This window comes from Pezoporus flaviventris, unplaced genomic scaffold (assembly GCF_033815535.1).
Source record: "Pezoporus flaviventris isolate CSIRO_AGI_PZ_B2104156 unplaced genomic scaffold, CSIRO_AGI_Pfla_v1 ptg000035l, whole genome shotgun sequence".
Lineage (NCBI taxonomy): Eukaryota > Metazoa > Chordata > Aves > Psittaciformes > Psittacidae > Pezoporus > Pezoporus flaviventris.
The window spans coordinates 11759582-12270869 of record NW_026892583.1 but is presented as its reverse complement, the minus strand read 5'-3'; the positions used below and the strand labels follow the sequence as shown (position 1 = coordinate 12270869).

Sequence of the window (511288 nt, the reverse complement as noted above, 5' to 3'; positions counted from 1 at the left end):
CTGAAAGTTTAGAGTGGTCTGAACCCAAGTTAGATTCACCTCGCCACAGAGCAACGCACAGTGACCCTCTGGATTTTCTCAAAACCTTCAGGAGGGGCTCAATAGTAATAAAAAAGTATTGCTTAGTAAGAATAAAAACACACTAAGTGGAAAGCATTTGAAAGATGGCCTTGTCCTACACATTGATTTACTGAAAAAAAAATAATCTCTGGAACTTGTAGCACGAGAGCATACTCTAGTGGCAACTGAGCAAAGAAAGTACTCTTGGTTTGTGCAGTGTTCGGCGGGAGATGCCTCCCACCTTTCACCGGGAGGCTTATTCTCTCCTGTCTCCTCCAACTCCATGCCCCACGCTCAGCCCTACAGGAAATACCCAAGACAGGTAGAGAAAATAAACAGGAACTTCTAAAGTAATTTTAAAAACACAGCTTGAGAACGTATCTCTCCAAAATGGCTGTGTACTTAGAGAGTTGTCTTTTCACCAGGCTCTCTTGCAGATTTTCTCCTGAGAGACACAGTTTAGAGGAGGCAGGAGATAGGAAAAAGGAGAATAATACTTAAAGCAAATTCTATTCACCCATGGCAGTGTCATTACAAACTTGAATGAGCACAGTTATTGCAAATAAATAAAAACAATAGACCAGAACCAGTTTTACATAAGAAAATACTGAAATACTGTTCAATTAGTCCTAAGCTTTAGTTAAACCTTTTCTTTTGCCCATCAGGTGATAAGGTTAATACAGAAAGCACTCAACTGCTGTACTTGTGTAACAACAGTCAGCATCCATTTAATGAACTTATGTGTATACACATTTAGCAAAGCTTCAATATTGTCAGCGTTGGGCTGGCACAGAATTTTAATGGCAAAGTAGCCAGCCCAGTCTTCTCATAAACAATATCCCCGTGTAAAGAAAGCAGGTCCTCCTGGGGATCATTAACAATACAAATAAGCACCACTTCTATATTTAAATAAGAACTTTGGCAGTATTTCCACTGACAATATATGCCTGCCTGTGAAGCATGGAAAGGAAGATTACACTACTTTTATTTGTTCTTAAGTGGCTTGAATAAGCTGCATTTTATGACTTCTAGAGGGTTTTTGGGGGGAGGAAGGGGGAACACCAAGCTTATATCCCACATTTACAGCAACATGAGTGCAGTAGCTAGACATGGTGCAGAGGGAATTTCCAGGTGGAATAAAGTGCACTTGCTCTAGCAAGCATCCTTCTGTCCCTAGTCATGGGGCTCTCACTGCCTACCCTATGAGTGCAGAGCTTTAAGTGGTTGAACTGTATGTTTGCTGTGACACCCCAGTGCCTTGTAAATCGTCAAAATTCAAAAGACAGGTAAAGGTCTCCCAATGTTATCACGGTCATGGCCATTTTGTGCAAAACAGGAGTGAGGGTAGAAGCCCAAATCAGACTGTGCAGTGGGGGGAAGGAGGAAGGACGATCATGCCCGTTGTTGTCTAGTGTGGGAGAGGGGACCCAGGGGTAGTTGTGGTCAGAGTGCTGGGAGAATCTGGGGGCTCAGGTCCATAGGAAAATGGACTTGGTTCCACCGCTGACAGGGCAACTTGTTCATCATTGCAAAAAATCAGTTTCATTTTCTTCCCCAAATAAGAAAATAGACTGAACTAATCTCCCCATTAGATCTTGTTTCCTCTGATTTTGTAACTTTCTAAGACAGACTTTATTGTCTTGCAGAAGACCTCCACTCCCTGCCTTCACCAGTCTTAGCAGCCTTCCAGCTGATTTTTTGACACACTGAGCAGCCGCAGATCCCATTTGTCTCAGCTGTTTTTTCCAGAAATCTGTCAGTAAGCTGTATGTTTTCACACCTGATTTCCTGATTATTTATCTGCATGCCTTACTGATGGACTCAAGTCTGGTGTCTAATCCGCACTGTGACTCCATAGTTCTGTTAGAGACCATCTTCTCCTGAGTACAGCTGATGCACCATATGAGGGCCCTGTTCCCTTCATCCCCAAACCGCTGCATTACTCTTTCATTAGTATTTGCAAGAAGGGAACACTTTTTGCTACCTCAAAACACATTTAAATGCTTTCCCTCCTTGTTTTAATTATAGGTGTAGGACACTGATTGCCATCTTGTGCCTTGGAGGCCAAACTCACAGCCCGACCTGAGAAATGCCCAAACATGGCTTGTAGCTGAAGACCTGCAACAGCAGGCAGTGCTGAAGCAGTGTCCAGTGGTTCAAACTCTGCTTTCTTCACCTACAGTTGCAGTTCCAGTAAAACTCCTCAAATAACTTGTTTAGGAAAGAATTTTTCACATTACATCCAGTCCTCTCTGTTTCATTTCCATTTGTCAAGCTGTGATCAGATTGTATCAGCTGTGGGTCGTGCTCAAGCAATTTGCACAAAGGATGAATGTGAAGCAGGACAAGAATTGTAACCTCCAAAATTGCTCTCTTTACCTGGAGAAAGTGTCTTCCTACCTGGACATGCTATCTTCACTGCATTCTTACACTAAACAAATCCCCAGTGCTGCTACTAGTGATTAAGCTGCCACAGGCTGTCTTTTATTCTAGTTGAAAACTGATGGAGATTCATGTATTCTTTCATAAGGCTTTTGTATTAGTGTCATCATTAAGATGATTCGATTAGATTCATCAGTAAGATTATAGTAGGAAGCTTTTCTCCTCCAAACTACTCTGTGTGGATGAGGTTACTGGCCAGGACTGTGATATGTTGATATATGGCCAAAATTAACTTGTGAAGATGCTCAACAACATCAGGTAGTATAGAATATCAGCAGAGAAGATGATGTAAAATGCACTTCAGCCAAGGACTCCCTTCTTTTCATCAATAGACTGCTCCACAAAGAAGAGGTTCATGTCCCATTGCCAGGCATGTGCTTCCTAGGAGGAAGGCAGTGAGGAACTAGATGATCTTAAGGTCCTTTCCAACCCTAACGATTCTATGATTCTATGATATAGGGCAGAGCTAGGACTGTGCTTACAACCAGTTTCTGGAGGCATATAGCCCTGCCTGCTCCTACAATTGCAAGTTAGGTCTGCTGCAGCTTTGAACTCTGGGGAGATAATGCTGCTAAATCTTCAAGAGAATGGTCCTGCAAGGGACCCTCATTTATCCATATACAAGCAGACCTGCTGATGTAAGGTCTGTTAGAGGTGTGTTAGCATGCAGGACATGCCATTTCTGAGATAGTTCATGTTACCTGGAGAGCTGTAATGTAATAAACCTAAATTTGGAGATGGAGGCTTAGCTTCAAAAACCAAACTTTTGCCAAACCTCACCATGCTTTCTTCAGTATGCTGGTGGCCGAGTGGAGTGTGTCCAAACTCAGCAGCTACATATCTGTGGGTGGCAGCAGCATCCCCAGAGCCCAGATGGACCTCTATCCTCTCCTGACCATGCTCTACTTGTTTCAGGGTCCTTTCAGATCCAGCACTTGTTCTCCTTAGAAGTCAGGAAGCACAAAAACAGAATCAAGATATTTTGGCTCTGTCACATTTCCTGTAGAAGGCCAGGCTAGGAAACAGATTAAATGGATTACATTAAATCCAGATTAAATCCTGGCATATACCCAGACCTGACTTTCCCATCACATCACCAGTTTCTCAGCACCCATGTGGCCAGAGCATTACATGAGCAGTGCATTCAAGCTGGGTGCCTTATGGAAGATGTTGTATGAAGGACCCCAAATTCAATTAATCTGCTGGACCACAACTGTGGGATATCACCAAAAAGAGCTGTGGCCCAGCAGTAAGATATTAGGTGAAGGAAGCACACTCTGCCCAAGCTGTCTACATCACAAGGAAGGGCACAACTGAACACATGTTAAAACACAGCCAGGTCTCTCCTGGTGTGCCCCAAAGCTTGCTCAAGCTTGCATCTGAGCATCAGCTGGTAACCTTATATGGTGGCCAAAAAGTATTCTGGGCTATGGGCCCAGGTTTCAAACACAACCTAGATCACAGGTGTAATCAGAGCTTTTCCTGCTGAGGTAGAAGCAGAAGAACACAGCAGTTACTGTATGTCAAGCTCTCAAGAGAAATAAATGAGGTAAAATTTTCATAATCAACAGAAGCTAATGAAGATGCTGGAGGCTCTAAGGTGGCTGAGGAAAGAGGCTACAGACTATAACAAATGAAAGGGGAACAAAGGCAGCACCCCACTAAATTGTCATGTGAATAAGGCTTTCCAGGGAGCAAAGTGGGAGATCAGACTGGTCCCATTAAGACAGAAAACTTCCAGTCTGACACTTCCTAATCTTGGATTTGAGGTAGAGTGATCTTGCCTTGAGCATCTAACACCAAATAGGTGTTCACGATATCATGAAAACACCATTTAACATAAAGCAAGAGGCCAAGGTCTTTGCAGTGTAATGATGTTGCCTATAATTGTTATTTCAAGGGTAAATAGAAAACAATATATATGTAGGGCAGTTCTTGAGACCTTCAAAATCTTGATGTTACATTAACTGAAGGGGAACAGTTTCTTCATCTGCCTCCTCTCATCTCTTGCATCTAAGAGCCGAGGACAGGTGACTACAGTGTTATGTGGTAGGTAGCCACTGCAAAAACCTGCTTTTCTGTTAACGTGCCTGATGTTGCAAGTACTTATAGTTTAGAAACCTCAGACTTCTCTTCCTTTGCCTTCTGTGGCCTGGTATTTTCAGGCTCCTCACAAGTCAGAATGAGAAAAATGCATCTAATTTTTCAAAGGCCAGAACTGCTGGTGCAGAAAATAGCCATGTGCTAGGGACTGAGCTCTGCTTCTGCCTTCATTGGGATAAATCCAGCATCCCACACTGCCTGCAGCTGATTTACTCCCTATTTGGTGTAACCAAATGCAGAGTTTACCTCTTGCTGTTTTTCTATGGCATTAAGGCCTGTAAAGAAAATCCTACAAAAAGATTTAAGTGCAAACAAAATCTCCTGCTTTCCACAAATCTGTCTGAACTTACACTGCAAAGGGAAACACAGAGGAACTGAAGCCTCTTGCAGGGGATCGGGGACTCTCTAGCAGGGTCAGCTGTGCATATATTTACACATGATATTAGCAGGAAAAAAGACAAAATGGGTGCATAGTGACCCAAGGTGGTCCAAATGTTCTGCACTATCATTACTGCTGGGGTCAAAGGCATTGCTGGTTGGTGACTTGATAAGCATGATGAGCTAATGAGCAACAGCTTAATCAGCACAGATAATTCTTCTGCAATATATGAGATAATGATACCCTTTTTTCTGATTTTTAGAAACCTTGTGGATTTTTTCACTCGTAAATATGAGATAACGCTGTAGAACTTGACCTTCCCAAGCAAAGCTTTTGCAGAAAGCAGTGTTATATTCACGAGTTGTCCAGGAATATGGCTATCAGCTTATCTAGGCTGGGATTTATCCACTGCAGCTGACTGACTGGAAAGAACACAAGGAAAACTGCAAGAAAAGCCTTAGAATTCATTTAATTTATGTAGACGTGGATAAAATCCATCAGGTTCTGAGTTCAGGGCATTGCTCCTATTATTTTCTGAGGGACACCAAGGGCAAGCTGGAAGCATCTGCAGGCTCTCATCTTTCATCTTCTGAGAAAGGACCCAGCTCCGCAGCACTTCTGGGGAATGAGGCTGTCTGCTAAACATCAAAAGCCTTGTATAACCCATCCCTTTACCTGGCACTCCCTTCCCCTACTCTGACCAAAACTACACCTCTGAGAGGCTGCCAGCAGGGTCTCCTGAAACAGCCATTCTGCCTATGGGCTGGAGATGAAGAAACACCTTTCAGACAGCCTCTCAGTGTTAAAAAGGGCCATAGCAGAGCAGGAGGAAAGCAGGACAGTCTGTGGACTCCAGGGTGGCCTCCTTGAGCTGCTGTGTTAGTCCTGCACTCCAGACAAGATGTGTCAGAAGTCCAGATTGGAGGGTGTGGGATATCCTGTCTCCCACCTCCTTTGGCTTGCTTGGATTTCTCCCTTCATGGGCCGGCTGGAATTGAAATAAAAAGTCAGCACCACGTGCTGCCAAATTCCCTCGGTTGTGGTCAAACAAGAGTGGCTGCCCATCTCCGCCTCTCACTCATTTGTTTGTGCCTGTAATAACTGGATTTCCCAGCTGGTCTCCCAGCCCAGGACCTGCTTAACTCCAGTCAGCAAACACGAGTAGGGGAATTCAGTCCAACCAGGCAGGTGCAGTGGCTGGATAGCTTGTGGATTTCCCTTCTGCCACAAAACAACAGTTACTGCACACGTGTTGCAAAGATAAGCATTGTTTGCCATCAATAGAGAAAAAGCCAGAGGCTCGCTGCAATTTGGAAGTCTTGCTGTCAAAGAGATGCGAGAGCAAAAACTGCGTGTGAAAATAAGGGAGGATGTGCTCTCAGCAGCTGAGGAATAAAAGAGAAGCATTTTGGCTTCAGCTTCTTGCAAACAAGGAATGCATCTCCCCTGGAGATAGTGGGTGTGGGGTTACATCTGTGTCCAGCACTGACAGGAGCATTTCTGGAGTGTTAGGCTCAGGTTAGGCTTCCCAAGGAGACTTCTTAAAACATAGGAGAGATCTACAATTGCTGTAAGCAACAGTAGGGGTACAAAAAAACCGTTCGAAGTTCCATTTAGCAATCTACAGCTTAGCAGAGAGGAGGGTAGGCAGCAACTTGACTGTGGTCTGTAAGTACCCCATGAGGAGAGATTTCTGACACTGGAAGCCTGATTAATTGAGCGGACAAAAATGTAGCGAGCCTTAAGTGCTAAAAGCTGCAATTAGATAAACTACACCTAGAAGTAAGGTGAATGGTCCTGGTTGAAGGAAATTAAATGCTGGAGAAATATGCTGGGGGTGGCAAGTCCTGGTTCACTCTTCTGTGTGGTGATGGCCATCCAGACCACATTTTCCTCTTCATGTTCCCTGTTTCTTTTCAAAGCTCCCTTTTGTCTTTCCCAGGGGATGCAGAAGACATTAAGGATTGAGATGATTTAAATGTTCCCTCAAAACATGCATAGAGACAAAGACAATAACGAGAGCTCAACAGAAGGTGCAGGCCAGCATGATTCAGTGTTTACCTGCCAGGATACCCCAATTCCCAGACCAGCTGGGAACACTTGTCTTTCCATTAAAACATTTGCTTCGGTGAAGGAGACTCCAGATTTCTTCCCCTATCCCATGCAATGTTTTTGAGGGACTAAGAGTGGCCCAGCCCCGTGTGTAATAGGTGGCCGGGATGTATGAACAGTACCACCAGCGGAACTGGCCTTATTCCACCCCATAAAGCAGCACTCAGTCTTGAAGTCCGTGGAGTTCCAGGAGGCTAAGGCTTGGAGGAGAATAAGACCTCCTGTTTCTAACAGCTTCTAATCCCTGCCCTCCATAATCAGTTTTAAAATGGCCATCAAATCTTCCCTCTGCCTCTAATTGAAAAAGTGATGTCAGCAGTAATCTGCTGCCCCAATTTATCCCCATATATTTGGGCAGTTTGAGCTAATGCATTGTTTTGTAAACATATGTTTTAATGTGGTCATGCGCTTGCGCACACAAAGAGAAAGCTCTGAGCACGCTGCACTGGTTACAGAGACTAATGCCTTAAATATTACTTTTAATACTAATGTCAGATTATTTAAAACATAATCCACTCTCCTGATTGGACCTAATGTAAGCAGGAGGATAAAAGGGCTTCTATCCATGCATTAACACATTTCATGGAGTGTAAAGCCACTTTCTTCCTCTTAAAACATAAGGTCAGGAACTAATAGAATCTGTACTTCAAGTGGGTTTTAAAAACATATTACATAGAAAGTTTAGTGAAAGTTAATCTGTTGATAGGTGTTGGCTGGAGCTGTGTGGGTAAACAAGAAATAAATGTAATTCACATGCAGTTTTTCCTGTTAAAAACCTATCTGTGCACTTTAAAACATTTATGTTTAAATAGAGCAGAGACCAGCACTAAGAAGCACTCAGCCCAAAGCAGCTTTATGTAAATGTGTCGTAAAGGACTAAAATAAAGTAAGCTACCCAAATCTCCCAAAGATAAAGGGAGAAGGGCTCTGACCCTGTGTGAATTCTCTCCTCATTCCAACCACGTGCCATTCCTGAGCTTCATTCCTATCGCCCCTTCTTGTGCACCTCTCCATGGCAGCATTCCCTGTCTCCCTCCAGGCTCTCCCACAAATCTGCTTCATGCCTGGACAGCGTTGGAGCTTGGGGACAGTTTGGCAGTGTCAGCATGACATTCCTGGCACCCTAGTCCTGACCAGCGGGTCTGTCACCTCTCCATCATGTTTTGCCAGCTTCCTCCTTACCAACTGTAGGGCCTCCTCAGCCACACGTTCCCACTGTGGTGGACTGCATTGTTTTCAAACCCAGCCCCCTTTGCCCAGCCTCTGGAGAGCAGTTTGAAAAGCCCAAGCCAGGTGCTGAAGCAGACAATATCCATAAGAGGCTGATCTTTGCACAGGACCTGCAAATTTGGCAAAACCATAATTTTAAAGCAGCCTCAGCTCACTGACATTGGTGGAGGCCGGGTGGCTGATTCGGCTGCAACTCATTTAATTGCTTAACTGGAGGTTTTGGAGGACTGGCAGGCAATTCAGAAAGCAGGCTTTGGAGCACAGAGCTAGGGTGATGGTCCTCCCTGGGGGGAAGCATGCAGCCAGATGCCCAACTCTATCTCTTCCTTGCTCCAACAGCACATCTTCTAGGCTGCTCCACCACCACCCTGTTTAAAGCAGGAACCATTTGGTTCCCCTAAAATGGAACTAAGAGTTGCTGCAAGGGGTGCCAGCTGACAAGGGAGGGAGATGAGAAGGCAGTGAGAGAAAAGGGAGATGCAAGCTTGAGCTGGCAGGCACTGGGACTTGGCCCCTGTGCTCCCAGCTACATGCCAGAGATTTAAGCTTCATAAACAGTCTCCAGTCACCAGAAAGAGATTGATGACACATGGATTTCATACATTCAGCGAACAAAGAAAAGCTTCCTATGACTGCATGCGATTAGCAGAATTTGTGTGCTGTTACTTATAGTAGGGGTCCTGGAGGAGATGAGATGACAGCAAGGGAGTGTGTTCAAATCCTTGCAACATCACTATGAGTAATCTATGGCCATGATCATCTTGATGACATTGGAGAGGGCAGACTCCCTCGAAGAGCCAGGCAAGAGACCTAGGAAGGGCATTGTATGACTGGAGCCACCCATGAGAGAGCAACAGGGATAGGACCTGGAGCGAATTCACATCCAAGTGGGCCCAGACCCTCCCTATAATGGAGACAAGAAATTCCCCTCCTTCTCTGTCTTTTCAGTGGCACATGTTGCGACAAGTCTTTTACGCAGCTGCCCAAAGATGGCACGGGTCCCTTACTACAACTACAGGAATACTTGCACCCTAAGGGTTATCTGGCACTACATGTGTGGCGGTGTGGCCTCTTCTCCATTGCCAAAATGAAGGTGACACCTTGTTAGGAAAGGCAAAGCTTTTAGTTCTGTGGCTGCAAGCTGTGCTGAGACTCAGGGGATTCAGGGAATCCCCCTGACTCTCTCTTTCATAGGATCCCGCTGTCCCATCCCTACTTAGCATCACACAAAAGCATAGGGAGGAGGCTGTCCATGCACACATGGATGGGGCTAGAAGCTGTGTGGTTGAAGCAAAGAAAGGAAGTCCACCCAGTCTGGCACAGCCTGCTTCATTGGGGGTTTAGAGACACTCCATAAAGTCTAGAGAAGAAATAGTTGTGCAGAGTATTGGAGGAAAGGACAGATAAGTGTCAAAAGTTTGCCTATCCTTATCCCTGCCAGTTCCAGGGAAATGTGAAACAAAATGATTTGGCATTTTCCACCCTGTCATGCAATACATGGGCAACATAAGCAACACTTGCCGGTGTGGAAATAAGTTGCTGATGCTGTCTTCAATCCAGAAACCTTGGGCTGCTACAAATCCTTTGGCCAATTAGTCTAGGACCACCAAAATCCCTTAGGAGAGCAGGATAGGGGCAGATAATGGCTTTATGTCTGATTTATTTTGGCAAGAGCTTCGCAGCAAAGGGATGAAGTGGGGACATGGTGGGACTTGTCATCCTTGCAACAGAGCATTCTTTCTCTAGGCAGGCAGAGCGGGGCTAGGCTGGTGATGAAATGCCCTGAGGGAACATGTTGCCCACCTGAAGGGAAAGTAAGGGATTTTATGAATAAAACCATGCCTGGCTCCTGGGTAGCAAAAGGTGGGGATGTAGAAGGAAAAACTCAGCACTTGGCCCTTCAGGGAAGACAAGCAACAGCTTGGCCATGTTTGAACCCTTTAATCTATGTCATTTTCATTTACAGGCCATAGAGAGGAGCTGATTAAAATATGTTTTCATTGAAATGTAGCTATGTACATTGAAATATTACCCTCTTACTCAAGGACCAGCTCTTGAATTCTTCATTTAGTTTGTGTTTAGCCTTTCTTTGCTTGCCTCTGGTTTGGTTTGCTCCCTGGCTGTTACATCAATTAATGTGTAGAAACCTGTAAAGACTTGGCTAAAGCATTAATCAGAGTAGCCTGGATGGAAATGGTAGCTGAAAGATGAATGACTTATAGGATGCTAAGGTGGGATGGGGAGGAAGGGAGGTGAGGGCAGGGTGAGCCCATGCCCTCTGCAAGAAGGTGGTATAAAGTAATACACCTTTGTTTTGAGCTCCATAGAAAAGGAGAGCAAGGAACCCTGTAAGCCTTGTGCTGACCCAGCAAGGTCTGCATGTCCTTGTACAGAAGCAGAGCTGTAAACATCTTGTCCTGTGGATAAGTAGGGTGTCAGGTCCAGGTCCTGTAAACAGGGAGGCTGGCTGCGTGGCTGTTACCCCACTGGGCGTGTGTCTGGTGTTTAGGAGGCAAGACTTGCACTGGGTTCTCTGGATGGTGCATTCACCAACCTGGAGGTCTCTGAGGTAGCGCCAGTGGAACCTACCACAGAGGCAGTGTGTGACTGTACTGTACCTCCCAGGATTGTGGCAGTGGCCCCAGCCACAGTGTTGTCCCCAGGGCCAATTCACTTTTCGCTTGTGGTCCTTCAGAAGTGTCCTCACCATGTCTCTTTTCCTTCCATGACCTCCTCCAGCAGACATCTAGATCTTACCAGCTTCCATGACCCAACTCCCTAACTTATCTTTCCTGCTTGGAAGGTCTTCCCCACCTGCCCCTGCCATGGTAGGAATGAAAAGAAGAGAAGCAAAGACTCTATCCATGAGAGGAGGCAATTTCTGAAGATTATCAGGTGGGGCAGAAGGTGAACTTTGCATTAAGGAGTGTTCTGTGTGACCATAACACAACTAAATTATGCCAACTTGTTTGTACATGGCATAGGGAAGGAGGTAAGTCAAGCATGGGAGCAGCATGCTGGCCAATACAAGAAGAGGCTAAAAATCACCTGAAAATAGGCAGCTGAAGTTTAAAACATTAACAAACTTTGTAACGTCTCCTGTGTAGAAGATGAGTGAGTACTGAAACAAAATGGGGCCACAAACTAATAATATGGAAATATTTCTATTTGCACATTTTACCGGAAGGCAAAGCATAGAGTATAACTAATATATCCCCACAACTGACAGGAATATTAAGTTTTCTGTCATTTTGCTACCACAGCTACCTTTCTCAGCATGCATTCTGTCCTAGTTCCTATTAAGGTGATAGCAGAATCAAACTCATTAATTGTCTGCATTTTAGATATGATAAGAATTTAGTGGTTGGTGCTAATTAAACTACAAAACAACTCTTCTTGCTGCGGTGTGCATTCCAAGTTGGAGCAATTAATTCATTCACTTAAACTGATCAAGATTTAATTACCATCACTCTGTGCAATTACTCCATAATTAAAGTAATTTGGTTCATTCGACTTGCTGACAGTGTCATTGAACAGCCATTCATAGTACCAAAAGAAGTGATAATTAACTTAAAGAACAGCTCAAGGCAGTTTTACATAGACTTTTAGTTATTCCTGAATATACCTATATGGAAGAAAGAAGCCTATCACATAATACAGGTGCTTCCCTAGTAAAGTGTTTCAGATGTTTTGTGTTTCTTCTTTTTTTTTTTTTTCAGCCAGTGCACTGTAGCAAAACAAATTCTGAATAAGGTTCTGTAGTTGTCACCCAATGCCATTTTGTACAGGCAAGGACAATAAAAACTGGATCCCTCCAGCAGTACAGATGTTCCCTGCCTATTCCTGGAGACTCCTTATTAGGAAAAAAACAAAATTCCTCAATAAAAAGCTCTCTCCATTCAGATAGCACTGCCAGCAATTAGATCTTATCGAGTATCTTGCAAAAGAGCAAGTCCCTAGTTGATGGAATCAGGGGAAGGCAGAGTAGTCACAGGGGTTTTAACAGTCAATGTTCTTGATGTCCAGGTTTGTTGACAGTAGCTTGAAAGCTTGATGCAAACATACTCAAAAAACTGAGACAAGTGAAGACAAGATAAAACAAAATAAAACAAAATAAAATAAAATAAAATAAAATAAAATAGCATGTTATCCTGAAGCTAATCTCATGTTTGGAGAGTGGTGAGGTCTGATTCAGGAGGGTTCTCTTAACTTGGAGGGTTGAAGACACTACAAATAAAGCAAGACTGCTTTAGAGCTCTCCAAGAGCATTTCCACAAAACCTGACCTACCACTGTTACCACCTATCATCCGACTTGCTTACCCCTCGGTCTGTGAAGCATCATCACCTTCCATAGCATGTCAGCCCACCTCACAAACGTGTCGAGGTCCCGCTGGATGGCATTCCTTCCCTCCAGCATATCAACTCAACCACACAGCTTGGTGTCATTGGCAAACTTGCTGAGGGCGCACTCAATCCCACTGTCCATGTCAGTGACAAAGATGTTAAACAAGACTGGTCCCAACACCGATCCCTGAGGGACACCACTCGTTACTGGTTTTCAGCTGGACATTGAGCCATTGACCACAACTCTTTGTGTGCAGCCATCCAGCCAGTTCTTTATCCACCGAGTGGTCCATCCATCAAATTGATGTCTCTCCAATTTAGAGACAAGGATGTCGTGTGGAACAGTGTCGAACGCTTTACACAAGTCCAGGTAGATGACATCAACTGCTCTACCCCTGTCCATCAGTTCTGTAGCCCCATCATAGAAAGCCACCAAATTGGTCAGGCAGGATTTCCCCTTAGTGAAGCCATGCTGGCTGTCACCAAGCACCTTGTTGTTTTTCATGTGCCTTAGCATGCCTTCCAGGAGAATCTGCTCCAAGATTTTGCAAGGCATGGAGGTGAGACTGACTGGTCTGTAATTCCCTGGGTCATCCGTTTTCCCCTTCTTGAAAATGGGGGTTATATTTCCCTTTTTCCAGTCATTGGGAACTTCACCGGACTGCCATGATTTTTCAAATATGATGGACGGTGACTTAGCAACTTCATTTGCCACCTCCTTCAGGACCCGCAGATGGATTTCATCAGGTCCCATGGACTTGTGTACGTTCAGGTTTTTAAGATGGTCTCAAACCAGATCCCCTCCTACAGCGGGCCCAAGGTCTTCATTCTCACAGTCCCTGCATCTGCCTTCCAAGACTTGGGTGGTGTGGTCAGAGCCTTTGCCAGTGAAGACCGAGGCAAAGAAGTCATTCAGAACCTCAGCCTTCTCCAAATCCAGGGCAGCCAGTTCTCCTGAGAGCTTCCAGAGGGGGCCTACATTCTCCCTAGTCTTTTATTTGCTACATACCTGCAGAATCCCTTCCTGTTATCCTTAACATCCCTAGCCAAGTTTAATTCTAACTGGGCCTTAGCTTTCCTAACCTGGTCCCTAGCTTCCTGGACAACATCCCTGTACTCTTCCCAGGCCGCCTGTCCTTGCTTTCACTTTTTATAAGCCTCTTTTTTCATTTGAATTTTCCTCAGCAGCTCCTTATCCATCCAAGGAGGTCTCCTGGCCCTCCTGCTGCACTTCCTTCTAGTTGGGATGCAACACTCCTGAGCTTGTAGGAGGTGATACTTGAATATCAACCAAGAGTCTTGGGCCCCCCTGCCCTCTAGGGCTGTATCCCATGGAACCTTACGAAGGAGGTTCCTGAAGAGGCCAAAGTCTGCTCTTTTGAAGTCCAGGGCAGTGAGCTTGCTGCACGCTCTTCTCACTGTCCTGAGGATCTCAAATTCTAGCATCTCATGATCGCTGCATCCAAGGCTGCCCTGGAGCCTCACATTTCCAATGAGCCCTTCCCTGTTGGTGAGCATGAGGTCAAGCATGGCACCTCTCCTTGTCAGCTCCTCTGTTACTTGCAGAAGGAAGTTGTCTTCTACACAGTCGAGGAACCTCCTGGATTGCTTGTGCCGGGCCATACCTTCCCTCCAGCAGATGTCAGGGTGGTTGAAGTCCCCAGTGAGACCAAGGGCCTTCAAGTGTGAGGCTTTTCCTATCTGTCTACAGAGTGCTTCATCCACAGGTTCTCCTTGATCAGGTGGTCTGTAACAGACCCCCACAGTAATGTCTCCCATAGCTATATTCCCTTTAACCCTGACCCACAAACTCTCTGTTGACTGCTCACCTGTCCCCACACAGAGTTCCATACTCTCCACCCTATCCCTAACATAAAGGGCAACTCCCCCTCCCCGCCTGCCAGGCCTGTCTTTCCTAAAGAGCCTGTAACCTTCCATTCCAACACTCCAGTCATAGGAGTCATCCCACCATGTTTCTGTGATGCTTGTTATATCATACCCCCGTAGATGTGCACACATCTCCAATTCCTCTTGTTTGTTCCCCATGCTACGGGCATTTGTATAGAGGCATCTGAGCCGAGCTCCAAATGAAGCCGGCTCTTTGGCTGTAGCAGCTGGGATATCTCTACATTGCTCTGAGCATTTATTATAGGTGCTGGCAACTGACTGCATGTGTTGGGATGGAGTGATGCCCCCCTCCCCCAGCACATCTAGTTTAAAGCATCCTTGACCAGTCTGGCAAGCCTCTTACCAGAACTGCGCTCAGACCAGCTCCACCAGCCCCCAGTAGACCTGGCCTACAAACTTGGGTCCCATGTTCAAGACACCCAAACCCCTGACTATGACACCACCCTTTTAACCATTTATTAACCTGGCCAATCCTCCTAGCTTTTTTAGGTCCTCCCCCGTATCCTGGAGAACTGACGAAAAGACAATCTGAGCTCCAGAGCCCCTAACCACCTCCCCCAGGGCTCTGTAGTCCTTCTTTATGTTCCCCAGGCTACTACTATCTATATCCCTAGCACTCACATGTATCACCAGAAGCGGGTAATAGTCCGTGGGACTTACTAGAGCAGGCAGCCTCTCTGCAACATCCCTGATCCATGCCCCTGGTAGGCAACACACCTCCCTTGAGACGGGGTCAGGCTAGCAGATGAATGCTTCTGTCCCTTTCAGTGTAGAGTCCCTTACTACTACGACCCGCCGCTTTTTCCTGGCAGCACCAGTAGAGATCTTCTTTACAGTGCATCAGCTGGCTGTTTCTGGTGCGAATGCGTTTATTTATTAGCCTCCTGCAGGACAGCAAAGCGGTTCTGCATGGGGACAACAGATTTGGGAGGAAGCCCCTTGCTTTTAATTGTCCTTTTCCTCCTTTTTTTGTTGTTTTTTTTGGTCACTAATTCCCAGCTTCCCAGGTTAACGGCCTCCTTCTTTCCTTCATGAGCTAGAGAGGAAGCTTGAGGCCCCTGCACAGTCTGGGCCAGGAGGAAGCATTCCTGCTCCCTTCGAACTGCTGGTCACGCTCCTTTTGATGCAGCCCAGGATACAGTTGGCTTTCTGGGCTGCGAGCACACACTGAAGCCAGCTCATGTTCATTTTCTCATCGACCAACACCCCCAAGTCCTTCTCCACAGGGCTGCTCTGAATCTCTTCTTTGCCTAATATGTAGCTGTGCCTGGGATTGCTCTGACCCAGGTGTAGGACCTTGCACTTGGCTTGGTTAAACTTCATGAGGTTGGCATCAGCCCACCTCACAAGCGTGTCAAGGTCCCTCTGGATGGCATTCCTTCCCTCCAGGGTATCAACTCAACCACACAGCTTGGTGTCATTGGCAAACTTGCTGAGGGCGCACTCAATCCCACTGTCCATGTCAGTGACAAAGATGTTGAACAAGACCGGTCCCAACACCGATCCCTGAGGGACACCACTCGTTACTGGTCTCCAGCTGGACACTGAGCCATTGACCACAACTCTTTGTGTGTGGCCATCCAGCCAGCTCTTTATCCACCGAGTGGTCCATCCATCAAATTGATGTCTCTCCAATTTAGAGACAAGGATGTTGTGTGGGACAGTGTCGAACGCTTTACACAAGTCCAGGTAGATGACATCAACTGCTCTACCCCTGTCCATCAGTTCTGTAGCCCCATCATAGAAGGCCACCACATTGGTCAGGCAGGATTTCCCCTTCTTGAAGCCATGCTGGCTGTCACCAAGCACTTTATTGTTTATCATGTGCTTTAGCATGCCTTCCAGGAGAGTCTGCTCCAAGATTTTGCAAAGCATGGAGGTAAGACTGACTGGTCTGTAGTTCCCTGAGAAGATGTTAAATATCTCATTTTGGTGTTCATGGCAGATTTATTCAGAATTCAATTTTGTTAAAGAGAATTATTTTGCTGGTCAAATTATTCCTCAAGAATTGAAAGTAAATATTGCTCTACAGGATGGACAGAGAAAGAGGCAGACATATCCATCTGTTATGTCTTTTGAAGGATGTTGGGACTGGAGTGGCAAAGAAGACCTTCAACAGATTATCCACCCATTTCAAAGTTAAGCCTTCTCAAGCTCCCACACAGAAATTCGAAACATGACCTGTCACAACCATTTCGACATGAAGTGTGCAATGTTTGTGCTGATTTTTTTTCTGACTGCCAAAGAGATATTAATCTAGAGAATCATCTCAAATGAGTGGAAGAAGCCTACTAGCTATCCAGGGAATCATTCATGAGTATCAAGTTGTTTGCTAAAATCAGCTTTTGCCAGATTCTCTATTATCTCCATCCAGGGAGATGTACAGGATGGATATAAGTTAATTTGAGCTTTATCAGAATTAGTGTCCAGTTTTTTGTTAGAAGTGCAGATTTCATCTCCTGGAAAGAGTGATACACCTCTGGACAGCATCTCCTGTTCTGAGTGAGGCTTAAGGGTAGCTGGAATGTGTTATCTCTTTGAAGAGCTCATCCTTCCTCACCAGCATCACAGGGAAGCCAGAAAAGCTTGAACTGACCAAGATGAATCCACCCCAAGCTTCAACAGGACTGTCCATGCTTAGCTTAATCCTACAACAAACACATCCTCATGGGTGCCCTTCTCTGGGTGCAGAGATTGGTGTTGAGGTGAATGCGTTTTGTGGTACTATGAGATGTGCATCACAAGAAACATGACCAGCAGGTGAAGGGAGGTGATTCATCCCCTCTGCTCTCATGAGACCTCCTCAGAAAGCTGAGCTGTGCAATGAATTATTCCTACACCTGCAGCATCCATAAAGCGTAGCCTTTTGGTTGGGCTCCCAAATGCTTGTTAGCCTTCTGTGACTCAGCAGTGGCTAAGTTAATGTCAGCTCTACCCAGGGGAAAATCTTCAATATTTCTTTTTACTTAAAAAAGAAAAAAAACAATCCCAAACATTATTTTTAAGCTCCTAAAAGAGCATTACAAAAGAATGAAGAGAAAGAAAAAAGACTGTGTAAAGATTGCTTACCAGAGTCCTTTTACAATAGTCAGCCACACAACAGAAATAGGTGGACATTAATTCATGCTAACCTTGCACACCTAAATACCATTAATTCATCAAAACTAATAACATTAATTCCTTCAAAAATGAGATTAAAGACAGGCACCCCTGGCAGTCATAATCTGTGGCTGATGACACTAAAATGAAACCTCCAGTATACAAAGCTACCAGCAGAGCTTGCAGATCTCATAAATTGCAGCTTGCAACACATAAATCCTCAAGACAATATACATTATTTTCCAGGATGTTTGCACTCCAGTCACCAGGCAAAAAGGAAAGCAAAGCTGTGTAACTTCTCTCCCAACACAGGAGTTGCTGTCAGAGAAGCATGATGCTGTTTGGACCAATGCTTACCTAAATCTGTCAGGCTACAGCAGGATTTAGGACACGCATCTCAGGAACAACGTTTGTTTTAAATTTGCAAACCCAGCTTGCATAAACAAAGTGTAACTAAGAGCTGGAGGTGCCCTGATCTTCTAGCAGTGGCTATTTGGGTACATCATCTACGCTTGCTGGGGGATATTTGAAGAGCTGGAAAAGGTCTTCAGGAGAACCTGCTGACGTCTCTGATGGGTGTTTAGATGGTGCTAGGGTGTGTAAGGATTCAACTAGACATTACTTTCTCCCTGGAGTTTCATCCAAAGGCAGCTGTAAGTCAGCTAAAAGCTTTCCTTTTGATTTCAGTGGGTTCAGAGTTCAGCTCCCATAATCAAGGCTAAAGGTAGCACCAGGATTTGCCTCTGTCTGCTTGCTTTCCATATCTTGTCCTCCTCTGCTTCATCCTGTCCCCAGAAGCATGGAGAAATTAATATGCTCTGCAGGCAGCAATGTCCTGCCTGCCCCTTTCTCCCTCCTTTGCTTACTTCTTGGTGGAGATATCCCTTTGTTTGTCAAGGGAAGTGCTGACCAGAGCTTAATAAGGACTTCAGCGATGGGAGAGCCCCTCATCTGCTCCTGAAACATCCTTTTGTTACTTCTACTACCCATATTTCAAGTGTATGTATCTGATCCTGGTGTCTGGCTGAGCTCTGTTTAGCTTGGCTGAGGTCTGTCACTGACGTCTGTCACCCATCCTTCCTATTCTCCCTGTTGTACTCATCACATTTGTATTTTCTCCCAGACTTGGGCAGAGGATTTTACCTACATCCAGCAGTATGGGCTACTAGACAACAGCCTTTCCTCAAGGCTGTATTTGCCTGTGACAGCAATGTGGTCTGCTGCACAAAGAGGGACCCTGTCAGTCAGCACGTGCCATGTCCAGCACACCTCTTGGTGCTGCACCCACAGTTGTGTGGTACTACAACTGCATCTGCACTGCTTTAGGACTTTCACTGACTCCACCTGGAAATAACAGAATTGTGAGCAGGTCTGGGAGGTGTTCACAAGCTTGCAAAGTCACAAATTCCTGTGTATTGCACTCAGAGGTCTCCAGCCTACGATCATGGCCAGGTGGAAAAAAAGTATCACCTACTACTGCTGGTGGCCATAGAGATTCAGAGATGTTTGCAGGAGTCAGCAGGATGCTGCTTGCACACCAGCTTGCCCAGCCACACTATTGAGGGCTTGTGAAGGACAGTGGCTGTTACCATTGACCCTTCGAGGCAGTGCTGATGCATCCAAAACACCGGAGGTATTATTTCAGATTAAGCCCACATAAGACCCATTTAATTTTAACTCAGATTAAACCCCTATTTAGAACCTGGCCCTGTTTCTGATGTAGCTGGGCTAACCTCTTCCCCGCCCCCATCCCCGAAGAGCTGTGAATCACCGCGACAGGGTGTTGGGTACCACCCAGCCTCTCCCCCCACCATCCTCTTAATGCAGACCAGGTAAAACACTGAGTTACTAAAATAAGGCTCAACTTGTGAAAACTCATTTTAAAGATAGCGTCACACATGGCTTTTGAGGTGGGGTTTAATGCTGCCTCGCTTCAGGAGGGACCCTAAAGCATGCTGCAGCCCACAAGGGCTTTGGGCATACGTGAGCACCAAGGAGCTGTGCCGGTTTAATCTCTAAATAACGATGGAAGTGCCAGTGTGTGTATTACTCCAAATGAATGTATCACTCACACATGCTACACTCTCTGCATATTTAATTACACAGCACTTTCTTCTGCCCTGCTTTTTAAGAAATACTCCACAAGCCTTTCAAAGAACAACTCATTTCAATGAAATATAGGGAAAGAAGAGTTTTGGACCCATTCAGACTAGCTGGAAAACAGCCATAGGGAGAACATAATCAATCTCACTCATTTTTAATTCCTATTTGTGTTACCAGGATATCTGAAGGGTCCGAGTCCAGACCAGACCTGGCTGTGTGAGGAGATACACAACCCCCAAGGTGAGAAAAAAATCTGTTTCTGAGATGTAACAGTGAAGCGCAGCACACAAGGGATGCACACAAGCATGCACAGATTAAAACAAGATGCTTTTCCTTTGATTGAGAGTAAGAAGTCTTCAAGGTTTCTTAAAAATTAAGCGCCACAGCAGGCTTTGCAGCACTTGGTTTTTATGTGATAGATTTCTGGAGTAGCTTTTATTCTAACTTGCCCAACACAGCCTTCATCCTAACCCTGCATTGGGCTGTGATATTAGGTGACTGTGTGGTGTGTTTTCACTTCCTATTGACTGGTTGTGTACTTCCCTCACGCTAATCCCTTGTTAATGGACACTTTCTTTGAGCCAGCTGAGAGCTGAGTTATGTTGTCTTTGTGCTTCTTGCAGATTTTATTATTACTTGGATATCTTTGTTTTCATTATTTTGAGATTTGGGGACTTTGTCTCTTTCCTTCAGATTGATTTACTCAGTCAGAGACGGGCTGGCGTCCCACAGCTCCTGTTTGCATTTGATCCAAGTGCGGAGGGAGAGCAGCTTCTCTGCTGCAAATAGCGCAGTTTTGCACTCCAGCCACCAAAGCCGAGAGAAAACCCACTTTTGGCATTCACTGGAAAGCATCTCTTGTTTGCGAAACAAAAAACTAAGCAATTCTGCTGCTCTCCTGATGCACTGGTTTTATCTGGGCTCTGTTTGGAGGTTCACAAAGTAAAATCCACCTGAAGCAGCAGGGAGGTGGCAGCTTGAGCAAGCAAGAGGGGGGACCCCACAACTGTGGCCCCAGGCTGCCAGTGGGAGCTTCCAAAAAGTGGAGTCCAGTGCTGATAGAGCGTGTCTGGGTACAAGCTGTCATGATGTGAAGAAGCCAGTGGTGACATCCCTGGACATGGGGCACATGGCAGTGTAATGATGCACAGCAGGTTCAAGGACACTACTCTGACCTTCAGAGGAGGAAATAAACACAGCCATGAGGCAGGAAGGAATGATGGAGAGCTCAGACAGCAGGATGAAGCAGGGCCCCCCTTCCAGGAGGAATGTGAGATCCTCTGGGTAAATCCAGGTTTGCACTGGAAGGCAGAAACAGGCTCCAATGAGAAAGCAGAGTGATGGAGATCCAGCAAAATCTCCAGCAAAGTCACTGGCAGAAGGGAGACATGCAATTAAAGACTGTCTTCCCAATCGTCTTTTCTCCTTCTGACACAGCCCTGGGCAAGGTGTAGAGCTATACAACCAGATATAGTTTAGCCCCATCATCCTCAGGATGAGCACTGGGGGGGGGGGTCTGGGGAGGAAGGGCAGAGCAGTCGGTATTGGCATGAGGTTGCACATGGGGACCAGACAGGCCACCAAGGGCCCGTGGGAACCGAAGCAAAGTCACATCAGGTTTTCAAGACAAGTCAGGAAGGTGTTTTTTGCTGCAGAAATCAGAAACCTGCCCACAGCTTCAGGAGATGAGAGAAAAAGAAAAACCCTAAGAGTCCACCCAAAGAGATATGGTTTGTGGATGAGTTTCTCAGCCAGGGCAGCAGGGACTGGAGCTGCTATTGGTGGAGCTGTGGCCACAACATCCCTGGAGCTGAGGACCTGCTGTTGGCAGAACAGGAGCTGCTTCCAGCCAAATTCCAGAGCCTGGAAAAGTCCTGGCATGTTCACCATCCCCACTTTGTCTTCTTAGTGACCTTTCTTCAAAAAATCAAAACCGAATCCGACATTTTGATTCTTCCTGATAAAAGTTATGCCTGTCAAAATGACCTTTTGGTTAAACAGCAATAGCTGGCATTAATCCTATTATTGCATCATGATTATTATTTTTTTTAATAAATCCAACTCAGCTGCTATTTCATCTTGCACTAAGTGAATTGAAGTTCTCAGCTGGGGCACGCCATGCTCTCAGATGTGTGAAACACTGATAGCTGCAACATGAATCATCCTTTCTTTTCCCTCCTGGGACCCCACACTTGAGTCCAAGTCTACACTGAGGTGGTCAGAAAAGTCAGCTCAGCATCAGGAAAAATAATCCCTTCCCAGATTACAGACACATCAGATGAAATTCATCTTTTGTGGTGCTAACGGCTTCTTGCAGCTGGACAATGCGAGAACATTCATTAACTCCCGCAAAAGGAAGAAATGTGACAGAACTGCCAATGTCTTAAAAGAAATAGCAAATGAATATGACAGCCCTATTCCAAGACTGATTTTAAGGCAGATAAAGATGAGGGCTAAAGCATTTCAAATCCAATCCAGCAAAGTCCTTAAGCACATGCTTTAAGACAAGCAGAGGAATAATGCCATCGACTCAAAGGGGTTGTTTGTCTGGTTATATTTATGAGTGCGCTTAAGTGCTTTGCTGGATCATGGTGTCAAGTTTGAGAAGCAAAACACCCTGCTCACCGGCCCGTAATAACCTCGGCACATACAACCATGCTGGTGTGAGCTGCTCACAAGCTTCACAGGGAGATGAACCCGAAGGAAGGTATGGCTGTGACAATATTAACTGTGGACAGCAAATCCTGAATGGATGGCCTGGGAAGGCGGTACATTCTTGTAGGAGGTCTTTATGAGCTATGATAACAAACGTGTCTGGTTTAGAGATTGCTGATTGTACCTCAGGGCCAGGTATTGATTAGGTGGCCTTTTGAGGTCCCTGCTAGCCTGAGTTTTGGTTTCTGGTTGAGGGAAGGGTTGAATTCACAGGAGGTGGTCATGCTGATCTTGTCCTGCTGAGCCCTGCCTCTTTCTGCACTGACCATGGATAGACATGAGAATGGGCATGGGTATAAGCATAGGAATGGACAAGGACATGGTCATGGTCATGGTCATGGTCATGAACATGGACACGAGCAAGGAAGTTAGGCCTGAATCACCATAAGGACCCTCTGGGACCCACCTTATAGCAGGTGCTTGGTGGCTGTGGGAGCCTACTCTGGGAATGTCCCAGCCCATGCAGTGAAGAAGTCACAGTTCCTCAGGGCTTTCCAAGAACGTCATCTCTAGAGAGTTCAGCCAATGCAGCAAGGCCCTTCTTTTGCAACCCTGCACTTGGGCTCCAGATAAACTGAGGCTGAAGTCCTCTCCCAGGACCAGGGTGACAATCCCAGAAGATGAGCCTCAGAGGATCCCTCTGTATTTAGGAGACGATGTCAGATGGTGTCTACTTCATCTGCAACTCTTCATTTGTCCTTTACAAGGTTCTGTGATTTAAGAACGTATGTTAAATCTTCTGCAACAATCAATTCAAATATACAAGTTTGGCTATTCAAATTACTTTTCCAAAAGTACTTTAAAATGCATTAAGTTATTAATTGCCTGCTGGCACTTTAATCAAATGGGAAAATTGACATAGCCAGAGGCATGTATTTTTGTGGAAAGGAAATTTATTTAAGAAGAAACAGCAGCTCTTACTGCTTAATTTAAACTGAGAAAACTGTGGAAAATCAACTGCTATGGAAAATTAATAAAACATTTCCAGCTGCAAACAGTGACTAATTGTACAAGATGAAGACTGCCTGGAATTAATAACTTGCAATCTTCTGTGTGAAGAACCCCCTACCAGTTCAATTTACTGGGAGATTAAATTACTTCTAAGTTTGCCATATTAAAACAGAACATGAATAAAATGTTAGTGAAAGCACATCTATTATTTACTGTCTGTGATATGGATATAATTATTTCCAAACAACTACAATGTGACGTGACTGGAAATATTTAAATTATTTGCTAGTGAATGTAGTTATACCACCTCAGTTCCTATAAAAGCAGCCCAAATGGGTTTTTACAGATGGCATACTCCTGCCATGGGAAATTATCTCCCCATCCTCTGCCCCGTGGTGCCCAGCATCCCTGTCTTACTGCTCTTTTAGCACCACCACCATCACCATGCTTCCCCTGCTGCCGCGTGTCATATGAGCTCCGTGCCTGCTTCGCTTTGCTTGATTTTTATTTTTTTCCCCCTTTTAAAGTTGACTCCACTGAATACCTGGTGCAAACAGGAGCTTCAACAATGGCAGAGCATAATCAAGCAAATATTTTCCCTGTGTGCAAGGGCTCCTTGCTGAATTTGGAGCAGAAAGCTCACCTGCAGAGCCAGAAAACTCATCTTTTTCAAAGCCTGCCACGTTTGTGGGGTGCATAAGCCCATTTCAAAGGAGCAGAAAAGAAAGACGAAAGAGAAACAAATCAAGACGAGAGGATATCTGGGAAAACCCAACCAAAACCCAATGGGATTTTTAAGCAATCCAAGAAGGAGCAGGAGGTGGGAGAGCCTTGGAGGATGGAGGAGTTGCCAGTCCTCAGAGACACCAATGGTGTGCCATGCTGTGGCCCCAGTGTGTTAATGGGAGCCAAGATAAAGCAAAGAAGGAGGTTGTGCAATGTGCAATTTAGATGGAGATTTTCAAAGCACCAAGCCAGCTGGGAATGAGCAAAGACTACCTGGAACATGTTGAGGTCTGATACAGTTGACCACATGGCCATTGTCCTTCCATGAGATGCAGAACACTTCCAGGACCTTAACATAAAACTGAGACCCTTTGAGGCCCAATATATAAAGTGTTGCATAGCAAAGGCATGGCAGAATGTAATGGGCTGTAGGGAGTCATGCCTTGCCCCTTTGCTTGGGGAAAACAGGGAGAAGGACTGTTGTGGCAGCATCGCTGCTTTAGAAGGAGGAAACTAAGGCACGGAGCAATGTAGAACAGCCTATCTCTGAACATCAGGCTGGGTCATTGTGTTGGGCATCTTACAGTCACAACTCCAGCAGAGATACCCACTCAATGTCCTTCGCTATAGAGCCAGCCACTGAGGGATGCTTAAGCTGACACCCGCAGCCAAGCCTCCAGGCTGCTCTGGGATGTAAGGGCATGTCCAGGTGCTCTCAAAAAATGATAGAAAGGGATGAGAGCAATGGAGCTGGATGAACCACAGCAGGTTCTGTGTTTCATCAACTTAACAACTCATTCAAATAGAGATAAATTATTTACCATTAAATGGGACTGTCTCTAAAGCTTTGCACAGATGTTATTAACTACAAGTGCAATAAGCCAAAGCTACCCAGGCAGCGGTGTTGAAGAAGAGGACCAGCCACACCATGCTGCCCCAAAGCCCACCTAACCCCATGGCCCCTCTTCAGAACTGGCAGTCACTGCTGCCCAGATCAGAAAAACATAAAGCCTGGAGTGGTACCTCCTCATCTTTTCCTTACCTCCACTGGTCTGCCACACAACTGTTTCCAGCCAGAAGGGGTGCTATGGACCTGCATAGGCTTCTGCAGTGAAGAGGTCCACAACTTCATCATGTGTCCTGCAAAGAAGGGCTTGCTTTGGCTGCTTGGAAATGATGTGCTAACCTGCCTGAGGACTCTGCTAGTCTTGGCTTTATTAAACAAAATGGAACACTGTACCCTGGGGAGCCATCCCCACTGCTCAAGGCTCTGCAGACCTTCTGCCACTTCCTTCTTCTACAGCTGGTTTTCTGATGGGGCTCTTGCTGGGACAGGATCTCAACAGGAACCATTTACACTTGTGTTTAAAGGGATTCAGGCATGCTCTGTGAAAATAACTGCACTGCAAAAAAGGGAAAGATGTTCTGTGGTAACTGTGAGCATCCTTATTTGCTGTTCATTAGTCCTAATCAGTCCTCCAATACCCTTCTGTCCTGGGTTCAGCAGTAGCAGTCATTTTTTTCTCCTTCTTGGTAGCTGGTGCAGTGCTGTGTTTTGACTTTCGGCCTGGGAATGGTGCTCATAGCACAGATGTTTTACTTACTGCTCAGTAATGTTTACTCTGACCAAGGACCTTGTGAGTCTCATGCTCTGCCAGGGAGGAGGGGAAGCCGGGAGGAAGCAGAGACAGGACACCTGACCCAAGTTAGCCAAAGAGGTATTCCATACCACAGCACGTCATGCCCAGGATGTAACTGGGAGTTAGCCGGAAGGGTTAGGGAACTGCAGAGTTGGACGAGGTATCGGTCGTTGCTTGGTCGGGTGGCTGGGGGAGTTATCAGTCGGCGGGTGCTGAGGTGTTGTATTCTCTTCCCTTGTTATTTCCTTTATCATTATTATTATTGGTGGTAGCAGCAGTGATTTGTGTTATATCTTAGTTACTAATCTGTTCTTATCACAACCCGTGGGAGTTGCATTCTTTTGATTCTCCTTCCCTCCAGGAGCAGGGGGAGGGCAAAAAGTGGGGGAGTGAAAGAGCGACTGCATGATTTATGGCTGACTTTGTTTAAACCATGACACCTTCCCAGGTAGAGGTGAGATGGTCTCTCCTGCTCGCTGTCCAGGAAGGTCTCATCAGCAGGATGCTCAGCCCAAGAAGAAGGCCCTGCAGAGGCAAGTCAGCTCACTCCCAGCTCCTCAGCTTGACACTTGGTGAAAAGCAGCTCATGTTCTGAGACATCATTTTGCAATGCACTTCCAAGGCGTGTGTATGATAATAAGCCTAATTATGGGCACCAGGCCTTGAAAGATAAGAAGTCCTTCTTCTCTGTCCACAAATAAAAGTTGTAGCTCACATCTGTGGGTTAATATGGATGAAGTTTCCCAAAGATGTTTTCACATTTCAGTAATTGAATGTGTCACATTTAATTGCCATAGGCCTGTCACTGTGCAAACGTGGGGACCTCTCCTCTTGATGTCCGCTTAGACCTGATTGCCTAATTGTATGACCTGGGTAATTAGAAATACAGTAGCCCTCTGCTGCATGATAGTGAGGATCCACTTCCTAACAGAATTAGCCTGGGTTTAATGTGGAAAACTTGTACACACACATGGGCATAAAACTTAACCCGGCTGTCATCACACAGATTAGACCCAGTGGCTCTGGGTCCCTTAGAGGAATAGTTAAAACAGTACAAACTTGTTTCCAAAGAGCCTCCTTTGTGCTATAGCTTGGATCCCAGCAACTAAAGGTATCAGAGACCATGGGAGCCACCATGATCCCAACATGCAACACCTTTGCAGGATTGCCCAAGAGCTCAGTCCAGGCCAGCTTGAGATGCTTCAGATATGAATGCACCAACCACAAAGGTGCACATTAAGCTTTGTGAAAGCACAAGGCTGGGGAAGGTTTGGGGTGTTACAGGCTTGCTTGGTCATTATGCGAGTGCTTGGTGCCAGTCACAGTGAGTCCCCTGTGGTGGAAGGACCTGGAGATGATGGAGGAAGCAATATTGCAGGCTGCAAGACTCACTGCAATGATGACTTGTTACCACCATGCCCTGCTGCCACCATGCCTACTGCTACGTGCCTTTTCTCAGTCACGAAGGAGAGTTAGCTTTGCTCTGGAATGGGTTCAAGAACAAGGAGAAACCAATAATCCCCCCACGGCAGGGTGCAAGTCTCATAAAAGCAAGCGGCTGTAATGCTGGAAACCTGGTGAAATTTGTTGGCCCAAAGGTCCTGTTTCCTCCCTGTATGCACAGAACAGGGGACGCACCCACACCTGCATTTCCATTGTCTAGGGATGATCTGCACCAGTGTTGGCCACTGTTCACTCTTCACCCTTGTCTGGGACAATCTGGCATTTCTTTCCTCAGGAGGTCCCATTCCTCATCTCATCTCTGACTGGACTTGTTTGACCTGTTCCTGCCACCCTCAAACCATCATGTTTCTCTCTGACGTGCCACCAACCCTCCCTTTCTCCCCTCCTTTTCTTGCCTCCCCCCATTCTTTCTTCTTTATTTTTCCTTAAAGAGTGAACAAAGCAAAACAAGGAAAGCAGTGCCAAGCCGATCCTCTTAACCCAACGTTCCTACCCCGGGGAGGGCTTCGGCAGCACCGAAGTGCGTGGCAAAAACCCCCATGCATTTTGTCCTGTTTCTTCATAGCAACTCCAGCAAATTGAAAGCCACGGAGGGGTGTGCCCCCAGGCAGTTGGTAAATCCACTTCCTTTGTCATAACAAGTACAAATCCCACCTTTGAAGTTTTTCCTTCTTGTTACAAGGGGAATGTCTTTTGTTTAATCCATTTTAGCCTTTAATGCCTGACCTGGATCAATCCTGTTGGATAGATTACACACTACTCACGCCGACTTTAAACTACCCTACAGGGATTTTTATTCCCCCCCCCCCCCGCATTCGTGTGAGAATCTCAGCAATAATCGGCATTACGACTTTAGACCATCACTCACTTTGAAGGAGGAGACTGTCCTTTAACAAAGGGGAGGGAGGGGGAGGAAACCCTCAAATATCAAACAGATTTAATCAGCTTTGAGGGCTTTCAATCTCATATTCATACCAGATCTTTATTATTTATGAAAATCATTGCAGAACTTGGCTAGGCTCTGTTTCTCTGTGTCTTCCTCCTCTGTTTCATGCTCCTTTCAGAACTGAACTCACTCTTCCCTCACAGCCTTCCCAGTGCTGATCTGAGGAAAAGCCTGGGAAATACTCACCTAGGACTGCTGCAAACAAATTGTCAAAATGTCCATAATCTACACCTCGTCTGAACTGCACTGTCCTCCATTCCATGGCTCATGCAAATGGAAGAGGCTGAAAACTCCTGCCAGGAGGCCCCAGGTGCCCTTCTTGATGGCACAAATATGCATGGTGCCAAGGAGGATAAATTTATACATGAACTCATAACCTCCATCTCATGAAAAGTTACATTAGGACTTGCTTTAGAAGGAGGTGACCCTCAGCTCTCGTCAACCCCTTATTTTGCAAGAGAATCTGTAGCATGGGCTTCCTTCACTCTCTAATAACTACTTATAACAGATGTGTCCTGTCCCAAATCTTTCTCCTGCTTGCAGCATCTCTTCTACAGAATTGAAGCATTGGCTGTGCTATAGGTCTCATTGGCAGATTAGCATTGGCTTTGTTGCTTTTTCTTGTGGTTTAAGGATAATCACCAGCCTTCTTCTTGAAGGAATACAGAGCAACAGGGCTTAGACACATGCAGGACTGCAGGGGGCCTCCAGAGGTGATTGCAAGCAGCATTTCCTCATCCTTTCCAGCTATGGCATCAGCTAATAATGCTCCCACCAGCCTTGCTTTACCCCTGTGGCCACAAAGTTGGTTCTGGGGAAGGTCTAAATGACCTAGTCCCTGCCCAGGAGATCCCTGTCATGGAAAGCTCCAAGACAGAGGCTCCATATGTTCCATTCATCATGTCATTGTTCTTCCAAGTTGAACCAGCTTTGCCTTGATTGCAGTGGCTACTGCCTTGACCTTTCCCCAAGGAACATGAAGGCCAACTCCTGCTCTGGGAAGCTCATAGCCCGTCTCCCCTGCCAGTCATGGTCCAGGATCACTTCTGTTCCTCCCCTATGGACTCTGTCCAAGTTGCTTATGATGTTTTGAAGGGCTAGTCTGGACATAGTGTTTCCTTTAATACACATGAGGCATGACCCCTCACTGCCAGGGTTCACATGTGACTCTATAATAAATCCCCACATGAAGTATTTCTTTAATGTCACGTTAGCTTTAGGCTGGGAATTGCTCTACTTTCACAACCTGGCCCCCAGTGCCACTGCTTCTCCAGCTCTTCTTCATTTCATACTTGTGTATCTATTTTCATTTTCCCTTCTCATTGACGGCAGAAGCCCTGGTCCTTGAGGACTTGTACCTGCTCATCTCTGATCTTGGCTCATCAGAGTAATTTCGGATTCCTGTATAAAAGTTCTGGTTTCTCCCCTTCTTCAAGCTTTACAGCAGGCAGGTGTACCAGTTCAGTGTCTCATCCAACCAAGCATGGGAAAGCAAATGGAAGAGATTAAAGAACCCAGATATGCTAGGGACATCTTGTCTTGCATCTCTTAAAAACCCCCAAACCCCTTGAACAGCCAATTCTGCCCCATGGATTGATGCCCTATTTTCCCAGGTCAGGGCTGAGATGAGGTCAATACAGAATTTGGGATTTCCACCTGAGATTAAAAATAGACTTGTCTACCTGTTAGAGTACCAGTTAAGTAATGAGTTATAACCAGACTCTGTGTCCCTAAGCAGACACCTTTTAGGAGCTGGGAAGACTGGGGATGGGAGGACAATGAGGATGTGGGACTCTCATCAGAGATCAATGAATGCCAAGACAAGTTTTCACCAAAGCTGGGTGACTCAGGGACATGTTCCGTCCTTGCCCCTCAAGCAGCTCACAACCAGCAACAAGCCAGGGTCGCTCCAGCACACATCCAACAAGAGGTGGAAGCCATCTGCTCATGCCACTGCCAGTGGCCCCATCTGGGAATTGCAAACAGGACCCACAAAACACCCACCAGGACCCTGCTGCACCACCCTGGGGGACAAAGCAAAGAATAGAACCATTTTACAGCAAAAATACCACTCTGGCTTAGAGTAGCCATGAGTTAGAGCACAAATACCATTAGTTACATCCCCATTCCTGACAGTATCAGCCTGAGGAATAATGTGGCTTTTCCATAGCTTTTGTAGGGCCAGGCCTCAGTAATGAAAGTGGAAGAGCATTTTGGCATGTGGAGCCAGTGGCTGGATTGGAAGGAGCCAGTTAGTCCCCAGTTAACTCACAGGACAGTCAAGTAAAGAACTATCTTCTTTCACTTTTTTTTATGAGATGGATATGCTTTGAAATTAGTAACCCTCCATTAGCTCTCCAAATAGCTCTGAATCATTAGGGTCAGTACGTCTGCACTCCTCAAAATGAGCTTTTTACCTGAATTAGCATCTCAAAGAGGCAGGACTCCCTTCCCTGGTTTTAATTCCAGCATCATGCTGCACATCAGGATGGTTTTGGTGGCCAATCCAAGCCCCGCATCCCAAATACATTCAGGGGAACCTGCTGGCTTGTTTAAAATGTTCTTTTTCCTTCCCATTCTTTACTAAATGCCTATTATATTAATGTTTAAAATCCATTTAAGTTCATCATGGGTGGCTTTGTGAAAGGACACCGGCTCCATCATTGTAATTAGATGATTTATTGCCCTCTCGTGGTGACACACGCTAACTAGAGAAGCTGTGATTTAAATTGGATGAACCTTCCAAGAGTGTTTGAGTGAGAAATAGAGGGAGAATTATTAATACTATTAGAGATCAGCAGTGTATACGTGCAAGGGATATACTGTGCTAGGAGAGGGATTAGCCAAAACTTGCTGGTTTGCATCTGAGCACTGCTTTCACGGGTGTCTGGCCTGATGTGGGACAGACATCTCCTGACAGCCAGAGCTGTGAACAGGACACATTGTTAACAACCAAAGTGTTAGCCAGAATCACTGTGTTTAGAATGGGAAATCATGGGAAAATCACTGCCCCAGGATTTGCTGCTCCAGCCCAGACAAGTGTCCTGACCTCTTCCTCACAGACAGGACCATCTCTGCCCTCCCTCGTTTTCAGAGGCTGCTGGCTACAGGAAAAAGTGAAGGGTTTAATTTTAAATATGCTTTAATTGACATTTTGGTTCCTCTGTTCTTTCCACTGATTAGAATACCTTAAGGGTTATCTGGGTTTACAAGCCTTCTTCCCTTCAAGTATGCAACTCTCCTTCATCCTCCTCTTGGGAAAGTTAGATGACTCCCAAAGTTAACTCACTGTAAGATAATTTCCCATCAGTGTAAGTGAAGCCACATTAACATTTTTCACTGACTTAATTGAAAAAACAGGCAGGCCTGAACTGCAATAATTTGGTATAGAAACCAAGTATAGACCTAGCCCGGAGCTGTTATTCAAATGCCTGGGTTAATACAGTGTAAACCCATGAGCACATCCTCTTACGATGGGGCTTAAATCTTTTAAGAGTGGCTTATATCAATCTAGTTTAAGTCAATTCCTCACCGAGTTAAGCTAAATTGAAAGAAGCACTCAGACCCCAAACACAGAGCCAGTATTACCTAATCTCTTTGCACATAGCAGTGGCTTTGGCCAGGTGCCTGCTGACATGGTGGGAAACAACAGAGTACCAGGGAGCCTTGGCTGGACCCTGTTGATCAGAAAGTTTCCTAATTTAATCCTTACTGCCCTTCACAAACTCCCTGTCAAATGTCCCATTTGCTGAAGACCATGGCATGACCGTCTCCTTGCAGCAGACAGGGTTCTCTAGTTCACCACATCTTTGCAATAAGCCTTCATCCGCAAATCATAAGCATCAGCTCTTCAAACTTCAGAGAAAACCTTAAATGTTGGGCTGATCCAAAGTGAAGGACAAAGCTAAAAAACAGCAGGAAACAGTTTGCTGGAAGGAAATGTCATACAGAAGAGTGCCAGAGATAGCGGATGGATGTCCTGTGTGTGTACAAGTGGGGACTTCCCAGTGGTAAAGGAAAAAAAAAGGAGAAAAAGCTTTTCTCTTACCTAAGGAAAAGCCTGGAGGCCATGCACCGGTTCCATGCTCAATTCCATGTGCTTCTCTGTCAAACTGGGGTTGCACTGGCTAGCAAGAGGCCCAGGAGCTCCCATCAGGAGCATAATGTCCTGCAAAGAAGTGGGAGCTAAATAAAATCAAGCTTTGTTTTTTGGCATAGTCATTATTGGTTGGGTACCATGAGCACATGGGCCATCAGCCTCAGATGCATCAGCACCCTTCATCTCTGCCCTCCTCACCCCCCCAGGGCTCCCTGCACCAAGGAGCACCCTGCTGAAAGACAGAGGCAGCCCCAGAAGTTGTGACCTCCAAACACTGCATTTACTTATGTTCGGCCACATAGACCTCCTGCCCTCTTCACCCTCTACCAACGAGGAAGGAAATGCAGTCATTGCTGGTGAAATCCTCAAAACCTCCTGGAAGGTCCTCAGGAGGTTAAATAGACACCACTTTCAGAGTCTCTTTTGGGCAGGATATGCTGGTTTTTAATCCATTTCACATGGGCTCACACCCATTTGGGCGAGTGATTATTGTGAATATAAAACTATATAGAAAAAAGAAACCTCTGCAGAAGTGATGCAGAGCAGGAAACCTGCTGCTGAGTACTTCAAGGAGTATTAAATAAAGAAAAGGTCATTACAGGCAGCAATACTACTTAAATACAGATATTAATGAACCCATAAGAGCTGAACTGAAAAACTCCCCTGAGCTTCTGCAGGCCTCTGGTTGAGCTCCTCACCCCAACTCTCCAAGAAATCAATTACTTTACCTCCATGGCAGAGAAAGGCCAAGGAAGAGCAGTTTTGGCAGGACCAGAGTCCTGGCCGTGGTGAGCTAGAGTGTGGTTTTCCTGCAAGTTTTGAGTATGCTCAGCCAAAAGGAGCAACCTGCATCTGACCGAAAAAGCATCCCGGGCCATCCTGCAGCCCTGCTACGATGCTCCTACTATTCATGGTTATCTGTAAGGTTGTTCGGACTAGCGCTTGGGAAAGGAGCATCATTTACCTGAAGAAACAATACCCCTTAAAGAAAAGGGGTATTTTGTTCTCTGTCTTAGCACCCAAAAAGTATCTTAGGGTTTATTTTCCCGGGTGATGGGCTCTCCTGGGCCGCAGCTTACAGAACCTCCCTGCACCTCCAGGCTTGGGCATTAGATGTCAGCAGCGCTCAGGGATGGAGGAGCCCGGGCAGCTGCCCCCGCACGCCTTCCCCTGCCCTCGGCTCCAGCCAGGCACCTCGTTACCGGCTTTAGGTCAGTTCTGCAGAGGAGAGGCTTTTGCTCGTATTGCGCATTCCAGGGCGGCAGCGAATATTGGGCACTGGCAGAGAATACGTAGGTTTTTCAGAAAGCAGCTTCGGGTTGTCTGTATTGTCCCAGATGCATTGCTGATCATGGCCTCCAGAGCATCTTTGGGATTGAGGCCAAATCAGCTCTACCACCGTCGCAGGAAGAGAAGGGACTATCCAGGAGTGCTGGATGGTGAAGAGCATATGGGTGGTGCAAGCTGGGCATGTCTCCCACAAGTTCTGTCTCCACTAATCCATAAAGAGATGCCAGGTTACCTCCTTGCTCCACCCAGAGAAGTCATCTGCTGAGAAAAAAAAAAAGCACAGAAACCCTATCAGTTTTTATAGTACAGGTTACATTTCATCTGGGGTGGTGGGATGCAATGTGGGGCATTGGGATACCCTGCTGTAAGCCTGAATTTTGGCAGCAATTGACAGGATGAAAAGCGACACTCCACCTCCAGACATGAGTTTGGAATAACCGGTCTGGATCCCACAACGCTCTGGTGTCACAGCTACAGACACATCACAGGAACTCTTGTTCCCAGAGATATGATGGCAACAAAAGGGGTAATTCCCTTAAACCAATCGGCAAGAAAGATGCTCTGTGAAGTTTCAGGCATGAAATTAAGAAATTCCCATGGTTTTTCAGCTTCATAGGTTGTGTTCAGGAGATGCTGGGAGTCCTATTCCCTGGGACCAACTTAGGCAGACATCAGGGTGATGTGCAGGGGCTGGTCTGTGTGAAGAACTGGAGCATAGCCCCACTGTAAACTGCAGTGCAGTCCTCTGCCAAGGATCACCTTCAGCCTCACGCCCAAGCCCTTGGGCAGGAGGTGGTGAGCAACCGTTTAATGGGTATCAATTCATAAACAGTGTTTTCAGTCCCAGCTTTCTGGGTTTGTTCCCATCAGGAACAGACCATCACTTTGTAAGAAAAATGGAGAAGGGAAAGAGGCTTCCTGGCTGCTGCTGCAGCAAATTCAGGAGGGGACTTCTAAGGCACAGTATTTATGTTTCTACCTGACACATCCACTCACTCAGTCTCACATTGTCTTATCTACCATCCTGATAAGAGTCACAGAGAAAACCCAGCAGAGAAATTAGCAATCAAGAGCTATTTTATCAGGTCTATGTGACAAACAGAGGGACAGAGTTCATCGTGTCCTTTGGTCCCTCAGAGACAGGGGTGCCTGGAAACCAGAAGGCTGTTTACAAAACAGGTCAGAAAGATGACGTTGCTTTAGGGCTTTTTTCCTGGTACCACTTCTGCAAATGCCTGGTGCATCCATACCCACATCCCATTGGAGCTCCAGGCTCAAGTGCTGGTAACTGGAAGGTGCTTTACCATGGAGTGACTCTAGAAAGTCTTTGCTGCAGCAAAAAAAAAACCCTCACTGGTTTTGGATGAACCCTCAGCTGATTTTGCTCCAGAGCCCAAGGAAAGATGCTGATCTCCAACTGCCTACCATATTACTGGCATGTAACACCTGGGGTGACCAAGATGCCCCCCTGCAAGCAACATCCCCCAAATCTCTTCTCTGCAAATGTAAAGCCCTCATAGTAAATAAAATCCATAACAGACTGGACATACTACAGAGAAAACCACAGATTAGCTGAGCACAGTCTCCAAATGTAGGAAACAGCCCTTCCCCAGGCCAGGTCGGGGGTTGGCATCATGTGCCGCCACCCAACACTGTGTCTTGTGGAATGAAAAAGCAGCAGGCTGCAGGTAAGCAACTTAACCAGATCAATATTATGTAAATTTATATTAAAAAAAAAAAAAAAAAGATTGCTTATAACCTCCGGCTATAACCTTTCTGATGAGATTTCAGCAGCCTGCCTGCCAAAAAGGAGTTGCAGGACTTGCCAAGCGCTATCGAGCAGCATGCCCTCATGACTCAGGGGGATTTTGTGCTTTATCACATGTGCATTGCAGTGATTTCCACTGTCAGGGGGAGAAGCAGGAGGTCACATTCACAAATGTTGTGAAGAAATCCTTAATTACTCCCCCAAGGGCTGTGGCAGAGCTACCGTAGCTCCAAAAGTGAGATTGAAAAGGTTCATTAACGAAGCTGGCAGACAGATGTGCCCGAATCACAGTGTCGCAATAGGATCCCTGACCTTAAAACGTGGAACCTGACCACCATGTAATGAGAGCAGAGGATGGAAGAGCTTTAAACCAGCCCTTCTCATCAAGCATTGCGAGAGAGGCAGCGGTACCAGGGAAGATGTCTCGAAACGCGGATTTTGCTCTGTGCAGCCTGCAGCAGTACCAAGAGAGGGCAGCCCAAGCCGCCACTTCAACACCCGGCTTTTCCCAAATCTGTACACTAAACTATTAGGAAGCTGCGAGCAAGCAGAAGGGGGGGAAGGGGGGCGGGGGGGGGGGGGGGGGGGAGGGGGCGGAGGAGGATGGAGGGAACAAAAACAAAAACAAAAGAGAAAAGGAAAAGAAAAAAAAAAGATGGGGGAGGGGAAAGAAAAGGCATTCCAGTCCAAATCCCAGATGCAAAAATGCAGGAGGAAGCCAGAAAGAGACCCTCACTTTGCAGGGATGCAGAGGCTGAATTCAGAAGGTTGCAAACGGCATGCGGGCAAAGAAATTTTAAAAGATGTGAGGTTAATGCATGCCCTACTAATAAGGAGCTGTGAAGGGGACATAAACAGAAGCAAAGTGCCCCAATGCAACATCTGCGTTTCACCCTATATAAGGGAAAATGAGCTGAGGCCCCCAGGGTTGAGATGCTCCCAGAGGCTGAGGTGCTCCGATGCTTTGTTTTCAGAATGTTTCAGGAAAAAAAAAGAAGATGGGAAAGTTTCCTCCCCAGGGCATAAATCAGGCCCATGTGCACACAGGAGCAGGTCTCGGCTGCCTCGGAGTGGTACAGTGATTTTTTACACGGGTGGCTGGGATTTCCATCTAAACCTGTAACCGGCCCCTTCCTTGCAGAAAGAGGGAGCTTTGCCCATTTCCAGAGTCTTTAATAAATAGTGACAACAAAACCGGTGGTGATAGGGTAATGGATTGTGTCAATGGGCAAACGTCTTCAGGGCATTTCCAAGCAAGCTGCTTTAACCCTAATTGTGGGGGAGAAGCAGGTGGGGTGCATAGCACTCCCCAGGCAATTCAAAATGGGAATTAATCCCAGCCCTGACCAAACACTGCGCTCCTTTCTTCCATTTCAATGCAGATTTGAGCAGTCTTAGAAAGTGGGCATGTCTGGCTCAGGGGAAGAGAATAGCACCTCCAACCTATTGCTCCCAGAGGGTTTGGGGAAGGGTTTTATCCCTGCTTGTGGCACTGGATATTTTCCTCTCTGAAAGAGAACAAAACCACATCATTCGTTTTCTTCTCACATTACCCAGCTGAAGCTGGGCTGAACCCACACCAGTGTTTGGACATGCCATTGGTGAAAATCCAGGACATCGAGATGAGGATCTGCCCCTGAAGAGTCTGAATTTTACACAGACAAAATAAATTAATCAGGAGAAAAAGAATTACCCAGCAAATTCCCTCGACGTGTTGTACCAATTTAAAGCAATGTTAATGTTGATTTATTGATTTGGAAAGGTACTTACATTTATAAAAGCAGCAAGGGCTTGTCTATAGTGCCAATAACGTAACACAGACCTGCTGGCTCTAATCCTGCAAGTCCTTTATCAGCATCTAAAATTCATCACGTGAGAAGGGGAAAAGGCAAAGGAAAAAAAAAACACCACAAAACTTTATTTTTCCTTGGGGGGAAAAAAAAAAAAAAGAAAAGAAAAGGAGGATAATCCATGTTTCCAGTAAAGGCCAAGATACCGTGTAATGAGCCAACTACCATGCAAAGAGCCAAGGAGTTAACTAGGCTGGAAATCAAAGCAGCACTTGGATAGAGCAGTGAGATCACTGGCACATCTGAGGCTCAGGGATCAGTTACATGAACAACACCGTAAATCCTTCAAATATCCCCCCAGAAGCAAAAGACCGTTCCCCTAGGGACTCAGCTAAGCAGCTGGAAACATAATATTTCCCAGGTGTTCCCAGCAGAAAAGGTGGGAGCTGGGAGCAATTTATAGGGGCAAGGGATGAATCTTTAGGGCTGGTTGAATAAAAGCACAGGGGATCTGTGAATACACTTCAAACGACCTTCCCCAAATCCAGTGGTTTTATGTGTGCATTTCATGGCAGAATTTGGTTTCTGAAGAGCCCTGAAGGTGTTAGGTCAGAGTTGGTCAGCAAAAAGACACTTCTGGTAAGAAGGTTTTCTTGGGCACATGTTTACTCTGGGCAGCTCAGCAAAGTGTGATGTTGAGTTCCGGAGTAAAAAGTTGAGAGATGCTGGATGCCAAGAGCCTGGCAATGGCCATGGATGGATATCCCTGCAGATACTGTGGGACAGGGCTGGCCAAAGCTTTTTCCTAGGTCACTGCAGCTCGTTCTGCTTGGTGGCTTGTCCAGAAGAGATTCATCAATGGGATAGAGGAAGGAGGAAAATCCCCTTACACAGCAAAGGCAAACCCATAACGTGCTCCAGCCTTGTTGTTAGAGATGTGGGAATAAAGACATTTTTTGGAATAGGATAGAGAGAACAATTTCTTGTTAATTCAGCATGGCCCAGGTCAAACATGTAGTACAGAAAAGGCTTGCTCATCTAAGAAAATCCACATAAGCTCCCCAGAGTTTGAGTCAATTTTCTCACTTCTGTACATCCCATGGAGCTCCTGGATGCAGCCCCCATGCACATCCTCCCCCCCAGAATCCATCCCCAAAGGACGGGGAACCCTATCAGCAGTGGAAAAGAGGGAGGTTGCTCTCTTAGCAGACAAATGATCCACAAATTGTACAAGCCACAGAAGTTGGTTTGGTTACTAAATGATTAAAGCATCAGTCTCTGGAGGAATGAGGATGAATATGGTTTGAAAAACAGGATATCTGGGGAGGGGAGAATGTTCCTCCAGCATCTCCTTGGGGACTGAGACATAGGGGCCCTTTGAAATAGCCCCAGATAAGTAAGACATCCTTAATAAATCAATGATAAGGAAATGAAAATGGAAGTAGATGAATCAGCAAGCTGATCGGGTCACAGATGAAAAATAGCACATCTGCTGCTGCTTTCAGTGCATTAACAAATAAGGCCACTGGCTCAGACACACTAATGCTTGGAATAATGAAGCTTCAAGACTGATTAGAGCATAAATCACTTTTTTAAAGCATAGTCAGTCCCTCCCCAGTCATCGGGAGACATATTTGCTGTATTCCATGTGCTCCCCAGCAGCTGCTGGCCAGTGCAGTGGACACAACCACTGCACCATTCTGCTCCTGGTTTCTAGAGGGTTGACTCCCATCTAAACACACCAAGCTTCAGCTAATCCACGTGTTCAGACCATGCTAGTGAAAGCCTGTGACCTCCACACCAACCTACTCACCAGCTAGATGCGACCCAAGCACCTTCCAGTCTTCCTTTTCCTTTTGAGTTGGGGTTTTGATTTGAAGAGAGTAGCAACTGCAGGTTGAAAAATAGTCTGCTCTGTGTTACTGCCGTGGATGTCAGGAAGGAACACAAAACAGGTCACATAAAAAGCAGGGAGCTAGGAGCAGCCCCAGCCTTACCCCACAAGTTTTCCCTGGGGACCTTGGGTTTGGGTGCGGGGAAATGAGGGCGAAAGCATTGCAGCTGGACCCACACCACGGATCTCACATGACAAGTTACCACTGAACAGCCACAGTTCATGAACTGCATTTTTCATCCTTCTCCCTATTCATATTTCCTTGTCTCCCTGCTATTGATCACAGTGATGCAGCCCAGTGTGGCGCCCCAAAGGCTCCCGCTCATCCATCAGCTCCGCACCAGCCACACCACTGAAAACCAGTCTCCGAGGGTGTTTTGGGGATACAAACCTGGAGACACTGGCGCTGCCTGAATACCCACACCATGACCCACGGATACAACCAGCGGGTCTCCCCTCTGGGATGCTCCCCAGTTTCTCCCTGCACATCCCCACCCCCTCCATCCCCTTCTCTTGACACCATGGTCACTCACATGTAAACGAGGAGATCTATAAGCTAATCAAGCTACTTCCCCTGAGGGCTTGATAGAGAGACAGATCGTTATTGGTGTTTCTATTTTTAAATATATGAGAAGTGCCTGGATATTATAGCAATAGGGTTGTCTGTGTCTCTGGCTTCACCGAGTTGTGACCTCCATTACCAGTGACCAGGTTGTGTAAAGAGAGGCACAGTCTGTACATGGAAATTTGGCACCCAATATACCAATGAGGAGCGGCAGTTCTTCAGCCTCTGAGGACAGCTGGCCTGGACAACTCCTCAGGCTATAAAATAAAAGGGAAAAAAGATAAAAAGAGAAGCTCCACACTCCTGGCACGGGGACCACTGAGCTGCATCACCCTCCATCCCATCTGGGGATATACCAGGGCTGACCCTGGGGCTCATCCTGACACTGAGCTCCTCTGCTCAGCCCCAGACCACCACCCCCCAAAATGATTTTTATTCCTTCATGGTGGCCACAACACCTGCCTATAAAAACTTGCTCTTCCAGCCTCGTTAAATCACACTTAAACACGGGCAGTGCTCTGCTTGTAGGTCAGGGGGAGCCACACTCTGCAGCCATGCGCAGGATTATTGTAGGACAAGATTACTGAGCCATTACGGTTTCATACACAGCCACTATCCAACTACTTAAGTACAAATGCCTTTCCTGCACGACAAAATGCAGCCCCTGGTCCTACCTGCAAATACGATTCTCCAGGCTGATTGCTGTACGTTGAAAGTAAACTGGAATTACCAGTTTGCAGGGAAGGCTGGAAGGGCCAGTATCGCTGCCAGATGGCGATGGGAGGATGCTGGGCTGGGGGTTTGCAAGGGGATGGTTTAAGATCAGGCTTAAGGTCAGCAGCAAGGAGCTGCTGGGGAATACTAGGGAGTTTCTGATCCTGAAGTAAAAGGTCTGCTCTCACTGGGAGATGCTCTATTTATTCTGGCGGCAGCTGCCACTGTATTCGTATCAAAAGGCAAAGAATCAGCCAGCTACATTCATTCATTAGGAAAAACATTGTGAAGGAGCCTGCTCAGGCTGTGATTACCTGTTTGCAAGTGATATTAATCACTGAAGCAAAAACTAATTATGTGGTTCACTAGTTTTCCCATTCCCTTAGATGGCTTTACCATGAGCCCCCAGATCTGATGGGGAGAGAGACATGCTCTGCCATCACAATGGCACAAAATGCCTCTTCCTTCCAAAAAGGAAGTGTTCAAGTGATTTAGAATGAGCCTGTAAGAGCAGCAGGAGTATCATGGGGTTTGTATGTCAAACCCAAACCCTGGCTGTGAATGACTGGAAGATTTGCATGCTCAATGCATCCTCTGCACGAATCAAAGGGGTACAGCTTGCACGTACCCCAGGGCAGAGCTCTGGCAGTCCCATAGCAGCTGGGCACACACTCATGTTTTTGGAAGAGAAAGAATTGAATTCATATTTTTTTACAGGTCATTACAGACACCCAACCCAGGGCAATGTGACAGCACTGCTGAATTGTTTTAAGGGTGCATTTTCATGTTGGGAATTTTAAAAATGCAGATTTCAACCTAAAAAGGGCTCCTTAGGTGTGCTTTCAAAAAATATCCATTCTTTGAGCCCAAAAGCCCCCTCTGCTTACCTGGTGTGAGAGGGCAGTGTGCTTACTGCTTACAGTGGAGCTGGGATTGCTAAAGTGGAGCTCCAGCAAAGCAAGTTAAAAAGAGAAAGGAGAAAAACAGGAGAAGAGAAAAAAGAGAAAGAGGGAAAATGGGAAAAGGGAAAAAGGAAAAGGGAAAAGACTAAAAGGGGAAGGTCCAGATATTTTGCAGTCCTGGAAACAAGGCAAAGATGGGAGTAGCAACAGGGACCTGTGGGGCCAAGAAGGAGCAGCGCACCTCAGGTCACCTCTGAGCACTCGCTGAGGAGCAAACCAAGAGTGCCATGGATTAAGTGGGTCAATTTCCATCCTTAAATGATTATTTTATTGCAGCAGCCCTCCTCAGCGACGCATGGGCCCTGCCTCTGCCGGCTGCTCCCCAGCCCGTCTGTGCCAGCGACAGCCTTCCCCCGAAGAGCTCCCAATCTAGGTCAGAGCCATTTTAACATTTAAATGTCTTTCAATATTAAACAAAACTGAGGCACAGCAAATCATGCACTGGGGGTGGGGTTCTGCTCCCACCCATCAGCTGTGCGGGAAAGGCAGCCCTGAAAAAACACAGATAAAAGGCTGTAGGGTTACAGGGGTCTCGAACCTGGCAGAGACTGAATCAATAACAACCTGCCCTAACAATATTTGATATATTGCTCCATATTGTGCCATGTGATGGTAGATATCTGGCTAGAAAAACCCAAGAGTTTGCTTTCTGTTTTCTGCTTGAGCCCCATGGGTTGAACGAGGGTTTTGCTTTGTAAAGGAGGATGCAGAACCATCTCCCAGTGCAAAACTTTATGCCATTCCTTTTCCCATTAACACAAGTGTGATGGGTGTGGCATTGTCAAGCCTCCAGTCAGCATAGGCAGGATGAAACCCCATGTCACCATGGAGCTTATGGGATTTTGGGAGCATTGGCCATGGGGAATAGCAGTGGTGCTTTGTATCTGCAAGCAGCTGCTCTGAAATTGCCACTGAGGGGCTGATGGGGAGGTTGGGGTTTGCAAATAAGGTGGTGCTGGGTTAGGCTGCTGCATGCTTTGCCGCTGCTCCATGCCTGTTCTCTTGCATTCCAGCTGTGAAAGCTCCTGTTGAAAGGGGTTTCAGACCTGATAAATCCAACTTCAATTTAATGCCTGTTATACTTTTCAGGGAGAAGGACGCCTCTGTCCAGAAAAATGCACTAGCTGATTTTCATCCTTTTGATTTATAGAGCTTCTAGTTTAAGAGATGTTCCTCTCCTTTCCAAACGAAGCAGATGCAGACAGCTCCATCCATCACCCAGGCTGTCAGAAGCCCAGTGCTTTAAATAAGCTATTAAAGTAAGATCTAGCTGGTTAACAGTCAGACCAGAAATCAGAGAGTTTACTTACTCCAGTGCCTGGTGAAATTAATTTCCTTTTAATGACCAGGGACTGGAGGGAGACATTGCTCAGGGCTGGGAGATGCAAGAATATTTCTGACCCTGGAGGTGGCCGAAGCATCAACTATAAGCACCTGCCCCTGCTTGCTCTGAAGGGGAATCTGTCTTCGTTACTGATGGCAAAGCCTAATTAATGCTCTCAAACAGCCACAGTGCTTGGCTGTGTGAAGGAGGCGGCAGTACTTTCAGCCCTTGGGACCCCTCCACGATCCACTGAAGATGCACTGGGTGAGAAACAGGTATCCGTTAAAACAAATTTCATACAATTTACCAACTTAAAATAACTCCAGCTATGTATTAACATTACCTTCTCTGCTTTTTTTTCCTCAAAGATGAGTGTTGCAACAGATGTTAAAGATATATATACAAGTTTTCTTGTATAATTAACCCTTGAACTTGTCCTTAAAATCAGTGTTAAAATAATTAGTGCTGTTATCCAAATTTTATTGCATATATATGACTAAAGAAAGAGACATGATCTAAGTGTGATTATCTAAGGAAAAGTCCTACAGATTGAAAGTGAATGCAGTAACTGTAATTATCTAAAAGGAAGTCTATTACTGCATGATAAAACTGTCAAAGTAATGATGGGGGCTCCTACAAATCATGCAGGAAATCAATAAAGCTAATCCTGCATCATAGCTTGAGAATTTAGAAATTGTATTTTGACCTTAATTCACAATGGAGCTATTCAAAGCATATTTAATAAATGGGTTATAGTGCTTCTTGTTAATTAAAAATAAAACCTGTTCCTGCTGGGCTGGCACCAGGTCCTGCTGTGCACTGCCCAGCAAGGCCCATCACATCCCAAAAGCAACCAACATTGGCAGCAATGTAACACATTCCTCAGTGTTCTGTTTTTCTCCCAGCTCCCCGCAGGAAAACCCCAGCACTTTGTCTTTTTTAGTGAGCCCGGCACCCTTGTCATCTTTTCCCTTTTGATTTCCACCAGCCCATTTCATCCCTTCCCACCCCACCATCTGTCTTGTCCACCTTCACTCCTTAATGCAATCTCCGTGCTCGTATCACCTTGCCTCCATACCACGGCTGATTTATTTCGGAGCAGACTGTTTCTGTACGGGGTGGGTTGGGACACCTAGAAATTGGCCTGGATTTAACTTCCAGGCCCAGGAGGGGATCCACCAGGAATAACTCCCTGGGCCCCACCGAGACAGACCACAAGGGGGTAATTGGGACCCCAATCATATCTTCATGCTTTTGTGTCTGGATAATTAATGTTAACCAATGCCCCGAGGAAAACCCGCTCTAAACCCCCTGGTTGGCTTTTACCTGCCCACCAAAATGAACTGCTTTGACTTTACGGCATTTTTTTACCCCAGACTGGCCAGTAAGCATTGGTTCCCAGACATTAAAGCACTGCTTTTCAACAGCAGAGACAGCTCGCTTGCTGCTCAGCAAATAATTCCTCCAAAGCAGCGAAGCCTCATCCAAGCTGGCCCTGTTAGCCACAGCTACGTTGGTGTATTGGCATAGGGGTGCCATTCCCCCACAGCTAAATGCATGAGGGGTGCCAAGGTTTGGTTTCATGGGCACAGACCCACAAAAGCTCTTGTCTGTATATCCACAGGCAAATATCAGACTCTGTAGCCTCTGTTCCCAGTCTGGCAGAAGATAGAGTGCATGGTGCTGGAGGTTGCTGCCTCCGCCTGGGACTACACATGGAAGAAAGCCCTTATGTCACCTCCCTGGGGACCTGCCATGCTGCTGCAGGGAGGTGGGAACACACCTGACTGCAGAGGTGATGCTAATACAAATATATTAAGCTCAGAAGAAGCTCTTTTTGGCAAGCAGCAAGGGCTTTGTTCTCCCAGTTGCTCATTTGCGTTGCCAGCAGGGCACAGCCACCCTCTGCCACTCCCCATGCTCGTGGGGACAAGGCCACGGTGACCATAGCTGGTGGCTGCACCTCACTTTGGGAGAGGAATTTTGCTGCCAGATGAATTTATGAAGCACCACTGCAGTGAGCAGAGACTCCATGGAAGGCCATGGTCCGGGACCCCTTCTGCACATTGCCCCCATGGGACAAGATATGGCTGTGCCATAGCCAAGGACAATCTCTCACACTTAAAGCAGTCTCCCATCTCCATCAAACCCACTGCACTGCAAGGCATTTGGGGCTTCCACTCTCGTCTGCACCAAAAGCAGAGCCTACCCAGAGCTGCTTGCCTCCAGAAGCTATGCCTCCATGGAGCAGCAGCCACTTCATGATCACCTGGTGTTAAATGCATACATCATTCCTTGGGACTTCCCTCTCATGCAGGCAGGTGTACTCCAAGCTGCTGCAATCCCACCTGCCTGGACAAAGCTAACCACTGTGAAAGGGAGAGGTGAAACAGAGCACCTTGAAGAACTGGGGAGGAGGGAAATTGCCAGGTCTGTGGCAGTAAATTCACCTTCCCTTTGCCCCAAGGTGGGACACAACTTTTGTTAATACATGAATGGGCTCCCCTCGGCATTAATGACATTGTTCTGTCATGTGCTCCCTCGGTGGCTGGTTTTGCAGCAAGTGAAGGAAGTTGCATCCTTGCCAGAATTAAATGAAACACGGATTTTGCTGCCATTTGCTCTCATCCATGTAATGTTTCTGAGCAAAGACTCAAGCCCAAACCTCTGTCTCACAACATCATTTCAGTCCCTTGAATCCCCAAAGAAAGTTTTCCTCCCCCTGCTCCAACACTGCGTATTCCCCTCCTGTACACAACCACGTACATGTCTGCGCCATCCTACAGACACACACAGCCAGATCAAGGAGCTTGTCAGGATTAAAACCAGCCTGCAAAGAGAAGAGGGATGGCTTAGTTCAGGGAAGTTCCTGGATCAGGTTTACAGCATAGCCCCAGCACAAGGAGGCTGGTGCTGGGCAGCACCACAGGGCAAAGTCAGCTTGGCTAGGTTTACTTCAAAGCAATTGCAATAAATACAGTTTACATTAGCGCTAAAGCTTACCCAAGATTAGGGAAGAAATAAGACGTGAGGATAATCCAAGTCTACCAACATCTCTCATTATAACTATGGAAATCTAACTACAGGTGAGCAGGAGAATTGCAGGGGCCTGGACCACATCCTGACCTTTCCCATCTCTGGGGGACCTTCTGCCAAGGCAGGCACAGATGGAGCTGTTCTCAAACTCCCTCTTGCTCTGCTGTTTGCTCTATCAAAGAGAAGGAAGAAAATAACAACGATTAAAAAATAATCAAGGTTGCAGCATGAGGGCAAACAGCTCCTTTTGGGCACGGAGATGGGAGAAGAGAAGGGGTCATGTGTGGCAATGGTGAGCGTGCCTGGCGCCGAGGGAAGCTCAGCCAGACAGTGATGAATGGGCAGGACGATGTAAAGATACAGCTGTATTTATTACCACTGGTCATTTCTGACAGCAGAATGTTAATAAGAATACTAATAGTCAATAGTTCTTCAGGAGAGGCTTCATCCATTTTTAGCAGCCTGCTGGAGCACAGCAGATGAGTTTCTCATGGGCTGTTTCTTGCAGCTGCTGACATGATGTGATGAAATCAGAGTTCTTCCAGCTACGGTACAGTGCAGTGGCACAACTTTATTGGGCTTTCAGAAATCCAATTTTAATGTGTCCAGTGCTGGGAGCTGATTAAACCTGATTTGAATCGACAAACGTCTGGGAGGGTGGGTGGTAGCTTGCTGTGAAAGAAGGGAGAGAGTTTAATAAACAGGCTCGTGAGATAAAAATCTACTTTTATCCCAATAATGCTCCAATGTCAGAAAGCTGATGGTAGTGTGAAGGGTAAGAGAGAGAAAAGAATAAAAACTGTCTCCAGACCAGTGAGGACTCAGGCTGACAGCACAAGAGATTGAAATGGAAAAGCAGACATGAAGGCAGTATCTAGGTGCAGGACTCGTGGGCAGAGTTAGGGGGCAAGGTGAAACAGGGGGTGTTGCAGGGCAGTCCCCACCAGCACTAACTAAAGCAGCATGCCAGTATTTCAGTGCGGTTGGGGAAGGGTTGATCCTGGGAAGGAACAGTCTCCGTTGGGCTCAGGACAAGATCAACCTTTGCTTCCACCTGCAAAACCCCAGCTGGGCTCAAAAATAAGCTGCTTTTTTGGTTTAAAGTGATGGATCAAAGGATTCAGGGCACTGCTGATGTGAAGGGGCTGGGATGCCAAGAGGGAAATCCAGGTGCCCTCCACTCCTGTTCTGCACCTTCATCCAGCCTTGCTTAGGGCTGGGATGCAGGTCTTGGGGTGCTGGACATCAAATCCCAACCCCCAAAACCAGCCCATCTCTCACGGCCTTCCCAGTGCATCTGCCTGGCATCAGAAAACTGTGTACCCCCTGGACACATCCTCCCTGGTCCCCAGGAGAGGATGGGGTACCAGGGCATCCCTCACAGCAATACATGTACCCTCACATCAGCCCTAAAAGCCTTCAGTCCTGCAGGTTAAACTGCCTCACCTGGGAAGATCCCCAGCTGGCTCCTGCCTTACATTTATGCTCCCCTTCCGATAAATCCAGAAATCCTTCACCGCTGAGAGCCTTGCCTGCATATTAACCAGCATCAGTCTGTGCACTATAAATTACCCACATCCCTCTCTGGTAGAGCATTCGGCACCGTCAGAGCTGTATATAAAACCTTCCCCCATGATTTAGATGAAGGGGGGAAGATTAAACACAAACTGAGCTCTCTGCAATAGAGGCTCTTTCAACAGCTATCCAAAAACTGCAGGGTCCAGGCGAGCCCCTGCTCTGCATCACTCACACCTCAAAAACCGTGGTGAGGATGGGATAGTGGGAATGTGCCACACCGAGCCACGGCACACGGCTGAAACCATGAAATGCCGTACCTGGAGATGAGGAAGGAGCAGATCAGAGCCCCAGCTCCTGCAGAGCCTGGCACTGAGCGAGTTTTACTGCCCTGCAAAAATATATTGTCCTGTCCTCTGCAGCCATGGGAGTCCTTATTATTCAGCCTGCATCCGTGCCAATGGCTCTCTCGCAGGCAGCTAAAGATCACAGCCAGGGCTGCTTGAGACAGTTGCTGTGACTTTTTTCATCAGGAGTATGTTGTCAAAACCTACAGGCTTTCTGCAAAAGGTTTAAAAGAATTTTATAGCTGGGAAGTGAAGATATAAGCTGTTATTCCCAGTCATCCTAGAGAAACAACGTGCAGATACTGAATCAGTGTCTGAGATGATGCTCATAGCTGTTTGAACAAAAGCAGGATTGCAAACTTCAATCAGTGTCTCTTATCAGACCACCAAACATGTGGCTTTCCCCACATTTCTTGGCCTCGACATCTGGTTTGAACAAAGAGGAGGCGTTTGCCTTCCCCATCCTGATCTGGATTTGGGCATCTTATGCAAGTCATAGAATCAGAAAGGTTTGGGCTGGAAGGGACCTTCAAGCTTAAAGTTACAATCCTCCTGCCACAAGTAGGGACACCAATTCCCCACAGTGCCTTTGCTAAGGAAGCAGTTTGAGGGTGCCTGGGCATCCTGACCCCTACCCCATGCCTGGCAGATGGGCACACCTCCTCCCACTTAGTAAGCCCAGTCCAGCCGTTTGCAATCCTACCTCTAAGTGAATTTTACTTCAATAGGAACATTAAGTACCTCACATCAACCACAACAATCGTGGTTATATTGGATTTCAGCCTCTTTTGAGAAGGACTGCAGCTTTAGCACAAGCAGGTAATGCAAAGCTCAGTACCTGCTATAAAACTTGCTTTGGAGCAGCAGCCAGCCCTTTCTGTGCAGCTCCCCACTGTCACTGGCTCCTCTCCAGCCTGAAGGCTGCATCTGGGCAGTATTGTGCTGTATCTTCTCATTTGATAAATGTTGTCACATGCCCTCTGCATAAGACACCCAACCACCCATCTGGATAGTGGGTAATACCCATCACCTTGCCTTTACCACATCCAGTTGATGAACTCGTGTTGGGTGAGGATAGGGACACAGAGTCCTTCTGTGGCCTATTTTTTTCTCCCCTCCTTGACAGTTGAACCAGAACAGTAACATTGTTCTGTGAGTTGGAGGTCATTTATACATCCATGACTCTGGGTTTGGAGAGATACAATCAGTGCAAGCATTTCTCATCGCTCGTCCCCACCTTTCCCCTTGGCTGAGGGAGCCAGCCCACACACCCAAATGGGTGGACCAACCCCTGGGGAAGGAGATTACAGACATAGGCTCTATTCCAATCTCACACTTTTTATATTGCCTTCATAACCTAAACACACAAAAGGGTCAGCCTGTCCCTCTTTTTCCATCTCTCTCCCACCCATTTCCCTCAATATCATGTTTTCTCTCCGTCACTTCCAGCTCTCTCCCCTTATCCCACAAAACGAGGACTGTTTCTAAAGCCATTAGCCTGGGAGGTTGTAATCAGCCATCTTTGACATGCTTGGCATCAGTATCTCACTGCAACACGTGTGTCCCCTCCAAGTGCAAATCCACCCATGTCCAGGCATCAGGGCACTGACTCCAACAGGAAAACCAGGAACAATTAGTGCCAGGACCTAAAGCCCAAAGCCCCAGCACAGTTAAATGTACAAGTGTAAACCCTCCCATCTCCAAGTTACGGGAACAGAGATAACATGGGTGGACCACACAAAAATCTCACTTGAGCTTAATACTTCACTAAAGCATCCTGAGAAAGACACATCTTTCCATGCACTGGCAAGCCAGCAGCTCCTGGTCCTTTGCAGCAACCTCAAATCCCTCCAGGAAAAGGAGATTTTGCCTGCCAGGGGGAAATAAAGAGGGAAACGACACAACTAACAACTCTTCTGGTGCAAAGGAGTTGTGCTTATTCAAGGACCTGAAAAGCATCCCTGGCTTCACCATGTGTGTGGGATCATGCTGTACCAGACACTGCTTGTCTGTGGCCAAAATCCCTTCCCTGATAAGAAGCATCCCCTTCCACCAGCATCCCCCCCTTTGCCGAGTGCCACCCGCACAGGAGGTCACTCAGTTCTTTTCTGTTGTTTTTTCTCCTATTCCATTTTCCTGTCCCCAAAGCCCTCAGCATTTTTAAGCTAAATCAAAGCGCTGGTTTGGATTTTTTTAATTACTCGTAATTAAGTGATTCTTGGCAGGGAAAGGCCATGGAAACAGCATTATCCCACAGGCAGGAATTCAGCTAGGAATTTCCTCTTATCCTCCAAGCCCTAAATACATCTGGAAAAACACATAATCACTTTATTTATTACAACAAGTATTTCCTTGCATGTACAGCCCTCTCACAGCACTCCAGGACCTTTATCCCAACAGCCTCCAGCAAGACCTCCAGCTGTGCTTCTGTTTCATCATTTGTTCAGCTCCACTTTTCCTCCTGCCAAAGGCACGAGGAAAAACCCTCCAGATTTGTTTCAGCGAGCAAGCGAGGAGGTCTATTTTCCACTGCATTGGATGGTGTTAGACAGCAAGAGCATCACCTGAACTCGCACAGTGCTATGTACTGCAGGAGCTGAACATCTGCTGAAAGCTCAGTTGTTTTGGCCCCTGTCTTCATTGTGCTGATGCTTTCCTGTGAGTTACAGCACAGCTGTGACAAAGCCCTCACAGCCCTCAGTGTAAAAGCAAAGTGGCTTTGGCAAGGGGAAGAAAACAGTAAATCTCTGATGAAAATAACTGGATGCATCTCCTCTTCTGCCCAGGCTGATTGGAACCTGCAGAGCTGGGGATGCTCGAATGCTGCAGCTGAGTTTTGCTTGTGAGTGGTGCAGTGGCTCTGGTTGAGAAATGATGCTCTGATGGTCTCACAGCAACTCACACACCATGGTGGGGGGTCTGGGGCTGCCTCGGAGCCCAGGTTCTCTCTAGGTGGATGCAACGGCATTTGGTAACAGCACAGAATCCCTGTGCATTCCGTGCACAAGCCAATGATTCACCATGGACTCAAACAGGCACAAGCCCTCCTGCACCCTTGCAGCCACCCATGGCCTCAACATCTGGCCTCTGTGCTCACTATGTGTTCACACACTCATGTTGGATGTTCAGCCTTAAAGAGGAAAACTAAATTTGAGAGTTCACCAGCGATGGTTTTAGCTGAATTCCTATGGGCTGTTTAATTCTGATGGAGTTTACACAGCAAACGTCACAGGCATGGATGATACCCACAGCTGCGTCCCATACCAGCCCCAGGACAAAGTGCCAGACTCCAAAACTGGAAATATGCAGGGAAACGGGGAAAGTCAACTTTCTCGTCAGCCGTCTTCTCCAGCCTTCTCTAAAGCACCAACCCTTTGAAAGCAGCAGCATCTTTCCCCCATGCTCCAAAGGGGAAATAAACCCAAAGATTGCTCTTCTTTCACATCTCACAGCATTTTAGGAGGACCACATGGGTCTCCTGGGGCAGGTAAGGATGCAGCCAAGGATAAACAGGTCCAAACATCCCCTTTCCAAGCTCAAAACTGTCACCCAGATATGTTCACAGGACTAACAGAGCAGTTTACTAAGACGGACTCCTTCCCAAAAGCCCTGCACATCTTGGGGAAATGCCACCCTCCAGCCAAACCCCCAAACTGAAGAAGTCATGTTCACATAATCCCAACATGCCCCACCAGGCTGGGTTACTTTGAACTCATCACATTCTCAGCTTTATACTTGAGTTTAGCCCAGCTTTTCCAAATAAGCTCAAGAGAAAGCCTGTATCCAGGACTGTCAGCTCTAAATATTCATAAGTCATGAGACCAGCTTCAAAGTCAGCAGAGTTTTTTTAGATTCTCACTCATACGTTGCTATTATTCAAAATTGTCTTTTTTTTTTTTAATGTTCTATATTTGGCTTTCTTTTGATATATCTTCTCTTTGGGCTTCTGTTTTTCCCTGCAACCATATGTGCTTTAAAAAAGAAGACAAAAAGCTGCAATTCTGATACATTCACACAGCTCCAGATGTTAATCCTGAAAACAAAACAAAGCAGATAGAGAGGGAAAAATACAGGATGAAGCTACAATAGCTGGTGGAAATCTCTGAGAACTCCATCCACACCTGAAATCCCATGTGGTACTCAGGGGCATCTCAGAGGTCCACATCATATGCCCAAGAGCAGTGGCATGGACTGAGATGGGGGTGTGTTGGGTACCTCATTGCTCTCCCGGATTTGGATTTGCTAGAAAAACAGGAGATGGCCATAAATTGGCAGATAAAATCCGGGGGGGGGGGAGGAAGCATCTCAACCCTTATAGGTCCTGAAAGAGCCAGAGCTATTCCCAGGAGCTGGATTCAGGGACAGGACCAATCCCCATTTCCCATGGCTACATCCTGCACCCAGCACCAGGCAGGAAGAAAAATTCCATTCCAATTCTTGCTCCTCCTGAGGGAATTAAAGGAAACCCCCATGCAGCAGCCCAGTGAGCATCCCTGAAGAGCATCCCTAGCCCCGCCCATGGGCTCCTCAATCCCCATGCAGTATTCCTAAATCTGAGCAATGCCAGAGATAATGCCAGCCGCCGTGCCAGGGGTCTGCCTCATCCTCCTGACATTGCACAGCAAAACGCTTTGCATAATCCGATTAAATAAAATGGATGTGTTGCTCGGCATGGCGTGGGGCTGGTGGGAGCACCCAGCTAATCATCAGGGAATACAAGCTACTGGGACTTTGATCACTGCTGTAGCATTCTCTGAGGAGCAGCTTTACCTTGTAAATCATGGAGTACATAGTTTGATGTTGTCATGGGGGGGGGGGGGGGCTAGAAAGAGAAAAATAGAGAAGTAGAAAGCAATTGCGTGGGTGCAGAGTGTGCGTGCATGAGCAGACAGGGTGAAGAAGTGCATTTCTAGTGCAAGCAGCAGTCAGTTATCTCTGCACGCCATGACTCCGCTCCCATAAAAACCAGAGGCAAGAAACGCCACAGAGCCAAGTGGCAGCCGACACAGCACTGCTAATAATATCTGATTAATTATGGGAAGCATGGGAGATCTCCAAAAACAGAAAGATAGTTTAGTGTGGATCTAGGATCAAATAAGGCAATGGGGGCAATCCAGGCTGCTTCCACCGGATGTCTGTCCCAGGTGTAAAACCACATGCATCAGTGCAGAATTCAACCCAAAGAATAACAAAATGCAAAAATAACTGGTTCCACTGGATGGCTGTGTAGGAAATAAGCAAAACACACGTGCTGTTATTCTTAATGAGCTAATGCTCAGGTTTACAAATAGCCCAGCACACTGTAGGGAATGCAAAGAGACTTCCAGGAGGCTTTTGACTTTGAACACCCTGACACCTGAAAGCGGGACTGCAAAATACCAATAAACACAGGCGAAGTGGCTTATGGAGTGGTCAATACCAGACTCTGGCTTGGGGGAGCTCCCCAGGGCGCAGTGGGGATCAGTGCTGAGCCGCTGCCTGGGGACCTTGTTATTAATGAGTGGAAATGTTTCTGAACATCTATGCTGAGTGTGTGCAGAGTGACAAGTAACGAGGAAGGGAGGACATTTATTAGAGCAAAGGGACTCGTCTGGCAGGCTGAGCACAGCCCTGGATCGGGGCTGAGGGCAGTGAGGAGAGTGGGTTTCAGGTGGGGGTCTGCAGGCAGGGAAGCCCCAGTCCCACCCAGTTCATGTCAGCAACATTCACTACTTACCAGACACCCGGAGCCTTGCGGGTATGACCAGGGTGGTTGCAAAGACGGTATGTGAACTTACATCTCTGTATCCCACTGAGGAGCTCAGCAGGGAAGTGCAGGCAGAGAGCTAGTGGAGAAACTTGAAAGAGCACAAAAATGGTTTTAAGGGCAGAAAAATAAACCATATAGAAAGGCTTGTAAGGATCTCATCCTGCTTAAGCTTATGGGAAAGAAGATTGATGCCGGCTTGACTACATCCATGAGCCTGAACAGGAAGAAAAACCTGAGAACTGAAGGGTTTGTAGCCTGTTTTGAAGGAGGATGGTTGAAAACCAGGGCCAGACTCTATTGAAATAATGAGGCATACCTCATTCATGGGGAGGGTGAGAAACAGCAGGACAGCCTCCAAGGGAAGGCAGGTATATTCCTCTCCAAACGGCTCAAAAGAGGGGCTGTGTCTTGGGAGAGATGCATTGGTTGGACACAAGCTCAAACCAGACTGGCACCCAGCAGCCTGGGCTGGGTTTTTGATCCCTCATGTCTCAGACCTGTGGATTGAAGGTGGCCCCAAGCAATACCCTGAGGAGGGAGGTTTGGGGAGCACCACTGCAGCGGGAGCAGGCACCACTTTGGCTGGCACTGGCTCTCAGCAGCCATCTCCTCATCCATCTGCTTTCAGAGTCTGTGCTGGGTGCCAAAACACTCAGCAGCCATTAACTTCTGATCCTTCGTTTTCCTTCCATGCATTAATTCATGCACTCAGTTACCCAGGGTAACTTATTAAGACACACTAGCAAGGCACTGTCTAAGTGTACTCGGACCCACAAGCCTCTAGAGCCACCAAACCCCCAGCAAAAGCCTGACGATAGTGACTCAACCCAGCTAGGTTCCCATCCATGTGTCCATCTCCCCTCATTCCCTCTTTCTGCAGCACCCCACTGTGCCCAGCCACCGCCCCTGGGACAACTACTGTTCTTTCCTTTCCATACAGCCCTCCAACACAGCCCACAGGCTAGTGCTTTGAGAAACCAGTAGGTCACCAGAAATAGAGCAGAGCAATTGCTTGAGGGTGATGGTGCTTTGGGTTTTTACCATGGAGAGCCTCAGGACAAGCTCAGGAAGACAGTAGGAGGCAACTCAACATCAATGCATAATCCTGTAGTGATACTGCCAACAGGAACAAAACTAAGCCAGAAACGGCTGATTCTAGTAAAAGCCACACTCTGGCCAGCTTCGTCAGCAGGTAAATACTGAGGGTTTAACCCTTGTCACATCCCTCTTGAAAGAAGAGCTCATACAAGCCCCGAGGCTGGAAGCTGTAAATTAGGGCTGCTTGATGCCCTGCAGGTCAGGGCCCTGAAGGAAACCTGGGTACTGGGAAGGGCTGCCAAAGCAAACCCTGGGCTATGGCATCCAGTAGATGCTGTGATCCCACTGTGAATTTATTCTTTGTTTCACAACCAAGATTTATTTATTTTTATATTTTCCCTAGAGAAATCCATCAGTGCAAGCATATCTTCAGTTCAGAAGGGCAGGAACTGGCTGCTTTGATCCCTGCTTGCAGGGCACAGGAGATGCAGGAACACAGACGGGGCAGTGACATTAACAGTGCTTTATCCTCCCAAGCTAAACCCAGCCCTGCTTTGGAGAACTCCTGCCAAACACCCTAGATCTGTTTCCAAAAGCTTCCCTTCAACAGCAGCCGGATCCAGAGAAGCGTAGCACAGTAGTTTCATCAGCCCCTGCAGAAGGGCATTGACTTACATTTCCTGAGATGAGCAGCCAGGGCCCTATCTCCTAGCAGGCTCTGTGTTTATTAATTGCAGACCTTGAACACAAAATACAGCAAGTCCTTCAATCTGCAGACAGGGGCTGGGTTCTCTTTCTGGCCAGTCTGGCATCGTGAAGCACTTGAAGAGACTTTGGGGTTTCCAGGACATTTCTGCTGTAGTTGCTGGCACACATGATGCATGCAGTAACCAGAACCACTGTGGAGACATTAGCTTGAACCTCTGAACCTTTCTGGAAAGGTTAAAAAGACATTTTCAGTGTTTTAATTGATTTAATTTTTCAAGATAAAGGTTTAAAATGCTGAGAGCTGCTGCAGAACAATCCACTCCCAACACTTCTGTTGGGAAGTTGATGGAGAAGCGATGATGCTCACACTACAGGGTTTATTCAGACCAAACTTGCTGAAGTTTTCCAAGTGGGGGAAACTTTATCCAGATCAGATGTTTTTCTATTTGGAGCAATCTACAGCAGTGGAGCATTGCATTTGTGAGCAAACAACAAAAAAATTACCTTCCTTGAAAACCGGATCAAATAATGCTTAGGATGAAGACAAGCAAGTTGCTCCTTTGCCTTAAATTCAGCACCCTTCCACTGAGGCTACATGTACTTCCTTAACTGTAGGGATATGAATTATATAAATTTTACTATAAATCTCTTCTTCCACCTGCAAATTCTGTCCAAGTGAAAAAGAAACATAAAAAGCTTTGAATATTTGTGTGCTTCCCTAGGCTGGAAGTCCCATGCAGACAGCCGCTTGGCATGCACTTTCTGACCTAATGGCTTGTGACAAGTCCACCCTAGCTGGGACACACCAGATCTGCTGCTGCTGAATTGAAACCTACATGAGTAGACTGAACCTGAGTCTTCCCTAATGCCTGCCAGCCCAGGCAGCAGGTCCCTGCTGCTCCACATGCATCTTGAGTCCTTTCTGCATCTGCTGCACACATGCCTGTCCCTGCCAGGCAAACCTCAGCTTAGGTAGGAGGACAAGAGCCCACCTTCACTGTTTGCTGTCCACGCAGCTCAGGAGACCACAGATCACTGCAGCAATGGCAAGGACAAACATCTGGCCCACACGTGTGCTGGGGAGGAACCGTCTCTCCTTGCACATCAAGGACTGCTGTAAAACTCACTGTTCTCTCCACTGGAGGCTCCTGGCTGTCTAGACATGTTTGGTTACATGCACTCAAATCCCCAGACGCTCCTGATCTGGCTTGAAGTGACTCTCCTGGCTCTCCTCCTGAGGAGGGGCTGACTCTCCTTACCAGCACGACTCTCCCCAGCCAAGGAAAAGGCAGGAGGATACTGATGTGTAGGGCCTGGCCAAAGGACTTTGTGACTGGGGTGGTGTATCTTGACTGGAAGAGAGGGAAAGGAGAAAACAGATCTCACCAAAAGGATGGCACCCTTAGGAGTTTCAGGGAGGGTGAAGAACAAGCACACACAGGAAAACACTGTTTTCTGTAGGGAACATTCCCATTAAAAGAAGAGAAACATTTCTTTTCCCTTGAGGATAATAAACATTATCCTCCAGGGAGCAGGGATAAAACCCTTCAGGCTAAAGCCGTATTTCTTTCAGAAACCCCTCAAATCGTTTCAAACCTCCAAGTGGGGCTGGGTAGCCCTGCAGTTCCTATTCTTTAGATAACAAAGGGGAAATGAATAACATCTAACCCAATGGTTGAAAAGCGAAAAGCAGCATTCAGACCTGCCCTCCCTGTTAATGTGCTGCCTTCCCCTGGGATCAGTTATTTTGTTGGCTTTAGGTGCCCATACAACCTCCACAGCACATGGTGGCTGTGGCAGCTTTTGTAAGCACCTTTCTGCATCAACCTGAAAATTTCAGTGGAAGTCAAGATTTCCAATCAGAACAAGACAACCTGGGTGCACACAGGAGAGGAAAAAGCAAAACAGCTTTCCCAGGAGTATGAAGCAGCACAGATGTGAGCCCAGGGCCCCTGGTATACATACAGGCAGGGTGTGTGTGCAGGCTGAATCACATCTACCATGAGAAGAAAATCCGCTTTGTACAGGCACTGCTTGGAGAAAGCTTAGCCCAGTCCTTGTCTGGAGCCTCTCATCAGGAGAATCACTGCAGTCCACTCTCCCTTCCTCCACCCTATCCCTGGCTCCTCACTTCAATTTAATCGTAGAGAAATAAGAGGGGAAGGGATGCACCACAGACCTGAGATGAGCCAGATGTTACTCATTGCTCTCCCCAGCTTGCTGAGCTGGATTTGTGGCCTCAGCCTGAGAGGCCATTTGGCCCAAATCCCACATGTCCCTTGAGGCTGAGGCCAAGCCTGGCTCCCTTCCTTCCTGACAAACCTGGCTGTGCAGCTCTCCATGGAGCCGCAACTGGATTCCAGCCACCTGGGAGCTGCCCATGGCACACACACCTCCCTCGCCTCCACAAGGCTCTGCGCAGAAATGCCACAGAGAAACCATCCATAAGGAGACCCACCAGCATCCCTTTGTGGTCTGTGGGCACAGCTCCAGCCACACTCTGCTGTTTAACCCCAGACCAACGAGGGGAGTCTGAGATGCTTCTCTGGAAGGGGCAGCAAGGGTCCCCAGCACCTCAGCATACAGCAAGGGAGTCTGAGGCTAGTTTTAGACTTCAGTACAGCCTTCTTCACCCTGCTGCTCTCTCGCAGAAGTCCGCTCCTACCAGAAGTTGCACATTTCCACTTATTTCGAAGGCGACGGCCCCTGCAAACTGCTTTAGCTAGCTCTAGCAAAACAGCATGTAAGGCAAATACTTCACAAAATGTATTTCTTCACATATGTAAGTGATGGGACAACAAGGAATGGCTTTAAACTGACAGAGGGGACGTTCAGATTCTTCCCTGTGAGGGTGGTGAGGCGCTGGCACAGGTTGCCCAGAGAAGCTGTGGCTGCCCCATCCCTGGCAATGCTCAAGGCCAGGCTGGACAGGGCTTGGAGCAACCTGGTGTAGTGGAAGGTGTCCCTGCCTGTGGCAGGGTTTGGAACTGGATGAGCTTTAAGGCCCCTTCTAACACAAACCATTTTATGATTCTGTATGATTCTAAGCACTGATGTAGTTGGGTTTCTATTGAGTTCTTTTGTGCTGTTAAGTATTTGCTCATCTTGAGCCCATCTTCAGACACACCTTTTCAGCAAGTTAAAAAGGAGTAACGGGCTCAGACTCCTATGCCAAATTTCTGTCTGCCTTAGGTTTAGGAAAGAGATTTCCTAAGTTCCTCCTAAAAATATGCATCCATACAGCAGCACTTTGAAAGGGAAAGAGAAGCAGTAATCACAAATGCTCTGGAAACCTCTCACAAAAACCATTTCTGAGCAGCACAAGCTCAGAACAAGCTTCAAAACAAGTGAAGTTTTACAGCCAGGTAACAGAGAGGCAGGAATACTTACTCTCTTCACTGAGGAGTGAAAAGAGACCACAGCATCTCTCATCAGGTAGTTAGAAGAATGAGAAAGGCAGGAAGGGAATGGGATCATTAGGATGACATTTGGTCCTGTTGTCGTGCAGAAAGTAAACTGAGCACAGACTAAAAGCTGTAGGTTGGAATTAAAAGCCAAACTCCTGTTATCTGATGGAACTGATATAAAAATCCATGGAATTTGCACAAAAAGCTCACAGAAGGTTATTACCAAGGGGTACTATAGTATGGTCTCTGGGTTACCAGCAGCCACCTCAGCTACCAGAGCTCCCCACGCCTCCCACTCAGTCCTTGTTCCTGCCTCCAGGCGTGTCTCCCCCTCAAAGGATTAGCAGAAACCTCTCTCTCTCACCATCCCCAGCAGAAGTACTTCTTTGCAGTTGCTTCTGCTTTAAACAGAATCAGATCATGTCTACCTTTGCCAGGTGTGATCTGCTGTCCTCCACCCATGCACCGCACTTCAAGCACAGATTAGCTCTTCAGAAACCCACTGGCGTAGAGACCGGTCTGACCGGGTCTGTACAGTGTGTGTCCAGCACCATTAAGGATGTTCTGAGTGAAGCCAGTCCCTGCACCGACAGCAACAGTCCCAGAGGAGAGGGTTTGCTCTTCTATGGAGAGGTGGACATGCAGTTACACACAAACCCAAAGCTTCCTCCTCACATTCACGTGGGAGCATCCTCCCTGGAAAGTGTTTAGCATTCTTCAATTACAAGGACGCCTGACAGTCAGCTGGCCTACAACCACATCTAAAAGAAGTTGTAGATATCCTTATTTCCCTTTCCTATTCTCACACCAACATTTATTTTTTCCTGCTTACCAAGAAAGGCTGACAATTCATTTTAGCTCATTAAAAAAAAAAAAAGCAGCTTGCATACTCAGAGGGACTGCATACAAAAAGGGATGAATACACAGACACAAACAGAACACTGAATTACCATTATGGAAATTAATTTTAAGAGTCACAAAGCATATTATTCCTGGAAATTGCTTTTATTTAGCAATTATGTTAACACCGCAAGAAGGCAGTTGGCATTGAAAACAAACAGTTCAATTTAAAAATCAGGGAAGTGAATTAACTGAAATTTCAGGGCGCTTACACCTGAGTACACTCCACTACACCTTGAATACATAAGAATCCTCAAAAGCTTAGGTTTTTGTTTCTGAGAAGAAAGGGGATAAGAGGGTAGGAGAAACTGTTTAAGTTATTTATATATTTTGCAAATCAAAGTTAAACCCTGACAGCCAACCAGCAGGGAGAAAACACCAAAGGAGTCAATACTGAGATTTTTTTTCTGTAAAATGGCTTGTACTCCCACAGGTACAACAGCAAAGAAATTCTTTCAGTCCATTTCATACGGTATATAAAAGACTAATTTTACAAATATACCCAGAACTGTAGCAGCTGCTAACACTGTTGAAAGGTAAACATCTCCATCATGCTGGACTTTCCTGCATGAGACTTTTACTACGGTTGGGTCCCAAGAAGGCGCCTTCCAGGGGCTCTCCATCGTGTATTTAATCCAAGAGGAAAGCAACACTATCCCTAATTGCCACGACATGAACAGAACAGACTTACAGAGGACTGGAAAACTGAATCGCCCATGAGGAAAGTATAAATATGCCCTGTTAAAAGGAAATCATGACAGCCACCAGTTTCACCTGTAGTCTGATTGTTCAAGCAACTTGTATTTTTGTTCCACTGCCAATAAATGAAAACTCTTATCACCACAAAAGGTAAATATCCATCTTTGCTACCTGCCAAGGCTGACAACTGATTTTTCAAGAACAGTGTGTGTCTGCTGTAGCCAGTGGCATGTGGTTTGCACAGAGCCTGCAGAACTACTGCAACTTCATCATAAAAACTACCCCCTCTCCATTCCCTCAATCCCCCAAAAAACAGCCTTACCTCCTATTTTTATTTCACATGAGGTGCGAAGGCTTGTAAAGAATCCTCATAAAAATTAGATTAATGAAGAAAATCTGTAAGAAACATTTGCAACTCCAATTTATATTTCCCTTGAAGAGATAAGCAAGCCTGAAAGGTGTCGGTTTTTTTTTTTTGTTCCTCTTGTTTTCCAAGCTTTATTTGTTTACCTGCAACTACATGGATAAATAGAAAGTGAGAGGAGCCAAGAACTCATGAGAGGCTGAGAACTGAGCAAATGAGGAATCCCTGGCCAGAATACTGAAGAAATACTGGGCTGTCCACACCAACTCAAATCACGTACCCAACAGACTCTTCTGTTCCTACCTGCACCCATCAACAGCTCTAACTTGTCAATTCCACTTTGCATTCCATGTGGCATGTTAGCAACAGTCTTCAGGAAAACAAGACTTAACCACCTGTGACAGAGCCTTCCTTTACAATGGACAGACAAGCACTGCTCTTTTCAAGAGCATATTTGCAGCTCAGTTTTAAGCAAGAGGAGTCAAGGCAGATCAGTTTTCCTACCACACTAAAAATGCATTTAAACACCCCTCTTGGTTCTCCTGATAGCCAGATAGCTACCAAGTTGTCTGAGCCCACAGCTGTGCTGAGACTATGAGCTGCATGAACAGAAACATGACAGTCTTGGAAAAGCTTCCACTTCCAGAAGAAGGAAAAAAACATAGTGAGCAAAGTGACCAACTACTGCAACAGCACTAAAAGGAAAATTACCACAGGTGAAACCAAGTTTCCTTTGGCTGGTGCATGAAGTTAAAAAAAACAGGTTATATTCAGAGACTACTGCAGTTTGTCACTGTGATCACCCAGCAGCTTTGCTCCACACTCAGGCTCTGAAGCAGAACACTCTTAATTCCAGGAAATCCCACTAAAACATCACAGTGTTTTGTTGGGAAGATCACAGCCTTTCCATGCCATCCAGAGCTTCCCAAAGAACTGGAGGAGAATCGTTTTTAGAGCATGAACCAGCTTTCAGATCATGTTTCTGATGGGTTCCTGGCATGCCTTTGCTTCAGAGTGGATCTGTCCCTATTGGAACTGGCCCAGCAGTGGCTTTAGTCTTTTCTGAGCCCCATTCCCAGCCTCACAAAGGACAAAACCAAATCCTCCTATAACTACTCTGCCAATACAGCACTACTACTGTACCCTGACACACAAAGTGACCACACTTGAAAAGAAAAATGTGATTAAAATGCAGTATCATGCTAACTCTTTCATACTAATTGGACCACAATCCAAAATAAGAACAATGCTTACCACTCAGATGTCTATTTAGACTCCAGCACTTGTATCAAAAAGCTGCCAGGAAGAAGGGAAGTGTAACAGCTCCAGCGTGCGTGCGTATAACACCTATTTTTTAAGTTCAGACTAGAAAAATACCTTTACCTCTAAGTTACGCCGTCAAAGCTGGTTTTGAAGCATTCAAATAGAATCAACAGTAACAAGTGAAAAAACTCTTTACAGTACACTTTATCAGCATTTGAAATGGTACACAAGAATCACAGCTAACGCTGAAATAATGAAATAAGCTTTCAAAACAAAGTTTGAGAGTGGTTCTCAAGTATACTCACTCCAAACAGAACTAGTTTTATTTACCCAGCAAATACTTTCGCTATTGAGTTACCAGACCAGAAGGTGTGTGTTTACTGAGATGAGAGAAGGAGAAAAGGGCTATCAGCCCAACAGTCCATCATTTCATTAGAGCAGTAAGTGTGGCAGGAGTGTTTGAGAAAAATAATGCTACAAACTCTTCTGCTTTACAGCAAATCCAGGTCTGCAGGACTCACCCTAGATCTGAATGCCGGTTAATGGCAAAGTACCTGGATTCACGCAAAGAACTGTGTAGAGTTTACTTCCCAGCCAACAGGAGAGTTTTCCTCCCTGCAGTATTCCTTGTGTTACACAGAATTGCCAACAGTGAAAGAAAACAACAGTCTTGCTTAAAAGTCTTTTAAAATAGACGCTTCACTTGGATACAAACCAGTAGTCGACCTTCCACTTCATGCAAGGCAAACACAACACAACCAGATGGTGCGCTAGGTGTTTGCATTGAGGATTCTTCTGACACTGTACATTCACTTTGCACAAGGTATAGCTACATGGAGCCCTGAAGCAGCAATTAAACTGCAACAGTGAAAGAAGAAAGTAAAGCAGCTCAGTAATGGAGATACCTGGGAACCTGCATGTTTACAATATATTTATGCTCAGAAGGAGACCACACATGCAAGTGCCGATCAGCTCCGCTCAGTACTACAGTTACCATCCCAGACCTTGGAAGCTGTCATACATGGAGCTTGAGACTTCTGGCCACCAGCCTTAACACATAGCTCATGGCCTTAATTCAACAAAGAACATTTCCTGAAAGTGTATTTCATAGCATATCTTGTGAGGAACAATGTTTCACAGAGTCCAGTAAGGAGTTGGTGGAGGTGAGACTGCCTCTTGCAGATGAGGTATATATGCTAAATAGAAATAATGCTGCCGTATGCATATGGGACCTGAGGAACTTGTACTGAATATAAACAAGGAAGAGGCACCTTCACGTTTATGACAGAAACCGCAACAAGGAACTGAAGGCCAAAGGCATTTCTTCCCAATCTGGCTGGGCTGCTGCTCTTGGTGATTAACCACAAGGTTGTCTTGTGGGAGTAAGGACTCAGAATACAGAATCACAAGATGATGATCTCATTGAAAAGGCACTAGGAAGAAGCATATAGTTTTAGATTAACAAGATTCACCCTATTTCCTGTACAGTTTGGGATATTTAGAGGAAATGCTGCAGGTTTTCTTTTTTTAAACAGAAAAAGCATAAAAAGAAAAGATATTCCCAAATTATTAAAATGCTGAACATTTATACAGCAAAATCATACTAAAAACAGCAGCAGACAAAGTATGCCCCGTCACCACTGGCAAGGGACATGTAAAATGTTTATAAGGTTAACTATAAAACAACTTTACAACCAAAATATTAACAGGCCAATTCAAGTATATATATACAGAATATATTAAAATCATATAAATTATGTATTTATACAAAGGACACAAATATAGCAAAGAGCTATAGTTGATTAAACAGAACTAAGCTTGAATGATCAATTTCATCTAAAGATGTTACAGTTTTCTCCCGAATTCTTTACTTTTTTTTTTAACCTGGATATATTGATACCTCAGATACCAAAAGTACAGAAAGCAAAAGAAAAAAAACCCAAACTAAATAAATCACAAATCAAAGCATTATCATCCTGTATGAAATGAAACTAACAGTGGGCAGGGTACATCTCATGAAATTCTGATTTAATTTTTTCCACAGTAAACATTTATCAGCTCTCAAAAAGTGAGGAATTTCAAGTTATCCACTTCAGATGTACCACCCTGGTGCATATATTTGATTACATTTGAATGCTGTTTGATTTGCACACATTTGAAAAAAAAATAATGGATACAAACACAGCTCAATCTGCAAAAAAAAGGTGACAGATGGGAGCAGGTTGAAAACTGAACAAAAATACACAGCTGAACTAGAATCAACATTCTCCTTATAGCATTTTGGCTAGTAAGTGAGCTTAAAAAAAACCCCTGACTCCTAATTGCATTTTTATTTCAAAACATAACAGCATATAACCACAATCCACTGAAGCACTTGAGAATCTAAACAGTCCCATCCATGGGTTTAGATCTAAACACAAATTAAGTGCTTTCCTGAATTTAGGTCTATGTAAATGAGTTCTGTATAAGTTGTACCTAAACCTTCTGTTTTGCTGCAGAACTACCCCTTCATTAATGCAGTTTTTAAAGGCTTGCTACATCTCAATGAACCCAATGGTCCTGGGCATGCAAGGAGCAGTTAGGGCAAGCTAAGTTAAGCAGAAATAAAAAGGCTGGACTACACATATACAGAACACTGGCTTAAAACCCAGAATTAAGTATGTAAAAAAAGTAAAACAGTTTCACCAGATGCAGGTTAAAGTGGGGGAAAGGGGAGGAAAAATAAAAATCAGCCATATACCATACATAATGAACAGTGGATATCTTACACTGAAAGGAAATCAATGAAAACAGGATTTCCTCAGTTTCAAGTAATCTTTGATGCCTTTTTGGCCAGCTGTGTTATACCATAATAGATACTTTAATAGCTTTTATACTCTACAATTTAGACAGCTGATTTTTCTCTTACATATCCAATTATCTCCAGTGAACATTCACCTACGGCTGTCCACACATTCTGTATTAGCTCCTTGAGAAACTATTCAAGTTAAATTATATCACAAATTAAAGACAGTTACATTCTGTATGTTCCTTCTAGATTTGAAAAATAGGTTTTAAAGGCTTGTCAAAGTTCAGAAGAAAAAAAACCTCTCCATTAAAAAAATCTTAGCTTAAAAAAAATCATTAAGACACCTTTTTCTGATCCAGGGTACTAATAAAAAGATTACAAATATAATACAATTGGACCAAGAAGACTTCATGAATATGCTGCTTTTGAGCATGCAACACCACTGATATCTGACAAGTTCCAGGTATCAATGTATCCCAATTCCACCACAGTCCCTCACAATTTCCTTTGTCAGCTCCCCATCCCCACCCTACCACCCTATTAATAACATTATAAAAAAAGGTAAAATTTAGAGTTAGTGGCAAAATCTTCACAGTAAATTGTTAAAGAAAATGTTATTGTGGTCATTGTAAAGCGGTATCAGTCAACTGGACCCTGAAAAATTAGCTTGATGCAGTTGTGTTCCCCAGACAGTTGTGTTGCACAAAAAGGGCACGCAGCATGAAATGCATGAGTACCATGAGGCAGGGGGATTTGAGACCAGTATTTTGCAGACTTCTCAGAGCACACATGTCCACAAGGGGTAAAAGCATGAGTTGGAGGACCAGCATCCACATAAAAGCCTGCTTCACAACCAAGCCAGAGAGGCACATAAGGGCCAATGGTTCTGCACATAGGACATTCCCGCTCATTCGCTTCTGTGTCACTGCGATGTCCCCAGTTGTGATAGCCATGAACATGACCACAGCTGAGGTATGCCCACGGCTGTTTCTCTTCTACCACATCCTTACGGTTGATGCTGGGAAATGCTAAAGTGTTTAACCCAACAGGACACTGTGGTCTGGCAGCATTTATCTCCTGTCGCAGAGCTTCAATGTGTTTCTGAGTTGGAGTGCGAAACAGTCCATCAGCCGTTCTCCACAGAAGGGTGGCTCCACACAGGTCAATGAGAGAGCCATCTTGTAGGACATTGGTCTCGTTTTCTACCTAAAGAAAGAACACAAGGACAAGTAGTTAAGCCTGAGAGCTTTTATAAACAACTGAGTTCTGTAAATGTATTGTCTTTCTCACCAAGCTGTTACCATCCCTAGCACATTAGATAATATTTTTCTATTGTTTCATTGAGACCCCTTCATTTGCCTGAATCCATCTCTTATCCTATATTTAAGATTATAGCAAGCATTGGTGTCACATTCTGTGCTGGTACTGGTCTTAATTTTGTCTTGATTTTGCAACTGTTATATGCTATATCAATACTAATAATTATACAGAGTCTTCTTGCCTGCACATTGGGAAAGGTATTACATTAGTAATCACTAACTTATTCACAAATATCTCCTACCTCTCAGCATGCTACTTTTCCTCTCCAATACTGATTCTCTGTGCTCCTTTGTCATGGTTAAGGTAAGTCCTGATCGACTGAAGAGGAAATTTGCCATTCCCTAAGGGCTGTATTAGTAGATTGCTCCCCTGGAATTCTTTGCCCATTAGACTGGCAGAGGCTGCTCACACAGCAAAAGATCCTTTTCGGAATAAAAACTGCTACGCAGAATAGACCAGCTGCCATTCACACACCTTTTTTTTTTTTTTGGCTTGTGGTAAGCGTAAAGCATTTTGCAGGAGCATGAACTCCCTCATCAATAGTGAAACTCTTCTAGAGATACATTAGGGATAAATGACAAGTGCACTGCAAGCTATGTGCACAGGTACTTGCACAGATTATCATTACAGCAGAGTGAGTTACCAGTTGAATTTCTCAAGTAACAAGTTCTGCAACTGAAGCCACACAGGCTCAACTTCTGAACAATTAACCATCCCAACTAGTTAGGCCTCTTATTTAATGAACTATTGCATGCAAATACAGCCCCAATGTGTGCTACCTAAAGGTTTCTCTCATCTGACCAAACACACATACTTCAAATATTTTCAAGGGATTATGCCAAACACACATTGTATTTTGCTGAAATATTCTTTAATTTATTTTAATGTCACAAGTATATAAGCATCTTCTACTATTGCTACCAGTTCAGTAACAATGAATATATATTAAGAAGATTCTTTATGAAATTTAAGGGGAAAACAGACATATGCTGGCTTTATGCATAGAAAATACATAGAAAACACCACTAAGGCAAAACACATAGCGAAATACAAATACGCTAAGTAGGTCACATGAAATCATAATGTCTACTCAAGAACACTACGCATGACAACCAATTTGACATTTACATTTAAATCCAGTTCAAATTTAGAGATTAACTGTGCATCATCCTTGCACAAAACACCTAGATGGTACAATACAGACTACAAATAAGAGGTTACCAGTGTAAAGCATTTCCAGCAGAAAAATTCAGCAGCTGAAGTAGAAATGAGAGAAGCCTTGATTTTATGCACTTTTCAGATAATTCCTGCACAAACAGCAAAGCAAAAAGCTCTCTCATATGCAATGTGCTCAATTCATTATATAGAGTGCATTTGGTTTTATGAACCCAATCAACAAACACTGATCACATGAATACCAGTGTGCCATGTAATTTTATTTAAATGAGAATTCAAGTCATTTTGGATGCAGGAAAGGGAATTTGTTTTAGTATGCCTTTCTTCATCAGCACTAAAAAGGTGTTCTGTTAACCAGATACCAAGGGTGCAATTGCAACATCATCTGTCCCAGTCCCCAAGGCAATGTTTGCTTGCCATCATTAAAGTGACAAAACAATTTATGTACAGAAGGCTGTCTACTGAAAGCAGAACAAAATAGTCAAACTCCATTTTCCTAACTCCTCTGAGCAGTCAGTTTTCTGCAAAGCCAATGTCAAAGCTGGAAAGCCAGTTTTCTGCAAGTATGTGAGACATCTCTAATACCATCAAGCTAATAGGAACTTAAGGCAGCAAGACAAAAGGAACTTTGGCACAAAAAAGAGAAGATATTCCCCACCACGACACACACTTTCTTAGTCTTTAAAGTCTACTAGCTGGATTATAAAGCTACACAAGGGGCAACTTCAGCTGCTGTGAAGATGACCCTTGAACTCTAACAGAGCAGAACGGGCTTTTCCAGGTCTGCAGGCAGGACAGCATCCTAACCTACTGTCGTGGTTTAAACCCAGTCAGGTAACTTGTTCACTCACTCCCAGTGAGTGGTGCCAAGCTGACAACAATCAAGGTCCGTGTTCGTCTCCCCCCCCCTCCCTGCACCGGGGCTCTCCCCTTCCCCGCTCCCGGAGGAACGGGGAGGAGGATCGAGAGAGTGCAACTCCTACGGGTTGAGACAAGAACAGTCCAGCAACAAATCACCACCGCTACTATCAGCTAAAACAATGATAAGGGAAAAATAACAAGGGAAGAGAATACGATACCACCGGCCAAGAAAACGAGTTCCACCCGGAAGCCCCTGTCCTTCCGGGCAACTCCCAGTTACCCCCCACCCCGGGCATGACGTGCTGTGGTATGGAATACCTCCCCGGCTAGCCCGGGTCAGGCGCCCCGTCTCTGCTTCCTCACAGCTTCCCCTCCTCCCTGGCAGAGCATGAGCCTCACAAAGTCCTTGGTCAGGGTAAACATCACTTAGCAACAACCGAAAACATCGGCTTCACCAACGCTGTTCTCAAAACTAGAAGTCAAAACACAGCACTGCACCAGTTAACACAAAGGAAAAAACATGACTGCTACTGCTGAACCCAGGACATTATCCACCCCTTATTCCATACCATTCACGTCGTGCTCAGATCCCACATTTTCAATACACCATTGCTCTCCCACATATATACATCCATATACATACAGACCAAGAGGAAAAAAATCATTTTCTTAGTGCATGGACCAATCCCTATAATGCTGCCGAGTCCATTCGGTCCATGATGTTCCAAGTTCATTCTCTGTTGGGATGATGGCTGGAGGGAAGTCAGGGCCAGTCGCTGGTGACCTGGAGACATCTAGTTGATGGGCTATAAAAGCATTACACAGCAGGCAACAGCATACAATTGAGTTCACTGGCTGTTTTCCCCTAATATCAAATCCCCTTGAGGTATACATCGGACTTCCCCATCTTCCCGCATTACCCACCAAGTATATCCAGGTCCCTGAGCAAAAGCAATCCCACGAGTGGGTTTGCCTTTACCTGAAGCAGGAATAACCCAGACTGTCTTCCCCAGCAAATTCTTCATATGCACCACGGGAACTCTGTCCCCCTCTACAATATGTAAAAGTTCTGACTGGGCTGGGCCAGCCCTGTTGGCAGATCCTCTGGTGTTGACCAACCAGGTGGCCTTTGGTAAATGTGTATCCCAATGCTTGAAAGTTCCCCCACCCATCGCTCTCAGTGTAGTTTTTAACAGCCCATTGTACCGTTCGATTTTCCCAGAGGCTGGTGCATGGTAGGGGATGTGATATACCCACTCAATGCCATGCTCTTTGGCCCAAATATCTATAAGGTTATTCCGGAAATGAGTCCCATTGTCTGACTCAATTCTCTCTGGGGTGCCGTGTCGCCACAAAATCTGTTTCTCAAGGCCCAGGATGGTGTTCCGGGCAGTGGCATGGGGCACAGCGTATGTTTCCAGCCACCCGGTGGTTGCTTCCACCATGGTAAGCACATGGCGCTTGCCTTGGCGGGTTGGTGGCAGTGTGATATAGTCAATCTGCCAGGCCTCCCCATATTTATACTTCAACCATCGTCCTCCATACCAAAGAGGCTTTAACCGCTTGGCTTGTTTAATTGCAGCACATGTTTCACACTCATGAATAACCTGGGCAATAGTGTCCATTGTTAAGTCCACCCCTCGGTCACGGGCCCATCTATATGTTGCATCTCTGCCCTGATGGCCTGAAGTGTCATGGGCCCACCGGGCCAAAAATAATTCACCTTTATGTTGCCAATCTAAGTCCATCTGAGCCACTTCAATCTTAGCCGCTTTATCCACTTGTTGGTTGTTCTGGTGTTCCTCAGTGGCCCGACTCTTGGGTACATGGGCATCTACATGACGTACCTTCACCACCAGATTCTGCACCCGGGCAGCAATATCTTTCCACAGTGCAGCAGCCCAGATGGGTTTACCTCTGCGTTGCCAGTTGCTCTGCTTCCATTGCTTCAACCACCCCCACAGGGCATTTGCCACCATCCATGAGTCAGTATGGAGATAAAGTACTGGCCACTTTTCTCGTTCAGCAATGTCCAGGGCCAGCTGGATGGCTTTCACCTCGGCAAATTGACTCGATTCACCCTCTCCTTCAGCAGTTTCTGCAACTTGTCGTCCAGGACTCCATACAGCTGCCTTCCATCTCCGATGCTTTCCCACAATACGGCAAGAGCCATCAGTAAACAAGGCATACTGCTTTTCACTTTCTGACAGTTTATTATATGGTGGGGCCTCTTCAGCACGCACCACCTCCTCCTCTGGTGACATTCCGAAATCTTTGCCCTCTGGCCAGTCCATGATGACTTCTAGAATGCCTGGACGACTGGGATTTCCTATTCGAGTTCGTTGTGTAATTAGTGCAGCCCATTTACTCCATGTAGCATCAGTTGCATGATGTGTAGAGGAGACCCTGCCTTTGAACATCCAGCCCAGCACGGGCAGCCGGGGTGCCAGGAGGAGCTGTGCTTCAGTGCCAATCACTTCCGAAGCAGCTCGAACCCCTTCATAGGCTGCCAGTATCTCTTTCTCAGTTGGGGTATAGCTGGCCTCAGATCCTTTGTATCCCCGACTCCAAAAGCCGAGGGGTCGACCTCGAGTCTCCCCTGGAGCTTTCTGCCAGAGGCTCCAGGTAGGACCGTTCTCCCCAGCTGCAGTGTACAGCACATTTTTTACATCTGGTCCGGTTCGGACTGGTCCAAGGGCTACTGCATGAACTATTTCGCGTTTAATTTGCTCAAAGGCTTGTTGCTGCTCAGGGCCCCATTTAAAATCATTCTTCTTCCGGGTCACATGATAGAGAGGGCTTACAATCGAACTGTAATTTGGGATGTGCATTCTCCAGAACCCCACTGCACCCAAGAAAGCTTGCGTTTCTTTCTTATTAGTTGGTGGAGACATTGCTGTTATCTTGTTGATCACATCTGTGGGGATCTGTCTACGTCCATCTTGCCATTTTATTCCCAAAAATTGAATCTCCTGTGCAGGTCCCTTGACCTTACTCCGTTTTATGGCAAAACCGGCTTTCAGCAGGATTTGGATTATTTTCCTCCCTTTCTCAAAGACTTCTTCCGCTGTATCGCCCCACACAATAATGTCATCAATGTATTGCAGGTGTTCTGGAGCTTGCCCCTGTTCCAGTGCAGTCTGGATCAGTCCATGGCAAATGGTAGGGCTGTGTTTCCACCCCTGGGGCAGTCGGTTCCAAGTGAACTGGACACCCCTCCAAGTAAAAGCAAACTGGGGCCTGCACTCTGCTGCCAAAGGAATGGAGAAAAATGCATTGGCAATATCAATCGTGGCATACCACTTGGCTGCTTTTGACTCTAGTTCATACTGAAGTTCTAGCATGTCCGGTACGGCAGCACTCAATGGTGGTGTGACTTCATTCAGGCCACGATAGTCTACTGTTAGTCTCCATTCTCCATTAGACTTTCGCACTGGCCATATGGGGCTATTGAAGGGTGAGCGGGTCCTGCTGATCACCCCCTGACTCTCCAGTCTACGGATCAGCTGATGGATGGGAATCAGGGAGTCTCGGTTGGTGCGATATTGCCGCCGGTGCACTGTTGTGGTCGCAATTGGCACTTCTTGTTCCTTGATTTTCAGCAACCCCACAGCAGAGGGATCTTCTGAGAGACCAGGCAAGGTGGACAGCTGCTCAATTTCCTCAGTCTCCAAAGCAGCAATACCAAAAGCCCACCGGTACCCTTTTGGGTCTTTGAAGTACCCTCTCTTGAGGTAGTCTATGCCGAGGATGCATGGAGCCTCTGGACCAGTCACAATAGGGTGCTTTTGCCACTCCCTCCCAGTCAGGCTGATTTCAGCCTCCAGCACAGTCAACTCTTGGGATCCTCCTGTTACTCCAGAAATATAGATGGGTTCCACCCCTTGACAGCTTGATGGCATCAGGGTACACTGTGCACCGGTATCTACTAGAGCCTTATACTTCTGTGGGACTGATGTGCCAGGCCATCTGATCCACACAGTCCAGTAAATCCGATTGTCCCCTACCTCCACCTGGCTGGAGGCAGGGCCCCTCTAATGGTCGTCACAGCATTGGACACTTAAGTCGTGTTGAAAGGGATTATTCTTCGTTATCACAGGAGCTGGAGTAAAATCAGCTCTTCCACTCCATCTGGGAAACTGCTCACCAGAGACTGAAGCCGTAGCTCTCATGGGACGATCAGTCTTGGCCCTTGCTCCCCTCTTCAGTTCACTCACCCGTTCCTCCAAAGCTGAAGTAGGTTTTCCATCCCACTTTGTCATGTCTTCTCCGTGATCCAGCAGGTAAAACCATAGGGTACCCCGTGGCGTATACCTTCTGTATCTCCTCTCTTGAACAATAGGACGTCTTTTGTTAATAGCTGAGACGCGTGTTGGTACGCGTGAGGAGCTGGATAAATCAGATACATCGTCCCTCAATTTGTCGAGGTCCTGGGACAGTTTTTTCACAGCTGAGATGATGGAAGGAGTGAGATTGTCTTCGAACTCTCGGAGTTTATGAACCATTTCATCCACTGTTAGTGGTACTATGTCATTCCAGGTCACTGTTGCCAATGAATGGGCATATGATGACGGTGCATTCCGTGTAAGTTTTCGCCACATGGGTCGTGTACATTCAACTTCATCTGGATCTATAGGTGTATCCCCGTTATTCGGCTTGATGTGATAGATCATCTCTACGATGGCCGATTCCCTCAGAGACTGGATGCCTTTGTCTATAGTAGTCCACTTGGCCGAACGACTCGTAACATCGTCCTTGTACGGAAACCTTTCTTTCACAGCTGCCAAGAGCCTCCTCCAAAGGCTGAGGGACTTTTTCTCTCTTGCAATTGCTTTGTCAATTCCCCCTTCTCTAGCAAGTGATCCCAGCTGCTTGGCTTCTGTACCTTCTAGTTCGTGACCATCGGCCCCATTGTCCCAGCATCGGAGTAACCAGGTGATGATGTGCTCCCCTGGTTGACGGGTAAAATCTTTTCGCATATTCCGCAGCTCGGTTGAGGTCCGAGGTCGAGAAGTTACTTCTTCTTCTTCTTCGTCATGTGAGGATGACTCCTGATCAGATTCTGGACCGGGTGGTGAATTCATTGGTTCTTCATCTCGCTTCACCCTTTTTGCCTCCTTTTTGCTTGTTCTCTTGCGTACAGGGGCAACTGATATTGGTACGAATTGGTCCTCTGGTTTGGCTGCAGTGATTATCACTGTGGTTTGAGTAGCGACTGTACTTGTTGCTGGGGGTGGTGTAGCTACCGTGCTTGGAGCTGGGGTAACCGCGCTGTCTGTTGCAGTTGAAGTTTGAGCAGCTGCTGTACTTGCCACTGGGGTAGCTGCGCAGTTCATTGCAGCCAAAGTTTGAGTAGCGACTGTCACTTTGCCCTCAAATCCGCCGACATTCTTTTCCTTTTGAAGGTGCTGAATAGTGTTGAACAAGGCCCTGTAAGCATAGGCCAAGCCCCAGCACGTTGCCGTGATTTGTCCATCTCTGGTATGGCCAGAATGACCACACACCTCATTTAAGTGTTTTACTAATTCTTCTGGATTTTGCAGTTGTTCGGTAGTGAAATTCCAAAATACTGGAGGGGCCCACTGACCTAGATACTTGCCCATACTATCCCACACACCCTGCCACTCATGGCTGTCCAGCCTCTGGGAAAATCTCTCGGTCCTCCTACATCGTCGTTTGACCCCAGACAAGACCCAAACCTGAATCTGCTTAACTCTTGAAATCAGTAGTGGGCAAAACACACTCTGTATGCGTGTTAGCATGGTGATTCCCATCACCATCAGCAAACAAGTCTCAAGAGCATTAAAAGGCCATTTAAAAAATTCAAAACTCTCAAATGTAAATGGTCTGGGGGGACGACTAGGAGGGTAAAAGGATGTCTCCTTCACAGGTTGAGCACCTGAGAAGGAGAAAAAAGATGTGTAATTGCTAAGCACCTCCATCATATACCTCCCAAAGTATAAAGGTGGTGACCACACTGGGAACATAAACCAGATCAGTTTCATGATCAATGATTCTATTGTATTACAAGTCATTACCATAAAGTACAATGGGATAAAAACCTTAGCCCAAGCCCCACACTTGAAAAACACTAATACAGCCAATACCGGATGGACGTAAGATATGGTATACTGAAACTGTGAGATCAAGAGGAAAAACCTTGAGAGCCAATAAATCAGCATTGTGACGAGTGACTATCAATCCAGTCAGATCTGTTCTTATCTCAACCCCTCGAGCCCCACGTTGGGCGCCAAAAGAACTGTCGTGGTTTAAACCCAGTCAGGTAACTTGTTCACTCACTCCCAGTGAGTGGTGCCAAGCTGACAACAATCAAGGTCCGTGTTCGTCTCCCCCCCCCTCCCTGCACCGGGGCTCTCCCCTTCCCCGCTCCCGGAGGAACGGGGAGGAGGATCGAGAGAGTGCAACTCCTACGGGTTGAGACAAGAACAGTCCAGCAACAAATCACCACCGCTACTATCAGCTAAAACAATGATAAGGGAAAAATAACAAGGGAAGAGAATACGATACCACCGGCCAAGAAAACGAGTTCCACCCGGAAGCCCCTGTCCTTCCGGGCAACTCCCAGTTACCCCCCACCCCGGGCATGACGTGCTGTGGTATGGAATACCTCCCCGGCTAGCCCGGGTCAGGCGCCCCGTCTCTGCTTCCTCACAGCTTCCCCTCCTCCCTGGCAGAGCATGAGCCTCACAAAGTCCTTGGTCAGGGTAAACATCACTTAGCAACAACCGAAAACATCGGCTTCACCAACGCTGTTCTCAAAACTAGAAGTCAAAACACAGCACTGCACCAGTTAACACAAAGGAAAAAACATGACTGCTACTGCTGAACCCAGGACACCTACCTAGAAGCCAATGAGGACTTCTGGGGAAGGTCATCTGCCTCACTGGAAATATGGCTACCTATGTATTTTGCTGGGCTACTTCTATATGGTGGTGGTTAACAACAAGAGCCATGGGAATTCCTTCCCATCTTCTACGGAAGGATATAGCAGCCTTCCAATATCTGAAGTGGGCCTACAAAGATGCTAGAGAAGGATTCTTCAGGAGTGACTGTAGTGATAGGACAAGGGGTAATGGGTTTAAACTTAAACAGGGGAAGTTCAGGTTAGATATAAGAAGTTCTTTACTGTTAGGGTGGTGAGGCACTGGAACAGGTTGCCCAGGCAGTAAGATGCTCTGTCCCTGGCAGTGTTGAAGGCCAGGTTTGACACAGCCTTGGGCAACATGGTTTAGTGTGAGGTGTCCCTACCCATGGCAGGGGGGTTGGAACTAGATCTTAAGGTCCTTTCCAACCCTAACCATTCTATGATTTCATGAAAAGCAGGCACATGTTTCATAGGAACCCCTTTCCCAGTTACGCATGCCACAAGTCCCTGTGGCAGCAAAGCCCATCCTGCTTCAAAGAATAAAACAGGAATATACTTAGCAGGGCTTCTCTTATCTTCCTAGCGGCAGGTAAATCAAACAGAAGCTATGTTATGCAAACTTGTTTCGCATGCAAGTGGACTCTTCCTTTTAAGATAGTACTGCAAAAGACAGCTTCCCATGCAGTAATTTCCAGATGTCCCCATGTCTCAGGAGAACATTTCAGAGATGGAGATTCAAATGCAAAGTTTATTTAGCTTTTACACTCTGTGCTATTTCAGTTGGAAAAGTGACATTAGGAGAAAATGTAGTGTTCTCCTGTATAATCATAAACAGAAGAGCAGTACAGAATCTACTATAACACATATCTACTTAGATTATTTCAGTGCCCAGCACCCAGGACTACCCACAACACTAGCACTCAGCAGTCACCCTATGACTGCCTCCATTCAAAACCAGGAAAACAAGTATCCCTTATATTGTTTTAATTACCAGTTACTTTTGACTTACCAGTTTCCCCCTTTGTTGAGCAGATCTGGTTTCCCGGAGAGTGTACACATCACCACAGACTGAGATTTCCCGCCAAACTCCAGGTTTAGACTCCTCCGTGAACCCTCCTTTTGGATGCATAACCAGCACCCCATTAGTTGTCAATCCATCCATATGGCCATCAGGATTTTTCCACTTTGCCGCTTTTTCCTGCATGTGACAATCACCCCAGCACAGAAAAAGTTTGTCTAAACTTGAATGGACCAAAGAAGTTTTACATGCTGAATGTTTTACTAGTGGTGTCTAATGCACACTTCCTCACCAGCTGGCAATACTTAGCTTTACAAAGAAAAAATAAATAAAGGAAGCACTTTTAATACCTTGGGCCAGACTGGTAACACCTTGTGCTTATGCATCTTCAATTACTATTCTCTCTTCAAACATTATTTTTAACTCAGCTGAGTGCCCCTGACTGCAGGTCAGGTAAGACTTAAGGTCTTAAAGTCAGTAGGATACTCTTAGTTACTGGAATACTATTGTAAAGGCACATCCTTTTCCATAATGCAGTTGATCTGCTCCTGCATTGCTCACAACTGCAATAGCAACTTATTCATAATGGCTAACAAGAATATATCAAATAAACCTAAAGAAAATCCACTAACAATTAGTAAAATAGAGTTTCACTGTTGAAGACTATTATGACCATGAGTCCACACTGGTAATAAATCAGGCACATAAAACTGCCATTTCTACTTAACACTGCAGCTGGTATATTGAAATCATTGAAGTCTCATGACAGGATAACTTATCAACTAGTACAAGCAAATTGTGGTGCTTGAAAATATGAGAATAAAAAACAGAGTTTGTTCATACATACCATAACTGTTATTACTTACACCAAGAAATATATTTTTAGATGAGTCGAATCCAGCTGCAAAAATCCTTGCTGTATATGGTGGGCTCCTGTCACAGACAATCCTGCATGCAAAACGGGATATGGTGCTTTGGGTAATCTGGGTTTCATCATTATTTTGACTTCCAGAAATAGTATCTGTTACTACAAAGTCTATGGGGCTTTCTGTTGATCTCCCAACCTGAAAAAAAAATTTAACGTAACAGTAAAATTAGGAATACTCATAGAAATACCAAGCGTTAAGGACACAAGTTTGCCAAGTTAATGCTGATGACATTGCTAAACTACTGCCTACTACATTTTTGGATGGCAAGATCCAAATGGAGACTAATCTGTATTTTCACATTTGTCCTAGGCAGGCATCACTGACATGACAAATTTTCACTTACTACGACTGACGTACATGCTTGCCCAACATAGCTGCAATTAATTGTTTGCTAGAGTATTGTCAACAACAGGGATGTATTATCACCTTGCTCTTTCATAATCCAACCACAGCAAGCTACTTACCACTACATTCTATAAATTAAAAAAACCCAAAACATTAGCTTGAAATGACAAGTTTTATTCACATTTCTAGCTCCAAGTTAGCTTGAATGAAAATAAAGCACTTTTTTTAAACCCAGAACTCGGTTATTTAAATACATCGTAACAAAAATACCCACCCTCATGTTTTCAGAATTTCTAGCTCCTTGACAGAAGAGTTTTCAGGAAAACCCACTGTATGATTAATTTTTTTCCTAATTATGCACATGCATAACTGAAGAAGTTAACTTCTTTCAGCAGAAAGACAACACAGCTGATCAGTAGACAAAAATATTTTTCTATCTTGCCATCTAAAAATTTTAATTCCAAGCCTGGAAATATCGAGGCAGCTAGAGTAGAAAACTTGATTAAAAATGGACAGAGGGATCTGAATGCCAACCAAATGTACAGGAAGACACATCAATACTTCTACAGGAAAATTAGCATTATACCAACTTTGAGCATAACAAGGAAAGCGGAGCAGAGGAACAAGGAGTGGAAAAGAATTTTAATTTTATACACACCTTGTGATCAAACAGAAGAAAATTAAGAATATTTTTCACATGAAACTACCTGCAATATCAGGCATCTACATTTATATAAAATAACCTCATTGTCCCCTAAGAAGTTACATTCCGCTTAGCTTCTTGCTCTTCAAAGCCAGCTATGGGAAGAGATGTATGGTTTCACCATTAACATATATCTCTGCAAACTAGATTTACTGTAAAGAAACATTATTCAAGCATCAAGGGAAGTGACATTATTAATACTTAACCCTTGTCACAACTGAACTGAGAGCAACAATATAGGGATCACTCCCGTACTTCCCAGTTCTACTTTGCAGTGTTAAAGACACGTTGAAATTCATGTCTGACGTGACATACCCAGTTACTTTCTCCACATCACAGGTCTCAACCCAAGTATAAGATGTGATCAGCTTGCTGCAGATAAAAGTGCTGAGGAAATACTAAAAAAGGCCTAATCAAAAGTATGCACTTCAATTTTTCACACAAAGTGACTACTAGAATACCCAAGAGACAGAGTTTAGAAACTGTTTAATATGGGACATTTCTGATTTATGTAACTTGACAAGTTACAGCTAAAACTTAAAGCTATATTCTGTAATACAGTATTACTCTATAAGACAGCATTATTCCCAACACACTTCTATTTCCCATCCAATTCCTGCTAAGAGTCAGCACTGACTAGCAGCAGGAAGCTTATTCATAACTTTTGACTGTACCTGTATGTTAAGTCTCTTAAAGGATAATCAGAAACAAACATGAATTGCATTTGTTTGTGCAAGTTTCTACATATTGCAGTCTCTCAAATAGATGACTCAGCTTTTAGATGTAATTAAGAGAAAAACCTGCCTTATTTTCCCTTAAATGATGACAAACACAGTAGTGTGTGCTCCCGGTCTTGCTCATATCATATTAATCAGTCAACATGAAATCTGAATGCTTCACTTCATATATAAGCATTAAAATGTAATTACTTTGCTCCTTAAAATACTATATGTACCTCATCCATAGAATCATAGAATAGTTAGGGGTAGAAAGGACCTTAAGATCTTTTAAATACTGGGTTTGCTTTTGTTTGCTTGGGGTTTTGTTTGTTCCCCCTGCACCCTTCTTACTGAAAAAGCCTTCTACAGAATCTGTATTACGATGTTTTGTGCTACAATTTAATACTAAAACTTATTCTAAAAAGTGGCCTTCTCATGGCAATTTCCTCATTCTGTATATCAAATAAGAATTCTGAGGTTGAGATCACCTGAAAAAAAAAGTCCCCCAGGAACAAATGAAGAACTTGATGCTATCACCATTTACCTACCAAGAAGTTTAACTCATCTGACTTTGCAGTCACTGCAGACTTGGTTCCACTATTCAAAGCTACTCTTTGCAGACTTTATTACCCCTTTCTCTTCCATTTTCCTGTATAGCACTGTCTTCTTTCCAATAGTTTTAGTCTGTATTTTGGGACTTTTCTTGTTAACTGCCTCATATATATTATTTCACTAAGCCATTTCCAGTATGTCCTGGGTTCAGCAGTAGCAGTCATTTTTCTCCTTCTTAGTAGCTGGTTCAGCGCTGTGTTTTTGACTTTCAGCCTGGGAACAGCGCTGATAACACCGATGTTTTTAGTTACTGCTCAAATGTTTAGTCTGACCAAGGACTTTGTGAGCCTCATGCTCTGCCAGGGAGGAGGGGAAGCCAGGAGGAAGCAGAGACAGGACACCTGACCCAAACTAACCAAAGAGGTATTCCATACCACAGCACATCATGCCCAGGATGTAAACTCAGAGTTAACCAGAAGGGCTGGCCCACTGCTTGATCGGGCTGCATATCGATGGGTGGTATAGTATTCTCTCCCCTTGTTACTTCCCTTATTATTATTATTGGTGGTAGCAGTAATGATTTGTGTTATACCTTAGTTACTGCACTGTTCTTATCTCAACCTGTGCGAGTTACACTCTTTCAATTCTCCTCCCTGTCCCTCCAGGAGTGGGGGCGGGGGGAAGAAAGGTGGGGGGGAGTGAGCGAGAGGGCTGCGTGGTTCTGATTTACAGCCTGGGCTTAAACCATGACACAGTAACAAACCATAAACCTTTCTACTGATCCGTAAGACCACTTCTGTTGTCTACACTACAGGTTATTGTTCAAAGCTGTGTAAGAGCCAGGCAGTCACTCAATTTGCTAGTATCTACTGTCAATCAAAAAAGTGCTATTAAAAACACTCACTCCTGAGACAAAGCAAAACCAGGCAACCTGCCAGCAGATAATTTAACAGCTACAGATTCTTGGACTTCAACAGAATTTCACTTTGATGATAGGGAGAATTGGACCATGCATCTTCTGAAAGGCTGTTCTTCAGAAAAAAGAAAAATAAATCAATTTTACATATTGGATGTACCTGCTTCTTGTATAAACTTGTAGTTATTAAGGGTACAGGCTACACATTTTGTTTCCTTTTATAATGATATGAACAGGTATAATCAACCCATTCTCATCCAACCAAGCCATGAAGGAGCAGGTTCTGCTCTAACTGATGCATCATGAACAGAATGGTTATTGAACTCCAATGAAAAAAAATCTTCATTATTAGCAGCATGCAGATGTTGCAGCATGTAGACTTTAAGAAATGCCAGATGGAACACATTAGTACATTCTCTTTTTGTTATTTCATGAAGAAATCTGATCTAGATGTTACCAAGACAAAGGTATATAGTAGCATTTGTACACAAATTTCACTATAGAATTACACTTAAAAAAAAAACAAAACCCAAACCACACACAACACAGCAGAACAACAGTTTAGCACATAAGAGCAGAACCACAGAGATGTCCAGGACATCTGGTTATGCAGGGTGATATAAACACTTTATTAACTGCTAAGTTCATGCATGAAAATATGACCCTTTTCATTTTATTATAGAAAATGTCAATAAAATTGGTATTTAGAGAGCCTGAACACTGCTCCTCAATGCCTTCTGAGCTTCCTTACTGTCCCTTGTTGCTCTGGTTTCAGCTTTAACAGTTCTTTAATTCCTTGCAGCTGGTAGAGCTGTGTTTTCAACTTTAGTCTGAGAATTACATTGATAACACACCAATGTTTTTAGTTGTTGCTCAGTAGCACTTACTCTGACCAAGGACTTTTCAGTCTCATGCTCTGCCAGTGAGGAGGGGCACAGGAAGCCAGGATGGAGCAGAGACAGGACACCTGACCCAAACTAGCCAAAGGGGTATTCCATACCACAGCACATCACGCCCAATATAGAAACTGGGGGGAGTCACCTGGAAGGGACTGATCTCAGGTCGGTCTGGGTATTGGTCAGCAGGTGGTGAGCAACTGTATTGTGCATCACTTGTCTTTTACTCCTCTTTTTCCCTATATTTTTATTTTAATTATTAAACTGTTACTCTCTCAACCCATGGGTTTTACCTTTTTGCAGTTTTCCCCATACCACTGGGGGGAGGGAGGGAGCGAGCGGGCGGCTGCATGGTACTTACATACAACAACAGCTATATAGTCTCCCCACACTTTCCATATATGCCTCACTTCCAATAAACCATCTACTTATGCTTCCTCTTGGTTATAAAATTGGAAAACATAAAATAAGAAGCTATTCTGGGTTTGTAATCTTTACAGTTTTCCCATTTGTTTCTGGAAAAACTTCAGAATAAAAGTCACCAACACATCACTCCTCCTATTTTCATGTTATTCACGGGTTAGAAATAATACCCTGACCAAGGAAACAAAAAACTCTGCTGTCCCTTTTTCCTATTTCAGGTCCCACTGACTAAGGTGTTACTAACAACCACCATTCCAAGCTTCTCACATTTCTTAGTATGGTTACCTTAGTGAAGTCAAGCAGTGCTACTACCCTATTTCACAGAGGGGAAGATGAAGATAAAAAAAAAACAAACACAACATTAAGTTATTTGCCCAAGATAATACGTGTCAGCAGCAGCCAAGGAGGGGCCTTAAGCTTCAAGGTAATTCTGTGGTCCAGGCATTATCTTCCCCTTTTCAGCTTCCCCATACCTTGCTAGTGTTCTACAGAAGCACATACATTTCAAAAGAAAACAGCAAAATCCAAGGATTGCCTATTCAAGTGATGCCAGATCAACAGTAAGACATTACTGTCTGGATCAACAGGGGACATATAATTTGTCATCATGTACCACTGGGCTGCACAAATCAGTCCTCAAATAATCTGATTGTTCACAATCAGGTTACTGCGTATAATTAAAATCTAATAGCTTTTCTAAATAATGGAAACCTCTTCAGCTGATCTCAGGCATTGCTTGAGCAGCAAAATACTGTCTCAGTCTACCAGACTATTCCTTTTCCAATTCTCACAGCTATCAGCCCCTCTAGGCCAATGTGTGGAGCACAACCCCGAGAAGACAGCCACAGAGAGCAGAAACATGAACCAGGACACACTGCTAGAGGTCGAGAACAAGTCACAGCAAGACAGTCTACACATCAAGACAGAAGAAACAGACTGCACTGGAAAGAGAAATTTTAAGCAACATGTAAGCCTTAACTCTGACACATTAGGTATTTGAGGGGGGACCAGGAGGACCGAGACACTTTATCAACACAAGATTCAGCTCAAAAAAGTTTTACTGTTAAGATGGGATAATCTTACCCATTACAAGCTAAACTAGTCAGCTAACTATAAATGTATGGCAGATAACTGCCTGAACCATAGGCAGTCACACAGGTGACTCAGTACATGGACCAAAATTAGGGCTTTTGTGATATTTCCCGGGGCACCCAGGAGCTGCTGGAAGGAGAAAGCACAAGCTATGCTTGTGAGGGTGCAGCAAGGGATGTACACTCCAGTGCCAGCTGTAGAAGTGTAGGAGGTCTCTGGGGTAGGCAGCCAGCCCAAGCCATCTCGGTGTATGACCCTGTGCAAATTCCTCCACTTCCAAGCACCAATGGGTCTCAAAGGGAAGCAGGGGAAGATACGCTGTTAGCTGGGCTACTCTATAATTAACCAGCCCCTTCCTTGCTAAGTCAAACTTCTACCTTAGATCCAAAACATCCTTAATTAGCTGCCTTAACCTACTGCCTTAGACAAGGGTCACTTGGACATGTGGAGCACTGCTTTGCCTATTATGCATCTCCTTGCCTCAGACTGCTGAATTTTATTAGAATGACAGCTCAGCACCCCAACTGACCTAATTCTATACCAGTACCCCCCAAGTAAAAGATGTAAGCACCACTAGGATATTGCACAATCAAGAAAAGAGCTGTCTATATGATATGACCAGAAAAGCAGCTGTAATGCAACTCTAATTCTAGCTTTCAAAAAACAGCTTTTCAAAATGTTGGTTTGTTTTTTTTTTGTTTTGCGGTAGTTTTCTAATCAATTCTCCCAGTTGAATGGAAAGGGTTTGAAAGGGCCAGTTGAATCTGGCAAATCAACAAATGGTTACAGGATTGGTGCTACAGCCAGGGATTCAGCTACTTAGACAATGGGACTCACTTTGAGTAACCTGGTCTGCTGGAGACCACATGTCAAAGAAGCAGAAGAGCATCTTCAGATACAGGCTTGCCAAGCTGGCAAAGGGAGCTTTAAGCTAGAGTTGCCAGGCAAGGGGAACTTCAATCCATCCTGCTCCTGCTAGTTCCATCCTGGTGCCAGCAGGAGATTTCCAGAGCCTGAGAAGGGACTGCGGGACAGCAAGGGAGCAGCTAAAGAGCTCAACAGAAAGGATTTCCAGCCAATCCTGACAATAAGACAGCTTAATTGATGGGCCCAAATTAAATGCCTCTATGCAATGTATATAGGATGAGTGAAAAGCAAGAGGAGTTAGAGGCGTGCACATCACAAAGAGGTGGGGGGATACCTCCCACAACTGGAGTTCTGGAATGGAAGAACACGGGCTCTTCAGGAAGAAGAGGCTGGGGAGACAAGGAGGGGGTATTGCTCTCTATGTTAATGACTGGCTGGAGTGCACAGAGCTCTTCTGCCTGTGAAACCTTTTAGCATCCAAAAACACATGAGATACTCATAGGTTTGGGAAAACAACCTGTCCCATTGACCATTTCTTTGGAAAGCCTTCCCTCCACTACCTAAGGGGGTCTTCAAGAAAACTTTAGAGGGACTTCGACAAGGGCCTGTAAGGATAGGACAAGGGGGAATGGCTTTAAGCTGACAGAGGGGAGGATTTAGATTAGGTATTAGGAAGAAAGTCTTCACTATGGGGGTGGTGAGACACTGGAACAGACTGCCCAGAGAAGCTGTGGCTGCCCCATCCCTGGCAGTGTTCAAGGCTGGGTTGGACGGTGCTTGGCACAACCTGCTCTACTGAAAGGTGTCCCTGCCTGTGGCAGGGAGTTGGAACTAGATAATCTTTAAGGTACCTTCCAACCCAAACCATTTGATGATTCTGTGCATTTACATACAGGAAAGTTTCACTGAAGCCAATAAGGGCACAAAAGAATATTGTAAAGATAAACAAGTATCACACAGTAACCAAAAGGATGGGTTAAATTTTTCTTTTACCAGTCAACATCAGTTCACTCTGCCTGTGCAATCCTTTGTGAAGCAGCAAATGAACAAGACTTTTTGGTTTTTTATTTTTTTGTATTTTTTCTTTAATCAAACCTTACTTGGACCTAACCATTCCAAAGTCACACTAGATTTTATATAGAGCAAAAAACCCAGAAGCCACATGAAGCACAGACATCTTGATAGTGTCTGTCAACAACTCAACTACACACCCTTCTAAATAGGAAAGACTGAATGAGGAGGGATAATTCATGGTAAGATGATCTAATCACTGACAAGACAAACCTGATTAGTCTAGACTGGAAAAAGCTGTGAGTGTTTGGTTTTTTTCAAGCTGGAGGTCTAAGTTTGTGCAGAATTTCTAGTCTATCATATATAAAATTAAGCACCGCACAAAAAAAAAAAGTTTTGTTTTCAGAATGTTAGATTCTGAAAAACACAAATGCATACAGGGAAGAGAAAACATATTAGAAAAACGTGTGCCTAGAGAAACTCTGCACAGTCCCCTACACCATTTGGTATATTTGCACACCAACCAGGAATGGCTTTCATTATCATTCTATCACTAGTTTGTCTCCTTTAGTGCACAGCTCCCACATTCCCCTCCCTATCCTTGCTTTTACCTTCCTTCTTCCCCATCCCATATCCTATTCCTATCCACTTCCTTTTTTACTCCAGCTACTTAATGAACTGAGGGTGAGGGGTGTATTCTTGTGCTTATTTACAAATTCAAACAGAGCACACATTTGTTTCTGGTGATATTTGTAAAACTGCTATGCTGTCCTTGCAGAAAAAGCAGAGTACAGTTAGAGCAGTAAGGATATTAACATGCTAGTGCTGGTTTGAGAAGAGCAGAGAATGTGAAACTGCAAAGTCCTCCCGTATTAATGCAACTGGGTTCAACCATGGAAATTCCACAGATCACAGAGGACACCCAGAATAATGTAATGCAGAACTGTGGTTCCATATGTTGCTTTTAAAAAACAATGCATATATTGCATAGAGTCTTACCTGAAACATGTCTGTATCTTTATCATGAGTATACTCCACTACAACAGTCTGGTTTCTGGATAACGTGTAAGAGATACTGTGCTGACCTTTACAGCTGATTGCCTGTTGAATAAAAGAATATGTCTATTGTATACAGCTTCCACAAAAATAGTATCAAATTCATTTCACTATATAAACACCTTTACTATGATCAGGAAAAGCAGTGTATTGTAACATGTTATTACAAGGCTAGGTAATCACATTCACTAGGATTTTTTATTTTGCTTTTAATGAAAACCCCAGGTGGCACTAGTTTGTTTCTAGTTCAGAAGTACCCAGTACCTACCATTTTCACAGTTTAGACTCCAAACACATGGTTTTCTCTGAATTTATAGTAAGTTCCTAACCCTCATAGGAACTTGTATCCTAGCACAGACTTTGGGGTTAGGATTCTTTGGTTTCTGTTTTTTCAAGCAAGTGAGCAATACATTTGATTTACAGTTAAAAGCGCCAGGATTTCAGAGATATCATTACAGTTAAATAGATTTCTAGTTACATCAGAAAGAGCCTAACAATTTTAAATGTGATGATAAGTGAATGCTTTCAGCCTATTTTTCCTCATTAAAAGGGTACTTCATACTACCTGTCAAAGGAAACTGGTCTCTATAGATGTGGATATAGCAAAGACAAAATAGTATTCTAGTATTTGAAACTAGACTAGAAAAGGACAACTGCTATGCTATTGTACCACACTAAGATTTAAATCCTTATTTGTTAAGAATTTCCAGATTTACATCTCTAGGTTCCCTTTTTATTAGTCCAGCAAGTCCTTCAGAGAACAGAAGAGAGACATCACCCCAACACAGAAGCAGTCTCAACTTGGAAAGAAACAGCAACCTTGATTGAAAGAAACAGTTTTCCTTGATTAATAAATACAGAGCATAGCTGCCACAGCAGAGAGCCATAACGGGGGCAGAACCTAGAGATCCTTTCAGAACCTCCGAGACTCAGCATACAAAATCTTTGTGGCACCAATGATCATTTTTTCAAGCTTAAAGACCAACACTCACTTCAAATGATTAAATGGTGCCAAAGTATAACTGAGCTAACTGTACAATGTAAATGCACCAGTAAAAGCTTCAGGACAGAGGGAAACAAGCTGAGAAATCTATTGGCAAATAGGGAAATACATGCAAATATAAGGTCCACGTAACTGCACACAATTATGAAAGGTAATGACTATTACTGCTCAGGAAACACTCTGCAGACACTTACGTATTGAATTAATAAGTTAATTAAAGCTTTCCTTAGCTTACCCTGCTAAGGGGGGGTAATTTTCTAGAAGAGGTTCTCTCACTAGCTCTATTCCTTCATGCTGCTCTTCACCTACAAAATCCACAGATAGGGATGATTAAACTAAGCAGCTAAATATATTCTACTCTTCTGTCATCTCTCACAAAAATCTAAATGATCCCAAAGCTATAGATCAATTATTAAACAAATCATTAAAAGTTTTACTGAATGTTGGAGGTAGTAACACCACCTACATGCATATTAAAAGCCTACTAACAGTTAGCAAAAGTATTTGACATAGAATTACTGAAAACACATATTGGAAGAATTCTTTTCTGTAAATCTCATGCACTTACAGCAACAGATGAGAGACTACTTTTGCAACACGCCTCGCACTGAAAGCTCTTAACACTTGCTAAACAAATGCTCAACACTTGCTAAGGATTTAGGCTTAGGAGTTACTACTTGGAGGCAAAGGATCCATCATCTTTGTTGGCAACATGGGCAGTGGGATCAAGCACACCCTCAGCAAGGTTGCCAGTGACACCAAGCTGTGTGGTGTGGCTGACATGCTGGAGAGAAGGGATGGGATCCATAGGGACCTGAGCAGGCTGGAGAGGTGGGATAGTGCCAGCTTCATGAAGTTCAACAAGGCCAGGTCCTGCACCTGGGTTGGGGTAACCTCAAGCACAAATACAGGCTGGGCAGAGACTGGATTATGAAGAGAAGGCACAGCTTTTCTTCAGAGAAGCTGTGGCTGCCCCATCCCTGGCAGTGTTCAAGGCCAGGCTGGATGGGGCTTTGAGCAACCTGGTCTAGTGGAAGGTGTCCCTACCCATGGCATAGGGGTGGAACTGCATGAGCTTTAAGGGGCAATTCCCTTAAATGATATGATTCTTTGACCATTCAATGATATGATTCTTTGACTAAGCAAGATAACTTTTCCCAATCTCTTCCAGTACTATTTTCTGCAATGAAGCTTTTGACAAAATTTCAAGGCATTGGTTTTTGTTCCAATTACTGTAGCAAGAGCTGAAAAGTGAGGTAAACATTATTTGATAATCACTGGTACACAGATTCTAAATTTACCAGCTTAAATTTATGTTTTGTAATAACCATTACACAGGCATGTTGCAAGAACAAACATCACCTTGAGATGCAATTCAAATGAAATCACTAACACTTTGGGACATCCTAAGACACTGAACTCTAGGTCTGAAATACACATGAAGACCTTTCTTTCTATGCATATTTGACAACTTACAAGGGGATCTCAAGCCCTGAGCAGGTCTTGGGTATTTCTAGAATATCAGTGAAACACAGTGATGAACAGGAGACCCTCACACCTTGCATTTTAAGCATAATACTGCAATAATGAATTTATATTCCTATTTCAGATATCAAACACCAGATAGTAATAGCTTTCACACACAAAATTTTCATTTATTTCCACAAAACTGTGACAGCTGCAGATACAGTGATGGACAGGCCTATCACCAACTGTGAACATGATGGCCCTTGGCTTCAGCTTCCAGACAGTCTGTGGAGCACTGACCATCAGCAACCTGGTAAAATTCCTGGACAGGGATATGTTAATAATGCCCATTAGGTTGACCAGGGTATCTTCTCTGAAATACTGGAGTAGGACACAATCTTTTTCTCCAGGTGTTCCTTTCCCTTCCCAACTTCTCTTCCTCGTCTTATTTCCCCTCCTCTTTGTTTTCCGCTATTTAAATCCAGTTACTTTCAGTGTGAAATGCCACAATAATTTCCTGGAATTGTGTAATCATTTTTCAAATAAAAGAACATTATGAGAAGTGTTTCAACTTGCGCTTTCACAGTCTGCTCAGTACCAACAGTTGCTCCAATTCATATATCTTTTACAGGCACATTAATTGCTGGTCTCAAAGCAATTGTCCGCTTCCAAGTAAGAAAAAAAAAATAAACAGCAGAATTTCAGGAAGTACACAAATAAAGAAGAACTACGAGCTATTCACAACGACTGACTAGTGAAAGGTAAGTATCTTAATAAAACAATACTGTAAGTGGAATGCTGAATGAAGGATCATGAAGGATTTTTTCTGCTTGAGGAGCTATAGAATCACACTACAAGACCACAAAAAAGTATGGTGAAATTGGTTTGTAGCAACCAAAATAGTGAGGTTGCCTTTTCACTGCTTTTAGCATTCAAATTTCCAGACTTCTTTTCCCCCCGCCCCCACCAGTAGGATGTCATCTCCCCTGCCCCAAACCTTGATGTTGTCACATAACTGCACTGCTGCAGCAGCTGAAGTGAGAAAAGTCCTGACTCTTGCAAGACATACAGCAGCATTACAAGTTGTAGCAGATGACTGAAGAGTTTCATGCTGGATGCCACCATGTCCACCTTCCAGGCAGGAAATAAAACATGAAAGAACAAAAAGCAGGCACTAAACTTTACCTCTATCTCTTCAACTCCACCTCAAGGCTGACAAGATCCATCAGAGCAATAACGAGTATTTTCAAAGGTTGTACTCAGCGTCCACCAAGCTTTTGAGTGTATGGGCCAGTATCAGCTTAATTTGAGAGCAGCTGTCTCGTATCTTTCAGGTTCTTAAAAGTTTAATGAAAGTCATCAATTGAGCACAGAAAAAAAGCTACATTAGTTCCTGGCAGAGGCAAATACTGGAAAACCCTCACTAATGTATATAGCCTGAGCCTGCCAAACCAATCTGAAACATGTGGCTCCAGACCGGCCATAGCATATGCCATCTCTTGTCCAGCAAGAATTCTGGTGGGGAGACACAGGCTAGATTACTTCAGTTGCCCACAGAACAGTCTGTTTTATATGGTTAACTGTCTCAAGATGCTGAATTCAAGTAATTCCCTTTGGAGGGAACAGATAGTGAAGTGGAGACTGACAAAACCCCTGTGGACTGATAAAACAGATAATAGCCATAAGGGACTTTTCCAGCATGATTCCACTGCCAGTGACTTTATGTTTGCATTAGGGCTGAGGGATTTTAGAAAGCCCAAATGCCAAATGAAAGCAACAAGGGAATACAGAGGTGCCATATTCTACTTGGCATGAAGGGACAGACATCCCAACATCTTTCCAAAGCAGAGCTTGTGTTTGTACAGTAATCCATCCTTCTCCATAGGGCTTTAACCTGGAAGAGTGTGCAGCAGCTCCAAGCCTCACTGTATGTTGAGCAGTGAGTTTACCCCAGCAGCAAGACGCCTCCCCTCCCATCACTCAAAAGCAAACCCTGCAGTTACCCCCACTGTGGCACTCCCCCTCCCTTGAGATGCCTGTCCAGTGATTCTGGGTCATCAAAACTACCATATGTTATCAGAGACTGAGAGAAGCTGCATCTTAGAAGGCACGCTCTCTCTCCTCCACGCTAATATGGACTAAGCAAGTATTTGTGGCTTTGGGGTTTCTTTTAAACTTTCCTGGTAGCTCAGTTCTGAACTATATTCTTTCTGCTGGCTGGCATTACACTTGGCCTTGGTTTCTCCGCTGCCTCCTTACACACACTTTTCATTCTTGCTCTTATCTCTCCCTTTTGAGAACAAAACCACATTCTAGCACTCTGCACTCACAATCAAAGCATTAGTTAAAGGCTATGGCTTACAAATCTGCTAGGTCTCAGAGGAGCTAAGATCAAATAGAGGCTGCTTTCCCAACAGCAATACTGCAACTGGAACATCCTAGCCTACCTGAATTCTTTGCTCTCCACTCATTCCCCTGGAAAGGCAGCTGCTATCAGTTTCACCATCATTTCAAGATCTGAGAAAGTAGAGTTCCCTAAATCCCACATATAAAAATCCTTGCAGATAAGGGGAATAAGAATACACAAAACCAGCATTTTTTAATCCTCTGCCTTTTTTAGCAGAGATACAGAAAAAGGAGGGAACACAACTAAAAAGTATTAAATCTTCAGCAGACTGGACATAAGCCCAATCGACTGGCAGTGACGCACAACACCACATTTGCAAACACCCAGCGTTACCCGGGAGTGAGCACTGCACTGAGTGACACCACTCCAGAGTACCACCTCTCCCCTAAGCACTGACAGCATAGGCAGCTACTGCCCTGGAAACGCACAGAAGGTCAGTAAAAATGTTAACTGTTTCCTGGTGCACAATGACAGATTAGTGTCAAACACATCTCCAGAAATGCCTTTATCAACTGACAAACCACAAGGTTAAACAGGAGCAGACTACCCCTTCTGCAGAGCATACAAAAAGCCTGTAAAATAATCTGATGCAAGATGGAATTCTTTTTCCGAGAGGTTAATTATACCAGTGTTGGATTTCTCCAAGTGTAACAAGAAAACTCACATTTTCCTTAAAGTCCTTTTTTTTTTAACGGGCTATTCAGATCTCTGCAAGTTCCCGCTTTGCACACAGTGATGAACTAGTGTGTATTCTTAAAATCTGTCTTCTGTAATAAGCATGTCCCTGTTTTGACCTATGACAGACATAAGGGTATAGCAAAGATTCTAGCTTGAGGCTCAAGACCTGAAGTACAGTTGGGTTTCTGGTTCTTTATTTAGCAAGTTTCCTTAGTAAGATATTCTACATTCTTTCCTGTTAGGGTGGTGAGACACTGGAATAGGTTGCACAGGGAGGTTGTGAATGCTCCATCCCTGGCAGTGTTCAAGGCCAGGTTGGATGAGGCCTTGGGTGATATGGTTTAGTGTGAGGTGTCCCTGCCCACGGCAGGGGGTTGGAACTAGATGATCTTAAAGTCCTTTCCAACCCTAACGATTCTATGATTCTATGATTTATCCCTGTGCAGATGTTACAACTACCCTGAGCCAGATGTTGCCTATCTAGGACCATCTTCTGGTGTGCCACAGCTCTCCCCACACACTGACGAAGTTGCTCATTTCCCTCAGTAATCTTCAGTCCAAGAGTTCAAGAACAGGTCAGGAGCTCACAGCATGACTGCATTCTTAACACTATTAGGTCAAGCCTTCAATGTAAGGAGCACATCAATAAACTGGAAAAGCAGATCCCAAAATTCTCACAGCCTTTAAGCTGCTGCTTGGAGGCTTGGAAGAAGCAGGTCTAACCCACTTCTAGAAATGGAGATTTTGCTTTCTTCTGGTCTGCAATGTTTCCAAGAAAAAACAAACAAAACAAAAACCAAATAAATAAATAAAGAAAAAAAAAAACAGCCCAAGAAAACTCTGCACACTGAAATTGAAATTTAAACTTCCCACTTCACTTGTGCCTAGCAAGCTCCCCACAGATCATGAGAGAGACTTAACACCATTATGGTCACCAAGTCTTCTGCACTATAGCAGAAAGTGAGGGCTAAAATCCGTTAAGAAAGAGGCAGATGTCTCACAGGAAGGGCTGCTCTATTAGAATAGGAGTTTTAGTTTAGTTAATTAGGTTGGATTAGGACAATAAAATGATTTATGGGAACACTTTAGTTTTCTTTGTTGGTAGTCAAGCTGACCGACACCACACTGACGTGTTTAAAATTAATGACAGCAGTGCCTTCATGAGTTAAATGCTTTCTTACTTGGCTGCCAGCCTTCTATTTCTTTTATAAAAAGAGAACACAAGAAACACTCAGGGTTGTCAGACAAAAGATCTTGCAACTTAAAAGGAAGCTTTAGCTAGCAAGGAAGGAAGCGAAGAACACATCGCATTTCCACTGGATTTCTGGACTGACTTCCAGAGCCAGCAGACATTAGGTTACCGTAACAAAACACAACAAAAGCTCATGAACGTGACACACTGATGTTTTGCCCACATCAGAAAAGCGTGTCCACTTTGGAAGTTTCCCAGCAAATTGTGACAAATGTCAATTCATATAACTAAAGACTGCAATTTTACTCTGTCTCATCTTAAACCCAACAGTAATTGCACAGAATTACTGCTTCTGTAACACTAGATTGCAATAACACTGAAAATTTACACTGACCTCTGGCTACTGATACAGCCATTATACATAATTTTCCTTTAGCGTTTCACAAAGAAACTAGACATTATCATGGAAACCTTATGGGTTTCATGTGCCTACAGGAATGGCTGAAATGACTGAAGCAACCAGAACCACAGGCCCAGCTGTTCAGCAAGTCTGCATCTGCTCCCTGCACAGCTCTGAACAAGCCCATGTTCAATGTTCTTCCTTTCCTCCAAAACAAGTGTCTACATTAGAACTGCAACATCTATGCACACATTTTTGTAAATTTTGTCTGTCTAATATTTCAGCTGTTAATATTCTCTTGACAACTAAATGTGTGTTAGGAAATGGTCAAAAAAAGACTAAGAGTTAGAAAATACAAGTAAAACCATGCCACCATAAAGAAGTTAAATTTTGTACACAGCACTTAAATATTTGTCAGAAATATGCACTAATGCATATACTGATGTTGCAGCTACCTACAGGCAAATTGTTTCTTTTTCTTGCATGGCAAAACTGAACAGAACAATGCTTGCCTTCTGAAAAACACCAATTAACTGCAAAAACATTACAAATTCTTTACTGGTTTCAGATGGTTTTGGTAATTACATGATTTAAGCCCTAACAGACCAGGGGGGAGTTAAAAACGCACATGTAACAAGCAATTTGACAACAAGTACTTGATTTTTGAAGAAACAGTTTAAAATTATTTATGCGTAGCAAGGTCCGCAACCCCAGTCACAGCAATCAAGCTAATGCACACATCCTGCAAGGCCACCCCTCCTCAATCTGCTGAATGTGAACTGCCCCCCAAAACTCATGGTACAAGGCTCTGTGCCTATGCAGAAACAATTCCACCAAATAGGCTAGCTTATTTACACTTCAGGCTTTTACAGCTTTCAAAGCATTCACAAGTTCTATGTACCCTTTCACGCTGAGCTTGGAGACTGAAGGGGGAGGGGGCAGAGGGGACATCACATTTGTCTCCGGCATACATCAAAGCCATCTGCTACAAGTGCACGTGTGGGGTTGTGTGTTGCCACTCAAGCAATTTACCATTTATCAACTCAATAGGCAGATGTGAAATGATTTTCTCCATTTGCTGAATTTGAGTTGGTGTGCAATTTTAGACAACCAGCGCGCACAGTGCGTATCACTCTTTCTCCAGAAGAGGTGTCAAAATACGCTGTTCCCTAATTCTCCATTTTGGGTAAGGGGGCAATGATCTGAAAGTTTTTCTAGACAAGCTAGGTCAGGGCTGACAGACACTTAACTGTATGTTGTTATTCCCGCAAATAACAGGGTAGGCTGAGAATATTCAAAACACATCTTCAAGATGCACAGTGGCTGTTAACCAGAGTGCACAGATTAAAGTTAGGTGGCCAAAATCATCATTGTTGCAGCCACTTACCAGACTCAAGCTCTACCTTGTACCTATGACTTCTGAGCAGCTCTGGTAAAGTAACCCACGGTGTTCCACTTAATAATTCAAAGTATAAAAAGCAGCTCAAAATAGGTGCCGTTTTATACTAACAGGCACAGCTGCATGATACAGTAGCTCAGGAATTGTTCTGTCAATCACAAACTTTTGGTGGTTGTGAATCAACAGCTTACCTGACCAACCTGTGAATCATTTTCCTCCCCATGCCACATTTTAGCTTTTCTAGTCCTTAAAATGTTTCTATACCCTTTCAATTTTTTTGCATCTGCATTCAGGAACATTATATTGCAAGTGATCTTTCATCCATCTTTGAAATTAAGTCTGTAGTTTTCCACCTTTAGTCAGGTTAGCAAATTTCCTCCCCCAGGCAGACTAGAGATGGAGATAGCTCAGAGGCACAACACAGAGCTGCAGCTGTGTCAGATACACCAGCTACCCACAGCATAAATCATTTACCCCAAACTCCAGAACACTCCTCTGAGCAAATCACTGCCTGCACACTGCTGTTAATAGAAGGTGTAATTCTATTGCAACTGCTCTGAAGCAGTCTGCTTTAATCCTGTGTTGCGGACACATTTCACCTGCTTTGGAAAGCAGGAGACATACGTTTATCACCATCCTGTACTTAATTACATGTATTACATACAACTCATACTACAACTTCTCATTTACTCCACCAGGTATTCTCTTTTCCTCAGGTATTATCTTAACTGATCACTGTGGAGCATATAGAGATGCACCCGCTGTGTTACAGGTTAGATTCCCATATACCTGTCAATACAGACTATAAACAAATGATTTAAGATACTTTAACTTTTTAGAAGATACATCTGTCCCTGTTTCAGCTTCAACCCACTATGCAGTCATACTACTGTCTAAAAAAAAAAGTTCATACGGGCATGAATTTGCAAAGTGGTTTTGCAGGATATTTTATTTCCATTTGTAGAAAGGAAGCAAAACTGCCCAGAAAAGTAGGACCAAAAAATTGAACGTATTACTGCCAGGATGCCACTTTGGAACGAGACCTTTTAACAATGTAATGAGCATTTGAGGTTTTCTATCTGCAACAAACAGGGAAGAGGAGAGATAAGCAGCCAAGCTCTGCTGAGAGCTCTTGTTTCTGGTCATGCTGCTGGGAGTTCAGTAGTGCTAAGGTTCACTACCTTTATACAACGGAGCTGGTTCCCATCTCCACAGGAGAGAAGCCTAAGAAACCTTCTCGCTTGAAAGCAAGGGGAGCAGAAGAAACTAGCAGTCTACTGAAAGAGACTTTGCACAAGAGTCAGCTCAGCTACAACCTCTTCAGGGACAAAAAGACTAATTGGTTGACCAAAAAAAGCCTACTATCCAGAGAGTTGTGTTGAACACGATGCTTACTCTATTAAGATCACATACTGAAGACCAGTATGACATTCCCCTATGCGTGGCTTCCTGAAAACAAAACTCCTGACCCCCAAACTCCTGGCATTAGTGAACCAAGTGTAGTATTTCTTCTGGAAGACTATAAGCCTATAAATTTAAGCATGAAGGCATAAACATGATTTTGCAACTGCAGCTGGAGCACATCCCCCAATACTCTTGATACACCCACAAAAATATCAGTAATTAGAGAAGGATGCAACAGTGTCTGTAGCTGAACATTGGTGCCAACAGCCTACAATTCATTTATATACATAGGAACAAAAGCAGCAGATGCCTGCTACACTTACGTAATTGGATATGCCAAGCGCACAAAAAAACCCACAGATCAGAATCCTCAACTAAAAAACAGACAAAAAAAAAAAAACAAACCCCACAGTGACAAAGTCCCCTCGAGGGCTTTTATCAATAGAGGGACTGAAAGATTTGTACACTTCGTGCATCAGCAGTGAATGCTTCTGTGAATCAAAGAAGCATGCATGAGCACCAATCTAAGCCTGCCTGCCAAAGGAGAGCACATAATAAGGGATGCATACCATCCTGTAGCTTCCTGAAACCATAAATTCAATGACACAAATCAATTTTACATTAAGACAGAAAAAAGTTCTCCAGACTTGTTAAGCAGCTGCACAAAAATCTCTCACAAGGAAAAAACAAAAAAAAAAATAAATTGAACTTCCTCTTTCAAAAGAGCCATTAAGTGCTTACAGAAAGCAGTTATGTTTTACAGAGCCCAACAAGGGATAGAAGCTGCCTTCTAGACTTAACACTATAGCCGGAGTATTGTCCTGATAGAAAGCACACTCTTTGACAGATCAACCTCAAAAGCAATCAGATTCTTTTCTAGCAGTCTGAGATTCCTACAGAAATTACAAGAAGTCACTGCAACAAAACAGACTTTCTAACATTTTCCTTTGTGGAGACTACCAACAAAAACAATTCCTGCAGAACAGTTCAGCTGGTACTTGAACCAAGTTGGACAAATATTATTGACAGCAGCCCACAAGAAAAACAAGTTCAGCTCACCTTTCAAAAAGGGCATCCTACAGCAAGACATTCTTGGGGGTAGCAGTAACAAGAGGTGCATTTGTAAGATCAGGCTTGTATATGGATGAAGGTGATGAGTCTGATCAGCAGGCTCTCAATACACAAATACTCAAGTATAAGAAATAGCATGCAAGTTAGTAGCAGACATCTTGCATGTGGGAAACAATCACTTTTGATTTAAGCCCTATGAATATAGAGTACACAAAAGCATTTCTAATCTTTCTACTTGCCACTTATAAATATCACTAAGCAACCTCTTTTAACTCTGTTTAACTGAGCTACTTAAGTGATTAAGTGCTACTTAAGTGCATGTAAACTGAAAAATATCAGCTTGCTAACAAGCAGGAAGCAAGGAGGTTTCTTCACTATATGCGCAGTTGCCAAGCTCATTTCAAAACATAAGTGACTGTAAGCTCCTCCAATGCTGTCTCTGAATACATACAGAACTGAAAACAAGTCTGGCCCCAATTCACAGGCTTTTTTTAATTATCCAGAGGAAAAAAGACAAACTATCTCTTCACAGAGGAGATAGCACAGCTCTGGCAGTTTGCAGTAACTAACATTGCCTTTCCATCTTGCAGAGAAGAAAGAACAGTGAGAAAGCAACACATACATATCCCATTCTCAGTCACTCACCTGGATCACAGACTCATAGAATAGTTAGGGTTGGAAAGGACCTTAAGATCATCAAGTTCCAACCCCCCTGCCATGGGCAGGGACACTTCACCATATCACCCAAGGCCTTGTCCAATCTGGTCTTGAACACTGCCAGGTGTTAACAACCACATTCAGGATTCATTTATCAGAATGCTTTGTCCCTCGCACTCATGCCATTTTACAGTCCAAGCTAACACCTAGATTCATAAAATACATTCAATACTAGGACAGGAAGGTTCAGCTGAAATCCAAGTAATTCAGCAGCTTCGTCTATTTTTTAACTGCAGCGTGGAATACCAGATTGGGAAAAATGTCAGTATCAACTCGAGTAAGTAAGAGTACACAAGAACTGTCTGAGAGCACTTAAGTCAAAATGTGGGTCACATCTGTCACTAAATAGCTTTGATATTTGAGTGGAGCCCAACTTAACTGTAAGTCAGTCCAACCCAAACAGTTACCGCCGCAGATATGCCACATTCTCAGCCCTCGCCCCGCAGAGCGGAGTGCTCTACCTACCATTTAAGCAAATTCCAAAACCCAGGGTGTCGAGGGTGAGCAAAGGGCAAGTAACACCCAGAAAAATACATGGCAGTAGACATTTGACACAGTACACATCTGTTTTGTTATATCAGATAAAGACCAACACAGCCCATTACTATTACAACACGGCAGTGAAATCCCTCCCTCTGTAGCTCTGGTATGGAATAAATTTACCTTACTCTAGACTGTAATGAAGGATATTCTGCAGCACAATTCCCAGTGTTCAGAGAAACTAACAGGAGGATTAGTTGTCTCTATTGGTCTCAGTTCCTGTTATTTTCATTGTGTTCTTGAATTCTAATCTTTATCATTTTTCAGGAAGACTGATTCAGACAGAGGGGAGGAAGGAAAACGTGTGTTCCTAAAATTTAAATCTATAACGGGGGCTTAAAAATCCCAGGCACAAAGCTTTGTTTTAAAATGTATAATAGTGGAATTCAGTTTTAGCAGGCTGTACTAGATGCGCTCATATCCAGAAGTCACCACTTACCTCTTGTGCGGTTTATTCAAATTTAAAGCAAGCTTTACGGGCAACTTGTTTTATATTCATATGTAATGCTGGATAACAGAACAGCTCATCAGAAGCTATGCACTTAACACAGCATGATTTTACCATCAATATGTATCCCTCCCCCCCAATACACACATACAGGCTCTCGCAGAAATAAGCAAGACAGAATTCCATCCTGTATTAATACATGACAGATCACTAGAACAGGTTGCCCAGAGGGGTTGTGGAGTCTCCCATGTTGGAGATATTCAAGGCCCGCCTGGACAAGTTCCTGTGTGATGTACTCTAGCTTACCCTGCTCTTGCAGGAGGGTTGGACTACATGATTTTTTGAAGTCCCTTCCAACCCTGAGGATTCTGTGATTTTTTTCCACGTTTCCTTAATAATAAGGACCAAGTTATCTGAATATATGATCAGAAAGGCGCAATTTTTTTCAAGGTTCAGCACAAGACTAGAGTTGTAATAGCAAAATTATGGGCTATGTCACTATACCTATGAAAAATGCAGACTAGTACCCAGTGATGCATGGAATTTGCGGTTTTATACTGAATGAGACAAACACTGACAAACAATATTAAATAATGATACAGTGCACTTAGTAGGATAAAGCAGCCTACATTTTTATGGAAAATACAGACAGCTTATGGAATTAGAATCATAGAATAGTTAGGGGTTGGAAAGGACCTTAAGATCATCTAGTTCCAACCCCCCTGCCATGAGCAGGGACACCTTACGCTAAATCATATCACCCAAGGCCTCGTCCAACCTGGTCTTGAACACTGCCAGGGATGAAGCATTCACAACGTCCCTCAGCAACCCATTCCAGTGCCTCACCACCCTTACAGGAAAGAATTTCCTCCTTATATCCAATCTAAACTGCCCCTGTTTAAGTTCTAACCCGTTACCCCTTGTCCTGTCATTAGAGGGTCTCTAATGAAGAGTCCCTCTGCAGCATCCCTATAGGCCCCCTTCAGATACTGGAACACTGCTATGAGGTCTCCACGCAGCCTTCTCTTCTCCAGGCTCAACAGCCCCAACTTCCTCAGCCCGCCTTCATACAGGAGGTGCTCCAGTCCCCTGATCATCCTCGTGGCCCTTCTCTAGACTTGTTCCAAAAGTTCCATGTCCTTTTTATGCTGAGGACACCAGAACTGCACACAATACTCCAGGTGAGGTCTCACAAGAGCAGAGTAGAGGGGCAGGATCACCTCCTTTGACCTGCTGGTCACGCTCCTTTTGATGCAGCCCAGGATACGGTTGGCTTTCTGGGCTGCAAGCACACACTGAAGCCGGCTCATGTTCATTTTCTCATCAACCAGCACCCCCAAGTTCTTCTCCGCAGGGGTGCTCTGAATCTCTTCTCTGGCCAACCTGTAGCTGTGCCTGGGATTGCTCCAACCCAGGTGTAGGACCTTGCACTTGGCATGGTTAAACTTCATAAGGCTGGCAACTTCATAAGGTTGACCTCACAAGCATGTCAAGGTCCCTCTGGATGGCATTCCTTCCCTCCAGGGTATCAACCGAACCACACAGCTTGGTGTCATCGGCAAAGTTGCTGAGGGCGCACTCAATCCCACTGTCCATGTCAGCGATGAAGATGTTGAACAAGACTGGTCCCAGCACCGATCCCTGAGGGACACCACTCGTTACTGGTCTCCAGCTGGACACTGAGCCATTGACCACAACTCTTTGTGTGCGGCCATCCAGCCAGTTCTTTATCCACCGAGTGGTCCATCCATCAAATTGATGTCTCTCCAATTTAGAGACAAGGATGTTGTGTGGAACAGTGTCGAACGCTTTACACAAGTCCAGGTAGATGACATCAACTGCTCTACCCCTGTCCATCAGTTCTGTAGCCCCATCATAAAAGGCCACCAAATTGGTCAGGCAGGATTTCCCCTCAGTGAAGCCATGCTGGCTGTCACCAAGCACCTTGTTGATTTTCATGTGCCTCAGCATGCCTTCCAGGAGAATCTGCTCCAAGATTTTGCCAGGCACAGAGGTGAGACTGACTGGTCTGTAATTCCCTGGGTCATCCGTTTTCCCCTTCTTGAAAATGGGGGTTATATTTCCCTTTTTCCAGTCATCGGGAACTTCACCTGACTGCCATGATTTCTCAAATATGATGGACAGTGGCTTAGCAACTTCATTTGCCAGCTCCTTCAGGACCCGCGGATGGATTTCTTCAGGACCCACGGACTTGTGCACGTTCAGATTTTTAAGATGGTCTCGAACCAGATCCTCTCCTACAGTGGGCCCAAGGTCTTCATTCTCACAGTCCCTGCATCTGCCTTCCAAGACTTGGGTGGTTTGGTCAGAGCCTTTGCCAGTGAAGAGCGAGGCAAAGAAGTCATTCAGAACCTCAGCCTTCTCCAAATCCTGTGTAGCCAGTTCTCCCAAGAGCTTCCTGAGGGGGCCTACATTCTCCCTAGTCTGTTTTTTATTTGCTACATACCTACCTATAGAATCCCTTCCTGTTATCCTTAACATCCCTAGCCAAGTTTAATTCTAACTGGGCCTTAGCTTTCCTAACCTGGTCCCTAGCTTCCTGGACAACATCCCTGTACTCTTCCCAGGCCACCTGTCCTTGCTTCCACTTTCTGTAAGCCTCTTTCTTCCTTTGAATTTTCCTCAGCAGCTCCTTATCCATCCAAGGACGTCTCCTGGCCCTCCTGCTGCACTTCCTTCTAGTTGGGATGCAACACTCCTGAGCTTGTAGCAGGTGATACTTGAATATCAACCAACAGTCTTGGGCTCCCCTGCCCTCTAGGGCTGTATCCCATGGAACCTTACTAAGCAGGTTCCTGAAGAGGCCAAAGTCTGCTCTTTTGAATTCCAGGGCAGTGAGCTTGCTGCACGCTCTTCTCACTGAGGATCTCAAATTCTAGCATCTCATGATCGCTGCATCCAAGGCTGCCCTGGAGAGTCACATTTCCAACCAGCCCTTCCCTGTTGGTGAGCACAAGGTCAAGCATGGCACCTCTCTTTGTCGGCTCCTCTGTTACTTGCAGAAGGAAGTTGCCTTCCACACAATCGAGGAACCTCCTGGATTGCTTGTGCCGGGCCGTACTGTCCCTCCAGCAGATGTCAGGGTGGTTGAAGTCCCCCACGAGAAGAACGGCCTGCAAGCGTGAAGCTTTTCCTGTCTATGGAGTGCTTCATCCGCAGGTTCTCCTTGATCAGGCGGTCTGTAACAGATCCCCACAGGAATGTCTTCCATAGCTATAATCCCTTTAACCCTGACCCACAAACTCTCTGTGGACTGCTCACCTGTCCCCACACAGAGTTCCATACTCCCCAGCCTATCCCTAACATAAAGGGCAACTCCCCCTCCCCGCCTGCCAGGCCTGTCTTTTCTAAAGAGCCTGTAACCTTCCATTCCAACACTCCGCTCATAGGAGTCATCCCACCATGTTTCTGTGATGCTTGTTATATCATACTCCCGTAGATGTGCACACATCTCCAATTCCTCTTGTTTGTTCCCCATGCTACAGGCATTTGTATAGAGGCATCTGAGCTGAGCTCCAACTGAAGCCGGCCCATTGGCTGGAGCAGCTGGGATATCTCTACAGTGCTCTAAGCATTTATTATAGGTGCTGGCAACTGAATTACATACAGCAAAAAGCACATCAAGTACCTTTTTCCCCCAGCATGACTGGATACAAGTTCTTTACATAGAAATTAGTGTTTAACAGTGTTAACTGATGATTTAAATCATGTTTTTAATTTGATGCCTTAAACTACTTAATTTCTTAAATTAGTTGTTTATATCAAGTTTTAACACATTGGGAAAAAAAAAAATCTTTGCTGCACTGAACTCTTCTGGTAGAGCTTCAGCTCTCAGTCTTGGGACAGTTAAGAGTAGTTAGCAGCACTGTTAAGCTACCCATAATAAAGATAAATGAGTTCAAGACTATTGCTTAAATTTAAGAACTTATAAATTTAGATATATGTTTCTGAGAGCTTTACTAGCAATATGTGATGTTTCACAGTCAAATCACCTCACCATCTACAATTTTATAAGTTTACTGAAAAGTAAGTTAACAAAACCAAAACCATGCCCTCTCCTCCCCCCCCCCCCCCCCCCAGTATTCAATTTTTTAACCTTTTACACTGCAGCACAACACACGTGCTATGTCAGGAGCCTGCAAAACTCCCCTGTACAACACCACCATGCTGCCTTCTTCAAGTTACAACTCTGAACATCTAGGAGACTTCGCCCCAAGTTTCATGTTTTTGACTGCTGGTGAGACATTCACCGTCTTGCCTTGCAGGCAGCACATGAACTGGAGATTGCCAGTTAAAAGTGTGTTAGCACAGACACCTACAAGGTGTATTCAGCTGAAGAGATAATTGTTTACTCACTCTTTTCAGCCCATGAACACAACTGTTCCCAAAGGAACAGCTTGTGTTTAAGTTCCCAAACATGTCTGGAACCGTGAGCTGAGCTAGATACCCACCATTTAATGTTGTTTTGACCAACTTAGCAGTTTGAAGGACAACATCTTTAATCCACAACCAGATCTGAAGTTTAGCCTGTTGATTGTTACACAGGTTTTTAGCTTAGCGTGTATTCATTTCATGTGCCAAATAACTGCGTATATTACAGACCAACATTAGTTTCTAAGATTTGATGACTCCAGCAGAAAAATTATGCTGCACATAGTAAGAACAGATTTCCCTCTGCAAGTCCTCTGCCAGAAAGTCCCATTACCACTTTGAGAGCTGCTGCATAAAAGCATTCCCAGAATTGTCTAAATCATTTGCACTATGCTATCCCTTTTTTCTGCACTCACCTTCACCTCGGACATATCAACCCTTTATTGTTTCTTGACCAAATGACAGTAGTTGCATGATTTGGAAAATATATAGAGTATATAATTAAAAACATTTAAATCACATGGCTTTAAGTCAAATACTAGTCAAATTCCAGTACACTTCTTTAATATGTGGATGGTATCCAAAGGAATTCTCAGGACACTGAATGTACAAATGGCAAGTGAAGTCAACTGTATATGAGTGAATCTGGAAGCAGTTATAGATACTCCTTGGAGCAACTGCTATCTGCAAATAAAGATTATCTAACAAAGGCAGCAGTAGAAAAATTAAAAATAGCCTTTTAATAATATAAAATAGGCAGCAGTGACTACGAAGATAAAATTACAAAAACTGATCAGCCAGCCACCACTATGCTGAGCCAAAGAGGTCAATGTGGGTATCTACACTGCAATCGACTCTTTCATGAGGTATGAACTGCAAAGCTACAAAACCAGCAGGAAGCCTGATTAACTGACAACACGAAAATGTCAGTCCAGATCAAATTCCAGGTTAAAAAAAATATTAAGAACTTAAACATTTTTAGAATATAATAAATTGAAATCCAAAGAAAAATATAATCTCTCCAAAAATCAGTAACTGACAAATGTATTCAAATTCACATTTAATTATAACTGAAAAAAGCTTATCAGTTTTCATAACAAACACCCAACAAGCTAGTACAGATACAAGTGATTCTTAAAAACAAGTAGTAAGTAACACAGTAGTGTTGGAGAAACACAGACCACACAGAGTGCAATGCCAAAGAAATATTATCTTCATGTGCAGATTGTACACAAACAGCTTTAATTAAAGAATTACTTTTAGAAAACTGTACTGAAACCCCTATTCAGTTTTTCTGTAAGTACGTAAGGAAGCATTTGAGCATCTCTAAATGAATGCACTGCCCACCTGCAACTGACTTAGAACAATTTACTGTCTCAGCATGCCTAGTCTTACTAAAACATTATTGTTTACATTGACTCTCCCATGCTTTATTAATTCTCTGGGATAAAGGCAGTTATTAACAGCAACTTATTAATAGCAAGCCCAGTAAGTGAAGTAATATGTAGAAAACATTTCAGAACTAAAAGGGTTTTTCAGCTACATTAATCTATCCCGCTGTATTAGCCCCTTACTAAATAAAATAGCTATAACAAGTAATTTATAAATACCCTTTATGAAAGTATCTCACTGTGGCCATTTAGCTCCTGTACATGGCAACTGATGTAAAAGTGGTTTCACGCAAGAGATTCACCCTCTGACTATTAAGTTAGGTCAGTGAATATGGGTAACACAGGGATTTAATTTAATGACAGAAGCTATAAATTAAAATTCATGGTTGATTCTAAACCACTTCTTTACACTATATACATTATCATTCCAAATTTACAATTGTGCAGATTAAATACAAGCTTCAGTTTGAGGATCTTTTGGTATTCGATTTTCTTATTGTGCCTCTATAAGGGAGTAGCAAATAAACTCTTAAATCTCTACTTTGTTAGCTGTGAATGGCATCTGCTTTGAAAGCAAAAAGCCCTGCCAGCCGAGAGGCTTTCTTCATATCCACGAAGGCATGGGCTTTTACCTCTGTCATGATTTAACCAGGACCACCTCCTCCCCGCAATCCAGTTCCTCTGCAGACAGAGTTGAAGCTACAAATCACATTGGGGCAATAAAGATAGTATCTTCCTTTAATCTTTCGGTACTAATGCTTCCCAGGTTTTCTACCCACATTGTATACATAGATACTACTGTCTCTCTATAAACACTATCATTTTCTTCACATAAAAGTCTCAAGTTTGGCATTTGCTCACAAACAGCCCTGTTTTTATAACATCCAGTTCCCTGCACTGCTAACAGCGGCTACTGTAACCAAGAATATTTTCCATCATTCTCAGTCCACCACAGCTACTGCAACACAACTTTACCTCATCCCCCACCCCATCTTTAAAGAAAAGAGTAAGCAACAGCTTCAGAATGACCCTTGGGCACTATTTTCTCCCAAAGAGCACTTTAATCATAATTAAAGAGTTTAAAAATCTTAATTATAATTTCTGTATCACCTCAGACTTTCCCCATACCACATATCTTCCAGTTTCAGCCAGCTGTCCCAATGTTAGTTTTTAAGTAAACCACGCTTAGCATCTTTCAGTCTGGTCCATGCTAATTTGATTTCATCAAGATACTAAAAGACACCAAGACTTTAAGTCATTTCTTACTAACTTGCTCCAATAGTGAACTATTCTCCTATAAAGCTTCTCCTTCGAGTTGGTATGGCTTCAGCTTCTAGCTCTAGTTATTGACCCTCCTGCTAGAACAGAATGCCTTTTAGCATCCCATATTTTCATGGCCGCAGGATACATGCTAACAGAGCTCCATAGTCTTTGAGAAGTAAAACAGGCTGCTATTCAAGGAGTTTCAGCTTTCATACAGCAGCAAGTTTAAATTGCCAGCCAGTTCCTGCAGTTGGTAAGCAAATTTGTGAGCCACTTTCTGCCATGGAAATGGCAGTTTATTGAGTAGCTGCGGTAAGTAACTTGAAGAATAGCTACTTTAAGCTGCCAGTTTTCATTTCATGTCAGTCTATTCCCTCGTTCAACTGAGTTTTGCAATTGCTGTTTGCATCCTGCCCAGTTTTTCAAAATCCCTCTGAAAACTTGGCAGCAGAACTGCATACAGTATTTCATTAAGCAGCCTCATCATCACGGACTATACAGTGCTCCTATTCCCTTACTCCTACTGCTTCCCTCTTAATCCAAGCCAAGAATTATATCACGCCTTTTTACCAAGTGTAGAAATCTCCTGTTTCCAAGATACTGTCCCTGCTGCAATAGCTATAGACCCTACTGAAACCCCCCAAGTATTTAGTGTTGCTGGAATTTTGGTTAAAGTTCTATTACAAACAACATGCCTCTTTAAAAAAGGAACTATATCACCAAACTATTTATTCCACTCTATACAGCCACCCTTATTTTATTTAGCCTTCTGACAGCTGAACTGCTAATAATTTTGTCAAATGAAGTTTGTGGGATTTGCTATGTGGGCTTCTTTGGTTTGTTTGTTTGTTTTTTTTTAAAAAAAATCTTTCAAATGATGTGTTTAGTGCTGTAAATTTCTGCTGTGTTATTCCATTAGTGATCAGCTAAATTCCACAAATAACTTATTGGGATTTTAGTTAACAGCCAGCTGATAGTGGTTGAGACTATAAAATCACATACAGCTCCTTCCCATGTCTGTTTCTTGACTTTTTGTATCAGAGTATCATTAGCTAAAAAACGTAATATCTTAGAGAATAAGGAAAATGCAACGCACAAGTTACCATCAGTGAGCTGTTCTACCATCCTTGTGCACAATTCTCACTTTAGTGTCACACAATACTGTGCAAACACTAGCAGTAATTTTACTCCTCTCAGCTAAAAACAAGTAAGCTTCCTCACACTTACCATATTAATAGCACAGTTCAACTGTTATGACCAGGCAGCTGAACCACAGTAACTTGTTTAGGATTACACACAACAGGGTATTGATACCGTTAATCAGACAAGCTGCATGCCCAGGTCCTGTATACATCAGCACATTATCAACAAGAGCAGTCCACAGAGCTCCCACCCTGTACATGGAGTTGTAAGAAATTCAATCCCAGTCCCTTTATCACCCGGTTTACCTTTCACACTCTTAGCAGACCATTAAAACTCTTCAGGAATTCCCCCACTGATAATACCAATAATGAATCACCAAGCCATGTGCTCTTGCTCTCTCTTTGGCCACTCAGGATTCTTGGAAACTCATTTAAAAAGTATTCTTAACATGAGGAGGCCATGGAGGTGTTGGAGCAAGTCCAGAGGAGGTCATGAGGATGATAAGGGGGCTTGAGCACCTCCCCTGTGAAGGCGAGCCGAGAAGGTTGGGCCTGTTCAGCCAGAAGAGAAGCTGTGTGGAGACCTCATAGCAGCCTTCTAGTATCTGAAGGGGGCCTACAAGGATGCAAATAGAGGGACTGTAGCAACAGGACAAGGAGGAATAGGTTTAAACAGGGGAAGTTTAGATAGGATATAAAGAGGAAATTCTTTACTGTAAGGGTGGTGAGGCACTGGAATGGGTTGCCCAAGGATGTTGTGAATGCTCCACCCCTGACAGTGTTCAAGGCCAGGTTGGATGGAGTCTTGGGTGACATGGTTTAGTGCGAGGGGTCCCTGTCCATGGCAGGGAGGGTCGGAACTAGATGATCTTAAGGTCCTTTCCAACCCTAACTATTCTATGATTCTATATGACTCTTCTAGCACATATCAATAAACCAGGACTCACCTCATAACTCCCCAGTGAACAGACATGCTGTTCTGCTTTTCTCCCCAAATAACAGGCAACAAAAACATGCGCGAACAGGGATGAAAACACACTGAAGAGGTGCTGCGCAAGCCTTATCATGCCTACCTCCCTCTGGGAACAAAAGACAGCCAGGCTTTCTCATGTTCCTAACAAACTTAAAGAACGCTTCATTACTCCAGCTGTACAAAAGACACTGTAATGGGCTCAAATAACTGAAATGGGTGAGAAACTAAATTCTGGTATTCATGCTATGCTCTTGCCCCTTCGTCAACAAAAACATGAAGGTAAGTAGTTTAGAATACAACATTCCCTCTCCCTACTTCCTCATAAGCCTTCTGAAAGTGTCCTTTATTATATCAGCAAAAAACCTCAGGAAGCTACAGAAATGCCAGAGAAAGTTTCGTCTTAGAGAGTCCTTGAATTACTACATAGGCATGCAAGGAATTTCTTTGGACTAGAACCTCCTGAATGTGTTTCTCACATATGCTATTTAACATACATAACAGAATTTGCCCGGGTGCTCCAAATTATCTTCAATAACGGATGACACCACCACTTACAAAAAAAATAGGGTCATCCTTCATATAGTCCTGTCTTCCACTGCAATGAAACAAAATAACGCACAACACCAGAACCATATCAACTCTTTGTGGATATTCAAGGATCACCTACTACAAGCTCAAGAGTGTTGCATCCCAACTAGAAGGAAGTGAAGCACGAGGGCCAGGAGACGTCCTTGGATGGATAAGGAGCTGCTGAGGAAAATTCAAAGGAAAAAAGAGGCTTACAAAAAGTGGAAGAAGGACAGGCAGCCTGGGAAGAGTACAGGGATGTTGTTTGGGAAACTAGGGACCAGGTTAGGAAAGCTAAGGCCCAGTTAGAATTAAACTTGGCTACGGATGTTAAGGATAACAGGAAGGGATTCTATAGGTATGTAGCAAATAAAAAACAGACTAGGGAGAATGTAGGCCCCCTCAGGAAGCTCTTGGGAGAACTGGCTACACAGGATTTGGAGAAGGCTGAGGTTCTGAATGACTTCTTTGCCTCGGTCTTCACTGGCAAAGGCTCTGACCAAACCACCCAAGTCTTGGAAGGCAGATGCAGGGACTGTGAGAATGAAGACCCTAGGCCCACTGTAGGAGAGGATCTGGTTTGAGACCATCTTAAAAATCTGAACGTGCACAAGTCCATGGGACCTGATGAAATCCATCTGCGGGTCCTGAAGGAGCTGGCAAATGAAGTTGCGAAGCCACTGTCCATCATATTTGAGAAATCATGGCAGTCAGGTGAAGCTCCCAATGACTGGAAAAAGGGAAATATAACCCCCATTTTCAAGAAGGGGAAAATGGATGACCCAGGGAATTACAGACCAGTCAGTCTCACCTCTGTGCATGACAAAATCTTGGAGCAGATTCTCCTGGAAGGCATGCTGAGGCACATGAAAATCAACAAGGTGCTTGGTGACAGCCAGCATGGCTTCACTAAGGGGAAATTCTGCCTGACCAATTTGGTGGCCTTCTATGGACCACTGATGGACAGGGGTAGAGCAGTTGATGTCATCTACCTGGACTTGTGTAAAGCGTTCGAAACTGTCCCACACGACATCCTTGTCTCTAAATTGGAGAGACATCAATTTGATGGATGGACCACTCGGTGGATAAAGAACTGGCTGGATGGCCGCACGCAAAGAGTTGTGGTCAATGGCTCAATGTCCGGCTGGAGACCAGTAACAAGTGGTGTCCCTCAGGGATCGGTGTTGGGACCGGTCTTGTTTAACATCTTCATCGCTGACATGGACAGTGGGATTGAGTGCGCCCTCAGCAAGTTTGCCGATGACACCAAGCTGTGTGGTTTGGTTGATACCCTGGAGGGAAGGAATGCCATCCAGAGGGACCTCGACACGCTTGTGAGGTGGGCTGATGCCAACCTCATGAAGTTTAACCGTGAAAAGTGCAAGGTCCTACACCGGGGTCGGAGCAATCCCAGGCACAGCTACAGGTTGGGCAGAGAAGAGATTCAGAGCAGCCCTGTGGAGAAGAACTTGGGGGTGCTGGTTGATGAGAAAATGAACATGAGCCAGCAGTGTGCGCTCGCAGCCCAGAAAGCCAACCGTATCCTGGGCTGCATCAAAAGGAGTGTGACCAGCAGGTCGAAGGAGGTGATCCTGCCCCTCTACTCTGCTCTTGTGAGACCTCACCTGGAATATTGTGTGCAGTTCTGGTGTCCTCAACATAAAAAAGACATGGAACTGTTGGAACAAGTCTAGAGAAGGGCCACGAGGATGATCAGGGGACTGGAGCACCTCCCGTATGAAGACGGGCCGAGGAAGTTGGGGCTGCTCAGCCTGGAGAAGAGAAGGCTGCCTGGAGACCTCATAGCAGCCTTCCAGTATCTGAAGGGGGCCTATAGGGATGCTGCAGAGGGACTCTTCATTAGAGACCCTCTAATGATAGGACAAGGGGTAGCGGGTTAGAACTTAAACAGGGGAAGTTTAGATTGGATATAAGGAGGAAATTTTTTCCTGTTAGGGTGGTGAGGCACTGGAACGGGTTGCCCAAGGATGTTGTGAATGCTCCATCCCTGGCAGTGTTCAAGGCCAGGTTGGATGAAGCCTTGGGTGATACGGTTTAGTGTGAGGTGTCCCTGCCCATGGCAGGGGGGCTGGAACTATATGATCTTAAGGTCCTTTCCAGCCCTAACTATTCTATGATTCTATGAATATTCAATACTCACTGCTCAAAGGTAAGCGTAAGATTTTAAAGTATTAATTGCCTGTCAAACTGCATTAAGCAATATTAGAAATACACCAGTTTAATGCTATCTCAGAGATACAACTGTCCCTGTCTGTAGCTGAGAGCAATGAATTAGCTGATGCAATAAAAGTCTCAATACTTTTGCTACATCACAGTCACACAAGTAGGTTTAAATACTAGGTCTGTCAGACTTCACATAGATCTTCCTGCTGCTACAACATCAGTGAAAAAGGGCAGTTAAACATTCCATCTGCAAGTATGGAATAGTACACACAAGAAATATCTGTTGCGTCTGCTGAATCCCAAACTTCATGGTGCTGGGCAACAGAAGCAGCTAAAGAGGAGCCACTTTAATGAAGCCCCACGGGAGTAACAAAGCTAGTGATAATTGCAGCTTTGTATCTCTGCACATCAACCTGACTAACTTCTGTTAGGAAATTCAGACAATTTCACAAATTAATTCAAGTTTTTTTTTTTTCTCAATTTTAGTTAAGAAGAAACAAAAACCGCACAGCACTTCTGGAAAAGGCATTCATAAAAGAACAATGCACTTAAGTTGTAAGAACAAAAGACAAGGCATTCCTGCTGGAGGAAAAAAGCTGAGTTGTTACTATGAAGCCTCTCCAGTGAGAATGCTACAGGAAAAACTATCTGAAATTCTGTCTAGATCCAGAAACACTCTTTTTATTTGTGACACCAGGACATCAAAAATCAGTGTTCTGCTGGTAGACACGCACACAGATGACAGACACTTTCTGTTCAGACTAGCTTCCAAGGAAAATAATAGTTTTGAAGAAACGGCAGCTATGAAAGAACAGCATTTTTGCCTTCAGTAGCAAAAGGCCTCAATATCAAGTAAAATACAAAGGCAGCAGAAGAGTTTGAAGTCTATAACGTAATTTTTAATGCTTGTTTTTGTGCATTTTATTTAGCAAAGCATATAAAGTACTGATTTTCAGTATGAAATAGTAAAATGAAGAGATAATCTACTATAACTAATATCCTAATTATAGAAACATGTTTATTATCCCAAGATTCCCCTTCACAGAACATGAACAAATAGCAGTGCAATAAATACTACAACTTCCTGCTTTACAAAGTTAAGACCTATTTCTTTATGAAGATTCAAAACTAGGACTCAATGAAGAATTTAGGATTTAAGCCAGAACCCACTGATTCTGAACTACCTTCATGAACACAGGCGTTAAAAGCAAATTATTAACAATCTGTAATTCTACATTTTAGATTAAAATATCTTTCCCAGATCTGATGGCATATGTGAACATTCTGACAACACATCCCCTCCCCTTCTATTGCTACACTGCTGTGGTTTGTGTTCAGAGACAAGAAACTTGCTATGGCAAAACCCAGTTTCTCATTTGACAGCTTAAGAGGAAAATAAAAAATAATCAAATCCTACCAACAGAGTGATGGTTCGACATTGTGCAAGCATTAGTAGTACAAACGAAAACTGGGACACATCAAGTCTCAATTCCTGAGCATATTGAACTATTTTTACTTTATGTATTCCAGTAGGAACAAGGCACTACAACCGTAGTGAGTGCTAAGCAGTGTATGTTTTATATATTACATGCAAAATGAGCAGGCAAATTCTCTTTTAAAAAAACATGAGTGCAGTTTTAACATTATCTTTCCAAAAACAACATTGCAGAATACTTTCTAAGAAGCTCAGCAAAGGCATCTCACCTATACCTATACTGGCCAATGAAAAAACATTAAAAAAACACCAAAAAAAAACAACCAACAAACAAACAACCTCAGTACTCTTGGTGTCTCTTACTTCCCAGTGACAAGAAAAACAGAATAGGGGAGAAGCACAAGATGGGTAACTGGTAGGGGATGGGATAAATTCATCAAATCAAAGGTTCCCCTAAGTTATGCATTATATATATTTTCATAAGACACATAGAAGATTGTGTAAGGGAAAGACAAACCACTAGTTTCTGTTTCAGCTTATTTCCACATTGTATGTCATCTTCTTGTAATAAGTTTAGAATGCACCCTTTCAAAACTATGTCAGAGCCAGATCTTTTATGTTTATTATTTAAGAGTTTAATGCAACCACCTCAACCCCAAACCTTGGCAAAGTCAGGAACTAACTCCCAGCCTAGTAACTTGCAGCAATTCACCCAAAACACCACATCAGAGAGCAGGTCTTCACACTGCTTACACATACAACCAAACTGCATACTTGAAGACAACCTGCCCCAGCAAAGTATCTATCAGTTTCTGCCAAAAGCCCTACTTTCTCATCTTAGCAAGTAAATCTTCATCTAGAGAGAGAAAGAGAATGCAGGAAGGGAAATACCTCCTTAACGTAATGGAATCAAGCAATGCAATGCCACCATATCACTGCCACCACACAACTGTCAACGTCCCAAAGCATTAGACAGTGTTCCACATCAAGAGTTTACAATATGAGGAAAAATGGAAAAAAAAGCAATTGCAGACAGGACAGCAGTAGTGTATGCAGATACTGGTATAGAGGGAGACTAAAGCACTAAGGATTAGAAATAAAGTTGGATGTCAGAGGTTTGCAGGGGAGGTACAGGCTGATCTGTCAGGATCTGCAGATGTTCCTCACACCTACTCACCAGGAAGAAGCATCCTGAACTTGAAGGTCTGGATTTAAACCCCACAGCAAATAGGAAGAAAAGCATTCTGCCAAAGTCTTTTAGTAACTGATGGTAAATAAATAGTAGTTGTCCAATATCTGAACAAAGTACAAGGTACAGATCACATAACTCCTGTTTAGATTTACTGAATGAACTCTGTACCCAAATTTCACTGTAACAAGTTCTATAGCCATCAAACTAAAGCTACAAATTCTCTCTCAAAAAAAATTACAGTACTCTTTAAGAATTGGAATGCTTTTTTTTTTTTCCTCTCTCCAGTTCCTAACATATTTCCATGGCAAAAGCCATAAAAGCAGTTCAGAAAAATATCCATAAAATACATGCTGCATCATATAAATACACACATTACATAGGCATTTGACAAAAACATTTCTGGAAAAGTAATGAATGGGGCTACTTTAACTTAATAGCCTGAACTTTCCATAATCTAATTGAGACCTTGAGTAAATTCACATTGAATCATAGAATAGTTAGGGTTGGAAAGGACCTTAAGATCATCAAGTTCCAACCCCCCTGCCATATCCAAAGGAACTTAATAGATATGCAACTTCATGCTTTTATGAAATCTTTTCTATTATTTCCAGAATTTAAAAAAAGTTCCTCAGGAAGAGTCCTGGCTTTTTTACATGATACTTTCTACTCCAGCACTATCTGCTACTATAGTATACAGATACCAAGATAAAATGTTAAATAACCAAGATATTTCCAATCAAGGAAACTAGTTAGACCTTCCCAGCAATAGTCCAGATCATAACACAGTGATATTTTAAGCTATTTAACATGGGTTGTCTCTAGCAAATTGCAAGCATTTTGTTTTGACTTACAGTTATTTATTACACTCAAGCAGCAAGAGTCAATTTTTGTGACAAAACACCAAACAGCAAGATTTCAGAAAGCTTTGACAGGGAGAGATGAGTTCAGAAGAATGCTTTATGAGCTATTAGAAGTTTCACAATCCAGCTTTCCAAGGCCAGCTTTTCATTTGGAACAAAATAAAGAGCAGCTGCCCATGCTAAAGTGAGGTCAGCTCTGTTCTTCTGCCTCCCACCTGGACCACCAAGGCACTGCCTTATTGCTGACCTTCAGCAGCCTAAAATTCTTTGGTGGGCTGAAGCACAGAGAAAACAGCATGGAAATCCAAATGCTAGCATAAGGAAACAGGGAGGAAGACAAATTTCAGTGTCTTACACAGTAGTCTATTGTCTGAAGTTTATAAGAGTAAATGTCATTACGTTAAGGCTAGCAGTCATAACTAACCCACAAAGCCCATGCAAAGTTCCTTTCAGTCCTCCTTCCAGTTTTGTGGGTTTGCAGTCACTGACCTACTCCACGTTTCCTCCAAACCTGCTTTGTAGAAAATGCAAAATTAGTAAGGTTTGGATATATGAAGTACAGTGCCATCAGATGTGCAAACTACAGAAATGAGCCCATAATTGTTGGATTTTTTTGACTATTCATGCACTCTCTTTGCATTCATGCAGTACAGAGTTTTGCTTTAATTACACTCGCCAATCGCTCTAAAACCTCAAGCATAAAAAATACACACCTCTCCCTCACCATCTCTCAACCACATCTTAATGTCCTTAATTACCACTTCTGGAATTCTGGACTCAGAAGGAGACTGCATGTTAAACAGATGCATACTCAAAATACTGTGAAGGAAGAAGCTTCAAAGGAGAGGCTGTTTGGTTATCTTTGTGATCAGCTTAGGTCCACCCATACAGTGAGGGACTCCAAGAAGAACTCCAACCCCAAAGATCCAGGTGCACAGCAGTCTCCTGGAGTTCACAGTTAAGCCAAGGACTGAATGACAACTTTTTCAAAGTACAGCATCTAGACACTTCACTATTTGTGTTAATGACTGTGACATGTAACTAGGGCAAATCTCAGGAGCTGAACTATTCTTTAGGAATGGTTCAGTCCTTTCAATGCAAGAGAGTCCACAGCAGGTTTTAACACAGCTGTAAGATGACCAAACCTTTAGCTATTTGTGGTAGCGATGGGCCATTGCTGCTCATGTCAGTTGGAGAAGACAGCACAACTTGTTCAAAAATGCACACACCTTATAGTCAGGAAGGGAAAAGCTGGAATAACCTCTCTCAGCTGCAATTAAGCTTCAGCAACAAGCAGCTGCTTAGGAAGAGCATTGTCTGGGGAAGGAACAGAACCTCAAATCCTCAGAAGCAGTAATCACTACCCAAAAAACAGCTTCCACAGAGAATTCCACAAAGTCCTGATCCTACAAAGGAAAGTATCTCTTCAGTTAACTGGAGTTTGAGATCAACTAGCAATAAAAACCGAGAAGTTTATCTTGCTGCAGTGTAAGCATATAATAGTGTGGTTTATATCAACAGGAAAGTTCCATGTTCTTTCCCCAGTTCCCTTGCTTCATCCCTCACTGAAGATGAACAGCTAAAACAGTATGGTTTTAGACACAAGAGCTACCAAAGCTGCAAACTGGAATGCTCTGTCACCTAAGTCTTCACTCAGTTGAGAAGTCTGGAAGGAGAAACAGAATTGTGCAACTACAGGTAGCTACACAAGAGGCCCTGGATCTGAAGTTTCTTTGGCTACATAGGAGCCATAGAAAAAAAAACCAACTAAAAAAAAACACAACCACACCAACAAAATGTTTGCTTCCCCTTTATCTTATACCTAAACAGGTGTAAGATAAAACAGGAATGGTTCCCAAGGAAATCTCTGCAACCACAAAAGTGGTAGTTGTCAATACCCAAGACCGAGCACGCAACACTTCTGAATGATCCCAGTCCCAGGTAGATAACTGCTGGGACACTGGTCTCGTTCTCATGAGCAATCAGACAAACGTCAGGCCAGTAGTCACCTGAGTGAGAGTTCTGGGGAATATGCAAATCTGATCTCAGCACACCAAATCCAGTTTCTCAGCTTGATAGGGGCCAATACCCCTTCTTCCTTGCCAGTATCAAAAAGCAGAGGAGAAAGCATCCACCATTCCCTGACTGAAAACTCGGTGTAGGAGAGATCTTTCTGAGCTCACTCATATGGAGCTGGAGGAAAACGAGTACTGTATAAACAAGCAAGTTGGCAGTGGTGGGCCTTTAATGAGCTTCCTCAAGTCAAAGCGATAGGCATCTGCTGTTACTGAAATTAGAAGGCCAAGGTATATATTGCCATGCACATTATCTCACAATAGGCATCTGCAGAGTCCAGAACTTCCTGAAATACTGACAGAAGCACTACGGACAACAGATACATGCAGAATTTAAGGACAAGTCTGTACACACCACACAGTCTTGCATGGAGGTCATGTAAGTACAAGCTCTGATGTAGAGCCAATAGCTAGACAAACTTGTTGCCACGAAAGGAAAGCTCATGAGATGATAAAAAAAAAAATGATAATGATCTTGTAGAAGCAAACCCATAGTGCTAAAGAATTCTGAATTGCTTTTATGACTGTCAAAGACACTAAAGAGCTTGGAGCAGTCAGCAAATGAAGCATCACCATAACAACTTTGCTGGGGATCCATCCTGATAAAAGTACTCCCTGTTTTCTCCTAAAAATCTTTGTGAGGTTTTTGGTGTTGAATAGGAGCAAGATCACAAAATAAAGTAGTCTTTCATCTAAAAGGAAGCATAAAACACATCTCAGACAAGAGCTCTACAAACAGTGGAATGAGGAATTTTGTCTTTTCACAAGAGTCACCCCTCTAGTACTTCACTTAGTGAACAGATAATATTACTTATTTTACTGATGTAGTCATAAAAGACTCCGAAAAAGAAAAATATTTAGATTTTGTTCTTTCCATCAAGAAAATCTCAAAGCAGTCTGGAAAATAAGTATTCCCTAATTTGTAAAACAGGAATAGCAGCTGTTTGTGTCTTTGAAAAGTTACTGTTGGCCCATGAAGCTTGAATTACTTTCTGTGTTTTCAAAATAATTGCCCCTCTCAACAAAGCCTTGGAGCATAGGAGTTTCTACTCTTTGATGCAGTTCCAACTCCTTTGTTCCAGGAGAGCTGTTCCATACTGCTGTGACCGAGTATATGCTACCTGATTTTTCCAAAACGCAACATTCCATTTAAAACAATTTAATTTGGACATTAAAGTTCAAGATAACAGGAAAAGCATATATGTCATTAGCTGCATGTTCCCACATTTTCTTTTGAGCATGAAAAGACCTACATGCGCAACATTCATAAATACTCCAGTAACCTTTCATTTCACTGAAAGGGGGCAAGAGAAGAAAAATGTGCACACTGCCTCTTTAAAATGCTAGGGTATCTGTCTTCAGTTCTGTGGTACAAGTCTCAGTCAAGGACAGGCTCTGTGTCATATGTGCTAATTCTATACAGTCTAGAATCCAAATGTCTGTCTCTAAAGTGGCTTTGAAGTTCAAAGCTAATGTGAAAATTACACTTCAGACTTATGTAAAGTCCCCCCACAACAGAGGTGATGAAATTTCCAAATCAGTAGCTAGGAACTTCTCCATTTTTATTCCTAACAGTCCCAGACTCTTGCAACAACTGTGTACAAGCCTCTGTAGTCATCAGGCTGTTCACAACTGTGCTGCAGCACAGCCTACCCAAACACCTGGAACACAACAGTAGATTGCCCTCACTTTCTAATATTCTAGGGAGGTTCTCAATTAGTAATGCCAACTTGCAATGATGTGTTATCCCCAAGAGCAAGTTCAACAAAAGGCATTACCACCACACAAGTAGGAATATTACACTCAGTCCACGCAGCTTCATGTGATCCGAAACCAGTATTGTGTTTTCTCTTAACTTTCCAGAGGCTCCAACCAGCCCAGCTCTCAGGAGGCATGCACTTCTAATACCAGATCTATTCCAGCCAATAAGAGTCTAAGTAGAATAAATGCAGAACAGGACAGACCTTCACCACTACAGTAGGTGGTCTAAAGTTTCCACTCTAAATCCTAGGAATGGTAGGGAAGCATGCAGAACCCAGTCAAATTGGAACAAGACAGTTTTAAACAAGTCCTGCTACATAAAGCTAGAGTAGTGAAATTGTTACCTGTCAGTGAAATGAGTGGCTCTGCTGCCTGCAGTATAAATACTACTTGAAGCTCTTCCAGTGGCACAAACAATTGAGGATATTCCCTGAGGGACAGCAAAGGTTTGCAGCATCTGACCTTACGCTACAGCATGTTAAACTCAGCTGGGATACAGTCTCTACATAGCTCTCCATTACCACAAGACCAAACTCCCCCAGGTTATTTCTGACAGGGTAAAGGAAGTTGCAAACTGACAGATACTGCACAGCAGTGGGTTACACTTCCGAAGTATACAGGGAAATGTAACACTAATGAGTTTCTTAACACTAGCTCTGGTGATCACTGCATCTTCCTCTGCTTTCGAAGGGCACCCAAATTAAAGTACTCTAAATGTTGATTTAGAGCAGATGTAGTTTAAACAGCTTACAAGGAAAGCATTTTTGGATCTTTTGTCTACCCTCTGAAGGGAGAGCATGAAAGCAAAAAGCAACTTTAAGTCATTAAAAAAACTGTTGTAGTCCTCAGCAATTTTTAATCGCCTTCCTTCACTAAACATCTGGTTTTTGTTAGAAAACACTATAAAATGATTTTGAAAAACCTTTGACATGCATTCTGCTTAATAGGTCCCAAAAGCTCAGGAAGGAGAGCTTCAAACCAAGTTACAGTTGTTATTTATTAAGCCCTACTAATGAAATTGGTCTAACTATTTTCTTCTAACCATTCCCTACTATCTACAAGGGCAAGGGGACAGGGACTTAGCATGTTATTGTGATGCTCATTTAATTTAAGACAAGGATATTACACCAAGGGAACTATCAGGCAGACTCAGTCTGATGAGCCAAGAAAAAGCTGCCTCTGCACAACTCAAGTCTCACAAGATACCTATGTGATTAAGTTACTTCAGAACAAATTAGTGCTCTGTGAACTGATTACACCATAAATAAGCCCAACAGGAAAGACAGAAGTCACTGACAGACACAGCGTCCTCCTGACAGCAGCTGAGCTTTACAGCTCTCATCCAGAGCAAACATCAAAAAGCTGTCAGTGCCAAAAGGATTTCTGGTCTTTTTACTCAAAATTCATGAAGTATGTCAAAGCAGATGCAGTATCTACAGTAGATAACTAATCACAAGAATCCTATACTTTCATTTTATCTCATCACTCAAAGCACAAATTGCAGCTCTCTTCCCCACCTAGTAATTACTTGTCTGGCTGCATTTTGTTCTTCTCCAGTAGCAACATGAAGCTTGATTTGAGCTGCAGGAACACAGCCAGTGACTACACAAGCTGCTGTTGTGATAGCACAAAGCAGAAGCCAACTCGGCAGGTAATTGGACTTGAAGTGGGAAAGATCTTCCCCAGTCAGCTTGGAATAGTAATTTCGTAGGGGAGAAACTAGGTTGTCTTCATCTACTACAGGTTACAAAAAGAAAATTTTGATGCCAAGACAGACATAATAAATAACAAGACATACCACCATAAAACAGTATTAAAGGGGGTGTGTGGGGGTGTGTTGCACTGCAGTAATTTAAGACATTTGCAATCTTCTATCAAGTCAGTAGCAAGAAACAGGTATCAAAGCACAACATTCACTTGCTAGAATGGAGTACTTCTAGTGCTTGCTAGTTTTATTCTCCTGCCCACTGACACAGTACTTTGGAAAGTCTCAAACTCCAGAATTCTAGAATTCATTCATGCTTCCACAGTAATCCTAGGGAATCCTGGAGGGCTAATGTCAACAATTCAAGCTTCCTAATGTGCATTTGAGTTACTTAACTATGGCATGAAGCTCCTTCATTTTTCTAAAATTCACATCCATGGAAATAATTCCAAAACACTGGAAACCAATAAAGAAATTTAAATGTGCACAAACCTGAAGTCACAGGGGTATTACAGGTCTTCAGTATTCAGCATCACCAGTAACCTCACTGTTAACACCAGCTGCCAGCACCCATTGTTCCACAAAAACAACTCCAACTAACAACATCTAACAAGGATGCTGCTAATGGCTATGAAGAGGAGGGAACAAACTGATGTTCCAACTATGCCTGCACAGGGGGAAGTGTTAACCTAAAAGCCCACTGAATCAACAGCCTGGATATATTTGGGAACCCGAGTATCTCTGCTTAGCAGAAATTGGGATCATACAATTTTATATAGGACAGGGTGTATTAGGGCCCGCAATATGGAGCGCCTTTTCTACAAGGAAATGCTGAGAGTTGAGGTTGTTCAGCATGGAGAAGACTCCAGGGAGACCTTACTGCAGCCTTTCAGTCCTTAAAATGGGCCTATAAGAAAGACAGGGAGATACTTCTCAGCAGGGCTGCTGTAATAGGATGTGGGGTCATGGTTTCAAACTAAAAAAGATTCAGGCAGGATGTGAGGAAAAAAATTTTTACAATGAGGGTGGTAAAACACCAGCACAGGTTGCCCAGCGAGGTGGTGGATGCACCATCCCTGGAGACATTCAAGGCCAGGCTGGATGTGGTTCTGGTCAACCTGATGTAGTTGAAGATGCCCCTGCTAATTGCAGGGAGTTTGGACTAGATGACCTTTGAAGGTCCCTTCCAACCCAAACTGTTCTATGATTCTATGAATCACTACAGTCCCTAATGAAGAGTCTCAATCCAGCATCCTCATAGGTCCCCTTCAGATACTGGAAGGCTGCTATGAGGTCCTCACACAGCCTCCTCTTCTCCAGGCTGAACAGCCCCAACCTTCTCAGCCCATCTTCCTACGGGAGGTGCTCGACTCCCCTTATAGTCCTTGTGGCCCTTCTCTGGACTTGCTCCAACAGCTCCATATCCTTCTTATGCTGAGGACACCAGAACTGCACACAGTGCTCCAACTGGGGTCTCACAAGAGCAGAACAGCTGGGCAGGATCACCTCCTTCAACCTGCTGGTCACACTCCTTTTGATGCGGCCCAGGATACAGTTGGCTTTCTGGGCTGTGAGCACACACTGAAGCCAGCTCATGTTCAGTTTCTCACCAATTAGCACCCCCCAAGTCCTCCTCCACTGGGCTGCTCCGAATCACTTCTCCACCCAATCTGTAGCTGTGCTTGGGATTGCCCTGACCAGGTGTATGACCTTGTACTTTGCATTATTAAATTTCATGAGGTTGGCACTGGCCAACCTGTCAAGCATGTCAGGGTCCCTCTGGATGAAGGGAACTTCTCCCAGCTGCCATGACTTTTCAGATATGATGGCCAGTGGCTTAGCAACTTCATTCGCCAGCTCCTTTAGGACCTGTGGATGGATTTCATCAGGTTCCATGGACCTGTGCACATTCAGATTCTTAGGATGAACTCAGACCTGGTCCTCTCCTACAGTGGGCTTAAGGTCTTCATTCTTGCAGTCCCTGTAGCTGTCTTCAAAGACTTGAGCAGTGTACTCAGAGCACTTGCCAGTGAAGTCTGAGGCAAAGAAGTCATTCAGAACCTCAGCCAGTTCTCCTGTTTCCTCAGAAGGCCAAACAATTCTAAACTTTCTTTGGCAACTCCAGAAGGCAGAGTGGCAAAACCACAAGCATTCCAGTGGAAAACACAAAAGGCACTGATTCATATGCAATTAACTCAGCTAAATTTACTACAGAAAAAATTGCTACTCCAGCTGTCCTTGACACCTGCATAGCAGAGACAATGGAACATAACGAGCATCCTCTTATGATCTATTGCAGTTTTCAAGCTGACACTCGAAACTGGTGGCAGTTACAGTTCTTGAGCTGCTGCGTTAATACAATTAGCACAAACCCAGCCATGCACCTTACTCCAGCATCCATGCTACAGCAAAGGCAAAACACTTCTAAATCCACCACACAAAAAGCATTTATACTCTAAAAATGTCTTTCTACTCAAAGCCTCAGTTTACAAAGTGACGGTCAAGCAAAGCAAAACAGAGAACTGGTATCTGGAAAGTTAGAAGGAAGGATGTAGAGGGAGAAAACTTCTTAATACCCTATGCAGCCCTGTTTTATCTTCCTAAAAGAGTTAGGCTTAAAGACTGAGAGCAGAACAAAATTTCCGAGGTCAAGCTGCACATTATTTTTCAAGAACAAAGCAGCTCACTTTTTTTTTACTGGTCTATGTTTCTGCAGTCATTCACAGCAGCTGTATGCAGAAACCATCCCTAGTGAAACAGATTTAGGCTCTGGTGTCTAAGATGTCAGACAAGTCTACCAAAGAGTTTTAAAATGTAAGATTTCTTTCTGAGCATCAAAAGAGCGCTAACGGGAATCCACTGCATCACTGTTCCGGCACAAGTCCACCAGCCTTGTGCCAGACAACAGTATAAATACACAAAAGGGCTTTTATAAGGGTTCAGAGAAAGTGCAAAAGAATACATTCAAGCTGATATATCTACCTGAATCCAAATCCTCAAAGGAGGGGCTTTAATGTCTCAGCCCTATGCTATCTTTATAAGGGCACTAATTTGTACAGCACACATTTTATCTTCACTACAGTAACACCATAAATGAACATTAACCAGATACCTTGCAGTGTCTGCCAGGTATTCAAATATCTTGCAACTCAAATGCTGAAATACTATCTGCAGTCCAAATGATTAAGATTATCCACCAAGAACACGCATATATTCCCATCAGCTAGTATTTTATATAACACTTTAAAATTTGTTAATCTTTAAGCAACAGACCAGAGTTACCAACATACAAACATATACTACAGGCCTATTGTGAAAGTTTACTTAGTCAGAAAGATGCAACTTCCAAATGCTTTCATTTTGAGGATACAGACAGTGAAAAATACTTACAGAGACTACATATTTAGCTGCTCTAGGCATACCCTATACAATCTTTTAAAATAACAGGCTCTGACATTGTAGATTTTAATAAGTTTAGGTGCTTACTGTGTATGGTATGTATTGTAAATGAAAATATAAGCCTATACTCTGTATTAAATGGTATTCCTCTCTTGGTCTAAGTTAGCACACATCTGAGAATGGTGTAGGTTCTCTCCCTCCCCTGATGTGTATTTCAGTAAAAGTGATGTACACCTCTTACACCATCCATTTGTGTGTCATCACCACAGAACTCCCCCTCCAGTGGCTCTAGTCACTTTTTGCTACTAGGAGAAAGGCTTTGAGGAGACATTGCATGACTTTCTGCAGCTTAAAACATGCTCCATAACCAGAACTCTAACCAGACAGTTCTATATATTATTACTATACTGACATATTTACTTTACTGCTTTTCCTCCATGAATTAACATATTTACTGTTTTTTCAACTTCATCTACACCAAACTTCAGGTAACATATACAATACCATTATTAGCAACAAAAATGAAAGGCACAGAGGCATTCACTACTTTATTTATACTATGTTAACTTCCTGAAGGGGAAAGAGACCCAGTAAGAAAGCAATTAACACACTGCTTTTATTTGCATCACCTGACTACCCCATGGCTCACCACTGACAAAGTCAACTTTTGGAACAGCAGCAGAAAGGTTCTCTCATACCTCAAGTTAAAGACTATTTTAAACAGGTAACTGGGTTAAAATTGAAGATTATACTCCCAGAAAGAAAATCCACTGCAGTCTTTTCATTAAAACGAATATATCTGACTACCAAAGAATGGACCAGCAGCAAGATAAATCAGCAGTAATTCAGGAGATGTTCACCACCCAGGATCATCAGAAAAAACAGGATATGCCCCACTGCCCCATACCTTTGATGCTTGAGGAGTAGAAATCACATGAACAGTGCTGGGCTTAACTCCGTTTGCCTTTGGTCGCTTATAGAGGGCAAATCTGCTTTTCCTGCGCCCTCTGTCACCATTAGGAAGGGATCCATTATACCTAGAAATAAACAAAAAAAGTTTGGCACAAACCACCACCAATTTGGAATACAGAAAAGGAGTGAAGCAATTTGGTCACAATATCCTGATATCATCAAATACATGGGGCAAAAGCAAGAACCACCATGATAAGTTTTGTTTCCTGAATTACGAGTATTCAAATACTCTTTACCCACCAATGATCGATATCTTATTCATCCTTAATAAATAAACTACTAACGAAATACTGAGTAGTTAAGCTGATGAAATACTACTTTACTTCTAGAATCAAAGGAACTTTGGAGAATAATCCCTAAATTTTCTCTGTCATTTCAAAAAATGAGGCATTTTTTTTAAATGGTGGTTTTTTTAACCCTATGATGGCCTTCCCACATCTCATGCAGGAATGGAGAAGACAAGAGGAAGAACAGGCATGATTTGGAAAATCAAAGTAATTTAGGGAAAGTAAAACTACATGAAAGGGAATTTTATTCACTCACATGCAACTTTTCCATTGTTTTTTTTTTCCACTTTTGTTGGTTTTAATCTCTAATCCTAAAGGCTTCATCTATTAAGGAAAGATGATGCAAGTGTTTTTAATTTATGTGACTATCTGCAGACCCACTGACTTCCTTCATCAAGTGTAACACAACAGCCTTCAACAGTTCTTTCATCTCTTTCTGAAGACAGAGACCCAACAGACTAATTATTCAGAGAAGTCTTGAGCCTCAGGGGGACATAACTCCTTCCCCAGGGAAGGGATCAACTGAAAATCTTTGCATTGCATGAGCAGGGAATTCACTGCCACCCAGCCCAAAGATTTAGGACAGGTAGATGCTTCTCATCACAGCACTGTCACCTGTAGCATTCTTGCTAACTCTAAGCTCAGGAACTTTACTTCACTGCACAGAAGTCTCTTCCATGCCTGATCCTCAGATGTCATACTTTTACCTGAAGAACTACAGAAGTTATTCCACTTACAAGTCTCATTTGTCTTACTGGTGAGGTCTACTGTATACTGATCACATATACCCTCTCCTACAGCCTTTATGATTAAGAATTAATATCACAGTCAGGAAAAGATTATGAAAGAGAAAGATTTAAAGATGACTAACTTCCTGCCAAGCAGGGGAGACTAAAAAAAACAAAAAAGATAGAAGAACTCATTATCTGCTTAGAGGTACACCTCGAAGTGATTTGGCTCTACATCCAAACTATCTGCAGATCAAAATCATTTGTTGGTTGACCTGCAGAAGGCCAACAGCCACTCACTGCTAGGGCTGTAAGAGCAGTTCTGTGACCATCGCTGACTAGGAAAAGAAGTACAGACAATACCATTAAAGGGTAATGTTCCTTGCCATTACATTCTGTGTATGTAACTAACTAGTTTGTGTAACAAGAGAATGCAGTTGTAGAGCCCTGTATCTTTTTGCAAACAAATGAGAAATGGGTCATGGATGAAAGCAAGTGGTCTCATTGTTAAGGCTCTGAAGCACTGTCCTGCAGAAGACTTTTTAAAGTTTTCTCTGGGTAAGGATGACTGGCGTCATACAGGAAGATAGTTTAAAACGTCATACGCACAGTGTCTGAATTGCAGGACTGATAAATATTTGTGAGCACAAACAAGAACAGATTTAAGATTGCAATAATCTCAAATTTAAGTACTCTAGAGCATAAAACCAGACTTTTTTTTCCAATATACATTTAACACTTGATGCTAGACACATAATGAAGAGCTTTACAGGTGGACTACAAATGAACTTGTTCTTCTCACCTGTTTTCACAGAGAAGGCTACTGTATCTCTGGAATATTAAGAGATTCCCCAGCACAGCAGAAAAACAACACTGTATTTCATGCTAGGCCTACTAGTATCCTGAAACCTTTTATTAACCCTACACAAGAGGGTAGCACTCAGTTAACACAGCAGATCCTCATCACAAGAGACAAATTCCTAGAAAGACGTGGTCTCAGTATGATACCCAGGCAACCTAAACACCAAGCCTTAAAATAGGAATGATTTGATTTTCCAGCTTGAATCTTACAAATTATATACACATGCTTTCTTTCAAAGACATTATGTTACCATGAATATGCCAGCAAGTTTTAGCTTGCCTGAAGACAACATTCTTTCTACAAGTACTTTTATCTGAGAACCTGACAAAATCATCACTAGCTTTGTATTCTGTAATTTCACTTTTTGTATTTGTGTAACTGTTAAGAAGGACTGAATCTAAGTAGTTCCACTGAAAGTTAAAACCAGACTAGTAGGATTATTTTATTTGGGTTTTCCTCATCTTCACAAAAAAAAAAAAAGTAACTGGGAAAGGCTACTTGATTTCATTTTAGGTCTTTGGGATTTAATTCTCTTGAAAGAGAAAGAAAGAACCTGCTCAAGGTTAAAAGGCCTTTTGGAAACTTTAAATAGGAAGGATATGCAAGCAAAGTGAAAGTTCAATTCATTCATCCTGATTAGCAATGACAAGTTTTCGTGAAGGTTTTCCTTGTGCCAATTTCTAGAGTTTCATTTGTACAAAAGGACAGTTGAAATTGAGTAGTAGTTTTACTATTTATGTTCTAATTACAGACCTGCAAATTTTATTTTGATCTGACACTGGTGAAAAGAGGGAGATCAATTACCAGGCATACATATGAGTTTCACAGGAAAAAAAAAGTGTCAAAACTTGCCTCCTTCCTCCCCACAGCCAGCAGACACCTTCATTTTTTTCTAGGCCAGGACTCAACTTATTCACCACAAAGAAACCCTCCCCACAGCACTTGAGCCACACGTTTCCTTGCCACTACCCAAACCATCTACATACCAAATGAACCAGTAGTAATGTCATGGGATCTTGTCAGCCGCAACAGGACTGCACCCACCCACCATCCTGTGCTGGCAAGTGCACAACTCTGATTGCTCTTGAGGCAGCAATTCTTGGCAAGTCCCTGCCTTTCTAAGCTGAGCTGTCCTGAAGGACACAGTGGGCTTCAGTACTCAAGAGGAGGAGGAACACAGGCATGTCCACCCACATTTTGCCAAGTCAGCTTTTCTAAGCAGCAGCACAAGGAGCTACAACAAGAGAAGGAGCCCTCTCCGATCCTTCATTTTTCTCAACTGTCCTACTGAGCAGCACATTGGTGAGCAACAACTGGATGGAACTGCACAGGAAGAAGAGGGACAAGGACTAAAGGCACAAGCTCCCTGCTACTGAACACTGTGAGACCCCAAGCTTCCCCACAACCAACTGGAGCTCCATAAACAGAAGCTCCTTGTTGAAACCTCTCACAACACCTCTCCAAAAGGATCATCCCATTTCTCTTCCCTCCGCACCCTTACAATAGCTCCAGAAGCCCAGTGCATCATAGGGACCAGCACATTTTTATGCCAATGTTTTGCTTCACAAGATGGCCAGCACTTCCAAAAGACAGCCTGCAGCTGGAACTCTCCCACACCCCACCAAAAAAGCCTAGAACAAAATGTTCTTTCCAACTAATAAAAAAAAAACTAGGAAAAAATAATCACATTTCAGAGACCCCGTGACCACTTCTGAGATGAGCCTCTTCACATGCAGATCTATGGGACACTTTTGAAGTCCTCCAGATGTTTCAAAACATCAGACCAATGCATGCGGTAAAAGCAGGCCTACGTCCTTCCCAAAAGCTTCTCAGTGACAGCAATGCTGTGACAACTACCATTATGAAACCTTGTGGGATAATTATTTCTGTTGATAGCACTACTCCTTGCAAATAAGGGAGTGGTGCTGGCATAGGTTATGGGCACCATAATTATCAAAGCCAGTTTCCTACAGATTTACATCAAACAGTTGAGGACATGGGTATATAAGAACTGCTAACTTCAATTAAGTTTTTCCCATGGTTGAGATATGTAATGAAAGCCTCTCCCCTGCACGCATTCATGGCTGTCTGGAGAGCAAGACCACACACATTCCCATGCTCTGAGCACTGTGGCAAGTTCCTGTTTTCTACAAAACTTGTAGGAATTTACTTGACTACTTCAGAGATCATAGAATAGTTAAGGTTGGAAAGGACCTTTAGATCATCTAGTTCCAACTCCCCTGCCATAGTCAGGGACACCTCACACTAAACCATGCCACCCAAGGCTTTGCCCAGCCTGGCCTTGAACACTGCCAGGGATGGAGCATTCACAACCTCCCTGGGAAACCTATTCCAGTGCCTCACCACCCTAACAGGAAAGAATTTCCTCCTTATATCCAATCTAAACTTTCCCTGTTTAAAGTTTTAACTCGTTACCCCTTGTCCTATCACTACAGTCCCTAATGAAGAGTCCCTCCCCAGCATCCCTATAGGCCCCCTTCAGATACTGGAAGGCTACTATGAGGTCTACACGCAGCCTTCTCTTCTCCAGGCTCAACAGCCCCAACTTTCTCAGCCTATCTTCATACGGGAGCTGCTCCAGTCCCCTGATCATCCTCGTGGCCCTTCTCTGGACTTGTTCCAACAGTTCTGGTGTCCTCAACATAAAAAGGACATGGAACTGCACACAATACTCCAGGTGAGGTCTCACAAGAGCAGAGTAGAGGGGCAGGATCACCTCCTTTGACCTGCTGGTCACACTCCTCTTGATGCAGCCCAGGATACGGTTGGCTTTCTAGGCTGCAAGTGCACACTGAAGCCGGCTCATGTTCATTTTCTCATCGACCAACACCCCCAAGTCCTCCTCCGCAGGGCTGCTCTGAATCTCTTCTCTGGCCAACCTGTAGCTGTGCCTGGGATTGCTCTGACCCAGGTGTAGGACCTTGCACTTGGCATGGTTAAACTTCATAAGGTTGGCATCAGCCCACCTCACAAGCGTGTCAAGGTCCCTCTGGCTGGCATTCCAGCCAGACTGCTTTTTCCGTGCTCAAGATCGGAGCATCCCGACACGTAGGAAGTCAAGGAAGAGGGCCAAGAGACCTGCGTGGCTAAATAGAGAATTGCTGGGTATGCTCAAGTGGAAGAGGAGAGTTTACAGGTCATGGAAGGAGGGGCTGGCCACTTGGGAGGAATATAAGGCTGCTGCTAGAGGATGTAGGAAGGCAGCTAGGAGGACTAAGGCATCCTTAGAATTAAACCTGGCAAGAAGGGTCAAGGACAGCAAAAAGAGCTTTTTTAAATACATGGCAGACAAAACTAACACCAGAGGCAATGTAGGCCCACTGATGAACGGGATGGGTGCCCTGGTGACAGAACATAAAGAGATGGCAGAGTTACTGAATGCCTTCTTTGTCTCTGTCTACTCTGCTGCGGGCAGTCCTGAAGAGCCCTGTACCTCTGAGACCTTAGATGAAGTCAGGTCGACGGAGCGGTTTGCCTTAGTCGATGAGGAATGGGTTAGAGACCAGTTGAGCAATCTGGACATCCATAAATCCATGGGTCCAGATGGGATGCACCCGCGGGTGCTGAGGGAACTGGCGGAAGTCATTGCTAGACCACTCTCCATCATCTTTACCAAGTCTTGGGAAACGGGAGAGGTGCCTGAGGACTGGAGGAAAGCAAATGTCACTCCAGTCTTCAAAAAGGGCAAGAAGGAGGACCCGGGTAACTACAGACCGGTCAGCCTCACCTCCATCCCTGGGAAAGTGATGGAACACCTTATCCTTGGTACCATCTTAAGGCATATCCAGGATAAGAAGGTTATGAGGGGCAGTCAACATGGCTTCACCAGGGGGAAATCATGTTTGACCAATCTCTTAGCCTTTTATGAGGAAATAACACGGTGGATGGATGATGGCAGAGCGGTGGATGTGGTCTACCTTGACCTCAGCAAAGCATTTGACACAGTCTCCCACAGCATCCTCGCGGCTAAAATGAGGACGTGTGGACTGGATGATCAGGTAGTGAGGTGGACTGCGAACTGGCTGAAGGAGAGAAGCCAGAGAGTTGTAGTCTATGGGGCTGAGTCTAGTTGGAGGCCTGTAACTAGTGGAGTGCCTCAAGGGTCAGTACTGGGACCGGTATTATTTAATATATTCATCAATGATTTAGATGAGGGAATTGAGTGTACTATCAGCAAGTTTGCTGATGACACTAAGCTGGGAGGAGTGGCTGATACGCCAGAAGGCTGTGCTGCCATCCAGCGAGACCTGGATAGGCTGGAGAGTTGGGCAGGGAGTAACTTGATGAAATATAACAAGGGAAAGTGTAGAGTCCTGCATCTGGGCAGGAACAACCCCAGGTTCCAGTATAGGTTGGGGAACGACCTGTTAGAGAGCAGTGTAGGGGAGAGGGACCTGGGGGTACTAGTGGACGACAGGATGACCATGAGCCAACACTGTGCCCTTGTGGCTAAGAAGGCCAATGGCATCCTGGGGTGTATTAGAAGGGCGGTGGTTAGTAGGTCGAGAGAGGTCCTCCTTCCCCTCTACTCTGCCCTGGTGAGACCGCATCTGGAGTATTGTGTCCAGTTCTGGGCCCCTCAGTTCAAGAAGGACAGGGAGCTGCTGGAGAGAGTCCAGCGCAGGGCAACAAAGATGATTAAGGGAGTGGAACATCTCCCTTATGAGGAAAGACTGAGGGAGCTGCGTCTCTATAGTTTGGAGAAGAGGAGACTGAGGGGTGACCTTATCAGTGTCTATAAATATATAAAGGGGGAGTGTCACGAGGATGGAGCCAGGCTCTACTCAGTGGCAAACAATGATAGGACAAGGGGTAATGGGTACAAACTGGAACACAAGAGGTTCCACTTAAACTTGAGAAGAAACTTCTCAGTGAGGGTGACGGAACACTGGAACAGGCTGCCCAGGGAGGTTGTGGAGTCTCCTTCCCTGGAGACATTCAAAACCCGCCTGGATGCATTCCTGTGTAACATTATCTAGGTGTTCCTGCTCCGGCAGGGGGATTGGACTAGATGATCTTTCGAGGTCCCTTCCAATCTCTAACATACTGTGATACTGTGATACTGTGATTCCTTCCCTCCAGCATATCAACCAAACCACACAGCTTGGTGTCATTGAGCGCACCCTCAGCAAGATTGTCAAGCCCACTGTCCATGTCAGCGACGAAGATGCTGAACAAGACGGGTCCCAACACCGATCCCTGAGGGACACCACTCATTACTTGTTATCATCAACAAGACCTGTAACACAGGCTTTTTGTTTGTTTAGTTGTTCTTTTAAAGGATCAAGCTTAGCCAGTGGCAAAGAGTAAACAAGGTCTCTTATTTAGGCCAAGAGCTCTAGAAATCTTGACCTGCACCTTGAAACGTTAAACTTCAACCCAGGGAAGTCATCCTCAAAATTATAGGGCACATCTACTACTTCCCAGACACAGAAGCTGCTGCATGTAGCTTATGTTGGTCTGTTCGGGTTTTTTTTTTTTATAACCTATGCAACCTAGCTCCTAAAACACTACAAACTGAACAAGTCATAATTTTCACAGGAAGTATTGCTCCTGGACAAAAAGAAGTATTTCACTTTGCCTTCCTCACCTAGTACTAACAGTTCTACTGTGTACCTCATCAGTTTTAGACGCAAACCATCCTGTTTCACAGGCTTTGCTATGAACAGATAACATTACAAGTTCAGTTGTTTCCATAGCTCTAATGGGTGAAAACATCTCTGCTGCACTAAACAATAAAGCTGCAGAAGTGAAGTCAGGCTTGAGTGAATATTTCCTTTTACATGCATTCTCATTCCATAGTTGGTATCATCCAGTAGTATATACTCCACACATCAAAAATTCTGTTTGTGCTCACACTATATTTTTACCATCAGCAAACTAGTGTGGGCCAACGCTGCTGCCAAAAGCAGCAGTCCAACCTTCCATTTGCTAGTTTGCTCCTGCTACTTCTCTCCCTGGTTCACATGAAGGGGAAACAAAACCAGATGTATGCTTTAAATTTAGTTTTAAACCACACCAATTCCTTGCTCTCCAGTTTACTGCAAAGCCACGGAAGCACTTACTAGCAACAAGGGAAAAAGTAGAGAGGGCAGAAGAGATTCCTCTGGAAGTACCATATGTCTACAGTTATCATGACATCTACAGCAGTAAAAGTCTAAAGATTCACCTTCAGCAGTAGAAGTCACCTACAGCAGTAGATGTCTAAAGAGTCATCTTCACCATATCCAGCCCCAGAGATTTTCAGGACTGTACTCTCAAACCCTAACTCGAAGGCCCTCTTCAGCTGATACATCCAACATTTACCCCCTTGAACACACAGTAAACGGAAGAAAAAGTTACATGCTGGTTTGTATTTAAATGCAAACAGAAAGCTTCAACATATGTAACACTACCACAAAATAACTTGGGTTTCCTTTTATGTAATATCACTGCCAGTATTTCATACTCTTTACACCACCCTCCCTTGTATCCTACCAATTTATTTTTTATGTAGAAGAACTGATGTACTGTTTCAAGAAAACTGACTACTTATTCCAGGTATGTTTATCTGTATCAGGCCTTCATAAAGCAAGCAGCTGCTGTCTGCCAATTATCTGAGAATTTCAGTGAAACAGAACAGAGAAGTTATTCTCAAACTTAATCTCATTGGCATGTGTTGCCAAATAGGCAAAGAAAAGTAGTACTTCTGTACCAACAGGATAGTACTGGTTTATTTTCCTGCAGAGCAAGAAAATCTGAACTAGCAAATTCCAAAATCCCAAATAATCTCATCTCTTTTCCCAATTAAGAGCAGTGGTTTTGCATCTGTGAACTCTGTCATCCCTGAGAAAGGTATGTTGGAACAGTTAATTCTGGCTATAATCACCTTGCCTTTTTTTTTTTATTTGGAGACAAGTGTTTGCTCTTACAACTTGCATCTGTGAAGTCATTTTACTATCACAAGACACTTCAGGAGGTATTCCCTTCATCTGGCACTTCTGGAGTACTTGTTTGTGTAGTGATCACTCCTGTGTATTTAGCACATGCCTTCTATTCCCCAGCACCAAATTTTAGCATTTCCTGCCTCATTTACTGCTACCCATCACTCCTAGAGCCTTCAAAGAGGTTGCAGTGGCTCAGTGAAATGCAGTCTGACCTGATAACTATTAAGCAGTACTTTCAGAGACTGCCGATTTATATCTCTGGCTACTGATTAAGGGTTATTTTTTCAGCTACCCTTCAAAAGTTGCTCCTAATTGTCCTGCTACCATTAGGAACCTACCAGTCAGCTTGACCAAAAGCTGTACGCTACATTTATAGTGCTTTTATGTTTAAATACAGCCAGGCTCTTTCTGATCAGAACCAGAAGTGTGGATTAGCTGAACACATGGCTAAAAGGTTATGCATACCATTAAAAAAAATAAAAAAACAAACAAAAAAACCTAAGAAAACAAAAAAACTGAACACATAGTAATACAAAAAAATATCTTCAGAGGCACCTACAACAGATCAGATAACCTAGAAACTACCTCCTTCCACTACAGAGTATACAAATTAAGAAGAACCTTATCTACTGAAAACAGCACAAGAAATCACATGTGAAATAGCTGGGGTTCTCCAGGGTGACCTTACTTCTCTTAGTGCTCTGGAGGAGAACTGGCTCCTTTTCTGGTTTGCAGGGGGTAAAAAAAAACAACAGCAACAAAAAATAAACCAACAAAAAAAGACTATTTCAGAGGTGAAAAAGCCTATTTATGGCTGCTATGGGATACCCCCGTCCACATTCGGCCTTCCCTGTCCCATCGACATTCCCCTTCCCCTTATCTGGTACCCTACAGTTCAGATCAGCTCACAGGTTGCTTTTTTGAACCGCCCTACTCCACATGTTCTTACCACCACCACCACCACCCCCCCAATGCAGGGCTACCCAATATGAAGAAAAAAAAAATCAAGTTTGGTTCAGGAAGAATTTTAGAAAATACAACTGCCTAATCCTCATGCATGTTTAGCTAACATGATATAGGCAATTCAAAACAACTCACACCTCATCTAAACTAATTTCACCCCATACAGAAAGTTAAAGGATGCTATTGGCTGGCAAATACCAAATCGACCGTGTAAGAACTGCTTTTAATCACCTTTATTTACACTGCACATTCAGTTTCCTCCAAACCAGCGCATGAAAATACAGACGCAAAGTAGCAAAAGCAGCCAGTCACCACGTGACGGACACAGGAGTCAGGGCTGTACTACTCTAACTACTTGTAACGTAAGATAACGGAGATCTCACCAGGAGCATAGTTTTGACACTCATGTAAACTAACTGATCTTTTTTCTAGGGCAGGAAGAACTTACTACAGAAACTTCTCACTCTCTTTAACCATATTTTTTTCTTAGCAAGTGGTTTGTTATTTGCCAGCGATTATTTTTTCTAGAAAATAACTTGTGAAATCAAAGACAGCAGACCCTTACCATGCCACCACTTTTGAAAGATTGTGATGACACAAGTTACTGTTGAAGTTTCAGTTGGCATTGCAACTTTAATTAAAGAAATTAAAGATCTTCAATTGCATGTGTTAATGACAACATAGAAACAGGTATTTCGAGGCAGTAATGGAGAATATCTGCTGCAGAGGCTAGTGTAAGACAACTATTTAAGCAGCACAAGAGTTTGATTAAAAGAAGATGCTCTAGGATGCCCAAAGGGGCATACCAATACAGACAGTAGTCTGTAGAACATCAGGATAACCTTCAGTTAACGCAGTCAAGTAACATGATAGTTCCAAACAGGTTAGTAGCTGAAAACCTATATAGACAGCCCAGTTAAGCACTATAGCCAGAGAAAGGAATGATTATAGTCTCACAACATACATTTCTTAAAAGTATCAATAAACACGATACTAGTAGGGGAAAACAGCAGTTAGCTTTAACAGGAAAAACCCCACCAAAACCCCACATTTAAGATTCTACTATACCAATTCCAGTAAGTAATATCCCAGAAGAGCATTAGAATGCAAGAGGGTTTCCTTTTAGGAAGCAAAGGGTAAGGGAATCTGTTCTTTCATATAATGACTTCTTTAACAATCCTTATTTCCAACATTTTACAGCTCCCCCCAGCATTCATTTAACAAGGAGGCAGTTTTATTCAGTGCTTTAAGCCCATCTCCAAAGCTGTCAGCTAAAACCACTCACGACTGCATAAAACCAACAATGTTTAGTGCACAGCAAAATACAGAGTATAAACTAATCAAGTTCATTTTAAAGCATGTTTCTTATTCTAGCTAAAACAACATAACAGGTGTACAAAGAACCATGTTTAGAGAATACTCTTTCCAACCCTAAACCTCTCATACTACAGAAATGCTATTAATCTGAGAACTATCTATAATCTAGCCAAATGCCACTGAAATTGTTTGATACAGCATTTTGTTAAATACAGATAGATATGATAGAAAGTGAGATCCAGCTTTTACTGCATTCAAAACAAGTCAGATAAACACAAAATCCCTTTCAAAGGAAAGCACTATGTGCAGCTGGGTTTCAATGCAAGAGATAAAGAAGTGAAAGAGGAAGACTGTTTATAGAAAATACCAGAGGCTTAGGATCCACACACTTTTGTTGAGAAACAATTTACAATTTTCTCTCAAATACCAGAGCAAAAGACAACTGCAAGTTTCAAAATTAAGAAAAATTAGACTTTATGTAACACAAGGGGAAAAGAGACCTCAAAACACACCTGCCCTGACATTCTAAACACGTTCCCAACCTATTTGTTCTTCATGCATTCTTGAAGGTGCAAAAGCAAGCTGTTCAAATTTTAGTCTGAGGAATGAACACCATCTTCCATCTGAAACTTCATTACAGTAAACATTATAGAGGAACTACATTTGATTCAAAGGACATTTGGGCCATTTAAAAAAAAAAAAAGCACATTACATACAATTCATTTCCTAAGCAATGAAACATTTTTATAAAACACTATCAAGAACTATTTGACAGCTCACACTTTCATAAGAAAAAGTGATAGCTTTCTTATAATTTCAGTTATTCTCCAAATACAAGCAGTGGTACTATCATTTCTGCAATTCCACAAACAAGCAGTTCCAGGATGTCTGTTACTTACAGCTTTTTCAAACACTAAAGCATGACAGGAATCTTCTTAGTTTCATTCCAGTATCATTTAGCATAGAGGAAGAGATAAAATTTGTATCTCTTTTGTGAGTATAAGTAATCTCACAAGCAATGTACTGAATATAAAGTGAAGCACTCAACTACCATATCCTGACCTGCAACATGTGTCAAATCCTATCAACTTTAACATTCCTTTTAGTTTCCCTGGGAAAATACAGCCTTACAAACACACAGCTCCCTGTTCAATCCCAACTTCTTAATGATCTCAAATGTCTGCATCAAAAAACAAAACAAAGAATAAGGTTTCCTTCTTTGTAGCGCTTGTAAGCATTACTGCTCTGAGCACAGCAGCTTCCTTAAATATCACTGGTGCTGCATTATCATCAACTGCTACAGTGACACAAGCAGTCAAAGGCAAGATTATCTACCACACAGCCTGCTACAAGCAGATTTAGGGCAGGCAAGTAAACAGAAAAAACAACTGTATTTTCACCTTCTGGCAGCCAGCAAAATCTAGAGGTTGAAAGATTCAAGATGGAGATTATTTTAGAGGACTGCTGCACTACCAGACAGATGTACTGGACCAGATGTACTGACCTAGCTGAGAACTGTTCTGTGGTTACATTAGTATTACTCAGTGTGAGTTACTGCCAGAGGGTCCTGCTCTTAATTCTTTCCCTCCAAACTATGTAAATAAGAAAATAATGGGCACTCTATGAGGTAGATGTAGAAATAAAGCCAGTGAGATACCAGGAATGTACACAAGCCTGGAAGAACTACAGCTCCAGAGGCCCAGAGAGCACCATGAAGATCAATGCAGCATTACTCCTAGAACAGCTAGCAAGGAACTTAAGCACTACCTATTCTTTGGTAACAAGTGTGCTATAAGCACTAAAAGCCAGACAGGAGAAATAATTATTCATACCCACTTTTATAGAACTATCCAAAACCTACCAGATCAGTTCATGCACCAGAAGTACACAAGCATCATAGTAGATACTGAACCTGTGAGTTTTGGCTGTTTGGGTTTTTTTTAAAACTCTTAATAAACCAGAAATTAATGGTGCAGCAATGCAGAGAACTAGACTTCAATATATCTTTGTCAGACTTAAAACACTCTGACAGCTTACTAATTCACAGCAACCTTAGCTGTTTGCTTTTATCATAATCTGTAACAAAGTTAGACACCTCTAGCCAGGAAAAGATTCTGCAAGGCTGTTAAATGTTTACTGCTGATCAGCAAAACCAGCTCTGATCTAAACAGCTTTACGACAGCAAAGTATTCCAGTTTCACACCTTTACCCACAGCATTTTGAGATTTTTCTTCCCTTCAGAGGGCTTCCCAAAATGCTACATCAAGTAAGTATGATATGGTCAGAATTATGAGGCATCTGCATGCACTTCTTAAGAATGAATCAAGTCACAGAACTGGTGTATTCCTACCGCTGTTCATTTCCAAATGCTCAGGAATTCTGTTCCCTAGAAGAATCTCACTATAGAACTTCTTGCAACAACTGCTCAAACCAGAGACTTTGCAGTACTGTCATCTCCAGATGGGAAGGCACGTCCTTCTCAATGATGCAGCAATACATGAGTTTATGCAAGATAGCTATGCAAGATGGTGTTTATAATACAGATGCAACCACTGAAAAACCCTCAAGCCACACTGAAGGCTCTACACCAGTGAAGTTTCTTGGAAGACCAAAATTTTCCCTTCACTTGTTTGCAGTGCTGTTTCAGACTGCCTACTTCTGGTTACATAGTCAACAAACTTAAGTTTCAAAAAAATTTCATTAAAATACATTCCAATAGATATTAAGTAACGCACACAAGTGGCACAAAGGTTTGTAAAACAGAAAACAAGTTTAAGACCACATATAGTTCTCCCTCATTTTTTTTTCCTTTGGAAATCCAGCTCTTTTTCTTAGCCAAAACCCACAAAGGCAGTCAGCATGCTATTACTGTACTATTTTTGTTCACCAACTTTCAAAAAAACAAGCCAACCCATACGTTTCTCTCTAGATTTCCTTCGTTTTAAATGCAAGGATGACCTAAAGGACAAACAAGACAAGAAAAAAAAAAAAGGAGGATCTGTTTGAAGCAGCTTCCCAAAGTACAGGCTGAAATTCCAAACAGTATTACAGGACTTAGAAGTAGTATTTGTAAGCCAAATGGAAATTCAGCTGTAGAAATAAAGCTCATGAGCCCAAGTCTGAAATTGGAAGTGGATTCCCCAGTAAAGCATGTCTGAAAGAGAGCTAGTTCAGAGCCACAAAAATAAAGTAATTGGTTACAGCTGGCTGGCTCCAGAGATTCCCTTTTGTCCTCCAGTTTTTGTACCCAACATCATTCTCTATAAGGGCACCTTGGCCGTGATGTGCTGTTTTCAGTTGAATAGAGGAGCACTGCAACGCCAAGGAATTTTGCATCCCAATCCCCTGCAAGTGCATGACAATACACTAGAACAGACAGAGTCTACCTCCTTTTCATGTGGGTTTTCCAGAAAACCAAATTCCTACTTATTCCTCCTTACCCAGCTAAAGATACTGCATGCGCATTTTAGAAAATAAAGAGCATGTTCCGTTGCTACTCTGTCAATACTTTGGCATTGTACCCATAAGAGTATTTGTAAGGGTCTCCCACAACTGTTTACTTTCCTCCTCCAAAAGCAGAAAAAAGCACTATAGCATTTCATAGAATCAGAGAATGGTTTGGGTTGGAAGAGACCTTAAGGATCATCCCATTCCAAACCCCCGCTATGGGCAGGGACATCTCCTACTAGATCAGGCTGCTCAAACCCCCATCTAACCTGGCCTTGTACACTGCCTGGGATGGGGGCACCTACAACTTTGATTCTGTTAATCTAAGAAATGTCTCAGGCGAGAGATGTCATCACTCTGCCACCTTGAGGGGTAACAGAAGGCAAGAATGAGGTACAGAAACACACCCATCAATCTGCTTCAGTATCTTCATCTGTAAAAACTCAGCCCATTATAACAAGCCTGCAGTTCACTACAGAGGCATTCGCAACTGGACTGATCCCAGACAAACTTCTCCTTTCAGAGTTTTGGCCAAGGACAAAAATCTTTAACTGGGCTATTTTATAACCACTTTGAAAGGAAGACTTTTCATACCCAGAAAACTCAGTGTTTATGCTGAATAACACAGCATACTAGTCTTAGTTCTGAACTGATCTCACACAAGACATCCAAGAATGAGGCTGCTAAAATATATTATTTACAATTCTAAAGTTTCAGGTTGCGTTTAAAATGTCTCCAAAACCCCCGTATTCCAAAAAACGCAGACACTCAGAGTTTTTCTTCAGGGACATCATTTTTCCACTAAAAAAGCAGAGATGAACTGATTCAAAGCAAAAGTTAAGTATCACCGCACAGTGATACACACAGTGCTCTGGGAAGCACATTAAGGCTTTTCTAGTACCCCAATAACCACCAGAAAATTATCCACCCAGAGGCACTGTACTGACTTACACATAGAACACAATGAACATTTACTGAAGTATTCTCCACAAGCACTGTGTTTTCTTCACGAACAGACCTTATGGTGCAGCCCAGGCTGCCACTAGGGATTGCAATACTTCTACATTCAAACCCCTTCCCCATAGTTACTTGCACTGCCAGAACATTTGTGTCCATTCCCATTCAAAAAGTTGACATCCACCATCACTGCAGGCAGTAGAGGGGAAGCATTAGTAGTGACAAAGGGAATAATCAGAAACCAAGTCGCTCCATGAGTCAGAGAACCAGCAAAGTTAAGATTTCCTCTGGTACATGTCTTGCAGTTGGATTCCTTCTTTGTCTACTAAGGTGACAGGTCCAATTGAAGCTTTTCCTCAGAGGTAAGAATCAGTCACATAGATTCCTTGATGTCTAAGGAGGCGGGGGGGCTCATCTCATTCATCTTATAAACTCTCCTCAGTAGAGCTCACACAGCATTGGAACGGCTTTGGAATACAATCTGTTCAGTGACATACTTCATTTCCAGCCACAGACTACCACCTCTCCTGTCACTACATCTTTCAGTAAATCACAGCATATTCATCAGAAGCAGATGGGAAAATGACTGGAACAGGGAGCTAATATTGCTAGTGGAGCTGAGGATGTGGTGTCCTCCCACAAGATGACTGCCTAGACAGCCAGGAACTGTAACTACCTCAGATATCTACTTTACTCCATCCATTTGAGTCATCACCCCAAAACAACTACCTTGTTCTGCCACCATCTAACTTCCAGCTTTTACAGTCTCAAAGAAGCATGAGATCCTCAAAAAGTTTATCCCATACCACTTAAATACAGGCAGTTCTAGAAGCTACGAGCAGTTAACATGGTCAGTTTGAAACAGCACCTCAGAGCTTCCCTAAATTTTAAGTAAGCTTAATTAATGCCAAGACAAACTGCACATGTGAACAGTCATTATCTAGACTTTTGTTGTTCTAGAGAAAGACAAAACAAACAACAGGAAACTATAAAACCAGCTGTCATGCTCTGCATAGGTCTGTACTTAAAACTCCTCTCTCTAAAGACAGAGAATGAATAGCATACATAAAAACTACAAGTAGAGGAAGGAAGAAAATGGAAAGTTTGTATTATCCCCAACCAGACCTCTCTTTAGACTTAGTAATGAACATAGGTGGGAAGTTACCTTCATTTAAGTAAATTATAGACTGCTTAACATCACTTACACAGGCTTCACTTAGTTCACAGACAAGTAAGAACAGTGGCAGGTAGAGGGAGAACATCACTTTGCACATCTGGTTTTAATGAAAGAGTAGCTAGTTTTACAGGTTATTACACACTTTCTGTATAGTAAAGAATATCATACATGCCTATCTACCAGTATTTTTAGTTTATCTCAACCGTTTTGCTCTCTTAACTTACACATGACAAACTGATCTTTAATGCGTTTCTCTAACTCTACATAGCACAAAACATCACATTTCTACTACCTGACGTATTCATAACAAATTTCATCAGTCCACAAACTATGACAGCTGTTTTTCTCAGCTGCCATCTCTACCCAAAACTTACAAATCAGCCTATACTCTTCCTGGCTTGGTTCTGAATAGAGTCTGTAATTGGAATCTAGCCAAACCCAAAGCTGGTCCCTTCCTGTCTGCCTGCACTGGCTACAAAAAGCCCAGAGGAGAAAGAGCAAATCACTTTTGCCACAAAAACATCTTTAACAAAGTATTACTTTACAATTGTTCTCTCTGTGCTGAAAGATTTCCAGCAGTTAAAGCCTTAATATAAACCAGCCTCCTCCAAGGAGTTTAAGGTGCAAACTAGCAATACATGATCAGAAGCCAATTCCTGAACTGAATTTAAAGTCACATTGCACATAATAAACTAGGAAGGTAGTCTGAACTTGACTTAGACCCTGCTAATTACTAAAACCCTAACTCTGCTTACAGAGGGAATTGTGCTTTATAGTTTGTAGCCTCCCTGCATCCTTACATGGAAAGGTATTTGTTGTATTACACCAGCCTCTGCATGCCAGAAACTCAAAACTTGCAATAAAACTAGATAGCACTCAAGTAGTACAGTTGGAAGTATGACTGTGCAACCAAATAGATAAGGTACAGCTGAGCCAGCAGTGTAACAGCAGTATTTTGTGCTCAAAGATTGAAAATAAGGCACAAAACAGTCAAAAGTTAAGGCTCTTTTGCTCTGACAGTAAGCAGACTGAAAATACCAGGAAGAAAAAAAAAGAGGGGGCTTCTTTATTACTCAAAAACAAAAGGAGGAACATACTTAGAGCTTTTGGGAAAGCTCTGTCAAAGGCTTTAAACAGGTGCAGAGGTTCACTACCAAAAAGTTAAGAAATGCTTTTGGAATTCTGGAAAGAAATGGCACTTCACATTTGTAAAAACAAATGAATAGTCTGCAGCCTCTACCCCTGGCACCCTCAGCAATACATCTTACCTAAGGAAAACATCTCCACATCATCAATACAACAAAAGCATTGCAGCTTCTAGGGTCACTGCCCATGGTGGCACATTCATAGAATCATAGAATAGTGAGGGTTGGAAAGGACCTTAAGATCATCAAGTTCCAACCCCCCTGCCATGGGGAGGGACGCCTCACCCTAAACCATGCCACCCAAGGCTTCACCCAACCTGGCCTTGAACACCGCCAGGGATGGAGCATTCACAACTTCCTTGGGCAACCCATTCCAGTGCCTCACCACCCTAACAGGAAAGAATTTCTTCCTTATATCCAATCTAACTCCCCCTGTTTAAGTTTTAACCTATTATCCCTTGTCCTGTCACTACAGTCCCTAATGAAGAGTCCATCCCCAGCATCCCTATATCCTATAACTTTGAGGAACGCCAATACTATCCCAAAGGCATCTGCTTGTCAGTGGCGTTTAGAAGCGTTTCTTGTGCTTCAGACTTTTCACTGGTCCAGCAAAGACCAGCTAGAAAAAAAAAAAAAAACAAACAAACAAACAAAAAAAAAAGGAGTAAAAATCCATGCAAAACTGACCCATTTGCCTATTGCCAAGCTTCCTTCTCCAGATTCAGCTTCAATGGAAGAACTTAACTCAACTGCTCATGCCAAGCAAAGCTGGACTCCTCATAGATCTGACCCAAGACCAATTTGTTCCACTTGCCTCATTTGCTGGTAGTTTTTTTGGCCAAAACCACTGAGGTACTGACAGCACATTTCAATAAAATCTTCTGGCAGACTCAGATGAGGGAACACTTTTAAGAAGAAATCCTCTACCTTCACTGCTGTTCTGCTAGAGGGAGTACAGACCCGCAGCCAGGCTCTGTGACCTCTCCCATCATACAACAAAACGCCACATGCTAAACTCACAAATTCAAAACTCAGTTCCCTGATGCACTGGGAAACTATCCAGCAAATTTTAAGATTCAAAAAGTAATGCATAGTAGGTCTTACACATCTGTTAGCAAAAAGGTTAGAACAGCTATAAGGTGAAGAATCCTATCTCAGCTGAAAGATTCTTCTCCAATGCCAAAATGAATTTTGAATCCAAGTACTGAGTTTCACAGCTGTTTGCTCTCAGAGGTCAAGCATGGACTAGGAGGAAGGCAAGTTGGAAATAGAACAACATTTCTTATTATTATTAGTCAATGTTCCATAAAAAAAAAACAGTCATCTGTGAGGTACAGAACCCTGCCAAAGGATGTGCAGGGAAGCAAGAACCATACATTTCTTAGTATCTTTCAACAACTTTGTCTCCCTTGTGAAAGAAAGGCATACACACTACTCCTGTTTCAAAGACTCCACCATTACTAAATCAGACATCAACAATCAAAATAAGGTCATGCTGTTGCACATGAAGAAATACAGCTGTGCTTTATCAGTTTCAGCCCATTAACTTCTGCATCTAGACTAAACAGTTCTTTCATTCTTCCTAAAGGCACGTGCTAGGGAGTTTGCACATTTGGTCTCCAGCTTATTTGCAATATGCAAGAGGAGATTTAAGCTTGTATATGCTTCAATTCATTTAGTTTAGTTTCACACAGTGACTAATTGTCGTCACAGTCAGTACCATTTTTTCTTCATCCATGACATTTACATGCCTTAAGAGGATACACCTCATCAGTTTGAAGACTACCTGTTTCTTTAGGCATTACTAAAGCCATCCAGTCTGAAAAATAAAATCATTCCATGACAGTTTATGAATTTACTGGATTCTAAAATAAAGATAGCATACATATTTGAGGGTGAATAGTAATTTGAAAGCCCAAGTGCATCACTACAGTAGCAACATGAAGATTGCCTTCCAAAAGTGTTTATCAGTAAGAAGGATGATGCCAACATCTCCTTTTCGTCAATTCCTTCAATGCAAAGAGGAAAAAGGGAATTTTGCAACAATGGAGATCAGTTAACATTACAACACTCAAGAAGACCATAAATACTTCTTGGCCTTCTTTTTAAACTTACTATGCACCAGCTACCTCTAATTTTTTTTTTCCTGTTCCCATTCCCCTGGAGATGCAGCACAGTAAACTGACATTCTGAGTCAGTGTTTTTCTCGCTGTACAACTGGCTGCTTTTGTCTCTGTTTAATACAATTAGTCACTACACAGTAATGTAGCTGTATCACAGTATAAGCAATAAATATGACAAATTAGCATTAGGCCTTTATTGCCAAATGCTTCATAAGGGCATGTGTGGCATTCGTGCCATTCCCCAGTATAGGAAGCCTTCTGCTACATTAGATTAAGAACGGTCCCACATCTAGTTCACCATTCTTGAAGTAGGCTAGTTTTATCTACAGGGAGGCTGAGATGTGCAGTGTGCCTAAGTCCACTATTAAAGATGATACTGTTAAATGAGGGGGACCCCCCCCCACAAAGCAAATCGCTTCCAGAAGCATAAAACAAGGCTTGCTTACTTTCCCTCCCTGCCGGAAAAATGAATTGCTGTTGATAGAAGCATACCTAATAGGTCCTTTAGCAATATGCACCCTCATATCATGCCTGATCAAATTGAGCTCATCTCAAAACCACTCTGCTTTTAATACAACAGACTCTTCAGCACTGTAGATGTTGTCTGTATCCACTTTCACAATTGCTGTTTGCAATCTTTCATCTATAGGACATTTCTGTTGTGAAACGGAAGAGAGCTTTTAGCTGAATTGTTATTTCTTCACCATGAACTAGTAACTGCTGCTACTATGAAGCACATGCACACTTCTGACCAACCTAGTGGGACTTCATATTCCAGGCTTGGAAGAACTAAACAAAACCTCAGCACTAAACAGCTGATACTTGCCGGTTTTAGGAACAGAAGTCATACTAATCAAAGCAAGTAAAAGCTACATCTAGACAATGTAAGCCCAGTGTCACCTTGTTCATGTATCGTCCATAACCCAACCACACCAAGATGCTGTGTCCTCCTACCACACAGCCCCTTGGAAACAAGTTTTCAAAGACTGAATGTTTGTATTATAACTGTTTAAGCTTTGCTGCTTACTGCAAGCCCTACAAGGTCTGTATTCTTCCATCTTAAGCTCTAACTCTAGCCAACAAGCGCTGTTTGTGGGGAAAGGCAGTAGAAAGATGTTTATTTTGTACAGTCAGTCAAACCTGAAGACAGGTTACTCTTGCTGTTGAACTCCCAGCACCACAATACCTACTTGGACATTAAGAAAAACCCCCAAAGAGCTAACTGCCTGCCACCCTTTCCCTCCCCCAGGTCTCTGTTGGGTTTTAAATCTCATAGCCAGAAGTGCAACCATTATATAGTCATCAACAGCACACAGAGACCCAACTATTGAGTACTTAGGTTGTGACCTTCTGTGCAAGGTTAAATGTAGGAGTCATCACAGGAAGGGGCACATCTGGTCATCCAGAGAACATGCACAGTAGCATACCACCTCTGAAGAGCTCCAACAGCACTACTCCAAGCTACACCTCTACGCTCAAAGCACACTGATCTACTATGGAAGCCCCTGCTGCTCTTAACTGTAATATTTGCTTAATACGAAGTCCAAAACCTGTTCTAGGCTACCAAGTAATAGGATGAAAATAGTCGAATCCCAGATGTTACTTAGTTTGTCGAAGTATTATTGAACTCCCCCCCCCCCCCCCCCAAATTCAAATAACACTATGATCTCAAAACTTAGTACTAACCTGCACAAAACTACACCAGTAGGTGCCTAAAACAAATATGAGGCAAGTGTAAGGAAGGCATAAAATTCTGAAGTACATCTTGTCAAGAGGAAAACAAGTCATCTAAAAGAGAAGTGGGACCCCTTCAGAACAATATTAGCATATGCAGGTGATAAAAGTGAAAAAAAAAAAAATGTGAGGACACCATTTAGTGATGTATTTATAAACCAAGCAAAATGAGAATCTTTGCCTTACAAGTCTCTGGAAGTAAACATGCTCTCTACACCAGCATCCCCATTCCTGGCCCTCAAGGTTTAAGCTTGTGACAGGTCACATGCAAGCTTTTCAGTGGTGACCTTGGGACAGAGTGAGAATAAACATAAGGATATTTGTTGATTATAGGAAAAGCATCAACACAAATGAGATTTAGGGTATCAAATTGTAATAGTGGAACAGGATTTGACAGCACAAATTACACCTGGAAACCAATCAGGTTTTGTTTCAAGCTGGGAGCTCAGACTGAATGGTCCTCTACATCACTTTCCTTGCTGACCAAGGGACAAATAAACAAGTACAACAGTGCAGAATAACCAATCACAACTCTAGATGAGATCATGAGAAGCACTTCTACTAAACATGAAGTCAGACTACAACTGTTCAGCATGCTACAGGAGTCACCTTTGGAAGGTTTCATACCCATATTAGTCACAGATACTCAAGGCAAATTCGGAACCAAGGCATGTGCAGACAATACCAGCAAGAAGAACACAAGACAACGGTTGGTTCAGCCTACTTGAACAGCTGTTGCCTACAGGCATGTGAATAGTATTTTGCAAAGAGTTGTAAAACTCTGCTGGCACTCTGAACTAATAAACCCTACCTTCTGCTCAGGCTCGCTGCCATACTACACTCACACAGCTTCTCATTACCTTAGATTAGAGGAAAAGAAAGTTGCATCTTCTCAAAGTATCACTACTGAAAAATAAGGACTAAGCAAGTTAGGGAGCAGCATTAGCTCCATAATAAATGGGCATTAAACAGCCATAATTTAAACTGGATAATAAGAAGTTCCTGACTTCTTAGGAAAAAAAAAAAAAAAAACTGTTCTCAAGCAACCTTGTTTCACAGCTGAAAAACAGCCTGCTGTTAAGGCAGAGCATGAAATAGCTTAAGCAAGATGCTGTTTTCAGCAACAAACCCCAAATCTTAATAGCTTAGCAAGTAATTTATAGGTTTATATCCATATTTTAAAGTAGAAACAAGTGGACTTTCACAGTATCTGCTCACTTCCAAGTTATTAATAAATTTCAGCTGAAAATGGAAAACTACGCATCCCTGACTTTGCCAAGATAGGAAGACACAGCTCTTTGGTTCTACAAGAGAAGTGCAACACTGCCTTACATTGTTTACTCAAACAGTCTGTTTCCTCTTTTTAGAGAAAAACAAAGTCTTCCCCTTGAATATGTGTGACCTACTGCCTGTACACACCAAAGGGATTACAGTTTAACTTGCAGAATGCACTCTGTTTGGTTTTTATAACAGGCGTTAAACATGTTTGCTTTAACAAATACAGATTTTGGTTTCTAGAGTTTGCCGTTTCTGCTTTCTGATTTTACATCAGTATTGAGATGCTGTGAATAAAGCTTACAGCTGGTTACAAATCCGTACTCTGAGACAAAGTCAAAAGTACTCCATGGAATAACATAGTCACAGAGAACCAACGCAAGTATGCTTTCTTTCTTAGCTTAAATGAAGCAAAACCTTTGCTCTATCCAGCCATACAAAAGCTTTCACTGAAAATAAATCCACAAAAGATTTCCTCAAATATAATCCTTTCTACTATTTTTTCTACATTGCAGTTAGTGCTCTAGTCAGACACAATACTTCTGGTGTTTGATTAATCTACTTGCAAGCTCTGAACTGGCACTGATCCCATATTCTCAATATGCAGCATAGAAGATTCACCCTAAACTAAGCACAAGACATAAAGGTCTCCGAGAAGCCACTGTCAATATCAAATAAAATAATACATCATTTTCTCCAGAACAGCAGCTTCCCAGCTATGGCTGTTGCAGAAAAGGATTCTCAGATGGAATCATGACCTTGAATGTACTTAACGGGTGCCTACCATTACTTACAATAGACGCTCCTTTAAATGAAGCCTAAAGTACATTTTTAAATAAGGCTCAACAGCAGAACCCGAGTCATCTAAGCAGTACCACCAGTGTACCTGTACCATACAGTGTGGGAAAACACAGAATCATTAAAAGCTCTTCAGCTTGATATCAAACTGCAAAGCCATAGAAGTCCCCAATTTAATGCTGTAGCCAGGATGATCCTCCCTCTGCCTCTGGTTCATAAACAGAAGCAAGCAGCTACCAGGGACAAGCAGAGACACCATATTGCATCTGCATTTGTCAACACTATTGGAAAGCTGCATCAGCTTCTTCCCGAATTGCACAGCTGGTGATTAACAAAAGGGTTCCATGAAAAGCCAAACAGGTAAGTTAAAAACTGGAAATGTGCTTAAAAGTACAAAACACTTCGGGAACTTTATTTAGCCTATCAAGGAGGGAGAGGTTAAGGAGCAACTTCGATCAGTCAGAAAAAGCCTGTATGAGAAAACAGAAGGCCCCTTTAGATTAACACAAAAAGACATGTTTCAAATCTAAGTTTGCTGCACACATAAAATGGACCATCAACTGGAAAAACTTCCCCTAAGTGACCATGGAATTCATCACTGCAAACACAGATGAGGATTTTATTCTGGTTTTTTCAAAGGGTTAAATTTAAGCAGAACTACAGCCTGTTTACTCATGTTAAACAAAGCTCACAACAATCCACAGTGGCTCCTTCAGGCGCTGCAGCCTGTAAGTTAACAAATTCATTTATTTTAATGGTTGACTATGGAAAATGTATAGATCAAGCATTGACAGCAATTTCAAAGTGACCACTGTAAAAACACTGACAGCCCTTAGAGCTTGGTCTAGTTCAATTAAAAAAAAATAAATTAGATAATGCAAAAAGAATTAAATAGGTAAGAAGAACTCCTCCCCAGCGGAGGAACCACCAGGCTGTACCTCCTTACTAATGAATAGCTAACGGCAATCTTTAGTTACTAAGAAATACTACATTTACATGCACACACCTGTAAGAAACCCCATCCAAAACTCCTCGGGATTGGCTGCAATACATCACACTGAAAATATCTAACATCAGGTACAAAATCCTTTCACCGCTAGAGAACTCGGCCATTAACTAAAACTTACACCTCACTGGCACTCCTCCTTCAACTTGCATCATTTTAGTCAAGTGGCTTTTCTGAGAAGTTAAAGCTGCCCATCAACATCACACAGTCCCAAAGGAGGGGAGATTTAACGGCACCAGGCCACTGACACCTGCCTTCAGTGAAAGCTACCCTATGCAGCCAGGGACCAGCACACCTCACACACAAAAGAAAAAGCACTGCTGGCCTGAATACCATTCTCACGGAACAATTTCTTCAGAGTGCAATTCAAAGTCAGAGGAAAAAGGGGTACTGGGAGGAAGGGGATGGGACATGCACCTCTAGTGGTAACCAGATACCACAGAAGTCAGATGAAGGCTACTGATAAACAACCTACTAACATTGTGACATCTAGTCACATACTTGGTACTGTAATTCAGTATCTCCTTTGAAACTCTCTCCAGTCCCATGCTTCAAGAAATATACAATGAGCTATCATTTTGACAGGACTTCAAACAAAGATTTGTTATCTCTCTTCCCCCAAAAAAAATAAAATATAAATGTTTCTGCTTCATCAAGAAAGCTTCATCCACAGCCTTCTGTGAATAGATGACACCACGAGCAGATTCACAATCAAGCAGATGATCTCTTCTTTACCAACCATCTTGACCTGTCTGGCTTGATTTACATTAACTGTTTTTATTCACTACAACATTGATTATGTAAACCTCAAACAAAATCTTAACCAAATATACGCTGCCACATCACTGACAGATGATATGTAACATACTACTAAGAGAAGGTTATTAGAAATGTGTTTGCTGCAATGACTGACTTGGAAATGCCTTAGGCTTTACCCTCTGATCACATTAATGCGCAGAGAAGCAATCACAACTATTGTGAGACTGCATAAGAATGTGTTCCGGTGGAAGAATTACCTACTGCCAAAAGAACACCTTCCCCTTTATTTAAGGGTCAAGTATACAACAACCATACTTTAATACTGTGAAGACAGAGGAGTACTGAAAGATAAAGTTTTGTCATCTTAAAAAGAGGACTGTGAGCAGTTTATGAGGTATGCCAGTTTCTTTGTTCATCATCCTTTTCACCACATAATTTAAAAGTCTCACAGATCAAGAGAGAAGATATTAATCAACATCACAATCAAAGCTTTTTTTAAAAAATAAAAAAAAACACACAAAACCACACACAGTCTCTCAAAATAACTTTTCTAAATCTAGCTGTGAGATCACTATCAACTTTAATCAAGCAATTCTAACAAGAGCTGCAATGCTACACTTTGTCTGGTCCACAAGTCGCAGTTTCACTATACGGAGGAGATCAGATTTACACTGCCTTATTTAAACAGAACTCCAGATTACAAGATTTTAATACAAAAAAAGGTATTAAAAATATTTTATATTTTTTTTCAGAATGCTGAACAGATGCTTAAGCTGTTCCAAGGGTTCCTAGTCACAAATGTTGAGTCACCAAAGAGAGACATTTGTATTACTTACAGCACTACATGCGACATTTAAGACATCTCTGAAAGCAAATGCAGTACTCAACTCTTAAAGTGTTGAAAGGATCTTAACACCCCCCAGCCTTCAGTCCAAGCATGGAAAACATCATTACACAGACTGCTTCCATCATGTCTACCTGTTTCTACATGTACCAGGCACATGGCGTCTGGAAGCTGTTACAGCCAATGTCCCATTGTTTCGGTATAGCCCACAGAGATGCACTGACCAAAGCGACCTGGCTGCCTGCTTGCAGATTTCTTGCTCATAACTGCACTATAAGAGGATTTATTTGCTTTTTCAGCACATGTGACATCCAGAAGATACAACCTCAGCAGTTTTAGGGAACAGCTGATATTCAAATGAAAATTAAGACATATGAAATTTATTTAAATGTTATTAGCATGTTTCAGAACACAGCAGCGAGGATCAAAACCTCTAGAAGAACTGATAAGCTGAGATCAATGCATTCCCATATTAAAGGAAAAGCACACCAGACTGCTAGGTTAAGATCTGAGCCAAAACACAAAACATTTCATACTTCTATACTTTCAACTGCTGCTAAAAATAGTAAGCAACAGAAAGGAAAATGTTTCCAGCTGTGCAGAAAAAGCCTCTGCAGCATAACATCAATTTATGCACTCTAATTTAATTTAAGATTCAACATTATACTATGACTTTATTATCAGAGACAGTGTTGCACAGCTGAAGTTACCCTCCATTTCCACATTTGAAGCAGCAAGATCATTTCTTTATTAAATTTAGTTTGATATGGGTATTTCTCCCAAATCAAGTTATTCAACTTAAATTCAAGTTTTTCCAGTCGCAGCTGTGCCACGTTCATGGCAATAGCTGTATTTTATTCCATGGTAACTGCAGCTTGACCTAGTCTCGTGATAAGAAACACTTAGCATCCCTTCAGGAAAAAAGAAACAGCATTGGACACAAGAGTACCCAGTCACGACTGCTCTTTTTATCTGCTCCCAGAGATTCAAACGCTGTTTCTGCAGAGGTGAACACAGCTCTTTATGAAATGACGTGACCAAAACAAAATGAAAAAGTCCCTAACAAACCACGATAAAGGTTTTTCTACGACCTTGCTGAAAATACGTAACATTCTGGGGAAGGCTGAATGGTGTTGGAAGGCTGCAACTGTTCTGCTTCACGGCTGGTTTGAAACCTTTCCGTTGTATTGATTCCTAAAAATTATTCAATTAACCGTACGTTTCTACATATTAAACTATCAAAATTAAGCATCTCCTTTATGGTTCACAAGGGCTCTCAGCAAACACGTCTTAGACCCTTCTCCCTCATCTGCTTCTACAGCGTTCAGCAGAAAGGCTTCAAGCTTTAACTGCAGGGCAAGTACGTAATACCAAGCGGATTACTTTAAGATCCATATCAAGCTAAGAAAATAAACATTGCCACTACGGATCCGAATAGAAGTGCTTCGCCCTCCCCCTCCCCCCGCCTCTCCTCCTAATTCCAAAGTCATCTCCCCTGCAATTTGCAAGGAGAACGCCGTCTCTCGGAGCGACGAGAGGAACCGCCAGAGATCGCTCCGAAAGCGGCTGCAGCCAAGGACCGCGGCTCGCCAGCACCTGCGACCGGCAACCGGCAAGGAGGGGGCCGGGGGGGTCCCGCCGCCCTCTCCGCAGCTCCGCACCCCCCACCCCGCACAAAGTTTGTTCGGGGCCGCTCGCGGGCGCGGGGCCGAGCCGCTGTGCCCCCCGCATGGACAAGCGGCCGCCGGCGGCAGCGGGGCAGAGGGACCCCACGGCCGCCCTGCGCGCTCCGGAGGTGGAAAGGCGGGAAGCGGCGCCCCCCACCCCTCAGTCCCCTCCCGCCTCGCCACCGCCGGCGGTCTCACACCTCCGAGCGCCATCTCAGTGCTGAGGGGCCGGGACCCTCCCGCCGCTCCCCCGGCCCCAGGACTGACCCCCACTGCCGTGGTCCCCCCCCGGCTCCCCTCCGCAGCACTCACCCAAGCACCACCAGCTCCCCGTACTTGACGGGCTCCTTGTTGGGCGCGCAGTGCTCCTCCTGGCTGGGGGAAAACATGGGGCCGCCGCTAAGTCACCCGCCGCTTCGCACTGCGCCCCGCTCTGAGCCGGCTGTCGCCCGACAACGGCCACTACACCGGGGGGGAGGAGGGCGGAGCACCGACGGGGACGTACCAACTGGCGGCGGCAGGGGGCGGGAGCAGCAAAGAGGCGCCCTCCCCTCCAGCTCCGCCGCCAGGCTACGTGTGGTCCCGCCCCTCCAGCTCCCATTCACCACCTGCGAAGGGGGCGCGCCCGAGGGGGCGGGGCTCCACGCCTCTGCGCTCCGCCCCGTGCCTCGCACCCTCCCTCCAACCCCCCCCCCTCCGGCGCCAGCAAGTGGTACAGCCTCGGTGTGTTATGTAAACATAGAGTAAAGGGGACTGGGCTGCTCTTAAAGGGACCGCGCTCCGCGGGGGCAGGGGGCTGTGATGGGTTCCAGGTCACCTGGGAGACTGGATCACTGCGGAGGGTTCTAGATCATCTCTGCCCCGGGGATGTCAACATCCAGGGGGTGTCTTTAGACACACTCCAGCCCAGAGGCCCGAGGCTCTAGATCACCTGGGAGTCTGGGTCAGCTCCTGTCTGGGCCAGGATTCCAGATCACATCAGGGTTCTGGATCGTCTCCATTGCAAACCCGGCACTTTTCAGTGCTCCAACGCACCCCTCCAGGCGCGACCACCATCCCCAGCTTCACAGTCTGCTCCAAAGCTGGGCCGTGGCCGTTCCTTCCGAACACTTACTTTCCATAAAAAGGAAAAAATAGGCTGTCCCTGGAAGCCTGCCCCTTACAGCACTCAAACATAAACACATAAATCACTTTCTATGGTTCTGTGATTTTCACTTTTATTTCTGACAAATTTTGGTGAGATAAGTCATTATGTCAAAAAACTGGTAGGCATGTGCCCAGAAACCAAAGCTTTGTGCAGTGAAGAATCAGGCTTAAAAAGGCATCAGGATTCAAAAAAAAAACCCAACTCCAAACTTTCCACAGTGACTTCCAAGGGCTTTTCCCCGACCCACTGCTGCCACTGTGTCTGCCCCATGGGCCCTACACTGAGAGCTCAATTTCCCTTTTCCTCCATACCCAGCGCAAGCACAAAACCAACAAATACCAGCTCCACATCCATCCACGTCAAGGGTAGAAATTCCTATTAGCCATTATTTGAGGTCTCCAACCTAGGAGCCTGTTAACAAAGACAAAAGTAATTACAGGCCTTCTCTGAAAATCCTCCCATGAGCCAGCATGGTCAGAGTCAGGACTGAGCCCTTCACCTCCTGACAAAAGCTTTCCTTTTGCCTGAAATCCTATTTAGCTATTAATTTTCCCGGTAATGTTTCAGTTGCTTCTGGTGAAGAGGTGAAATGGAAAAACCCAGCCAATCTCACAGGACTGCAAAACGGAGGTCTTCCCAGGGGCTGTGTGAAGAAGACGAGATTTTATTAAAGACAGAGAGCTGAATTATTACAGATTTATCTTCTTTATTGCCCTAACTAAATAGAAAAGAAAGCCTGGCTGTAAGTCACTGTCAAAGAAAATAAATACAACCCCCAAAACAGTGCGAAAAACAAACCTCCTGGCTGCATCCTCTTCAACTTCTCCCATTTCTCCCCCCGAAAGCAAGACTTCAGCAGTACCTTGGCTTTCATATGGCATAAACAAACTTCAATAGTCTTCCAAAAAACACTCCCAAGCTCAGCTGGACTTTCCATAAGTCAAACCTTCCATTAACGTGGCTGGATTTACAGCATCTACATGGGGATGGAGTGGATAAGGAAGGACTTTGAATACCTGATTTTGTCCTTTTTACCACTTTCTTGTTTTTTAACACTACACTTTTTAGAGAACAGGGAAAATTTGCTCAGAGCCTTGCACACGAGGTTTACAGCAGCAAGGTTCTGCACCCTTTTGTCAAGGCTGCACCTTGTTTGTTCAGCATGCAAACCAGAGCATTTGCTGTAGAGGTTTGGGATGCTCACATTTGGGAGACAGCAAGATAAGCCCTGCCTCTTGTGGTAGTGCATAAGGTTTTTCCTTGGAAATGTGTTTCATTTGTACATGAACAATCTCTTCATTCTGCTTCTCTCCATGGGGTACTTTAGGCTGGTGGGAGAAGAGGGAAGCTCAGCCGCAGCCCCACGAGGTGTTTTAAGGGCTGCTGGGTCATTTCTTCCAAAATCATAGGTTTTCTCATTGCAATTTCCAAGGACCTATTGCTCCCAGCCCTGGAAACATGCTTTTCATTTTTAAAATTTTAGATTTTTGACTAATGAAGCAGAGCCAGGAGGATGAAGCAGCTTTGCTGTACATCGCACAGGTCCCTATCCCACACAGATCACAGCCCTGAACCCCAGCAACACTATTTCCTCCAGCTCCAAAAATTCCTTTTGCAACTGGTGCAGGCAACACTTGGCTGGCCTTTCCCCCCAAATACATTTAAATAATTGAGAAATGTACCCACAGCTGCATTCTGCATTTTTTTTCAACTCAAAATGCCTTGCCATCTCGGATTCAGCATCGCCTTTCAGGGAGGTTAAGGGAGGTTTGGTTGTTTTCCCCCTGGAAGTGGTAATCACAGATAACATGGAGCTCTTTCCCAGCAGCGCTGGCGGTGTAAGAGGGAGTTTGCTCCCAGTTTTAGCACAAGCAGCTGCTTGGCTGGATAGAAGGTTATCCAGCCAAGCCAGAAGAGCATTAAAATAAATGTTTGAAAAAATCCCAAACATGAAGAAATAGTACATGCCCATTTATTTTTAAAATGTAATAAAAAGTTATTTTAAATGCAAGAAGATTAATAAGGATCTAATTCAGCAAAGTACTTACAGATGTGCTGGGCTCTGAGTAAGTACTTCAGCACTTCTATGAATCAGGGCTTAGGGACCGGGCTTAAAATGTAGAGAAAGTATTGAAAGATGTAAATAGCCCTCACATCATACCTGCAGCTTTCACGTGAAACTCATGGTACATGGGATCGGTGCATAAATAGGGATAAAGGTTTGAATTCCCAGCTGTACGTTGTTGTTGTTAATAGGAAGGTTTCCAGGGGCAGGACCGCTTTTATGTTCAGCCATGGGTGCAGGATACTTTGGGCAAGGAAAATTGATCTCTGGAGTTACAGCAGCCTGGCTTTGGTGCTCCAGGGCAGGTAATAAACCCCAGGAAAGGTGAAAATCTGTCTCAGCTCCAAGGTCAGGATCTGTATTGCCTGGGTGGGTGCAAACCCCTCAGGCTGGAAAGTCCCCAGCTAGCAGGGGACTAAGGCTTTTGAGCAGCCACCAAGTGGAAGCAGCAGAAGAAAGAGCTGTAGATGCTTTAAAATTAGGTTAAATGAATATACTACAGGAAAAAATGTGATATCATTGCTTATAATGGAGAGGGACTGCTGACAAGGGGTAGATTTAGGTGAGATATTGGGAAGAAGTTCTTCCCTGTGAGGGTAGTGAGGCCGTGGCACAGGGTGCGCAGAGAAACTGTGGTTGCCCCATCCCTGGCAGTGTTCAAGGTCAGGTTGGATGGGGCTTGGAGCAACCTGGTCTAGTGGAAGGTCTCCCTGACCATGGCAGGGGGTTGGAACTGGATGAGCACTAATGTCCTGTCCAACCAAACCATTCAATGATTCAATGATTCTATGATTCTATGATAATGATGTAGTACTGAGCTTAGCATGTTTTGGGAACCCTTTCAGTCCTGTGGTTCAGGGGTTCAGTGCCCATCATAGATTGGGCTAAAATAGAATTGCTTTTCTTTACAACATTTGGGAAGGTGTCTAAGTGCTTTGAACTTGCTATTGTCTTAATTTTCCACCATGCTATGTAGTGGTCTTGATTCACAGTAACACCTAAAATTTAGAAAGGGAAGTTACATTAAAAATAAATGGAAGAGCTAAAAGGATAAAATACTTTCGAGTATCATGGCAGAGCTTAAAGGTATATTAAAGGCTTCAGCTTAACACATAACACTCCTTAGTAAAGACCCTAAAGGATTTTCTAAAAGCAGAGGAGTTAAGTAGCAGAGTGAAGAAGGCTATTAGGAACAAGAAAGATAGCCATCAAAATTCTACATCCAAATGAGGGAAATAGAATATAGCAGAAACACTGGCAAATATAAAAGCACAATAAAGCAAGTGAAAAAGGTATTGCAGAACAGTTTGCCAGAGGCATAAAAATGCCTGTAAAAACAGTAGAGACAGAAAGTCTACAAGGGACTCATGGGGGCTGTGAGCAAGTGGGAGAAGCTTGAAAGAAGTCCTGGGTGAAATAAAACCATAATGGGTCAGGTAAATGAATCTCCCATGTGTCTGCATGGGGAGACAGGGCTGGAGACATGCACAGCAAAACCATCTTTCTCTGGAGTGGGTCTTCCCCATGATGAGCTTCTTAAATGCAAGTGTTACCGACAGAGATTTTGGAAAAATGAGATAAACTGAGAAAGGAGCAAATTGCCAAGGTGAGATGTCACTGACCAAAGACTTGTCAAGAGATTCAAATATAATTATATGAGCAATTAACACTATTTGTCCACAGCAAATGAGAAATAGCAGTCATGAAACTGGTTCTAAAGAGGCAAGTTTAAGAATCAAGGTCCAATTGATCTGACCTGTGCTAGGCAAATGCATAGAAAATACAGTCAAGTATAGATACAGGTGGATACCTAAGGATGGCAGATCTGATAAACCGGGGAAAGGGCAACAGGTTTTTATTGGAGAAAGAAGTCAAAGTTTATAATACATTCACATCCTTTGAAGCAGTCAATGAATATGATGAAGAAGGTGATAGTGTATCACATACCTGGAGTTCATAAAAGCTTTGCTACCGTAAGAGCTGTCAAAGCAATAAAAGTAGCGTGAAACAAAGGAAAGGCTTCATGGATTACCAGCTAACTACAAGAGAAACCAAAGGCTAGAAACAGGTTCTTATTTTCACACTCAGGAGAGCCTATTGCCAGGATTTTGTGGTGCTGTGGGACCTTGGCCAGGAAGCTAACTTGTAATGGGAAAGTTTGCTGAGAGGCCAAAAATTTTAAGCTGACTGCAAAGGACTAAGGACCAAGGTCTTTGAATAGAAGGACCAAGCAAGAAAATGTCCAAGTAAAGTACATAAGAGAAGATGTCCTTAGCCATATCTGTCTAATGACAGGCTCTAATTGAGCTATTATCATTCAGGAAAGACATCTTGAGGTTTTACAATCACTATAGGTTCTTCTCTTGAAAGATCAGCTCAGAGATCAACCTAAGTCTAAAAGACAAATAAAGTGAGACAGGAAATTTCTGTAGGTCTTTTCCAGTGACATGGGTTATTCTGGTGGATGGTCTGTACCTCTTTTCCTACGGCCCAGAAGCACCAGCCCTGTGCCCTGTGCCACATCACTTACCCGTCTTCCCTGGAGTGCTGGCAGTCTTTTTACAGCTTCTTTCCTAAAGGACTTGTGATAGCTGAGGGGATATAAACACCTTTTGCATGTATCTGCCAAAATCAGAAGCACTGGCAATCCAAATCTTAGTGTCGCCTTTCTTGCTCTCTCCCCAGGAGGATCCAGTCCATCCACAGGTGGGGACCTGCAGCCCAGAGTCAAGTCACCTCTCAAATCACCTCATCCTTCTTTGCAGGATGGTCTCTCCTGCCCCAGTTGCTCATCTGGGAATGGATTTTCTTTCTCCAAGATGTTGCCCCTTTTTCCTTTTAAATTTTGTCTCAAATTGAATGTTAACATAGAGGTGGGAGGTAGAGGATGGAGACAGTTCTATGATGGAGCTACAGAACTGATGGACAGGGGTAGAGCAGTTGACGTCATCTACCTGGACTTGTGCAAAGCGTTCGACACTGTCCCACACGACATCCTTGTCTCTAAATTGGAGAGACATCAATTTGATGGATGGACCACTCGGTGGATAAAGAACTGGCTGGATGGCCGCACACAAAGAGTTGCGGTCAATGGCTCAATGTCCAGCTGGAGACCAGTAATGAGTGGTGTCCCTCAGGGATCGGTGTTGGGACCAGTCTTGTTCAACATCTTTGTCACTGACATGGACAGTGGGATTGAGTGCGCCCTCAGCAAGTTTGCCGATGACACCAAGCTGTGTGGTTCAGTTGATTCCCTGGAGGGAAGGAATGCCATCCAGAGGGACCTTGACATGCTTGTGAGGTGGGCTGATGCCAACCTTATGAAGTTTAACCATGCCAAGTGCAAGGTCCTACACCTGGGTCAGAGCAATCCCAGGCACAGCTGCAGGTTGGGCAGAGAAGAGATTCAGAGCAGCCCTGTGGAGAAGGACTTGGGGGTGCTGGTCGATGAGAAAATGAACATGAGCCGGCTTCAGTGTACACTTGCAGCCCAGAAAGCCAACTGTATCCTGGTCTGCATCAAAAGGAGCGTGACCAGCAGGTCAAAGGAGGTGATCCTGCCCCTCTACTCTGCTCTCGTGAGACCTCACTTGGAGTATTGTGTGCAGTTCTGGTGTCCTCAACATAAAAAGGACATGCAACTGTTGGAACAAGTCCAGAGAAGGGCCACGAGGATGATCAGGGGACTGGAGCACCTCCTGTATGAGACAGGCTGAGGAAGTTGGGTCTGTTCAGCCTGGAGAAGAGAAGGCTGCGTGGAGACCTCATAGCAGCCTTCCAGTATCTGAAGGAGGCCTATAGGGATGCTGGAGAGGGACTCTTCATTAGAGACTGTAGTGACAGGACAAGGGGTAACGGGTTAAAACTTAAACAGGGGAAGTTTAGATTGGATATACGGAAGAAATTCTTTCCTGTAAGGGTGCTGAGGCACTGGAATGGGTTGCCCAGGGAGGTTGTGAATGCTCCATCCCTGGTAGTGTTCAGGACCAGGTTGGACGAGGCCTTGGGTGATATGAGTTAGTGTGAGGTGTCCCTGCCCATGGCAGGGGGGTTGGAACTAGATGATCTTAAGGTCCTTTCCAACCCTAATGATTCTATGATTCTATGACATATAATTTACTTATACCTAATTTAGGGGAAATTCTGCTGCTCTGGCCTTCATCCCAACAGACAAAGTTAGTGAGACTGGTTTCTCAGTCTTGGACAACATTGTCCTGATACAGGAGCCATCCCTGCCAATGGTGCTCCTGATCCCCCAGGAGAGCAGCTTCGAGAGCAGATGGCTGGGTCCCCTCCACAAAGAGATATTCAGCACTCCCACAGGTCAACCAGACTTCCCCCATTGAACAGAATGAAAACACACAAATCATTGCAGGATATAAGGTAGGAGAGGAGCTCTGCTTTTCAAGTGCTGGAGCTCTGGTAAAGTCTGGATTCATGGTCTCAGCCTGGCTCTGATTTCTCTGGTTTACCCTACATCAGCCTGTGTAGGAAAGCCTCCTGCTGCGAGGGCTTGTCAGCTAATCGCACTGACCTCTGCACATGCTGAAAACTTCATCTAGCTGCTGATATCACATAATTATTTTTTATTAACCAAGGAATCTGATTTTCAGTGGATGCTTGAGGAGCATGTCAGCACCGTAAACCTTAAACCCAAAACTTTCCCAATTTTCAGGCACTGAAGTATTTCACCCACCAGCAAAGCATGAACACCCACAAAGCCACTTAAAATTAAACATCATTTTCACATATTTCCGCTACAGAAATGAAATGCAGTTTAGAAATTACTGCATATTAAAAATGAGAGATGGTCCCCTAGCACCCATTCAGCCAGCTGTGATTTCAGTTCCTATTCAGCCAGAATTCAGTGGGTTACAGAAACATCCTCCACATCTCCAACATGATCCAACCTGTGCTGTTCCCAAACAGGATTCGTCTCCACAGCCAAAAGCACTGAGCCAGTGGGGGCCTGTCACCTCATCTCCCCAAATTCCTCAGCACTGTCTTTTGCAGTCTTTGCAGCACTGATATGTGCATATAATTTTAGAAGAGAAGCACCATTTTGCTAAGGGCAACGGGATGTGAAGCTGATAACTGCTTGGGAACTCAGACTTCACCAGCTGTAAGACCTAGCAGTTCATCAGTTTGCTCCTCTGCATCTTATTAGGGTAAAGAGGTTCCAGGTCATATCTGAATATGTTAAAAGCAGCATTTGGCCTTCAGAGTATATACATCAGTAAAGACTCATAACTACGTCCTAGCATTTGACATTCTTTTCATTACTATAATTTACGAAGTGCATTGACAGGTGCTCCTGGCAGGCTTCCAGGCTGCCTTCAGCCAGGCAATGGATAAACTCAGAAAAAAGGCTGTTGCTGTCCCTGAACCCTTGAAATCTGAGCATTAGGAAAAAAAAAAAAAAACAACAAACCAACAAACAAATCAAAAACAAAGGAAAAAAAAAAGAAAAGAAAAAACCCACACACCCCACCAAAAAAACCCAGCAACCATCCATGCACAGATGTCAGGATGATAGAGCAGAAGGAACAATATCCTGCAACATCCTGTTAAGTCAATGGGCAACTGCAGCTCCTGAAACTCGAAGTGCTACCTTCCTCCTTGTTGTGGGAGGTTTCACTATATAGATGGTTATAGATGGTCACTTCTCCTACACCTGCTGGGTAATTAGTAAGCCGTTAGCTTTGTAATCTGAAAGGCTCGCTATTGTCAGGATTGGTGGGGACACAGCTCAAGTTGTCATTATTATGGGTTCTTTAGCAGATGGACGGCTGAAACTGTATTGCACAGCAATAAGGTAATGGCTGAGAAATGCAATTCTGGTAGACCCCTGATTGCTACTGGCTTTCGCTGGAATTGTTAAGAGATGAAGGTGCTCATACCTCATCAGAAAATGTCTTTACTTTACAAAGGAGCTGAATTACCTTGGAAGAAGTTGAGAGCTCCTTGCCTTTTGGACAGGGAAAAAAGCACTGTTACGTGTTGCTGAGGTTTACTAACTATGTTAAATTAGGGAAGATTTTATATGGGAACACTAGAAGAAGCTATGAAAAGATTGCAAGACATTTTTTTTCTACAAAAGGGCACACATATACCTGCTGTTGCCATTAAGAGCCAGAAAATGAATGAAAAAGGCCTGTGAGCTGAAAGAAAATCAACATGAATTCATTGCTAAGTGTTATTGATCATATATATATATATAGCACACATCTAACTACAGCACCAGAAAATGCATTATTGAAGGAACAGAAAGAACAGGAAACCACTTGTTAATAAAAATCGCCACCTGCCTTCTGGAGTTAAGGACTCCTTGGTTCAGATATTTTAGTCTGAGCACATTCAGGAGAGCAAAAGCAACCTTATAAATCCATGTCTGGATAGTAAGGAACTGTAGAGCTGGTGGACAGTTCTCATTGACTTAATAGGTGAGGGACACGGTCTTACGACTCTGGATGGCCAAAAGGTGAAAGCAATGCAAGGTGGTCCTCTGGCCATAATCCCCTGATTATAGGACAAACAACCCAAAGAGACACATACTATTTTCTCCTCTGTGAGCTGTTAAACCCGCTGATTTCCAGGCACATGATGGAGCCAGCAGTGGGGGCACACTGACATCTTTACAAGGAAGATGAGGCTGTGGCAGCCCTGTGTGAGATCAGGGAGTTGTTTTGTGTTTTATTAGCCTGATTTTTGGGAGCAGATGGGAACAGGACCATAGAAAGCCTCCTCATTCAAGAACTGGCCCAACTTACAAGTCATTAGCAAGGCTCTACACAGCTACACCCTCTGCCCGTCCCATATGCAGCAGCTAAAACCTCAGTGACCTGCAAACCCACCACCTGGACCCCTAACCCTGCCATTGCTGCTTATAAATCTTTACATTCGAGAAGCGCAGACAATAGGTAATTTCAGAATGCAAATGGAGCATATGGAGACTATAGCAAGCAAAACAAAGGCAGAAACCACAGGCCGTTTCCATGATCAGAAAAAGAAGGAGTTTCTAATTATGCAAAGGTCATTGACTGACTGTAGTACTACATTTAAATATTTTAGTGTTTCGTTGCCGGCATCCTCTCAGGAACGTTTGTGTGTGTATGGGTAAACGCTCCTCTTTTTTTTTTTTTGTTTGATAAGATTTTTGGTTTGATAAGGGTTTTGGTAAGATAAAGTAACACAAGAAGTGCAGATGTCTCCCTTTCATGACATGTGAGAACTTTAAAGCAGACTCAAGCATTGAGGTAGCTTTGGGTTTCTCCACCCCACCCCCCCGCAGTTATTTATTCATGCTTTGATTCCTGGTTACTCCACACACAGTTTCCAGTGTGATACTGAGATAAACATTTCTACCTTCCCAAATTTGCACTGACGATGCAGCAACAGCAGCTCGGTGCTGCAGCTCGGTGCCACCTCCACCCCAGCCACCCCATCACCCCATCACCTCCTCTGTGCCCACAGGGCATGGCTGGCACCATCAGGGCGAAGGAGACAAAGTTTGACTTTTTGTTTCCCCTCCTCCTCTTTGCAAATGTGTAACAGTGAGAAGGGACATTGTCCGCAGGTCCGTGGGAAGCACAAAGCGATGGCTGTGCTGACCTCCTTATAAAAATTCAAGGCTGTCCTCATTTTTCCTGGAGGTTTAGTGGTCTGCACACACGTATCTTTGTTGTCCGTGCCCGCCTCCCCCCCACCCAACACGAGCTCTGGCCAGTCCAAAAGCCTCCAGTGCCAGCCCAACCCTGCTGCCCACACAGAAACCAGCAAATTCTGACATATCCAGTCAAAACTTTGATGATTAGGGACAAATTTTGAAAATTCCCTTTTGGAGAAAACTCCTGCTTTTATTTTCAGTGATGCTGCCAGTAGAATTCAGCAAAGATTGGTTGCTAGTGCTGGCAACTCATCTTTTCCCAAAATCAAGCCCTTGAAGCTTCCCTGGCCACTTCCTCATCGCTGCAAGCATAGGGAGGGTTGGGATGCTGGATTTCCCTGGGAACTAGTTTACATGCGTAATTTGGAGATTTGCACTGAAGTATATTCTCTGTGAACACTGAGGTCCCTGGCTGGACTCCGTGATTTTTAAAAAGGATTAATGCTGTGGGAGCCTTTATCCAGATGCCCCCTGAAGGGGTTTTGACCTAGTTGTGTGCTGAGTGCTTTGCCCTCCTAAACCTACCACTTCAAATCCCTTTTGCTTTTCTATTTCCGAGACTATTTCTTTAGTTTTCTCCTTTCAGTCATTTAAATGCTGAGCTTGCTACAGGTATAAACAGATTTTTAAAGAGCTTTCCATTTAACAACCTGACAGTTTATGTTCTATTTTTGAGGGGAGGACAGGTGCCCATGGTCACTCAGGGGAATCCATGTTCAAAACCTCAGCATCTGGGATGTGTAGGAAGGATCCTCACCACCCCCTATCATCCTGAAGCACTTTTGGATTGATGCAGGGTCATTCTACTGTGCTAATCTCTGAAAATCTGGGATTTAAGCAATATTTGGGAGTGAGAGTTAGGATGTTGTTAAGGGGATGTGCTGGGTTTCTTGCCTTAGCCACAGGCAGGATTAAGGCCAAAGAGCTCCTTCCTGCCAAAAACAGGGAGAATAATCCTGTCATAAGCTATTAATATGGAGCTGTATTGGCACTTGGCAGCAAACCACCAAACCCACAAAGTTGTGTTTAATTTGCTGCTAGAGGACAGACTGAGTCTTCTTCACTCAATTATCCCAAGCCGATATTTCAGCACCAAGCCCTGGAAAAATGCCACGCCTCCACATCTCCACCCCAGTCACTGGCGTTACCTCTTCACTGCTACTAAAAGGGAAAAGAGCTCCTGTTTGTTGAGGTGGCCCATGTGCAAGAAGTCAAGGGGGTTGCCATGCTCACTGGTGCTGCTGTGGACAGGATAAGGTGCTTTGCCCCCCCCATCCACCCCACTGGCCCCAAGATCCAGTCCTAGCCCTGGCACCCATCTTATTTTGATCCCATGTTCATGCCAGAGTAGCACCAACAAGCAGAAACAAACCCCTACTTCCCCCAGAAAAGGGGTCATCTTGGATTTTTAATTTTCCACAGGGTTTCTTCCCTGTCTCCCAACCCAGCCCACAGGTCCCCATGTGAGCTGGACTCCCTGCTGGTGCTGGGCTTTGCCTGGTGCCTTCCTGACTTCCCCAGTTCCCCACCGGATGCGAAGCCTTCCCCTGTCATCCAGGATGTTCTTTTCTATTTTTACTCAAGTCCCTTTAACTTCTTGACATTTTTAAGACAGCAGCCTGGAGGAAATAGATTATCCTGCCGGTAGTACTGCACAGTTCCAGTCCTTGGTTAGGAATAAAAACTTATTCTTTTCAGGGTTCATCACATTCCTGAACTGGCTGCAATTCCTAACTCACAAAATAGGGAATACCATGCCCGTAAGCTTTTGTTCTATAAAATTTTATGCTTAGTCATCATGTCTTTCACATAGATGGGGAACAAGAAAAGAACATCCCAGGTTTTAATATATACAGCCTGGGAGACAGCTACAGCCATTTATCTCAGCTCATTAAATATCTCTTGGCTTTCTTGAGTCCCATTAGAGTTAGGAAGCTGGTTAACTGCCCTGATAGACAGCCTCCGTTGTGTGGTGACATGAAAAGCGGAGTACAAAGATGCACTGAGGTATTTTACAGATTGCAGTGACTGAAGCAGGGACTGGTGCTGGTATCAATTTTGTCCTGCATTCACCATGTATTCACATGAGCTTGCTATTTCCTTCTTTTTGTTCTGTAAATGCAGGGCCCAATCCTGTTGCTTTGGGTGGGGAAATTTGCCTATTTTAACAAAATTATTGTTAGGTTCCACTTTGCCTTTGTTTCCAGCACATGGAGACATGCAGAACCACTGCCTTAGGAGTATTTCAAGGCAGCAAGAGGAGAAACTCCAGAGCGGCTCTGGGGAGAACTCTCCCACGTTCCTGAGATTCCTCTTCCAACGCTCCACAGACAGACTCACGGTTTTATTTGCAAAAACTGGGAAAGCTTCCAAATCCTAGCCTGCAAGGCCTTCCAAAAATAAAGAAAACACACAGGAAAATCACATTTTCCCCCACTGTGGAGCAGGAGACCCTTACAAGCAGCAAGGCCCCTGCAGATGTGTGCTGCTAAGCACAGCGTGCTATGAGTGGTTACTGCCAATGCGCCGTTCCCCAGCTAGCGTGCGGGGCCCAACATTTCAGTCTGCGAGCACATCTCTGGGTTGTGTCTCCAAGGATAACTTGCTCTTCATCCACAGGAAAATCCAAGTTAGGAATAAACAGGCTTGCTGGGAGTCCTGACAGAGCAGGACCCCTTGGCTGAGCTCTTGCACCCATTTTCCTTGTGTTGGTGTGTCCAGTGCAGAGCAGCAGCTGAATCACATATCCCTGGATGACAGAATTATGCATTTGCCACACTTTTCCCAGCAAGTGGCAAAAAAAAAAAAAAAAAAAAAAAAAAAAAAAAAAAAAAAAAAAAAAAGAGAAAGAAAAGGATGTTTCTGCTTGGTGAGAGCTACAGCCAAGCCAATGTGGGTAAGCAGAACCCTGCAAGGTTTGACACCTTGATGCAAGCACTTGGACTGGTGTAAGCATTAGTGGAGGAGCCCATACTAGTGGCATTTTGCAACACAGGCTCAGGGCTTTGTAGCAGAGATTTGACTTTTGCTCCTTCATGTTTTGTTATCCTTCTGGAACTCAGAAAAACTATTGACCTTGAAAGCAGAGTTTCCCTTCTCTCCAAGTACTCCACTTTGTCTTACTCAGTTACCATTAGTGACAACAACAAAAGAGAAATAAAAAGTTGAACCAATAAATATTACATTGTTTTAACATAATTTCACACACCCTTAACACTCATTCTGCTCACCAGGGAGACAGGTGAAGTCTACCTTCCCAAACCAGATCTACTCCAGCTTCCTGGAGCCACATGCTCTCGGACCCAGGGGTGATAACTCCTCAAAGTAAGGGGTATAGGTGGCACAGATGGACAACCTGTATTTGAAAGATGGGATGGTCACAGAGCAGCTGGGCCAAGGCCAGAGTTGTCTGTTGGGCTGTGCAGCCTCCCCACCTATAAGCAATTAATGTTCATGCAGAGAGGTCTGACAGACACTGTTTTGCAAATGCTGAAGTGTTGATACTTCACATTAAAGAGCATCTTGTATTTTTGGCAAAGAAGAAACTACTCTCTTAAATTCGCAGGGTTTCCTGCGTAGACCTTCACATGGCTCTATCTCAGAAGCAGCCCAGCGCTGATGTCCATACTCACTATCTGTGATAGAGCACATTCATTTATTTGTCAATATAGCTACAGTGTGCTTGCAGATAATCAATGAAAAGGGTGGACAGGGCTGGCTGAGTTGAGCTGAGTGAGGCTGGACTTGGTGGGACATGGGAAAGACCAGTGTCTGGACCTGGCTCTGGCAGCACCAACACCTGACATGTCTGCAATCCAAATGCTGATACTGTTAAAGGACCCTATGAGCAGCCCAGATACCCAGCACAGCCAGGAAGCAAGAAGAAGAAAATACATTTTCCTGCCCCGTGTCTCTTCCACAGTCCTCTCCACACCCAAAAATTGATTGTGTCTGGAGCTGGTGGCCAGGCACCATCCTGTTAAGAACTGAAACACTCCCATCAGCTCTTGGTTATCATCTTTGCTGTCCGAATGTAGAAAGCGTAGAAAGGGTGAAGGCAGCTGCTTAAAGGTCCCCCAGCCACTGATGTGCCTGTCTCCCACAGGAAAACGGCAGTGCCTTTGTAAGCCTCCCCTCCTGGGTGCATATATTGCTTTTGCTTTGAATTTGAGCAGCCTGACACGCTGCCCCCAGTACCTTCAGAGCAAAATTTGCGCTGCTTGCACAGTTGCAGCCAAGCCCTGCTGAAGATGTTATCAGGAAAGGGAATTATTTGCTACTGGAGAATGTACTTGTGCCTCGCAGCTATCCGGCTGCTCGAATATGTGGAGTGTTGCCGATAACTCATCAAGGGAAACCTGGAAAGTGGATTCTGCAGCAACATAATTCTTCTTGTAGACTCTTATTTTATGTATTTCTGTTTCCTTCCTTCTTCTCAACTCCCCCTTCTCTCCCCTCCCCCCCCCCCCCCCGCCCCTTTTCATTTACATCTAAATAGGATCTTTGTTTTTTCTGAGTCAATATTTAGTCACTCCTTCCTTGTTCAAGCTTCCTAGCTCAGTTTCTCAGAGCAGAGACATTCCCAGGGGAGAGCCAGGCCAGAGCAAGATGTGGATCCGGTGACTCGCAGCTCCACGCAGATTCACAGTCCACACTGGGAATGACTTTTACATATGCATTTGTAATTGAGTGATGTAAGCTTTCTTATTACAATTAACCAGAAATAAATGGCATATATCCATGGTATTTGGTATAGCAAAAATCCAGGATCAAGTCCACTTCAGAGGTGATTTGCATCGATGTCATTGGCAGACTGAAAGTTCACATAACTTTAGATAGACACTTCCCAAAGACCCTTCTCAAACAAGGATGTATTTCCAGATAATCGTTTTAGATCCTCTACAGAGACTTGCATTAACTCTAGGAATAGACAAGGAAACCTGCCTATTAACGGATTGATTTCCACTGAGGTATCAGCTGCTGTTTGTCAGACCAGCTGATGGTGCTCAGTTGATTTACAAGGCTCCAGCAGTCATGGCCATTGCTTTTTCTTTTTTCCATTGAAGCTACAAGTATATATATGTACGGCTTGTTTAGATTCAAAATCATTATGGTTGTTTAGATGCAAAAGTATTATGGTCTTATCTGCAAGCTGGAACACAATGCTTGCTGTTCATTCAAGACAAGACCCTGTTACATGATACACACTAAAGTAGATTTTATTTATGTTTGTAAATAAGCAGATACATTAAGCAGAAGAAAAAGATCTTTTTATGTTTACGTTAAGCATCTGCACAGACCTACACTGAAATAAATACAGGTTGGGTTACAATCTATAAACACAGCCATTTTTCTAAACAGAGGCCCAATCGTAGTTTTTCAGTTGTACCACACAGAGAAGCCTGTAAGGTGAGACCTCAAACTGATTCACACAGCTGCATGGATTTTGGGGGTTTGTTTTGTTTGCTCCAGGCTTATTCTGCCTTTGCTCAAGTCAGTTGGGAATGGGACTTGGCTGTACGGCAGCAGCCAGCTTCCCAGAGAGCAGCAATGGCTGGAAACTCAGGGATGCAGAGCTGGGTGTAGCTCCTGGGTGAAGACAAGAAGGTTTCAGCCTCCATCTTATTGTCTTGCATGCATGGGTCAGCAGCAGAAGTGTCCTCACCTTATGGATTGCCAGAAAAACAGAAATACTGGGCGGGGGGGCGGGGGGGGGGGGAGGGTTACACAATAAAATAGGTTCCTTTTTGGTGTGAGAACACCAAGAGTTGTCCAGGACACAGATGATCCCAAATTATCAACCCACACAACCACCAGAGTGGAGGCAGGCTTCACTGTGACAAGAAAAAAAGAGCAGGGAAACGCTTGTGGGGACAGAGGGAAGTGCTGCCAGACACAGGTCATGTGCAATGTTGGCCAAGGAGCTCAGGAGGATTTCTGGGGTTTCAGAATCATAGAATGGTTTGGGTTGGGAAAGACCTTTAAATATCATCTAATTCCAATGTCCATGCCATGGCCAGAGATGTCTTTCCCTAGGTCGGGTTGCTAGCCCCTGCCCCAGCCACCACTGAGAGGCAAAGGACACTCATCCCCTGCCCCACTTCCCTCTGTGGGCACCCTCTCTGATGGCCAATGCCAGCAGATCAATGCCTTCTCCCTCCTTTCAGCATAGCCACCTTTCCTTGGGACATCCACATTTTTCAAAGTAAAATGCAATACAAACCCCATCTCTACACCCTCTTCCCATGGGGAGATTTATAGCAGACCAGGGTGAGGTGCACCCATTTCCTGCAGCTGCGCTCTTCCAAGCGTTCATACACAGTTCTACAGACACTCAAAGTTAATTCTGACCAAAAGTAACTTGAATCCAAGGGGTGTGATTTAAAAACATCAGGTTGGCACTTGGTTCCAAACCCCTTCTGCCTCCTCAGACATTGACCACAGCAGGATGATTTTGCATCCAGGCTCAGTGCAATTCTTCTGCCTGCTGTCTTGAAATCACACAGAGATTGAATTAAATAACAATACTGTTAAAGCACTAGCAAAATGCACAATTTGATTAATCTCAGCAACACGCTGTCTCCAAGATCTAAAAAGACAGCCATGTCTTTAACAAAGTTAAAGCCCAAAGCTTTTCATTTCATCCTAATGGATAGCAAAGGTCATTCTCCATTTGACAAATGATGACAGCATTGCTGCACTTGTCTTCTGGCTGGCAGTGCTGGATTCCTGTGAAGTTCATGTTAATGAGATTCCTCCTACCACAGAAACGAAATCCTCCAGTGAGGCACTGGCACTGGATTTATCATGAAGATACCTGTTCTACATGCACACTACAAGATAAGTGCAACTTCCTGTCTTGCTGGTGAGATGTCCACAGCAACTATGTCCTGATGAAAAGACGTTGTCCGTGACATAAATCCCAAGCAGTGGGAACTGACTCTGCAGCTAGATGTAATTCTTCTCCCCCATGACTCAGTTGAGCAACATATTTCATAAAGAAACAGGTATTAGCAAAGAATTAAAGGGTAGATTCTGTATTTCCCACTGGGAAAAATGACTAAAATAAAACTATCAGCTGGAATCCTGGAAGGATGATGTTTATTTTGCTCGGCAAAACCACTCAGCAACGTCCAGAAGCCATGGAGTTCCCAAGCTGGATTGTAAATTAGCAGAGATGTGTGCATGTGCTTAACCTTGCTCTTGTGAAGACACAATGAGAGGTGGATGAATTTAAAGCTGCAAGGACATGTTGAACTGCTCTTCTGAGAGCAAGGTAGGAGCCATGGAGGAAGAATGAGACCAGACAGCACAGACAGTGGGATCCTTCTGCAGAGAAGGATGTGGTAAGAAGCTCAGGGAGCAGGCACACGTGCTGTAAAATCCCCAGAAAAGTAAGCACTGTCTGACAGCCCTCCTTCTCTTCCTCGTCTTCCTTCTGCTGCCCAAGGACCCAGCAGACCATCAGGGAGGCAGCAGGAGAGAAAACCCCAGAGACAATGTCTCTAGAGAAGAAATCTTAGCTGGAGCTTCAGCTGCCAAACCGGGCATCACTAGTTTGATCCCTTGTCCCCCTTCTTTACTCTGACACCATGGGTTTTGGGGGCTGTTCCAGCAAGGAGACAGGCATGTTGCATCTTCATAAGCACACACAGACCCTGATTTTTTGGCCACTCAAATATACATATGCATAAACTCCTTTTTGAGATGGAGACATCCACCTGTAGTTTGGCTCTGGAGACCCCTGCTTTTTCCAGCTACATCCATGTGCAAAGGCAGGGCAGTACTTAGCACTGGTGAGTGACTTGATGTGATTGGGAATGCTTCAAACACAGGGGTATGTCCTTAAATTACACAGCCCGTTAACAAGCCCAAATTAAAGCAACACTATTAACAGGAGATCTGAGGGAGAAGGTGGCTTCAGTTTTCATACAAGTGACACATAACTGAATGCCAGAGACTTAATATACAGATAACAGTCCTTCAAATCTAGTCTCACCAACTGCAATTGTTCAAGTATAGACCAAGTCCCCTAAGATCTTGAGGCTGACACTTGAAAAAATCAGCACGTTACAGAAAGCACTCCTTTTTTATTTTTTTAGATTGACATTGGGATTTTTGAGTTGTCGTACTTTGAAACTGCTCAGTAGCCCTGGAAAATGAACTTTATACTTAAATAACCCATGCAGGTCTGCTTTGCAGGTAGTGGCAGAACTGAGTTTGGTAAGAAGATCTGGGCAACAAAAAGGCTTTTTATATTTTAAAGTAGTAGATGGCAACTGTATTATTCACTCTAATTAGGACTGCTCATGGGCACTCAGAGCTGACAAGTCACCCAGCCACTGGCCAGGTAACAGCTCATGGGTGCCCTTCATCTCTGGGGACAGTCCCTTGCAGTGTAGGACCTATAACATTTAGAAGTACAAGTGTAAGGTCTTGTACATGGGTAAACAGAGTCAAAGACTGCAGCACAGGCTGGGATCTACCTGGCTGGGGAGCAGCTCTACGGAAAAGGACTGGAGGGTCCTGGTGAGCAAGCAGCTCAATAGGAGTGAACAGTGTGCAGCTGCAGCAACAGCAAAGACCAACAGGATGCTGGGTTACATCAACAAGGGCATCATCATAGAGAACGTGGGTGACAGTTGGCATTGTCTCATCTACTCAGCACTTGTCAGGCCACAGCTGGAATACTGTGCTCAGTTTTGGTCCCCGCTCTATGAAAAAGATGTGGACAGGCTGGAGAGGGTCCAGAGAAGGGCCACAAGATGATCCAAGGACTGGGAAGCCGTGTGAGAAAAGGCTGAGAGAACTGGGCTTGTTCAGCCTAGAGAAAAGAAGGCTCAGGGAGACCTGATCACCATGTTCCAGTATTTAAAGGGTGGCTGCAAAGAAGATGGAGACTCCCTTTTTGCAAGGTGGCCCATGGAAAAGACGAGGGGTGATGGGCACAAGTTACTCCTGGGGAGTTTCCAGCTGGACACAAGAGGAAAATTTTTCACAATAAAAACAATCAGCCATTGGAATAATTTCTCCAGGGAAGCAGTGGATTCCTCACCACTGGACGCTTTCTAAGGCCCGATTAGAATTAAACTTAGCTAGAGGTATTAAAGATAACAGGAAGGGATTCTACAGATACATAGCAAATAAAAAACAGACTAGGGAGAATGTAGGCCCCCTCAGGAAGTTCTCAGGAGAACTGGCTACACAGGATTTGGAGAAGGCTGAGGTTCTGAATGACTTCTTTGCCTCAGTCTTCACTGGCAAAGGCTCTGACCAAACCACCCAAGTCTTGGAAGGCAGATGCAGGGACTGCGAGAATGAAGACCTTGGGCCCACTGTAGGAGAGGAACTGGTTTGAAACCATCTTAAAAATCTGAATGTGCACAAGTCCGTGGGTCCTGATGAGATCCATCTGTGGGTCCTGAAGGAGCTGGCAAATGAAGTTGCGAAGCTGCTGGCCATCATATTTGAGAAATCATGGCAGTCAATTTGATGGATGGACCACTCGGTGGATAAAGAACTGGCTGGATGGCCGCACACAAAGAGTTGTGGTCAATGGCTCAATGTCCAGATGGAGACCAGTAACAAGTGGTGTCCCTCAGAGATCGGTGTTGGGACCAGTCTTGTTCAACATCTTCGTCGCTGACATGGACAGTGGGATTGAGTGCGCCCTCAGCAAGTTTGCCGATGACACCAAGCTGTGTGGTTCGGTTAATACCCTGGAGGGAAGGAATGCCATCCAGAGGGACCTTGACATGCTTGTGAGGTCAACTTTATGAAGTTTAACCATGCCAAATGCAAGGTCCTACACCTGGGTAGGAGCAATCCCAGCCACAGCTGCAGGTTGGGCAGAGAAGAGATTCAGAGCAGCCCTGTGGAGAAGGACGTGGGAGTGTTGGTTGATGAGAAAATGAACATGAGCCGGCTTCAGTGTACACTTGCAGCCCAGAAAGCCAACTGTATCCTGGTCTGCATCAAAAGGAGCGTGACCAGCAGGTCAAAGGAGGTGATCCTGCCCCTCTACTCTGCTCTCGTGAGACCTCACTTGGAGTATTGTGTGCAGTTCTGGTGTCCTCAACATAAAAAGGACATGGAACTGTTGGAACAAGTCCAGAGAAGGGCCACGAGGATGATCAGGGGACTGGAGCACCTCCCGTATGAAGACAGGCTGAGGAAGTTGGGGCTGTTGAGCCTGGAGAAGAGAAGGCTGCGTGGAGACCTCATAGCAACCTTCCAGTATCTGAAGGGGGGCTATAAGGATGCTGGGGAGGGACTCTTCATTAGGGACTGTAGTGACAGGACAATGGGTAACGGGTTAAAACTTAAACAGGGGAAGTTTAGATTGGATATACGGAAGAAATTCTTTCCTGTAAGGGTGCTGAGGCACTGGAATGGGTTGCCCAGGGAAGTTGTGAGTGCTCCATCCCTGGCAGTGTTCAAGACCAGGTTAAACGAGGCCTTGGGTGATATGATTTAGCGTAAGGTGTCCCTGCCCACGGTAGGGGGGTTGGAACTTGATGATCTTAGGGTCCTTTCCAACCCTAACGATTCTATGATTCTAAGATTAAGCTGGACAGAGTGCTGGGCCATGTAGTCTTGGTCATGCTTTGCCTAGAAAGGTTGGATGAGATGACCCTTGAGGTTCCCTCCAACCTGGCATTCTATGATATGAGAGAGGCACAACACAACCAGCACTTGCAAGTCGCTAGGAACAGGACTGGTTTTAAAATGGCTCACCTATGGCTATTGTTTTATCCTGCTCTGTTTGTATCTTCTTTTTCATCATCTGCATCACCACTAGCATCTTTCTAGGCCCTTTGTGCAGAGGGAAGACCACAACTAAGGACTTGCACTGCCTTGAGTGACCACATGCTTCTGCAAAACCCCATGACTTCAAAGCTGGAAGCATCCCTTGTTCATGCAACGGCTAAGCATTATGCCAGGGGATCAAACAACCCCATCAATCCCAAAATCAAAGGGCAGCAACTGTGCTCAGATCTGACACATGATGAGCCCAGCTGACCACCAAGCCCTTCCCATGCCAGGCAGCAGACATGCACACACAATGGCTCCTTTCTTTCTGACCTCCAAAAGCCATCTCCTTTTGCGAAGCCACATAGCCCTCCCTGTCTGTGTGACCTTGCTGTCTGCCTTTACCTCTGGACAGGCAAAGAAATCACTGCAGTAAAGTTTAAAGAGATGCCAGCACCCAAAACTACTTATTAGACATAAGCATTATTCTATCATGACAATATAGTACATTATAATTTGCAAGGGGTGATGGGAAAATCTTGACATAAATTACTTGCCTCTCTGATTCACCAACCCAAGTACAATTATGGCACATCAGTTATGCAGTATAGATGCTTTCTCTGTGAGTTTGAAAGGGAGAGAGATTGATGTGAGTTTTGCTACCCCCTCCCACAGTGCAGGACCTGTTCTGGGAAATGTCAGCACCCACTGGGCTCAGCCCAAGGTGCTTTAGGTCATTATTTGCATGAGATACAAAAAATGTCCAAATCACGGGCCACAACTCACCTCTCCAACTGTTGTACAAATAAAAGGAGCCACAAACATGACACTTAGGAACATAGTTTAGTGGTGGTCTTGGAAGCATTAGGTTTATTGTTGGATTTGGTCATCTTAAGGCTCTTTTCCAACCTAAATGATTCCATGATTCTATGAAACCAACCTGTCCTGCGAAAAGCCCACAGCCTAAGAAAATCTAGTGGCCAGGTCTGAGCCAGAAATGTACGTTTTGGTCCACACGGTCTGACTGAACTGCTGCCACTGCCAGGCTGCTTCAGGGGACAAGCTGCAACCAGACCTCCCCTTTCAGGCACAGCCTCAGCACCGCAAGGATCAGCTCAGCAAAGGCTTGCTCCAGGTGCTGCAACACTGCGGCAAGGGCTCTCGCAGCTGCTGGAGCTTTTAAGCATTAAAATACAAATAAGATTTACTAGAGGTTGCTGCAGTTTCAACAGGGCTGAGTTGTGGGGGTCCCTCGCCACCGAATGCAGATGCTGCTATAGGAACTGAATGCATTTCTTGGAAGGGTCTCTTGAACTTCCAGCAGACCCCTCCACATTTCCTACACCGGCACTTTGTCTCCGTCCTGGGCTCTGATAATGAAACACAAGGCTGCATTTAAATACGAAGCTGTGACAGTCCCCAGGACTCGTTAAAGGTTATCACGGCTGAATTACTCATCCTGGAGGGGAAGGCGGAGGGAAGCAGCTGACTCACATCACAAGAACACGGAGAGGTGCTGGTGAGACTGGAGCCGGTTTTCCTCCAGCACAGGGCTGCTTTATGAGCATGGACCTTGCTTTTCCTCCATAGCCACTCTTTTTCCTGACTGCTCCCCACAAATGAAGCCCTGACAAGCACGAGAGAGGCTTAATTTCCCTTACACATGTGTGTGCACGTACCTGCATGGGGATACGCCTGCTTTTCCACCTGAATATATAACATCCCTGGCAGATTCTGCCTGCCTCACATAGCCTAGGGGTCTAAGGCTCTCTCCAAAACTTCCTCACGTGCTGTACATCCCATCCTTACCCCAGCTTGTTTCCTGATTTTTTTCTAAAGGAAAAGCCAGCTGACAGGCATGTACATAAATTACCCCAAAGCCATGAAGGCTCTTTTGACAGCTAGAAAACCCCAGTCACCCTAAAGGACATACCAGAGCCCTCTTCCTGCCAGGGGCAGGCTCAGCCCTGCTCCTGGCATGGTCTAGGGCACCCTTGGCTCTGCTGCACGATGGGGAAGGCAGGCTGCAGGCAGGAGTGTTGCATAAACAGTCACTTCTTGGAGTGGCGCTGAGGCGGAGATGTATTTTCTGCCTTCTGACAGCGTTAGCCAGAGCATCCAGATGCCCAAGGTATCTCTGGATGAGTGGATCCATAAAGTTAACCAGTTCTTTCTATCTTGGTTTAAGGCATGGCCAGGCTATAAATGCAGGCTCCTGAGAGCTGCTTTTAGCCAAGCCTGACCTTTCAACCTTTATTACTTTATAGCTGCCATTTAAAAACATCTACCGTGTTCATGCAAACACTATGGGTAGCACCTCCTAGGAATGGTGTGGCTGATGGAGAGCCAGGAGAGGGCTGCAGAAAAGAAGCTTCTTGCTTTCCCCATGAAACACAGCAAACCCATCTCCCAAAAAAGCAAATGTTCCTTTTTTATCCAGCCGTCTGTGTTATTTTTGTGTTGTGTTGCCAGTTAAAAATACCCCTTGCCAGCAAGAACAGAGTTATCTAGGGCACCCTTGTTTATCTTTGTTTGTAAAGAGTGCATGCCACTGTCATCTGCCTCTTTCCTCCTAAAAATCATCTTCTGCAAAAAAACATTGATCCTGTGCCTGGTCCATGGCCATGGAGAGATGGCTGTGACCACGGTAGGCTTTCAGCCAGGCCACATGTCACCAGTAAAAGGGGAGAAGGACGTAAGAAGTGCCTCCCCGGTCTCTTCCATGGACATCAAAGTTTGTGGCTTGTGAAGGTGCTCCTGCAAGCACATTCCTGGATGCAGGAAAACCAAGAAAATAGGGTTCTGGGTATCAAGGCAAGCATGCTGGAAGGTTTTTCCTTGCTGAGCATCTCCATTACACCAGACGCGCCAAAGACACCAGGGCAGCAGAAAGCCAGTAATGACCACAAGTAATTTGTGGGTGAAGCTGGAGCTGATCCTGGACTCAGCATAGCCCCAGAGGCACCGGTGCTCTCCTGCAGCCATCACTTCAGAGGGAGAAGCAAGATGGGAAGGGTCCTTCCAACCTCTCATCATGGGCATGCAGGGAAGGGAATGCCCAGTAAACCCAAAGTCACTTCAGGATCTTGAACAAAAATAATCTGAGGGTGCTGAAAGCATAGGCTGTTCATTAATAACCACAAATGATTGCTAATTGTGGCCAGGAGCATCCCCTGCATACTGTTCACTCAAACAGCACCCTGTAACTTGTTAGGTCAGGTAAAATTATCTCCTATGTGCCTTCGCAATCTTTGGTTATTTTTATTTAATACAGGGCATTCTGAGACCCAAAAGCATTCCTGGGGAAACTGTAGCACCCTATGTTCAGAAGTGCCTTGTCCTCATCAGTGAATCAGGCCTTTCTTTTTGCTTTCCAGCATCCCCTTTTTTTTTTTTTTCCAGGCTAAAGTAAGCAGGGAGTAAAAGTCTGGAGTCTAACCACATGGAGCATGAAAATATTTAAACAAGCTGGTTTAAACTGAGCCTTTGGCTTGCTTTTGTAATGGTCTCTTTGGTCAAGGATTGAACATGTTGTTTGGAGCAGCAAACAGAGGATGGGTTTGCTCAATCTGCTCTAGGGGTGAACATGGAGGCAGAGGTGTGTCCTGCAGTACCCGATATTCCAGAGGGATAAAGGAACTTCTTTACTCCTCTGCTTTTTGTTTGTTTATTTGTTTTATTAATCTGCACAGGGGTGGTTTTGATCCAGCCTGTGTTCAGCTGAGCTCCCACTGCTCATCCCTCTCCATTCTATCACATCCTGCCACTGTACATGGGACAGTGCAGAGGAAACCCCAAAGCACCAGAAGCAGCTCTGACCCTCTCAGTGGCTCCTATTTCTTAGTTTCTGGTTTCTTGTCTGTCTCCAGTTACCCATCCTCCTCTCAGCGTCCTCAGAAAACACATCAAAGCCAAGCCCTGCACCCAGCAAGAGCAGGAGCAGCCCAGTCCTTTGTTTTCCAAGGTAAATAGTGACTTTAATTAGGAATTATGCCTAATTACCCACGAGGACTTGATGACTCAGCCGACTGTCAAAAGCCTTTTTGCTCTGGTTTCGAGTTTTCATAACATGACCCTGTGTCTGCCTCCCTATGCATTAGTGCAGACCTTGAAACTCTGGCAAATACAAGTTAGTTTTACCAGGTCATTCAGGTTGGCCTTAAGCCATGACATCTTCTTGAGAGAGGTGGGTAAAACCCCTCCTGCAGCGGACTGCCAGCCTCCTGGAAAGGAGATTATTATTGTCTTCATTTGAATTTTAAAAAGCAAACAAGCTCTGTCTGTTGATTCAGACATTACATTGAGACTCGGGGCAGTAAATAATGCAAGGTTTGCTCTTTTTATCAGCTTGCTTGGCAAATCAATTGCAGGACTCAAAAACATATTGTCATCATAAACGAATGAATTCATTAATGCTTGTTGCTTGCCTTTGTGCTCTAATCGAATGCAAAGCAAATACATCTGAAGAGTCTTCACTGAGACAGTCAGCCCAATCCAGGCAGGACTGAGATCTCCTGCCAGTTTTAATTTGCCAGGAAGAAAAAGAAGACGGAGATGAAGAGGTGGCAGTACGTCGGTGAAGACAGCTGGAGGCTTGGGACTTGCACCTTCCCTCCTGTACATGTCCCGAGGGAAAGAAATTCAACATTTGGGACATTCTATCTGACAGCCCTGCTCCTTGGGAAGTGTCTCAGGAGCAGAGGGATGTGTCTGGCTGAACTCCCACCCCTCGCAAAGCCCCTTATCTCACTAGTAGGAGTAATTTCATAGAATCATAGAATCATCATCTTGTTTAAAGCCTCTGGACAAAGCACTACATGTGAAAACTGTGTTTCTCTAAATATTCTGCGCACCCTCTGACAGCCCTCGCTGTGGTCCCTTCCTGTGAATCACCAAGACCCAGGCAGAGCAGCTGTGCTGGTGGTTACATGTGTTCAGCAAATATGTTTCTTGGCACCGAGATGAGCGGTTTCCTTGCAGCGCTTTTGATGTGCAAAAGGGGAAAGAAGCAAAGCATCAGTTCCCTTGCTGTCACACAGCTTCAGGAGCAATAACCCATGGTCCCGTCCAGCCCCATAAGCCTGTGACGGCAGAGGGCAGGCAGGTGGGAGTCTGAGGCATGCCAAGAGGTTTTGTGACCCTCTCCTCAAGCAAACCTTCCTTCCAGGTGTCGGGGAGCAGGGTCAGATCCAGACACGATGTGGATCCAGCTCACATGCCCTTCCCCGTGCCCCACAGGTCCTCCTGGGAATTTTGCGGCAGGAACAAATGAAACCCATGGCATTTGCAAAGGTACCTGCGAAGGCATTGCAAATACTGTGCTTAATAGATTTAAAATCTGTAAAAATTTGCTTTTACCCCACTTACTCAACAGCAGAAATGACCCTTTTGCTGTCCTGTGGTAAGTCATCTTGACACAGCCTCTGCACAGTTACACTGGGATTAATCTGGCCCCATATAGCGTCTGCCTCAAGCGGAGCCACTGCCAAAAACAAGCTCATTTGCACATATTTATTGTCAGAAAAAAATAGCCGCTCGCTGATCCAGAACAGTCATCTCTAAATATTTACAAAGCATTATTTATCTGAAAGAAAGAGACATTTTTCCACGCAACAAACCAGGCATATGGTAGCAGCGTGCAATAAGAAATGAATTGTGCCAAGTAATTCTAAACAGATTTAATGCCAGCAATAATTATTTTTAATCAGACAGAAAGTTCCCTGGGTGATAACTGAACATCTAGCAACAGAAGTCATTCCGTCGGCCCGCATTGTTAGATACTATTTGTTCAAATATATGCTTCTTGTGCCTTTTAATACTTCAGTGCAACTTCAACCTGCCTTTCCTTATCCTCCCTTGGCAATTAAAGGATTGAAAAAAAACCCAAACCCCAAGCCCTCTGTCATTTATTTCAAGCATGTATTTTAATTACAGCACTGTATTTAGATAGTGTACAAAATATTCTGGGCTGGATGCCTACTTAACAGACTCCCTGGTTGCTGCTTGAAGCTGCTCAGCAGAGCACAGTGTGAATCATTATAAAATCTCTCATTTCAGTACGTACTGAGGAAAGTGGAGAACCAAATGTACTTGACAGAAAACATTTAAGAAAGAATGACACAGGAGGAGGGATTTTGACAGGCTTTACTTTTTCAGAGGAGTTTGATAGATGCTACAGATGAACCCAGTAGGTTCCCAGTCCTGAATCGCTCTCCCCTGTGCCGCAGGTTTTGTGTCACCTACCTGTCCTCACATCAACATGCTGCAGAGCTCACAGATACCCCTCCAGGGGCTCTGAAATCCCAGGTTTTTTTTTCAATGCTGGGAGGATGCACCTGAAGAAGATACAGAAACCTTTGGCATCTCTTGCAGTCAAATCATAGAATCACAGAATGGTTTGGGCTGGGAGGGACCTTTAAGGGTAATCTAGTCCAAACCCCTTGCAATAAGCAGGGACCTCTTCAAATAGAGCAGGTTGCTCAGAGCCCCATCAAACCTGACCTTGAGTGTTTCCAGGGAGGAGGCATCTACAACCTCTCTGGGCAACATGGTTAATTCATTTTTGACAAGCCTGATTTTGGCTGCAGGTGAAGTATGGAAGAGGTGTTGGTCCCTGGAGCCTGTATCCCTGTCAGTACAGAGTTCCTCTCACCCCATGGCACATCGCCCCGGGAAGAGATGGCAGAGCCATGCTTCTGGGAGCAGTGCCTTTCCCCTAGCTCTGGGACCGTGACCCAATGCCACCTTGGGACTGGGACCAGTCTCAGCCCTGGGCAGGCTGGCATGGCTGGCATGGCCATAGCCAGGTAGTCCAAGATCCCTCATGGCTTATTTTTATCTGGGGAGGTGAGGAGCAACGGCAACACAATGCCAAGGGCAGGCTGAGCTGGAAACACAATCTCTCTGCCAGACAATGATACAGCCAGAGATGAGCAAGGCACACAAATAAGGCTAATGGCATATTAATGAAAAATGAGATCTACCTGGGAACAGCTCGTCCATCTGGTGAATAAGCCCCTGTAACAAGCTTATGTGCTGCCCTTACCTGGGCACTTTGTTACATGCCTGGAGGCTACAGCAACCACCCAGACCCTCCCTGCCAGAGGTGGGCTCAGGGTTGGTCCCTGCCACCGCGAGAAGAGTAAATCCCCATGCTCAGCCCTCAAAGGGAACATCTCAGGAAAGATTAAGTTATGTTTCTGGCAGGGCTCAGGGTTTCCAAGTCCCCTATAATTACAGTGACAATTTCAGGGTTGCTAACTGCTGTAGTCAGAGTCAGGAAAGCAGCACAGGGTGCTAAAAATTAAGGGTTTATTCACGTAGTTTCCAGCTTAAGGGAATATCGATTCCTGCTGAGGGGTGTAACCAGCGCTGGGACCTCATTGCCTAAACCTGCACAGGCACACTGTGAGGGGTAGTCCTGGCCCTGACAAACCTGTGAGCAAAGATCAAGGGTGCAGGAGAGATGAGGAAAAGAAAATGGAGAGTGCATGGGGCAGGTTTTAATCTCTGGCACAGAAGAATATTAGTCCAAAAGGAAAGTGCTTTGGGTCTCATATACTCACAGACACTCAGGGCATCAGTCTCTTTGTCCCAGAGAAAACTGTGAACATCTACCATGTTTATGAATGGTGAACATCTAAATTGCCTGGGGATGTTTGGCTGGAGATGTGTGTCAGAGCCTAATACCTCTTTCAGGAGAGCAGGGGAGTTCAGGAAACCTTTTGCAGCATCCCCTGGGGAATCCAGTACAGATCCCGTAAAGATAGGTCCTCTCCATTATAACCCCCAAGGCTCTCCCCCTATCTGTTAGTGTATTTCCAATAAACCAAAGAAAGTGACCACCAGAGTCAGGAATGCAACTGATGTGAAGCAAGGAGTTTAATCTTCAGTTACAGGATTGGTAACAAAAACTTTCTTATTCAGCAAAATCTATCCCTTGCATGTGAAAATTTCTCTAACCTGATGACCAATGTGATGGACATCTCTGATCCTCCAGCCGTTGGTGTTCAGAAGAGATATTGCCTATGTCCCCAGAGCCTTTACACTTAGCTGGGCCGTAGCACAGAGCCGTTATGAGTAGGCTGAGCTGAAACACAGGTTGTTCTAGAGAGTAGAAAGCTCAAGGGGAATCATCTTATGCTCTGAAGTGATACCATCAGGGTGAGAAGATCTAAGACTTGAGGTTTAATAGTCAAGATCATTTTAGGCAGGAAAAAACAGTGCTCCTTCATCCTGAGGACTTAGCCAAGTGCTCTTGACTTGTTCTCCACCATGGCTTGTGCCAGCCCTGGGCGCTGGGGTTCTCTGCTTCTGGAGAGACTTTGGGGAGATGCTGTGAGGAAATTCCTTGAGTTTGACTGTAAATACACCCAAGAGTGACTCACCTGCCCATGCCAGCCCCAGTAGGACACTAGGCATGACACCTGCCCAAAACCTCCACCAACACTGACAATGACTTCCAAAGGAATCTCAGTCCCCCAGGGCCTGATAATGGTTTTGCTGTGCTCCTGAGCAGCCATGCTGAACTTTGTGATCATGCATTGATTTACTGGTGCTGGGCTCAGAGGCAAAATGATTGCTCTTTATTGCCAGCATCAAAGCCGTGCTCTTCCAAGGCTCGGCGTTATCATCAGTTCATTACCCCTCATATCCACCCGGCCTTCTTGTCCTGCCATAATAAGGGGAGCAGCAGAAGTCAAAGGCATCATTCTGGGGAATGCTCTCAGGAACTGTTCATCAAACTTGCCCTTTTATAATGAGAGCCATCTAATTTACAAGCTCATTTAATGTTATATCCTACATGTGACAGCACAGTCCAGGTACCTTCTTCGTTTATCTGAAACCCAGCCCACTTACAAAGCCAGAGTTTCCCTTAAGTCGTAATCAGGTCACTGCAACCCCACGCAAGCTTTAGCAAACCCCTTTGTGTCCAAACAGCCCAATTTCCCAAATGCTTTATCCCAAGACCTTCATCACGAGGTTAAGCATATTCCGGTCCAACGAATTAGCAGATCTGCAAGCTTCATCTGATTAGCAAAAAAATGCCTAGGGAAAAAAGTAGGAAAATCATTCCTAGGTTTGTTCCTGATGTGGAACAAACACCCTTTTGCCCCAGGGTAGCCTCTCCCACTTCCCTCGCATGACCCTTTCCAAAATCCTATGTGTAGCTGGCAGCCCGCAAATCTCCCTGCAAAGGCCTGTTGCAAAAAACACAGAGAGGACTTTACAATTCATCTGTCTGGAGGCTCTCAGCTTGCAGGAAATATTCAGGTTAACTGGAGAAAAAATGTCAATTTTGCCAATTTCTGGGCTGTTGTTTACAAAGCATTAACGCAATACTGTGCTTCCCATAACAGGAGCAGTACACATCAGCTCAGAGTGGTTTTGCTGTGCCTGCACTCCCCCATGCATCCTTCCCTCAGACAGAGCTGAGCATCCTTTATCCCAGTCCCTCCGGCCCCCTGCTGCCTGCCTTGTCCCTGGGGCACAGAACCATGCATCCTGCAGCAGTGCTTGCCCCACTTCTGCAATGGCCAGACCCCACCAGATCCTCCCATCTGTGTCTTCCTCATCAGCTGAAGCTGTGCTGGTTCTATCACTCTGCATACTCCTAAAAACAGCACCGCTGGGATGCAGCTCAGTTGAAAGGAGCTGGCTCAGGCATGGCACACACCTGACCCATGCACAGGCTCATTAACTCCCCTGAGCACTCAGGGACTAATAACGTTTCTGCTGTTGCTCTGCCCATCAGCACAGGACCTTGTGAGCTCTTTTATGGGTGGCTTTGCATTGCTGCATAAAATCACAGTCAGGTTTGGGTTGGAAGGAACCCTAAAACCCATCCAATTCCAACCCCCTGTCATGGGCAGAGACACCTTCCCCTAGACCAGACTGCTCCAAGCCCTGTCCAGCCTGGCCCTGAACAGTGCCAGGGATGGAGCAGCCACAGCTTCTCTGGGGAGCCTGTGCCAGCACCTCAGCACCCTCACACGGAAGAATTTTTCCCAGAATATCCATCCAGAGATAAGGAGGCATTTTCAGATAGTCCAATTACTTTTTCTTTTTCAAATGGCATTGGATAGGCATGCGGAAAAATTTAAGATTTAAAACTCGTGATAGTCACTACTAATATTACAATAAGCTTAGGGTCACTGAAGTGCTGTGGGTGCAAGCCAGGGACCTCACAGTAATACACACCCAGAGGGATTTCCCAGCTCAGCCCCCAGTTTGCTGCCAGCAAAAATGGCCCTGTCAGATCTGTCATCAATTTAACAAGCTCTGCCTCAAAACTAGTTTTGAGGTCTTTCACCCTCAGCAATCCTATTAGCCCCAGTCATCCCAGGATCCTATAACCATGCGCTGATCTCCTTTTAGATGTATTCCAGCCCAGTTCAGAGTGATTTGTTTTTCTGCTGACATTGCCCTTCGAACTAAATCGGTTGGCTTCCCTCCCTGGTGTTTACATTTCTGCTGTATTTATAGACAGGCATCACATCCTCCCTCAGCCTCCTTGGCCAAACACAGATTATATTTTTCATCTCCTTGCCTAAAATAGGTCCCTTTTCCCCTGCCCTTCCCAGCAACCCTTTGCTGCACCTGCCGCAATTTAAACTCAGACTCTTTGGAGCAAAGACCAGTACATCGTGGCATATTCCCAAAGAGATCGCCCCAGTGTTCCACAGGGTACTTCAATATTTCTTCATCTCTATTTTGCTTACTACACTTTAGGGTCATGTTTTGCTTTTCCCCAGCAACCCTGCATGCAAGTTGCACATAGAGAATGCACCAGGGTCTTTCTCCTCGTAATTTGCAGTCATGAGCCCTCAGTTCAGCAGAAAATCTGCTTCATCTCCAAAATTCATGAACTCACCCTGTGCAATATGGCATTCTGCCCTATTTTATATCACCTCTAACACATTCCCTTGCTTTTGCAGCCTTTCCCAGGCCACAATAGCAACACTGACCCTTAAACTCACACTGTAATATCCTCTTGGCATACAGACGATGCTTTAGGGAAGGCAGGAGTACCACAGTCACTCTATTTTCCTTGCCTAGAAAGTCTCCTCCCTTTAGAAGAAAGAAATTGGGTGTCAGCGGGTCGGCCTGGCATCATCTATGGCAAAACCCATGCTGCCGTGCATCCCGTTTTCTAGTATCTGCTGATAGCCAGCAAGAAAAACGCAAGGAAGAGCATCTTCAATACAGGGCTCTCAGGCTGGGGATTTAATTTTCATATAGCTCATTAACTCATCCAGCAGCAAGCTTGCTGCCCACTCTTTATAACTCAAATTATTCCCTCCATACGCTTTCATCCCAAGGCCTCCCAGCCTAGCAAGCTCAAGAATGTAAAATCATCTCAATTACTAGCTCTTTTCTCCCCACTTTTCAAGTATTTTCTGTTCTCCAGTCAGATGATACTACCTCTGTCTTCTTTGTCCACAAAGTATTTGATGTAAACGCTGCAGGGAGGAATATTCACTCCATTTTGGGTTATTATCTCACCAGAATACCATATATTATTTAGCAATCTCCAGCTGAGCAGGAGGTCCACTGTATCATCACATTATCTTGTTTGGAGCACACAGATTGCTCACTATGTGGTTCTGCCCACAAAGGATACATGAAAAAAAAATAAAGTAGAAAGCATCCACTTATGCTGTTGATAATATCCTGGTTGAAAAAAAAACCATGAAGCAATCGCTAATAGCCTGGGATTTATCACAAACACATAAAGTCTTCCAAAGCTTGGCTTGAAACTGTAACACTTGGTGCCTGTAATACTCTATGTGACTGCACAGACACGTGTCAGTGAGGGATGCTGAGGTTCACAGCGAAAGGAAGAGTTTAAACATCAGAGCTGTTGGAATACATCAGTGGATGGTGCCAATCATCGTATTTCCTCATGGAGCTCAGAAAACTTGCACAGTCTAAAAGACATTTAAATATATTAAATACACTCATTAACGCGCATATAGTCATTTAAAATATGTTCTATTAGATACCCAGTGACACAGTCTTTCACTGTGACAAGTTTGCTACCACCAAGTCTATCTCATTGCTTTCAGCATGGTCAGGATTGACAAGTTGTGTGCATTTCAGGGCAGTGAGTAATGGTAAACCAAGGACAAATGGCACTGGTGAGCTGAAATGTGCCTGCATCAGCGTCATCCCCAGCAAAAATATAAGCTACCTCTGTGGTTTCCACCACTGTGGCTGGGGAAAAGTCCTGCTGATTGGAGCAACATGAAGCCATTTGAGACAGAAAATCACAGCTATCCTCTGAAGAGGCATCAAGCAATGGGGCATCACTCCCTGGGTTTCATGTTTCTCAAGGGAAGGGACCCCACAAGCATCTCTGCTCTGGCAGAACACACCTCAGGGACTTTACAGAGATTTCATAACTATGCCGGTGTGAGTCATTTATGGATTTAAAGAGATAAGAAATGTTTCATGCCCATGGTAATCAATTCCTCCACTCAATTAGCCTTGCAGATCTAAGAAAAGTTGGGTCTTATTTCTAGAGGAAAAAAAAAAAAAAATCCAGCATCTCCACAGCACAGCTGCACTTGTGGAGGCTCAGCACAAGATGCGTCTGCAGCAGTGTGATAGGCACCAGCCCTTCATCCTGCAACGTGCAACAGCATCCAGGTGCTGAGGAGGGCAATAAAGTGACAGCAGGGGCAGATGAAGATAAGGTCCTGCCCTAAGACTGGGAAGGTATTGAAGCTGTTCACCGAGGCAGGGGCACGTATTGCAGACGCCGTGCCTGTCCCCAGCTGACCACTCCAGGGCTTCACCCATCATTTGCCTTTGCTGGAGGGAGCGGCTTGGAAAAATCCATGTTCCATGACCTCTGGGACCATGGCTGGGGTCAGAGCAGGGGTTGCAGCTCTGCCTTTAGCAGGCTTAGTGCTGGGAGAAGGAGGCAAAGCTATTTAATCTGCCCAGTATGAGCTTCTCAAATACAAGAGAAATGCTGCAAATCCAGCCACTGCCTCATTCCCCTCCCTGAGCTGGCTGGGCTTTCTAAATCTGTGTCCATTCTACTGGGCAAGAGGCTGGGATGCTGTGGGGTCCCCAGGAGCAAGCAGCACAGCTCTGGGCACAGTGATGAGTAGAACTCTAAATAGATAGATAGATAGGTAGATAAATAGAGATAGATGATAGATAGATAGATAGATAGATAGATAGATAGATAGATAGATAGATAGATAGATAGATAGATAATAGAGATGGATAGATAGAGATAGATGATGGATACATAGATACAGATAGAGATAGATTATAGATAGATAGATGATAGATAGATGATGATAGATAGATAGATAGATAGATAGATAGATAGATAGATAGATAGATAGATAGATAGATGATAGATAGATAAATGATAGATAAATGGTAGATAGATAGATAGATAGATAGATAGATAGATAGATAGATAGATAGATAGATATAGATAGATAGATGATAGATAGATAGATAGATAGATAGATAGATAGATAGATAGATAGATAGATAGATGATAGATAGATAGAGAACCCCCCAGCATGCAGAGCCGTTCTGCAGCCCAGAGCAAAGCAGTCACTGCAGTCCCCTTTGCATGGCAAAGAAATAGGGCAGAGAGGCAGAGGAGAGAAAACATCGAGTGGGGGTTCTGACTAGTCCTAGACTTTCTTACACCTTCCACAGAAACATCTGGTGATTGCCAGCATCAGGGCAAGAAGCTGAAGGAGATGGACGGGGTTTAATCAGGCACAGCAGAGTTCACGTTCCCGTGCAGGGCTGAGCTGATCCCCATGGACGTGTGTACTCTTATTTGATTAATCAGAGATGATTCCTTGCTGCTTTTCCTCTCTCCATGTCTTCAATAGCAGCCCCCTGGGAGAACAAAACCCAATGTGTGGAGCAGCAGCCCGGCTGGGTGTTCCCACAGGAGCGGAGCAGCTGTCCTTACTCCCTTAATCTCCTGCATTAGCTGCACAGAGGTCAGGGATTAAAAAAGGTCTTGCTCTGCAGGTGCCACACAGCCTGAAGGTTTCTACCCCTATTGCACAGGCCACTTTTTGTACGGTCCTAATACCCTACAACAGTTTAGGGCAGTGTTTTCCCTGGACCAAAAATATTTTACTGCATCTGTTCTGCAGCTTCCACTCCTCTGTGCCGACCTGGAGATGCAGTGGCCATGCTAAATCCTCCCCCTGAACAGGAAATTCTATTTATTTTTTTTTTTCCATTTGCATCCCAGCTCAGGAAGGGGAGACAGAGATTCCTAGTACTAGGGCTAACCAGGCAGGTTTTTCTAAGGGATGGAAACCAACAGCCCTTGGGTGCTCTATCCTGGCATCTCATAGTAAGAGGTTAATTAATCTTAACCTTGAGAGCAGGAAGATTAATAAACCCACCAGCTCTCTTGTTATCAATTGCAATTGTGATTCCAGGCTCTCCCATATTCCATGACAGAATAGGCTAAACCTTGGCCTTGGGAAATCCTGACATTGAATGGTTCTTGCAGCTGCTCACCTTTTATCAGGTCTGACACCTCCACATCCCCCAAAATCATGCCTGAAAAGTAGGCGATGCCCTGCCCATGTATGTTTCTCAGTAATCATTCTCATCCCTAATGCCCTTATAGCCAGGCCAATGTGGCATCCCTATCCCCTGTACCTCTGACTTCAAAATCCAGCCTCAGATTTAATAAGCCAGCATTTGCTAGGAAAATAATTGGTGCCGATCCTTGTGAGCTATTGCTGTTGGTAATGAAAGCCTCTGTTCCAACCCAATTAGCATGATCCAAAAGGCAAAGGATGGAGCTCTTATAGCTCAGGATAAAAAGCAGATAGTGTATTTGGATTAGAGGGAAAAAAGACAAAAAAGGTCACACGGACATCATAAATTTAAGGCAGACCTTGCCCCAGCTGTGTGATTCCGCATCACTCAAACAACATTTGAGCAGAAGAAGGAGTTGCTGAGGACCCGAGGATGCTACAGAAAGGCATCATGCTCTGCAACAGGGATGCATACCCCCTTCATCCCCACCAGGATGTGCCCTAGGAGCCATAAAACCGCAAATGCCTCCCTGCAGTTTGGGCATCCCATACTGACAGGGAGGGAAGTGCTGGAGGCTCAACTCCCATGAGTATCTGAAATGAAAAGCTAAAAACTGTGGTGCCTGAGCCTTGAAACACCATGTGTGAGCAGCCTCACATCGGTAACTACCATTCAAGAGCTGCTGAAGACAGTTTCAGTTTTGCAAAGCTTCACGCGCACATGGAGTTTATCAGGCTGTAATCCAGGCTGCATTGCATAATGGATTGCATTACACGTAATCCATACGCTAATAGGTTCTGAGCCAGCGTCAGTGTGGGTATGAGATTGTTTACCTCGAAAAACAACACACCCTTCTGCAGGCTGGAAATTGGTGTGTCCCTAAAGCCATGCTTCAGGAGCTGCCTTCGTAAAATAAATGAGATCTGAGTGGTTATAGGCAAAAGCTACTATTTCATATCACAATTACTGTATGTAAATGTATTTGGAATACTAATGTATAGCTATATAGCACATAGACCATTTATAGAAGACAGACCCTATATAGCAGACAAACAATATATAGCACATAGGAAAAATATAAGCACGTTTCTGTGGCCACATGGAAGGACTTGTGCAGGGAAAGAGTATGAAGGTGGAAGTAACAGTGCAAATGTGATCCCTAGAGAAATCCTGACCATGGGTCTAAGGGGATTCAGAACGGAGCCCCCCAAGAAAATGCAAAAGCAGTGAATATAGCTAAAAAACTACCTGTGACAAAATGAAGCTGACCAGATTTGTGGAGAGTATTTCAAATCAAAGGCTTTGATAAATGCATGGGATTTGTGTTTTATTAGATTTGCAGCCAATCTTTTCTTCTTCTGCAGAAGAAAGGCATGGCAGAAGAGAAGAAGGTCCAACTTCCCAACCCCACTCACCTCCCTTCCAGGTTGCACCTCCCTTCCAGCATGGTGAGCAACACCATCCAAATGCGAAGCAAATGGTCAGAGAATGGGTGCTTTCCTGTGGATCACACAGTACTGAAGAGCAGGAGACTGAACCTGCTTTGAAATATATGTTACAGCTGTGACAGCTTCATGTCAAACTCTGTGAGAAAGGCCCTTTGCCAGATGCTGTTGGTGCCCAGTCTCAGGCTGGAAAATGCCCACGTCCATGCCCTAGAGACAGGGCTTGCACTACCACGGGGCTGGAGGAGTCCCTCGAAAGGGTCTTTTTTTCCTTCCCTTCACAATGTGATGCCTCAATATTTCATAGTCCTAGGAAGAAGCAGTGGTGGCACCTGTGTCTGAAGAAAGTGCCTTTAGCACAGGGAGATTTGTAGCTCAGGGCAAAAGCAGCAGGAACACTGTCTGCATCTATTTCCCAACCATCCCTAAACCTCTTGCCCAATTTCAGTCTGCTCAGAAGATAGTAATATCACACAAATTAATGATAATAGAAATGACCTCCCTCTCACACTGCACTTTGCAAGGCTGTGACTGTGTGTTATATACAAAAGGCTTCTAGTGGGCAGCTGTGTATCTTCTGGTTTGCTGCACAAAAGTGTTATTCTTTCAACAGTGTTTGCCCTTTGTATTCCCAAAGTCATGAAATCCTCTCTCTGGCTTCCCACAACCCTGTGCAAACAGGACGGCAGTCACAAACATCATGTCGTTAGGGTACTTAGCACTGCTGCCAGCTCTTAAAGCTGATGGAAAAGTGCTTCACAGGCACTTTCCTCTTGCGCAGGACTGAGTAAGCCAGGGCAACAGCTGAGGGTATGCCACCAGCCCAGGTAGTAGCAAGGAATATCTGCCTTCAGATAGGCAGCATCATTGACAGTGGCACACAATTATATCCACATCTGCCCTTTCAGACAGCAAACCTTGCCAGAAATGACATTATAAATTCAATTAAATAATTTAATCATCTCTCTTTCTCTTTTTTTTTCAAATGAATAAGGGCTTTCTTAAACTCCCCAATAAATATGCTGCGCCATGTATACTGCCATGGTGTCTCGTGCACCCTCCTGCCCCTGACTTCAAATGTGGCATGGCTAAATGGGACATGACATAATGGCAAACCAGAGCATATGGCCAGAGGCGTAGCTATTTTATTTATTTATTTTAAAGCCTTATTTTACTGGTCCATTAGTCACACACACGTAGAACAAGCACATTTCTTTTGACTGGTTAGCAGCACAGGCAGCAAATTATCTGTCCTTGGCTAGCAGTAGCAGGTTTCTGACCAAGTTTAAGCCAAATTGGCAAATCTTGCCATGATTATTTCACCTGGTGAGCTTCTGTGGCTGAAAACACATGGAATTTTGTGAAATGTAAACTTTTGGGGCATGATTTAATTCTGCTAGAAGGACTAAAATAATGGGCCACTGCTGGATTTCAGCTTGGCTTCCCTGCAGGTTAACCTTGGAGACCTACCAGAGGCCGCAGTAGAAACCCTAACCCATGAACATGGTCATCAACTCCTTTCACCTCAGTAGGGCTAGGATATCATCCCACATCCCTTAAAGGTATTCCAACACTCTTCTTGAGTCTTGTATCAGTTTGATGTGGGATTCTCCTGATAACCCCAAAGCTGACCTCTTGTAATGCATACTATGGAAATATGTTGGGAGCTTTTCCAAGGATGGCATCCCATTTGGCATGAGCCTTCCAAAGGCCTGTGACACCTGCAGAAACAGTTTCTCAGGAGGGATCAGCAACAGCAGTGCTGAATTCAGCCCTGGTCATTTGGGGATGGCTGGAAAACATCTTGCCTCCACTAAAGCTTGGAAAAGCCATCAAAGACAGAAATCAGCCTGCTGGGGCTGAATGTGGAGCTGACTCATCAGGCACAGAAGAGAAAAAGCCAAGCACTTGCTGGTCTGTGTGGCCAGCTTGGCAACACAGAGCTCGTGTGTGGCAGCAAATGGACAGAGATTTGCAGTAATTGAATGGAATGATGTACTGTACAGCAGTTTTACATATATTTCATTCAGAGATAAATTAGGTTATAATTAAATGGTGTCATCTAATGTACTGCCCAATAGATACAGAAATTGCTTTTTTTAAGAGGCAGCATGGTAGTACCTACTCATTTGTAAATAGATAATGATGCTAATTTAACCTACTGGAGGTATAAACAGCCATGCTATGTATCACACCCCAGTGCGACAAGCCCAAAAGTTCACTTTGATCCCAACAGTTACATTCTGTGCATCCTCCAATTCCCCTCTTGTTCTCATCCAAACCATCCAGGAATTATCACTGGTTTCAAGGGGACAGACGTGGGTCTTCCTCCCTTCTTGCCCCAACAGCTGAGGACATGTTCTTACAGTTTGTTTTTGAGGATGCAAAAGGAAAACATGACAGCTTTCCCTTAGCTGTGTTCTCTGTATCTATAAAAGACAGCCAGTTCAACCAGTACAACTGCAAGTTTAATGCCAGAATTTGCTAAGGGACTGAAAGAAATCCACTGGGATTTTTGGCTTATGTGTGGCATGGGATATATCCTAGATTACTTGCACGAATCTTCCCCCTTGGAAGATCCTGTTGCCTGGGTAGAAAATTTTAAAGGGCTACCATACCAATCAGTTCCTGGAGCCTCCTGTATTACATATTACATCTCCATTTCATAGATTCATAGAATCAGCCAGTTTGGAAAAGACCTTTAAGATCATCAAGTCCAACCTTTACCCCAGGACTGCCAAGTTCAACACTAAACTATGTCACTGAGGGCCTCATCTACACATTTTGAGTACTTCCAGGGAAGACAATTCCGCCACATCCCTGGGAAGCCTCTTCCAATGCCTGATCACCCTGTTCCCTGCTGGGTTAATTCCTCTCACTCTGAGATGCCCTCTTCTTTCATCCCTGATTTAATGAGCTAAGTTGTAGTTAAATCAGTGATGCTCAGTGGTGAATTAAAGCAACAGTGGTAGGAACTAGGTTACTATTAGGGACTGTTCTTTTGGTCTCCCTGCAAACTCGATTTAAGTCGAGAGGATAAACTTGCCAGAAGTGCTGCAGTAATGAAGCAGGTAGTTTGAGATGGGACTTGTATCTGTACCTGCAAGAGGAGCCTTAGAAACATTTTGATTTTACAGACAGCATCCCTTTGCTCCAAAAGTCTCAAAGTTCACTCACTCTCAGTTTTTCTGCATTCTTTTTAATTCACAGACTGAACGTTTATTTTGCAAACAGAGCAGCTAGAGACTTGTAAATATATATATATATACACACATGTATGTATGCATGCACCGGGACAGATATCTGGGAAGATTTTTGCAACTAGCAGTACCCCGTGCCTCCAACACATGAATGAGGATGGCAGGGTCAAAGCTTGCTCAAGGTAAACCCAAAAATAAGCTCCTGTTTGGAGAGGAGCCGTGGTGTTTACTGTGGCGGCTGAGGAGGAAGGATGGAGAACAGCCCTCACTGGTTAATTTTAACGAAGCGCACATTTTTCTGGCTCTGTCATGGACTTGCATATTTTAACTCCTATCTTCTGTTCAGCAGCTAAAAAGAGACTTTCATTCCAGTTTTGGCTGCTGCATCTCATTTCCCATTCACGAGCTGTTACACAGGCACTGTTCTCACAGCCACCCTCCTGCTGATAACAGGGGAAAGACGGGGGTTCACAAGACGCCCAGAGCTGCTCCCTGAAACAGGTGGGGTTTTCTGCAAACACCAGCTTTTACAAACCCATTACTGTTATGTCTGCAGCACGGAAGGAATATGAATCAGTACCAAGGCTAAATTAGCCTTCTGCCTGCAGTTCTTCCAAGGAATTCTCACAGAGGTATATTTGTATTAAATAAAGTGATTAGAGGAAACCATATAAATGCAATCCATCATCCACTATTAGAAATACATAACGACAGGAGCAAGAGAAACTTTCTCTGTTTGAGTCCTTTTTCAGGAATATGCTTGTATGTGCATATATATAGATATAAAAAAACAGAAGTGTATGTGTATATATATATATATATATATATATATATACAGCTTTCTTCAAAAAGGCAAGCAGAAAAAGCTATTCAGCCAAAAATAAGATTCTCATTATCATCATTTCACCATCAGTGTCTCACTATCAACATCCTGATGACACACTGGGCTTCTACTTGGGCTCAGGACACAGGAGCAGGTGGACACTCAGAGGCCCCTCTCTTGTGAAGGGGGGAACTGGTGCATAAGCAAAAAACCACCCCTCAACTTAAAAAAGGCATAAACCATTGCAAAACTCAAACTGCCAGGCCAACAGACAGCCCCAGGACCCCTCTTTCTGCCTCTCCCACCTTGCTGCAGAAGGCACTTTCAGGAACACTAAACTTACCAAAAAACATTTTTAAAAGACCTTATTTGTTTGGAAAGTGTGGGAGGCGAGAGGTTTCTATAAGTAGATTTAAAGTGAAAACCATTAGCAATGCATTGTTCATTCAGTTCCTTTATCCATTACATGAGAACAAAATTATCTGATCTAAGCAAAACTTCTGGTTTCATAGCAACAACGAATATATATTTTTTGTGAGGAAATATAATGCAAATCACTGCTTAGGTGCATAACTTGTGACTACTTTATTTCCTGTACTAAGGTCTTTTGAAACATCATTAAAATGTAATTTAATCAAATGGCTTCCTGGAAAAAAATAATAACAAAAAACCCCAACTTTCTATTTTCAAAGTCAAAATATGTCAAAAGTGCAGTTGAGTTCTGAAAAATTATGTTTAGCTCTTACAAAACTCCATGAGATCTCAAAGTAATTTTTGAAGAAGATAGGGTGGATTGCCCTTCTTTCAGTGCTGGCAATCGAGAGTCACATCCAAGGAAGTTGTCCTGCTGTAGATCCAAGTGTTAGAGGACATGGCAGAAATACAGTTCAGGTTTCCTCAGCTCTGGCACCTTGCAAGGAGAGACACAGCAGGTAAGGGAACGGTGAGAAAAACTTCTAGAGGTGCTCAAACAGCTGAAAAGATGCATTGTTTTTTCAATTGTCTTGGTAATTTAGGTGTCCTAAATTGAAGTTGTGTTCTTTCCTGAAGTCTCTAAATGTGCTATGTGCTCACTACTGGTGTTAGGTACCTTCCCTGGGACAAAGGGACTGAGAAATGCATCTTTTCTGCTTTCCATAGCTTTCACAATGTATAGCCTGTGACACAACACAGACACTGTCACCATCCCATCCTGCCCTTGCCATCTCCACCTAATGGCCATTACCCTTTGGAAAATAAAAACAAAGTTCCTACAGGATCCAAAGCATCTTGTATGTTGAAGACCAAATTTCTCCACTAAGCTTTCTAGCTCCAGGTTATTATGTAAAAGGTGAATGGCAGCAGGTTCTTCTGCCATTAAAATTTGGGGTGAAAATGGCCACAGCTCCCATGCTGTGCCTGAGTTGGGTGCTCCAGACACGCAGCAGACCTGACAGACAGATTGCAGCTTTACAAGCAAAAAATATAATTTCTTATGGAGACCCTTGATCTTCAAGCACATGCCACAATCCAGCTTTGGATACATGGTCTTCAGTCCTGCCAGGAAGCGATGGCTAAAGTTTAACTGACTCTGGGAGTAGGAGAAATTAGACCATGGTTTTCTGGGCAGTTCATTTTAAGCTACTTCAACGACCCCAACATCCCAATCAAAGCAAAATTTAACCAGTCCAGATCTTGCCTTTAATTTTCTTCATTTTTTGCCGAATCATAGAATCATGGAATAGTTTGTGTTGGAAGGGAGCTTAAAGCTCATCCAGTTCCAACCCCCCTGTCATGGGCAGGGACACCTTCCACCAGACCAGGTTGCTCCAAGCCCTGTCCAACCTGGCCTTGAACACTGCCAGGGATGGGGCAGCCACAGCTTCTCTGGGCAACCTGTGCGAGCACCTCAGCACCCTCACAGGGAAGAACTTCTTCCTTTGACCTGCTGGTCACATAGTTAATAATAAATAAATAAATTGTTCCCTTAGGGCAATCAGATCTATGAGATTTCAGGAATTTCAAAGAAATTCCTTTCACAGGCTGCAACTTCTGAAGCTTCCTTTCCCCATGGGAATAATAAGGATGAAAGGAACAGGTCTGAAGGCCTGGTGCAACAGCATGGGTTCAGACACTGGGGTCACAGCAGTTTCTTCACCATCTTGGCAAAGTGCTCAAGGGCTTCACTGCCTTTCCCTTAAGAATGAATGCTCCTGATGCTTAATCTAAACTTCCTTGATACAATTTAAAGCCTTACTTCTTCTCCTACCCTTGGTGAACAGTAACAGAGAAACATTCTCACACAATATAAAATATTAAACAGCTGTTGTAAATACTAAATTATATACAAATACAACCTAGTGAAGATAATAGTCAATACATTGTTTACATTGCTGCTGATTAATATTGGAGATTAAAATTAATACTCACATAATATAAACATCAACATGCTTCTAGCATGCAATTAAGCCAGACAATTTCATTGGCACAAAATGTTCTCATCTTTTCAAAATGAGACACACTAGAACCAAAGCAGGTCTGAAAATACCACTGAAATCGAACTCCAAATGTAAAACATTTGGATCATGATAGACTTGGGTTTTTTTTCTTTCCAGTTTGGAAAATCTTTTCCCAAACTGGAAGGTCCTGGTTGCCAGCAGTCAGAAATCCCACTATGATGGGCAGAACCTCTTGTCTTCTATTCCGCAGTGTCTGTCCCCCTCTTCACCAATACGATGGGGACATGAGAGCCTTTGATATTTTCTTTCCTGAAAATGGAATGAGGTAATACAGCTGTTGGATTTAAGGCGCACAGAGTCTTCCTTTGGTTTGGCCCAATGCTGGCAACGTCTTAGTTGGAGAGTACCAGTGCCGGAGGATGCAAACAAACTGGGCAGAGCCCAAAAGGGTGAAGCAAAGACAACCATTTATCAAGAAAACTTAAGGTCTGATGGAAATGAAGACAACTGAGGAAAGACCTTCCAACAATCCTCAGAGATATAACAGGCCTTCAGAGAGTTCTCCATCTCCACTGCAAGGAAGGACAACAAGGGGTGAATTAGCACATTCGGGTGAGGTTTGAGGAAATCTTTCTAATGACAAGGTTAATTAAGCAGGGGTATAGATTAGCCGAGGAAGCAAAGGAGTCTGCATCACTGGAAATCTTTAAGAACAACTTAGGTGAGCATATAGGAACAATGCAGAGCAGGGTGTCACCTTGGAACAGACAATGTGTTAAAACAGACATCTATTTTCTCTGATTGCCCTTATCCTCTTTTTATCTCCCCAGGAGCCAGTCCAGCTGGATTTTAGCCACATGGGAGCTAAGAGGTGCATTAACTCCTCAGCAAGCTCTGAGACACAAACCAGCATGAGACCAAATCCAGGAGATGCCTGCAGGGAAACCTCTTCCTGCTGTCCTTGTCTGGGATGTCCCACTGCTCTGATGGAGCATCACTGAGTTCTCCATCTAAAAAACCCATGGCTGATGCCTCTGCAGGAAATAAGGCAAGATGCAAAGCAGAGAAGACAAAATGTGGGTATGTGATTAGGTGACGGCACATGTCCTGGCAGAAGATTGCAGTGATAAAACATGCCATATGCTCCGGCTCCTATATAAACCTTCCTCAGCTGACATTGTCATGGAGCATTTGAGAATATACGCCAGTCCCTTATGCTTTCTCTGCCCTTCATAAATGTTGCCAAGCACCAAAAACCTAAATACAAGTGACCTCTGACATTGCATTGAAAGGCTCTGCGACATCCTCAAAGAGCTGGGAGCTTCTCCCAGATATCCTGAGTGCACTGCCTACATGGTGGGGAGATTGCCCTCCACAGCCACAACAAATCCATTGGTGTTGCAGCAGCCTGCATGGGGAGCAGATCTCTTGTCCTCTCCACCAAAGAACTGGTGAATAAAACATGCCAAACTGTTCCCGGGTTGTGATCAGCAACACAAGATCCAAAGCAGGTAGTGTATTTAGGCAGTGCCCAGGGCATCCCAACCATGACCTGGATCTCAGCATCCAGAAAGCTACCAGTAAAAACTGTGAAACAATTTAGAAGTATTAGATCAGAAGGAAATCAGGGAAAGAGAAATTGCCAACAGGGATTTTCCAAGAGTAAATTCATGTCAATCCTTCTACTCTTTGACAAGAAAGCCAGCCTGGCTGATGAAGGGAAGCTGTAGTTGTGACAGATCCTCACTCCAGGAAGGCTCCTGGCACCGTCTTGGCTGACAACTTTGCAAACAAATAAGGGAAACCTGATCCAGGTGAGGTTATAAAGGGGGGGCACAACAGAGAAGAAAACCTGTGCTCAGCAATCTGTTATCAGGCTTTCCCTGTCAGACTGAGAGAGGATCTGAAGGAGCACCCAGTTCCTATGTATGCAAAATTTGCATTAGCAACCCAGCTGATAGACTGAAGAGTGTGATACAAAGTGTGCAGATAATTCTGAGCTACAAGGACTGCAAGGGTTTGGGGAGGCAAATAATCAGAAACAATCTTAATAAATTCATGGCATTTATTCTGAGTGATCTAGACCCAAATCAGGAAGAACAGAGAAGTAAAGAGCTGTGTTTTGGAACACAATTGAGAAATAACTTTTGGAGAGGTCTATAACCTGCAAAAAGCAGCTCAGGAGGTTGTGATGGGAACCAGCTTGGGGTGCTGCTCAGGAGGGAGGGGGCAGGCACGAGACCCACCCTTGGGTACGGCCACCGGAGGTGACACCTTTGTTTGTGTGCAGTGTTTTGACTCACTGTGATAACCCAGATGAGGTGGAGCCAGTCCAGAAAAGAGCAACCAGACAAGGTCTGGAAACAAGGGCTGACGCAGAAAGGATTAAACAATTGGGGGCTGCAGACTTTTTCACCATCTGCTATTTTTTAAAACAACAAGCTCAGGTTTTACCCAGAGACAGTGATAACTGGATACATTCATCTATGTATTTCGCAATAAGCAGCTTCACATCAGTGGTTGGATCCCCATAGCAGGTCTCTGCCCTGTGAAGGGCTCCTGGGATGAGGTTTCCCTGAGCAGCACCTTCTCTTTGCAACAACGCGACACAGCACTTGAAGCTTGGTCACAGTCTTCCTCCGTCGTGCTGGTCACCCTTGGCTGCTTCTTAACTCCTTACGCTTGCAGACATGCCAGTGCTGAGATTCTTTTATTTCTATTAATTTTATGGAAGTTGTGCTATGGATACCTGTGTCTATTTTGCTGTACCCATCTTGGAACAACTATAGACATTATTCTTCATTCAGTTGCTGCTTTCTACCATTTACATTTTTTTTGCAAAGTTATCTTCCAAATCACTTCTTTGGAGTAGCACTTTTCCCTTGGGTGAGTTCTCCAAATTTGCTTCATTCCCTGTAGATGTCTGGGCACCAGTGCTAAGGAAGCAGGATATCAGTCCCCACCACACAGGGTGGGCAGAGCAGGCATGGTACCCATTGTTCTCAGCATCCGCTGCAGCTACAAGTGGAGGAAATCAGCTTTATCTGAAGCAAAGAAAGACACCAATTAGGAAAAATATTAGGGAAAACTTCCTGGCAATAGTGTAGCAATGCATGGGAACAGACACCACAGGCAGTGCGGAAGCAGCTGTAATTTTAAGAAATGGCCTTATGGGAGATACTCTCCCATACACCAGCTCCTGCAATGTTGTCACCTCATCCTCTGTGCTCCATGCCTGATCCTCTCCCACACTGATTTACAAGGTTATCCTCTCTTCCCACCCCATAACATCACCTGTTCTGGGGTCTCTGCATCCCTCCTCATCTGACAGACCATGCTCCAGGGTCTCTCCCTGATCCTGGGGGCTCACTACACTTAGCATCCCTCTACAGCTTTAGAATATTGTGCACCTTTCCAAAGGGCTGGGAGAAAGGCAAGGCAGCAGGGTGGATGTAGGTGAGGGTGGCCGTTCCACCTTCCCCGTGGCTGGGGAAGCCACACGGTGATATCCACTCAACCCCTCCACCTTTGGCGCTGCCTCTTTACTGGCAGCAGCAGAAGAATGTGCTTGCAAGGTCTGCTCTGGAGCCCACTCGAACCTCATCCACGTGCAGGGGGTCCATGCTAATGGGAAAGCCACCTGTTATGCCCTTACAAGGGCAAAACCAATTCCATTTCTCTTCTGCTAGCCCTAGCAAACCAAGTAATAACCAACACAAAGAGCTGTAAGCTCCCTTTGACTGAGTTATCCCTTATGAACAATATTCAAGGGAAAAAAACAGGGTGCTGTGATGACCATACTGCCCTGTCAGCGGGCCTGCTGCTGCAGACCCAGCCCAAGCAGCCAAAGGCAACTCCCAACAAGGGGATTGTGAAAGGGCCACTGTGGTTTGGCACATAGCAGTGGCAAGACCAAGAGTAGAATAATCTTCTGGCACACAGCTGGCTCACAGATTCAGTGCTCAGTAGACTTCGCTTGTTTATGTATTTATCATGGGATGTGTCAATTAAATATGTTGTTCTCTTGCACATTTCAGGCATGTCTCTGCCCCATGTTGCCCTCAACCTGGGACGAAACTGGGATACTTAGCTGTAGGGCACATCTGAGCAAGGAAATCGGGATGGATCTCTCAGGTGGTTCTGCCACTCACCATCCTGCCTGCACACCTTCCCTAAAAGGCCAGAAAACAGCAAAGAATCCCTTTTCCTCCACCTGTGTCCTTGCTAATCATCTTGACAGATATCTCAGCCCATCAGGCATGATGGAGGGAACCCCTCCTTATCCCAGCAGGTCACTGAGTCCTGTGGTTTGCAGCAAAGCCTGAAAGCCATTTGGATGCTCACGGTGTGGCAGGAGGGTGCCACCAGGATTCTGCCAACAAGCTGCTCCTGGCATCCACCATTCTCCAGCATCCCTGGCCTCCCGCAGCCTTTCTGCTTCAATATACACGTCTATTCAGTAGTAAACTCCTAGCTATACTGATGTAGTTGTTACACAAATGCAATGTTTAGGATCAGATCTCTGTTGGTCCCAGATATTCCATGCTTTGCCTCTGCATCTCTCTATTTCCAGCTAATAAAATGACACTGCTCATTCTAGCTGATAAGGATATTTCAGACCCGAGGCTGAGGCTTCCTGGGGTCCTGCAGGGTTGGGGTGGCTCATGTCAGGGAGCAGCCTCAGCCTGCAAGGAAAGGAAGCTCCAGAAAAGAGATGTATTTTTGTTACTCTGGCTGTGTTTGAAGTTTCTATAGTTACCAGAATGGAGCTGTCGGGTAGGACTGCTGCACTCTTCCCCGTACACTGCTTTTGAGTGGAAAAGCAGGAAACAGGGCCTATCGGAAAGGGTTTTTAACTTCCCATATTTAAGTGTCTCTTCTTCCCTCACCCACAAGTCCCCTTTCTGGGTGGGATAAGCACATTTGGCTGCATGCTAGCAATGGTTCACCAAGCTGGATGATCAGATTGCAAGGCCAGATGCAGCACAGTTTTTCTGCAGAGCTGTGAGTGATGATGGCCAAGGACCCCGCAATCAGCTGGGAAGCAGTGTACCAGGCTGAGCTGGGGCTGTGGCCAGAAGGGTTGGTCCCCAGCCCTTGGGTGTCTAGGTTCTGGGCACCAGTGTCACACTCTGTCCTGCAAAGATCCAGCACAAATGTAAACCCCACTCCATTGTGCCTCCCTTTCCCTGTTTCCAACAATCTTTTGACATTTACACACACACTTATAAATACACACAGCATGCAACAGATAGATATACCCTTTAAATAACTAGCAATTCTGCTTTCTGATTCTGAGGACCTTGAGCCCTGGGAAAAAAGAGCCAGAGGAGAGTCACAACTTCTCAAAAGCCAGAAGCACTCCTCTGAGCCCACGCAGGACCCAGAGGCCACCTCTTCATTTTGGCACTTGGATCTACGGCTCACTGCTACAATAACAAAATCCACCTTCCCTCTTCAAACAAGGAGCCAGTTTTCTATGTGCTTACAGGAATAACGTGCACATTGTTAAGCATGGTGCCTAAATTGCTCTGGGGGGACTAAGGGGTAGTCAGACACAAGATGATAAATAGGGTGTGAGGACCATTTTCTCAAAGGGGTTAAAGTATTTGTGTCCTAGTGGTAACCGACCTCGTTTTGTTCAGGGACGGATGTGTTTCTGGAGGTATTGTCTAGATACCGAGTGTTGGGACACAACAATCCAGAGCAATGCACTCATATCCCTGCTAGTTCATGTTCTTGTAACAATCCAGTCTTCTTTCCACAATACACACATACATACATAGATGGGCTGGTCCCTCAGTACTTATGAATTAGTAAAATGTGACGCTGGAGGGGTCAGAGGTTGGGTTCATACAAACATCCTGAAGTTCAAATGTTTTCCCAAAGCTTGTCTGAACTTTAGGTGACCTTCTTCAGTCTGGAAATGTGAGGCAGCCAGTGCTCCTCACGAGATTACCAACACGTCATGAATCTAGCAAAATCTGTAGCATGAGCAGCAGGAAATGTTTTTCCTGGAGTATTCAGTCCTTGGTTTCAGCTGCTGACCAGGGCCAGGAGGGTTGGGCTTTGGGTCATGGTCAAATGCCAGACGATGCTCTGGACAGCTTTCAGGTGGTCTTCAATGATGTGAATGTGGCCTTCAGGTAACCCTTGAGACCCAGGACACAGAAATTGGTCAAAGACGTTTCCTCATCGAGCAAACGCTGCCTACTCTGAGGTCTGATTTGCCAGCATTAAGTTAGGGATGCCCATCACCCAGATGTTGGAGGAAGGCTTGAAAATGACAGATGCACAACATTACCTGTAACCCTGTTATTCTGCAATTCCTACAATGATTTAAGGCCCAGCCTGTGAAATGCTGTGCAAAGGACAGCGGCCAGTCCTTATCCTCATTATAAAATCTGCCTCCTTCCCACAGCAGGAAGATGACTCAGATGCTGAGCCTGAACACAGTATTTTTCATGTATTTGCAGAGCAACAAACTACCCAGAAGTGGTAATGAACACTGGGATCCGGGTGGGCATTTTGCTGCCTGCTCATTGACATTACAAGACCTCTCGCAACATTGAAAGCACAATTATTTAACATAACTCATAAACAAAACAAAGCCACCTCATGTCAGTGTTTTAGTTACACGTTGCTTAACAGCAAGCAATATTTATGCTGTTGTTTCTAATAAACAAGTCATTTACTAGTTTTTGCTGTTGTCTGAAATGCCAGATTAACAATCTCTCTCCTGGGTCTGCAAAATCTTCTTTTACCACTGAAACTAATTATGCTGTTAACCACTAAAGCTGCTGAAGGAGAGCTAATGAGTTGCTAGACGCTGGCCATTCTATCTCCCATGCACAAAAGCTACAGCCATACAATATGCAGCACCAACAGAAAACTGCAGTGGCTGCAGTCTGTCTGACAAAAAAGAAAACCATGGACGAAGCAAAGCCACTGCTCCAAAACACCTCTCCCTGTCTTCATCACATGCGATGCTCAGAGAAACAGCCATAGAGATGTAAATGGAAATATGTCCCATTGCTTTTACACCCCCGGGGACATAGTCAGCCTTAATGAGTTAATGTTGTTAGAGCCTTCTGTGCCCATCAGCTGAGAAACAGTGCAGGAAAGGTGCTTTTGAAGACAGAGCTCTCAAGTCAGCATTTGTACATTCCTGTTTTCTCCAGCCGTCTGCTACCTTTCTACATACCCCCAGGAGATGCGTCCTGCATCTTGCGCTGCTGTCATCACTGCTGGTTTTATTGCTATTGTCATCATCATTTCATAATATTAATATTGTAGAAGAAGCTTGGAGTGCTAATCGTGGCCCCTGACCCCTTTGTGTTTTAATAGGGCTCATAGCAATAAGACAGGGGGTAATGGTTTCAAACTCCAAGAGGTTAGTTTCAGATTAAACATGAGGAAGAAATTGTTTACGATGAAAGTGGTGAAACACTAGCACAGGTTGCCCAGGTGGTAGATGTCTCATCCCTGCACACATCCAAGGTCGGGTTGGGTGAGGCTTTGAGCAACCTGATCTAGTTGAAGATGTTCCTGCTTATTGCAGAGGGGCTGGACTAGATGACCTTGAAAGTCCCTTCCAATCCAAGCCGTTCTGTGATTCTATGATCCATGTTGTACAAACACTGTGGGAGAAAACCCACACTTGTCCCAGTCACCCTCCAGTACAAACTGAAGTCATCTCCTCCATGAGGCTGGGATGGTGGATATTGAGGAAAAACACTCATGATTTGGTTCACACTCAAATGGTACCTTTAGTAGAAGAGAGCACTTCTCCCCATCACGGTGTCTCTTTGTGCATTATACACATCTGGTGGGGTGGGAAGACTCCTGTGGGCTGGAGAAGAACCAAGCAGCACCCTACAACTTGGTTTTCTTGAACTGCAACATCTGATCCTCAATGGTACCAAGTAGGATGCAAGTCAAAACTTCCAGCTTGCTTTTCTTCCTCCAACACTAACCCATTCCTCAACAGCCTTGCTCATCAGTTTGTCCATCAGGTTGCTGATGCTTTACATTGTCCCTAGGATATCACAGGAATTAAGTTAACGCTTTACAGTAGAACTCAGGTGAAAAATGACCACAGGTATTGGCAGTAGTGCAAATTTTACATTGGGTCTTCCTCCCTAAGTGTCCAGCTCAAATTCTTCTATTTCCTCACATCAACACTGGTGAGGAAGCACTCCTGGGAGCAGATCCATAGCTGGGGTACATCTCCAAGGTGCCGAGCCCAAATACTTGCAATGGTGGACACCCTTTTGTGTTCACTGCAGACATTAATACCTATTGCTGGTCACGACATGGCTCATGTTTATTAAATCCAATAGAAACATATTCTCCTTGGTCTCAGTAAAGCCAGGGCTTAGCCCAGGGAGCAGAATGATGCAACACTGGTTGCTGACCCCAAGCTAGGAGCAGGATATACCCTGAAGTGAGCCACAGCAGACTGAGATGCCCAGACATGCCTGTGGGCTTTCCAGCTCTTTCCATCCTTAAGCACACTAAATCTGCATTCACTTTATCAAGCATCTTGCCTGTCCACACAGGGGGTGATTTTCCTACATGTCACCAGTTTTCAACCTATGTATTATGGTCAGCGAAAGCAGCGGCATCACCATCATTAAACAGACTCCACATTTATCTGCCTTCCTATCCTATTCACAAAACTATTCCAAGCCCTCTGCGACCAATTTTCTATGCTGTGCAACCTTTCCCAGTTACTGCAGTTTTGAGTGTAAGAACGTTTTTATATTACAGTCTTTGATGGGTCATTCAAAGACTTCAATAACCACGTCTTGAGTCTTGTAACCTTTCCTGAGCACTGCCTACTGCTGTTGTTTACAGCTGGGAGTTTCAATTGCACAACAGTTCCTTCATAAAAACGTTAGTTCCTCACACTCAGGTTGAATTCATGGCTCAAAATTGCATCTTCCCATGTGTTTGTATACAGATTCTGTGCCTGCTATGTCCACACAGCAGGTCTCTGCTTCCCAGGGAGAAATTGCTGCTTCAAAAGCATCCCCTGCATAGTTACCATGAGTTCTGAAGGAAGAAAATAAAGGATATGGTGCTACCAAGGTAGAAAAAAAGGAGGTTAAAGCACTTCAGAGACTCTTGCAAGACTGGAAATCTTCTGGAACTGGAGCTGGGAGCAGGGAGGACTTGCAAGAGAGGGGGTGCTGAGGAGAAAGTTGGTTTCCCCTATTTTTGCCTTCTCCATTACCTTCCTGTGTTCTGTGTGGAACCACAGGGTGTTTCTGCCCAGGAAACGGGACTGGTCCCATCACATTCCAACAAGACAAACCAGGGGACTGGAGGTGAGGGCATGCAGAGCCTCAGAGGGCTGGAGATCAAAGGTGAACTCAAATTACACATTTAGGAGATAATTTCATGTACAGACACAAGGCAAATTCAGCATTTTAGGGAACTCAGAAGTACGTAGCCGTACCGACGTAGACCAGCCAACACAGATGCGCCCTTGGGGTTTCACACCAGTGAGCTTAGAATTTTGTGTCATCTACCCACTGCAAAGTCTCTTGGGGCTCCTCAGCTCCCAAGGTGCTCTACCTAATCCAGGGAAAAGAAAAGGGCTGTCTTGAGGGAGGCAGCAGACATCTTTACAGGTCTTTGTGCACCCTGGTCTGGAACCTCTGGGCTCCCTTCTTCTCAACAGGGCAGGGGAGCCCAAAGGGCTTTTCCTTGCTCAGGATTCAACATCTGCACCTTCTGGGTGAGGTTTTAACCTGGCTCTGGTCCTCTTGCCGTGGACTACTCACTGGGGCCACTCACCTCAACACAAGAGTGGCCAAGAGGCCCCTGGCTGCTGAATGAAGGGAAGAAAAGATGGGGGAGGTCAGGAGTTAAATGTTCAGACACATTTCATCTCTGATATCAAACCCCTTCCAGGACAAGAAGCCAAAAACCCATTTCAAACAAGCAGCTGTAAAAGTCATGAGGGAAGCTGCAATGTTGAAATAATATCTTCAGTGGAGCGGAGGGCACCCTTAGAGGAGCAGGTCAGCCTCCAGCCACCCTAACACCACAGCCCTCGCCATGCTAGGGCCAAGCCACCAGCAGTGACACCCTTGCACCTTGTACAGCCCCATGTTGTCACCAGGAGCAAACAGAACACAATCAAGCATAGGTGTTGCACAGCCAGAGATGGTGGGAGTGGGAGCTGCTTCCCCCACCAAGCATCCCCACAGGTGGTAGACTGATGGCTCCATGTAAACTTCTTTCTGCTCGAGGAACACAGCTGGAAAATGGGCTGTTTCTGGGAAAGGGGACAGTGGTATCTGATGTGCCTCTTGCTGTCCATATACTCTCTGGTTTTTAGGGTAACAGCAAATACACCGGGCCAGAGGTGCCTGAAGTTTTAAGAGTGTATGATGGCGAGCAAACCTGCCTGCCCATGGGCATAAGCAAACCCTGTCTGAACAAAGTAGAGAGAAAAACAAAACAAAACTCTGGGTTTTTTTTTTCTTAGAAATGTTTGCTTTGGTTTGTGTCTGCTCTGAAGAGAAAAAAAAAACACACAAAAAAAAAAATCCAACAACTCACCAGCGTATTTCTAGGGAAAAACAAAAAGCAAACAAATACAAACAAAACACACACACAAATCCACAAAAACACCTGTGTTTTCCTCTTTCTGGCTAGACTCAAGGCAGTTAAGCTGGAGGACTGTTACTGGGCCACCTCGGGCCTGGGACTGAGACATCTTTTGTTCCTCTTTTCTCTCCAGATCAACTTTTTTAGTCAAAATTCACCTCCTATGGCACAATGTTGTACACCAATAGAGAGCGGTGCATAAGGGACCAACAGGCACGTGCTGACACCCTGACACCTCATCTCCGCAGCCCACCTCCAAACTGTTGTCTTAATCCAAAACACAGCCTCCCCTCTCCCCATGCTTTCTGAAGATGAGTTTTGGCCCTTAGGCTGGGTTCCTCTCTATTTACTTTCCCGTTGTGTTTTGCCTTTAGCACGCTCTTCCCAGCTCCAGCAGCTCGCTTGCAAGTCACTGCGTTTTTCAGATTGCTGCCATAAATCCACAAATCAGTTGTTACAGTGAATATTGGATCGATCGTGCCTTTTTATGGTGGTTTTCTTTCCCCTGTCTTATATTAAGCCAAGCAAAACCCACCCTGGGGTCAGAAGGGACCCAAGTGCCACCCCGGGAGAGCCCCTTTGCAGCATGAATGCAGCCTCTGTTGCAGACCACACTGGCACATCTATGCAAGACGCCCCAGGCTTGTCATTGTACGGGCACCCCTGGCCCGGGGGGGCACAGCCATGCCCCCTTAACCCCCTCCTAATGCATGCAGCCCCAGAGCAGATATACACCGCTGTGTGCAAGGCAATGGGGCTGAAGCCCCGGCAGAGTCAAGAGTGCAGTAATGCCTGGGGATGGAGCATTGAGACAGCAAGTCACAGACACTGAAACTCATATAAAAATAACTCAGATCATCAGTCACTGGTCCTGCCTGTTCTCCTAAGTTAACACTCTGGTGACACAGTGGCTTGTAGCCAGATGTGGCAAAGCTGGGCCTGTCTTTTAAGAAGACAGTCCTTTCTAACCTGCACCCTGAATCATCAAAACACACCCTTTTTCCAGCACCCACTAGCCTTTTATTCTGGTTTTCATGGGCACAGCACAGCACACCTGCAGTGCTGGGGGCAGCTGCAGGGCACAGCCTGCAAGCACAGTGAAGTCCCACAGTGCTGGGCTTTCAATGAGCAATCAGGTGCCAGGCTTTTGTCCACCACCATCACGAGGTCTATGTCCCCTCTGGGAACCCATCCTGGAGCCAGAGAGAAAGACAATACGGATGCCCTGCTAGGGGGAGAGACTCCCCATGTCCCTGGGCTATCAGGCACGGCCAATATGACCTGATACACAATGCAAAGCAAACCCAGCCACTTAAATGGCTTTTTCTACTGATATTTTTAAACCGATTGCTTTGTCAGTGTGGCAGAGAAACAAAACAGGGGAAAGGCAATTACGGAGGAGGCCTCATCATATTAGTGATCACTGCTGCTGCTGCTATTAGTGTTATTGCCCTCTCCCCTCTGAGCCTTATTAGATGCTTACATGAGAGCTGGACTCTCCTGAAATGTCAGTGAGCACCAAGCACTTGAATATCCAGCCCTGCAGTGCTCTGAAAATCTTGTTGATTACTTTAGACATTGTATGAACACAGGCAACTACAGCAAGCCTGCCCTAGGCCACATACGCAACGAGAAAGAGGCAGCAGAGGCAGGCAGGGCAGAGAGGAGCCACACTGTTCAGACCTCTTCCTCTGAACCCGTCATGGGACTCTCTTTGCCTCTCTCTTACCACTGTGTGAGCTCCTATTTTCCCATATCTTCAAAGCAAGATCCATGTTATTCATTTCAGGGAGGGGAAAAGACCTCCATGCACCCTTATCCGTACCCAGTGCTCTCCATCAGCCCTATTAGGGATGAAGAAAGTAATACCCTCATTCCAAAGGAAAGCCAGATTTTCCCTGCTTTTCCACAGAAGCCAAGCAATTGCAATGGCAGGAAGAGCCCCTGAAAGTCTGGAGCTGAGCAGGAACTTTCCTATCATTGGGTCACATTACAGTAGGCAGAAATGCCTGGATCTATTTTTTGTATTATAAATGTGTAGGGGTACATTCACAGAGGCAGTGCTAGCCCAGGAGAGCTTTTGGTCCAATCAGCTGAAGAGCTGGATGGGGAACAGACATGCTGGAAGGGAACCAACTGGGCTTGTTCCCAGTCACCCCACAGCTCTGGGTGACCAGGGCTAGAAAAGCAGTGTCAGATCTGGTTCCTAGTCCAGAAAGAGACCTGTTCATGGTTAATGCTTCTTTTGAACTTTCCGTCCTTGCAGGCTGCATGGCCATGGACTTCTCCCCTCCACGGGGCATTGGTGGTTTGAGTCTTACAGACCTTCATGGCACAGGTCCTTGCTTGATGCACACACAGTGGGCTTGCTGTCTCCTGGGGAGTTATATTTGTTCTTCCTTTCCTTGCTGTTTTCCTTAACCTAAAATAACATGTCACAGACTGGAAAAAAAAAAAAAAAAAAAAAGTGAGCATGTTTTGCTCCCAGTGTCTGGATAAACATATCGCTTCCCAAGCCTTAAATGGGATGAGCTGCAGGGAGCTTACTGAGATGTGACAGCTTTAGAGACTAACAAGAACTGCAGAGGTAATGGGCCCCATTTGCTTCCTCTATCTGCCCTGCTAGACCCACATAAGAGCTCAAAACAGAGCTTTGAGCCTTCTCAAGCCTTTAAGCTACCCCAGCCCCTGTCCACCTTGCTCTTGCTCTCCCACACTGCTTCTCATTGCGAATACATGGCTGTAACTATCATAGCCCAAGCCCACCCAGAGCTCCTCGTCAGGGACAGCTCTGCCTGGAGCTATCTATTTTTTTCCCGCCTCAAGACAGCATTTGTTTGTGAACATGTCGTTTGCTGGCTGCTCCTCCTGCCTACAAGCAAGGAGGAGGTCCAGGAAGCCTGGGTTTGCCTTAGAGGAAAGCAATGGCCTGTTTTGGCCTTTTGACAGTGGATGAGTTAGTATTCTTGTGTTTGGATGGGGTTTTTTCTACCTCAGACCACCTCTCCCTGGATTAAATGAAATGTTTAAAATGTTATCTAGTGCAGATAGTGCTGAAATTACATCCTCCATCAGTTGAAGACAGGGCTGGCTGATTAGCCTTTCATGTTCTGCATCAATTTAAGAACCAAAGACAATGAGAGCAGGCTTGATATCTCCCAGAGAACCTTTCAGAAACATCCAGAGGATGAGCTCATTGGAGATGAACCTCCATCAGATTTCAAAGGTGGGCCAGGAGAAGCAGCCCTCCCGTTTGACCTATCTCAGTGTCTCAGAGAAGACCAAGATAAGCCACTAGCATCACCCTCTGCTGGAAACTCCTGAGGCCCAGGCAAGACCTGCAACCTGGATCCTCCTGTGCATCACCAGCACTGAGTTTCCACTGGTTTCAGGGAATGCCAGCAAAAGCACATTTCACTCAGTCAGAAGTGTGGCACATAAAGAGTCTGCTGAAATTTTGGCACAAGTCCTTCCTCACCAGTGGGTATCTCCAGGCACCTGAGCAGCAAGGAGACATTTGTTCATGATGCTTGTTCTCAGCTGGGGAGGGCAGGGAAGACTCTGTCTCTAGGTCACAGCCATGGCAGAAAATGGGGCAGCTGGTTCTTGTGAAATCCTGTGCCCAGGTTTGATTTTCCTTCCTCCTCCCACCTCCAAAACATGACAAGTAGAATGGACTCTTCTACCCTGTGAAGGTATGGATGTAGTAGGGACTTGGCTAAAACTTTTAGCCCACATCACCAAGAATGCATATCTTCTACTACATAAGAGCTCAAAGTTACCTTGCTCAGCAGCAACAGCAGCCCGCTACTCTCTTTCTTCTACAATTTTGCTTTTGCCACCAAAGATACCTGTGTAGGAATCAGTTCAATCACCACAAGTGATCTAGGGGCAGAGCATAAGGAAACCCTCCCTGTGCATCAACACCTGGCATCATTCAGCCATCAAACCAGCCCTGCAACATCCCTGCTCTTTCTAAGTGACTTAATTTTGGTTGTCTTCTTATATCTTTTGGACTACTCCCCTTCAAAGCTGGCCTTGCAAAAAAGCCTTGCCTGTGGAGAAAGAGCCCGTCTTCTTCTTCCTTCATGAGCCCAACTTGCACCCTGCTTGGAAGTACATGCCAGCCGGAGGGGTCCTCAGGCTGCCAACTAACCACTCCCAGCTTCTTGCTGACCCCAAGCCAATTTCCTGGAGACATTGCAGAGAAAAGCATGTTCAGCCCTTAGAAACTCCCTGCTCAGTCTCTCTCAGAAACCGGATGTCACCAGAGTCAGGGACTGCCAGCCCGAAACATCTCAGTTGACAACTAAAGGATGTTTATACTGCTGATGGAAATGACCAACCAAACAAAAGAAAGGTGCTCAGCAAGGGAAGGAGATTAGCAAAACCAACATAAGTCAGTAGCCAAAACAAGAAGCAAGAGAGATGATGACGGGAGGGGAGAGCTGATGGCTAGGGAAACATGAACAGCTGAGGAAGGAAAAGCACTGCTAGACCAGAGAGGGGCTGCAGGAGCTCCTCACGAAACTGCTGCCTTGCACCAATGAAGCAGCCATAAAGCCATGCTCTATCCAGCTGATGAGGAGAGGAATTTCTCTCCAACTCAGTGATGAAAAAAACTGGTGTGAATTGAACGGAGCATGGGTTAAGCAGCCTACCACACTGCTTCTGCTTTACCATTGATTTACCACTGCGATTTAAATAACCTGTTCAAGACTGAACGTGAAGGATGCCTGAATTGGACTGACAGATCAGCAGGTGAAAGCCTGCAAAGAACAAGCATCATTTCCTTCAGCTCCAGGGCAAAGGTATTTAAGGACAAGGACTTATTCAAGGACAGCCCCACAGTGATCTCTAAACTATCCTCACAGCCAGCTGGCTGGAAAAGAAACTATCCCATGCGTTACCAAAGAGTGGGAGCCTTCAGTCCCTCATCTACTCAATTTTCAAGGCAGCAGCCCCAGGGTTGTCCACTCCATTTCCTCCACTCCCCCCCCCCCCCCCCCCATACATATTTCTGTTGGTGAAGCTGTGTGAAGTCCAAAGCCTTCATCACATCTATTGCAAAAACATCTGCAGCACAACAACTGCAACATCTGCACTATGTGCTAAACCAGATATCTAAGCTGTTCATTTCAGGTTTTTGTACCAAAGAGGTATCTAGAGGCCCACAAATTGGTGTCCAGCCATGCTGAACAAGACCAACCCTGGCACTGAAGACTTTGTTGCATGAAAAGAAGAAAGAAGGACTCAAACTTCCAATCCACAGAGAGAAACCAGAGTGGCCACTAAAATATCTGACATCAGTCACTTGATAGCAGAGCCCTCTTCTACATAGCTCAATGAGCGCTTGCTGAATTCAGTAAAGCTTCAGGATGTTCAAGGTTCCATGGGATACAGCCCTAGAGGGCAGGGGGGCCCAAGACTGTTGGTTGATATTCAAGGATCACCTGCTACAAGCTCAGGAGTGTTGCATCCCAAACAGAAGGAAGTGCAGCAGGAGGGCCAGGAGACCTCCTTGGATGGATAAGGAGCTGCTGAGGAAAACTCGAAGGAAAAAAGAGACTTATAAAAGGTGGAAGCAAGGACAGGCGGCCTGGGAAGAGTACAGGGATGTTGTCCAGGAAGCAAGGGACCAGGTTAGGAAAGCTAAGGCCCAGTTAGAATTAAATTTGGCTAGGGTTTTAAAAGTATAACAGGAAGGGATTCTATGGGTACATAGCGAATAAAAGACAGACTAGGGAAAATGTAGGCCCCCTCAGGAAGCTCTCGGGAGAACTGGCTACACAGGATTTGGAGAAGGCTGAGGTTCTGAATGACTTCTTTGCCTTGGTCTTCACTGGCAAAGGCTCTGACCAAACCACCCAAGTCTTGGAAGGCAGATGCAGGGACTGTGAGAATGAAGACCCTAGGCCCACTGTAGGAGAGGATCTGGTTTGAGACCACCTAAAGAACCTGAACGTGCACAAGTCCATGGGACCTGATGAAATCCATCCGCGGGTCCTGAAGGAGCTGGCAAATGAGGTTCCTAAGCCACTGGTCATCATATTTGAGAAATCATGGCAGTCAGGTGAAGTTCCCAATGACTGGAAAAAGGGAAATATAACCCCCATTTTCAAGAAGGGGAAAATGGATGACCCAGGGAATTACAGACCAGTCAGTCTCACCTCCATGCCTGGCAAAAACCTGGAGCAGATTCTCCTGGAAGGCATGCTGAGGCACATGAAAATCAACAAGGTGCTTGGTGACAGCCAGCATGGCTTCACTGAGGGGAAATCCTGCCTGACCAATTTGGTGGCCTTCTATGATGGGGCTACAGAACTGATGGACAGGGGTAGAGCAGTTGATGTCATCTACCTGGACTTGTGCAAAGCGTTCGACACTGTCCCACACGACATCCTTGTCTCTAAATTGGAGAGACATCAATTTGATGGATGGACCACTCGGTGGATAAAGAACTGGCTGGATGGCCGCACACAAAGAGTTGTAGTCAATGGCTCAGTGTCCAGCTGGAGACCAGTAACGAGTGGTGTCCCTCAGGGATCGGTGTTGGGACCGGTCTTGTTCAACATCTTCATCGCTGACATGGACAGTGGGATTGAGTGCGCCCTCAGCAAGTTTGCCGATGACACCAAGCTGTGTGGTTCGGTTGATACCCTGGAGGGAAGGAATGCCATCCAGAGGGACCTTGACATTCTTGTGAGGTGGGCTGATGCCAACCTCATGAAGTTTAACCATGCCAAGTGCAAGGTCCTACACCTGGGTCAGAGCAATCCCAGGTACAGCTACAGGTTGGCCAGAGAAGAGATTCAGAGCAGCCCTGTGGAGAAGGACTTGGGGGTGTTGGTCGATGAGAAAATGAACATGAGCCAGCTTCAGTGTGTGCTTGCAGCCCAGAAAGCCAACCATATCTTGGGCTGCATCAAAAGGAGCGTGACCAGCAGGTCGAAGGAGGTGATCCTGCCCCTCTACTCTGCTCTTGTGAGACCTCACCTGGAGTATTGTGTGCAGTTCTGGTGTCCTCAGCATAAAAAGGACATGGAACTGTTGGAACAAGTCCAGAGAAGGGCCACGAGGATGATCAGGGGACTGGAGCACCTCCTGTATGAAGACAGGCTGAGGAAGTTGGGGCTGTTCAGCCTGGAGAAGAGAAGGCTGTGTGGAGACCTCATAGCAGCCTTCCAGTATCTGAAGGGGATTCTGGAGAGGGACTCTTCATTAGGGACTGTAGTGACAGGACAAGGGGTGACAGGTTTAAACAGGGGAAGTTTAGATTGGATATAAGGAAGAAGTTCTTTCCTGTAAGGGTGGTGAGGCACTGGAATGGGTTGCCCAGGGAGATTGTGAATGCTCCATCCCTGGCTGTGTTCAAGACCAGGTTGGGCAGAGCCGTGGGTGACAAGGTTTAGTGTGAGGTGTCCCTGCCCATGGCAGGGGGGTTGGAACTTGATGATGTTAAGGTCCTTTCCAACCCTAACTATTCTATGACTCTATGTTGTCTTAAAGTAAAACAATCTTTTATTGGACATTTTCTTTTGCAGCAGCAGACTAAAACTCTTTGTTGTTTCATAGTTTAAAAGCCAGGCTGTAAAAGCAGAGTGATAGGTCCCTGATTCTTCATGCTTTTCTGAAAGGTGTTCTCACTTCTTTGCTTTGTTTTTCACAGCCCAGCTGAGATAAAGGCTTATGTAAGCAAATCTAAAATTAATCACCTGAATGTCTTACAGATTTCCAGGCAGCAAGGGCAACTGTGACTTATTGTCTTTGCAAGATGTACAGACCTCAAAGATGGTACATCTCTCTCCTCCTGCCCTTACCCTGGGTTTGCTGTTCCAAGACTAGAGCAAACCTTGCATCCTTACATGCAGGCATTAGAGGCAGAAAATGGGCAGCCTTACACAGATGGGCAGAAACTTGCAAATATTAATACAATTCTACCAGAGTAACAGGCTGTGGATGGCAGATCCCTTCCCATGGCTCTGCCCCATCCCCATTCCTCCTTGTTTGCTGTGCTGTCAGGAAGCAATTATCCTTCCCAAGCAGCCAGGATGCTCCCAAAACAGTCGCAGAGCTGGTGTGGTAAATAGGAGCTAACAACTTAGATTACCAACAGCCCTAATATCATTTCTGCAACCAAGTAAGATATTTAGACATGCTAGACATCGTTTTTAAGGTTGCACTTAGCTGGAACCTAACACAAGTGCCACCCATATTCAGCTGAATCAAAGAGCTAAGCTAAGTGGCAAGGAAAGCGAGATCTAAAAATCAAGCATGCATTAAATCTTGAGCAGGATGGCAGCAGGCTCAAAGTCACCAATTTCACCTATGGAAAAGACATCCCTGGTGAGATGTTTCCCTGCCGAAAAGCATCCCTGGTGAGAGGCAGTAAGATGCTGCTTAGATCCTGCTCATAGAGAATTACCATCTACCTCAACTTCACCACTGATTCCTTTGGGAATGTGTGAGGGATAAAACAGTAGTTATTGTGTGAGCATGATCACTGGGGAGGGCTTGATCCAAATTTGCTGGAGTCCAGAGGCACTTTTCATTGACCAAACTAGACCCCACACCAGTTACATTCCAGGAATCCTTACTGGACTGGGAAGTCCTTAGAGCTATGGGGCAGACTTTGAGCTGATAGGAAAGTCTTTTCAAGAAGGGATTAATTTGTAAGAAGAAGTAAGAGCCGTAGTTGTTGAGTCAGGGCCCTGACCCAGCATGGCAGGTTTCTTTCATCGCTACCACTCAATAATTATTTGCGCAGTGGCTACGTTTGGCCCAGCCTTGAAAAAGAGTAGAAAACTTGATCTACAGCTTGGCAAAGGGTGCATCTGCTGCCTACCTGCAGCAAAGACAGCATTTGCCTGCCAAGAGCATAGCCTGCATTCTCCATGATTCAGGTATTTGCAATATCCTGCCCGCTAAGCTGCAGAGCACATACACAGCTTTGTGTGTGCTCTGATAAAAGAGGGAGGAGATTCCTTTGCACATGTCTCTTGTTGTTCTGAGAACAGCCTTATGGAGGCTTTCTTCCAATTTTGTCCCATCCCTTTGTTTTCCTGCTGTTTTCCATTTTTCCAGTTTTTCCAGAGATGTAAATATGTGCAGAGTGTTAGAAGACCTCTGCAGATTCATCATGCCCACTTTCTCCCATGTAACAGGAAGTTCACCTTTTGCAGCCCATTCCAATAAACATTTGCAGGATAAGGAGAACCACCTTGCCACACCTGGAGCTTTATCCACCCATCCTGGAGGCACAATAGAGTGCTCAACCCACTTTACAAACTTTTCCTTGACTCTCTTGTTTTGCTGACATAAAACAGGCAAATAAGTATTGCACCAGCTTCTCACAGCAATTCAAGTCCAGACTGAGAAAAACATCAAATTTGAGCCCAAAAATTAAGGAGCTATTGGAGTTATAAGCAGAAGGAGAATAATTCTCCAAGATCAGTGAAGTGCATTAGCCTACACTCTGCATAATCTGCACGGTGCACAGGGGAATGGTTTCCTGCTGACAGTACATCCACCTGGGGATGGCAATGCCCATTAAACATCCCACTCAGCCTGGCCAGGTCCCAGTCTGAACATCACCTGCACCCACTCTCAACTTCTCCCCTTTTCCTGTCATCATACCCCTTTCTATGCAAAGGCTAGGAGCTTTCTAGCCCATCTTGGGTTGACTTTCTGAGGCCAACAAGGAAGCAGGATGGGGACAGCTTAGCCCAGGACAGCCTACAGCCTCCCTGGCCCCGGGACCACTCAGTCCCTCTGCAAGGATACCTCTGTTCTCCATCCACCAGCTGCTGGGAGTAGTGAAACGGGTTTCAAACTAAAATCCAGGATTCCCTTGCACACAAGGAGCCGCAGACAGCATGGGCTCAGGTCCAGCACAAGCAGTGATTTCTTGCATTTGGCGACCCCCTTTTTGTAGATTTGAACAGAGGTCAAAGTTCAATCAGTGCCTCAGGTGTGGTCATCAGAGGCTATTTGAAGGCCCCAGGCTGGTGCTGCACAACCTCAACAGCTCCATGGGACACCTTTGTCAGGAAGAGAACTGCAGGCTCAGTTTGTTTCGTCTGAACGGGTAAGCCTGGGGGATCAGTTTAAAGTATTCCAGTTTGGAGGCCCATTTCTCACAAACTCCTAAAGCCCTATTTCTTCCAGCCTAACCCGATCCAACACATTTGTTACTAGGCTGAGATCCAGCAAAGGTTTTTGTTTTGACTGCCAACGGCAAATTTTTTTGACCACAAAATAAACCTTGAAATATGATATGTTTAGATAAGCGGTGGGAATGCTGAGAGACTCTCAGTGAATTGAACCAAGAGGTGTGAACAGTTCTGCTTAAAGGACATGCAAAAATAATGGCACCGGGTCTGTGCTGTAACTTCAAGGAGGAAACATGCTGGAGGCAACAGTCAGCAGATCATAATAATGATGGTTTGAATTATGGTTCTGTAAAGACAAGCTATACAGGAGCAAGAGGAGGTGCATTATAATGAGCCCTGAAGCTCAAGAGAGCTTCTTTTCAAGCTGCCAAGTAGCAAAACTTGTTGCACAGTAGCCATCTCCGTCAAGCAGAGAGAGAAATCTTCCTCTGCACATCATGTCAAAGTAGCCTTATGTGTCCCTGTACACTTTTTCCAAGCACTGCACTGAAGAGATTTCCATACTTCCAGATGCATTTGTTCAACCTAATCCAGTGCTTGACCCGCTCACTACCAGCGCCCACATCCCTACCACCAAGATAGCCAGTGTTGGACAAGATCAGCTCCTGTGTGAAGAACATCTGTCTGAAGGTGAAACTGAGGAGCAGAGATAATTTTGGTTCCTGGATATCCACTAAATATGTGTGCAATGTAGCCAGCCTGGAAGGGATATGACATACGTCATATGACATGTGTGGATGGCGCATGTGCGCTGTATCCACATCGGTCCTACCCAGGGCTCCTCAAAAGTCTGGATTGACCACAGCATCAGTCTTCTCCAGGTGCTACATAGCCCAAGCATACCAACACATTCCCAGGATTTATGGACATACAGCCACCCTCAGCACAACTGCAGTGTTACTTTGCGTTCTCACTACGAATGCAAAACTCCACAAAAACTAAAAATTATAGCTGGCTACTTAGAAACGCTCAAAATCTGCCCAGCAGATATTTCCTGGTGGAAATGGAAGACATTTGCACTACGTAGCCCTAGATGGAGCAATTCCTGGCGGGGAAGAGCCTGCAGCCTTTTGCACAGTCAGGATATCACCAGCTCCTGATTTCCCATTGATGATGAACTTAGCCACCATGGCAGCACACTGTGATGGTTCCCATCATCCTGATGAGCAACCACCCTGCCCAAGCAGGCAGACAATGACCTGCCCTCAGGCACATATCTTGCCAGCTCAGGACTGAATTGCAGCTGGGGCACAGACTCAATTCTGAACCATAAACAATCTGGAAACCACAGATACTGGGGATGTTACAGTTCATGCCCTCAATCCTCTCCTGTCCTCCCCTCTCAGTGTTTTCTCCCCCTGGGGATTCAACATAAACCATCTTAATCTTTGAAGCACTCCGTGGTCAGGCTCCAGACCAGCTGCACAAACCAGTAACAAGCTAAATTGGTTGCTACTCCAAGAAGGGCAGTAGTCAGCTGTGCATTATTAGCAGGGCTTTCTCAGGGGAGTCCTTGGCAATGGGGATCCAGAAACCATCACAGGCCTCCCCATCGCGTGCAAAGGGCATTTTGTTTACCTCGGCAAGGCAAACGACACATTCTCAAATTAACAGACAGAAAACAACACGAGCAGCTGCTCATTTTGCCCCCACAGGAGACAACAAACACCCAGCAGATGCTGGCCACCTGGCTCCAGACACAACGTGGAGATGCTACAATGTGGTACACCAGCCTGCAAAACAAGGCTCTGACAGTCCAGTGATTTCCTTTAACACTGACACATTACCAAAGGTGTGGGGGAACAGGACTTAGTGCTCCCTATCCTCAAATGGATGTGCAACTCTCATCACGATTAATATTTTAGTTAAAACCTTAGGTTCTGGAGTCAATGCGATGATGGAGATGGCTCCACTCTATATTTCAACCAAATTTATCCCCTGATGCTGCATTCAAGCTGGAGACACAGTTCCTTCTATATTTTAACAAATTCATATTTTGAAGTCAAGCTCATGCGCATGCTGGAAGCCACCCTAATGAGCTGTATTCAATCGTAATGCAAAGAACTGTCGTGGTTTAAAACCAGCCGATAACTCAGAACCACGCAGCCTCTTGCTCACTCCCCACCCCTACCTTCCTCGTCCCCCAGCTCCTGGAGGGATGGGGAGGAGAACTGAAAGAATGTAACTCCCACGGGTTGAGATAAGAGCAGTCCAGTAACTAAGGTATAACACAAATCACTGCTGCTGCCACCAATAATAATAATAACAATAATAATAATAATAATAATAATGGAAATAACAAGAGAATACAACTGCTCACCACCCACTGACCGATACCCAGCTCGATCCGAGCAGTGATCATCACTGTAGTCAGAGTGGCTGCAGTATCTGTTGTCAGGGTTGGTACAGCCGCTGTGCTTGGGGGTTGAGTAGCACCAGCGGCTGTACTGTCTGTTGCTGTCAGGGTTTGGGTAGCTGCTGTACTTGTCACTGGACTTGGTGTAGCTGCTGTGCTTGGAGTTGAAGTAGCTGCACTGTCTGTTGTAGTCAGAGTTTGAGTAGCTACTGTACTTGTCACTGGGGTTGGTGTAGCTGCTGTATTTGGAGTTAGAGTAGCTGCATTGTCGGTTGCTTTGCCATCAGATCCAGAGACCTTTTTTTCCCTTTGAAGGTGCTGGACAATGTTGAACAGGGCTCTGTAAGCATAGGCCAAGCCCCAGCATGTTGCCATGATTTGTCCCTCTCTGGTATGACTGGGATGACCACACACCTCATTTAAATGTTTTACTAATTATTCTGGATTTTGCACTTGTTCAGTGGTGAAGTTCCAAAGCACCGGAGGGGCCGACTGGCCCAGCTACTTGCCCATACTGTCCCACACACCCTGCCACTCATGACTGTCCAGCCTCGGGGAAAATCTCTTGGTCCTCCTATATCATGGTCTAACCCTAGACAAGGCCCAAACCCAACTCTGCTTAACTTTCAAGATCAGACGAAATGGTCATCGGTGAAACACACTCTGTATGTGTGCCAACATGGTGATCCCCATCACAATCAGCAGGCAGGTCTCAGGGGTACTCAAAGGTCATTCAAAACCTTCAGAACCCTCAAGTGACGCTGTAAATAGTCTGCTGGGGGAGCTGGGAACATAAAGGAATGTCTCCTTCATAGGTTGACCACCGGAGAAGGAAAAAAAATATGTGTAATTGCTAAGCACTTCCATTATATACCTCCCAAAGTATAGAGGTGATGACCACACTGAGAAGGCAAGCCAGCATGATCAATGATTCTATTGTATTACAAGTCATAACCAAAAAGTACAGTGAAACAAGAACCTTAGCCCAAAACCCCCAGCCAATAAACACTAAGACAGCAAATACCGGCTGTAAGTAAGGTACGACATGCTGAAACTCTGAGATCAAGAGCAACAACTTTGAGAGCCGATAAATCAGCATTGTGATGAGTGACTATTAATCCGAAACAATGAATGCTTATCACAAATACAGTTAGACACACTCTGGTCAGATCTGTTGTTATCTCAACCCTTTGTGCCCCATGTTGGGCCCCATGGATGACTCCAAGACATATTAGGCGTTCTGCTCTGGCAGGAGACCCTGCCTGGGTGTCCTGAGTCTTGTGTTAGCTTTCACTGTGAGTTTTTCAGAAGGATGAACCCAAGCCTGGGACTCCTGTCTATTTTTATCATGTTTCATCATTCCCAGCAAGAACCAGACAAACAATCCCAAGAAATGCCTTGCAAAATCTGGTGGACAAAAATAAATGCCCAGACTGTGGTTAGAGGGGCTGAGCTTGGCTGAGCCAGCTTGGGCTGGAAAACAAGCAAGCTGGTTTATTCTAAAATAACACTGGTGCCCAGAGAGAGATCAGTGTGGCACGGATCTGCAAGGTGGGGAAGAAGGACAGGTCTGGACAACCCTGGCCTCAACATAGAATCATAGAATAGAATCATAGAATAGATAGGATTGGAAAGGACCTTATCATCTAGTTCAAGCCCCCCTGCCATGGGCAGGGACACCTCACACTAAACCATATCATCCAAGGCCTCTTCCAACCTGGTCTTGAACACTGCCAGGGATGGAGCATTCACAACCTCCCTGGGCAACCCATTCCAGTGCCTCACCACCCTTACAGGAAAGAACTTCCTTCTTATATCCAATCTAAACTTCCCCTGTTTAAGTTTTAACCCGTCACCCCTTGTCCTGTCACTACAGTCCCTAATGAAGAGTCCCTCCCCAGCACCCCTATAGGCCCCCTTCAGATACTGGAAGGCTGCTGTGAGGTCTCCATGCAGCCTTCTCTTCTCCAGGCTCAACAGCCCCAACTTTCTCAGCCCGTCTTCATATGGGAGGTGCTCCAGTCCCCTGATCATCCTCGTGGCCCTTCTCTAAACTTGTTCCAACAGTTCCATGTCCTTTTTATGTTGAGGACACCAGAACTGCACACAATACTCCAGGTGAGGTCTCACAAGAGCAGAGCAGAGGGGCAGGATCACCTCCTTCGACCTGCTGGTCACGCTCCTTTTGATGCAGCCCAGGATACGGTTGGCTTTCTGGGCTGCGAGCGCACACTGAAGCCGGCTCATGTTCATTTTCTCATCGACCAACACCCCCAAGTCCTTCTCCACAGGGCTGCTCTGAATCTCTTCTCTGCCCAACCTGTAGCTGTGCCTGGGATTGCTCCCACCCAGGTGTAGGACATGCCCAGGGAGTGAAACTCTCACAATCCTGGTGTTATATTAAGCAGTCTCTTTCTCTCCATTTTTACCTCCTGCCTCCTCCTTTCCCTCCATCTCTCAGCCAAGCCTATATTGGGATGTATCAAAAATAGTCTCAGAAATCCTGTTTTCACCGAACTTCAGGGCAGGGCTGTGGAGCAGATGTGGGCATGGTGGCCTTGGACTAACATAACCCAGAGAAGACCTTGTTTTAGTGCACTGCTTTTCCATAGATTTCCTGTGCAATCCTTGGCTGGTAAGCATGACACATCACCTCTGGAGCTTATTTTCCCTCACATAGACATGGCAGCACCATCTCATTGTTCACCTTATTGCCTCAGCTGCTGAAATTCTGCAGGTTGAAATAAATAAAATGAGTATGAAAAGAAAGCAAATAAAGTAAAACTTGTGATTCCTCCAGGTGCCATGGAAGAAAAGCGTTGTCCCACCAATGTCCTACAGGCCAATACACTCAATTACCAAGTATACGGCGGGAGCTGGGCTCAGGGAAAGAGAGACACACAGACCTGTGCAGCGTATAGGGAGATTTCCAGAAAAATGTCACGATCCTTTCAGGGTGAGAAACCCAGACCTGTGAGCAGGATATAACCCAGGAGGAGGTTTTCTAAAAACTGAGATCAAGAAACAGAGGAGAGAGGAGGCACCAACGTCTCTTCAGCAAGTAATAAAGGAACTCTGTAGGTACTAATGTCCCTGCTAAATCCTCTGCTGAGCACAGGTGCAACCTAGAGCCGTTCTTTGAAGCACGGAAGGTGCCTTGAACAGGGATGGGGATGGTCCTACCAAGTTTCTACCTACCCTTAAACTATCTTGTCTAGGACTCTGGATCTGGGTCTAGGCTACACCTTCAGCTGACAAAGCAAAACCCTCCTGCTCTTTATCTGCCATAAAGATGCAGTCTACCCAAAGTCTTCTGTATTCTTTGTGGCTCTTAAGAAATTCATGCAACCCCCAGTAGTCAAAATAATCAGATTGCCTCCTAACATTTGATTTCCTTTGCAGGATGAAGTCCACCTGAGGGCTGCTGGTGTAATTCTCTCATACTAAGATGATTAACTGCTGAGGAATTAGACCCTTTTATAACTTTATTACATTAGATTCCAGAGATGAAATGAATAGAAATGGCCAGACACTGAAGGAGTCAGAAATCTGTGTCCACAGATTTTAGAGACTATAAATTACATTCGGCCAATATAGCTAGGTGTCTGCAAGAACAAATCTAATAATAGAGTATCCATCTGTGCAACAATATGGATAAACCTGGGCTATCAGTATTGTACAATATTAAAAGGAGAATTACAAGTCGGACCACGGAGAACAAGTAAAGGTCATTGTATCCCAAGGATTCATGCCCTCTCTTTGAGGAGGATCAGCAGCCATTAGTACTGCTTAGCAACTGGCTGCAGGGTATCATTACCACTGCTAATTATTTGTAGTGAGAAATTAAGGTTTTCTGGGCTGGACAGAGGATGCAACATGATAAATGCATCATCCCTGCCCAGAAAGTCTAAGCTGGATTATATCTGTAGATGGAAGCTAGCAAAATCCTAGATTTGGCTGATTTTGAAGAGAAATAAGGATTTTCCTGAAGAAGCCTGGATAACTCTCAAAATGCTTTGAGGTGCACATCTAGATGTGGTGCTGACTTTGGGTGAGATTGACTCATTTCAGCCACCCTGGCACAAAACCGTTTCACTAGTCTCTGGTTTAGACAAGTCAGCTGGGGACAGAGATTAGAAATGAGGCATCTGCTTGTTGAGCTTCTTCCCATTTTCCTCCATAAAGAAAGCTGGATTTATAAATGGCTTCCAACCAGGTCTTTTTGCACTCTTGGGTCATATTGGCTATATTGGCTACATGGCCTGGTTTTCAGCTGCCCAACTGGGTGATTTATGCAATTCATCACAGAGCAGCCAGAGTGAGTTGGACGACCTAATGCACAATGTGAAATTCAAGGGATATTCATGCACCAGTGCTTCACATTTTTTCTCCTGGCACCGCCATCAGCAAAATACTCCAGTATTGAGATGAGGGTCCTATAAAAGGTCAAACTGAAATGTGCTTGCATATCTGAACAAATATTTGTGAACAATTTCTCCCATTATTCTCCAAGCTTTACATATGGCCCATGGGGCTGAGAAGCGTGGTCCTTCTTAAAATATTGCTAGGGACTGCAGTGACTTAAAAACTGCCTGAAAGCAGTTAAGAAGCTGAGTATTCAAATGTATTTTCTGCAAACAAAAGTTTATTTGCTATGTATAGATAAATGCTGTCAGTGGGCTAATTTGGAAGCATTGTTGATTACCCATTGTAATGAGGCCTATTACATAATTAAAAGAGTTTTCTCCTGACTGCATTTTCCTTCTAATTAACATTTTATGCCATCTACAATGGACACTTTGGGCTGCATCAAAGACATTATTATGTAATTTTATCCTAAGAGCAGTCTATGAATTATTAATTATCATAAAATCTGTTAATTAAAGGGTAATTTGTAAGGAAGCCACTCATAGCTAGGAACATGTTTTGCCCATAAGTATTCCACTGAAACATGGTCCAAAATAATATGGACTAAACAAAAGGTAGAAGATTGGGAGTGTGAAACATGGCAGACTGGGATAATTTATGAGAACCTCTGATGTTTTTCCAGAAATTCCAGTTGTTAGTGTTTTAATTAAATAGCGTCTTCTAAAACACTGTCAAGTCCCAGCAGGATTCAGGAAGTGAAGGTAGAATCCTTGTGTTTTGTACAAGTCAGACAACAGAAACCTACTGTGCAAATTCACTGCAACCTGGAAGTTCAAATCAAGAAATACCCTGGCTGGGGGTGGAAGCAGCAGACACTGGCAGAGATTGGAGAACATCTACAGGAATGTTGTCTAAACACAGGTTCAATCAGTCAAAAGAAGATGTCAAATGGTTACTGGGCAAAGTCTTGGCTTACTGGGGTTGAGAACAGACTCTCTTCAACATGAGCCAGTTCATCATCCGAATTGCCCACCATGGGCAATAATCAACACACATCAGGTCCTGTAATATCACATTCAGCCAAGCTGCACCCCCTGCACCTCACCTGTGATGAATGGGGGTCTTCAGAGGGCAGCGTTACTTGCTGTGTTTGCCAAGCCATCAGCTGGGAGCCACAGTCACCCTGAAAAGTCAAACCTTGGGGTTTCACTGAAGCCCAAGCATCCTGCAGGGCCAGAGCCAAGGCTGGGGAGCACCAGCCCTGTGCTGCTCAGCCACTGTGAAGTCAGGGTTTATTAACCACACACGCCAGGACACAGCATCATCCTCGGTTTCAGAGATGAAGGTGCAGCCTGATGATGATAATTCAGAAATGAAGGTGCCCTCCCCCAGTCCCAACATTTGCTCACTGCTGTGACAGCCCATGACTGCTCTATGCTCAGATGCAGCTCATCCTGAGGTCAGAAATGGTGGCAAAATAATAATAATTATTATTATATATTGTCATCATTATTATTTTAATATGTATAGTTTGTCCTGTTGCTGGTTTTACTGTTACAATTGCTAATAACAATAAAAATCAGCAGAAGCAACCTGGTGATGTGCATGCTATAGCATAGCTGAAGATACCTGAAACGCACTCTACATGCTGCACAGATTGCAGCTGGGCAGTGAGAGGCAACCAGAGTGCTTTTCTTCAGCAAATGCCAGTTGGGAGAAATTACTTGTAGCAGTCTTGTTTACCAACATGAGCAGGGTGCAGGAGTGCTGTGTGTTACCATGATGTGCACACAGCAGTCAGGTTTCATGCTTTAATTCTAACAGGGGAAAGGGAGAGGGAAGTACTGGGGGTGGTGTTGTTTGCAGTGTGGTACAGCCCCAGCTCTGAGCAGGAGCTCAGGATGTGTCTCACACCCAATGTGATCAGAATGGCATGTGACTTAGGTGAGAAAAATAGCAAAATAAGTCATAAATAGAAAAACAGGTCAAGAGAACAGCCGCGCTTCGGGTCTTGTACACCCACAGATATCTTAGGTGGAAAGGGCATTTCTGAAGGCTAAAGGGGGATCCATGGCATCTCTCCCCCAAAATAAACTCCAGCATATTCCCACCCCCAAAAAGGTGAAAATCCCCCAAATTCCTGGTTCAGCCCCAACCCCAGCCCCAGAGGTGAAGGTCCTCTCCCTTCTCATTGCAACAGGCACTTGTATGGACTCACCCTCTGCAAGCCTGTGCCTGCACACAGCTTGGCTGGAGGTGTGTTATTAACTCCTGTGGCAACCAGGAGCAGTAACGAAGCTCAGGACCAATTAGTCATTGTCCTCCTCCCAAGAAAAGCATACAAAGAAAATAACTGTTGGAATTCATAAGCCCTTGGATACAGTGATGATTAATGAGAGCAGCTAACTACAGAGACCTGTAGGAAGATACAGCTATGTTTACATCAGCCATTTTCATTATGTTTTTCTCATTTTGACTTCTCTCATTATTTCTGAAGGCATAATAAAGAGCTTCTTCAGTCATGCAAAAATGAAGCCAGACAGTTCCTGAGGTTTATAGCTTGTAGAAAGGATCTGGAAGGCTTTTCTTTACAAGTCTGGGTAATTTTGAAGGCAGATTAAAGGAAAGGGCTGATGACATCATTTCTTTACAATGTGTGTAGACATCTCACATTTAGCAAAAAGTTTTGTACTTTGGTTTAATTGACAGGTCTTACCTCAAGTGAAAACCTCCATGCAGATATCAGTGACAGCAGGTCTCCCAGGTCTGGGTGCTTTTCTTTGCTCTCCAGGCACCTAGAGCCCTGTTGTATCACAAAAACAAGGAGGTGCTTCCCAGAACTGAAGGGACATTCATCTGTACCCCCCAGTGCCATACCAGCATTCATAGTTTCTTTGTGGGCGCCATGCCATTTGGGGCTATGTGAAGAAGACATCTTACTTTCTAACACATTTCTGGCCATCAGGAGTGCAGGGGGAAGCATGAAAACAAGAATTGGATGCAAACAAAGGCTCAAACAGTGGAAAAAACTGCCCCTTCACTGCTATTTTTCTCAGATTTTAAAAGCAGTGTCTCATCTGGCTAATTTCTGCTATTTAATGACAAGAAGATGGAGAGTGTCAGGGTCCCCCATTGACCACGCAGTGTAACTCCAGCTTCAGTGAGGGTTCTCACTGTGAAACCAAATGATACATTATGAGAGCCATGAAAACAGACAGCAGCCACCTCTCCCATCCTGGTAAGCTCTCTGGGTGGTTAGAACCATGTGATATTTCCTGCTTCTACCAGGCTAGGCTGTGCACTTCTTGACCCTGGCCATCGGCAGAAAGCCAGGCTGTCCAATGGAATGTGATGTTTGGGTTTTTTAAATAAATGTTTCACATATGAGAGCCTATAAATATCCAAGCAATTTACTATAGATTTACCACTCTCCTTTCTTCTGATCTCAGCACTGGTGCTCAAAGTTCAGCCCCAATCCAAATTAACACACAGTGGTAGCTATGCATGTCAATTAGAGGGAGAAGGTTATTTTCTGGCCTGACCTCTGAGATCAAGTGCTAATGCACTACAGAAAAAAGCAGTGATCTATCATCCAAACTCAGGCCACGATCACTTTTTTCTATGAAAAGGGCTTGCAATAACTTACTCAACACCATCAGTCATTTCTTGGCTGTTCCCCTGGGGCTATTTCTAGTGTTACATCCAAGTGCTGCAGGACCAGGAGAATTCGGTCCCAGACACTGATTGAACACAACACCTTATTATTCCTTTTACAATAGTAGTTTGGTACCCGGGTCATGGAGCAAGACCCAGCTGTGGGGGATAGCAGACCTCATGCCCAGAGACTTTGTGGTTTGAGGATATGCTGTGTTTTGATGGTGGTGCAATAAACATTCCTCACTGCAGAGGGGTTGCTGGAAAGGGCAAGGGTAAAGGAAGGAAAAGTGAACAGGTAATGAATTATGTCTGGAAGCAGTCAAAAAACAGTGGATTTAAGCCATTACATTGTCTTGTGTCATGTGTATTGGAAATCACAGTCTAATCTGTTTTCCTGCACAGACCAAGTGGGGAGGCAGCATCAAATGATCCCTGGGCCCAAAGAGATGAAGTTACGGCCTCAAAGAATGAGCTACCCATGGGAACACAAAAAGAAGGGAGGGAGTATCCATCACTGCCATTTCCCTCTCATCCTCCTGCTCTCCTTCCCTTCCTCGCTACGCCCCAAACCCCGTGCCGGCCATGGCTTAGCAAAGAACTGGGACTCCTGGGTTATTACAGCCCCTTGACTTGCTGGTGAGCCCAGCAAGAGGTGAATCCATGCATAGCCAGGACAGGCACCAGCTATCACACAGAGGAAGAGATGATGCCATCAGCCTCCCTTGAGACCTAAACACTCCCTGCCTGCTCCCTGACAAGCTGCCTGCAATCCTGGGCTGCAGTAGCAGCAGGGATGGGGGAATCTGTCCCTGCCTTCACAGGCCAGGAGCTGGCTTGCTGGCAAGCTGGGGCTGGGTTCACTAGAGGCCAAGACAAGCACCAGTGGACTAATGTCCCACAGCTGCAAGGAATAGCTTCCAAAAGACCTGCTGGAGCCTGGCACACCTCAAGATATTCTTTCCAAGGGAATACTTGAGGGCAAAAAGAAATAAAAAAAAAGCCAAACTTAATTTTCCCCATAATGACCTTTGCTTTCTTGCTCTTTTCCTCCTTAGAGGAAAAATTTTAGTCTGGGAAGAGGCAAAGAGTTAGAAAGTCTTCTCATCGCAGTACCCCACACTGAGAACTGATAGCAGCCTGTCCCTGTGGGTAATGTGAGCTGGGAAGCATGCCAAAAGCCTGGGAAATATTTCCAAATACCTGCCACACAGTGCGGTTTGTGCATCCCCAAATCTGCTTATCAGAGGTGCTCCCAAAGAAAGCAGTGGTGGGAGAGAGTTTGCAGGGGAGGAAGGACCTCTCTGGACAGAACAGTTATTAACACCATTGCAGCTAAAGAAAGATGGCACATGCCTCTCCGCTTTCAGGAGCAAAGCCCCATCCCAGGTGCCCTTCAGGGTGGCTCAGAGCCTCGTTTGCCTTTTTTCCCCAGCTGCATATTCATCTGCTTAGTTTGTAAATCCCTGGGGCCTCATTTGTCCAATTAGTGCTTGCTGAGTCTCTTGCTACTGGCAAATAATAGGCTCTTCCATGCACTATTGCATTACCCAAGAAAATTACTTAGCAGCTAAGAACCAAGACGTCTTAGTGCCATGAGGAATTGAAGGGAAAAGATGCTGCTCCTGCACTGTAACTGACCCTGACATAAGCCCTGCATGGACAGGAGGGCTCAGCCTCAGCCCTTGAAGCAACGTGAGGTCATTTCAGTACTGTTTTGGTATTCTGGGAGCTGGGATTTGAGGAAAAACTTGCCCGATCCATCCATACCCAACAGCTTTGTGAACAAACCGCTTTAACTTCACACTGCTTAGCTTTCACGTCATAGGTGCTGTAGCATCGCACAGCTCCTTAACATTTCTTTCTTTGCTCCCCCTTACAGCTTATTGTTGGCGAACGTTAATCTGGGAACCTCCCCTCCAGTCAGGCCTTTCCCAGAAAAACAAATCATTTGAGTGGGTTAAGAAAGATTCCCAAGCATTTAAAGAATGAGAACATATTCTTAGCAATAACAACAAAACAAGCTCTCTTCTTCACCCCTCACTTCTATTGGTGCGGTTAATCACTCAGTGAAAGGGCTGTTAACACCACCAACACCCAGTCCCCTCCAGCCCACCAAACAAGTGGTTGTTCCCTGACTGCTGAGTGTAATGTTAGCATAAGCCCTCACCTTGAGCAGATTATCCTACTTTACTTACCTAAATCTCTCCAAATCTGGTCCATGTATTTCTGCCCTTGAGGCAGAACTGGATGCACTGACATCGATGTTGGAAACACGGGTAGAAATTAACCAGCAGACCTTGATACTTCAGCTGCGGCACTTAACATGACAGCAGAACATCTTGCTGGAGACCCATTGCTAGATATGTTACAGAAGAAAAAGAAGGAATAAAAATTGAGCATCCAGACACAAGCGCAAAGAAGGATATAACTAACAAAACCACCCATGCTGGGATGTAGCAGGACCACAGAGCTCAGATTTTCTTTCCTCTGGCCTGACATATAGGCTAGACATATATATTCCTTGACAGAGGTTTGTGAGCAATTTGACCTGTGCTAATTCTTCACCCCAAGCTGGAAGAGAGCCACACACCAGAAATCAATCTGCCTTGCCTCGATTTCTTGTCCAGCTGCATGCAGTTCCTTAGGAAGAGGCAAATGTGTCCTTCTCTGATTTATCATACAACTTTAATAAGTGCGTTTTATAGTTTAGGTCATATCCTTTCATGACTCTCATTATTTTAGACTGATTTTATAGCAACAAAAATGTGCCATAAAAGCGTCTTTCTCCAGTGGAGTCAACTAGCCCTTCACCTTAAGCCCCTCTCATGACCTGGAAAGAAGGAGTTTTGTTTGTCAGTGAAGAATAAGACACCAAGATGATAATACCAGTGTCTCAAAAGGTGTGTAAAGTAATTGCAGTTGTGGTTGAAGTCCACTGAGTGTGGCTGTAACGTCAGTCACTCCCCCAGGAGGTGTTTGTATGTGATGTCTGTTTACAGCTTGCCAAATCCTACCTCTAGAAGAGGCTTGATGCCTGCAGATCTATTCTTTGCTTGGCTCAATTTTGGCTTTACAGAGGGGTAAAAGAGAGCAGAATTGGGCTTGGATCTGCTGGAAGACTGTCCATCCACAGGCCAGCTTGGTATGAAGCAAATTCATCAGACTTAGTGTACAATGGGTCAGACCCTTAGTTCTTCCCCAGCTAAAACCAACATCGGAACAGGAAATCAGTCAAAACCAAAAATATTTGCCTAAATTTCAGAATAAGCTGATCCTGAACCCAGCTCCCGAAACCTGGAGTTCAAACAGCAAGGATTGATCTGAGTATAAACTCCAGATCAAACACTGCCTGGATTTTAGGAACACCGTGGCACATAAGCTAACCCCACTACATGTCTTCCTTGCTAGACAAAAACAAGACTGAAAGTCAAACCATCCCTATGTGACTTTCAGAAAGGGACAACAACTTCCTTTTCCCCACATCACTTCCTTAGCCGTCCCTCCCTAAATAGATTGAATACCTCAAACTGAAACCAAAACCAAGCTGAAATTCACTTCTCCATAGACGTAGGCGAGAAATCAGCACATCCTTGGCGGGTAGTGTTTGGCAAAGTCCAGATATTCAGCTTCAGCCTTCCACTTTAATGTATTTCTGCTGAAATCCATGCATCCTGTCTTTTCTACCTAGAGCATGCTTTCTGCTCTCCAGCTGAGGTTTAGTAGGCTCTACTGCCCAACCTTAAACTAAGTATAAATCTGGGATTCCAAATCTGAGTGTTCCCATTAGAAGAGGACTGTGATTTGGGACACAATTTGGGACAACAAAGTTTGGATAAAACAGAGGTGTTCCCCATCGCTTTTTGTTGTCCACCAAGGCAGGGAATCAGCTCTGACCACTGTTTAGCACTGGTGGAAGAATCACATCATTGCACGTGAGATGTCTGACCCTACCTCTCTTAAAATGGGTGGGGCACTAATGAAGGGATGGAGGAAAAAAGCACATATCACCTCGAATGGAGCTGGATCAGGAATGTGCAGAGGACTGAAGGACACAGTAAGCCAGAGCCTCCAGAAAAGCAAATCGGTCCATGGGTACAGCCCGCTGGCTCCCACTCTAGCACCTAGCCCCATCCTCCTCCACCCAGGACAGCTCACCAGCATCTCACAGACATTTCAGGAGACCTTTCTGCCACGATGCAGGATTGCACCCTGAGTTAGCCAATAAAAGATGTGGGAATTTCAAGCAGGAGGCCATGGCACAAGACAGGAACAACCCCATTCCCTGGCTTATGGAACTATTTTCTTCTGGACAGACAGAGAGGAAACATGTATACATTTAAAAAGACAACTCAAATCAGCAAACATGAACCAAGCCAGGCTGAAGGATTAAATAAAATAAGACAAAGGCTGACACTATCTGTTAACCTGCTCAGGGCAGAGTAAATATTTGTATGCTAGGTCTGTTTTGCTTTTCCAGCATACATTCCCTCTGTCAGCACATAAGCCAGGAGATCCTGCCACTCAGACATGTTCAGAGGTCTGCCTTTACCATGAGGACTTCACGTGGAACCTGTCTCCCTCTTTCCTTTGCCTTATTCCTGAGAGAAATAGAGACCAGATTGCAAAGGACATCATTGCCTCAAATTTTGCAACCCACCAGACAAAGGTGGGTGCAGGGATCAGCACGTATAGCACAAGCTATGTGCCATCTATGTCAGTATGGCTAACGGGGCCAGCATTCACCCACAGACCTTTTCCACCCAGGAAGTATTCAGTCTCCGCCTTCCTACTCCTTCAAGCATCTCCTGCAAGCAGAAGATGAAACCCACAAGAAGATGTGTTTGCTCCATCACATTTAAAGTTTCACATCTCCACTCTTTCTTGCAAGCACAGAAGTAGGAAATCTGCGTTTCTAATCAACTGCCACCCAAAACTCTCCAGAAAGTAGCTGAGAACATGGGTTCCCCTTTCATTAAAAAGCAGCAGAGCTTGTAACAGGCATAACTTTTACTTAGCTCCACATGACTTTCCTCGCTGGGACTACAGCCACCTGTCCTAAGCTGCACCTACCTAGGTGAGGCTGCAGATGTTGTCCTGGATGAGCTTCTTCCATCTTCTGCAAGGCAAACTGTGGAGCAGAGGATGTACAGGAGTTAAGCATGGATTTGTGGGCTGAACTGGCTTACTGAAGAGGCAGCTAGAGCAGTTTCTGTCACTGACACCTTTTAAAAGAACTAGATGTTTTTATTCAGGATCTTGCTATATCTGCTGGGAGCATCACCAGGAGTGGCAGGGCTTGACCAGTCTAGCATTGACCCCTTGAGGAGGGTCTCGTTTGGCCATGCAGTGGGCACCCTTGCATGACACAGTGAATGCAGCAACCAGGAGAGATCTCTGGCCCCAGGGAATGAAACAGTACAGCTGGGTCATGGCTACAGTGCCTGGATCTGGTCCTGGGGTGGGTTTTCCAGATGCTGGGTGAAACATCATCCTTGATGTGACACAGATAAAGCTATCAGAAATGTCTGTATTTAAAAGACACTGCCTTTGAGAACTGGTGTCTGAGGTTCTTTGCTCCACAAGGACACTTTTCTTGGTCCATAAGAAAACTTTTCCCAGGCAGTACTAAATACCCTCCCATTGCTTTTGCAGATAGAAAAGAAATACTTTATTTTATTTCTATAGTCACATAGGGAAAACAGGCAGTAAAAATATCCCATATGTACTAATAGGATATACAATACATGCACTCCCAAATACTTTCCCTTCAGCAAAACAATAAGACGTCTGCCTTTGAACTGCACACTCAGCATCCCATGGCAATTATTCGTTGTGAGCCTAAAGAGGAACCCAGTGAGTCACGGCTCCATTGTGCAGTCAGTTTTGCTCTATTTTGCAAACATTTGCTCTTGAGCAATACCACTACTTTTGTTGTGCCTGCAGGCCGGCTCCTTTGTGGAAGGTATCTCCAAGCATGCAAAGAGACAGCTGCTAAACTGAGGGATGCAAAAGACCTCAACAAGCAAGGTCACACCTAGAGAGCAGTCCAGGCCATGCTGTGCTGTCTGCTCCCTGCTTGCAAATCATGCACTGCATCCTGGCACAAAGCACTGATGAGCAAAACTCCCAAGAGCTGCCACTCTCTCTCTGGAGGTCTTCCAGCTCAAGCTTTTAATTAGGTGGGTTAAACACTGTTGTCTCTGCAGCCATCACTGCCATCAGCCTCTGTTTTGGCAGCAGCAAAAGAGGAGAGGCTGAGTCCACTCGAGTTGGATCCAGTTGTTGATTGATGTCATGAGCCTGTAATTTATTCTAGACACAGATCCCAAGATGTCAAGACAATGGTTTAGGCATCAAAACGCTTGGAGAAGTAACTGCTCCATGAAATCACGGGCTTCCCGTCTGTGCATAATGAGTGGTTTAGCATCATATTCTTGACTCTGAGCTTTTGGAGGATAAGCTGAAGCCATGATTCATGGCTGGATCGGCTCTTTGCTCTGTGGGAAAGGCTGTGTCTTGGCACACGTGGCTGTACCCCTGCATGCCCAAAAAAAACAGCAACTCCCCAGCTATGTTTAGACCTGCAAAGTGCCCAAATCCAAAGCATGAACCACACAGAGCTGGGGAAGGACCCACACAGGACCCCACTGCTGCCATCATGGACCCTCTGTCAGAGTTGGCGCATGCCTACCATGTGCCAGCACATCCCCTGTCCGTGGCAAATTGCTTTAAGGGATAAAAAAGAAAATCACACAGTTTGTGCTAAGAACAGAGAAAGCCTGTTCCTAACACCGCATTAAAACATTTATCTTAGTGTTGTAACATGTTTTTTCAAACATTTCTGGCTCCTGTGAAACATTTTAGTAACACTGATAGCATTTATCATGTGGTTAGGGATGTTTGGGCTAGAACAAACCTTAACTCCAGCTAGTAGAAACATCAGGAGGAAAAGAACTTGGTGGCGAGATGACATCCCTCACTAACACACTCCCCAGGCCATCCCTACTGATAGCAAAAGAGCACTGAGCCCTTCAGAAAATGTTTTAATAATGGTCTAAATTATTTAGGTATATAATGCCACATAAAGCCAAGGGGGCTTAAAGCCAGATGTTTTAAAGCAATTCCCGTGTGTACCAAAGTAAACGTTCTCATGAGGGATTGAACCAAGCCCCAAGGAATCATGTAGCAGGAAAAGCTGCAACAGCTCCTGAGGCAACACCCAGAGCGGGCAGTAAGTGGGATGGAGAGGAGGTGCTGGGTTCACAGAAGCCATTGGTGTCACTGGATGCCACCATCCCACTCACTGAGAGTGGATGCTTCTGTTCTAGGGGCTGCAGCAATTTCCTAGAGCTCTTATCCTGCCAGTAATGTGCCAAAAAGCCTTACATTATCGATTCTTTATTAAGACAACTATTTCAGCTCCTTAGGAGATGTCACTCAAATGGTAGCAATGCCTGTTGGAACGTGTGGCTCGATAGTGGGAAGCAGGGGATTAGGTAAACAGGATATACCCTGCCCTGTGGGAAGCACTTGCATCTACATCCCCCAGCAAGCAGGAAAGAGGCAGATTCCTGGAGCAAAGTGTTTTCCATTCACTGAGAGAAATAGATGGACAGAGCCCCAGGCTATTCTTTTCCTGTTACGTGAGCAAAGTTTTAGCTGGGTTGTTTTGGTTTTCTTCTTTTCCATTTCTCTCAGGCATTCCATATTTATTTTGTTGATTTAACCATACACCTGAGTGTTCCACACCTATTTATTGGAGTTTTCACCCTAGCTTGGGGATGACTGATATGAGTAAGTCTACTTATGCACGTGCATGAGGCCAGGATTATTTATACAGCGCTTGAAAAGTGGTCACTGGTTAGAAAGAGCTCCCAGCAAAGACGTGAAGGAAATAACAGCAAATAGGAAACTATCAGCTGAAATCCCAGGTCACATAAACAACTATGCCTACATCCCCCTTTCTTTATATACCATTACTTAGGGATTCACTCACAGGGTATAAGCAGCATCAGGCAGCTGTGTGCAAATCTGTTCACTTGCCTTCTTCAACTGTATTTAGAATTTGTAATTTCTAGCTGCTGCCAAGGCCCTGAGCCTAAAGCAGAAAGCTTGATAAAAGCGCAGAGCATCACCCTCATCACTAGAGGCTCTGGGCCACCCACCCCATCACCAGCTCTCTGGGGCAATCAAGGCTCAGGGTGCTGCTACTGATCTTCATGGGGTTGCAGGCAATAAGACAAGGGGAGAGGTCAGGTCTATGATCTATGATCACTCCTGCAAGGTGCTGCAGTGTCTTAACTGTATCGTGCTACTCAGGAGATCATGCATGGTACAATTAAGCCATAAGGCAATCAGGAGAAAGTGCTTATTAGGAGATGATAGCACTCCTGGGATGTCAGTGCTTGTGGGCCTGCCCAGGGGGATCCAAGTCCCTCAGAAAGGAGATTAGCAGCTGATAAACAGTTCAGCAGCAATTTACCTTTTTGCATGGTAACTGAACCAGGAGGGGATGGAGAGAAGAATTACAGGGCTGAGGGCAGAAGAATGCAACATTTTCTATCCTATTTACCCATGTGTGTGACGCACCTGAAACATCTCCTGGAACAGCACACAGGTTGAGCCACTGACTTCTTTTTTGCTACAAAAGCAGCAACATTCCACAATGGGTTACAGGACTTCAATAAGCACGCACCCTGTGCTTATGGTGCAAGGAGTGGGCTGGGGTCCCATGGGCTGGGCAATGAGAAGCCCAGCATAGCCAGGATTTGCAGGCAATTGGTGTCTGCAGCTGGGGAATAGGTTAAGAAAAGTTTAGGGTTCCATGGACCCACTCCCACCCTCTGAGCTGAGCTTTTGGGAAGGCTCAGCTCCCCAGCCAGTGCCCAGGCCTGCAGTATTGAAAGGCACCTAAAGCACCATTGAATTCCACTGGAATCTGAGACCTGTCTCTCTCAGGTCCCTTTCCAAAACCCCAGCAAGCAGAAACAAATACAGCCCAAGGAGAGCAGCCTCACTTTGTCCTTAGCAACACCTCGTATAGATTGATGCTAGCCCTCCCACTCCATGTACCTTGAGATACTCTGCTCCCAGGGCAGCCTGCTCCAGCAGAACACCTTTCCACCATTAGTCTGTGTACCAACGGACCTGCTGCTGCTAATTACCTTGATTAGTGCTGTCAAGAGCTTATAAGAAGCTGTAATTAGAAGCACAAAATAAAAGGAGATGGATAGGTGGCAGGGGGAAGACTGGAAAGCATGAGATACTGCAGGTCAGCGAGCAGGCTGAAGAACATGTGCAACAAGAGACCTCCATGGGCGTCATTAATCTGGATCCTTTAATTGTGAGTTTGGAAGAAGCCCGTTCCATCTGTCATCAAAGACAGAGGGCCAGAGCTGTCCTCAGAACAGAGCAGGAGGACTGCTGGCCCCTGCAAGGCTGGCATCAGCTCTTGGGCACTGATTTCCATCTTCCCTCACTGCAAGCTTCCATAGTCGCTCCTGGACGAGGGACACATGTCACAACATGCTGCTGGCCCTTCCCCTCTCTTGAGCTTGTTCAGCCCAGCAGCTCCAGGGGCAGATGAATCTCCATTACTGCTTTCAAGTCTTGCTGCTGGTTATTGCTTACCACTATATCAGCCATCAAAGTTCCCATGAAAAGAGTGAATAGGACACAAATTGCAAATTAGGCTTTAATTAGAAGCTGGCACCTGCTTTCTGACCAAGAAATACAATGAAGACATCTATGTGTTGCTATGGCAGTCCAGAAACATAGATTTCTGTTTCAGGATGCTTTGAAGACAGATTTACTCAGCTCTATAAACTTGTATGCCAAAGTGATTAACACTTTAATGCTAATATCAAGCTGGACCAGTTACACACATTTTATTCATTAGACAGCATCATTTTTCAACTGTGTCTTACCAGTATGTAAATGAGATTTTGACTCAGTCATTGTCTGCTCCCAAAAGCTCAGCCAAAGTGAATTCAATTAATGCAATTTACATCCCAATGTGACACGGAAGCCTGTGCGGGGCTTGATAAGGCAGCCAGATGGGAGCTGGGCTCTCCGCACAACAGTGCCATTGCCCTCTGCCTCCTCGCGGCTCTTCGTCCTTGCTGGCCACGTCCAGAACAAAGACCCCAACCTGATTCTCCCCACCCTGAGGCTCCTATGAGGATGGGACATCCCATCTCCACCGCTGCCCCACTGCCAGAACGATTGAAGTATTACTGAAACCACTGGTGTCAGCCCAGCATCATGTCAGGATAACTGGAGACAAACTCCAGCCTTTATTCCCAGCTCAGCAAACCCTGCAGATGTGCAAAACAGCTGGTTAAGAAGCTCCCACTGCAAGGACAGACCTGCAGGAGATCCTGGCTTTCCTCATAAAAATCCCTCTAGCTTTTACCTGATTTGGGTCAAAATCCTGATCCTGCTTATGCCAAAGTCAGACAAGAGGGGAAGCCTGCTGCTTTCAATGCTGGCACTAAACCAGTCACAAGCCACAGATTTCAGTGTAATCATCGACGTAGGATTGATATACAAAGGCTTGGACACTGCTCAGCTGGGCTAAGGAGAAGAAGGACACTTATTCTCCCCCCTCTCCTACTGTACAGCATCTCTGCACATGGTCATTTTAGCCAAATATCTGAGTCTTGTCTCAAAGCTCAGGATTTGTTTGTGAGACCCATGGCTCTTGAAACCTGTTTGGCCAGAGCTGGCTCAGAAGCAGGGAAAGCACAGGCAATCCTTTCCTGGGAATAGCCTAGTGGACATCTTGCCAGCGCCGGATCAAAACAGGATGTGATTAGGTCTAAGAGCATCCCAAAATTCCTGAAAACAAAGCTTGGTGGCTGCTTTTAATGAAAAACACAATAATTTGCCCAGAAGTGCTACTGATATATATGGTATATGCAAAAACACCTACCCAAGAGCCTGGGAGGAAAATTACATGAGCCTTTTCCTTAAGCGACTGAGCTTCTGAAAACTAAATAGGTGTTTCTGCCCCTTCTTGTGCCAGGACACTGCCCAGACGTGGCACGGAGGCACCTCGTCGACTGGAGGTTTGGAGGGCAGTGTGCAAGGCTGAAAGCCATCATCATATTACTCACCAGCCCAATTTGTGCACGGTGTAATAAATTTTCTTCTGAAGGAATGAACCCATGCTAACATCTCCGAAGCAGGCACTATTTATTGCTTTGTTTACACAACACTGCTTGTATCCAGGTAAATCCCAGATGTCTCCCAGCCCCAAAGTTTGCCCCGACCCTGACCTGCACTTTGCCCACTCAGTGCGGATGCTCGTGTTTGAGCACAGACGGGGGTCTGCAGTGTCAATGCAACACTTGGCTCTGAGCGGGCACCCATCCCGAGCCCACAGCTCTAGCGCGGCTGCAAAGCAGAGCGGTCCAGCAAAGCCCACATGTCCGTGACATCCAATTAATCCAAGGAACGTGCAGCCCTGCTGTCGGGGGAAATGAAACGCCTGCCTGCGTGGGAAGAGCCAGGAGAGCAAAGCGGCGCTTAGCTGATACTGTAACCAAGAGCTGTCCACACTGGTTTGCAGCTCTGCAGGGAGCTGAATTGTCCCGAGAGTCTCTGAGCTCACCGTGCCCCCTGCTCCCTCCATCCCCTCGGGGATTCCCTCCCTGCCTCTCCCTTTCACTTCCAGAAAAGACTCATTTGCAGTGGTTGCATAGGTAATTATCATGATTCCATAGAAAGCTTTTTCAGGCACCTCCCTGTTCTACCTGCTCCCCTTCAGCTCCCACCGAAGCCCAGACGCTCATCCTCTGCTTCCTAATACACTGGCCCATTTCCACCTCCCACATCCCTGCAGCTCTGTCCCCACCATCACGCCAATCCCACCGGCTTTCCTGCAGCAACCCCCACGCAGGCAGGGATCCATTCCTGCTCAGTTTGCTTTCCAGGCATGGATTTTGTTGGGCAGACCCTTTTCACTGAGCTCCCAGGCAGGGTACTACCATTAATTCATTGCATGCCATGCTGCAGCCAGCCAGCCAGCAGATTTTTATATCACCTGTCAGCAAGGTCAACTTTTTTCCCCACAAATAAACTTTCCACAATAATAACAAGAGTGATTGTGGAGGGAAGCAAAGAGGAAAAGACATTTCTAAAGAGGTGAATTCTGCCTGGGAGCTGGAGTGGTCCCTAAGACCCCAAACACAAAGTTAATTGTTGCTTGAAATCTTCCTTTGTAGGGTTCAAAGGACATCAATAAGCAAGCTCAAATAACCTCGGGGGCCTTAATGAAGTTGCATTCATCCTGAGCAGAATTGCCCACTTATTCATGCAAATTCACTGTAACCAGCTTAGCACATTATCCAGCACTGAGACCTGTGGGGGATCCTGGTTCCCCGGGAAAGATTAAGGAGGAAATTTAGGACCTTGTGTATCAGCACAAGCAGCTAAGGTGCTTCCAAATATCCCCATTAATTCCCAGATTGGCCCTGTATTAAGACAGTATAATAGACCCTCATAGTCTGAGTGTATATGACTGTTAATGATGGACAAAGCCCCTGGGCATTTGGACAGCCTCCAGCTGAGCAGCCCTATGTGTCCAACCAGGGAAAAACAGCATCACATTGATCAGCTGGTTCCTGGGACTTAATCAATACTTGCTTTGACTAAGTGGAAATGCTCATTTATCTGTCATGTGCAGATAATAATGACATTGTCGAGGTGGCCAGCTGAAATCAGTGCTGGATGATGCGAACAGCCCCAGCAGAACCAGCATCAGTGGGAATTCTCATTTCTCATTCCCACATGGTTGCAAATTTTAGATACAAAACCTTGGTGGCTTGTGCTGTCTGGAGAAAGTAAGGGAAAGTGTAGAGTCCTGCATCTGGGCAGGAACAACCCCAGGTTCCAGTATAGGTTGGGGAACGACCTGTTAGAGAGCAGTGTAGGGGAGAGGGACCTGGGGGTCCTAGTGGACGACAGGATGACCATGAGCCAACACTGTGCCCTTGTGGCCAAGAAGGCCAATGGCATCCTGGGGTGTATTAGAAGGGGGGTGGTTAGTAGGTCGAGAGAGGTCCTCCTTCCCCTCTACTCTGCCCTGGTGAGACTGCATCTGGAATATTGTGTCCAGTTCTGGGCCCCTCAGTTCAAGAAGGACAGGGAGCTGCTGGAGAGAGTCCAGCGCAGGGCAACGAAGATGATTAAGGGAGTGGAGCATCTCCCTTATGAGGAAAGACTGAGGGAGCTGGGTCTCTATAGTTTGGAGAAGAGGAGACTGAGGGGTGACCTTATCAGTGTCTATAAATATATAAAGGGGGAGTGTCACGAGGATGGAGCCAGGCTCTACTCAGTGGCAAACAATGATAGGACAAGGGGTAATGGGTATGAACTGGAACACAAGAGGTTCCACTTAAAGTTGAGAAGAAACTTCTTCTCAGTGAGGGTGACGGAACACTGGAACAGGCTGCCCAGGGAGGTTGTGGAGTCTCCTTCCCTGGAGACATTCAAAACTCGCCTGGACACATTCCTGTGTAACATTATCTAGGTGTTCCTGCTCCGGCAGGGGGATTGGACTAGATGATCTTTTGAGGTCCCTTCCAATCTCTAGCATACTGTGATACTGTGAGAAGACATTCACAAGCCACCACTTGCCAGAGCACACAGGGGCAGAACAGGGTTTTGAACAAACCAGTGCAGGGTCCCAGGGTTTGCTTTACAGAAATGTGGGTACCTGGCATCAAAGACCCTCACCCAAGCACCCTCCTGAACAGAAAGGCAGCTCTGCCTTCAGGAGAAAACCTGTATGCATTTCAGCAATCTCATATCAGCGAGTCCAGAGCCCTCCCTGCAGTCATCCAGACAGGACCAACCTCATCCAAGGCTGACTTCTGCCCCAGTGTTGGCCACAAGTCCATGCCTACTCTGGAGAAAACCAGTGCTAGCAGGACACAGCTCACCTTGTCCTAAAGTAGAGGTGCAAAGGGGTCAGTGAGCCCCTTCAGGGTTCATCTTTCTTTAATGGAATGAGCCAAAAGTGGAGATTCACATGCAGGTTACCAAGGGAACTCCTTCTCTGGTTGGTGGCTGTAAGTCCAGAAACTCCTTCAACGGCAAAGGGATTTACTCCAGCTGCAAGGGACACACAAGTCAGTTTTCAGTTACTGTAGGATAAGTCCAAAGCAATTCGAGCACACACTGTCACTCACGTGTGTCTGCAGTCTTGTAAGTGGTAGCAAAGTTTGGCCTCCCTGATGAAGCCCTGTAGGAAGAAGCAGTTGGAGAAGCTGCCCAGGACTCAGGGGATGGACAGAAGAATGAATAACATTGGGGTGGAAACCCCGTGAATCTCATTAAACTTCACATCTGGTCCAAAAAACAAAGGAAAAAAAAAAAAAAGAAAAAAGCCAACAAAAAAAGGAGATCTGGGTGCTTTTAGTTCATTTAGATCAAGGCTGAGGTTTGAACAGGAAGAGACAGGGCAAAGGAAATCGTGGGGCACAGCACAAAGGGCAACAGCCAGCACAGACCATCTGCTCCCCAGTTAGACTCATCCCACCACCAATTTCTTAGAGCAGATAGAGCCAGTCTGCAAGTCGTGCCGGGGTGTTCCCAGAGCATGTGGTGAGCCTGTTCACCAGGGAAAACATTCCTGCAGAACAGATAAGCAGTGCTTACTCCTGTGTGGTGGGAGAAGAGGCAGCCCAAGCAATTATTTTGTAGCTTCAGGAAAGAGGGGTACCTTTGGAAAGTGTCATTTTCCGTTTGTTATTCTCCTGTTTAACGAGCCTGTTGCAGGGACACAACTATCGACTTCCTTTTCCTTATCAGCAAGGGGAAAAGAAAACAACAGGCTGCTGACCCCAGTTAACTCCTTCCTGCAGCCACCAGCAGCAGGGTGCTTCATGCACGTTAGCCACATCCCCTGGAGGTCAGTGGGTTACAGCTCTTCCCAAGGATATCTGTTTCAAACCCAACACTCCCGCTTCCCTCCCAGCTTTCACAAACAAGAGCCAAAGGGGAAAAGGGGCTTGTTTTTTAGCCGGGGCTGTTAAAACCATTGGGTGCCACGAAAGTGAGTAAGAGCTGTATATTTCCATGAGTAGCTATGTGGCCTTGATAACTTAAGACTGTCTCAGATTGAATCAGCACAGAGTAGGATGGGCAAGGAAGTCTTGCCTTGTAAGAGAAAGCTAGAGAAACTTTATTAATCCCTCTGAGTCTTTCCACCAGTTTCCTCCTGTTTCCCTGCATGCAGTACTGCCACAGTCTACCCAAAATCCACTCCCCTCCACTAGATGTCTTCAAACACCCTGCAGACTCCAGGGCTGGCATGTTGGCCATACATGAAGGACTAAGGATGAAGGTGATTCGGAGAAAACTCTAGGAACTCACCAACAAAGCTTTAAGTTGACAAGCAGGTATTCTTTATTGCAGCACTGGGAGACGCGGGGGATAGCTCCTCCAAGTGTGTCTCTCCCAGGCATCAACCAGGCTGTGATTATATTGTCCTTAAACATACATATTCATTAGAGTACATATATTACATCATACTTCTTAGACAATGCCTCCTGTATGCATACAAAAATGTGGTAGTGGGCTTTCGGACCCCCGGTGGTTATTTCTTCATCACTTTGTTTTAGGATCATTGTCATATCAGTAACCACCAGGTAGTTCCGGTAAAGCTTATCTTAGTAATTTTGTTTTCTCTATAGTTGCTAACAAAGCCTAAGGTTCTTGAGGTTACTTATTTACAACCCTATTCTTCAATCAACCCCGCTCTTCAAAGGAGATACTCAGAGAAGGCTGGGCAGAAGATGGATAGGATTGCTGGGTCTCAGACCAAGGCCTTCCTTCACTAGTGGCTTATGGAGTTTAAGACCCTAAAATACTCTGTTCCCATTACATCCACCTTCCCCCCATGGAAATGCTTCAGTCACACCATTTGTATCTCTTCCACGAGCCCAGAACCACCAGCCAAGCAAAACGCTGCCATAAGCCAAGCAAGTCCCACAAGGAATTTCTTGCAGCCGGGGCCAAACTCCACCTAATCCAACAGAAAGACCTGTCTACAAAACATACACGTGTGGGTACAACCCCAGAAAGCCAGAGTTAATGAGGCCTCTCCCTGGCAAAAGCTTCTAATTGCACAGCAGCCACCTGGCCTGAGCCTGGAGGAGCTGTGCATAGCTGCAGGGGGTTTCTGTGCTCACATAAGCACCCCTATCCTCTGTGCCTGAGAGTACAAAGCAGCAGAGGCAGTTGCTGCACGGAGCTAGACCCAGAGCCTCTCCCCTGCCAAACCTTCATCTCCAGGCCCTGGTTCAGGTGAAACCCTGGAAGGATTTGCAACCCTGTCTTGTCCCACTGGCCTTGAGCAACCTACCCTGAGCCCCAGACATTGCTCCAAGGAGGGGTAAAAGACATCCTCTGCTGCTTCTCACCCCAGAATACTGCTCTGGGGAACACTGCTACATGGTTGGCATCAAACCCATTGCTCTTCCCTCCTCGAGTATTTAGGACTCAATCCACAGAAAGGTTTAAGTCCGCTCTCACTCCGCTGCCCACCCAGGACACCCCATCTGCAGGTTTGCACAAGCAGGATGCGCTGAATCCTCACATTCCTGTGCTACAAGGAAACACACAGTCCCCATCCCTTTGCCCTTTCATTTTCGAGTGCCAGATAGAAAATTAAGCCATGTTAACTCCTAGCAACATCTGGCTGCTGTGACCTCCCTGCTTCATTCCCACCATCCCTTCCTAATTGCCTCCTGGTGCCTGGACTTGTTCAGCTCAACCCTCACAGTGGCCTGTGGCTGAGATTATCTGCAGCTCTTTAAATCCCTGCGTTACTGCAAGGCTGGTCCCTACCCAGGGAGAGGAGAGACAAGCAGTTCCCAGAGTTGCACCTGGCAAACGTGACCTTTGGGGTGATGCAATGAGGGTTATTAAGAAATTAGATGCTGGGGCCCATTAGCTGGGAACAGGGAAAGGGAGATGCTCCAGTGATGGAGTGGAGGGGAGAAGCAAAATGCTGCTGGGTCAGATGAAAACCCAAGGCTCTTAAGACCACTGGGTACTGGCTACAGGCTTCTGGTACCAGCTGACCCTGTGTCAAAAGTCCTCCTCCTTGGCAGCCAAGTTCAATGCTGCATTTACACTGCTGTACCTGAGACCCCACTCCTCCTGAAACATAAAAGATGAAGCAAATCTAATTTTGAAGAGCCCAAACAGAGGAAGAGGAGAAATTGAACACTCATCTGGGTGTTCTCCCCGTAAGGAGGGATGGGAGTGGTGGAGACATGGGGATGCATCACCAGGAGACTGGGAGCAACAGCTACACCCAGGATTCCCCTCTGGATACCAGTAGGGTCATCCCAGGACCCCCCTTCCCAGGCAGGTGATGTGCACAGAGATCCCAACCTGCTCAGCCAAAAAGAGCCACCAGCCCCCTGTCCCCACAACTCCTTTTGCCACGTGGTTTCAGGCTCCTTCCCACAACCCTGTGTTACAGGATGAAATTCACACAGTGCCTCCTTCAAGCTCCGGGAAGATTTCCAATTGGCACAACAGCATCACATCGGGAGCCAGCTCCAGCACCTCTCACCCGAGACATCACTCACCACCCAGCTCATCCCGGACAATGGTAACAGCCTACATCCCCAAAACAAATCTAATGCCCGCTGCACTCTCCTGCCCTTAACAACCAGTGCTGCAGCCAGCGGGGACAGTGCTGCAACTCTGGGGCTATCACCAGCTCCCTACAGCACCCTGGGGGCATCGCACATGGGCCAAAAAGGGGCAGCATAAGTTTGGCATCAGTCTGTAGTACCGAAGCCTTTCCAGTACCACCATTGATCAGCCCACAGGCAAAACAGGGAGATGGTGGGAACAAAGGACTTTCTGCTCTGGTTTCTGCAAGTAAGCAGAAATAACAATATTTATGGGAGACATCAAACTGGAAAGGAATACGGTTTTGCCTATGGGCTGACCATGCCTGCTAAGAAGCCCACCACTGCACAGTAATCTGCCTTTTCCAGCTTTTGGGGATTTTTATTGCAAGATACAATGGCAAATCAAATGGGAAATTCAGCTGGACAGCCAGAGGATCGGACACTGCCCTGCCTCATCCACTCAGTCTGAGGACCAATGCTACTTAGGTCCCTTTGCAGAGGTTAGTTTTGAGCATCCCTAAGGCAGACAGCACTGTCATCCCTCATCTTCCTCAGTCCCTCTTCCTGTCTCCCTCCCCAGACACCCACCTCCAGCCCCAGCCCACCATATATTGTCTCCATCCCCTGCAAACCTCATGAGGATTTTGCATCCTGAAGGGACAAAATTCCTTTATTTTAGGAAAAAAAAAATTAAAAACTCAGTGCTTACGTGACAGGCAAGAATACACCAGACCCAGAGTGCGAGCACTTTATCCATTTATCATTCCCTTCCAGTATCAGTGGCTGGTCCTGAGGCTTCACTGAGGCTCCATCACAGCTTAAAGCTAACTCAGTGCCCCTCTGCACATGAAAACCAAAAACCACAAGCCATTGCAGAGTCCAGCACAGTGAGAAAAGCAAAGCTGAGCTCTCCAAACACCAAGTATGTGGCTGGTTGCTACTGTGAGACTCAGCTTACATCAGCTCCTCTGCCCTGAGTAGCAGCACAGCAGCACCATCCCAATCCAGCAGAAATCTGCTTCTCTGCATAAATAAACCAGTTTAGGTCCAGCAAGCAGCATCCTTGGGGATGGTGAACCCGTCACGGTCCCACCTACCGACTGCTCACTCAGGCTGGAGGACTCAGAAGGTCTGTTCCCATCTAAAATTCCTGTTGCAAGGAGCTTGTTTTGGCTTTTTTTGATTTGTTTTTTTTTTTTTTTCCCTTATTTCCTTCAACGCTTTCCATTCAACAATAAAAGCAACTGCAAATCTATTTAGGAGCAAAGAATAAAAGATCTGTAAAATTAGGTGACCGCATCTGAAAAGCTGCTGTCTATGTTGTCTGGCACTCGGCAGCACCCCTGCTTCCCTTTTGAAGTGTTCTTGTAAAACCCCATTATTCCTCATTCAAACGTACAAAACAACTGCAGTTGGGTCCTGCTTGAGGGAATAATATCTTTGGCTCCATGCCAGCACTTTGCCACTAATGTTTTATTGCTTTTAAAACCTCCCTTTCCCTGTGCCGGCCCCCCCCCCCCCCCCGAGATGGGCACATGGGCTTTGGCAAACCTGCTGTCCAGCCCTTGGATCCTCCCTGGCTGGTGGGCTGAGCTTGTGCAGGGGCTTGGCATGAAGTAAAACTGCTCAGCCCATCACAGGGCTTTAATAGATTAAAGGCCAAAAGGCAGATCCTGGCAAAATCATTCCTCTGATTTCCATCACCTCCCAGGTTGAATAGCATCCTGGACTATAGCATCAATAGTAGCACAACCAGCAGGTCGAGGGAGGCCATTCTCCTCCTCTACTCCACTCTTCCTTTGTAGCAGTTGCAGGCAGGGACCTACAGCAGGACAGAGCAGGACCAACCTGCAGTGACATCCATCCCAGAGCTGCCTCCACACATCACCCATCCACCTGAAAAGTCACCAGGGTTTCCCTTCTAAAGGCAAAGCAAAACACAAACATTTCTTAATCAAGCAATAGCACTAGCCAAAAAGACGAGTGGGATAGGATAACGCTATCCCTGACTCCCCATACATGCAGGATGGAGCAAGATATTTCTTTCCAAAGGCAGAAGAAATGAATTCTTGAAACACATATATTACTGTGACATAATATGCATTATACCCTGCAACCAGCGTGGATATAACCACATCACCTGATAGATGGCAGAGTACAAGTGTGACAATTGCATTACTGACCCACTGAGTTCAGGCTGCTCCCAAGCAGCACTTGTCTAGGCCAGCGAGAGCATCTTACCCACACAAGCACATTTTGAAGGTGCATGAAGCTCTTTCAAGCCTGTTTCTTTTCACAGCAGCAGGCCGGCTGGCCAGGCCCCATCTATTTTAACACCCCGCTAATACAACACTGTTTCTGAAAGGACATGTGGCAGGCACTGAAATTGCAAATGAGGTTGTCACCACCTGCTCCCACACAATGCGAATCGTATTAATGCAGGACAAGGGGGCACTGCCATTGCAGCCAGCTGCTGTCTGCCTGCTGGCCACACTGCTGGGAGCCCATCAGCTGAACCAGGGCAGCACCAATGCTCCCACCAGCCCACAGCGGCTGGGGGACAAGTGCTGTGCTGAGGCATGTCGGGTCCTGCTGGGATCATCCCACAGATGGTGCTTCCATGGGATGCAGAATGACTGTCCCTCTCTCAATAAGAGCTGAGGAGCTAGTGTGGCCATCACAGGGCTGGCTCTTTCAGGTAGCTCAGTCAGCACCCAACTGTCCTCCACACCAAGCCCTACAATGAGGCAAAGCATTAGGATACGTTTTAAACCCCTTGTTTATGACTGCTGCATGGGCAAGGAAATACGGCAGGGGGTCGGCTGTTTCCAGGGAAGGGAAGTCCCGCACATGACATCGCCTTGGGGCAGGGCTCAGCCTCCCCTCATGAAAACCATCCATCCTTTAGAAGCTGCTGCCCAAGTATTCCAGGCTGGCCAAAGTCCATCACCCACTTCTCCCATACACCTTCTCACAGAGGGGAAAGAACTAAAGGTGACCTGGGTCCCCGGGACAGCGCCAGTCAAGCACGGGCCAAAAAAACGCAAAGCACAGTAATTATCTGTTGCAGAGCCCTGTTAATGATTAAGTTTGGGAGACGCTAACAATCAAGCCTATTGAAAAGACTACAAGGGTTTCAAAGTGTTTCCTCCACACCATGTGACAGTAAATTGTTCGGAGTAGACGGCTCTTAATTCAAATGCTCGTTGTCATGGGGACAGGATAACACCCCTCCTATTCAAGGATGCCACACAAGAAGCCTACTATTTGCTACAATAGGCTTTTTAGTTTAAGCTACACTTTATAAATAGCCAAAGAAAATATCTAGAGATTAATATCAGCACTCACCTCTCCTGGCACAGCAGAGCCAAAAGGACAGCAGGTACAGGGGCCAGAGAACAAGTTGTGAGCGTACAGATGGACGGACAGAAGTGGGTTGCTACGGCCCATGCTCTTGTAGTGTCGCGGGGGTTCAACCACACTTGCAAGGGCAGGGAGTTTCGTCTTAATCCCCAAATATCACTGGCAAAGTCACCTCCTCCTTGAGCTGGAAATCAGCCTGGATGCTCCCAGGCACTGAGACACCAGCTCCTGCAGACCTTGAGGAGGGCAGAGACCCAGACCTGGCAATGGCCAGGAAACCCAGGTGTCACCAAGGACCCTGAATTCAGAGCAACCTCCCATGAGGGTGTTTGTACCACCATGGTCTGCTCCACACATTAAAGTGGCATAGGTCCTGCTGGTGAAACCTCTGCTCTCATCATTGTTATGGATGGGAGCAGAGGCCTGAAGACGGACGAAGGCAGCTCCATGGCGCAAGAAAAGAGTGAGGAGGAGGCAAAGAAGCATGAGAAGAAGGAAGAGAAAGAGGAGGAAGAAGAATGGATGTCTGATGTCTCCAGCATCACCAGCCTTTGGTGCACCAAAGCAGACACCCACCCCAGACTTCACTACAGCCCCTCTGTGGGCACATCACTTGCCTTGACCCTCTGTGTACACCTCATGGCAGCAGGACCAAAGCCCCTATTCCCACCCTCTGCTGATTCCCCTTAATCCCATCTCACCCCATCCCCTGGTCCCAAAAACCAGGAGTCTTACTGAATCCTGCTACCAACCACCAGTGGCAGAGCTTCAGGAGGTCCCAGCAGCATCCGCAGCAGCATATACTGCTGCCCAGACCCAGGGCTGTGAGACGCCATCACTGCAGGGAGAAATACTGTTTTCACACAGAACTGGGGTCACAACAAAGAAATCACTGAGAAAATCAAACAGCCACCAAGGGCATCTCCTGCAGCCACCTAAGCAAGAATGCACCCCTTATTTCCCTTCCCTGAGTCCAAAACTGACTATTGCACCACCTGAAATGGCAACCAGCCTCCCTCTTCTATGCTTCCCCAACCTCTGAGGCACTCCTTTGCTCAAAACCCTTACATGACAACTGCTTGTCCTAAAGACACAAAAGAACAAAAAGGGACAGGCTCAGCTTCTCCCAGAGCCAAGCATCTTTGGACCAACTGTGGCATCTCCTATCCCATTGCATCTCTTCCCACACATGTACCTTTGGAAGGCTCTCCACCAGGCTTTGCTGCTTCACCCAACACCTATAGTCACTGGGACAACTGATGGAAGCAGAACACAGAGCCCTGAGAAGACAATCAATGTGATTCCTTGGTGTCTGCTAATGACCACCTGCTTCAGAGCCCTGGGGCCCAGACCTGTGTCTGAACCCAGCTCTTACCAAGGAAAACAGCAGCATCCACTTGCCCAAATCAAACCCTGCCACAGGGCAGGGGGATGAAGATTGCAAAGCTGAAGCCTTTGGGCAGGCTGTGCTCATTGCTCAGAGCTGCCAAATTGGGGTAAAATCAGCTGTGCCTTCAGCAGCTGTTGTATTGCTGTTAGCTCACCTTCTGCCCACAGGAGCCGGGGAAGCATTTGTGCTAAATATGAAACCAGTTCCGAGGAGCTGCTAAAACATGCTAAGAATTTCTGGAACAAATCTTTGTGGGCTTTTAGAACTTTGTTCACAATTGGAGTTGCAAACACAGGACCAAGGCTCGTACAGGATTTAATGATGGATCTGTACAAGTCCATCCGTTTAATCAGCAGATCTCCTTGCCTCAGGACACGAGGGTTACGTGGGCTTAAGGAATAAGCTCGTGGATGGTTAACAAAATACATGGAAACCACATGTGGCTCAGGACATCCTGTGCTGCCAATCACCAGCAGCTGGGAGAGCATCACTACAACCCTGCCTGGCCCCTGGTCTCTGTGCTGCGCTGGCAGCTGTTGGACAGCTTTGGTTCTCATCCTGCTTGAAAAGCACTGCTTTGGGGGGTGGGTTTCCCCTTAGGTGAAGCACAAAGCCACAAACCCCCTGAGGCTGGGAAGTGTGCAATGGCACTGGAGAGCCACGGTGCCCTCAGCAAGGGTCCCGACCTGCTCTCTTTGAAGGCATCACTGAAAGCAGCTGGGGCTTCACACTGTGGGAAACAATGGGCGACGACAGCTTTATTGTTTCTGCTGATGAGGAAGGAGGAGAACCACCACCTTCTCGCGTGGGAGCAGCGCTGAAGGGGGAGAAGCGACCTGCTAGACAGATGACTCATTTCCATCGCCACCTCCTCCTCCAGTGCCAAGTGTCCTCAAAAACAGAACGGGAGACAATCCTTCTCCAGCAGGCTCCCTCTTTGCCTGCAGAGAAAGAGGGAAAAAACCCCAAACAAACAAAATAAAGCCCCATAGATAAAAAACCAAGGATGCAGCCACAAAGAATGTGTGATGCTCCCCAAATTCAGCACTGACGGAGCAAAAGCTCTCTGAGCATCACCTGCACCCATCAGCATCACCCTTGGGTTCAGATTCAAACCACATCAGCAGACACCTATGAATGTGATTTCCCAGCCCAGGGTTTCTCCACAGCAGCATCTAAAACCAAGAGGACAGGGGGACAACCCTGCTCATGCTCCAGCCCCCCAAAACAAGCTCAGTAGAAGCAAGGACTACAGCAGCCCCCAATATCTGCTCCGTGCCAGGATGCATCTCCAGCTGCTGTGGGTCTGCTTGTCATGAGGAAAATCAATGTCCTCATTACCAAAACTTTTGGAAGAGGCAAGAGGGAACAGCACACATCTCTCAGGGGCTCAACCACTCACTCCACTGTGTCAGAGGAGTGAGGGACAGCTCACACCCATCCCAAATTCCCTTCCAGATATGCTGCAGCTTAGCCAGGTTGATGCTTGTCTCATCTTGTAGCTCCAAGCCACTGAGCGCAGACCTGACCACATAGGCAGAAAGCTCCTGGATAGCCAAGGCTGCCCTCACCACTTTCACCCACATCTTGTAACCAAGCAACTTAAAGCCAGGTAGGAAAAGACATGAATCATCCCAACCTGCTTAAAACTGGCAGGACACACACCATCGGCCCTACCATCGCTCTGTGTGACGTGTAACTATTTCAGACAATTAAGATGCTCTTCATTAGGTGTCTATGCTGCAGGTCTGGGAGACAGAGGTAGGAAGTTGTGCAATTGTGGTGCTGTGTTTTTATTGACCAGCACACGGGATCCATCGACAACCACCATGGAAAAGAAAACCCATACATACAGAGTGGGGAATATTTTCTTCTGTCAAGTATCACCATGTTTTAAAAGTCTTCCTACCTACAGGATACCTCAATCTCCCCAGAACAAGGGAGAACAACTCCCCAGAACAACTCCTCAGCAGAACAAGGAAAGACTCAGGAGTTTCACTAAAAGGGGGTTTTGTTGGGAAAAAAAAATGATGGAAGTAGAGGAAAAACAAACAAACAAATGGAAAACATTGAATAAAATCAGGATGCAACAGTTCAAAGCCTGTGTGGTTGTTGGTCTGTGTAAGCTTAGCTGCTTTAATCTGAGCCCTCATCTCCATTTCATAAGATGCCCATTACTCTGCTCACAATGTACACAGTACATTTGTTATGCAGCCAGCGAGCAAATGGTAAAGGAGTATTTTAATCAGATTTTAGCAAAATTCAGGTCCATGCACCCTGAGTGGGGGAGTAAGGTAAACACCAGGAAGGAAGGTTTAATGTGCCTTCCTATCCCACTAACTTCAGGTTTGCTATGAGAATAAGCAGCATTCACTCTGCTCCAGCTTAGACAGCACCAGTGTGGCCCCACATCCCTACCACTGAATCCATCCCAGCAGAGTAGTGTCCATCATTAGAAGGGTTCCTGCCAAGGAGAAGCCTTCTCCTGCAGCTCCCTACTATCACCCCACCCTCAAAGCCAACCCTCATCCCACCACTGCAGCTTGTCCCCGAAACTTAATCCTCCTCTCACTATCATTCCATCCTAATGAAGGTGTTTGGCAATGGTGAATAAGGGGAAGTGGAGGAGGTGCCTCCCCTTTCCAGAGGGACTGATTAATGAAAGGTTTTTCTATGATCAGGTTATTGCTCCCCGTTTTTCTTAATTGAGGCAGTGCACCTCCATCCTCTAAACTTCAAGGATGACAATAATTAGCACAGCTAGTCATTATTACTGTCATCATCTCTCCCCTTCAGGAAGTACAAGATCTAACATACCAGCAATGAATATGAAAACCGACTTTGCAAGGCTCACAGACTTCTCGAGCCGCCCTGCGTTCTTGTAATGAGAGGATTAGCATGGAATACATATGTGGCCCTTTAAAAGAGCATATTTATTAAAAATACATCAATATATCACACTGCTGGGGCACACACACAGCTTATTAACAAGAGACACCCTCCTGAGCTGGCTTTTGTCAGCAGCAAACAGAGCTGTGGAGGTAAACAGCAGCTCCCATGATTTAAGAGTAGCCCTCGTGTTAGTGCCGGTTGCTGTCACAGCAGCCTATTGCCAGCCACAGGGCCAGGAGAGCCAAGACAGCAGCAAAGGCCGATCGTGAAATGTGGGTTTAGGTACTAAAAGATGAGCCCCTAACACAGATCTTAAGCAAAAAAGTAAGGAAAAAATGTGTGGATTTAGCCATCCTTGTACAATGTTGACTTCAAATTAGGAGCTAGCACTCCTAGTCTTAAGGGTGAGATACATGTATACATGATACATAGGTGTATATATGGTATATATGTGCATATATATCCAATTAGAGCCCCAGCTGGCACAAGAGGTGCTAAACACACAGTCACAGGGGAAGCCTCTCCTGGTCTCGGTCTCATCAGATTCATCCCTTTACCCAGCCATAAGGGATGAAATTGCTTTGCCTTCCAAAAGGAGCCAAGACACCGGTTACACAGCCCTGCAAACAGAGGCTTGCCAAAAAACATCAAATACAGCGAGATTTACGACAAACTTGCCCCGACCGGCAACAGCAGGAATCCCAGAGCAAAGAAAACTTTGGGAACAGTTTGTCTTTCTGCCTGTACAGCCCCAAGCGCCTGGCAGCAACACCAGTGTGTGTGTTGAAAATACACCCGTGCGCTGCAGAGCTCTTCAAAAGACACCTCTCGTCAAGCAGGCAGAGAGCCAGACCTGGAGCACTGTGCTGCACATGGCACAGGGACACGGCTCAAAGCCATGCACCCCCCAGCATCAGCACAGGGCCCAACCACCAGGTTGGACAGAGCCTTGGGTGGCATGGTTTAGTGTGAGGTGTCCCTGCCCATGGCAGGGGGGTTGGAACTAGATGGTGTTAAGGTCCTTTCCAACCCTAACTATTCTATGATTCTATATGTAGATACATATATGTGCATAGTATATAAAATATGTAATAAATCAAATATACACATATATATACACACATATATAGAAGTTTCTGTTCCCTGAGAGTCCCATTTTCAGGCCTTTTCCCTACGAACACTTATGAAAGAGAGGAACTGGGTTATCCACATGCACCAACAGCAGGTTGCTCTTGCTGTTGTTCCCTGTTGGGTTTAAAAAACACTTTCAAAGAAGAGAGGTATCAGTTTCTCCTTATTCCAGCTGGGGAAACTGAAGCTCAGAGTCACAAAATGTCTTGCTGGGTTGGGAATGAGGACTGAGCCGCTGCTGTCGGTGCAGCCTGCAGGTCACACAGTTTCCTTACAGAATCACAGAATCCTAAGGGTTGGAAGGGACAGAGGGCGTGCAGAGCTACAAAAAAGCACCTGCTACTGTCCAAGCACGCAGGTTGTGAGCCCTGCTATTCCACCAGAGGAAGGGTAAAGATCTGGCCCTTGGGCTTGCAGTGCAAGAACATGGATCAGTGCAAAAAGGAAGAAAAAAAAATATATATAAACCTTCAGGAGCATGGAACAGGCCCTGCTTGAGGGCCTGCCTCTCCCCCAGTTTAATTAGCTCCTCAACAACGAAGAGCCAGCTTCTCAGGAGCCTGAAGATATATTTTTAGGTGCAACCGCTCCAAAAATAGAAGCATCCCCACAGGAAGCCGAAAACAGCATTGAGGAGCCACGTGCAGGTTGCACTGTGAATGCACGAGCTGAAAGCACAACCTGCACTCCAGCCAAGCAGAGGGGAGATCAGAACAGGCTCCCTTCGAGAGGGACCTCAGCACCTTCCCAAGCGCACGCCTGCAGAAATGAAACCATGGAAATAAAAGCACCAAAACATAAACAAAATAACCCCAGTCCTTTGTGCAGATTTGTGCCACTGTACACCCGATCCATCCCAACAGGACCAGAGCTTCTCCCAGCTGACACACAATAGGCAGGGGCTGCCTGGCAAAGTCTGGGGCAGCAGGACTTCCCTTGTCCCCGTGAATGATGGAGGTGGGCTTAAAATGAAAATGCTCATGGTTTCAGGGATGGGGGGAAGCCCCAGACATCCATGAGGCTGGCATAATTTCTTTCCCAGCTGTGAAAACAGGAATGCCTGCTGCACCAGGCCCTCGCAAGGGTTTTGTCACTGGTTTGGCCACATGCACTTGGTTTAAGGGAATGGCTGGGAATGTGAAGTGGGTTTTAGAAGGGGAAGCACCACAGGCGACTTGCCCCAGTGATCACCCGAGCAAGTCTTGGGGTTCCCATGGGCTGTCCCTGTACTCCTGGCCTTCCACATACACATAGGAAACTGCCCCAAGGCTTTCATGACCCAGATGAAGTTGTCTGGCTGAGGCCACCTCTTTGTCTCTAGTCCTGCCCCCGGGCGGGCAGAGCTCTCAGCGAAAGCAGCATGATCTGTTCCTTAAGGAAGTCAGTCCAGGCTTATTTTAAGCAAGTCTGGGAGAGAACACACCATGAAGACACTTGGCTAACCCTCCCTCCAAGAAGTGCCCCTCACCCACCATTCCCCATCCCTGGCCACTGTGGCAGGGGGGCCCAGCCACACCTGACATGGGAGCCACAGGGATTTATCAGACCAAGCTAAATCTCCATAAACAGATGAAAGCAAGCTACCAGTTTTCCAGCATTCAAGCCATTTCCATAGCATCTTGAAGCTATTGGAACCTTAGCATCCCATAGTATTACCAGGGACTCTTTCTCCCCAAGACCTTTCCTATTGAGACAAGGCATAGGCATTCTCTGGACCCACTGACATAATGTTTGCTGGAAGATGTTTAACCAAAAAAATCTGAGTATGTCAAAGGGTCCAAGCAATAAAGGTGAGTTTCTGTACAGTGCTGGCCATGGTTACCTTGGAGTTGGATTGCCTCTCAACTTTGCATCTTGGATTAGATTGGCCAAGATATTGAAGCCAATAAAGCAAACAAGAAATGGCGTTTCTCCCCTTCTGGATGCTCCTTAGAAACTCCCTCCTGGCCAGCAGCAGCTCTGCCCTCTCACAGCTTCCACCAAGATCTGCAGAAGAGCCCCACTATAACTCCACTGTTCAGTGTGAAAGGCAGAGCCCTGCCAAAACCAGCCTGGCAAGAGACTTGGTGAGCAGCAAATCATAGATTGGTTGGTGTTGGAAGGGACCCTAAAGCTCATTCAGTTCCAACCCCTCTGCCATGGGCAGGGACACCTTCCCCTAGACCAGGTTGCTCCAAACCCTGTCCAACCTGGCCTTGAACACTGCCAGGGATGGGGCAGCCAGAGCACCTCTGGGCAACCTGTGCCAGAGCCTCAGCACCCTCACAGGGAAGAACTTCTTCCTCATATCTGATCTCAATCTCCCTTCTACCAGTTTAAAGCCATTCCCCCTTGTCCTGTCCCTACAGGCACTTGTCAAAAGCCCCTCTCCAGATTTCTTGTCAGCCCCTTTAGGTGCTGGAAGCTGCTCTAAGGCCTCCCCCAAGCCTTCTCTTCTCCAGGCTGAGCTTCTCAACCCCAGCTCTCTCAGCCTGTCTCCAAGCAGAGGTGCTCCAGCCCTTGGATCATCTTCGTGGCCTCCTCTGGACTCTCTCCAACAGATAAATGATACAAGGAAATTCACAGCTGGCTGCAAACACCACTGCAAACACTGCAGAAGGCAGCCAAGGTCACACACTGAGAAAGGGTGACACAGGGACCACCAGCACATCCCATGGTACCAGCAGCCCTGAGCAGAGACAGCTGTATCATCCTAAGGGGGGTTATGGCAAAATCATTTGAGTTATCTGGGGTTGAATTCAAGCTGCATGAGTTTTCTTTTTACCACAATAATAAACGGCTGAGTGAGTCATTGCCTGAGAAAACCCAGCAGCAGCTACTAGATAAACAACTCGCTGCTCACGTCTGCTGGATACAGCAGGGAAAGGGTGGGAGGTTTGTGCTTAGGGACGAAGAGGAGGCAGCGCAACTTCAGTGAGAGTAAACAGACAGCTCAGGGCCTTCCCCTGCATTTCTCATTTCCATTTTGAAGGGGCTGATAAAGCACAGAAAGGAGAAGCCAGTTTTGTACATGAATTGGGCTCAGCACCACACTGTAAAGTGCTCAGCACCGCATCATATGCTGCTAACAATGCACAGCTTCTCCTAGCACACATCACCCAGCCTTGCAGTTAAAAGAAAAAAATCCATTGCCAGCATCAGAACATTCCCATTTGGGCTTTTTCCAAGTGTCGCTGTATCCATTAGCTATTGTCTCCCTCTAGCGCGGGCAGAGACCAACCCGAGTCCTGCCGCAGCTCCCCACCTGGCTGGGAACCAAGGGCTGGAGGCTCCGCAGAGAGACAGAAACTTGCCGTGGGCTGGGAAAACACACCAAGTACCGGTTACCTTTGTACTGATGCATCAGCTTCACACTGATGCGCACTCTGGGTTTTGGTCTTCACATTTTATCTCACCAGATGCTCAAAGAAAAGAGGTTTCTGAGTGACAAAAATCAGCAAGGTTAAAGCCATCCAAATCTGAGAGATGGCTGCCACCACCTGCATTTTACCAAGGGCTGGAGAGGACAGAGGTGAAACAACAACCCTCTTCCTGCTTCTCCTGAGGAACCATCCTAACCTCTCTTCACATTTCAGAGAAAGGATTAAAGTTTGCTTAGCTGGGCTTTTCCAGGGATCTTTTTACAGCTGCCTTGAATACCTCAGGGCACCTCCTAAAGCAGAATAAAAACCTGCACTTAAACTTCAAAACGGAAGGTTTTGTGTCCGCTCCTGGGAGGATTTCTGCCAAGAGAGAAAGGGAATGACACTGCAAATTTCTCCCCTTTAAACTAAGCACTGCAGCAGCACCTTCACACCCTGCTCTGCAGCTTAACACAACAAAAAACAAGAGCCTGGAGACAGGGCCAGGTTTCCCTTTCCCCACTAACGCTACCTCTGCTCCTCCAAAGGGTGCATCCAGAGGCACTCCAGGCACTGCTGTCCCTTCCAGGAACAATTCTTCCTTGAACAAGGCATGACCAGCATTTGCCAAATCCATCTTTTATGAGGAAAAAGGGACGTCACTTTACCCGGAGACCCTGGTTCTCACTGGGTCAGAGAGGCAGGCAGGATGAACATAGCAGCTCCTGCTCTGCCTTCACAGCACCACATTAGGGATAGACACAAATGAATCAACCCTGCACCACCTGGTACACATGCAACTTGTGTCTTGTTTACCACCAGCTTTCCCAGGACCTTCCAAAGCCACGTGAATGCAGGAAGGGAGGCTACTGATGCAGGGAATTCATTAGTGCCCATCTCTGCATGCTCTCCAACCAGTAACTTACGTGGCAAGACATGCAGGAAGACTGAGCATCCCTGGGTTAGTTATGTACATACACTAGGAGAACTGTTAGCTGGTGAGACCAGGGAGGACTGGGAAACAGCTCCTTGTGGAGATTCTCTGCTGTCCATTGCCCTTAACCATAAGGGGAAAGAAGCAAAAAGCAGCAAGATAGCACAGAGAACCCACAGGAGAGTATCTGAACCAGGGAAGGTTGATCTTCCACTCAACTGCACACTAAAAAGCAAATGATAGCAGAAACTCAGGTCTGCTCTCCCACATGACCACCACACCACCTCCATGACCACATATTTACTACGTGACAAAAGCTTCAAAAAGGAGGCGCTTCTGAATTGGGGTGGCCATGGGGGCTCTCCAGATGGGCAGGAGAGCAATCAGAGCAACATGAAAACCCAGCCTGAAGTACTATTACTGGAGCATGTGGGTTATGCTCATAGCTTTAAACCAGTCAAACCTGCATTGAACCATTAAGCTATTTACCCCTCAAAACAGGTGTTTAGACACCTGCCAAAGGATCAGCCTCTGACCATAACCTGGTCAAGTGCAGAGACCCTCCAGGGTTCAGGTTTTCCTTAGATCTAGTTGCAGGGGGGTGTCACTGGCACTAGAAATGCTTTCTACTTCATACCACCTATGAAACAGACTAATGGCATCTGAGTTTTTACTCAATGAAATAACATCTCCAAGGAACATGGACACTTTAAAGGCCACAGCTGAAACCCAAGGGTAGCTTTTGTGAAGAAAAGCATGTTTTTCAGTTCTCTCCCTCTTCTGAGGTGTTTCAAAGCTCTCAACAGAACCTGCATTATCTAGGAAACCACTGGGTCTGCGTAAGGAAGAAACGTCTTCACTTCACCCCCTGTACAGTGAAGGGTAGTAGGTAACAAAGGATCAAAATATTACCAAGTAATCCCATGAAGGTGAGAGCGTGAAAAGCTCAGGGTGAGCAGTTTGAACCATTTTACCTCTACAATTAATTCACATTGTCTCCTGTTTTGTGGCCTTCTCTCAGATAATCATCTCCTCAAGCATTATGAAGAGCTAAGCAACAACCTTGCATACTGAAGAATCTCCTGCAGAACTGAAGGGCTCCTCAAAAACACAAACCCGAAGCAGAGGAGGGGCACCTGCTCTCCCCACACCCCCAGAAGAACCCCTGGTCCCATGTCCTCCACATATTTGTTCCCAACAAGCACCCAGTAACAGACCACATAACACACACACACACTCCCACCAAGTCCTTCCACCACAGACTTCCACCCAGGAGGCAGGTCTGGTGCAAACAGAGATACTCTGCACACCACAGGCAGCTGGGCAGGCTCACAATACTCCCACAAAAGCTGGCTTTACCATATAATCCAATGTTTCTAACTGTTCCTTCCCCTTGAAGTCTCAGATTTTTCTCAAAGACAACACGACATTGAACTACAGTTCATGTGATGGTTTGCTGGCAATTTCTTCTACTTTTAAAAACCTTAGTATCTTTTCTTTAAAAGGAAGACTCACTCTGAAGTTTGCAAGGGCACCAGATTGCCTCTTCTCAAGATTGTGCCTCCTCCTTTGCCCAGAAATAAGAACACAAAGTGCAGCCTGATGCTTGTTTCAGGGAGGGAAGAGACGAAAAAAACATCATTTGCCGATGACACCAAGCTGTGTGGTTCGGTTGATACCCTGGAGGGAAGGAATGCCATCCAGAGGGACCTTGACACGCTTGTGAGGTGGGCTGATGCCAACCTCATGAAGTTTAACCAAGCCAAGTGCAAGGTCCTACACCTGGGTGGGAGTAATCCCAGGCACAGCTACAGGTTGGGCAGAGAAGAGATTCAGAGCAGCCCTGTGGAGAAGGACTTGGGGGTGTTGGTTGATGAGAAAATGAACATGAGCCGGCTTCAGTGTGCACTTGCAGCCCAGAACACCAACTGTATCCTGGGCTGCATCAAAAGGAGCGTGACCAGCAGGTCGAAGGAGGTGATCCTGCCCCTCTACTCTGCTCTTGTGAGACCTCACTTGGAGTATTGTGTGCAGTTCTGGTGTCCTCAACATCAAAAGGACATGGAACTGTTGGAACAAGTCCAGAGAAGGGCCACGAGGATGATCAGGGGACTGGAGCACCTCCTGTATGAAGAGAGGCTGAGGAAGTTGGGGCTGTTCAGCCTGGAGAAGAGAAGGCTGCATGGAGACCTCATAGCAGCCTTCCAGTATCTGAAGGGGGCCTATAGGGATGCTGGAGAGGGACTCTTCATTAGAGACTGTAGTGACAGGACAAGGGGTAACGGGTTAAAACTTAAACAGGGGAAGTTTAGATTGGATATAAGAAGGAAATTCCTTCCTGTTAGGGTGGTGAGGCACTGGAATAGGTTGCCCAGGGAAGCTGTGAATGCTCCATCCCTGGCAGTGTTCAATGCCAGGTTGGACGAGGCCTTGGGTGATATGATTTAGCATAAGGTGTCCCTGCCCATGGCAGTGGGGTTGGAACTAGATGATCTTAAGGTCCTTGCCAACCGTAACTATTCTATGATTCTACAAAAATCTCACCTGAGTCATCCATGTCCAGTTAAATGAAGAGCACAGGAACACCTTGAATAATAGCATCCCTTTATTTGCTGACACCATTACAAAAACTGATTACATTAGCAACAAAAAAAGAAAAAAAAAAAAGGAGTGCTTACTTGAGGTTGAAGTCAGAGGCAGCTAATCCCAAAAATGTAATTAAGTAGAACAGTGTACAACATCGGTATTAAAATGTTATATCACATTGGTGACTTTACCACATTGGAGTTTTCTGAACAAGTTTTATTGAGCAAAATAAGATACAAGATTATGTGTTTACTGTCTCTCCAGGAATGTAAAGGTCTAATTATCCAAACAGGTTTGTTTTTATTATAAAACTAAACTCTGGAGGTGTCTACAGAGCTGGGTTTTTCTCTTTAAATCAGTAGTCTAACAAGGATTAGAAAAGACAAAACTCTGTTCAGTGTTTCTGACGAAGTAGAAAGGGTGAAAACATAAATAAGGCTTTAATTTGGCAAAATATAATACAATGCCTTCTGCTATCCTCAAATTAACGATTCCCCAGTGACTTCATTCTGCAAAAGAAACACAAAACTCCACATCAGCCGCGCAGTTTCCAAAGGGCAGTGCTCTAGCAAATCCACCAGCACTTCAGCAGCTCACTCCAACTGCTTCATTAGCTTCAGCCCACAAAAAAAGCCCAGAGGAACAAGCCAGGATGGTGGAAGCATCCCAGAGCAGAGGCCAAGGCACAGTTAGTACCTTCCTCCCACATGCACCAAGCCCATCCTATGAGACTGGGCTCACCCCACCATGGACACCCTGTTACCAGCTCTGCTGCCCATGCTGCATTACAGAGCCAGCAGCAGAAAAATACCTAAATTATGAAAAAGCCAAGTCCCCATCCTCAGCAGATGAGAGGCAGTTCTGACACTTCCAAGAGCAGCATGTTCTGTGACAAGGCTTTGCTGTCTCCCAAACTGAACAGTCCACAGCCTGCCTTCAGACCTGGCTCTCAGCTCATCTGGTAGAGGCTGCACCACCTTCCTGAGAAAGTTTCGTGTCTCAAGTTTATCTGACCATTAGCTAGCTCTGGGTCACTTAAGTTTACCAGCATGATGCAGTCAACCACAAAGGCTCAGGTTTCTAAGATGGCTCTATATTAAAAATAAAAGCCTTGTTTGTCTATAATTGGATAAAGAGCTCATGCCAGACCGATGCTTCAGATACTCATATCCCCATGACCACAGCAAGCCACTGCTGTTAGCTCAGCAAAAGCCCTGCGGGTTACTTTATATCCCCCATCCCAAAACAATCAGAGCATGGAAGCATAAACATTTTGCTTGTCTAGCTGGGATGAAGGAAACAAGGCACAAGCACTGGGATAACAAAACTTTGGGAAACCTGCTGCATGAAGTAGCAGGTACTGGAAGAGAGCGATAGAGAGTTACATGCCTGGAAAGGGACATGGGGATGTGAGATTAGTCCCAGCTAAATGAAGCAGGAATTCAGAGAGGAACAAATCCAGTGCCTACTAGAAGCTTTTGATGATGTACACACAGGAAGTCTCAGATTTTGAGACCTGACTTCTTAAATCTGAACAGGGTCCCACCATCACGGACCAGTGTCCTTCCTGGCAACCATCCACCAGTTCAACTAGATGGCCACCAGGCAAACCTACCTACTAGCTGGTAGTGTTCTCGTCCCTTTGACAGCATTTGGCTTACTGAAACAAGCAGCTTCTTGAGATGACCTACATCCTGGTTAAGATTCACTGCCACATTTAGCCTTTTATCAGTCAATTCCTGGAAGAAAAAAGAAAATCATTAAAAACTCATTTACAATCTAATTACCAAGAAAGCCTAGAATTAGATCCTCAGTATAAAATTACAATTCCTTGCACAGATGGAAACAATTCTTGTAAGTCAGAGGGTTACAGCCACATTTAAAGAGAACATGGTTCAAAGTCAAGAAGCTATTCCCTGTTCCAGGGAATTACCTGTGCACATTAAGCACCAGTGAAAACACCATGACCTCCGGCTCCCACCCTCCCTGCTCAGGACTACACTTCCTCCTTCCAGCTCCTGTGCTGGTAACCATAGCTGATCCAGCCTCAGCAGTTAACTGCCCCACATCATCACAAGCCCGGATGAAAACCCCATCCAGACAAGAACACATGGCTTGTAGCAGTGACAATGCACCTAGCGGGGGGGATGACTTCTGACCCCACAGCTGTAACAACAGGGCTGCCAGACCACCAAGGACCTGGTCTGTATGAGGGTCTGCATGCAGGATGGTGTCCTCAGCAGTACATCATATACAAGCACAAGGTAGGTAGCTCCAGCTGTGAAACTATTTGAAATAGCTTGCTGGAGATGCACACCTTTCTCCACCATAGTGCTCCTGTTCAGGCTCAGGACATGGGCTGCTGCTTACCACCTATCCCACAGGTTCATTCTTTGCTCTGAGCCCCTGGGAAATTCCTGCTTGCCAATGAAACCTGGCCTTGGATGAGGACTTCACAAAGCAGTCTAAGCACCAATCAAGATGGAGAAAAAAAAAGAAAAAATGCTACCAAGAGCTAGGAAACTGGATTCCTGCCCTGAAATAAAAATGCTGAGCTTGTGGTTTTGTTTTTGTTTTTTCTTCTTCTGAAAAACAAAGTGTCTTTAATGAGTTCAACAGTTTATTAATAGTGTCCCAACTTAAAAAGGACTCTTTCCCTCTTGCCTGCCCTCCACCCCAACACAAGTCTTGCAGACCTAACAGTGATATAATCCCTTGTTTATTACCTTTATTGATCAGCTCCTTCAGAGCTAACTCCCCATCTAAAACACATTGCTACTCCTTATTTGGCTCATGATACAAATGTGCAGATAACCTATAGGAGAGATTTCCCTTGCAATCTAACAGCTCAAAATAAGTACCTCTGCCTCAGGGTCAGCAATACAGAAGTACCCAGTTCTCAACACATGCCCAGGGGTGTTCAGAAGTGCACAGCATCAGCCAACCCCCCTCCAATAGCAAGCTGTTTTACTAACAAAATGAGACTGATTGCATAATGTTGTTGCAAATCTCTCCCTGGAGTTTCAGGGAAATTAGTGTGAGTTCAGAGAGGGCCACTTTCCCAGCTCCCTCTTGGCTGGAAACGCCTCCAGACTTGCTGTAATGCGGAGCGAGCAGTAAATCAAACTCAACCACCTGTACTATTAGAGAAACTACTCTGGGCTCAGGCAAGAGAACAAAGCAGTATATTGCAAAGCTTTTTACTTGAGTGCAACTGGTAAACATTTTTCTTCTGTAGAAAAAAAAAGAAAAAAAACCACCACCAAAAAAACAAGAACACCAAAACCAAAAAATAATTGGGAATCTATATTAGGGTAGCCTTAATCTATTTTACCTTTATTAGAGTACAAAATCAGGCCTGTCAAGACTGAGACTTCATTTAGCAATCTTACACAGATTGATAAAAGTGGAAAGGCAAATGCAATTAACATCCCAGCACATGAATGAATCACAGGGCAGACCAATAGTGCTAGGGATGAAAGTGCATGTGCATTAGCAGAGAAGCAGCAATGAAGGAGCCTTTCAATTCCCTGTCAGCCCTCATCTCTGGCAACAGCTCTTCTCTCTCTTATTTACCCCCTTCTGTTTTGTGACTTCACTCCTATCAGGCAGTGTTTACTCATGAATTACAGATGCATCCCCAACTCTCTGGGGCCAATCCTGACTGGATCCAGACAGATCTGGGCTCAACACAGTCAGACCACAGCTTCTGCTAACCCAGGAGTGCAAGGCTGTGTTACACAGTCCTTGCTGTTCCCAAGCCCCATGCTCCCCGAGGCTCAGGGCAGGGCATGTCTTTGGGATACAAGGATGAAGAGAGGAAGGGAATGGTAGTAAGGAAGCCCCTGTGATCACAGACCCAGTAGCTGAGACACATACTGAACTGACAGATTCCCCTCCACTGTGCTTTACATGTACAGCATTTTCAGCTTCCAATGATGGAGTGTTTTACACTAAGATTGGGGGGAGAGGGAGAAAACACATTAGATCTCATATAAACCTCAAAGTAAGTTTACAGCCTAAGCCAGCTGCTGAATATAAATGACTTCCTTAAAGCATACTAAAAGGCACCCTTTAGTCATCATCTAGCCCCATAAGTGACAAGGAAGCTGATTAGAAAAACCAAATGGTCTATTCTTAAATAGAAAGAAAAGGAGTCTAAAGAAAACAAACAGAATGTGTTTGAGAGTTTACACAAGCATCACTTCTCAATTTTGTGGGTTGGTTCCAGTACAGAAGGAACAAATACACTCATTTTTGAGCATGTGTTTTCAGGTCTTTAAAAAAAAAAAAGACAAGACAGACACTGTTGCTAGGTAGAAGTGGCTGGAAGACTTTCTTTTTTAATCTGAGAGCTATTTTAAGCTGGGGTTTTCGGCTTCTAGGCAGATAGCTTTTGGTTTTGCCCCTCCCTAAAAAAAAAAAGCAACAAAAAGGGCTTGAGGAAGATGATAAAGAAGATGTTCTAATTCCAGTCTCTGCCAATGGCTACCTGTAAGGAGCGCTGCATAGACAATTAAAGTATTTTTACTAATGAAGCCTTAATTACAGGTTTATTAGGACTGGTTTTCCACACTCTTCTTCAGAATAAAGCAATGGATATTCTGGAGGAAACCTGGTTAGGGTTCCACAAGGTGCCCACACAGCTACAGCAGAGCAACTCATAAGCCAGAGGGGTTACAAAGTTAAGGCTAAAACAATTAAACTAGCACACTCAGGCCACTGCAGGACATAACTAATGACATCTGGCTCAGGAGTATCACCAGTCACAAAGCCAAACAGCTGATCACAGTATCACAGTATGCTAGAGATTGGAAGGGACCTCAAAAGATCATCTAGTCCAATCCCCCTGCCGGAGCAGGAACACCTAGATAATGTTACACAGGAATGTGTCCAGGTGAGTTTTGAATGTCTCCAGGGAAGGAGACTCCACAACCTCCCTGGGCAGCCTGTTCCAGTGTTCCGTCACCCTCACTGAGAAGAAGTTTCTTCTCAAGTTTAAGTGGAACCTCTTGTGTTCCAGTTTGTACCCATTACCCCTTGTCCTATCATTGTTTGCCACTGAGTAGAGCCTGGCTCCATCCTCGTGACACTCCCCCTTTATATATTTATAGACACTAATAAGGTCACCCCTCAGTCTCCTCTTCTCCAAACTATAGAGACCCAGCTCCCTCAGTCTTTCCTCATAAGGGAGATGCTCCACTCCCTTAATCATCTTCGTTGCCCTGCGCTGGACTCTCTCCAGCAGCTCCCTGTCCTTCTTGAACTGAGGGGCCCAGAACTGGACACAATATTCCAGATGCGGTCTCACCAGGGCAGAGTAGAGGGGAAGGAGGACCTCTCTCGACCTACTAACCACCCCCCTTCTAATACACCCCAGGATGCCATTGGCCTTCTTGGCCACAAGGGCACAGTGTTGGCTCATGGTCATCCTGTCGTCCACTAGGACCCCCAGGTCCCTCTCCCCTACACTGCTCTCTAACAGGTCGTTCCCCAACCTATACTGGAACCTGGGGTTGTTCCTGCCCAGATGCGGGACTCTACACTTTCCCTTGTTATATTTCATCAAGTTATTCCCTGCCCAACTCTCCAGCCTGTCCAGGTCTCGCTGGATGGCAGCACAGCCTTCTGGGGTGTCAGCCACTCCTCCCAGCTTAGTGTCATCAGCAAACTTGCCTCATCTAAATCGTTGATGAATATATTAAATAATACCGGTCCCAGTACTGACCCTTGAGGCACTCCACTAGTTACAGGCCTCCAACTAGACTCAGCCCCATAGACTACAACTCTCTGGCTTCTCTCCTTCAGCCAGTTCGCAGTCCACCTCACTACCTAATCATCCAGTCCACACTTCCTCAATTTAGCTGTGAGGATGCTGTGGGAGACTGTGTCAAATGCTTTGCTGAAGTCAAGGTAGACCACATCCACCGCTCTGCCATCATCCATCCACCGTGTTATTTCCTCATAAAAGGCTATGAGATTGGTCAAGCATGATTTCCCCTTGGTGAAGCCATGTTGACTGCCCCTCATAACCCTCTTATCCTTGATATGCCTTAAGATGGCACCAAGGATAAGGTGTTCCATCACTTTCCCAGGGATGGAGGTGAGGCTGACCGGTCTATAGTTACCCGGGTCCTCATTCTTGCCCTTTTTGAAGACTGGAGTGACATTTGCTTTCCTCCAGTCCTCAGGCACCTCTCTCATTTCCCAAGACTTGGTAAAGATGATGGAGAGTGGTCTAGCAATGACTTCCGCCAGTTCCCTCAGCACCCGCGGGTGCATCCCATCTGGACCCATGGATTTATGGATGTCCAGATTGCCCAACTAGTCTCTAACCCATTCCTCATGACTAAGGCAAACCGCTCCATTGACCTGACTTCATCTAAGGTCTCAGGGGTACAGGGCTCTTCAGGACTGCCTGCAGCAGAGTAGACAGAGACAAAGAAGGCATTCAGTAACTCTGCCATCTCTGTATCTTCTGTCACCAGGGCACCCATCCCGTTCATCAGGGGGCCTACATTGCCTCTGGTGTTAGTTTTATCTGCCATGTATTTGAAAAAGCTCTTTTTGCTGTCCTTGACCCTTCTCGCCAGGTTTAATTCTAAGGATGCCTTAGTCATCCTAGCTGCCTTCCTACATCCTCTAGCAGCAGCCTTATATTCCTCCAAGTGGCCAGCCCCTCCTTCCATGACAGCACTACTGTTTTGACATACCACCCAGGTAAGCCATAAAGTCATAGCAGGGAGCAAGCAGTTTGCCATTGGTTTGAGGAGGGTTTTCTTTTCCAGCTTGCTGCACATAGGGATACAGAGCACCTGATTGCCACCATCACAAGCTGGCCTCCTGCTGGCAGCACAGGAGAGGGCCCAAGAAACCAGCTCACAAGGCTGGGACATCCATGGCCCAGCTGCATCTCTGGCTCAGTGATGCCAGTGGCTCAGTGTGGGTATGGTGAGCCCACAGCAGAAGGGCTGATCAGCACCCAGGACCAATTACTCTGAGAAAGCCATTTCATTTCTGCTAATGACTACAAAGGCAAAGGCTTTTCTACAGTACACCTCAGAGGACTCCTAGCTTCATCTTGCAGCTGACGAAGCTTCTTACTTCCAGCAGCTAAAAGTTGATATAAATTGTCCTATCAGCAAGTGCTCCTCTCCCACTCAAACGACAGTGTTTCATTCCACTCTGGACATCAGAAGAAAGCAGGTGATGAGTTCTATTGACACCACATAGCTGCGTCTGCTTTAGCCTTCCCCTGGATATAAACACCGGTAATTGCAGTGCTCAAGTCTGTTGTTTACAGCAAGATTTTGCTGCTGGACCACATCAAGGTCAGCACAAATCCCCAGGAGCCAGTACCAGCTGAAGTTGAAGTCTGGCACCTACTAGCAGCTAAGGACAGCCTCCTGCCCACAGCTGCAGATAACCAGAAGGGTCAATGCTCTGGCAAGAGCCACTGTCTGCCCTGGTGTTACAGAGCATGCAAGACTGCCTTCTTTCTTTGGCATTAAAAATGTCAGCAAACCCAACAGTTAGTATTTGAAGTTCATTTAGTTACCAGCAGATTTATTTTTAGCTTCCCTTCTTGAAAGGGACAAGTCTGGGGTATTCCCCATTTTGCTTAAACCACAAAACTCACTGGAAGCCCAGATCTCATGTCTGTAATCTCTCCCCTTCTTCCTTACAAATTTGAGCATTGAGAAAGAGGTCACAATCAAGATGACAGCAGAACTCCCAATGCATCCTTGGGATACAGCTCCAAGACACCATCCTGACAAGCTGTAGGGCATGAAGTTTCATCAAGCCTTAATTTACCATCAGTAGCACACTTTCTGTTCCTCTGGCAAACCTCTCTTCCCAAAGTTCATAACTTTGCATGAGATTTGCATTGCCCCTGAGAATGGGCTCAAAAGAAATACTCACCGACTCTGTGCAAACATCGCTGTTTTCAATAACATTGGCATCCCCAACAACTTTTCCGATTTCTCTCTCAAGAGATGCCAAAGACTCCTGGGCCTATAGGGGAAGGAAGGAAAGAAATGAAAGAAATAAAAAAAAAAACCACAAAAAAACAGCAGAGGTGCAGCAAGTAGTGAAGGCTGAGAAGCAAATCCCCATCTCTCCAAGAGCCCTACAAATACAGAAAATCACTGTTTAGGAAGAAATCTGTTTCATACCCGACTTGCTCAGGGAACCAACACATTTGCCAAGATTGACACGTCTCTTTACAATCCGCATGTTGCATGTCAGCCTGCATGCATTTGAGAGCAATTCTACGGGCAAGCTTTAATAGTCTCATGTCAAGTTAATAGGTAAAAACTGTGCAGAAAAATTATCTGTGCAAGAGTAGCAGGTCTCCAAAAGCCTAATATTAGATCTGCATTTATCCAAAATATACCATGAACCATGCTCACTTCATATGTCAGCTTCCAACATAACTGTCCTGAGCAAAATGTTCTAAACACATTATTACAGCAAGTCTCCTTTACCTTCTCACTTCCTAGCACTGCTTTTGCGATCATCTGTCCCTGTCCCAGGACAGGACTTGCTCCTCCAACAGCTCTCACCACTCTAGTGCTGTAAGAATACAGCCCAGTTTCCTTACTTTGCAGAAGGAACAAGGTGTTATACAGTCTGGAGTCAGAGCTCCGCCCCTCTGCAGGCTATTCTTGTCTCCATTTATCAATTCTCCCATGAGAGGTTTGAGAGACAGCACTGAAACCTTTCATGCTTAAAGACTTCCAATTCCAATCTAACTTGCAAGAGTGGCCATTGAGGAAGAGCAGAGGTAACCCACCTGCTTGTCTCATCAAGCTTGCATAGAGCTAACCTTAAAGATTTGCAGTCTCCTGGGCTATAGCCGATTTATAACCACATGTAAATGGGCAGTTGTAAACAGTTGTAAAAGACAGTTGTAAACCAACTTGTAACCCACTGCCATTTGAGACTGGATTGGAAAGTTTCAGGCTGCTGGATGGGGTGGGCTTTTTGTTAGGCTGTTGATTACATTTACAGCTGCAACTGTTACAGGTCTCTGCTTACCTTGGGCAAGTCACCAGCTACCTTTTGTCTCTCATTTTGATCAACTTTGAGCTTTGACAGTGTTTCATTTAGCTGTGTTTTCAGCTGCAAAATAGTAACAAAGAAAAATCAGTTTCCCCTCACACACACACACTGAGACTTCATCTGTCTGTTCCATGGATGATCCCAGTGCACACTGACTGCAAAGGGAGTTAAGGTAACTAACAATTATTGCACACACTGGATTAGTCAACATGTATGATGAGGTTTGCAAGGACAGTCACAGAAGAGAGACTCCATCTGTAAAGATAAATGTAAAGAACAGAAACTACAGAAGACAACATGGTTGGCATCAGCTTCATTATGCAGTTTCAACTTTTAAACTGTATTGCCAGTAGGAATATTGGCAATATTGACAGTACATAAGCTTCTCCAGCACTCTTACCACAAAAGTCAGCCCAGACTCCAACTTAATTCACAGCAAATATGCAAAAATGTAGATTGCCATCTTCCTAATTCAGGCTAAACAGTAACTTTACTGCCAAATAAACTAAAAAGCTCTACTTGTCATCTTAATAAAGCACCACTTATTATAACTATGTTGACTTATCCAGTCTGTTGATGTCACATCAAGGCATGGCTCACTGATGGGTATATTAAGCTGTTGATTGTGTTTAGATTCAACCAAAAAAAGTGAAACTATTTCAGTCAAGAGGCATGAACACTTTGTACCGGCTGCCCTTAATCCACAGCCTTCTAAAGGATATAAACATTTTTTTAAGGAATATTTCAATTGCTCTTCAACACAGCATAAAGAACCAGCCACAGCACTTAAGGCTTGAGCCTCAAACAGGAGTGCTGACAAGAAGCTCAAGTGCCAGTTTTGTTGGATTTGTGCTTCTGAAGTGCACTGTGCTAATGTTAAGCATTTCTGCTGCCAATCTTCTTGGGAGCCAGCAGGGGATTAAAGAAGTGAACAATACACTACTCAGAGCCCTGAGTTCTCACTGATTTCAAAACTACATGTTCTTTTTGTCTCACCCTTGGAACATTTTCCTCTTCAGAGCACCTGGACTGGTGGATGCTGGCTTTCCACATTTTGGGAAAGCACTGCATTTTCAGCTTCTCTCCTTGTTAGCTTTATAAATTAGTGGGAAACACGTTTTGAAATTCCATCGTTTCTATTCCCCAACCTCATGTCTACTGTAAAAAGGCCCCTAATATAGACTGGACAGCATTCCCAAGATATTTACATAATAGTTCTTTACCTCCTCACACTCCTACCACACAGCATCACCAGACTGCGGCATGAAGTGGCCCTAGCAGGGAGCTCAGCTTTTTAAGCTGTTGTTGTTACAGACATAATAGATTGTTGCCTCTTTTATTCAAGAGGTTGGTGTTCACTGATTAACACTAAGATATGCATTCAATTCCCATTTCCTCTGCTTTCAAAATGAGAGGCTTTGGTGGCTGATGCAGGATGCTAATCAATGCTGTACTAGACTTGCTAAGTATACTATTAACTTAAGCAGATTGTTAGTTATTGTGGGGGGTGGTGTTGTTTTTTTTTTTTTAAATTGACTATTTTAATCCATTTACATTAGTGGCAGCACCTTGTTGAAATCAGCAGCTCAGCCTGCAGTGACAGGTTGTCCCATCAACTACTTTAAAACCTAACAAAGACTTGACAGGGACAACCCTCCCCAGTACCAGCTCAAAAGCAAGAAAGCATCATTCAAACGCAAGCAGAGGAAGGATCTGACCACTCCTGCAGCCCTACGGCATTGAAAAAAGTGACAGGGCTCAAACTGGAAAACCATGCATCTTTGGGCCTACAGGTCTGGCATCAGTTAACCCAACTTCTTGAGAAATCATGGTATAGAAGTATTGGCTGAAGAGCATTTCTAGCCAAACATGCTGTAACACAGTACATGCACCAAGCCAGGACAACTATTCAGCCACATCAGGATGCCAGGTGCTGAATGGCTGCATACTCTCAATCTGACATTGGTTTTGACTAATACAGAGGAGGATGAAAAAGGCTCTTCAGAGGCAGGACATGGATACCACAGCTGCATCCTCCAAAGCTTTGGAGGAAAAAAAAAAGCAGAATAGCATAATCCTCAAGTTGAACTGACGAAAGCACAACTTTCGTTGGTCCAAGGACATTACATCTGCTGTTGCATATGTCTACACTGCAAAACATTGATTCTCAAGAAGTTTTAGGAATGAAAGTCTTACAAACTTTGGAATAAGTCTTAAGAACCAGACATGCTATTGTTAGGAGCAGAGAAAGAGACAAATTGTAAAAGTCAGACTACATAAATGATTGCAATGGACAAAAATATCAAGCTGAAGAGGTTAGCAGAACAGACAGGATTTGAAATAAGTCTCCGTTTCGTAAGTATGCTGGGAACCTAGTTTGTGCCCAACGGAGAACAAGCTTCTTACCAAATTTAACTCTTCATTCTGTCTTACTGCTTCAGAATATGAATCATCAAGTTTTTTCTGCAATTCAGTCAACAGATCTTTGAGCTGAAATGAAGTTTAGAGTTTTAGGATTTGTCTCCTTAGGACGCCCACTTTTCTTCTGCTCAGTTATTAGTGTGTCGGTCTACCCTAAGGTCACAAGCATACAAACTCCTCAGCCACAGGGGCCAAGCATTAGATTAGTTTGCCAGGCAGCTGAGTAACCAAAAAGAAAAAGAACAGTTTGGTCAATTATGTTTACCTCTCTGACTTCTGAAACATAAGTAGATCGTTCTATTTCTGCCTTTTCTAGTTCACTTTCCAAATGTTCTCTCTCTTTTTTAAGCTAGAAACAGAAAAAACAGAGTTAAAACAGGTGTTTTCAATGCTTCTTTGCAGTATCATTTTCTTGATTTACAATTAGCTATAAACTTATATCATATATTCCATGACATTTAGAAAGCATTTCAAATCCAGTGATTGAATAGCACATATTTTACGTTTTTGAAGTGTAACAGTTTAAAAGAAAAATAACCAATCCTGATCATCAACAAGAAGTAAACTGCTCAAGTTCCACAAGGAAAGAGCCCCAGCAGGTCAGTACAAAAGTGAAAAACAGGACAATTTCTAGTACACATCTTCTCTGATTCTTAAAAACACTTGCCAAAAGATTCAGTTTAAACTGCACCACAGGCTGCACTACTTGCAAGAGAGAAGTCCTAGGAAGTTCAGAATTACAGCATAAGCCTGTATCATGTGTAAGTAAGAGAAAGCTTCAAAGAAAAACCTGCACGTACAGTTTCAACTTCTTTGATTTCTTCCTTTAACCTCTCTACCTCATGCTCCAAAGAAATGACTGAAGAACGCATCTGCAGTTTTCAAGAAAGATAAATTTAGTTGGGCTGGTGTAAGACAAACTCTCCATATACACACATGCTTGCTTCTACGATTTAAACATATTAAGGATGAAATCAGATACTCAAATAATGCAGTATACTAAATCTCCATTAGAATACCTTTCCTACCTTCTCCCAGTATAAAAAAGTTCTTTTGACACATTTAGGGCCCAGGTGCTTGAAAGATTTGCAATATAAGGACTAAGCCAATTGTCCATTAGCCGTAATAAGGGAAGTCTCTTTCCTAGATAGGGAAAACTGTCTCCATCCTCGTACTGCATGTAGACAAAGAAACCATATTTAGCTTTATTAGAGGCTGCATACATGCAGCAGATGATAGCACATCTATAGTTGAAGATCTTACAGCCTTTTAAAAGCCCCTCAAAGATGATGTTTGTAAGTCCCTATCTGTTTGCTCCAAGCTCATACTTTGGTACTCAAATTTACTAAGCAGAAGTACTCTAGAAATAATTCGTTGAGAAAAAGCAGTTTGACCTACTTTAATTCTAGATCAAAACAAACATAAAAAACTTCTTTCTTACCACTTTTCCTAGCAACAGAGCCCTCCTAAAAAGGAGGGTTTTGCAGGCAATTTCAAACGTAATTAGCCGACCATAATGGATTAAGTAGCATTTTAACAGCTTCCAAAAAATTCAAATTACAGTCTGAGTTGCCAGGATCAGAAATATATGTATATATATTCCTCAACACATTAACAGGGCACATGTACATTCCTGAATCTTTGGATTCTTATCCCATCATCATTAGTATCACCAGGTGCAATATTACTGGCTGCTTCCTGTATCACCGGCAAAGGACTGACAGAGACGTGTCATAACAGTCAAAGACCTTATACCTGTGCTGTTCATTTGTTCTTGCTTCTCTAAAGACAGCAACAGGAATAGCCAAAGTCTAAAGACATCAACAATTCCTCCACTTTTTAGGGTTTTCTTAATGGAAATGCATTCCTTGGAAAAATAAAAGTCACTCTTAGCATGAAACTAAGAATATGAGCACCAAAAACACTACTGGTGTAAGGAAGGATCGTTATTATATTGGTTGCAGACTTCACCTTTTTCATCCCCAGGTCACACACACATCAAACCAGGCAGCTAGGGCTATTCTACACCTGGCTCCACAGTGCTCAAACACTGTTAATTCAAGCAGAAACTAGCTGGCTACTGCAAAAAGCAGATCTTCAGAAATACCTGTTTAAGTTCCTTCTGCGATTCTTCAACTTTTATCTTCCATTTGCTTTCTTCTTCTTCCACACTCCTCTGCAGCCTTTGTAAAATCCCCTCCTAAAAAGAGAGCAGAGTTTGAAAGCTTGTAACAGAAGAAAGGCATCTTGCAACATCACAAGGCACAGGCAGCCAGGCATCCTGCTTACCGTCTCTGCTAGAACTGACTTATATTTCTCACACTCCAGTTGCAGCAGTATGTGCATTTCCTCGGCCTCTTTCAACTTCTGCTCCATAGCCTAGCAAAGGAGAAGAGGGACAGGAAGAGTCATGCCTCAGTGACAGCTCTGAGTTCCATTATTAGAATTATAGAACAGTTAGGGTTGGAAAGGACCTTAAGATCATCTAGTCCGAACCCCCCTGCCACGGGCAGGGACACCTCACAGTAAACCATATCACCCAAGGCTCTCTCCAACCTGGTCCTGAACACTGCCAGGGATGGAGCATTCACAACCTCCCGGGGTAACCTATTCCAGTGCCTCACCACCCTTACAGGAAAGAACTTCCTCCTTATATCCAAACTAAACTTCCACTGTTTAAGATTTAACCCATTACCCCTTGTCCTGTCACTACAGTCCCTAATGAAGAGTCCCTCCCCAGTGTCCCTGTAGGCCCCCTTCAGATACTGGAAGGCTGCTATGAGGTCTCCAGGCAGCCTTCTCTTCTCCAGGCTGAACAGCCCCAACTTCCTCAGCCTCTCTTCATACGGGAGGTGCTCCAGTCCCCTGATCATCCTCGTGGCCCTCCTCTGGACTTGTTCCAACAGTTCCATGTCCTTTTGATGTTGAGGATACCAGAACTGCACACAATACTCCAAGTGAGGTCTCACAAGAGCAGAGTAGAGGGGCAGGATCACCTCCTTCGACCTGCTGGTCACGCTCCTTTTGATGCAGCCCAGGATACAGTTGGTGTTCTGGGCTGCGAGCGCACACTGAAGCCGGCTCATATTCATTTTCTCATCGACCAACACCCCCAAGTTCTTCTCCACAGGGCTGCTCTGAATCTCTTCTCTGCCCAACCTGTAGCTGAGCCTGGGATTGCTCCCACCCAGGTGTAGGACCTTGCACTTGTCACGGTTAAACTTCGTAAGGTTGGCATCAGCCCACGTCACAAGCGTGTCGAGGTCCCTCTGGATGGCATTCCTTCCCTCCAGGGTATCAACCGAACCACACAGCTTGGTGTCATTGACAAACTGGGCCCAAGGTCTTCATTCTCATAGTCCCTGCATCTGTCTTCCAAGACTTGGGTGGTTTGGTCAGAGCCTTTGGCAGTGAAGACCGAGGCAAAGAAGTCATTCAGAACCTCAGCCTTCCCCAAATCCAGGACAGCCAGTTCTTCCGTTAGCTTCCTGAGGGGGCCTATGCTCTCCGTAGTCTGTTATTTATTTGCTATGTACCTGTAGAATCCCTTCCTGTTATCCTTAATACCCCTAGCCAAGTTTAATTCTAACTGGGCCTTAGCTTTCCTAACCTGGTCCCTAGCTTTCTGGACAACATCCCTGTACTCTTCCCAGGCCGCCTGTCCTTGCTTCCACTTTCTATAAGCCTCTTTTTTCATTTGAATTTTCCTCAGCGGCTCCTTATCCATCCAAGGATGTCTCCTGGCCCTCCTGCTGCACTTCCTTCTAGTTGGGATGCAACGCTCCTGAGTTTGTAGCAGGTCATCCTTGAATATCAACCAACAGTCTTGGGCTCCCCTGCCCTCTAGGGCTGTATCCCATGGAACCTTCCTAAGCAGGTTCCTGAAGAGGCCAAAGTCTGCTCTTTTGAAGTCCAGGGCAGTGAGCTTGCTGCACGCTCTTCTCACTGTCCTGAGGATCTCAAATTCAACCATCTCATGATCGCTGCATCCAAGGCTGCCCTGGAGAGTCACATTTCCAACCAGCCCTTCCCTGTTGGTGAGCACGAGGTCAAGCATGGCACCTCTCCTTCTCGGCTCCTCTGTTACTTGCAGAAGGAAGTTGCCTTCCACACAGTCGAGGAACCTCCTGGATTGCTTGTGCCAGGCCGTACCATCTCTCCTACAGATATCAGGATGGTTGAAGTCCCCCATGAGAACAAGGGCCTGTGAGCATGAGGCTTTTCCTATCTGTCTACAGAGTGCTTCATCTGCAGGTTCTCCTTGATCAGGCCATCTGTAACAGATCCTCACAGTAATGTCTCCCATATCTGTTCTCCCTTTAACCCTGACCCACAAACTCTCTGTTGACTGCTCACCTGTCCCCAGACAGAGTTCCATACTCTCCAGCCTATCCCTAACATAAAGGGCAACTCCCCCTCCCCGCCTGCCAGGCCTGTCTTTTCTAAAGAGCCTGTAACCTTCCATTCCAACACTCCAGTCATAGGAGTCATCCCAGCATGCTTCTGCAATGCCTATTATATCATACACCTATCTCAACAAGCAAGCTGGTACCATTCATTGGAAGGTCTGCATTTTCAACCCATGCAAAGACATCAGCAAGTGCAATGTTCACATATAATTCCTAATTACAAATTTTGTGAGCTACTGCAATAATTCTGAGTTGCCTGAAAAAATTCAAACAATTACCTGAAAAAGGGAACAGGGATTTTGAATTTTATAAGTGTGTTCACAACTCTACACAGTGCTTTTTGAAGATGTAAATACATTTCTGATTTACGCTTTGCAAATATCTATACAACAATTTTCTTGTCACCTGTTTGACAATTTGAACAGAGCACAATTTGCAAGATTTATACTGAAAGAAAAAAAACACACACACGGAAGCTTTCCACTGTTCATGCCTACCTTGATCTCTTCAGATCCTGAAGCCTCTCTCAAGTATTCTTTAGCCATCTTTTCAAACCCACATATCCATTCACTGTGGCTCTGTTGAGAAATGCATTCTGTTAAAATTGAGAGTAACCTCAATAAAACTACCTTCAGGATATCTGCCTCCCAACTGCAGGCTTACAAGCAGTGTTTCAGTCCCCCAGTTCCCTGGAGCTAACATACATCCTGACAGTAGCTGTTCAGCTAGTATCGCACACAGCCAAGCTGACAGTCAGCAGGCAGCAATCCAGCATGAGGTTGAGATATGTACACTGTACAGGAGCTTGAAAGTACCGAAACACAACTGGGTGACAGAGGTCTTCTTACAAGGGTTGGGAACTGACAAAAATTTGAAGACTTAAGGGAAGTCTTTAAATCTATTTGAAGAATTTGAATCTATTCCAAAACCCCTAAGTAGTAAAGCACATGCGTGCTACATAATTCTAGGGACCTCACTAGGAAGACTATTTCGTAACCTTACACAAACCCAGTCTTTTTAAAGACTCTCTCTAGTTCATCAAGAGACTAACTTTAGGACATTTGAGAATAATTTTAAATAGGAATATTCAAAACCTCTAGACATTACAAATAAAATGCAGACCCCATTTGTCCCACCTCACATCATTCACACAATCTAAACCACATGAACCCAGTGCACTCCTCCTTTGCCAACAACTGAAAAACCACAAAAAATATAAAATTAGAATCAGTGGTTTTCAAAGGAACTTTTCCAAACAAAACAAACCCTCCTGTACTCTATTAATTGGCACTGAGGCAGCACAGCTCCTCTGAAAAGGGGGCCAGCAGTTATCTGCACAGTCGCTGGCAGATACGGATCCCCATCATGTCAGACAGTGAGCAAGCAAGCAGCAGACCTTATCTCCCCCTGAAAATTTACTATCTCAGACACAAGATAACACAGGTGGATAAATCAGATACTGGAGTGGTAAAAAAATCACAAAATTATAACAACTTTTGTTTTTAAAAAGACTTTTCTCGAAGTAACTGCCTGCAGCCTTGCTACTGGCAAGCACAGGTATTACCTGCAGAAGATACTCATGTCCCACTGCAGAAACCCTGGAGAACGGGCTGTAGGGAAATGCTCCAGCCTGCCCAGTGCAGCAGGATCAAAACTCCTCAATGCCAGCAGTAAGGTAGAAGAGCCATTTCTCTTACCACATTAGAAGGAAGAGAGACTTTCGGGAACAGCTTCTGGAGTAGTTCACGCATCTCTACCTTGGCAGCTTCCAAATGCTGCTGCTTCTCCTAAACCAAGAAAAGGGCTCAATGTAAAATTGGGAAACATACCCCAGTGACCTGGCAATAGCCTCTTTATGTCTAGAGCACTTCACTTAAGCCAGAAAGTCATTTTTTTAATTGAGAAAGGCACTACAGTCTCTGAAATTGTCAGTAAATTGCCTCAAAAATTGACACTGAATTGCTTCAGAATTTGGCCTTCACATTTGCTCATGCTCAAGCTTTTATTTTCTTAAGTTCTCCAATCTAGCCTGTTCGTACAGAAATTACACCTTCACTTGTTCACAGCACAAACTACGCTGTGCTGAGTAACTGCATCACACCAACCCTGCCACTCAAGTTAAGCAATCTCAAAAGCAACAAACTTGCTCAATCAATTTTTGAAAAATCCACATTAAAACCATTTTAGGTGGGGAAAAAAAATCACCATAAATTGACATCACCAAATAAATGAACAGAGAATTGAAATCAAAAGGAAAGTTTGTGTTAATGCACATTTGAACCAGGCCAAGAAAGCAAGACTATCTTCTAAATATTATTTTTAAGTATTCAACAGGGAGACTGTTACATGCTTCTTCCCCAAGCTTGGATGCAATGGAAATAATTATTAGAGCTGTGTGACAATCTCCAGGTTTTCTTTGTCATTGTTCTGCAAACATAAGCACACAGAGCCAAGGGCACCACAGATCTATTGCTCCACTTATTTAACATTAAAAGCAGACCAGCCACAGGACATTTGCTTGCAGTGCTCGTGGCAGATTGGTTTAATTTAGCTATATGACACTCAAGACTCCCAAGTGAGTTTAAACGCAGAAAGCCTGAAACCCTGCATAGAAGGTAGCTTTCAGCCAAAATTCTTCACTAATATTTGGATTTGTGTTTTTCTTTCACATGAGTGCTGTTCCACCTTGCTGCTCTGAGTTCCTCTGCTGCAAGAGATCGTGGCATTAGTAGGCTGAGATTCAGAGACAAACGAATAGGAGACATTAGGTTGTGAAGCTGTGCTAAGTGTGTTAGCTTTCAGCAATCTAGGAACCACCAAGAAGTGGCAAATGGCTGTTTGATGAAGTCCTCCAACTGCAAGAGAAAGCAGGCAAGCATTAGCACACAGCAAAAGCAGGTACACAACTTCCCTGAATGCAGGGCTGAGCGAAGGGCAGAGACATCTCCAAAACACAGACGCACAATCCCAAATCAGAGCTCCTCTGCTTCTAGCTACCCGACTTGAGAAGGGGTTTTTAAAGTTATTTTGATCCTTTTTCTTTTTAATTCTGCACAGTGGCAATTAGCACCAAATCAGGCTCACAGTAAATGCAAGCTCATTCAGAGCAATTCACACCACATATCATATTGAACACTGGCTCTGATGGTATTTGAAGAGCTTCATGTGCCTTCAAGAAGGAAATTCACAACTGTGGTGACACCACTTCCCTGAGAAATTCCCAGGGTTTGTTTTATTTTTTTTTTTTTACAGTAATTTAGTCCTAGTTCTTCCAATAAATGTATTCCAGCACAGCAAAAGCCCAGTAGGAGAAAGCAGGTTGCTCACCAGCAGTTTTTATTCTAGAGCTTCCCACAAGTAAAAAACAGCTCTAACAATTATGCAAACAGAAATTAAAAAAAAAAAAAAGCATGCCCAGAAGCTAAGGAATAAAAGAAACCTAAAGACAACAGTAAGAAGCAGAGGTGAGAGTATATGAATGATCACCCAGAACAGACTATTTAAATTGCAGTAAAAGTTAAATGCCTCCAGTTCATGTAAAAAAACAGCTGCAGATCTGCTTCTAGCTTAATGCATCGTTTCTAGCAGTTAACATTACAACCTTGGCAGTCTTGTTCACTTTGTCCTGCAGCAATTTTTCAGTTGATGCCAATGCTTCCATTGCTTTCCAGTTTTTCTTCCGAAGGTCCTAATCATTTTTAGAAAGAATGATTTCAGTTCAGCCAATATGCAAACTGCTTCCGCTTTTACTTCAGAGATATATTTTCCATTACATTCCACCATTTGCATTTAAATGCTGGTTACTGCAAGATGATTTTGCTGGGTAAGACGACATACACTAGCAAAAGTAAGTGCGATGCTCAGAGTTTGAGTGAAAAAGGGTGGGGAAAATGCCAATTTCTGCCCAACCTGCCCCCATCTCCAAAACTTATCCAATTGTTACTGTAGAACGTAGCACTACAGCATCCCCATACTTTGACTGCACTTGTAAGAAAAAAAAAAAAGAGGGAAGTTCTCAAAAGTAGTGAGGAACACAGACACCAAACCACAGATTACACAGAGTGTTAGGCATGTTGCATTGCAGAACCCAGCATGGATCCAAGAATACACAGAGGTGTACACATTTATGCCCTGATCTTGCAACCAGATCTACCCATGTAGATCCTTGGGCCTCGACCCAAACCCACTATGCCAGGGGCTCATCTCAGAAACACAAAGCTCAGAGCCTTGGTTTGCAGATCTCTCCACTGCTCCCAAGGAAAACTGGTTTGCTGCTTCATCAGCCCTCCTGGGAGGTTTTGGGATTTCGCCAGTGGCAAGCATACCCCAGACCTGCATGGAAACACCACCGTGCTGTGCTGCACTCCTGCAGCTTTCTTGGCAAGGTCATCAAACGTGTACTCCACAAGACATCAACATGCAAGCTCAGTTATGAGGTTGAGAGCCCTTATAAAAAGGGCTTTGCAGCTCTTATCTAGGAAGGATGGTGGGGTTTGTGGGGAGGAGATTAGAGGGCTCAGGATTTAAATGAACTTTTTTCCAACCCTTCAAACAGTCTGCTTTAGCAAAAGGCTATTTTGAAAGGCTGTATTTTTTTAATTCACCACACAAAGTGGCATCCAAATCCTAGTGTGTACCTACACTAGTTTTACTTTACCTCCTACTATTTGCCTGCTATCCTAGGAGCTGTTTCACAGGACATTAAAACAAAGTTGGATAAAATTGCAATGTGGAAAGCTGGGACCTACAGGCATGGTCTGCCTTTAATAGCAGCCAGATTTCTGCCTGCACCACAAAGGGTAATTAGACCTTGTAATTCCCCAGGAAACAGGCATGCATATGTTCTACCTTTCCAGCTCATCCATTTTCCAAGACTACTCAGCCATTTCAGCCCTACTTTATTTCAGCTCTTAAACAACACTGCTTGTATCAAAAATCACATTTTCAGTATTTTCCTTGTACATCTTCCTTATATTGTCCCACTTTAAAGCAATAAAGTTCATTGCACAGTATCCACCGGACTTTATAGGCTATCACAGAGAGACAGGCGAGCTAAAAGCACTGTATTTAACAATTTTCTTCATATAAAAGATGCCACACTCTTGCCCTGCTGGTAATGCATTACAAGAAGGTAAACTTGCAGCTCTGTGATGGAACAAACAATCTTTGCTTCCACCCACAAACAACCCATACTGCACCATCAGTGGCTACTGTAAAAAGGAAAAAGGAAGGCTCAGTGTCCTCCACCTCTTTCAGAAGAACAGTATTACTCACTCTTCAGAAGGCAAAGAGCCAGATCCAAGAGCCCTGAAGGTAATGCCTCTTCCCATGGCTACACACAAGGACCATAACTTGTTCAAGAGCACAGCACCTTTCATCTTCACAGCCTCCCTCCCCAGACTCCTTCTTCTTGCCTTGGCAAAGGACATGCTTCTGAACAAGCCTAACAAGGCTTGAATCCAAGTCTGAGAACTTGCTGCAGGATGTGTCCCCTAGCAAGTCTCCTCCCCCTCACCAAACGAGCAACTTAATGAAGTGCTCAAACTCTGAGCAGTGAAGTGAGAAATGCTTAGTCACTCCCAAGGAAAGAGGAGAGGAGTGACCAGAGGACACAATACAGGGGACAACCATCAGAAGCATGATCTCTTGAGAACACCCTAGGCGCCATGGAGTGCTGTGCACACAGGCTGGTTGGTCTTTGGGACTTGGGTTTTTTTTGGGTGGTGGGGAGGAAGAAGGGGGAAGGGTTGGGGAAGGTGGGAGAGGTATTTCCTTACATTGTTCTTTTTCCTCTGTTGCTCAAAAGCATTTCTCCGAGAGGCAAGCTCATTTTGGAGACTGGCGATTTCCTTCTCTTTCCCTGCAACCCTGAATTAGCATAAAGAATCATAGACAAGTCAGGAGACATTTAAGAAATTTCAAGTGAATCACTGACATCCTTTCACATACACTGACTTTCCTCCCAGCTACATGCTCTCTTTGAAAAGCTGCTCACTGACTTGGCAGTACTGCTTGCTTCCTACTGCTCTGTGAACTGCAGGCTGCCAGAGCAAAGCCCATTCCAAAGCTGTTGTTTGCCTACACAGGCATCTGCACACATTTATCAAGGCCGCAGAAAGGCAACACATTAGACAAGGGTAAGTCAGCCAGCCCACATTAGTACACCACCACAAAACAGGCACAGCCTGCTGGATAAAAGCATTCTTTTTCAAGCACCTAGTCCACAATTTATAAGTCATTTAAGTTAGAAGAAACATAATTCAGACAGTGAAAAATGCGTAACAGTAGCAATTCGTGTAGCACAACAAAAGCCAGTATGGCATTACCTTCCACACAGTTTACTGTGCTTCAGCTCTACATTATAACCTACTGCTACACATAAGATTTTCCCTGGGAAGAGATTTTCACCAGATGATTTTATAATATGAGCAACACTTTACTAAGCTGAAGTTCCAAGAAAAAAGCTTGTCACCTTTGCTTGAAACATTAACATTTGACTCTTCAGACATATATCTGAGCTGGCATGCATTTACAAGTAAATCGATCGTGGCTTACTTACATTGTGAGCACATACGGCAAGCACTGTGCAAGCACACAGACCATTGAGGCTGAGGATTATTAGCCTGAGCACAAGCTCTATGTTCAAGTTTTACTAGGCTGTACAGATTTTTTTACTGGCACTTATCACACTGATATGGTACATTTGGCATTTCTTTAATCTTTCAAATTTCTTCAGCAATAAGTGAAATGAAACACTCTGCTACTTATCTACTGTGTTCAACTTCTGGCAATACTCACACTTGTAGAAGCTCCTCACTTTGGACAGCTAGGGAGGCCTACAAACAGATCAGAAACTCACTGGAATCAGTTCAGCAGCAAATACTGGTGCAGAGGTCACAATCTACCTTGTTAATCAGGTACTGCTGCAAAAATAGGCAGTTACGCCCTTGGCCTTCAAGGGAATTCTGTCCAGCCTCCTTTGGCCAGAAGCCTGGGTGTGATACAACATTCAAAGACAGGGGTGGAAAGCTAGACAAGAAATCAGCAAATGTGAAAAACCACAAGAAAACCCACAATAAAGGGAAGCAGGAACAGATATTCAACAGCCAGAAAAGCTGGCTTAGTGCAATCTAACCCTGAAGCTGTCCCTTGAATTATATGGTCAATGCAACTACTGGTTTTCCATGCCATCCATACAAGCTACCACCACCCCCTTTTACTTCACTCAGTAACAATGCAATTGGAAGCTGTACCTGTTTGCAATTTTCCTGCTTTAATTCTTGAATTTGAACTTTAAAAGATTCATTTTCCTTTTGCACATCCTGTTACAAGAAAAGCAACAACACAAACATGTATATACATAGACACACACTCATAATACATACGCTCCTTACAGTACAAGGCTCTTCTATTAAAGCTTTACCTGCAACTGTTTTACACAGCTTGCAATTTCTCTTTCTTTTTCTTCTGCTACAGCTTTCAACTTCTTAATTTGTTCTTCTTCCCCTTTCAACCTGCAGAGATGATTCAGAAAGTAAGGAAAAAGTTATGAGTAAGAATTTATGCTAAAAAGGGACAGGTGCTCTAGCTGAGACAGTTTTTAGCAGCAGAAGATAAATTTTGTATACTAAATATAATAATCAGCCAAAAGGAGACCACACACATGGAGAAGAAACCATTACACTATGGCTCCAAAACAAAAAACCTAAGGGAAATACATGCCAGGTTCAACAACATGTACTGCAAACACTTACTTGCTAAGAATTAGCCTGAAGCAAGCTAGTGATTTCACATGTCAATCAGTAAACACACTTAGTCATAGCTGATCTCAACATTCAGAGCAGAAGTGTGATACATTGGCCACCTGAGCAAATCCTGCAAGCCAGCCAGCTCCGAAGGCACTAGGGACAGTTTCCTAAAGGTGAGACTGCCTTAGGTACTGGCTATACAGGAGTCTCCTGGGGGAGCAATGTTACAAGAGCTGTACTGAAGACCAAGCCCTTTTCGGCACACAACCTTCCTCTGACTTAGAGCAGCCAAAGCAGAGTCAAAACAGGAAAGTCTGGCAGCATTTCTCCATAAAACAGGAGTTGGAGAATTGGCTATTGCATCTCAGACCGAAAACAGCAAACCATATCTGTTTATTACTTTTAGCGACTCAGCCACAGGCACTTAAATCCACACTCTTTTAAACATGCTAAACAGAAGGGGAAATTATCACTAGGCACAAGAAGCAGCAGCAATTTCACTAGTTAGTAGAGCCCTGGGAGATCATTCAGTTTCACAAAGTGTATGAGCACTATGACTTAGGCATGCCAGGCAGGGATGCCAGGCACTTGCTATTATACACAGCAGCAGACACTGGCTGGTGTACATCCATCAGCAATAACAGCTTATTTTAGCAAAGCCCATAAAATGCTTCAAACCAATTAATACATTCCAATTTAAAATAAACACCAGCACTGAAGGTATATTATCAGCAGGTGCTTAAGAAACTGCTACTAAGCATACTCACAAGCTCTCCAGGTCCTGGACTTGGAATGCAGCAGGTACCTTAAAAACAAAGTAATTCCCAACCTCATTTTGATGGCACTGTAAAGCTTTCAAATTAACAGCAACTCTTTGAATGAGCAGGGGCACCACACATCTAGCAGGACACTTGCCAAAGAAATACCAGGAATTTTACATGAGGCTTTGCTCTGAGAATATATAAACACAATAGATTTTAGAAGCAGTTTACACCATGCATCCCAAACTTCACACCAGCCAATTTCCCTCCATTCCACCTCTCCTGTGCCATAGATGCTGTCTGTTATCTAGACATCCACCCAAAATAAGACTGCAACTCAGTTTCTCCCATTAATCATTGACAAAAATCAAAACTGACCTAGGAATACCACCTTATTGAAAAATTCTTCCATTAAGTTAATGCCTGGCTTCAAGGATGTCCAGTTGCCTGTTCCCAAGTCCAATGCAGGCAATCAAAACCCAGAACATTCCAACCAGTTGCAGCTTCTGCAATAGGTACATGCAGGAAGGAATCACAGCAAAGCCCGACTACTTCAGGAGGAGCTGCTACATTCAGTTACAGCAAGAGCTCCTCCATGACCCCCATGGCCCTACAGAGATGCTAATTTAGTCTGGCAATGAGGTACCTACAAGGCAGCTATGATTCTGCCTATAAGCCTCAGAGTTTTCAGACCATCAAAGCTACTCAGTACACAAAGCAACATCCAGGTAAAAGAAAAGCTCTCAGAACTTGTGATCCACATTCATCCCATTTCAGATCAACACTTTCATCCTGTTTCAGATGAACACAGTTGAACTAGTGGGCTCTCTGCACTGCAGACTACCAGTTTAGTCAAGCAGGATTTAAAATAGCTCTGAGTTGAAGTCAGTGTAAACCCTTTATGAGGCAGAGTACAAAACGAACCCCTTCCAGTTCACCTGAACAGCAGTCCCAAACCACATCCACTCTGCAGGCCATACCTGTTGGAGCTGTTGCAGGTTCTGTTCTTCTAACTCCTGAACTTTACTGGTTAATTGTGCAATTGTATCCTTCTGACCCTTTGGACACAAAAAAAAATATCAAAAAAATAGCAAGATTAAAAGTCTGAACATGACTTTCCTACAGCCAGAAATACTGCAGCAAAACTTATTTTCCTTTAGAATACCAAGAAAGCTTACCTGCAGCCATTCTCCTTTCTTAACAATCTCCTTCTCCTTCTCTTCCAATAATGCCTCCATGGTTTTAACCTGCTTTTCTTTTCCCTTCAACCTGAACCATTAAACACAGACACACAACATAAAAACTCTTGCTCTTTTTTCCATCTGAAAAAAAGACATCCTATGCTTTGCAGCACACCACAAAACCAGCATATGTGATCTAACACAATTCACCCACTAAAAATCAACCAGTGAACATTTCCACTTCAGTCTAGGTTAGCAAGAGATGCTCCTGCTCAATGTCACTGCTCATTAAGAGAAAGCGGACAAATTCTGTGCCCACGTATACTGCAGGGATTTCATACATGTGTTTTCCTCATCTAAAAGTACTTCCTTCCACCTCCCCAGCTGGGACACAAGGGACTGATGACAGTAGTGGCTCAGCTCTCACTTATGCACCCAGATACAGCACAGCTATTACCAAAAGAATTTTGCCATAGTGCCTTGCCTATGTCCTTCCATCCTGACTTGACTTTAATCTATTGTAGTTTAACTGGGGCACATGAAGCCATACAGCACTTCACCTTGTTTGTGTCTCAGACAGGACCAGGTATTTCTAATAAGGACACACATCTAAGACCAGTGTTAACAGCCTGGATCACTTCCTGTGCAGACACCAGGCAACAACATTGGAACTTAGACTGAAGCAGGGAAGCAAGGGGGGCACAAGGCAGATCAGACATGCTAACAACTGTACTTACAGAGTCTGAAGTTCTTTGATTTGTGATGTAATCGACACCTAAAAAAATAATCAGTACTGCAATGAACATGAAAACACACAAACACTATAAACCACTCAAGGGAGAAAGCCATTAGACATTATTAAAATAGGCACGCACTATTTGTTACAATTATGTAAGCATAAACACTTTTTTGTGGGAAAATAAATTATGAGAAGTGAAGTGTCTCCACTATTTACTTTCTTCATATTAAAAATGTGACTTCCAGAGCAGAAAAGAAAACAGTGCAAATGGGAACACAAGCAGGCTCACCAGAGTACACTTCCACCACAGGAGACAAAAAGAAGAAGCAGACACTGATGATGACTAACCATCTCACTACCAACTGCAGCTTTCAGAGAGACCATCCCTGGTCATTTAGACCTTTGCACAAGCAAGTGCTTTTTAAATGCTCTCTGCAGTGTAAGCACTCCCTTAAATTCTCATTCTAAGCCTGAACATGGATTGAAAAAAAAAAAAACAAGACTTAGTGGGAACACTGCCTCTGAATTTTGCACAAAAGCCTGGCATTGGCTATCTGTACAGATACTGGCTTTCCAAACAGCTAGTTTAGTTCAGGCAGAAGTTTCAGACATTCCCAAAATCCTCTATTCTGCTTGTAGGAGACCAAAAGGCGTTCTTTAGAGCAAGCATCCCTCATATGTAGCTTTCTAGAGATGGCAACTTAAAATTGCCTTTTGTTCTGGGCTCTGTGTCAGTTCCAGGGAAGGAAACACACAAATAATTCATCTAGTTCCTGGGAATTTGCTTTGGAGGAAAAGTCCAAGGTGGAAACACATTCAATGAAGCTTTGCCTAAAAAGGACAAAACTTTAACACTAAGGAAATAATAGAGGGTGGCATGTTGGAATGTTGCTAAAAAGACTGAAGAAAATGCAGACCAAAAAAACCAACCCACACACGCCACAAAAACAAGCAAGCAAACTTCCTGACAGCACAATAGATTAAGCTGCCTGCAGAATGGACTCCCTAAGGAAACACGGGTTCCCATTATTTTGGATGCTAGACAGCAAGCATGCCAAAAAAGCCAATACTCCTCCATTTCTGCATTCCTGACAGCTAGAGTAAAACTTACTCTGCCAAGACAGGCTTTCTTTGGACATGGGAAAGAAAACAGTCTAAGGTTTACCTGGAAACCAGATACTATGTGTGCCCATAGTATTTTCTAGCAACACAGAAAGGCCAACAAAAGGAGGAACACCTTCAGCACTTCAGATTTCCAAGTTACCAGCTTTCAAGGATGCCCCAGGGCTGCGTGTTAACCTCATGGACTGTATAAGTCCAGCCAGAGCTAATGCTACCATGCTTTAAGTTATAACAATTCTTGCCAAATTTCATACTAAAAGTCCAGAAAGTTCAGGCATCCAGAGGACTGTGGTATTTGAAGGACAGCTGTAGTTATATTACATATTTACAGCTTTATATCCAAGAATAGTGTAGTTCTACCATTAAAAAAGCTCCCTTACCCAATGGCATTCACCAGTGAAAGAAAACACTAGAACAGAAATGAGTGAGCAGAGCATCCAAGACAAGGCTGTTTCACACTTCTGGCACTAAGGTGTTTTACCTGTTTTTCCATCTCAAGCTGGGAATTTCCTACTTCTTCTTTCAGAGCCTCTATTTCCTGTGTCAAAGCCTTTTCAATGACAAAACAGACAGGATTGGACAATGGAAACACAAACGCCACAAAAATGGATGCTACAAGTTCATCACTATCGAATGCCATGCAGTAACAAATAAATGGTAGTCAGTGGTATAGACACAAAGGAAAGTAGGTATTGTAAGAGAGACACCTGAACAGTCTTCTCCTTGCTTGCTACTTTGAGGATTTCAGCTTGTAGGAGCTCTTCCACTGATTTTATTTTTCCATCCTTCTCATGGATCCTTTAAAAAGAGAAGAGGAACAACATTGGTTGGCTGAACAAACATGTTACTTCAGCAAATATACAAGCTTTGGTTCTGCTGTCACATCACATCACCAGCCTCTGAAATCCGCAGTGGGACCAAGCAGGCAAAACAAACAGGAGGAATAAGACTAGGAATACTACAGAACCGGCTTTATATAACCAGTAGTTCACATGCTAAATAGATACTATTACTTTCTAAAAATGCAAATGAAAGCATCAGGAGGCCCTGGAACAACACACACTGTATTTCAGCCTTCACTGGACATGCCAGCAAAGAATTTATCAACTTCAAATACAGACACACACAGAGTAAACAAGCTCACTCCTTTCAGACTGCCTGCTGAAGAAAAACAATTATCTGACAATTTGCTGCAATTCCTTGTCAAAGTTAAGCTTATACAGTTAATTGCTTAGCAGAGAAGCAACTAGATTTTTAAAAGCTATTGATCTGATGTGGCATGTTTAAAAGTGATAATACTTCCTGCCACAAACACAGTTCACCCAGTTAAAAGCAAATCATTTCAGGGAAGCAAAACACCTGTAGTCATGGAATAAAGACACACACAAGGTAACAAATCGGAAATTAAATCTGTGCAGTAACTTACACTTTCTGGAGTTCTTCCACCAGTGATTGGAAGGAGACCTGTTCAAAAGAGAGCTTCAGCTTAGGAAAACAGAAAAGAGCAAAATAATCTGCAGGTGTTGAAGGGTAAGGAATACGAGAATTTGAGCTCTCTGGCACTGGGTAAACTGCAGCGGCCTAATGATTTTATGTATCTGGCTGCTCCTGGAAATTAGCTGTAGGTCTCCAGTCCCTGTCAGACAACACCAAGTCACTGCAAGTTCCAGGAAAACAAAAGGAAACCCCACCATCTTCACCAGGAAAGGCTGAGGTTCAGGAACAGCATTTGATCAGCTAATCTCTTCATACTGGCACTACCATATACCTCTCCACAATTACAACGCTTCCCCTTTTCCATAAATCATTTTCTAGAAACCAAGTGCCCTTCTGAGCTGACCAAGCAGAGCTGGATGTCAAGGAAAGCCACTTCCTGATCAGCACCTAGTGCACATCAGAAACAATAATATTGTGACAGTGTCACCGAACAGAGACATAAAGGGGCTAAGTCACAACTGCAGGAGTGTGGATTAACATTAGAAAGCTCAAATACGCAAAATGAAACCAACGCAGTACGAGCTGCCTACCAGCCATGCTTGCTGCATAGGCTTCTGGAAAAAAAAGAGAAACCCACAGCCATTTCCACTCACACCAATACAGAACTGCTGCCAACTGGAATCTTTACATCTGCCACGTTTCTGACACTTAAGTAAAGTAAGTATTTGACAGAAATACCAGCTTCCAGACCAATGCTGGAAGAAAACAGCAGTCTTTGCCAACAGGCTTCAAAGACATCTTCACCTTTTTCCCCTGACTTTTGCAACCACAGCAAGATTCTTTCAGATTTAGTTTAGGTGTAATAAGAGTTTTAGATGAAAAGTACTACCTGCTCCGATTGCTGAATTTGCAGACTTTGAAGTTCTTTTCTCAAGGATGAATTTTCCGTTCGCAGTGCCTTTGAAAGCAGACACACAGATAATGAAAGACTCATTTGTTGGGGAAAAAGTGTTAAGCTTGAAGGAAAGTAATTTCTTTTAGAACAAGTAAAAGACTTTGAAAGTCTGAAAGATTCCCTCTGCAGCTGTGGGAGCCAAAGTATTCAATGCACTAACTATTCATTACAAGACAATTCCAAGTGCACTTCCATCTATAGGAAGCTGGAGTCCAGGGAAACATCAAAGTGATGTACTCACATCTTTGGCTGTATAGTAATAGTAACCTGACAGTTTGCTAGTGAGCTGCTCCTCCCCAGTACAGGGGTGTCAGCGATACACCTAGAATTTAGGGACATTAAGAAAGCAAGCATTACCTTGGCTATGCCCAGGTAGACATGGTAGCAAAACCCAGCTGAAAACAGACAGGGGTTTTTTTGTACTGGCTTTCCAGTACAAAAAAAAAAAAAATCCAGCTGCTTCTAAAATAGAAATCACTAGCTGCTTCTTAAACAGAAAAAAAAAGCTTCTTCTTAAACAGAAAAAGGAAATGCTTTCAGTATCATTCCAGAATGTCATTAGTTGATAATCCATTTAACCATTCAGATTACCAACTAAGCAAAGAGGCAAGAGCCCCATATTGCAGATTAGGCCAAACATACTGCTCTCAAAATGTATTCACTTTATTCCAAATGACATCAGGTATTCATCCTAGCAAAACCTGCCCTAGACTAAGCAGAGAGAAGCACTTATTGTACACCACCAATGCTCAATGCTTAGTCTATCTTACCAAAAAGATTTTAACCTTGTCTCCACAAGATGCCTTCCCTATTCAAAGGGAATGATCTCAGACTGCACTGAGCACTCACATACTTTCCACAAAAGCACTTAATCTCTACTTTCCCATTAAAACACAAGAGAGTTTTTACCTTCAGCTCCTCCTCTTTATTAGCCACTTGTATGAGTCCTGCCTCAAGCAGCTCTTCAACTGTCTTGATTTTATCATCCTTCTCTCTCATGCTGAGAAACCAAAGTGAGCATTAGCAAAAAGAGTTAACCTTTGAGGGCAGTTTAGCTATCAACAGTAACCTCACTGTCAACAAAATTGAATCTTTATTTTAGTCTATGATTCAAAAGAAAAAAGTCTCACCTTCTTTCCATCTGCTCTAACAAGTCTTTTTTTGCCTATAAAAAAAACAATAGTGATGATTAATTAGAGCAATAATGTTTTGGGATTTTATGAAGGCAAATAATCAGAGAGCATCAATTTAATCAGCTTAGTTACCACACTAATCCAGAAGGAAGGAAAGTAGGGGGAGAATGTCCTCATGTGATGTGTGTCTAATATTGATGCTGGAAAGATGTCAGTCTTTCAGGGGAGGTACAGATCCAGCCCAAATGTCTTGTTGATTTTACAGATGGACTACAGGAGTTCTGGTGACAAGATGCCATGGGACACAGGATCCCATTGATCATAGTGAGTGTCAAACGTGCCAAGCATTGTGCGGCATCTAATCCATAACAGCCAGCTGAGTACCTGAAAAATCTGCCTCTTTTGAGTGTTTATTGAAACCACAAGCTCCATCTGAGGTTCACACAGCAGAACATGTGTGACTTCTCAAAAACAACACACTGTGAAAGACCACACAAGAAACAAGCCAACCTACCAAGAAAAATCAGCTCCACTATTTCAGACAGGACACGAAATCAGCCAGACCCAAGGGAATAAAGCTGCAAACCTGGTTCTCCACCAGAGGAAAGGGAGCTGAACCAAACAGGGATCTGCTGGCTAACAGACACCAGTGCAGAAAAGAAGTTTCCTGCCCCACAAGTCTTTTTTCCAGCGCTTCAAGAAGTTCACATTCCGTAATGGTACAAAGTCAGAAGTGTTCACAAGAGCTCTCCCAGGCAACACTCGCAAAGGAGATGGGGTTGAGTAACACAACTGCTTTGAACCTGCAGCATTCTGTGTGAATACCAGTGAGACTGGCTGCAGCTGTGCTATGGTCAAAAATATAGAAGAGGACACTCAAGAGACATCAGTGTAAATAGTTCTCATTCCATGGGTCTGTTCTTTGGTTACTACTGGTTTGAGAATTTATTCCAGGATAGAAGAAAACAAATAGGGTGAAGATCTTACTTTGGTCTCTCCACCTCAAAGTAAGAGCCCTCTCCCCAAAAGCTGGTTGTTCTAGAATAACAATTAAAATCCCATGAAAATTGCCAATAAAACTGTGAGAAGTTGAAGAAATAAGATTCTGCTTCTGTTCAGCCAGCATTCTTCAGGGAAGGAGAAAAACAAAAACAAAGATCCACATTTTGTTTGGACACTCTTGTCTAGCACTTGAAGACAGTCACAACTGCCTTACTTTCCATGCAAGGGAAAACACCTAAAAAGTAACAGGCTTTGACAACAACCAGCTCAGCCTAGGGCCAGCTTAAGGGTAAAAAAAAACACTGAAGAAGTTAAAAAGAACAGAAGGTATTTGATACAAGCTCAGTGAATACTGGCTATACCTGCTCAGACAGGAGAGTCTGCAGCTTCTGAACTTCAGCTTGCAGAGTTGTGTTTTGATCCTTGAGAACCTGGAAATAAATATAAACATTTTATAGTTCAGAACTGCAACCCCTAATTACAGCATTTTCATATTGGTAGTGAGATAATTACATAGCACAGAAGTCATTACAGTGAATTCTTTGGAAGCTACAAGACCCCTTTCCCCTTCTTTCTTGCTCATCTGTACTAATACTTCTGTCCTTATGCTCCCATGAGAAATTCAGCTGTTACCATCTATATTCCCTGGCAGAAAAACCACACAGTACCAGAGTGTGAGAGGCAAGAGAAACCACATTTTTCTCCTAAAGCAGTATCAGCATCATGCCAAGATTTGACAACTGGGGAAGCAAATGGTCGAGGATCACCCTATTTCTCTTCAGCTGCCTTAACACTGAGGATGCACAGGAAGAAGTCAGCAGTCCAGCAGCAAAGGGGTTTGTACAGCTCCCACACTTTGGTCTGACTGGGAAGAGGTGAATCAGGAAGGCACACATGCCTCCCCCTCCAGCATTCCTGCTCTGTATAACAGACACAGCAGCCCTATTATTGCTTTTTGTTTTACAGTCTTTTTAAAGTCCTTAAAGCAGGACATATGATCTGAGACCCAAAGCCTTACAAGGACAATACAAGCAGGAAGGCACAGTAGCAGTAAGGATCAAAAGAATTGCCCTGTTTGAACATGGCTTTTCCCTCTTTCATGTGCATAGGAAAAAGCAGCACTTCCTTCGGTAGAAGGATTTAGTATAGAGCTGGTGTAGCTTATGTTTGGGATCAAAGACAGGAGAAAGAGACTAGAAGAGCACAGAATATTCATGCTGAGAGAGCACTATGGATTTCCAGCATCATGATGACTATGATCCACATTCAGTTCTCTGTTCCCAAGAACTGCTAGAATGGCCTCCAGATGATTTCTGCTATTACTCAGCACTGAGCTGATTTCAGCACAGTAACCATCCACAACACCTCTAAAGCCTTTTTCCTGGATAAAAGTTACTACAGAAACCATCGCACTAAAGCAAGTTCAGATTATTCCCCCTTGTGTTCATTTTCACCACTTCACCTGCCATTTTATAATGCTCCACCAAGCTGAAAGCCCCGCAAGTCACAGTAGCTTCAGACCTGCCAACTTACTCAACTGCCACCTGTTCCAGCTCCCCTTTCGAGACCACTTATGTACCCATTACCCAGCTTCACTGAAGATTCAGCTGACAGCTCTATTACAAAAGTTTTACTACAAAAAAAAAAATGAAGTTGTAGCTGATTCCTATTCTATTAATTGAGCAAAAAGCCTTCCCTCTTGTTCTCTGACAGCTTAGAGAAACTACAGAGTCTTGCAAGGCTCTTATCAAAACCTCCTTAATACATAAATCAAGTTTACTAGCTGCTTGCTAACACCCTCAAAGAGCTCCAGGACACTCATGAGGCACAGCTTCTCCTACAAAAGCATGCTGCCTCTGCTACTACCCACCCTTTCTGCTCCCCACTAGCAAACCCACCAACTTGACATCATGAGATTCAGAGTGAGTGACCTTTCACCAGAAAAATCAGAAGAGCAGCAGTACCCAACACAGGCATTAAAGGAGTTAAAATGATGGAGTCATCACTTTTCTCAGGAAGCAGATCTATTTCTAACAGCTAAAGTTCAGAAGAAAAAAAACGAAGGCGGCAGAGGGCAAGGAGGAGTTAAGCTGCTCTCTGCACACACTTCCTAGAAGCAAGTACCAGCTTTGCTGTGCAGACCCCAGATGTCAGATCTAAAAGCTTCAGCAATTTAGCCGCAGCCTCATGAAAAACCACTTAAAAAGAAAAAAAGAAACCTAACATAATAATCCAAGCAACAAAAACAAAGGCTTACACCAAGGCCTTGAAAATAATATTAGAAAGTAGAATGCAGGAAAACAGCAAACAGCAATACCTTTTACTCAACAACCTCCCCTTCCAGATTTCAAAGACCTCACTCTTCACAACTGCAGACACCACACTTAACTTGTGTTACCCTATCTCTTATTCTGCTGCACTGTTATGACTGTGACATCCCACATTGCTCTTGCCTTGCAAACAGAATACTGTAATTTACTTTAACACCTGCAAGTTTTATTTTACCAATCAACATTTAATTGTATGAAATGCTCAACAACCTCCAAAGTCTGGAAAACTTGCTGTAAATAATCACAAGAATAGCTATTCTACATCATACCTTGAATTCTTCTGTTGTGTTTGAAATCTGAGCAAGCTCTTCTCGAAGTTGATCTTCAAGATTTCTTATTTTGTCATCTTTGATGTGAATGCTGAGACACGGAAGAACAGTTAAATACATTTTGTCATCCAAGTCTTACAAAAAGCATTGATTCAAGAGAACATTAAAGACCAGAAAACATTGTTTATCAAATCTCAGAGCTATTTACCTTTTCTGCATCCTTTCCAGCTCATGTGCAGCAGCAGCCTAGATATAAAGAGGATTAACACAGATTTAAGATACATCACATGATTCAACCAACCTTTCATTCCACAATATTAAAAAGCTGGAATAAGTCATTTGGCCTCTAAGCACATGACTCACCAGCAAGAATGAGGGGCAAACTTGTCTTCATGCACTTTTAAAACACCAATACATACCAGGGGCAAGAAAGCCACTGCGCAAAGGGAAAAAATATCCCAAGAACATTCATTCGACAACCAGGATTATCTCCAATTAAACATTTCATTTCCACCTCTGTAATGAGCCATAAGTTACATAGCAGTAACAGGGACAGCATTACATTTGGTTCTAAAAAGATCTCTATGGTGAGGTGGGGGAAGATGGGGTGTTGTATGCTTTGGAGGTTTTAGAGGGATGCTTATGACCCTTGTACACAAATGCCAAGACTGCATATTCAAGCACAGCTGTGTTCACTCCTGTAAAGTGTCCTGCACTCCATATGCCCACAAATCTAAACCAAACAAGTAAATCACTTCAGTAAATTGGATATCCAAATAAGAAAGATTTCACTGGTGAGAGAAGGGTAAGAAGCAGGCCTCCCACCAGCTATAAGAACTCCAGGGAATCACCTATTAGCCCAATTCAGTCGCCTTACACCTTTCATGTGCTTAAGCACAGATTGCTTAAAGCCAATGGATGTGCATTTCATGACAGAATAGGTAGTAAGAAGTAAAATTAAATATTTAATAAAACAATTTTTTTACCTGTTCATTTGTCAGAGCCTGTAACTTCTGTACTTCTGATTTCAGAGAGAGATTCATGTTCTGTAAGACCTGAAGGAACGAAAAAATAAATATACTTCCATTTTGCATAGAGACAATATTTAAGGTAAGTTCACTCTCCACTGCAAAGTATTTCAGATTACTTTCTGAAGGGCTCCATTGGTAACAGCAAGGAAAAACCTCGAGCTTTCTTATCAACAGCTTCCTATCATCAAGCATTGCTTAGAAGAGCAAAATCAGGAGACTTTTAGCTGAAAGAGCTGTTTCTAGACCCAAAAGCCTTGGGGGCTTAATTTTGTACATGCAACCAATACGCCACTCCCTGTATTAGCTGGTATTTACACAGGCTTTCATTATACCTTGAGCTCTTCTTCCTTGCTGGTTAAGTTGGCATGTTCATTGCTTAACGAGTCCTCCATCTGCTTTATCTGTTTGTCCTTTTCCGCAATCCTGAACAAAGAAGAAGTGATGACATATCGGTACTAAAAGGTCTTAGATGAAAGTGGTGCATGAAATAGCAGGCTAACACAAAATACACGCTGGCCTTTAAGTCCAGCTTCTACTCTAAATCCTGCTGACAGTACACTTTGGATCCAAAAGCTTTTCTATCCATTTTAAAAGCTGTTTGCTTGCCAAAATTTATGAGACATTCTCTAGCTCTGAAACACAACAACTACCCATCCCAAGGGGAGAAGTCTCCGGGTACCACCAGACAGCCCAAATACTAACAGTTCTCATGGTCACGCACATTCCTGCATGCTGGACTGATTCCCTGTATATAGGCAGGGGTAAACAAGAGAGCAGACACTGCTTTCTCTGTCGCATATAGAGCTACACACAACAGATTCCAAACCTGAGGCTGGACACTGAAGAAAAATTTATAGGAAGCAGTTTCCTAGTTACCAAGTCAATCTCATGGTGAGAAGTTAAAAAGTCCCTCCCATATGCACTGCACATGCATGGAGGAAAGATGGCATGCATTAAAAGCCAGTCACTCCTCCCAAATACCAAAGGAAATGAATGCTCACACTTTGTGTAGTTCTTCTGCCAGGACTGAAGCTGAGGTCTGCAGAAGGAAGAAAAAAAAAAAGCTGAAAGTAAAGCAAGTCAAAGAACTATCATCGACAGTGAACCAGGAATAGCAGTTCTAAAATTTGTGTAGTTATTTTAAATTGGCACAGGATGCTTCCAACAATTTCCTGGCTAAGAAAGACTAGAAATACCAGCACATACTAATGTCCCTTCCCCTTTAGCCTAAGGCAACACAAACCAAAACAAAACCAGCACTTTCCTCCCATGGATTAAGTGCTTTACATGACATTCTGCTGACAAACCACACAAATTTAAAAAAGAAAACCTTGCACAGTGCATCAGGACTTGTGTCAAGAACAAACAGCAGCACAAAATCAGCAAATGGCATTTTTTTTTTCCTCCTGGAAAAAGCCTATTCATATGTGGTCGCTATAGTCACCCACAACAGGGCACAAGGAGAGACCCATCACAATGGCTACTGAGGCACCAAGGGACCTCTATAGACCGTTTCACACACAGTTTGGTAGTAGCAGAACCTCTATATTCATTTGTACTACAGGTAACATAGTGGTCCTTACTCAGCCTTACCCTCCCAAAATCCTGGATGTCGCAGAGCTTACACCCATGGGACCATAACAGCAATCCCTGCACTGCCTTATACAGATCATACCATGGAGAAAAGGAGAATCAAAATAAATATCAAAGGGAATAAATAGTTCCAGTCCTAGACTGGTCTCCTTAGTTTCATCAACCTTGATGTCCAAAGCCATATCCAGTGCAACCTCGCTTTCCCGAAGTGCTATTTTCACGCCTACTGTCCACGGTGGAAGACTACCCTTGCATTTTCATAGCCTGTGGTGCTACACAGGGAAAGTATACAGCCCCTTTCCAACAGTCTCACTGTGTAAGCCAGAGCTAAAAACCAAAATCTCCCTAGTGATTTCTTTTCAAAACCCTTGTACTGGAAAGAGAGGAGGAGGTCATGAAGATGCTGTAAATCTAGAGTGCCTCTTCCTTCACTGCTCTCCCCACCCAATGGGTTAAGGGACATCAGCTAAAGCCAGATAACACATTTTCAGTCTGACATTGGATTTAAACTACATAAACCGTGTCCATTATTAAAAGAACAGAGCAGCCAACTACATGTAACAGTCTCCACTGGTGTCTTCTGAGAGGATCTGTGACCTAGCTCTACATGGAAGCAACTTCAGTGACTTTGGGGTTTTTCATAGCATTTACAGCAGAAGTAATTCCTCAAACCAACTAGTCAAACTAAAATTTTACATACTAAAAGAACTGAGAAAAGCATTGTGCAGATTTGGTGCTGCTTTGGTGGTTTTGGTTTGGTTTTATGGGTGTCTGGGTTATTTCTGCACAAAAAAAAAAAAAATCACTGCTGTAATGAACAAACAGCTTTATATGGGAGTGATCATAAGACACTTTCTCAACCTAATGCACAAGGGAAAAGCATGATCAGGTGTTTCACAGGAGGACTGCAAGAAGACCAAAAGAACCACAAGACAGAATAGTACACATGCAAAGCTACAGAAAACAAACATTCAGAAAGGCAATCTACCCTTTGGTTATAAATGAAAGCCACTACAGAAGGAAATAAGTGGATTTTTCCCCAAAAAAGGACAGCAGAAGCTTAAGTTTTAAACAAGTTTGAGAAACATTAGTAAAAAGAATACTAACAAGTCTTTGCTTTCAGCATTACATATCTCATATCCAGCTACAAAACAAGATCTGGCTTTTAATGAAAGTTCACAATTCATGACTACAAAAGAATGCTGTACCTGGGCTGCCATTTGTGAATGAAACTTCTGAAGCTGAGCATTCAAAGCATCATTCTGCTCTATCAGCTCCTTGTAAGAGAGCACAGAAAGAAAAGCAGGCTGAGATCTGGAGCTAGTCAACTTTTGCTAGGATTAGCTCTTAGCCATGATAATGTTAGTAAGAACAGTTTAGCATTTACCTCAGACACTTTTCAAAGACTGTTTTTCCACCCCACTAAGAACATCCTATTTGAGTGGAAGCACAACCTGTTCTGCATCAACAGAAAAAATACTCCCTGCCCCATTGGATGCCATTTGGTTTCCCTGAAGCCCTCAAGAGCTATGTTTACACTGCCTCTCACCACTTGATGCCAGAAGAAGAGAAATCACTCCAGAAGAGCTCATACAAACAAAGGTATATGGATGCTCTTCCAGGTTGTTCCCCAGACCATAACATCACAGCTTTGGAAATTGCCTGGGTCAGCACATTTTCCTGACTTGCCCAAAGGGCTTCTCAGGTCTGAGATGGCCCCAGATGGTCACAGCACCACACACAAGGTCTCAACTCACAAGCTGCCAGACCATAGACTGGCAGACAGTTGTCTCATTCCTTATTCAGTGGGAAGCTTTACTAAAGCAGTATTGTAAGGATAATACTATGTTTCCATAGGCAAAAAATGGGAGTTAAAAAACAAACCCTTAGGATACTTGAGTAATACTACCTGCACCTGCATTTGCATGGAGTCCTCCGCAGAAGCTCTCTTTTGCTCAGCCTCCATTAACTGCAACATCCTCTGCTCCAGCTGCTGTTTTGACACCATTGTATCAGTAAGTTTACTGTGCAAGCTCTGGATTTCATTGTCTTTGGCCACAAGTTTATTCTGCACATCTGTAGCAGAAATGTCAGGATTTTAGTTCAGAAGTAAATATTTTGCTGTAGGGGAAATTTTCCCTGTACACAGGGAAGCTGATTAGAAGCCTTGTTCCAGCAAGCCAAGGTTCAGCTCTCTCATCAGCATTCAAACTAACTAGTATCACAACACAGTATTTCCCCAGGGTGCTGAAGCAGTACTGACTTTACCTGAGCTTTACTTTAAGCCATTTATTCAGTAATACTCTTTTTTACAAATGGTGACAGCCAAATCACTGCAGCAAGCGTTATTGGGGAATTTTGTGATACATGCCTTGTTGTGCTGCTTCATGTTCTGCTGTTCTTTTCCTGAGATAAGCCTGGATTTCTTCCCATCTTCTCTCTGCTTCCTGCTGCTGGACCTTCACATTAAAGGGAGAGTTGATGAAAAGAAGTCAAACCTTTAATTTATTTTTGAAACATTCAGAATGCATCTCTCTAGTGCTATTCCCAAAACAGATGGCAATGAAGTAAAGTTTTCTTGCTTCCATTAGGGCACATCAGAAAGACAGAGTACCCTGTAATCCTCCTCCTAGAGTAGTTTAACCTATTAATTTGAAAGACAAATTCTGAACAGGATTTCATTATAGGCTCTTAACAGGATGGTTTCTGTAATATGAAAGTGTAGCATCTTTGCCCAGCACGTTCAGAATTAACACTAGATGGTAGACTAGCCAAGCATCACATAAGTCTGCATCTAGTAATTAAAACGTCTCAACTATGGATAACAACTCTCTACCTACAAAGGCTAAAGGCAGGAAGAACGTCCGGTAGCTAAGGCTTAATTGCAAATACAAAATAAGTACTGAACTCTGGTTTGGCATTCGCATCCAAGAACAATAGATTTCTCTTCTGGAGAAAATAAGCAAAGACAAAATATCTTTTCTTCTAAGGAAAAATAAAGAGGTACATCCAGAAGCCAGGCCATTTACATTTTAGAGCTTAAAATCTTTCAAAATTTATATATATATTTAAGCAAAAGCTTGTAGTCTCTCATAAAAATCATACAAGGACAATGCGTTGTGGATTAACAACTCCAACTCAAATCTTGCTGGAATTTTGCACTCACAGAAAAAGTTCAAAATCACCAGTGAAGCTTTTATAACGATACTTGATATTGACCTGGAAGGCTAAGTTAGACTTTACAGGGAGCTTTGTAATCACTCAAAACCCAGACTTCTGAATAAAAAATACTAAATAAAACATTATTAAACATGAAATCAACCCATAGGCTGACTCAGCCTATCTGAAAATAAGTACTTACACATAGAAAGAGAACAGAGATTTAGCATCCAGGGAAATGGCTAAAGCAATTCTCACACACCCCACATCCCACCCAATTCAGAACCTGGCTCAGATAAAGCCTTGAGAGCAACTCAATAGGCAGAAAAAACCCGAGTCACCTTCAGCTGAGCAACTGCCTGCTCTGCGTTCTTCTTCTGGAGTTCTTCTTGCTGCAATTTACTGCTCTTCTCTCCCAGTTCATTCACCAGCCTAGCATAATCCTGGCGCAGTTTGTTCAGTTCAGCCGATTGCCTAAAAATAAACGTTTTTAACAGCTTTTTTTTTTTTTACAAGAAGCACAGGCTATAACAACAGCTACTCAAATATCAACACTAACCCCTATATCTGCAGCCAGAGGGTTGCAGAGGGTTGTTGGTTGCTTCCCCACCCCCATCACTGCTTCACCCTAGAAAAGGGATGAAGGTCAAGTACCCTTGGCCATCAGTACAGCAGCTACAACCCACTGAGTCAGAAATAAAAGGTCAGCAGTAAGCCTCAAGCATCAGCTCCTTTAAAACATTTGTAAGCTGATGGTCATAATTTGGACAAGCTTATATAAACTCAGCATAAGGAAAGGTCTTGCACTAAAATCCACATTCCTTTCCTATTCCCATAAACTACTACTGATCTCAAACTTACTCAAGACTATTCCCCCTGGACTAACTGTAACGCATCTCTCCAGATGCTATGTTGCCTCCTGGCCTTGACTTACCTATTAACTTATAGAGGTATCTGATGCAATCTCTCAGTTAAGGGGAGAAGATGCATTTACAGAACTCAGTGGAAGAATTTTAAGAGGCTCACCTTTGTGTCTAAGCAAATGAAAAGCATTTTATTTTTATCTTAAGTTTGCCTAAACTAAGGATTTTTCAAGAAAACTGTCTTAAGAGAGAATGAAGTTTCATTTCTATGAACAGGACTCCTAAAGTCTGGGTACCCATAACATTCTCCAAGCTCTCCTTATATTGACCTGCTCTGGCAGGACATGCACAGGGAGCAGAATGCACATCTGCTGAGCAGTGCTTGGCAGGGCAGAAACTGTTAACAGAGAGGTCCACACAGAAGCAACATCTTTGCAAGAACAGAATAACCAGAAAAGGAAGATCCAGAGACCTTTCCCAGTCCTGACAGCGATTCTGACACTCTACTCTCCAACAGTAAAAAAAAAAAAAAAAAAATCAAGTATCTATGAGCATATGAAGTGTAGGTTTTGCTTTCTATAGGCAGAAGCCCACTGGCAGCAATCCACACATCTGACTACAACACCTTACACCAGGGTGCCCAGCTTTTATCACAACACATACAATTGTCTCTGCCAGCTCAGGAACAGCCCAAGTCATAACTCACAAAGACAAAACCTTGAGAAGCCTTTTAGTGTCGCAAATGTTTGGAGAAACAAACAGATAAAGCCAAATGCCTCCCCAGCAGTATCATAACTGAAAGACAGTGTTTCTTTTCTTATAGCAAGACTGATTTACAAGTTTATTGCTACTGTTCTCTCAAGAGATCAGCATCTCTGGATGCTCAGGATCATCTCTCCTAAAGCCCCAGGGGAAAGGATACATACCCTGCCAGAAACACCAACTGTGGCTGAGTACTTTGCACTTTCTGTTGAAGCCACTTCCTAAAAGCTCAGGCTTCAAACTGATAAGAGACAGTTATCTGCTCTGAAAGCCTTGGTTCAATGCAAATACAATTAGCTACCTCCCTAGCCCAAAATATCTGTGTTCTATTAAACCACAAATTCAGAGACAGTCAAAGAGATGGAAACAAAAGGAGCAGAAGCCAGAACTTCAGGGAAGGTTTAAAAAAATACACAGAGCTCTGAGTAGCTGCTAACATACTTGCTCTCCATTTGATTGGTAGAAGTACTGACTGCATCTCTCAGGATACCATTTTCCTGCTTCAGGTGGCTTATTTCTGCCTCCATCTGCTCACGGAGTTGCTGGAACTGATAGGGAAAGATCAGTTATAGAAAGATTAAAGCAAGGAGCAACAAAAACCTCAACTTATAACAGTAGAGGTCACAATAGTTTAAGCAAATAAAACTAAGTGGACTTTTTTTGAGACAGGGGGAGTTTTATAACCTTCCTGTGTGCAACTGGAAAAAAAAAACCACTGTGCAACTCAGACCCTCTTGCTCAAATAAAATCACCCACTTCCTTTTATATCAGTATATTAAGCTATTTAACAAGGCAACCTTTTTGTTTAAAAGGCTACAGAAATGCTAATTCAGATACTAATTGCTCCATAACTGGCCATCAATCATACTTTTCCAAAGGGAAAAAAAGAACAGATGTACTGTACATTAACATTAGAAGTTTACAGAGCCCTCAAAGCAGAAAAAGTATAAAATAGCTTTTATTATAGCATGCACACAGATTATAGAATGCAAACTGAAAAGGCTAGTCCTCATCGAATACCCTGAAGTCAAGATTATGAAACAGATCCTTTTTTAGGCAATAATATGCATTGACTACATTTTCAACATGGTTCCAAACTGAGGCAGAAAGAAGCCCTGATAACCCAAGGTTGCTTCAGAATGATACAATACCACATTGGAAGGGACCTCACGGATCATCTGGACCAGCATTTCTAGGCAAAGTATGACCTCGACCACACATCCCTGCACCCTGTCCAGCTGAATCTTAAACATGTCCAATGTTTGGGAGTCCACCACTTCCCTGGGGAGATTATTCCAACGGCTGATTGTCCTCACTGTGAAAAAGTTTCCTCTTGTGTCTAGTCAGAATCTCCCCAGGAATAACCTGTACCCATCACCCTCATCTTTTTCATGGGACAACTTGTCAAAAAGTCCATCTTCCTTTAAATACTGGAACATGGTGATCAGGTCTGCCTGAGCCTTCTTTAGGCTGAACAAGCCTGGTTCTCTCAGCCTTTCCTTATATGCAGTAGGGCAAACAACAAAGATACGACTCAAAGAAAAAAAAAAAAAGACATCGCATGTCCAGACACCAGCACAGCTGGGTTACAAACCAACAGCCTCCTTTGAAAATCCTCAAGCACAAACAGCTATAATACTTTCTTCCTCTACCAGTGCCAGTTTGGAAACTGGTGTCTGCCATATCTCCAAGACCCAGTTTCATTAAATGACTGGCTCACCAATAAGGATTTCGTATGTAAAAATAAAAGCTTGTGTACCAACTGCAGCAGGAGACAGCAGTCCTTTGTAGGGCAGCCACCTCCATCTCAGCACCAACACACATAACAAGCCAGTCCTTTGATGTTTGCTGGGGGGTTCACACACGTTTTTCTTAATGCCAACAGAATGATCCCAACACATGATCCCAACAGATGCAGGGGCACAAACCCCATCTGACTGGAAGCTTTGATAATTTAAATTTCAGCTTCTCTGAAATGCTACATCAGCACATCAGTAGGGGGAACAGAACCAGAGCACTGGTTCCTCTCCTCTGCATATCACTCGTTCCTCTCCTCTGCATATCACTGGTTCCTCTGTGCGTACTTCCTCCAGCTTTGCCTGTGACAACAGCATCTGCAAAAGCCATGCAGCCATGCCCACATCTCCTTCATCCTGCCCAACCAGCAGTAAGGCCCTACTGTAATACAGTTGTCTATGTAAGTTCAAAATAAGCAGTCTGCGCTCCAGGTAACAGTTGTCTCTCCTGGGGTAACCACTGGACATGTTCTTTAAGTTCTTTTCCAGCCTAGTTGATTCTATTATTCTAGAATACAGTTCTGCTCCAAAACTGCAGAGGTGCTCCTCTCTTAAAGTGCCAAGACAGAAGATACAGTATTAAAACTGGAAAGTTCACATGCTGGGCTTGATGCTTGAGACATTCACATAAGAATAGACTACACTAGAATGTGAATCTAAGCACGAGTCAAGCTCATATAAGAGGGGCCATATTTTCTTCGCAAACTTTTTAGCTAGACGTTTTTAACCTGATGAAACAAACTCTTCTGAGGTCATTCCATTACAATGCAACTTCAGGAGAGAGTAACAGAGGTCTTAAATACAGGTGTCTGCCCTTCAAGTATTTTCAGCAAAGCACTCCCCTAGGCAATAATATTTCCGGCATATTATGTTAGGTTGTCACTCTTTAAATTTAATTTTAAAAATTATTGTATCAGCCAGTAAATGATCATCAGCATTAGTGGCTCTCTTGAGTATTTCAATTAGATTTTACACTTTAATTGAGTAACATTTCAGCAGAATACCACAAAGGAAACGTAACTAGATCAGAGACCAACTGCTTGGCTAGCACCGGTCTTTTACAGACTATGGAAGTTACCCATGAGAGCACCTTGACTTTCTTTTAAGTAAGAAAGTTTTCCATCCTCAGGTAGATGTGTCATACCACTAGCACAGTGCATGCAAGATTCCAGGTAAGTAGCAATCTGTGTGAGTGAACAACAAAAGCTGAGCCCTGGCTAAAGCAATGACTCCTCAGCACTGATCTGCTTATGCATGAACATCAAGTTTAACAGTTTGGTAAAGCATTTACCTTTATCTTCATCTGCTGAGATTCTTGGTAGCTAACGTGTATTTTACTCTGAAAAGTGCCATGCTCCTTTTCTAGCACGTTGATCCGCTCTCTCATTTTGGCTGTAAGCAAGCCATTCCTCTCCTTTTCTGCAACCAGCTCCTTGGGTGGGAAGGAAAAAGGCAAAGAAGTCATCTACTGCTCCTTTCTAGAGTCTAACAGTAAGAGGTTGAAGGTAAGCAAAAACATAGCCAGTGAGCACCAAACAAAAGTCAGCAATCTCCGCTTGGAGAAGTTACAGCATTAGAACTGACAAAAGCTTCCAGCACTTCTATGAGGATTTGGATCAGCATAATTTCACATTTATTAGAGAGGTTTGCCAATTTAAACACTGATCTTCCATTGTCTCAGAAGAGCTGAACTCTTTATTTCTATTGAGTTTGGCCAGATTAGAGAGTCCTAACAACTAAAACCACTAATATCATAGAGGGCAGAGCTTAGATTTTCATCCCAAACTTAGCAAAGTGGAAGAACATGGATAAAGAACTGTGGCAAAACAACAGAGCATTTCAGAGCAAATAACTGCTTTGCAGCTGGTTGCAAAACCAACAGTTCTGCTGGAGGAGATGGGCTATCAGTACCTAGCAACAGCCGGAGAAACCCTGAATCCCACCAGCATGATGCCACATTGTAGCTTTCAAATTAAAACACACAGTGCTATTTAAATTAATCATTTATTAGCCAGTAATTCAGAACAGACATCTAGGAATTCACAGAGCTGCTCCTCTGCAATATAAATGCACTTGTTGTAGAAAGCAAAAGCATTAAGTGCAGCTTTCAGCCAGCTCTGACTGCAGAATGAGATACTTGTACCACCTAAGCTTCAGGTGTCCTTCAGCTATGCAGCACAGCCTGCAGCTCCTTACAGTGCCAAGGAGCCTTGACAGGTAATATAAGTTCTCTAAATCATTAGTCTGAATACCCTCCATCTTTTCAGAGTAATTACAGATTTTTCCACATTTTCATTTAAATAAAAGCTATTCTCTCTTAGATCCAACTTACTTCAGGAGGCTGTCTGCCATCCATCCATCTGCCCATCCATGTGTCACCCCACACACCCTCACCACCTGCCACGTCCATCCCCCAAATTAAGTGACACAAGTTCCCAAACCCACGTTCACAAAGGCATTTAGGAACCCGAGTTGCATCAAAACCTTTAAGTCACTTCTGCAAATGCAGTATAAAGAGCTTGACACAAAAGTTTTCTGTTATTTTTGCATGTTAACAAATGCAACAAAATGAAGGACACCAGGACATTCCTTCTACTTCTCCACCAATTCCACCATCCACCTGCAGTTCTCACTAACCCAGCTACCCTGTCAAGACAGTGCCAGAGATCCTGGCAAGATTAATCTTCACCTAGTTTGTGTTTTGCCAGTACTTCTGAGGTCAGGCACCACTTGCTTTTTATCCTCTCCAGTTAACATCTTTATCACCCTTAAAGTCCCTCCAGCTTCTAGAAACATATTCAGAGAAATATCAATTAGAAGATGAGAAACATCAATTAGAAGGTAAGAGCTTTTAGTCAGTCAAGCTGAGCTTTTTCTCTTGTTTATCCTGATCTTTTAGCACTACAGTAACTTCACTTTTACCCATTTTCTCCCAGCTTCTCCCTTCCCTCTCCAAGTCCAGCTGGCAGAAACCCCCCCAAATGACCTTCTCTGCAGCACCCACCTTGCCTTCACAAGCACCACTTTGCAGATGGCTTTTTTCCCCCTAACCACATCAGGTTGCCACACACTCGGGCTCCTTCATACACTGGCTCCGCTTCTTCAGTACAGATCTCCCCTCTTTCATTCTACAATCCTGAGACAGAGTTTCTGTCTCCCCCTTCTCAAACACATCAGAAGTTCTTTCTTCCTATAACTTTCTCCCATATTAACTATCCCAAACCTCTTGATCCCACCCTACAAATGTACACCTACCTGTGCCCTGCCAGGAGCAACACAATACCTATACCCTTCTTCCCTTCTCATCTGCCAAGGCTCCCAGCTGCCATGTCCTCTGGCCACTTTGCTCCCATCTTTAGCCACCCAGCTTTCTGTGCCCAACTTCTTGTCCCACAATAAGACCTTCCTGAACATAATGCCCATGTGCTTGAAAACAAGCCAAAACTTAAGAATCCTCCCACCAGAAGTCTCCAATTCACTCCATATTTGCACCTAATTATTTGTTCTACCATAACTGCTTTCCTCTGAAACCCTCATTGAGTTCCATAAACTGGTCTTGACAGTGACATCAGCATCCCTGTAAGTCAAAAGCAATCAGAGCAGCAACTCAAGGAGCTACACAGGCAGTCTACACCTTCTGTAGCTTCCTTCTTGAAGAAAACTGATGACTGTTGTGCCTAGAAGCACATAAGCATGTGAATGACAGAATATGTACTGGATTAAGACTGCAATGCAAAAGAGGTGTTTAATATTTGCATCCACAAAACTGCCTTACACTCATAAAGGAAGCGTTTTAAAAGTAACCTTTCAAAAAGAAAAATAGCCTTAGCTTAAAAGTCTCAGTAAATTAACACTCTGGAAAATAATTCTGCATAAATGTGTTAATAGCATCATAAAATCAAACATAGTGTCTTGGTAAACTTCTCCAATATAAAAAAAATCCACCTTTCAGTTTATACCAAGGTCAGTAAACCACCATTTGCTGGCTGCTAGCCCTACAAACCCCTGCTCTTCTCCCACAGCCCTCTACATGCATGCATCTCTGTATTTACCTGGGTGAGCTGCTTGCACTGCTCCTTTGCAACTGTTGCCTCCTCCTTCATCGCAGTGAGCATTTTCTCTTTGTCTTGCAGCTGATGTACAGCTGCAGCCGACTCAGCCTTGCTAGCCTGCAGCAAGAGCACATAAAAATGATCACACATGCCAGAAGTACTTGCACAACACACTAGCAGGCAGCAGAGCAAACCTGAGAGCAAGAAACACTCCCTCCTGCCCCAAATCATCCATCTGTGTGGGGTACACAGCACCAACAGTACTCAATTCTGCTGCTAATGCATCCTGCAGCATCAGTCTCGTTAGACAAGGAAATGCATTTTCAAACACACTGAAACCAATTAAGAGAATAAATGGGCTCTTAAGGTGCTTCCATGTTGGAAGAGAGCTGGTGTGGCAGCGCTGGGGAAAACAAAGAACAGCCATCAAGAGAAATATGGGAAAAAGACACAGAGATGCTGAATCATTCAATAATTGAGATTGGAAGGGACCTCCAAGATCACCTGGTCTGAACTGTGCTCAATGCAGCTATAATCCAACAAACCTAACCTCCTGAAATACCTCATTACAGAGAGAAAAAAGGAACACTGGTCTGGCCTCTCATTCCACTTCACAGGAGACCCTCCATCTGACATAATTATTTTTCTGCTGGCACACTGACACACAAAGGTTGAGATACTACAAGGAACAGAACTAGAGGAATGATACCCACAGTCCTATTACTTGTATATAGGTCCTAAAAATTAAGGAATTCCAGTAAGGGCTGAGACTCCTAGATGTTTGTGCCCAGACTTCACTCAATGTAGTCTGATAACTGAAGAAACAAAGACTTGTCAGTCCTATAATGCACTGCTTGGAAGTTCTTGTTTAATGGTCTTGTGTATGCATGCAGTACAAAACACACTGTCCATGTCATACATGAATTACAGACAGGAAAATATTCACATTTATATCTACAGAAACCTACATTTCCTGGTTGTATACAAACCCAGGAACACATTTTGATCCCAAAAGTTTAGCTTTAATACCAAACCTTCCTTTAAAGGAAAAAATACAGAGAACAAGCTGGCTGCTATTACAAATAAAACAGGCAATACCCATTGCAAGTGTACCACTATTGGGTTTCCAGTCAAGCACTGAAACAAAGGCCTAGTAAGAATATGAAGTCTCTGTTCTTGGAGATTTTCGACACCCAGATGAACAAATCCCTAACTTGCTATGAATTTAACACTCAAACTGCTCTGAGTAGGCAGAAGACTGTATGATATCCTCAAGCCCCATCCAACCCAAACTGCATGATACGCTAGCATATTGCACCAACTGAATTGACACATACTCAGTTCTGCATTTCTGTTCTGCTATTCTATCTTCAGAAACACACAGAATTGCAAGACTTCAAGTGACAAACAGGATGTTACAAACTCAAAGTGACAACCATATCAAGTCATGGGAAGAGCAGATATTTGCAAGATATTCAACATCATCATTCTCTTCTGTCTTAATAGAAAAATTAAGAAAGAACTGCCTAGCACTGAGACAGGTTGCCCAGATGGTTGTGCAGTCTCAGTCCCCAGAGGTTTCAAACTAGGCTGGATAATGCCCTGGGCGGCATTTGCTGACCTCAGGGCTGGCCCTGCTTTGAGTAGGAGGTTGGACTACTGAGGTCCCTTCCAAATGTGAACTGCCCTACAATCCTGTGAGAAAAAAATATCCAAAGCAGTCAGCAGACTAGGGCATATAGACCTTTAAGATGAAGAGACTTGAAAAACAGAATTAGCTGATCAATTGCAGAGACATAGCAGGTTCTTCTTAATCCCTACTATAGTTTGTTCTATTTACACATTTGTGAAAGATCACTCCTGAAAGTCACCAGATGGCCTTTCCCCATGCCAACACACACACATCAGCAGTTCTATACCTATATATACCTTTAATTCTCCATGGTTATGTCTGCTCTTCATGAGCGGTCAAAAGCTAGCAGCCTGTCTAGCCAGCCCATGGGATGGCAGATGGCAGCACAGAGACATCTGACAACTGCCTTCTGCATGCAAAGCATGCACAGACCAGCTGGAAAAAGTCTTTATAAGACAATGCAGAAATCACAACAGAACATTGATATAGCTAATTTGACAGTATTTCTTCCAATTTCTGCTTAAGTTTTCTTTCCATCCCTGTCCCCATCCCCATTCCTCTCCCCCCCTGCCCCCGTCATTCACCTTTTGCAAGACGTCATGAATTGCACTGGATTTTTCCTTTAACATCTCCACTATGCAACGGGCCTCATCTTCATTGAAGATCATATTCTTCATGGACATTACAAAGTCTTTAAATTTTACTTCAGCACTCTCTGCAACACAAGGGAGGATATATTTACTTTGGACTCCATATAGAATCATTTATTTTGCCTTGAAACAGCATGTGATGGGGTACCATTATGTATTAGATTTATTTTCAGTCTGAAATGCCAAGAAGCAAGAGGTCATGAACATTCAGCAAAACCAACATCTCTCCAATTTAAATCCAAGAACAATCTGCCAACTGATAGTTTAGGGAAAAAAAATCTCACCACTTTGTTTGCACAGTTGGTAACATTTATAGCATTGCTAGCAAGAAGACAAAGCATAATACAGATTTTGAAGAAAAAAATAGCATAAATGTGAAAACTTGAAGAGCCCTTTCTAGTGTATTATGACAGTTATTCAAACTGAGCTCTCAATTTAAAGGACAGCCTGGCTCCACAATCAATACAAACATGACAAGTTAATGAATTTAAAAACTGTCACATTTCTGATTACAATAAATGGGAACCAGAAATACAGTCCCTCAATGTAAGTTTAGAAAAAAACTACTGCAGAAGGAGTTCAGCAGAAGGAAGATAAATCAGTAATACCCCTCTTAATGGCTAAATGCTTGAAAACACACACCGTGCTGGGTTCAGCTGTAACAGTATTTTTCTGCTTCCTAGCAGCTGGTACAATGCTGTGCTTCAGCTTTAGTTCGAGAACAATGCTGATAACCACAGCACACTGGTGTGTTCAGGAACAGTTACTTTGCTCAAGGACTTTTCAGTCTGTCGTGCTCTGCCAGTGAGGAGGCGCACAAGAAGCCCAGAGGGAGCAGAGACAGGACACCTGACCCAAACTAGCCAAAGGGGTATTCCACACCACAGCACATCATGCCCAGTATAAAAACTGGGGGGAGTCACCAGGAAGGGCGGATTGCTGCTTGGGTTGGGCTGGGTATCAGTCAGCAGGTGGTGAGCAATTTTATTGTGCATCATTTGCATTTATTGCTTTTTTCCTTTTCAGTTGCATATTCTCTCGTTATTTCCCTTATTATTAATAAGTTTATACTGTACTTCAGTTATTAAGCTGTTCTTAACCTGTAGGGTTTACATTCTTTTGATTCTCCTCCCCATCCCACCTGGAAGCAGGGAAAGGAAGAGTGCCAGAACAGCTGCATGGTTCTGAGTTACCAACTGGGCTTAAACCACGACACACATAGAAAGAAACACAATTCAACTAACTATGCTCTAACAGGAACAAAACCAACATTGTTCATATAAAAAACAGGCTGCATGTACACAGTCATTAGGTGGCCCTCTAACTTCAGTAAACAGAAGCACACCCAGTATCTCTCAAGTATCACCAGTGCTCAGCAACAGGTGAAAGGATGGGAGACATGCCATTGAAATGAGGCTAAACATCAAACTCAAACCTCTCCAGAGTTTGAAAAATAAGTGAAGAACAAAAAAGTGGTAGCGATTCTAAGCCCTTAAAAGAAATTATCAAGCATAAAAACAAATCACTGAATAACAGAAGGGGGAAGGAAGGGGAGCAAGAAGAGGAGTAAACACTGAAAAATTCTAGCCCGTAGTCTCCTAGTCCTATATCCAATTTAATTCTTGGCCACAGTTCACATCACTGCTGCACTGACATCATTTTTTCCTGTTACCAGGAATCCTGGTACCATATACTGGTGTCACACCAAAATCCTGAGATCGCAGTCCGGTTAGCCAGGAGTCTATAGCAGCTTGGCCTGGACCAGCCTTCAGGGAGCATAGGGCTCAGGCAGAAAGGCCTTGCTCTTGCATCCAAGAAGCTTACAATTAGAATCGTGAGAGATTTCTATATTGGGAAGGCAAATCCCAGCTGACACAGAAGAATTAGGAGCATAGAGAAGGTTACAGCTTGCAAAGGAAATGAGAAGGGATGGGTACACATGAGAGGCTTTGATGCTTCAGGGTAGTAATATGCAGCCATTGAGCTAGAAGCACAAGAGAAGCCTCAGGCAAATGGGAATCTAATCTAGATACCAAAGTGAGTTGCTGGGAAGCTTTCAAGTGAGCATTTTAGAAGACAAGTCTAAAAAGAGATGTTGCCAACAGTGCAGTGAGTGACAAGGCAGACAGTGTTGCAGAGCAAGCCTTCTGAACAAACCTGAGCCCCTGGGAATCACTGCTCAGTCACCTGGCTTCTCCTCTCTGGCTGCTCAGAAATTTGAGGGTCTCACCTCACAGCTCAGTAAGTCTGGTACTCTTTGAGCAGCTCAGCAGCCTATTTAAAATTTCAGGGTGGGATACAATGCTCATGAATCACTTCAGGCCTCTGTAGGAGAATATGAAGGAAGCTCTCCTGTCCCAACCAATTTCAAACTGCATTGAAAGGAAAAGTCCAAGTCTTCTTCAAAACTGTCAGACCATTTCCACTGGCAATTTGCTCCAGGTAACTGTTGCACCCAAAGACACACACTGCCTGGTCAGCCCCAACTAGCTCCATGAACAGCCCCAGAGCATACAGCCTGCACTCCATGTCTCAAGCAGACTCCAACAGCCTGTACTGAAAGCTCTTGGTTTAGAGTCCATCCCTTAGCAATGCCTGAACCATCTACTGTAAAACTAGCTCACATGCATCTGTGTGGTCTGCAATCACCCGTTTGCTTACTGTGAGGACACAAAAGCCTACAGTCAGCATGTTGGTCAACTGCTAAGGTGAGTGGCTCGAGAGGGCGCCTTCAACACCGGAGCGGGGGGAGATCAGCGTCCAGGAGCCTCAGCTCAGAGCCGCGAGAGCCACCGAGGGAGCCTCAAGTCCTCGACAGGACCTGCCCAGAGCCGGCAGCTCAGCTGACGAGAGCGAGCGGCTGACTCACAGGGGGCGGAGCCAGGAGCAGCGGCACCAGCCCTGATTGGTTAAAAACCTGCCCCAGGGAGCGCGGCGAACAGGGCGGGTCGGGGCGGTTCTGGCGGGCGGGATGGTGAGCACTCGGCGTGTGAGCAGGGCCCGGCCCGGGAGCTCTCCTCTGGCTGCCCCGGCGGTGCCAGCGGAGGCACCCAGACAGAGCCGATGAGTGAGAGGGGAGGCTGCGGTGCAGAGCTCGGGGTGTAGAGAGGAGAGTGCCTGCACCGGTCTGGTGAGGGGAGGGTGCACTCGGTGCTCCCTGGTGGAGGTCCTGCTGCAGCAGGGGCTGAGCTGCGGGAGGCTGTCAATAGGCTGCGAGATGTCAGGGAAGCTGAGAGGAAGCAGGGCAGCTTGCTCCAGGCCCAAACTGTGCAGGGACCTCAAGCGGCCCCTGTAGCTCACGGAGGAAAGAAGGAGGCCGTTAACCTGGGAAGCTGGAAATAGTAACGAAACCAACCAACCAACAACAAAAAAAAAAAGGAGGAAGAGGACAATTAAAAGCAAGGGGCTTCCCCCTAAATCTGATGTCACCACCCAGAACCGCTTTGCTGTCCTCCAGGGGGCTGATGAGGAAACACCCTCGAACCAGAAACAACTGGCTGAGGCACTGGTAAAGAAGATTGCTACTGGTGCTGCCAGGAAAAAGCGGCAGGTCATAGTAGTACGGGACTCTACTTTGAAAGGAGCAGAGGTACCCATCTGTCGGCCTGACCCAGTCTCAAGGGAGGTGTGTTACCTACCAGGGACACAGATCAGGGATGTTGCAGAGAGACTGCCTGCTCTAGTAAGCCCCACTGACTATTACCCTCTTCTAGTGATCCATGTGGGTACTAGTGATATAGATAGCAGTAACCTGGAGAACATAAAGAAGGACTACAGAGCCCTGGGGGAGGTGGTTAGGGGCTCTGGAGCTCAGATTGTCTTTTCGTCAGTTCTCCAGGATACAGGGGAGGACCCAAAAAAAGCTAGGAGGATTGGCCAGGTTAATAAATGGTTAAAAGGGTGGTGTCACAGTCAGGGGTTTGGGTGTCTTGAACACACAACCCAAGTTTGTAGGCCAGGTCTACTGGGGGCTGGTGGAGCTGGTCTGAGCGCAGTTCTGGTAAGAGGCTTGCCAGACTAGTCAAGGAGGCTTTAAACTGGATGTGTTGGGGGAAGGGGGCATCACTCCATCCCAACACACCCAGTCAGTTGCCAGCACCTATAATAAATGCTCAGAGCAATGTAGAGATATCCCAGCCCCTCCAGCCAATGAGCCAGCTTCATTCGTAGCTTGGCTCAGATGCCTCTATACAAATGCCCATAGCATGGGGAACAAACAAGAGGAATTAGAGATGTGTGCACATCTACGGGAGTATGATATAACAAGCATCACAGAAACATGGTGGGATGACTCCTATGACTGGAGTGTTGGAATGGAAGGTTACAGGCTCTTTAGGAAAGACAGGCCTGGCAGGCGTGGAGGGGGAGTTGCCCTTTATGTTAGGGATAGGCTGGGGAGTATGGAACTCTGCCTGGGGACAGGTGAGCAGTCCACAGAGAGTTTGTGGGTCAGGGTTAAAGGGAATATAGCTATGGAAGACATTCCTGTGGGGATCTGTTACAGACCACCTGATCAAGGAGAACCTGTGGATGAAGCACTCCATAGACAGATAGGAAAAGCCTCATGCTCACAGGCCCTTGTTCTCATGGGGGACTTCAACCATCCTGATATCTGCTGGAGGGACAGTACAACCCAGCACAAGCAATCCAGGAGGTTCCTCGACTGTGGGGAAGACAACTTACTTCTGCAAGTAATAGAGGAGCCAAGAAGGAGAGGTGCCATGCTTGACCTCATGCTCACCAACAGGGAAGGGCTCATTGGAAATGTGACTCTCCAGGGCAGCCTTGGATGCAGCGATCATGAGATGCTAGAATTTGAGATCCTCAGGACAGTGAGAAGAGCGTGCAGCAAGCTCACTGCCCTGGAGTTCAAAAGAGCAGACTTTGGTCTCTTCAAGAACCTGCTTAGGAAGGGTCCATGGGATACAGCCCTAGAGGGCAGGGGGGCCCAAGACTGTTGGTTGATATTCAAGGATGACCTGCTACAAACTCAGGAGTGTTGCATCCCAGCTAGAAGGAAGGCACAAGGGCCAGGAGACCTCCTTGGATGGATAAGGAGCTGCTGAGGAAAATTCAAAGGAAAAAAAGAGGCTTATAAAAGGTGGAAGCAAGGACAGGCAGCCTGGGAAGAGTACAGGGATGTTGTCCAGGAAGCTAGGGACCAGGTTAAGAAAGCTAAGGCCCAGTTAGAATTAAACTTGGCTAGGGGTATTAAGGATAACAGGAAGGGATTCTACAGGTACATAGCAAATAAAAAAGACTACAGAGAACATAGGCCCCCTCAGGAAGCTCTCAGAAGAGCTGGCTACACAGGATTTGGGGAAGGCTGAGGTTCTGAATGACTTCTTTGCCTCGGTCTTCACTGCCAAAGGCTCTGACCATACCACCCAAGTCTTGGAAGGCAGATGCAGGGACTGTGAGAATGAAGACCTTGGGTCCACTGTAGGAGAGGATCTGGTTTGAGACCATCTTAAAAATCTGAACATGCACAAGTCCATGGGACCTGATGAAATCCATCTGCAGGTCCTGAAGGAGCTGGCAAATGAGGTTCCTAAGCCACTGGCCATCATATTTGAAAAATCATGGCAGTCAGGTGAAGTTCCTGATGACTGGAAAAAGGGAAATATAACCCCCATTTTCAAGAAGGGGAAAATGGATGACCCGGGGAATTACAGACCAGTCAGTCTCACCTCTGTGTCTGGCAAAATCTTGGAGCAGATTCTCCTGGAAGGCATGCTAAGGCACATGAAAATCAACAAGGTGCTTGGTGACAGCCAGCATGGCTTCACTAAGGGGAAATCCTGCCTGACCAATTTGGTGGCCTTCTATGATGGGGCTACAGAACTGATGGAGAGGGGTAGAGCAGTTGATGCCATCTACCTGGACTTGTGTAAAGCGTTCGACACTGTCCCACACAACATCCTTGTCTCTAAATTGGAGAGACATCAATTTGATGGATGGACCACTCGGTGGATAAAGAACTGGCTGGATGGCCGCACACAAAGAATTGTGGTCAATGGCTCAATGTCCAGCTGGAGACCAGTAATGAGTGGTGTCCCTCAGGGATCGGTGTTGGGACCGGTCTTGTTCAACATCTTCATCGTTGACATGGACAGTGGGATTGAGTGCGCCCTCAGCAAGTTTGCCAATGACACCAAGCTGTGTGGTTCGGTTGATACCCTGGAGGGAAGGAATGCCATCCAGAGGGACCTCGACATTCTTGTGAGGTGGGCTGGTGCCAACCTCATGAGGTTTAAGCATGCCAAGTGCAAGGTCCTGCACCTGGGTGGGAGCAATCCCAGGTACAGCTACAGGTTGGCCAGAGAAGAGATTCAGAGCAGCCCTGTGGAGAAGGACTTGGGGGTGTTGGCTGATGAGAAAATGAACATGAGCTGGCTTCAGTGTGTGCTTGCAGCCCAGATAGCCAACTGTATCCTGGGCTGCATTAAAAGGAGCGTGACCAGCAGGTCGAAGGAGGTGATCCTGCCCCTCTACTCTGCTCTTGTGAGACCTCACTTGGAATATCGTGTGCAGTTCTGGTGTCCTCAACATAAAAAGGACATGGAACTGTTGGAACAAGTTTAGAGAAGGGCCACAAGGATGATCAGGGGACTGGAGCACCTCCCATATGAAGACGGGCCGAGGAAGTTGGGGCTGTTGAGCCTGGAGAAGAGAAGGCTGTGTGGAGACCTCATAGCAGCCTTCCAGTATCTGAAGGGGGCCTATAGGGATGCTGGAGAGGGACTCTTCATTAGGGACTGTAGTGATAGGACAAGGGGTAACGGGTTAAAACTTAAACAGGGGAAATTTAGATTAGATATAAGGAGGAAATTCTTTCCCATTAGGGGGGTGAGGCACTTGAACAGGTTGCCCAGAGAGTGTGATGCTCCATCCCTGGCAGTGTTCAAGACCAGGCTGGACGAGGCCTTGGGTGATATGATTTAGCATAAGGTGTCCCTGCCCATGGCAGGGGGGTTGCAACTAGATGATCTTAAGGTCCTTTCCAACCCTAATTATTCTATGAACAGCCCCAGAGCATATAGCCTGCACTCCAAGTCTCAGGCAGACTCCAACAGCCTGTACTGAAAGCTCTTGGTTTAGAGTCCATCCCTTAGCTATGCCTGAACCATCTACTGTAAAACTACCTCACATGCATCTGTGTGGTCTGCAATCACCCATTTGCTTACTGTGAGGACACAAAAGCCTACAATCATCATTAAAAGGATTCAGATGGCACAAAGCCCTTTCAAGAGTGCCGAAGACAGGGGAGAAATGAGCACAGACAAGAACAAATAGTGTCCTGCAGCCACAAACGTTTTCTTCAAATCATTTCTTCCCAGTAGATAAGAGGTTTCCCTTTCGCACATACACAGCATGTTTTCCCTCTTCAGGTTCACAAGCAGGCTATGCCAGAAAGACTGCATTATCAGTTTCTTACCTTTATCTGTTTCATTCTTCAGTTTCTTGCCACTGCTCTTTTGGTTCCCCTCATTCACATTTTGTTTTGCTACTTCAACCCCTTCTCGCTTTTCCAAAGGGCCAGCATCGGAATTATCCATCAATGGAATATAAGTAGTTGCTTGAATAAGAGGTTCATCCACTAGAACTATAATCAAAAGTCCACAGGACAGGTTAAAGGTTTGTAATAATTAACATCAGCATTTTTAGAAAAAATGCACAACACATTAGAGAGAGTTGGATTAAAGCATTGGATTATTAACCTCAATAGTTATGTTTTTTATTTCTTAACTCATTCAGGTAAGTTAATTAAATAAAGGTCTCTAATGCAAAGCAATTTAATAGCTTCAATTAAATTCCTATTTCCAAAGCTGCCTTTTAGCTTTTTAACAAGTAGCAGAGAAGACCCTTTACAGTTTGACTTCCATTTCACTCTAATGAGAAAAAGTTGCATAGAGCATCAAGACTGGTTTACTTGTGGCTGTGTATGAAATCATTCCACATCCCTGAAGCGTTAGTAAAGTCAAGTATTTTGTCCCTATTCTGTTAAAGGCTGGTACCATACTGCCAGCATTTTCACTCGGATTACATCACCTGTGAACTAAACCATTCCAGCAAAATATGCAGTAGGGACAGTAATCAAGCTTTTCACATGCTAACTGAACTATACTTAATGAAGGTATCATCTGTTAGAGCAGACTTTAGACATCATTAATATTTAGAGAGGTACCCAGAGGTACTGACCAACCTCTGGTCTCCATTCACACAGCACTGTATAAATGTAGTGAGGATCAGCCTCTTTCCAAACAACTTTACAGCCTGCGCTGCTGAAACAAAAGCAGGGGAGCAGACAGGAAAACCAGGGACAACAGATATGGCCAGGAGAGTTGGATTTGCTGTTTGCCCAGCTCCTGGGCTGCTGGTCACACTGCCTGAAGTATGCAAGATGTTATACACAGAGCCGTACTACAGCAGAAAACTCAGACCCAGCCAGCCCAGACTGAAAAGCTGATGAACAACAGATGCCACACAGCAGACCAGAGAGAGAATGAATTGGGTGGGATGCAAAGTTTCAGGCATCACTGCAAGAAAGATATGCATTCCTGGCTGCCAGAGTACCAGTTATAAAACACTTTCATGTTCTGGCTGCTGCTAAGGAACAGAATAGGCCAGATGGACTTTTTGTGTCACCTGTTAGAGCTTTCCTACTTAAGCAGCCAGCAAACACCTGCAGGTACAATGCAAGCTCAGAAGTGAGATCGCTAGCAGAAATATCTACCACCTAACCCATTTACCATCCTCACCTTTTCCCTTCCTCTCCTTATTAACTCCCCCCTCCTTTCAAAATCTATTTATAATATCAATGAGGCATTTGGCAGTGTCAGTAACATCTGAGATTCTCATAGTACCTTCTTGGTTAACCTGAATTCTTACCACTGCTAATTTTTGCTCTGTCATTTTGGATAGGCAGCTTTAAAAGAAAACAGCCAGCATTCAAATAATGCATGAGATATTCCCATGTAGCACTGACAGCTTAGCTTTAATGCTGGCTGAACTGGTACTGACACTTACTTGTCATATACAGACAAGTTTGTGGTGCATGAAATGCCCCACAAAGAGCAATGGATGCATCAGGAAAAGCATAAGAACATCCATAAAGGACAATCACATCATAGGTTCCCCATCAGTAAGTTTTTTCCAGGAATAATTTGAAAGCTTTCCAGTTGCTACAAAATACAGGAACCCTGCACTACTGGGAACCTTACCCTAGTCTGACTAGGGCCCACTACTGAGTTGGACTGATAACCTGCCCAAAGCATAAAGAAAACTGGTCAACAGTGTGTATTCAAGGAGCAGTCCACCAGCTGCCAAGTTCTTCATAGCTGTCCCAGCAGAGAAGAGTTTTGAGAAGCTAACAAGGTGGCCTCAGAACTTAATGGTCACTGTCTTCCCAAAAGCTACAGGGAGAACAGCACTAATTGTAAAAAAAAAAAAAAACAAAAAACAAACCAAACACAAAGGCACACTGAGCCAAGAGGAGACAAGAAACAGCATCTTGGCAGAAAACGAGGGATGACGAACAGTAAAGGCCTTGACAGCAAAGACAAACAGTTTATGCTGGAGAATCAACTAACAAAAGGACAATGAGAGAAGAACATGGTCAAAGCAACTGGCTAAAAAAAAAAAAAAAACCTGCAATATTGTAGAAACTGCAGCAGTTCCAGATATGCCTTAATTCGAGCAACTTGGAGCCTGCTCAGGTTATGCTGTAAGTCAACACATTACTCCTCAATTCAAGCACAAATGTTTGAATCCAAAAGAGCTCAGAAAGGTTCATGGCATCATCCCATGTTCAGTGGTACCAGATGTTCATAAAATTGAACAGTACCTCAGGCTGAGCAATCTCTCCTACCTGGAATTCCTGCTTTTTCAAATTAAAAGTGTTATTCTGTGGGTTTCTTTTCCAAAGCAAGAGAAACTGAAGTATGGATAGCAAAAAGGCTTGTTAGCTTTATCTGAACCAAGCCTGTATTCTCACCATTATCAACTTTCTGCTTCTTTGCAGAGACTTTCTTCCTTCCAGGTACATTTTCTTGCTTTATCTCTTGATGGAGCAGCACTGGGTCTTGTTTTTTGGCAGGAGATACAACAGAATCAGTCTTAGTATCTTGATCATCTGTAACAGATAATTAAGACAATATACTCTTCTGTATATTCTCATCATTACTTTTAAATCAGTAAGTCTGGAATAGCCACAAAGTCCACTCCCAGAAAAAACACTCATTTTTAAATCAGAACATGAAGTTATCCATACATACGTACACACATACACTTCCCATATCAGATGAAACCCCAAAGCAATAGAAAACTTCAGCAGAGTCAAGAGCCACAGCACCTAGTGTTTTGACAGAATTGAATCTTATCTACAAGCAGAACATACAGCAGCACGAGGAAGTTTTACAAATCCAATCCAGGTTTTACTGTGACAGAGCAGACAGCACATTACCCATATTAGTTTATTTGAAAGAAGTACTTTTCTCCCCGGAATGAATCCACTTGGGCACTTTAAACACACACCCCCAACAGCTACTGGGACTGTGAGAAGCAGAAAATAAGTGTTTCACATAAGGGAACTGTTCTTTTTAGAAAAAATTCTCACTAGAAACAACTCTTATCTTTTTGGACAGCCTGTGCTATATAATAATCTTGTCAGAGCAGACACACACAGTTCAGGGTTATGGTGTTAGCTCCTGTAATCAAGGGTAAGAGTTAGTTGTGGCTGCCCTCAGAACAGCGCTTGCAGACCACATTTTAACCATGCCACAGAGATTTTTCAAGAGAAGACCCACAAATGAGATTTGATACTTTTTTTTGGTGGTAGTGGGTGGGTCTTTTTTCTCCTTTTTGGTTTTGGATGTCTTTTTTTTTTTTCAGAAAAAGAAAAAAATCCACCACATCAAGCAGCAATGTCCTTCTTTTAACCTCACTCCCTGTAACAAACCTGTTACGCCTGCACCTCAAAAGGGTGATGTGCAAACACCTCAGCTTTGATTTATTTTTGAAACTGGGTATTTTTATTCATTTTTAACTCCTAAATTTACACTGAGACATGTCAGCTTCTGCTGAGGATATGGTCAAGATAGTCACAGGCAATTCTGACTGCAGGCTTTGGTCTATTCTAGGTTGGACGTTTCAGTTACAATGGCTAGACCAGTTTCAGCATTAGTTCCATTCAGTTATAGAGGTGCAGCAGGTGGGAAGCAGCTGTGTTTCTTTCCATGAATCAGCCACCAAACACCTCTTTGTACATTAAGTCTGCACTTAAACAGTCATTTATTTTGCACAGTCTGCAATGGAGTTTCTCTAGATGTGTTTCCTTATCAGAGCAGCCACTCTTAGGACTCCACTTTCCCATACCTTGACATTACCATGCATGCATCTAATTTCACATAATCAAAATTTTGACAGCAGAGATATGACCTACTCTGTTCCACTCAACAATCTTTAACAGAAGAAAGTAAGGACAGGAGGGGGAAAACCAGAACATTGCTGCCAGATGAAAAACAGGGAAAAAAAGCATAGCTTGTAAAAAGGAAAAGGTTAGAAGTGAGCCTATGCCCTGTAGACATCAGGCAGAACAGTTGTGAGAGATGCTCTGTGGCCTTGCAAAAAGCAGAACACAGTTTTGGCGTTCTGTGCAAGAAGCATATGCAACATCAGATACCCATTCCATTTTTCTGCTTCTTCTGCCCAGGCTTCTTCTTAGATGCTGCAGATTCAGATGGTGGAGTGGGCTGTTTTGTAACAGGGACTGGATCTACTTTCTTGCCTGAAGACTTGGATCCTTCCGACTCCTTAGTTATGTGATCATCTTGAACAGCCTTATGCTTCTTCTCCTTCTTCTTCCGTTCTCTAATGCCAGTAGATGCTTCAGTCATGCTCAAGGGAGCAGGAGTGATGTGCTCTTCATCTGTACTCAGGGCATCAGAGAGCTTAAAGTCCCGAGGTGTACTTTCGGAGTCAGATTCATGGATGTTCCCATTCTGAGCTTCTTTCTTCTTGTTCTTCTTCTTCTCCATTTTCTTTTTATCAGTCTTGGTAGGTGGAAACTTTAGGTCCCTTTTCTGTTTTGCAAGGACTTCATCATATAAAGTTTCTTTCATGAAAAGCCAGAAGAAGAGGAAGATGACTGTAATAACCACAGAAGGAATGAGGATGATAAAGTAGGTAGACTCGTAGAACTCCATTTTGCTTTTGCGCTGCTATATTAAAAATCCTATAAAAAAAAGAAAAATTAGGTTTTGAACAGGTTTTCCCCTCAATATTATTTCCTCCATCAATTACAGTAACAAAAAAAAGCTCCCTCATTGTTTTAGAGAGGCCTTAAAATAGCCTTTAATAAAATTACCAAACCATATCATGGAACAACTTCTGTAATCATTTACCATTTCCCTCAAAATTGCTAGCCTGGATAGGAAGGAACTACAGTTTGCAAGACTGCAGGTCTTGGAAGAAAACAGTTCTCCTCTTACCTTACTTTTATTCACCTTCCTCATTCTTCCTTCCCAAGTGAATTTCAGGAAGTTAAAGCTTTTGATTTCAGAAATGAGACAGCACTTTCTGAGGCTCTGAAATAAGGGCCAGTACATACAAAGAAACACTTTTTTTTTCTTGCTATAAATCAAACATAATGAATTAAGACTTTTATCTTGGCAAGTGAGAGTTTAATTTCAGCTTCCTTTTGTTCCCAGATTTATGACAGCTTCAGAAGTAGAATAAGAGGGAAAAGGGAAAGAGCCCTAAATTTTAGTCAACCACAGAAAAAACAGGTATTTTCAAACCTGCTTTTTGAAGTCTAAAAAACAGCTTTAAACTCATGAAATATCCACCCATTTATAGGGAAACAGGAAGCTCTGTTACTTATTTTGCACATGTAACAGCGTATGACTTCTGGGTACCAAGAGACCAGATGAGTGTAGGGTAATCTGCTGAAAACACTACCTATAGCTTAAACTTTTTCTTTTTTAAAGCAGTTACCACAGAGTTTAAAAAAAGCCCAAATGAAGACAAAACGGTAACTTTGGGGCCAAGACAAGCCAGATTTTCCCATTTCACAACTGATCACTACAAACAGACCTGGACTTTCACAGGAAAAATCCAAATTATCTCTAAACTGTTTGTTCCAAAGAGGGGTAGGAAGACAGCACCAACCATTAAAAAAAAGCCACAATCAAAACTCTGAGAACAGCCCTGCGGAGCACTTGGGGGTGCTGGCTGATGAGAAGCTCTACATGACTCAGGAGTGTGCTTGCAGCCCAGAAACCAACTGCGTCATGGGCTGCATCACCAGCAGCATGGCTGGCGGGTTGAAGGAAGGTATTCTCCCTCTCTACTCTGCTCTCATGAGACCATATCTACATTACTGGGATTCCCAACATAATAGCGGCATGGACCTACTGGGACAATTCCAGAGGAGACCAAAGATACTTAGAGGGCTGGAACACTTTTCCTATGGAAACAGGCTGAGGGAGCTAGGCTTGGTCAGCCTGGAGAAGAGAAGGCTCTGGGGAGACCTTACAGCAGCTTCCAGTGCCTAAAGGGGCCAAAACAAGAAATCTGGAGAGGGGCTTTTGACAAGTGCCTGTAGGGACAGGACAAGGGGGAATGGCTTTAAACTGACAGATGGCAGATTTAGACGGGATATTAGGAAGAAGTTCTTCCCTGTGAAGGTGCTGAGGTGCTGGCACAGGGTGCCCAGAGGAAGCTGTGGCTGCCCCATCCCTGGCAGTGTTCAAGGCCAGGCTGGACAGGGCTTGGAGCAACCTGCTCTAGTAGAAGGTGCCCCTGCCCATGGCAGAGGGGGTGGAACTAGGTGATTTTTAAGGGCCCTTCCAAACCAAACTGTTCTATGATACTAATTAAGCAACTGCAATTCCTGATTTACTAATTGAGTTTAAAAACCACCACGGAAAGCATGTGCTTCAACTACATCTTTCTCTACACGGGTAGAAGACTCAACTGTCCCTTGGGAGAACCATTCTCTTGTGAACAAACAACGGATCTAAGGCCCTCTCCCCCCTCCCCCTCATCTTTGTCATCTTCTGTGGAACTACTGCCCAAACACAGCATCCTTCAACACACCAAAGGTCCTCAAGAAGACATGGGGAAGCTTCTACTGGTAGTGACACCAGGCACAGTTACATCAGTCTGCCCTTCTTCTCCTCAACCAACTCGAGGATAAGAGCTTCACACCAGCTTACACATGTGAGATGACCCATAAAAAGGTAGCAAAAACTGCCTCACACCTTAAAGCAATATCGCTTGGGTGTTTCCACTGCCGCTTATAAAAAGATGTACCTATTGAGGGCACAGAGAATAAGGTTCATGTAGGAGTTGCATGGTGCATGGAGAAGACAGGCTCTCCTTGCTTCTGTGCAGACAGAGCATTAATGTTTAAAAAGCTGACAGTACTATCTTTAAGGTTGTTTCACCTCAACTCCTGGCTATGCTGAAAGCTGCTATCATAAATTAGCTTGCCACCCTGCCACACTGGCGAGAGTTTGTTTGGAGCCTGGCTGTAGCTATTTAACAATGGAGTTCCTGTGATAATTTATTTGTACAGTGCATTGAGCAGCAGAGAAAGCAAGGATTGGGAACTCTAATTTGGCTGTTCAGTTATCCAAATAAGAGACTAACATTTCAATACACTAATTATTCATCAGCTGTCTTAACATTAGGTCTCCTCCTAGTTTGTATTTATTTTCTGTGTGCACACAGCTCACTGAAAAGGCTTGGGTCTGGAATTACACCCAGCACAAAGTTTCAGAAAGGCTGAGAGGAATGGGAGGAAAAGCTTGTCTTCTGGGGAGAAAAAGCACAGATGCTCAAAACTAAGCTGGAGCTTTCAAAATTATTAGTTACAGCTACTTGATAAAGCCAGCTTCCGGCACTAAGTGATCTAATACTAGTCATCTCTTGAAGGAAGCAGATCTTGAAAATTTGTCTCAGCCAAAGTCAATATTGATTGCTTGCAGCAAATCCCTAAAGTAAATATTTAATTAAGCAGATTTTTCACAAGTGTAATTAAGTTGATCATTACAATACATTACTGCAACAATTACAATATCTAAACACAAAGAGCCCTGAACAGCCCACTTCTTCCTTGCTGGTACACACACAGCTGTCCATACATGCATTCAGCCAAGACAGGATGATCACACCCTGCAGCCATCCATCCCTACACATTTCCCAGCACCTGACACCAGATGCTCAGGTCAAATCACACACTCAGCAAAACACGTTGTAAAGGTTCGAGACATCAAGTGTCAGGAGGCTGGATGGTCATCAAGGCAGGACTAAGTATAAGCAGAAAATTACTGCTGCTTTGAGACAAGAGAGGCTAGACAGATTTAAAAGCTTCAGCAGCTTCAAGAGGATCCATCAATACATAATTGTAAGAGCTAGTCTGAGCAGGGAATACTTACTGGACTCAATGAAGTCTGATCTCAGAGCTGGCTGAGCAACACAAGTTCTGCCAAGCCTCTGTCCACCGCCCTGCTCTCCCCTCCCTCCACTTCCCCTATTTCCACCCTATGCCAGATCCAAAGCACAGCATTGCAGTGATGAGTTTCAGAAGCTCTACAGACTCAATTACCACCCCTGTCCTCCTCTCAGTCACCAGGGAAAAGCATACCATGAGCCAAATGAACGCTTCCATCCCAAACATTGTGGTCAGATGCATGCAGATTTGATCTCTTCAGTCCAACAGGGAATTTCACATACACAAATCCAGCCTTTCACATGTGTCATGGTTTAAGACCAGCCTACAGCATGACAACCCCGAATGAGATCGATCCCATCAGGTTTTGCAGGGTGGGAGAATGAACAAGAGGCTGCATGGTTCCGAGTTACCAGCTGGGCTTAAACCACAACAACACAGAAGGAGTGTTAAAAAAATATGAAATAAAACCAAGTAAAAGCCTCAGGATTTAACTAAAATTGATTAGCACACCAAAGAAAAACAAACAAGCTCTCCTGGCAACACACTAATTTCCACCTCAGCCCGGCATGTGCAAGGACACTTAAAAATCACTTCTAGAAGGATACCATAGCTGCTGGCTTCCACAAGATGACAAGATGACATCTTCATGAAGCAGCATTCTTGCCACACAAAACTCCTTTGTGGCTCACACGGAGTTTCCAGTTGTCCTCAAACAATCTATAATTACTAGAAGTTTCACCATTTATACTTCCCTATTACACAGACAAGCCATCTAGACAAAATACATAACCAATCTATAGGGGGAAAAAATCCCATGCCATACAAGAAGAAAGAGAATAATAAAATAATAAACCAAGAAAAAGGTGAACACTGCATTAATATACCTTCACACACCAGCTTAACTGCTCCTCAGGACTTAGTTTTACCATACCTCCCATTCCTGTTAGCTCTGGAAACAGGAAATACCCTCACAAAAGTATTATTCCTCCCAGCTAGAAGTGCTGCAAGGGGACTTTTATCACTCGCAGCCCTCCCTTGGACAACTTTCCAGGGTGGCTGCATCAGCTCTCTACCCACTCAAAGCTGCAATCCCCAGGCAAGGCACACCCAGTAGAAATAGCACATACACACCCCCCTGCAGCTGCTGACAAGAGACATGGCCACTTTGGCTACACTTAAATTTCAAGGTATTTGGTTAAACACTCACCTTTCATCTATCTGTATTTGATATTTAACCTGATATTTACCAGGCACATTTCTTACATCCCAGCTGCCCAGCACCCGTGCCAGGCTCCCCACTTACAAACACCTTCCAGTCTTGTTCATAAACTCAAGAACTCACAACATCCCTTTAGTCATTCTGCAAAAGGGGAACAAACCACATCTGTCCCTGCCTGCACAGACTCTGTTACTGTTCCCATCCCTGGTTGAACAAAAGAATTGCACTTTTGTTCCCTTAAACAGGGCGCACACCACAGAAAATTATAATTTCTGAACTCCTGTGCAGTATCAGTGCCTGCACCCGACTTCCTCGGCTCTTTAACACTGCAACGGATTTAGCAACACACCCTTTGCTTTCTGTATTTAAATCTCAAGTTTCATCCTGCACAGATACCACATTTCACAGGATAGCCATTCAGTTTGCATCCAGAGGATTAGCTTACTTGAGAAGACAGAAATAAATTACAGCTCCATCTGGCTAATGAGTCACTCACAGCTTAGCCCCAGCACATCAGAAGCACAGCGTCTATACATGCTTAGGTCCCAAGATGCACATAATTGCCAGGGATTTGTGCCTCTTAGAAAACTAATAGTGGAGAGGAATATAGGTACAAAGGTGATTCTTATTTTTAATACTAAGCAGTTTATGGGATACCACATATGATTTAGCTAAAACAACGGCCTCTTTTAATTGTGGTGCTTTCCCTGGGATTTTCTCAAGCTGGCAAGCAGACTAAAGGTCTTCACATTCAACAGTCAGCATGAACACCACAAGAAGTCTCTGCAGAGGAGTATCTGTATTCAACCAATTCTTCAAGTAGATTGCACTATTTTTTTTTCCTTAATCTGCACACAGTTAGCAACATGCTCCATCTCAGCCAGCAGCAAAGGGGATCAGGATCCTCTTGAAAACAGCTTCACTCCAAGCCCATCTTCCCCCAGAGCTCTTTGGGAAAGAACGCCCAGCAACAACCAGATCTGCCACAGGCAAAACAAAATTAAACAAGATGTTTAGCCACTCTATGCCTATTCCACATCCATACACTGGAAGCAACCACCTCTCTGTTCTTCGCACATGAGAATTAACTAACCAAAGCACTGCGGCCTCAAGCTCTAGGAAAGAAGGCTACCAGAATTAACAGGTCATTTAACATCAGCATTGCTATAGTATAAGGAAAAGAACCAGACTCAGACTTAAGCCTGGCTCTGGTTTTTTTGGGCTTTTTTTAAGCAGCCCTATGTGTCACTGAGAAGAGAAAAGGGGGGGGGAATAAAAGAGATGTGTTCTTTACACCCCAAGATAAGACACAAAAGACAGCAGAGCTTCTGTGACACCAAGAGGCAAAGAGTGAAAGCTGAACTGTCCGAGCAAGCAGGGATTTCAGTCCATCAGACTCGCTCCAAATTTGTTAACACTTCACTGCCTTCAGCAGATGACCAACGCTGGGAGCCAAGGGAGCCCCTGCAATGGCTCAACATCCTCCTTAACTTTCCCATGCAAGGGTTACTCATTCCCCAAAACCCACTGCTTGGAGAACACCAGCAAAGAGCTGACTACATATTAACACCATTTTTAAGACAGGAAAATAAGATACTATGCATAAAGCTCATCTGCCACTTATGTAAGGAAAAAGGCACAGCCACCAGTAAAATCACAGTCTTCTCACAGCTTTGAGGTGATGCGCTTCTAGGTATGCACCACCAGAAAAGCTCAAGGTCTAAACGGCACTGCCAGTTTTGACCCCAGGGCAGAATTTAACCTATTTCTTTGTATTATTTCTAAACTCTGCTTTTATATCTATGTTTCCATGCTCTGCTTACAGAAGTCCTTTCAAACCTAAGGCTGAAGGGGAAGCATAATATACAGCAGTTCAAGCTCCAAGTTTATTTCATTTGAGTATTTGCCCTGACAGCACGATTTGTGCAGCAACACAATCAAGCTGCAGACACTTGAAACTACAGACTGAGCCATTCATGTATTATTCTTCTCTGGGAAGAAGACCTGCTCAAGCGAAGCCCAACAGTGCTGGACACCTGCTACAAACAGGTGACTTGTCAATAAATCTCACTCTTCTTCACTTTATTACACTGATACAATTAAGCCACTTGCAGAGCACAATCCCAGTGCTTCAAATGCCCTCAAGGTAAATATTTTCCATTCCAACCACGCCACTGTTTGTACCATCTGTTGGGCTCTATTAGCTCTCCATTGCCTCATGTTAGTTAACACAGACACACTATTTATTAAATTCCCCAAAAAGAGTAGCTTTGCTTCAAGCTTTTACTTTTAGGGCTTTTTTAATTCATCTTTATAACCAAGCCCTGACAAAAGGCAGCAGCAGCACCAAGAACAAGCCGGGAGCACAATACAGCTACACAACACTGTCACCACTATCTGGCAGACAACCTTGCCCTGTCCAAGCAGTGAGCACCTGGGTACCTCCAAGCAAGGGTTTGCCAGGAACGAGCAGGTTTCCACTGCAGCCTGGCCATCCAGGCAAGTTCATACAAGATAATACAGGGCAGGGATTCATCATATGGCAGCTGACGCCCTGAAACTACCTGGGCTGCAGGATAAAGCCCAGAGCTGGAATTAGCACCAGTGAAAGTAGAACGAGCAACCTCACATTTATCCAGAGATAAAAGCATGCACACCCATTGCTGGCACAGAGTGAGGAATGGGCTTGGAAGCCATGCTCTGCACTCCTGCTCAGCAGTTTACCCAAAACTGTGCTGATGCTGTCACACCAGCAACCCACATGGTTCACCAAAGCATGAGCGCTAAGACACAGATACCAGAAAGAGCGTGGTCAGGACAAGGGCACTGATCATCTCCCTGCACTTGGCACTGGTGAGGCTGCACCTCAAATAGGGTTTTCAGTTTGGGACACCCACTACAAGACACTGAGGTGCTGGAGCATGTCTAAAGAAGGGCAGCAGAGCTGGTGACAGCTCTGGAGCACCAGTGAGATGAGGAGCAGCTGAGGGAACTAGTTGTTTAGTCTGGAGAAAAAGGAGGCTCAGGAAGAGCTTATCACTCTACAACTACCTGAAAGGAGGTTGTAGTGAGGTGGGGGTCAGTCTCATCTTCCAAGCAAGAAGCAACAGGACAAGTGGAAATGGCCTCAAGTTGCACTAGGGGAGGTTTAGGTTGGGATATAAGGAAAAATGTCTTCACAGGAAGGGTTGTCAAGCACTGGAACAGGGAAGTTGTTCCAGGGAAGTGGTAGAGTCACCATCCCTGGAGGTATTCAAAAGACATGGCACTTATGGACATGGTTTAGTGGTGGACTTGGCAAGGTTAGATTAATGGTTGGACTCAATCTAAAAAGGCCCTTTCTGACTTAAACAATTCTATGGATTTATATTGTTCAGGTCTGAAAAGTGTTAGGAAGCCAAAACATTTCATAGAATCATAGAATAGTTAGGGTTGGAAAGGACCTTAAGATCATCTAGTCCGAACCCCCCTGCCATGGGCAGGGACACCATGTCACACAAGGCCCTGTTTAACCTGGCCTTGAACACCACCAGGGATGGAGCATTCACAACTTCCTTGGGCAACCCATTCCAGTGCCTCACCACCCTTACAGGAAAGAACTTCTTCCTTATATCCAATCTAAACTTCCACTGTTTAAGTTTTAACCCATTACCCCTGGTCCTATCACTACAGTCCCTAATGAAGAGTCCCTCCCCAGCATCCCTATAGGCCCCCTTCAGATACTGGAAGGCTGCTATGAGGTCTACACGCAGCCTTCTCTTCTCCAGGCTCAACAGCCCCAACTTTCTCAGCCTGTCTTCATACGGGAGGTGCTCCAGTCCCCTGATCATCCTCATGGCCCTTCTCTGGACTTGTTCCAACAGTTCCATGTCCTTTTTATGTTGAGGACACCAGAACTGCACACAATACTCCAAGTGAGGTCTCACAAGAGCAGAGTAGAGGGGCAGGATCACCTCCTTCGACCTGCTGGTCACGCTCCTTTTGATGCGGCCCAGGATACAGTTGGCTTTCTGGGCTGCAAGCACACACTGAAGCGGGCTCATGTTCGTTTTCTCATCAACCAACACCCCCAAGTCCTTCTCCACAGGGCTGCTCTGAATCTCTTCTCTGCCCAACCTGTAGCTAGGCCTGGGATTGCTCCAAACCAGGTGTAGGACCCTGCACTTGTCATCGTTAAACTTCATAAGGTTGTTTGCAGTTGGTTTCTTGCAGTATCTGTGAGGGGATGCAATTTGGGACATAACTTGACATACCTCAGGGTCAGAGGAAAGCATCCTTGGCCCCACCAGCCTCCAGAAGCTGCAAGTTTTCCCTATTAAAAAAAACAACAAACCTCATCACAAGCTTCTAACAGACACACACGCACATCTGTGCTCTCCAAAGGCAGAAGTCAACAAGTTATCTTTACACTACCTTCCTCCAAAGTGACTGCCAAGGATCAAAGACTTGCTTCTTCCAGCAGGAGAGGGCTAGGGGTGGACTGTGCCCAAGACAGCTCTCAGCATTACTCATCAAGTCTGTACCTCCCCGTCACTATTTCCAGGGCACCCCTGAGGCTTCCCCAGCTCCTTCCTTCACATGCTCCTATACACACATGCTCTGCCCACACCATCATGAACTATTTGAGAGGTATTTAAACAGCCAAACAGCAAGCTCATGGTCTTTTGGGCAAGCATTTCCCCTTTCTCTGCTCTCAGAAATAGAGCTGTTGTTTGCCTTTCCATGGCCACACACTTCTGTGTGTGGGGAACTGGGAAACAGTGCTTCTCAAAATACAAGGGGAAAAATGCTCACTACGTTTTCTCATAAAAGACTAACAAGCAGCAAAATCTAAACTAAAAGTTGAACACAGACACCGATTTTCTCATCTTGCAGTTTTGCTCACATCCCAAGCAGGCAGCAAGGCAGCAATAGCAGCCAAGGTCACTCAACACAGCAGCTCCTAACAGCCAGAAGATCCCTCGTTCCATCTATTAACTTTTCATGGTGTGCATTACATCAGAAGGCATAGCTCAATAGCAAAAGAGGCAGCATGAGTATCCACACAAAGGCACCAGCACAAAAAAACTGTCAATGGTAAGGCAAAGCAAAAGTACAGCCCCTCAGAGAATCATTGCCTCTGTAGCCAGGCAGCAGTTACATCTCTCTTCTCCAAAGCAGCCATCTAGACAGAACCAGCAAACCCAGCCAGCCAGGCAGCTGTACGTTTTAGCCATGCTCTAGAAAAGAATTAAGTTCACATTTCTAATAGTCTGAACATAACTGGATTAAAAAAACCACCCTACAGCTCCTCACCCCAGGGTTGCCCAGCTGCATTGCAATGCACAGCTTTTGCAGGTTTGCCCAAGGAACACCACATTGCAATAAACCCAACATTAATTCATTAGTTCTAGCTTTGCAGGCAATGCTAGAACTTAGGGGTTTGCTATAGCCATATTAATGCAGGGTTGCATACAAAAAATAAGAGACAAATCTAGCAGATTAATGGCCAAAGCTGAATTCAGAATACCAATCTGAGCAGCAGTTCCACACTGTGTGGTTCTTGAGCACCAAGGAGTCTCCAGCAACATGAACCCATCCAGCAACAGAAGCCAGGTACAGATTTAAGCCCCGACTCTCAGGTCAGCCAGACAAGCATTAAACATGCACAACCACACCTGAAATCTGTTTGTGCCCAGCATCAGATTGGGAGGTAAGAATCAAGCCATGCCCGTTTTGTTATGCCAATTAGCTGTCTGGAAAGTTAACAAAGGTTTGTACAAGCCAAGTTGATGTGACAGTCTATAGCAGCTTGGGTTTACCACACAAAAGCCATTTACACAAGTTTAAAGCCACTGTGCACCTCAACAAAGGCCTTTTGACATCTGTTGTAGTCCACTGTACAAATACATTCACAGTATAATCTTCACCTCTGATCCATAGAAAGTCTCTACCATCTTCTGCAGCCAGAGGCAAATACTATATGGTAGCTCTAACGCCAAGGGCCACTTTGCCATGGCTCTTTCACAGCTAGTATGGCACGCTTTTCCTAGGGCACAGGGCTTTTGCATATACCAGCACAGCCGCTTGCACATCCTTCAGCTGGGGTCAAAAAGCTGCCCGTCCCCATCTTATCCCCTGCTCCATCTGCTGACACAACCACATGCAGTGTTATTTTCAAAGCTGTCTCTGCCAAAACAAGGCCAGGTGAAGGGTTTCAGCTATCAGGCTTACTCCAACACAGCTTAATTCTTTTCTGACACAGCAATTAGTGGCACTAGCATAAGTGCATTTATTCTGAGACTTCTGCACCTACCCCTGCCATGCTCTATTACTTCCATTTGATTACAACAAGCTCTACAGCACACACAGCAATTACGCAGGTGACTCCCCTCTGGTCAAAAACAAGGCAGAGTCCCAAATTCCAAGAAAAAAATTTAAAGATCATCTCTTGAAAAATATGGGGCTTCTACAGCCCTTTCATCTCTTTAAATCCAATTCAGTCTCTGCAAATGGAAGGAGAGAGGAAAGCAGGTATGAGCAGTAGCTTCTCAGTACTCAAATTCCTCTCATACTTCCACAACAATCTGCAAAGAAAAAACAGCTGGAATGGAACCTTTTCCCTTTCCCAGTGAGACAGCAAATTTAACTATCGAAATATACCTTCCCATATTACGCATCCTTGTTTATGTTTTAATATGTATGTAAAATGAGACAAGTAAAAGAAGAGGCCTCTGGTCCTGCTTTTATTTTTGCCTTAGCAGATTTCTGTGAAAGTATGAATGGCATCTTAGTCCTGGGAGCCTAATGGTTTTTACATACAAGAACCCACAGGTTTTTATATACATGAATGGCAAACAGTCAAGGAAAAGACCCAAGTGTATTATCTGGCTCTGCAGGTAATTACCTCCCTGAAAGCCTCACTCACACAGCTCCAACACAATTCACCTCTCCTCAGGCAGCCTGGCAGAAGCTGCACTGCTGCCCAGGCCTGAGCTCCCTAGGCAGGCACAAGACATCCTTGCTTTGAATCCAGGGCAAAGTGGATGTTCTCAGTACCAGAAGAACAGGAAACTCACAGATTGCTAACGAGGATGGCATCTTGTTTAGGGGATACATTTCCAAATTCTGCAAGTAGCTATGCAGAGGTCCACCCTTACTGCTCAATTCTCCAAATTTCTACTCAACTTTGCCCTTAACAATATTGGTCAGATGACATTTTAGCCTATTCACTTGAATTTCTCCAGACCCACAAGCAAGTTTTAAATCTCTCACTTGTTCTGTGGGTCTCCCCATTGCCTGGTGCTAAAGCTTTTCTCAAAATGTCCTGCTAAAACAGCAGCAGCAATGGAGAAGCAAAAAGTAGCCAACCTTGAAAGGTTCACAAGTCACTCAGAGCAATGTTTAAGTAGGTATAGCAGAATTTATTAACCTTTGTAATATACCACAATGGTGCTGAGACTGACAAAATTATGCTACAACTGAGCCATGTACAGCCTAACAGTGTCATGATGCTTTCAGCAAGCTTCCACCCATGGTGAACAAGGTCTTGCAGGAACCTGGGGAGGGAAGAGTATGTGTGCACGGAGCTCAGGGCACAGGAGGAAGGTAAGAAACCTCAAAATAAGCGAGAGCATTGTGAAATTTTCCTATAGCAAAGTACCAACCAAAGCGTTCCTGCAAGAATATATTACATTTCTGGAAGTAGGAGTATTAGCCTCATTCACATTACAATTTCTTTCCCTACAAGAATAAATTTGGTTATTCTTAGTATGAACACCATAAAAGTTACTTTATCCAGACTTATTTTTAAATGTGTATTTTAACAGATGAGAACAGAATCCTTCTGCCAAAGACAGGTATTAACCCAGGAGAATCTAGTTTCAGACTCCTTAACTACACAAGATTTCACTGAAGTATGCGCCCGCAGTCCTTCACCCTGTTTCGAAAGGAACAAAGGAAGAGGAAATGACTAATCAAAGCAGCAGCACATTAATATACCTTGGTATGTGGAAAGGGAAAATTGTAGTGGGTATTTTTAACATTCCCAACAGGGGAAGGTACTGCCACGTGTACACCAGCTGCCACAGAGGCTCAGCAGCTCCTGGAAGCAGCAAGGGAAGCTGCGTCTAGAACAGGAGTTCTGTATTTTCTACTGCATGCATTGTTCGCAAGTCAGCTGATGATGCCTTTGCTTAATGACACACCTAGAACAGAGGCACAGCTGGGGCAAACAGCAATGCCTCTGTGATAATAGGTGCACTTTGACTTCAATTGTAGGAGAAACAGCCTGGAGAGGTGCTCCAGAGGTAAAAGGTGAGAGCTTCTCAGAGCACTGTTCCACTGGCAGGCACTCCTACAAGTCCCACTGCCACTCAGCTCTGCCGAGCAAAGGACAGAATCACAGGATATGAAAAGCTGGAAAGGACCTTAAGATCATCCAGTTCCAACCCCCCTGCCATGGGCAGGGACACCTCACACTAAACCATGTCACCCAAGGCTCTGTCCAACCCAGCCTTGAACACAGTCAGGGACAAAGTATTTACCAGTTCTCTGGGCAACCCATTCCAGTGCCTCACCACCCTCGCAGTAAAGAATTTCTTCCTTACATGTAACCTGAACTTCCCCTGTTGCAGTCTGAACTCATCACCCCTTGTCCTATCGCTGCAGTCTCCAGTGAATCCTTCTCCAGTATCTTTGTAGGCCCCCTTTGGATATTGCAAGGCTACTATGAGACAGGAGAAAAGAAACCTCTCCCTGTGCCACGTGGTATCTTGCAAGTCACAGCTCACCCACATACAACAGAGCACAACCCCTTCCTGTACCTTCCCAAGCTTCTCAAAGCTCTGCATTGCCTGTACACACACAGGGGCCACACTGCCAGCAAAACACTACACCTTCAAGTGTTTCCTTGCAATTACTTTGCCACTGCACCTACAAAGCCAAGCCACCAATATCCCAGTACAACTAGATATAATAGCTGGGTTTTAATCCCACACTCCCACTGCCAGCTGCCTCCTTTGGAAGCTCTTTGGGGCAGTCACAGTAACAGGTTCACTCAGACCAACTGGGCAGAGGCCTGAAGGACTACTGTGATAATCTCAAAATTGGAACTTTCAAACCCCCTCCTATAAGAGATCAAACCAAATGAACCTAGCAAGTGCCCACTATGGGCATTTGTGCAGAGGGATGGCACAGCACAAAAGCATTGCTCACTCAGGCAGGAGCTGGACTGCTGCCTGTCCAGCTGCAATTGTTCCTACATGTCATAATTAAGGGCTACAAAAATTTACTCTTTTTCTAATGCCAAACCCCAAAAGACTTGTTGTAACAAAGTAATTTTAAATGCTACATGGAAAGCAGCTGCTGAACCAACTGTAGTCATTCAGATCCCCTAGTTCCAACACTGCTCAATGCAAAAAGATATAGAGAAACTAATCTTTAATGTTCTTGCAGAGCAATCAGCCACCCAGAACACAGCTAGAAGCCTGAAGCTTAAGCAGGTCTTCACCCTGATACTGCAAAATGACAACCCTGGTCATTCCACCAACAAGATTTTCCCATTATTTCTGTTCAGTGTGCTGTTAAACACAACTATACAAAGAGACTGGACCACTGACAAAAAAGTGCTTCGTTAACCTCTCGGTGACTCAACAATCCCATTGTTAAACCACAGTGGACAAAAGGAGAAGCCAACAGCAGATGGATGCTCTCATCTATTTGAATTCTTTGAGGAATATGATATTGACCTGCCTTGGAAACAGGCTGCAAGCTAAAGGAGAGTTGTTAACTCACAGAGGGAAATCAAAACTCTTAAGTGATTGTGAATCATATCAGATCTAGACGCTTTCATGTGGTTTCTTCTAACTACCTGAAGTTTAAGATATTATTTACTGTATTACATTATGTCTAAGCAGTCGAGTGATTTCAGTTTTCTCTAAAGAGAGGAAAGCATGATTGCTGCATCAAAATTACTGTAAATAAGGCACAGACCTTGCTAAATGAGAGCATCAGAAAGCAGCATTTGAAACAAGACTGCTGTGCCCCATTATCTGGCTAAATCTTGATAAACCTTTAGCTGGAAAAGGAGATAAAATCAACAGGCAAAATTTTTCGCTCTCCTCACCACATACAGTACAGTGGGAGGAAAAAAAAGTAGAAACAAGTATGCACCAATTAAATAACCAAAGTTCAGGGTAGTAATAAATTTTCAAATATGCCAAGAGTTTGAAACGCAGGAGTATGCAGTTAGTTCTCAAGATTTTAAAAGGGCAACTTCAGTTTAGGCTAGACTATAGAAGGAATGTAGACTGAACATACAGAAATCAAAGTTCATATAAGTTGACAGAGGCATCACAAGTAAGAGTTATCATCAGCATGTGCAGCACAACTACCAAACTAGGACTCAGAAAACGTGAGTACTACGAGCCTCCCCAGCCTGGAAATGCCCCCTCTTCAGCCTACACAGCTGGGCAAGCACTACATCAGCATGCCTATTTTTGCTTTTAATACAGTAAAACACAGCTGTGGCTCAGAAACACACAAAGCCATCAGAAAACCCAAAGAGCCAGGCCTGAGCTAGCACTACCTGCCACACTTGCTTCCCTCTGAGCACGTACAGCTATGCTGACCCAAACTACACCCAAGCAAATACAGGCCATACCCATAGATCAGCTTCCTCCAGCTCCTACCTTGCAGGGTGGGGTCCAAGCCAGAGGACAATGCTGGCATAGAAGCAAATGGGTAGGACCTGGCTATGAATGCATTTTGTCTGCAAGTCAGAAAACTCTAAACCACCAATCCAACAAGGTGCTCAGTGCTGTAATGGTGAATCTGCAGCCTCCATACACAGCATGGGTGCTGTGCTTTATTTCACCTGGCAGTAGAGCAGCAGCAGACTCCTACTCGCCACTCTTGCCACTTAGAGATGAACCAGAGCCCTAGGACTCCAGGGAACATGTTTAAGTGATACAAGAGGCTTCTACCACTCACTATTTTGCTAGCAGCAATTTTTATCCACAGTCACATTAGAAATGACACCTGCAAAAGAGGGTTGGATTTTATTACAACTGTGAACTAACTTAAAAATCATTTGCCAGATTAAAACATTGCTCATGCTGTTTTTATGAAACCTTCGAAAACAGGGAATATGTAGAGGTACATTCAGGACTGAACTTGAACCACATAAGCTTCTGCCGATGATAAGCTTCCTACAACACTAGTATTTTGACTTTCTGCTCCAGCACAAACTTGTACCTGATGAAGTCTAAACAGACTGCTATCCCCAAGACTTCCACAGCAGACATGAGTGAGTTTGACTGCTCTGCAGCAAAGCTGTCCTTCAAGCTTATCCTAAAGCATGTTATCATACAGGCATAAATATACCATTTCTATATCCAAGCTAGATCTCTAATGCTGTAGAACATGGTGCTGTTGATACTCTTAAAGTTTCAGAATGGTTAATGAACAAAAGAGGCTTTAGAAGCAAATCCTTACAGCACTGGCACCATACAAATTACCCCAGTGTATTCTGAAGTATAAATTGCATTATGAGCTGGAACTTTCAACTCAATTTAAAAGCACAACATAATTTTAAGAAATTGCTGCTTAACTGTGGTCATTTTCCTACTGAGATAGGTGAAGCATTAAGGTCCCTCTCCACTGTCATTTGAGGCACTGCATGTAGCCCATTTACAAAGGGGGGCTCTACCAGCTCACCTCATCATCTAACCAAGCATCTCTTGCTACAACAGGGACCTCATCGGCCATAGCTCCACAAGATACCACCACTTCCACACCAAGGAGATCTGCTCCTAAACAGTAGCACTACACATTCCTATCCATAAGGTTTCTTTTCACCTTGTTAACCATTCTGTGCTTCGGTCTGCTGAAGGACCACACACATAACACATACAGCAACAATACACAGTGCCAACTCAGAATGGAATCTCAGACCCACCTTTAGGATCTGGGTGAGCACCTTTAGAAGGTCACAGGTACTCAGGAACCAGTGCAGTATTTTAGCAGCCTCCACAGCACCACTTAAAACATCCTGAGTAGGAAGCTAAACTCCCCTCCTACATCAGGGAAGAGGCTTCAGCTCCTCCACAGACTTGCTTACACAGACCTGAATTACTCCTTCACCACATGGTCCATGGTTCTTTTACCACCTTCCTCATGTGGTTTTTGAGCCCCAGATGAGTGATGCTGAGGCTTGCTAATATTCCTCTGAGCAGCAGCAGCCACTCAGCAAACCCCACAATACTCCTTAGCCATACTGGTCCCCAGTTCCACAATTCAGGTCACTGCATAACCCCAGATACAGCACAATGTTGGGAGTTGAACAACAACACACAAGAACCCCCCAAAAGATGTGCTCAATGTGTGCATCTCTATGGGTTTCCTCTACTTGTGATCATAAGGACAAAACTTGTAAGAGCTTCCTAAAGGGACTTCAAATATGCTTTTCACTGTTTTCATAATTTTGAGTTCAAGTCAATAACCCAAAAACCCAGAGCCCTCCCCCAAAAACAGTCTCATAACACATGCATGCACACATGCCCCAATGCACCCAGCTTTAGTGATGAGCACAGTACTCATCTGAACTCGAGAACATGCCAGGTTGTTAAAAAGACCTAAAACTGCTCAGCAATAGAAATGCAAAGTAATTGAGGTCATTTCTCTCATGCTTCTCTGGGTTCTCACTCCCCTTGTTTTGCTGCCCCACAACCTGCTCCTTCTTTGGCATGCGAGGACTGAACAATCACTTTACCACATCCACAAAAATCTAAACTTACTAGCCTCCAACTTCAGTTAGACTTTAAACTATTACTCCAGTAGCCTGTAATGGGGAGTGAGGATTAAGAAATGTACTTAGAAATAGGTACACTGGACCAGAAGCCAAAGAATTCTTCCTCTGCCCACACAAACAGCATGGAAAAAAGGTACAAACTGGGAGATCAAGGGTTGGAGACTGAAAAGGCAGGCTTGTAATGGAAATATCTGCCCAAGAATTTTCACAAGCCTTTAAAACTTCTGAAACCTAACCCCTTCACTAGCACTTTTCACATGCCTCAGACTGCAGACCAGGTTATGCAAGCTGTAATTATGCCTCTGGAACCCTCCCCACCCACTCACACCACTCCGCACCTCACCAAATCCACATGTGGAAGTACACCAAGGTGTAGAAGTCACCTACCTGTCCCTCCCATAACTGGCCGAGTGTACTGCCATGTGTGCAGAGAAAGCCCAGCTTCGATGTGCATCTTGAACTAGGCTCTAACTCATTAAAAGCTACTTTTAAAAAAACAACAAACTGTTTTTACATATGCACACATTAAGCTGTAAAGAGGTTTACTAAATCTAGCACACAATCCAATCCTAACAGTAGTGCAGCACAGGCTGTAGATAGGGTGTAGATGGGGTGAAGGTAACAAGGGAGAACTGTCAGTACTCCCACTGAGCTGCCATGAGAAAATCCAGGGAACCCAGTAAAACCCTAAAACAACCTCCATAAATCCTCCCTGCAGCTTGGTGGTTTCCAAGGCTTTGGAAGACCTCTGCCTCTCTTCTGGGCAATGCTCCTCATTGTCCACACTAGGACAGGCTTGCCAAGGGCACCTTCTCAATATTCAAGCAAACAGCTCCTCATTGGTCAGAGCTTGAACTTGAAGTGAATCTTTGATGCACCTCCACCATTTACAGTAATAAATACAAGACAAGGCAGCACAAACAGAAAAAGCAGCAGTTCTTTATCAGTTCATCACAGCTGAAGCCACACATGCTGGCAACAGGTATTTGCACAAATGTCAGTAGGTGTACTATGCAATACAGCATTCACCCACAAACACCACTTACTGTCAGCATCCCAGCACCACACCTCACTGAAACACAGACACTGCCTGGTCCTGGAGAAGGACGTGCCAAGTGTCCCCAGAAGACAGCAAGTTAAAGGAGGCAGAAGAGTTCCTGCCTAATCCTAGGGGAAAAGGCCCTTCCTGGCACAGCACCGCTACACTGTTCACTTCCCAGATTTGAAAATGCCCTGTGAAAGATAACTGGGTATGACCTGCTGTAGCCATGGTGCTGCTCTCAGGTATCACTGGAGCTGAAATGTGGAAGGGCAGAAGAGATGATGCAGTTGGTTTCACACATCTCATTTTAGGTCCATGCATAGCATAGCATTAGGGGAAAGGCAATGCCTACATGAAAGCCAAGCTGGGATGACCCCATGTAACATAAGCAATGACTTGGTGGACAACACAGTGGTAATCATCACAGCAGCCTTTCAAACCCTTCTGGGACCCAGGAAGAAATACTGCTTTCTGGGACCCAGGAAGAAATACTGCTTTCTGGGACCCAGGAAGAAATACTGCTTTCTGGGACCCAGGAAGAAATACTGCTTTCTGGGACCCAGGAAGAAATACTGCTTTCTGGGACCCAGGAAGAAATACTGCTTTCTGGGACCCAGGAAGAAATACTGCTTTCTGGGACCCAGGAAGAAATACTGCTTTCTGGGACCCAGGAAGAAATACTGCTTTCTGGGACCCAGGAAGAAATACTGCTTTCTGGGACCCAGGAAGAAATACTGCTTTCTGGGACCAGTCTTGGCTTCCCACCCCTGTTGCAGCAGAGATCCTGAAAGGAAGACACATGCAGGGGCAGCCTTGCTACCACAGAAGAGCCCTTTCCCACTCACCCACCAGCCAACTGCCAGCACAAAGCCCAGGCAGCATGGTCCTGGCCAGAACAGCATTAGGAGCTGGTGACCTCTCAGCATCTTCAACTGCAGGCAACTGGCTTCTGCTTTCCCTTCTGTTAAATGGAAGGTAAGTGCCTCCATCCTGCCTACTCACAAGGGTAGACAGACCTCACCAAGCGACAGCCTGGCAGCAGCACAGGGCAGGTACCCAGCAGAGATCCATGTGAGCCAAATGCAAGTTATTGGCTTTAAACACGCCTGCTACTAGCACTCTCCACCACAGGCTCAGGAACCCTTCACTTCCTCCAATAAACTGGACTTTTTTCTTTGTAATTACAGAGTATGGCCTTTTAAACTTAAAACCCCACAGCAAATAGGCTGAGGGGAAAAATAAAACTCATAGATTAAGCCAGCAACAATAAAATTACCAGTTAACTGATATTATAGGCTCTCTTATCAGTCAGTCACGATCCGGTCCAATCCTGAAGAGCTGCACCTTGTGCAATAGCTTAGTCATCATCTTCCTTGACAGCTACGCACTTGCAAATAGATTACGAGTCCACTCACATTTTCCCAGGAACATTTTCTTCCCCGCCCTACTACAAGCAGGACAGCAGCAGAGCACTGCCAAGCCAAGGAGCAAGCAGCTTGCTCCCTCGCAGGGGAGAAGATAGCGCTTTTATCTCCTGGACTCAACAACTTCCTTTCTGTGCAGTTGCAGGCAGACAAAAGACACCTTTACACAGACTGGAACGAGATGTACCAAAATTTGTCACATCCCTGAAATAAAATACCCTGCTTGCCATTTTCAGTCCATATGGGAGAGTGGAAAGCAGTATTAAGCCAGCATTCTTCTATCAGAAAGCCTTGCAGGGTTGGATTTGGAAGCAAAGGAATAAGTAGCCCAAAATAACTCTGGTTCAGTTTATATTGCTCTGGCGGGTGACACAGCTAAACAAAATAACACTGGACTGAGGTACTTCCCCTCCATGGGATGGGAGCTGGATTGTTTTTAGAAGTGCCATGGATCACGGGCATAAATATACCAGGCTTTAAAAGCCTTCAACACCCACGTAATTCTGAACTCAAGCTTTATTTTCTCTGGGTCATTCAACACACGCTCAACGAACTGGAGACCAGATAGGCAGGCTGAAAAGGTGAGCTACTCAATATGCACCATCCAAAAAACAACTTGTGTTTTGCTAGGCATCAACACTCCTGAGACGGAAAAAGCCTTCCCTTATGCTCAACCAGTCATTCAACTACAACTTGAAGGAAATCAGGAGTTTTGCTCTATTTCCTCAACTTTACAGCATAAAAGGGCTTAAAGATGTTTCCTGCAGCAAGGGAGCTGTTAGCAATGTACTGGCTGTTCTCAAGTAGAGCAGTGATTTGTGGGATTGCCTGACTGCGAGCTGAACCAGACAGAGCAGTGCAGGCAGTAGCAGCCGCCAGGAGGGAGGGGTCCAACAGGAAAGAGCAAAAACCTGCAAGAAGTGCTTCTTTCCATACTTTACTACCATTGAAAATCCTGCACGCCTGACAGAAACAGCAGCAGGGAGTTCTTACTAACAGCAGAGGACAAGGCTATTTTTAATAGGGATTACTAGTGCAAGAAAATGAGTAGCTTGCCCACATTACTAATATACAGCACTTTCCCCGAGTTATAACACAGCCTCAGTGATCTACAAGCAAAGATGTGGTTTCATTTGAAAAAGAAAAAATGCTACTCTTCTAAATAAGTCGTCTTGGAAATAAAAGGGAATTTAGAGCTGTGATTTTTGATAAGCAGGGTAGCCACAAAGCACTAACAAAACCAAAGAACACTGCAAAAAACAAGAAGGGCGGCATACAAGTAACTATTTTACTTCTGATTAACCCACAAACCTTAAAGTTGCCATCCTTCTCCTCTCCCTCCCATCCCACACGCATCACACAGCGAAATTCAAGGCCTGAAGCTCCTAAATTATTTCTTTCCATCATAGTGTTGCAAGGAGACAATATTCTTCATGTTAGAAAGTCAGAGAAGAAACCTTTGAGAGTTTCATGTGCATACATGCTACATTAAATCATTTCTTTTTCCATTTTCCACAGTACCTAGGACACTTAAAAGAAAAATCACCTTTAGTTAAATAGGAAGCATTAAAAAGGATCATGAGATTTGCATTCTTCAGCACCTCAAGATTATTACAGTTTCCACATCTATGACTTCCTCTTCCAACTCCCCATCAAGCTTCAATTGAAGAATGCTTGTATTTGAGAGGATTTTGGCATTTCTCATACCAAGACACTGGAGTGTCCAGGCCAACAAGACAGCAGAATTTATACATTCCCAGGAGATCTCCATTTAATTTTGCTGTATGGATAGACACTGCACCAAGCTTGCACCCTGCCCAGGACCTATATTTAGGGGATGAGATGACCTGACTGTGCCCCCATAAGCTCATTTATTCACTTATTCATTCTAATATAATCTAATTAGACTGCAGCAGTCCTGCACCCAAGCATGGCAGCGACCAAGAGAGGACAAATTCAAATGCAGGGAACCTGGCCCAGATGCTGCTTTAGTTCTCACATCAGGGGAAGAAAAACCCTTGCAGAGGAATGACAGGAACTACAATGCCTGCATACCGCCTCCCTGCTTCGAGCAGCACCTGGATTCATTCTGCTTCTCCCCCCCGCCAACTAAAGAGCAGTTCTTCAACTGAAGAAGCAGGTGAGTCGAAATCAACATGCAGTGCTTATCAATGTGAGCACTGCTGCTCCCACTCCAAACTCATTGGAAATAACAGACACCATGAAGCACCATGGGGTGGGGGAGCAGTGGAATAAAAATCAGGAATCCAAATCTCTCAGGCAATACCCACACCAGCAGGCACAGATGTGTTCCCAAACAAGAGATCACAGGCATCAGACTGGAGAAGTCCACATGGTAAACGAATTACTTTAAAAGCTCCACTCTGGCAAGAAATAGGAAGTTTTCAAAGCTCAGAAGTCCCTGCTCTCCTGCGAGCAGCTGTAGCATGCAGGCATGTGAACAGGAAGAAGCTTTTACATTTCCAAACCCATAAATAAATATTTCCTTTTTTAAAGGCATCGTGTTTTATTTGCTTGGACATCTCGTATAACAGTAAGAGAAACAGATTCCTAAGAGTCATGAGCTGGTAATTCTCCAATCTATCATCTCCACAGTTTATGCACCGTGATTTGTGTGGGAAAGATTTAGCCCAGTAGCTCCCTGTCTCATTAGCCTAAAACAATCACCCAACGAATGTCAAAAAAGTTCAGGATCTCAGTGCAGCAACAGACCCCCCCCCAAAATTACTCTTTTTAAAGAAATAGTACAATGCTGCTGCTTCGCCAACACAGAGCAGGAAGCTTAACTGCTAAACACAGGTGCCTAAAATTACCTTTCTATTAAAAAGGTTTTGATGGGTAAAAGCAAAATTTTTCACTAACAAGGAAATCCCATGAATATAGGTAACAGAACAACAGGAAGAGACTTAAAGACTTTGACTTGTTTAACCTATTAAAACAAGTGGTCAAGAGGGGATCAGACTGCTCTGATTACATCAGGTAGGGAAAACAATGTTTTAAACCAAATGGCAATGCCAGAACAAAACCCAGTTACACAAACAGGCCATAAACACCACGAGGATGGAAATACAGTGATTGCTCCAAGACCAAGAGAAAGCTCTCAACAGCTCTCTTGCAGAGATGCAGCAAAGAATAAACTGAACAAGTTTCACCTTAAAAGCAGTTATGTTACAAAAGGCATAAACAGCACAGATGGGTGCTATAAACAGGGAAACTAAACTTGATCAGGGGCTCTCTTCCGCTCTCGGGTTCTTACAAACTTGCTTGCTGCTGCAGCTCTTGGAGTGGATAGCAGGAATGAAGAATTACCCTCCTCCTTCCACTCTGTCTTCTTCACCCCTCCAGGATGAGGCAGGGGATATTCATGCTATTTACTCAGGCACGTAACTTGGGTATGATTAGGGAACTAAACTTGGGAGCTGAAGCTCTCACAAAGTCAATGGCAAGAGGTGGGTGTCTTGGCAGCAGCAGGGGAAGGGATTAGGAGCAACCAAGTTTGATGCTTAAAATAAAACACATGTCCTCACTCCCCATGTCCTTATGCTCAAGGGTCTCGGACAAAACCATATTTAATCTATAGGCATCATCTTCAGAATTCATGGGGAATTCCAGTTTCTGAGGGATTTTGTTAACCTTGGGCTTATACCACTGACAGTCAAGCAATGATTAGACACTTTTAAGCAACAACAAAAGCAAGAGCAGATGATGCAAATGAAAGCTGCTACACAGCTAAACAAATACCACAGTTTTACACAGGCTTGAACAAGTCTTTCCCTTTTCTTCAAGGGGTCTCAAAACCAAACTAGTTATCAGGATTAGTTATCTGCAATGGGGATTTTCTGACAGTGGGGGGTAAAGAACCAAATTAAAAGCTAATTGTGTTCTTCATATCCGACTGCTGCTACTGAGAGCAGAAAGCATCTTCTTGAGACTAGACAGATAGGGAAAAAAAAAATCAATTAACAAATAAAGGTTAGTAACTCTAACAGGGAATTAGTGTTTCTAGCCAAACCCCAACCTTTCCCTGCTGCAGTTACACACAAAAGTTATTTTAATCACAGTATGCAGAAAGCAGCATCAGCATATGAGGCAAGAGAAAAAATATGTGGTAAAGCAAGTTGCGTAGCCTGTCTGCGGACAGAAATTACAGTGCAGTTATAGGGAAGAGGTCCACAAGGCAGAGAAATGCTTCCAGCCCAAACCAAAGAGGAGGACGTTAACGATTCACCGAGAGAACATGCAAGGAAAATATTTGAAAGAAGGTGGAACATGGGAACTGAATCCCCTTTTAACTTCTGCAGCAATTAATTCAGACTTTTTCAGAGAGGGATTTCTGCCTTGTCATACAGAAAGAGAGGTTAAACAGAATTTGCCAGTTACATCTACTAAACGTCATGCGCATTGTTGGAGACAGGCAGCAATGGAAACACAAGGAAAAAAACATTTTAAGTTCTTTTGAACTACAGCTGAGTATCAGCTTTACATCTCTTCCTTAGCTCACTTCAACGAAGCAAGAAATAATCTTTTGAGTTCTGCTAACAGTGACCTCAAAACACACAGCAGAGCCTTTGGAAAAGGCAGGCTATAAACCGGCAAACCTAAAGCACACAGGTGCATGCACATCACTGGAAAGCAACATTTGGTGCTGCCTAATGCCGAAAAGACACTATGCTACATTATTCTTAATAGCCACCTACTCAATTAAGTTACTTCATCAATTAAAAGTAGCTGGGTACAGAACATATAACCCTGCAGCTCTGTCTTCCCCACCACTATACTTCCCCCCTTAATAACCTGCACGGCAGAGGGAGGCCTCCAGGAATGGAGCAGTAAGTTGTGAGTAGAGAGAAAAGACGTGAGGGTACCACCACCTCTGGGGTTACTGCCGCCGCGAGCACCCGGCACCAACGCTGTACCAGGAAGGCAGAGGCAGCTTTAAATAAGATACCCCTGACAAACATCACCTGCGAACACGGGGAAAGGCAGCTGGCTTTCCCGTGCGCGGTTAGCACTACCACAGAAATACAAAATGGGCCGGACTCCTCCAACCGGCAAAGCGCAATGCTTCATTAAAGTTTGCGAGGCCAGCCGGGCGCTGCAGCATTCGGCTCACGCCTAACCTTACCCTGGGGGCCGAAACCCACGGGGAACTCATTACACATCACATTCTGGGGACCAATTCGCCCTCAACCGCGCTCCCCAGGTCCGCGCCACCGGCAGCAGGCAGGTACACACGCACACCTACGACCCATACATCATTTTCCCCCATTTTAGCAGTTTCCTTGGCTCGGGAAGGCTCCCAGGGTACGTGCAACGGCGGCACCGACCGCCCCTGCCCGGCGGGGCTGCGCTGCCCCAGCGGCGCGGCTGCCGGAGGCCCCCGGCAGCAGCCGCCCCACGGCCGCGAGTGGGAGCGGCTTCTCCCCCCCACCCCCCCGAGCGGGGCCCCCGGTGAAACCCCCGCCCTCAGCGCCCCCAGGGAGGGCGGCGGGGGCCGCCCAGCCGAACCCGCAGCGCGGGGCTCGCCCCGCCGCCCACCTGCCGGCTCCGCGGCTCAGCCACGCAGAGGCCTAGGCCCACCGCCCCTCGCCGGGCAGGCCGCGGGCAGGCCCCGGCCCCAAGCCCAACCCGGCCCTCCACGCCGCCGGGCCGGGCGCTCTCCGGGCGGGACTCACCGTGAGACGCGGAGGGCCAGGCCGAGCTGGGCCGGGCCGTGCAGAGCGGGTCGGCGGAGACGGAGCGGCGGCAAGCCAGTGCTTGCGCGGCGCTGGCGGGCAGGAAGGGAAGGGAAGGAGGGAGGAGGCGGCACCGCACGTCCACCGCGTCTGCCGGCCCCCCCCCTCCCGCCTGTTAAAGGCGCGGCGGCGATGGCCGGTGGCACCGCCGCCTCCCGTCCGCCCCGCCCTGCGGGGTCCCCAACCTACCCTGTCGCACCGCGGAGTCACCCCCGCCAGAGCCCACACCGGCGTGGGGAGACCCCGGGTGCCCCGCACGGCTACCTCAGAAACGGGGATTTCCCCCCCTCCGCAGGGAGCCTCCCCGCCGCCATCCCCACGTGTGTGGGTACATCCACCCGGAGCCTTCCGTGTGCGGGGATCACACCCCCCAGACCTCCTCCATGCGAGGATCCCCCACCCGGGCCTCCCGCAGGCACACTGGGATCCTCCCACTCAGGTTTCCCACCCGAGCAGGGGAATCACCCCCAGCGCCCACTGCTTACACGCACAAGGGTCCCCTATCCATGCAGGGCATCACCTGCCTGGGTGCCCCGTTCTCCCTACTGACCCCCACGCAGTGCACATTGGCTCCTTCCGCACCCCTCTCCACCTCCTTTCTGGAGGGTGGGCAAGCATAGGCACCCCATGGGCCCGGGGCAGGCAGGCACAGTGCACCCCAAGGCCTCCCCCAGGACACCTCCCCCTGACCAGCAAGGGGGGGTGCCCCTGCATTTCTCTTAATTGCCTTAAAACTGCCTGGATATCCAGCATGATTTAGCCCTGCTCGCAGCACAGGACGTACTGAAGGGGCTCATTCAATCACGGCTGTGCTGGTCTGGAGTTCAGGGGAGCTTAAGTGGATTTTTTCAGCTCAGACGTCTTAAACCTCTGCCTTTTTATTTCTTCTGACGTGGATCCTTCCCCAAGTGCTCACAGGGCAAATTTCTTTCACCTTAAACATCACCAACAGCTTGCGCATGAGATCAGTGGCTGACCACAATAATAACCAGGCTTTGAATTCACATTGAGTACTCACAGGGATGACAGTTAATGCTCTGTCCTATAGTTACTGGGGGACAGTGAAACAGCAGAAGCAGCCACCAAAGCCACAAGTCTGGCTCCATCACTGGGGGACTGACATTAACCCGCAGCTTCCAGGAGTTCCAAACATTGATAGGAAAAAGCAAACTCCTGTGGACAAGAATATTCACCTTTTTTTTGGCAGCAGGAGCAGTGATAAGGAGAGCTGAGCCAGCAGTGGCTGCACATCAGTGCTGATGCTTGTCAGGACCAGCATGCTGAGCCCAGCTGTGGTATCCACAGGGGCTCACCACTCTTCAGCCAGGAGACAGCAAAAGGGAGTTCTTCCAGCAAACTGGAGAGGCTGGCATCCCCCCAAGGCTTTGCACACACCCTCCCATCATTTCTTCATACCTCTGGCAATGAAGAGTTTGGTTTAATTACCAGGTCCTGTTGCTCACAGCAAACAATTTTTTTTGCTTGTCCCAAAGCACCCTTGAGAAATCATCTGCTCCACAGTATTTGGTATCAAAGAAGGATTTGCACTGAGCTGCACTAAGAGCTCACCATTACCCTCTTCACCAGCGATGTGTGTCACTCAGCTGCAGGCTAGCCCAGCATTTCCAAACTATTCAGAGCAAAGGCAAGGTGCATGCTGGCAGAAGCTGTGCCTTTGCATGCAAGGCAAAGCAGGCCAGAGGCAAGTACATGCCAGCAGCGATGGTCACAGGATGTGCAGGAGGTGGCAACTTCAATCACAGGGCAGCATTTTGCTGCTTCATCCCAGAGCTTCCCTGCCTCAGCATATCCCAGCCAGTCACTCCACTCTTGCAGGAGTGCTGCTGAGAGCAGCACACGAGTCAGGCAAAGGCAGCCTCTGCACCCTATGCTTGCAAGGTGCAAATTGATGCCCAAATCTTGCTTATAATCATAGAGTCATATCATCAAATGGTTTGGGCTGGAAGGGACCTTAAAGCTCATCCGGTTCCAAGCCCCCTGCCATGGGCAGGGACACCTTCCACTAGACCAGGTTGCTCCAAGCCCCGTCCAACCTGGCCTTGAGCACTGCCAGGGATGGGGCAGCCACAGCTTCTCTGAGCACCCTGTGCCAGTGCCTCATCACCCTCCCAGGGAAGAATGTGTTCCTAGTATCTCATCTAAATCTGCCATCTGTCAGTTTAAAGCCATTCCTCCTTGTCCCATCCCTGCAGGCCTCTGTCAAAAGCCCCTCTCCAGATTTCTTGTCAGCCCCTTTAGGCACTGGAAGCTGCTCTAAGGTCTCCCCAGAGCCTTCTCTTCTCCAGGCTAAACAACCCCAGCTCTCCCAGCCTGTCATCGTAGGAGAGGTGCTCCAGCCCTCTGAGTATCTTAGTGGTTTCTTCTGGACTCACTCCAGCAGGTCCATGTCCTTCTTATGTCGGGGGTCCCAGAGCTGGATGCAGTACTGCAGGTGGAGGTTCACAAGAGCAGAGTAGTATTAATCATTTAGGTAGCTACAGTGGTTATGGCAGTGTTCAGCAACAACAGATTTTGCTGATGTTTAATTGCTTTTGTCCGCAGCAGAGTTTTCCAGCTGGCATCAGAACCAAATCGCTGCTTCCCAGGAGCAGGAACAAATTTGCTGCCCCACGGCTGGGGACTGGGGTTCTGCCATGGACCCACAGTTGTATGACCATTGCTCAATATGTTAGGCAATAAACTATATTATGTGGACTGAGAAACCTGGTAGAAAAATTCACTGGAGAGCTACCACTGTGCAGATCAGTCAGCCAGGCTAATGATGCTGAATATCCCCAACTGCAGGGAGGAAATAATGCAAACTATCACTGAAATCCCACTCACATTAGGCAGCCACTCATGAGGAAAAAGAAAAAGTTTTAAAATGCAGCAGGAGCCCCAAGTCATTAGTTTTGTCAGGAATTTTGCTTTCTCAGATCACAAGGAAAAAAGCCTTCAGCTCTGTGGATTCAGAGGAGGCCTGAGAGAAGGGCGAGCTATGTGCTTAGCTGTAAGCCATGGAAGCTGATTATTGTCAATTTAGTATTTTATATAAAAAACATTACAGATCCCCATCTCTGCCAGAAACAAATATCCTGCAAGTTCCTTCACCTCACTGGTTCCAGCTAGAAAAGAAAAAAGTATGATCAAATGCTGGATTTTTTCTGTTTCTCTTTATTTGCGTGATTTTTCTATACTATTTACAAGCATGAGTTCCTACAACTGGTAGGAAGTGGAAATTACTAGATCACACGTGCCAAAAAAAGATTTCTGCTGATTCTAAAGAAGGTCACAAAAATGACTACAGTTTTCTCGGAGTAGTAAACCAGGAGTACTCCACTGCAGAACTTGAGCTACGTGGAAAAAGGTGTTTGATCCAAGACAACTGTAAGGGAATAAAAATACATCTGTCCTAAGCAGCATCTGTCAGCAGAAATGATGCTGGAAACTCTTGTGAGAAGACTAAAAGCTCATAATAAGAAACAATGGTCAAAACCATGATGTTGTGTGTGATCAATACGAAAATCCGTCAGGCTGATGCAAGTCTCCACATAATCCACATGCTATCACAATGTATCTACATTTTTTATTAAGCTGGGATGATCATGGTCACATTTTGTACTGCTGAAAATCCAGCTAATAAAGGGAATTGTTAGAAGCTGTTTGAGTGCTCACTGAAAAACTATTTCTAACTCCTTTCACCTTCCAATTCTGGATTTTACCATTATAACAAAGCACTGAAGAGCCCAAAACAGGGTTTAAAACAGTTCTGTTCAATTCTGTCACATTCAAAAAACGACCAGTTTTGAGCAGCACCATTAAACCACCCAGACATGTCAGTGCCCAACACTTTCAGACTGATCAGACTTAAATCACAACTTCTCTCAGTTTCATTTCATGTTCTTCAGTCTTCACCTCCTACCACAGGCCTGGGACTAGCTGCTCTCAAGCTTTCACACATGTAAAATAAAATGGAAACCCCATGGGAAATCCCAATGGAAAACCCCTTTCTTTCCCCCCCTCAAGCTGCTGTTCCTGTACCAGACACCCAAGCCCTGCACATGTCCTCTCCCAAAACGCTGCAGTTTATACCCAAAGTAGCAGCAGCAATTGCTGTCTGATGCTGTAAGTGCAGCATCTCACCCAGGCACCCTGACTGCTCAGCTCATTGCCTTGCCATGGCCACCCTAAATTCCCTATCAGTCCAAGACAGAGCCCTTCTGACTGTTCTACATGCTAACATGTGCAAGCAGAATAAAACAAGCCCTTAAATCCCTGCAAAATCAGGGCCTGCCATCAGTTTGTATAATCCCTGTTAATTTTCAAGTCACCAATTATGCTTATGCTTGTGTCACAGGGTTTTCATTATTGTTTCTTCCAAAAGACTACAATTTTGACTGAAAAGCAGAAGTTTGAGCTGGAAGAACTCATGTTAAAGGAAAAGTTATTTGCTGTGACGCCAGTGCGTCATTAGGCCTGGGCTACAGAGGTAGAATTTAATTTCTAGTCTAGAGATTTCAAGGCTTCAGTATCAGATAAAGCTAAAGGGATCACAGGAAAGCTAAACAGAAAAGCAGCTTTCCTAGCTGCACAATAATAACCAGACTTTGAATTCACATTGAGTACTGTTTCAAAGTGAGTTTCAAATATTCTTCCCTTTTCTTGCTATCATCATAGTAGAAGGTGATTTTTTAAGATTGGATGGGTACTGTTGAGCAAAGCAAATGAAGAAATGACACAGAAAATACCTTGTCTCCCATAAAACACTCCTCATGTGGTATCACAGTAATAGTTCAAATCGTTTCTCCTATTCACCATTCAGACTACCAAGTTGTTATTTATGCTGTTATACCTTCATCTATAGCAGGTTTTAAGTTAATACTCTTCTTCATCAATACCTATGGAATGAAGATATTTTCCCTTTCAAACAAAAAATGTTTACAACACCAACACAATACCCCTTCTAAGCACAGACCTGCAGCAAAGAGAAACAATATGCAGTGAGGGATGGGGGTGGGGGGGGGGTGTTGGAAAGAAATGGAAAGTCACAGACCTTCTGCTCCAAGGGCTCTTTCAGTAGGAGGATAAGATATCCCACTGCTGATGCAGCCTGCAAGGCTGGCTCAGCATGTTTTTCCTTTTGCAGCCAGGGAAGGACATTGATTGAGCTCTGTGAGGCATCATGGGAGCGGCGCGTGTCAGGCTGTGACAAACTTCTAAGGAAATGTGCAGTAAAGGCACTCGTAGCCTGTCGGGATAAATCAAAGAGCACAGGAACCATCCCAGCTGTTTATGCCACTGCAGAGTAAGTTTAATACTAAGGTATTTTGTCTGCAGCCACACAAGGGATGCAACCGCCTGCCTTGTGTAATGAGTGTCAAGCCAGGGGGATCTTTGTTCTCTGGTCCCCAGTTTGCTACCATCAGTGGTAATACACACCCACATCCCAAGGGTGGATGGAGGTATGGAAATGTTTGCAAATCTTTGTGTCCAGGGAGACATTCTGCAAACAGCAGAAGGAGCACTAGTGTCCCCGGAGATCCAAAGTTACCCATGGTGTCACAAACCATACATCTCTCTGCTAGTTGCTGTTTTAGCTCCTCATACTTAAAATGAACAAATATGCTTCTCTTTGCCTATACATCCAACCTTTTTAGATCATGACAGGCCTCTCCCTAGTGAACCTACCATCTGCCCATGTGGTATCTAAATTCATAAGATGTCTAAGGGTTTCTTATCATACTGTTTGTAAAGCCTGGAGGACAAAGGACAGAGCCAACCCAGATTCTCTAGGGAAAACAGAAAGGCACCAGAAAAGAAGCCAGTTCAACTGATTTTACCCTAAGGGACAAAAGGAGGTTTAGTAGGTCTTTTATAAAATGTCACAGAGAAAAGCGTTACTGTCCTACAGGGAAAAATGGGCCCATTAACAAATGAGGTGAGAGTCAAGTGAGAGGTAAGAGGTCTGAAACAGCTACATTCCTCAACACCTTTAAACTGTCTTCACACACTTCATTTATTTTGGATAGCAGCACTGCCTATGCCAAACTAGGAGTAAAGGGGACTGTAAAAAATACCTGGGGATAAATGCGAGTGGTTTTAATATTAATAGGCAAAACCTAATTGATTTGAGCATCATGATTTGGATTTTATAAAACAGCCAAATTATGACCCTCCCAAACACATGCCCATATGGGTTTCTCATTTTCCTCAGAGCATTGCTGGGCATACCTTAGCAACTCTACCTGAGTGGAAACAGAGCTCAGGGGAGCTACTCTTGTATTTACAAGTTAGGTAAATGCCCACTGAACGGAGGCCAAAGCAATCATAGCATTTAATTAATTCTGACAAGTTGCAGGCAAGTGAACTGAAGAAAAGAGGAAAAAAGTGGCACTGCAACAAGACAGCTTTTCCAGAGCCTGCAAACACCAAGAATAGATAAAAATATTCCATAATACTCTCTTGGATTGTATGGGGAGAATTAATAGAATTCTATTTCTATACACTGACCATAAAAGCTAATGTATAAGAAAGCCGTATGTATAATATATATATGATGCCCATAGTCTTAATGCCATAACCTGTTCAAGGGAAAACATACAAGCAACAGAAACTGCAAAGACAGCAAGGAGGAGCGAGGAAGACCCAAATGGAGGGATAAGGCTGTACCAAAAGGGATCTCCGGCTGGGTTCCTGCTTGGCTGGGATGAGTGTGGAAACGAAATGAAGAGCAGGAGCACATGAGGGCAGAGCTGGCCATGGACTCCTTCGTCACAGCTAAGCTAACTGTGTTTATTGGCAGACCACAGGCGAAGGGCTAGGGTGACAGAAACATGATTGCGTTAACAGCTAATTATGTGTGTTAAAAGTACCAAAAGGTCAAGGCGGGGGGGGGGGGGGAGCTTCTGCTGACATCTGGCAGCGTTTTAGGGAAGTCCAGTTTCTCCTGAGGTCTTGTTGACTCCGATTTGCTTGCTGTTAATTGGAGGAAGAGGTAATGAGAACTGACTAATCGCCGAGCCATTCACCCTGCAGACTCATTGCGGTGTCAGACATTATATCTTGCTAATCACTCAGACAAAACTAAGTTTTACAGGGATTTCAGTGACTGGTCGGCACCCTTCCTTGGCTCATTGTATTTGCATTGTATTTAGTTGTCCTTCCCTCTACAGTAAACTAATAAAAACTCTAGTGGTGACATACCTCAGCTGACACAGCAGTGAAAGCATCATGGTGTCTGCTCTGATTCTTGGAGAGCTTGCACTGAAGGTCCCAGACACGCTAATGTCATTGCTCATGTCTTCAATGTTCCTGTGACCCCTGCAAACTAAATTAATAGAGGTCTGTTAGCATCTGTTATATGCACACCTCTCTGCTTCTCTGGGCAAACACGCATGAGTGCTATTGCTTATTTCAAGATAAGGCTTAAAGGATCAGAATTTAATTGCAGCAGTAAGCTCCAGGTATGAAACAAGGTGTTTGCATTAGAGCAATTTGTCACAGAACTTGGAGGGAAAGAGCAGCATTCAGATGATCCATCGCGCACACACCTCGTTTAAATGCAATTCAATTTAGGCAGCCCATGTGGCACAAAAATTAGAAAGATGACTTAACAAAAAGCATGGAAGAATACATCTGAACCCAGGTGTCAGATATATTTGTGTGTGACATTCATGGAGGAGCTGTCCAAGAAAGCCTGTAGCCATTAATTGCTAGGTCGCAATTAAGGTGGCAGCCAATGTTTAAAGCCCTCTCTTCACCCTTTTTTCCCTTCCTCCCCCATTTTCCCCTTTTCTGGCCATATTTTAAATGTAACACAGAACGAAAAATAAGGATAGACCAATGTGCTCTCCCCCACACTGCAGTACAAGGCTTAAGAGCACAGCTGGGCCAGGACGAGTGGATTTCTATGCAAACAACATACCAAATGTCTTCATTTGTTGCTTTGCATAGATAAGAAAATTAAACTAAGTTAACTGTATCGTTTTAAAGTCACCATTCAGCCTTTCAGTTGTAAGAGATGACTTTTACTTACAGTGCTTCCTCTGGCATTCAGGGGAGGATTTGGCAATCCTCTCTGGGTCTGGTTCTCAGCAATTCTCTGACATGGGGGCAGTTAGTGTCTTCATTGCACATAATAGTGCTGTAAAAGTCAGGAAAAATGGCTCTTTTCTAGCCAGTTTACCCCTTTTCCATCTGACAGAAGTGACTTTCCTTTTCCAGAAGTCAATGCACGCTGAGCATTGACTTCACGCTTGTCTCTGCTAGCATGTATGGAAGGAACACACATTAGCAGACAAATGCTGAGAGCCTGCTAATGTTTGCAAAGAATACCAAATCCCACATTACTGCCCTGTTCAGGGGATAAGAGAGCCCCAGTCTGACAGGATAAAGAAGTGGCAGCCTTACTACTATGCGACCTGGGCTGCAACATCTGATTCAGGGAAATGGGAAGTTACAGCTCTTCTTCATCACTCAGTAAACCTGAAAATTAAACTAGATTCTGACACAATTTCAAGTCATTGTAACATCACTTCTCTAAGAGGGTGATACTTGATTTACACAGGGGCAAGTTAGAACCAAATATCAAACCTAATGAACCTGATTATGTTTGTATTTACACCAGCATAACCTAATGATGATACACTTTAACATTCACAACTAAAAGTCAAATTAAGTTGTGAATGCTCCATCCCTGGCGGTGTTCAAAGCCAGGTTGGACAGAGCCTTGGGTGACATGGTTTAGTGTGAGGCATCCCTGCCCATGGCAGGGGGGTTGGAACTTGATGATCTTAAGGTCCTTTCTAACCCTAACTATTCTATTATTCTATGATTCTATAAAAATACTCACTATTACGCAGTGAGTAGTTGTGGTGGCTTCTTTGCTTCCCTAGCAATAAATCTACTATATACTGACACTGAAAAGCATTGATCAGGTTTAGAATGCAGACCTATTGGATAAATAAGTATGAGAGTGTGATCGTCACACTTGTCAGACTGAAGGCACTTCAGCATCCAGCATTTAACTCTGAGATGCCTTTTGTGCTGCAGCTTCTTGAGAGCCTTGCCAGCTCCATGCAGGTCCTTCATTCCTGCAGAGCCCACTGATGACACTGCAGCTTGTCTGCACTTTGTTCTGACCCCCACTTTGGGGTCCTCCTCAAAACCTCACTCTATTTACATCCTTGGCAAGAAGGGAATCAAGGCACAGGGACCAAAACAGGGCTAAACCAAACAGAAGGAATCATCTTTGCAACAAGAAGCATAGAATCCTGGCGCAATTGGAATGTGCTGCATTTGGAGACATCTTGTGCATAATATATTCCTCTCTTCTTGGAACACAATCCTGCTCTCAATTGCTCTTCTACCTCCTCCAAAGGCCAGGCTTTAATGCTGCAGGCAGCAAGGGCACCAGGAGACGCAAGCTACACCTGAGACAAGCTATACACTTCTGAGACAATTACATCTATGAAAGTTTAGCATAAAGCTCAGGAGAGCAGAAAGCAGAGCATTGTCAGTCACGAGCTTTTAGTTCTCAAACATCCTCCTGAAAAAAAGGTAAGATAAAGCCAAACCAGATTAACCAACTTCAAAGCAAGCAGGTAGACATTTACAGCATGCTAAAATAGAAGGCAGCTGCTGAGAGCACTAATGAATAAAACAGGTAGAGCTTCCTTACTGACTTGCTCCTTGTCCCTTCCAGGATTTTGAAAGTCTCCTGTGAGTCCCATCCCACAACGAGATTAAAGAATCCAGGAAAAGCAGGAACGTCTGCTGCAGAAATGTTTAAGAGACCGACACAGGCACAGTAGTGGAAGCTCTTTGGAATAGTTTTCTCCAATTAGTTATCCAAGGAAGAAAGATATTGAACAATGCTTACAAAGAATACACAAAGCACTTGTTGCTGTAGTAATCATCAACTTTCTAAGTAAAATTAAGCAATTTGCTAATTAAGACTCATGAGAATTCATCATTACAGTAACTGTGCACTTTGGATGATTCATTGCCCCATAACCGGCTCCCACTATGCAGGGCTGTGTATAACAGCTTCCTCCACTGCACAGAGGAAGCATGGTTTCTTTCCTGCTCTGAGTGGTCCTGCTCATCAGTAACCTTGGCCTGGCTCTGGGTGGCTGCTGCTTTCCAAAGGAAAAGGTGGTCCCTTGACCTGGGCCTCCACTCACTGGGACTCACCCATCACTGTGCACCTCACTCACTGAGCCTCCAACACACTGGGCACCACGAGTGGATATTCAGCCTTGAGAAGGAAGCTGTGAGCACGGAGCCCTCCCAAGGCACAGCCATGCCTCCCCTCCCTTGGGCATCATCCAGAAGATCCTTACATCCCTTACATGGAAGTAACCCTGAGAGCTTGAATCACCCACAGAATGTGACTCTACTCTCTGATAATCTCTCAGCTTTCTAAACATTTTCCCTTCTTCACCTCAAGAAGGGTAAACAATCTGATGCCCTTTTAACAGAAGAGTCACCAAACTGCATAACTTGATTACATTGCTTTGCATTGATGCCCATGCTATTTGCAGGATGCCCCTATCCATGGCAGGAAGCAACACCCATATTAAGAGGTTTGTATTTTAAGTTCATCTCTGATGTAGCCTCTCCCACTTAATCACCACAGTTTGACTCTCCATCTCAGGTTCACAAAATGCAGGCAAATCCCCAGGAGCTGTGAGATTAACATAGCCTATCTCCAGAGGCTTCTGCAGTGAAACAAAGGATAGTTGAGGAAACTCAGCACTACAGCTGCAGGACCACACCAGGGAAACACCATGACTGCTACACGACACTCCAGCTTCCCAACTTCAGCACAGCAAGTGTTCACAACACTGAGGGAGCACCAATTTCCTGTCCCCATGAGCTATCATTGTAAGGACAAGACAAATTCGGCACAATCCCTGTGTTGAATACAACGACCCCTGTGGGCAATGCAGGTCCACACTGTCATGAAGAGGCCTGTGAGGGCTGGGCTTGCCACTGCTGGTGAGAGCCAAGCCCTCTCAGCCCTTCGTACGCTGTCCCGTTGTGCTGGCAAAACCAGCTGAGGCCATGGAGTGGTCTGAAACCATCCCAATCACCTGCCAGCTGAAATGGGACATTTTAACTTGAACCATCCTCAACTGGTCCCAGCTAGCTCCATCAGCCTCCACAATTCAAGGTGCAACCTCTCTGAGAGTCCTCTCCTTGCTTTACTTCTTGACTTGTCTCTGGGGTCTTCGGGGAAGGGCTGTGTGGTGTAAATCTACCTCCTTGAGACTGGATTTTTCTGGGGCTGGGTATTTGGCACCTGTAAAGCACAGGTCAAGGTGAATCCTAGAAATACCACGAAACCAGCCCAGCAGGCTGTGTTGAGGAGGGAAGGATGCTCATCAGCCACATACACTCTGCAACACAGATAAAGGCTACTAACCTAAACCTTTGCACCTCTAGTGTAGCTGGAAGAGCCTGGCAGCACCTCCTAAAGACCTGCCATGTGCCTGGCTTTGACATCTTCCAAAGGGCTTTTTCAGCTCAGCTAGCTGTTTGCAAGCAGATCTCACAGCAGAAAGCAAAGTCCTGTCTCGCAGAGCAAGAGGGTACATTGATCATAGCAGTCAGCACATCCACCAGCCCAGAAAGGGATGTGTCCCATCCGTCCATCACATGCAGCAACAGGACAGGAGAGCAGCAACAGGACAGGAGAGCAGCAACAAGGCTGACAGTAACCACTGGCATCAAGTCAAGCAATGCCCAAGCCAAGCAGCATTGGCAGGTGACATTCCTGCAGCATCAATCAGTGGCACGCAACACAAACTCCCTCCTGGGAACACGCTCTCACACACCCAGACTCTCCACACAAGCCTTTTGAAGAGGGAATGGCCTTAAAACATCACTCACAGGGGTAGAAACAGAGACACCAGTGGGGAAAATACCTGCAAGGGGAGAACAGCAGCAAACAGGACTAAGAGCTTCCTCCCCCAGCATCATTTGCAATACTGGCCCATCTGAGAACAGACCATTCCATTGCAATGGCGTGAGTCTGAGGTTTTTAATTTTGGACTGGGGCTTTCCTCAAAGGACCAGATGTGCCTTACTGCAGTCAATGAGGCAGGTGGGAGAAATTAAGGGCCCATTGCACTTGCTCACTAAAAAGCACCAGCCAGACGTGAAGCATTATCTTTGCAAGGTCTAAGCCAGGGCTCCAACTCCACATTTATGTTCAGCATCTGACAGAGAGGCAAGCTCAGGGGAGCTGAGGAGCCAGTTATGTTTGCAGGCTCCTCTGAAACACATCAGAGCACCCCGGTTCCTCCAGCCCTTCCGCAGGATGGAGCAAACCCTTGCAAAGGCAGGGGAAGGGCTCAAAGCCTAAAAGACACAGCTGTGCTTGGCTTCGCTCCCTGAGGAGCCCCACCTGCCCCCGGTGCCGCTCGGGATTAAAGCCAGAACCGGAGCGGTGTTGGGGGACCTGGTGGGTGGCTGCGGTCATGGATGGAGTGTCGCCTTTGGAGAGATACCTGGAACGCTGTGAAGGGCAGGTAGGGGAGGGAAGGGGGGGGAGGATAAATAATAAAAAAGAAAAAAATCACTGCGTTGGCCGGGAATCGAACCCGGGTCAACTGCTTGGAAGGCAGCTATGCTCACCACTATACCACCAACGCTGCGCTGGGACTTGTTTCGATCCCGCCCCTGAACTGTGCTGCCTCCGACCAGCTCCGGCCGTACTATGTGACTTCTCTCGCTGTGATCTGGGAGCTATCCCGTATAGCCTCATGCCGGGAGCAGCGACCCACAGCTTTCCTGAGCTGCTGAGAGCATGAGGAGCGCTGCAGGGCCTCACTGATGGGGAGGTCGTTCTTAACGTGCTCAAGGAGGAGCTCCACTGCGTTAGAACGGAGCGCTGTTTGCAGGATCAGCGGGTGCGCTGGGGCGTGTTGGCACTGAGGGGGCAGGACGCTCGCATCTTTTCAAGTTGCTTGGTAAACGTTTGCGAAAATTTCTGTTTTTGGTATTTGGATGATTTGGTCTCGGGAGGTTGCAGAGACCACAGGGTGAGGGTCTAGGAGAGGCCTGGACTCGCAGCTGAGCAGCCTCTTCACACAGGGAACCCCATTTCTATGCTTGTCTCTTGTTACAAGCCACTTACCAGCTCAGAAAATGGGTTTAGGGCAGGTTGTCTAAATCCAGAATCGCAGCTAGTACAGCTACCTGAATATGGCCCTACAAAGTACATAATGAGATGAGGTATAACCAGGGTTTTGGAAATACTTCTGAGCTTTCTGTATTTCAGACCTGCTGGGATGTTTAATAATAGCAGATGTGTGAGATACCACTACAGAAAGGAAAAAAAGCCAAGTCTGTTGCTTAAAGGATCTGATTTGTGTATGTGGATTGCAAGGATTCCTGCAGTGGAAGTGGAGATGGCTGTTTCCCCTCAATCTCCCCCAGAGTTAGTGACCTCTGACAGGATCTGTGTGTGAAATCTCCTTCCTGGCACTGCTGGGAGATGTCCGAAGCTATGCAGTTGATCAGGCCTTCAATAAAGTTAATTAACCTAGAGTCTATAGCAAAACCCCTTGGCAGCCAGCCCAATACAAACACGGTCTTGTGCCCCCTTTCACATCCTTTGAGCCTCTGTCTAACAAGCAGGCAATCCTCCCCAGCACTTAACCCTGTAAGTGCTTTTCCCTATACCAGTTATATGGAAATCTGATGAGAAAGGAAGACTTGCTTTCTGTTTTGACCTAGTTTATGTAGTTTGTTACTTTTTTCTTTACTTGTTTTACGGCTGTTTAATAATTCCAGCCTCATTTTTCTATCAGCTCCTTTAAGCTGTGATACAAACTGGGTTTTGGTTTTTGGGTTTTTTACTATTATCGCAGTCTTTGATGCCCCTTAGTATGATGTGTGCATATTCCTACAGGCTCAGTATATTGTTATTAGTAACTGTTAATACATTTGTATCTGGCCTTTTAATTCTCGGGTAGTGCCCTTGGATCACGTTTTCCAAAGAGTCAATGGGTTCTGGAGTACTTTGTCTTACTTAATAGCACTCTGCCCCAACTGATCTCATATGGGGCTCTGCATCTAAAAATCAGTTTTAGAAACAGTTTTGAATGTAGGTTTTGGTGGTCCTTTCAGAGCTTGACCTGATCACATCTGTATTCAAGCTAGTAAGGTTTCTCTGGGAGGATATGTCACTTAGGGTTTTCTGAGTATCTATAGGCAAATACAGTGTGAAGTAGAGATCTCCCCTTGTGCATGGCTGCATTAAGTGAGGTAATTAGCACAGGACATAGAGCAGCATTAGCTCAGGGCTGGAAAGCATTGAGCACTGATCTGGAAACTTTGTTCCCACTGGAGTTTAGGTGGTTGCTGCCAACTCAGAGCCTCAGTCTTGTGCATGGTTCCCTGATCTGTGCTTGGACTTTTTGAGTCCTTTTGGATCTCAAGGCAAAAATGCCTGAACAAACATAAAACCTCTTGTATGGATGGATCACCTAGTCCAAGTTCTCACCTGCTGGGGGTATTGGCAGAAACCACCTTCTTGGAAGATGTATTTACTAACTAGAGGCTTATATGCTGGTGGAGAAGGGAATAAATCCTTTTCTAAACTCTTGCCTTATCAATATTATGATGCCTTTTAAATAGCTTTTAATAATAAATCAGTATGCAAGAACTTTGCGGGTATGTTGCATGCTATCTGTGAAAGGACACTAGCTTTGCTGACTGTCGCACTGAATTAGCCTGGTGACCTCCAGCAGCTCGTGATTCTGTGAGCTGCTGCCCTCTATTGCACAAATCCAAAACAACATTGACACTGTCCTTTGGTAGCAAGGAGAAGAAACAGTAAATTACTGAATGGGAGTTAATGCCACCCAGAAAGTGCCAGCTGTCTTCCCTGAAAAAAAGTCATTAGCAATTGTGGGGGTTACGTGAATAACTGAGGCATGACAATGGCTGTGAAGGGTAAAGTGCCAACACTGTACCTCCAGTCACAGCTGAAGGTATTTGGTATTTCTTAATTTGTGGTATTACAGGAGTGTTCTAGACTGCCTTTGAAATGTGGTGGGGAAAAGTGTATCTCTGCTATAGAAGTTACCTGGATTTTTATATGCTGATAGACAAGCAAAAGACACAATTTCAAATCTTAAAGATTCTTTAATTATGTCTTGGGAAAAAATGAATGAAACTTCCTCATTGAATAGAAGATCAATCTTAATTTAGGCTTCCAGAGAAAGTAAATGTTTTAATACAAGAGCCTTAATGACACTTTTTCTTAATTCAAGGATGACCTCTCAGCTAGTCCTCAGCTGTTTACTCCCATGAGTCCTTATGATGTAGACCTTCCAATTCAAACCACTGAAGATATGTTTGGTTCTCAATTGAATCAGCCCAAAGATCTTTCTACAGACTTCTCTGTGGATCTCAGCTTTCTTCCAGACATTTCCCAAGATGACAAAGAACAAAATCTATCTGAAGATGGTTATGAAAAGCGAAAAGAACTTGATGGGTCAATATCAAGTAATGAGGACAGTGGCATCTTTGTGGATGAAACCAGCTTGTCATACCCAGGTGCAACTCAATCATTTCCTGAAGCATCTGGCACATGTCCTCCTCTGATACCAATGACTCCTATGACCCCAGTGACACCTGCATCAGAAAGCTCTGGCATAGTTCCTCAGTTACAGTAAGTTTATGTATTATACATATAGCATATGTAAGTCATAGCTTTGCTAAAACTGCGAGGTACTGCTATGATTTCTGAGAACACAGCAAGCAGAGCTTGGGCTTAAATAAGCCCACCAAATAAAAACTATAGAGGGGCAGTTACTCTTTGAGGAGACATGGAGCAAATAAACTGACAATATTAGAAGGTAACTGAATACTGTGCTGATCAGTGCAACACAAAAATGGAAGTGGCACGGAACAGTACACAGCTTAGCAAAATGGGAGAGTGGACTTGATAAATATGCTGAGTGAGCATCTGAAATGCCTCTGGCTCGTTAAGGGGAAAAAGCCTCTTCTGGGAGACAGAAGCTGAAGTCTCAGAGGGAGAACTGTTTGGTAGAAATCATAGATATAGCATGTTTTGTTAGTTATTTCAGTCTGCAGGATGAAAAGACAAAAATACTTGAAAAGGAGGATTTATTCCAGCAAGGAGAATGTTAAGGATGACAGCAGACTCTAGGGATTTAAAGATGTCAGCCTGTTTTTCTGAGAACACGAAACAGTCTGAAGTGAGCAAAGGAAAGGGGCATGAAAAGAAGTGTGAGAAATTCTGGGCTCATTTAAAGGTCCTGTCTAGGCTAGAGCAACTATGAAGTAGTTTATACCTGTAGAGAATAATATACTTTTAACTAATTTAAGTGCTGTAGTAATTCTGTAAATACTCAGTAATGGTTCAATTTAAAGCTGTAGAAGGCTTCAGTGCTGTAGTTATTGGAAGACACACGAACTTAGTATTCAGGGACTAATAATTTCATACCCTGTTATATCTCAGAAACTGTAATTCTGGTATTGAATTACTTAAGTTTTGCCAAAAGTAGCTTAATGCTAGAGTAGAGAATAGGTAGGCAGAAAATTAGTTCATGGTAATTATTAATTGGAGTGTGTTGGGAGTTGGCTCTGCAGCGATTTGCTTTTACAAGAAAATTCCCTTCTCATTTCTCAGGAATATAGTGTCGACGGTAAATTTGGCTTGTAAACTAGATCTGAAGAATATAGCTCTACATGCCAGAAATGCAGAATATAACCCAAAGGTAAACATTAAGGACTCACTTACCTTTCTCAGTGCTGATGGATTCTAATATGCAAATTCATTATGAGCTGTGTACTCTAACAGCACTGTCTTGACCCACAGGGGAAAATCATAAGAATCTACAACTTGGGCCTCTTAAATTAAAAGAAATACAGGGGACCACAATGATACGTGTTTTTAATTTGAATAAATCCCCAGCAATGAGATGTTACTAAGGTATTTTAAGAAGGGAGGTGAACTCTCCCACATGTGGCCAGCTACCTCCAGCTGAAATGGCTCAAGCAGCCCTCAATGGGAGGGACAAAAGATCTGCCCTGAAACTCCTGGCTGAAGAAAAGAGAATTACTGGAGTGAAACAGATATTACATGATACTTACAGAAAGTGGCCTAGACTGTAGAATTTCACTAGGAATAATGGGCTTTCTAAAAGTCACTCCACACTGCTGAACAATAACTAAGGGACAAAGCAGTAGTACTGTGATTGTAGTTTTAAGGTCCCGGGGGGTGGGGGGGGGGGGGGGGGTGGTGGTGGTGTGTGGAAATAACTTTGCAGTGGTAAACAAAGACTCACAAATTAAATGCATGCTGTGCTGAGCTTTGAAAGTGACCATTCTTGGAAGAATAAATACAAAATACAGTACCAATCAAATACCTTAGCTGGACAGTGAGGTCTTCCTTTGAATTTGTAGAGGTTTGCTGCTGTGATCATGAGAATCAGGGAGCCACGTACAACAGCCCTCATCTTCAGTTCAGGAAAAATGGTCTGCACAGGAGCAAAAAGGTATTTTTTTTGTGTTGTGCTTTTCCTTCCCTCTAAAGGCCTGGGTCTTGCAGCTCTGCCTGTTTCTGATGAACAATGTCAGAAAGCCTTGTTTAAATTATCTACCAAAGGGCTGTCATAATCACAGAAAACAATGAAGCACTGGTATTGAAAAATGTCTTGCTTTCTTCATGATGCAGCTTAGTAATTACTGAACTGTGTACTTCTGCCCTTGCATGTAGATTGAGCTGAGCAGACATCAGCAGAAAAGCTGTTAAAAGATTTGTTAAAAGCCCAGCAACTGATAAGGGGCTATTTGCATTTCTCACCAACTTTAAAGTGAGTTAGTACGTAACTTTTGTCTGTCAAGTCTCTCCTTGGTGTCTGTGTTTGCTGGTCAACACATCTGCCTCTAGAGAAAAAAATGGGATTGGAGAAAAGCACATCTTATTTCTGTACTCTGAGGCTGTTCTCAAGTTCAGCATCTGCCTTATTTTTTTTATATCCCGAAACTGCCAGTGAGACAATGCATTAACTTACAGCTTAGGAGGACTCTTCTCCAAACCCTGCCACCACCCCTAGTAGCTAGATGATTCTGCTGGTACCTGCAGTCTACCTCTTGGATCGCTTCTGAGAAGCTGGCATAAAGAAGTGAGAAAGAAGCCTCTGAAGAAGGAAATTCTGGGATGATGCAGCATGCTGCAGTGTATTCACATAGGCCACAGGAAAGTGAATGACAAAGTGCCTTACTCCTTCTAGCTTACCAAAGTGTTTCAGGGGATAGAGGCATGCTATTTTGAGCAGGAGCATATTTTTTTTCTGGAGTTTAGATTAGCATGATGGTGGCTCTAAACTGACTTCCATCTTGAGAGCAGAAGAAAACACTAATAAAAGCTGCTTTCCCCCTCTGCCCTTTCCTTAGTGAAGAGCAATCACGTCTTGCAGCCAGGAAGTATGCACGTGTGGTACAGAAGCTTGGGTTCCCTGCCAAGTTCCTGGACTTCAAGATACAGAATATGGTTGGGAGCTGTGATGTGAGGTTTCCCATCCGGCTGGAAGGCTTGGTTCTCACTCACCAGCAGTTCAGCAGGTATGTGGAAGTCAGAGTTACAACTTGGAGCAGTGTCTTTTGTAAGCTGCCAAACAGATGCAAATTCTGAGACTTACAAGCCTGGCAAAAAAAAAAAGAGTAATAATTAACCAGATACTGAATATCAAGCATGCCTTTTACTCATTAAAAGACAATGCTCAGCAGTTCAGCAAGCATGAAATGGCTGTAGATGCCATGTGTGATGATAAAGATAGTAAAGTTTTCTTCGGTAATTCCTGTTCCAAGTGGGGCACAAGCCACAATGACCCTCTGTTTAATTGCCAGGATGGCATACAGCAGCTAGCAGTAAAGCTTTCAGTGCTTAAAACTATGACTGATACAATTGAACAGGGAAGTGTTCTTCTAAATTGTCCTCCTGTGTGGTTGTCCTCCTGTGTGGTTGTCCTCCTGTGTGGTTGTCCTCCTGTGTGGTTGTCCTCCTGTGTGGTTGTCCTCCTGTGTGGTTGTCCTCCTGTGTGGTTGTCCTCCTGTGTGGTTGTCCTCCTGTGTGGTTGTCCTCCTGTGTGGTTGTCCTCCTGTGTGGTTGTCCTCCTGTGTGGTTGTCCTCCTGTGTGGTTGTCCTCCTGTGTGGTTGTCCTCCTGTGTGGTTGTCCTCCTGTGTGGTTGTCCTCCTGTGTGGTTGTCCTCCTGTGTGGTTGTCCTCCTGTGTGGTTGTCCTCCTGTGTGGTTGTCCTCCTGTGTGGTTGTCCTCCTGTGTGGTTGTCCTCCTGTGTGGTTGTCCTCCTGTGTGGTTGTCCTCCTGTGTGGTTGTCCTCCTGTGTGGTTGTCCTCCTGTGTGGTTGTCCTCCTGTGTGGTTGTCCTCCTGTGTGGTTGTCCTCCTGTGTGGTTGTCCTCCTGTGTGGTTGTCCTCCTGTGTGGTTGTCCTCCTGTGTGGTTGTCCTCCTGTGTGGTTGTCCTCCTGTGTGGTTGTCCTCCTGTGTGGTTGTCCTCCTGTGTGGTTGTCCTCCTGTGTGGTTGTCCTCCTGTGTGGTTGTCCTCCTGTGTGGTTGTCCTCCTGTGTGGTTGTCCTCCTGTGTGGTTGTCCTCCTGTGTGGTTGTCCTCCTGTGTGGTTGTCCTCCTGTGTGGTTGTCCTCCTGTGTGGTTGTCCTCCTGTGTGGTTGTCCTCCTGTGTGGTTGTCCTCCTGTGTGGTTGTCCTCCTGTGTGGTTGTCCTCCTGTGTGGTTGTCCTCCTGTGTGGTTGTCCTCCTGTGTGGTTGTCCTCCTGTGTGGTTGTCCTCCTGTGTGGTTGTCCTCCTGTGTGGTTGTCCTCCTGTGTGGTTGTCCTCCTGTGTGGTTGTCCTCCTGTGTGGTTGTCCTCCTGTGTGGTTGTCCTCCTGTGTGGTTGTCCTCCTGTGTGGTTGTCCTCCTGTGTGGTTGTCCTCCTGTGTGGTTGTCCTCCTGTGTGGTTGTCCTCCTGTGTGGTTGTCCTCCTGTGTGGTTGTCCTCCTGTGTGGTTGTCCTCCTGTGTGGTTGTCCTCCTGTGTGGTTGTCCTCCTGTGTGGTTGTCCTCCTGTGTGGTTGTCCTCCTGTGTGGTTGTCCTCCTGTGTGGTTGTCCTCCTGTGTGGTTGTCCTCCTGTGTGGTTGTCCTCCTGTGTGGTTGTCCTCCTGTGTGGTTGTCCTCCTGTGTGGTTGTCCTCCTGTGTGGTTGTCCTCCTGTGTGGTTGTCCTCCTGTGTGGTTGTCCTCCTGTGTGGTTGTCCTCCTGTGTGGTTGTCCTCCTGTGTGGTTGTCCTCCTGTGTGGTTGTCCTCCTGTGTGGTTGTCCTCCTGTGTGGTTGTCCTCCTGTGTGGTTGTCCTCCTGTGTGGTTGTCCTCCTGTGTGGTTGTCCTCCTGTGTGGTTGTCCTCCTGTGTGGTTGTCCTCCTGTGTGGTTGTCCTCCTGTGTGGTTGTCCTCCTGTGTGGTTGTCCTCCTGTGTGGTTGTCCTCCTGTGTGGTTGTCCTCCTGTGTGGTTGTCCTCCTGTGTGGTTGTCCTCCTGTGTGGTTGTCCTCCTGTGTGGTTGTCCTCCTGTGTGGTTGTCCTCCTGTGTGGTTGTCCTCCTGTGTGGTTGTCCTCCTGTGTGGTTGTCCTCCTGTGTGGTTGTCCTCCTGTGTGGTTGTCCTCCTGTGTGGTTGTCCTCCTGTGTGGTTGTCCTCCTGTGTGGTTGTCCTCCTGTGTGGTTGTCCTCCTGTGTGGTTGTCCTCCTGTGTGGTTGTCCTCCTGTGTGGTTGTCCTCCTGTGTGGTTGTCCTCCTGTGTGGTTGTCCTCCTGTGTGGTTGTCCTCCTGTGTGGTTGTCCTCCTGTGTGGTTGTCCTCCTGTGTGGTTGTCCTCCTGTGTGGTTGTCCTCCTGTGTGGTTGTCCTCCTGTGTGGTTGTCCTCCTGTGTGGTTGTCCTCCTGTGTGGTTGTCCTCCTGTGTGGTTGTCCTCCTGTGTGGTTGTCCTCCTGTGTGGTTGTCCTCCTGTGTGGTTGTCCTCCTGTGTGGTTGTCCTCCTGTGTGGTTGTCCTCCTGTGTGGTTGTCCTCCTGTGTGGTTGTCCTCCTGTGTGGTTGTCCTCCTGTGTGGTTGTCCTCCTGTGTGGTTGTCCTCCTGTGTGGTTGTCCTCCTGTGTGGTTGTCCTCCTGTGTGGTTGTCCTCCTGTGTGGTTGTCCTCCTGTGTGGTTGTCCTCCTGTGTGGTTGTCCTCCTGTGTGGTTGTCCTCCTGTGTGGTTGTCCTCCTGTGTGGTTGTCCTCCTGTGTGGTTGTCCTCCTGTGTGGTTGTCCTCCTGTGTGGTTGTCCTCCTGTGTGGTTGTCCTCCTGTGTGGTTGTCCTCCTGTGTGGTTGTCCTCCTGTGTGGTTGTCCTCCTGTGTGGTTGTCCTCCTGTGTGGTTGTCCTCCTGTGTGGTTGTCCTCCTGTGTGGTTGTCCTCCTGTGTGGTTGTCCTCCTGTGTGGTTGTCCTCCTGTGTGGTTGTCCTCCTGTGTGGTTGTCCTCCTGTGTGGTTGTCCTCCTGTGTGGTTGTCCTCCTGTGTGGTTGTCCTCCTGTGTGGTTGTCCTCCTGTGTGGTTGTCCTCCTGTGTGGTTGTCCTCCTGTGTGGTTGTCCTCCTGTGTGGTTGTCCTCCTGTGTGGTTGTCCTCCTGTGTGGTTGTCCTCCTGTGTGGTTGTCCTCCTGTGTGGTTGTCCTCCTGTGTGGTTGTCCTCCTGTGTGGTTGTCCTCCTGTCACTGCTTTCTCCCTGCAGGGACACCATAAACACCAGCTTTAGAAACCTTGCAACTGAGAGCATACTACACTAGTGTTGAGTCACTTCTGAGGTAAATTGGATGTGTGTTAGATCTGGTTCAGATGAAGGGCTGAAGAACTGCAAGAAGCTCCTGGGTTGTTGGCTTAGTTGGTTAATGAAGATACTCTTTTTTGTAAAAGCTTTCTTTGACCATGAATATTGTTGACACTATCTCTGTTGCTGTATATCAGCTATATCTGCCAGACTTTCATTAACCTGAGCAGTGATCACAGTTTTACTAGTCTCCTGTTATTGCCAAGTGCAATATCAAACCTTAGTGGGTATTTGTCTGCACTGCAGACAATGTCAATAGGAAAATAACCAGTCTTGATTAAGCACTTCAGGTCTAATTGCAGCAGCTCTTAAGCTACTTGAATCTGGTCTGTGTCTTTGCTCCACTGTGAGCCTTTAATACAAAGATGGCCTCTTAGGCATCTGATTTGAAGGGAGTTATCTGCAAAGATAAGGTTTCTGACCTTCAGGTATGAAGCCAGACTGCAGCTGCAGAATACACTGAAAATATCATGTGTTTCTGGAATATCACTTAGGTTCTCTTTCTCTGGGTGTCTTAGCCATCAATTTAAAGTAAACCCATAGATGAGTGATAGACAAGCTGTGCCTTCAAGATGGGCTTGTTAAGAACTACTTATTGCCATCACTGAGGAAAAGATGATTTTAGCACTGACAAAATAAAAGTTGCCTTTTATTAGCACTGCATTTAGTACATTGCATTTAATTTGGGGACTAAATATAAAAGATTGACTTGGCTGTCATCTCTTCTTTACTGTGCAAGATGCTTCCTGATAAGGACTTTTTGCAGACTAAGAAGGATTTGAGTACTATTTGAAGACTACAATAACTTTTCAATGCTATGGAAAAATCACTTTCAGAAGTGGCTCAGAAGTCTTTAAAAGTAAGCATGAAGAACTCCTATCAGCTCCAACTGGGATGACTGGGTTTCTTTTAAAGATATCTAAAACCTGACCTGCCTTTCTCTGGGTAGCTAGCCAAAACCTAGGTTTAACTATTCTATTGCTAATATAATTAAAGAGCACTTCATGTGTACAACAGTGAAACAGTATTTGCATTTTACTCATCTTACCTCCTTGTTTTGAAACAGCTATGAACCTGAACTGTTTCCTGGCCTTATTTATAGGATGGTCAAACCAAGGATAGTGCTGCTTATCTTTGTGTCTGGAAAAGTTGTACTGACTGGTAAGTGGTCTCCCTCTATATATCTGTAATCAAGAGCCACCACATTTTCTGAGAGCATTTAAATTGAACATTAGCTAAATGCCTATCTTGTAACAGTAGAGCCACTCGACAATCATTTTAATGCCTACAGCTGCTTATCTGTGTTTTCCACAGATAACAATATCTGTATTGTTGCACTAGAAGCTCATACTGCTTCACGTACTGTCTCAGATTTCCCCGTCATTAAATCTGAGTATCTTTATTCATAGCATAATGCCATGTGTCAATGTACAGAATCCCAACAAGATGATGACATGCTAGTAATTACTCAGTTGCTTACATATGAATATCACAATAAGCAATTTAAAATTACTTGGACAGGAAGCAAACTTCTTAAAGCACTTCACTTAAACATTTAGAAGGATTATTAGAGGAAAGGGTGGAGATCTAAGAACTTGTTCCAGACTGTCTGGCCAAAACACTCATGAGGCAAAAGCCTTGCTGAGTAAGCGTGCTCAGTAGATATCTGTACCTCAGACCCCATGTCAAAAACTGTTGAATTCCCAAGTGCATGTTCCTATCACATCCTTATTCAAAGCTTGTGAAATACTTTTATTCTGATGTACTGAAATATAAATGGTACTTGTCCCCAGAGGACCTGAATGCTTTGAGTTATGTGAAAGACAAAAGGGAAGTGCCTGCCTTAGCCAGAGATTCTTGCTAACATAAATCACAAGTTAGCTGAAAATGGAGCGCTCTGTACTAAGCTTAAATGCTTCTCCAATGTTCCCCCACCTTCTTGTGTCCAGTAAAATAACACTGGACAGTTCCATTCCACAGATAACTTGCATTTTTGCAAGTTACTTTTACAGTAATTGTAGTACCCTTGAGTGTACAGGAGGCCCAGAAGCATTAAGGTAAGCCCCTGTCTGTGAACACTGGACCCAACTGTTAAGGAGAGAACTGAATTTGAGCGGAGAGGTGCTTTTTCCTAATTGAGAAAGCAACTTGAAAGTAACCTTACTTTGGAAGAGAAGGTTGTAGTAATGCAGGTGAATTAGTCATGTCCAAGTGTGTTCTGAGGGAAGGGTTTGCACAGTCATCCTGAGCAGCATTTAATCTAACTGCTAATTCATTTAAATGCAGTTTTCTTGTAGCTGATGTACGTCGTACTAACACAATAGTGTCAGTGGTATGCAATATTCCTGCCTACTGCATACAGTTAGTGTACAAGACTTGGTATTAAAGATTTACATGCAGTAACATGGTAAAAGGCTAGCTTTGAAATCACAGGTGCCCTGACAAAGCTTAAAAATAGCTTCTCAGAACTGGAGATGGGGAGTTCTCAAAGTGTGGCTCAACTGCCAGTATTAAAATAAAAATCCTTGATTTCTTGTCCGTTTTCCCACTACTGTATTGACAGGCATAGCTGCCCCTGTTAAGCAGATAACACCATGGTGGCTCTCAGATGCCTCCCCCCCCCCCCCCCAAAGCCAATGTTTTGCACCTGTCAAGAGTAGCTAACTACCGGTTTGGTTTCACAGATTAAACAAAAGGTTAGTCTTAAAGAAAGCAAGCTAGAAATTCTTTCTGAGGTGGAGGAAGTGTGATGGAAATGCTGCCTCAAACTAATAGTAAGTTACTTTCAATTCCTGTTTCTTCATGGTTTGTAATCTTGTTAGGTTTGAGTTGTATTCAGTTATTCTTAACTCTGTTAATTCTTGGGTTGTGTTTTTTTTTTCTCTAAATGTCTTTTTAGGAGCAAAAGAGCGTTCTGAAATCTATGAGGCATTTGAGAACATCTACCCCATTCTAAAAGGTTTCAAGAAACCATAACATGGTCCACAAAGCAACTAAGAATAATACATGGGCTTGTCTCACTATGCATGGAACAGAAGCAAGGGTATTCCTGGACCCACCTGTGCTGCTGTGGATTATTAAGCAAACAATACTGTTCTGAATGCTATAAATGCTGATGCCTTTCTATGGTTTCTGAAATTGCCAAGTTTTTTGCTTTCAGATTAGCTGTCTGTAACCCACTTGTGTTCTGACAGCTTCTGACAAGCTGAAAAATTTGACAAATAAATGTACTTTGAATAGAATGTATATTAAGGTGGCACTTAAAAGTATTTTGTAATAGGAACCATGTGTCTTTTCCTGCTGTTGAACGGCTAAGACAACGCTGCACTTCAAACTAGCTTTATCAAAATCCTCAACATTAAGTGTACTGCAACCTAGATCCTGCAATGTTGTATTTTCATACTTAAACTAAAAATGTATTTTATCTACAATATAGCTTACAAAATCCAGCATGAGCTGGTTTCAGAGTTTTGAAGACTGCTTGTAGAGGACATATACCAAATCCTTCTGATCCTGCTGGTTGGATACACTCTCGTGTGTAATGGTGCTGGTACTCCTTCTACAGAGAAAATGTTCAAGGCCCCTGACTGCTGGAACATACCTAAAAAGCCTGTGGGGGGTGATGTAACTAAACAAATTATCTGATTTGTCACGACAATTAGATTTTTAACAAAATTGGGACCCACTTGTTATGGCTGAAGTTCCCTCAGGTGATGGGAGTTTCTTGCTTGAGACAGACAAGAACATGTTGGTTAGGGAACTGCCTCTAAAATGGTCTTGAGGAAAATACAAAAAGGCTTGGATGCTCAGTTATATGGGATATTTAACAGACTTTAACCAGTGGCACTATATCAAATTTTGTAATTTTTCAGGTAAAACAATGGGGTTTTTGTACTTTGCTTTTTCTCCAAGAAACGCAAAGCTTCCTTTGCAAAAGGTGTCATGCTCAGACTGGTGACGCAAGCAGGAACGCTGCAAAGTAGGAGCACTGCAAAGACTACCTCTTGACTGTTCTGGTATCTTCCATGCTTCCCAGGAAGCAGGGTTGTGTTTTCTGGGACAGGGCTTTGGTGCTTCTAAGTTTGTCTTGGGTCCTTCCCTTGCTTCCTGTTGAAGATGAGATAGCTGTCAGGAAACGCCACTAGAGGTTGCTGTTAGATGATTTAAGTGTAACCCAGGCCAAAAGCTTGGTCTGTCCTTTATGGAAATACACAATATGGGCAACGGCTTAATACACGACAGGGTGTTGCAGTCTTGTTGGGCTTAGTTTTGCTGTCACAAGTTTATTTCTGATTCAGTGAAGACACGATTTCAACTTCTGTTTTTGTAATATATTTCAAGTGCTTTTCTAAGTGTGTCTCTGCTCCTCTGGAAAAGAAGTTTGGGAAACTTCATGCACTTCCTTATGATAAACTGATCTTAACTGTTACCAGTTTCTTTGTCACAGTCAAACTGTGGCTTTCCATACTCAAATCTATTCTAAACAGAGGCTTACTTCTCTGTTTTCTAACACTGCAGACTTTCCTTAACTATGGGTGTGAGTTTCATTTGTCCTGTAGCTGTAATAGCTTATGAGGTTAAGTTACAATAATCTTTTGCAAGTGAAAAAACAACCCTGCTTTTATTGGCATGCTGGGAAAAGTTTATCTAAGATGACCCCTCTTCAAGAAATTACATTTTAATTAAGAGCTTGCCACATAATTTCACTAGTAAAGTTAATGCTCTTTAAAAGTACAGATACAGTCTTAAAGATAAGAAATGAGCTCTGTGCCTTTTCACTGAGTTACTGATTAAGTTAATGTTTGCTTTTGGTAACTCTTAGAAACAACTGTCTTTGTTCTGGTGTTTTCTGGCACTTCAGTGCACTAGGAATGGGAACAGTGTAGGCTGGGATTTTATTTTACCTGGGGCATGTTTTGTTTCTTTTTTTTGCTTCAAGTTATTCTGGCTTCTGTGGACTCTGTCTTGTCTCTGCTAATTGCCTGGTGTTTCCCACTATATTCTGATGGAAAGAACTTGCTCTCTATTTCTACATAGTAGTTGATTGTACCTATTTAACTCCTGATTCTGGCTCCAACCTTTCGGCTGTGGTGAAGAGTCTTAGTCTGTCACTCTTAAGGATGTGTATCAAGATTTGACACTTCTATTGCTCAAATTGTCCTCTTACAAAGATTAGTGTTGGTGGTATTATAAACATATAGGGGCTGGCTGCTCTATGTAGCCCATGCAGCAGTGTTCCTGACTGGCTGTTGCGCAGGAGGCCCCCTCGAGACCGCAGTGAGGGTAACTAGTGAAGATGTCCCCCCCTGGGGCATGCAATGGTTACAGACCTGCAGTGCCTGTTGAGGTTCATGCGAGCACCCAGCACCGCAGGAAGCAGAATATAACCACGCTGCTTACTGCAGGCTTTAAACAGTAACCTTTAAGCTCTCCAAGCTTTTTTCTTTTTTGTTTTACCTCAGATTTGCACAATTCCCTCCCAGTCCCAGTGGAGCCGGGCTGACCCGCCCGCTGTATACCGCAGCTCACCCACCATGTCCCCCCTCTCTGGGAGCAGGGAGGGGGCAGCCTTGCCTCTTCCAGCGGGTGCTGCCGCCAGCCAGGGGTCCTGCAGTGCCAGTGCGTGCTGCTGAAGCTGGGACTGCTCCCCCTTTCCTTTCACCGCCGCCCGGCGCTGGGCTGGGGTCGAAGGGGGCCGGCCCGAGCACTGAAGCCAAGCGCCCGCTTCCCACAATGCCCTGTTCGCACACAAAGTCCCACGTGACCCAGGCGCGGGGAGCCCATCATGGCGGCTCCCAGCGGCTGCCGGCCGCAGCCCGGCGGGCAGGGCGGCGGCGTCGGGGCCGGGCCGGCGACTCTGCGGGGTGCCGAGGAGGACGCGGAGGGGCTGTATGTGGCGGTGGAGCGGTGCCCGCTCTGCAACACCACGCGCCGCCGCCTCACCTGCGCCAAGTGCGTCCAGAGCGGAGACTTCGTCTTCTTCGACGGTCGCGACTCCGAGAGGTACTGGCGGCCCTCAGGGGACGGGGACGGCAGCGGAACGGGACACCCTCTCTCTGCCCCCCTGCCCCGTCGCCGGAGCTGGGGCAAGGAGCACCCTGCCTTGACTTGGGCTGCCCTTCCCCCGCTCCCCTCAGGGCTGGAGGGGTGGGGGGGTGGGGAGAAGGTGGTTCATCCCTCTTCCCCGCTGTTCAGCCGCTACACCGGGGCGGGGGACGGGCCCGCCGCTGCCGGGCCCACCGCCGGGCTGCCTGCTTGGGGGGGGGGTGGTGGTGTAGGGGGGATGGGGCAAGCGGGCAGAGCAGCACCCACAGCGTTTTGCTTAAAATAGTAATAATAATTAGTAATACAGCGCCCCTGCTTTCATTCAGTCAGGTGGTGCTGCCAGCAGGCGTGCCCGTGTTGATGTAGCCAACAGAAGCTCCAGACAGTTCAGGGCAAAAAGAGAGCCGTGCGGTAGGATATCTGAAATGCATATCTATTTTAAGCAGCATGTGTTAAAACAGTGGTCTCTGTAAACACTGAATGAAATCAGGAAGGTACGCGAGAAAACGCCACTTTTATTTATTGTCTATATAAGCAGACCTAATCGTAGGCACCTCTTTAAAATTACAAAAATCCCACCAATTAATCACGCATCTTCCTGCACCTTTTTGTAGAGCATTGGCCCTATGGAAGGGTCGCTGAAGGAGCCACATATCTTTAAGTAACTATCGTTATTTCATGACTGAGATGCAGATTGCCCCTTTGTAGCTGTTGTTCACAGCGTGGCCGTCCCAGATTCTTAAAAAGTCTGCCCCACAGCGGCTCCAGAATAGCTCTGTTTTTTTGGCTGACTCCATGTTCTTGGTCCTTCATTTGTAGCTTCATTAGCAGCTGTTGAGAGTGATTTCTTGAACTATTTTGGGAAGGCAGTAAGCAGCATGTGGTGCAGTATGGTCCTTGCACCAAAGGCTCTTGGTGTCCTACCAAGCACACAAACAGCCACTGGGACGGTGGTGTTTTTTCTGCCGTGAATATCAGTGGGAGTGGGCATAGGGTGTCAGCCAGCATGAATCAGCTTGCAAAATTGAGACCTTAGTCTGCCACTGGATGGGCTTGCTTCTTTCTTTTTTTTTTAATGTGAAAAAACTGTGTCATGGAACCACAAACTGTATTTAGTCATTCTAAAATAGATGGAAAACCTGTGTTTGTGTGAGACTGCTCAGGGTAATCTGTAGCTTCCACAAAAAATTGGGATTTGGAAGTTGGAGTATAAACCAACTCTTATATTCCTGCCCATTTTGTAGACTTAAGATTTTGGCTAAATATCAGGCTTAAATATAGAAATTCAGCTGTAGCCTTCATTACAGGAGAAGCACTGTAGCTATGTATTAACCAAGGCTTAGGAAGTTTCTGTGCACATCAGAAAAAACATAAAGCAACAGTCTTAGCCAAAGTACCAGAAGCAACAGCTTGTTAGGGAAAAAAACAAACCCTCTCTCTGACTTCCTTGTATCTTCTCACATGAAACAAGATCAGTTTTTCTGTCTGACAGTTTTCACTGCATCCTCCTAAGGTGATTTGACTGTCGTATTCATCTGTGGCTAGAAAATGTGTATATTTACACTGTGATTCTTAACTGCAGCAAGTAAGTCTCTGTCTTTTTTTTTTTTTTTCTGTGTGTCTTTTTTCCCCCCTCTGCCTGGACATTGTGGTTCCATCTGTGGGGATCACTGCTGTTCTGTTCTCCTGGGGACTCCCTATATGCTCAATTTCCCCAGGCTTTGCCTCTCCAGCTGCTCAGAACTTACCCAAGCAGTAGCACAATTTACTGAAAATGGCAACCTCGTATTAATGAAGTAAAGAAACAACGTCAGATATACGAGTAACACAAAGTACGTAACATAAGACCACTTGATTGCAGCAGGAAAGTGTAGGAACAAAGCTCTGTAAAGTTTGGGCTTCTTCTTGTTCTTTTGAAGATAATGGAATTTTGTTTAAAACAATGTTTTTTCTGTGTTCTATGCTTAATACTTCAAATGGCAGATACAAAAGTGAGAAGGAACTTGTCACTTCAGAGGTCAGTTTTCTGTGTTTCTATGCAGTGAGTGGATGTCTATGAATCTCTTGCAATGGGAGCACAGAGGGAGGCAGTGACTTTTGAAACGGTGGCCACACACCATGCCAAAGTCATGCAGGGACAGGTGCACTTAACTGGCTGGATTTCGGAATGTGTTTACTGTCATCCTTGTTTATTTGTTTTTTTTATGCCTTCTAGTAGTACCTGGGCTAATTTTAAGATCAACATTATGGCCGGCACTGGAGGAGGCCGACAGGGTCATGACAAGGGCTTTTGGTGTGGCTCAGTTATTAGCGCCGTGTGAGAAATTCAGAATGTGGAAGTGTATGGGGTCACTTGGGCCTCCCATTTGTCTTTTTGATGTGTAACAGACAGGGGGAAGGATTGTTCCCTCCTGCAGAAAGAAAGCAAGTGTTACTTCTTGTGTCCAATGGTGTTTTTTATTTACAATTTTCTTGTGATTTTTCTGTAGAAGATAATGAATGATTTCATGTTCTAACTGTAAGAATTATTTCAGATTTCTTTGCATTGGGCTGTTTTGTGTGTGGACTTTTATAAAAGCAACAGTAAGATTGAAGTTCATATGTTTGGAAAAATCACACCCTGTATCTGTGAGGGAGAGAGATTGAGGAGCTGTTAAGGTTAATTATTGAAGTACAGCTGTAATTAAGGATGAGTCGTCCGGAAGTCGCCCAGTAAAAACATCACTGACATTCTTCTTTTCATTAGTAATGCATGGTATATTCAAAAGCTAAGCCGGTATCTTGATGTTGGTTTCAGCTTGGAGACTCTTCTTCCTCCCGGGAGTTTACTCCAGCCTGTCATATGCAGAAATTATCAGAGTGTGTTTTACAGGCGTACTGAATTGCTTTGTCTCCTGCATCTGCAGATGGCAAAAGCCAAAGACAATGTAATTGTGATGTCTAAGCCTGTCTGACTTCTTTAAGCTGTGGCTTATAATCAGGAATAGTGACTTTTTGCAGTGATGGAGTTTTATTATAGTGAATAGGTACAGTAATGGGGGTACCTGTTGCTGTCCTCAGCTCCTTCAGCATTAATCAGTTCTTGTAGATTAGGAAGTCCTTCCTCTGATTGTTTCTCTCTAACTATGAGCATGTGGGAATAAGGCAGGTGACCTCAGAAAAATCTCAGCTTAATATGGTAAAACGTGAGGAAAAAGAGACATTTAATGAATAATTTGAGATGTTGAGTTTTCTCCTCTCAGTTTACATTTTATGGGAGTTCCTATAATAATTCATCTAAAGTTTTGTTTCTCTGCCAAATCAAAAGGCTGTAGATATATAGAGAAAAATCAGTTACAGGATGCAGTGCAATTAATGTTGGAGCTATATAAAGAAATGGAAATGTTTGCTCAGGAGAAACCTGCTGCAGAAGTTTGTAGGAGCTGTTTGACGCAATTGCTGAAGTGCGTGGTGAGCTGCAATTTTTGCAGGCTCTCACAAATATTTCTGTCTTCCCTCAGCAGTAAGAACTTAATTTAGTCCCAGATTCTTGACAGATCATTCAACTTTTTGCTGATGTGATGGACGTGATTTGGGTAATTGCGTTTAGTTAGACTCTGTGCCCATTAATCCAGCTTTGAGAAGAATTGCCAAATTACCCCAGTGCGCTCTCCCTGTGTGACTGCCGAGTGATGTGTTTCTGCGCCAAGTTATTTTTGGTTGCAGCCAAAGGTCGGGGTACAGTAGGTGTGCATTGCTCTGTGGTAAACAGGAGTCTCGTACAGTGCACTTCTCTAATTTCCATGATGACTGGTGGGTGAGGACACACAGGAAGAAGGAACACGCGCTGGGTTGAGCAGCCAGACTCCAGTTGTACCACATTCCTCCGGCTCACGCGTGGCCTCTGGCTTTTATGCCAAGCCACCTTCATTTGTATTTGGCTTGTTTTGGAAGGAAAACATATTTTTGCTTGTCTATGAGACAACAGCCAGTAGTTCTGTTGTTGTTTTAATGCACATGGAAGGGTGATTACCTTCTTTCTGAACCCAAAGTCACCAGGCTTTCAGACTTAAGCACTTCAAGGAAAAAAATGAAGCATTTTCAAGTTTTACCTGAAATGACACCCCCAGAGTCGAGCAGAGATGGAGGCCCAATATGCCATCCTGTCAAGGCTTACTGTATAATTCTTTCTGAACAAAGATTAGATACCTGTGAAATAAAGGACTTGGTGGATTGGTAGGTAAAATGTTTGACCACTGTTAGGGTGAAATTGTCAACTCTACATGTTGCAGAGGGAAATCAGTTGTTTTTCCACAGTGATATAACCCAATACACACTTCTGAGGCATGGATTAGGACAGCGCTGTAACATTGCAAGGACAAAGGAAAGCTGGGAAGCCATACGCTGGCAGAAGACAAAGCACATTTGCTATTTCTTATGTTGCCCAAATCTCTTGGCTGTCTGGCTTGCTCTTACTGTTAGCTTTGTCGCTTCATGCTTTATTGTAATTTCTCAATGTACATTGTTCATATTTTCTTTAAGTGTATTTCTCAATACATTGTGGAACATGGAGGAGAGCAGAGCATGGCAGCTGCTGCATATTCAAAGGGTGAAAACACAGGATGATGAATCCTGAAAAAAATTCCCTTCTGATCTGTTCTTTGCAGTTTTCATACCTCAGACGTCTATCTGGTGAAAGAACTCACACAGACATTTGGGTTATGGTCTCGTGGTAGCTACAGGTGTTTAGTAGAAGACAATTGAACTCATTGCTGTTACTAAAACAGCAAAGATTTGGATGTCATGTAAAAGTCTTGAGTGCTGTCCTATTTGGAATCATTAATGAATAAAGTGCAAGACCCTTCCATGTTAGAAGGGGGAAAATGCAGTGCATAGTGTATGAAAACCTGCATTTCCCACTACTGGAGTGGACTCAGCTGATGCCATCACAGCTTGTGAAGTAGCGCAGTTCAGACTCACTATGGTATCTGAAATAGTATTGTTAATTTCTCCAGTGACTAAAAGTTTTTAGGATACTATATATTTTTCTTATTCCACAGACAATTGATGTTACTAAGCTGTAAAACTTCTAGAAATAGTAAGCAATTTGCTTACAAGTTTGCTAATACAACAAGCTGATGTTTCCTTAGCTTGGAGGTTCTGTTGCAATTCCAATGAGACATGTGCTGTAGAATTCTGCGAGTTTTATACATTTAGCCATTATTTCCTAAGACTAAGCCAGAAAGCTGCAGTTTAGAGGCTGTCTGTCACAAGCTTTGGTCTTTTTCGCTTTTCAGACAACTTGTAATGCCATATTGTGAAAATACCAATTAAACCCTTTAATCTCTTCTAGGTTTTCAGACAAGAAAGAAAGGCTGATGCGTCTTAAAACCAAACAGAAAGAATTCCAAAAGCAGTAAGTTGTAGTTATTAAATGAAAATAAGCTATAAGAACTGTCAGAAAAACAAAACAGTTTCTCTAATGTGCTTTTGCTGGAGACAGACCCAGTCCAGATAGTCATAAAACTTTCAATCATGTTTTTTCCTCTAGTGTTTTGAAGGCCATGGAAGGGAAAGAGATAACTGATCAGCTGGTGAGTTATTCAAAGTGACCCATAGTTTTTAAACTCTCTGAATTCCTAGATCTCATAGTTTAAAGTTACAATTTACCTTGAGGGTATTGTGTTGCTTTCCCAAAAATCTTGTTGTAAGCACAACTGAAATTGGCTCTGCAAGCAGAGTGCTCCAAGCTCTTTTCGTTTCTTATCAGATATTTGTTCAATAACTTATTCTGATTGACTTTATACTCGGCATTCAGTTTGTTTGTGGCATTCTTCTGTGCACAAAACAGCATATGAAATATTTATTTGTTCATATGATCAATTAAGAACATCTTGCTACTTTTGCACTAGAGCTGCTGGTTTTGTTGTTAATCATTAGTCAGTGTGTTTGAAGTCTTTTCTACCCTAGAGTTGCTGAATGTTCTTTTTCAGAGATGGAAAATAATGTCTTGCAAGATGAGGATTGAGCAGCTGAAACAGACCATTTGCAAAGAAAATGATGAAATGACAAGATGTGAGTAATGCCTGTGCTTTTGCAATGTGGGAAACTGTGTGCCTTAGAGTGAAAAATCAATTGATGTGAATTTGAATCTTAAGGTTTTAAAAATGATGAATTTTCAAACAGTCACTTCTTAAATCAACTTGAAGGCAAATCGGTGAGTGGATTTTAGCCTTTTCATGCTTGGGTTTTAATTAGCAAACAGTAGACATTATTCAGCTGGATGGCAATCATTTTGCAACAGTTTTAAAAGTAAATGCTTAGCAGCCTGTGACTTTGGCTTTGTCCCTAGAGATGGCTTTATTTAGTGTGGTGTTCCTGATCACTTCCTCTTGATAAAGAGGAGGCAAATGGCTCTGCAGCTGTTAGGAATTTCATGTACTGATGAATTTTAACCCACACCTGTCTAGAAATGCTAAAATCCTACTAGAGCAAGAGCCACTGAAATATGGCATAGGCTGGGGAGTTGCTCTCTGTCAGCAGCTTCTGTTTTGAAACTCATTAGATTTTTTGCTCATGAGAGGTTTGTAGGACCATTTTTCAGAAGAGAATGTGCAGCACTCTTTACAGCCTACGTGCAAAGGAAATATAGGAAACATATTCAAAAGCATATTGATTGAATCAGGAATGTTTTTATGACTTGAAATTCAAAATGAGCCATAGAGAGAGTGAAAGCAGAGGCATGTACTTGACAATAGTTATAAAGGAATAGCACAAACATGTGATGATAACATCAGAAAGGCTGAGATGCAAAATGGTTTCAATTAATGAGGATGGATAGTAACAATAAGAAATGTAAAATAAGAAAAAGATGAAGTAGATAAGTCTGTTAGTTAACTGGAAAGACAGTAAATAACAGTGCAGAGAAGTCTGAAGCATTCATTGTCTTTTTTGCTTCATCTTCTCACAAAGAAATGTGATCAGCTGCTCAGCCAGGTTAAATTTTACATCATAGGAGGACTGCACACTGAGGAAAGAAAACAGCCAGCTAAATATTATTTTATGGCAGCAAGGCCTTATGAGATTTTCCTTAGGGAACTTAAGGAACAAGCTGTAGTTGTCTGTGGAGGACTTGAGAACACATGGGACAGAGCATGTCCCAGGAAACCGAGTGAAAACAGTATCAGTTTTCAAAGGGTGGAGGAAGGGAGAACCTTAAACTGGTGATACAGTCATGTTATTATAAACCTTTGGTCACTTTGCAAGTAGCTAGAAGGTAATGTAATTAAAAATAGGCATTGCTTTGTTAAGAATGGTCCATGTCAAATCAACCCCTTGTCTGAGGATCACGTGAAGGATAAAGCAGAAGATGCAACATGCCTTGCCTTTGGGCACTACACCAAACCATCTCATGAGCAAGCAAAAACATTTGCTCTGGGTGTAATCACTGTAAGATTGACACAAAAGGGCAGAAAGGCTGCATTCAGAGGGTGATGATGCTTGTCAAACTGAGGAGGTGAGACAGGTGGAGCTCAGCAGGAGCTGGTTCTTGGCCCATTTTTGTTCAATATTTTCCATAATATCTTGTATGGTAAAATAGAAGGTAGAATGCAGGAAGCCAAGGTGGATGATGATACGGCTTCTGTGGAAAACAGGATCAAATTCAAAGTCGTGCAGATAACTTGACAGCGTCATCTGAGAAGGACAAAGTCAATTGCACATTGTTTAGGAAAGACAAACATACAAACACAAAGCAGGGGACAGTGGTGAGATTTGACAGGAGAGGATCAGGGGAATTATAGGAAGGGGGCCTATAGGGATGCTGGGGAGGGACTCTTCATTAGGGACTGTAGTGGTAGAACAAAGGGTAACAGGTTAAAATTTAAACAGGGGAAGTTTAGATTGGATATAAGGAGAAAGTTCTTTCCTGTTAGGGTGGTGAGGCACTGGAATGGGTTGCCCAGGGAAGCTGTGAATGTTCCATCCCTGGCAGTGTTCAGAGCCAGGTCGGAAGAGCCTTGGGTGACATGGTTTAGTGTGAGGTGTCCCTGCTGTCCTGGGTTCAGCAGTACCAGTCATGTTTCTCCTTCTTGGTAGCTGGTGCAGTGCAGTGTTTTGACTTTCAGCTCGGGAACAGAGCTGATAGTGATGTTTTGGTTTGGCAAAGGACTTTGTGAGCCTCATGGTCTGCCAGGGAGGAGGGGAAGCCGGGAGGAAGCAGAGACAGGACACCTGACCCAAACTGACCAAAGAGGTATTCCATACCACAGCACGTCATGCCCAGGATGTAACTGGGAGTTAGCCGGAAGGGCTGTGAGACGGCAGGGTTGGAGGAGGTATCGGTCGGTGCTTGGTGGGGCTGAGGGGGGCAAGTTATCGGTTGGCTGGTGCTGAGGTGTTGTATTCTCTTCCCTTGTTATTTCCTTTGTCATTATTATTATTGGTGGTAGCAGCAGTGATTTGTGTTATACCTTAGTTACTAAACTGTTCTTATCTCAACCCGTGGGAGTTGCATTCTTTTCGATTCTCCTCTCTGTCCCTCCGGGAGCAGGGGGAGGGCAAGAAAGAGGGGGAAGTAAGCGAACGAATTACCTGACTGGGTTTAAACCACGACACCTGCCCATGTCAGGGGGGTTGGAACTGGGTGATCTTAAGGTCCTTTCCAACCCTAACTATTCTATGATTCTATGAATTACAATTTAAATAAAAATTATCAATCTAATACTGCTTCAGAAAGGTTCAGACCTCATTCTGGGTTATCCTAGCCTAAGTGTTGTATTTTAGGTAGAAGTAGTTTTCCTGCTGTTCCCAGCATTGGTGTTTCCTCAGTGGGGGTCTGGTGTCCAATTTGAGCTATTTAAGGAAGTTGAAAATCAACTGGAGAAAGTCTGGAGGAGCATATTAGGAATAAAACACAAGGAACATCTAGGAAAATTTGGTTTAGAGAATAGGAAGGTGAACAGAAGCAAGCTTTTCAGTACATTGAATAATATTATGAAGTCAATAAACTACTTTTTCTCATTACCCTGTGAAGAAAGGAGGAAGTCAATATGACTTCAAGGACCTTAGTCACCTGTTATCAAAATGCAGCTCTGCAGCTGGTAAAACTTTGGGACTAACTGGGAAGTGGAGTTCAGAAACCCAACTTGGTTCACTCTTGAGCACATTAGAAAATGTAAATAGGTTGCTTCTCTTCTATTGGGTACGGCATAGTTTAGTTACCTGAAATAAGAACCATCTCTAGTACACTGGATTCCTGCTTTTGAGTTGTCTCTTCTGGACACTTCTATAAGTGGTACTTCTTCAAGTAAGGTTTTAAAATACATGTGTTTGCCTTCTGTCTGTGGAGAAGAGTTCAAGGTGACGATCTTGCACATACCTGGCAGAGCGCTCTGTTGGGCAGATGGCGGTGTGGCCAAGCTTGCATTCATCAGCCAGTGTAGATGTGTGAGACATAGAGGTGTCCTGAAATACTTCTGGGGACAAATTTTAATCACCTCATTAACTGGATCAAAAAGCAAAAGTGCTATGCCAAAAAAAGGACAGCTGTTTCTGCACTGGGACTACTAAAGAGGAAGTGTGTGTGCAGTGTTCTTGCCTGCTTCTCAAATAATTGCTGTTGGACCTGCAGAAAAGGGAGTTCACTCTATGAACAGGAATGTGAAAATTGAGCAGATGGACATTTTACTCTTCTTCTGTCTCTTATTCTTTATGCAAAGGGGGAGTTTGGGAATATGAATGCAAGCATTAACTGATTTTCTATTAATGTTACGGGAATACTTAATGAAGGCTGAATAACTAGCTGGCATACAGGGATTCTTGGTGTCGCTCAAAGAAAAGTTGATTTTTCTATGGTTCCTTGTCCTGGGTTCAGCGGTAGCAGTCATTTTTCTCCTTCTTAGTAGCTGGTGCAGTGATGTGATTTTGACTTTCAGCCTGGGAACAGAGCTGATAACACTGATCGTTTTAGTCTGGCCAAGGACTTTGTGAGCCTCATGCTCTGCCAGGGAGGAGGGGAGGCCGGGAGGAAGCAGAGACAGGACACCTGACCCAAACTGACCAAAGAGGTATTCCATACCACAGCACGTCATGCCCAGGATGTAACTGGGAGTTAGCCGGAAGGGCTGGGAGACTGCAGGGTTCAGGAGGTATGGGTCGGTGCTTGGTTGGGCTGGGGGGAGGGGAGAGTTATCAGTCGGCTGGTGCTGAGGTGTTGTATTCTCTTCCCTTGTTATTTCCTTTATCATTGTTATTATTGGTGGTACCAGTAGTGATTTGTGTTATACCTTAGTTACTAAACTGTTCTTATCTCAACCTGTGGGAGTTGCATTCTTTTCGATTCCCCTCTCCGTCCCTCTGGGAGTAGGGGGAGGGAAAGAAGGGGGGAAAGTGAGTTAACGAGCTGCCTGACTGGGTTTAAACCATGACATTCCTCTAACAGGAGGTCATTTATTTTATAAACCTAAGGATTATTAGTTCTTATCTGCACAGAGAAGCTGTTCTCACCTTCTTTAATTTGGGACTCTGCATCTCCCACATGTCAGATCTTTCTTCTTACCAAGCACACATCACGGATGGCAACAGATCAGTTAGATGACTAGAAATAATTCCTGACGTTCAGAGAAAGCACCCTCTGTGTCTGCAAGGGCAAGCATACTCAGGAGGCTTCCAGCAATCCTGGTCTCCCACCCTATTAGGCAAGGGACCAACCAGTTCCAGCTCTGCAGGTGCAAGCCAGGACTAACAGAAGGCTATCGTGTGCCACCTGAGCATGGCTGGGCACAGACCTGTGGATGGGAATCAGTCTTGGGTCCCAGTCTTTGGATGTAGCCTTTTATTCCTCCCCTAGTGGAAAGACTGACAGACTGTTGTTTGAGATAACTATAGCTGCTTATAACTTTTGTAGATTTTAGTAATAATAGAATGCAGCTTTTTTGAGTAGCAGGTGCCACAGAGAATTCTTACTGTAACTCTGATCTCATCTGTGCCTTGCAATCAACCTAGATCAGTAAAACGATGTCAGGGCTTAGTGCTTCTATCCTGTGCAAGGAACAGTTATCCCACTTCTTGATTAAAAGAAAGTAATGCCTTGCTCTGATAGAATCTGACTAACACTCTGTCTTTTCAGCCATAACACCAGGAAGTGAGCACCTAGCAGATGGGGGCTTTTGTTCAAACTAGGGTTTTGACACTAAGAGTTTTAGGCATGTATTTGGGGAATATTTTTGTGCGCCTTTGAAGGACAGAGGTGGCTGACTCTAGCACCTCATGTTTGTGGAAGCATTACTGCGGTCAGTTATTGTATAGGAGAATAAGCAGGTGCTCTTGAAGGATATTTTTCTAAGCTATAGTGTGTCTGGCGCATGGAGTAAATTCATGCAGTTGCAGAACTGTACAGTACATAAACTCATTCCTGGAGAAGGCTCCAGGGAGATCTTGGAGCAAGTTCCAGTACCTAAAGGGACTGACAAGAAAGCTGGAGAGGGACTTTTTGTAAGGACCTGTAGGAATAGGACAAGAGGCAATGGCTTTAAACTGACAGAGGGGAGATTTAGATTAGACATCAGGAAGAAGTTCTTCACTGTGAGGGTGCTGAGGCGCTGGCACAGGTTGCCCAGAGAAGCTGTGGTTGCCCCGTGCCTGGCAGTGCTCAAGGCCAGGTTGGACAGGGCTTGGAGCAGCCTGCTCTAGTGGGAGGTGCCCCTGCCCATGACAGGGGGGTTGGAACTGGATGAGCTTTGAGGTCCCTTCCAACCCAAACCATTCTGTGATTCTGTGATTTCTCATTTTGTGACTGGAAAGGGAGACAGTCAGTGTTCCCTTGTGGTAACACAAAGTCTGCATCATTGGGATCCAAGTGCTTTAAGAGCACACACATGAATGCAAAGCCCAAGCACCATTCATTAATAGCAGCAGTGATGCCAGAAATGGTGAATGAAGATGATATCAGCTCTTGATTTTGGCTGCAAGCAATGCCTGTCTTTTTGGCCAACACCATGCAAACATGTACAGTCAAGCTATTTCTGTCGTGATGATTACCTCAGAAGTTTAATTAAACTGTGAGATCCTGGCTTTTCTGCTCTAAATCAAAAAATAGCTGGGTAAAAGATAGGGAAAGAATAGTCAATTTCAGTCTCTCTGGAGATCTTCAGAAAAGATTAAAAAGTTGTACCACGGAGCAGCTGGAAAACGTGAATAGTTTAGCAGGGTTTTCTGCTTTAAGCTGTTCTAGATCTTGTTTGCTATGAATATTAATGCTTTTCTCAGGCTTACTACAAGTACCTCATAGTTCCTTTCTCAAGGCTAACATCTGCTGCCGTTTTCACAGATGCAGAGGGGCTTCTCAGAATTAAAGAGGAGAACCAGAAACATTATCGCAGGGCTCAGCGGCATCAGGAGAAGAAAGAGAAGATCCAGAGGCATAACCACAAGCTGGGAGACTTGGTAGAGAAAAAAGTCTATGACTTGAAAACCCAGTATGAGCATCTGGCAAATCTTCGTCGGATGCATATCCTAGAACTAACATCAGTCATATTTCCCATTGAAGAAGTAAAGACAAGCATGAGGTATAGTAGGCTTATCCTTTTGGATTAATTTGACTTAGCTTTAGACACCCAGAAGTGAGTCATGTAAGTCTAAGCTAGACACTCTGGCTCCCTTAGCATCTGTGGGGAGGAGGAGGTGTTTCCCAAAGGCAAAGCATCTGACCCAAAAAACAGAGGTCCAGAGGAGAAGAATCTGGAGGTGCTAGCATCTCCCCCAGAAGAGAGCTGAGGAATGTGTCCAATGTTAAACTTTCTTAAAATAGATAAATTTGTAAACTTAAATAGATAAAATAGGTAAGTAAAATAAAAAATCCTGGAACAAAGGGAAGTAGTTTTGGGAATGAGGAATTTTGCAGGAGTGTTTCTAGAAGATTTTGCTCTCTGTGAAATCTGGTGAAGTGCCTGCCAAGTGTATCTCTGACTGTATTTTTAACACTTCTTTAAAAACACTTCGTTCCTCTTTGGGTGTTACAGAGATCCTGCAGATGTGTCTTCTGAGAGCGACAATGCTATGACCTCTAGCACTGTGAGCAAGCTTGCAGAAGCCAGGAGAACCACATATCTCTCTGGGAGGTGGGTGTGTGATGATCACAATGGGGACACCAGCATCAGCATCACAGGGCCTTGGATAACCCTTCCTAATAATGGAGACTATTCAGCATATTACAACTGGGTGGAAGAGAAGAAGACTACACAAGGACCGGGTAAGGAGCAAGGTCTGATTAGACATCTGGGATACTCCAGAAGCTATAGAACTTGCAGCCTTGGATGCCAGCAGAAGGCAACTGAGGAGCAGTAGCCCAGCCCTTTTGTTCTCACCCAGACAAACCTGAATCAGAAATAAACACCAGTATAAGGATTAGTCCACTGAAATCCTCTTTTGCAGGAAATGCTCACTGGGACACAGCACAATGTAATAGATAAAGTTAATTATTCACAGTTTTGACATGGTTCACATGCCGTCATTTTAACAGGAATCCCAAGAATTACTATTTTCTACCAACTTCTGACAGATGTCACTGTAAATAATTGTTGAATTCAGGCTATTCACAATACTCACAAATGACATTTTCCAGAGTAGACTTCAGTAACAGATTGACACATCCACTGAGGCTTCATTTAAAATGAGACTTTCATGATGCTTTTATTTCTTTCAGATACGGAACATAATAACCCTGCTTACACTATCAGTGCTGCATTGTGCTATGCAACTCAGCTTGTTAACACTTTGTCTCTCATACTTGATGTAAATCTTCCCAAGAAGCTCTGCAACAGGCAAGTAAATGCAAGCCTCTGAGGTGAATCAGTGACTAGTTTTGACTGATCTTAATTCTGTTTGGGTTTGGGAACAAAGTCATTGCTTGGAACAGCTTTGTGGTACCAGTTGATATCTCGTGGATTTTTGTGCTGTTTAATTTGGAGTGGAGGACTAGTAGGGTTTTAGACCACAGTCCACAGTGCCTCCTTCCTTTTTTACCTCCTGAGAGTGTAGACCAGCCGCCATAGTTGAAAATAATAGCTTTCTAATTGACATATTCAGCATCCTCAAACTGGAAATGAAATATGACATCCATGAATAGCACTTTCATTTTATGAGACCCTACTGTGCTTTACAAAATCCCAGACCAATTCAGCAACCCTTAGTCATATTGAATAGCTCCACTACATTAAGTGCTGCAGAACAAGGCTTTATAATGGCATGGTAGCAGTGTGATTCTTTTGGGGATAAAATGCCAATGGGGAGCATAGCTGGCTGCCAGGCAGCTGGGAGAGTGTTGTGTAAATCCCATGATGAAAAGCACTGTTAGATTTTTAATGTCAATGTGGAATAGATGGAGTCTGTACAGAAGTACTGAGGGAGCTGTAGACCTGTTCAGTCTTTCTGGGATCTCAAAGATGCTGCTGAGATTCTTTTAAGTGTTTAATATAGTGATTGCCGAATTGAGGGCACAAAAGTTGTGTAGGGTCTCTGTGTGGGGAGTTTATACTGTTACTTGGGAGCTGAGCCTTCACAGAAGGAAAAGCTTGGGAACAGGAAATGATGCAGGATTTAAAAGGAGAGCCAGAATAGCTTGGCTACAGTGGATCTTTGAGTTTCATACACCTGTCCTGTTGAAGTGGGTGAGACTAGCACAAGCAGTGCTGGTTGATGAAATGCTAACAGTCTTGCTAGCTGAAAAAATAACCTCCTAAACACTCTCAAACTGGCTGTACAGTTTAAACAAGTGCTCACTTTGAGCGTGTTTACTCTGGGGTTTATTAGGAAGTCAGGACACAGAATGCTGATGTCTCCAGAGAGTGTATTTTCACAGCATTGTGCTTTCTGTCTATTCATGTATACGTGTGTATGGTCTTTCAATAGTGAGTTCTGTGGAGAGAATCTCAGCAGACACAGGTTCACACGGGCAGTGAAGAAGTTGAATGCTAATATCCTGCACCTTTGCTTCTCTCAGGTATGGGAAATGCCCATTGGGATTCTCTAAAGAGCTTTTGAAAGATCAGCTGTGCCTGCAGGTTTCCCATTGTAACTGACCATGTCTCTTTCTTACCTTCCACATGGTAGCATGTAAATTTAGATCTGTTGCACCCACTGCATACGCTCAGGAACCTTATGTACCTGGTCAGCCCAGACACCAAGAACTTGGGCAGGTAAGAAAAACAGTATCTCAACTCACCTGTGACTGAATCCTGTTTGGAGTAATGCATTTGCCTTGTTGTTTAGGAGGGAAATTCTTCTCATCTGCTATAGATCAGTCCTCAGCACATCAGAAATCAGGGTGGTTACAAGGAGGAGACAAGAGAGGACAGAAAAAGGGGGTCCCGAGTAGGAAATCAGATTTCAGAGATGTGTGTGCTGTGCTGCTGCATGTGGCAGGCTCTTCTGGAGGCCATGTAGCTGATTATAGGCTTGTTTCCTGTATGCTCAGACGCAGAAACTCCTTCCCTCCAGGGGACAGCAGTATGTGTGCCAGGCAGTCCCACTGTGCTCCAAGTACCACCCTACCCACATCTCAGGTAAATACTGAGAGCATCCAGCAGTTTAAACCCTAAAACAAACACTAGGTAAGCCTTCCCCAAAATACTTCCACTGAGTGAACACCCTAGACCAAAGTCGGCACTTCAAATAATATTAATTTATATGTAAATTAAGATTAAAGTCAACTTTGCTGCTGTTAGTACACGATGAAAAGAAAATCGGTTCCTGTGGGCTGAGCGCACCATGTTTAATAATCTTTTTTTTACAACATTGATTTCCTGTTGGGATAATCCCATCACAAGTCATTTGTGCCTGAGACAGTCTGCAAATATTTGTTTAATCTGACTAGTGCTTTATTCCCCTTAAACTTAGTAATGTTCCAAAATCTACTTTTGTTCTCATGTACAGATCTAGTTTTATTTAAAAACCTTCAGTACCACTAAGGAGAACATCACTTCCCTTATGTTCTCTGGGTATAGCCCTACTGATTCAGCCCAAAGGTATGGGGAGCCAAATCTTTGTAGCATAGCTCAGTTTGGAAGAAAATAGGTGCTTGCTGTGCCCCTGAAAACAAGGAGAGTGCAGGAAATACCCAGAGAATGAAGAACTGTTGTAAAAGGTCCAAGTGCCATTGTGGGTCTCATTTCTTTGTGCAGATGTTACAGAGCTCCCCACGCATCAGTCAGGTCCATGTAGTGAACCCAGAGGTTACAGAGAAGAGTTGGAGAAAACATCAATCAGCAAGGGTATAGTTTAGTCTGTATGAAACTGACTTAGCTTGCTAGGGATGAGATTGACTTGTTTTACATGCCTTCATGGCAATAAAATACAGGCTAGCAAATGGCTTTATAGTCACCAGTGGAAGCAAATAGTCTGAACTAGGTTTCAACGGGGCAAATGTGCTTAACACAGAGATTAATCACCCACAAGAATGAAGGTGGGGATTCTCTGTTTCCTTATGTCATCCTGTCAAGGCTGGATATGTTTCTGGAATGGATGCTTTCATCAGGCTAATGGGCAGTTACTCGGCAAAGGACAGGGGGAACGGGTAGAAAGTAATGGCCTTTGTTAGAGAGGAGGTCACTGGAGATGATCTAATGGTCCCTCTGGTCTTAAACCTGATGACTCTCTTCTTATGTTGCCTTGTTAAACAAAATGCTTAACAGAAGGCAGCGCTCCCATTCCTTTCTGGGTTATGATTTCTCAGCTGTCTGCAAAGTTTGCAGCAACCAGCTCTCCTTATTTTCCTTTAGATATCTAAGCCTATAGTTACCTGATAGTCTCCTTTATAAGCTGCTGTTTTCAGATACATATAATTTTACCAAGCTTTAATTGTCTGGATTAAAACTTTCCATGGTAAATCACTGATTCAGGTTCCCTGTCCCACTAAGGCTGGAGAAGTACTCTTACTACCCATGTTAAATTCTTACTCCTGTTTTGCTGAGCAGCTTTGTGCTTTGGAATGAACTTTGCCAGGGATACTGCTTGCTGTGGGGGATCCACCTTTCACCGCCTCCATGATCACCTCTCTGACCTCTGGAACTGCCTGCTTTGGCTCAGTAAAGGTGTTCCAGCTTTTGGCCAAGCAGTGGGATGGGGTGGGATGCAATTGCTTCTCCCACCAGGCAGTGGCAGCAGGGAATATGGAGTCACAGCACAGGTGGGTTTGGTCAGGACCTCTGGAGATCCAGCCCATGGCTCCACTCAGAGCAGAGCCAACTAGAGCAAGTTGCTCAGGACGAGTGGCCAGGAGAGGTTTAAGTATCTCCAGAGGAGATTCCCCAGCCTCTCTGGGCAACCTCTGCCAGCATTTGACCAGCTGCATAGTAAAAAAGGTCTTGAGATGCTGCTCAGGGTGAAGTGCTGCAATGGGAAGTCTCCACTAGTGAGCTGTGCCAGCACAGTTCTGTAAGCTGTAAACTACACTCTTCTTGCTGACAAAGCTGCAGCTGTCTTGGCCTGGCCAGGCCTAGCATTAAAAATAAAAGCTGTTCCCCATCAAGCTGAGATTTCCACCAGTGGAGCTGTGAGTTATTATCAATAGCTTTTTCTTTTGTGTGTACATGTTTCACTATCCCCTGCCAAAGCAGAACATCTCTTCTGCTGTTCTTGCTCTGTGGTTTGGAACCCAGCTATCACTTCCTCAGCCAACTGTTCTCATTTCACCATTGTCTACAGTTAGCTCTGTAGCCAGTGGGTTTCTCTTTGCCAAATGATAGACACAGAGGTGTTGTAATTCCTCTGCTGTACGCATGGTAGAGCAGGGTGCTTTGGCATGCCCAGGACTCATACAGGCAAATGGACAGTGCCTCTCTTGCATGGTACCAAACTGTGTTCATGTTCACAGGTCTGGGCCTTTCGAAATCAGTGCTGATCTTGAAGACTCCATGGAGTTTGTGGATCCCAGTGCCACTGGTGAGACAGATGAGAGCGGAGATGAGCACATCAGCGATGAAGAGACAGACCTAGGGACAGACTGGGAGAATCTGCCAAGCCCCAGGTTCTGTGACATCCCCTCTCAGCAGGTGGAGATGCTGCAGAGCCAGAGCACGCAGGTATCTCAGCCCATTGCCAGCAGCAGTGCTGGTGGAATGATCTCTTCTGCTGCCGCCTCAGTGACCTCGTGGCTGAAGGCATACACTGGACATCGCTAACAAGCATGGCAAAAGGATCATAGGATTTGTGGAAGGAATCCCTCCCCAGCAATGCTGTAGTAAACCTTACGTATTCAGTTAAGTAGTGCCTGGAACAAAGAAAAGGTCAGACTTTCATTTTGTAAACCAGAAAAACCTTTTTATTTACCCAAGATGACTGTGATGGTACCATTTTGTAAATTAGCTAGCTACGGACTCTGACGGATTCTGTGACGGCACTTTTGTGTCTTGGTTCTGTCTGCATTGTTGAGTACCTGGGGAGTTACAGACCAGTCAGTCTCACCTCTGTGCCTGGCAAAATCTTGGAGCAGATTCTCCTGGAAGGCATGCTAAGGTACATGAAAATCAACAAGGTGCTTGGTGACAGCCAGCATGGCTTCACTGAGGGGAAATCCTGCCTGACCAATTTGGTGGCCTTCTGTGATGGGGCTACAGAACTGATGGACAGGGATAGAGCAGTTGATGTCATCTACCTGGACTTCTGCAAAGCGTTCGACACTGTCCCACACAACATCCTTGTCTCTAAATTGGAGAGACATCAATTTGATGGATGGACCACTCAGTGGATAAAGAACTGGCTGGATGGCCGCACACAGAGTTGTGGTCAATGGCTCAATGTCCAGCTGGAGACCAGCAATGAGTGGTGTCCCTCAGGGATCGGTGTTGGGACCGGTCTTGTTCAACATCTTCATCGCTGACATGGACAGTGGGATTGAGTGCGCCCTCAGCAAGTTTGCCGATGACACCAAGCTGTGTGGTTCGGTTGATACCCTGGAGGGAAGGAATGCCATCCAGAGGGACCTTGACACGCTTGTGAGGTGGGCTGATGCCAACCTCATGAAGTTTAACCATGCCAAGTGCAAGGTCCTACACCTGGGTCAGAGCAATCCCAGGCACAGCTGCAGGTTGGGCAGAGAAGAGATTCAGAGCAGCCCTGTGGAGAAGGACTTGGGGGTGTTGGTCGATGAGAAAATGAACATGAGCCGGCTTCAGTGTGCGCTTGCAGCCCAGAACTCCAACTGTATCCTGGGCCGCATCAAGAGGAGCGTGACCAGCAGGTCAAAGGAGGTGATCCTGCCCCTCTACTCTTCTCTCGTGAGACCTCACCTGGAGTATTGTGTGCAGTTCTGGTGTCCTCAACATAAAAAGGACATGGAACTGTTGGAACAAGTGCAGAGAAGGGCCACGAGGACGATCAGCGGCTGGAGCACCTCCCGTATGAAGACAGGCTGAGGAAGTTGGGTCTGTTCAGCCTGGAGAAGAGAAGGCTGCGTGGAGACCTCATAGCAGCCTTCCAGTATCTGAAGGGGGCCTATGGGGATGCTGGGGAGGGACTCTTCATTAGGGACTGTAGTGACAGGACAAGGGGTAACGGGTTAAAACTTAAACAGTGGAAGTTTAGATTGGATATAAGGAAGAAGTTCTTTCCTGTAAGGGTGGTGAGGCACTGGAATGGGTTGCCCAAGGAAGTTGTGAATGCTCCATCCCTGGCAGTGTTCAAAGCCAGGTTGGAGAGAGCCTTGGGTGGCATGGTTTAGTGTGAGGTGTCCCTGCCCATGGCAGTGGGATTGGAACTAGATGATCTTAAGGTCCTTTCCAACCCTAACTATTCTATGATTCTGTATGATTCTCCTGAAGAAAAAGGACTCGTCAGCCTCCAGCTCTACTTTCTAAAGAAGAAACAGGTTTTGAAGTGTTTGCATCAGGATGAATACAGAGAGAAGGCTGCTCTCTGTGCAGCCTGGACAGTGGTGCAAATGCAGTTCACATTTTCTTAACTGCTTACAGGGTTTCCGTTTGTGTGTGTTTTAAATCTGTCTTGCATAATGCAGAAATGCGTATTTCTAATTTTTTGTCATTCAGGACATGAAAATTTTGCATTTTTAACATGTTTTCTAATCTCTGTTGCCATATTTTTAATACAAAGAAGCAGTGCGGAGAGGAATTCACACAGCCAATTGTTCTTGTTTTAGCTTCAGTTGTGAACTTTTATCCAGTTTTGCTGTAGAAAACTGGCTTGTTTCATGCTGTTTCCATTGGTAGGTAGTCTAGAAGTTTTGTGTTGTGCTGTCCAAAGCACACAGGCTCTTTACTCTCAATGTCATACACCAAAGAAACACTGGATGTTCTCTTAGCTTAGACCCACGTTTGATGCAGACACAGGATTGTGTTGTTGCAATAATATTCATCAGTTACAGCATCATGTTGCCACTTTTTACTGTTAGCAAAACCTCATTTCGAGCTAATTTGATGAAGTCACACACTACATGCGTTTTAAACCCTATTCTATTTTATGTCGATGGTGGGTTGTTTCTCTTCTTGTTTACTGAATGCCAAGAAGCTGATTTCATTTCACTGCAGAAATGCCCACAGCACAGCTGGTGGCTCGCTTGTAAAACTGCAGGGGTGCGATACTGACAGAAGCATTTGTTAGCAAGTGCTCCTCCACTTCCTCTGCCTTGCGGTATGGATGACATAAAGATGGGTTTGCTCAGCGGGGCTGCCAACGTATGGTTTACATTTTCTATGGCTGGGACGTTGTACTTCTCCACGGGGTAAATTAAAGTAAAAGCATCCTCCCATCCCTCCCAGAGGGAAGACTTCCGACGCTTCCCTGTTGCATCCCTGCAGTGCTGCAGCTCGTAACAGGGGCACGCAAGGCCACGGCAGGTGATGCACAAGCCACATCCCTGCCACCAGGCAGTGTCCTGAATCTTTGAAACCCTGCTGTGGGGCTGGCTTACCCGGCCATCTCATGGAGTATTCTGGGGTGGTTCTGCTCTGTTGCGCTCCAGGCCAGCTATGGCTGCCTCCTGTCCCCACCAAGAATGGGGTGGAAAAGCAGTTTTGGTACCCAATGCCTGTGTATCCCAGTGAGCTCCATGCCAGGGGTGCTGGCTCAGCATCCTGTCTCTAGACCCCTGCTCCCTGTTGTACGGCAGCTCTTTGGGGATGTGAATCTGTTGTCAATGGTTTAATTTTTTTAAACCAAAGACCCTTAACTCTGCACTCACTGCATGTATTTTGTTAGGTAATGTCCCCCTCAGTCCTACCCTTTCTGATTCCCCATTTTTTTTTCTGTTGGACCCTGCCATATAAATATGTTTGGGTTTTTTCATTTGTTTTTAACAGGCATTTCAGTCACATTTTCATTGCTGCCTCTCATGCTACTTTGAAGCCTTTAAACATCAGGCCGTGATTCAGCTTTGTACGCTGTCATTTACTTTACTAGGGAAAGAAAAACCCAACACACAAACTTCTTTAAGCCATATACTACATGACCATGTTTTCCAACTATTTTATTTGTCACGCACTTAGAGTGCACACCAGCACTGCAAGGGCATTCAGATGCAGCGGGATGGGTCTTTTGTTCATCTTTTGTAACAGACTGGGGGTTGTTCTTTTAAAAAGTGTTTTGCACATATGTAGCTAGGGAAGAATCGTGTGCACCTTGAGTGCAGTCGCCAGTATTAGTTTTCCAGGTGGTTCTGGGGAGGGAGGGCAGGAATATCTGTAATTATAGATACCTGAAGACGGACTACCAAGTTTACACAGCACTTCTGCGTAGCATGAATGCGGGAAGTGCAGTTCAGGCCATGACTTTTGTCTGTGAGCAGCGATCTGGCGTGGCCAATTTGAGCTGCCAAGGAAGAACCTGATGCTGAGAGCTCAGCCCTCTGCTGAGAATCAGGTGCCTTCATATGGGCTCAGGTGGGACACCCAGGAGTTGCTTGTCACCGGCAGAAACTTTGGGCCTCTGCAACTTCAGAACTCGATGTAACTAAACACAAACAGTTTGGGTTTTTTTCTAAATTTTATTGTATTATTGCAATAAATCTTTAACAGTATTTTTTTTAAGTTGTATATTTATAATTGTTAGTTCTGTGTGGTTTGTTTTCAACTGTGCTGGGGAAGTACACAAGCAGTTCCAGCCTTTGAAGCATCACAGGGACCAGACCTGTTACAGTGCAATCATACAGCGGTAGAGTAAGCAATACCCATTCTAGAAAAATACTTGTACATAAAATAACTGCATATCCATTAGAGCAGGTACTGGAGTCCTGCAAAACACACACACACACGACTTTCCCTATACATACACATGTAAACTGAAATGCCACTCGTGTAAGCCTGGCTTTGAACTGCTCCTCTGCTGGGTGACTGTTTCTGCAGGTAGTGAGCCTGAATGCAAGGGAAGATGCTCCTCTTCACAAGGCCATTTCAGAAGGATGGAAGCATGTTGTCTTTCTAAGGAGGTAACTACCTGAACAAGTGTGTGTCTGAGCAACAAGGATGGGAAAGGGCTGCATTAGTCAGCAAGAACAAGGGTCTGCCTGCTGGACCTGGTGGCCTGGCAGGCCACAGAGGTTAACAGCCCACCCCATTTGAATTCTTTGTGGCAGCTACCTGGGTGGAAGGACTGATATCTCATGATTGCTGTTTGCTTGGGGCTGCTGCGTGCACATCTGCAGTGGTTCATTGCCTTGGTCACAGTTGTGGCAATGCAGGAAAGCAGCCTGTGCACAAAGCCAAGCCTGGCTCCAAGCTCAGCTCCTGCCTACAGCTTGCGGAGGTCATTTCTGCTTAAGCGGTGCCATCAGAAGGAGGTTTCATCCTCTGCTAGGGCAGGGCTGTGGCAGGAGCACAGCCCCATAATGCCCACATCCCAGTCATAGTTGGGTTGCCTGGACCAGCCGAATAGCAGGCTGGGGAAGACACACAGTCCAAGGCGAGGCTCCAGCACCATTCCCACATTGCAAGAAGCGGGACTTGAGACAGAGGTTGGATGCATCAGTGAAATTATAGGTCTGACCTGGGGCCAATACAGCAGAGCAGAACAGTGAGATGAAGTATTGCAGAGCCTCCTTGCAGGGAGCAGCAACACAGCACAGGGGAAATGCTGCTGTAGAAATGGGTGGGATGGAGCAAGAGCCCAACCACAAGCCTCAGCCACAGTGGCTTTTTCAGTAGCATCCATGCCAGGAGACCCCCAGAGCTTGGTGAAAACTGGAAGCTTAGAAACAATGGGAATGTTACTGGATTTCTTCACAGGCATGTCTGGAAATTCAGTCCAGACATTTCAACCGCTCCCAGGCAGGGACATCAAGCACACAGCACCAGCAAGTCCTCAGTGCTTCTGAACACAATTCTGTAAATCCAAAATTGGTTGATTTTGGGTTTTTTACTCCAATTGCTTCTTAGAAAAAAGCTGAACAGACCTGTCTGTTCTCCCTAAGCTGGTGTTAACAAAACAAATCTGCACTTTAAGGGGGGGGGGAAGCTTGCAGGCAGCTCAGCACAGCTACATTCAGAACCAGCCCACTGCTGGATGCAAAAGCTTGTTCTGTAAAGCAATTTTTACCAGCACTGCTGTGCAATAAGGATAGTTCCAGCAAGCCCCATAGTAATGTGTAAAATAAACCATGTGCCTCAGCCTGCCTAGGGGGGAGGGCAAGGATGGAGTAGGGGAAGAACACGAGTCGTCTTCCATATTTTGATGCTCCAAGGAACAAAATAGCCTAATGCCATTATTATTTTAGTCCAAGTTCTGCTCTCTGTTCAACAAAGGTGACCAAAATCTTACACTCTCTTGCAAAAAAAAACAAACAAAAAAAAACAACAACCAACCATAAAAAAACACAGAAAAACCACACCCCAACCAAAAAAATCACCTCACTGGCCCTTTATCTAAACGCAAAATATTTTCCTCTGTTCCTTCTATTTCAGCCTCACTGCTGTCAGCCTGGCACAGGTTATCTCAAGTTTTCCAGCACTGGGTGGGAGGCAGGAAAGCAGTTTCTTTCCCCTCTTCCTTAACTGAAATTAAGCTGAAAGCCTTTAATACTGATGGGTTTAAACAAGGCAACAACTGCCAGCAAGCTGTTCTGCCGCTCATCCCAGCGCAACCAATGGAGCAGATCGAGCCTTAGGTGCAGCCTGTGCCCCATTAGAAAATAAAAGTCACAAACCCACACAGGATCATGCTTTTCCTCTCCGTCTTCACAGCTGATTATGAGGCAAGCTGCACCCTTCTCTTAGATTTCTAATTTCATCCCTTGTCTGCTGCATTGCAGAGGTGGCTGAGCAGCAACAGGAGGGGTGCCCAACACACAGAGTGGCAGGCAAGTAAAGCAGAGACTGACAAATAACAAACCAGAACAGTGTACCTTTTTTATCTCCTGTGAACATCCTGAGCTCACCAAACCCACATTTCTGGCTGAAAAGGTTCAGTTCTTTCTCTTGCTGTTAATGGAAAGGATAAAAGCATCCATCTTCAAACTCGCTCTGTCCTCAGCATGAATCACTCCATGCCATCCCACCACAAATGCATTACAGGCAAATGCAGGTGAAGCAGAGGTAAGTGGGTGGTTCAGCCTGGCCACTGCATCCTTTCTCAGTTGGCTGAAGGTTCAAGAATGGGATGAGCCAGGTGCACAGCTACCCCACCAGGCTGCTGCTCCTGTGGGCTTTGCAGGGTAGAGAAAAGGGCTCAGGGTGAGCCACATGAAGCAGTGGCACCAGCTCTTCTTGCATCAGGTCAGAGATTTTGCCTTCTCCAGCTGCAGTGATGACTGTCAGGAGCCCATCCTTGTCCTGGGAAGGAGCACCGACTCACACCTCTGAACCAAGAGACCAGAGGCTGTAGCAGAGCAAGGCAAAGCGCTGCAAGGATTCCTCTTAGCAGACAGCAAAGCCAAGGCAACCCTGCTTCCATCCTTCTGGTCCCACACTTGGTCCTCGAGTATCCAGGGCACACACGAGGGGCCAACACCAGAGCTGAGCAGCAGAAGTCCTCAAAACAGAGTCTGCATTTTTGTGACTTTCACACACCTAGCACCAGCTTTCTGGAAAACAAAAGCCTCTGTCATGCCTCTGCTGCATGCACAGCTGATGGGAGGGAAGGGAAAAACCAGGAATTGTGAATGTTACAGAAGGAATTGCTCTAGGTAAGAGAGGCCTGGGTTTTTTTCTTGATTGTTTTTTTTTTCATTAGGAGGCCTTGTTTTCTATAGAAAGCACACTGCGCATCCAAACTACAGCACAGCACCACGTTTCTGCCATGTGTTTTACAGTATTTTTATTTTGGGGTAAGTATTACACAAGAGGAAATCTGGTAAGGCAGATCCAGAATGCACAGTTAAGTAAAAAAAAAAAAAAATAAAAAAAAGGAAAAAACAAACAGAACCAAAAAACCAAACTAAGCCAAACAAAAAACAGACAACATGGGTAAGGTAGACAAGAACTTTTTATATTCTGACTACACAATAACATTCCTCTCTTTTTCTCCACTGCCACACTACTGTAATGGATCTGTTTCTAGTCTAATTTTAAGGTTGTCCAGTTAAGTTGTCTGCAGATTCTTTAAACAAGTTGACCTTTACCTATTTAGAGTTTCTTCTCAGAAACATTCATATATTATACAGGATATACAGATTTTGAAACAAGACACTTAAAAACACACACAACTATAGCCGCAACACTATCATAGCTGCATTGTAGTGATTACGTTGTTCAGCCAGCTGTAGACTCTGTATGTACAATTAGATTTCATAGTGTTATTTACATAGATGGACTAAAAGCTATCTTTAATCTAAAAGGTAAAGGCTCTTGTGTTTAAGTATGTGCAGTTTTCATAGCCCTGTGGAAAAAAAAAAAAAACACACACGACAATTATATACACTGTAAACAGCACAAGGCATGAGAATCTCCTACCCCAAACAATCTCACAGGAAAGTGTATGTGCACTAATATTCCTCTTCCACTTCTGCTCCTGATCCTCTGGTTTTCTTATGAATAGCACGGTTAAAGCTGTGGCAGGCAGGAACCCAATGATTGTCATGAAGACCCAACTTACAGCCCGGGATGCCCTTCTGGGACCGGTGACAGCACATCCAGTACCCCGGCCCATAGGGTAAAGCTTGACAGTATGGTTTGGGATGCCACCGGCACAGCGATACGTCCCCTTTCACATACTTCTTCTTGCACTGCTTGCAAGGGTCTTCTCTGTAGCGGGGATCACGGACCCAGCGGGAGTCTGCTGGCCTGATGTTGTAGTATTCAATTATGAACTTGAAGTAGTAGCAAGTGCATTTTAAGGCAACCAGACTCCTAGTAGGAAGCAACCCAAAGATCTTCACTATGATGTGGTGAGGCAAGAAGGCCATATACTGCTGAGGCTCCAAAAGCTGCTGAATTTTAAACCTGGTCTCCAGAAAGTCATGCGAAACCTGCCTTTTCAAGCAGGAAGCATCAAGTACTTGCAAAGCCCCTTCTGTCAGAGGAACAGAAAGGGCAGATGGCTCTGTAGCATTTCTGATGCATGATCTGTCAGATGCCAAGGCATCCTCCTCTTCATTTTGGGCTATTTCTCCTGGCTTTTCTTGGGTACTTTCCTGTAGCGGCTGTTGCTCGTGAGCCACAGGCTGGTCAGCCTGGAGAAAAAACAGCCTCCCTGGGAGCGGATCTTCACTAGAACTGGAGATAGAGAGCTTCTCTTTCCTGCATCCTTTCTCGGTCTTGGTGACCGATATACTGATGCATAAGGGCTCCTTCCTAGCAGGATGCAGACTCTGCTTTGGGAAAATTACAGGCTCTTTCAATGTACAATCAACAGTCGTGTTCTTGCTCTGCAAGGAATCCGGGAGCAACCTGGCAGCAGCCGGACATGTGGACAGCAGAGGTCTGGGAGGCTCAATTCGCATTTCAGATTCACTCCTGCCAGCTGTTATTGCCAACACTGCATGAGCAAGTCCTGAATTCACATTCTCCATCTGAGGATCCAGCCCAGAAGGAAAAGGCTGCCCAGAAGAAGCAGTGCCACTCCACAATTCAGCATCACCCAGAGGGCCACAATGTCCTCCATGTCCAGCCTCTACTCCTGCCTCCTCCAAGCCGGACCCCTCGGCCAGGACCCCAGAGGAGACCTTCCCCACCTCTCCCTCAGGCTGGGTGCCAGTTGCCAGGAGCACCCTCCCAACATTCCTGCGGAAGCTGTTGTTCCTCGAGAGGCTCCCAGCCTCCCGCTCACTCTGGCGCCGCAGGCACTCCGACTCCAGCTTGGCCACCATGTCCAGCACGCGCACAGGCTCGCTCTGCTGCTGCTCACTATTGCTGCAAGGCCCCCTCTCCACATGTGCCTCACATGCCCCGGCAAAGAAAGGGTCTGAGCTGGAAAGTGCACCTTTAGGCTGAGTACTCAGCCTTGTAGCAGAAGCAGGCGTGCAGGTTTTCGTACAGTCTACCAGTAAAGCACTTGCTCGTTGCTCCAGGAAGGCCACCATCTCTATCACCGAGAGGGACCTGCCCGGGAACACACCCTCACCGTTCTCGTTCACATAGTGCACTGAACAGTGCTCGATGCCACAGGCAAAAGGCTCTGGCTGGGAGCACCTGGCATTCGTCTCTCTCATTCTTTCCAGTTGAATTTTGGCTTTTTTAAGATCTACCGATTTTTTCCTGCGTTTCGCTGTTCTTCCATCGATATCCCATGTGCTTTTGATTTTCATGGAGCCGAGCCGGTTGTTGCTGCTGCACTGCTGGGCTGCAAAGAATGCGATCTTCTCCTTAGTATTGCCAGGCTTCACTACAGCCCAGACATCCAGCGGCCCTTCCCCTTCTTCTCCCTGGTGGATCGTTGCAGATAGGGCATTATTCTTTTCCCTTGCACTTGGACCATCTGCTGGACCTTTCCCATTCATATTGCACATAGTATTTGGATAAATAATCCCCAGAAGCTTTTGAGATGGAGTCACGAGGGAGGGTTTTGGGAAAACGCTCAGTTTGGTGCAGTTGTTGGTGTATTTTTCTTCTTGTGCTGATCGCTGATGGTTCATAGGCAGGCCTCTAAGGGAATCCTGGCTTATTTCTGGAGATCGCTCTTTCTTCTGTAACTTGAGATATGGCTTTAAGTGCATACCAGAAACCCTAGAAAAACAGAAAGGGGAGAAGTTACAGTTGCAGAACATGCCTGCCTGGAATTAGAGAAGGTGGCCCAGAGCTGGCACCACCATGCCTCCTACTCTGTGTCAAGCAGCCCACATGAAAAAAGAACCACATGAGAAAGGAAAAGCTGCAACCAAGGCTGCAGCATCCACCCTTGGCAAACTTGTAAGATTACAATCTTAAGGATAGCAGAGATCTTGCCGTTAGAGAAATGTTTCCAGGAAGTTGCAAGGATAAATCCTAACATTTAAGTTAGATCTGCTCTGCAAACATAGCCAGTGGTTCATTCTAGAGTTAGAGCCAACCTTCTGTTCATTCGTTTCTTAATCCACTAGTAAGGTAGACATGGGTCAAAAGGGTATCTTGACATTAGCTACCAGGTAAATAGATATTCGTTTTAGTAGATAATGTACAGTTAAAGCTGGAAAGGGAAATTAGCAAGTGTAATTATACTCAGAGATCCTAGAAGACACCTGATCTCCCAATATAATCCAAAATGAAACCTATTCTTTAGTGCATCAATAATGTTGTTTAGGGTACTCTCCCATAAAGGCCTTTATGCTATACATCAGATGAGTGTCGTCGTCCGTCTGTCGTGTCCCATCTCCCCCCTGCCAAAAGCATCATGTACAGCTGAAGAGAACCACTTTCAAGGCTGTGGTTTTATGCTTATGAATTCAAGAACTGTGAAGGAGACACTTGGATGCTGCTGACATTACAGCAGCAGCACCACTGTGCAACAGTATCAGGCACTCACTCACTCCCTTCTGGTACACCTTCGCAGTTATCTTCAATTCAAAGCTCAGAGCGCTGCCACATAGGATGCAATTACTGGGGGACTTCAGGCTCTTCTCCCAGGAGGATCGCATAAGCATATTGCAGAACAATAGATTATGTTTCCATGGCAATCTTTGAATTGTTACATTAAAAGGGCTCCTTTTGAAACAGGGATAATCTGTGCTTGCTAGTTTAAGAACAGCAGGTTCAATGCCACATTTATCATGAGCTGACAGACCCAGACTGAATGTTTCCCTTGACAGCCACCACCAAAACAGTTGCTTTAGTACTGCATTTCTAGCCTAAAAAAAGTTTTTAATTAAGATTTTTAAGTCATAACATCTATAAAGTCAGACAAGTTTATAGCTGTAACACCTGCAGTTCACACACATTACAGGTTTGTATCAGACCAATGCAGGCAGAGGCCAGCTGAGCTCTCTCCTGCCATGCCACACTGCCATCAGGGTACACACCTACCTCAAGACAGCCTTGCTGATGCTACACAGGGTACCTGTGGGGTCAGCACATGAAGAGGGAGAACCCAGCTCACCCACCCTCAAGCAGACCCACCATAGCGCATGGGCTGGCTGTAAGAGGGAAGTCATAACAGCAGATGCTGACCAACAATGTACATGGACACACTGTAGAAGCAACATGGTGCACAGCCTGGGGACCTTCCAGACTGCCTTGCCCCACAGATTAGCTATGGACCCTCCAGAGAAACTGATGGCAGAATGGAGAGCTGAGCCAGAGAGCATCAGAGCCAGCCGAGGGAAGGTTTGAAAGCAAGATGCTCCACTTCCAGCCACTACCATAATACACACAAGTGCACAGGGGCAACAACACACCAGGCACTTCCTGTGCCTGTCCAAGCAGAGGAAACCTCTGCCACTAGAAGCGGCCATGCTACTTAACCACTGCCTTCCCCTGAGGTTTTGATTCCTCTTTCTGGTCCTCATGATAAGTAGTAGGAGATGTGTGACAAGCATGGGCAGAGAGGTTTTGGGGTCCTGTGCAGCGCTTTGGAAGCCAGGAGGCAGACACAGGAAAGGATGCAGTTATGTTCTCTCTCCTCCTAATTTTACAGGAGGATCATTAACTCACTCTTGCCACCAGACAGTGCCAAAACCATCTGCAGTTCACATACAGACTTGGGGGGTAAGACAGCATTCCTTACAGCAGATACACCTATTTAGTCCCTGCGTTAATTCTCTCCCCATGCCTTCTGTGTGCTAATTCCAGCTCATATTAGAATTAGGTCACCTCCCAATTCAGTCTCTTCTGCAAAATGCAGCTGAGCTATTTAGTTTGCCTTTTCAGTTTGATGCTAAAAACTAAAAAAATCTGATAAAAACAGAACTTCAGGGTGCTGAAATATATGAAAAAAAAATGGGAAATCAAGGCTGCTGTAGTTTGCTTCCACCTCATTTTCCATACATTCTGCCTCATCTCAATTGCACATTATAGCCAAGCAGAGTCAGGCCACCAATGGTTCTGTGCCAGAGCCCAAAAGAGCAGCAGGTGAACCACTGCAGCAAGCTGCTGCAGAGAACAGTGCCTGCAGCCCTCCTCTCCCCACCCAGAAGGGCATTCTGGAGCTGTGCTTTCCAGATTAGAGAGAGAAAAGCTCCAATGGCTGCTCGCCACCATACCCTGGGGAGAAGAGGTGAATACAATTAAATACACGACTTTGCATGTTGAAATCTCATGAGCTCAGAGCAGAAGATCAAATTTCATTCATGAGTTTTCATGCCAGGATGTTTGAAAGATGAGCTGAGCATGTTTTTAAAAGGCTTTCTTCAAGCAGTTTTCAGGAATTCAGCAGGACAATCAGTTCAACACCTTTCATTAAGAGAAGCTGCACACGAAGGTAAGCCCAGGTATTATACGCATGAAAACAGGATCAAACTGGTTACCCCAACACACTCAGAGGACACGTTTAGCCAGCAAAGTTGGTTCAGCTGCTCCCAGCTATTTCTGCTCTATGGAGAAAGACAAAGGGTATAGCTATGCCTCACCTACTACAGATTTCTTGTCTAAGGTTATATTTCCTCCTGTGTTTCAGTTAGTCCCTGGCTCAGCCAACAATACCATTTAAGGTTGAAAAGTTATAATTTACATAACAAAATTATGCCTTAGTCAGAAGTTTTACTGCCAGAATAATTGCCTCATTTGAATTCAACATGCAGTTCATTGCACTGTCTTAATGGATCCAGATTTAAACCATCATTTAATAACTTTAGACAGCTACAAAGAGTACTGCTATCCCCACCTCACCAGCTGAATCACAGTGTCACCTGGCTCCCAGTACTCAGCAGTGGGGAAGAGAACTTCCATTTTAAAAGGGATGTTAGTAATGGGCCTTACCTGAGAGTACAAAACAAGCCCCCATCCCACACACATTTTGCTGTGAACATCAAGATCAATGAACTCTTCAGCAAACATAGCTTCTTCCCTGCACGTCAGCAACACATTTCATTTCTAGCTCCTAGAATTAGAACAAGGCTTCCCAGCAGAAATTGCTTTGAAGATGAAGCAGAGCCTAGTCCCCACTCACAGACTACCTCATTTCTGCAACATTTCAGTGCTGCCAAGCAGAGAATTGTGGCAGCTGCAGGTAAGCTTTTAAATATTTAAAACCACCAAAAATAGTTGTTAAAAGGTGAAGTCACTGACAATTCCCTGTGATACTTAATTACAGAATAATTCTGTTTGCTTTCCTCCACCCTTTAAGTTATCAAGCATTCTATCTTTAGAGACAACGACTCTTCAGAAGTCCGTGGAGTAATAATAAAAGGTTTTCAATCCCAAACGTGTGGTTTTGAATTGCTGATAAGAGGTAATTCTGCCAGGAATGATCGGCACTGAAACAACTAGCAGTGCTGCCTTTATACTGTTATTCCATCTTTATGCTCACGAAATAAAAGGGTCAGTTTTTCTGTTTCTAATCAGCTGTGTCTGAAAAAAACAGAATACTTAAAATTCTGGAATGACACTACTGTTTTACAAGTTGTAACTACAGCTTGTTTCCACTGCAGTTTTATCAAGTTAGTTACAACAGAGGATTGATATAAAAACATATGTCTTTATACATGCACAGACATGCACACACCCCTCTTCCTACTGAAGGCGAGGCCCATAAGCTACCATCCAAGCTGTCCAGAATCTTTTTGCATCCTTTTGTATTTATGTATCTTCTAAACCACAGCAGCCTGAAGAAATAATGTATTTACTTTTGTGGAAGCTCCAAAGTTGGAGGAAAAACTGGTACAAAGAGCCTTAACTTTCACAACTCCTCCCTAAGGTCCAGAGAGAGCCTAGATGCACTCACTTACTGCCTCACTGCACTTGGGTCAGGGACTCTCACAATGCCCCGTGAAGCCCACAAGACTTCCTCTGGCCAGCAAGAACAACAACAAAGCGTAATCTGCTCAAACAGCGTATTCACGCTGCACGTTTTCTGGGCAAAGCACCAGACGGTTTTAGTAAAAAGAAAATTTAAATCAAAACCCCAAAGTTTCCTGTGGACTTCTTTTTGTAAACACTAACTCCAGTCAACAAAAGTTCCTAGCGCTGCCGACTGTACATGACTACAACTCTGAAAAAGCCCTTAGGACGTAGTAACACAAGGCAGAGGCCAAAAAAAAAAACCCAAAAAAAAGACGAACAAAAAAAACAAAAACAAAACACCCAACAATAATAAAAACCCACACCAAGCATAACCTCTGGCAAGGCATTCCTCTAGCCTGGCATCCCATTTTGCTGTCTATAGAGCTTAATTCCTCTGTAAAGGACACTGACAATTATGAAGCACTAAGTACTGAATGCAAGTTAAACTATGGTCAACCACTTGTTATTTCTGGAAGGACTCAGTGGGTCCTTTGGACTCTTTTCTCCAGTACCATTTTCATCCCCTTTGCACTGAGCCAGGGCAAGGCAAAGCAGACAAAGAGCTGCTTCAAAGGCATTCCATGGATTCTGCTGCAGCGGGAAAGTCCCAGACAAGCAGCTGGGATGGAAGACTCTCTGCTACTCACTGCAGCTTGTTCTGGTGCGTGGCAAGTGTCCAAGCTCAGAGAAAGGCTCCGGGTTGGGAAGCATGATGCTCCAGAGCAGGGGCGGGTTTGACTTCAGCAGCTGTGGAAGCATCTGATTTCTAGAAAACCCACTCCCCTGCAGCAGTGGTTTCATATTAAAGCAACTGGTCCTGACCCACCTCTGCACACCTGTGAAACTGCCTGCTGCATCAACTGGAGAGCAAGTGAGGATTACTGCAGACACTGACAGCAAACAGAAGGCATCTAAGCACTAAAGCAGCACTCGCTGCTTGAGCGGCCAGCAAGAGAAAGCTGAACACATGGGGCAGAGCTGGCCCAAAAGAGCTGAGCAGCTAAATGCAAAGTAGGTGCCTAACTCTTAAATACTGGATCACCCACGATTTGTCCACCCACATCAGGTGTTCAAATAACACGACTTCTGGTGCAGCAACACCCAAATATAACTGCACAGAGGAGCTGCTATAAAATCCTTCAAGCATAAAATGAATCATCTTCACCCAGGCAGAGATTTCAGGTAACAGATTGCACATTCAAGCCCAACACATAGAATACTCCAGTTTCAGGGCTCTCACCTGTAAGTTCTGAATACATTTTAAAGCAAACACACACACCCCCTTCAGCATAAAGCACAGTAACCTCAGCTATTTCTAAATTTAACACAGGAAGAAGTGCCACTGCTTTGCCAGTTTTTTGTATAAAACCACTTACCATGAAGCAAGTGACATAGAAGTAATTTGCTGTTAAGCCCGAGAAAGCTCAAACCCATGCTGCTCCCCGCTTCCCAACCATGCTACAGATGACACAGGCATGACAAAGCAGAAGGGAGGAAACACTGGAAGATTTTGTATTCAAGGTTATAAGCTGCTCCAGAAACATGTAGCTCAAAGATGATGGGACAGCACACATGCCTGTGGTGGAAAAGACTAAGAGGAGAAGAAATCACAGAAGGACAGTAAGAAAAAAAAGTGATGGCTTTATAAAGCTTCTACTGAAAGTTGGCCAGAGCAGTACAGATAAGTGACATGTTTCATTCTAGAAACATTTTCTCTTTCTTGATTTGTTTTCTAATTTATTAACTGCAAGATGACCAAGACCTTTCTTAATGTCATGGCAAAAAAAATTTCTTCAGTTAATGAACCAACACAAAGTGATGCTATTTCGTGTTCAATTTTGTGCATACATAATGAGGACACATGAAAGGTGGCAGAAATTAACCTTGGAGCATGCTATCTTTAAGAGACTCAGTTCCAAAGAAGAATAGGCAAAAGCAGATCTGAAGGCATCAATCAGGTTCTTTTGAAACCCAAGACCAAAAGGAACTGGTTCATGAAGTCAGCTGCACTATGGTGCAAAGGATTTCACTGCAAAACAGCACAACCCAGCCGGCACTCTCCAAGAGTCAAAAAGTGTTTTCATTATCAAGAACACATCCCAGACAGGAACAGAAGAAACTCCAACTGAACACGCTCCTTCTTCAGGAAGGGTATAAGCAGCAGACACAGGGTTCAAGTCACCAAGTCGCATCACTTGGAAACTTGGATCTTGGAGATAAAAAAGTCTAGGAATAAACACAAAAACTGGTGCAGTGTTAAGTCACTGAAAAGATATTTAAAACCAAAGAAATAGAAAAGCTCTTCAGTTTGTGAGAAAAGACACAGAGAGAAATGGGGCTGCAAGCAAGGTCAGGGCAAAGATTAAGCATAGTCTTGGTACAGCACAAAATATCAAATTTGAATTTGCATTATTTCTAAAGAAGAGTGGAAAGGGTGATCATGAGGACAAAAGCCCAGGGGTTACTTTGAGCAAGAACAAAAAGCTTAATGAAAACTGCAAGGATTGGCTCACCTCAGTTTTAGAATCCAAAATAGATAGCTCTTATAAACTGCAGGCCAAGCAGCAAGACTTATAAACATCTTGAAAGGCAACAATGGGAGTTAACAAAACATGTGGCAATGCAGGGAATAAAGAGAATGGAGATAAATCACAGCCTCTCCAGGCATGGTAGTTTGACTGCAATACAAAGGTGCTTTGCAAGCAAAGATGATTAAAACAACACAGAAAAACAGGGAAAAGGGAATAGTTCAGTATGCCAGACTAACCTGAAGGTTCACAAAACAGTGATCTTTTTAGGCAAATGTACTACACATCTTACTCACACGGACTTCAGAAGGCACAAGATTTACTGGATATGACAGACTGGAATGGGAAAACAGACAAAGGAACTGGCTTAGCAGCAGATAGCCTTGGATGACTTATTCAGCTTATTCAGTCCTGGCTGAATAAGACAATATCAGCCTGAAAACCAATGCCTCAAGTATTAGTCTTGGGAACATCTGATTTTGTTAGGAATGACCTCAACAACAGGTGCACCCACAGAAATTATGGCATTTCCAGAACAGTAGAGACACAAAGCACCAAGTAACAGAAATTAAGGAAAGTGCTGAAATTCAGATGGTGATGTGCCAGCAAGCTGAACACCAAAATTTTTGGTGGTAACTAAGAACAGTGCATTGGCCACCAGAGAAACACCCATGAAACAGGTAAGTAGAGGTGATTGTTATATATTCAAGACAGCAGTGAAAACTGTCCTGCCAGATCTGCTCTGGAGAGCAGCATACACTTTGGCATGATTCAGAAGAGATCTATCTACACTGAGAATGAGTTGACAGTTGTCATTCAAGAAGCAGTCCTGGTGTCCTCAACATAAAGAGGACATGGAACTGTTGGAACAAGTCCAGAGAAGGGCCACGAGGATGATCAGGGGACTGGAGCACCTCCTGTATGAAGACAGGCTGAGGAAGTTGGGGCTGTTCAGCCTGGAGAAGAGAAGGCTGCATGGAGACCTCATAGCAGCCTTCCAGTATCTGAAGGGGGCCTATAGGGATGATGGGGAGGGACTCTTCATTAGGGACTGTAGTGACAGGACAAGGGGTAATGCATTAAACAGGGGAAGTTTAGATTAGATATAGGGAGGAAATTCTTTCTTGTTAGGGTGGTGAGGCACTAGAATGGGTTGCCCAGGGAGGTTGTGAATGCTCCATCCCTGGCAGTGTTCAAGACCAGGCTGGACGAGGCCTTGGGTGACATGGTTTAGTGTGAGGTGTCCCTGCCCATGGCAGGGGGGTTGGAACTTGATGATCTTAAGGTTCTTTCCAACCCTAACTATTCTATGATTCTATGAAGCTATTAGATAACACTTGGGTCATTTAGCACAACAAAAACAGATGTAGGGGTATCCAACCACATATTACAGAATACAACAAAAGAGGCAAACCACTGAAAATAAGAAGTGGTCCTTACACAAAAGAAAAGAAGGAACACAAACTGAACAAGTACACAAGGTTGTAAGAACATTCAATTAGGAACCTTCTTTAGATTCTCCAACTGCACAGCTAGATCTGTCATCTTCAGTTAACGGCTTAATCTACAGAAGAGAAGATGTAATTGTTTACGAGGCTGGACTAAGTTTACAGAAGGAATTATGAGATATTGCTTGGGAAAGGAAGGAGCTGGCTGATCCAGGAAGTGTCTTCCAGCACTAAATTAACACGAGACTAACAGAGCAAGTACATGCTGTCTACACAACAACAAAGAACAAAGGTTAAAGTCTGTTTTAAACCCACACAGTTTTTGGAAACCAGAAAGCTGGCACTCTTCCTCCACACTGTGGAAGTTTAAGAGTCTTGGTTGCAGAAAAAGAAGGTAAAAAAAAAAAGTCCATATATTTTCAAGTAGCTTGAACTCAAACAAACTGGCATGTTCTTGCATTTGCATAAGGACAAGTTGTTCAGTACGGTGTTCCTATAAAGAGACACAGTGAGAGGCGTTCACTTAATTGTCACATAAGCACACGTGTTTGAAATCAATCGTGCATTTCTTAAGAAGAGACACAGGAGAGTGAGCAATAGAAAACCTGAGCTTAAACTAATCTGATTACTTATACCATAGTAAGACAAACCACAACGATCACCAGCATTTCCACTTGCTTTAAGCTGACTGCATGTTGTAAAGCCACTATGAAAACCATTCTCCAATTTAGTTTTACTTTGAAGCCATGTTCCCAAATTTACAGCTGTTGTTAAAACCCCAAAGATTTCTCCACGTACGGTGCCAGCTGTAGTGAATCTGTAGTTGTCATTACAAAATAAAAACATCAAATACATTTCTGCCTTTAAGCCATTACAACATTTCCCTTAAACACAATCCAAAAGTAAGAACTTAGACTAAACATGTGAGTGACATGTAAGACAATACGAAAGTAAGGAAAAGGCCAAATAAGTGCTAAATAACTATAGACAGACCAGTTGGTTTGCTCATACCGTTTGACTTGATGGAAGGTGGAAGATGTGGAATTCAGCGGTTCCCTGTGGAGGCCAGCTCTGCAGGAACTCTTCATCGTAACTACCTCTTCAGCTAAGGCACGCCATTACAGCCAGTCCATCCTGGGTCATGCACAAGGCTCCCCCATCAGCTTTCCTTGCCCCACACAGAGCTTCACCGTGTCTCTGCCACCTAGAAACTGAACAAACAAGAGGCACATAAGATCATCACATTCGAGTACAGCAGAAATTGAAACACAGATGGTCAGGACAAGGACCCTTTCCCAAGAGAGAGAACGCACATGCACACACACAACACCACACACACACATATATATATATAGATGTAAGACACAAATAAAAGATACAAAAGAACTTAACATCATCACATCATTACTGCTGCTGGAGTTTCTGAACACCATTAAAATACCAAGCAACACCCCCCACAATAGCCTGTCTGCACACACAACACTTTTTCACCTTATATACGACTGCAGTGCTACCTTGGCATCTCCCAGGGAACACGCTGTCTTCTGAGCTTCATGCAAACAGGACGCATGAGATCTTTCTGCTTGTTAGCACCGCATCAAGCTTTGGAGGGAAATCGCTGCTAGCAACAAGATTTGATGCTGCCAGGAGTTACGTTAGTGTTCTAATCAAAATAACATGGCAGACTCCATAAAGGACAAAAAACATACCACCATGCAGCCTCCAAGCCTTATGAAAACTGCCCCGTCCTTGCATCACACACAGATAAGGCAGCAGATTGCACCAAAACAAAACTGTTCTGCAGTTATCTCTCATTTGCACTGGGTTGCTGCTTTCTATACCTTGTCCTTGGAGCAGACACTATTACTGGCACTTTAACGTACTTTGACGGTGACAGAAAAACAACCTTTGAGTTGGAACATAAAAGGGAAGAAGTGACACAGCAAAAGAGCCCTGGAAAAACTCAAATACTCCAAGCCTGAGTTGCCAGCAGATTGTTTTAAAGATTGTTTGCTTCCTCTCCAGAGGAACATTCACAATGATGCCGTAATAAAGGAATGCCATTTGAAGATGCTAACTATAGAGCTATGTCCCCAGGGTATTTGTCATTTAATACAGCAGGTTATTCTTGCCTTTTCAGCAGCTTTGCCCAGTGTTCCTACTGCTGCCCTATTCCTACAGGGAGTGACACTTCCACAGAGCAGCCTGGCAGAGGCACTTGATGGAGGTTTGTGCTCACCAGCAGCCAAGCTCTCATAGAGATGGAACCTCTCACATCACCCCTTTCACAATGCCTGCAAGAGGAAAAAAAAAATCCCATGCAGAGAATCACCTACCAATGTACAGCTCAGTTAATCAGTGCTTGACCAACGTGGTTTACAACTTGACGCTGCCACTAAACACTCCTGGCTTGGAAAACCTGCTCTAACTTGGTAGCCACACTCACTGAGAAAGCAATGAAGGATGACTTCCCAGTCAGGGAAAACAGGAATTGGTGAAGATTCACCTGACTCAATGTCTACTGTAGCAACATGATTCCCTTAGTGACAGTGAATAAGAGGTTAATAATCTGCCCACATTTGAGTAAGCAGAAGCCTAAAATACTATATAAAACATACGAACACATTCCAGTCTTCATGAAGAACTCTCAGCTGAGCTCTACACACAAGGCAAGGAAACATGTCAGATGGAGAAGACTGAGACCTTGCATTGGCAGAGCCAGAGGATGAGAGTATGACCTTTACTCCATAAATTCAGAAAGACAAGTTGTTCAGCTGCTATGGTTAACAGCAGTAGAAACTGAAGCTTTGTAGTTAAACACCATTTTCATTAGACTACCCAGAGGTTAAAACAAAGACCTACCTGCAAGAGTGAAACCTAGGCACAAAAATCAGCCATTTCTGATGTTTGTGGGCTGTAAAATATATATATTCACAAATAGTAATTCACAGAGGAAAAAGCAGCATATGCATACAGCTTCATGAAAATCAAGTTAAACACAAAATCATTACTTTTCCATGAACCATCAAGTAAGAGGCACTAAAATTCTGACTTTTATCCAAACTTTTGTCTGGCTTTCCTTCTAGCTTTACTGACACTAGCATTTCAGACTCAGCAGGAACTGTACCACAGAAACATGATTATATCCACACCCAAATAAATGCAACCATACCATTTCAAGAATGCCAGTCACTTTTTCAATAGCAAAACCTCTTTCCATGTATTTCTGGTTAGGAATACCAGATGTTTTGCCCTAGTCTTACTCCTTTGCAGATCAATTGAGAAGTAAACAGTAAAAAGCCACACAAAAAATTGAAACCAAAAGGTATCTTGTTTGTAGTAAAGTGCTTGAGAAGCAAAACCATTAAGCAAACTAGCTCAGGTCACAAATCCACAATCTGGATCCAAGCACAGGCATCGTACAGTGGGATGTCATGCACTTAAGAAGGGAGTAGCATCTACTAGAGGGAGGCCAAAGCTACCAAAATAGACACAGGCAAATTCAGATGGGCACTGCAACACAGATCCAAACACAGCTCCATACAAAGCATGCTTTTCCCCTCTCCTCCTATAGCTGCTGGGCCGTAGAAAAGAGCTGAAATAGACTATTAATGCCAGCAAGCTACTGACAAATTCCTACTGTGTAAGTAGTAAAAATCTGTGCTTGTGAATTAAGAAAAAAAAGGAAAAAAAAAAAAAAAAATCAGCATCCAAGCTAGCAGAGATACTTACTGCCTTTTAACTACCACAGTGTGTTTCTTTACCAAGGCTGATCCTTATCAGTAGGTGCTTCAGCTGATTTGTTAGCTTTGCACAGAGTTGGGCAGAGCCTGAAAACTGAAATACAGATGCACAAAGAAACAAAACAGAAGAGGAAGTTAAAGACCTAATCATGTTGTTCTCCTTTTCTGAAACCACCCCCAAACATATGCCTCTATGCATAAGATGTGGGAAGGACTCAGATTTTGGCAGCAGTGAGCATCATGTCCTTGCAGCAACGGACCACAGCTCCCTGAATGGTCCCACAAAACTGCCCATCTTATCATCCATCTGAACGCTGCTGCAGTTTAGAAAAACAAATGTATTAGCTCAGCTAGCGTGTACGGAGGAGGGTCAAGGTCTCTTCATCTGCGCGGGAATACACCGCAGGTTCTGATATTCTGATAGCTAAAGTTTTACTGCAAGAGCAAGTGCGTTTTAAACAGTAGCAACAGTAAATGATTAACAAAGGACTTCAAAGGATGGGCACATCATTTCAGAAAATTTGCTTTCTAGGAAGTAGTCCATGGCCTGGGAACTTGTTCCAAGCAGCAGTCACGCTGTTGGTAAAAACCACATTTGATGGCCCTATCCCCACACACAGCTAGCTTTAAGATGCTCCCCGCAGGGCCATCTCACTGGATCAGTTGGGCAAAGAACATCAGCACACTCAGGATAAAGAAGAAAGCAGCTTTCACTAGTCCCAACATTCACACTTCATGGTAGCAACCAGAGACCCACAGCATCTCCAGACTAGGTCAGACAGCAAGATGATACACCAGGTCCTCATCTCAGCCCCTTAACACAGCTAGAGGAACACAACCCTTTGTTTTTAACTATTCTTTGTGTAATATCTACCTATTTTAAACACCTTGAAGAACCACCCTTTAAGACTAAGTTGACCAGCTAGGTTTCCCTTTTTTATTTATTAGAACAGTCTTAGCAAAATAAGAGAAAACAAGCATATTTCAACTAAGGATATCTTACAATGAGTTTCAGAGTGACCTCACATTTGTGTTTCCATGCAGCTGACAACAAACTCCCACATCGAACTAGCTATTTAGCAAAGACATCATACCCATCTTATAAGCATTAAGAGATGTACAGATTAATAACTACAATCAGATGAGATTCTCCAAGTCCTGCTGAACTGCAGTTTGCCCTTTTCAGCTGCAGCAGGCAGCTACAGGAGCCACCACTGACATAGTTTGCCTTGTAAAACTTTGTGCGCTAAGCTTCCCCTCTATTTGATGGTCAAAAGGTGTAACTTTGCATAGATCTGTTCTCTAATCTAAAAGCAATAAAGCTACCACATGGGCTCCAGCTGCAATAAACACAGAGGGAAGCTTCCTGTGTCTACTTACACACCACAGCCTAGGACCACTTCTTTTAGGTACCATGAATCAGAGCTGGCCAAGCAGCAAGACCTCATTACCACTGCCTTTGGCTCATCTCCCCACCAAATTTACTCTTGCCCTTCTCAAAGTTCCACCAAGCTCCCATCCATACTCTGTACCCTGGATAACACCAGACAGGAGTTATTTATCCAAAATCTGACAAATCCCACATAAATTTGAGCTTGGCCATCCATGTCAGCAGGGCGCACATGGATGCTCTGAAACATTGTGCAGCTCCACAGCCATTTTGGTCACCATTAATTCCTGCCGTACTGGGCTCCCACCCCTCCCTCCCATCGCCTTCACATCAACCCCTTTATCAGCACAGGTTCGTGTTCCATTTCTCACATGAAGCAGCCCAAGGAGTTAACTAGAAGAAAGTTAACCCGCAAGACGTCAGCTCCCTGAACCCACTTACCCCTGCACCTGGCAGGCACTAGCAAAGCCCAGTGGGACAAGGCTGTCAGCAATTCAGACTTAACTCAGCTGTCTCAAATCCACACCTTGAATTGTGCTCAGAAAAGTGTCTACAGCAGAGCAGTTTTTAACTTGTTTCAAGTCAATGGAAAGAAAGACTTCTGAATGCATACTGTGCAAAATGAAGTGTTTCAGAAGTGGGTAAACAAGCACGTAGGACTTCAAGGCAACCCTTGACTCTTCACTGCTGTAAAACAGCACTACCTGCTGTACTGATAAGCATATGAAACGTTTATTCTAATGAAGCACTACAGGGAGAACCTGCCTTCCTTCCAAGAGCATATCAATAAGAATAAAAGGATTCAAATTTGTAGCTCTCATGCTTTCTCTCCTCTAGGTGTGGTTAGCATTGGAAGGACTAAGTTATCCTCTCTCCCCAGAAAGGAAGAAATCTCAGAAGGGGAGGAGAACTCTGCTGCACCTTGTTAACTCTGTATTTTAATATCGGGAAAAAAAATATTACAAGTGTTTCCCTTGTTAAACTGTTCCTGAAATGTTTCAGCTGTCTTGCACAATTTGGGTTAAGGTTATCACCCATTGCTCAACTGGGAAGGAGTTGAGAACTGGCTCATTAGATTCATTCTCCTCAATCCAAGAGGAAAACAAAGCCAGTAAATCTCTTACTTGCCAACACTGCTGCAGTGCTGGTGATACACGGATCACAGGTTACTCCACTTTCTAGAAAGCTACCACCTACTTTGGCACTCTTTGACACTGCAAAATCTACTGTGTGTCCTGAATGATAAATAGGGGGTAGCTAAAAACCATGCAGCAGGGCTACAGCTGCTACAACCTCAGGTTACAGGGTATGAGTAAAGATACTGTATTGCTGTGCACTTGAGGCCGTGTGATCCATGAGCCAAGGCTGAATTATTCAGCATATAAAACTAGATTTGTTTTCCCATGCAGATTCTGCATTAAAGAAAGGCTACTTTCTTGGGGTAAGGGGAAGGAGAAAGCTTCCAGAAGCCTTCCTATTATAGAAGCAATAGAGCTGGTTCCAAAAATAGTAAAGAAGCACTCCCAGAGCTCTGGAGACGTTGTGCCCTCTTTTGTAAAGCTGAGGATTCGCCAGATTGCTCCTGTCCATACAAAGAACAGTAGAAATGACAGTAAGATGCAGAACTGATGTTAAAGTAGAGTTCTGGGACAAACACCAATGACAGAAATTCAGAATACATGGAAGAGATCAGCTGGAATACCAACCTATCCCACTTCAGAGAAAGGCAATTAGAATCAGCAAGAAGAATTTTTTTCAAGAATGCAGCATTAGTTTGCTAAAGATAATCCTGATTATTATTACAGCACCGACGTGGCAGATGAGGATTGTAAACAATTATTTCATCACCCTGTTTTGCTTGTAGATGTTAGGGATCCTGGCCTGAGAGGTCCACTTGACTCATTTTGGCACACATTTTGTAGATTCATTTTTGCTGCAACAGCTAATAAACTGACCATCACATGTGCTGCCTGACAGTAACGACTCACTAGTTTGCCCATAATAGTCCAGCAGCATGGCATTACAACCCATTCCAATTCTTAAAATTAAAGCTTCCTTTGCCTGTTTTGTGGCAGCTCTTAACACAGTGAAAATAAACCCGTTTGCATTATTCCTCTGATTGCAAGCATATAGTTGAATCTATGTACTCCAGCACAGCACCAGCCATTTTACTGGCATATACTCACAAAGTAAAGTGCCAGCAGGAAACTAAAAATCTCATACTTGATACTATGTAGGCAAGAAGTCCCTCTGCACCAAGATACACAATGCACAGTAATAATGGCTTCTGTACATCTTCCCGTGGGGTATTAAATGGTTTCTAAAGTAGAAGAATAAACCTACAACTAACTTTTAGATATCCAGTAAATAAACACAATTCTTTTAGATCTTTGTTAATAAGGAAAACCCCACAGCAGGTGACCCAGTGTTAAACAATAAACTCATCAGCTTTGAAACTTAATTCACTGAATTAAATATGGCTTTAACTGGTTTATATGGCTCTAACTGGTTTGGACCAGCCTTTGGGCCAAGAGTTCTCCTTACAGAGTTCACCCCATATGCCCTGATCACAGGTCCAGCCCTATGTAGTTTAGCAGAGTGAGGGGTAATTCATTTTTGTTTACTTCTGTGAAATCTTACACTTAAATCAAAAGGTTATATTGTGGATTTCTCTGTCCTATATCACTGAGGATACCTTCTCAACAAAACACAGACACAAAAGACACCCCCGCCCCCCCACCCCCCCAAAAAAAAACCCAACCAAACATAAATGACACACATACAAAAAGACTCAAAGCAGAACATGATTTTGTCCACATGGATTCATTCCACCAATCCACGGCAGAGTTGAGAGGTTGCAGCAGTCACTAAGCATCTCTAAAGCATCCAAATCTTTCCTCAGTCACCAAAACCAAATCCAAACAGAAACCTTACAGCAGCATAAACACCAGATTAAATATAATGGTACTAAAAAAAAGTTTCAGAGTGAACTGTGCCATTATTTCTGTAACTCAAAACGCCCATTTTTTTTCCTATCACACTCCTCAGCCTACCCTGTTTTCAGCTACTTGCATCTTCTACAGTTTTTTTTTTCCACCAGTGCCTTATGAATTCTCACGAAGTCTTAAATCTTTTCCAAATTCTTGTTTAAACTAGGACACTGCTGGTGCCCCAGCATCATGCTTGTACACAAAACTATCTTTCATCTTGCGAGAATAATGTAAAAACACCAAACTCTAATTTCAAATTTATAAGTAAGCCATTTACAAAAAAAAACACTGCTCTGAATACAGTTATACTGACTGTACCTACCTTCAGGAGAGATTTCATGTAGAAGGAAGCTCAAACTTCAAAGTTCACAGAACATTTTATAACCAAGTGCATCACTGCATCTGCTGAGGACAGAAACTTCTAACAGATTCATTAAAAGCATCTAAAAACAACCCACCCACAAACAAACAAGACACACCTCCACCTACACCCACTCAACAAGCTTTGGATTCACTGGTCTTGAGTGGTATCTTACAAAAGAAAACAAAACAAAAAGCCCCCAAAGAACAGACTACAGTCTAAGACTAAAAGAAAAATTAAAGACCACTCATTAGAGTCAGTTTTTAACATGGCCTCTGCAGGTGGTGGTCTTGGCTGCCCCAGGCCCTGTCCAGCCAGCTCCACCATAAGCCACCACAGGACACAGCCAAGTGACTGGCACGACTGGGTAAACCTATTTAAGAAAGGGCAAAAACCACACCTGACAAAGAGGAAAAAGAAAAAACCCACCAAGATCAGAGAAGGGTAGGGAGGAGTAGGTGCTCCCTGGCAGGGCGTAATCCCCCGAAGTGACATGGGAGAGGAAGGGTGTTGGTTTAACATTTATCTTTACTTCTCAGTACCCAAATACATTTTAACTGGTGATAAACAGTCCCCAACAGTAACCAGTGATCTCCCCGTCTTTACCGTGACTCTTAAAACTCTCTAAGCCTATTCCCTCCTGGAAGGAGGTGTAGTGAGCTACCCAACAGCTAGGTGGGTGTTTGGCTGTTGGCCAAGGCTACCTCACCTTTTCACAGCTTTTCACAAATCTAAAGAAATTAAAGTTATTCTGACTTTGCTGTTAATTGCTGGTGCTGTTAACTGACACCACACACAAGAATCATAGATTTTCAATTTGACTGCACACTAAAGGCTGCCAATCTTCACTCTTCATTGGAAGATTAATCTGTCACAGTGCTGGAGACATTTGCTCACAACAGGCAGAATGAGTCCCCCTCATTTGAATCCAACAGCATATTTTTTGCCTACTGACGAACACTGCGCTGTCTCCAACAGCTCCAGGCCTGCAGCATTAAGTCATACACGTGCATGGCATGGAAATGGTACAGCAGGGTGTCAAAGCCAGCAACAGAAACATAATCCAAACCGGTGACAGACAGAATAACACAGCAACTCAGATGAGACTCAAAAAGGCATTTGGTACAACACTACAAACAAAGCAGACCCCCAAGATATCCATCATACAAAACTAGGCACTAGCCATCACACAGCAGAGCTTGCCCAAACACATACAGTTCAGCAGACACAGGCACAGGGAGGAAACAGTGCATGGTGAGCAGACAAATGCAGGTGAACGATCCAGGAAACAACTCTGGATGCAGACGATGTTTCTCACCACTTAAATGGCCTTACAGTTTGCAAACCACAGACCGGCTGAAAGAGATCATAAAGGACTCTGAACACCCAAAAGCACAGGTGATGCACCACGGCTGAACAGCTTCAAACAAAGACTGAAGGCAAGCAAGAGTACGCACTAAACGTTTTTCCCAGCCAAAGTATCTGCTTTGTTTTATACAAATTCTTAAGAGGACATCATACACAGAACGTCTCCTGCTGAACTAACTCAGCTACAGATAAGCTTGGGTTTTGGCTGCTAAACTGCAGCAGAGACCAACATTAAATAAGGCATCTTTTTGCATGATTGTTTCAAAGACTGTTTAAAATGTAAGCTAATTTTGAAACCTACCAATTCCATGGATCTTTACTCATTTTTGGCTACATTTTCAAAGGCTTTCTTTCCCTATTAATAACTCAAAGGTACTTGAAGTAAAAAAAATAGCTTTATGTTTTCAGAGCTTTATATCTGATACACCTAGCGACTAACACAATCACATTTTCAGAAATTCCAGGCATAGCACAAATTCTGCTCTAATTCATTCTTTAAAGAAAAAGACAGGCCCTGAAACAGCATCTGAATTTCAGTAAAGGATAACTTCTGCACACTCAAGTGCCTTGTTAACTGTCAAAACTTCTGCTATAGATCCTTCCATTTTCAAGTTTCATCTTCAAAATTCAGTAGCACAGGCCTACAACAGGATACCAGAAACAATTCTGAAGCAATTCTTTCCAGAATAATTACCATTTCATAACTATGAACATTTCTGAAAGTTTACCTAAAAACATCAGATTTGGGTTTGCTTCTCATTACTTTTAGCCTTATTAACACAAAACCAGCTTTAGACTCAAAAAAAAAAAAAAAAAAGGAAAAAAAAATCTATGCACTGCTATCTAACTCAGTATTCCCAGCTGTTCCTCTCTACTACAATCTATATTCTCTCTCCAGGGCTTCCTCCTCTTGCACAAAACTGAGAAAACATGAATAAGAACCACCAAATCACCAAGAAGCTAAGCAGAAATTAAGGTACCCGCAACTGTGTTTTCAAAAGGATGGTATAAGTGAACTGGATTTTGAGCTGGGGATTGTTACTTTACTGTGAAAATACTCAGCACATTTTTAGGCTCCCCAGTGGAACAGCTGGTGTGACCACACGATACAGCAAAGACCATAACCTTACATATCAAACATGCCAGCTCCAGAGCTCCCACTCATCATGCTGGCTTTCATCAATAAATTGCTACCAAATCCTTCTCCCAAAGCCCACTGAAGTCTGCTAGCCTGAAAACTAAACTACCAAAGTAATCACCAAGCCCTGTCAGCCTCATCTCTTGCCATTAAAGATATCTTACTAATTCTCTATGAGCTTGCAGGAAATAGTTTCAAACAGCTCCCTCAAGAAAGTGAGTTTCAAGCCTTAGTTTTTCCATTCTGAGACATCCCTGCACTATTTCATAGCTCTGATAATTGTACCACTGACTAAACTCCAACTGGGAATAGCTGTTTTTATCATCACTATTAAAAACAGTCCCTCACACTGCTAGGAATCTGGAAACTCATTGTAGCTGCATCCCACCCTTCAGCCTCTCAAAACACTACAGAGCAATGAAACTATGTGCTGAAACCAGAGGACCCCTGTGCTGAACAAGTTCTGTAATTTCTGGATAATTACAACTGCTGCCTAAGCACAGACAGCCATGGAGACTTGGTTATTGATTTTAGAAGGACAAGTGGAACAAGATCTTAGAAAGTCAGTGAATTTAGTTTTTCCATACTGGACTGGGCAAGTTGAATTCTTCGTAGAAATGCAGCAGTGATGTGCATGTTAAAAAGCATCACGCATTCACCAAAATGTAGGTTTTTTTTAAGTAAAGAGATTCACCTGCAGTTTTCCCTTCCTAAAACCACATTATCTTGGTTTTTACACCTTAGGATGACTGATAGCCCTCAGAGAAGTAGCAAGATGCAAAAGAACAAAACAAAACAAAAAAAGTAAGAGTTGAAAGAAGAGCAGATTTAAAAAGCAGCTTTTAATTATCTAAAGTTACAGTTGCCAAGTAGACAGCAAAGAGGCCGTGCAACACATACAGACGGGAAAATTTCCCCAGGTTTATTTCACAGTCCATTACAGTGGATTAACCTATTAGATAGAGCAAAATACTTCTTTTTTTTGATGCAAACTTCAACAACCTGAAAAAAATCATTGTCACTCTGATACACAGGATCAGCAATCTATCACACTTCAGTCATCACAGTCCATAAACACACCCTTACAAGCAACCTCTCCCTCTTTTTTAATGCATCTTCTGTCATTATTTCCTTCTCCAGGAACAGAATCCCTCTTGGCTTCCTGATTTGAGTATCATTTTATACACCCATAAAGATTTCTTATTACTGTTAAAGAGAAGCATCAAACACCCTCACTGTTTTACAGACACCTTTGCACGAGCTCACAGGTGCTTATATTATTCATTTCTGCCTCTGTACTGAGATGTCACTGTACAAGGCATTTGTCAAACAGAGAAGCATGGGGGCTCTGAAGAGCAGCTTTCCAGGATCCTTGTGCTAAATAGCGGGTGTGACTACTTTTGTTTGGTATCAAGTTCCTTTTGCAAGAGCCAACGACATGGATAGTTTTTCCCCTCCTCCAAAAACATCTGTTCCCTAAGTTTTCCAGACTTCCTTCCCCTTTACCGTATCACAAAGCCTTTCTTTTTAGCAAGGCTGCCTTCTTGATAGTCCATCACCATTATCTTCTTGTTTGCTGCAGAGCTGCCTGAATCACTGAATCTTGCAGAGCTTCCAGTCCTTTCAGCTCAAGGCCAAGCACCGAATTCAAGCATCCTGATTTAGAGAGAAGACTGTTAAGCTCTTTTTTTAACACTCTACAGCTTCCTGCCCTGGGAGGCAACCAAGTTGCTGTTAAGAAATGCCAGTTTCTGTTAAATATCCTGAATTCCTGTAACGCTGAACATTTAAAACTATTACTTCCAAATCTAGCACTGTAACAGCTTTTATTCTCCCAAGTGCAGAAATGAGCAAAAATTACTTCAGCACAAAGGAGTTTTAGCTAGTTCGTTACTGAATCTCACAGCATTTAAAGTTAACATTCAGGTTTGGCACGACCAACCATCCGCTCAAACACACAGCACAATGTCACCCCTCAAAACCCCACTGTTCAACCTAAAGGCACTTAGGTTTTTTATTTTAAGGGTGCGTCAGCTGCTAACTGAAAGTGGGAATGCTTCATTTAGCACGCACACACTTGTTAAACTGCTCACAGCTTGCAAATAAAATACCACACTGTGCAAAAGCCATTCAGTCTCCCCATCCATAGATATGACCAATGGAACTGTGTCCAGGAAAGAGAAACTTGGAACAACACGTAAATATTTCAGTCCCCTATTCCCAATATTCACATACTATGCTAAAGCCCACATCCCTGTCGTGTTAAAGGGATGACCATGTTGACAATTTTCTGTACGTAATGGGTGGGAAAATGACCATTATGTGCCTTGCCCCATTACTGCACCCTTTATTTGTAATTATTACTGCAAACTGACTTTTTTTTTTCCCCCAGACAATAGTTGTGTTATTATAGGTACCTTTATGCTGTGCCAAAACACATACACACAGCAATTCAGAACAATCAGCCTTGTTTTCATGGGAGCAAAGGTTGCAGCCAAATGAAATGGGTGGAGAGCACATTAAACAATCTTGGAATCTGCTAATAGGATATAGGAAAATGTGACCATAATGCAGATGCAGTTCCCCTTTCACCTTCCAATGTTATGGATAAACTAAAAGCTTTGGAAAACCAATTAAACTGTTTGAACAACATTAAGCAAGTCAAAGTGCTCCCAGTGTGCTTACAAGACCACTGAGAAACTCCTTAAAAAGCGCTCTCTCAAAGTTCTGAAACCAGACAGCAAGCTTCCCCACCCCAGAACACCACCTGTTTAAAAGAGACAGGGTACCTGCAAGATGTCTGCTTATCCACAGGAAAGAGAAGCTCATCACGACAAAAGTTCCCACCTTAAAAGACATGATCAGCCCCTCCTCTGTCTAAAAGAGACATTTTTATTGAAGCACCTTGCTTGGTCAGCTGTAACCTGCATTCCCCTTGTTTGCTTTTGAAATGCACATTAGTCAGCTTTCTCCTTCACAAATGTGATTGTGCCTCTGCATGATCATATACTGAAGTCATGTCCTTGAGCCTGTGACATCAGTCTGTTGCCATGGTAATGTACAGGGCAGTCCAAAATACAGTACTATGGCATCACTGCAGGATCAGAAGCAAAGCAAGCAATGCCTGAGAGCTGGTTAATGCAGCACAAACAGCAGAGATATTTCAATTTAAATGTTAAAAGTGCAACTGCACTTTCTCATAATGTTCTTGATAAATATGGCTAGAAGCCTCTCGTCAAGAAAGATGATCCAGAAGGTCATCAAGTTAAAGACATCATGCATCGCTAAAAGGAAGGGCAATATGTTTCCAAGGATGGTCACCAAGAATGACGAAAGCTTAGCTCAGCTCTCTGAATAGAAACCACCATCTGTTCCTACGGCAAAACCAGGCTCTGCCTAAAGAGATCGTTCACAGAGAAAGAGGGATGGTCCCTTGGCACCCTAGACCAAATGCTGGGTTGCATGCGGTTTTTCTGGAAATCAGAGACTGGAGTGTCACAGCAATGTCATCCTTTCAAAGGGACGCATTACATAAGGCATGGTTCTTCAATTCCAAGCTTTGAAGCAAAGATCAGTGCAACATTAACCCAACCTGTAACAAAGCCATGTAGTTAAAAAAGGGTGGTACCTTCCAAGAGTTGTTATTCCATGTAGGGTTAGACATTAGTTCTGTAGGTTCCTTGCACACTCAGGAGAATGGCATTTCTGAAGAGCAAAAGGGAAGGAAAAATGAAATTAGTGATACAGTAAACGGTGTTACAACTACTAACTAGCTCTTAAAGCCCCAAAAGATCCGGTTTGCCCAGCACAAAGGGCATGCAGAAACAACAATCAATGCATTGCTGACATGTGGAGCACCACCAATTCAAGCAGGTCTTCAGTGCTGACTGAGTACACCACAAAAGGAGTCCAGCAACTACAGTGGAAAGCGGCTGCCCTGTCACCAGGAGAAGTCCTGCTGGGTGGCTGAGCAGAAGCTGCTTTGGCATTGTGGGAGTCCAGGTTGCAAGGACAGCAAAGAGGAGGGACTACAAAGCTCTTGGCAGCCATGCTGGACCCCTTTCTTGACCTGTTCCTCCATTCTCATCAAGCACACATGTTTAGGAATCTGAGTGCAGATTTCCCATCATTGCTCTAGCACCTAAATTCCTCAAGACCCTTGAGTACTTTTGCATGTTCTGCTTCCGTGTAAACTGAGCCACTCCCTGCACGCTTGACTAGTTTCAGTTTACCTCTTTCCGCTTTCTCTTATTAATCCATGCATGTCCCGTAACTCAGACAACGCTTCCTTCTACAAAGCTGACTTCCATGCTTCCTATAACCTCAGATACACCCACAATTTCTTAACAGTGCCATTAACAAGCTGCAGGCACAAGAAGAAACATTTCAGGTTCTCTACAGAGATGTAACCTTCACCCTCTCCTAACCCCTCCCACTCAGGTCCCTGGCTATAACTACCCCATGTCTCATTATCTAATACTGAACACAAGCCTCTGGGCTGGGAACCATTGTTTATTTGTCTCTGCAATGCCACACCCCCAGTAGTGTTATAGAAACAAATTCTACAACCTGTTTGAGCCCGAGCTTGATTCAGACCTGAATTATACCAGTTTCTAAATGACTGGTGCAAATACCTTCACTTTCTCCCTGCTCACTTCAGCAGTACTGACTTAGGCAATCAGCCACCATAGGCAGCTCCAGTGCCAAACATCACTACAGCTAACTGCTCCTACAGACTACAACTGCACAGACAACAAAACATTTAAGTCCCTCTACTATTAAATACAAATTGTAAATCATGAAGGGAGGAAGAGACAGGCAAGAGGCACACTGCTCTCAGCATGACACCTGAATGACAAGTTCAGTGTCACCTCCCAGCCACCAAAGCATCCAGGGTTTGCCCCAACCTCAGCCCTTGAACACCCAGCAGGTTACCCAGCTGCAAGTCTGAAGTACTGCAGAGGCTGAGATTTTGGAGGCAACTTTAAGCCAAATGGATTTCAGAGCAAAATAAAGCCAGCAGGCTTCATCTCCATGGAGCTCCTGCAACATAACACAGGCTGGACAAGTTACTCAGGGCAAAGGTCTGTCTTATTAACTACCTAGTAAATTCAGATTAAAGTTGGACAGCTTTTTCCCCTCCCTCACATAAAGATCAGGTGCTACCCAGCCCCCAAGGAATTGATCTACCTTCTGCAAAAAGGAAAGCTTGCTCACAACTACGTGGCACCACACACAATCTACAAGATTGTGGCACTTCAGGCACTCATTACTTTTTTTCCCCAAAAAAGTCTCCAGTACCTTATAATCTGCCTCCAGTTTGTTTTTTACAGTCAAGAGGGATCATAAGCATAGACACTGAAGCACATGAGCACCCACAGTGCACCCATCCCAGCTCATGAACCTTCAAGCCAAACACAAGAAATTAAAAACCAAGGCACACTTCAACCACTAAGAAAACATAAGTAAACACAGGCCAGAGAAGAGCCAGGGCTGGTGGGTGCTGTGGAAGCTTGGTTAATAAACTTCAAGAGAAGCAGAATATGGGGGAGACAAGCCACCATCCCAAACAATCACAAGAACCATGTCAACTTACACAGACCCTAGGACAACTCCAAAAATCCTAACTGCAGCACCAAGAAGGCAAACAGATGATTCTGAGATGTAGGGTTAGCTTTCTTACCAGGAAAAAGAAACACAACCACACACAACCCTTTAACAACTAACAAAGCAGGATCCAGCACTCCACATTTGAGGCATTTGTGAGAGACACCATTTTATCATCCAGCAGTCCATCTCAGCACAAAAGATGCTAACCTCTCGTAATGGCGTCTACCATTCATTATAAGCATACAGGTAGATGACCTTCACCCGCTCATAGGAAAGAGCTGTGCTTTGCAGACCCAGCTGAACCTCCTGCCCACAGCTGTGCCCCTTTCCACCTACTTACCCTCAGAGGAGGTTGGCCAGCATGACAAGGAGTTATCACAGCCCATATTCTAGCTTCTTTTTCCCATGCAGGCAAGGCCCCCAACCTCTCTTAAAAAGGCAGCACAGCACCAGCGCTCCCCCATGAGACTCATGTTCTACAGCCTTCTTCTTACAATCCTGCTGCCAGATAATACTCCAGGCTTGAACCTAGTTTTTATTTAGGCTATACCCACTCAAACCTGCCTGCCTCCTGTCCCTGCAGTATCAGTGGCTATAAATGAATGGAGGAGTCTGATCAGCTATTGATTTTTCACAGGGAAAAAAGTATTTTTCCTCTATCCAAATAAATAAATGCCTCCTTAAAAAAAAGGTGATGCAGTTCATCTCATCAGAAGAACCCATATTGTTCTTATCAAAGCATGGATCCACTCCAGTGCATGATGCACAGGCCAGTTAGCAAAGCACGTTTGGGTCCTTCCCTCTGAAAGCCACCCTATAAATGCAAGGCCCGACTAAGAGGGCCTCATACCCTCTAATTATCTGAAATTCAACATCACTTCACCTGAAGTTATTCCAAGAGATTAATGCTGCAGTTGGACCCATACCGAGTTGCTCTACATGACCAATCCTATCAGCCAAGTTATGACCAACACAAGCAAGCCCAAACTTGCAAAAATAATCAACAGTGAAAAAGTGCATTATATTTCATTTCACAAGATTTTTTTACCTGTCAACAAATATCTGTCTTAGTGTGTTGCCATCCTCCCATCGTTCTGATTTGAGTTACTGGGCTTACAGCAAAAAGCAGTGAGAGCCAAGAACACTGCCTAAGAATTCAAGCAGAGCCTGCAACAACAGAACCCCTTTGGGGCAGTGACAGTTGAGTTCCATTTAATGCAAAACCAAACTACTTTTCCATTCAAGACAAAAGCAGAGACAAAGAATTGTATGTGGCTCAGAATGCACAGTCAGCTGTCTTTTTAGGAACAGATCAGATTTAACAGCTCTACTGCAGTCCAGAAAAAGTTCACCTGACAAGAGTTTAAACTTTGCCCAGTACTATGCTATGCAAAATCCAGGCACTTGTCTGCAGTGCTCTCATGGCCTTAAGCCAGTACCTCAAAATCATGATCATCAACATTATTTCCAAGAAGATACATTACCAACATTCAGCCCGATGCACGAATGCACTTTTATCCCATTTCAAAGACAGACAAGAACCCTCTCTCTGAAGCTCTGCCTGATAATTCTCTTTTGCATAATATAGGTTGCATATAACACCATTTCTACACCGTGGAACTAAAATGACACCATTCTGCTACAGCCTTGCCAACGTGACCACTCTCACCACAGGGACTTATGTTCTGAAACAGAAGCGGTAGCAGAGGTGTCCTCAAGCTGGTTTATTTGACTATTTCAGGGCTTGATGCAGATAGAAAAACTAATTAACATGTATCATTATGGAAAGCACATATATTCTAAATGTTCATCAGTTTATATTTAAACCCTCTGAAACATCTAATGTCAAAGTTAAACAGATCTTCCCCTGGCAAACTACTTGGAAAGCCTTCAACTGAATCTGCCAGATAAAGTAATGCAGTATTTTAGGATATTTTTGCTACATACACTGGGGACGTACCTCTAACATGCACAAAGCCCAGAGAAGCATCATGAGAGCTGCAAGAACACCTCTGTCCTAGCTAACATTCATGTAACAAAATCAGTTTCACTGCAGGCGAAAAAGGAAAAAGCCCTTAAGTTTTGTTTAGATTGAAGTGCTGCAAGCTACACCGCTCATCTGCTATCAGAGCAGATTGCTGGGCTGCTCCAATGATTATTCAGTAATGAAGTAACCAGAATTAGAAGGTATGCAATTAGTCCCATCTCCTCCTCCTCCTCCTCCCCCCTAAAACGAAGGAATAAAACACCCAGCACAGACATTATCACCTCTCCCTCTAGCTCTGCTACCCTTGTAACTTAAAATACCCATAATGCAAAGGAGAGCTGTCACTTACAAGCTGCTAAGGAGCCCAACTTGGACCTGAATGGCAGCAAAGGTGATATTCTCAGCATTTCCCCAGAAGAAAGTTACTGGGTTACTTGTTGGGATGTTTTCTCGGATTACCCACACATGCATATATTAAGTTTAACATGCCTGCATTTAGCCATTCCAGTAAAAGCACATAGCTTTTCAGAGGAAAACAACACTGCTGTTCCTACTAGCTTTAAGTTAAAGCATCTCCCACTAACCCTCCCCAGCATGACCACTGTGAATACATTAAGCTCAGGACACAGGTATCACTTGCTGGCACTTTGTCTAGCTTTACTGACTCCAGCCTGACAACGCCAGCTTATTTTACCTGCACCATTTACAATCTTCCCTTCCTTAAAGAGTTATGCTTTATGTTTGTAAAGCAGTATTCACAGCTCCTTCCCTAACTGCAACTAATATACAGAAGATGCAGAAAGGCCCCAGACACCCCAAAGCCAAATGGCAACCCATAGTGAATCTCTGCTTCCAAACTGCAATTCTGATAAAATATATATTGACATTTATTCATGCTCAGAAGCCCACTCATCCTCCCCTCCACCCCAGTGGTACCAGTTGGTCTAATTAAAGACATGCTTTCTCCCAACAGTCTGTGCCTCAAGTATACCCCAGGAAAGTTTCTCTATCATGATAAACTTTTACATTTACTTCATTTAATCTCTAGGTTTCTTCAAATGGAAAGCAGACTGACAGACTCCATAGTCCATAGCTGCCTTTGTTTTGCTTGGGCAGCCACCTGATGAAGAACAATTCCTTGTTGTCAATGCTGTGACCCAAGAAACACGAAGGAAAAAAAAAAAAAACCAACCCAAAACCCAAAAACCCTTACAGCCAATATTAATGCAACTAGCAACAGCAATGAACTAGCTCCATATAGCTCCACTGCAGACATAATTTTACACTCGGATAAAGTTCCCTTACTTTTTTCCATGTTCATTTCTTCACAACCTCTTAAATATGTTTTCCCATAGACATATGGTCCATCCCTACAGGACACCGGTGCCTGCACTTCCTTGGGTTTAGTCAGGCCAGGGATGAAGCTGTTACCTTCACAAATCCATACACAACCCTTTCCTCACTGTCTTCCCAAGGAGGAAAAAGGGCAATTTTTAAGGCTAGAAGAGTATGCAGAATGCTGCAGAGACATTTGCCATAAGCATATGTAAACTACTACTATTTATCCTACAGTTTACCCAGAAGCCTACAGCTAACATGAGTGGATCTCATTTTAACAATTCCATAAGCTGTAAAGGCCTAACAAAGGAATCATTAGGAAAACTGGTTTAGAACACTGCTGGTGGCATCCCATGCACTATGCAAGGAGGGAGCATGACTGAAACTGCTCTGAGCTCCCATTTCTAGCTTAGGCTGTAAAGCTGCAACATCAAAAGAGAATTCCCAGTAATCTGTATCAAAGCTACATCTCCAACTGCTTCTGCTGCAAGACCAACTCAAAGCAAGTTATTATACATTTTAGTATGACTAGATCTGCAGTCCTACTGCATCTAAAAAAAAAAAAAATCCATAACCACTGTAGGAGAAACACAGGGATTTTTTTTTTCTTAACACCATGGAAGATGGGTTTACTGCTATCAGTAATCCTCCCACAGCCCAAATTTCAGAAGTGGCAGCAGATTTACTTGGATTTCAGATGTATAAACAAGCACTCTTTGCATCATTTCATTCATGTTTATTAAGATAACATCACTTCATTCATGTGTTCATTAAGTTACCTCAGTTAAAACACAACAGTAGAGTACCATCCTTCTTTAGAAAGGAAATTTAAAAATAAAGAGGCAAGAATCTAACAGTTTACCCCAAACTTGATGGCAAACTGTTACATATACCTGGTGCCCTGATGGTTAAATTGAGGTCTAGAAACCCATTTCCAGAGGGCAGGTTTTCCTTAAAGATCCCTGACCATTTGTCTCAAGCTACCATGCCCTGCATGCTCAGACTGTTGAGAAGCGGATTGCCTGGGCACAAACATCCTGCACAGGGACAGCCTCCTCTCCCCAAGACAGGACAGGGACATGCGCAGGCTGTCAGAAAGACAAATGACTGAGAAAATCAGTCACCCTGACAGGCTGCATGATACCAAAGCAAGAGCAGCCTAATGGCAGGAGAGTAAACTTTGCATATATGTTTACAGGGAGCTTCTCTCAACTACAGGAGTCAGGACAGGAAGAAGCACCAAAGCTTTGAAGACATAAATACGCTAAGACTGCAGTCCCAATCCCAAAGTGGAGGCTTCATGATGGAAAGGATTTTTACACTTTGCAATAAAGACTTAGAGCGAGGCAAAGTTCAAAACAAAGACCTCAATGAAGAGCTTTATGAATCAAAAGGGAACTAGGCTGCCTCTGTAATCATGTGAGCCGGTGAACATAAACTCCAGTCCAGTTTAACACTAGCTACTATCACTCAATATGCAGTAAGTCTTGTTTGAACTCATTGTCCAAACTCTTTTTAAAAATATAGCCTCCAGTATGACACATTGCAGAGAGCCAAACCACAGGCACAAGTCAGGAGTTAGTCTTTGAAGTTTAGATACAACAGAAATTATTTCACCTACCTAGATGCAGAGGGATAGCTGCTGCCTTTGATGCTACTTTGGTCTTAAACTGCCCAAGGACTCCAAATTGCTTGCTGGGCTGCAGAGCAGCAACACCCAAGCCTACACATACACACAAACATAATTATGTCTGGTTTCTGGGGAAAGGAAAGAAGCAAAATCTAAAGTGATGTTAGCATGCAAAGAAAATAGCACATACAAAGAAATCTCTAGAGTGACTTAGGAACAAGATTTTATGCTTGGCTTTCTGCCGATTAGAAAGGAATTAAAGAGCCTAGCAATATAACCTCGTTCATCCCAAAGAAGAAACTGCATTCTTAAGTGATCAGCGGAATAACAGGGAGGAGGAAAGAGGGACAAAGGCACAGGACAGCAATTCCACACAGCAAAATAGGAAGTTTCTCATGGTACTGAGATAGAAAGCAGGCTAAGACCATAACACAGAAAGAATAGTTCAGATTTTAAAATTAATCCAGTCTATTGCATCCAAAAGAAAAAGAGTCAGTAAATAACAGCATTCCAATAAAGTAGACAGTATTTTTCACTATAAAATTCCAACTGTTTTAATATTCTACAGATTATGCACCTCCACTGACTGCCAAGTAGCAAAATCAGTTGGAGGAGGTCACAAGAAGAGAAGTGAATCGAGTGGCAAAGGCATTGCTAGACACCTTGAGAAGCTGAAAATGCATAAAACCCCAGGCTTTCAATATGACAGAACATTTAGTAGCTATCCGCAATGATGATTTTACATCCAAACTTTCTGGAGTTTAAGAATTCACATCATGAGACCAGCTTTTAGCAGAATTAGGACCAGACTTGACATGCCCCATACTCCCCAAGGTTACTTTTTGAAACCCATCTACACTTAAAATATTTCAAGTGCTCTTCTCACACTGCAGAAGGGCAACCAAAACCTAACATCTAATGTTTTCGCATCTGTTTTATGAGAATTTAATCTCAACACTTTTTTTATTTGAATGACAGAAGGCATTTTGCATTAGACTGCAGGTTGAAAGTTACTGGAAATGGAAGCAAGCTGCTGTTACATACAGAAGTCATTGCAAGGAGGAAAGAAAAAAATGTTACTGAAGCTTGCTAAATCAAAGTCCATAAAATACCAAAACCCCAGAATGAAGTAGAAGTAGCTTAGAAGTTGCTAGGGATGTTTCAAGCTAATAAAATTCTAAATTAAAATGGCTGCTGCTTAAGTTTGCCAAAAAATTATGCAAATTTCCAAAGTTCATACATAGTAATTAGCCCAGCAGAAAGCAGGTCCCAAATAAATGACAAAGTCAGCCTCGCTCTTCTGCTTCCAGCAGATGGAATTAGCTGCGTGTGAAGTTATTTTTTGCAATTGGAGATTAAACGCATTATCCTGAATATCAGTTCCTTAAGTAAACAGCATGCTGGATACAGGCATACATGGTATTAGGAGTATGCAAAACCCAATCAGAATCCTTTCCCATCATTCTAAGCAAGACACTAAGGAGGCTGGGGGAGAGTTTACATATTTTAAACTTCATTTTTCAAACCAACTGACTATCTGCTGACAATTTAGCTGAAGCAAGTTCTCTCAGAGCAGATTAGCGTTTGTAGTCCAAACAGGTTTTTCCAAAGAAGACTGTCTGCCTTGACTAAAAATTCATTGTCTTGATGTGCTAATTCACAGAACACAGAAAGTCATCCAAATGGCAAGTTCAAACAATGTGCATAAAGAATGGGCTTTGCCTATTACTTCTCTAAAATGCAGTTTGTGGGCATATCAGTCATATACTGCATATCACATTCTGTAATGCACAAATTCACCTTTTCCATTCCTATTACTGATTTGCCACTTCATGCATACAAAGATACAGCCTTCTCCTAAACCCTGCAATTCTCAAGCTACCTGCAGCAATACGCTGAGCTGAATGACTGAACCTCAGGTGTGCCCTTGACCAAAATACTCCACCTGCGCTCCACATTCTGAATTTAGTTTCTCTTAACCACTCGAGCTAAGCACTGCCCCAGTATAAAAAGTTACTGTCAAAGACACTGGATGACCCAGCAACTTTTCTCCATTGTTATCCTGCCTTTATCATGCTTGTAACAGCATGATTCATAAACATGTATGTCAATGCATGCACCCAGTTTAGAGGGCACCCAACGAAGAGCATTCCATCTCCTACTGTGAGTACCAGCAGGTGAGTGTTGAGAAATCAACCAAAGGCAGTTACTGCACCAATTGTGAAAAGATAAGACAGGCTGCTTCTTGTGCAGTTCAGGCATCAGCTTCCAAACAGAAAACTTGTGAAAGAAATGAAAATATGCTACGAAAGTTGCTACATGGACATTGCTTTCTAGCTCCAGGTAGTCCAGAAAAAGGTTTCTAGAACCTATGCGTGCTACAAAAAGAGCCCAAAACATATCTAATTAAAGTTACATGGGGAAGGAAAACTTTAACTCTAATTTAAAAGTCAAGCGACATGCTGGCTTGAATACCATTAACCAAAACTGTGCAAATTAAAAGTACATGTCCTGAAAGCAGCAGAAACCGTGCCCAAAACAAAATGAGAATTCTCATACAAAAACACTTCTGTGGCCAAATGAAATACTGAGTTTAAGTAAGAAACCAAGCACTTATACCTATCATGTTCTCTCCCTCCCCTTCTCAAGTAGGGAGTCTCATTTATCTCAAAGCAATCAAAAGAAAACAGTTCGATTTTTAAAGGGAGAGAAGTTGCAGAAACAAAAGCCCTGTTTGGCACTAACTAATATTTGAGAAATCAAAAAGAGATTCTCCAAGTTAGGGGAAGGATAAAAACAGTTCTGAATAATTTACTTTGCATAGCCCAGTTCCTGCCAAAACAGTTTCGTAAATCCCCTGGTAGTTCAGATAATTTCCATTCTTAGAGCAAAAAAGCTAGATCGAACATTAGAAACACTAATTGTGTGATATGACCTGAATGATGAAAGAACAAATAGTTAAGTGAACCACAGCATCTGCTGAATTTTTAATCATTAGTTGTTTTGCTGTAAGGCAGAATAACATTGTATATTAGCTTCCAAGAATTGTACAAAATGGCACATTAGGACAGCAAGATTTTAACTGGCAGAAATTCAGCCTCCGTGCTACCTAAATCCCATTACTTTGCTATGAACTGCAGACACAGCAGTTTCTAAAGCAGGAACTTTTTTTAATCACATGGAAAAGCACTATTTTCTACACCCCAAGATACCAGTCAGCCATTACTGAATACCTATTTTTTTTTAAAGCTGACATTTTCTTAACAGCCATTTACACATTCCTCTGTAGTGTATTTTTACTCTCAAAACAGCATTAAGTAGTCATGTGGCAGCAACTCACAACAAAAGAGGTAGCTGAACCTCCAATGTGTAGGAAGGTGATCCATGTAAACATCCATATTACCTGTGTACTGCAACAGGAGGTGCCATTGCAACATGGTTAGGCATAGTTAACCACCAGCTATAGTTAATCCTTCTGCCTCTGATACCCGTCACAACAACACTGCAGACACCCGGCTTTTACCATCAACTTACTGTCCAAGTGTGTATCGCTGACAGTAGAAATACAAGCCCACACTATACGTGTATCAGCCAGTCCCGCTCTGATTTCTCTACATTTTATACCCAAAAATCACTAGATTAAACCCAACCTCCATGCCTACAGTACTCAATACACCTTCAGTTATGCCCTAGCATTGACTGCAACACCAGGATTAGCAAGTGATACAGCAGGTATTTCACTTCCACAAGATGACAAAAAAAATGAAGTTATTTGGGGAACAAATACAAATCCCACACTACAGCCAGAAGCCACACTACAGGCACTTAATTCAATTCTCAGTATCCTAGGGGTGAAAAAAAGGACATTAAAAAAAAAAAAGACAACCTTCATACATTAAAAAAGTTCTATTACACTGACTTTAATAGTATCTAAATTTAACAAGTTAATAGAATCAAAACAACTTGGAAAACAAAACCAGTAAAATATGGTACAAATAAAAACTGAGCAGCTACACATACCAGAGCAGCACTCCTGTGCCCTCCTCTCTGCAGAGCTTACAAAGCTGGTAAATTGATCTCTAACCACCAACTTTCACTAATGACCTCCTTCAAAAGCTTAAATGCATGGATAGGAACATTTAGTAATACATCTGATGACCAAATAATCCACAAAACCCATAAAAGCAGCAAAGTCAAGAGAGATGTACGCTTCCAAAACTATGTTATCTTTAAACATAGCCTGAAGACCAGTGCTATGTTTTCCTTAGAGTCTCAACTACCTGGTGCAAGAAAAGCCATTATCCTTTTTGAAACCAGGTATCAAGCCTGCAACAGGAATATTAAAATATGCCATATCTGCCAATAATAAAATCACTGGTGTCTGAGGATTATACCAAACTGCTTGTTTCGTTACACTATAGGGCAGCAAGAAGTGGAAGTAACACATTATGATGAATGTGTTGAGACATGGAACCTCCAGGTCTCCAGTTACACCTAGGTAGTATTGTGTATCTATTTCCCAGTATTCAGCTTCACAGCACTAGAAATTGAACTTGACACCTCTGTACCTCAAAACCACAGCCCCTTCTGGCACAGGAACTACATGCCAGTCTCTATGAACACATGATCTCACTGCTATTCAAGGTGGCCAAGAGCTCACCAACACTGTGGTGCACATACACAGCACATTATAAGACAAGCTTCCAGTTTTAAGGGAAGCAAAAAGATGGTTTATATGCCTATAAGAAAGTCAGCTGCAGCTTAGTGCTTGACAAGTCACTCGCACTTCTTCACAATCCTTATCTAAAAGGAAAGAATTTTAAGACCATTTAGTGCTAGTGAAACATACACAGCTTCCTCCTCAAGCTCTGCTCATTCCCCAATTAAATATGAAAGAGACAACTTAGTCACATGGAACATGCAAAATGATTTTAAGACACTGGTTATTAAATCAAATCCCACAACTTTTCCCACCAACTAAAATGGAAGTTTGTCATGAGGAGTTTGGCAAGTGCAATGTCTTTGTTCCCAGGCTGCTGGTGATGAAGCCCAGGCTCCTTGACATTCTATTTCTTTCCCTCAAAGGCTCTGTGCTACAGCAAATTTACGGGGTTTCACAGGTAAGAGGAATATTGGGCGAGTTACCTTCAAAATGAGTCAATAATGCTGTCACTGTGGCTGCTGGAAAGCAATGCAAGGCACTCCCCTCAGGACCCAAAACCACTGCATTCAGAACACTCCTATCCCCTGCAGCAAGGGATTAGCCATTTACCAAAAAGGAATCAAAACACTGCACAAGGCTTCCAGTTAAGACTTCAAGAGAAAAAAAAACAAAACACCCCAACACAACACTAGTGCAACCAGTCACACCAGGAATTCTTCAAGGGCACTGAAGACCAGTAGCTCACCCATCAGCAGGATGTCATTTGTCCGGCCAATGCTCAGAGTAATGGCTCAAAAAGAGAGCAGAACTAGATCTTTTTTCTTTCAGTCAGTCATTTTGCCGTCTCCGTGTTAAGCAGTAACAACATTAACCACCTACAGGCATTTACAGGTTTAGACTTTGGACTTCATAAACAACTGCCTACTTCCATGTGGATTGATTTTTTTTTATTTTTTTTTGGCTCTTCTCTGGGGGTGACAGACAATTATAATGGCCAATTATTTAAAACCTTTCATCCGAGAAAATACGAAGCACTACGCAAACACTCATTAAGGCTTGTGACTCGAGTCTCTGCCACACATTAGCCCATTTCAAAGCTAGCCTGGATATCTCTAGCTACCAACACTGTATACCGAGAACTATGGTATAGCCAAGGCAGCTCGCAGCACAGCAGGGTTAACCACTTGAGTATGTACACAGATTCGCAGGCTGGTTTTACAGCCCTCGACGAACCCCGAGCTGCTGCGGCTGTGCTAAACAGCCCTTCCAACCCGGTTATTTATGAACGGAGACGAGAGACATACGCTGCTGTTGAGCACTGTATAAAACACCTCGCAGGACGAGTGTCAGTCCTATTTCTCCAGCCAGTACACGTTTTGTTTCCAATTAGAAGCCACACGGCACAAGTCAAAAAACTCGGTTTACTGAAGAAATTAGAAGCTACGCTTATTGTTTCGAGTAAGGCCTTTAAGGAAGTAATTTTGAGAAGAAATCTCTTCCCCTGTAATTGTATACTGAACCTTTCCTTAGGTCCTTAAACCATCCCCACGTGAACACCTTGTTAAAGTACTACCTACAATACCTAATAACGATTAACGCTGTCTTTTTAGATCACTGTTTATGTTCTCTGAGCTCCCCAACCCTTCCCTCTGGAAAGCTGACAGATGCATGAGCACGGCGTAAGCCATACAGAATCACACCATCAGGAAGTGACAGCGCTCAGAAGGCTAAAGTTTGGTTAAAAATACGTGGGGGGTTGTTCTGATGTTGTCTTTTTTTAAGGAAAAGCCCCGCGTTCCTGCAGGCGGGCCCACCGAGAGCCCGTGACCCGCCAAAACACAGCTCCCGGGCCGTCCCCCAACCCCCTCAGCCACGCGTTATGCAACCGCATGGGAGGAGAGCAGCTCCGGGCCGTGCAGAGGGGCCGGCACCCGGCTCACAAGGAGCCCTCCTTCCCCCTGCCGCCGGGCTCTCGCTGTCAGACCCGGCGGGCCGGGCTCGTCCGAAGGCGGGAAGGCCACGGGAGAGCTGCCAACGGAGCCGGGGAGGGGACACGACAGGGGAAACGCAATGAAACCCCCAGGGAGGCTGCGACCGCCGACAGCGCGGCGCCCTGGGCACGGGAGCCGAATGTTTGCGCTGAGAGGGGCGCCGGGAATAACACAGGACAAAACAGAAACGAGAGGGGGCGGCCGGCGGCGGGGAGGCGCCGCGCCGGGGGAGCGAGGAGGCCCGGTGCCCTCCGTGGAGCCCGGCGCCGCGCAGCCCTGTCCGGCAGGCGGCCAGTGGCCCCTCGGCGGCCCCCAGAACCACCATGGCCGGCCAGAGAGCGGGAGGTGCTAGCGGGAGGCGCGTGCGGGGCCTGCTCGCCGCCCACCTGCCCGCCCCGGCCTGCGGCCCCGCGCCGAGCCGAGGCAAGCCGAGCCGAAGCGCACCGAGCAGCTGACGCCCCTCCTCCCTGTCCCAAACCCACCACAAGAAGCCTACCCGGAGCGGGGCTGGCCGCGCTCCCGCGCAGAAGACGGCGGCTCCGCGGCGGCAGCGGCTAGCTGCGCTAAGATGGGCTGAGCGCGGCGCGGCCGGATCCCCCCTGCGCCCAGCCCCGGCGGCGGGAGGGGCCGCGCCGGCCGCGCCAATCCGCGCCCGGGGCGGGACGGGGTGGAACGATCCCGGGCCCGCTGGGGGTTGCGGTTTTGCAGGCCGCCGTCGTACAGTGCCAGGCACCGGCATCCCCGCCGCGCCAGGCACCGCCGGCTGCAGGGACCGGGGTCCCGATTCGGGGCCTGTCGGGTCCTTTCAGAGACTATAGCTCTCCTCATGGCCCGGAGGCTGTCCTCTTCGCGGGCCCGGAGTGCTCCTCGGGGCCTCGGCGGTCTCCCCAGAGCCCGTGGGGTCCCGTCGGCAGGTTCGAGGCGAGGGATGTTTCTAGACAGACCCCGGTGCTGGAGACCGGCAGGATCATGGCCTCCCCGCAGTCCCCCAAGCTGGCCGGCGTGGGACCTCACAGCCTTGCTCGCCCTGGTGTCGCCAGGCCTGGACCTTGCTGCCCCTGTGCCACCTGCTGTGAAGTTCAGCAACAACGGTGCCAGAGCCCAGCCAGCTGTCTGGCACCAGCAGCTTACAAGTGCATTTAATACAGTGATAACAGGATAAAAATTTATACGGCCCTCAGCAGGAGGCTAAAGAAATTCATTTGATAGACCTTCCGGCTTTAAAATCTACTCAGTTCCTGGTTGCAGGACCAAAAGAGCTTCTAAGGCGTTACTGGGAGCTTGAAAGTAGTCCTTCAAGATAATGGAACCTCGCTAGCTCGGTTCCAGCTAGCTTGTTTGCCAAGATTGCCTCCTCAGCACAATCACTAAGTGCCCTTTGCAGTGATCTGTGAAAATGTTGCTGCTGTTCCTGGTGTAGATTTGTCCCATGCTGTGCAGCCCCTGGGCAGTGGTTCATCACATAGGCATCACCCCAGACATCTTCCTTATGTTATCCTCTTGGAGCCCTCAGCCTACAGAGGGAAACGGGCACCAGGGAAGTCCTCCAAAACCAAATGTACTGAGTATAAGAGGAAAATGCAAAGGGAAGGCATTGGGAAAAAGGGAATTAAGCAGTGGGCACCAGATGTTAGCTGAAGCCTAATAGAGTTCCTGCAAGAAGGAGCTTTTCCCCCTCCCAGGATGAAATCCCAAAAGATTTCAGCAGTTGAGGAGGGATGCAGGTCCTGTGAGGGAGGACCACAGATCACCCAGAGTAAGGGCAAGGCTAGCAAACCAAAAAGGTCTAATTTCTCTGACCTGCAGGAGGGCAGCAGTGGGGGTGTGACTTACAACTGTGTAATGCAATACTGTGAGAAGATCTTCGAGACCATTCTCAAGCTAAAAAGCAGTGTGTGCCAGCACAGCACAGTGCTGACAAGGGGCAGAGCTAATTAGCCAAGACACAGGATCACATGAACATGGCGTGTCAGATGGCTGAGATGAATCTCCAAAAGTCTCCAGTGTCCCTGTTAGTTACAGCTGCTATATACAAAGATAACATGAGGATGGGAGGGATGACAGAAGTAAAATGAGTTGCCAAACGTCACATATTAGATCAGTGACAGGGCAGAAAACAGAACCTACAGTTCCTCATCCTTCCAGTACTTTCTCCTCTGGACCGTAACAAAACCCCAGAACAATGGGATTGAGCTGCTGCTGACACAGTAGCTTCATGTGTTCCAGAGGAAAGTTCTGGGGTTTGCTATAGGACCATGGTGATTTGTTTGTGCACATGGAAAAAAAAAAAAAATTTACTAGAGTGGTACCACAGCCCAGTGACATACACTGACACACAAGATATCGCCCAACAGCTTACAGGGGAATGAAATATGTGCCCTGTCATATTAGAAAAAGGCCTCACAATGGTACAGAACAAATCTTTTGTTGTAAGTTGATAAACACAGCTAAAGGCCATTTGCTGCTAAGTACCTTCTAATGATTAAGAAACCTTTCTCCCATTGCCCCTACCCCTCCCAGCCCAGCCAGGGCATTTAGTGATAATATAAGAAAGATTTTGAACATTGTTTAGCTTACATGGCTATCTGGCACTTTTGCATTTCAGTAGCCTTGAACATTAAAAATACAATAGATAAACCCAGTCCTATCTTATCAGAGGCCTGGAGAAGTTCAACTGACAGAGTACATGGGATTAACCAAATCCTTACAGCTCTTTCATTGTTTCAATTTTAATTAATGGTCATATTCCTCAAAGTTTTGCATTGTTGTACTCTCTAAACCAAGCCGTTCCTTGTATTTGTTTTAATCATGAAACAACCCCAGCAGTCACATCCAGCTTCCATATGACATGTTCTGCTTCTGGGCAGTGGAGACACAGAGGTGCATGCTGAGAAAAAAAAAACACATGCAGGTTTTAAGCCAAAATAAATTAAATACACACACACATATACTAGAAATCTTGTCTAAGCTAAGGAAAATGATGCTCTTTTCAAATGATAACATAATGGTCATGGCTTATCTCAATTAGAAACCTACCTCATGCTGCTGAAACGTCCTCTAATACCACCACACTAAGTGGTTTCTTCATCTGCTATGTTAAAAGGGATGAAAGCACAGTTCACCCGAAGTAAACCACATGGAAGTCCACAAAGTCCCTGGAAAAAAAACAAAAAGATTGGTCTCAACTCAGCAGTGCCTTATGGTTGAAGACAGTGTCTGTTCTTAGGTAATTCCTGCTCCCCTCTTCCTTATGGAAGAAAACCAAGGTTTGAGTGTGTTTGGAAAGAAATGTGATTTCCTTAAGAAAAATCTTTATAGGATGAAACCAGCTGCAGGATACTTTCACTTCTAGTGCTACAGCAGGTTTTTAACTGAAATCTGTAACAGCAGTGAACACTCAGTGTAAATCCACCATAAATAACACAGGATGTAAAGATATGCTGAGATAAAAACTACTCAGGCTTTGTTTCCAACTGTATTTTACATTAAAAAGTTGCTAGTTTGCATTTTAGGCTGTCTCCAGTGAAAGCTGGGAGCTTATAAATGTGCTACAACATCTAGCAACTAGGGATCAGGCTGACAGAGTGCAATATTATACCCAGAGTCAGGTACCTTGTCTTTCTATTTATAGCCAGGAGAGTGTGAGACACCTCCCAAGGGTGAGTGGAAACTCCCATCTCCTGAGCAGAGACATCAAACAGGGATGGTTTAGACTTGCTCCAGATGTAGGGGTTTCCATCAGCATTGGATCCTGGGCCCACACATAGAGGGTTTAGGGGTCTTTTTGAAAGAACAGAGCAATGTCACCAATTTCTTTTTAACGCCGTGGACTGCAGGGTTTGAATGTGATGTCACTCATTTGTGTGCTTATCTAGGTGGTGGAGCAAATATCCAAGAAAGGGAAGATGCTCTCCAAGGTCATCCTAGTGAGAGTCCAAATGTCTATCTGTCCCACTTGCTTGGACCATTCCCTTGTTCCAGGCTACAGTCTGAGGCATTAGGGTGTTGGTGGGTGGCAGTCTCATAGTCCCATTAAAAAATTGCTACAGTGCAAATGAAACCCAAAGAACAGAGCAAGAAATTGCAGCAGAAGGCTTAACTGTGTTTCCTAGTTGTTGCAAGACAGGAATTTAACTATTTCCCACACCTAGAATTGGTCTTTTTTTTTTAAACCAGTGACCACTTAAGGAAAGCATAAGCAAAAGTTAGTGGGAATAGCCCTTAATGGTTTTGCTGCACCACTCTTGATCAAGAGGATATGAATTGCTTGGTGAGAGGTGTATTCTGTGCCCTCTGCAGCATCAAGCTGCACTCCACTTACTGGAGTTTGCTACAGGGGGTTTTCTTTGACTCCATGCAAGTGACAAGTATGTCTTGCTGTGGGCTACAGCTTTATAATTCCATTCACCAAAAATATATTCAGAAATGTAATTATTTAAGGGCTAAATTTGGGGATAGGTTTACCTACACACTCCATATTATTCTTCAGTAAGGTGCATTTATGCAAGGGTGGGAAGAAACACACTCACAAAAAACAATGTCCCATGTGAACAAATGAAGAGTAGAAAGAGCAAGTCAGCAGATTTCCACATAACCATCTCCTCGGTATAAAATGTATCTGATAATGACAGTTGTATTGCCAAGAAACAGATAGTCAAATTAGTTCTCAAAGCTTCAATGGGCAAAATGTAAGCATGTTATCATAAAATCATCAGGACTGTAAGAAAATGGGTTTAACCTTCCAGGCATGTATAATATCTTCATAGGATAATGAGTTTGTATATTTATATTGCTTGTTTGTCTCTATGAAATGGTAATATGTTTATTCCTCTTAACACAATAAAATCAGTAGCAATCAGGAATTTGGTTGAAAAGCACACACCACATGTTATCATAAAGTGACACTGCAATACTTTAAAATCATAGCATTACTCAAAAACGTCAAGACCCTTACTGTGACCTAGATAGTGTTAGTGGAAGGTGGTACTGCAGTATGCTAAGTAAATTGTCTTTAACCTCACTAGCTCAAGTAACAACCCATGAAGGTGCACAGCAGAGCCTGAGCCTGCCAAAGACCTGAGCTACCTACTTGGGTTACCTGTCCACCCTGAAGGTGTGTCATCCCTGATGTTACTTGAGCTAGTGAGATTAAAGCCCTGGCTACAAGTGCAGCCATGCTTCCTAAATTCAGTATCGACATCCATGAGTGGAAATGAGCAAATGTGCTGGTCTAGGTGCTCCAAGGAAGAGACAAATATTGTTTCAGCATGAAGGAATCCTTCATATATAGGTAAACAATAAGAGAAAATGATTTTTGCTTGGAAAACACTCCTAAAATAATTTTTTTCTCCTAAAACTTGTGCTTCAGTATGGTTCACATTACTGGACTACAACCTGATATTCTAAGGTAGAACTGCTGACTGCCCTCAAATTCCACCCATTTGGGAGAAAAAGGGGAGTAACAAATATCAGCAAACACTGAGGACTGCATTGGATTGAACTCTGTGGGCAGAGTCTACAAACTCCTGTAGTTCTGTTGTTTAGCTGGATCTTTTGCATGCCACAAGGGAACCTGGCAGCACTTAATAACCTCCATACTCATCTTTCATTGTCCTGCAGTAAATCAGTGATTGTAGGATTAGTCCGGATGGTCGATGTTTGCGAATCTTTTGCTGTCACCCCTGGCAGTCCCTACCGGGAGTCGGAGGGGAAACACTTCTCTAACTGCTGCAGTCTGTGAGGGACAGAGAGAGCCTCCAGTGGTTCAAGGCAGACCGCTCTGCTCTCTTAATCCACTCATTACTGTCTCCATCCACTGTAATCGCGTTTATGTAAAAATTTACTGACGTTTCACTGTAATGCCGTGTAAAGATCCTGCATTTGTAGGCTGTAAGAAGGTTTGCTCCTCCCGTTTCCCCAGCGCCTGCTGCTCAGCAATTTCCTGTTTGACACCACTTCATTTCAAACGCTGTCTACATTTTTGCAGTGCCACCAAGCGGTTGATTCCCTCAATAGCGTTTTTACATTTTAATTTTGCTGATAAACAAACGCAGAGCGATGCAGACCAGAGTCGCATTAAACACAATTCACCACAGCAAAACGCCAGGTTGGTACGATACGAGCACAGGACTTAAAGAGAGAGTTGGTGTGGCAAAGGCTCGACAACCCTACGTTGCCTAAAGCCTGGGCAGACCCGGCTTCGGTTCCTCAGGCGGCGGCACAGGACGGCACCGAGATACAGACAGACCTGCCTGGGCGCCGGGAAGACAGGACGGAGCGAAACCCTCACCCTGCCCCGAATCCTCGCGGAGCATGAGGCACCAGACCACCACCTCACCTCGCCCCTCTGCCATCTTAAAACAGCTCCCCCGCCGCAGGCGGGACGCCAGACAGAAACCTCGCCTTCCTCATCCCTCCAGCCAATAAGCGGCAAGTGCGAGGGCGAAAATGCTAAGTGCAGCCAATAAAGATCAGCCGTGGCGATCACGAGGGGCCAATAAGCATCTAGAATATGCGGCTCTGCCCATTAACGGTTGGTATGATTGGGCCAATGAGAGCTTGTGGATTGGCTTGGGCTTGCCAATGAGCGTTGTCAGGTGAGATTTGAAAGTGAGGGCCGAGAGAGGATGCTCTGTGGGTGTTGAGAGCAGTGTCGGCCCAAGGTATGGCGGGGCTTCGGGAGCGGGACGTGGGGGCCCAGCAGCGATGTCTTTTCTCTGAGCTGGCCTGAAAACATGGTGGGGTGGTGGCGGGGAAGGGGCTGAGGGGAAGACGTGCGGTGGCATCCAGGAGCTGCGGTGGGAAGCGGGGGCTGGATGGAGGATGGCGTGCTGTTTGTCGTGACCCCCGTCGCAAAACCGTTGAGTCTAGACCCTGTTCGGCCCCTAAACTTGCTGGGTTCCTGCTTTAAAAATAGTTCTATTTTGTCGCTATTCAGGTTAAAAAATGTAAACTCGGTATCTAAACGTATTTCATGTCTGTATTAGTCCTTTGGTGCTTGTGGTGATGTTGGTCAAAAGTAGGTATTTTCCCTTGTTTTTATTTATTTATATACATAAATATATATATGCGCAGACATATATGTATAAAAATCAATCCTATAGATTTTCAACTTTAATTTTGAGAGGTTATGCTAGCTGGTCACAAATCCTTGGTTTTACGTTAAGTCCTTTGTCCCTTTCCTGCTACTAGTCTTGAATTTGTGCTAATTTAAAGTCTAACTAATGTGGCTGCCCTGTCCCTGACAGTGTTCAAGGGCAGGTTGGATGGGGCTTGGAGAAACCTAGTCTAGCAGAAGGTATCCCTGCCTGTGGCAGGGGGTTGAAACTGGATGAGCTTTAAGGCCCCTTCCAACCCAGACCATTCCGTGATTCTAAGATATGACTCTAGACTCCTGTTTGGGCAAGGTACTACTCAAAAAACGTAGCCTGGAAAGAAAAGTAGACAGTTTTTTTCGTCCTAAAGAGATGCTTAGGGCATGGAACATGCCATACAATTTTAATGAGCCCAAAGGGATCATGGTTAATCTCTTGTATTGGTTTTGCTGACCTAGGATGTGAGATGATACTACCTTTGTGGGCATCTCTCTCTGTATCTTTACTTATATCTGCCACCTTCAAGCTTCAGATCAATTCTTCTGCAGGATTACATACTGAAATCACTTGTTGTTGAGGCTTATTCATGTGAGAAGGCCTTAAGTGCATTTATACCACAATAGCTAGGAAAAAGTTGTTCAAAGTAGAAAGTAGAGCAGAAAAATCCTTTAAATGTTTTAAATATTTATCCATGTTGAAAGCAAATGCAGCTTTCTGTGAGCTTGCCTGGTAGAAAACAATGTGTATTCTGTGCATACAGGTTACATTACCTTCCCTCAAGGCACTAAATCAAAAATTGCACATACACTTTGAAAGTACCATTAGTGTACATGGTTAAGGTAAACTTCGGGAATTCATTCTGAAAGCCCACAAAGGATGGGTGTAGAGGCTTGATGTTAACTGCTGCTTTTAGGAGTGACATTCATCCAATGGGATCAGAAAGCCTGATTCTTCTAGAAGTTAGGTAGTAGAGATATATTCCTCTGATCGTTTTCTTCATGGATTCCTGTAATACAGTGGGGAATACTAACCAGATCAGTTCAAAAATTATTACTGGAGATCCTCATGAATTAACCTTTCTTAATTACTTGGATATAAAGCATGGCAAATGTGACCTATGAACTACAGTAGAGGTAGTCAGAGTCATTACTGAAATTGTCATTTGCAATTTTTCTGGTACATACCCAATTCAAAGAACCCATGGCTTTTTTTTTGTAACATGCAAACTTGAATGAAAAGAGCAAAACAAACCATAACAGTTTTTTTCCTAATCATTATGGGTTTTGTCCAGGGTCATTGAGATGGCTGCTACCTCCCAGTTTGCCAGTCGATACAAAAAGGATCTCAGTACAGAAGCCCTCAGAACAAAAGTGGCACGTAGAAAATCAATGCTTCAGAAGGAGAACAGACACAAGTTGTTTGAAAAAGGCAGACACTTTGGATTGGCAGATGTCAATATTCAGCTCTCAAGAGAGAAGGGAAATCCTCAACTAAAGGAGAGGAGTGAAACATGTTCTCAAGAGGACAGCAGTGTCAAACAGAGTAAGTAAAAACTTTTAAAAATCTTAGAAACCTTTTTTAAATCATTAGCAATGTTTTAGGTAGATTTAGTAACATTATCACAGGGACCTAATTGTGGTCAATGCTTTAATTTGAAGAAAAGGTTTAGGATTAAAAAAATGACTATCAGTTTTTCTAAGAAAATGAAGTCTTAATACAGCTTTATCCTCCTCACTGCTCTGGTGATATAAGCAAGGCTTTGCTCTGTCTGGTCTGCAGCAGCTAAAGGAAGAATGCTGTTTTGCTATTAATAATCAATGGGAAGTCGCTTTGTCATTCAAGAATTGAAAAACTCAAATCTAAATTTTCATCTAACATTTAACTGGTGTCTGTCATATGCTTATTGTTGGCTCATAAATATCTCCAAGATTTTGTAATGTGCCTGTCTTCCATCTTTGCTTCAGAACAAGCTGCAAATGCAGCCTCCAAGAGGATTAATGAACGCAAGGAAATGCTCCAGCGCTATAAAGAAGAAAAGGAACTTCGAAAACTGAGAGAGCAGAGAGAGAAAGCAAAGAAGGGCGTGTTTAAAGTTGGGTTATATAGACCAACTGCGCCAGGTTTTCTCTCATTTGTACCTGAAGATCCAGTGATAGTGAAGCAGAGAGAAAAGGTAATAAGAGTAATATTAAATATATATATAAATGAAGTATATGTGGTACAAGATATTAACATTTCTATTTGTACACAAAATGATGTGTATGTTATGCCAAACAGTTTATTTTGTAAATACTTCATAAATACTTTATTTTATAAGAAGAAACAATAAGGGTGTGATTTGGCTCTTTAGTGTTTGTTTTTTAACAAAGCTGGAAATAGTACTAGTGAAATGTTGATTTTTGTATTTATGACTATGTTATCACTTCAAAACTGGAATGATTCATCCACAAATGAAACAACTAAGTTATTTTAGAACTGGTAACTTGTTCCTATTTAATTCACTCGACTGAAAGTTTTCACATTACACACTTGACACATTCTGCACAGGCATGTTGCTTTTAACACTTGAACTTTTTGCTTACTCTGACAATGATAGGGTGGGGGATAAGGATTATGTTAACTCCTGTTTCCTTGGGGATGTTTCTAGGCAGCTCCTGCTTTCTCTGGGAGGATTACTCGATCAAAGGCCAAGAACCAAGAAGAAATAACTGTGATACCAACTGCATTTAAGCACTCTATGGTTTGTTTTCTATATAAATTTCAGATTAATTTAGAGAAAAGTGTGCAATTATTCTTCAGACCATAACTGAAGGTTGTATGCTTAAAGTTGAGAGCTGTCCCTAAGGAGGTTTTCCTGGTAAGAAAGATAAATTAGATCAGCTGATCTGAAGTAGAGGGAGTTTGATTAGGTCAGTACTGAGAAGAGTGCACAGATCTTCTGGATCAGGTTTTTCAATACAAAGTATTGTAGTCAGCAAGGACTGCAGATATGCATTGAGGCAGTAGTGAGACTGAAGTTACATACTTTGGTTTCGATTTGGAGAGCCAGTGCATCTCCCTGGAATGCAGAAAGTCTGTCGTGAATGCAGTTAATTCTTCACTCCAAAATTATTTCAGTGTTGGCATATTTTTACTGTTAATCTTGGCAGTCCCTTCTGCTATTAGTTGTATAAAAAGTAGGTTTTGTTGGGGAATTTCGCCAGCAGTAATCTGTAAAAGAAGCTGTATTTCAAATCTAGCAATCTTGCCTTCCAGAACTTAAAAGAAACAAACTTACAAAAATTATATGACAAGCAGTAATGGACTTAAACTAAAACAGAGTAAGTTGAGGTTAGATACAAGGAAAAAGTTCTTTACTGTGAGGGTGGTGAGGTGCTGGAGCAGGTTGCCCAAAGAAGTGGTAAATGCTCCATCCCTAGCAGCGTTAAAAGCCAGGTTGGACAGAACCTTGGGCGACATGGTCTACTGTGAGGCATCCCTGCCCATAGCAGGGGGGTTGGAACTGAATAATCTTAAGGTCCTTTCTAACTGTACCCTTTGTATAACTTGAATGTAGTTTAAGAGTTTCCAGTCATAACATTACAAAGGGACAACTGAATCAATACTGGGCTTTTTTTCTGAAAACTGATTTTTAAAACACATTTACTAGGATGTGACAGTAATTGACACCTAGTTTCACAGTAAGCTGAAAATGTGTCTTAAATATTTTTCTTCATTCTTTTTCTGGCAAATTCTTAACTAGCTGTATAATACATGTTAACACATGTCTAAACTGAGCTGTTTTAGCTTTACTTTTTTTTACTTTTGTGCCAAATTGTATAACCATTTGTTTTACTGGAGCCTAGGATAGAAAGATGAGGAAAGAAATTAAGCTGCTTCATTTCTAGAAGTCTAATACTTAGCAAAATACTGTCTACTTGTAGGTCTCTGCCAACGGGCATAAAGTGCGCCCTATGCAAGCAGGATGTCAACAGACGAGTACAGACAAAGCTGGTGAAAAAGCAAAAGGTATGAAAGTAGTATGATCCCTACACCTGAATCCATAAGAAGGACACCTCTGGGTTTTTTTCCTGAGTCAGTAGTTGTGACATTATGGGAGGGAGGCAAGGAACATCTTCAGTTAAGATCTGCAGTACATTTTTGTCCATAGGAGACAAAAAGTTCTTAGGACTGCTCTTCCTATCAACTATGACAAGGGCAGCAGCTGGCAGATTATAAAGTGTGTGGCTCTAAGTATCATGTGTACTTGTTGCTTCTGTAGGCTGTAGGAAATGGAATGTCCTGGTTACTGATTATTCACCCTAGGAGCGGGAGAAGTCGGTAGTCTGGATTGCATGACTGCTAGCTGCTTTACCATCTGGAACTTTTCAGAGCTTTCTGTTTGTCTCTGAGAAGTTTATCACTTCTGTATGTAACTGCTGCTGTTACAGAAGAGCAAGGGACTTCACCTGGGAAGATGAAGGCTAGCTGATATAAGAAAATATGAATTTTCCTTGGTATTGTGGGTGGCCTGAAAAATAGCTCACTCCATGAGCTGTAAATATTTTCAGTGAGGTCACCTTCTGTCTATACAGTAAATATGCTGTTTGTGGTGTCTAAATGGAACTGCTTGTGTAACTCAGCACTGGGAAAGGATAGCCCAATGGTAAAACACATTAGCACAGAATGTTGGAGACAACAGCCCAAACCTCTGATGTACACTGGTGCAACTGGATGTGATTGTCTCTTCAGTAAATTTTACAATCTTGCATTTTCCTATTTTACAAGAGCCCCTTCTATATCTGTCACTTTCTATGTGACAATTACATATATTTCATAAGAAAACAGCAACAAAAAAACAACCCATGCCACCTTTCAGGGAGTGGAATACTTTTGATTAGAAATACTTCCTGATAGAGCAATGATGTCTGTGCCTTAAGTAGATCAGGCGAAGTCATGTGGAATATTGACGTTAATGCACGATGCTCAGTAATTCAGAGTTAAATCACTTATGCATCACTAATTCAATTAAATCGGCAAGCAGCAGACTTTTAAGTAAATTTCAGTAATGCCTTCAGTGAATACTGAAAAGATCTGTTATCAGTGTTTGATATAACAATTGAAACAGTAACATTTGAACAATTTTCATCCAGTAGACTTGATTATTCCTTTTGTGCTGAATCAAGAATGCATGTTATGTATTTAAACACTGGTATAAAAATGTTATGGAAGTAAATGTCTGGTTAAATCAAATGTTATATATCTGGTAATTTTTTTTCCCCAACTTGTCATTCTAGCTTCCATGGAATTGCAGTTTGATATTAAAAACATGAATAGGATTGACCAAGTAAGGCTATTAGGTTTCAGGCAGATGTAGAAAGGGAGGGTATGAAATAAAGAGCTCCTGTTAAATTTTTCTGTGCAGTAGGATGCTATCATTTTGAAGGATATTAAAACATTACTAAAATACAAAGATGGAATTTTTTAAGATGGGTAATACAGTGCATGGATTTGTCGTATTTTATAAATTGACCCTGAAATGTTTTGTCGGAAGAATACTTTGTTAGACTAGATTAAATTCAGACATTACAATACTTTGATATAATGACCAGAGCATCGCTGTGTTACACAGATGGTCTCCTTAAGCTTCCAGTTGTGCAAATAACTGTGACAAGTTATTACTCTAGAAAGCGTGATCTCTAAAGTGGAGATTATGTTGATTCTGATTGCAGGGAACTTTGAGAAGGGTTCCTTAAGCTTTGTACGTGCATCAAGCACACTGGTACCTTGATGGTCCTGGAGGTGCTACTACACAACAAAAACACCTTCTATCAAGGACCTTTAGAGCATTGCTAGCACTGGTTGCACTGAACTGACAAAAAAAAAACAACCCAACTTTGTTGATTCTGGCAAACTAGTGCAACTGATAATTGCTACTGCACTTCTCTGATTTCTGTAAAATATAAACTTTCTGTTTTATTACTTGAGTGCAGCTCCTTATTAAGCTTGCAATCTCTGGAATTAATATTTCCTAGTGTTGCAGACTGCAGTCCAGACAGCCTCAAATGTAAGAATCACCAGAGCAGCAGCCTCTGCAGCTAGGCAGATGCAGAAAACGACAGCTACTGAGGCTACTACTGGTAAGTGAGGTAGTGAATCTAGTCCTGCTTGTGTGGCTCAAGCCTAACATGTGTTTGGAATAGTGTGCTGTAAAGAGATACCATATAGTACTGGATAAGTGAACAGTGGAAACAATGTGCGTATTTATATGCTGCTGTTAGGCTCACTGTCAAATTATATACTGAGAGCTTTGTCTTTAGGGTTTTGCTCATATCTCACTCTGTTGTGCTGTAGAGATAAATATCAGTTTGTTCTGAACTGTTTTAGCATACTATGTTCTGCAGTGTAACTATCTCTTTTGAATAAATTGTATGTAAATCATGCCAAATCATCATGTAAGAAAAGGACTAAATACTGTATCACTTAAACTCTCATCTGGAGCCTTATTGCAGTATTTAAATCAAGATGTTGAAATTAACATTGGACAGCTTCCCATAAAATCTGTCAGTGTAGAGCATCAGTATCCATATGGTAATCTCAACCTGAAAGAACAAAATGAGAACTGGTAAAGATTTGCCAGTTCAGTGTATCACTGCTTAATGCTGTAGGGTTATTAAGTCTGTGATCAGGAACAGATACCTCTGGAAGAGATGAGAGCTTGTATTCTTCAGGTCAGGAATATTTCTTCATCCATGTTTGCCTGTTTACTAGAATAGAGGAACATGATGGCTACTGAAGGGTAAATTTTTAGTATATATTCTGGCTTTCAGGATATTTAGAATGTTTTGCAGTGTTCCTTGTTATATATGTGACAGAAGTTAACCCCTAGGCTAAAAGCACAGCTTTTGTAGTATCAGTTTCGATTAGCCAATGGATCCTATGCCATATAGAAATTAAAAATCTGAACTCTATTTGGCTTGATGCTGTCTTTTCTGCATTTAAGGACTTAAGATGACTTTTGTATAAGAAAACATCTAAAGCCTAATGACTTAATGCATCTGTTTTCCTTTCTAGGTGATACATCTCTTAATAGGTTATTAAATCCTAGGCTGGGTTTTCTTTTGAATGAACTTATGCAGTCAGGTGTCTGCCCTCTAGCCACATCCCCCTCAAAAAACAAAGCAGTCTCTCCCTGTCTTTAGCCACTGGACTTTTATGGCAATCTTGAGAGAAAGAAATTATATTAATCAGATGCCTTTTTGACCTTTGGGAGTTTCTCTCATTCTAGGTAACCAGTCACAAAAGAAGACAGCAAATGCAAGAAAGCAGAAGAAAACAGTCAAACCTGGCATCACAGAGGTAGGTCTTTTACCATTTGAAATGGAAAAGCAGTAAAACTGATTTAAGAGTAATAACAACGTAATTGTAGCTCAAACATGGTTGTGTTCAAACAAGTAATAAATTCACTAATAAGCTAGATTTTTGGGAAGAAGCTGTATGTCTTTTATTATGGTATATTTTTAAAATTAAGATCAGCTGTAGTGCTTACATGTGACTTGATTACAAATCAAGATCTGGACAATGAATTGAATTAGATAGATTCTTACATGACATATCTCATGTCTGATGTTTTAGCTAGTTAAAAAAAAACCACAACATATACACAAAAACAATCCACAAAACCTGCTGGTTTTATCTAGCATTTGTAATTTTTGTGCAGTTCATTCCTTCTTGAAACATAACTCTGGATGTATCCTTTCCCTGCTCAGTTAAAGATACAATACTCCAGAAGCTGAGAAGTAAGTACATGTTTAGGTTTTGAACCACCAAAAAATAAAGCTGGGAATGTTCTCTGCTGCAAGGTAGATAGGATTTATGACATGATTTATCATAATTAAAGGCAGTCATTGTGGTTCTTAGTGACACTGCTGTAATAAAAACTTTTTTTCCTTTACATAGGGACAGCAGTATTTGAATTCATTATAGCTCTCATGCCTTCATGAGCTGACCATTGTGTATGAGAACTATCAAGGAGTTTTCTCCTTCTTTGCACTCCACTATTGCCTCTTACCTCATGTCTCCCATCTCTGCTCCTGTTTCCATAACTGTGGCTGTGCTCTAGCATGGTCTTGAAACTGGTGCAGTCATGTACAGACATTGACAGGAGGTAAGAGGCGCTTACACCCTTGCTTAGATGAGTACCTCTTTACAGGCAGGAGTTGGTTTGTGCTGCCAGTTGGTAAACTCTTGCTGTAACCTCAGTCATCTCATTAGAAGTGAGTTAAAAATTGAATTCAAGGCTTACATTTCAAGTAGGGGTATCTAAAGTAGAGCCAAGACTTTCAGTGGATTGAAGACATATATTTTCTTGAAAAACAATCCAAGTTCTTTTGGCTGGTTTGAGCTACAATATCTCAATATAGGTATCTCAGAAGTGTGTTCTGTATGACTATCTGGTTGTTCATTTCATAGGAATGTGGATTCAATTTATTGATTAACTTTTTCTCCTCTTTTAATGACATTCTGTGGTCCTAACTGCACTTGTCTTGGTCTGCATTCCTCAGTTGTCAGCTTATTTTAGCTTGTTCTTTGGTCTTTGGATTAGAGTATGTGTATAAACTGTGATTATTCAACAGGCATAGTTTGATTTGGAGCTAGTCGTTCTGCTCTTGAGGAGCTTATCACCTTAAAGCATTTTTTTTCTAGCAGTGGGATCAAGCATTTGCTGATTTTAATTACTGTTTTCATAGGTGAGGTGTTCTGCTGCTTTAGCCCCTTCAGTGGATTGTTGTGTTCCTTGTAGCGAAGTGCTACCCCTGCTGCTAGAATGATTTGCAGGTGTCAAATCCAGTTGGGCCTATTGGTAAATCATGACTTCTATACATGCATGCTATTGCAGAAAGCGAGTTACCTGAAACTGTTCCCTTCCTAATGGCTTTCAGTCATGTTAAAATTCAGCCCAAGCCTATAGTAAGCACTTAATTGATTCGATAATGTAGTGTTTGCTTTGTCTCTTTGTGCTGTTATAGGTAATTCCTTCTGAACATGAAGTGGATAAAAACACTCAACCGGATCCAGTGATGAAAGGTTCTGCAGCTGATTCTAAACATCCAGTGTCAATAGAAATTCAACAGGAACAAACCTCAGTGGAAAACAAAACCAGTTCTGCTCTGAGGAGACCCAGAATGCATTCTTTTGCGCCTCAAAACTTTGTGTTCCAGCCATTAAATGGATTAGAAACTTACAAAATTAGACCCATGACTCCTTCTAGGGCAAATGCATTTTTGACACCTAATGCCTTCTGGGATTTTTCAGAATCACCAGGGTAAGATTCTTTCTTCTAATGGCCTAAAATGCAAGGGAACCTCTGTGATGATACCCAAAACGTCATCTTTCTGTTAGAGATTCCCTGTGTAGCAAACTGTTATGTTGAAGCACCTGCTCAACATGGTTGCTAACATAGCTTAAATGTGGACTTAATTCAACAGCAAAGAAAGCAATACAATCCATAATTCTGTTTATGCTTTAGAAGTAGAGCAGCAACATGTATCAGGGACTGTGCCATATATGTATCTGCAGATTTATTCAGTTTAATAGGATTTCCTTCAGTTCTCTAGCATTGTGTGTAGGATTGCTTTCAAACTGCGAGTTTCTGTGTATTTGGCCATATTTGATGTCATGTTTCTCAATGTCTTCCCTCTAAATGTCTTTTTGTTTTTTTTTCCAGTGTTACAATTAAAAAATCCAGTGAAACTAAGGCACAAGAGGCTAATTTTAAAAGTCCAGTTTCACCTGCTGGTAAAGACATTCAAGAACAACAAGCCCCTACAAGTTTGGAAGAAGAAAAAGGTAGGAAGTTGACACTTAGTTTATTGTTCTAATGTTTTTAGTTTTCACCAGATTCTGAACAAATGCTTTTCATAATTTTCAGCAAGTGAACTGGATGAAAAAACTTCCATTCAGAAATCAAATTCCAGAGCTCCAATCTCTCCAGATACAAGAGTGCTTGAAACCAAGTCAGATGATATAAGAGAGCAAGAGCATGATGTGCCCTATTTCAGGTTTGTGTTAATTTGTTTCACTTCCCCATTGTCTATTTGGAAGTCCTTGACGTGTGTTGTGTAATGACACACCCTGTAAAGATCAGCTTACGATGCTTGGTCAGTAGTACCCTGAGTAGGCACATATTCCTATCTTCCCTTTTATATTGTTAGTTCAAGTAAAGAATATAAAATTCTGGAGACTAGCGCCTTGCCCTAAGGAACAGAAGCCTGAAAGAAGTAGAAAAGTATCTCAGTCAGCAAACTAAAATTAATGGCATAGCTTCCCTGAAAGCAAAAGGGTACTAATCATAACAGTCACAAGTAGTGACAACAGTTAGAAAATTCTCCAAAACCTTATTTTTTCATTATCCCTTTATTTTTAGAAACATTCTTCGGTCTGAGACTCAGAGCCTGGAGTCTCAGTGCCTCCAGTGGGAAGGAAAATTAGAGTTGGACATTCCAGAGGATGGTAAGACTAGGCTGTAATAGGCACTAGAAGTGGTGGAATATCTGAATATATTCTCAAAATAGCACCTAAATCTACAGCACTGAGTAAAGTTATGTTAAATAGAGTTTAAAGTTGTATCTGCCTCAAGACAAAAAGGCATGCTTTATCTCCCAATACTAAAACTTATGTGTAGTACTTGACATGACACATGGTTGATACTATCAAAACAGGTTTTCTGTTGTTAGTTTTAAATGTATTTAAATGTATGAACTTTAACCCAGCTGATTTATTTTTTTAAATAAAATTAGGTTTTAATGTAGAATAAGTGTTCACATTTGGGAGAATGAAGTTGACTCACCAATGCTTATCTTAAAGACTTAGAGATAAGCATTTTGAAAGAAGCAAGTTTAGAGCAGTTCAATGGATAAGTTTGTTCTATCAGAATTGTATTGCAGGTCTGTAATAGATGAACATAGTTCAGACAATAACCAAACTCCAGACCCTTCAAATACATATTTAAATCAACTATGCAATGATGGATTATTCCAAGGTACGCTTTTTTTGTTTCCTTGTTGCTGTTAGCTAAAGATCTTATTCGTACCACGACTGGTCAGACAAGACTGCTCCTTGCAGAAAGATTTCAACAGTTTGAAGGACTGGTGGATAATTGTGAATTTAAACGTGGTGAAAAAGAAACGACATGTACAGACTTAGATGGATTTTGGGATATGGTTAATTTTCAGGTAAGTACTTGCATATTAACCTCCTAGAAGAAAGTTGATGGGATTATTTACAAACAATGGATAGAAGCGTTTTTGTTTTCTTGCATATTCAGATTCTGATTTATTTTTTAATGTAAAAAAAAAACAACGTACTTCCTAAACACTTTCTGATAGTGAATATTACCAGTTGATATACCATGATTTTATACTGTACAGGTGTATAGTAGCATATGTAGACCTGTTCATCTGTTGTGGCTTCTTGTGTGCTGTGTATCTTGTTTTTCTCTGGAGTGAAGGCATGTGGTCACGTTTTATTCTGATTTGGAATGAGGATGAGGTCACAATGCCTACCTGGACCAAAAGCTGAGAGCTTTGGAACATTTCTGAAGTTCACCTGAAAAGTAGGAATTCCATGTTTCAGCATGAGAATAATGCAGAAACTACAGTAACTTCTTATAGGGGTGAGCTTAGGTGGTAGAAAATCTTCTTGTCACTCTATTGTTACTTCTGTTGGTTTCAGAACGAAATATAATAGTCTAAATTATCAAAAATATTCTAAATATATCTAAGTTATTCTAAATTATATAAATTATTCTAAATTACCAATATCAACAATATTGGTAAGTCAGCATTCAATAATGGAACTAGTAACTAGTTAGGTTAAATGCAAAGATGGGTTTAGTGTTAAGATCCTAGTCATAGGTCTTGAATTCCTTCCAGAAAGTGTGAGGGTTTGACCTTCTTGAGAGATGTTTGAGGGGAAGTTTCCTACAACAAGTAACTTGAAAAAGCAAGGTTTACTTATGCTTACTATGTATCTGGGAGCAGCTCAAGTTTCTTTATCCTCCTAGTTTCAGGGAGGATGTAAAAGATTTGTCACCTTAGCCGCTGGTCTGCTGTACATAAATAACCCTTGTATGACCTCACTAGCAAATGAGGCAAGTGCCTCCATTACAAAGCCTAAGAGCAGGCTGTTGCACCATGTGGGGAGGAGGTAATGCTGTAGAGCTTGCTTGTTACAAACAAGTACAGATTGCATCAGGAAGCTGTTAAGGCCAGAAGTTTAAAAAAGCAAGCAAGTGTGCATGGCATGTTTCCTACATAATGGAAGACTCTGCTTGTTTGGATAAAAGCTATTACGCAATGTGTTCTTCTGCATTCCTTAAATGTGACAATTGTCAAAGTGCTTAAGTTCAGTAGATCAGGTTGTAAAACAGCTCCTTAATTTTCGATGTTGGATCTTACTGAACAATTCTATGCTTTCCCTACAGACCTTAAACTACAGAAATAAGACCAATACTGTTATCTAATCCGAAGCTTGTGTATGTTAATATAGCCTTCATGTCAACTGTATGAATGCTTAATACTCTGTTGTTGGTTTAATTTGCTTTTGTATTAAAAAAAAACTTAAATGCTATAAGTATGCTTAAGTGTGTTATCTAATTTTATGAAACACTGCTCTAATGTGAATCTGGTAAGTCTTGAAAATAAAACCTGGACTTTTTTGGGCTGTCCTATAGATCAGAGATGTGAATAAAAAATTTGATGATCTGAAGAAGCTCCAAAACAATGAATGGCAACCACTTGATGTCCCAAGCAAAGCAATTGTAAAGGTATGAATAGTCCCCAAGGCATCAAGTTGCAGCAGTGTGTTATCTAAAATAACTAGTAAGATGCTATTGCGGTAAGACTATTCTTAAATGGAAAAGCCTTGCTCATCTGGCTTCTTTACATGTTAATGGTTAGAAATTCAGTGAAATTTTTGTCAAGAAGCATCCTTTCTCCCTTGCATCTTCCAAGTGCATTCAATATCACTTGGTGTTTGTAATGCTAATTGCCTCTTTTAGCTGGGAAGATTAGAACTAAGAATTAGCAATGAATCGTTTGGGAGCCATTTGACTCTCTGTTAGTAAGACAAATTATTAATTTTAGAATAGAAATTTACCCTTCAGATATAGAACATCTTATCTGGGCCACTTTTGTTGCCACTGACTTAGCTGAAAAGGAAACCACACAGTAATTTGGCAGTGACTGCGAGTTTTGAGCAGTGAGTACGAGATTACACTGGTGTCCTGTTAAGACAGCACCATTGGCTAGCATTAAACTGCTAGTTTGCTAAGCACAAATGGATCTGACACTTCCCAAAATAAGTTGTTGCTTATTGCAAGATAAGCTTTGATGTAAGCTGTTTTATCTACTTTCTGATTTGGAATATAAAATTTCTTCTAATGACTGAATACCAAGTCATATTCACATAACCTAAACTCCGTCCAGTTCCTTGAGACTGTTTAATCATAAAACTGATAGGAAGGTCGGTAAGAAACTCCAGGCATAGGAAACTGGAGGGAATGAGGTCTTTGTGAGCTACCTGTAAATGTCAGAACCCTACAGATAATACAAGACACAAAACTTCCTTTGAAAAATTGAATGTCAGGAGAGACTTCCTTCCCTGGCTTACTGGGGTCTGTCCTGCGGTTACTTTATCTCCCTGCCACTAGGAGTCCCTGTATCCCGCTGCTTTCGTTAGGAAAAAGTTGTATGGCGTATTTCTGAACTGCAGACTCAACATGAAAAATCCTCAATATATTGTCAACACAAACTAACTTTAATAGCTGAATATTAGACCAAGAAATTCCAGAGATTAAGAGAGATCTTGTTTCTAGCGTGTCTGTTGCCTGTTGCTGTTGCAGCGTGTGACAAGCAGCTGCATAGGTGTTTGTGTGTAATTGCTTTGTGTAGATGTTTGTATGCAATTGATCTGTCTGAAATGTCCAGATGTGATCCAGACTTTCTTAAAATTTCAGAAAAAGACTATTACAAACAGAGTGTCTAAACCAAAGCTGGGAACAGCTGGAAGAACTGCAGCCCAAAACCGGCTTGCTGCTGTAAAAGCAGCTATGAGGGATAAAATGAAGCATGATGGAGCTGCTGATCATACACAACAGGAGAAGCTACCACAGGCAGAAAAAGTGGTTTTTGAAGGGGGATTTTTCACAATTGAAAGCCCTGTGAAAACCTTTCCAGGTGGGTGGAGCCTAATCATGATTTTGGTGACCTGAAAGTACAGATGAGAGTTTAAGCAATCTCACTGGGGAGAGGAATTATGCTGTTTATACTGGATACAACTCCAGTGCTGGACACAGGATTTTAACTGGTGGTTGATTACATCAGGGATCCAAAGTAAGCTGTTCTACATGAATGCACTGATTTGAGTGATTACGGCAAAATGAAATCTCGGCTTGGACAGAGAGGTTAAAGTGGCCAGTTCATGTTTTTTCCAGCATCTGTTTAATAATGAAGCTTCAATTTGAGTGTTCCCAGGTAGGGATTTTTATTTTTTTTTTTCAAACTAAATATCTTGCAGTGCTGTCTTCAAAGCTGCAAATGAAGTATACCTGTGATCTGTGTTCACGGTTAACAAGATTGTAACATAATTCCAGTCTGCTATAAAAGATGTTTAATAGTTGTAGGGTTTTAGTTGGCTTTTGTTTGGTTTTGTGTTTTAGCAGGTGCTCAAAATATAACTTTATTTTCAGTGCTTTCTCATTTCAATCTATGTATTGACTCATTAGGAGTTCTGCTTCTCTCCTATTTCTAGTTCTTTTGAGCTAGAGTTAACTTTTAACTTGCCTTTTTTTGTGTGTGTGTAGATCTCTTGTCTCATCACAAGACTAGCGATTCTTTTTGTATGCCTCTTGTTAGTAGAGGAGACCTGAAAAGTTTTGCGCGACACCGGGTTCAAGCAAGCTCTAGCAGACAGTCTGTCAGAATATCAATTCTGAACCTGTCTTTTTAATTCTACTAAAATTATCTAAACGTAAAAGATGGAAATTAATGACAGGTGTCACCAGATGGATTCCTTAATAGGAACAGCAAGTCTGACTATTTCAGGCTTTCTGTGAAGCAATAGTCATTACTAAATTGCTCAGCTGGAGTTAATGTAGTTTTGTAATTTCTCTACATAATACATATGAGACAATTCAGCAAGCAGGAAAAAAGCATTCCTACTTAGAATGATAACAAACAGTTCATCTTCTAAAAACTACTGTAACAATGAAATACAAAATGCTTTTTTTCAGGCTTGCTTTCAAAGACACCTTGCAGATCTTCCCAGCGGACTTCTGAAAAACTGGCAACTCCAAGATCATCCAGTAGAGCTTTGTTTCCAGGCATTCCTTCTGCCCTTCATCACCCTGAGGATACAACTGCAGAACAAACACCATCAGTGCCCAAAGGCTTCCACCCAGCACCAGATTTGAAAATGCACCAGTTTCCTGTTGGAAAAACTCCCCCACTGGAAAAACTCCCTGGTGGTTTTCTTGAACAAAGGTAGATGTGTTAAGGCAGCTTTTGACTTTGTACAAGTAAATTTATAGTTCTCACTGAAAGAATGAATATTAGTACCCGTTAAATGTGGCTTTCCAATTTGCTAGTGGTAAAGGCTGCAAAGTCCTTGTGTCTGTTCCCTCCCCCAAGGAAATACTAAGAGCTTTTCCTAAGTGTAATTTTGCTGCTGGGGTAGAAGTTTATTTTTTGCCCAGAAAGTTTGATTCATAGTTGACCAGTGCCAAACAAGCAAATATAATGGCATAATACATCTTAGGATCAATTGGGTAAGTCAAAACATGATTGATTGAAGGTGATTGAGAAGAATGATAACATTTTGGCTTCTATTTCAGCATTTCTGTAGTTGCTGAAGAACATTGCTCTGTTGCTGGCACAGAAGAGGTAAATAAGGTAAGTCATGCAGAGTTCATGTATGTGCTTTAAATATTTTATTATTAATTAGCAAAAAAAAGAGAAAGTTATTTTTATTAGTTCTAGAACTTGGATTTCTGATCAAATCCTCATTTGGTGATTTTTTTTTCCTTCTCAATGGACATAGGTAGGGACTGCTGCAGACTGGGGATCTTGTCTAGCTCTTTGGGAGCTATCTTTTTGAGGTCCTGTTGACTGCTCTGTGAAGACACACATCACCTGGGCAAGCAATGTTCCTTGAAGTCCACTACTGTTTTCTGGTGTGAATTTTTCTTTAAAATGCTTTTGCATTTGGGGGACCATGGCTAAAGGCAGCAGTAGCATTTAGTCCTCATGGTCCGTAGGCTGCTACACTTTTCAAAGGCATAGCAAGAGTAACGTTACTAATACAAGTATTGGGAATTCATGCCCTGAAATGTCTGAGGACTTGGTGATATGCCTGTGTTTGAGTAGCCTTAAAAAATAAGAAAAAAGGACTGTGCCTTCACTGGTTTAGGTGGTACTGTGATACTCGGTGAAAGCCAGTGTCCTGCAGTCACTAATCCATTACTACCTTTCATCAGAAATAGAGTATCTTGATTTAATCTATGCATGATTACAACAGTTATGTTGTCTATATCCCCCTAGACATCTGCCCTGTATATAAAATAGGTATTAAAAAATAATCTTGATTACTGATTTGTTTTTATACCTTTTACTTCATCTATTCCCTATCAAATGAGAAGTTGCTTGTTGGTGATGTCTCTGGGAAAATGGTGGTAATTTATAACTTCCAGTATGGCTGATAGGTTTTCCTTCAGAAGAACATCCTCAGAATATTTTTGGCACTTGAACTTCAAAATCTTCGTTCATGTGGAAGAGCTTCCTTTATACTCGCAAAGAGATTATCAGGCTTACAAGGATGTTTGGGAAGATAGTTCATCTGAAATGGATCACAGTCTTAAGCTGTGAGCCTTGTCCTGCTTGTGCTTTGTACAGTGTCCAGAGTTAAAATCCTGTCTCTCCTGAATTGTCTATAAAGCCTGTAGATTAGATGTATGGACTTGGTTTGACAAAGCAGGGACATGCTCTTTTCCGTAAACTTACATCCCTTGAATGTTCTGGCTGCTGTTTCAACTTTGTGCTTTCTGTATCAAGAGCTGACAAACTTCTTTAAATTGCACACAAAAAGAAAATGAGAGAGCTTTTTAGTGTCCACCGGGTTTCACTGATGCTTTCCTTTTGGCTCTCTGAGAAGCAAATACAGTGGCTCCAGACATCTTAGCCCCTCAGAGGGCTAGGAACAGTGAAAATTCCTGTTTTTCAGGTGCTGGAGGATTCTAGCAGTGAATTAAAAGTAATGGATGGCACAGAAGAGATGGTATTATCTGCTGCAGAACAACAAGATATTGTCATGTGCAGTCCAGAGAAGGATAATGGCGCAGAGACTAACTTTGTTCAGTCTGGAGAACCAAAACCACATCAAACAGGTGCATTAACTGAAAGGGGGAGACAAAATAAGGCCAGGTTGGACAGGGCTTTGAGGAACCTGGGCTAATGGAAGGTGTCCCTGCCTGTGGCAGGGGGGTTGGAACTGGATGAGCTTTAAGGTTCCTTCCAACCCAAACCATGCTGTGATTCAGTGGTTATCTTTGAGATGCTTAGTGTAGTTTGTTTGATAATGCTGGGGCCTTATGTTTATTCTAAAGCTTTATGGTAGTCTAAATATTACTCTTTGAAATCACTGTCATTGTAGCTTGGTTAATCTATGTATGCTGTTAGCAAAACCTCCTTTAGCTAGTATGACTTTCACAGGTGTTACACGTTGAGCAAAAAGTGCCCCTAGGTTTGTCCTTGTAGTTTCTGTGTGATATGTAAAGGAAAAAGCTAATATAAAAGGCTTGAAGTGGAAGTAAATATAGTTAGGGGTTGGTTGGGGTTTTTTTGGGGGATGGGAGGAGGGTTTGGTTTTTTTGTTCAGTAAGTGCAGAAAATGATACCTTTTTTTCAGCCTTGGCAGCATCAGACTAACTTAATAATCCAATTTTTCAGATGTTTCATGCAATAATTTGACATCTACTGAGAGAAATCCTTCTGATATAGTAAGTTGACCTTCAAGTTCATTTGACTAAGACAATTTACACACTACAGTACTGTTAACCTTTCCTCCAGAGTAAATCAAACTCTTTAAGATGTTATTAATCCAATTCATTTAACTTACGCCAAATACAAGCCACAGCAACAGCCTGTCTCCCTGTTTGGGCTCGCACTATTATTCCTTACTGCACATGAGTGTAGGATGAATCAAGATAATTGTAACAGAAAAGTGACTGATTTTTATCAGATTGATCCTTTAAATTGTATTTCTTGTGAATTCCCTTGTAAATATTTACTAATGTAATGAATGGCCTGGCTTTTTCATTCCACTTCCTTCTTGGAATTTTTCAGGTCTGTCCCATCCCTCTTTTTTTTTTTTACATAGCTTTAAATTTAAATTTTAGAGCTGCCAGTAAGATTCAATAAGGAAAAGCATGTGTGCAAAACCTTTCAAATTGCTAACAGAATTTGGGCATAGAGTTGCTTGGGTCTTGTGAAAAATCCTCTTTAAAATATATGGATTACTGATTATAGCAATGAGTGTCTTCAAAATGGACCACACATTCACTTCTTATGTCTGGAAATAAGCTTGCAAAATTTCTGTTCGCAGGGCCATGGTACTTAAAGTGGCACATGGTTTTGACCTGTGGCTGTTGCTTTGTAACAGTATCCTATAGAAGCAAGCACAGTTTAATAAGCTTACATCTACTAAGTGGCTGCATGGGTCTGACAGATCCATGCGTGGCTTGTTCTGAAGCTGCAGTGTGTCTATAGTACTGAGTGAGAGGCAAGAGAATTGCATGCTCCTGTTCCCTGGTCAGGTATTTTCTGCTAGTTTTTGCCCCATGATGTTTGAGTGGCCTCAGGTAGGCAGGCACCTCGCATATGTAAGTGGCTGGCTGACAGTAACTGCTGTTGGTCTGGTGCTTATACAGATGATGTTAGTAGAATTTGCTATTACCTTGTTTGATAAGTCATTGCAGTGCCGTTTTGTAGAGTGGATAACTGTTCCTCCAATACTTACTTCACACTCTTATCATTCTCCCACAGCCAGTGCTGGATGCTGAGCTTCCCATCACTCCAGTCAAGACCATAGCCCAGAAGTTTGCAGCAGCTGAAGCATTCAATGACCTTATTGTATTTTCTCCATTTTCTTCCTCTGGGGAAAAATGAAAATTAACTTGAAATTAAAAATATGTAAATTATACCAACAAAACCCCCAGGTATCTGGAATCATCTGTTACCCTTGAACTGTGGTCTGAGTGAATGAATGCCTGTAGCACTTTGTAGTGGAGCTCATAAAAATATTTCATAATGTTTTACAGTGCAGTCAGTCTGTACTGTAAGTACTGCTGTATATTAGCAGTGGGGTGTTCACTGGTTTTATACCTGCTGTATCCAATGATTGCATATTTTGCCTACAACATGAAATATTTTTAGTTTTGTATAATTCTATGTATTGCCTGTCTACTTCAAGCTTTAAAACTATTCATTTTTAAACTTCTATATTCTGACCTTACTTACCTCATAAATTATTATGAGACGCCTACCAGACTAGCTGTACTGGTGCCCTGTTTCTGACGCGTGCATGCCTTCTGAGGTAACTCAACATTTTACCTCCCTAAGCACTGTTACATGCTCGGTCACTGCTCTGAGGATGCTGTTGCACCCTTAGGCTCTGGTATTCTGTGCGTTAACAACTGCCTGAGCAGCAGCTGTGGCAGGGATTGATGCATGTCTTTTTTAATTCTGTGGGAGTCTTTTTTTGTGTTTAACAACCACTTGCTTTGTAATAGTAGAAACTCAGAACAAGGAATTCTGAGTCAGATAATATCTTTTCCTGGCAATGTATTAAAATAGGCACTGGATATTTTCTTTAAGGACACAGTTATCTGTTGAGTCTCTTAAGTACTTTCAAGCTCAGTTGTATTCTCTCTTTGCTTTTTTCATGTGAAAATCTCTTAACCTCTTTCTCTGAACACTTGACATGCTAACCTCAGCCTCTCCTTGCATCTTATTGCTGTGCATTCTCTTCTCTGGACTGTAATGTATTTATGCATAAGGAGTATGCCAGTTATATATACTTGATTTGAGCAATCGTATTAGGAGTACAGTTGAGTGCTATATTTTTAACCAATATCTGACTCAGCTTCTTGTAATGGTGACCTTAGTGTAATGCACACATTCTTCCTCTAGCCTTCACTTTAAACCAAATGAAGGTAATTCAAATCCCTCAGCAGAAAGCATCGCCAGTACAGCTTGGGGAGCTTGTATGACATGAATTTTAACCTGGAAGCTGTGTACTGATTACACTGAAATAAATAGAGGAAGCTAACGTGACTTGGTGTTACTGTGCTGGAATCGACTTTGTTACTAAATTCCTGTTAACATGGATAGTTCCAAACAGGTAGCTCTTAATGACTTTCCTCCTCTGTTTAGCCATCAACACTGCATTGAACAGTGAGGGCAAGGGATTTTGGACATCTGATGTATACACTTAAGCTGATCTTAGAAGTGTATTTGTCTAGGCTACTACATCTGCTGGAAATTCCAACACTCTGCCTGTTGTTAACATGGCATCGCTAAATGAAGCAACTGTTACAAGAGTATGAGCCGTGTCAAAGAGATCTTTAAAATGTTAGTGGCGGCTATTACTGTTCTTGTTTTGCAGACAAGACCAGGAGAATGACTCACAGCAAAGGGAACATACTTTATTTTTTACTAGCCTGAGTCATGCGGTGAATTTGCCAGTAAACCTCCCCACCCTTGAAACTGGTCTTGACTCACACGGAAGTGATGAAGGGAGAAAAGCCCAAGGCTCATGACCTGTTCCATGGAGCATGTAACACTTGTACAACTTAGATCTCCCATGAGAAGGAAGCATGGCACATTGAACTGAGCCACCAAATGAGCAGAATATGCCTTTGAAATGGAGGTGTGATATAACTTTTCTAGCTATGGTCTAGGAAAGAGATTTTTGCTTCCTCTAGCTCTGAGCCCCTTCCTGAAGTACCTCACTCTGGTCAGGCTCAGAGGCTCTCGAGCTTTCCCTGTTTTCCAGTGTTTAAGAGGACACCTCTAGCAAGGTGGTACTTCTGTGAGTTATGCAGCAGCCACTCACAGCCTGATTGTGCACCTCCTCCTCCCCATGGTGGGGGGGGAACTTCAGTCCTTTGCTGCACTACTTTGATTCCTTTAGTGAAAAAATGGCTCTACCTACCAGAGCTGCTGAGGCTAAAAAAAAACATCAAATGACCATCCCCTAACTGGTGCTTGTAGAAGATGGGTTTGAAGGTTGCTGCCTGAGCTCAGAGGTCCAGCAGCAGAACACCACAGGCTGCTTTCCCAAGTACTCTCCATGCAAATCAGTGAATCATAGAAGAGTTAGTGTTAGAAAGGACCTTATATCCAGTTCCAACCCCCCTGCCATGGCCAGGGGCACCACACACTAAACCATGTTGCTCATGACTGTGTCCAACCTGGCCTTGAACACTGCCAGGGATGGAGCGTTCATAACTTCCCTTCACAACCCATTCTAGTGCCTCACCACCCTTACAGTAAAGAATTTCCTCCTTATATCCAATCTAAGCTTCCCCTGTTTAAGTTTGAACCCGTTACCCCTTGTCCTATCACTACAGTCCCTAATGAACTGTCCATCTTTAGCATCCCTGTAGCTCGCCTTCAGATACTGGAAGGCTGCTATGAGGTCTACACGCAGCCTTCTCTTCTCCAGGCTGAACAGCCCCAACTTCCTCAGCCTCTCTTCATACGGGAGGTGCTCCAGTCCCCAGTCATCCTCGTGGCCCTTCTCTGGACTTGTTCCAACAGTTCCATGTCCTTTTTATGTTGAGGACACCAGAACTGCACACAATACTCCAAGTGAGGTCTCACAAGAGCAGAGTAGAGGGGCAGGATCACGTCCTTCGACCTGCTGGTCATGCTCCTTTTGATGCAGCCCAGGATACAGGGCAGCAAATCAAGCTGTTCTGAGCCGTCATCCTCTGCTAAAGTGATGTGCTGTCTCTACAGCAAGAATTCAGATACTTCCACCTTTGAACCCAGCTTGCTGAAAGGTATTTTGCCTTTTGACACCTTACCGAACACAAATTTTACTTGTGAAAGTATGTTTTATTACCTCAAAGTATTCATGTAAGAAGGCACTTTTGGTTACAGCCATATTAAAAGCATCAAGTTTGCATTAAAATTGCACCACCATAGTTATATCATGGTTGGCGTGACGCTGGTGAGAGTGATGTCTCCAGCAATGCAGAGTTTGGTGATCTCGTTCAGCCTCTTCTCACGGAAGCTGTACTGCAGCAAGTGAGCATCGTTGACTGCTACCTTGAAGTGATCTGCCTCACAAAGGATCTGGAGCTGAAATAAAACCCGCACATCAGCCAAATGACAACCGCTGGATTTGTCTTAAGCCACAGGCTTGAGCAGGCTGGCACTGCCTTATGGCTGCTGCTGCTAGCTGAGTGCAGCCCAGGATGAGCTGGTGCAGCAATTCATAGCTGCAAACATCACTGGTGACCTTTGCCTTCACCAAAGCCCTGCCATGCTCTTCCTCCTCTATGGTTTAGCCCAGAGTTTGTCACCTCATGACTATAACTGCTTTCAGTAAGTGGTTCTCCACACAGTGAGAGCTGCATTCACACCAAATCTTAACCTATTCTGCAGGAGGGAAAAGCTCACAAAGGGAGCTTGGGTGCTATCAGGGAAAATGCTTTATAGACCAACAGCAGTATAAATAATGAGGCTCTAATAATAAACAGGAGTAATGGAAGTGGCGAGAAGTTATACCCTGGGCACCTGGACCTGCAGGAGGGGTTAGAAGTGGCAGTTCCATAGAACCTTCGGTGCTGGACAGCCAGCAAAGAACATCGGGCAACTGCCCTAAAAGCACCCCTGAGAGCTGATGCGAAAGTATTATTAGACAGCCCTGACCAAATTCCCCAGCGCCTGATGCAGGTGCTGTTGAGACACAGAGACCCAGCTGGGCACGTTTCTGTCACCTTGAAGGGTTTTCCAGCTTCAAATGGAAATCTTGGAGCTGTCCTCTCCTCCTTTCCCCAGTGATTGTGGAACATCGAATTGCAGACGATGACTTTCCTGTTGTCTTCATTGAAGCGGGGATTGAAGTGGAAGGCAATGTCATTCCCTTTCTTGAAATCCAGTGAAAACCTGCAAAGACAGTAACAGGTTTGCTGCTTTTTTCTACAAAAGCCCTGGGCTTGACAAAAATAGCAGCAACAAGGCAGGAAAAAAGCCCCACAGACCTTTTTGGGCAATAACAGGACATTTATTGTGTGTAATATTTGATCTTACACCAGGTGGGTATGATTCAGGAACGGAAAGCAAATTTCAGCTGCTGTGTTCCATCTGGCAGTGCCCCACAGAACCCTCCCCCTGCCTTTGGTGCTTGACGCCCCTTGGTACCTGCTTGGATTGGGGTTGATGGACCCTGTGATGGTTATGAGCATCCGAGGGCTGAGTCCTGCCTGCAGGTACAGCTCAAAGGGGACTGTCTGGGAGACAAGGGAGATGGATGTTAGCAGAAAATGTGTTAAAAGCCAGAAGCTTGGCACAGGCTGGCTTGTGGTGTGACAACCCCATGAGGCAGTGACCACCCATACCACCTCCCTGGGACAGCCAGCCCCACATCCCTCCTATCGACAAACAAAACTCAGCAGTAAAGATGCAGAAACCCTTGTAAAACAATGGAGCTGTTACCATTGGAGGAGCTGGTCCCCCCTGTGGATGAGGGGGCCCAAATCCAGGGCCACTGAGTGGTTGTCCTGGGGCAGGGTACGGCCCTGGTCCTGCTGGTGCTCCAGGGAATGGTCCGGGTGCTCCTGGATACGGTCCGTGTCCTGCTGGTCCTCCGGGATATGGCCCTGGTCCTCCAGGATAGGGTCCTGGTGCTCCAGGATAGGGTCCTGGAGGGCCAGGGTAGGCTGGGACCCCCCCAGGAGGTGGTGGCTGGTTCCCCCAGGAGGGCCAGCCTTGGGGCTGGGGGGCAGAGGGGTTCGGGTTGTTGCCGGTGGACAAGGCATCAGCTAACTGTGAACAGAGGGGAGAAGAGGAGCGATAAGGGGGTGATGTGAGTCCTGGGTTCAGGTTGAGTCCTCCAGCGTCCACCTCTCATAGCCTACAACATGCACCAGTGGTGAGAGCTCAACCACTGCCCAGCAGCTGGGTGAGGTTAGTGCCTGGGCATGGGTTTCCAGTAAACACCAACGTAACGGAGGCGGATTTGGGGGTTAGGCAGGTTAGCAAAGACACGTCCCCACCCCAGCCAAAGGTCCCTGCTGCAAAGAGAGGCAACACTCAGAACCCCCACGTTGTTTTAAAGGATTCCATACTTACAGAGAAACTGTCTGACATCGTTCCTGAAACAAAAAGACAAAGTCATTTTTAAGGTACATGATCTGAAAACAGATTTTTGAGAAGAGCTACAGTTCACAGCAGCAACCGGCTGGAATGTGGTCAGTCCCCATCACGTACCTGCCAGGCAGAACCGACAGCTCCAGCACCACAGAGCAAGCCCTCCTCTGATCCCTGCAGGAGAAACGGTCACCACCATGAGCAGCTCCAGGGGTGAATCTGGCCCGAACACCCTCTGGATAAAATGGGCTGCTGGGGGTTGTCGGTGCCATTTTTGGCCTTACAGCGCTGCTGGTGTCAAGCAGACACTGAACTGCAGGGACCCCTCACCATCACCCAGCCACTTGAGCTGCACCGAGGGCAGGCAAGGCCCTGCCAACCAGGCCCCTTCTGAGAGATGACAGCAGCATGGGGGGGACACGATCACCTCCCTGCCCTGGCTGCGGGCTGCTGGCTCCCTGTGCAGGGCTCCGGGTGGCACACGCAGGCTCTGTGCAAGGGAAGGTGACAACGCTCTGCCCCCAACACAGCATGTGAAGGATCAGAGCAGCTTGGTGCGATGAGTAACGTGGTATCAGTGACCACCACGTTATGGGAGCAGCTCTGTTCTGTGCACCCACGGCAAGCATTATCCACTTCCCCATTCCCCACAGCATCATCCCAGACAGGACTTCAGTTAAAGCCTAAACAAAAATCCCTGTGGGGGCCACAACGAGCTGCATGGGGGGTACAACCACAGCACAGCACATCGGGGAACACGCAGACACCCCATGACATGCAGGATGGATGCTCCCAGCAGGCCTGGAAAGGCACAAGAAGTGTGGCACTCATCGGGTGCGGATCCCCTTTCTCCCCGGTGTGCCCCCGAGGGACACACGTGCCACCCGCCGCTCCGGACCAGTGGGTAAAAGCTGCTTTACAAGTTGTATGAGCTCAGGCCGAGCTGCTCCACTGCGGCAGGGCTGGACCATACCTGCCTGCTGGATTCCTCCCGTCAAAGAGAGCATTCATGGAGGAAGCAGGAAGAGGGAGTTAAAAAAAAACCCAGAGAGGCAGAAACTGGGAGAGAAAAGGAAAATTCCAAACTGAAAACAGAAGGAAAATTCTGAAAGAAGCATCCAGATGCAGAAAAGTGGCAGCAAGTCAGGCCTTGGGAGTGACAGAACCCCAAGGTTTCACAAGCAACAAACAACCCCTTTCCCTAGCCAAACATTCACGCTCCTGAGCCCACAGGGGTTTTCAGCTGGCCTTCAACCGGCATCTGTTTGAACTATGTGAACACCTCATATCTCTCAAAGCTGCTATTTGCCTCCTGGGGTTTTCTTTAAGCCCTCGAGTTTGCCACTTGTGCACAGGGCAAAGCCGGGGGTGCACACAAAGCTCCTGCAGGCTCCCCGGGGCTGGATCCAGCTGGATTGGGGTTGGCCGAGCCACGGGTATGCAGCTGTATAATAAGACTTGTGCTGCTGCGGTGAGGGGTCCTCCCGTGCCTGCTCTCCCCTGATCTCCCTGCAGTACCTCAGGTAGAGGTTCCCTTACCCACATTTCCTATTGCTTCGGCCCCATGCCATAAGCAGTTCACCTGGCAGGAGGCTCCTGTCTCCGCACCAGGACCAGCTTCCCAGTTTGATGTTTGTAACTGAGGATTTGAGAACCCACTGCTCCTCTGCCCCAAACAGTAGGGCCGAGCTCGAGGCCTGGGGAGTCACCCTCGTCACCCGCTGTCACTGCTGTGCTGCAGCTCCGCAGTGCTCACTGCCGGGCTGCTGTGAGCCCTGGACGGTAGCACCTCAGAGGTGCATTTCCAACAGCGTTTGGGCTGCTGTCAATGTCACTTGATGTCCCCTTGGCAGCTCAGCGGTGAGGAACACCCCAGCGCAGACGTCTACAACGCACCCCAAGTGTTTCCTATGTTCACTCGAAGTGTGAAAAACACCTCCTTGGGGAAGGAATACAAGATTTCGTCCCTTCGATGCTATTTCTGCAGTGACTTCCTGGGTGTCCTCAGCCTCCCGTGCACCAACGCTCCCTCCGCACGTGTTGTGGGGTACAGACAGGGCACCCCATGAGATCCAACCACCCTTGCAGTACCATAACCGCCCGCAGTCACCCCTAAAGCCACCAAGCGCTTCCGATGCTGCCGTTACCCGCGGAGGCCCCGCGCGTCCCAGCTCCCGCTGCCCCGCACCGAGCGGCGAGCGCAGCCCCAACCCTTTCATTGCCACCTCACCCGCGGCCGCCCCGCGCCCCTTCCCCGCGGGACCCGTGCTCGGAGGCACCCGCTCACCCGTGCGGCACCTGCGGCTCCAGCGCTCGATCGCACCGGGCAGCGGGACCCGCCCTCTCGGGGCGGGCAGCGGGAGCGGCCGCTCCCCCGGGGCAGGGCCCGTGCACGGGGCAGCGGAGCGATGGCTGCGCGGCACCGGGACCCGGGGGACCTGGGCTTCGCGCGGTTCGCGCCTGCAGTGCGTGCCTGCTCACACCGCGGAGGTTTCCCGGCCCCTGCCCTGGCAGAGCACCCGTGGGGCTTGTGAGAGCATCCAGCTCCAGCCGGGTGTCCAACAGCCAGGGACACCTTCCATCAGACCAGGCTGCTCCAAGCCCCGTCCAACCTGGCCTTGAGCACTGCCAGGGATGGGGCAGCCACAGCTTCTCTGGGCACCCTGTGCCAGCGTCTCACTGCTCTCACAGGGAAGAACTTCTTCCTAGTATCTAATCTCAGTTTAAAGCCATTCCCCCTTGTCCCATCCCTGCAGGCCTCTATCAAAAGCCCCTCTCCAGCTTTCTTGTAACCCCTTTAGGTACTGGAAGCTTCTCTAAGGTCTCCCCTGAGCCTTCTCCAGGCTGAACAACCCCAGCTCTCTCAGCCTGTCTCCATAGGAGAATGCTCCAGCCCTCTGAGTACCTTCATGCCCTCCTCTGAGCTCACTCAAGCAGCTCCATTGTCCTTATGTCCCCAGAGCTGGATGCAGCACTGCGGGGGGGGGGGGGGGGCTCACACCCTTACTGAAGCTCAGTAAACCACCGATTGCCTTCTAAATTTTGTGGTTTTGCTTCTCTCCAGGGACCACCAAGAAATAAAAAGCTGGAGAAGCTTTGGCTTTCACCCGAGCAGCAAGGCCGGCAGCTGTAATTTCAGCAAGCGCAGTTTTACTGCAGATTGAGGGTAAATCATCTCCTGCTTGCTCAATGGGCTTCACAACTTAATGCAATAGAAAAGAAAAAGGCTTGTTGAGATGCTGATCCGCTGCGAGGTGTTGCTGTCAGAACTGAATAGAACAGAACAAAACAGAACAGGACTACTTCAGTTGTAAGGGACCTATAGCGACCATCTTGTCCAACTGCTTGACCAATTTGGGGCTGACCAAAGGTTATTAAGTGACACTCCCTTTAATTGGTGCCATTAAATGCATAGAAAGTACTTCTTCAAGGCAGCAGCTAAACTAAATGGCCTTGCTGATACAAACAAAAGGCAAAAATCTCTTGAGTTTGTTTTAAAGGAATTTTAGTGTAACTTCTTATGGTTCATCTCTTCTTATCTAAAAGATAAAGGCTTTGAAAGAGGGCAGCCTGCTCTCTACTGGGGCACCAGCCTGGATTTTCACACCCTGAAGTTCTGTAGAACACTGAAGCTTGTCAAATGCTGATGAGAGATGCCAGGGATGCTGAAGGGAGTGCGATGCTCCAACTGGGGAGATGTTTAACCAGGGAGTGCTGCTTCACTTCCCTGCCACAGCGAGCAGACCTCACCACAGCAAACAGACCCAGTGATACCTCTGGGAATGTTTTAGGGCAAAGGGACCTGGAGAGGATTGGAGCCAGTAATGCTGAAGGATCCCTGAGGCACTGCATGAGCATCTGGAGCTTCCTGAGCCTGTAACTCAAGCACAAGGAGATGGCTGCTCACCAGAACAACCCTTCAAGTCCTTGCTCCAGCATCTTTCTAAGAATATATTAACCAAGAGGTACACATGTGCAGAGCACATGTTCATAAAGCTGAGTAAAGGGACACACACAGAGCAGGTCTCGGTGACTTCTGCCTTCCCAGGTAGCCAGCTAAAGCTGTATTACCTCCATAGTGCACTGCTTTTCCCCTTCCACCCCAAGACATGCCACCCCCCCCTCCCCCAGATGTCTTTGGTAAGAAAGATTTTCCTGAAAAATCTGTATTGCTATTTTCAGGATTTCACTTGAAGGCTCCAAACATTTACCAAAAAGGCTTCCCTGATTTTTTCCATTTCCAATGCCATAAGCCTCGTGCTTCCAGTTATGCAACGGATACACAGTGTTGAAAAAATGTTTGACCAAAAGTGAACACATGACTCAATATTTGAGGTAATTTCTTCACTTGAAAAAGCCAAGCAGCAGCGAGGATGAGGAGTGAGGCTGGACGGGGCTTGGAGCAACCTGGTCTAGTGGAAGGTGTCCCTGCCTGTGGCATTGGGGCTGGAACTGGATGAACTTTAAGGACCTTGCTAACCCAGACCACTCTGTTTATGATTCAACATTCATGGAGCGGGTGCCAAGAGCCCTTTGCACGCAGAGCTATGAAACATCCACATTCTGCTCTGCTCCCTGTCGCCTGAGTCATCCCGCTGTGACTCACATGGTCGGACACGGAGGTGTGGCGGCTGCGGTTTGTAAGCTTGGGATAGTGAAGACAGAGTGGCTGGATTCAGTGCTGGAGCAGTAGATAAGGGATGTACTGGCTCTGTAGGAGACCTAAGTCCCAGAGATGGTGCCTCTCCCTCGCAGTATTGTAAGGCCTTGCCATACACAGCCTTGCAAACCAGGGCTGGCTGCTTCTCAACAGTGGACAGAAAAACAGTAATTTCTCAAAAATAAGCATATTCTTGGGGTTTGGAAAATATTTTTAAGCACTCATAAGTAAGTATCCTGTTTGCTTTAGAGACTCTAAAAAGAAAACGAAACCCTGCTTGGCACCACGTACAATTGAAAGCTCTGAATTGCCAACCCAAGAGGTGGGAGAGACAGAGGAGCCAGACAGGCTGCTAAGTCATTGGATCACAGTTACTTAGGGAGGTGGTCTCTGACATGCGCTTCACTATGGGCAGACACGTTCTCTTTACACAGTTTAATTTCCCTATTTTAAATGCCCAGCATTAATCTGATAGCACACAAGAGCCAAGTGATATTTAACGGTGCGCTGGTTTTAGCAGGGATGGAGTTAATTTTCTTCACAGCAGGTAGTATGGGGCTATGTTTTGGATTTGCGCTGAAAACAGTATTGATAACAGAGGGATGTTTTCCTTACTGCTGAGCAGTGCTTACACAGAGTCAAGGTCTTTTCTGCCTCTCTGCATGGTCTCAGTCTGAAGAAGAGAAGGCTCTGGGGAGACCTTCAAGTAGCCTTCCAATATCTAAAAGGGGGGCTACAAGAAAGCTGGAGAGGGATCCAGCAATGGGGGTGGAGATGAGCATTAGCTCATTTCCACAGGGGTCTCAAGGTCCCTTCAGGACTGAGAGTAACTCACCCACCAGCTCTGGGTTCCCCAGACACGCAGGCACCATTTCACTGTACAATACCATACATTATTAAACATTTTCCTCTAGCAACAACCTTTGACAGGTTGCTCAGCAATAGCTTTGAAGTGCCACCATCTATCGAGTGCTGTTTATTGAAGGGCTTGCCTGCCATAATGTCACAGTAATGTTTACCATTGGGTTAATTAACTACATACTCTCGTAGTTTAAAATAAGCCATTTAAGCCAAATAACTTTATATATAAATGAAAGTTTGCAATTACAGCTGAGGAGTTATCATCAACCCTTTGCTTGGCCCCAGTACCCTTTACTTTATGCTGACTTATATCAGGAATTAACATCATCTTCTATTCTTGTAGCCACCAAGTCTCCCAGAGGCAGAAGACTCCACTCCAATGTGCAACCTCTCTCTGTAAAGTTAAATAACTTCAAAGTGGTAATTTCAAACTGCTTAATGGAAACTAATAAACAGAAATCTGCTTCTGTCTTGTCTTTGTCATGGTAAATTAAAGGGAAGGAAACTAATCGAGAGGGCAAGAAGCTCAATGGCTGAAGAGATCCATTTCCCTTTACAAAGCAGAACAATGCACAGCAGTATGATTTTATCAGTCTCATAAGCTCTGTGGCCTGACTTGTGCATGGTGTTGGCAGCAACCATCATATGCAACGTGTGGGCTGCAGATTTATCACTGAGGCCGTGCTTGGTGTAGTCCCGAGGTGTTAAATTCAACCATCATCTTTCCTTCCTCTCCGTGCAGGCTCCCAGGCTGGGCAATGGGAACTGTGACAACATCATCTCCTTTCTCAGACACAGGCATGTGTCTCCCCTAGCATTAGTGAAAAAGTCAATGCAGAGAAAGGTTGAGAACTTCAGTAACTCAAGTTTGATCGTCAAGACAGCAAAAGCAGCAGATACAGAGCATTGATGCAGCATCATCCCTGCTTCTCACATATACCTTCACATATATGACCAAGTCTGGACTTGCTCTCTTTCCCCTGCACCAGCTCCCTTTTATTCTCTATTATAAAGCATAAAGCAGAAGTCCCACCTTTGCAGCTTCCTTCTCCCAGTGCAAAATTCCAGCTCATTCAGTTCCCTCTTGCTTTGGCAGTGCCAGGAGAACAATAAGTCCACCCCAGAAAGCTTCACGCAGCTTCTAGCACTGATGCTGTAGATGAGCAAACCCACACCACAGTTTGAAGCTTTTCTACTATTAGAGATGAATAAGTGTGAATCATTTTATACTCGATGCACTGACCTGAGCATTAAGGTGCTTTCCAAGAGTTAAGCGGGTCTTGTGGCAATTTGTGTCAATAGATCAACAGAAGTCCTCAAGCCCCCCAGGCTCAAACTTTGTAGTAATTCCCTTCTCAGCTGCACCAAGCTCCATGGCACGTTGTCCACAGACCCTTAGAGAAGCTTTTGCATCTTAATAGTATGAAAAAACTGGATGAGGAATCCCTACATTGATCCCAACTGCCTGTGCAGATGTGTTTAACAACCCCCATGGCTTGCTGCTACCAAAAAGGCAAAATCCTGGTGCTTTTTGACTCATTCAACCTTGCAGACAACTAATCCAGCCTAAAAAGACAAAAGGAATAGCATTGTGCTGCAGGAGGGGGTTGAATCTGTTCAAGCCTACCCCCACCAAAGGCAGTGTGTGCCACTGCTGCTCCCATCTCTTTGCCACGGGAAAGATGCTCAATAAGGAAAGTAAAAGCCCTAAGTGATACTGCACTCAGCACACAGTCAGAAGGAAAACATGAAGGCCAAAGGAAGGTGGGACAACCCTACCTGACCCAAGGCAGCTGCAATACCAACCACTCCTAAGAGTTTTTTTATTGTAACAGCAATCATAGCATCATTTAGGTTGGAGAAGACCTTAAAGATCACAGAGTCCAACTGTGATAGGTGGCTTTTGCCATAGCTCAGAAAACCAGAAGAGATAGGAGAGAGAAGAGCTTTGTCCCTGGCAGGTCAGCAGGTTTTCCTTCTTTGCCACACTGCATTTGATGCCAGAGTTTTGCAGAGCACAGAAATTCATTCTCCTATGAGACCTCGCATTGAACAAGGCTCAGATTTAAATCTTGTGTACAGCGTGTTTGTGTTCTTCCCGTAGCAGTCAAACCTAACACAGTGTAATACAAGTCTGTGCGAAGATGTGGGTTACAGCAACGTCACGCAAACAGCACTGCGAGTGGCTAAACTGCTGTTGGTTTTCCCTATTTTTATCAAGTTCAATGTTAAAAATAATCAGTAGTAGAAACAGCCTTCTGTGACAGGAGGATTTGCCAAGGCAGGAGGGCTGAGAGCAGCAGCGCTGCCCTCTGCTGATGGCAGCAGGATGGTGACGGGCCGCCACCAGCTCAGACAGCCAAAAACCAGAGGGGCCACATCGAGCTCTGCCTTCACACAACAGCCATGAGCTCATTTTTCCAGCTTGCTTTTTCTTTGAACCACGCAGAGCAGTTTTTGCTCAGTGTCACTCCACAGACACTCTCCTTTACTGACTCTGACAGCCAGTACACACCAACGGGAGAGTATCAAGATGTCATTATCCCACCGTACTCACTGCTTCTCACTCAGGCCAGACCTATAAAACTGTGTTCAGCTTTGGGCCTCACTGTAGAAAAAAGATGTGGGCAGGATGCAGAGGGTCCAGAGAAGGGCCACAAAGATGAACGTAGCCATGTGAGGAAAGGCTGAGAGAGCTGGCCTTGTTCAGCCTAGAGAAAAGGCAGCTCATGGGAGCTCTGATCACCATGTTGCAGTATTTAAAGGGTGGGTACAAAGAAGGCAGAGACTCCCTTTTGACAAGGAGTCCCAAGGAAAAGATGAGGGGTGATGGACACAAGTTACTCCTGGACACAAGAGGAAAGTTTTTCACAAGAACAATCAACCATTGGAATAATCTCCCTGGGGAAGTGACGGATTCCCCGACACTGGCCTAAGGATTTGGCTGGGCAGGGTGGTGGGCCAGCTAGTCTAGGTAGTGCTTTAGCTAGAAAGGTTGGACCAGATGATCCTTGAGCTCTCTTCCAACCTGCTGTTCTATGATTCTGTGATCAAGGAGGAAAATGGCAGATCTACTGATGCCATCATCCCCATCTTCCAGGTTACGTGGTGCTGCTCATGCTCAGATTTCCAAGCAGGAAAATAAGGACAGCATCCAGGTTGAAATGCAAATAGACGTTGAAGCACCTGTGTTAAAAAGCTTTCAAGATAACCAGCTCTGGGTCCTTGAAGAGCACTGAGGAACTCCAGCTTTATGCTGCCCAACACACCGTGAGAACAAGCACCAGGGTATTAAAGCATTAATTCTTCCCACTTCTGACCAAACTTAAAATAGGATATTCCACCACCTTCTCTGTGCTGGAGGGTGTTGCCCTGCAACTGAAGGGAATACAGAGAAAATAGAAAGCACAAGACTCAAGACTCCTTTGGACAATTTCTACCACAGAAAGCACTATATATAAAGTGCTTCGCAAATTATCATGCAAATGAGGCACGTTCTTGTGAAAAGGCATCATTATACAGTTTTGCTTTTCATCATCCTTTAACAGCTTAGGAAAATGGAGCATCCTGACCAGGGAAGATCACCCCTTGTTAGCACATACTGGGTTCCCACCAGAAGTCATAGATCCACCCCAGAGTGTAGATCTCATCTGTGCCATTTGCCCCCTTCTGAACTTGTTTCAAGAACGGATAAATTCCATGTTTGCTTTTAATCAGACACAGAACAGTGTCAGTTTCCTTAAGAGTCACAGGCTGGTTCTGGTGGGCAGGGACATCAGGGGGTTCCTCATCCCCACTTGGAGCAGGGCCAGCTCCAAGACCAACGATGCTGCTCAGGGCTTTATCCAGGCTGGCCTTCAAAGCCCCCAAGGACAGAGGCTGCACAACCTCCCTGTGCAGCCTGCTCCAATGCTCTCCTGTCCTCACTGTGATAAAGCTTCCCCTTGTTGATGTTATGACTCTCTAGCTTTTAAACTCACACCATCATCCAGTTTTGAAGCAATACAGGCTGGTGTTTGCTTTAAAACACGGTCTTCACCACCAGCAGTTTTTCACTTTAAACTCAAACTATGAATTATGCCCCCCTCACTTCACATCAAGGATGACATCTCCAGCCTTAACATCCCTCAGAAACAGGTACTAACAGGATAGGGCACTGCAGGATACCTGACTTGCACCCACCTGCCCACAAGATCCAACCATTGATAATTTCAATAACTCATCCTCTCTAGGATCCCTCAGAGGAACAACTTCTTCTGCAGAGCATGAAATTAAGTGCTTATGGTGAACATGTGTTCCAGCTCCTCTTCTGGATGAAGATCTTCCCACTGACAGTCTAATGCAAACATGCCCCCACCAGGGTCATGATCCCACTTACGCTGCTCTCTGCCTGAGCTTTCTGCTCTGCCTCATTCAGCAGAACACTTTGTACATGGGGTTGTATCAGGGAAGTTACCTGGTCTAAAGGTAACTGGGATAGTGGCAGAGGGAAGGGATAGGGAGATGTATATTAAGCCACCATTATGCCCAGTGAAACAAATCTGGTGATTGACAGCACAACTTGATGTAAGAGTTTACGGGACAAGTGCTCCAAGAATTCCCTCCCCTAATCACCAGAAGAATCTGTGAGAGCAGGTGAGATCTTGTACAGACAACAGAACTAGGACCTGAAATTAAACCCAACAGCATGCCACTCGCTTCTCAGCATAGCTCTTCCCCTCTGAGTGCCACGACAAAGCGGGAAAGAGGGAAGAAACACAGGTATTATTTCATCTCTGTCTCTCATTTAACAAGGAGGCTGTGCTTTGGAAAGCACTACTACAGAACCGAAGTGTTTGCACCATTACCTTGACCATTCCTTTTTATTTCTGCAGGTGGAATTTTTAACTTAACCACAACTTATGAACTGCTGCACAGGAGATACAAAGTCCCCATTCTTCTGCCTTCACTGTCATCAACCTGAACAATCAGCAGATCTCTGGAACAGAAGTACCCACTATGGTGCAAACAGCTTTTCATGCTGTTTCCCACATAGCTGAGAGATCCTGCAGGCAATAGTGACCAACAAGAACTTACCTTGCTGTTACAGCTCAATGGGTGTCTTCACAAAAGCACATTTTTGGTTTGAGTTAGCTCAAATTCCTCTGAATTGTGAGAATAGAGGAAACTTTAAATTCAATCCTTCCACAACTACCCTGAAAATGCTATTTGGGAAAAAATGAGGCAATACAAAGTACACCAATGTCATGTATAACTAGCCATTATCCCTCTTCAAACCATGACCTTTCCTACTGCAACCTCTGCCCATGCACAAGTGGCACATTTCCAGGCATCAGTCACTCCCAGGTGGAGCCAGGACAGAGAGTGCAGAGCTCACTCCTCTCAAGGTCACACATACCAACATCCACCCACCGAGCTCATCTGGGTCCCAGTGCATGTCCTTCTCCAAACATCCCAGAGGGAAACGCATTTTGTTGTGTTGTGCAGCGATAGTAACTCTTGCAGCATGTACTAGTTATTAGAAGCTTGTATTACAATTGATTTGCAGATGACAACACTATGATGTGTCTGGTGGGTAACAGCTGTTTGAAGCATATGGAATTGCATTCTAATCATTGGAATTTTGTGTTTAACTTCAGAAATAGGAAAACCAGTATTAAGAAATATATGTATGAGAAGTTTCATCCTTAACATAGATGCCCAAGGGCTTTTACTTAGCAGAGGTGAAGGACACTTTCATACTGATGTCTCACCTTTTGGACAGTGCAGAGGCAGTTCTGGCACTGGCTGGTCAGTGAATCAATGCCTGTGCACAGAATGGCTCAGAACTTGCCTGGAGCTAAGTGCTTGCCTTCACAATGGTAGACCAGAACTAATATATCTGACACAGTAGATCTAACTATGCACATAGTCACCACTTTGCAAGACCCCTGGAATAGCTTTTCAAAACTAACTACTCCCCTAAGAATTATGTAGATAACTATTGCTTGGCAGATCCCCTCCCAGAAATTCCATTACAGATTTTTGGGTCTGCAGGGCAGTCAGCAATTAACATAACTGGATCAACATTTCCAAGTCTTCATCTCTACCAATGCAGAAAAGGTGCAAGGAATAATTCATTAGAGGAATCCAGAGGAGCACACAGTCCCATAGCCAAAAGTTAAGATAAAACATTGGCCACACGTACTATTCTAGTAACAGATGTAAAAATTATATTCAGTGCACAGTTTAAGAGGAGCTTGTTTTCTAACCTTAAAGTGGACTAATATTATTTCCAGTCTTTACTGCTCACTGCTGCCATTTTTACCTTACTGAAAGAGTGAAGATGTGAGTAAAGGCAGCCTGTTCTGCAGGCCAAGATATACGAAGAATATAAATGTAAGGATGAGTGATGACCAGACTTTGTAGTTCACCTTGCTGCCAAGCCCTGGAGTTTCTCATAGTTATCCACCCTATCCCACTGAACTCCTGATAAGAGAATGAAAACATTGGTTTGTGGGTAACTCAGCACATCCAAATGTGTCAGTCTAGCACTGGAATCGTTCAGAGCCAGGAAAAAACACACGCAACACTCTTCACAGGTGAAAAACAAGTCCCATTCCTCCTCTACAGCAAGCAAAATCAGGTGTTTTTTTTTTCTTCATTAGCAAGGCAGTTTGTGAATGGGCAATACCCAAGACTGACATGCTCAAAGATAGCAATGGTCACATCCACATTTAATATGCCTTATGCACAGGCTGCAAAAATCACAAAAGGAAGAGGAAAAACACTCACAAAAGTCAAGTCATTCTGATTTTATATTCAGTCTTTGCAAATCAAGGATGTCCTATTTTCACTATTCAAGGCAAAAGTCTACACAGGCATGTCAAAAGCAGTAAGTGAAAAACAGTAAACACAACAGTCTTGAAAATACGTTTAATGTCTAATCTTATACAAAAGTGACAGCATTTTCAAAAAAATATCAAATCCTGTATTTATAGCTTCTCACTATCATACAGCAATATTTGTTTCATCTAAAGAAAATACAGCAGCAGGTGATAATCTATACTTTAAAGATGTGATTGCTTATATTTCATATTGTAAACAAATGCAGTATGTCAATCTCAAAGCACAAGTCAAAACGAACTTCTCAGCAATTTAACTCAAATGAGGCATAGAAATGTACAAATTCCATCGCAAAAGCTTCAGGCCAGAAGTTGCTCACACTTGACATAACATGTGATAAAGTTACTACACGGTATATAGTGACAACTTGAGTTTTTACACAATAGATTAACAGGTATACCCTTTTCACTGCTATGCAAAGAACTTTGCTCACAAAAACAAAGGGGTTATGAAACAGTTTCCATGACCTCAAGAAATACGAATATACATTGAAAAACATCCCATATATACTGAATTTTAGCCTAAGTGTTCCAGTACTAAATCCTGCCTATTTCAGGAAGAACCTAGAAGTCTAGTTACTTTTACAAATCCCCTTTCAAAAAAATCATTACTTGCTACGTTCGCTTTATCCTTTCCTACTTCTTCCCATTCCCTGCAAAGACATCCAGCCAGTGCAATTCTGAACTGGAGTGCTGCTACTGCATGACCCATTCATTTGGAATACATGTTTTGTTATTATATTGATTTATTATCTAAGGCTGCAGGTATCAAAAAAGCACTTGAGCAAATATAGTCAATGTTCTCTTATGTTAATTTTAAATTAGTCTTGCCAAGATCTAAGCCAGGTCTATTTGGGGGCAATTGAGCCTTATTTAAGGTTAGTGAAGACTTGCACTTTCGGCTCCTATTTCTAGAGTTACAGATGCTAAGTTTTAAGCTGAAACATTAAGTTTTTTGTTCAGCTCCAGTATTGTCTTTCTAGAACAAAAAAAAACACATACCTTTTCTATTAGCTTCCATAACTTTAAATTAAAACAGCACCAGCTAACTGCTTTCTTCTGAAAAAATACTGCAGGACTTCGCCATAAAGGGATGCCATCCAGCAGGACCTTGACACGCTAGAGAGATGCACCAATGCCAACCTTATGAAGTTCAAAGTGAAGCACAAGCTCCTGTACCCGGGTCAGGGCAATCCCAGGCACAGCTACATGTTGGGCAGAGAAGTGATTCAGAACAGCCCTAAGGAAGACTTGGAGGTGGTGACTGATGAGAAACTAAACATAACCCAGCAGAGCGCACTTGCAGCCCAGAAACCAACCGTACCCTGGGCTGCATCAAGAGGAGCATGACCAGCAGGTCAAGAGAAGTGATCCTGCCCCTCTGCTCTGCTCTCGTGAGACCTCACTCAAGCATTGTGTGCAGTTCTGGTGTCCTCAACATAAGGACACGGAACTGCTGGAGCAAGTCCAGAGGAGGGCCACGAGTACGATCAGGGGACTGGAGCACCTCCCATATGAATATAAGCTGAGAAAGTTGGGGCTGTTAAGCCTGGAGAAGAGAAGACTGCATAGAGACCTCCTAGCAGCCTTCCAGTAACTGAAGGGGACCTATAGGGATGCTGGGGAGGGACTCTTCATTAGGGACTGTATCAATAGGACAAGGGGTAACAGGTTTAAACAGGGGAGATTTAGGGTAAATATAGCTCTGCGTGTGGTGAGGCACTGGAACAGGCTGCCATGGAAGCTGTGAATGCTCCATCCGTGGCAGTGTTCACGGCCAGGTTGGATGAACTTTGAGAAAACTGGTCCAGTGTGAGGTGTCCCTGTCCATGGCAGGGGGTTGGAACTAGACGATCTTAAGGTCCTTTCCAACCCAAACTGATCTATGATTCTGTAAAGGCTAAACTACAAACAAGCATCACCATCAGGTCACCCCATTTGTTTTTAAGAAGTCCATCACACACATGCAGGAAGCCACAATAAGGTACTGGAAGAGAATCACCTCACTTTCACAGTTCCATGATACAAAGACTCCCTAATGAGATACTATATTAAGCAAAACTTGTTCCTAATTCTACCTACAAAGGCTAAGTTAGGATATCCCCAGCTGGGGATAAAACAAGCCATCCATGGTCAGAGTATAGGCTATGAAGTACCACAAAGAGTGCCAGAACTCCTCACTGACACATGGCTCCGTGTCTTGGTAACACTAAACTAGCATTGCAGCAAGCCCCTTGCATGCACTTAGCACAGATATGGCAAGAATATGAACACCGACTGCAGTGCCCCTTCAGAGGGGGAAGACAGCTACGCAGCAGTGCTTCTAGACATTCAATTACTCCTAAGTTACACTTACTCAGTGAGGTATGCAGACACCTTAGCTGAGAACAGAGGACTTCTCCCCGTTACAACACCCAGGGAAACTCCAGTAAGACCTCCTCCTTCTCAACTGTGGCAATAAGGATCTTTGTAGCTGATGGAACTAAATGCCATGCCAAAAATGGCTGGGAAGGGAATTGTCAGATAAGGGATTTTTTTTTTGATCTTTTATGCTCAAGTTCAGTTTCCAGGGACTCTGAAAAAGTCTGCTGAGTTTACACCACGCAACAGCAAAGTCAAATTGTAAATGACTAGAACCCAGGTTAGAAATAGGGAAGTACCTTACCTAAATGGGAATCAGTTTCTCTTTACACAGACCAAGCCAAACTTCCAACCACCACAGAATGAGAACTGGCAAAATGATGTCCTCATTTGCATGCATAAAACTCACATCTGTTGATTTAAAGTTAACTGCACATCCAGGTTATTTAATTTGCACATAAATGCCTGTTTGTGAACATGAACAGTGTGCTGACAGGTCAGACCAAGTATTTCAAATCTTCTCCTCCGTAGTCCAGACTGAGCAATAAGGTTCGAGTATATACAAAATGCTGAGAAAACCTTCAAGTTCCCATGCTCTGTCTCTTTAGTCTGAATGACTGTAGCATGTTGAAAAATTAGATTTCTTGACTAAAATCTTGAAATACTTTTTATTGACTTTAGAACAACCTGAAAATAGACAAAATATGACTATCCATCCATTCAGTGACCAGCACAAGTCTGGCAACAAGACTTAAAGCATTCATGGAAATTTAATAATTAACTTCTAAGTCCTTGGGCCTGATTCCTTGTAATTCTTGGCAGCTCTCATTTTTCCAAGGAATACTTGCTAATATTAAGATCCACAGATGTTTTCTGTGAGATTTCTGCTCTTTGTAATTCACTTTATTAAACCAAACCATATACCAGCATATGAGCAAAGAAGATTTATGCAAACTGCTCCTTCATACCTCAAATGCACATACAAGAGGCAAGTATTCTTCATAGCCCCCAACATTACTGAAACAAAAACTGTAAAAATCTCTATAAGTAGTGGATGAAGGTGGGAAAACTACAGTATTTTGTTGCCCAGAATGTATTCAACGGTAAGGCTGCAAGAGACAATAATTCATGGTCAATACAGGCTTTTCATAAAGCAGTTAATTCAGTTACAAAAATTTTTAATTAAAACTTAATTCACCCTTACAAGATTTTATTCCCTCTGTACGTGCTCTAGAAGCAGTCTCTCTAGATCAGAGACTATCTTCTCCTTCAGAATTTATTACAAGGCTACCTATCTTTTTTTTTGCCTTTCAGAGAAGGCTTCCCAAGTAGTGGAAGACCACTGTAATGTAATGCTTAGACACACCCCAAGCTGATGTAATTTTACCATTCTAGGATATTTAGTTAAGCATTTAAGAAGTTGGCTACTATTCCACTGACTACAGAAGGCAGATGTGCTGAAATTCCTAACCTGCACTAACAGATCTTATGCTACCGAATTTCCACACTTAAAAGTATAACGTTTCTAGAGTAATTCAAGACCAAAATGAAATACTCACATGAGGACCACTAGGCATTGATGGAGCACCAGCAGGACCAGATGGCACTTGAAAAGGATTAGGGGGCGTAGGATACAGTCCTGGAGCTGGATATAATCCTGTGGGTGGAGGAAATGGACCTGGCGGTGAAGGTCCCCATGTTCCAGGTGGGACCGTACCCCATGGTACTGTTGGCGCAGCCCCTGGAGTCTGGGTAGGAGCGGAATATGGCCCTGGGGGTGGATATGGCATGCTAGGTGCAGGATACTGCCCTCCTATTGTTGGTCCCCATGCTCCAGAGGGCATGGATCCCCATGGCCCAACAGGAGCAGGAGGTGCAGCTGGCTCTGTTGGACCACCATAAGGTCTTGGAAGCTCTGGAAAGGGCATATTTGGTGGAGGATATTGCCCTGGTGGGACAGGACCTGGCACAGTTGGGGGTGGATATGGACCACCAGGAGGAGGAGGAAATGGAGCAGGCGGTCCAGGGGGCATTGAAGGATACATTCCTGTTGGTGGAGGTCCAAATGGCATAGTGGAAGCGGACGTATTTGGTGGCAGTCCAGTTGGTGCCATAGGGGGAGCGCTTGGGTTATTCCAGGGATTTGAAGCTGGCCAACCCTGTGGTGGCTGACCAGGTTGCTGACCAGGTTTTGTACTGCTCACTTTGGAGGTTTTAGCAGGAGATTGATCTGGTAAAGCATCTGCCAGCTAAAAAACAAAGCACCAGTGAGAATGTAAAATGTCTACTGGACTTACTAGTTGCAGACATTCACCCACTATGTGTGTATGTTTCAGCTGCCAAAATAGGAAAACAGCTCTTTGCTGCTGCACAGAGATGATTACATTTATTTTTGTGCATCTTCTATCATTAAGGAAAAAGAGGCATTCTGACATGCTGCACTTAGCAAACCAATGGTAGAAAGTGACCAACCATACAGAGCAATTCTGCACAAATCCAAAGGGATTTTTACAGATTGCCGTTATATAACTATTCGGACACTATTAAACCACAATTCCTTTGGTAATATTATAGTAGAAAAGAACCCATGAAGTGCCCAGCAGCTTCGTGTGTTTAATCCACAGACTGCTACATCTACCAAAAAGCAAAACACCACAGCTGCAGTACAGAGGAAATAACCTCTCAACTGTAAGCTCCCCTTTCTTGAGAAAGCATGTCAACTTTTAGACTGAAGTAACCAACTGGCTGATCTCCAGGAAAGAAAAACTGCTACTTACCGAAAAATCATCGGTTCCAGACATTTTTCTGAAAATTAAGGTAAGATACAAGTTAAAATTGTTGAAAACAATAAAGTATTTCAAGCAAGAATCAGAGACAAACTCTACATTTGTATCATTTAAACCACAGTAAGTGCTGAACTGAGAGCACCTCTTAGCAGTGGCTTTGTTTAAATGACTGACCCATAGAGATGTGGGCCACCCAAATACTTCCCTCTTGATAAAATTCTCATGAAAAGGCAAATCTTCAGCCTCTACCTGTCTCACGTAAGACAGCAATGACACAATGTAAATGGGTCACATTACACTAAGAAAAAATATTTAAAGTATTTATACCAAGCAGGAAGCCTACCCAGACAGCAATGCCTGACAAGTATTAAAGCTCTTCTCTAAATTAGGACTCAGAAAAGGTAAGGCAGGCTGCTGCAGATAAAGTTTATGCTTCTAAAACAAAACATGATTAAATCCCCACACAGATCCTATTGTTAGAAGTAAAGAATATAGTTTCCTGGTGCTTTATCCTCCATTTCAGAACACACCAAAGATAGTGGATGCTCTTATTTACATTCACTGTTTCCACCAAAACTGAACACAGACACAGCAAAGGTGTCATTAATGCACACCTGACTTTACAAGAAACATTGCAAACAGGGATCAACGAGTCAGGTGCTGCCTTTCCATGAAGGCAACTACTGCACTTAAGAGCTTTCCAGAGCTTCATCTCAAAGAACACTGACAGGTTTGTCAATCTTCATTAGCCATACAAAAGGACAGCTGAAGGTATATTCAGTTTGACTGACTGACAAGAAATACTGACTAAAGGTGAAGAACTGTTAAAAGGATGACCAGGAGCAGGTGAAATAGATGGACATGCCCTAGTGCAGCCAGAAGGTTTTAGGACAGAGTGCAGGAGGAGACAGAGAGGAACATAAGAGAAGATCTTTGTTTTCCCTTCTTGATAGTGAAGACCTTTTAACACAGAGACTGGTCTCAGGGATGGAGGTTTGTGCAGACAGCCTGTGACAAATGGGTTTATGAGCTCCATTAGATTATAAATTACATAATGCAAATAATGTACATATAAACTAGTCTTCTCTGAAACCATTTTGTAAATTTATTGCTATTGGCACAATTTCCTAATCTTAGGACAGTAGAGAATCAGAACAAGGGCCCATTTAGCTCAGCATCCCATTTTATCTTCAACAATGACTAGTAGGGAAGAATGAGAACAGGGATGACATCCCAATACTTCAATGATGCCAAACTCAGACACTCCTGAAGTTGAAGGCAATTTCTATAAAATAACAACCCTCAGATAATTTATTTTCCACCAACATGTCTAGTTTCCCTGCTTGCAGCTACAACATCCATTGGCAAATAAGTCCACAGAATCGCTATTTGTTACACAAAAAGGCACCTTCTTTTTCGTTCTGTAACTGGATCTTACTAGTTTCAGATGTTGCTCCTTCACTCTTGCAGCTGAGGAATCAGTAAGTCTATCCTTACCCACCCTGCTCGTGCTGATGATTATTCCATGGATTTTTATCATTTTCTTTCAGCTGTTACTTCTCTGAGGCTGAGCTCTTTTTCAGTGACCCCTGAACAGCAGCTATTCCATACCTTAGATTATTCTGTGTCTTTTCGAGTCTTTTCCAATTCTTCTGTATCTTTTGATATGACTGACAAGAAAGAACCACAGAGAATTCAAGATGCGGGATAACCACTGTTTTATACAGTTTCATAATTATGCTCTGGTTTGTGTCCTGTTCTCTTCCTATTGCTTCTTACTGTTTCATCTGCTTTTTGATTGCTATGGAACTTACACTTTAGTAGCCCTATTTCATTCCTTGGTGTTAAGGGTCAGCCCATCATGTTATATATGAAATTATATGCACCACTCTATTACATCAGATTTATCGACACTGAATCATATCAGTGTCCCTTTAGGCACTGGCAGCTGTTCTAAAGTCTCCCTGGAGGCTTCTTCTCCCCAGGCTGAACAAGCCCAGCTCTCTCAGCCTGTCTCCACAGCAGAAGTGCTCCAGCCCCAGAGCATCCTCATGGCTTTCTCTGGGCTTGCTCCATCAGGTCCATATCCTCTTATGTTGGGGGCCCCAGAGCTGGATGCAGTACTGCAGGTGGAGTCTCACAGGAGCAGAGTAGAAGCAGGAAAAATCACCTCCTTCAAACTGCTGGTCACGCTGCTTCTGATGCAGCCTTACACTTGGCCTTGTTGAACTTAACAAGGTTCACACAGGCCTACCTCTCCAACCTGTCCAGGTCCCACTGAATGCCATTCCTTCCTTCTAGCATGTCAACTGCACCACACAGCTTGTTGGTGTTGACAAACTTGCTGAGGGTATGTTTGATCCCACTGTGCCTGACAAAGACATTAAACAGCACTGACCCCAGTAGCTACCTCCAAGGAATGCCACTCATCACTGGCCTCCACCTGGACATCAAGCTGTTGACCACCCAGATAGCTCACTATTCACCAACTGGTCCACCCATCAAATCCATACAAGCACAAACATTTGAATCTTTGTATCAGATGAGACAGTCATTGATCTGAACCATGTATTTGTTTCAATTTGAGAAACAAGCAGCAGGAAAGTGGTTTCTATTCCTGTTGTTAACAGCTCAGCCATTCAAAAGATATCTACCAGAAAAAGCAGAATTTCTCTTCAACAGATACCTCTTAGGTTGAGTTCATTAGTTTTTGCAATGAACCATGTTCAGTTATAATCAGAAGTTGATATGTGCTTCTTAGTGTCAGCTTTTCAATTTACCTGTACAGACAGAAGCTATTTAATCTAACCTACAACATACAATAACTTTTTTACATAAGTGCACATATTCATAAGCAAAACAAAAAACCCCAAACAGGTTAGCAACACCAAATCAGACCAAGAGAATCAGCCTTTCTTTAGGCAGATGGAGAGATGGGGTAAGACCCCCTGAAACACAGGCCTACAAGACAGTGGAAAAAGCCAAGAGAAGAAGTTGGAATATATGCAACAAGGAAGAGAAGGGAGAAAGGAAACAGGCCTAAAGCAAAACTCAGAAGAAAATCCCACGATCTTTCACAAAAGTGACAGGGAGTAGTAAATTCAAGTCAAAGCAGTGGATGAACACAGCTGAAACAGGCCTGCTCACAAAATATCAACACATATTCCCAGTATTTGTCAGCAGATAATTTCTAAGTGTCTGTGCCATAAAAATTAAGGAAACAATTCTGCTGCATGACTTATGGAAAAAAAAAAACATAGTTAAGCATATCTTATAATGAGATTTAGTGGCTTTTTTACTTCGGCAAGCAGACAAGAGCAACATTTGTTGGCAACATTTGGCACAACTGAGTCAATGCCAAGCATGTCAAGGATCTTCTTGCAGACAGGATGGCCTACTTCAGGGACAGTTTTTAAACATACATTTAGTCTGGGTGCTGCTGCCTTAGTTTAACAAAAAACCCTGAAATTACCATTAGACACAATCAGACAACATATGAACTAATTTGTACTTAAATCTAGGATATATATTCAAGTTGTTCAACACTAGTATAAGGAATTTCAGTCAAAACCTTAAGGAAATAAAAATTATATTGGGAAGTCTTGCCCAAGGCATTCCCATGCTCACAAATTAAGAGTCACTGTCAGAAGACCTCCAAGTAACTCAATTCTAAAGTCCCCAACTGGTCACATGTGGGCTCAAGATTTTAGAAAAATGCACTGAATTGTGCCTTGACTAGAATTTTAGATTCAGTAAACAAATGGATTCCCATTTCCTGCTGAAGCCTTCCATGAGCAGCGCTGCACAAGCACCGATACGACCAGAGAAGAGTCAATGTCACAGATATCTGTTTTGACACACTTAAACTCTACTTCTAATTACTCTTTCCTGGAGTTGGGGGATGAAAGAGTGACTGGAAGGAGGAGGGTTCAGGAGTTTTAAGTATTTCGGCAGGGTACAGAAAGACTACAGAACTGGCAGCATTCAAATTGAAGTCCTGCTAGCATCCACTGTGCTCTAAGATGTCCTTTGTATTCTGAAGCCATAGCCCCTGGAAACATCCCTGCTTTCCAGAAGCACAGAGCCTGCCAGCTCTGGACTGCTGGTCAGGGCACCATTGCTCAGCCCCCTCTGAAACACATACGGCCAGAAGTACAGAACTAAAGCAATGGAGAGAGCAAGATGAAAGACATCTGCAAGAAAAAAAAGGCATCTAGGAGCAGAATCTCTCTCATCCTTTATCCTGAAGAGTAAGTAATGAGAAGACATGAAGGATTTCCACTGCACCTACCCAGAAACCACACACGGCAGATTCTTCAGACAACAGTCCAAGGCCTCCTGGATGCCCATGAGTTGCTCCCAAAAATTAACAGCAGGTAGGTGATACAAGCTAGCCTGCTGGCTCCACACCACAGGCTGGAAAAAGGCTGGGAAGCACTCCTCACACAGCAGCGGCAGGCTAGTTCTACCAACAGCGCTCAAGAGCAACCAGCGGTTTTCAGAGAGGGCTGTGAAAAGCCCATTTCTGAAAGTGTGGTGCTAAGTGTGGCATGCTAAATCTGTCCTACTGAACAGTTTCTGCAACAAAATAGCTCCACAGTGGATTTTTAAGCTCTAAACACTCTTTGATCACATCCAGCCCAACTGAAACTGATGGATGTAGTAGCATTTTTTTCCCCATGCTCTTGCCTTTCTTGGCTTCTATCCATCATTAGTCCTTAGAGACCCTTGTTAAAAGAGCTGTCCAAAACACTTTGTTTTACTCAAGCTATCCAAAACTAAGCATCAACTGCTTTCATTTTTGAGTTGTATGACATTTTTCCAACAGTTGATGTGCCAGATATAGTTCCTGTCTCCAAGATCATCTTTCAAACACTGAAAAATGCTTTCTAGATGCTAGAGACTTTGCTGCATTTCCACTGGGTGGCATGGCTCTATCAGCAAAGAGGTTCTTTTGTCACTCTAACATGACTAATACCTAGCAGCATAACCTCATCTACAACAAGATTTCTGCCCACATAAATACAACTACCCAACATAGCTGTACAGATAAAATGGAAGAGAGACCAAATCTTTGACAGCTTCTAAATGTTTTCTAAAATATGTAAATTTCTGCAGCTTCTACCTTCCAGCTTCAAGCATCAACATTTTATCGCTGCCTTTCTCTACCCTTAAAGCCTTCCCAGCAGCTGCACTGATGCACTTAGGTACCTATATGCAGTCATTTAGTCTGACCTGCATGTTTATTTCTTGGGAGAATAAAGGCAATTGATAAAGACACTTAAGGGGAAAAAAAAACCAAACCAACAGTTGCATCATTAGTATCTGTGTGAGATTTGATGATCTTCCTGCTGCTTCCTATGTCTGTTTTGACTGACAAAAAGGACAGAAGTCAGATTTTTAGTTGTCAGATTTTTCAGGACAGATTTAATTAAGACTGACAACCAAAATGTTGCATTTGCTATAAATTATCAACTGCCAGAAAAAAAAGAAGTCTTCAGAATAGAGGTCTTTTCAGTTTCCAAGACCTATAATATACAAAGACATAAGGAATTGTAATCTGTTCCAGTTTTCTACTCATGACAGGCCATTCAGTTTCACAGCTGCCTCCCCACCAAGACCAGACCTAATCCCTTCAGATGGTCACATCACAAGCAGATGGCTCCAAACCAGGCAGACATACATCACTTTTAAGTCAGTTTGTTCACGGGCCAGCTGTGATAGAAAATCAGTGCAGAACACATAAGTCTCTACTCCTGTCCACACCATCCTACTCTGTGGATCTTGCAAAAGATCTATTGGTCCAGCAGCAGCTCAGAATAATTAATATTTATCTTCTACAGTTGCCTTTATACTTTCTTGAGAGCTATGGAACCTATTCTTATTGTGTTATCCTCATTTTTAAAAGGTGCTTTATTTCTCATTTATAGGTTTAGCTTCTAATTATCAGTTCTTCTGAAGTCTGCTTGAACTAGCTAGAAAGCAATTTAAAGAACACCTGTGACCTCCTCCTACCATAACTTTATACTCAGGAATTATCAGCTCAGTTACTTGTATTTGTTCTTGATGAAATAAGCATACTGACCCCGAGTGTGAGGGACTATGAAACAACTTCACTGCAGGGCTTTTAGTGTGTTGCTCTCCCCCACAGTGAAATGATCAAAGCTGTGTCTCATAATCGAGTTCTAGCCTCAATAGTGCCCAACCAAACCACACATTTTTCTGCTCCTTAACAGAAGCTCTTTTCCAGGGTAACTGTTTTTCAAAACAAAAATCTCTATGAGTAAGGCTGACATCTTGATTTGGTGCTGGAGTAATGAACTCAAGCTTTAAGAATATGATAAGTGCTGCCTAGGACTGGCCTGATATTTACCATAAATTTTGTAGCAGCCACTGGTCTTCACGGGTCTGGCGCGGGGGCAGTTTTATTTAACAAAAATAAAGTAAAAACTACTTTTGTTCTTACATCCACTGACAATAAGGTTGAACAGCATGAGATCAACAAAGTTTTCCACGGAATTCACCTAGAAACAGCTCTCTCTCAGGCACAAAACCTGTCAGATAATTAGTTATCTCTCAAAGCAATGTGCCCATTGTACCACACAGTGCTAGCTTTCCCATTAAGCCAGTAACCTTAAGTGTATTAACATTTGATAAAATGGACTTTATAAGATAAACTATTAAAAATTCACTTGCCTGAGACCCGTTTACTGAAGAGCTTTTAAGTTAAAAAGTCACTTAAAATCCGATCCACGCTCTTCTATAGATTACGACCATAAAAACAAGCCCACAAGATATTTTACCCAGTCAGGACCGTTACGGCTACAACCTTTACACAGAGTAAACCAGGATCCGCTATAAACGAACCTTCCCCGCTCTGCAGCCGCCAGCGGAGGCCGCCCCAGGCAACGGAAAGCGGCAGTAGTCGTCAGGCGACCACCGGTACCTCGGGGCGATCCGCCCGCCCCAAGCGGCGGGTCCCCAGGAGCGGAAGACCGGCTTCCACCACTCACTCGGGGCCGGCGACCCCCGACACCACATCTCCAGCCCAGCAGGGCTGGGAGAGACAGCGGCAGCTCCCCACCCGCCCCTCCGGGGAGCGGGAAGAGCCAGCTGCGGCCCGGAGGCCCCCGGGGCCGGCCCCGCCGCTGAGGTGTGGGATGAAGCCCCCTCCCTTCCCGCTCCTCCCTCCCTCCCCTCCGCACCGGTGTGCCCCCGCTCGCTCCCTGCCGCCGGGGCCGGCCCGGGCAGGGGGTACCTGTGCAGGCGGGGAGCGGCGCGGCGCGGCTCAGGCCAGGAGCGAGGCAGCAGGCGGCGGCCCGCAGCACCACCACCGCCACCCCGAAGCGCAGGCGGAAGCGGAACTACGTCACACACCCCACCTCCCCAGCTCCCGGAAGGTCACCCGCTTGGCCCCGCCCCCCCCGGGAGCAGCGCCGTAGCCCCCGCCCACACCGCCGAGGGCACGTGACCGCGGCTCCTTCCCCGCTCCCCCCCCCCCCTCCGCCACCTGTCACGTGGTGCTTTCCCGCCCCTCCCGGGCCCGGCGCCACAGGGGCGGCCTGGCCGTGGGCTGCGGTGCGGATCCCGGCTGCCAGGCAGCGCGGAACCACAGCGCACGGCGCGGGAGATGGGCTGGTTCAGCCGGGGGAGGGGAAGGCTCCAGGGAGACCTTAGAGCAGCTCCAGTGCCTAAGGGGGCCGACAGGAAAGGTGGAGAGGGGCTTTTGACAAGGGCCTGTAGGGAAGGGACAACGGGGAATGGCTTTAAACTGACAGAGGGGAGATACAGGTTAGATATTAGGGAGAGGTTACTCACTATGAGGCCCTGGCACAGGGTGCCCAGAGAAGCTGTGGCTGCCCCATCCCTGGCAGTGTTCAAGGCCAGGCTGGACAGGGCTTGGAGCAGCCTGGTCTGGTGGAGGGTGTCTCTGTCCGTGGCAGAGGGGTTGGAAATGGATGAGCTTTAAGGTTCCTTCCAACCCAAACCTGACTGTGATTCTCTATGAGATTTCATTTAAAATTACCCAGACTGTGCAGTTCTCACACTTCCGACCTAAAGGATGGACAGGCATGCCTGAAAACTTGGAGGTTTTCTTGTAAGGGAGCACAACCTCCGAACCTGTATCTTCATGTCCTCACACCCTTGCAGTAAGGAGGACTGAATACATCACATCGCTTCCCTGCCCTGCCCCTCCAAGACATGGCACTAATCCTGCAAGCATTTGCATGCACAGATAATTCCGTTAAACTCAGCAGAAACACAGGCATGGGCAATGCCGAGAACATGCCATTCGTGTCCCATGCGCTGCCACCCTTCCCCTCACCAGCGCCCATCTATTTCTATTTTTCACAGTCATTACTGGGACATTTCTGAAGCAACTGGGGAAAACCAGCAGCAGGAGCAGGGCCCAGGCATTGGGGTAGCTGCAACAGTTGCAAAACTGCAGTATTTTTACTTATTTGCATAAATCATTACTACCAAAACGAAACAGACGTTTGCTACAGACCCAGTCCCAGGGTGGCACGGTAAATTTGTTAATCTGTTCCCCTCCAAATTCAATTAAATGACTTGGAAAATTTAGTCTGGCTGCACAGTTCGTAGTGGACCTGCTCAAGTTTGTCCAGAGGACCTGCTCAGAGAGCTGGAGCACCTCTGCTACGGAGACTGTGGAGAAAGCTGGGCTGGTTCAGACTGGAGAAGAGAAGGCTCCAGGGAGACCTTAGAGCAGCTTCCAGTGCCTGAAGGGGCTGACAACAAAGCTAGAGAGGGGCTTTTTGCAAGGGCCTGTAGGAATGGGGAATGGCTTTAAACTGACAGAGGGGAGATTTAGATTAGACATTAGGAAGAAGTTCTTCCCTATGAGGGTGCTGAGGTGCTGGGACAGGGTGCCCAGAGAAGCTGTGGCTGCCCCATCCCTGGCAGTGTTCAAGGCCAGGTAGGACAGGGCTTGGAACAACCTGGTCTAGTGGAAGGTCTCCCTGCCCATGTCAGGAAGGCTGGAACTGGATGAGCTTTAAGGTCCCTTCCAACCCAAACCATTCTGTGATTCTGTGATTTTTTTGCAATTGTGTTTTTGAGTTCATCAATCACTTGGAGGGACTTCATGTAGAAACAGCACTTCTGGCATGGCATCTTCCTGCTGCTGCGTTCCAGGCACAGTGGTTCAGCTCACCTACGCTTTTCCACACTCACATGGGCCCCACCATGGGGCCCATGCAGTCCACTGTTGCCTGTACTGCGGCAGTGATAGCAGGAGTCCCCAGAGCATGACTTTTCTTCCTGAACAATCTGGTAGTTAAAACCTTAATTAATGAGCAAACACATGGCCAACAACAGTGATGATCTATATCATCTACCTGGATTTGTGCAAAGCATTCAACATAGTCCCACAGGACATCCTTGTCTCTAAATTGGAGAGACATCAATTTGGTGGATGGACCACTTAGCAGATAAAGAACTGGCTGGATGGCTGCATGCAAAGAGTTGTGGTCAATGGCTCAATGTCTGTCTAGAGACCAGTAACAAGTGGTGTCCCTCAGGGATCGGTGTTGGGACCGGTCTTGTTCAGCATCTTTGTTGGTGACATGGACAGTGGGATTGAGTGCACTCTCAGCCGATGACATCAGGCTCTGTGGTTCAGCTGATAACGCTGGAGGGAAGGAATGCCATCCAGAGGGACCTCGACACGCTTGTGAGGTGGGCTGATGCCAACCTCATGAGGTTTAACCATGCCAAGTGCAAGGTCCTACACCTGGGTCAGAGCAATCCCAGGCACAGCTACAGGTTGGGCAGAGAAAAGATTCAGAGCAGCCCTGTGGAGAAGGATTTGGGGGTGTTGGTTGATGAAAAAATGAACACGAGCTGGCTTCAGTGTGCGCTTGCAGCCCAGAAAGCCAACCGTATCCTGGGCTGCATCAAAAGGAGCATGACCAGCAGGTCGAAGGAGGTGATCCTGCCCCTCTGCTCTGCTCTCGTGAGACCTCACGTGGTGTATTGTGTGCAGTTCTGGTGTCCTCAACATAAAGAGGACATGGAACTGTTGGAACAAGTCCAGAGAAGGGCCACGAGGATGATCAGGGGACTGGAGCACCTCCCGTATGAAGATGCCTTCCAGTATCTGAAGGGGGGCTATAGGGATGCTGGGGAGGGACTGTAGTGACAGGACAAGGGGTAACGAGTTAAAACTTAAACAGGAGAAGTTTAGATTGGATATAAGGAAGAAATTCTTTACTGTAAGGGTGGTGAAGCACTGCAATGGGTTGCCCTGGGAGGTTGTGAATGCTCCATCCCTGGTGGTGTTCAAGTCCAGGCTGGACAGAGCCTTGGGTGACATGGTTTAGTGTGAGGTGTCCCTGCCCATGGCAGGGGGGTTGGAACTAGATAATCTTAATGTCCTTTCCAACCCTAACTATTCTATGATTCTATGATATCTCACTTGAAGTACCTCAATCATACTCAAGTATCAAATTGGGACTGCAATAGCACTTTCAATCAATATCCATACCAGCCAACCTCACCAACCTCCATGTTAGGATCACCCAATGTGTAATAAATGCACCCCCCCCTTTCTGAAAAAGCAGAAAGAATGGTGAATTTTTGTACAAATATTCATTTTTATACAGAGCTTTCCCCTCCTTCAGGCAAATGCAGCTCTCCATCTGTGTGTATATATATGCTGAAGGCTGTAAAAAGAGCCGCAGGTGCAACTTTACATAATTTGTGTGCAATTGGTCCATCTTAGTGCCAGGAGTAGGACTTGGGTCTAACACTGAGCCCTGGCCACATCCTATTGCAAGACATTACTTTGCACTCAGAATTATGTAATGGAAAAAATGTTGGGATGAAATTGCAAATTTAGAGCTTGTGTGCAGCTCTTAAGGAAGAGAAAGGAAGCTGAGTGAAGGAAATTTGGCTCCCAGCTAGTAAGAGGCATTATTTTCTGTGCCTCCATTGTAGGACCTGCTATGGTATTATTTAAATTATTCAGAAAGGCTGTCTGGTATAATAACGTGAGGGCAGTTCTTTATTACAGGTCCATGTTGGTGTGTGTTGCCTGTGCTGTTGCCTGTACCTTACAGGTGTAGGTTGCTTTCTTTTTTCTTCAGCATCATATAAATATTTGGGTTGGAAAGAAACTCTGGTGTAACCTCCTCAAAACAGGGCTGGCTTTGAACCTTGTCTGCTTGAGTTTCCAAAGTCGCCAAAGTCAGAGATTGCACAACCTCTCTGGAGCTTTAGCCCCATCCCTAAATACAGGCACTGTGAATACTACCACTATTCCTTGCCTCTTCGTCAGACTTTCTCTTGCTGCAACTCGTAACTGTTCCTGATTGTCCTTTTGCCACAAGCCTGTGCAAAGTATCTGCCTGCTTTGTAACGCCCCTTTGCGTGGCTGGAGGCTGCAGTGAGGTGCCTCCTACATTCTCTCCTAGCTCAAAAATACAATTTCCACTGCCTCTTTTCCTATATCATATGCTCTCACCAGCCAATCATAGTTTGTCAACCTGTAGTTTGTCAACCTCTCTCTTTCAGTATCAAAAGTGAGCATAATTCATAGAATGAAATAATGATTTGGGTCGGAAGGGATCTTAAAGGTCGTTCAGTTCCAACCCCCTGCCATGGACAGGGACACCTCCCACTAGACCAGGTTGCTCCAAGCCCCATCCAGCCTGGCCTTGAACACTGCCAGGAATGGGGCAGCCACAGCTGCTCTGGGCAACCTGTGCTAGTGCCTCACCACCCTCACAGGGAACAACTTCTTCCTAATATCTTATCTAAATCTCCTCTCTGTCAGTTTAAAGCCATTCCGCCTTGAACTGTCCCTACAGGCCCTTGTAAGAAGCCCCTCTCTAGCTTTGTTGTCAGCCCCTTTAGGTACTGGAAGCTGCTCTAAGGTCTCCCTGGAGCATTCTCTGCCCCAGAGCTGGGTGCAGTGAGGTCAGGTTTCACAAGAGAGGAGCAGAGGGGAAAATCCCCTCCCTCAACCTGTTGGTCATGCTTCTTTCAATGCAGCCCAGGATATGGTTGGTTTCTGGGTTGCAAGTGCATATTGCTGGCTTATGTCGAACTTCTCATCAACCAACACCCCCAAGTCCTTCTCTTCAGGGCTGCCTTTAATCCAGCCTCTGCTCAGCCTGTATTTGTGTGGGAATGGGCTGGGAATTGCCCCAACCCATGTTCAGGACCTTGCACTTGGCCTTGTTGAACTTCATGAGGTTGGCACTATCCCACCTCTCCAGCCTGCCCAGGTCACTCTGGATCCCATCCCTTCCCTCCAGTGTGTCGCCCATACCGCACATTTGGTGTCATTGGCAAACTTGCTGAGGGTGCGCTTGATCCCACTTGCCTGCCTTAGTCTTTACTTTGGGGTAAGGGACCAAGAAACAATAGTTAAATTGTCCAATTTAGCACTTTTCAGGGTCAGGAACACAGATCATGAAATGTGGCAAGCATCAAAGTCAGGAAACTATCACACCCAGAGGGCTGTGAATGCCACAGAGCAATAAATCCAGAGGAACAATAACAGTATCTTTTTTGTCCCTTCTGCTTTTACATCAGCTCATCAGAAGGAGGAATGGAGGTGCAGTGGAGGCATCCCTTTTCCATCCAGCCCTGAAGTAAAAGGATTAGGTTTTATTTTTTTTTAATGAGTTTCAAATTGCGGACTGTAATGTCAGTTTTCATTAAGGAAATGCCAGTGTCTGACAGTGAGATGTAAGATATTAGGCTTAAGTTACAGTGTTGATTCTTCCTGGGAGATGTCACTCAGCTTTTATATTCATGCTTCACTGTGTGCTGTGAACATGATGCGCTCTGAAGAATTAGCTGAGCCACCCTGAAGCTAGATTTTAAAGGATAGCAGATGGTATGTTCAATGCATGTGGTAAGCTTTTATATGCTTTTCCCCTATGGCCAATCACTGACTGATCATTTATTTCAAAACCCCCATAAAATAAATCACTCTGGAAGTGATGCTGTCTCTAGTTAATAAATGCTCTTTCTCAAAGCAGGGGCTTGTTGCCATGAAGATAAAATCATAAAACTGGTTCAAAGTGCATTGGGATGGCAAATGCACCCTATTGAGGAGATGAGATAAACTGGAATGAACTGGAAAGGAAGCATGGCTGTCTGCTTGTTGTGAAATTACAAGCAGGTGAACTGTCATTAAAGACATCTCACCAGGCACTTAGGTACTAACACAAGAGTTTTCTGTGATTTTTGGGTACATTTTCTTCCCACAGTGGAGGATATGTAGGGGCTTGATCTTGTGTCAAGCTTCTGCGTCAGTTTCTTTTCAGATCTTGTAGCTAGTGATTATGTCTGGCAGCATTAAGACAGAGCTCTTTTCACTTTTTTCTTGTTCTTTAGTGAATGGGAAGTAGAAAATTCCCCTGTGTGACACCAGTAAAGAGAGACACCCACCTTATCCCCAACCCCAAAGAGAGAACTGTAGTACCCTGAGGATCCAAACTTTTTATCAGTCTTTCTGTCCTCCCCATCCTCTTTCTTCATATGCCCAATCTCAAGCCATGGCTCCTGGTGCAGTGTTGCAATCCTCACAGTCTCTCAATGAGTTTTGTGACATTTGCTGTTGGCTCCCAGCCACGGCTCCGACAGACAGATGATAATGTGAAATTATGGCCCTTCGTTCTCTGACAGATCATGTTTTCAAGGGCTTGCTGCTGTGCAGACAAGCTGGAAAATTTCATTTTTTGAAAGTCTAAAAAGCAAATAAAAGCTCCCCCCTCCCCCCCATTTTTTTCCACTCTCATTTTGCTATTGTAAATGGAGCTCTTTTTTCTATTTTGGAGAGGGAGAGAGAGGGGAGGCAAAGCTGGCTCATGGAGGCTTTGGCCTGGCAATGAGGGCAGAGCTGATTTTCCCTGTGGCCCATGTTTTCTAATGGATGTGAACATGCAGGCACATAGACATCCCTGGTGGAGAAACTTAATAGTCATAGTGGAAGAGACCAAAGGTCCAGCTGGCCTCAAGTCTCTCAAGTGTGACTGTGAGCAACAGTAGCTCCATAGGAAAAGCAGAAAGAGAAGACATGTGGAATCCTCCCCTCACAAAGCCTCTGAGCCCCTTGCAATTGTCAGTCTGGGGCTATATCTGCATCATCAACTGATGGAGACACACCAAAGGCAAGGCCAGTTCTGTGTGAGGGTATCATTTGTGCTGTGGAGTGCCTGCTGCAATGAGCAGCTCCCAGCAGGGAGAATGTGGCTGGAATTACTATATCTCAAACACTCAATTTTTCATCACTTCCCTATGACACCGTTTCTGGCTGTATTTTGTACTTTTGTTTCCGTGCAAAGCAGCTGGGATATGTTCTTTCACTCAGAGATGCTTCTGTGCTTGGGCACTTCTCTCTGCAAAACCTCTAAGGCTCTTTGAGATCTCCAGTGTTCCACAGCCTAGTTGCATTTCTAGGAGAAGAACTTAGGGATGTTGGTCAGTGAGAAACTCAGCATAAGTTGGCAGTGTGTGCTTGCAGCCCTGAAAGTATGCTGGGCTACATCAGAAGCAGTGTGTGCTTGCTGTCCTGAAAGCCACCTGTAAGCTGGGCTACATCAGAAGCAGCATGACCAACAGACTGAGGGAGGGGATTCCCCTCCTTTACTTCTCTCTCATGAGACCCTACCTGGAGTACTGCGTCCAGCTCTGGAGCCTTCAACATAAGGAAGACATGGACCTTTTGGAAAAAGTCCAGAGGAACACACAAAGATGCTCCAAGGGCTGGAGCACCTCTGTGATGGAGAGAAGCTGGGAGAGCTGGGCTCGTTCAGCCTGAAGAAGAGAAGGCTCTGGAGAGACCTTAGAGCAGCTTCCAGTGCCTAAAGGGGCCAACAAAAAAGCTGGAGAGGGGCTTCTCACAAGGGTATGGAGTGACAAGACAAGGAGAGATGGCTTTAACCTGACAGAGGGGAGATTAGATATTAAAGAAGAAGTTCTTTACTGCGAGGAAAAGTGGGGTGAGGCACTGGCACAGGTTGCCCAGAGAAGCTGTGGCTGCCCCATCCCTGGCAGTGTTCAAGGCCAGGTTGAACGGGGCTTGGAGCAACCTGGTGTAGTAGAAGGTGTGCCTGCCTGTGGCAGGAGGGTTGAAACTGGATGTTCTTTAAGGTCCTTTCCAACTCAAGCCATTCCATCATTCTGTGAGTCTATATATGAAATAAACTCTTCAATGCCAAGTTGCTCATGTGTCTACTTCAGATGTATATGGATGATGTAGCCATCCTGCTGAGGTCAATGATCCACTGATTGGTGCCAAAGAACACATTTACAGTCAAATGGCTTGTAGTAATTCATGGAATGATGCACATAAGGATCATTTGAGCTTGTGAAAGATCTATAAATCACTGATATGACAAAGGTGCTACTGAAGGGTGTGTGATGAATTATTGACATGATCATTCGGTATAAAACATTGTGTGGAAAGCGTTACATCCAGAGCTGATCCAGGGGTGCATGGCAGTGAGGGCTGAGCTGCCTTCAGTGCTTGCATGAGGCTTTATGCAGAGCCTGGCTCCAGGGGACTGCTGTTTTACTCACACATCTGGGATGTTCTAGCAGCTGCATAGAAACTGGCCATTTGATCCAAAATCCTCCAGATGAAGACCAAGTCGATGCTCACCTGTTAATTTCAGTAGTTTTAGGAATCTCTTGGTGCAGTTGAGGGAATTTACGCCATTCCAGGGCTAAGGTTTTGTATTTTATCTTTACCATTCCTGCTCTAGGCAGAGATTTGATGGCTGTAATGCCTTGTCAGTTTTGGGCTATCCATCAGAAAAGCACAAATTTCATCCACTCCAGCTTTAACACATCAAAATCTTGTCGGAGCAGCTAATAGTTACTTAATGCTTTGAGAAAATCTGTGGGTATAACACCCATGTCATTCCTCCTCCTTCTCTTCAGCTCTTCAGGCCCTGATTCAGCAAATAGCTTAAGTGCTGTGATGAAGTGGTGCCTTTTAGTTGCTAATGCCATGCAAAAATGCCCCGAGAATAAAGCAGTTTTCATGATCACTGTTAAGAATCCACTTCCTTCTTGGGGTCTTACTTTTCTATCAGCCTGCTGGAAGAGTACAGCTGGAAAACAGATTAGCCCTGGAAAGACTTGTTCTCAACTAATGAACATACCACAAATGCACTTCTTAGTTATATTTTAGGTCAAATGGATTTGTCAAGCTAATAGTCACCCAAGTCTGAAGGATTCCTATAAATAAATGAGACTTAAATATTTTTACCATGTCTGACAGAGCTCCTATAAAGTGCAAATGTAGCTGCAATTAACTGAAGTCAAGATAATTTCGAGCAAGAGGAATTAAAAAAGAAGAAAACAAACATTTGAACTTTTTAACCTTGGGCCTGTTCCAGCCACATCCCTGGCAATGATAATGAATTCAGAAAATTCCATCAAAATCTGTTCTTTGGACTCTTGAGGCATTTACCATAATGTTCTCAGTTCCCCTTCTCTCTTGTGAAAACAGGAAGAAATTAATGCAGGGTAGTAGCTGTTTAAATACTAGAAAGTCTCCCTGGGTAGAATGACTGACATTTCAGTGATCAATTGGCCGTGAGATAACGGAAGGTTTGGAATGAGCCTGATCCAAAGTTCGCTTCAAAGCTTCCTCATTGATTTCGGGACTTTTTGTATGAGGTCTGAGATGAGAAAGTCTCATCCCGGCTGAGTACGGGTGACAGGTTGGTCTTTGTGCAGGTTTACCCAGGGAGGGGGGGTCCCATTGAAGGAGGGCAGAAAAAGTGTTAATGCAGCACTGGATATTTTTTCATGGAAGTCCTACATCCAGACTTCATCCCGAGCCTTCCCAGCAGAACCAGGCTGCTCTCCCCACCAGACCAGCTCCAAGCTGTATGAGTGAGCATTATACGTTATCTCAGTTCTCCCTGCCTGGGGCCAAGCACTACCCCGTCAATGTTTGTCATACTGTCTGAAGAAATAGATTTCAAAACCCCATTGTAAACTCCCCCCCCCCCCCCGAGTGAATGCATCCTCATTCATTAGCAGAAACACTCCTCCTCTACAGCCATTTAGAAAGAAAAGGAACTGACTGTTGCGATAAAATACATTGCAAAACATGCTGGGCTCCACTCACTATCACAGGGATCTGAGAACGATTGCCTAGTTATTTCGTGCTCCCTGGGGCTGTGCTGGAGGCAGTTTAGCAGAATGGGCACTTAAAAACTGCTTCCGGCAAACTCTGCTCCCTGCTGCTGCCTGCTTTCCTAGTTCCCCTCTTGCTTTTGCTTGGCTCGGCAGGAGCTCGTTCTCCTCCTCTGGGAAATTCCCCGTCCTCTGGTTTCCCAATCCCATGACTGTTGCCTCGGACTTGGTTAATGCGACTGCTGCAGTGCCCGCTCCCCTCCACCACCTCGCCTATATTCATATATTGTTTCCCATTTTATGCTCAGTCTTGAAATCCTTCGGGATGTGGAGTATCTCCTTGTTTTAGTTTTGAGGTTGGCAGGATCGAGCTGCTGTTGCCATACAAATACCGAACATGAATAACACTTCCTAGGTAATATTTCAGCCCAGCATCACAGGGTCCAGGCTGGTTGGTGACCTGAGAAAACCAGTCTCGTCCTGGACCGTGTCACACTGCTTCCTCAGCGCTACTTTAGCTAAACACATTCTGGGAAAACAAGATATGCTGCCAAAATAGCAGAAGGAGCCAACTCCCCAAACAGGAGGCCTTCCCCCGGCTCCACTGTTTGAACCGCAGGCCTAATGAAGTAACAGGAGGTAAAAAAAAACAAGTGCAACGCTCTTTAAACTTCTGAATAGCTCCTAATCACACAAATTGTTCCTAAGGAGCAAGTAGGTAGCAGCAAGGATTGCAGGATCAGATTCCCAAACGATTATGCTGAAATGCAGTAAAACATGAATGCACTCCTTCCTTTCTCTCTCAGCAAAGATTTGATAGCCAGCACTGCAGTTAAATCTAATATTGGTAGGACTTACCTTTCTTTCAGACAAAGTACATGTATTATGTGCCTGCTAAAATGCATTTTCATAATTAAAAAAGAACTGTAATTGGCAAATGAATTAAGCATACTTCTGTGGAGATCTACTCTCATTCATTAACTGATTTGCAGCCAGTTGTTTGCAATGAATCTCCCTGCTGTTAGAAATTAAGACACACTATCATATTTAGACTGTAAAAAATACCAGCATGCAGCCTTATTCGAAATAAGTCAATGGAGTAATGCTTATTTTGATTTTGAGACAAGTAGAGCACATATAGCTGAACTGGGGTGGCTGCTCTCTGAGCTAATCTTCCTCCAGCCTTCACCTGTGGACACTGTTGGGGATGGGCTTTTGGTCCAGCCTGGCATGGCCATTCACATCTTATACTTTCATGTAAGACTAGTTAAGTCAGTGTAAAAGTCTCGTGTTAAAGTACAAATACGATAAAGATGAAGCTGGCAGAGGCAGTGAAAGAATTCCCATGCTTATGATTCTGCACCAGAAAACATGATATAGAGAGAGGGTTACATCTTTTTGCTTTGCTTCCTGCTGCTGTGCATTTCAGGTTAAGGTGGGTAAGCTACGTTTGTGGTTGGAAGGTGTCCCTGCCTGTGGTAGGGGGCTGGAACTGGGTGAGCTTTACGTTTCCTTCTAACCCAAACCATTCTGTGATTCTGTGATGCTACAATGTGGGGGAAGAACAGGAGATGAAAGAGCAGGGGCACAATGTCTGGCCTGGGAAGCCCTTGAAAAGAGGTGACTCTGGTTACCTGCTTTTCCTGCCCCCTCCTTTCCTTCCCTTTAGTTCTTCTCCATCCTTCCTCTTCCTTTCCCCCTCAATAATCCTGTCTGCCTGGAATCACAATAAATAGTGCATCAGATAAAGGAAGGGATTATCTCCTTGTGCTTTTGCTATTAAATGAAGCACAATACCTAAATGTTCACACATCACCGCGGCTCATGTGAGAGAAAAGATCCTTTTATTCCTTGGCTAGTCTTTTGTCTAGCCAAGAATCTGCCGCCCACTCAGGTAATTTGTACCAATGGATTGTACCTGTGGTAGCAGAAGATCCTGTCGGGAGGGAATATCCAGCAGAAACCAAGCATCACTCATGCCTGAGAAGGGCTGGCTGGGAAGGGGGTGAGAGCTGATCTTTATTTTAACTCATTTGGAGGAGAGGACTCAGGAAGAGGCATTTGCTCAAACAGGGAACAGTTTGGTTGGGTTTTTTTTTTGCTTATCTTGAAATGCTTGTGTTCTTAGTGAATCAACGAAGGGCAAGTGCCTTGTAGCTGATGGACCAAACTCATGCCCTCCAACTTACTGCCACCTTTGAATGTGTCTTCACTGATAAAATCTTCTCCTCTTTCCCCTTCACATTTGTCCTTTCCCTCTCTTTAGGCAAAGGACCAAGATTTCTTGTATACAAGGATACCAGAGCCAGAAGCACCACACCAAGGTATAATTTGGCTGAGAGAGTATAAAACTGACAGGAGGATAAAAATGACAGGATGTCCCTCTCGCCAACCGTGTCTTACCTTGGCAGCATCTCAGGCATCTTCTACTCTAATGCCAATGTTTTGCTGTAAAGACACAGACAAGAAAAGCCTTCAGCATGCTTTCAGCTCCCAGCTCGCCAGGCCAAAGATGTCCTGAAAAGTGAGGAATTTCTGAGGAGGCTGAAGATCACACAGAGATATTCCTAGGCAAAAACACCAGGGTGGAGATTTCATATTCCTACTGACAAGAGGTCACAGCCAGCCACACAGGGAAAAGTCCCTGTTGCACCCTGGCACTGGCTTCCTTTCTCAGTCCAGCTGTCACCCCAGACTCCCCTTCCTAGCTGTCCTTTTCCACTCAGGTTATCCTTTGTGCTCCTGCAGACTCTTCCCTTAGGCTGATGGCACCCTTTGCCTCTTCGAAGTATTAGATGCCTCTGAATAACACTAAGGTGCTGATAAATTCTGGGGCCTGTTCATTTCTAATGTGCTAAAACCATCAGAAAAATATCTAAAAACCTGAAATTACCTAATTTTGCAACTGTGCAGGTGGAGAAAACCACTATGTCAACTACAGTAGAGCTATTCTGTTCCACTGTACACTCTCCCACAGTATTATCATAGAGTTATAGAATGGTTTGGATAGGAAGGGACCTTAAAGACCATCCAGTTCCAACCTTCCTGCCATGGGCAGGGACACCTTTCACCAGACCAGGTTGCTCCAAGCCTTGACCAACCTGGCCTTGAACACTGCCGGGGATGGGGCAGCCACAGCTTCTCTGGGCAACCTGTGCCAGCGCCTCAGCAACCTCACAGGGAAGAACTTCTTCCTAATATCTAATCTAAATCCGCCCTCTGTCAGTTTAAAGCCATTCCCCCTTGTCCTGTCCCTACAGGCGCTTCTAAGAAGCCCCTCTCTGGCTTTTTTGTTGGCCCCTTGAGGCACTGGAAAATGCTCTAAATTCTCCCTGGAGCCTTCTCCAGTCTGAACAAGCCCAACTCTCTCAGCCTGTCTCCACAGCAGAGGTGCTTTCAGCCCTCAAAGCATCTTCATGGCCTTCTCATTCCAAAAGGTCCATGTCCTTATTTTTGAATCCCAGAGCTGAGCACAGGACTGCAGGTGGGCTTTCACAAGAGCAAAGTAGAGGTGGAGAATCCCCTGCCTTGACCTCCTGGCCACGCTGCTTATGACACAGCCAAGGTTACGGTTTTCTTTCTGGGCCTTTCTCCTCCCCCTAAGTCAGAGGATGTGAAGTTTGGGATGGCTTTGAACAAGTTGTGCAGCAACACAGCCAGTGCTCAGATGGATTTTTCATGACTAAATTTGCTTGATCTTTCTTTTTTTTTCTTTCTTTTTCCAGGCTTTGGCTATCAATTAAAAGAACACTGAAGGAACACTACTCTTTTGTCTTGTGTGTTGCTCCCCTACAAAATAATGAACTGTTTAATACACTGGAGGCAATTTCAAATTATCTAGTTTAATGAGGAAGGTTGTGACGAAAGATTTATTACCCTTTCTGATCTGTTAATGTATTTTCCCAACCATCCCAGCAGAAGCAATCACTGTATTTTCATTATACACTCTATTTTCAGGGGTTCATTAGTTGTAGACTAAAAATAACAGCTAAGGGCTCAGTCTGAGAGCTAATTCAATCTTTTTTAATTGGAAACAAAATTTGATTAGACAACTTTCTAATCATAACAGCATCAAGCATCAAGACCCTTACTGGGTGTTTTGTCCAAATTGAAACTTCATGTGACTGCACAATAAAGACCTGACCTAGAAATACAATCATGTAGTGCTAAAAAGGACAAACCCAGCCTTTCTCTTGGACAAAAAAATCCCATGTTAGTTCAAGCAATGGACTGTAGCCTATTCCAGTTGATGCATATTGCAAAAAAAAAAAAGGTCTGGCAATGAACCTGTTCAATTGAGACAAACTCAGAGATGCTCTGAGCTAATGGCTGAATGTGAGTATTAAGAAATTACTAAGATTCGTCCCCCCCCCCAAAAAAAATTACAAAGAAAAATAAAGAAAATAAGATGGAAGAGCTCCCAGGTCACCAACAGGGCCTCCTATCTCAAAGCTGGATTCAAACCCTTCTTACACTGGCACTTCCCAGCAATGGCTTTGTGCTGGTAGATTACAGTACATAACGCAAGTACAGTGTTTCTTCGGCTGCATTGTTTTGATGTACAAGAGCCACAAGCACAGGAAAAAGAGAGGGAGAGAAGCAGTTTTGGGTTTTACAGGGCATGCTCTTTGCAAAAAGATGTCTCCACCGTGGTGGGAATGTGCAGGTGTGCTGCCTGCCTGGCACCTCCCCTGGCATCCTCATATCCCACTAGCCAGACAGTGTCTCCACACTGGTGGGGGGAAGAGTCCCTGGCTTTGTCCCTCTACAGTGGCCAGACATCCTTAATGGGCATGGGCTAATGAGTGCTATAACTTTTAATTATGCCGTGGCTCTGTTGTGGCAACTGCAGAGCAACACCCTCTGACCAGTCCTAAACACACTGTTTGAGGGATTCTCCCCAGCAACCAAAGTCCATGTGAGGACATCCTTGGGGCATTCAGCAGGATCCCTGAAGAATGGTGTTGTAATGACCTGCCTGCAGGGAGGCTGGGCTGAGGATGTGTTTTGGCCAGATAACACATCACTCAGACACCCAGGGGATTCTTAAAAT

General features: G+C 44.5%; 8 protein-coding genes, 1 long non-coding RNA gene and 1 other non-coding gene across 36 annotated transcripts; 4 read left to right on the top strand and 6 right to left on the bottom strand.

Moving 5' to 3' along the window:
- Positions 1-63221: 63221 nt before the first annotated feature.
- On the bottom strand, positions 63222-151719 carry PELI2 (pellino E3 ubiquitin protein ligase family member 2). Of its 2 annotated transcripts, none has more exons than XM_061462609.1 (6): positions 151599-151719; positions 123186-123315; positions 85157-85258; positions 76571-76768; positions 75696-75884; positions 63222-65649 (listed from the first exon to the last, which is right to left on the bottom strand). In XM_061462609.1, the coding sequence occupies exons 1-6, from the start codon at positions 151673-151675 to the stop codon at positions 65083-65085; spliced, it is 1263 nt and encodes a 420-aa protein (XP_061318593.1). In that variant the 5' UTR covers positions 151676-151719; the 3' UTR covers positions 63222-65082. The 2 variants fall into 2 exon arrangements, with proteins under 2 accessions (XP_061318593.1, XP_061318594.1); XM_061462610.1 differs by having other exon boundaries at positions 151623-151707.
- Positions 109073-485900, top strand: LOC133273918 (uncharacterized). Its single transcript, XR_009744959.1, has 3 exons — positions 109073-109253; positions 172328-172499; positions 485645-485900. It is a non-coding gene; the product is annotated as an uncharacterized LOC133273918 (long non-coding RNA).
- Positions 259847-373466, bottom strand: KTN1 (kinectin 1). Of its 12 annotated transcripts, XM_061462587.1 has the most exons (45): positions 373239-373466; positions 354852-354975; positions 321641-322192; positions 319955-320092; positions 317396-317563; positions 309892-310022; positions 307675-307791; positions 304914-305054; positions 302268-302374; positions 300543-300675; positions 299414-299501; positions 298952-299118; positions 298251-298319; positions 296451-296488; positions 295782-295872; positions 295405-295473; positions 294627-294664; positions 294419-294509; positions 292182-292250; positions 290815-290849; positions 290594-290684; positions 289619-289687; positions 288719-288756; positions 288000-288090; positions 287774-287842; positions 286169-286206; positions 285429-285519; positions 285231-285308; positions 284257-284294; positions 283165-283255; positions 282995-283063; positions 282540-282577; positions 281519-281609; positions 279343-279429; positions 277439-277528; positions 276239-276319; positions 273622-273711; positions 273440-273532; positions 272133-272204; positions 271598-271681; positions 271318-271401; positions 268888-268971; positions 267769-267861; positions 261461-261584; positions 259847-260354 (listed from the first exon to the last, which is right to left on the bottom strand). In XM_061462587.1, the coding sequence occupies exons 3-45, from the start codon at positions 322161-322163 to the stop codon at positions 260350-260352; spliced, it is 4092 nt and encodes a 1363-aa protein (XP_061318571.1). In that variant the 5' UTR covers positions 322164-322192; positions 354852-354975; positions 373239-373466; the 3' UTR covers positions 259847-260349. The 12 variants fall into 12 exon arrangements, with proteins under 12 accessions (XP_061318571.1, XP_061318570.1, XP_061318576.1 ...); XM_061462586.1 differs by lacking the exons at positions 354852-354975; positions 373239-373466 and adding an exon at positions 347589-347749; XM_061462592.1 differs by lacking the exons at positions 354852-354975; positions 373239-373466 and adding an exon at positions 347589-347749 and having other exon boundaries at positions 321746-322192.
- On the top strand, positions 359633-372968 carry TBPL2 (TATA-box binding protein like 2). 2 transcript variants are annotated; one of them, XM_061462612.1, is made up of 7 exons: positions 359633-359809; positions 362928-363336; positions 364321-364408; positions 365097-365188; positions 366090-366257; positions 370619-370713; positions 372452-372968. In XM_061462612.1, exons 1-7 carry the CDS (start codon positions 359749-359751, stop codon positions 372526-372528), a joined length of 990 nt encoding a protein of 329 aa, XP_061318596.1. In that variant the 5' UTR covers positions 359633-359748; the 3' UTR covers positions 372529-372968. The 2 variants fall into 2 exon arrangements, with proteins under 2 accessions (XP_061318596.1, XP_061318595.1); XM_061462611.1 differs by lacking the exon at positions 359633-359809 and having other exon boundaries at positions 362641-363336; positions 370655-370713.
- Positions 360236-360307, bottom strand: TRNAG-UCC (transfer RNA glycine (anticodon UCC)). The gene has a single exon. It is a non-coding gene; the product is annotated as a tRNA-Gly (tRNA).
- On the top strand, positions 375327-393904 carry ATG14 (autophagy related 14). 3 transcript variants are annotated; one of them, XM_061462580.1, is made up of 11 exons: positions 375439-375555; positions 375924-376008; positions 380930-380992; positions 381128-381170; positions 381570-381651; positions 387905-388142; positions 388596-388825; positions 389279-389396; positions 390484-390574; positions 390685-390770; positions 393446-393904. In XM_061462580.1, the coding sequence occupies exons 3-11, from the start codon at positions 380955-380957 to the stop codon at positions 393750-393752; spliced, it is 1233 nt and encodes a 410-aa protein (XP_061318564.1). In that variant the 5' UTR covers positions 375439-375555; positions 375924-376008; positions 380930-380954; the 3' UTR covers positions 393753-393904. The 3 variants fall into 3 exon arrangements, with proteins under 3 accessions (XP_061318562.1, XP_061318564.1, XP_061318563.1); XM_061462579.1 differs by having other exon boundaries at positions 375924-376091; XM_061462578.1 differs by lacking the exon at positions 375924-376008 and having other exon boundaries at positions 375327-375555.
- FBXO34 (F-box protein 34) lies at positions 400814-440691 on the bottom strand. Of its 8 annotated transcripts, none has more exons than XM_061462571.1 (5): positions 440543-440690; positions 426456-426532; positions 415570-415674; positions 412849-413500; positions 400814-403676 (listed from the first exon to the last, which is right to left on the bottom strand). In XM_061462571.1, exons 4-5 carry the CDS (start codon positions 412923-412925, stop codon positions 401498-401500), a joined length of 2256 nt encoding a protein of 751 aa, XP_061318555.1. In that variant the 5' UTR covers positions 412926-413500; positions 415570-415674; positions 426456-426532; positions 440543-440690; the 3' UTR covers positions 400814-401497. The 8 variants fall into 8 exon arrangements, 7 of the variants coding, with proteins under 7 accessions (XP_061318555.1, XP_061318557.1, XP_061318556.1 ...); XM_061462573.1 differs by having other exon boundaries at positions 412849-413477; XM_061462572.1 differs by having other exon boundaries at positions 412849-413048.
- Positions 448428-467506, top strand: DLGAP5 (DLG associated protein 5). The gene is made up of 18 exons (XM_061462600.1): positions 448428-448682; positions 449105-449313; positions 449788-449880; positions 451064-451148; positions 453155-453259; positions 454408-454478; positions 456149-456444; positions 456847-456968; positions 457051-457180; positions 457546-457631; positions 458193-458353; positions 459853-459945; positions 461137-461356; positions 462412-462661; positions 463012-463069; positions 464397-464559; positions 465122-465171; positions 466217-467506. The coding sequence occupies exons 1-18, from the start codon at positions 448442-448444 to the stop codon at positions 466337-466339; spliced, it is 2556 nt and encodes an 851-aa protein (XP_061318584.1). The 5' UTR covers positions 448428-448441; the 3' UTR covers positions 466340-467506.
- Positions 469274-473901, bottom strand: LGALS3 (galectin 3). Of its 2 annotated transcripts, XM_061462569.1 has the most exons (7): positions 473833-473901; positions 471674-471718; positions 471536-471558; positions 470900-471229; positions 470606-470694; positions 470182-470350; positions 469274-469540 (listed from the first exon to the last, which is right to left on the bottom strand). In XM_061462569.1, the coding sequence occupies exons 3-7, from the start codon at positions 471551-471553 to the stop codon at positions 469385-469387; spliced, it is 762 nt and encodes a 253-aa protein (XP_061318553.1). In that variant the 5' UTR covers positions 471554-471558; positions 471674-471718; positions 473833-473901; the 3' UTR covers positions 469274-469384. The 2 variants fall into 2 exon arrangements, with proteins under 2 accessions (XP_061318553.1, XP_061318552.1); XM_061462568.1 differs by lacking the exon at positions 473833-473901 and having other exon boundaries at positions 471674-471767.
- Positions 485901-487199: 1299 nt separating the features above from the next.
- On the bottom strand, positions 487200-496452 carry MAPK1IP1L (mitogen-activated protein kinase 1 interacting protein 1 like). Of its 4 annotated transcripts, XM_061462613.1 has the most exons (5): positions 495973-496206; positions 493397-493683; positions 489097-489124; positions 487879-488568; positions 487200-487428 (listed from the first exon to the last, which is right to left on the bottom strand). In XM_061462613.1, the coding sequence occupies exons 2-5, from the start codon at positions 493453-493455 to the stop codon at positions 487417-487419; spliced, it is 789 nt and encodes a 262-aa protein (XP_061318597.1). In that variant the 5' UTR covers positions 493456-493683; positions 495973-496206; the 3' UTR covers positions 487200-487416. The 4 variants fall into 4 exon arrangements, with proteins under 4 accessions (XP_061318597.1, XP_061318599.1, XP_061318598.1 ...); XM_061462615.1 differs by lacking the exons at positions 493397-493683; positions 495973-496206 and adding an exon at positions 496364-496452; XM_061462614.1 differs by lacking the exon at positions 493397-493683 and having other exon boundaries at positions 495973-496244.
- Between the last annotated feature and the right edge of the window lie 14836 nt (positions 496453-511288).

Bases quoted from the DNA above. Each gene is read 5' to 3' on its own strand.
- FBXO34 (XM_061462571.1), bottom strand. From the start codon at position 412,925: ATGAAGAGTTCCTGCAGAGCTGGCCTCCACAGGGAACCGCTGAATTCC. The intron at 403,677-412,848 runs GTATGAGCAAAC...CTGTTTTTCTAG, and splicing joins ACCTTCCATCAAGTCAAACG to GGTTTCTGGTATGCACTTAA.
- TBPL2 (XM_061462612.1), top strand. From the start codon at position 359,749: ATGAGGCAGGTGGGAGAAATTAAGGGCCCATTGCACTTGCTCACTAAA. The intron at 363,337-364,320 runs GTAAGTTTATGT...CTCATTTCTCAG, and splicing joins GGCATAGTTCCTCAGTTACA to GAATATAGTGTCGACGGTAA. The intron at 366,258-370,618 runs GTATGTGGAAGT...GTTTTGAAACAG, and splicing joins ACTCACCAGCAGTTCAGCAG to CTATGAACCTGAACTGTTTC.
- PELI2 (XM_061462609.1), bottom strand. From the start codon at position 151,675: ATGTTTTCCCCCAGCCAGGAGGAGCACTGCGCGCCCAACAAGGAGCCC. The intron at 123,316-151,598 runs GTGAGTGCTGCG...GTTTATTTCTAG, and splicing joins GGGGAGCTGGTGGTGCTTGG to GTATAATGGATCCCTTCCTA. The intron at 65,650-75,695 runs GTAAGTCAAAAG...TTCTTTCTTTAG, and splicing joins CTCAACAAAGGGGGAAACTG to GTAGAAAACGAGACCAATGT.
- LGALS3 (XM_061462568.1), bottom strand. From the start codon at position 471,752: ATGGTGGTGACCGTTTCTCCTGCAGGGATCAGAGGAGGGCTTGCTCTG. The intron at 471,230-471,535 runs GTAAGTATGGAA...CTCTGTTCACAG, and splicing joins CGATGTCAGACAGTTTCTCT to TTAGCTGATGCCTTGTCCAC. The intron at 470,351-470,605 runs GTACCAAGGGGC...CTGTCTTTGCAG, and splicing joins ATCAACCCCAATCCAAGCAG to GTTTTCACTGGATTTCAAGA.
- DLGAP5 (XM_061462600.1), top strand. From the start codon at position 448,442: ATGGCTGCTACCTCCCAGTTTGCCAGTCGATACAAAAAGGATCTCAGT. The intron at 448,683-449,104 runs GTAAGTAAAAAC...TCTTTGCTTCAG, and splicing joins GGACAGCAGTGTCAAACAGA to AACAAGCTGCAAATGCAGCC. The intron at 463,070-464,396 runs GTAAGTCATGCA...CCTGTTTTTCAG, and splicing joins GCACAGAAGAGGTAAATAAG to GTGCTGGAGGATTCTAGCAG.
- MAPK1IP1L (XM_061462613.1), bottom strand. From the start codon at position 493,455: ATGGGCATCCAGGAGGCCTTGGACTGTTGTCTGAAGAATCTGCCGTGT. The intron at 489,125-493,396 runs GTAGGTGCAGTG...CTTAATTTTCAG, and splicing joins CTGCCGTGTGTGGTTTCTGG to AAAAATGTCTGGAACCGATG. The intron at 488,569-489,096 runs GTAAGTAGCAGT...TTTGTTTTTTAG, and splicing joins CTGGAACCGATGATTTTTCG to CTGGCAGATGCTTTACCAGA.
- ATG14 (XM_061462578.1), top strand. From the start codon at position 375,338: ATGGCGGCTCCCAGCGGCTGCCGGCCGCAGCCCGGCGGGCAGGGCGGC. The intron at 389,397-390,483 runs GCAAGTAAATGC...GTCTTTCAATAG, and splicing joins CCCAAGAAGCTCTGCAACAG to TGAGTTCTGTGGAGAGAATC. The intron at 390,575-390,684 runs GTATGGGAAATG...TCCACATGGTAG, and splicing joins TGCACCTTTGCTTCTCTCAG to CATGTAAATTTAGATCTGTT.
- KTN1 (XM_061462587.1), bottom strand. From the start codon at position 322,163: ATGGAGTTCTACGAGTCTACCTACTTTATCATCCTCATTCCTTCTGTG. The intron at 285,309-285,428 runs GTAAGCTTTCTT...TTGTGTCCAAAG, and splicing joins AGAAAGGAGAATGGCTGCAG to GGTCAGAAGGATACAATTGC. The intron at 273,712-276,238 runs GTAGGCATGAAC...CTCCTTTGCTAG, and splicing joins CAGGATCTGAAGAGATCAAG to GCTATGGAGCAGAAGTTGAA.